Here is a 576716-nt window from a genome sequence, read left to right as displayed (position 1 = left end):
TATTTACAGACGGAGAAGCCACCTTTGGACTAGTTTTTGCAAACATCATGTTCCATTATGAAAATGTTCCCAAGGCTGAGGGTGAAGAGTCTGGCTCAGAATATCTCCAGCCCCAGACAGTGTGGGCCAGTGTCTGATCTCAGCCGTGCTGGGGAACGTCTGAAGTAATTCCACTAACTTTTCGGCATGTCCTCTGGACAAGCAGTGGAGTAGCTGAGGTTAGAGCCTGACCTTCAGTCTTCAGTAGGTCTAAAGTGGACTAGATCGCTGAATTTTTGTTTTCTCTATTTTCTAAGCAGGAAATAGCCCCACCAAATCCTTTTATGGACTCTGCTTTCTCAACAGTGAGAGTCTGGAAACTGTAAGGACATCCACTAGTATCCAAATTCCACAATTAATGATGCATTCCCAGAGTGGAGGGGGATTGCTGCGGTTGCCAACAAGAGCTGGCGATTCCGCATGTCAAAAGCACTATTGCAGAGCAGGCAATCTCCGAAGGCAGCTCCAGCACCACTGGGGCCATGAATAATGAACAAAATGAATGCTCAGTTCTGGTATCAGCCAAGCTTTTCAGTCCATTCTTAAATCCTGGGACTAAAGCTCATGCTCATGTGCTGTACTGAGCAGAGCTGGCCTGCTGAGCTTAGGCTTCATTTAGGTAAAATCATGCTTAGCAAAAAAGTAAACAAATGAAATTGGGCAGTGAGTTATGTTTTGATAGGGCCCTGGAAGGTGATGGGAAAATTCCCACTGCCCTTCGGTGAGCCTTAAATGAGGCTATCATTACTGCGTGGGCCTGTGTCTGGTAGAACAGATGAGAAGGCAAATAACTTCTCTGGGAAAATGGTTACACTGGTACCACAGTCCGGCCACTTCAGTGCTTTAAAGGAGTTTTTTTTCAGTTTGTTACCAAAAGGTGTTTGCATTTGAGCCAAGACGGTGTCTCTGCTAAATGCCACTCCAGAGTCAAATTTTTATGACCAAGTTCTAATCTCTTGGAAAAAGGCAGTGTAAGAGAGGTGCTAAACTCCTCACATGGGCCTAAATACAGACCACATTGCTTTACTGAAAAAGGAGATGGCTAGTTTTTATTAAACAGTCATGAGTCGGCAGTGCAGATGTTACAACAATGTGGTGTTTAGGTTGCATTTTGCAACAGGTAGATTCCCTGGCACTGGAGCTTGACAGCCTGGTTTGCAAAATTGCTAAGGTGTATTCTGCTTGCTCTTACATGTCCGCTGCCGTTGTTGAAAAATGCTAAGTATCACTACAGCAGCAGCTGGCCCGTTGTCTTTGTTTTCTGTATGCATATCATCAGGTGTAAGTGCCTGTTCTCTAGTGGCAAGCCTTCATGATAAACCTGGTTAGCCAGCAAATAAGATACAGTAAAATGGTGGAACTCTATAATAATAGAAAATAATGGCTGAAAGAGAGCCTGGCAGGTCATGTAGTCTGTGTGTCTGCCCGGTGTGCTGGGCACAGTGCTGCCTGCAGCAGGCTGGCCTGGCAGCAAGGGCTGCTGCTGAACTCCCGAGAGTTTGCTGCCGACTGACCAGCAGCAGAATGCACCAGCTGGAGGGTTATTTTTTGTGTTTTGACAGGTAGGTGATGTCTGTAGTCTTCCAGTTAACCCTATTTGTGATAAGCTTTGCTAAAACACGTCTACTACGGAAATCATTGGATGTTTCCCACTGGGTTTGTGACAAGCAAAATGGGTCCGGAATGAGGTTATTCTGGAAAAGGAAGGGTTTTAAAACAGACCTCAGCCAAAGCCCATGGAAACAGTGGACTTTGTTGTGGTTTGGATGAGGCCTTCTCACAGGATAACACTGGCAAGTATGTCCTCAGTGTGCGAGGGCTAGGTGCCTTCTGCGGGTTTTGTTGTCTTCCATCGGTTGTGGTCAGGGGTGGGATTCTGGAGCGTCTTTTATCCTCATTGGAAACACACAAACAATACAAGTACTGCTCAGAGCCAGAGGAGCTGCTTGCTGGGGCCTCGCGCAGGGACAGAACCTGCCTGGTTCCCCAGGAGGAGGACTGGGCAGCAGCAGCGCAAAAGCAGTGCAAGTGCAGATGCAGTGCAAAAACTGAGCGCAGCCCAACCTGCCCTGTCAAACGGTGTCTTGCCTGCAGCCCTCAGACACTACTTTGAAGCCAAAAAGAAATGGGACATCACCAGCCATGGGAATGGCTTATGGTGTAGGTGGTGAGAACTGGTTTCCTTCTAACACCGAGTGCCAGGCGGGAGCATTGCGTTCCCACAGGACTGAGATATAGGAACAAATCTGGAACACACGGACTTTATTTTTTAAGGGTTGAATGTGTCAGCCCACTATGAGGAGATTTTTAGTAATAGATATCTGGATCCCAATGCGTCTGTGCTGTCGCCTGATGGAGCAAAATATTTGAAATGCAGCAAAATACATAATCCCTGGATAGGAAACACGAGAGCAGATTCATGGCATCTTGTGATTTCAATAAATGGCAATCTGTGTATCATTATCATGTAAGAGCAGTGCACAGGGATTCCTCAGAGATCTCAAGCCTCTTGTTGCTACAGCTTATGGGTGACTTTCTTAAACACTGCAGTATCATCTTGCTGGCTTCTTGAAGTTGTTAAGTATTGATTGTATTTCTGTGCATGTGTGTTAAATACATAAAAAGCAGCAAGGCTGGAGATGTGACTCAGGTCATGAGTCAAAGAAACAGTGGGATTTTTAATTAAGTCTGCTCATTTTCTTTAAGGCTGACAATACATCTGAGAATTTGACATTTATTTGTGAATGCATTCCAGATTTGCACACTGCATATCAAAACCCAGAACAAGCCTAAGGAAGGGTGGGGTAGTGAGCTTAGATACTGTATCTGACTTGCCCTCCTGCCTGCAAGTGAAATTCTTTCCGTCTGAGTCCTCGTGATGTGGTGCTGGGTGAAACGGAGCCCTTGGCAGAAGATTGTCTTGTCCCTACTCCTGCCCCTGAGTCAACTGAGAAGGTTCACTTTGTTTTCATCCACTTCTGCCTCCCCTCTGGCATCCCGTCTGCCTCCAAGGGTGGTGCCTCCCATCTCCTGTTCTCACCAGGGTGGGGAACTTGTCATCTTGCCTGCCTGCTTTTTCTTTCCACTTGCACTGTTGGAACAGGCCCCTGGGATTAAACAGGACTCCTCTCCTTCCCATGTGGCTATCTTCGCCACCCAGACCCACAGTGTGTCCTGACACAACTCCTTTACTTCCCAAATGTATCCGTGTGATGTTCTCGGGGAAAAGAAGGGTGAGGAGGCAGTCCCTGCTCGCAGCCCTGCTGGGGCTCCCGCTCCCCAGGCTCGGTGTGCTGCATCGGGTAGGTAGAACAGTTGCATCTCAGGGCAAAGCATCTAGCTGAGGTGTTGCTGATGCATAAGCAGAAAGCAGGAATGACTCTCTTCTCCCCAGGGCTGCACTGACTCTGAGAGCTAGCAGGAGTGGCAAGCAGTAAACGCATCCACGTGGTTACTGAAGTGAGAGGCTTTGGGTCTGAATTCACGTGGTGATCAGGTCTAGTGAGTAAGTAGGCAGTGTTTAAAGATGGCAATCACTTTGATGGCCTTATCTGCTCTTTGAAGCCAAGGAGCCGCTCCCTGCCCCGTACACACGTGATAAGCTCCATCAGATTCTGCATATCTTCTCTGCAAAAATAAGGGGCTGAGTTGACTCAGCTGGGACTGGAGCCTGTGACTCTGAGTGTGGGTGTGCTGTGTTTTTCCCACATGCATGCCGAGTGGCTAGCGTTGGCATGGAGTGGTAGGGCTGGCATCTGCGTGAGGGCCTGCAGCACACACAGGCTGGGCCTTGCTGATTTAAATGCCAGAAGAGGCGGCATCCCCGCCTCCTGGCTGCTCCTACCCCTCCCTGGCAGTGCAAAAACTGATGCCAGGTCCTCAGTGATCCCCATTCAGACCCAAAGGTCGTCAGTAACTCAGCAGGATGTTTCTTCAGGGTGGCTTCAGGTATTGTACGTGGCTTTCAGGAGCCCACCGCTGCGGTAGGGCTTTGCCCTCGAACTGTGGGGTCGCCAGAACTGGCTCGGGGTAACTCAGCATTGAGCCATTGCTCGTGGGGTTCCTGTGGGTGGTACGCGGGGAAGAGATACAGAGCTGGGCTGCAGTTAGGCAGCCAGAAATATCAGGAGCAATAAAGCAGAGCAAAATTATTTACAAAGCAACTGAATATTTTTCCTCCCTCCCCCTCACATTTTTTAACAAGCTTCTTTTACCACTAAGAATTTCATCCTAGAGAAAATTGGCAAATGTCTGAGAGGCAGACGTACACCTCCACCGCATTGTTTAATAACAATGTACTAGAAGTCCTAATAGCAGTAGATAGCTTTTTCTGACCCAAAGAATGTACATTCCACCTTGAGGCAAAAAAAAAAAAAGAGACAGAGGAGAGAGGGAGAGAGAGGGGGAAAAAAGGGTTTGTGTTCATAAATACTGATTTGAAGCCAAAGGATTTCATGTCAAAAGTCTCTCAGATCCCTACAGTAATTGCAAGCAACACATAGAAGATCTGAGCTCAAATAGCTCCAAGTGTTGAAATTCAACCCATTTCGGGTCAAGAAGCCAGTGGGGAAATGCTGTCTTTGTCAAAAGACAGTTGAAGCTAGTTTAGAGCAGATAGAAAAAATGACTTGAAGCTACAAAGCGAAGTTGTCAGAAGCGCGTTTCATTTACCAGGCTAAAATGCAATTAGGGCCTGATTCAGCTCTTATAAAAAATGCTGGAGGCGCTTCCATCGATTTCCGTGGGTGCTGAGTCACCAGCAGCTGCTGAGTCACCAGCGCCGAGTGCCAGTCAGGACTGTCAGAGCCCTAGTTTGAAGGCAGCTCTGATTCAGCTGGGAATATAAGCTTATTTTTATGTACAATATAATATTGGTTTGTATCGTTACCTTGCCTGAAGTGGCACTGTGCGTAACAGAATTGCGTGACAACTGATGACTTGAATGTTTCTTAAAAATACGTCCTGAAATGACAACTGCTTTTTGTCCCTAAAATATGTAGGAATTTTACAATGTTTCCTCCTTGGCTTCCTCTCCCACTTTCTGCGGCAAAAATGGGAACAGAAAGTAAAGGAAAAAAAGTGGCTTCTTAAGAACTAGAAGTGAACTTATTGCCAGTTGCTTTTTAACAGTGTATAATCAGGAAATTTCAGGAACCTGAAAATGGTGATCTTTTACACCTAATAAAAAGAAAAGGATTGTGCATAGGAAAGACATTCCAACCAGTCCCTAGAGAATATGAGAAAATTGTCAGGGCAGTCCAGAGAGGAGGAAGAGATGATTTTGATTCACTACATGGAGACTCATTTGATGTGAAACTTCTCAAGAGGGCAGGGGGAGCCAGGAGAAGACCTCACTTTCAGCCCTGCAGGAGCACAGTAAACTGGGATGTGAATCTCTCCTCTGTGCTGGCACGATTCAAAACAACGGCAGGATGTGCTAAACGCTTGCTCTGGAGTGGCTGGATGCCCTGGAAGGGCTGTTTCTGAGTCCATCAACAGCAGTTGCTGCCTCTGGAGAGGCTAATGCAGGTGGCATCAAAATAACCAGGGGCCTGGAATGTCCCCATATGGTACCTGCAGTGGCCATTCCCGAGTGGGCAAAGGTTTGTGAAACATGAAGAAATCAGAATCATTTTGGCCAGGGTTAGGTGATAGCACAGGGCGAACAGCAGCGCGAAGTGATGTCTCAAGTTTTGCTTGTTTTAATGAATTAAAGTTCCTGACTCTTCCATAAGTCAGGGTTTTATTGTGTTTCCTCCTTATCCCTGTCAAAGCTTTCGGGGTATCTTTCAGCTGGTTGCTGGCCGAGGTGCCACGAGGAGGGTGAAGGTGGGTTTCCAGAGGTGGAGGGTGCCGGGAGAGCTCTCACAGCCTCCTTCCCTCTTCCCCTGAGCTGCGCTGCCTCCCCTGTGGCTGCTCTCTGAAGCTCTGGGGGAGCTAGGGGGGCTTCCCTGACGGTCCTCATCTCCTGCGCGAACAGCGCAGGGTACAAGCTGGTGACTTGTCCCCGCCAAGCTCAGACGGCAGCTAAAGCAGGCGGCCTCTGCCCCAGCCAGGTACCGGAGGCAGACAGAGCGTATTTCTCTACCTCTCAGTAAATGCACAAAGTTCACAGCGCTGCTAAGGCCTTGCCTTTACCTGTTGAGCTTCACCAGACAGGAGCCAGAGATCTCGTGGTGGGGCGGGTTAGGGACAGGCTCACAGTCACTTCCAGTCTCTGGTCGGAAGCTCCTAACCGCAGGGCTGCTCCGGAGGACCAGCCTCTGCGCGGTCGGTCATAGAGGAAGTGCCAAGCAAAACAAATAGTAGTTGAGGTTAAAAAGCTCAAAGTGCGTTAGTATCACAAAACCCAATCTCTGCATCTGCTTCTGCCGTTCCAAAATCATGAGAGAGAGCAGCAAGTATCAGGAGGTCATGGAGATAAAACTAGGACCCGGCTGACGCAATGCCACGTCTGGTGCAGGAGCTGTTACCCAAGCGCCAGCACCAAGGGGACACTCTTTCCTTTCCCTTGAGTTTGTGCTGCTCCAAAGTTGCTCAACAGCCTACTGACAATTAAAGAATTTTAATAGTAAAACCAATGGACCAGGACCTGGAGTAGCCTGTGACACCCTAATATTGGGTGTTGATACTAGATGGATGGTGGCGCGTGCTGTGAGTCGCGCAGCCTTGGGTCCTTACAGCAGACACGAGAAGAGTCTCTGCTCAGAGACCTCGCTGCCCACAGTAAGAGATGGTGTGACGTACGCAGGCAGGAGGAAGTGGAAAGTAAGCAGGCAATCGCAAGATCAAGCAATTACTTGGGCTGACAATAAGCTCAGTTTGAATTGCAAAAATGTGTCTGATCTTCACTTACAAGGGCATGAATGACACACGGCAGGGCTGGCCGGCAAGGGACTGGCTCCCAGACGGCAGGCTGGGGCCGAGCTGTAAATTCTGTCTCATTTGAAGAGATAAAAGGGGGCAGAAAAACATGTTTACAGTCTCTGCTCTCATACTTATGGGTACTTGACAGTATTTTTAGATGCTGTGGTACTTGTAGGTGTAAATGACAGGTTTTACATGAAATGCATGAAGTTTGGAGCCTTTTCCAAATGACGACATCAGCCCAGGTGCAAACTGTCAGTGCCATGCACAGCTGGGAGCATGGAGCAGTTGGTAATAGCAGATTTTGATCTATAACTCCTCAATTTGTCCGTTTCCACCTGTAGCACTTCTGCAGCTCATCCCTGGCATGCCCCAGGTTCTGGTATTCACAAGTACGTACACTGATCTCACCTGGAAATCGCACCTTAACATCTGATGTGTTTTATCTGCATTCAGCTGATGCCTATCTTGTAATAAAATTTCCCATGGCTTATCAGCACTTGACAATTAGATGCTTAACATCCCACTTAATGCAAAACAGATTACATCCTGGGAATTAACAAAACAATAAAATGCCTTAAGGGATAATGGAAGATTTTATATAGACGTGTATATGTTTTTATATATATATATGTTTATACATACACACACACACGCATACATAGTTGTGAAATCTGGAGATGCTGATCGCCTTTCACTGCTTGATTGGTTTTCATGGCTCATCCCTGTGCCTGTTCTATATTTGTGCGACCTTTTTTTGGTAGAAATTGCGTTGCCTGCGGGAAGTGCCGCATGTTGCCCTTCTCGAGGTGTGATAAGAGGCCGGGGGCTGGCGGGGGGGTCCCCAGCCCGGGGGTCCCCAGCCCGGGGGTCGAGCTTTCCCCGCCGTGCCCAGCCGGCAACTTTGCTCCCTCTTGTGGCAAACCGGCGGGAGCCCCAGTTTGGTCTGGTCCCGAGCAGGGGGTGGCTTATCCCACCCGGCAAGTGTCGGTGGAAGTGGTCAGTGAGGGAGGACGCAGGAGAGGGCTGGCCGCAGGGCTGTGCAGTGGCATGGCCAACCCCACTCACTTTTGGGAATCCCTCCCCAGGTCAGGGGTGTGGGTCCGGTCCCGTACGCTGATCGCGGGCCAGCCGCGGCAGGGCCTCTGCCCTCTGCGTTTAAATATAGCTTTATCGTGGAGTGTGATCGTTTTAACCCTAGTTCTTGCGTGTTGCTGAGGTTGGAGCTGTCAGGAATAGCTGCGTGGCTGGAGAAAGCCAGGGAGTCGTCTCCTTCCCACTGCCAGGATCCCCACGGAGCAGAGCATTTTGCCTGCATCTTCCAGTCCTGCTGCCGGCATTCTCGTGACTTGGACTTCCAGAGGAGGCACGCGGTCCAGCTTTGTGGGCTTGCAGGACCTGACCCCCGGGACTTATAAAATTAGAGGAGGGGATGAAAGGACTAAAGGGTCATAGCAGTTAGTGAAGATTAAAAAAAAAAAAAAAAATTACTCAGAAATAAGTTTTTAAAAATATCAAGAGAGAAGAAGTTGTTCAGTTCATTGGTAAAGTGCCTGCCTGTGGAGGGCTAAGCTGCCCAGCGGCTGCCAGCTGGAGTGAGAGCTGGGGACCTGCTCCGTGCCTTCATCTGCTTGCGGATGCCCTGGACAGCCTCATGGGGAATGGGGCCAAATCCTGGGCTCAGTGATTCAAGTGCAATCTCCGTGACTCCATGTCTCTGGGTGACCTGCACGGGCCCATCCTGGCCTGCCTGCACGCGGCATGGTGCTGTGCCCGCCCCAGCGCACAAGGGCTGGAGCAGAGGCTTACGCTTCCCGTGAGGAACGCCTGGGATGCCCCGTATGTGCGTTGTTGGGTAAATGCTGATCTTTTGGCTGCCTGCCCTCAAAGAAGAAGAAATTTCTGTTGCAGTCTGGTCATCCTTCCAATAACTGACCAAATGCAATAGTTCAGATCCTAACACACAGAGTGTTTATTCATTTAACTGGTGATTTGTGTTACAGTGGTGCTCTGCGGAGCCCAGTGGCGACAGCAGCCCCGTGATACAGTGCACCACACACACGCAGAGAAAAAGCCATTCGTGCCCTAAAGCATGTAAATAAATGCCAGGCATAGCACTGTTACCTCTTTTCTGAAATATGAGAATATCTCTGTCTGATAGAGCTTTACAAGGGTCAATACCATTAACCCCATTTTACAGAGGGGGAAACTGAGGAATCGAGCTTTTATCCATGACCATCCAGCAGGCCAGGAATAAAAGCCAGGTCCTGTGAGTCCCGACCCTGCTCATCAGGTCCCAGTGCCACATCTCAGATCAGTAACTTGTCCCGTCCTCTCTCCTCCACCACGGATGAACCTCTGTCAAGTCACTGAGTCTTCACCAACGTTCCCAAGACTGTCACAGGGTGCAGGCTGGGCGATGGCTTGGGAAGAGGTGAGGAGCCCAGACCCACGCCTGGCCTTACCTCTACGAGCCACAAGCATTGCTGGCACAAGGCAGCCTCCCACATGCTCCATGCTGCTGGAGAAAGCTCAAGTCCTGGTGTGCTCCAGTTTCGTGCTGCGTTTCATTTGCGGTTTTTAAAGCAGTAAGTGACTCTTAAAGCCAAACAAATGCCTGGCACTTGGCTATGCCTGTGTTTTCCTGTGGCCAGGCTGACCTTTATGAACACTAGAGTCACCACTATGACAGGCAGCTCACTTGGGCTCTCCCTTCTGGGAGCTGGGGAGGTTTTGTAATTGCTGGAAGAGCCAAAAAGTCTTTCTTCAGACCCTGATTTTCCCTTAGCAACCAACTTTCCTCCTTGATTTCTCTTCTCTTCACCTTTCCCTTCCATGTAACACACAGCTGATGCTTGTTCTTGAAACAAACCTTTTATTGATGCAGATGCAATCAGCAAAAATGCCGAGCAGTTGCAGAGTTCAGCCCAACTCTACGAAATCACTCATAAATGTGCTTAACTTCACTAAAGCTGTTCTTGTGCTCAGTCTTAAGCATCTGCTTAAGTCTTTCGCAAGTCCTTGCCCTCTCACAGCCACAACTGGGTCACGCTGATTGCCCGAGTAATGGCAGGATGAGGAAGAGGCTCTTGTTGGGATCTCTGTGAAAGCATTTTTCTGAGCCTATGGTCAGTGGTCTGCTCTGATGGCAGATGAGTGCAATTTGTGGTTGTCCGATGAAGGAATAGAGCATGAAATCCCCTGTTAAGGTCCTCTTAGATATGTCTGTAAAACGCTGAGTAGCGAGTAAAGTGCCCGTGGGATGGCTGCTGTGTGTTGTGCTGTCCTCATCGCTCGCAGTTACTTGTCTGTCTCTCGTTGGCTGTTTTCTCTAACTTGTTCTGAGCCTTACCAAGTTTCCATCTTGCTCAAATGTTAAAAAAAACCCCAAACACCCCCCCCCCCCCCCCAAACCAAAGCTAGCGTCATAAAGTCATGAGATAGGTTTTAAAACCTAAGTCTTTAATTGGGATTTGCCGTCTCTGCTTCGGGGTGTGCTGGAGATACTTACACTTTGCCTTGAAACCACGAGCGCTAGACATCATGTTCTTTTGCAGTGGATACAGGATGCTCACCTAATGGCTTGACTTGAGGGATGAAAGTAGAATGATGTACTCTATTATTGCTATGTAGTAAAGTCCTACAGAAACTGTGGTTGAGGTCTGATTTGCTAAATGACTGAGAAGCATATAGATACCGTAAGACATGTTTTAAAACTGTAAATTGACACATACCGCTCACTTCAGTTGCGTATTCTTTGTGGCATGGCTGTTCATTGCCGTGTCCTGTACAGCACCTAGCACTCTGTGGTGTGGTTCTCAGCACCTGCTGAAGGCAAATAATGATAATTAGTCCTAACAGCTGCTTTGTTTCATACCTCTTCTAGCTAGCCAAGACATCACAAGGAGATGTCACCAAAGCAAATAATTACCATAATGCCAAATGGCTTAGCACAATTTCAATACATAGCACAAGGGCTTGCCTGTATGATCCATGACAGAAGTGCTGAGGTTCTGTAGCTTTGCCTGCCCAATATTATATATTTCCGTTCCCAGCTTACGAGCTGCGCTGGTTCTGAGACTTGCTTGTGCTAAGGGCTCTGACATACAGGCGAGTTACCACAATGTAACAAGCTCCTGCATGTCATGTTCTTCACCACAATTGCCTTGTTCATGCTCTTACCCCAGTAAAGGCAATGCAGCTATCCCCTTTTTTGTGGAAGGGGAAAACTATTTTGGCTTACTTTGTATTTGCCAAGGGGTGAAAGCAAGTACAAAGATAGTTATTACAGAATAGCTGATACCTGTTAACTTGAGTTATTATTCTTGTTCCTAAAGTTACTTTATATGTTGGGGTCATGCTCATCATTTAAGATATGACCTTGGTACCAAGCAGGCAAATGCTTTCATGGATCTCCTCATTACCTTCAAACCATAAGGAACTGTCTCCATTGGATGAATGTAATAGATGCGCCTGGGGCTGTTCAAGCTAGGGCAAGATATCACAGGCAGAAAAGAATCAACATAGGAATATTAACAATACATTATTTTGCTGGTGCAGTTTTCCCATATGATTACAAGTGATGAGTGCTCCGTGGGAGTGAGGAAGAAAAGATCGGGCCCATACTGATAGGCCGTACTCAGTTGTTCAGAGTCATACGCCATTCTTTACTGTTAATTCATTTGTTTGCTCTTATGCCGCTGTATTCTATCCTGAAGGCTAACCACATATCATATATATTTAAAAGAACAGTAGCGTATAACTGGTATAGATCTTAGGGTTTCTTTCCCAAAACATTATGATATTCCTGCTGAGAATATGAAGATAAAGACTTTAATCCTTGGGAACAAAAGGGTGTGAGTAATTCCATTTCATTGCATGACCTGGAATCTCCACCCATATAAATACATCAAAGAGTAGCTATGATTTCACTCTTTGACACCCATGGGTTGAGGTTCTCACCCTGGGAAGCAAACAGCTCCTGTGGTTGGGCTGGACAGTGCCCATGAGGCTGGGTAACATGGATGTTTCCAGCGTTCTTTGATCTTCTTACTGGACCAAAATTATTCACATCTCCCCAGTGTTGCTGAAAACTTATCCAAGCACTCAAGGCACTTATTTTCAAATGTATGTGTATTTTGGGCCAAGTCCATGAATCCTGACTCATGACTGACTCAGCCCTTACTTAAGCAAAACTCCACTTGATTTCATTACAAATGGAGGCAGGACTTTGTGATTTACCCCCCTGCCAATGGGAGCTGGCTGCAACAGCTCAGCGCCAGCTCTCGGAGCCGATGTCCTTCTCCAGCTCCCAGCAGACTGCCACTGCACTGAAGTCCTCTGCACCTCTCTGAATCTTGCGTGACAGTGGTGCTGTCTACTAGGCAAAAAGACCTATCCTGCTTGACTGCACTGCTCAAGCCACCATGCGGGTGACGGAGAACCACGCTGGCCCAGTGCTTTGTTGACTAATAGGTCTCAGAGCTAATCCTACCAACCGGCTGTAGGAAATTCTGTGACCCACACTAATCAGGAGATCAGACGAGATGGTCGTGATAACCTGACCATCTGGCCGAAAACTGTGGCACTGCAGATTGGCTGTAACTCATCAGAATATTTTAATTTTGTTATAAATTAATTTCAGACATGTTCAGCTCACCATTACGTGTTGGAGGCCAGGATAGTTCAGGTAAGGAAAGAAACTAGATAATACGAGTACCGGGAAGAGTAGCATAAAATACCCAGGCAAGTCTGTATGACACAAGTCTAGCTGGTGTTAATAGACTCTGCTGGATCTGAGCTACTCGCTGTGCCATGTTTCCCAGCACTCCTGGCTCCGGGCAAGGGTAGTGCCTTGGTGCGGCGCTGGACCTGACCTGGCTCACTGCACTCCTGACTGCAGGAGTCAGCTCAGGTCTCACCAGCCTTATTAGCTCTGGCTCAGCGCCGGCAATTCCTATTCAGGCTGGCTCCACGCAACGTGCCTGGATGTCTGCGCCGTTCACATCCCGGCATGGGAGTGGTGTCCCGGTGTCAGGAATGTGGGACGGAGACGCTCCGGCTGCCTGCTGAGAGCAGCACGGTCACATTCAGACAAAGGAAGAGGCTCTGCTGCAGCAAGCTGTCCTGCCTGGATGCAGCCCAAGTGTCTCTGTCCTGGCATGGCTAATCCAGAAGCCACCCAAGGGAGACTGAGAGTGAGAAAATAGTAATAAACTGTCTTGAAGTGTCCCCGCTGTCCAGCACTCCCAGGAGAGCCTATTAAAACCCAACCATTTTCTGCTTGGCAAGTGTGACTGCCAATGTGTGGATAAAGCGACCAAAAAACTTTAATGGAAATGTTATTTATTTATGTGTCATTTAAGATAATGCCATTGTGTTTTGCATGGCTGCACCTTGACAAATGGCCTGATTGGGTTTATTCCTAACTACAGCTAGAAATAACAGAGCTGCCGTGCGTATTCGTGTAGTTTGTGTTACTTAGATTTTTGGCCTCGTCAGAAGAGGAAGCATTTGCAGGATTGGGCTCAGCCTATTGGCCTGACAGATGTTGCTGCACCCTTTGTTGCCCTTAACCATTTCTTTCATCAAAGTAAACAGGTTTGATCTCCAGTTTAAGTAACTTACCCTTCTGTCTTTTGTAATGCTGCATTAACAGGCTTTGAAGAGATACATTTTCTGCCAACATAAACACTTTCTTGAATGTAACAGAAATGAGTCCTTGCTTGCATTAGTTTGCTATGAACATTATGGAGGCTATAAAATAATCATAAGTAGATGTCCTCGTCTGAATCTCCTTTAGACTACTCCAAGGCTTCCACAATAATGACTAAATGAGGGTCTGCTCTCAGCAGGCAGGTTTTTCTCTTTTTTTCCTTTTTTCTTCTTTTTTCTCTGTCTTTTTCAAAAAGAGGAGAACTGGAAGCTGCCTGGCCCACTGATGTTCCCTCTCCTTCCGTCTCCCCACCCCACCCCAGACTTCCTGGGAGGACACATGAAGAGTGACTGTGCACAACTCTGTTCTGCACAGCACTTTCCCTCTGTAATATTTGGAAAGGAGTTTTGCATCTCTTAGATATCCTTGAGGGGTCAGCGAATTGCACAAAGGGGTTTAATCCTTTGTCCCTGGCCATCTCTGACTGAAGTCACAGCTCTCACTTTTACTGCCACAGTACCTGCTTTGCTGTATAGACTTGAGATCTAAAATGAGTCAAAAATTATTGACTCCACAGGTGTTGGGTCAGCCCTTTGTTTTCTTCAAGGCCATCTAAGGCCCAGGGAGCAAATACATTCAAATATAGACAACTCTGTGAAGGAATGCTGTAAATATCTCGTCCTCAGCACATTCACATCAAATATGATTTTGGCTCTGTAGTTGTGAAAAGATACAGAAATTAGTAGAGTCACCAAGATCTAAGTCAAGACTAAGGAAAGCTGGTGAGTAAGGAAATTCTTCAATGTTAGCTCTTTTGTTTTCACATTCTTATGACTTGAATTCAAATCTGCCCCACACTGAAGAGCCTGGAAACAAGATCTTCAGGTCTTTCCTAGTTGTAATGAGAAACACACCCAGACAGAGTACATGAGGAGAATTAAAGGACGGAGATTTGCAAAACCTCTTAAAACAGCAAGCTTCTTAATTTTCCTTTAGAATTCAAAGGAGCCGTCAGCCAAAAATATTTAAGGACTGAAGCAGCTAAGCCCCAGCAGAGTGCATGGCTGGCTTGGTTTGCTCAGGCTTATCTGAATTTTGTCCTGTAAAAGCGTGAATTATTGACTCTCCCCTTTTCTCTGCTTTACAGTCCTCAGGTACCTGGAGGGCATCCCAGAAAAACAGGAGGTTGAGCCAGCCCTCTCAAACGCTGGTGTTTTCTAAGTGCTTTCCGAATCTGACTAGCTAAGCCCAAGTTTGAATATTTAAAGGTCTTCAAAATTCCCACGTAACACCCCCGACCCCAAAAGAAAAACCAGCTAAGCACCAGCGCTCCCCTGTAAACCTAGACCGTGGCCGGGGAGCGGCAGCCATCGCCTCGGCGGTGCTGGGAGCCAGAAGCTGCTGCAAAGACACACTATTATTCCAGCCTAGTGGTTTCCAGAAGCTGGGCTTTTATTGCTGAGGGTGAAATTCGTACTGTGCGTGGAGAGAACCAACAAGGCTGACAGTGTAGTGGGACTGAATAATGCAGAGCCCTTTGCTAGTCTTGTTGCATAGGAATGATTCCCACATCCTTCAGGCAAAGCAGAGTGAATCAGTTTTGAAGAGCCTCTGCAGCAGTACTGCAGCAATTTAGAAAAAATATTGCAAAGTGTAAAAGACTTCTGGTCAGATGCTTTTTTTGGTTGGTCATCTGGCTATTTCCATGCCTGAAATTGTGTATTTGTTCTTGCAGCTGTTGGAGTTAACATGCAGCACTTTCTGGGGGGAGTACCCTGGGCTTTTGCCTGCTTGGACCTGCTGCCCCAGCAGCCCCCTCCCTTCCCATCAGCCGCAGCATCTCCCCTCGCTCCGGCAGGATCCGGCCAGGCTGTGCTGTGCCCGCCAATCCTCCCTTCTGCCCATCCAGGGCCCTGGGGGCTGCCGCAAAGCTGAGTTTTGCGGCGTGCTGGACTTGCTGTGCTTTTCACGGGGTCCTTTGCTCTGCAGCCCTGCACCATTTGCTTCTTTGTGCAGGACAGGGTTTAACACTCTCCCTCGTAAAACCTTGAATTAAAAAGCAGTGTCTTAGAAAGCTTAGATGGGATTAAGAAGCGCAAACCTCTTACACACAGAGCTAATACTAAGTAAGCTTTTCTAAATTACCAATACGTGATGTATTAAGGTGAGAGCTCTCCTATCACTCTCCATCTTAGCTGCGCTGTTTCAAGGGATATAATGGAAGTTGAGTTTATTGACTTCCACCAGGACTTGGGTGTTTAATGCCGCCTTGGTCTTCCGATGTTCCAGCCATAATTTCTAAAAACATTTGCCACCTTCCCAGGCCAAAACCAGAACTGGTATGGACAGGTGTAGTTTCATTTGCTTCAGCAGATCTGTGCCAAACTACAGTGATTGCATATCTGGAGGCAGCCTTTGTTGGCAGGTAAAAGCGGAGAACCTTGGCTAATTCTTGCCCTGTCACTGACCTACTATGGGACTTTATCTGCAGCTCTGTTATCCCCTCAACACTATCTACGTATTTGGAAGACAAGACCTCTGGATAAGGATTCCTTTATTATTCTTTTATGCAGAAGTTCATCTAAGGGGTTACAGTCATGCACCACTTAAATAATTGACCCATAATATCACTTGCATTGCACAATTCAATGTGTGAAAAGCTTTCCTGTCCCATGCAGAGGCAACCTGGAGATGAGGGGAAAGCGCCTCTGTCTTCTGTTTCCTTGACTGCCTTGCCCTCTCCTACATACTCCCATTTGGAAGACATTTATTAGGTGGAGAAAGGTACATTAAAATACAGATCTCGGGTATCTGCAGCTGCATTGCTCTGCGAAACAGCACCTTCTTTTCCCGCACACGCAGGGTTCTCGTTACATCTTTAAAGAATCACAACAAAGAAAAGGAGCTGACACAATGAATTTTGATCTGGAAAATGAAATCTGACATAACCAGTAGTTACATTTTTCTTATTCCCTGGTAGTTAGCCTAAAGGCAGCTTTTAAATAATTCCTGCTTTTCACCTCCTGAGAAATAATCTATTTGCTTTTGAATTAATTAGGCAGCATCATAAAAAACCTCTAGAGACTTTGAAAGCTGCTGATCTAACTTTTAAAAATATATAGTGGGCCTGATCCTTAGGCCAGCCAGTGGGAATTCTGCTCTTAACTTTGATGGGAACAGGAGCAGGCATTTTTTTGTGTGATGCTACTGAAAAAATAGGGTTCCCAGTAAATAGTAATAGATGTTGCTTTTTCTGTCTGCTTTACTGGCATCTGTTCCTATAATATCTCGAGTCTCGCAGTATTGAGAGAGTACGTCCTTTCTTCATCTTCCTTCGGACAGTCAGTGCTAGTATTTCCATTGTTTGCTGCCTTGACGAGCAGATGTGTGCAGGATAGTTAAGTGCTCTCTCTCCACTTGTAATGTCCAGTGCGTGACTGATACGCAGGAGCTGGGCAGCTGTGCAAGGCCAGGGAAATCAGTGGAGCTCTTAAGGGCATAAAACATCATTTCAAGTTTGTCTTTGAGATGCCAGCTATGCTGGCACTCTCTAACTTAAATTAGCATCAACGTAATAAAGTAATTTTTTAACAATAACTTAGTTTTTTGTTAATCTGAAATTAATTTTGGTCTCATTGATATGAATTTTTTTTTGACTGAAAAAAAAACCAAACGGACTTTCATTGAACAAATTGAAAATGTCTGTACCAGTCTATTTACAGGGTGATGTAAAAACTTTTATTTGACAAGGTAGAAGAAAAGGATAGAAGAAACAGATAAGTTTCTAGGCTTCTAAGTTTTTCATGAAGTTGGGCTTTATGGCCTGGATGGTGTCTCTCTGTTCTATGTTTCTTTGTTCTTACATTCCTGACTTTGCCTGTTGCCAGTGGCAATATCACCAATACAAGTCAGGACAAGGATTAGATCAAAAGATGCATGAGGAACCAAAGATGGCTCTGAGTGAGATTTGGAGCTCAGATTAGGAGATCTAAACACCTGTATGTCTTTCAGGTGTAGGTTTGTGTACTGCTGGCATTATGCTGAGGGGTTTGCTCACATAGCTCAAGGAGTATTTGTGGTCAGCATGACATCTGGTAAACTTGTCTCATGAAACTGTACTGCTCTTCTGAGTGACACAGGCTAGAAATGCATGAATTTGCAGTATGGACCGGAGAAGACAGACTCGTTTCAGGGATCACCGTTTCAAACCTCTTTATTATGCAGGATTTTCTGCTAGCTTTTTGAAATGTCAAAATAATGCCCTTACTAACATTTCTGTTGTTTAAAACTTGAAACCAGATACTTTCCTGAACAGATATGCTGGACCCGTTCCTCTCCTCTTTCTCTTACCTGACTTCTGAGTGCAGCTGTGACTTTCACTGTCCCTTCCCCAGGTCAGCACCCAGGCTTGGCTTCACCCAGCTGCTGGGCTGCTCTGACAGTACTGCTTTGGGAAATAAAACAAGGGAAGAATTTGTCACAAGGAAGCCCAGATTGTGAGTGAAAGCAGGGAGGTAGATCCAACTTTATAATTATCAGTCTGATTATCCCCAGCTCTCCCTTGCAAAGTAGGAGATTTGGTGCCTTTTCTGTGAACGTGTTGGGCATTTGGAAGGTTCCTGGAGAGTCCAGCAATTTGGGAGGTGTGGGCTCAGGAGCCAACTCCAAAACCAAGTCAGCTCATCTCCAGCAAGATCAATATGGAAAGGAATGAAAAGCCCTAGGCCCAGAGAGCTGTTATCTGGCATGTTCTTTTTTCAGCTGATGTCAGAGATTTTACCTGTGGTTTGTTTTTTTTTTTTTTCCAGATCTGCTCATATACATTTTATACACTGGAGCTTTGCAGAGCACAAATAACTTTTTCTGAGATGGAGAAGTCAGTTACTTGTGATCCAGGCATCAGCTTGGTCTTTCATGTCAGTCTGCCCTGGGAGATTTTAAAAGTCAGTGTGTTCTCCCTGGTCTGTATCAAGCCTGAATTTCTAGTCAGGAAAAAATGTTGTTGTGGGCAAAGTCCAAAGAGTTACAGCTTTATTTACAGTTTAGTTACCACCTACAGCAACGTAGCTCATCACTAGCAGCGCCTTGAGCATGTTTCCACTTTATAACTTAGTGAGGCTGTTTACAGTGTTGTCAAGAAAAGAGATAAAGCACCAAGGTGGACCTATGGCCCCAGTAAAATCAATGGCAAAACTCCCACAGACTTCAGTGGACCAGCATTTCACTTAGTACTGTACTTGAGGAGCACCTATTTTATTGTCACCTTGATGTCTGCTTGTTTAGCTGCTTTTCTCAAAGCATATTCAGTCTGTGAGCACCCTCGTGGGCCCTGGCAGTCCCTGAGGTACCTTTTCTGTGCTGATAAATTGCAGGTTGTTTTTTCTGTCACATCCATCACTTGCTTTTCTGTCTTCTGATCACTACTCTTTCTTTCTGGCTCTTGGAAACTATTTTGCTTCCTTTTCTATAGTAGCTCTAGATCTGAATTCATGTAACATAGGGAAGAGAAAGCAGAAAGGATGTTTATGGACTTTCTCATGGCTACAAAAGAGGATCAAGAGTTGAATTCATGGGTTGGGTCAGTAGGCCAGCACTCATGTTGGGCTAGCACGTTGGTGAGAATTCCCTAGATTAACAAATCATCCGGTTAGGAGAAGAAATGGATGCAGCCTTCTGTTCCCTCCCCGCAGCCTGCTTTGCCCTCCACCCAGTTAAGTTGTGAAATTCTGGGCAGATTGTATGTACATACACACACCAAACCTACTATGTAAAGATACACATATACGCATACGTAAACACCCTGTACAAGCATGCGCTTCACGTGGTATGCAGGTTTGGTAATATTATTTCCAGCAATTAATCTCCCTGTTTCTGAGTTTGTATGGATTCCTGTCTAATCTCCAGAAAGATAATTTCTTTCTATACCCTGAGTGCCAGTGATATGCAAAGGCCAAACTGCACTGCACAGTGCCCTTTGGGAAGAGACTCCTGCGTAAAAGCCTTCCAGATCTTGGCTGTCACAGAGGACTATATTTGGAAGGATGGGAAAGCAACACGAGAGGCACATGGAGCAAAAGCTGTGAGCATCAGCAGTTTACTACAAGTAAACAGTTTCACTTCTCTAGCTGTTGTGTTCATCAGTCTTGTAAACAGAATCTGACTACAGTAAGCTGTAGGCCTAAACCTATAGTCTTCCTTTGCGGTTTGAGTTATAAACTGCCAACGCTCATGTCAGCCATTCTGTTTCATCCCTCTATGATCTACCATTGCAATGTTTAAGTCCACCATTGCAATGTTTAACTTGCCCCTGCAGAGTCCTTTGTTTGCTGGAAGCAAAAAATCACCAACCTCGCTTCCTACTCTTGCAGGGATTTACAAAAGGACTTAGTTAACAGTCTGGGATCAGATAGCACTCCAAATCACTCCAAAACTGTCCTCTGCATTTTGGAGAATAGGATATTACTGACCATTTTTTTATCCTGGTCATCAAGAGGCAGAGAGTGCTGGCAGCTGTTTCTGCTGTCCTGTTTAGAAGAGAGCTGTGTGATCTGGAAACTGATGGTGCAGTCTTGTCTGATAGCATCTGCTTTCCCTGAATAATTGTGGACATTCCCACCTCTCCACTCATCCCTCCAAGCACCTTGGAGTCATAAATCGCAATGCTAGAGCAAATGGAGTCATGCTTAGGGAATGATCTCCCCGTTCAAGGTGAATCCTGATACCTGACGTATGAGAAGACCAGGCACATGCTAAAAATTCCTTGCTAATTTGGGTTGCTAGTTCATCAAAAACATCCTCCCAAACACGCACAGGATGTATTAAGTTATGGTATAGTAAGCGATCAGCTTGTCATACTGACATTTCTGCTCCTTGCCAGAAAGTCCTGGACTTCATTATCTCTCTCAAGAAATAAGATCTGTTAGTATCACCCTGCAATAAATTTGTGTAACTGGAAACCTCTCCCCAGGCATACAAACATATGAGGACAACTGAGCATTGCTGTTCTCTGAAGACTGATGTATAAATATATACTGGACTGACTAACAACATCTCTTTTCTGTTAGGGGTCCAATGAAGTCTTAGCCTCCAGATCTCTATTTTGCTGTTTGAGCCTTGGTCCGGTAGCACTTTGGCATAGGCACATAGCATGTTATGAGGTGGGGCTTAGCTTTTGGGGCTATCAAATGGGGGGATTTAATTGCATGTAAGTTACTTTATGGTGTTACCTTGCCACTTATCGTTCCACTTAGAAAAGCTCAGAAATGCCTCCCGTCCTGCTGCAGCAGGGGAGGTTGGCAGGGGTGGCCCCGGCGGTGTCAGGACACAGCCCCCGTGCATGCTGTCACCTTGGTGACTTACAGACCAGAAGGAAGGAGTACTTATAAATGAAACTTCCTCTGTGTGGTCATCCTGTTGGTAATGTAGTAGATGGCCAGAAAATCTGGAATCTCCAAGCCATTGTCCCTGTACGTGATCTCTGACCGCTTCTGATAATCGATCTCTGCCTCAGTTTCCTTATCTGAAAGTTGAGAGCACTTCCCCCTCTTTTGGGACCTGTAAAGAAGAGCTCTAGGTTAAGTATCATTTTGCTGCTTCTCAAAATTAAAAAAAAAGTCATTATCATGTCTAAGACAACTACTTAACAGAAAGCCTGTTTTCCTTTAGAAAGACCTGAAATGAAACATTTTACCTTTTATTCTAGTTTTTAAAAGCACTGTCCATTTTACCAACTATTATCAAGGTGGTGATTGAATGGTTTTAATTAATGAAAATCCGGTTTTCAATAAACAAAAGATTTCCATTATATGTGAAATAAAATTTGCCCTTTTGTAGTAAGGAGATGTTGAGGCAGCTGTTTAAAAAAGTTGTGGCAGAAGCACAGAGGACTACCTTTTGCCCTGTCAGTGTAGTATTTGAACCAAGAGAGGAAAACTGAGTATAGGCTGGAGCAGGCACAGCAATTACAAAGGCACCAGTCTCCCAGCGAATATTATTATTATTATTAATATTATTATTATTATTATTATTATTAAGAATCACTGGAGCCAGTAGATACAGGTGATAGTAAAACCCTTCATGCTCTTTAAATCATCTCCTCAAGTTCTTGAGGGCTGGGAGTGCCTTGTGTCTGTGTTTGTGGAGCCCAGAGCAGCACAGTAGCTCTGAGTCCACCACTGTGGCTTCAGTACGGTGTCAATAGAAATGAAAAGCAATGTTATGCCATGCGGCGTATGGCTGGAAGCCATTTTAGTAGGGCTAGAAAGGAGCATCCAGGCTGATCTCCGGCTGTTATTATCATGGGCCAATGATTTCTTGCAGATGATGAAACTAGTAGTAATGACTCTCATGGTGTAATAATTTTCCATATTAGCTTTCAAACGCAATGCAGCGGGTAATAGCTTACCAGGCACTCCTTGACTTCCTTATGAGGCTAATTTTTGGGATACTTTCTGAATTTCAACATTTCTTGCTGGTGTTCTTAAGGAATATCAGTATAAATAGTCTACTGTGTTTTGCAGAGATCATGCCAGTCTATATTCTGTTTTATCTGGTTTCATACCAAGGCATTAGCCCACATGATTGTCTCTCAGTTGCAATCTTGGCTCATTTAGGTGATAATTTGATAAAGCAGGTTGTTGTCTTTACCTTGGGGGATCTCTTCTGGGTTGATGTATTGATACTGCGGACAGACCTGTCAATATGCTCCTCTTTGTTCTCAGCAAGTGCTGCGGCACGTCCCGCACTGTGATTTATGGGCCCCCACCTTGCGCAGCCTGCCAGCCCCAGCACAGTGCGTGCGCTTGGCAGAGGCATCCAGGGTGTGTCTTGGGAAAAAGCTGGGGCTGGGGCATGGGGAAAAGGCTGGGCAAAGTTTCTGAGGAGACCTTCTGTGGCTGCATCTCTGCCTGATTCCTCTTAGGTGCTGATAGGACCTCAGGGAGGATTTTATTCAGCTCAGAGGGAAAGCCTGTTTCTTCAGCTGCTGCAAAGGGTTGAGGAGGTCACAGAGGTCCATGAGGATGTCCCGGATAAGTTTCCCTCAGGGAGAAGTCAAGACAACACACAGAGAGTGGAGAGGGGTTATTTCACCCCAGCAGCAGGGTAGGGGCTAGACTGGCACCAACCTGCTGCTTCGAGGCTCAGTTTGTCACTCAGGTGGCTTGAAGGGACCCAAGGGGTGGAAACAGCTTCATCCCAGCAGGATGTTTGTGTCCCCTGCAGGGACAAGGCAGGTGTCAGAGACATCCCAGAGTGAGCAGATGGCGATGGTAAAGCTGAGTCCTGTGCACGTGGTGGTGATGCAAAGTGAGGCTCTTTTGGGAGCACCTGCACGGCAGGTCTCTGCAGGGAAGCTCCTGTCCCATCATGTTCACTTGCCTGTTTGAGAAACCTGCATATAATCCTGCTCAGCACCGAGAACAGTTGTTTCCACACAGGGCTGGCTTGGAGATTAATGAGTGGCATACAATGTATGTTATATATTACCGATAAAAGTATTTTTGGAGACAGAGTGCTGATAAAGAGCTATTTCTGGGGAGAGGAACAGACATTTGGCATTATCACAGTGTACCAGAGAAGGTATGGAGCCTGGCCACCTGTGGGAAATGGCAGAAATACACCAAAGCAGCCTCTTCCCTTTCCTCGTACAGAAACTTGGTGCCAAAACATTGCCTGTTCCTCCCTGATGATAAAAGGACGAGTTAAATAATTAATAATAATCTGAGTCTCAGTGTGACTACTAAATAATTTTCAGTTAGACATTATGTAAATTTGAAGTAATTTTTTTACTGGTCATGCATAATAAAATAACTATGGTGATTAATTTTTCACCCTCAGAGTTTAATTAAGATCATTCAGGAGGTTTGGGCTGATACACCATGCTATAAATCACAGTCCACACCACTGAAAAATAACTGCCTACCTTTTAGATTAGATAACGATATTTTGGGGGTGGAAATCTTGCTGACAGATAGTCACCCAAGTTGTCCTAATCAGGAGGGCCATTTGGTCTTCTGAGCACTGAAATTATATACACTGGTTATTAATATATGCAATTCAATGTGTGCTTTTCTGGGTTTAATTTTAGGGATGGACTCATTCCATCATCTATATTCCTGCATAACTCATTGTAGAATAAATAGAGCGTTGTTCTATGTTAGCCTAATCGGCTTTATAAGCCAATGTAACTAAACTGTCCAAAGGGATAAAGTGGATAGTATCAAGTCACATTTCATTCCGGAAAAATGTGTCCAGGTGTGGCGTTTTGCAGGAACAGTCACTCTGCTTTGAATGCATAGCCTTAGTTTCATCACTTCTCAGGCTTAGACAAGCCTGTGTTTCCCAGTCTCAGCAGAAGCGCTGCAAGATACATAGGGCAATGTTGATTATGGTTATTATAATTGCAGCCTGTGCAGAGATGTCAGAGCTCCTCCAAAATGTCCTGAGTCCAACACCAAGGAGCTGCTTTCTAGTACATATGCAGTTTTCATAGCGTGGAGCAAAATGAGCAGCATGCTGATATCCTGGGAAAAAATTACTGGGAAACTGTCCCCTATATGGCAGCTGCTGGGATGCATAGTTTTCTCTCTGGTTTCTCTGGGTGTCTTCCATGGGACTGGGCTGTGCGCACCTACAGCTTTGCCCCACAAGTTGGTGCAAGTCTGCAGGATGTGTCAGTACACAGGATGGACCCTGACTCATGGGGAAAGCATGTATGGAAAACGTTGCCATACTCCTACAAATGCTTGTTTTTCTTTTCTGTGTGGTGGTTTTTGGTTTTTTTTTTTTTCCATTTTAAATAAATCAGGACTTTAGCAATAAAAGCTAATGGTGAAAGGAAGTGGTGCAGGTGAGCCCTGTAGAATTTCACACTGTATTTATGAACAGAAACTCTTTTCAGGAGAGTCAACTGGGTTTGAAAAAAATAAGGTGGAGGGTAGGTCCTCTGATGCCCAGAAGGTAAAGCATAAAATGGCCATCTTGCTAAATCTTCACTGCTATACTTGTTATTCCAGAGTTACAAAATAACAAGATACTACTCTGGAGTACCTATTCCTAAATCCTACTGTTTTATATTCCAGAATGAAGCGTATCTTTGTTCTAATTCAGTTGTATTCTGAGGAGCAATTCAGTAATAACTATTGTGCTTTAAATTCACACCCTGTATTATTCCTAATAAACTGTCAAGGATAGGCAAATTCTAACTTTCCTTTTAGTTTCATTGCTGTAAATCCAGAATAACCCTGTTGAAATAAGCCAGTACTTTTCAGTCATACCTATGAAATGTGTCATTTCAAAGGAATGACTCTGGATTTTACCACACAAATCTGGCCCACAGTGTGTGAAAAGAGACGGTCTGCGTTAATCACACCAAACCACTCCCTCAACTGAAGCGTCTTCAGCAGCACCGCAGTAATGCAACAGGCAGCAATTCTCACTGCGGCGTCAGGAAGAACAGAACATCAAGGGAATAATTAACATCTAATTTAGCAGTTAGACCAGGATCTAGGTGGGTTCCTGCATTAAGTAATTGCTTCCAGAGGTGGGCAAAATTGGGGCTGCTCGCTCTGCTCTGCTCCAGGAGGCCAGGCACCAATCTCCCTCCAGCTCCTCTACAGTGGGGGGAAAGCAGTTCCATTAATGGTGCTTTTGAGGGTTGTATCTGTGAATGTCACAAGGAGCCTGTCTCTTCTTTTGACATTAATGGAAATGCAGGGATATAAGCACACCCTTACACTCAGGCATCTTGCTTAAATGTAGGCAGTGTAAATGGCTTCAGGCACATCTTAATTTTCCTTGAAGCTGAGGATCTCAGTATAATCCTCCTTAAAAATCTGTCAAAAGCTTGTGGTTTGTGTTGGAGAAAATGGCCAACTTGTAGACAGGTCTCTTCTGGAGAAATGTGCTTTGCTCTGCCATATTCTTGGTGACTAATTTCTATATTCTGCATGTTTGGGTATCAATGCAATGTATCAATGGAGCGCCAGGACCTTCCCTGCCGAGCGGTCATCTTCAGTGCTCCCATCGCCAGCCATCACCTCGCGGTGACACAACAAGATCTCATGAGGTGTTCAGGATTTTACATCCCCGCCCTGTAACTCTGCAGACTTAAAGCTGGTTGAGATGGTTGAACCATAGGAAGAATAAATTTTGCATCCTTCTGTTTGGAAAAGCTCTATGATGAAGCTCCATAATCTTTCCTGCTCCCAAAGATAGGGACAGGAGGGAGCTGAAGCTCCCTGCCGTGCTCGCCGGTGCCTTCGTAGCCACCTCCTGTCCGTAGTTCCCCCTTGTGCTTCTCTTCACCACTCAGACCCCGACAGCTTTGGCTTTCCCTGGCGTTTGGCTCCTCCCCAAGGAGAATGCGTATCTTCAACACGTCTCTTTTTTTAAATCCTAGATGCAGATTCTGGCTTTGATAATTTATTGCTATTTGAAACGTCTTTTTGATTTCTGCAGCCTCTTGCTGCGTGTCCTCTTCCCGCGGCACGGCAGGTGAAGGGCCTCGGCCGGCCAGGAGGACGGAGGCAGCGAGTTCTTGCTGGCTGCGCAGCCTCCGCTGCCCGCTTGCAGGCAGCTGCTTCTGAGATTTTAACTTCTGTCGCTGACTTTCTGGTCCCTTTGTTCAGCCTTTTAAATTTTCATTTATTGTTTTAGCCTGTCTGCAAGTATATTTGTTTTCTTTCCAGAAAAGCCTTTGCTTGCTCAATTAGCAAGAGAGCTCTTTGTGGAGAGGGCCGTAGCTCTATTTCTACCATGGCTAAGTGCTTCTGGAGCATTTGGCTCCTCCCCAGAGAGGATTCACCCCTGCCATCCTCACACTGGGTATTGCTGGACATCTTACTGCACGTATTGCTATGCGGTGCCTTGCAGAAAAGGAGCTTTTGTGACACAGGAGTTAAAATGTGTTGCTGTGGGTTGGGCCAATCCATGCTGTGCCAAGCTACGATTTTAGCTGTAATTTTTGCTCCCTGCCCTATTGGGTCAATACTGTGTTTTCCCCACACATGGGCTCTTTCACCATCCAGATTTTTTTATTTGCTTTTGTCTTACTTAATGGTTTTGCCGCTTTGTTTAGAGGAGAGGTTATGAGGATACAAGTCGAACCTCTCACGTGTTGGGAGAGAAAGGCAAGTGCTGGCTGGTGTAATGCTGGAAATACCTTTGGAGGTTTGTGTCCCACCCACCCCGATCAGATCTGAGCCCCGGCCTGAGATACGTGCCCTCGGCTGGGACCTGGACGTGGCCTACGCGGCACAGGAGGAGTTTGTAGAAGCAAGCCTTGATCTGGAAGGCACCTCCCCGCCTGTCCCCAGGGCAGATCCAGAGGCTGTCCCCAGCCTGCCCTGCAGCCGTCTCCAGCCCCAGCCACCGCAGGACAGGCTCCCGCGGAGGGCTGCCCTCCTGCTGCCGGGGGACCCGGTGGGAAACCTTGCAGAAGGGGCTGCAGAAGCCTCTGCCGTTACATCTGCATTCAGTCTTTGCCCAGACACAGGATGAAGAATTTCTCCTCTCAGGGGGTTTGCAGCACTTTGTGTTGCTATTTTCCCTGTTTTCACAGTCTGTTTTAATTGTGGGTTTGCCTTACAAGCTGGGGGCTAAAGCCTCGTAGAAAACTGTTTACAGTGCTGCTTACAAAATCTTCATAGAGTTCAGGGGCTATTTCAGCAAGACATTCCTGAACAGTTCTTCGCTTCATATTGGCCCCAGACTATACCCTTATACACTCTGCATGCTACAGCATGAGAGCTCGACTATGCCAGGGGACCTGCTGCCTTCTCGACGTCTTTAGCCACCACGTACAAATGAATGTCATGACTTCATGAGTGCTCCATGAGCGCAGGTAAATATTAGGATGTTTTCTGGAGCCTTGCAGCTTGACTGACCTGCTTGGGCCTGAAAGCTGGGCAGAGCTTGCTTCGTTTTTTCAGGACAGAAATCATTCTTGCCTAGGACACTCACTGTTTGGGGATGTGGCATTAGGATCACTTTCACGAGACCCATTTCTCACAAGATCCTGTGATCTGCTTTGAAGACCCTGCCCTGTGTGGGTGGGAAGGCTCGTGAGCTTGCCGCTGGCACAGGGGTGACACTTGCCCTGGCTGGAACTGGGTAGTTGTTGGAGCTGGTTATTTGCTTTGTGTGATTGATCACATCTGTGTGGCACATAACGCTGCCTTGCGAAATGGCCCTTTTATGTGTCGAACTGACTCACAATGTGACCTGATGTAGATGTAAGGGGATATTTAAGGAACAACTGAAATTCACAGAGAACCATGCTACTTTATTTTTTTTTTCTCCTGGTGCAAAAGGCCTTTGTCAGCTGAAGGGAACAGGGCACAGCGCTTTGCGGGACCAACAGGGTCCCTTGTGATGGCTGTGGACATGGGAGCTGTGCCGTTAGCTGCTGAAATGCTCCAACCCGCTGCCTCTGTCTCACCAAGGTGAACCAGTCCAGCTCACACCGGTGTAATTTGATGAAAAGGGTGAGAGAACAGGCCTGATTTTCCCTGCTTTGCTGTACCCCGCTATGTGATCTCAGGGAGGTCAGTGTGAGCCACACCACAACGGCACTGAGGCCCTGAGTTTGCGGGTGAATGTGCATCCTTCAAACTCCAGGTGATTTGTCAGTAGGAATTGGGCATCTAAAACGGATCCTGCATTTCTTTCCCCATCTGCTTTTTGCTGGTTAGCTTGCACACAAGGTTTGCCTTTTACCTTATGAACAGCACCTAGCACAAACTGATATCTTTGCAATCCCACTGGGGTCTTTAAGCACTTGCTTAGTGTTAATGCTGGGACTGTGGAACAGAGAAAACCAACCGCCTGGCTGGCTCATGGCCTGCTACAATTACAGAGATGGAGTTACTGGGAGGGTGGGCTTTATCCCATCAACACCTTCCTATCACTGCTGAAGTGATGCTACCCTTACATGTCAACACTGAAAGCATATCTCTGCTGCACGCAGTCCATCTACTGGCAATGAATGCTGCAGTGAAAGATGCCCTTTAATTAATGTACTTCGTAACAAGTCATCTGAAAATGGATCTGTGCTTGGAGCCAGGCACTCCTGCATGTGCTGTAGGGCTGCTTGCGTGAGGAAGGGCTCCTCGTGTGCACCACTTGCACAACTGGGTCTTGAGCATTTGATACTGGATGGTAAAACTGGTTTCCAGATGCCCAATCTTCGACTGCATATTGGATGCTTTGATGAAGACACCGCTGCCTCGCACATCGCGTCTGAGCAGAAATGTGCTGCAGAGTGACATGGGCTGTGCTTTGGTGTGATCTGACACACTCTTGCGTGAGGCACCTGGCTGGGTACATGTATGATAGGCACGTGCTGGTGTGTGGGTGCTGTGACGGACATGCCAGGCTACGTGAAGCTTGCACCCCTGGCTGCACTCCTGTGCACAGCAGGAAAACCAACAGGAACAAACTTAAGTGAAAGGGATAGAGAGGCCTGAAATGAGTTCAAAGTTGGCCCTTTTGTCTGAATTAGAATAAATGTACAGTCCTGCCTTCCCTTCTCCCTCCAGAAAGCCTTCCCGTGATCCCAGCATTGAAGGGTGCAAGGACTGCAGGTTTGGGTCTCCCCATCCCTTTCCTTTGCATTGGCCCTGACAGAGACAAGAGGGTGAGATGGTCCAGAGTGCATTTCCTATCTCTAGATAATCATGAAAGACAGAAGAGATAAATGTTCTTGTGCTCAAATCTTGGTGTTAAAATGAATTACCAAGTGTCTCGGAAAACTGAAAACAACCTTGCCTGGAGTGGTGAGCAATGCGCCCTGCTCTGCAGGGGATTTAGTGTTTCTCTTAGCGCCAGTGAAAACTGGCTCCATGCAGCTCAGGCAGAGCCAAGGCAAGGTACTTGGCAGCCAGGTTTGTTAGTGCGTTGCCTTTGAGTCCTGCCTGAGGTTGGACTGAAGAAGGCAGATGATCCATCATTTAACGCTTGTTTGTCTGGCCCTGTTGACTACAATGAAATACTTTTGTTTTACCAGGGAAGCCCGAGCATTTCATACGCAGGCCTGTCCTGTGAACTTTAAGGATTTGGGTGCAGATGGTGGATGGGAGTCCAGCCCAGCCCAGCCCTTCACAAGCTGCCGTCCCTGCAGGAGCTGTTGCAGTGCCGTTGCAGAGCCGTTGCAGAGGGTATGTTGCCTCTTTCTACCCTTTAACAAACACAGTAACTAAGAAACCTCCTGTAGAGTTGTGGTGACTCCATGTGACTTTTGTATACAAAACCACAACGGCACAAAATCCCCTTGCGCAGCTCCGATCCCTCGGTGAGTCCCAGCCACGCAGCGTGGCTTAGTCGAGCACTCGCTGACATCAGGCCCTCGCCTTTCCTTTGAGCAAGTGCATGGATGTCTTTGTCCATGAGAGCTGAACCAGCGCATGGATCTGCACAGTGAGACTTATCATTGGGCACTAGAAGCACCACAAGAGCAGTGAGAACAGCAACTTTCAGAGTAAGAGCTGTGTGGAAAAACTGGGGGTGAGCAGTGCCTGTTTTGCATTCATCAGTGATGCCTTTTCTTCAGTGTTTCCTGGAAAAAAAACCAAATCCAAAACTCTGCTGAAGGAAATTATATTTTAGGTTGAAGCAAATACTTCGTATTATCTTGAAATGCTCTTTTCAGCCTGAGGATGCAGCTCGGTTTGGTAGCAGAAAGCCTGTCAAATAGTAAGCTGAAAAGTTGGAATTTTTAAAGGGAAGTAGAGACAAGCAACTGCTGCATGTGTTCAGGGCAGTCTTAGCTCCTGCTTATTTCTCTGAACATCTCAGCAGTGAGGGTTAATAGGGACGAGGATGTGTCAGCCCTATGCCAGGTAGTGGATTTCAGCCTGCAGCAGCACTGGCTTTTGTGATTTTGCCACAAATTTTGTTACAGTTGTTTTTCAAAGCTCTGGTTCCTCATATCCTGTAATTATGTGAGAGTTTCAGCATTCTTTAAAGCTGAAGGTAAATTGTCAACTTTTGTGATTGTACAGAATAGCTTGAAAACAACCAAAATATTTTAAAAGGAAGAAGGGCAAATAGAGGAAACCCAAAATTACTTTTCTTTGAAATCTCAAGATTTGTAAGGCAAACTCGTGATTTTGCGGCCTAGGACAGGGCTGCTAAGTGCTTGGTGTTGGCAATGCTGTGTTTATTTTCCATGCTTGGATTTCTGCATGGCTTTATACACGTTATGAAAAATGCAGTATTTTATGTTATTTTTTAAAAGGAAGCAGATCGCTTTGTTGGATGATCTCCAAACCAGACTGTAACATACAATAAAAATTCTATAGCGCACTGTAACAGACTACAAAAGGCTAAGATGTCACTTTACCAGCACAAAAGCCAGGCACATTACGGAGAAAGAGAATTATAAGGTATATCGCTTGTATTTATGGCCAAAAGAGAAAGAAAAAATATACACTATGTGTGTATACTGCATATTGAAATTACAGAACAAAATTTAATTAGATCTTTATAAATAAAATCCACATATGCTGATTTATGATATATTTATTTCTCAGCCTTTGAAACGATGGCTGCCTTCACTTTGAAAACCAGTCATTTGCAGACATCAGGTCTGTAATTCACAAACTGGCACAACCAGAAGTTTGTGGATTTGAGTCTGGCAAATGCCAGTCCCAGCATATCTGTTTCAGAGGCACATGCTGGGATTCCCAGTGAAGGAGGCAGGGGAAGCATGCTGCAAAAGGCATCTATAACTTTTTTTTTTTTTTCAAATGTGTAATTATAAAGATTAGGTAGCTTGTTTTGTTCATTAAAAACCAACACTAATGTAATACATAATTATAACCAAAGAGAAAATGTGTGATCTTTGTAGGCCCTATCTAAATGTCCCCTGCCCTAGAGGGAATACGTCATGCTGTATTTGCAAAAAATATGTGATTAGTACCCAAGTCATGAGTGAGAACTAAAAGCAACTGTAACACAGGTCTTTCGCATGTGAGACACAGAGAGATCAGGACTGGATCAAGACCTAGTTAAACGTGCATATGAAAGGTTAGATTAAGATGCCTTTACTCACACTAATGAAGTGTCAGTTTTCCTGAATCGCATCGCTATGCCATAGACTTCCACTTCTGTGCCCCAGTACTGAGAGCAACTTAGACACCTGGTTTCTCCTCCACCTCTGAGCAGGTTTGGAGGCTGGTGCCTAAATGACTCCTGAGAACAGGAATTCAAGCGTGATTTCTTGATGTGGTTTGAGCCACATTATAGTTTGCTGCTGCTGGAAGAGGGAGATCCTGTTCTTCCATCTGCCTCCCAGCTTCTGGCCATGTATTCCTGCTAGTCAAGCTCCGTCACTCAAACCAGTGGATGGGCCACAGGGTCTGATATGAAGTCCTCAGCTTCTGCATGGACACCTTGGCTGCTGGACACAGCACGGCACACGCTTTCCCGAGTACCACTTCTTCCTTTTTTCACAGTCCCAGAGTTGCTTCCAGCTGCCACACAGAGGGAATAAATACGTAAGAACTCACCACCAGCTAACCAGGAGTGTTACCTGGAAGGTGTTGATCAAAGCCCTGGAGGAAGGTGGTGGCTCAGGGTGAACCTGAGTGTCAGGCTCTCCTTTCACCCCTCTAAAACTGCAGCAACTTCAAAAGAACGTGCCTGTTCCGGTTGTAGAAATAGGAGCTCAATCGGAGACAAAACAAGAGCTACTAGTTTTTAGCCACTTCTAACTGAAGGTAAAATTGGATTTTAAACTTCAAAGTAGAATCCATAAAGGACTAAGGCACATGGCAGGACTCTCGCTGGAGGGTGTGTTCTACTGCTGACCGAAAGGAGCCCGCAACAACTGATTTTGACTTCAAAGAATGAAATTCATGGTTGTAACTACTTTAGCCTCTGCTACAGGGGATGTAAAAGGCTGCGATGGGTCAGTAGTTCAGTTTTACCTCCAATCCTAAAGACAGGTTTATTTCATCTCTTGTGGAGATTGGTTTGTGTCTTTTACTATGGAGCCTTCACGTCATGGGCCCCAGCTTTCCTCTCTGAGGAAATAGGTAGAGGTTGAATGAGGCAGCTCTCCCGAAGTGGGACTGTCACTAGATGATGGCTCTGTCTCCGTGATATTGAAAACAGACATCAAGACGCTTTTCACTAACACATTCCATCAATGCTAGAGACTTGTCATACAGGGAGCAAACACCGAGTGAAGCAAAGGAAGCATTTACAATTTGCTGCCATGAAAGGAGACAAGATAAATCAATAGGAACTAAATTAGCACAGCCAGCGGCCCTCACACCTACTTTGGAAACTCTATTAAAATCCATGGCCTAGAATTTGCAGGAAGGATTATATGCGTGAAGGGTGAGTCAAGATTTTAGAGTGAGCTAATGTAAGTGACACCCACTTCTCAAACTGCCTGAAAACACTTACTGCCAGAATGCGCTGCCAAAGACAAGAGTTCTAGTAAGTATTTGCTGGCTGTCATTGGCCTCAGATAAATACGTTGGAGGGGAGTAGTGGAGGAGTCAATCAAAAGATAACACTGAGTAAAGCTCAGTTGCATAACACAGCAAGAAGTCAAATTTAACCAGAGCTGAACATATGTCTGAGTACCGGGGGCATAGTTAGACGTGTGATGGCCCAATCAGAATCCAAAGAGAGTCATATTTGAGAACACACAGGAACAACATCTGACAAATACCTCGTGTGATTGAGTTGGTTGTGTTATTGTGCTGCTCTTGGGTGACCTTTTTAATTCAACTGAAATGATATCTGTCCTAGGCGTTTGCAGAACTTTGTAGATTTATGACAGCATCCCACTGACACACTGAGGTCCAAGAAAACCTGCTAAAAGTCAAGTTGAGGTAATTAGTCTTGCAGAAATCTGTTTATTGGCTCAGTGAATGTGGCATTTGCAAGAAACACCCGGTGTGTGTGTTCCGTGCAGTTGATCCGCACATGCAGGGTAATCGCAGACACTGGGATTACTGTAGAAGCACAGAGCGGGCTCAAACTCCAGGGCCACCTGTGTGCTGTAGAGTTGATCCCTGTGTATGTGACAAATCAAGGATTGCCAGAAGTCCAGCAATTGCTACTCCCAACCTGGCTGCTGGGTATCAAGGAATCCTAGGCAAACGCATAAAGTCCTCTACTTCTGCCAGGCACAATTTGTACGATAAAAAAAGAAGTATCCAGGAAAACCTGAACACATGGCAGCTCTGTGCAAAGAAAATATCATTGTCAGCACACTCAGTCCTGGCTCCCAGACTCTTACTATTTCACAGCACCTTCAGGAGAATTTCCTTTGATTCTGGTACTGACAGTCACATGCTGGTAAAGCCCTCTGGACTTGCAGGGGAAGAAGAGCTGGATCAGGGCTGGCTGCACAGCAGTGGATTTTTCAGCTCTGCTCCTTTCCAGAGCTTCCCAGGGAAATCGGTACATGCAGGCCCTGGGTCTACGCTATGAAAAGGGTAGAAACATCAGAGTCACTTACCCAGTGCCTGCCAGAGGAACTGCAGGGATAAACTAGTCTGGTCCTGCACCAGTTTGGCAGCCTTTTGCAGACGAACACAGGCTTCATGCAAGAGCAGAAAGGAACCACTCAATAGTTACAAGACAACTTAAAGTTGTCAAAGTAGTTACAGAACAGGGGGTTCTGCCAGTCTTGGTTGTATTCTTCAGCTTCATTTACATTTCTAAAGTGTATTGAGCCCTTCACCTGGGAGATGCTATAGAAACACAAGGCATTAATAACATGGAATACACAATAAAAACTAAACAATGTAAAACACATGCAATATAAGCGGGAAGAGAACTCTGTGCATGCTCTCTGCAATTGCCTGGGTCTTAAGCATGCATTAAATTGCAGCAACTAAAGGCTACGGAGTACGGATCATAAACTTGAATTCCACTGCAAAACTGTCAGGGCAGAGATCTGACCAATGTTATAAAATATGAGAAGTGATTTTAGGAGCCTCTGTTTTGATGAGAGGGATTTTGGAATTGCTTTTCAAAGGTCGGCTGCACAGCATTTTCAGAATATCAGGCGCCAGGATTGCTCTTCTCTTTTGTAAACCCCCTGATGTTTCTTGTGCGTTGGCACTGCACCTCGCTGGGGGAGACTTTGTTTCACAATGGGATATTTGGGCACTGTGGTAATGGGAAATAGGAAAAACTCAGAAGGACTTTCATGCTGAATCACAGCTTATCTTCTGCAGAGCAGAAGGGAGGATTCCAGATCTTTTCTTCTGTTTTTTACCTTTAAGAGATTTACAGCAAACATCTTTTAAAAAGATCACAGGGAAAGAAATGTCCATCCTCCCTATCTTTTCTGTCTTTTCCTGCAACAACTGGGAGATAATTCACTCGTAAGTGGTCAGGTTAGCTGTGCTGGCTTCGATGGTGTGTGCATGCTGGAAATGAGCTATGGCTGGCAGTGCCACCTGGATACTTGGGCACCACCCTAATGTACCATGTGCCACCCATGTAGACCTTGGATTTGCAGAGCAAGAACTAAAACCTGAAAGATGGGCTTGTAAAGTTTCTCTAGTGGATTGCTGGTGGGAAAGCTTGTCATTGCCCAGTGCTTATCCATGGGGCAGCTGTTGTAACCAGACGGTTCTGATGTACAAAGTCCCTCGGATCCATTTTGGGGGACCTTGGGGCTGCATGGGAGGTGAAGATGAGGAGGGCTGCTCAGGCAAAGCCCTTAGGGTTGTGCGTAAAAATGATTGCTAGATGTGTTTAACGTGGAGCAGATTCTTTTCTGCCCTGTGCCGTTTGGTGAGGCCAGAAGAGCCTGTGGTCCTGGCGCTCTGCCTTGGATGAGTGGAAAGGACCTTGCGGGGCTTCACTCAGTGGGTCAGGGTCCTGCAGGCCTGGACCTTCTTCCTACTCCAGCACACTTCTACATCACATCTGGTTCAGTGATGGTGCCTGAAGGCCCTGAGCCCGGCCCTGGGGAGCGCAGGGGCAGGTGTCTGTGGGCTCGAGGGCAGGAGGGTGGCAGGGAGCTCCACTGGCTACGCCAGCATGGGAAGCTCCATCATCACGCTCAGCCTCCGCCTGCACCTCTCATGTGCTGAGCATAGCCCAGAGATGGACAAGGACTTCAATGTGTGTTTAAAGAAATGCACGTGGCGCCCTTGCCGAGGGAAAGGTGGTCTGAGGAACGTCAGCCTCGTGCCTTGTTTCACCCAGGACACAAACCATCAAAAAGGGACAGGACTTCATTAGGGCTAGAAAACACTTACTTAGGAAATTCCGGATTCCCAGGGATATTGGCGGACTTTTCAAATGGATCCAGCATAGGCTTACAGGAATTCAGACAGAAATGAGCTGAGAAGGGACAGCGAGGCAGATCTCGCAGAGCTCCTGTCCCTGCAGGCTGCTCTGCCCACGCGCTTGCAGCGTGTGGAAGCACAAGTGCTGCTCTGTCCTGCTGCGTCTGGGCTGCTGCGCTTCGGACATGGCACAGCTCCAGCGCTCAGAGCTTCTCCTTGGCATTTGAGCTAGGTCATTTCTGCAGCTCCCCTGCATCCTCAGTTGTTATTAATGGCACACCTGGTGCCAAATAGGATCTTTTCCATTCTTAATCTGTGATTAACAAGGTTGTTAAAGTCATTCTCAGCTCTGCTGAAACCAAACAGAATTTTATATGACATACTGGGCAAAGGCTCTGTTTGAAGTAGGCTTTAATCTTAGTTCTAGGATTAAATCATATGTAAACAGTCACATTTTATCAGCTCAGCTACAAAGTAATTTATTTGTTAGTCTAATTTTAGAAACTTGTAGGTAATTCAATATTATTTGGAAGAGGTTATATAGGACTGAGCAGATCTAATTTTCCACCGGTAGAGCAAGTAGAGGAGTCCCCTGATCCCACAAAAGGCCCTTGCCTGTTACAGATAGCTTCACTGATTTTAGAAAAGCTATTCCAAATGTGTGAAAAAGCAGAGTGACTAGATGTTGGCTTTGCAAGGGCCTGCCATTGTAATTTTTTGGCAGTGTTGTTAGACGTTGCAGTGCATTTTTTGTAAGTGCTAGTGTTGCATCTATTTTTACTGCGTTGTGCAATTAGACTTTTAGGACAGAGCTGTAACTATTGAACATTTTGCTGGAAGTTACTGTATCCCAGTGGAAGACATAAGCCGTGTCTAGCCTAGCCTTAGAACTGGCAGAGGATGTAACTGTGGTATCCCAGTCTCTGTGGCAGAGTTTTAGTGCCATTGCTGTCCGTCAGCTCCTTCATGCAGTTAGACTCTGTAATCTTTTATCAGCCTTATTTAGTTCATGGGCATTCAAAGGTGGGGAGTGATCGTTGCAAACATAAATGCTAGATTAGATTAGCCTTTGCTATAGGACTTGATTTTTCCTATTGGAAAAATTATTCTACACTGGAAATCTGAAAGATGTTCCCATGTGAAATCTGATGTGCAGGATGTGAAACTATTTCCCTTTGCACGAAGGCATTTCAAGATCATTTCTGAGTGAACATGGATATAGTTTTATTGCTGCTTGGCGCTAACAGCTTGTCCTGGTTTCAGCTGGGATAGACACGACACAGCTGAAGTAGGTTACAGGAGAAAAGGGGCTGAAAGTTGATAGGCAGTGATCTTACGTAAAATTGAACCCTGTCCAGGAATATTTTACAAATTGAGACTCTCCTCTCCTTACAGCACCTGGGATTTCCAGGTGATTTTGATGGGAGTAGGGGACTCTCAACAGCCTCCTGTGAAGGGGTATGGCTCTATTTCCTATTCCTGCTTCTAGCTAGACTTTGTAGAGTCTACTTCCAAATGGCCTGACTGTGCATGCCTTAACTCCTATTTAATAGGCGAGCCTTATTGTGTCATGGGGGAATTTCACCCATAAGTGCCGATCTTTTGTTTTTCTATTGGGAAATTCAGGCTGAATAAATGCCAAAGAAAGCTTAAAATTTTCCCCTGATTTTCTGCCCAGTGGCTTGCATGCTTGAGTACTGGTCGTACCCAGATCAGTATTAACTCACACTGGTAACGGAAATTCCCCTTTAAGGGATCAAAGTTGTGCGATCTAAAGTAGGAATCCCTTAATTTGGGTAAAATTGATGTAATCTGGGACTCTACAACATTTATAGCAGCTGGCCTGAGTTCTTGGCCATAGACATCCCAGTCCTTTACAGAGGCAATGTTTACAGAAAACATTTTCCCCCTTTTTTTGCAGTTCAACTAGGTAAAGACATTTCCTTATCTGCCTGACTTGCATGTCTGTATTTGGGGAGGATTTGAGTTTAAAACACTTCATAGAATTCTCTGAAATCATAACCTGCAGGGCTCTCACTTGGTTCACGTGGTTGGGAAATCTGGATACCAGGGCAGGAAAGACCAATATGAAAAGAATAATGTGACTCAATTGACTGTGAAATTCTTCTAGGAACAGGTGTAATTGTGATCGTAAACATTTGTGAGATATTTTACTACCGGCTTTAATCCCTGCAGAGGGGAATATTTAGGAGTAGGAGAATAAATGTGAAAGTAACTTCAAAGCCCGAGTTAAAAGATCACGAACACGAACCTCAGGTCCGGCCAACAAGCAGCTGAGCGTAGAGGGGTCTGTGGCTTTCTTTGATCCATCGTTTTCCTCCAGGTCGGTGCATCTGTGACTCCAAGAGACCCTAATGGGGATCCTTAGGGTGGTGGGTCACCCCCCAGTCCTCTCCAGCATGACCTTGCATTTTTCCGTTAGTCCCATTTCTTTAATGGGGTAACACAAACTGTGTAACGAATTGATCACAAACCTCAGGAGGGGAAAAATGAAGAGCAAAATTTTTCAGCTGTGGCACTGTCTCTGCTAGAGAAAGTGGCACTGGGTTGGAGTAGCTCTTTGTGGAGGGAGGCACTAAGAAAATAGGTGAAAAAGGTCATATTTCCTCATGCCTTGCGGAGGGCACAAAGCTTTCCTTTAATGAATGCACAGGAAATGTAGAAGCAGGCGAGGGTCTGAGAACTGTGTAAGGAAGTTTGATACGGGTTGAAAGTCCTTCCTGTGCTTAGGGCCAGCGTCAGAAGCAAAATGCCATTTACGTTCCACTGGAGCTCAGGTTTGCACAGTTCCTTGCAAAGGCCTCTTTGCTGGGTGAATTTTTCCCACTGCCGTTAAGGAAACACAACTCATTGGTGATTTCAAAGAGGGAAAATGAGAAGCTATAAAGACAAACGTGTAGGAAGTGCTATAGAGTGATAAGGAAGCCGGGATGGTAAATCAAAGCCTAAGGAGGAAGGATATGAAGGGGCACGCAAGTATAAATCTTTCTAAACCGAACAAGGAGCTGGTGGGGCCTTTAGAGGGATGTGAATGGAGAGTCAGTGGTTGGAGCTGCTGAGAAGCTGAATGAATTCCTTGACTTGATAAGCAAGGGCGAGCAGCTAAAGGTCACATACTGTAAGGAGGACAGGGAAACACAGTGGTTTTCTATGTGGGGAGAGAGAGAAGGCATATTATTTAAAAGTTTTATGTGTGTAACCCAAGCAGACAGTTGGGAAATTAAAACTATTAAAATTGACAAGTCACCAATTTTAGATTAACTGCAACCTACAATTCCTGGACTTGGTTTCTGGCCTTGGTGGTTGAGAGGTCCCTGGGAGAGCAGTGGTGGCTGAGGAAGGAGACACAGAAAAGCATTGTCTCCTTATTTGGGGAAAAAAAAAAAAAAGGAATGTAACAACAATTAAAAAAAAATAAATTAGGCAAGTTGTAGAGAAAATAAAGTAGATATTACTAAAGGGCAAACAGCAGGCAACATTTGAGAGCCATTTGGTAGACAGTGAAGTGGCCCTCAATACCCAGCGGTCTCATGTTTCTGAAATCTGTACTTTAAATAGGCTGAATGTGCATTAAAAGTGCTCTGTGCTTGACAGCACCAGCTACCACAAAGGTCTGGTTTTGGAGAGAGCTTTGAGGTGTTGCTACAATACAAACCGTATCACAGAGTAATGCAGTGCCTGGGGCCGCACAGGTCACTGAGAGCAACTTGCACACCAACGTCTTCCCGATTCCCCAGTTCCGGTGAAAATGGCAAAACGTTCCAGTCTTAACGTTGTGATTTTTTAAAGCGCCCTGTGAGTTTAAGTGCCAATAACCTACAGTGTCTTACATCCACTCTGTGCTACTTGTCGCCAGCCATAGCAGTGGCAGATGACAAGCTTGGCCAAATTGGTGCTTCCAGCTGCCCTGATCTCTTGGGGCTAATGCTCCCGCTGCTCTGATACATGGGGCGTAATCAGGATGTAGCTCTGTGCTCAGGTGTCTTCGTTACGGTCAGAACTGTTGCACCATGGATTTGACTGAATTACAGGGTCTGAGCCTTCAGACAGAACCATTTTCTCCCACATCCACTGTAAGCAGTGAGATCTCATCCTGTAGATGCTGTGCTGACAGCAGAGGACCTTTGTGAGGTTATTTTAGCTAAGCCAGTGTTTTCCAACCTTATTTTTAATTTATGGAGCTCTAAACATTTGATACTGCAGGTCTGAACCCTTTTACAGCAAACCTAAGCCTATTTACTATCTCCTTGCTCATGTAAATTCTTAGGAGCTTTTCACAGACCTATAGAAAGAGTCTGTCTGCCTGAAGGGACCATGGCTCAAACCCCCTGGTTTAATGAAGCTATTGCTGCTCAGAGCCTTATATTTTCATAAGCTGTGTGAAGATGGAGAGAAGCAAAGAGGGAAGGATGCAGTACCACAGGCTCTTCTCACCTTCAAGAAATTAGGAATACTCTTTATTTAGAGGAGAATTTCAATAGAGTTCCCAAGACTCATGTCCCACTAAAGAGCCAAGGCACAAGGCTCCTCTTGTGAGGTGTCAAGTTACCCAGGAGACAGACTGAGCAACTGAGAAATGTTGCAAGTTTTTGGAAAAGAGATTTATATATAAATGTGTTACGGGAAAAAATACCTCTGCTCATACACATGGTAATTCTTCTGTCTTACTCTGTTTGCTATCTTTCTTTCTTTATTGTTTTCAAAGATTTAAAGGAATTTAATTAAAAAGGCAGTTTAACTACCCTCTTCTTTCCAGATAACAAACACTAAAATAAAATGAAGTGAAATATTGGAGAGCCTGCTTTATACCCCTTTTAAAACTAAACACAAAAGCCAAATGAGATCATAGGGTTTATCGGGCAAGATATTTCCAGAAAAGATGAGGAAGTGCTCCGGCCACTGTACAAAGAATGGCTGAACCTTCATCTGGAAAGCCATGGTCAGTTCTCATCATCCATCTTTGGGAGGGATAAATCCAAAGTGGAGCTCAGAAGGTGACTGGGACGACGGGTGACACTTACATAGGAGTAACCAAGGGAGTGTGGGTCGTTCAGCATAGCAGAGCTGAAGTGAGAACACTGCTTTCTGTAGATGCAACAGAAGGAAGAATATTATACAAATTAAGGGAAATCTTTGGTCGACAGAATGATTATAAACCACCATGGAATATACTTAAGCTGGGAACGAGGAGGGCTCTGGGCCTCAGAGCAACAGGGTTCTGCAAGACCTTTCATTGGGACAGCAGGGCCAGGGTCCCATTGCATAACCCATATACAAAAGGGATTGCATGTGAAGCTGTGAAAGTGGAGTCTGGCTGCAGTGATCGATCATCTCCAGTCCTGTCTGCTCCCAGAATACCATTAATTTCTTCCATTAGCCTGGTATTCCATAGGCAACTGTCTACCTGTGATCTTCCAGAGAGCCAAAAGTAGGCTTTACAATTTAGGTTTTAGCTCAGCTATAATACATCATTTAGAAAAGATGCTGCTGTGTTACGATGCATTCAGTAACGTGGCAACATCCAATGTATATATTGGACTGCACTCTGCCTTGTTAGCTTCCACATCAGCAGGTAAGTTGTCAGCGTGGCCCGAGACCTGCCGGTGGTGGCGTGCGGTGCTGAGAGTCTGTCTTGGTTTTACATCTTTTGCAAACCTGGTGCCGCCGCATTCCTTACCAGCACCCGGCACAGCGGTATTGATGCGTCTCTGCGGGAATGAGCAGACACTGCTTTGCTCCTGACTGCGTGTATCCATGCTCTCTGCCTTTCTGCCGTTTCCCTCTGTGGAAGGTTTCGGCTGCTTGGGCTCCTCTCCTCGAACCATGGCTCCCGCCGCCCCTGCACACCCTTCCCTTTCTAAAATGCGTTTTGAGGCTTCAGCTGTAGTAATCTGGGTCTGCATAGGTGGGGGTGCAAACACCACAATCCCTAAGGGGGGAACCCTGGCCCTACACCCTGTGATGAAGTTCTCTCTTAAGACTGGCTTGATGATGGGATCTAGGAGCTGCAACACAGCATGCTTCATGGCAGTAGTGACACGGTTACAAAACAGCAAGGTGCCCGTTGCCTCCAATAGAGATCTTAGCCTGGCTTTTCTCCTGGTGGCTGTCGTAGCAATAATCATGTGTCTGCAGCTTTCTCCAGGGTATGCTGCCATGCCTTCTTCTTGCAGCAGTTGCATACCTGCCTCTTGGAGCTCTCCCATCGCTGGGGGGGGGACGCTCAGAGCACCTCCTGGGCCTGTGGTAGCTGCAGTTCATCCCACTTATTACAAATAGCTGCAGGGGGAGTCTGGAAATGGGAATGCAGGAAGGGAAAGGACTCGTAGGGCTGCTTTTATCCTGCCATTCACTCTGCTCGTCGGGACCAAGAGCTGTCAAGCGTGGTGGAGCAAGGCTTTGCCGAGTGCAGGTGCTGCCTGGCACGCAGGGTCTCTCCGCCGGTCCCTCCCTGGGCAGGAGGCAGAGAGCAGAGCCGAGACAGAGCAGCACCCGGCTGTCAGATGTCCGTCTTAGCCTCTGACCAGCAAGAAGGTCTCCATCTAAATCAACAAGAGCTCTCTGGACTTCGAACCATGGTGGGTGGATATTTTTAGAAGCCAATCAATCAGTGGTGACTGTTCAAGTTCAGACAAGTCAAACACAGCCTGCAAAGTTACACAGAAGCACTGTGTGTCGTGGAAAGGTTGGTGAGCCTGCTTATTTGACAAGCTGTGCCAAATCCACGAGCTACCAGAGCTGAGTTCTTTTTAGAGAGATAGCTATAAGAAGTAGAAGTGTAAACAGACTGTGGATTGTAAAACACACACTTTTTTAATTGAAGCAATAAATTACAGTTTGAGCTTCCACAGAAACCTTCTTTCAAGGTGCTAAAAGTGTTTTCCAAACCTGAACACAGCCCTAGGTTGAGGGTTTTTCATCTTGGCCTTTTTTGCAGGTGAGGAAATTGAGGCACAGAAGTGTTTAGGGGCTACCAAGGTATCACAGAGTCTCTGAAGAATCCAGCTTGTCTCCGGGGTAGTGCTGCACTGCAACAGTGCTGGAAGAAGAAAACAAACACCTGTGCCCTGGCATTCCCCTTCACAGTCTGATTAGCTAAAATAGCAACCATGAGATTAGGTCAGCCTCAGGGCTCGGAACGGCAGTGGCAGAAGGGTGGCTTTTTGGTGGTTCTTCTACAAGGTAGCAGCATCTGAAGCCCTTGTAGATCCTTCCTCAAAGAACATGAGCTGGAGTTTGCTTAACACTGAGCACAGAGAAAAGCTGATACTTGCATGAATCTCCAGGTGCTATTCTAGTGTGTAAGGATGAAATAAAATAATAATAATGAATCATCTCACTCCATGAAAAATGCTGGCACAGCCTGGACTCAGACTGAACCTCTAAAACCAGACACCAACAAGTCAGTAGCCACATTAGAAAATGTTGGTGTTCTGATTTCCAGAACCTCAGTTTATCTAGCTTGAAAATGGTCCGGATGTTTTCCGTTGTTGTTAACCATCAAGAAAAGAACCTGTGGCTCCTGCCTTGTCTGCTTCTCTGCTACTTCTTGTCCTTCCCGCCGTCGCTGCAAGGCATCTGCTCCAGAGCTCCTCACCGGAGTCTTTGCACAGCTGCACAAAATGTAGTGCACGATCTGATTCTCAAATTGGGCTTAACTCATATGTTCAATGCCAGCTGGAGGGGCCTGCTGAGTTTTTGCTGATGCATCAGAAATATATTTTTAGGAAGGTTTCTCTATAATTATTACATTATAGCTACTGCCGGATTGCTCAGAGTATAGTAAACAATTGCTATACTTGTTAGAGGTCATGAATACAGAAAAACACTCCTCTGTGTGAGGTCTGTTGTTAAATAATAACTTGTCGCTTCATGGTGTAGGGGGAATGAATGCCCTCGAAGGGACTTGCTGACATTGTTCAAGCCAGTGATCCAGTTCCTGTAATTTACACCACTTTCTTAAAGCTGCTTCTCTGAACAGGAACAATGGTTGCACCGAGGGACAGCTGTCACCCCGCTGCAGCTCCCGTCGTCTTACATCTTGATCCTCTCACTGTTTTCTCCGTTACCCTTTTTGCGGTACCACTTAGGTACCCCCATTGCCAGAGATGTAAGCCTCAGGCGGATGGACAGGTGAGTGAGGAAAGCTGTCAACGTAACGACCGTGCAGGGTCTGGCTCCAGACAGGAGAAGTGAGTGGCAAGAGAAGGTGATCAGGCACACTGAGATTATTAATGAGTAATTTCATGATCAGCGGGTCTAATGAAGAGCGTTCACCCTTGTGGCGTCTCTGCTGTCTGATGTGGAGGGAGCACTCGCTGCTGCCTTTTCCTCGGGGAATACTAATGGTGTCTGTATCCTCCATCTGTCATCTCCAGTACACCTCTGGGAGCTTCAGAGCTTTGAGAAATCCTCTTCTCTGTCTTGTTGAAATTGTCTGACATGTTCAAGAACTACTTTCCACCCCCCGCCCCATGATCACACGTAAAGCTTTGTTTCCTTAGGAAATCCAGGCTTTACAATAATCACCTTGCCACTTGCCCAGATGTAGCCTGCAGTTGTGGTTTTCATGGTGCAGAAGAAATGCAAGGATACAGCTGTGGCTCGAATCAGTTAACAAAATGGGCAAATTAATGATCCCAGGGCCCCAGGAGTCCTATCTCAAGGCCAAAGCAGACACCAAGAAATCTGACTGAGCTGCAAAAGCTGGGGTAGAGCAGTGAGCACCGGCCTGGGCAATTCTGACATCTCTCAATCTCTCCCTGTGGTGGTGGGGGATCTGCCCCTTATTATATGGTCAAAAGAAAATGATGTCTTGGCACAAACATGGCAAGTGTAAGAATTCGGTCTGGAAGGAGCTCAGCAGGGATGTGTAGATGTTGATTGCAGCATTTCAAAGTCTATCTAGAACCACTAGCTGGAGGGAGAAAGGGGATGACATCTTCCACATTGCTGCATTCAACAACTCACCGGCTCTGGTGGTCTTTGGTAGACACTACTAAAAGCATGGCCAGGCTGCATGTGGTTGGCCAAAGACAGTCAAAACTGTGCTTTAACTGTTGTCTGACTTATGTGGGGCGTCATCCCCAGGGCTCCTCAGCGGACCTGGCAGCAAGGCCCTTGGGCATTACCTCCCAGAGCCCTGGGATGAACCCAGACGGTTTCAGACTGCGCAGCTGATGGGTGGGCTGTTAAGGCACACGATTGTTTAGGGTGTGACTAGTTGCAAGTTGAGGAAAGGCGCTTCTGTGAAATGGGCCTCAAGGTTTGCAAAGGACTGCAGAGATGGAGGACCATCTTTTGCAGAAGAAACCCTGAGCAAGCAGTGGAAGAGCTGATATGCATCTAATGAACCATAGCAGCATATGAAGATGTGTTGCTGAGGTGAATTAGGATTTGAAGATGACCGATTACGTTCAACATCTGTGACAATCCAGACAATATTTGCAGCCTGGGAGGCTGACACAAGTCCCAACTGCTGCCACTGGAGTGGTGGAGCCTCCATCGCTGGTGTGCGCTCCCTGTGCATAGCTCAGCATCCTTCTCTGCAGCTGCAGGGATTCACAGGGTTGGTGGCAGATGGCACATGATCCGCAAACCTGGAGAGGAAGAACACTTCAGGTGCACAGTGGAGCGCAGACTTCTCTTTAATGATGTTTTATGTAGATTGGAGGGAGATACAGCTGAAGATGGACACTTGTTGCCTCTGGGGAGATTGCACCGAAGCAAAACTCTGACAGAGCCTTCAGTTTTAGGAGCTCAGTACTTCTGAATTGTCAGCTTGCATCTGAGTTAAATATCTGCCCCCACTTCTGACCTCAGCAGCCACCCTGGCATTGGGGGAAGGAGCCAACCTCAAATACAGATCTGACACTTCCTAGACGTGCGGTGACCACCAGGCCCTCCACCACTCCACACAGCACTGTAACACTCTCCGTATTCATGCAGAAGAGGATGATTGAAGGAGGGAATGGCAGTCTCCATACTCAGCCCCCTTGCTTTTTTTGGTTTGCATTGCATGCTCCATGTTGTTTTAATGTAGTTCCTAGTATTTAATGCGTTTTTATTGCTTTCTCTAATAACACCCACTGAGCACTAAGAGCCAAATTAAACAAGCCATGCCAATAAGCCAAACATTTCACTTCAACCAGCAAAACGGATGCCTCTTACCCCTATTCAAGCTTAGATATGTAAATCAAGGACCTTACTGCTCATCAGGGAAAACGAAGCAAATGGCTGCTGTGGTGCAGGTAGGGCAGAGCTGGGGCAGTGTCCCTGGTGTGGGTGCAGAGGCTGCCGTGTGCCCCCTCCCCGCACGTGCTGGTCTTATCGCCCTGGGTCTCGAGGTGGAAGTCAGACAAGGTGAAAAGCTGGTTGTTCTCAAGGTTGTAACGTGGCATCTTGTCTCATGGGCTTTATCAAGCTGGGTCTTGTTTTTCTGCAGCTGTAAGCACCTCTAAACCCCTTTGACTTCAGTGAAAGCTGGAGTTCATGTTCTGCGTTGCTGAAAGCCTTTCCATGCAATTAAAAAACAACCCCAAACCTCCTCCCCTGGTGCTGATCAGTGGTGTGGTGTTGACGTAAGTGTACTGGAGTTTCACTTACAGCAGCTGGGTAGCTGGCACTTTTATAGGGCTTTTTTTTTTAATTCTCTCTGTCTTTTGCACAATATTCCTGAAGGTTTTTTCTCTGTTTGCTTTTCCCCAACAAGCCCCAGCCTTCATCGCTGTCCTCTTAGCACTGTTTCCTGTTGTTCTCTGTGATCTCCCTTGTTCCATCTTTCTTCTCTTCTCTGGTTTCCTCCCTTTCATTTTAGCCCTTTTTTGTTCAGACTGGCTCAGCCCATCCTCCCAAAGGGGAAGCGTATCTGTTTCATTCCCCTGTCTCCGTTTCCCTCCCAGCCCCACAGCTGTTCCTTCTCTTTCCCGTTCCTACAGGCCCCTCTCCTGCTCACAGCACCATGCACTGCCTTCTCTTTTTCCTCTCCACGTCCAGCCCCTTTCCTCCATCACTGGAGGTCAACAACAGAGAAAACAGAAAATGAACCAGGAGGGGGATGTTACAGCCAAGAATGATTGTGCCTGTGAGATGCCAAGTATTGTCTCACCAGCATTAGTCTGGACTGCTTTCATCTGGCTGGGTGAGTTGCACCCACCAGCTCAAGCACTGACATACAGTTTTCGATGTTTCATGCCACACAATCTGTCATTACACCCGAGAAATTTTAGCCTTTCGCTCTGCCCAAGCCTGAAAGCCGTAAGCTCTGCAGCGGGGTGGGAATGTGCACTTCATTTCTAACTTCCTTTTTTCCCCCCATGTGCTGCACTTTACCAGCTAAGCACCAGGCATCTGTAGCTGCAGATCTCTGTGCTTTGGCCCATGTAATTATGTGTTTTCTAGTTATGTTCACTCAAAAGTAATCATGGAGCTACAATCTCAGCTGGGACAGAAAATAATCTAACAATTTGGCTCGTGTGTGATTACAGAAGACACATTCTGCCACTAATGTGTTCTGCCACCGTTTTGCCCTCCTAAGTGGAACACGCTGGACGAACAAATGAACACTGAGTGTGGCTCGTCTGCATTACAGGACTGTCTATTCACCTGAGGCGAATTAAACATATAGCTTAAAGGTGCGAAGAGCTTTTCACTCTAGAGGGAATTGGGCTGCATTTGGGCTGCACTGTGTGCATCTGCCTCAGAAACTATCTGACCGCTGCCTCGGGCATCTTTTTACAGATTTAGGGAATGATCAAATCTGGAAGGAGAACCTGCACGGGCTGATCTGTCAGCAAGTAAGCAAAACCCAAATACAGCCCACAGCCACCCTGGGTGCAGCCCAGGCACTGGACCAAGACCCCAGAGCTGCTGTTTCGCTCACTCCTCGGCTGTGATTGCATCTCCTACCCCTTCCCCCTCACCTCTCCCTGTAATCCTTGACTCAGGCTTTGCCTTCTTCAGCAACAAAGAAAATGTCATCAAAAACCTCCTTACACTGATGCAGCGGGAGGCTGCGATAGATACAGTCACGGCTGGGGAATGAGCGCAGAGCAGTGCCGAGCTGTCTGTGCCATCATTGTTCTCCACTGCAAACTGGAAGCAACTGAGAGAAGGACGACGCAGTCGGTCCTTCTGTAACGGCCCCCCCGGGACCTGAACGAACCTTTGGTGTTGCAGGGTACGCACAATAGTCGAGACTGGCAATTTGTTGCGTGAAGATAACGGCAAAATCCCTCATCTGAATTTCGTCTCAGTATCTAGTACTTTCATAGTGATTACTTGACAGTGATTGACATTTAAACTGTGTTTTAAAAAAACAAGTAAAGAAATGAAAGAGGGGAGTATGCGAACTTCCAGGGCAAAAGCAGGGTATGCTGAAAGAGAAAACAATGCGGTGATTGCCCCCAGGTCAGTCTTGGTAAGTCTGACCCTCATGGGGATAGTTAAACAACTTCTTAAAGGGCTCTTCTTGTTCGGGTTTGTTGCAGTGAACTCAGAGCGTGTTTCCTTTGCGAGCAGTGATCCGCTCTCACAAGTTCCCTCTCTCCGGACTTGATTCAGAGCAGCCGTCCGGCACCTCGGCTTGTAGCAAACACCACAGGTGATGACTTTGAAATGACCAGCGGCATTTTTAGGGGACATATGTACATATGGAAGTGAGATGAAGAAAAACTCGAAGAATACTATCAGCTTGCATTACCCCTTGCTAATGTAGATGATTGAATTAAAAAAAAGTTGAGTTACGCCATGCAAACAGTCCATTTCTGAATATATCGTAACGGCCCTCTGGCAAGCTCCATAGCCCATAAAAATGCCCACTCTGCTTATAGTATTTAATTGTTTTAGCTTTTGATAAATCATCTGTTACAGCCTGTTGAACATTTTAAAGCGTTTCTTGCTAATGGATTTTCACAATGTGGTTTTAGGGATGTTGTTATTAATAAATGTAACTGCAGTGAATAGTAATTTGATAAAGATGAAAGAGACGTTTATGCATTCCACTTCCCTTTCAGCTGTTGCTAGGAATTTTCACTCCTTCAGAATATATTGAATTTAATCTTGATTTCTTTTTGTTAAAACTGGGCTATTATATTCTGATTTTATAAAGAGAGTATTAGTGGAGTTGGACCAGTTGTGAAGTCCCCTGTGGTGGTGAACACCCAGTTTTTCTCAGCATACCGGAGAGGTTTCCTTGCTGTGAGAGAAAACAAGACTGGCCCAAGTATCCCATATAGAGCTAGTGGAAAAGTGTAAAGGCAGTCTGGGATTGGGATAGGTTGTTTTTTTTAAAGATGATTAATGGATCTTAATATTGATGGAAAAATGAAAAGAAAAAAATCTGTCCATGCTAGATAGCCAGTTTTTGCTAATGGGCTGTTCTCCATTATGTTATCATTGCAATGACTGAAGTACTTCATTGTGTATAAATTAATTAGGGACTTGCATTTCAGTCCTGAACAGTGTGTGATTGGCTCCAGTGAAACAGGAAATGTAGAATGTCTAAAGGCTGGTATCTACCACAAAAATGGCTCTGTAAACACTTGTGGCACATAATAATGGGAAGTACTGTGAGTTATGTTGGGACTGCATCATAAAATTATCATAGAGCTAAACAAGGGCAATTGTGAGGAGGAATGTTAGCAGAAAAAATGGAAAACATGTTCTTTTCTAAGAAGAGAGCTTTGCTTTATTAGGATTTGATCCATGCAGAGAGTGATGTCTTTAGCACAGGAGACAGGTATTAATCACAGGAAAGAATTTGTTTGCACAACTAGCAGAAAGCTAGTTCTCTTGACAAATTTAAAAAAAAAAAATGTTCTTTTTCTGGATTGAGCTTCTGGTTAAAGATGCATCACATCCACATGCAGAAACAGAAAGGACCAAAAGGCAGTGTGAAGCTGGAGAGGGCTGAGAGATAAGGGATCTGCTCCTGCCTCTCTCGGTTGCCTGCTGTGTGACATTGTACAGCTACTTCTCTTTTCTGTGGCTCTTCTTACCTCCCACCCTCTGTGTATTTTCTTTGTTAGCTCCTTTCAAAAGCAGAGAATTTCTCGTACCTTGTGTTAGTACTGCATGTAACTTCTCCAGATGCTATGGTAATACCATCAAGACTAATAGCTAGTCTGCCACCCAGTTCATTCTCTCAACTTATTCTTCTGCCACGCTGCACATCCTTGTGAATAGGCAGCTAACAGATTTATATATAAAGCAGTAATATGGATCTGCTTCTGATCTTAAGTATAAATCAGGGGTAACTTTAATGAAATTCAGCAGGAATAAAATGGTGTTTGTTATAGAGGAACCGAGACATTCTGTACAAAATACACAAATGGTACTTACAATAAAGTTTATAATTCAAGACAAGAAAATGGTGTGACATCTTGGCTGCTTGCACCTTGCACTAGACTTCTCCCTTGGGATGACTGTATTACATTATAATAATTCAGTTTTTCTGGACTACTTTCCTTGCATACTAGGCTATAAATAATAATTATTGGTATTGCAAGGAGGCTGTGGGTTCCTGAACAACCATGACTGAATTCTTAATTTGTCAGTTACCGATACAATGCATCTGTTTTTCTAATTATTTTAATGATGGTTTATATGCAAAGGAAAGAATACAAAATTAGTTAATTTTTTTTCTTTCTAGATTCATGGGCTAATTGGAGGACAGCCTACCTGTGGCTGTCTATGTGTTTGTAAATCCTGGGTCTGGACTAATGTGATATTCAGGGGTAAGCGTTTTGTTTATACGGTTTAGCAATGTAAGACCCTAGCCCCTAGCTACTCTGCAGACAATACCAATATGTTACCAGCATCCCATGGGGCACATCTTATTACTGGAGGAAGATTCTCAGCAATGAAAATGCAGTTTTATCCTTCTCAAAGTGCCCCTTGCCAAAGTCAGCCAAGCATCCAGAAGCACTTACTCTATTATGAGTGATGCATCATTAATATTCTGCTAACTTGCTAAGCGTGCAAGGCAGACACAGTCTTCCCTGAGGTTTCAATTTCTATCATGTCCAAGCGTTCCTACCCCCATTTCTTTTGGCCCAGCCATGCCCTCATGGACATCCAGGACCTGACAGCTCTAATTTCACAGAAGTCAATGGACCTAAATGTAAGGTATTGATGTAGGAGGGAGGTGAACCAGGCCTGTGGCCAGAGTCCCATTGATTTCAGTGAACAGGGCTGCAGTCACTGTCACATAGGTCTTGAGAGCAGGGTGCTTTAATAAATTTGTTCTCAGGTGCCCAACTCAGTCACTGTGCTATAGGAAGGGAGCACAGCTACCTAATGTGGGGTGCTGAATGCTGATGGGTGGCCCAAAACATAACTGTTGCCAAACTGAGCTTATTTTCTCTTGCAGACCCAGTCCAAAGAGCTCCTGATGCAGTCCTGCTCTCCTCCTCTGCCTCTCCCAAAAGGAATGCAGGTCTTGACCACACACACTGTCGATACAGGATCTCTGCCTTGAACTTGGTGCCTCGGACTTCAGTTTGTGAGCCCTTAGATGACCCTTCTGCAGCTGCATCAGGCCACACACAGTCACAAGTCTCTGCTGGGAGGTGACAGGCACAGAGCTGGCACTGGATCTGTGAATACTTCTCTGCAAAGTCAAACAGGTGAGCGTAATCCACTGGTAGCCTAAGTGCTTTTGTTTGGCTTAGCACTAGCCTTGAGCAGGGAAGAAGTGTGCGTACAGCTGGCACTGGTCTCAGGAGGCCGGGATCACCTGCAGCCCCTCCTAAGCTCTTTCACACAGCATAAGAAACCTTGTCCTGAAGTGCTGGCTCTCCAGTAGCCAAAAGGGCTGTGGAGTCAGTGCAGAAGTGGCACAAAAGGGTGTCTTTCTGATTTGATCATTGATAGGCAATGTTGTAAAGTCTGGGATCACCAAAGAGTTAGACCGACCACAAACTGAGTATGACATTGTGGAACATCGGTGTCTCACTCCCCTGAGCAATCCCAGCTGGAAAGGCTTTCCAGGACAAATGGAAACGTGGCCTCTCGACTTACTATGATTACAAAAAAGCCTCAGGCATCGAGGCTCTGGCCTATTTGGCGAGTTGCTATGTGCTTCTGAGGATGCTCTGCTGCCTTTTCTCTAGAAAGCAAAAGCAGTTTTGTGCCCAACAGGCTATAGATTTTTCTTTTTTTTTTTTTTTTTGTTGGTCTCCTCCACTGCCTTCCCCTGCAGAGGGGGAGCAAAGGGGTGGTGCAGCCTGTGGGTTTTAACTGGACACCATCCCTTTAATGTGGAGTTGTGTTTTTCTTTCAAGGCCAAAAATAAATGCTAGTGAAGGAATAAACAGACGTGAAAAGAAGGCTCGGACACTTGGAAGACAAGACTGCTTTGTGTTTCCCAAAGCAAAGAGCCTGTTCACAAGGAGGTTACTCTTTTAGAAAAACACATGAGTCCTGTGACACTGCCAAGGTCATTAGGTGCCCAGCAGAGCAGTGGGCATTCATGGCAGACACGCTTTGGGAGAGGGGCACATTTTTCTCCCACTCCAAAGTATTTTCAAGTATATTAATGGAGAGGAGAGGAAAGGAGAGAAATTTGCTTTGCTCTGCCATTTCATCTCTTTCTACAGGGTTTGAACATGCACCAGTTCACCAGTGGAAGATAGCTTCCATCTATCTAGGATGGCAACAAGGCCTCAGTGCTGTGGTGGTGTCACTGTCACGCTGTTTTGGGAAGCGAGGGCCGTGCTGCTGACGTTCTGCAGCTGAGGAAGCAGGTAAAGCAAGGACGCGTGTCCTGGGCAGGATCCCAGAGCGATTCTCAAGGGATTGGGGAAAATCGGTAAGTGGGTAGGTAGCCCACTGCTGAGGTTCAAATCCCACTTTCAATACAGATGCCCTAAGTGACAGAAAGGGCTGGATTTTTAAAGGGGCGTAGGTGACTAGTACATTTTTGCAAAGTGTTTTGAGGGCAGGCCTCCTCTTTTCTCATGTTGGCCTTGTGCAGCCAGTCTCAGCTGCACCTTTGCTGCCTGTCTCAGCTGCGTGTCTGGGATAGGTCGATCTGCAGTCTGGATGTGCTTTGCTTTCTCCAAGAACTAGACAGAATTCAAAGCAAATAGCTTGGCATAGACACCTAGTTTTCAAGTGAGCAAGGTTAGACTGCTGCAGTGATCTCAGTGGGGTTAAGGAGGCTTTGTACTTCACCTTAGGTGCTTGACTAATTCCTCGTACAATGCAGTATCTTCTGAAATGTGATCTTTAGGCTCTTTATGTCTCCAGTTGTCCGTAAAATGAAAATGCTAATTAATACTGAGAAGCGTTATGGTGATACAGAGTCTCACACACAGAAAGGCAAGTGCAATTCTTTTACTATCTCTACAGCACCAAGCTGTGAGTCATCCAGAGCCTCTGAAGACTCTGGTTAAGAAACAGGAGTTTTTATATGTACCTCATTAGGGCTGAATCTCCAGCACTGTCTGTAGTCACACACCAAACATATTCATCTCAAAAAGGGCAAATGTTGAGAAATTAAGGGAACTAATTAGTAGAATCAACTGCACTGATGAGCTGAGGAGTTGAATGGGATGGCAACTGGATTCCAAAACTAGCTGGAACATGCAGGAGGATGAACCCTGAAGGGAAACACTCCAAAACCAGTGGAATAAATAACCAGCCCCAAACACATGGGGGGAGTTAACTGAGAGCAGGCAAGGAATGGGCAGAAGGTCTGATCAGCAAGAGGGTGTTCAGTTCGCATGCAGCCACGGATTGAAATCAGATGGCTGGAGGGGAGCCACTGCAGGGAACAACCACCTGCTTTGCTCTTTGCCGGAGCCCATCACTGCTGCCACAGGGCTGGCGAAGCAGCTTACGCAGCAGGTCCTGAACAGCCGTCGTGCCAGTGACGTGTTCAGTCCAGCAGTTCTGGACCTGCTTTATGAGCTATTCTGTCATCTTTACCACGAGGGCGGCATCAGAGAAGAGTTGTGGGGCAGAAGACTGGAGGCATTATTTGCCTCGGTCATCTGATTTTAATTTGCTGAGGTCAGGAAATGTAGGGGTAGAATGAGAAATGTCAAAAGTAAAGTTGTGAATTAGACTTTGAAAAGGAAATTAAACAGATGGCAGAAGGTTTCAGCTAGATAAATACAAAAGAGAAAAAGAGAAGAAATGTGGTCATTATGTAGTGAGAACGGGGTTGAGATTAGACCAGTCTACATATGGTCTAAAAAGGAATTAAAAACACTTTGCCTACATTTTCAGTAGAGATGATCATAATGAACAGCGGGGCAAAGACAGGATTTCTGGTAGGAACATACATAAGGGAATGAAAATTATCACATGTAAGACGGAAGGAAAAGCTTAAAGAATTCAGTGTGCTCAGATCAAGGTGCACTGGCAGATTTCCATCCCAGGATTTGGAAAGAACTGGCACATTAAAGGAGCTCAGCTTAACCTCATATTTCTCTTTGATGACTGATTTTTTTCTTTTCCTAGACAAATGCAATACAGGTGATTTACTCTATCCAGACTTGAGTCAAGAATCTGATATTATACCACATGGGAAATTACTAGTTGAAGTTGAGTGGGGGTTAGCGTGGATGGCAAATGCAGAACTGCTAAAGCAAATGACAAGGAGCTCTGTGGAAAGGAGAAATGCCGGACAGAGGCAGTTAACTCCTCAAGGGTCAGTCTTGAGCCAGTCTTACTTGTTTCGTTAATGACTCTGGCACAGCAGCAGGAATGTAGAAAAGAAATTTGCTGAGGACACAGGCTTTGTTAATACAGAGGAGGATCAGAACATCAATCAGCAATAACTGAATGACGGAATTTGTCCAAGATAGAATAGACAAAGTATAAAGACATGCAGTTAGAAATTAATAACTAGAATGTTGCATTACTCACTTGAGAATGACAAAAGCAGGGTGGTGGAAAAAACATATAGAGAATTACTTGCTCCGAGGGATAACTGTGAGCCACCGATCTGATATGGAAAGGCAAACACAATCCTAGAAGTTACAGGTTCACTCATGTTCAAGGAAGATTAGCAGGTACAGAGGAGAGCACAGAATGATCAGAGGGTTTAGAACAAGAGGAGACTAGAAGAGCTTCATTTGTTTAGTTTCTCAAAACAAAGACTAGAGGAGATAGGATTGTTTTCAGTAAATACATCTGATAGGTAAAGATCAGAGAAAAAAGAGAATTGTTTAAACTAAATCACGATGCTGGCACAGGAACAAATGATATTAAGGCTGGAAGTTTAAAATGAAGTGCTGGAATAGCCTGCCAAAAAGTGCAATATGATGTAATTGACTGTAATAGTGGGAGACTGGATCAGTAATCCAGAGCCTTGTGTTCCTAGATAACTTCTTTACGGGTAGGGAATCAGCCATGGTGATGGTTATATGCAGAGAGTTGAAAAGAATGGCCTAGACTAAGACCACAAATGTGTTCCCAGTGATGAAGCAGTGCAGTAAATGACTGAGACTCACATTGCCCCTACCAAGTACTGATCTCTTTCTTACTAAGACAGCTACAAAAATCATGTGCTGTGAAGTGCGAGTTGTATTATAGAAACAGTGCCACTAAAACATTTTACTGTGGGTTCGAGCTCTTGCTTTTTACCCCCAAATGTCACCATCTTTCTCCTCCCAAGCCTGAGTCTACGTGGTTGAAACTACGTCTTCAGGAACTGTTGCTGCCTTGCCTCCATGCAACCTCCCTGGCTTTCACCTGGGAGCTGGAAGCAGGCAATGCGCTCAGCTCCCAGCCCTTCCCTCTTCTGATGTCTCATCAGTCAAAATGCCTGGCCAAGGGATAATGCTTGCAGATAAAACGTGCAGCAGACAGAATTTTGGCAAAGTGGGCACTGGCCTCTAACAAGCACTTCTTTAATGAAAATTGTAGACAGATACATGACACAGTAATGCTCCTGTGGTGGCAGGAGTTCCCCAGACCTTGGGGCACTGAACTGGGTGATCCCACGGGTCCTTCGGGCTCACAGCACTGCTCTGCTCTTGGCACAGGTCAGGAGCCCGGGGCTAGGAGCCCTGTGCTGCTTGTGGGGGCGCGAGAAAATGTAACTGGCCAGTCATCAGGTTTGGAAATGGGGGGGGAAAAAGGAAGCTGATACTGAAGCTTTTATTTCAAACAGCTAACGTGAGGTCCTTCCCTCCTCCCCTTATGGGAACTGGAAAACTCAGCTCTTTAATGGTACAAGCTCATCTCAGCCTTGCCTATAAATAGATAAATGAGATTCCTCCTGTCCCAGTGAGTAATTCTGACATCCTCCGGTTGCCTTGCAGAGAGCTGAGTCACAGGCACTCTGCACTCCAGTCCCTGCATTACTTACATGGTCTCAAAGGAAATTTTAACACATCCAATGAATCATCAGGGATTGGATCATGTTTAAAGTTATTCCATTGGCATTTCCCTTCTATTGTAGCAAGTCTGCCAACACCTAAAACTTCAGCTAATCTGGACTCAAACTGCATGGAGGAAATAGCATGTTGACATATACAGCTACTAATAAAAATAATAAAAAAGGTCCTTTTAAATCTGCATCAATAAACAAGTGACCCTTAGTGGATTCCTTTAGCACTTTGGACCTGCTAATTTTGTCAGACTGCTTCCTTGTTTTGTAGCTGCTTATTTAAAGGCACTCAAAGTTGAAATGTTTTAATATTCAGTCATTAGGCCCCTAATTTAATCTCCTGCAGGTTTCCTGCCAAAATATTATTTGCATTGAGATGAAGCTTGCAGCTCCATGCTCATTCTCTCACAGAGACACACACATTCCTGCTCTTACCCATGATAAAAATAAAATGTCTGCAAAGCAGAGACAAAACCAGAGCAGTGTTAAGTACAGAACACAGGGCAGTAATATGCTGCTGTACAAGGCGTTGAGCTCCAGCCTGAAGCGTATCTCCTGATGGGGCATTTTCACTTGTTACCTTGCCTTCTCCCAGATGGTACAGTGTGGTCTGATCAGCTTAGAAGCAACACAGCATTTGAAATCAGAGTATGTCTCTCTCTCTCTCTCCCCCCTCAGAAAACATCTGGAAGAGTGGAAAATTCTCCAGCAGAATTTGGGAGCTGTGAAACAAATATAAAAATATTTCTCTCTGTTGGTTTTCTGGCTTGCCTTTCATATCTTAGAACTGGTTGGGACATTTCACTCATTATTACCAGACTCTCAGTTTCAATGAGTGAGAAATGCTACCATTTGCTGGTTTGCTGCTGTGGTTTAGTACTCTTAGACCTAAAACCTGGTTTGTTCTTTTGATAACCCTGGGAAATCTGTGTCTTATTTAAATAACATTTTTCTAGTACCTTTTCATCAAGCAATTCTCTGCCTGTGCATAGATTGTTAACAAGCGTTTGTTCAACACATTCCAGCATGAGCTGCAGTCGCTCCATGAGATACTGTGTCTTCTGCTCATTGGGTTATTTATCAGCCCAGCACAGCTTTGGTTGCCAGTTTTCTGCCAGCTGTTAACTATACAACAGTATTGGGAAAAAATCAGTTCTGGCTCTGCCAGTGGAATTGGATATAATTCAGCTACCTGTTGACAAATGATGATTTGTTTAACAGCATAAACTATAATATTTTTATAGCTGACAGTTTTCACCCTCCTCTGCAGCTGGAAAAACCTTAGGAATTCCCAGAAGTTCCTCACTTGTGTCCTTTTCAAGTTTTCTTATAGTAATGCCTTGTACTGTTGTCTCTGTGCAGGAAAAGACATCCTTAATGTGCAAATCAGTGGTGTCAGCATGATGCTGGAATAGGGTGGCTGCATTAATTGGTGCCACTCAGATTCTTGACTGGCCGCCTTCCTGCAGCGGAAAACCCCACTGGCCGGTCAGGCCGTAGAGATACTCAAGGACAAGTCAGAGGCCTGAAAACAAGCCAGTGTTTCTGTAAAGCATTAATCACCCTGTGCAGGGCCGGGGAGTGGGAACGGGGAGAGGATGCACTCTCTCTCTCAGCACGCACATGTTTTCTATCTAAGCTTTGTTTCAGCTGGATCTTTCCCACTAACCCATCCTTCTTTACCACCTTGTACTCATTTATTGCGAGGCTGTTTAGCAGCACAAATCAATTAAGTACTGCAGAAACCCACTGAGACAGACGGAGGTTCCTATCTCTGGTTCAGCCAGGGTGGGAGGCACGCAGAGCTTAAGCCTGTACTTTTTGCCACACAGCGAGCGAGGGTGGAACGTGAAGCAGCCCCCAGCTCACCTCCTGCCTGGGTTTCAGCCTTCCCCAGCACCCTCAGCGCGGCTCTGCCATGGCGAGCTCTCCCCGCTCACAGCTGCTGCTGGTGCTTTGAGGCCCCTTGGAGCTTCTTTGGCATCAAATAATCAGGGGGCCAGAGAGCGCCAGCCTTGCTGCAGTGCTCCGGTGGCCCGCCTTACCCTGCTGAGACCGGCCAGAGGGGCATCGCTAATGTGGGTTATTTCTCCAGGGCCCAGGTGAACCAGTCCTGAGGTGCCCGGCTGTGTGCTGTAACAGGGACAGGGTAGAGTCGGGGCCTCCGAGCTCACCTACGTGCGTCCTGCAGGATTCTCCGTTAGGACATTGCCTGCTCCTGCTGAGGAAAGTCACTACGCAGTGGTACAAGCTAGCCACTGGCCAGAGGGACAGGCAGGGGTTTAGGAAATAGCACAGTCACAAAGTGTGAACAAGAACAGAGTCAGAAAAACTGGGCGGCTTTAAAATAATTGTTTGGCTGGTCTTGTTCCAACTGCAGCACCAGGCTTAGCATGCAAGTGTGAGAGCTCACTGTGACGTCTTCAGGCTGCCTGCCCTGCGGGTAGGCTGGCTGTGGGGATACACCGCTGCTCTCTGGTTCAGGTTGGCTTAGAGCTACTTATATACATCACAAACTTCAGAAACAGGAGTTAGTAATTCAAGCCACATGACATAGTTGATCCACAACATAAAGGAAAATAGAGCCTAAACAACCAATTCCTGCTCGTGCCTTTAAAACGTGCTCGGCCAAACTGTACTTCATGAGTGTCTCTCAGGAGGGCCAGATTCTGTAGGACATGTCCTCAGCTCACAGAAAGAGACCATTAATCATTAGTGTGCCTTGGTCCCTGGCTATTTTAATCACTGTCGAAATACACATGCAGTTCCCACTCCTAAAAATGGTATTTGACTTCAATGCACATGATTTCCTTTGGCTTCCTTTCCCCAATTAAGAGCAAGCTGTAACTACTTGGAAGTCCACGCACTAGAATCCATAGATTTGCTTCTCATCTGTCATGGAGCAAAAAACTTGGTACTACATGTAGCATAAGAAAGATCCATGCCACCAGACATAAATATCAGAATATATTGTAACCGGTAGCGTGGTATGAATGTGTAACGGCTGTTATGCCTATAGGCTGGTGGCCAAAACCTGTCCTACGTAATGCAGCACTGGAAATGTCATTGGACCCTACTGTATCATTAGTCCTTTTCTGTTCCACTTTATTATGTAATGATTAAAAATGCCTCTTGTATATGCTGGCACTAATTAGGGGATGTCAGTCTGTTGTGGGAGAAGTGAATGAATCATCAGAAGTGGATGAACTAGGAGTATATTTGTAAACTGTAGGCTGTAGAAACCAGTAAGTCTTTCTTTAATTTTTCCTTTAAAAATGCTGAACAAAAGTCACAGGAAGTTTAAGGAGAAAACAAATTGCTCATCCACAGATTCAGGAGCGCAGTGAAGCCTTGTACTTCTCAGCTTCTCTCATGAGGCAGATGAGCAGCCTGCAGAGTCTGGGGGTGTGCAGAGGAAACTTCATTGCCTTCCCTTAATTGCAGACTAATAAATAAATGCATCATGCCCATCTCCATAGGCTTACTGGTACCCTAATTTACAAACTGGATTGCTACAACTCTGAATTTCTCTGTTTGCATTCTTTGTCTATGAACATGCTGCTGTTGAGCTTGAAGAACCACCCTGAGTTTACATACAGAGAGAATAAGTGAAGTTTACAGGAATATGAATTAAAAAAAACATAAGGAAAGTTTTGCAGGTACACTAGTCATCAAGGATCCCTTCAGTGTTTGTCACACTGTGTCAGGTCATGGGCACCATGACAAATAGTCAAGAGGACTACTGACAGTTATGAGGGATTTAACTCATTACATCGGACAGCATTATTTACCCGGAATACCATGATCTTTTTTCTTGTATCCTTAGTAGTCAGGAAAGAGCATTTACTTTTTTTTTCTCTTCTTTTTTTTAAAGCTCCATATAAAGCAGCATCAGCCTCAGTAACGAGAGGACTTTCTGTCTGCCAGGCTTTCAGGTGAGGAAGACAAATCCTGCTTCAATGACATAACAAAGTTTTCAAACTTGATGTGGCAGAGAAAGGCACGCACACAAGTCACGCTATCCTAAATCAGCTGATGAGTGTGTGTGCTTAACTTGAGACTCAGGGAAGTCTGTTCACTTTACTGGGGGTTTGTTTTGGTTTTCCTCTTTAAAAAGTACCAAATATCAACTTTTGAACCCCAGGCAATACAAACTGGCCACCAGAACAGGGTCCAGCCCTTGTGAAGGCTGGCCCAGCCATCCCACTGGAGAAGTTGCCATTTCTTTCCCACCAACTCCTGCAAATTTTCTCTTAGTTAACCATGGCCAATTCTACTCCTATTAAAAAGACAAGGCCCAACAACAATGTGCTAAAGCTAAAAAAGTTCCTTGAGAGCTTGGATTTCTTCAGTTTTGCTGAAAATTAAATGTTGATGTTATGACAAACGTTTGCTTAAATAACCATATTTCCTCTGTGAAGCAGCTATTCACCAGGAACTACAGCAAAGTACCAAAGGGCTTCAGTAAAAGAAAGCAACAAATCTGCCTGCAAAGTGTATTTCCTGCACTGCTTTTATTCCGTTTATGTGGCTGACATACAATTTCTGTTTGATTGAATGTACCACATTAAACTATTCTGGACAGGAGTTGTGCACTGAAAGCAGCTAATAATATTACAGAGCAGTTCAGAAAGTGTCCCCTGCAGTGAGAGACTCCTTGCAGCCTGGAACACTGGTGCTTGAAAGCCATTAATGGGATTGCTTGTACTTGAAGAGAAATTTGATTTTTTTTTTTCTTTTCCCTGTTGGGATCTCAGCCTGCACCCTTTGCTCTCTGCTGCTTTGGGTCTATTCTTTGTGGACTGTTGTAACACTATTATCAGTCTAGATGTTGTGCACCTTCCAAGGATGTGCAAAGTAGCATGAATGGTGGCTCAAGTTTAGTTCATCTGCTGTTATAATTTTTCAGGGAAAGAACTGTGTGCATGCAAGTACCAGGGTGTTTTATTTCAGTAGGATCTATTTTAATGTTCATACTACTTAGCATAGACTAGGGATGGCAACTTCAAGGAAGTCTGGGGCAGTGCTTAACTGCAGTAGAAGCTGATGGCATCACCTGAGACTGAGTCTGAAAAAAGCCATGATTACCTGCATGTACTTTTCAGAACACTTTTATTTTAGGTATTGCTGCATTTTTCCAAGCCAAATCGGAGGTGCTAAATGACTGCACTTCCAAAAAAAAAAAAAAAACCCAAACCAGCCAAATTTGTTCTTGGAATCTTAGTGGCTTACCCTGGGCACTGAGAAACAGACTCATGGGTCTGCTGAGAATGTCCTGAAGTGTTAAAGAGGGACCGGCAGGGCTGGATCCCACCTGCAGGATATGCACAAGGGATCCTGCGTATAAGCCCCTGGCCAGGTACCAAGTGTCCCTACAGACCTCTGCTGCACCTACCCTCCACTCTGACAGGCAGTATGGCAACTGGAGGGGATGTGTGTGACCTACGTGACTGGGAGAGCTGTTTTGGGAACAGATAGGATAAAAATAGCACCAACCACCATGCTCTCCTATTCACCACATGCAGTCACATACATGAAGGGCTTTATCCACAGAGGCTATACAAGATGCATAAGTGGGCACTTGCAGCTTGCTGCAAGGTACAAGACCCAAGGGTATAAAGCACTGGAACAGCTTGTCAGACATTTATATAGGCAGAGTTCCCATAGCACTTAGGAAAAAGATCCACTCATCAGGGCCCTGGCTTCAGGATGAATTGCAGAAGTTGCTCTATGCACTCATCCTCTGTTAGAGGTTCAGACTCGTCCTTCCAACTTTAAAATCCAGGAGTGGGTTCTCTTCATAGTGGCAAAGCCGAGATAGGAAGAAGCTGGGGAGGCATATCCCAGTATTTCAGAGCAAAAATGTGTTTATTTTAACATCTAAATATTCTTACTTTGAGTAAGGTGGTGATACTAAAGATAAAATTGTAACATAGAAACACATCCAAAAAAGTTACAAACCCTCATTCCCGATCTTCCTGTTCGCAGCACAAAAAATATTCCACTGTAGTAGGTCGTTGCTCTGCAGCCTGTTAGCAGTTGAGGTGATTGGGGCTGGTCCAGTTGGCTTGGTAGGTATCAGAAGCAGACCAGATTAAACTAATACCATCCACGCATCTTGCCAAGGAAACACTCAAGCCCTTCGATCTCGTTTCAGTATCAGATGAAGACATGAGAGCTGCTAGATGAAGAAATCCTCGTGGAGAGGAGCAGAGTGTCTGGGGCTTCCTATGATGGGGAGTCTCAGAAATCAAAGGTGTCAAAGCAGTAAGTCCTGAAACAAACAGTTCCAAAAATGGCAAGTTCCTGGAATCAGCCCGCAGGGAAGGTCACTCCCGGACAGTCCTGTGGGGCCTTGAGCAGCCCAAATTTCTTTGTTCCCAGCTGGTTGAACAGTATCCTTAACTGATAGTAAGGTGCCTTTCTTGTGCCCATTGTCTCATCTTATCTAGTCACACAGTCATTGGGACAAGGATTGTCTTTTAGGGCTTGCTTACACAGCGAAGTTGATGATTCTGCAATAGCTACGGCAGGATGACTTCATGGGAACGCACTCATTCCATGGCAGCTGGTACAGTTCCTGATTCATACCATACCTTAACGGGAGTAGCGTCAGTATGTCAGTGTGCCTTACATAGTTAAGCGAGACCTGGGACTCAGTTCAGGGTTTCTAGTCACTTCTCGTTTACACAGAATTCAGCTTTAAGAAAAGCAGTTGAAATGCTCCTGAGAATAACAAATAACAAATGAGTAAATCTTGCTCCAGAGCCATATAACCCAATTAAAAATAAGTAAGTAAGTGATGTGTAAAGCAAGTCTATGTAGTCACTGTAAAAAAAAAAAAAAAAAAAAAAAAAAAAAAAAAAAAGCATGCATTTCTTATCTATTAACATAGGCATCTAAAGCAGAATTAATTGATAAACATAGCAATTAATTGATAAACATTATAAAAGCCTTAAACAAAGCCTTTTCAAAAAGATAATGAGTAATCCAACTAGACAGTGCAAAAGGGACTACTGCTGTTGTGGGGCCAGATTAATTTGACTATCCATACCCCTAGGTAGAGTTATTAAAGGATAAAAGCTTTGAACATTGTTGCAGAGTTCAATGAAAATAAAACCTTTTACTCAACATATAGAAGTTCTCAGAAATGCAAATGATGCGTTAGAATGCATAAAGATGGCAAATAAGTGAATATTATGGTTCTGTTTAACAAATTGCTTCTTTGCATGCAATTACTGCATCCTGGTCTGATCTGAAAAAATGAGAGTAAAAATAAAGCTCAGAGAAAGGTGCTAGGGATGAGCAGAGACCTGCAATGACTGACTTAGAGCAGTTTAGCTAAAAGAGGAGTAAAACAGGGAATGGGGAGGGGAGAAGGAATGGTTTGGGTAAGAGCTCTTTCTCTGGGGTTGGGTTGTGTGTCTCTCCAGTTGCATTTCACTCTGGTGTGGGGAAATGCAAGACAGCCGCAACAGGGAGGGAAAGCGCTTGGTGTGTTTCATTCCCCCCACTTTGTGCTCCTGTTCTCACGCCCTGAGCTTCATACAGAGTACACGCTCCATACCACAATTCACAATGACATGTCTTTTCAGCTCCACTCCAACAGAAACGCTTTCCCAGCCTGAAACACTGCTCCGACTTGCAAGCAAGCCTTCCCGAGGGCAGGCCTGCCCTTCCACGCTTGCCCTGCCCCAAGCGCTAGTGCTTTCCTTCCAGGCCTCCCCGTGCCGGAGGTCACAGTTGACCATTGCAAGAACAATAAGGATTTTTAGGGGCATTATGACTGGGTTAGTAAAACACAGCTGCCCCTGAAAGTCCCTCATTTTTCTTGCTGCCGCTCAGTCCGTCCCTAGGAGGGCAGAGGTCTGACAGGGTCCTTTCTCTCCGGCATGGCTGTGCCGTCTCATGCTGGCACGCACGGCTTTGCCGCTGCGCCCAGTAACCGCCCCAGCCCCGGTGCCCAGCCGTGACACAGCCAGCGGAAGGTGTGGAACTGCTTTGTCATCCCTGCAGGCTCCCTCCTAAGCAAACGCTGCGCTGCGTTTCAGCGTAACGCCAGATGGCTCGTCTGTCACTCGGCAGAAATGCCATCAAACAAAGCCTGGCGCAGCCCAGGCAAGCAGCCCTGAAATACCCCAAACCACTGGGGCAAAAGGCAATAATAACACCTTCTCCTGCAAATGCACGCATGTTGGCAATCACGTGAGCGCTGGCGCTTCGTCCAGGAGAAGCGGAGACCCCAGGGCTGACCAGCTTGTTGCGCAGGCGGCGCTGCACTCTTGTACTCGCGCATCGGAACCGGCGATCCCCAAGGTGCTTAGAGCTGCCCAGCCGCAGCTCCCAGCAGGAGCAGGTGACATCTATTTGCCCAACTGCAGAAGCAGTTGCTTTTAATTTATTAATAAAGCTGCGATTTTAATTAGGGAATTACTACTGATTTTTCAACAACTTTCATCTTAAGTAGTATCTGAAAAAGATCTATAGGTTCCCTACTAAAAAGGTGCCAAGTAGTTGGCTGGGAATTTTCAACCTTCATTCACAAGTCCTCCAGGAAATCCCGGCCCGGCCCAGCCCAGCATGTCCTTAGGGCAAGGAGCGACACTTTCCTTTTAATTCATCAGTGATTTGAATTCTGATGGAGGTGGACTCAACAAAAACCATAGGCAGATTCCCACAATTCTGCTCTGGTGCTTCCCCATGAACTCTCTGTCTGTAGGGTGCAGGGACTGGCCCCATCCCAGTGGTGGGATTTCAAGTGTCCCTGCAAGCTGTCGCCCTTGAGAGGGACTCTGTGACATGCTCGAGGGCTTCCAGGGTGTTTGTGGCAGAGCAGGGAACCCCTGAGGACTCTCAGGGCTTTTCTTCCTTTTTTTTTTTTTTTTTTTTTCTTGCATTAAAGACATCATGTCCCTCAGCAAAGGACCCTTTCCCCCATTCCCAGTTACAGTTTAGGAAGAACACGAGTGGTCGAGCACCTCTGAAAACCTGCGAGGCGAGACATGAGCGGCAGCACAGCGATCTCCTCGAGCGCAGCTCCCCTTCTCCATTCCCGGGGCCCAAGCACTTGCTGGCCTCAACTGGTGTGTTAACATTCAGCTCCAGAACAAAGAGGCTGAGTTGCCACATTCAGCCGCACAGAGCAGCATCTTGTTTGGAGTTGCTGCAGTTCAAACATGCCATCTCCAGGGACACGCACCGCCGGCTGGCGCGGCCACTCTGCGTGCGATGGAAATGCCGAGGCTTGGGGCAGTCACAAAGATCCCAGCCATGTGCAACACAAGACAAATATCCTCACCCATCCTAACAGGGGATGACACTCCGCAGTAGCAGGCAACCTGGCATGCCCAAAACCCCTGAGACCCTCTCGTTATTGTACAAAGCCACACCTTATTTTCATTTAGAATTTCTTCTAAGGCTTGCAAGTCAAATGAAAGCAAACCCTATGCCCTGATTTGGTAATAAAACATGAGCCATGATTCTGATCCGAATATTATTTGCATCTTTGAAAAAATTTCAACAGCAGTGTAATAATAATTAAAAAAAAAAAGCAGCAGCCCTCTGAATGCTAATGACGTTGGTGTCCTAAATGAAGCATAAAAGCCAGAGCCTGCAAGAAGCAAAGCATGAGTCAGAGCGTCAGCAGTCCCACACTGAAAGCAGCACTCATGGCTGCTTCATTCATTTAAGGAATCAATTCCTTTGTAATGAGCATCAAGTAGTTTTTAGGACTGAAATTCAAATGAGATGCATGCTGTTATTATTTTTAAAAGTTCTTTTTTTTTTTTTTCCTTTTTTCTTGGATTGACAATAAACAACTCTTTGGAGTTGGAAGAAGCCCCAGGCAAGGACCAGGTCCCTGCAGCACTTGCTGTTGTACCGACACGGAAGAAAATCTGATGAGCCCCTGCCCCAGGGAGACCACAACCTCCCCAGCAGCCAGGACCCCACCACAAGCAGACAGAGCACACCCAGGGTACAGAAAAGCAGGTAATCGGAGCCCTTGCAGATTTCAGCCTGGGTAGGCTATCTCACCCCGATTTTATTTTACTCGCATCAAGTCGTTGGCAGATTCCAGTGAGGCTGGATATGTGCTGCTCCAGGGAACTCCCTTTGCGGAGGCTTTACGTGTTCCTTCTTGGACTGCAAAGCCAGCACGAGGCTGTGTGTGCTAGGAGAAGAGAGGAATACTGCCCAAGCTGCTCTCAGCTCCCTGCTGCCCCACTTTCACTTCTAGATAAAGCACAATCAGATTTTAATCATCAGAGCACAGATCTCTAGGTTACACTGATGTTATCGGGCTGATTTGGGACTGAAGTCTTTTTGGTGTGTTGGATTTGAAACTCAGAAAATGCAAGAACAGCACAAAACCAAACCGAAGGTAGACAATGATTGCAGTTTCTAGAATTCTTCTAGCTTTAGTCATCAAAGGGGATTGTTAGAAACGGACAAAGGGCTGTTTCCCTTAATTTTTTTAAGTGTGAATTTTGTCTTGACAGTTTCCTTTCAGAAACAAAAATTGAAAACAAATTGTCCTATACACAAAACAAAGGGACAGATCCTCAGCTGGAATGGACTGGTACTACCAAATGAGTAACACCCACTCACAGGAGAGACTCCGGCCCTTTTAACAACAGCTGCCGATCCTGCTCTGCCCAGACAAGAGCTTCAGCCTCTGGTTTTAGATGGTAGCTGTGTTGGCTCTAGGTAGCCTGAAAAAGATGAAGGGCTGTCTTCAGAGCAGCTGAAAATGCATCAGGGCTCCAAGGAGTCTGTGCACTGTACACTTCCCAAAATGCACAGTGACTCCAGGTGCATAAGCCAGTGGACCCGACAGCAAGCAAATAACTGATACCAACGTGGCCCTGAAATTAATGAGCTGCCGTGGAGAAATGCTGGCAAAGCAGGCTTCCAGAAACCACTTACATGTGGGGTTTACTTTCTGAAAAGAGGCTTGTCTCAGATTTTTCTCTCAAAACCAAGATTGGGCTGATCACCATCTTGAAAATTACATGAGAGGTCCCCAAGAAAATATTAACTGTGCAGTGCAGGAGAACGAATGTACGACTATGATCCATCCCAGCCACTCCTGCCCCCAAGAGAGACTGTGGCACAGCACAATTGCACCTGGCATTTGGGAAATGCCATCAGCTGTGAACAAGTTACTAAGAGCAGCAGTTACCGGCTTTGGGTCCTGCCAGCACAAACTATGACTCTCATCGAGCTGTCCTTTGTGCAGGCCAAAGCATGCTCCAGAAGCGCCCGTGTTAGCTGGGTTCATTAGACTCCCTCACCCACAAGAAAACAAGAAAATAAAAATACACACATAAGGAAAATTCAGGAAGTCTCTCACTTTGCGAAGGAAGAGATGACATCCCCAGCAGCTGCCGTCTCCAGCAGCAAGAGCTGCCCAGCCTCCGTGCAGAGTGCTGAGCTCCCTGTCCTCACGGCTCCAGCAGAGTCCTCTGGAAGACCCAATGCACAGGAGGTTGTACTGCACCGGGACCCGAAAGTGAAGGAACATTGAACACTAATGGAAGAGTGCCCATCCTGCGGGGCTGACAAGGGGTGGGTTTGGCCACGTGCATTTTACATTTCCACTTTCTTTGCAATCCTCAGTTTGGAGCGTCGCTTCTTCTCCCTCCCACCCCCAACATCAGCAGAGGAGCTGGAAAGCCAGAGTTATTTTCAGGAGATGGTACATTTAGGCCCTGTTAATCTTGACTGGGTCCCTTTGAAAATGACAAGGTTGTATAATCAAACACATTACGCAGACTTTCCATGGAGGCCTCTTCGAAAATGAGCCTCCCACCATCCAGATACGTAGGAGCAAATAGTTCGAATAGTAAAGTTTGATGCTGCACTGACTTGCCTCACTGTGGTGACCTCACTAGCATTTATATGCAGAGGCCTTGGAGAACAAGGAAATTAAAGCAGCTAACTGACTTTAAGTATATCAAATAAAACAATTAGTCATCAAAAAGTCTTCTAGAGGCTGCCACATTACATCCATCTTGACTGGCAAGAGACCATTATCTGGCTCAGGCTGGCAAAGAAGAGGATGGCAGTGCTGCCTGATCAAATCGCACGGCCAAACAAGCGTGTTGGCAAAACACACCCAGAGCAACTCAGAAGGGAGCTTGCTGGTGTAACAACTAACGTATGAAACTGGTTGGCACAAGAAAGGGGACAGGAAGGGAGAACGCTAGGAGAAAAACACCAGGGGAGGAGGAGCTCTGGCTAGAAGAGGCTACATGACTGCTAGTAAATTAACCACGGCACGGCCAACCAGCCCAGTCTGGCTACAGCTGTCCTTTTAAAGTCTTTGGGCCACCAAAAGAAGGGGGGGGGGGGCACATCCAAACAGCCTATTGATAATGGACCCTCACTCATGCTGACTTTCAGACTATATCCAGGCACTGGTTGGAAGAGTCCCAGGCCAAAGTTCTGCCCAGGACCATGCTCAGTACACAGCCATCAGCTGTTGGGTTTACTAGTGCAGCTGTAACCCAAGGGGGTATGGCCCCGGGCACAGCAGTGCTGGAGAAACCCGAGCAGGTTGGTAGGTGTACAGATAGCAAGCAGCAGTGCGGAGATGGCTGCCGGGTCCCAGAGGAGCGCGTTACCGCAGAGCTGTGCCTGGACTGATCACCGGGAGGAAAAGCAGCCGTGCTGCTGGCATCCACCTGCCAGTGCTGCCTCCAATTCTGAATCTACCTAGACTTCGACCAGTGAGTTAAGAGAGAAGCTGCCAGCCAGAGGCTGCCTGGCTTGGGCTTTGCTGGAACAGAATCTGGTCTGGCCAGCATTAAGGGAAGCAAAGAGTTATAGGAGAGCAGCAGGAAATTGCCAAGCAGAAGGGGTTTTAAAATCATTTCACTTTAAACAAAACTAAGGCATTACCATAAAGTAAATGGCCACACCTTGCTACTTACGTGGTTCTGCTAACAAGACCTGCTTTTCCACAGCTATTCAAATATAATGAGTCCTGGGTGCCTAACTAACTCTTTTAAGCTCATTTCCAAACTCCAGCCAAAAATCACTTTCTGATTCACCACTTTCTCAGGCACACCAGTATTTAGAGAACGCCTGCAGGCTGGTACTGCACTGTACAAAGTACATAAGCACATGTTTAATTACTCCATGGACCAGGGATGTGATTAATCATCTGCTTAAAGTTAAGCATGTGCTTAAGCATGCTACTGACCTGGAGCTTTAAGTGGATCTATCAGGTATTCTGGTGCTCCCCATTTTCCAGTTCTTTGAGGCTCAGTAAGTGGAAAGAATATAAGAATATTCCTGTGATCATACACTCCAAAGAATTCACCCAAAGTCTGGTTTCTGACTTCTTTTTTTTAAATTGCAACTTTTGTACCTATTCTCTCCATATTCCCACCAATACTGATTATGGGTATTACAATAGTATGCATATTATCAGAATGCATTAGCATTAAAACGTGAGCTAATTATTATTATTCACAAGCTTTTAAAAAGCTTTGGGCTTAGTTTTTACTTTTCCTGAATAGGGCTTCAGGTAAGAACTTACATTCATTTCATTTGCACACTTCAGGGATTAGTTCCCTTATGTCTGAGCAGTGTACAAAGTCCTAAAAAAAATATGAAGTGTATCATTAAAACTATTGCCCCTGCTAGCAGTGGACTCATCACATGGAAGAACTCAAGCATAAAATGTGCATCAGCTATGGGTGGTCACGTAAATTCACATTTCATTAGCCACAGCGTACATGATCCTGGGGATTTTTCTCACTGCGCTTTTCCACCTTTCCAGCAAAGGCTTATTCCTAGTTCATAATAATTTCAGGAAGGTCAAATTGTATCCGTTCCCCAGGGAGGAGCAAGCAGAGGAGACTGGGACCTGAAAGCTCCATTTTTGTTAAGACACAACTGCCTCTTTTATGACTAAGGAAGTCCCTGCTCGGGGAGGTTGGATGGACCGGACAAGAGCCGCTTCTCGAGGCAGGCGTGTGACCCGTGTGCACTGCCAGCTGGAGCATCGCAAAGTCAGCAAACACCCATGCCCAAGTTCACCCAGTAAAATCATTTAATATTGACAAGCCAAGAGACTTCAATTAGAGCAAAGCATGTGCAAATCAATTTTCAACCACCAACTGAGAGCACACTGGATTTGATTACAAGAGAGGAGGCACGTGTCTCTGAAAGAAGCCTTCTTTGAGGAAGAAAATAGATACAATAATTGATAAACATTTTGGCTGCTTCTCCTAACTAATCCCACCACATGCTGTTTATTGCCAGTACATTCATGAAAAGCACCTATTTTGGATACCAGGGCACAACAGAGAAGAGGAAAAAAACCACGGTCCCCGGAGAGATGGCTGTCCGAGCCTGGGTACCCCTCACTCTTCTCACGGCACTAATATGGTGACCTGAGCTTTTAAACCATGTTGCACTCTGCTTAAGATGTTGATCTTTTGTTGTAAGTTTACAGCTTTTTTTGTACAAAATGCAGGAAAATCTTCCACAGAAAAATGCAGTCTATGTTACTAGGGAACCTAGCCATAATGCTGTAGGTTTGGGAGAGTTTACATGACTTTTCCTCTCATTTCAGTGTTACTTCACAGTGGTAACTCTGCAATATTTTTCTAAAAGGACCATTTTGCCAGATACAGGTTCAGTAACCACTGGGAATGCCCACTGGTTTCGGGTTCAACTCTATCTATCCAGAAGCTCCTTACAGCAGTAAAAGTCACAGGACAGCCCCCCTCATTTGCTGAATGTCATTAATTAAACTAGACAGGATTCGGCAACACCACGTTAAGCTAGTGTCCTTAAAATTGCTGATAGTTTAGAGCCATAAGAATAGGTTAGAAAAACCCAATTCACTTGCCATATAGATTGAAAGTAAGAAGTAAGTCACAGCAACGTTCAGAAAAGCTGCATTGTGTAGGCACGCACTGGTGCCTGCTGGTGTTCAGTGCCTGACTGCCAGTGACTTGTTACAGGAGCAGCTTCGTACATGCAAGTTTTAGACCTCTGATACCAAAGCCATCAAGCACATCTGAGAGTTAAGTGAAATACGTGGTTAAAAGCCTTGCCATCTGCATAAGTTGCGTGGGGAGCTGCAAGTCTAAAAGTTGATTGTACGAAGTTCCTCTGATTAGCGGGACAAAAGCAGTACTTCAGGCGGTGCTACCTCTCACCCTCAAGTCTCCAACCAGCCCAGTGAGACACACTGACCCTGGAGCCATCTGCCCCTTCCCTCTGCCTTGAGAGGGAGCCCAGACCAAGGACCCACTTTTTAGACCAACAAAGTTAACTGAACTCCATCTTCGGTGGAGGAATCATTTTGCCAGATACTTTTAATGAGATACTTTAATGAGAATGAGATGTTGTCAGTTAAAGCTCTACCAGTGTCCAGATTTATGATTGCCATTCAATACCGTATGGGGTGCACAAGAAATGCTTGGGAAAGGGGGAAATTCTATCCCTTTAAAAATACTATTAATGAACAAGAGACCTTGCCCTGCTGTGGTTAGGAAGATTTCGGTTCATCAGAGCTGGACTCAGAGTACTTTCTGTGGACATATGCAGGTATTTTTCCTTTGGCCCTAACAGACTATGGACATGACAGACTGTAAGCAGCAGGCACCAGGAATGGCTGGCAAGAATATGCCGTGTGTGGAAACCTGGTGCCTTTTTTGCCCGGTCCCTGCTGCCTGGTGCTCTTTCTCATTTGACTTCAGGTCAGCCACCATAATCAATGTACTCAGTTTCGCTTTTATTTTTAGCCCTTTTCCTTCCTGGCTGTCAGGTAATAGCTCAGCAGTGCTGCTTACATTCAAGACCATGCCTGGAATAGTGAAGTTGTAGCAAATTTCATTTGAGGAAAAAAAAAAAAAAAAAAAATTATTTGGCCATATCTTTAGTTGCTGTGGAAATCATTCTCTTGGGTGATTATTTCTGGAAGCTGTATTGGGATGTACTACATTTCTTTCACCTGGACTAAACTGTTTCCTTCTGGGTGTGGATTTACTCAAGGGGGAAAGGAGAGACGAGAGGAAGAGCTCAGTCACCATGTCAATCCCGTTCATCTCCTGCGCACTGCACAGGCCACATGCAAGAGAGGCACAGGTAGCACTCGTGCAAATCCTCCCTCCTCAGTGAGATCCTGGCTGCATGAGCTGGGTCTCTAAAGAAACACTGCTTATGTTTGTAGCCCATCAGGTCAGGGCTTCAGGAGGAATAAATCAGTGCAACTCCACTGCAGTTAACACTCATGCCCATTTACACCAACTTACAGCACAGCTTACTGTGCTTTGCAACAGCCTCATTATACGTATTTTTAAGCACTTAAGCCTGTGCTTGCTGCCGGCAAGCAACTGACCATAATTCAGCATTAATGTAACACTGATAGCTAGCTAGTTATAAAATATTTCCATTTGGAAAATGCACTTCAAAGTTAGAAAACGTTTGAAAGTTACAGAATTTCCAAACATTTATGAACATACTGCTCTAAAATGATAGAAGTGCTCATGGCTGTTTATCCAAAAACATTACCAGTCACCAAAATTAGAGTATGGGACAAATCCTGAGCTGGTGCCGATCAGGATATCTCCACTGGCTTACAGGAGATGTTTTATTTAACAATGGGCACACCTGCTGTTTCTTTGGAGAGCTGTAAATTCATTCTGCAATGTAGACAATCTACTAGCCCAATTTATATTTCAAGATGAAAATCCTATCAGATGTTCTGAAATTAAACTACAGTTTGTGTTCTTTTTGAAGGCAATAATATTTTAAAAGTATAAAGACATCCAAAACTTTATGTAACCAGTATTACATAACACCTTAAACTGGCTCATAAGCATTTTCCTTACTCTGGATTTATTACATTTGGGGCATGTGAAACAACTCGCTATACAAGTGAGTTACTCACATGGGGCTGGGCTGGGGGCGGGGGGGGGGGGGGGGGGGGGAAGAGTTCACTCCAGTGGAAATTCTAAAGTGAGAAGCTTATTACTATGTTTGCAAAGATGTCTGCAAAGAAACACTGTCAGAAAAAACGTTGTTTCATTGTGTCTCACTGCCCTTAATGGCTATTGATACAGAAATTAAATAAATTCCTGGAAGGAAACTAGAGATAGTACTAGTTTTAAAGGCTAAATGCATGCAGAACCTCCAACTGCATATAGCATTAATGTCATAAATGTGTGTGAATGTTCTCATTCAGGCTATAATTTATTCCCCAAGGAGATGCAAAACTAGCTCAAATATGCTACAAGCGAACCAAACTCTTCCAATGAAGCAAATGCAGTATGTGAATCTTGGAGCTAAATTTAGGCTGGGACTTGGAGTAACGTAATTCTAATCTCAGTGTAGCACTTTGAGCCGCAGCTAACAAACATTGTGAAATGATTCAGTGAAGTTCTGCTCCTTTGTTACAATCTATTTTGGATGAAGTTTTGGAGCTCTTTACTAACTCCGATTTAAGAAACTCAGCTTAAGTTACTCAGCTGAATTTCATTGTTCAGTGCAATTGTTTAAAAAAAATTTAATATCAGGGGGTTTTTAAATGTAGATTAAAGCTGGGGTTTGGGTGCATACGATAGTTCACGTGAAACACACACTCTTAATATATTGAAAGCTATAGGTAGAACACCATTAACTATACTGCTGAATAATCCACAACACTGATAAAAATGGATACCGTAAATAGCTGATGAAGTTTTTTCACAAATTACATTATTTGTTTGGTTTTATGGTCCAAGGTAAATTAAAATGGGCAAGCTCGTTTGTGATTAAGCACCTTTCTGCTTCTTGTTCTGTACAACTGTTAGATTTGCATGGGAATGTTTTCCACCTCCAGAAATACTTCCTTCAAAATTAACTGATGAAGTCACAATTATACAAAATATCTTTGTAGTCAAAGCAGATTTTGTAATAAAAAACATTTTAAATGCAACTGGGACTTCAAGTCTACTTTTATAGTATCCTTCAGGTGTAAAATACACTCATAATGCTAGAATTGAGGAAACTTTTATCTTGCATAAAATACCAAAATAGCATTTACAGTTTTAAATCGAGCTTATTTTAACTGAACTACATTCAAATTCTTCTTTATGAAACAATCTCTCTTTTCATACAAGATTTTTCATGCATATTCTGGCTCCAAAGCTCCAAATCAGTTTGCCACAACTTGTTTCACTGGAATTCATCAAAAGACTAAGAAGCCAAGTGCCAAGGGGCCAAGCTCCCAGCCCCAGCGTAAACTGTCCTACCAATCACCGCAGCCTGGAAAGTCCCAGTTCTCAGAATTAGCTGATGTTTTAAACAAGAGATCATAATCAAAATCACGATTCCTGACAAAGTCTCAATATTTCACTCTATAAATTCTTAATTCATTTTCCAGCATTTGTAGGTTGCTGCTAGCTCCACCCTCTCAAATATCAGCAATTGCTGCAGCTCTTAAAGAAAATTCCATTTTGGGGAAATGTGATATTATTCCAGATGTTTCAGCATACGGCAATTCTGCCTAACCCAACCTGATCGTCGCTTTGTAACAAAGCTGAGTGTTAAACAGCTCCTGGAATTTATTCCTTAAACTACTGCACTTGCATATTTGAATTTAACCCTAGTGACAGTATTGTGTTCAAAAGCCCTGTTTTTTGTAAAACAACAGAGCCACTGCTAAAGAGTTTTTTTTCTAAAAACTTAAAACCATGACTAATTTTAGCAGGCCTTTGGGCCACTTGTAGATTAGTTCCTACAGGCTGCTGATTGAATTAAATGTAAGTGTTTTAAATCGTGTTCCTCACCATATTTTAAAAGTTATCATGCAAAGAGATCTTGCTGAATGAAATCTGCTTTCAAATTTTATAGTTTGAGGAAATTCCATACTTAGAACTGCAAAAAAAAAAAAAGTAAAGTGCATTTATAGAGATTCAAAACAGCTGCAAGAACTGGTATGCCACCATTTCATTTAATCAAGATTTCACCAGGAAAAGGAGAGGAAGAGTCCCTGCCCTACCTCCAGCTGTACAGGACTGACCCTTTCACCAGATTGGATGGTTCAAGGTAACATTTGCTCCTCAAAATACACCCGAAGCAGCGTGTATTCCTCCGTGATCTGTCATGTGCACTGCAACTGAGTACTGTACTGTGACTGTCTGAGCAAGACTCCAAAGACTTGGTCGATGGGATGCTTTGTAATTAAAATAATAATAATGAATGACAACACTAGCAGGCACGATCTGGGAGTCAAGATTCCAGTCCTGGACCTATAAATGGCGTCTCTAACAAATCTGTATTGGGAAAATACTGAAATCCCACACGATGCCATGGAATGTGGGCACATCATCCACCCACGTGGACGTTCAGGACACCGTGAAGGATCTTCTGCCAAAGGAGAGGAAGAACAAAGGCCCGCTGCCTGCTGCCACAGAAAGGGAAAAACAAACAGCCTAACCCTCCTAAACCGATAGGCCACTAAGATCCAAATAAAATCTAAGAAGTCTATACAAAACCAAATCTACCAAGCAATGTCTTGGAAATATTTTGTTTATTCAGTGCTAAAGAAATATGCCGTGAATCCACAGTCCATCAGTTAGGCAGGGAAGAGGAAGCCATCTCCGGACCAGCATCACCCCTGGCTCATTTCCTTCAGTCTGCAGCCACATGATTTCTTTTCCACACTGTTGCTGGCTCACACCAAGGTTCATGCAAATGTGCAGACTGGCGATGGGGTTTGAAAGACCTATTCTGCCCTCAGCAAGGAAGGGTTTCCCTACCCCGGCATCAGACACTCCCCTCTTTGGGATCCTAGCAGTTGTAATCCTCCTGCTAGTACCACCACATACACACCCCCCTCTTCTCACTCGCTCCCCCAAAGCAGTCGAACCCAAGCAGAAAGCAGAAACCCCTCTACCAAGCAAAGATCACACCCGGCAAAGGGAGACGGCACTGTGCCTTGTGAAAGCCACGCGGATGCCACCGATCTCATTTTACAGGGATATCACTCGGACTGCAGGAAGGGGCTGAAGCCTCGGAGGGGTGTCCCCAGCCGCAGGTGGGGAGGACAACACAAGCCACCCTGCAGCCTCTTCTGGGCTCTCCTGCCCTCCTCCTCTCCCCTTTGGGATCTGTCACTTTTGGGTCCCCAGGAGGGGAAGGGATGAAATCAGCAGGAGCTGGAAGGATTTTCTCAAGCAGGCCAACAGTGGGAAGGGCAAAGCACATTCTCTTCCATGTCTGATTTGCCTCTGTGTGCTTAAGAGCTGGCCTGCAGCGGGAGCTGGCACAGAGCGCGCCCCGAGCTCGGGGTTTGGCATCTGCGGATGGGGCCAAGAGCAGAGGGGAAAGTGTCTGCAAGCCGGGTGCATGCTGGATGCTTCACTCTTACGAAATTTAGTCCTCACTAAGGGTGCAAGGCTCTAACACAAGCATGTCCAGGCTTCTGGGAGAGGTCTGTACTGAACAACAGAGCCGAGACCAGGCACGGTCTGAATCTAACCTGCCCCTGATTACATATATTTGTAACCCAGACACCACATACTTGCTATGCTCTGTGCCCTCCTGCAACTTAAAATACAACCCTGGCTTGAAGGTCTCTATTTGCAAACATAGAGGAACAGCGGTTCCTAAATTGCAGGCAAACATTTGACTTCACTCAGTGCAATTCAAAGAATATCCTGCACGAACCCCACCCTTCTGCCCAACAACTCAAGCCCTTAATGCCTAGATAGTTTTCTTTCAGGCCTTATCACAGATAAAATATGGCCCTTTTTTTTGTTGAAGGAGTAGAACCTGCCAAATATTTACCAACTCTTTCAGAAGGCTGAAAATGTCACTCCTACAGTGTAATAAACTTCCCCTGATAAATAGAGAGCCTTGCTGTACTGCCCAGAACTAGTTTAGTGTGGCCTAAGTATTGCCAAGTCTGACTGACGAAGAAAGCATATTTGTACACACAGAAAGATTAGCAAGAGAGGCATAAAGTTTAGAAGTGAAAATAAAACAAAGCCCCATTATTAGCCAGGGAGGGGGGGAATAATTGAGTCTGCATCCCAGAGAGCAAAAGACATTATGAAAGCTTCAGAGCTAAAATGGTAATTTAAGAGCTTGTCCACAACTTGCAGCAGAAGCTTGAACCATCTTCTTTAGCATTTGGGAAGTGCTAAACCGTGGCCTACCCCCAACCCAGCCTTCAGAGCAATATTATTTAAAAATAAAATATTTTTACTTTGTAATTTGACCCACAAAAAGTCATTTGGGGCATGAGGGAATGTTCCCTTCCAGCCTGAACTTTAATTCAGAGAGAATGTTTAAACTCAACAGTGTAAAACAGATGCTGAGAAATCCATCTGCATGGCACTGTATGTTCTTTGGGGCACAAACAGAAGTTGGAAAGTGCCTGTCAATGCAGTGTGTGCAGCTATGATCTAAATAATCGCTAATAATACAGAGGAATGGAGAAAAAAAATACATTCCTAGTATCAGCAAGTCTGTCAACAGAGTTCTAGCAGCTATAAACAACTACATCCACACTAGTTCAAACAGATGAACATTGCTTGAAAAAATGTGTCCTTTCACCTTGGCAAATGCCATTAAGAAAAAAAAAAAGATTTCTAAAAGTGACTAGGGAGTTGGAAGCTCAAATGTACACATTTAACAAGTCCTGATGACCATAAAATGCTGAGCACTCACTCCCTACAGAAGCCAGGCTTCAACTAAATCTTGAATGATGCACTCAACCCAAAAGATAGTAACTCAAATTATGCTATACGGCGCTCCAAAATAGGTTTGGGGGGGGGACAAAACTTGCCAGAATTACTTAAAGGCAGGAAGAAACCAATTACTGCTGGAAAAAAAATTTCCAGATTATGTTAAACCTGACAAAAGCTAAACCCAGCAGTTTACCCAGCTTTACAAAGCAAACCACAATTAAGAAAATCTCCTATGAAAGGGAAAACTTCAGTTTAGCCTACCAGCTAGTCCAAGAGCCTGAACAGCAACACAAACAACCTCAACAAAAATCGCTGCTTGCCAGTGATACCTAAGAAGTTGTACAAGAAGTTGGAAGGAGCATGCTAAAGAGGGCACAGAAATCTGCTCCCCATTCCCCCCTTTCACACCATCAGGTTTTAATGTTAATGATACGGCTCCGCGTGCTTAAAGTGTTTTTACACTACGCTCCTCGTCTTGTAGCTCCGTCTTGTTCCAGGGCAGATGATTAGAATCAGATTTCTGTGATTTCACTGCAGATTAATTTCGTTAAGAGCTACAGATCTGCAGGGAGAAGAGGGCTGCAAACAGGCCAGCAGAACGGTCTCTAACAGCGTTCTCTCCTAAAAGGGTAACAGTGGTTTTGCCTTTACTCCTTACTTTCACATACTTTTCCTTTTTGTGGCCACTAGACAGAGTTCTTTGGAAAAATGGGCATATGGGGAAAAGAAACGTGCAAAAAAATTTCCTTTAAATTTTGGTTTCAAAGAAAGCTCCCAACCAGTACTTATGAATAGGTTTATAAAGAGAACGGGCCCAAGGCAGACCTGACCGCGCCTGCTGTCCCCGAAGTCAAACAGGCAACTGAGGGACTGCGCACAGGAAATAATTCTGATATATCAAGGTCTGTATGCACCAACGCATGTCAGCGGAATAGCTATTAATATGCACTTTAGTATGCTGCGCACAAGCGTTTGGATATAGAGGGATGAAGAAGAAAAAAGTATGCAGAGGTCTGTAATACCATTTGCAAATTTTTCCTAATCGCAGAACACTAAGTAAATATTGTTATTTTCATGGGCAAATGCTACAGAATATAGCACTGACAACAGGGTTCATTTGCAAAAATCTCATGGGATCAGAGCGTAAAAGTTGTGTGGAGTGTGTAAACGTCTGCGTACACACACGCAGAATGTAGACTCCTGCAATGCTACGTCAGGGAGAGAATTAAATTCTAAGTGGCTGAAAAAAAGACACAGGAAGATTTTAATTTTCCGTTTGCTTTTATAGACCTTAGCCATGAGAATACTGTTGCCACTTGGCCTTTTTCCTTATTCTAGGTCAACACCACTGAGTTTACAAGAAAGAAGTTAAAACATCTCTACATAAATCAAAAAAATTACGAGGACCCTCCAAATAATTCTAATCCAAGAACTGAAAATGTAATGTAACACAGAAGGGCGCAGAAGTTACAAATAAGATGCTATATAAGCAAAGAGTCATAGACACGCACAGAGTTGTATATATACCGTGCCCAAAGAAGGAGCACAAACCGGTGCCTCCAGAAGTGCAGTGTGCCCAATCGAAATCAAAGACAAATAATAAGGAACGTCGGAAGGGTGGGGGGTATAAAAGCACTTGGGTGAATAAGAAGAGAACCGCCGGGAGCCAGGCCACTTGGCATGTATGTGACTAGATTTATTTAAAAAAAAGAAAAAAAAAAAAAAGAGGGAAAGAAAACAGCTGTGTTTTCTGAAAGTGAAAGCGGTGAGAAGGATGCTCATGGCCCTGCAGGAGCCAAAGCCGGGCGCTCGCTCCCTGCTAAGGCAGGGCCCGGGCACCTCGTCCCGCCAGCCCGCAGCGGCCGCGGCCGGGCACGTCGGGGCCCGCGGGGCCGGCCGCCAGCACCGGTAAGACGCGCCCGTTCCGAGACCCTTTCCGAGGTGGAAGAAAACAAAATGCACTTACGGTTCGCGGAGAACCGGCTCCGTCCTCTCCCCACGGCCCGCCCGCGGCGAACCGGGGGGGCACCCGCCGGCCCCAGCGCCGGGAAAACCGGCGGTCCCGGGAACCCGAGCAACGCCCGCCGGTGCCCCGCCGGGCCGGGCCGGGCCCCCGCCTCCCGGCGGGAGCGGCCCCGGGCAGCGGCGGCCGCCGCGCTCCGTCTTCGCCCGCTGCGAGCCCGGCAGGTCCTGGGAGCCGAGAACTGGGACTTTGTAGGCCAGTTGAAGACACAAACCTCTCATCTCGCCCGCAAAGACCCAACCCTCAACTCGCCCATCAGGCGCAGGCTGCGATTTCTTATTACTGTTTGTTAAATTCGGCTCCTCTCGCTGGCCGGTGCCCATCGCCGGCGCAGAGCCGCCCTCCCCCCCCCCGCCCGGGCCACCGCCCCGGGGCCACCGGGGACCCCCCGGCCGGGGGAGGCAGCGATCCGCGCCGCCCCCTCCCCGAACTTGCGAGGGGCGAAGCGGCCGGCCCCGGGTCCCGGAGCCTCGGACGCCCCGGAGCCAGCCCCGCACCTCGGGCCGGGCCCGCAGCCCCCGGGGCCGGGCCCCGACGCGCATCGTGACTCGGCACCGCCGAGCCCGACCCGCTCCTGCGGGAACTTCGTACGCGGGGAGAGGCGGGGGATGCGAAAACACCCCGTACGGTTCGAACGGCCAAAAAAAGCCCCAGGCCCTCCGTTACCTGCTCCGAGTGAGGAGGGAGCACGGGGAAGGGGCTGGGGGGGGGGGGACACGGTCCCTGCGGCCGCCTCCCCTCCCCAGCCCCGCAGGTCCTCGGGATTACGCACAGGAAGGACTCGGGCTGAACTACAACCAAGTGGGGAGAAGCAGCGGGCGGCCGCGGTCCCCCTCGCCTGCCTCCCGCAGCCCAGTTGCTCGCAGATGGGTATTTAAACTGGTATTGATCACGTTGGGATTTTTTTCCACCCTTCCTCCTTGCCCTCGCAAAAAGCAAAAAAGAAAAAAAAAAAAAAAAAAAGAAGAATTCGTTGCCACAAGGGACATTGCAACATTTCTCTCGGCTTTTCAAACGCTGCGTTTGCCCCGGCGAGCTTAAAAAGTCCCGACCCAACCAGCAGCAGAGGAGAAGTAGGGGAAAGAGAAAAAAAACCAAAACCAAAGCACCCAAAAGCAGCAATCAAAAAAAAAAAAAATTAGGAAAAAAAAAAAAGCCAAAAACCATCAAACCAGACAGAGGCGAGCAGCTCCGGGCAACATTAAGGCGCAATCCCGATGCGGCGGAGTTTCTGTCCGGCGGCAGACGCACATCCCTCGAAAGTTTGCTCCACGTGTTGCGGCCGCGTCCCGGGAGGGTCGGCGCGGCCCGGCTCACCGGGGCGGTGCGGGCCCGCTCCGCCGCTCGCCCCGCCGCTCCCGCGCCGTTTAAGGAAGCGGCTCAGTCCCCACCCCTGCGCCCGGGCAGCTCCCCGCTGCAACCCGGCGCGGCAGATCGGGAGGCTCTCCCAAGGCTGCCCTCCCCACCCCCTGCCCTCCCCGCCGCTCCGCTGGCCCATCCGGCCCCGCACAAGGCAGGAAATGGGCGTCCGCGGCCCCCCCCGGTGCCCGCCGCCCTCTCTCTCTCTCCCTCCCCGCCGCCGCCGCCGCCGCCGCTCAGCCCGGCGCCTCCCGCCCTCGGCCGCGCTCCTCCCGCCGGCGCCTCCGCCGGGGCAGCCCCGCCGCGCCGACCTGCGCGCCCCGCGGCCCACCGAGGGCGGACGGCGCCGCCTGGCGGCCGCTCTGGCGCCGGCGGACGCGGGGCGGGGGATGCGCGGCGGAGCGGGGCCGGGGGAGGCGGCGGCGGGGAGCGGGGGGGGGGGGGGGGTGTGTGGGCCCGGCGGGGCTGGGCGGCCGCGCAGGCCACGCCGAGGAGGCCGGAGCCTTCCCCCTTCCCCTGCGCCGGTACAGAGGCTGTGGCAGAGCCTCGGCCGCGCTGCAAGCCCTGGGGATCCCCCCGGGGATCCCCCCGTGGGGGCACCCCCCCGCCTCCTCCGCGCAGGCCCCGCAAGTACCGTGTCCGCGCATCTCCCTGGACGTGTGCCTGTATGTCCAGCCTTCTCCTGCATGGCTCGCGGTAGCCGGGTAGATGGCAGGGGTGTCAGGGGACACGCTCCACCCTCCTGCGTGTCTGGACCCGGCGAGGCTGGGGGAACGCGTCCCTACGACCGAGAAAACCTCGGCACAAAGTACAGCTATACGACATATGCCATCTATACAGGGTTTGTAAAGACCCGCTCGTTTGCGCACACACACACACGCTCAGCTGAAAGAGCGTTTGAAGAAAATACACGAGGCCCTCAGTAATGCGAGGTCGAGTCAGAAGAGACAGCTGAAATGCCACGGAAAAGGGAATTTTCTTTCCTCCTGCTTTTCGGTCCTGCGTTATTCCTCTGCACATCCACACCTGCCTCATGTTTTTCAGCTTTCTGGCCTTTTTGGAGTGAAACTTTTATATGCTTTGGATCCCAACCCAGCATCTGTGGGCCCTGCCCACAGGTCACAGTGGCTTGGACAGTTACTGCACCTTCCTCTAATCTTTGCTACAGATCCTCTGAAGGCCAAACGGTGGAAAAGGGGACAAAATGCACACATACCGCGGAGAGCTTCAGTTCTTTGCATGACCATACCCCTGGATAGCTTACTCCAGCATGATAGCAAAGTAGTGACCAGTCCAGCAGCACGCTGAAGCCACCAGAAACATGAGGAATGGCTTGCAAGGTTTTGTCCATCCTACAAAGAGAGAAGAGATCACTCACTGTTCCTGAGAGACGTCAGCAATCAAGGTCATGTTCGCTGAAGATCACAGCAGGACACAGCTCCATCGAGTTGAGCAGCAGACCCACAAGAGGTGCAGACTAGAATGAGCTTATGTGATGGGATGGGATTACCAACGCATGGGTATGTCTCCATCCTATCTTCCGTACCTGGTAGGAAAACCTCAGCTAAGCAAGAACGTCCAAACTGGACTTCAAGACCTAAAGCTAACAAAAATCAAAGCCAGCATCCAGAGGACTCATCTTTTTAAATTTGGGTTCAGCAGGACACAAACGCACATCCCTGCTGTCTACACTGGGTTTTTTTTCATGTGTCTATACAGAAGCCACATGAGACAGCCACGTGTATGCAGGTTGCACTAGAAGCCTTTGTGTGCTCAGAGCTTTATGGTACCAGCATCATTATGGATATGGCAAGTGACTCTACCTAGCTTGCGTGGATAGAACACGTCAGAGAGAACTTGAACTGATCTGTCATGTAACTGCTCCCGATCAACGCTGCGAAGCCATCCTGTACACAGAAGAACGTGTTCCTTGGCTGGAAGCCTGATGAATATTTAGAGCCAAGGAACATGTTGTTTAAAACCAATAGTAGAATGCAAAGTGAATCATGGACCATGGGCAAAAAGATTTTAAAGAGGGAAGAAGTTGTATGAGCATTTTGGAAATAAGATGTACTGGCAGAAGGAACAGAAATGAAGAATTTCTTGACCATCTGGAATGGTGACACCCAGTAATTTGTTCTGCAGTGATGAGGCCCAGTGACTACTGGTAGAAATGAAGACTTCCAAAAACTGTGTAAAAGACACTAACCGTTTCTCTGGTGAAGGGCATGGATGCTGTAGAAATCACTTGGGTTGAACAAGAAAAGGCCTCAACAGCTTCTAGAAATTAAGGGACTGTTACTCTTACAGAGACTGCAAGTTACATCCACCAACCTCTTAATCTCTTTTTTTTTTTTTTTTTTTTTTTAAACACTGTTCTTGCTCTTTGGCTGTATCAGAGAGCTGCTTATAACACCACAGGCCAATGCTGAGCACAACAAATTCATAGCAAATAATGTACCTACGTGTATGGAAGGAAGAGCACGAGCCAGGGAATGGAGGATTTTCTTCCTAATTAAGCTGCTGGCATACTGCTTAGCTGATGTCCTGACCAACTGTTTAATTTGCTATTTTCAGCAGCTTCATACATGTTGCCTCTTGTCTTCATCTTGCCCCCACTGGTACTGATGTGAAGCGCCTCTTAATTTCCATGAGAGCAGGGCAAGACTTTCACACAACATTTTTGCCCAGCGGGAGCTCTTATGCAGGGAGCCCAATCCCACGAGATGTGCTCAGCTGCTGGCAGCCCGCTCCCACTTCCACTGACGGCACTGGCAGTCCTTTGGTGGTAACTGGATAAGGCACATTTCAGGCAAGTCTCCCCTTGGCAGGAGGTACTTCCATACCTGAGAAGGTCAGCTCTTTGGACTTCATCTCCTCTCACAAATACCTGCTGGCTGCTCTCCATGGTGTGCAGAACCTGTGTGCTGGGAATGCATGACTACAGCCCCTGTCTGGATGGGAGTTGGGAAGAGGATTAGCTCTGCATTCAGTTCAGATCTAATCACAAGCATATCAAGTTGTAAAGCATCACAACTTTCACAATTCTAAAAATAAACATAAGCAGTTTGTTTCAAACCGTTTGGCAGCCAAAGGGCTAATATATTAATAACATTAGACCAACAATAGCCCAGAACAATAACTACGGAACAATAGATTCTATCACTTCTGAAAATAGCCCTGTTTGGAAAAAAGAAAACATTTTTCCAAGAGCCACAACCCAGATGCAGTAGCTTCTTTATAGATCTCCACTAAGGCTTCACAAAGTGGAAGACTGGTGTGATACCTCCGAAGTCAGGTGGGAGCTTCTGTGGGTGAGAGAATGGACTGGGACACACTTAGATCCTGTGGATGCGGTTTGGTCTAGTTGAATGCACACATTAATCTGAGTTTTGCTTTCTCGATCCTGCCTATGCTTATGCAATACCTTTCTCTGCAAGTAGATCCATTGATTTGTTAACTTCCCAGCATGTAGTACAAAGCAGCATGTAAACAAGCGTGGCTTGTAGCCAACAGCTTGGTATTTCAGCATCAGACCTTGTTGACAAAGAGACTGGATTGTCAAAGAAGTTAAACTTGAAGACAATGTAGTGAGAGAAATAATTGAAACTCCACTGCTGGCACAGGATGAAATTAGCTTGTCTTCACCTGAAAATATGAATCCATGCCGGAGACCCAGAGTCAGATCTTTTTTTTTTTTTTATCAGAACAATGGGAATAGCAAGTTCATGATTAAAAGTTCTGAAACGTGCAAATACGACGTGCTGCGAGGAGCTCGCCTGACCCCACGTACCTCTGCAGGAACATCGAGCAGCCAAGCCCATTAAGGATTTACAGAAACCGCAGTCCTTCTGAGACCTTTCCTGCGAGCTGGCGGTTCAGCTCTGAGCACCCACGTATTGCCAGTGAGCTCCAGCCTCCGGTCACCGCTCAGACACGGTCAGGTTCTCCGCTCACTGGCCAAGGCTCTGCCCGTCCAAAGAACCTCTGGCAAATTGTCAATACAAGATGAATGCCCAACCATAAATGGGGCCTTCATATTTAAAGTGTGTGTGCTTGCGTGTATATGGGGGAGAGGAGAAAATCACAGGACTAACGAGCTATGATTAAGCTCAGAAATAATGGTTTCCTGTTCAAACACAGAGCTATGTCTCTTCTTAGTACAACTACCTCATCCCCAATTGTGTCTATTAAAGACAATTACTGGGGGAGACAGATATGTGTAACCAGATGTGGAAACAACGGTCATGTTATGCACAGTGCCATAAGCAGTTTAAATTCCTTGGGGCTGAACAAGTTATGTATAAAAAAATTGTGTGTGTGTGTGTTTGTGCACAGAGGAGCAGCTGTCAATGGGGAAATCCCCTTAGCCCACTTTAATCCTACGTTCCACAATCCCCAGGGATTAAACAAATGCACTAACATTATTTACTGTAATACTCCCTCCCTGGGGGGCTTCAGTCCATGAAATCCACTCCAGCATTTGCAAGTTCCAGTTGTGAAATTGGCTGTGCGCATTCTATATTTGGTAGCTCACAAGTACTCTTGTAGTTGGGCCCGGAGTGATGAAAGGACAGGAGTCAGGAGTTCAGCTCAAGCAGAGACTCACAGGGAGCGGGCTCGGGCTCGGAGTAGGAGCTCATTCCTCACTGCACAGATCTTACACAGGCACCAAGGTATTGCAGTGACTGCTGAGAGGGGACAGTGTTCACAGGACTATACAAGATGCTATCTTAAAATTAAAGATGCTACCACAGTATTATTCCTCCCATCTACACGCTGGGAGTAAGAAATGAGGCTTTAAACCCAGCCATGCCAGTGAAACCTCATGTGCCTTCTGCTTTCCTTTTCCTATGATGAAATATGTGTTTGAGCTTGGGTACAATCCCTGTGAAATTAGTGACAAGGATTCCATCGATTCAGATGCACAATTCTCACAGTCCCAATAAGGCTGTGACAGTGCAAACTGCACAACGCCATCAAACTCTTATGACCATCTGGGTTCAGCAATAACATACAAACGTTTCAGGCTGGGGTCCCAAGAACCCTCTAACATATTTGCAATGCTAGCTAGCTGATTGCTCCATCTCTTGCTTGAGCTTCCTGTCTAAGTTTATTATAGCTTCTTCGAAGACAGTAAACATTAAATTCTATATTAGGCTGTCCTTGCCTTGAATTCATATGCAGTTTAAATTCTTTAACTTAGATGATTGTACCAACTCAGCACTACAGTTTGAATTACTGCTGCCACAAATGAGATGGCAAGCCACAGTCACAGCAAGCATAACCCTGAAGAAGCCACTGCTGGTAGTACAGGGGCAGTTTTGGCCCCATGTCTTTCAGACAGCAGCAAACAGTACAAACCTCAAAGGCAAAGGAGTTTCACAGAATCATAGAATGGTTGAGGTTGGAAGGGACCTCTGGAGGTATCTGGTCCACCCCCTGCTCAAGCAGGGTCACCTAAAGAAGGCTGCCGAGGACTGTGTCCAGATGGCTTTTGAATATCTCCAAGGATGGAGACACCACAGCCTCTGTGGGCAACCTGTTCCAGCTCACCTCACTTGAAAAAGTGTTTTCGTGATGTTCAGACAGAACCTCCTGTCTTTCAGTTTGTGCCCTTTCCCTCTTGTCCTGTTTGTTGATGTTTTTTGCACTGCTGACATGATGTCTCAGGCTGGACTCTGAAGCCTGGCTTTGTCACCATAATCACTGGGCCAGTGGAGCTGTATTGTGCTGAACGCAAAGGAAATTATTCTCCATAATAGGAGATTCATATGAGGACTAATATAATTTTTTTCCAATTTACACCGAAGTCATAATAAAAGCTATACTCATGTTACTGGCCTTCATCCTGCAACAGCTTGCTTACTGCAGTAAACTTCACTCAGTGGTAAATGCAAGAGGGTATTCACATGGATGAGGAGAACCCCCGTGCACAAACCTCCCAGGCTTGGGCTCTGAACCTCTGTTTCTTTCATGCTGTTTACAGTCAGGAACATGAATAAGCACCTGAGAGAGAATGAGGGAGAGGAGCAGGGCTTCTGTGACCAGCAGCCCCCGTGCTGCTGAGGTTAAACAGACTGTGGAGGAGATGAGATTAGAAATCTCCCATCCATCCCCCTTGCTCCTCCTTCCCTGCGTAATCAAAGTTCATTCCAGACATACTGCCTGGAGTGTCAGCTGGCATCTTCTGGGCTTCACAGAGGCAGTCGCTGCCATTCAGCACCACTTTTTTCACTTAAATTCTCTTTTCACGGGTTCCCTTGGGAAACCAAGGCACCAAGCAACAGTCTGCACTATGCCAGCATGGTGGTAAGGACTCCCACTCCCTCTCCTGGGAGCCCACAGACCTCATTCACAAAGTCCCGCTGCCGCCACTCATGACGTTACACCTTGATCTCAGAGGAGCAGCAGCAGCAGCATGCTGTGCCGACCCCATCATTCATTCTGGCCAGGGAGGCACACCTGGACCTTTTCATTAGTATCTAATTATAGATGACAGTATCATCCTCAGGACTGGACCTCTGTAAGAGTGGCTACTCCTGTACCAAAGCAAAAATACAACTGGGATCCTCATGGAGGAACTTCACAACTGCCCTTGAACACAGAATGAGGAGACTCACTTTGCCTTTCCTACAGTTGCCATACACAGAGTTTTCAAGGGGGGGAAAAATTCTTATTTCTTACCTCACTGTCATTTTTTAAATTACTGAATACTGCAGCATTCAGTGGATTACTATTTGCAAACACGTACCTGCTCCTCCGGCAGAACAAATCGAGTAATTTCTGTTTCTGCTTCAGCCTTCTGCATGCAGACAAAAACATTTTTTATTCATCAGTGGTAAAAGGCTACAGCCATTTGACTTTAAACACAGACATGCTTCTGGGCTCTCTTCCAGGAAGTCTGTGTCACCCAGGCTTTAGATCGATATGTTTGTCTGCAAAGTCACCCTTTTGATCTGTAATTTTTCATTTTGACACAAGAAATGCCTTTTGGTCAAACTTCAGCAGTCCATTAAATTCCAGGCGTAATGGAAATGGGAATCATATTGCTGTAGCCATGTGAAGATTTCCACCGTTCGGGGTTTATTTACTCATGGGTTAATTTACACAGCCATATATTTGGGATTCAGACAATACTGAAAATACTGTTCTCCTGCCTCATCTAAGATCACTGCCTCCTCCCCAGTTGTTTGTTGGTGGTCTCACCAGCAGTCGCAGCTTTATAAAGTACTTTGTACATTTAGTTGTCTAATCTGCAGGAAATGTTATCGCAGTTTTGTATTGCAGACGCTGAGCATCCTCCCAGCTTGGCCCCGTCGTTCACCACGTACAAAGGCAGAGCCTGGCCACTGGGACACCAGCCCTGCCGCTGAAAGCGAGGGCTCTCGCCAGCCCATGGCCCGGCTGGTCACCCCTGGCACGCCACGCTCTATTTGCACAACTCAGTACATGTCTTTTCTTTCGAAGTTCAAGGTTTCAGGGCTTGGGTTGTGGGGTTTTTTTTCTCCTTTTTTTAAAAAAAAAAGGTATCAGCCATCCCATGGAGAGATACGCAAAATGCAAGAGAGGTGGGAAGACAATCCAGCACATTATTAACAGAACAAGCGGGTCTGAACAGTCTTTGGGGCAATCCCCCTGCACAGCAAGGTCTGAGCAAGGCTTTCGAATGATCTCACTACTATTTCTGAACCAAACACACAGCTCCTCCTGTGTTCCTAACACACTGGTTTTCAGTTGCTGAAGTTTGACCCTAGGGAGGATGCGATGGATACTCCGGAGAATCGCAAAGCACTGAAGATGTTATTATAATCCGAACAAAGAACATTATGCTTTTAGTCCCCATTCACATCTTACCTTTCAAAAGCAAGCATTTTCTGTCAGCTTCTCAAAAATACGTATAGTACACAATTCAGAAATACTGCTGTTATAATTGATTAATTTTTACACTTATTTTAAAGGGGTCATGAAGATATCTGGATACTGAATAACAGGTTTGTCAAACCAGAAATGTCAGGAAATTCTGTATCTAAATATGGCCAAGATTTTCAGCAGTAACACAGCTTTTAAGTACATTAATTGTAATGTGTTTTTATTAGGTAATTAAAAGGGCCATGATTTTAATCCTCATTTAATAACTCCTCATTTAATAGAGGTGTTATATTCAGAGGGAGGCTGCTCAGTATTTTCTGGAATAAAATCAAAGATCTTAAAGCAACTCAAATGGGACATCTAAAAATTTTTATGGTTTTGGTCAGGACTTGTGTCCAAAATAAACAACTCTCCCTCACCCAGCAAAAAAAAACCCAACCCAAAACCATCTCCAGCACAGCTATGATCAGATCATAAGCGTCTTGATTAAAGTTCATTGGCACTTCAGGACTTCAGCTATTAAATTAAAGTCAAAATCAAATGTATTGCCCGAGCGAGTAAGAAGAGGGGGCCAGGAATTTGGGAGGCGAGAGGACACGTGACCTGCCTCAACACAACCCTGCCGTGCCGGGAGCTCCCACAAGAAGTGAAGACGCAGAGACACCAAAGAGAGGGGAGTGAGGAGAACCAAAAGCCCCAGCAGTGCCCGCACCAGCGAGTCAGGAGGGGAGGGAGCAGCAGGACCAGCCCTGCTTAGATGTGATGAGCAGGACATTTTATATGGATTTTATTTTTAGGCTGGACTTTGCTCACACACAGAGTCAGCTGACACAGTCTTGTTAGCTTGAGCGGCTCTCTGCTAATTTACATCAGTTGGGGTCTGGCTGTTGGCTTCCAGCTTTGTTAACAAACTGTGCAGTCCCAAGAAGGTCAGGCCAAGCACAGCGTACACGCCAGGTGACAGAGACACACGTGGGGCCAGACTTTCACATCCCGAGCTCCTGCTGCAAGAATTCCCTCAGTTATCTCAAGTAACCCGCAGCCTCTCTCTTGCCTGAGCCAGGGCTGTTAGTAGTTTGTCTCCAGGAGGCTCAGCACAGTATCTTACCCTGGCGTAAACTTTACATGTAAGCCCGGAGGCACAGCTCCATTCCTTCTAATAAGCCAACAAGAACTTTTCAGAGGCGACAAACTGCTCCGAAAGCTTTACCTGTTGAAATGTGGTATTTATAGCAAAGCCTCCACCCATTCTTTGCAGTACAGGAACACCTCCTGGGCTTCCTCTGGACTTTCTTGACTACTACAACCAACACATCATTTTTCAGTCATACTTAGGGGGTGAGCAGGGGCCTATATCGCACACCAGGACTGTGCTGTGCTGAGCAAAACCAACAGCCCTAAAAAGATGGTCCTGAAGACTAGAAAAAAACACCTGTGCCCTGGGATCAGTGTGTCTGTGAAGAGCTGGGGAGCCTTGAAGACAACAACGTGGGCAGGATGGCACACACAGAACTGCATGTTACTGAACAGAAAGGATCCAGGCAGGCGAGCTTGTTCCAAGAGTGAAGATGCACAATAGTAGTCCTGGTACAGAGCTTTCCTGTGGGGCCCTCCTCGAGGCGCTGGGCAAAGAGCCTGCGAAGGACCTTCCTCACAAGACACCTGTGAGCTAAAAGCGAATATTCCAGTTCTGCAGAGACTGAAGTTAAGCAACTGGTAAGCTGCCTGGATGTGTTTATGGCCACAGAGAACAGCAATGCCAGAGCTTTATTGAAATACCTGGTTCCTAGTCCTGGGTTCGTGGCACACGTTTGGACAAGACTCAGCTGCTTGGGTTTACGGGATGGCAAGCCTGTTTCAGGGAGGACCTCGGTTTCACAATTGGTTTCAACCAGAAAAAAACCCACAGAATTCTGAAATTCTCTGCAAAAGCTGCAAGAAGGCTTTTGAATCATTAGAAACATTTTGGTTTGACATTCTAATGTGAGACACTGTAGACTTAAAAAAAAAAAAAAAGTCAAAATAGGGTCTTTCAAAGCTGGAACTTTCATCCTCAAAAGCCTCCAACAAAACTGACAGGTTTTTGACAGCACTGCATTTTCCAAGTAAAATCATGTCTACATTTTTCTAAATAAGTTCTAAACTGCATTTCCTCTTTTTACATCAAAATGTACTATGGCTTTTTTTGTGGCTTGTTAATAACATACTGTACAACTGCTTTGTACAATCCTCCCCAAACACCTTACATGCACACACACACATACTTCCAGTACCTGTTGAGAAAGACAAACAGCCTCCTACCCAGCCAGTCCCAGGCTAAGTGTGGCACATTAAACAGCAAAATCCAGCTTTTTCTGAGCATCAAAGGAAGCAGCTAGTTCTTTGCAAGGGTCTCCTCAGCTCTTCCCAGGTATCTGGCTACTGTGATTTTGCAGTGAAATGACTCTATTCTTTACATATTTTAAGCTGTCTGAAAGCAGCAGAAATCAAAGTGGTGTTATACAGAGCCAGCAGAAATGCCTGTGCACACATGTAAAGCTTTGCACAGCTTTATGTATTAAGAACCAAGCAACCAGGGTCAGTTCTGGCATAAACGGTACAACTGCACTGAGATTTTCATAGCTGTATTTGTTTATTCCAGGATTCGGCCTCCCTCTACCATTTAAGGACTCTATACGTGAGAATTACATCAAAACCAGCACCTCTAGAGAAAGTAACACCAAGAGGGGTTCATCGCTTCCAAGCTCACCCAACACTTCCCCCACAGCGATGCAGGGCGAACAAATCACCTTTATTTTAACTACGGTTCATTGCGTTCGAGACAAGCCGTCCTGAAGCAAAACACGGAGAAATCCCTCCCGCAAGCAAGTGGTTTCCGTGCTCCCTTCGCACCGCTGCGATGCACGGGAGAGCCCGTCCCCGCCGGGGCCGGAGGCTGCGGGGGGGTCCCGGGGCGCAGGGCTCTGCCCCCGCCGGACCCTTCCTCCCCACAGCCGGGCTGCAGGCCCCGTCTTGCAGCCTGCCAACCCGCGGAGCGCACCGATGCCACCCCGTGGGCTCACCGCCGCGCCCGCGGCCGCCCCACCGGGGACCGCGGTGGGAATCCGCGGGGGATCGCGGCCACCCGCTGCTGGCTGCTGCCCCGCTCCCCGGGATCCGCGGCCTCCCCGCCGCGCTGGGCTCCCTGGGAGCACAAGCGAGGCCCCCGGAGCGGGATCTCCCACACCCGAAAGCGAATTAAAAAAAAATAAAATAAAATAAAAGCAGCCGCAAACGAGGCGGCGTCCGCGGCCTCCCCCGCGGCGGGGCTGCCAGCGCAACCGCGCTGCCTCGGCAGGCACGGACGGGGTTCGAACCCGCGATCTTCGGTTTACGAGACCGACGCCTTACCACTTGGCCACCGCGCCTGACGGGCTAGCAGCACCCCCGCGCCGCCAGTGGAAGCCAGAGAAACCGCCAAGACTGACGGGGCCGGACCGGAGGAAGGACAGAAACGGGGAGCTGCCGCAGGAGGGAAGGGGGCGAGAACATAGAGAGGGGGGGCGGTAGGGCGGGAGACGGCGGGAGGGCGCAGGGCCGGCCCGCCCGGTCGGCGGCCGTTCCTGCAGGCACGTGCGGGCGCGGGGCGGGGCACCGGGGAGCGGGCGGGCGGGCGGCGACGGCCCCGCGGAACCGCCCAGGACGGTGGGACCGGAGCTCGGGCGGGACGGGACGGGGAGCTCGGGAGGGTCGTGCAAGGGCAGCGCGTCCCCCGCCGGCTGCCGGGGAGCGGTGGCCGGGCCCCTTCCCCGCCTGCAGAGCTCGGCGGTCCCCCTGGCCCCGTCTCCCCGGAGCGAGATGCCTCGGGGTCCCGTTCGTGCTCCGGCCAGCCGGGCAGCACTCCCCGCGGCTGACCCTTCCCTCGGGTCCCGCCGGCGTCCCCGGCCAGGGCAGCAGCGCTCTCGCTCGGAGAAGACCGTGAAATTGCCGGTGAACGTTTGTTTTTCTTTCTCCTCGTTCGCAGCGCCCGATGTTTCTCGTGGCAGAGTGAAGCTGCGCATCGCTACGGAAACACTGGGAGCTGCCTGAGGAAACAAACGGGAGCTATTTCGGGTGAATAAAACCCTACTGCTAAGCTCACACATTCAGCCCTGTTGCTCTCCAGTGTCTGGCACCTGCTAACAAGAGACACTGCTGGCCCCGTCTCCCAGTTTCGGGGGGAGGGAGGCTTCCCCCCAGAGCAAGAGCAGTGGGAGCAAGCCCTGCTCGCAGGACCGTCCTCTGCCGTGGGATGCAACCTCCCCACGCGAGACCCGAGGACCTGGCTGGGGCTCTCCGGGCACGGCCCAGCTCCGGCCCTGCCATTGCCGCAGCGGGCTGCCTCCCATCACTCCCTGTGTGCCAAGCAACAACAGCGTTTCCACCCCTTCCCTTGGGACAATATCAGGCGATCTAGCATGGGTTTGTGTCAGGAAGTGTTTCCTGATATTCAAACTCAATTTTCACATTTTACTTCAATCCCATTAACTTCTGTTTACATAGTAAAATCATAAGAGCATAAATCATAAATACAATAACTACATTATTAATATTTCCTCTTCTGGGCTCCCAGCTACCAAATATTTAGTCCTATGGCTAATGCTTGGTTAAAACCCAAGAAATGAATCAGCTCTCATTTTTATCACCACTAGCTGTAGGGCAGGAGGGAAGAATTTGAAGGATGTGGGTTTGAATCATTATTTAGCTTTGCATTGAAATTTTTCATTCTGGTTTCTAGTTTTCAACCATTGCTGGGCAGCAGAAAGTAATCTGGTAATTTTTGGCTTACATACTCCTCCTGAAAAACACAAACCAAACCAAACAAACAAAAGGAAAATTAAAAAATCCAGGCACAGTTAGAACCTACTACCAGTCTGACATAATATAATGCCTCTACTTTATACCTATGAATTTGTAACCAGGCACCGCTGCCTGTTTAATCAGATCCAAGTTACACAACCTTTGTTACAAGAACGCATACTGCATTTGCAATGTGCTCCTTGCACAAATAAATAAAACATGTGAGGTCTGAACAGCTCATTCCAAAGAGGAACAGTTGCTTTCCTAAGGGTAAGTCCTGGTTTTCGATCTTAATACAAATTCTGTGCCAAATATTTCCAAGCAGGTCTCTGATGCTAAGGCTTACATTTTTGATGCTACAACTGCTTGGGAAGCCAGCACCCCAGCGATGCTGAGAGTAACTTAGCTGAAAACAGCAGGATGGCAGGAGCTGTTGGGGTTGCAGAACTCGCGGCTGTTTTTCAGCCACGTCCTGCACTCTCCGTGGCCCTGGACTTTGCGTTTCAGGCGGCCGGTGTTTAATCACACCCCTCTGCACATGGCAGCCCTGGCAGCGCTCCTCCTCCCTCCTCAGCTCTGGCAGCGAAGAGCCCGTCCGTTCTCTGCTGGGGGGGGGGGATCTCCGCTGCACCTACCGCCCGTCCCTGCTGCTTACGCAGTATTTCCACAAATGAAAGCAAACTCCTCTGCTGCTGCTGCTTTTCTTCACGGCAACTCCCCCAAATCATTGCTTTGCACAGGCAGAGCTCGGCTCCTTAGTCCGTGCTTCAATCCAAGAGGCTAAAGGACAGGCTTGGTTGGGGGTTACTTCTCTGTCACGCAGGACAAGTGCTCAGGCAGACCAGAGGATTACTGAAGGGCTGAGAGCAACCCTGCCCAGTGACCGTTCAGGTTTTAAATAAGAGCCTGAGCACATTAAGAAAAGCCACACAGTGGCCAAGAGAGACAGCGTTTCATAAAACAACCTGCAATTTGGTTGTGTTACAGTAGAAGAGGGAAAGAGTGAGCGCAGCCTTTCAGCAGCTAAGTTCCGTCTACCTCATTTGGTGCCACAGCCCAGGTCTTCTGTCTTTCTTTTCAGAAACAGTCTGTAGTGTGACTTGTAAGCCTTATGTTATGTGCTATTGCATCAAAATATTAACTATCTTGTCTGTTAGCAAGCTAAGGCACAAAGATCTCGATGTGAGGGAATAAGGGTTTACGTGCTGTGCCAGAAAACATGCTTACACATCATACTGCAAAGTTGTTTTAAATTCACCATTAACCCAAATAATTATGGTTATACATCTGGGACAATCTTCAATTTACTAGTCATATGCTCTAACCCCTTTTTTGTGTCCAAAAAGCAGCTGGCTCCAAGGACAAAACTTGCCCCAAGTTATGCAAGCTGGAAGAGTCCCTGCTGCATTACATGGGTCAAAAGACATTTAGAGTGGGGTGACATATCCCAGACCCCTGTCTGCCATCAGAGATGCAGGAAAACGTTGTAACGTGGGCCATCAGGAACAGCAAACAGAGCAAGGGAAAGCATCAAAGTCACAGCTTTGAGACTGCTATGCTGAACAAAATGTGTCTGCCAAGACAACATGAGAAGATCAGAGCCTGCTGCCTGACTACAGGAGTTGGCCAGCGTACTCACTCAGTGCTCACGAGATGTATTTCCTCTTTCTAACGGCTCTCCTTGCCACCGTCCAAGTTTTCAGGAGTCAGAACTCCTGCAATCTGTTTCCTACTCTGCTACTGCCTCATTTAACCTCTGGCTTCAAACCCTCTTTCCCTCCTCCCTTCCCCCCAAAAGATAAGAGCAAGATAACAATCACTTCCCAGGGAGTTCTGAGCTTTAATTCCTGGTTGCAAAATGACCCAAGGGTCTCGGCTCTCCCCAGCCCAGTAAGAACAGCATCATTTGTTAGAAACTATTACAGACTTTGTGATACATAGTGTTGATGTATTCCTATCCCCACAGTAACAGCTGATTTACTTTCCCAGTGTGTCTTTCTTGCGTACCAGTGAGTAATTGATCTGGAAGTAGGTCAGTAGTACAGCATGTTAGCCTGAGCTGCTGAGATTTGGGAACAAAACTGCTCCGTGTCTCTCTGGTGAAGTGGTTTAGCATACACAGCAGGGAGTTTTCTTTGAGCCTGCTGTTATAAATCTGAATATCCAACAACTCTTTGCTGTGAGGAATCTGGGAATGGAGAAGCCTGAGAAGCTAACACGCAGGTAAGTTGCTCCATGGGTTATTCATACACTGTCTTTGCTCTGATTCCCCAAATATCTGTACCCACTGGGAGAAAAGCTGCCCAGCAACCACATGGGATGATACTGTAAAAGACACACACTAGGTTTAGAGACTGCTGACAGCCAGACAAAGCAGTTTGCACACTATGATCACTTGAAGAGCATCAAAATGCTTTTTAAAGGAAAATGTTTGCCCTGCAAGGCTTGAACTGATCAGTGAAGTCTTTTCAAAACTCCCTTTCCCCCTCGCTTTGAGCCCAGCTGGAGGCAGAGAACTTACCACGTTAGACTCCACTTCAGATTTTACATACTACGCCACAGGCCCAGTTCTCTGGCTTTACACCCTTCACCGTCATTCACACAGGTGCAAAACGGTCACATTGTTTTACATCAAGGGCACAAGTGACACCTGATGAAGAAGCAGGCTGGGGGTGGGAGCGGTAGCTTTGCAGGAGGTAAACTTTAAACCCACTAACACCACCCCCCCCCCCCCCCCTTGGAAGCTCAGCTGTGAGCCATCTGCGCCCTGCGGCCATGTCAGGGTGGGCTTTGCTGGCATTTCCAGGCTAACTCTGATGGTGTCCCTCTGACAGGCTGCTGGGCAGGTAGGACGGGGCAGAGGGCTGCACAGGGCTGCTTGAGGAGATGCTTCACCCCGGGAGTCTCCCCAGCACACCACAGAAAGGCCCCATTTTTTTCCCAGTAAGAAGCACCCAGCACCTCTGCAGGCTGACTGTAGCTGCCCCTCTATCAGCAGCGTTTTCCTAAACTAATGAACCCATCTTTTTGGTAATGGAGCCCACAGACAGCAGCCCCGGGGCCGGCTGTCCCTGAGGTGACCGTGCCCGCAGCACCCTCCCCTCACCCCACACAGACTCTTGCAAAAAGTAGCCTTAAACCTAAACATGTAGTCACTGACTAGGTTATTTTTTTACTCTAGCAGTTAAAATAAAGACCAGACAAGAAGCCAGCAGGTCTGGCAGCTCAAAGAGGAGGAGATAAAAAAAAAATTACCTCAGAGCATTGGTCGAGGGGGCCCCACAGGCACCGGCGTGTCCTCTGCCTTCCCGCCTCACACGGGGCCCGTTTCGCTGCGGATGGCGAGTCACGGTCTGCGCCCACACGGGACCGAGGGTCTCCTTTTGTCCCCACTGCCTCCACACGCTGCACTGGTGATGGGTCCCAGCTCCCAGCCGCCGCCCGAGGTTTCCCACCACTGCCCTGACCCCTCACGGACAAACTTTGCCGTCCCATCCTAGGAGGGCTTGTCCAAGCCCAGCTGGGAGCCGCAGCAGCTCCTGGGGGCTTGGCAACGGGCAGGCTGGTGCCAGGTCACCCGTGGCAGAGCTTTCCCTCAGGCCTCTCCCTGGCACGGGTGAGCAGGGGGAAAGCCGTCGCCTCTAACCGTGAACCTCCTCTCTCCAGTGCCCTGTGGTCAGACTGCGCACCAGCACCAGACTCTCTCAAGGACGTGGTTTCAGGCTGTGCCCTCCCCACGGCAGCTCGCTGCTCCCCAGGAAAGTAGTCGAAGCGCATGCTCATTAGCCACAAGGGTCAGTAAATAATTATATTTAAGTCAGATTAAAAAACTGGCTCCGAATCCTGCAAACAGCTCTCAGCTGGAGTTCCCGTCAGTTGAGAAGGGGAGCGCTATGGGTGGAGAGATTAATGGGTCGGTCCCTTGAAGCTTCGGCATTATGTACTCCACAAAGCTCTTGGAAATTTAACATAGTTGTGGCTGTCAGATAAGGCACGTACTGAGACAAACTCAGTCCCTAGTGACATCCGTGTAACTCGGCCAAAGCTAATGAAGTTGGCATGTGGGCAGGCGAGAGCAGAACTGTACAATCCTTCTTTAAATGAAGTCTAGAAGTAGACTTGGGTATACACTGCGTGTGCTGGGGATGCAGGGTAAGGAGGGACATAGAATCAGTCACCCACTACAGACAACGTTTTAGTCATGCAGGGAAAGCAAATAATTTATTTACATATCTGATTGTACATTACAGCTACCTGAAAGGATCCACATTAGCAAGAACAGCTTTATTGTCCCCAGAAAGTATTCCAAGAAAATACAGAGAAAATAGTGTAATGGCACATTGCAACAGTATTGACATCACTTCACTTTTGTGTTGTAAGTTACAGAACGAGATTAAAAATAGTCATATGCCACTTTTCCTGGCTGCTTTTTTCAGGTTTTTTTAGTAACAATGGAGCGAGTGGACTTTGCTCATATTCATACCAAGCAGCCTTTGAAGTAAAAAATAAAACCACCTCCTTGCTTCTAAGGCAGCTTTATAATCCAAGTGGGTACCAAATTCAGTTAAAAAAATTCTGCTCCATGAGAATGGAACGTATTATTTTATAGATCAAAACTTTGTGTTTCGGGAGATTTAGGGGATATTGATGATTTCTTTCTTGTGACTTACCACAATTTATTATCTCACTGTGTCCAGGGGCTGGTGATTGGGTATTGATAAACCACAAGGTGCGAGAGAGGGAACAATTCATGCATCTCACCAGATGAGGGGGTCAACACTCAAGAAATGAAAGCACCAACTCAAGAAGAGGTTGGTGGGAGGGAAGAACACTTCTAGGACCGGGCCCCGGTTGCCAGAATTACAGATGGCCCAGTCTCACAACATCTATTTAGCTTCCCAAATGCTGCAGGAGAGTGCTGTGCTACAAACACCAAGGGAAGGAGTTTATTCCACAGTTGCCAAAATGTGAAAAGCGAGACACCCAATTTCTCACATCTGCAAGAGGACAATCTCCAGGCATGCAGGTCCAGGGTCTGTCCTTAGGAAAAGCTGCCACAGAAGCCAGGGAGGGAACAGAAGTAATCTAAAACATCTTACCCTCTCTAAGAGGGAGAGTCTATGAATTGGTAATGCTATTTCTCTTTCCGTTTCAATGGGCAAAGTAAATCACTTGCCCACTCTCACAAAAATAATCCCAGAACTGAAGTTAACCTCAAATGGGCAACATGTTCAAATGAGATTTTGGTCTGGTGTCCATTTCAAGTATAAAAAGAAGCAAATTGGCTTTAGTGTGAATAAAAAATATAATTGTCAAGTCAGGACTGTTACATTTAGTTAGGTGTTTTATTATTTTGAATTAACCGAAACCAACAAGTGGATAGAATTGGTCGCATAATGATACTAGAACAATAAATCTGGGGAGTGTGTGTGTGACATTGCCTTATAAAAGAGACCAGCCATCTGACACAACATTTCTAAAAGAAGACAAAGAACTGCTAATTATGTTAAATTTCCTTTGCTACTTAATTTAGACCATGACCTAGTGCTTCTAAAAAAACCTGTACAAAATGAGTATTTTTTACATCTCAGAGGCACATGAATACAAATCTGATCTATTTTATATATACACATGTACATCACATGAAAACCAGAGATGAAGATCAAATGAAAAATGTGTATATCAAAAGTGCCCAGAATAGGAGATAAAATGTGAAAATAAAATGTATCAACAGAGAAGTAAAAGGCACAAGTACTAAAATATGTAACCATGCAAAAAATATAAGTACAGTCTGTGCAACAAAGCAAACTAAATGTCTCCCACAACGATTTTACAGTAATTCTCAAAATATCTCAGTATTTAAACATACCGTCAGTGCAACATTTACTGCTCTATAGCATACTAAAGTGTTCACATGATATAAAATTCTTGGTTCCCCTTCTGACTTCCCTTCTCCAAAGCCAGAATAATTTAGCTATGGGTAAGGTACTAAATAAAATGGGGCTGATGTTGGGTAGTGTAAGAAGATCACTGTTCCAACTGTCTGGGTGGAAGAGTAAGTGCAGCCCTCCTGCACCCCTTACCGTCTGCATATTGAACGTGTGTCTGCCAGAACAATCACCTCCACGCCCTTTGCCAGGGCACAACGGGCTTTATGGAAGGTTGCCAGGATGAATGTCACTCTGCTGAGAATGGTGATGCGAAAGCTGACAGCTCAGATGTCACAGCTGCACCACTTACAACACCTACGTAAAAAAGAAATACAGATTCTTGGGGTAGGTGTCCAAACTATGGGAGTATCTATGCCTGTCTTAAGATGGGATCATAGTTACTAACTGGGCAGAGCTGCAGAGGTCACACCTGCATGTGGTCCCGCTGGATGCCCTTCAGGGTAACCAAGATGATCTCTGCCCAGAGTTATGGGAATTATGGCTCCTTCCTCTCTATTGACTGGCTCCACCAACCACTCGATAGTACTTTTCCTAAGGTGAAACAGATTTCTGGCACTGATTCTCTATCGTTGCCCAACACCTGTGCTCAGGGGTGTAGCTGGGCCCAGTCTGATGGCCCTTGAGGGTGGTGCTGTCAGGCTTATACTTACCCTCAATCTTGGATTGGGAAAATGGGTTGGCCAATGCAAATTGCATTCGTATCGGTGGCCACACAAACAAGTCCTTTGGACTTGTGAGACAATGTGGTCATTCGTACCATCAAAGACCATGAGAAGCTGCTGGAGGCGAGGTTTGACTTGAGGGGATTGGAGTTTGTCAACTCAGAGATGACTGGTTTAGAGTGCCAGCATTCTTCTACTTTGGCTGACAATCTGGCCATGTTACCAGAGGTATATGAGGTACTTGTCTCCTTGAGCCTCAGGGGCAATGTTATCAGTCCATCTCTACAGGAGAAAGAGAGTGAAAAGGAGGGGGAACTCTTACCTCCTGGAGCCATGGCTAGGACTTTTACTGTTGCTATTGACCCCTATCCTGGGCCCCAGCAGTGACGTGCCAACTGGGGGTATACCGGTGGTAAAGATCCCTGACAAAAATCCATGTTGTCCATGCTGTGGAAACAGGATAGGAAAAACATCGGGTTTGATTGAACATCTAAAGAGAGCACATGGGAAGAAGAAGATCTTGTTCCAAAGTGCTCAGCATGGGAGAACTAATGTGAAACACCATAGTATTGCCTGCCATTTTCTGAAGTGCAAGGGGGTTGTGGAAGCTGCCCCTGTGAAGGGTTGGAAATGTGAGGAATGCGAGAGGACATTCATTTCATTTTCTGAAATGAAAAATCAGCCTGGGGCAACATAAGCGCTTGGCCCATCCAGTTATGAGAAATGTTGAGCGGATTGCTGCCACCCTAAAGTGGGTACTGCCAGAGGGGTACATCAGCAGTGAGGGATGGAAGAGGAGGTGGAGTTATTGAGGAATTTGGATAAACAGCATGAGGGAAGTAAAAACATCATTAAGTTGGTTGCGGAATATATTCCGTCAAAAACAACCGAACAGATAAGTGATAAAAGAAGGGGTCTTCATAAGAGCCTGGTGAAAAGGGAAAAAGATCAAGATTGGAAGAAACAGCTATAAAAGAGGGGGAACATCTTGCAAACATTGGACCGCAGGTGGATGGAGGACTGAGGTCTCATTATTGGAGGGTAATCTCTGAATGGTTAACATCTGAAAAACTGCCCATTCTCCAGGGAATCTTTGAAAAGGTGATTGAAGGGAAAGATGCTCCTTCAACACTAGTTGATGAGGCGATTGAGGATTGCTATTCACGCCTTTTCACGAAGTCCACTGAGTTGAAAGCAAGCCAAGGTCAACAGCATCAAATGGCCTGGAAAGCTCGTACTTTGGAACCACCAAAGGAGTGGATGAAGAAGAGAGCTGTAAAGCAGGGGCAATTCCTACGATTCCAGCAGCTGTTTTACCAGGATAGAGGGAAACTTGCCGGTATCATCCTGGATGATGTGGAATCCCTGAGGGGCAGTATCCCACAAGATGAGGTACAAGAGGTGTTCAAGTTGAGGTGGGAATTGCCGGTAACATTCAGGGCCTGGGTGCTTTCAGAACCATTGGTCAGGCGGACAACTCGGCATTCAAAGCCATGATCGCGGGGAAAGAAATCTCTAAAACTATCACAGAGATGAACAAGAACACAGCGCCAGGACCAGATGGACTAAGCTTGAGGGATATCATCAAGATAGACCCTCACTTTATCCAACTGATGGAGCTATTCAATCTGTGATTGGTATCTGGCACTGTACCAGACGTGGTAAAAGAATGTCAGACTGTGTTAATATCAAAATCATCCTTGCCAGAGTGCCAGAAGGACATAAAAAATTGGCAACCAATTACCATCGGATCAATTATCTTGAGATTATTCTCAAGGATCCTGACAGCAAGAGTGACTAAGGCGTGCCCCATTAATCCACGACAAAGGGGATTTATTTGATCAGCAGGGTGTGCAGAAAATTTAAAATTATTACAACTTTTGATTAAGAATGCCAAGAAAGAACATCGACCCCGGGAGCAGTCTTCATTGACCTAGCCAAAGCCTTCGACACCGTAAGCCATTCTCACATCATTATGGATCTGAGACAAAAGGGCGTGGACAATCATATTATCACCCTGATTACGAATCTGTATCGAAACCCCAATACTCGTATTAATATGAGGAATGAGCAGTTGGGTCCTACTGGGATTCAGATTGGTGTGAAACAAGGTGATCCAATGTCTCCTTTGTTATTTAACTTATCTGTGGATCCCTTACTCTGCAAGTTAGAGGAAAATGGATTCCAACACTGCTCGAAACATGTAACAACCATGGCTTTTGCAGATGACTTAGTACTGTTGAGTGGATCATGGGACGGAATGCAGAAGAATTTTAAAATCTTAGAGGTCTTCTGTGACTTGACAGGCCTCAAGACACAGGGGGAGAAATGCCATGTTTTTTATATTCAACCTACACAGGACTCATATACAATCAATGACTGTCCTCTGTGGCTAATTAATGGCACCCTCCTTAATACGATTGAACCCGGTATTTCGAAAAGTACTTGGGACTATGTGTAGACCCATGGACTGGAATATCAAAACCAGAACTACCGGAGAAGATAAAGGATTGGTTACAACAGATAGGAGAAGCTTCTTTGAAACCACTTCAGAAGGTAGACATCTTGAAGGGATATACTATCCCATGATTGATCTACTTAGCAGACCAAGCTGATGTAAAAGTAATGTACCTAGAAACACTTGACCTTGCAATTCGAACAGTGGTCAAGAAATGACTACATGTCAAGAAATGACTACATCTACCAGCAAGTACCTGTGATGCCATCCTATATTCCAGCATGTGTGATGGAGGTTTAGGTATTACCAGACTCTCTGGTCTGATCCCCGGTGTACAAGCCTGAAGACTGCATAGAATTGCGCAGTCTTTGGATGAAACAAGAGCAATTGTAAAACAAGTTGGGCTCAAAAAAGAATTTGAAAAATTATGGGTTATAGCTGGAGGAGACAAGAATAAAATTCCATCTATTTGGGACCCAAGGGCGGTTATGTTAATATCAGAGGAATTGGGTGATGATGAACCATCTTCAGAATGGGAGTGACCAGCTCCAAAACCTATCTTTCCTAAACTGTGTAACTGGAGAAAACACGAGTTTATGAATTGGACCAAGCTGCTGTCCCAGGGCCATGGAATTACCAACTTTGAGAAGGATAAAATCAGTAACAGCTGGATCGAACATTATAGAGGCATTCCCCACAGCAAACTCATCACTGCACTACAATTAAGAGCAAACGTGTATCCCACAAGGGAATTCCTAGCAAGGGGAAGACAACAGTCACAAGTTAAGGCTTTTTGACATTGTCAAGCTGAGAATGAAACATGTGCAGCACATACCATCGGATACTGTCCCATGATACAAGATGCCAGGATAAAAAGACATAACCAACTATGTGAAATACTAATAAGGGAAGCCAAAAAGAAAGTTGGGATAACATTCCAAGAGCCTATGCTAAAAGAGAAACAAAATTAGCTACATAAACCTGATCTCATATTCGTTAAGGGGGATCAAGCGCTAGTTGTGGACATCACAATTCTAAATGAAAGTAAATCAACATCACTGGCAGACATGGCAGCAGAGAAAGTAAGGAAATACCAACACCTCAAAGATCAAATTCAGGAACTGACAAATGCAAAGGATATTAAATTCAAGGGATTTCCTGTGGGAGTGTGTGGAAAATGGTATCAAGGTAATTACAAAGTGTTAAAAACATTGGGACTCTCCAATTCCCGGCAAGAAAAGGTTGCTTGTTATTTATCAAACAAAGCATTATTTACCTCGGTAGATATTATGTATATATTTACAAGTCAATCAAGAACCATTGTAAGAACTTAATATATGACTGTCATAATTTTATTGTAGTAGATAGTAGTGATTGTAGTTGTACTGTTTATCTTTCCCAATAAAGTCTGTTTCTATCCTTTTTCTTACATCATCAAGGGTACAACTAAACTGTTTTACGACGACTAGGATTAGGGTTAGCCCCTGGGGTAATTAGAAGGATCATCCTTGGTAAATGATAAAGGTAGGGATGGATAAGAGAAACTCGTAATCATGATGCATCATTTATCTTTAATTGGACATAAAATATTTTAATTGGAATTGTCATCTATTTTGCTAAAGTGGAAAATAACTACCAGTTTTGACATAGGTGAACGGGTCACCTTTACTTAACTCGGGAAAGAAACGTGTAAATTATATATATGTTTGTTAAATAGAAGTCCATGTTTGTTAATATATGTTTTCATATATTAACATAATATAAAGCTTAAGTAAAAAGCAATCTCTCTCTAATTGTATGTTTGAATAGGTACTGCTCCCAGTTGAACAAAACTTTGAGACTTAGGCCAGTAAGCTAAAAAAAAAAAAAAGTTTATGGAACACAATGTAGCACTGTCAGCTGGCTCCACACTGTGGCAAACTATGGTACAGGGACCCTAGTTGCAGATTTTCTAACTTAATGGGCTGCTGTCATTATGTATAAGGTATGCTTGCTAGGCTAAGCTAGTAGGGCTGTGTCGTGCCTTGCAAACAGTGTGTAAGTACAGCATACAATTGGACAGCTATACAGAATCAAGGCAAAACTTAATGGGGATGTCCCAATGATCCCTTACCTGGATGGACTTCAGGCTTATTCACCCTACTTGCTCGCATATCATGAGAATCAGCTATAACATTTTGTCATGTAGATGGGACACAACTTGTTTTCAGGACCACACAAAAGATGTGGACAGGACTGGCCTGGTATAAAGACAGGGCTAAAATTCTTCATCTCAGTAGCTAAAGCCATACTGAAGCCAAGAATGTTGTGTTTGTCCCTCCCATCTGCTCAAAGTGGCTGCCCCAAGGCACGCAGACACTCTGACAGCGGGCACAGCAGCAGGGGACAAGACCAAGAGTGTAAGTGTCAACAGAACATATACTGGGGAAGAATCCCACAAAGAAACGACTGTCTTGCACATCAGAGCAACTCCCAGTGCATTATGCAGGATTACAGCATTCAGACCAAACACCTACTGCAATCCTTATCAAACTCTAAAAGGTACACGCAGAGTTTCATTAAATAAGAAACCCACACATGCCACATGCTTCAATAGCAAACTGCTCCTTGGATCAATGTCTTGAATTGAAAAATACTGAGAAAACCCCGAGGATGCTGCAAAGGAACAAAGCGCCAGCAACTGTGGAGCTATGTCCTTTAAAATCAGCTGTGTTACATCACTTGTCATGCCTTCTTGACAATGTTTCTTGAGCAGCAAATGACATAACAAGAATACAAGCATTGCTACTAACACCAGAACCAATCCAGGAACTGCTCAGTTACAGTTTTGAGTCAAGTTTTCACTTAAATCAATGTAAGCCAAGCCACTGATTCAGCAAGTGTTTGATCAGCTGCTACTTCCTTCCTTCCTTGGAAAAAATCCCTCAGACCACACCATACAGTATTTGTTTTAAGAAAAAAATACTGTATGTCCATTGACATTAAAGAAGAAAAAAAAGTATTCGTTTATTTGTAAATTCTAGTTCTTAGATTCATCACGTGTCACCAGCACTATGATGCAGAGACTGCTGAACAGTGACTGATGTAGCAGGCCACAACGTATGTTTATATATTAGCTTCCAAGCCCTCAATTACTAACCAGATTAGGGAGCCTAAATACTGTAGGCCAAGATCCTCTCTGGAGACTAATGCAGTTCTACCAAAGTAAATGGAGCATTGCTGCATTCAGACAGCAAAATATTTGTTGATACACGCATCTTTGAGAATTAATAACGCTGTGTTCAATTCCCTACAGAGCTGGCTGAGAAACATCTGAATTTCTCCCAAGACCATAAAAGGAAAGTTGGCAGCAAAAGTGTATTGGATTTTTTTTGAGACTTGCTACAAATTTGCATATTAAAACCTCCTTAAAAATAGATGGGATGGTTACAGTTTTGTCACTGTTGCACTTCAAAACATAACAAATTCTCAAACAGCTTGAGTCTTTCACAGAAGTTATTAAAAAAGCTGAAAAATACTCTTTTGATATCAAGGTAGTTCTGAATCAGCATCGCATTCTGGAACCAGAACTAGGCAGCAGCCGAAGACTGATGTCTGGAGAGAAGCAGCCAGTATCAGAAAAATCTTGGGAGAGTACATTTCAGGTACTCTTAAGTGCAAGTCTTGAAAGAGGTGTTTTTTCTGCAGTAGCTTATGTGTGGGATTAGCCTGACAAAGGACAGCTTCTAGCCAGAAGCAAGTAGGTTTTTTTCACTGTACAAAAACACCTGCAGTGGTTTGCAACTGGTTTGACCAGAATATCATTTAGCTTTTCAGAATCTGCAGTAGAATGAACTAAGCAGCAGATCAAGATACAGTACCTTGGATTGTGTTTGCATCCCCGAGGGTTAAATAAGAAGCACAGTTTTGACACAAGAATATTTACTGCATTTGAGTATTGCTAGAATGAGATGATACCACATTTCTGTGTTTGAAGTTATTTACCCAGGGAAGTGAAGCCATTGTTCCACCAACAGTAACACTGACACAGAGGCAGACTGTACTTCCCCAGCTGGCCTGTGAGCACAAAGGAAGCCCACAGTAAAGTAAGAAATTTATCAGAGAACAGACACTGAAACCAGTGCCTCCCTATCTCCCACATCTCCTGTCTGTTCTGCCAATGTGTCTGCCTGACACTTGGTCACAATATGCATTCTCTGCAACATCAATATCAGATTACACTTCTCCCTGCCCCAGTGACCCATCAAGTGATCCCTTATTACCAAGTTACCCGCATGTCATAAAACATGATGACTTCTTTTCTGAAATAGAAGGGTTCTCCAAGGCTTGGACTGCAAGGCAAGTTGGTCTAATACCTGTAGTTACTGTGGTTACTCAGTCTAAGAATGCAATTGCTAATTAGTATTTTTAGAGGTCAATACCTTAGAGGAAAATGTACCTGCCAGTAAAATGCCTCTCTCGCCTCCAACTAACATTATTTGTCAAACATAGCAAGTATCTGGATATGAATTTGAACAATAACAGAAAGCAGTACCACACTGAGGGCCTTACAGGAGCAGAAGTATAACTCCTTTTTGCAATAAAACAAAGCTACAAACACCACCAACATGGTGGTAAGACAACTCTTCAAATGCAAACACTGGAGCAAGGAAGAGCTTCTAAATGCTAAAGCAGTTGGGTACAGAGCTAAACAAGAAGTCCTGCAAGTCTTTAGAAAATCCACTGCTGGGTACCCTTGGCTAGAATACTGCTTTCGGGATTTCAGCTAGATGTAGTGACTATTTGTCACTATTAGTGACTATTCACCTCTTACATATAATTACCTGCACAAAAACTTGGCTATCGCTACAGTCATGTCATCTTCTGTTCATGTCCATGGGGTCTGTGGTCTCAGTGAAGTAAGCCAGGCTCTCTGCTACCCAAGTGCTCAGCATAATTTTCAGTGAAATAGTCCTCAACATTTGCTGATGTTCTACCCTAATGGGAATGGGGTTTAGAGTATTAAAATTTTGAAGCTAAGTCCAGTTTACTTAAAAATATTTAGGGGAAAACATGCAGTCACCAGTCTGACCTGCAACAGCTTCACCCGTCTTTAAATCCACTGCATGAGAGCAGGACAGAAGTGTAACTTACCAAACACAGTCAGTTCCATTAGCGGGGCTGCTGGCTCACCCAGCCCTGCTTGTCACAGCAGGCTAGCAACAGCCACCTGACAATTTGAAACAGTTCTCTGTGGCCTATAAGAAGAGCAAAGTCCTTGGCACAACCCACAGACAGCACCACACAGAGGGAAATGCCATCACTAATGTGCAGGTAAAGAGTCCTGTAGGCAGGGAGCTGTAGGTAGCACCAAGCTGGCTTAACTGTTCCTCTCCTACCTTACAGGTGGCACATCCAGAAGCAGCAGCAGGTGGGAAAGGTGCATGTGTGGGGTGTCCACGGTGTTCCACCTGCTTCTCCACAAACAGAAGCTGCTGCAATTTAGCACAGGACGTTTTACACCATCCCCAGGAGGCAGAGGAGTAGTCTTTAAATCCCTTCCTCCGGATTGCCCTAGAGCCTCAGGAAACCAGCCCTGAGACATCACTGATTGAACAAGACTGTACCATTTCTCCCAGAGCACTGAAGTCCTACAGGTATCTTTGTGCACTGGGGTGCTGTGTCCCATAGTTATTCCTCTGATCCTTTCGCCTTCCAGTTACTTTACACCTGCCTAACGCAGATACATAGAAACAAATTGTTTTTATTTTCTTGCCTTCAAGAAAACCTGATTTCAGTACTTCCCCCACTTCCCATCACTCCAGTAACACATCACTGAAGGCAAGAGCACAGAGATTGCAGAAAAATATATATATATTTACATCCATAACTGAATACATGCTTTATGTATTCAGATTCAGGAAAAATGTATCACATATACACACCAAGATACATCAAGAGAATACTAGGGGCAAGACACTGCCAACAGCAAGAAATACACAGAAAAGCACAGTCATTGCTACTGTAACATTCTTCTGGGGAGTGTATTCAATAGAGGAAACATCTCTATGCATTGGGGAAAGCCAGATACTTGGGCCTATTTTTCTGTACCAGTTGCTGTGAATCAAAAGTGTGAAATTTTTACTTTTAAAAAAGTGGATGGAATAAAATTTTTTTTTAAGCATTCAACTATCCAAACAATTCCATAAGCTCCTTATACAAGCTACATTATTAATTAAAAAGGTCCTAGCCCTACAGTACACAGATCCAGCTCAGGAGGACACAGGCACACATTGAAGTCCATCCCTATTTAAGGCAGCATTTAAGCATACACTCAACTTTAAAGCTTATGTTCAGTCCCACTGACTTCTACGAGCAGTCACAGTACACATTTAAAGTTAAGCACCTGCACAACTGCTCATCTAAATCAGGATGTGTTCCCTATTCAGAGCTTTAGATATGCATGTGAGTACTCAGTCTGGATTGGTAACTTCTGTAAGACCAAGCTCTTTTTCTTTTTACTGCCCTATAGGTAAAAGTCACTCCACATCAGACTTCTCTCCACCACTGTGTTAGGACCCAACAGGTCCTCTCCACAGCTTGCCCACAAAATATCAGTCTCAAAGGAATGCAGAGTATCTGGGGTGGGAAAGCAACTCAACACGTAATTTCAAGGGCTGCTGCTCCTCCTCCCCTTGAAGTGATCTATTTGATGCAATTTTTTTCTTTTTTTTTTTTTCTTTTTTTTTTTGGTAAGAACTGGAACGTGTACGTTCAGTGAAATCTTTAAAATTAAGGGTGAGGGGAAGGGGCAGGATCCCAGAATTCATCATAATGGCCCATGGTAAACCCCTGAAAATAGGGGAACAGATTTGAAAAGCTTCTTAGCCTCAATGCTACAGGGACCCTGACATAAAAAATACACATGCGTGCACACGCTAAAGAGCAGGCTGGCTCAGAGCATCCCAAAGCAGGCTCCAAAGTGATCTTACATAAAAAGCACTTTGTGCTGACAGTGGCAAACAAGTGGATGGTGATTTTTCACAAATAGCAACAATTCTGCAATATCTTCCTCTTCTTCCCTTTTACTTTGTGTCTTTCCTCTTCCCCAAAGTTTGTTTTTTTTTTTTTTATCCTACGTGTAGTTTAAGTACTAAAACTAAATCAAATAGGAAATTACACAGTCAGCACCAGTCAGGAACTGAACCTGGGTATGTTAATTGGTTTGCGGTACCCAAATTCCTGGAAGAACGAAAGAACAATTCTTGCTCCTAAAGTTAGGGCCACATCCATATGTTTCCATTGTCTTTTTTACCTTTACAACTAGAGGTAGAGTCATTTTGTCCAGTATCTAAAACAGCATGATCCAGTTATATTGTTATTACATTAATATACAGTATCCATCTTATCACAGGTATTGAAAGTGCATGGAAAAAGTCTAACCAAGCCAATTCAATGACAAATAACAGTGTACCAAACATCATATAAACACACCCGCGCACCCACACTCACACGTAGTGTATATATATATTTATAGATTAATTTACAGTATCAGAGTGTTGTTTAGATCCAGTGGCATGTGCAGAAATATCAGGCAGTTGCTGCTTTTCCTTCTCATATTCTCTTCAATTCTTTATTTCCAGGATAGACGGGTTGTGGTCTAGGATTGCCAAAATTATCTTGTCCATATACTGTCGCAATCTGTAATTTATCTCCTCCTGTTCTTTAAGGGCTTCCATGAGCTGCAACACAACATTTCAAAGTTACTCTTGAAATATTCTCACTAGTTTACATAATAGCATGAAATTCAGACATGTGAGAGACTAGCGCCTGCTCAGGATCACCAATTCCCTTTTGTGATAGGTATTCTACCTCTAGCTCCTCCCTGTACCTGTATTAGAAACAATCTGTAGGTTAAAGATCTTTATTATTAAGGAAGGTGGTGAACAGTCATCACCAGGGATCTTTTGGCAGGTCATTTGAAACAAATTCCCCATCTAAACCACCAATCCATCCTGCATCCACACCACGGACAAGCTTCCTCATCTCAGTGCAAAAGCTTCACGATACTCAATTTCTTTCATACCTACTGAAATCTAAAGCACTTTGCATGAAAGGCTGCTGAACAGAACAAGGGTTTCAGTGTTTTGCACTGGGAATAATACGGGCTGCCTCTGTATCATGCATAATCTCTCTCAAACCCCCCCCCCCACCAAAAAACCCCAAAACTACACAGCTACATACTCCTCAAGAACAACCTACTGAATATTCTATGTTCTATATTAAATACATGTGTTTCACTAGACCTTTGAGCTGTGAAAGGCCCCTCAAACTCTCCAAAGTTGAAGACTGCTTGCTTTTTATACTCCACATGTTTAATGCCAAACTGACAAAGCTGCCCAGGAGTGTCAGAGCCCTAGATCCTCCTAAAGATATTGTGATCTTGGTGTCCGCTTTCATTAGCCTTCATAGAAGTCCTACCCTGAATCTGCAGTTTCTTACCTTCATTTTGATTAGACAGGAAAAATTGCCCAATGGGAAAAGTTTATGCAGGTCTGTGAGGTTTACTAAGCCTGGGCCACAGTTGTAAGGCACTTTCCTCCTTTAGAGGGGGAGTGCTGGGTATTCCTTGCATGACACAGTCATGAGATTCAGAAGGAGAAATAAAGATTTTTCTTGACAATAGCAAAGCCCAATTTGCTTTTACCTAATTAGAGTTCAACAATTAAACAGCCTTTCTTCACAGTGCTCTGGTTCAGCAGGAAACTCAGGTATGCACTTCACTTCAAAGGACTGCCCAGGAACTAAGGCTAACAGGGTCATCATTCAAGTACAGATTGGGTAAAAAGGTCTGTCTCGGGACTCCTCTTGAAGAAGAAAGGGGAAGTTCTGTCCAGAAGAAATAAAGCATAAAAGGCAAACAATTCCTTTTAGTCTCCTTCATCACTAACCTGTCTTTTTCTCTGGGAGCTCTTACGTCTCCATTGGCCTGATCTCACGATCTGTCCTGGACCTTAAAGGGAGCTATACCAGCTTGACTCAGCCCACATACAAATGGGTCTGCTATAATATCTTCCAAAGCATTACCAGATTATTACTTGCACACTACCTACTTTCTCCAAGAATTCAGCTCTGCTACAGGGAATATATAGCTCAATTTTAGGTCTAAGTGAGAGCTTGTTGCTGAAGTAACTTAGAACTCAATCTAGAACAGAAAGTAAAAATTTAAATAACTAGCTATGATAATTTCTGTATGAAATTCATGTCATAATATCCCTGTAAGATAGAAGATGTTAAAATAAATCCATTGTAAAACTGTTCACCGAGATTCTAATAATTCCAATTTTTTGAGACACAAATGGAAGAGTTATATTAAAAGGAGCACCCAAAACCACTGTTAGATTTAAGGCAATCTTCTAACACTCCTGAACTCCTAGCAAAGCAGATTCTTCTGTTGTTCATTTGTCAGCTTCAGATAGTTCAACCTTGACAGTTTATTACATTGAAAAATGCATATTTTTGGATGTAGTACTTGATTAAAAAAGCGTATTACCTCATCTCTTGATGCAGAATCAATTTCAGCAGCCAGTGACTGGGCTTTTGTTTGCGTTGCAAAGAGATTTTTAGCTTCATAAAGACTAAGACTTAGGATCTGTCCATTAAGATCATCATTTTGGTCACGAAGTTTTTGATTCTCCTATTTAAGGGTGAAAAGACATTGCTTTTAAGTTCTTCCTAAAAGGTTTCATTAAAAAATAAATACATTTTTAAAATCACAGGTAGCTTGGATGACATGCGGTAAGGCTGCAAGCTAACAGCAACTCTCTTACCACCAGTGACAAATCCTCCCTGCCTGCATCACAGGTGTTTCCTACGTGCACAATTTATATTGCCTGTGTAAAGAAGTCCTAGACAGATGCAATGCAGGTCTTGTGCTTGTGTGAGAAGGGGGGGACAAAAGCTAAAGGCAGTGTGCTAGGTGTTGCAGCTATAGGCATTTTTCAAAGCAGTCCTATACATTTCACATGGATCAAGAGGCCCTTCCCTGCTCACCTGCTTCAGCCGTTTTATTTCATGCTCCATTTCCACCTCTCTGGTTTTGGCGTTGAATTCACTCACACTGGATGAAGAACTTCTCCCACGTCCAGGACGCTCACATTCCAGCTTGTACAGCTGCAAGTGCTCCAGTTCCTTCCGCAAGTCTTCAATGAGCTGTGGGCACGCACGCAGGCCATGTCTCTCCCGTCCCTGCACAACCAGCCCCCCCCGGCAGCAGCTATCTCTGTGCTGCGTGGACCTCTGCATTCTGACAGAAGCACTCTGTGAGCCTGATTGAGGCTGGATAGTCCTACAATACAGCCACTTGCTCTTCTATGGAAGCACAGGTCACTTAAACCGCTTCAGAGCTGGAAGTGGCTCTGATCTCTAAGCTTCAGTCTGAGAGGCATAATTCCCCTTGCAAACATAGTAAAGAAAACGTTAGGGAACACATTCAAGGCTGCAAGTTCTCAAAGAGTTGTAAACCCTTTGGGTCAGGGATTGCCATTTATTAGATATTCTTGCAGCATTCATCGCCCTATGAGTACCCCTCTGATAGAAACACAATCCAGTAATACATTCACTGGATGTTTTATTTGCAGTGTTCATCCTGCCTGTCCATTCTTTTTCAGATGGGCTTCCATGCAAATGAGATGTGATTGCCTGGTCTTACATCCCTCTTCACACCTACCTCCTGTGTGGCTTCCCTCTCCTTGTTAAATTCCAGTCTGTTCTGCCGCAGCTTGTCCATCATTCTCTTGTACAAATCCATCTCATCCTTCAGTCGCAGACTAGTGTCTTCCAACCTATCTGACATGCGTTGCCTTTCCTAGAATAAATGGGGAACTTCATAGCTAGCTTGCAAGTGCATGAGCCACCTTCAGTTTTACAACACAAATCTATAGACACAGCTGGTCATAAGCTGGCATGTGTCTCGGCGCATTCCTGCCACTAAAGGTGATCAATGATCCAATTACATTAATAGTCTTGTTTAGGAAAGGCAAATTAAAGAAGCTGGGCCAATCACTATATGAGTTTGCTCTTACACACATCAAGCTGCTGTTAAATTGTTCAAGCACTCAGGAGTTTTGTTACCTCATCTAATCTCTCCGTTTGTGATTTCAGTCGTGTGACAGCGCTTTTCAGCTCACCATTTTCTTCTTCCAGTTGCTGAACCCTGTGTCAATAACAAAAAACTTACAGCAAATGCCTCTTCAAGAATGCAGACATGCAAAATAGCATGCTCTAAAAAGCCACTTTACTTGCACTTGATAGAAAGACCAAACAAGAAAATATTCCTAACCTTAGTATTTTTTTATCATGAGTTATTAGATGCTTTTTGTTTGTTTGCTTTTAGGGCCAAACCCACCACATTGACCCTCAGATTCTTATGGTCCTAACAACAGGTATCTAAAAAGAATTAAATAGGAAGAAACAAATGCAGACACAAGCATTTGCTACAGCTGGTCGCAATTCCCTCCTTGAATCCATGCCAAATACCCAGCTAAGCTGTCTACATGGGCTATGTGGATTAAAGCATTAATGTAAAGCATCCTCCAAGCTTTTGGGCATTAGACATGCAACTGCACAGCTACTCTATAGAACTACTAACATGTAACCGTCTGTGTACTGTCTGGTTGTGAACAGCCTACGTTTATATGCAAAGTAAAAATGAAGAAAAGAAGAACTTGTACTCTGTTCTGGGTGACACCAGGATGTTTGTTACCTTGTGTTTAGCAGTTCAATTTCGGTGCCTTTTTCTTTTTCATACTTGCTATATGCTTCTCTATGTCTCTTTATTTCTTCTTCCAGGGTCTGTTCTGCTGATGTTTCTTGGTCTTTCAACAGTTCTTCTAGCTCATGAACTCTAAGGAAACCAGATCTCATTTCAGTAACAGCTTCACAAGTACTTTAAAAAAACAAAAAAATTGTGCAACTCCATTACCTGTCTCTTTCCTCCCCATTCCTTTATTCCATTCTACTTCACCATCTCTCTTGGCATTTAACCTCTCCCAATATCTCTCTTGGTATTTAATCTTCCCAATAAGCATAGAATTAAATAGAATCATAGAATGGTTTTGGTTGGCAGGGGCCTTAAAGATCATCTAGACCCAACCCCCCTTCCATGGGCAGGGACACCTTCCACTAGACCAGGTTGCTCAAAGCCCCATCCAACCTGGCCGTGAACACTTCCAGGGATGGGGCATCTGCAGCCTTCTGGGCAACCTGTTCCAGTGTCTCACCACCCTCACAGCAAGGAATTTTTTCCTATTATCTAATCTAAATCTACCCTCTTTTGGTTTAAAACCATTATCCCACATCCTATCACTACAATCCCTGTTAAAGAGTCCCTCTCCATCTTTCCTGTAGTCCCCCTTTAAGTACTGGAAGGCCACTATAAGGTCTCCCCGGAGACTTCTTTTCTTCAGGCTAAACAACCCCAACTCTCTCAGCCTGTCCTCATAGGGGAGGTGCTCCAGTCCCCTGATCATCTTTGTGGCCCTCCTCTGGGCTCGCTCCAACAGGTCCGTGTCTTTCTCATGTTGGGGGCCCCAGAGCTGAATGCAGTACTCCAGCTGGGGTCTCATAAGAGCAGAGTAGAGGGGCAGAATCCCCTCCCTCGACCTGCTGGTCATGCTTCTTTTGATGCAGCCCAGGATACGGTCGGCTTTCTGGGCTGCAAACACACATTGCCGGGTCATGTTGAGCTTCTCATCAACCAACACCCCCAAGTCCTTCTCCTCAGGGCTGCTCTCAATCCACTCATCGCCCAGCCTGTATTTGTGCTTGGGATTGCCCTGACCCATGTGCAGGACCTTGCACTTGGCCTTGTTGAACTTCAGGAGGTTCGCACAAGCCCAGCTCTCAAGCCTGTCAAGGTCTCTCTGGATGGTGTCTCTTCCCTCCAGCGTGTCAACCGCAACACACAGCTTGGTGTTGTCGGCAAACTTGCTGAGGGTGCACTCAATCCCACTGACGATGTCACCGACAAAGATGTTAAACAGCACTGGTCCCAATACCAACCCCTGAGGAATGCCACTCATCACTGGTCTGCATTTGGACATCGAGCCGTTGACTGCAACTCTTTGAATGTGACCATCCAGCTAAATCCTTATCGACTGAGTTGTCCATCCGTCAAATCCGTGTCTCTCCAACTTAGAGAGATGTTGTGCAGGACAGTGTCAAACACTTTGCACAAGTTCAGGTAGATGACATCTGTTGCTCTTTCCTTATCCACCAACCCTGTAACTCCATCATAGAAGGCCACCAAATTTGTCAGGCACAATTTGCCCTTAGTGAACCCATGTTGGCTGTCACCAATCACCTCCTTATTTTCCATGTGTCCTAGCATAGTTTCGAGGAGGATCCACTCCATGATCTTGCTGGGCCCAGAGGTGAGACTGACTAGCTTGTAGTTCCCTTTTTAAAAATGGGGGTTATGTTTCCCCTTTTCCAGTCAGTGGGAACTTCCCCAGACTGCCACAACTTCTCAAATATGATGGATAGTGGCTTAGCCACTTCATCTGCCAGTTCCCTCAAGACCTGCAGATGCATCTCATCAGGTCCTATGGACTTGTGCACCTTCAGGCTCCTTAGATGGTCTCAAATTGATCTTCTCTTACAGTGGGCAGTTCTTAATTCTCCCAGTCCCTGCCTTTGCCTTCTGCATCTTGGGTGGTGTGGCTGGAGCACTTGCCCGTGAAGACTGAGGCAAAAACGTCACTGAATACCTCAGCCTTCTCCATGTCCCAGGTAACTAGGTCTCCCGTTTCCTTCCACAGAGGGCTCACATTTTCCCTAGTCTTCCTTCCTAGTATCAGTTCATCTATTATTCTTTCATTCTTAGTCTCAAGAAGTTGGGACTATGACCCAACCTTCTGCTCTTGCTACGTGCAAGAAAACAAACCTGTGGTAACCTCTCTTATAACAGAAAAGCTTGCTCTGTATGAGTCAGTAACATCTCTGTACAAAGAAACTTGCTTGGAAGGCCTTTGCTTGCTGAAAATTCAGCAAGGCAGCCCTATTCCACTTGGACTTCTCAGATGAAGCCTTATCTTATTTTATCTGTCAGCATTAAGGCAGAAGACTTGGTCATATATCACAGGTAGAGATGTTCCTTCCCTACAACTTTGTTCTAGCTTTGCTCTGACATGATGAAGAGAACTGGCTCCATGCTTTATTACCTGTGAACTAGCTGTGTGTTCTCTTGTTTCAGTTTGCTCTTCAGGTCACCATTTGTCAGGCTATCATTCTCCAGTTCTGTCACCTTTTTTTCTAGGTACGTTACCTGGAAGGGGAAGTGGAAAAGAATTGAGAGTTTGAATCTCTCTTCATACACCCCTTCACTGTTCCTAACTGGCATTTAGCTAATCTACCCTTTTTAAAGGGGGCATACCTCCCAGCAAAGCCAGCAGCGAAATTAAGATCTGAAATTCTGAGTTCCCCAGACCCTGCATCTTCCATGAAGGTGATCAATGCAAATACACAGTAAAGAAGTACCAACACAATGCCTAGATCTGTACTTGCACAGTTCTTGCATTTTTGTGAAGCAAAGTCATAATATTAATGGAGTATCAAGGACATTTTGAATGAACTACTTCAGATCACTGGTAACTGTGAGCAAGAGAGCTTTGTTAATTGATGCATGTCTCCAGCAGGGTTTTGTTGGGTACATTAATCGCAATGCACACAGCTTCTCACCTTTTCAGTGATATCATTATCACAGGAGTCTATACTGTCTCTGAACAGGTCTTCTGTGCTGCCATTACTGCTGCTGAAGTTACTGTTGTGGAAGAGTTGTCTGAAAGATCAGAAGGATAGTTATTTTGCTTGATGACGATGGAGGAGAAAGAGTCTGGGTACTGTCTTACAGGCCTGGCTTTGTACTTTGAACATCCGATGCTAAAATCTGTGCAATCATTTCAGTGACAATTACAACCATTTAAGCACAAGTCTTGCAAGAGACTGGTAGCTAAATGAAGTCATACTGAGCACAATCATTGACATTAGTTCTAGGGTGTGTGTTCTTTGTTGCTTTTGATAGGATCTGCCACCAGCATTAACATAGTTTAAAAACTACTCGGCCTTATTCACACTATGTACTGAGTATTTTGCCTTATTAGAAATTTAGAATAAGGTCACTACTGTGCACTGGTTCGTACAGTTAATCTAGAAAATTTTGTACAGTAAGAACTTCTTTAAAAAAAAGAAGAAAAGAAATCTCAAGCAGTTTCCACTACAGAATAGTGTCAGAATACATAACACTGGAGATTATCTAAAATATTCTTGAAACTTACAGCCCTCCCCAGCCCAGGGCTGGTTCATTCAGTCAAAGGAAGATCACAATTCTGTATGTCCTTTTTAAAGGGATGCTCTTGCTTTCCTTTGCATTTTGGCAACAACAACAACAACAACAACAAAAAGGCCCACATTATGAGGGCAAAAGAAGCAATAGCTGGACTGATGGAACAGCAGTATAAATGAAGAAAGCTGGCAGACAAGGAAGCAACTATCTTATGTTCTTAACACAGCTCTTTCCAGTTCAGGGGCCTGCTCCAAGACTAGCAGTGGCTTCTATATTCTGTAACATCCCTATCCAAACACAGGCCCCTTCCTTTGAAAACTTTTCTCGGCACATTTTTATTTTCCTAAACTTATTCCTCCTCTGACCCCTGACCCCCACTTAGGGAATTGTTACAGCTGATTCCACATGTATTCATAAAAAAGTTAACGACTCTTACCTTCCAAAAGCTGTGCTTGATATTTTCCTGTTAGGGCTACATGGATACAGAAGGAATGATATAGGAATTAAACACTTATTTGACCAGTGTTGGATTCAATCTTAAGTTAAACTCCAGCTGAATTGCACAATTAAACATAGTATTGACTTTTTTAGTGAAGTTAAAAAAATGATTCCGTGAACAATATTCTTAGGCAACTTAGTCAAAAGCTGCAGTTACCAACAATGTGAAGATGAGCGGAGCCACAAATTACTGTGATCATTAATAAGTCAATTTGCAAGTACTGTTATATTTAGCAGAGATTTGTCAGTGTAAATCAGAGCAAAACTAACATTAGAAACATGACAAAGGGACACTGAGTTAGTGATGGACATTCATTCTGGATTTCCAGTTTTTAGATGATTGTATAAACAGTTAGTTTATCCTTCCCCATAATGTTCCCAGTTCAGCACAGGAACTGAGGTGCTTTCCATTTTTACAGTTCCCTTTTGCAGCCACAAAGCAGTACTATTGAAATGAAGGACCAGACTCCAGACAACAGCACTAGAACCAAATCAAAATATCCAGCTGCATCTCTCGATAAGAGGATGTCGCCTCTCTATGTGCAGTGACACACAGCTCTTTGTCAGAGCTTCGCTCTCTTTCAGCCAGGTATATACAGCCTCACTCATAAAATTACGAAAGCCCTAGCCAGTCATGGTCTGGGTGTTAGCAGACTCCTTGCTAGGGCAGGAACATTGTTCATATCAAGTACTATGCTGCTGTGTCATCAAGAGAAGAAGCAGTGCAGTGCGCTCTGTGCCAAGGATTATGCAGACAGGCAGGATTTACATTCAGTTTCTAGGGGGAGCTAGAAGCCCACCAAATAATTTCCTTCAAAAATCCTAGATGATTGTTGGAAGCACTGGACTCTTTCCAAGTGCTCGGCACAGTTTAGAAGCGGATGGAGTGGCAGAGATAGAAATGTAAGGGAAAAGCTGGAATTGCAAAGAACCCCAAAAGTAACTTCTGCCATAGGATTCATCATTTTTCCAAGTTCCCTTGAGGACAAAAAAAATCCCACAGGAATGAAGTACCTCTGCTGACCAATAGCTTTACGAGAGGTTATATGCATTAGCTAAGGATCTGCCAGATCACTCCTTCCCACCTGGAGAAAACAGTAGCTAACTGTAGATTTGCACTAAGCAGCACAGCAGACCTCACTTCCTGGGAAAAATTCCTGGAAATATCACTCTCACTCTGCAATCAAAATTGCTCACTGGTTAAAATATTTGAGTTTATTAGTGCTGTCTGCACCTTAAGTCAGAAAAATACTTACTAGCTAATGAAGAACAGCATTTTGGTTCAGGCTAGATGTCAAGGTCTGAATTCCTTACCGTTTGGTAAGAACACCACACGTGTAAGACAGAATGGGATACAGTGAAGGAGAGGGGTCTGTCTTCCTCTCCTCTTGCTACTAGCTACTCCCATTTCAAGGGGGCATTGCTAAAAGCAGTGCAATAGGCTGCTTACCTGTTTGCTTTCAAGTTTTTCAGCCTGGCTTCCAAATCGTTGAGTAGATTTATCTTTTTGCAGCACTGTGAGCAGTAAACATCCAGTAACTCGCTGTTATAAACATGCCTCATTTTTCGGGGTGTTTGGCCAGCACTGTTTGCAGGAAAGGAGAGATGTTACTGGCTATAGTAACCAACTCACAACAGGTTTTCTTCTTGACTGTGTGTCTGTGTGCCAGAATCACAAACAAGGGACTTGGGGAACCACCTCTATCCGCAGCTCATCTAACTTTGAGCTGATGATGGAGAATGCTAGTCTTAGGGCAAGTCTGCCTGTCTCAGTTGAGGCTTTACAGAGGACGTGTTCTGGGTGTCAGTGGAAAGAATCAGTTTGGGTGACTGGAAGAATAGCAAAAGGTATACAGAGCCCATGCGATGCATGTAGCAAAAGCAGCTACATTAGTATGTTCCATCTCAGCAATGTCCCCCTCTCATTTTGCCCATCTTCCCATTAGAGCCTGGCATGCAACCTGAAGAGTCTTTTCTCCAAGAGAAAGACAGGAAGATGAAAAACAGAGTGGTCTGGTAAGAAGAAGTCACACAAACCCCCTCAGATGGTAGGACGGAAGGAACCCTAGAATGAGGAGGAAGGGAGAAGTGGACATAGGTCTAAGGAGGAGGTAACAGTAGCTCTTGGCATGATAAAGGGAAAATAAACTCAAATAAAAGAGAGCAATCATGGCATGAAGTGTGCAGAGCCCCAGAAATGAGAATGGAAAGGGCTGCATAAACCTGAGGAAGCAGGGGATGAAGGACACAAGCTATCATCATGAAGGGGCAGTGGAGAGGGATGCTGGCTCTGCATGCATGACAGAGGTGGCAAGGTTGGATTGCAGAAGTGCTTGAAACAGACGGTAGCACATGGGGGTTGCATGCAGAACAGAGGTATGCAGTGAGCCTGTCCTCTATTAGCAATGAAGCACAAGACCTTCATGTGCTATTGATCCAAGCAGACAAATCCTAGAGCATCTTCATGCTCGGCTCTTCCCCAACCCTGCTCACCCATTCCCTTACTTTGGGAAGGATTTTAAAATCAGCAACTGACTTGGTGACAGGACGTAAGAGCTACAGAGACTGAGGTCACATGCAGGAAATCAGTGGACTGTAGTGGCATTTCCAGCTCCTAACAGACAGCAGCTACTTGCTTATATTCTCCAAGACATTCAAAGTCAATATGGATGCTTGTTTCAAACAAACCCCTGTCCTTATACAGCACTTCACCTTACAGGTTAGTGCTAAGGATTTGTAGTATCAGAACACTGAAGAGAAACAGCTCTCTTGTCCGTCTTCACTGTACAAAGACTGGTGCATAGTGCTAAGCTGGTTTCCAGCTTGCAGCAGATAGCTTCCAATACTAGCCCCTAACTGTGAAATCTACTGTCTGCAATAGAAAGAAACCTCTACAAGCAAAACAGCCCAGTTATTTCAACAGAACCCAACAGAGGTTATCAGAAACAACATATTTGCTATAGCTGTTATTATTAAATGTTGCCTGTCAGTTGGAAGGCAGAAAATGAACGGATAACATTTTGCTTTTAAGGCGAGTCTATGTAACCAGTGTAAACTCTGGTATGGTCACCCATACTCAGAGAAGAACAAAATTGAAAAATTGTTTGTTAATGAATAAGGAGCAACCTGGAAGATACAGATGAGCCAAGGTCAGAGTAGGCGTTGGTTCTGGTCTCATCATCAGGGCAGGGGCTACTGGGAGTAAAATCCACATCATCTCCTTCCCCATAGTCTTCAAACTGTTCTTCATTACTGATCAGAGAGGCGGTGGAATAAGTTGAGAGGTCAGATGCTGCAGAAGGGTTGTGAGGACTTGACCTGAAACAAGAGGTCAAAACGTCTCGAAGGCCGACTTTGATAGCATCTCACCTCACATGGAATCTTCCACCTTTACAGCTTGTTCCCTCATTTGAAATTGTAACCCACTTACTTAGTGCTAAAAAAGTGCTAAATACATCTGATGTGCATTTGACACACTGCCTTGAAAGACAAGAGCACGAGAATCTATGAACAAGCTACCTGTGAGACAGGTTTGGATCAGCACAAACCAATTCACTTTAAAGAGCACACCTCGACAATCCTCAGCCATCATTTCCATGTGGAGGTGAAGACCGCTGCTTATGGGACTTCTGCTCTGAATGCAGGAGCTGTGCAGACAACTCCGAAATGCATGGGATAGTGAGAGGAACATGTACAAGAAAGACAGAGGCTGTCGCTCTATTCCACAATCAGAGTTTCACAGTAAACCCCGTAAACTCCCACACCCCACAAGTTTCAGTCACTCTCCTTTGTGTGGTCGGAAACAAACTTCAGCTCACTGCATGCCAGAGAGTCACTAAAGCTCTTGATGTGACCTAACGGAGGCTGAGTTCCTGCCCTTCCTTCCATCGTGACAAAATGTGTCTTTCAGAGGAGATATGGCCCACAAGAAAAGGCTGCTTTACTACCAGAGAAGTACCTAAGATAATGTCAAATAGGTAGGGAATGGCAGGACCCTGTGGCCTCAGAGAAAGAGGGCATATAGGTAAATAGATCAACAGAGCGAGGCACCATAGCAAAACAGCTGGCAGAGCAGTTTTGAGCACATCACATCTAATACAACAGAGCAAGTTTGCTGCAGAGGGTGCACAGTGATTCTCCTGCCCAGAGTCCAGACTACCCTGCAGTCATGCAGTATGCTATCTTGCAGAGGCAGATATTTTACACAGATTTGCTCAGCTCCCACCTCAGTAAGGCATTCAAACAGACAAGCCAGTAAATTCACGTACAAGTTCTTACGAACAAACTTCTTTTTACAGAAAACGTACATCTAAGGCCTGAAACACACACTCCACTTGTGAAGCCCTGCAGTTGCTTGACACATTACTGTTCCTACTACAAAGCAGAATCCAGTGCACCTCTGCAACACAGACAAGGCACTGATTCAATCTGCTGACACTTGGTGCACATTGGGTTAAATTTTTTTACTCCCTTTGCTTCAGTGCACAGTGTTTATATCTTCAACTCCACTAGCTGAGCCATGGGACAGTAGCCCCCAGTTGATGTTGTTCTCTAGCAGCTCAACAATATTACCTCCTAAGTTTCTTTCGAGTCTACCTTGAGCCTCTTAACCATGCCCTGCACTTTGGAGACAGGGAGATTTATCTTCCTGCAATACTACGCTTGTGAGCTGTAAACAAGAGATGCAACAGTGTTTCTTTGGCGGATGGTGCAAGCATTATTTGCATATCCCTTCCCTCCAAAAGCAATTAGTAGAAGAGGAAGCCTGCCAACGTTTCAGATGTATGCTCTTTTGTTTCTCCTGTTTTGATGAGATCCATTTATAACCTGCAATTCATTTATCTAATTCACATTAACAGAAATTAGGGCAAGTCAAGCCTGGCACACTATTAAAGGATGAAGATCATGAAGATAGGAATACTCATACTAGAAATAGATCAAACGTATCTAACGAGGCTCCTTGGCTGGGAGTTGGATTAGTGAGAAGCTCAACACATCACACTAACAGCTATTCATAAAGAGCTGCTGTGCCACAGACATACTATGTATTGATAAGTTTTTGGGTGACTCTGATCTGTTTTAACTGCAACTGCTGTTTGCATCGTAATGTTGTTACACCAAGGCAGTTTAGGAAGAAGCTCCTCATAACACTTCCACCAGGGATGGACATAATTGACCAGTCCTCAGTTGGGATGATAACATACACTTGTCCATAAAATCCACTTTTCAGCATAATAGTCCTGGAACATCACCACTTGCCAAGAGACTGGAGTTCAGTAGCCCGTTATCCCTCATGCATTGCCTGGCTAAGTTTCTCTTATGGCAGCTATGCAGACAGTCACCACTGCTGGACCCACCTGGTAATGTTGCTTAGAACTTTTAATTTGTAGTTATTTGTAAGCTTTGCCAAACTTTAAACTGCTTAGGTTGAAACGGTCTATGCTCAGGGTAGATCCTGAACTCATAACCAGCTGCAGGCTGGAAACTGTCGAGGAATTGCACAGTCATTTTCAAGGGAGTTGCTAAAACCAGCTGTTTTTCCCCATTCTAACACTTTCTGAAGGAAGCTCTCAAATTTGTTGGTTTTTTTTTTTTGTGGGTTTTTTTTTTTTAAAGCTATTTCCTCTTCTTCAGAGCAGGACTTCACAGAGGGCTGACACACCTGATACACAACCCACCTGCTTCTTCAACAAGCAGGTATCATGGTCTGGCCAAGCTAAAAATCTCTATCGTGTCTTTTAACACAAGAGCATGAAGCTTCCCAAGTGTCTTCCCACAGATTTACCAGAGCTGAGGAGGCCTCAGAGGATAAACCAAGATCTATCAGTAGCAGCACAGTAGCTCTTAGTAGTTCTTGCCCTGCCTAGAAGGAGGGTACAGGGTACACAATGCCTCCCCTACTCCCTTCACAAGACCCTGAATGGCACAGCTGGGCAGAAAGATACTCATTTCAAACACAGTATGGGCAAAAGTCAGTCACCGCAAGGATAGGTGCTTTGAAGAACTGGCAATGGCAAGGAAAGGCGACAAGTTTGATAAAGAGCTGATGAAAATTGGAATTATCTTGACAAAGTCTCTGGGATTGCTTGGGCAAATGGGAGAAAGCCAGATCTCAGCTAGCTGAGAAATTCAGGAGGAGGGTAGGAATGAGGCTGCACAGAGAGCATCCAAGGAGGCCCAGGAGAGAGAAAGAGGACTGCCTTAGCAATGAAGGAAGCTCAAGAGGCACAAATCAAGACGACAAGCCAAAAATACAGAAGACAGGGCAGAGACTTACAAAGCAAGCCCAGCTGGGCTCTGTCCTGTGGTACCACATTAACTCAGTCCAAAGCAGGATTAAATCAAATTGGGTCCTTTTCTCCCCAAGTCAGCTTTTACCAACACCCCCAGGTACACACCTGGGAAGAGTCAAGTTAGGATTACAGAGACGCTCTTGTGTTAACAGCAAACTATGGTTACACACACACATGCTGGGACACCCTGTGTTAAGCACAATTTACTGTTGCACACTAAAGGTTATGAAAAATTAGAAACACACAGAATTAACTTGGTACATGGAGCTGCAAAGCAAATCAGCAGAGCCCACATCTTCAGATAACTAGATGTACAAAAGACTAAAGCAGCATTCCCCATATTGCACTGCTTTGCAGGAAGTATTTATTTTAATTCCTTCAAATTTAATTTAAAGGTTATGGGAACACAGAAGATCCTAAGTTTTGGGGGATGCGAGTGAAGTGACCCATTCTGGAGAGACCGAACACTTTCACTTCAACACACAACATGCAAGTCCCATGAGTGCTCACAGAACATGCCAGAAGGAGCCAGGGCTGAGACTGTCTAAGCCACTTAGAGGACCTGGACATCCATCCCCCTTATGTTGTAAATGGATATTAAGTTTCTAAATCCTCCAGGCACCCTCAGCCTCCCCCAGTAGGGATTAGTCACATAAAGGCTCCTTCCTCCCTGGTCCTTTTGCACATGCCTCAAAACAGGGCTGCCATGTGGCAAAATCACCACTTACTTGTCACCAGGCAGAAACAGGCCACCAAGCACACCGTCCTTCTCCTCGCTCCGACACACGTCGGAGGCCTCCGAGCTCTGGGCACTCTCAATAGCACTGTCCATGTCAGACTCATGGTGAACCTCTTGCTGTGCTAGAGTCATCGCGTCGTCATCAGGAAAGAGCTCCGACTCACTGTAGGCGCTTTCGCTGTCCAAGTAGGCACAGTCCTGGATTTCACCACCCTGGGAAAAGAAGAATTGGGAGTCAATTCAGGTCACGCTCCAGGGCAGTTAAGAGGACACAGGAGAAGCAATAACCCACTCTCTGGATGTCCTGGTAAGCAGGAGTGATACTGAATAAAAGCCATAAAACAAAAAGGCTGACCCGCTTTACAAAGCCAGTTCCTGCAAGCCCCTGAAGTAGCTTGCACCTTCCAGAAGGGCTCAAATACTGTCTCTGGCACTTCTATAGGACAGAGGGACACAACACCCAGGTATAAAATGCAGTCAGTTTTGCCCTAATTTACTATCAAAATGCACCTGAAGTAATAAATATCCTCAAAGTTTTTATTATAAAGAGAGGCATCCTTTGAAAGAAGATAATACATTAAGTCACTGAGAGTTAGTCCTGTGATTAATATTACAGATAAAACAAAAACAAGTCAGATAAGTCTAACAGGTCACTCTGTCTTTGAGGATGGGCAAAAACATAAAAGGTGAAAAAAGAGTTGGCATGTGTTAAAACATTTATGGTAAGTCTTGGTGACAATCGAAGATATAAGAGAGCAGGAAAAAAAAACACCAAAGCCATCTGTTCCTGCTTCCTGGAACCACATGTCTTGATTAAGTATCAACTAAAATAAGACGTCATTCTCATTACTGCAACACTTTGCTCTTGCTGTTCATCCCCTCCCTCCCCTTCTTGCCCCATGAACACTCACAATAGCCAAGACAAGCTGTTTTCTATTTGCTTGTCCCTGAGGGACAAATAAAAATTCTTAATTGAAAAAATAAAGCCTAAGATTTTACTCTGTCCTTTGATACATAGCAACACAATACTGCTTTGACAATTCCTATCTAACATGACACAAATAACTCATGACTCCAGAGCAGGTCCTGCAAATGCTCTGTACTCAGAGCTCCACTCCAAAGCTCACCTGCAAGCTCCACAGGTAGCTTTACCATTGAACTATTGCTAGCAAGTTAAGACAATCATGCATTTATGGCTTAGTTTACTGGCCTAAGTAATGAAGCATTTCATTCACAGATACACCTCATATTTAGACCCAACTGTCATCCCGCCCAGCTCCTTCCCGAGGAATCCCAAGGCATTGGCAGCCTGGCACCCTCGCAAGCACCAGCTGCCCTTCTGGCAAGCACATTCACTGGGACACTGTTACAGCGGCACTGCTTGCAGCAGCATGTCTTCAATTCAACCCCCGCAGCCTCTGGACACTCCTGTGCTAGGGCCACAAAGGCTTAAATCCCCTTTTGCAGAACTAGCGATGTTCTATGCTGATGACACCAATTTTTCTCAGTGCCTTTTTCACCTCAACATGAGAAGAGTCAGCCAGAAGCTGAAGCTTTTTAAGATTCACAAAAACTGTTACTAGAAGTGCAGGTCTTGCCTTCCATTTTTTCATGAAATACCAATTTATATAACTGTGAAAACTCCTAGCATATGGGAGTTTAAGAAATTCAAAACAACCCCACCTGCTCAAACTTAGCTGACTAATGAACACTCAAGCAGTCAAAAGGACAGCCTTACCTGCAGTGTTTGAATCTCTAGGTACATACTCAGAGCAGATATCTGGATGCTTTTCTAGCTGAACTTTCAACAGGTCTTCCAGATACACAAGTAATATCAGTAAGACACTTCAGCACTATACAATAATAAGCACATGTGTATATGCCTTCTCCCACTTTTCTGTGTCAGCCTTATTAAGCCTGAAACTTTCCCTAGGTATTGCTCCAAGAGATGTCCAAAATGATTCATTCTTGGTCTATGTCATGTAGTATTTATTGAAGCCACGTGCCGTACGCAATCATATTTATAGCTCTGAGACACAGCACCTTCAGCATGGCCATGACCCCTCATCCACAGGGAGCTGGTGGTTTGGCAGGTCAGACACCAGCTGAGGAGTCTGCTCTGGCCCTGCTATAGCCCCAGGTTCTTCAGCACATCTTCTGACCTGCACCTTGTATCCTCACAAGCAAGCAGGGATAATGACACTGTTGCTCTTTGCAAAGTGCCTTGGGATTTACAAATAGACAGCACAAGCAGTAAGACATTTTTAGTAGGGGTTGAAAAAGTAAAGATTGCTAAGAGCAATTAAGATGTTTCAGAAGTATCCAGGAGTGTTTGTTTATCTAACATTTCCCCAAAGTTTCCTCCTGCATGCTAAGCCCCACAGGCACAGAGCTCCTGTTTCTTTTAAAAAGTTTAATGCAATAAAGCCCTGACTGCTGTTACGGAATTGCACCAGCTGGTAAAAGTCTGATCCAGGAGGGAAAGACAGAGGCACAGAGCACACAGTGGATCCCTGAAATAGGAGTTCACAAACCAAGGGAGGAAAGGAAGAAACAGCTCTTGCACAGCTCTACCTCCCAATTAGCACATCTTTTTCAGAGGTCTTGGAGAAGTCTCTGCTTAAGCAAGTTTTTACAGCAGGAAAATCTCACTGGTATTAAACAAATTAACACAAGAAAGTAAAGGTCAAGAAGATCATGAAAGACTCCCTTTTTGTTCCCTGTAGGTAACACCACACATTTGCTTTTTCTAATAATAGCAATCTAGATGCTCTTTAAAAAAAGTCCATTAGCAATTAAATGTGCAGTGTCATCTATAAAGGCTAAGGGCTCACTTTTCTTTCCTGTCACTTTCTGGCAACCTAACCTTCACATATTTACTTGTATTAGAGTACTGATCTATAGCGACAGCACAGCCTGCACTATACCCATGCTGGTCACTACCACGTATTCTTTTTTGAAGTGTAATTGCTCTGCTCCTAAACTTTCACTTCTAAGCCCCATGAAAAAACAAAGAAGAAAAGAAATGATCTTTTGGAGGCAATGACCCATCAGAAGCCTGAACACCTGCTTTACGGCTTCTGAAATGCTTCACTGCAAGACTTGGAACCCCTCCTGGAAGCTGGTCCTCCCTTCTGCTGATCCCATCCTTTAGCTGTGGGGACCTCAGGGACTGATGGGGAATGAAGAACATGGGCCAGCCAAGCTCCTTTGAGGAGCTACCCCTCAGCTGCCCTCCACTGCTTCCTCACAGCGGGGAAAGCAGATGCCACACAGCACACCACGCTCCAGGCTGCCAGCACCGCTCTTCTCCACAAATCTGGCACCTACCCCACAGACCTGCGCAAACAAAGTGGACGTTTAGGAGGCACGTCTCAGCCGCTCTTCTGAGTACCTGGCAGCCAAACCACACACTGAAGACCCCAGCCCTTTCAAAGCGAACAGCACAACACACAATCCTGCCAGCGAGGCTCAGCTCCAGCAGCTGCATCAGCTGCTTATTCATGCTTTTAAGTGCTCAAGGTCCACCTACAATCAGTGCTAAATATCACTGTTTCAGCAAGATGTACAGAAACCAGAAACTAGGACTAGTGACAGCCACTGTGCTGAAGCCTGCATGGCTGTTTTCTGTGGGTAGGAACTACATGCTTAGCTATTAACCTTTAAGAGCTTAGGGGTGGGCAATCACTACACCCCTAGTAACACAGTGTTTCCAGGCATAAGAATACCTCTGATGTGCAGCACAGAAATCCTGTAAAGCATGGGACTTGGATAACACCACTGAGGCATCTCTTCAGCTCCCTCGGTGAAACCAGCCTTCAGTGCTACTGTCACAATTACACATTTAACGAAAAGTTTTCCTTCTGTGGCCTAAATAGCCAGTATAAGAAAACAGACAAAGCACCTTTAAAACAACTAATACAGGTTAAGAAATCTACTAGGAGAAGTCAGAATGGGGGCACGTTGCTAGTAAACAATATACAGGCATCCACACCTTACTGACTAATGCTATAAGGTATTCAAAGCTGTAATTGTTCGGTGATCACAGTTTCTTCCAGGAGTATACCTTCAATGATGGCATCTAGCACAAGCTGCTTGCAGACCACACCTAAGGAAATTAAACTCCTAAAAAAAAAAAAAAAAAGAAAGAGAAAAAGGAAAGGCTGATTGCACAGCTTAACCTCTCAAATTATTCCTTCATAGTTTAGGTATCTACAGTACTTCATGTACCAAATTAGAGGCTGGCAAGAACAAGTGTTATTCAGGTAGCCTTAAAAGAGCTGACTTGAGTTTAAACAGTATGTTAAAGATTAGGAGACACTTCTATCCTGAGTCATTTGTTTCCAGTGTACGTGCCATTAGCCGAAACTAGTAAGAGAATGAGGTTCTGACGACCTGAATGCGAATCACTGTGTTTCTCATTCTGCTAGGCAGTTCTCTTCTTTGTTGGGTGAGTCAAAAGAGATGAAGTTGCTGCTTATGATCTTGGAAGATTGACATAAAAAAAAAAAAAAAGAAATTAAAATACCACCAACACAACATAGCTGCGGGTAGCTTTAAAGCTGTAAGTACTTTGCACTTTATCTAATCGGATGCTCAAGATAACTCCAAGTGCTTCACAGGCAGTCGGCCAGACACTTGTATAGCAACTGTTGAATATTCAGCAACAGTTTGCTCTATAGAAGCACCTGCTGCCCGAAGATCCAAGGCCACTTCACAGAAACTAATGAATTCTCTTCCTCGAAAGAGGCAATTGTGTGGCTGCATTGAAGCCAGATGAGTAAGCACAGCCTGCCTTTGCACAGCCACCCCAAACAGAAGCAGAAGCCAGAAGACAGCGATTCCCATGGATTCCTTCTGATCCTTGTGGGGCAGGAAAGTGGCGTCAGCAGTAGGTGGGTATGGGAATACAGCTCTGCCTTGCCCTGCAGTGACCTGGCTGGGCTTTCCCAGGTTGGAAGCAATCGCTAAAATATGCACATAAAGCAGCTGAAAGCTAGTAACTTGGCTGACAGACAAGCTACATGACATGCCTACATCAGTACATTCATGATGAAGAGCAAGCCTAGTTAAAATCCACTCCCATCACAGCCAAATCACCAGCACCCCTGACGTTTAAACAGTCTCCCAGTATTCCAGAGGAGACAGGGAAGAAAAGAGGATCCAAGTCTCCCACCACTGGGCAATTTGATTAGCAAGAGCTGGAACCATCACACATGAGCAGAAACAAGAAATGCCACATGCACGTCAGCCATGGCACTTCCCTCACTGGGATCATGCCCCTGACCTGCACCCATCCAACAAGCTGAACCTGCTATCTGTGGGACAGATTCAAGTCTGAGTCCCTGCACCCTCCCCATCCAGTTTCTTCCCAGCAAAAGTGCAGGAAAAGTCACCTCACCACAACTGGAAGGGAAGAGGTGCCACATGGAGGTGTGCCAGGCTCAGCCGTCTCACATGAAATGTTACTTACTGTTGCACATCCACCATGAAGAAAATCCAGATGCTCTCATCTTTATTTAAGCAGCCACTGCATTGGAAGGCAAGTATTCTCTTAATTACTGGGTAATAAAGAAGGGTGTGAAGCATTTCTCACCAATGTGTTTTAGAAACACGCCACTCCTCTACAAACCTTTGTATATTTACACCAAGCAGGCTATGAACATTTTTCAAAGCACAGATTCTCCCCCAACATATTTCCTTTCCTTTTCAGTTGTCACGCAGAGGCGGGGAGACGCTGATCTACCCTTTGATCTGACTGGGAACAGGAGAAACTACGTAACAGGAAAACGCAGAAGCACTAAGTGAGACCACACTTCTGCATCTGCATCCACGAGGAAGCTGAGCAAGTGACTGCTGGCTCTCACCATGCAGCTGTGGCTGAGCACAAGGCAGAGCAGAGGCTGCCACACGCAGCTATGTGGCTTGCAGGTAGGTTGATCGGGGAAGAAGTTATAGAAACTGCTTCCATCTCCTGCTGCAGCATGGAGGAACACCAAGCCTCCCCACGTAGCTGGGAGTTTAAAATCCCTCAGAGTTCAAGATCAGTGTGCAGAGCATGGTTATTCTACTAAGCTGTTCAAATAAGAAGCTATTTTAGGGCCACAAGTTAGTTTGTTCAATGCAATAGCTTCCTCCAACTGCTTAGTTACTCAAATCTAATATTTGAAGGTCAGTTTAAGGCAAAGCTTCACGCACTGCTGCTGTGGGTATTGGAAGGGACTTTTAGGGGCAAGTTTATTCCTAAAATCCAAATCTAGGATCAAGCGCTGGACAGCATCCTGGAAAGCTCGCGAAGAGTCCTCAGACAGAGGGCAAGCTATGCCTGTGCTGCAGTGCACTGCCAGCCTCTTGTTTCCTTCCCAAGATAACATCTGTATCTCATACAATCATGCAATTCAAGGACAACAGGTTTTGACTGAAAGACCAAGCTTCAGCTTCTGGGCTGTTCACGCTGAACCACCCGAGTGGAGGGCACAGAGGTTGTGAAAGACTGCTTTGTGCTCTGGATAGGAAGTTCAAACTGACGTGCCTTTTCCAAGGCAGAGGAGAAAGGCAGTGTGCAGCCTGGAGCCAGCCAGGGAACGGCAGGAGTCAGGAGTGTTTACACTGTGCTACCTGTCACTTTAATTGGCCATAATAGACATGCCAGACCTCATCATGCACAGGGTCTAGATCCAAGCACTCCTTTTCACAGGTCATTGCTTATGCTCTGAAAGTTTTAACATTAAAAGCCTTTAGCAGACTGCTAATTTGATCCTCTAAAGAGAGTAAAAAAAAAAAAAAAGGCTCTTTCCCATTACTTTGAAGTTGCGTCCCATCACTCCCTGGGCTGCTTCCCACTACTGGACTATCCTCCCACTACTGGACTATCATATGCTCATCAGCCATCACTGGAGGCTCAAGGCAAGGAGCATCCCTTTGCAGAAGAAAAAAACATGCTAGTCTGCAGTGTTGGGAACAAGAGTACATTCCCTTCACCTTCAGCATGGACAGGGCCAGCACATCAACCACAGAGTTCAGAATAAAACCCACCAGATTGTTTGGCACCTTGTTCCAACATTGATCAGGGCACTTCTAGCTCTGAGCTGGAAGACAGTTCCCACCCATTCTCTTTCGCATACCTAGAAAAAGAGGTGCCAAGTGGCACCATGCTGGTATACCATGAGGTTGTCCCAAATGTCACTCAGGAACTCCTAAGGTGTCCACTCCAGTAAGAGCGGGAACGAGACCTTAATTATCTGAAAAAGTCTCCAGTAACATTTCTAGTGTGAAATGCTTTTGGCTGTGCAAGCTGCCAGCTGTCTGCAGACTGGTACCATGGCCCTTCCCGTACAGGGAACTGCTGGGACAGCCCACAGCCCGTACCCGCCTGCCACCCCCTCCTCCAGGGCAGGGCACCCAGGTCAGGCAGCTGTATGTTGAAATGAGCTGTGGTCAACTCAGCGTCGCCTTTGCAGTACGCACAGGGGTGCTGCAGCCCTTGGTTTAAAAGAGCTGGTATACAACTAAAAAAAAATTATTCATTACATTTGCCTAAAAAGATCTACACAGCAGATAATAAATGTGACGTAATTAACCCTCTTGAGAAGCCTTTGCCTTGAGATGAGACAATCCCTTTCTATTTTTAAAGTCAGAACAGCAGTAACAGGGAGGGAGGACAGAAAATGTCAAACTCTTACCAGGGATCGTTTCCTGGGACTGATGCTCAGGCCTGCCCCTGTTAAACCTGCCCCTTTGGGCAATGGGGCCAGTGAAGGTAGCTCTAGTACATCGCGGGCAGTAGCATTTACCATTATGTTGGCAAGGACAGTTGGTGACAAAATTATGAAGACTGCTGTGCCCTGGGCACCATATGGCCGACCGCAGGCCAGATGTCATAACATTCCTCACACACAGGAAATGCAGAGCTGCAGTTCACAGTTAAAGGCACCCCAAAGACACCCCAGTATAGACCAGCCTTAAGACCAAGGGTCAGAGGTAAGGTCAGATTATGTTATTTTGAAGCAATACTACAAGTGAACATCTATGCCATGTCAAAGAGAGCTGGAGGCTGCTTGCAAAGAAATGTCTTTATTTTAAGCCTAAAGCATAGTCCAGCACTCGCTTCTCGGTTCAGTTCCTTAATTAACCAAGTCTGTAAGTTACAAGATGCTCTTTGCAACTGGTGTTTGCTGCTCAGGAGACAGCTGAGCTCACGCGCTAACTTGTTTTCCTTGATAAGACTCAAGGTCACCCAGTCGGGTACTCAGTAAATAGCAAAAAACTTGCATCATACTTGCCCCCGGGTGCCGCAGGCACATGCGTGAAGAGCTCCTTGAGCAGACTTAGTGCTGCTCCAGACAATGGCTGGGTGAGGAGGAGGGTACTCTTGGTACCTCCAGGAGTACCATTAGGCACAAACAGCGTGAACAACAGGAAGAAGCTGTCCCAGGCAGGAACAGTTCTGCCTATGTCCTGAGCTAATTATTTAAAGGAGCCCTGGTCAAACTCCCTTCCCCCAAAGAATTTGGAAACTATAATATTTGCATTTCTTTTCTACACTACTGCAAGTTTGGCCTCCAGCAAGCACAATGAAATAGAGACATTTAAAGAAGAACAAAGAAAATAAGATTTTTGCCTCACAAATCATATTTTTGTCTTCCCACCCTCCTGGGTTAGATTACACTGCAGTCTCCAGAGGGGAGGAATGATTGGGGAATGGGAGCAATTTCAGACCCCAAGAGGTAGAGAAACATCTTGAGTTTCCCCAGCACAGTAAGAAATCCAGCCATGCTTGATGATGAGCAGTTTACGTTGGCAAGCAGAGGGAAAACATTAAGGATGTGGCTTTGCTCTAGTTTATATGGAAACACTTCTCAGAGTTCATTGGCCAGTCTGAATGCAGACAAGCCTAAAAACTAATTTACTTGATGTTTAAGAAATACCGAAGTAGCTCGGAAGAGCTCTTCATTAGGAGGAGGAAGGACCTCCAGGACCTTGGCTGCTCTTCAGCTGGTGGCTGGGCAAACCACAGGTTAAGGCGTCTCTGCTGCAGGAATAACTGGAATTGCAGCGTTTATCCAGCAAAGTTTGCAAGCACTAATTTTTAAAAATGTTCAGTCTCCTCACCTATTTGTAAAAGGCATTTTATTTATTTTTAAAGAAAGGCTCTCACATACCTGCTTTTGTATTTTCTCACAATGAAGTAAACACCCTTACTTCTATAAAAGCTGCCAAGCACATCATAGAGCTCGACACATGACAAACACAAATTAAAAACCCAGTGATCATAAACCCTGGCACAGTCAACAAACTGTGTCTTTTCACTTGTATGGTAAAATACAAAACATGGCTTATTTTAGAGTTTACAGCTATGCGTAGGCAGAAGCTGTTTCTACCCTTGAACCTGCACAGACAAAACAGATAAGGACCAAGTAGAAATCATTTATAACAACATTAGCTTGCACACTGAAAACAAGATTCAAAGCAGAGCCACATCCAGAGACTGCTACTACTAACCAGCAGTATTAGCAGCAACACAGTGCCCAAAGCACTGTTTTATGTTGTCAGGAAGCACTTACAGAGCCTGTCTTACATTTGGTGCAGCGATCAACTTAAATGACTATAGAAAGAACAAAAGGAATTACATTATTATGCTGCAATTCAGAATTTAAGGGGTCAGCTACCCAAACATGGGGAGCATTTGAGATTATTAATGTCTGGATAATGGTTAATTCAGCAGCAACCTATGATTAGTTTTATAACTATTTATAAAATATTTCACTAGGACACTGTATTCAAAAGACTGAAAGACTTAAGATCCAGGTATGCTCAACACATGTAACAGGACTGGTTAATCAATAACTAAAGCAAAGCTATTCCATTCCCCTTGCTATTTTGGCATGGAAAGTGTTTTGTTTTGCAGCCTTTGCACATGGCTAAGATCCCCAAACCACCACGGCGGTAAGAGCCCTGACAAGGCAACCACAGCTGAGAAACATCTGCACATCAGGTGGCTTCTGGGAGACTTGCTGCTGTCTGCAGTAATTCTTCAAATAACAGAGTTAAAAGAAGCCCATTAAAAGAGATTTTAAAACTGCTTGAAGGCTACCACATCTAGCATCGGAACAGCTCAAGCTCGTCTCAGTTTGGGCAGATGCTGCAAACAGCCGGTAGAAATTCCACTATGTCCTGTACCCAGCTGTGTGAATAATATTGCACACTACTGCATACATCTGGTGGTGACACCATGTTAGTCCCCCCTCCCCAAAAATCAGAAGGGCCACAGGCAGAAAAATCACTTGCATCGCCAACAAATTCACACTTCGCTTCTTACTGAGAACCAAGAAATTATTAGGGAAGGGCAACCCAGTCCCATCACTGGGGAGCAACCCCACATCCAGCACGTCATCTGACTGGAGTAAGACTATTTTGAATGGGAGCAGCTATGATAGCATATCAAAAGGGATCAACAGAATCACAAATTATACTGGGATAAGGGCTTGAATACAGGTACCATGAAGTACATGTTCAGGGACCCTATTCTGAACCTATTTCAGAAGTGTTCTCTCACCTGTCCCTCCTCCTTAACTTAAGTAGTTAAATCAGCCAAATAACACGAGGATAAATTGTTACCTGTGCCCCCAAAGCCACTAACCTTATAAATCTGCCGGAACAAATGAAGATTATTGCTACTATCAAAGCAGCAACATTAAACTGTCACCCCAAAATCAGCACTAGCACAGCACAGAGAGGGGATGGTGTTTGCCTGCCCCGGGATCTCTGCCATAGGTCACTTCGGCGTAACAGAAAAGCACAATTGCCTGTCTCCATTTCAGAGACATGACGAACAACTCCAGACCAAGAACTGTTAACATCTCCTATGCTCCCACCGCTGAAGGCTTCAGAGGAAGATCTCTGCTGTGAACTGCTTTCTTATGCTGCCAAGCACATAGAACACAGGCCCAACTGTATGCAGCTCACCAGAGGCAGGACCACTTCACCGACTGCATTACAGCAACACAGGTCCCACATGAGAGCTACACAGGAGATCTGTAGTTACAGAACAGACTGTCATGACAGCCACATACTAACTGCAAATCATTTTTTCCTGGCTATGTCACCAGCATCCCAGAGCCAGCAAATGCATTCAGAACCACAGTTGGGTATTAAAAACATTCAACAATAAGTAATGGCAATCCAAACACATCACCAGTGCCACAGAGTATAATTACGGAACAAGCCCCTTGCTTGCATTCGCCTTTAAAAAGTACTCTTTTCTCCTCTTCCTCTTTTAAAGATTTAAAGCCCAGATACTCGGGCATCTTCAGGTGACAGACCCGAGTGCTGCATGAGGCTCTGCTACGCAGGAAGACACCCCCTTCCTCCCCAACACCCCCATTTCACCATGCACGGCTGCCGACACAGCCACAGAGGGTTTTGCGTTTTCCCCATACAAGAGTATTGCCAGAGCTCTCCAGGACGTGCTCCCTTTCCACACTTCCAAGGCGAGTCCAACCTTTCTGTGGACCGAAAAACCCCTCCCTAGGCAAACAAGCAAGGAAAAAAAACCCAGCACGGTTTCGCTCTACCTGCATTTCCTGGATTTCAAACCGCTCCGTGCAATCACGAAAATGCAGATACCGCAGCAGAAAGGTCACCGGAGATAGTCTTCCCCCCCGCCCCGACCCCCGCGAGTCCGGTGGAATTCCCTAACCCACGTCCAGTTGCAAACACCCGTGGGTGCGTAACCCTCCGGGCACTGCAACGGCCGTCGGCACCGCACGGAGCGGTGAGGAGACGGCGGAGCGGAGCGGACCCACGGATCCCCCTTCCCTCACGCCGCAGCCCCCCCCCCGGGGGGGGGGGGGGGGAGCCGCAGCGTGGAAACCCCCAACGCGGCCGCAAACTTCCTCCTCACCCCGCACGAACGATACCGGCTGCCTCCCGCCTTCTGCTCCCCGTCTCACCCGTACCTGGCCCGGCGCCGGGAGGACGATACCGTCCCCACGCCCCGTCCCCGCCCCGCAGAGTGGGCGGGAGGAGGGAGGTGACGGTAACGCGTCCCCCGTTCGGCGGGCAACAGTTGGTCCGCCCCGCGGTTGCTAGGCGACGCGGGGGGTCCGGTGTAGGCGTTCGGTAGCGGGGTTCCGTGACGTCACAGCGCGGGTTTGGAAAAAGGCGGCGGCGGGGGGGGGGGGGGGGTCCGGAGTTCCCCTCGCCGGACGGACACAAACGTCCCCGCCCCGCGCGGGGGTGAGGGTTTGTTGCTGGCGGTCGGTTCCTCCTGTGAGAAACCGTTCTTCGTGAGGGACGCTTCCCCGACCGCGCTGGTGGTTTTAGTCGTAATTCTTCAGTTTTGCTCAAAATTATCCGTGACAAAAGAGGTAATTATCCGTGGTAAAAGAGGAAGCTGCTTGGGGTTCCTGAGAAAGTAAATCCGGCTTAAAACCCGAATAATTCGAAATATATCTGTCTATATCTATATATATATCTGCGCTCAAACCCAGTTCAGAAGCGGGGCGGGGGGAAGGAGGTAAAGATCTGAGGCGGTCTGGGGTGAGGGCAGGTAAAGCGTCACCTCCACCCCACGCAGGTGCACCCACCAGCCTCTCCTCCCCGGTGTCGGGGGCGACCAGCCCCCTCCTGCGGGTGCCGAGTTTGCAAGGAACACGTCCGACACGCCAACGGAGGAATTTTTACGGACCGATTTGGGGTTTCCGATGCCTCGTAAAGTGAAGGGGCTTCCCTGGGCGGACAGGGCCCCTGAGGGCGGCGGGGATGTCAGGTCCCCAGGTGGGAACAGTCTCTGGGGACACCAGCGTTCACTGGGGACGACCTCGCCTGCCTGGTGTGCCCTCGTTCCTACAACTGGGTGACGATAAAACGCACGTACGGCCTCCCCGTGATGGTGGTGCCTGTCTAAAACACCCTCGGTGTGCTACAAAGCAAAACAGATGCTGTTAGGAAATGATGTCTGTTTTGTCCTTGATTTTAATCCTTTAGTTACAAGATAAAGAAAAGCAAAACAAAAAGGCTGAGAACACTCACACTGACTTCATTATTTTAAATTCGCTTCACTTCTTAGAAGTTGTGTAACTTCCTTTCTTGCAACGCCTCATAAGAATTGTGTTTACTGTGCTGTCTGTGCTAATAAAGAAAAAATTAAAGAAATAAAACCTGTTTCTGTGGCTTTGCAGTAGAGGACTCAAAGGCAGAGGGTAGTATTCAAACAAACATTATCTGCAAAACTCCTGTCCAGAAGCCAAACCCTGCCCTTACCCACTGTCATAGTTTTCACTGGAGTATTACACACGGAAGGAAACACCGTCCTGCAGGATTCAGTCAACAGACAAGCACCTCCCTCCCAACCATAATGGCACTGAAAGAGACCTAGAGAAAGAAAGAATCCTCAGTCATTACCCTGCCATTGGATCTGGCCATATTCCAAAACCCATTTTTAAAGTTAACTTTGGGTATTTCAAAAGAGTTACACAAAGCTGTTTGTGGCATACTTCAGCAACAGTGCTTATATACAGAGTTACAGAGATGCTGTAAATCTAAATGACTGAAAGATCGCTTAAGTACTTTATACTTCCATCCCGAAATCATTTGGACCTTACTGTGTCCAAAGACAGGGCATTTTCCAGAGAGGAGAGAGGCCCAAGAGTTACTTGGAGCAGAGGATAAGGAAATTATGAGAAAACAGACCAAAGCGGGCAGTGACGAGCCCACTGGCTCACGCTTCACTCAAACCCATCTACCAGCTTAAGGTCACACGTAACAGGTATTGCTTGAGCCTGCCCTCATTTTCATTCCAGCCAGTGGCTTCTAAGTCTAAAATATTGTTGTTCAAAAACCAAGAGAGACAAGAAAAAGAAATTCGTTAGCCTCAGTTCTTACATGCAAAGCTTAAAGCAGTTCACTGAACTTGACACTTTACTCAGTTCATCAAAAGAAAATAAAAAGAATTCCCTCTCTGCTGAGCAGAGGAGCATTGGAAGGGTGGGGGATACCTTAGGTTTAGTGTAATAAAGCGTAACAGCAACAGATGAAAGCGAAGTGCACCTTCAGCCAACACACACTGCCATCCTCACGTGTCCAAGGAGGTCCCTCGGACTCAGCAGGGCAGGTCTCGGGGCAGGTCCCCGCACACGCGTGGGACCCAGCAGACCCTGGGCTCCCTGCAGTGGCAGCGGGACTCCGGAGCCTTCGTGTTCGGCAGCTCTCCCGGGAAGCTGAGCAGAAGCTGATAATGAACGGTGTAACAGGGATCAAAACCACCTCCCAGAGATCCTTCTATTCATTAATATAAATTAACAGGAAAGCAATTTTTACAAGACAGATCTGGGGACAGACAACTTAGCTGCTTATTAAATAGGACACTTCTAAAATCTGCTTTTCCTTTCAGTATTCATTTTGAAAGAGACAGTTGTATGTCAAGGGTTCATTGCAGAATAAATAACAATCATAAGTAAAATAATTACTTGCGCAGTACATTTTTTAATGGTTTCCTGAAAGATGCAAGTAAGAAGTGTTCATATTGTTACACTGATCAGGCAGTATTATGGCACACTGTGAAACAGTTCCTGATACTCACAGAATGATTAGTCAACATGGCTATACTTTCAATAGCTTGTGATGAGCAAAATGTAAAATAAATGTTTAATAGATAAAGCAGCAACAGTTAAAACTAATTTTATAATAGAGATGTTAAGAGCATAAGCACAACTGTTTGGTACACCTGCGAATGTATTACTCGGTATGCTACCCAGGGCTTTGCCGTTTATTACACAGTAATAATTGAGAAGGCATAAATGTCTCATTGATAGAAGCGTTGCTCAGTAAAGGTCCTAAAAATGTACAGGTTTTAGACAATCATGTCTTATTAAGGAATGACTGTATAAAAACTTTATTAAGTAATAACCATATCTATAATACAGGTCCATTTCTCACTCCATTAAAGCTAAGCCTGATTAAGTGGAGATTGTTATAGGCTAGTTTTGATCTCCATTGAGACAAAAACCTTATTTTTTATATATTTCATCATAAAGCCATAATTTTCTGTTTAATATGACTTATGATTTGTTTCCTGCAAAGGAAAAGCAGAGCACGCTGTCATGGCTGAGGGAGGGCAGGTGGCCATCACTGCCTTCTCTTGGAGGAATGAGAACTATATCAGGAGTGACACAGACCTTTAACTGCTTCATGCCTAAGAGCAGCGAGGGTGAGGAGGAAGGGCTGCACGTCTGCATGAAATGCCCAGGATAGCACCTTCTGCTTGGTAAGACTGGCAGCTGCAACTCAAATGACTCAGCGCCATAGGAGATGTTGCATGATATGTTTTTCCCATCTGAGATTGGAGGTCTATTCTCTTGTCATGATTTCAGGCAGCTGAGGAACCTGTGCAGGTTAGTAATAGCTCAGATGACCACAGACATTGAAATATGCTCCAGGCTTCATACTTAGTTTGCATTAATAGATTCTGCACACTGAGGCTCTCATGAGCATGGTATTTTCTGACTTAATCAACAGCAGACTTTCTGCTTTTCAAAGGAAAGCTGTACGATGGCGGATGTGCTCCTCCAGTACCATAATAGCTGGCCCCTGGAAACGGCAGGGCATTCCCTCACGCTTAGTTTCCATCTTAATTCATCTTGTTTTTTCCTAAATTCCATCTGCCATACACCTACTTGTACATAGTGGTATTTGCAAAGTGTGTGTAGTCTTGAGTCCTGTCCAGGGTTTGAGGTTAGGATAGTGACAACTACCTTTCTGTTAATAGAGAGTAGACTTTTATCCCTGTTACCACAGGAAAGAAAAGAGATGGCTACACTGGCAAAAGGATGCTTGGTACTGCCAGATCCCACAGATCAATAATGCTAAGCATCCTGAAAAAGGTGCTTGCAGAAGCATGCCAGAGGAAATTTGGGCAAAATATTCATATTTGGGTGCTTGGAGGAAGATTGCTAAATACATAGCTGAGTGCCTAAATCACAATCACTGCTGACTTCCAGTAGCAGCCAGAGTGCCTGCCGAAACCAGGGGCTCCTGGCCAGGAATCGCCACGCAGGGTACATTGTTGAAAGGGTTTATGGCAGGGCAACCTGCTGATCTTATACAAAGCACTGCAATTTCTTCTGGAGCAATTCTGAACAAAGGCTGGCACCTCCTCTGCTGTTCCAGAGGCAGAATCCTTCCTCTGAATCTCACTAATGCATCGCTCACAGGCTAGTCACCCTAATGACAAGAAACTGGAGCTGAAATGTGAAGAACAGAGACTAATTAATAATGAAGATAATGAGATCACCAGAATGTATATACCAAACCCGCATCTTAATTATCTCATGAAAACTGGCAACTCCAATCATACTTCAAGGGCCTTTAATCATGAGCTCTCTGATGAACATTGGTGGCTATTTTGCACAGATACTTATGTAAAAATACCTTTTGTGTGGGTTTTTCCCCTAGAATAATAGCCAGCCAAGTTACTACTGCACGTAACTACTCTGCTTCAAAATGAGATATCGCAGACTAGTAATTACAGCTGGTCTGATCTTCATCTTGTCTACTCTCATCTTATTTTGGAGTGCCTCCTTTGAAGCAAATGCAATGAGACTGGTGTGAATTACTGCAGTATTATTATGAATCCCTTTTATTATGACAGAACAAACCAAGAGTGATCCCTAATTAAGCTAGTTTCTGCAGAAACACAGGGAGCATATAGTCCCTGCCCCAAAGATCTTACAATCAGAACAGGCAAAGAGAGACTTTGAGGTAGGGAAAAGGGGACAGAGGGAGTGCAGAATTGACTCTTTCCTGACTACAATTTGTTCCCATGACTTGTTTGAAGGGGAAGGCATGAGGAGGCTAAGGTAGGATGAACACAGGAGAAGTGTGGAGCTGCTGAGCTGAAGACTGTAGAAGGGGAAGAAGCAGGCTGCATTTACAGCAGATAGAGCCTTTTCAGAGCTTTCTGCAGTTTTCTCCCTGCCCTCCCCATCCCTGCATCCCTGGACAGGGTGAGGAGGTCAGTTCCAAACCACAGCTGCACGAGAACATTGCTCTGGGTGGAGCAGGCTCAGCTCAACCCCTGCTCCCACTCCCAAAAACCAAGACCCCAAGTGTCTCCAGAGAGGCTTATTTTAGCAAGTAAGGAAGCAGTTCTTTAGACTCTACACCATGGAGCAGACCATGGGGGTCTGCTCTGCCTGTGATCCCCTTTAACGTTAATAAGAGCAGAGTGCTTGCTTGTATACTATCCTCGGGAATACGTCAGGCAGCCTGGCAGATCAAACAGCACAGGTCAAACGAAGGGCTCGAAACAGAAGGTCTCTGCGCAGCCGAGAGTACTAAAGGCACGATGGGGCTGGCTGAGGGCCCATTAGCATCAATTCCTTGGGCCTATAATGAAGTTGGACCTAACTCTATGGCACGCAATTATAGCATAAAGACATTTCAGGGGACTTACCCGTTGCTCTCTCTAGAGCTACTTGCAACCTCTTTGCCATCAGTAGGTTACATTTTTGTTGCTTAATGAGGCTGCATTTGGAGAGATTTTCTGTGTTCTTCTCCAAAAGCCTGAGGGACACTAAGTCAAGAACTGTGAATCCAAAGGCCGGATAACGGAACAGAATACGCACCCTCCCCTGAAAAGCAGTTTAGTTTTTGCTCATCACTGCAACTGTATCATTAGGTTTTTCATATCAAGCTCTGAAGGTGTCTCATAACAGTAGCTGTGAATACACGATTGAAGCACCTTTGTCAAAAGCATTACAAAAATACACAGGCACAAAATCTATTCTATTTAGCCTCCATCAAAATGCCCAATAATAAAAAATTAATATAAAACAACAGGTTACATGAGCAAATTCAAGTGAAAAATATGTGGCCTGTCCTTTAGAAATGGGCTGGGAGGACTGTGCAGACTGAGGGCATGGACACATTCACTTCACAGATAAAAGCACAGAAGATGGCAAGGAAAGTGTGAGCATCCCTGAACCACCTCAGAGCTTAAACCAAGATGGAGCCAAGCAGCTCCATGTTGCACAAAAAAGACGCAAATGCAGTTACTCAGCTGTCTCCGCTATGGCAAATTAACTCTGCTCCTCTGTGGCTGCAGTAACAGTAGGTTTTACTGGCTGGCTCATCTGAGCAAGCAACTGGCCAGGAGTTAGGTGAGGCTGGAGATGTGGATGGAGCAGGGGGTTCTGACAGCCCTTCTGACTGATGTGTAGCTCTGCTGGATTCTGCTTTGCCTGGTCTGTAAAAGACAGGCTGCTGGCTGAAGAACACACCTTTTGGTAGTTTCAGCTCTGAGCATGTTTTCATGACATGGTTTTAAGCTTTTAGCTCCTACTCTGTATAACATAATTAGTTAGCAGAGGAAAGGGAAAGAAAAAGAATCAGCTGGCCAGGACAAGAATAATTCATGCTCACCGGTGGCTAATATTTCTCACATGGCACACAGCTAACAGCAAGGTTGCAGAACAGAGCATCCTAAAGTAATGTACTGAGCTCATGGGTGCAACTTCACTTTGGTCCTACTGCTTGTTTGCATTAATATCTCTTTAATCACACAATCACATGCCATTTCCCACTGGTTTGGATTTGTTCAGGACACAGGCTGGATGGTGCTCAGTTTATCAGCAACTATTCAATATCTGCTTTAGTCTCCTTGATCAAAGTGTAGCTTCATGTCTTATTTATGGCTACTACTAACAGCCTGCTCTGTAGACAGAACTATTTATTTCCCCCCAAGCTTTTCTGTGGTGTTCATCACTCTGACATCTGAGTGCTTTGCAAAGATTAATTTATCTTCATAAAGCCTCTTCAAAATGAGAGAAGATGGTATTCCCATTTTACAGATCAGGAGCTATTGCATAGACAGATTGAGGTCAAACATTTCCACTCATGATAGCTCCTAATGTGAAATGTCTCAGATCTAAATTTTTTTACATATCTTCAAATATAACGCCAAAACAAAAATCTTCTGTTTTGTGTGTTACAATAGAGCTCTGACTGGCTCCTTATGAAGTCAGGTATTACAAGAACAGGAGAGAAGTAGGAACTGTAAATGCTGGTCACCAGAAATAAGGATGAAAGCTTTCTGACTGCCAGTCTCAGGAATACTGAAAACCAATACAGATAACCCATGTGAATATAAAACACATTCTGAGCCTTCAATGAAGCAGCAAAATATACCTTGAAAAACTATACACATAGGAATTTTTCTCTGCAGTTTACAACACAGGACCAAATCCTGAGAGCACAGTTTAAAGTAGGAGGAATTGCAGGTTCTCTCTACTTCTTGGGGTCTGGGACATTAAGCATGGACAAAACCAGAAAGCTTTGTAGTGTAGAAGACCACCCTGGGAAGGAAGGCTTTTGTTTTATTAGTGTGTTAAAAGCATCTGTGGATCAAATGTGCCAGTATCACTTTACAGCATGAAAATGCTGCCCAGGGGACTCTCAAGACTCATCTTCTCAAACGCTGATACCTCTTTGTCAGTTTTAATAAAAGGCAGCTACAAAAACAAAGTGGGCCATGTGGTCTCAATGAAGCAGAGACCGTGGCAATCAATAACAGAAACAATCTGCACTTACTTGCTGGGAGAATTTGCTTTTAGCAGCAACATCTATATACAAGACATCACTCAAGATCTCCCTTCGATTTTTCTTGGGACAATGAGCCCACTGTGCCCAAAGCACATCTGTGCTTATGGAGATTTGCAAATCCAGGACAGTGTTTAGACTGATAACATGACCATGCATATGATGATAGATCAGAGCTTGTAGGATGTTTGATCCTCCCTCTTCTGACCTAAAATGGACACTTCTGTCTCAAAAGAAAACTTCTCTGATAAAAATGTTGATTTTTTTAATGCAACATAGACATTATTTTCTGCTGCACTTCATGGTCTCTTTCACAGAACGCCACAGAAGTACCCTCTCGGCTCTGCACACGGGTCTGCCTAATACAAGCTCCTGTCTCCAGCCCCGGTTTTTAGCAGATGAATGAGGTAGGCGTTCAGTTAGGAAAGACAACGAAACCTGGGGAGAGGAAGGACATGGAAGCTAAAAAGAAAGCCTTTTTCATTTGTTATCCCTGAAAGACACCAAACTGTGCCACAGCAAATGCTTTTTTGTTGAAACTCCTAATACATCTCAGGCCCCCAGACTGTATTTGATTTAGATCATTTAAATTACATTGCACATCAAAGTTTTATTTGTTTGGAAAATTGCAGCTGAGGCCATTAATCTTCTCTGTCTTACCAATCCAGTGCCATCTCCATGTGGCACATATCTAGTAAGTGGGGCTCCTTAAACACAGCTGGTCATCTAGCCAAATGCCACCAACGCCACGAACTGGCTGTCATCAGGGAAAACACACCCATCAGGAATAAGGTGGCCTTGACTCAGTCCCTGGGCACTGACAGCTATGGTTTCTCCATCAAGGCTAAGTAGGGAGTTGTTTGACAGAGGGACGAGAAGGTTATAAAGTGCAGGAGCTGAACTGTCTGCTGTGTTTGACCATTTTCACAAGATTAAGCCGGCGCAGATCTGCCTGCATCAGGGGCTCAGGGGTGCTGCTGTCTTACAGTGATCTGTAACCTCTTGCAGTGCCAGTGCTGAACACTGCAGTGCCATGCCAGCTGAGCTCCCATTTTCTCCTGTCACCTGTGGCTGCATGGTGACAGCACAGTGTGACAGACCCCAACATCCCAGCCCCTTGCAGTCCCGAGGTCACCATGGATACAGGAGAGACTTGAACTGGTCCATTTCCTATGACTCTGCACTCTGGTGACGCTGTGGCACTCAGCTGCTGCGTTCCTTATCTTTCACTTTTTGGCAGACTCCTGGCTCTTCACCAAATGAGGAACCAGATGTTTTCAGTTCCTTCTGACTGAGAGACACTGCAACATTTGTGAGCAGAGGAGCTGGCTTGTCAGGTTAAGCATGTTTCAGTAACTAATGTTAATAAAATCATCTCAGTCTAAGTTGCAGCTGCTGCAGATTTGTATATGCCTGGTTCAGGATTACTTTTGGATTTAGGATCTTGGGTCATATAGAAAGTCAGGAATGGGCTCAACCATTAGTTCTATCCAGAAACAGAATTTTCATTCTTGGATATGGCTAAAAAATAGCAACCAGCAAAATATTAACATATGGATGGAAAAACCCCACTACTTTCTATAAGTAATGCCTACAAAGCATTTCAGAAGCATGGTTGGTATCACAGAGGGCAGTCCAATCTCAGTGAGAAACACAGATTTTAATTTAAAAGTCACACATCGACAGTCTTAACAGCTGAAACATGAATTGCATTCTAGCCTTAACGAGTCAGTATAGACATCAAAATGATCGGATTTCCAACCTGGACCATCCCTAGCACATTCCTTTACCTCTGTGCTTTGTGGTTCCTATTCACGACCCGATTGCATTCATATTGAAATCTAGCAAGCCAGGTACTTCCATCAGCTCTGCACTGCAGCAGGAATATACAGCAAGTCAATTTTCTGTACCAGAGAATGACGACTCAATACTGTCCATGACATTTCATTTTGGTGGATTTTAATCTTGTCGCTAAGAGGCAGGAGCTGCTAGCCACTGTTGGTTTGGGTTTTTTTGCAACTCACAGATGCATAATAAGGAGAGGATCAGTGGAAAGAGAGAAAGCAAGCAAGATTTTTGCATGGTGAAAGTGGTGCTTTGGAAAACAATCTTCTACACCTCCAGCAAGACAAAAACAGAGAATAAAAGAGAAAAGATACATGCAGAAAACTTTTTTGCCAAACCTTGCAACCAGAATTATGCCCTCTTACTCCATGCCACCTTTGCCCAGTCATCAGATCCCTTTCTCAGTATTTTGTTCTGGTATAAGCCAAGATGCAAATTCGAGGCTCCCTGGGGGCACGGCACTGTACTGCAATAAGCTAGCTGCATGAAAAACAGGAGCTAAATCAACAGAGTTCAGTGAACACCGAGAGAGTGATCAGCAAGGGGGATTTACTTAGAAATGGAGCATCTATGAACAACCAGTTCATAGATGGACTTGCCTTGCTCCCCTGGTATTTTCACTCCAAAGGTACATTAAAAGGCTTAGAAAATTCTGTCTTGATACTACAGCAAACAGCTCTACAAGGGCTATGGCAAACTAACCACCTAATACAGAGACGAGAAAGCAACAGGGATTTTTCTTGTACAGTCGGTCATTTCATGTTCTGCCCTTTGCTCTGGCCCAGCCAACCAGAGCCTCTTGGGACACAAAAAGCCCAAGATCCCAGACCACAAGACATAAAAACATTTCTGTGCACTGATTGCCTCCTCACAATGACCTCATTATCACAGCTGTCAATCAACAGGACAAACCAGTCACTAGCATGGGAACTACTGATAAGAGATGCTCACCCTCAAATGCATTTGCTGCCTGGAACAACACAAGCAATGGGAGCTGTAATACAGCAACAGGCTCCTCAAAGCCGGAGTGGCAGTCTGCGTCCTGTCTCTTCACTGCAAGAGACTGGATGGGTCACATGAAGAGATTCCCTTTGGCTCTGTGTCACGCTACCGGGGCTGCAGAGTACAGCCCCTTCAATTCCATACCGAACTATCACTCGTATGGAGATAATTGTTTAACAACCAGATGCACACACTGTCATTTAGATTAATGTCCCACAACAGTGATGTCCTGTGATCAGGTTGAAAAATCTAAGGGCCTTTTTCCTTATAGATTTCCCAGCACATACATCTTGTATCCACTTGCTATCCCCCGTCATAAGTGGCTATCCAAAACCTAAGTATTATTAAACATTCACCTGGTACATGATCCCTCTGTGTTTTATGCAAATCCCTGATTTACTGATAGAGGGTGGCTATATTCATAACCATGCCGATATAAGGCTAGATTTATCACTCGTGTCCAGTTCTGATCTCAGTACTCCTCAGCCACTGTTCAAGACAGTGGCATAACAGTGAGAATTTGGTCCTGATTTATTGACCTGAACAAGTGAAGTGTTTTAAACAAATTTCAGGAAAATTCTGTCACAATTTTAAAATCAGCTAAAAAATCTTTCCCAAGGCAGAAATATTCAAAAACCTATGAGATACCCTGAACATTCAGTGCCTGAATCAGAAACTGTAACAGATGGACTCAGAGGGCTTTTTTAATACTGGCTATTAATAAGTGCAAATGTTCACAATGACAAATGCAATGTATTTTCAGTCTGTACTGGGATATTAGCCTGGTCTTCATCAGTACTTTTTGTCAAACTTCCCTCTTTGACACAAAACTACAATACTCTAGCTGTGAGGCTAGTGTTTGTCTAAATATGCAGACACACAATCACAAGCTCTTTCCAGCCTCATGTTGCTGTTTCAGAGCAAGGTCTGTAACCATTCGTGCTGGTCTGACTACCTGCAAGGTGTGTCTGTCCACCCACCTTGCCCTATTTCTCTCCCAGCACCCAAGAATACTCTTATAACTGGGATTGTTCAATGATTGCAGCTTAGTTAACCTGAATTACTCTAGTGTAAATCAACTCAGAATCAAGCTTTGCTATTGAAATGAGTGGATTAACTCATGATATAGTTAAGTAGGAAGACCTGGCTCTGTACTATAAACATCACAAATGCAAATGTCTTCATTAATGTCAAGTCTTTCTTCATTATTTTTTCAGAGAGTAAAAACTAGGCAGCAGTGAGGAGGGAAGATGTGGCCATATGTAGTCCACCCTCAGCAGCACGGATCAGCATGTGCACGGGGTCCCAGTCACCTTTTGCCTCTGCCATGTCTTTACTTCCCAGCTCGATAGCTGTAGCACAGCTACACCAACACCTCCAAAAGCCCAACACAGTGAAATGACCTTGCTGTGCTGTGAACCTTGGCTGTAAGCAATGCAAATATTTTGAATCTGATTCTTTTGGCCATTTTCCTAGGTTACACATGCAATCTTAATGGTTCCCAAAAGAACACTGTGGTAAACATAAACTATGATAACAGTCTGACAAATGCCAGCTGATGTAAAATGGACCTATTGTTTGTGTTTAACTGCAAGCAGTCCGGATTTCATGTCTGTTGTTTGTGGTTTCTTCTGGGATTGTTGCAGTAGTTTCTAGGTATCACAAATTTATTCCAATAGGACCTCATTTTTAGATGGAGAGCACCAGAAAGGATATGGGAAAACCTGGGCTTATTGCACAAGGAGCCTGCACACGTGGCTCTGTGCTGCTCACCTGCAGTGCTGCTGTTTTGTGAACAAACAGCTGCACTGATGTCCCCAAATTGCCCCAGGAGAAGCTTTGCTCAGTAACTGGCCCTTTGGAGGTGCTGTCTGGAGCTGCAGAGCAAATCCAGAACAAGGGAGGGTGTTCCAGGGCAACACAGCTTGGATGCTATCAGTGTAATTTCATAATACTTGCATGAAAAGAAAGAGTGGCTACTGCTATTTCACTGCAAAGAAATCTGACGTAGAGAGGGTGTGGCTTTCAAAGGTGTTCAGACACGTACTTCCCACCCTTTAATTGCTTCTGTTCCATATTAGTGTGATAAAAGCTCAAAGAAACACTTAAAGGCTTTGCTAAACAGCAGGAATACAGCCTAGGTGGTCTCCAGCCCTAAAACTACTTTCGAGTGACTTCTCCAAGCTCAGACAAGAAAATCATAGGACTTGGATGTTCATTTCCCCATTCTTGCAATGCCACCCCTAGTACTCTGATGAAGTACCTTGCGAGGATGGATACTGCACAGGACTAAAATTGTCCTCATCTGGGAAATATTTTCCTCACAAATTTGGCTTCACTCCTTCCCTCCTCCTTGAGCAATGGGCAGCTATGGGGAAAGTGTATTTCACATGATTAATTTTCTGCTGTGGCAGAGAGGATGCATTTCCTTCTACATCTGTGTTTTTGTTCACTGGTGCTCAGACAAATGACTAAGCCGTGGGCAGCGATCTGGAGCGACAGCAGCGCTCTGGCTCCTGAGCACACAGTGCAGCAGTTATTTGTGAGGGTGGCTGACTGGACCAATTGTCTTTCCTCCCAAGTGATATTAGCATTTTATCATTAAATCATAGTTAACACCAAAACTGGAAGTCTCCCCAAGGCCTGAATAAAGTATATCACAGAGCTCCTCAGCTGAAACCAATTTTTCATCTGCTGCTTCTGGGAAAAGCAATGATTTTTTGACATCCAAATATGCTAAAGCAAGCTGGCCACCAGACACAGGCAACCCACAATGAACCAGTAAGCACCAGCACTTCTACCAAAGCCTGGTCTAAAAGCTGCTGACATCAATAGCAAACCTTCCTTTCATTAAAGACACATTTTGCATTAGCCTTCAAAACCCTCATTCTGTTATCTTTGCTCATGTTGAGTCCCAACTATGCTTCATTAACATCTCCATTGGTTTGATTTGGTTTCCCTGTTAGGTGCTGTTGCTGCCCTGCATGGGGACAGTGCTGACCATGCGACCAACAGCTCCCTCAGGCAGGCCGAATGTCTACCCAAGGATGGGAGATGGGGTTGGAAACTTCTGGTACTCTCCCTTCCACCAAGCTTAAAGGGGAACAGAAAGTGTGTCCTATCAGACCGCTTTGCTCCTACAACTCTCTGAATGCTGCTAGCCCCTCCTTGCCAGTAATAATTTTTATCTTTCAGGCTCACAGAGAATAAATGCTCTTTCTGCGTTTTGCCATTTTCATGCACTTGTAAATAGCAACAGATATGGAGTAAATGCTTCAGATACATGGCTGAGTAGCAGCTCTGCCAGAAGAGTTTGCATTCATACCTGTCCTGCAGACACAACTGCTCTGCCTGGAAACAACATGGAAACTGCAAGTCTGGTGTAAGACCTCATGCAAGTCTCAGGGGAAAAGTGCCCTTCACTCCAGAGATAAACCTGCCCTCCCTCTCTTCCACACTCTTTGCAGAGCTGGCTCTGAGGATGCTCAGACCAACCTTACATGTCTGTCTTCCACACCTTTTCACTTCTCACATGTTTTAATTGCTTCTATTTTACATTTGGGTGACCAAAGCTCAAGAGAAACAAGTTAAAAGGCTTCCTCAAATCGCAGTATAACAGTAGGTGGTCTCCCCTATGGCAATCACATATCTTACAATCAGACAAAAGGAAAAGGAAGGAAATAATTGCAGTGTCCATATAGGACCTCCACCGTCAATTATCTCTGATGTGGGGTGTCTGCTCTCTGTTTCCTTCCTGGTGGCTCAGCCCCAGGCAGGCAGAGGCAGCACTGACAGCCCAAGGATGGATCAGCATGATCAGTCACTCCTATCTGATGTCCAACATGACTGAAGATTGGCTTCAGCTAACTGAACACAGACATTTAATGCCACTCTAAAGCCCTAAGATATTCAAGGCATTCACACAGATGTGGCACAGCCCCTCCAGGAGACCATGCCCACAGAGCAGCACCACGCAACTATTGGCACAGGCACCAGGAGACAGAGGCTACAGGTGAGAAGAGACACAGCCTCCACGAGTGCTGCAGCACAGGGCCCCTCTTGGCACCTGGCTCCACAGACCCGTGTTGAGATGTGAACACCAATTCCCTACCCAGCTGCAGTTTGCTGGGCTTGTTAGGATGCCTGTGTAGCTGGAGCTAAAGGTACTCCAGTCAGAGCCGTCACCCTTTTTAAGAACCTGAGCACGCTCTGAGCTGTGTGGTCCATTCTCCCCTCAGCCCCTTCTGGAAAGTGCAATTTAAGTGGAACAGCAACAACTGAGTTTCTCCACCTGAAACCCAGAGGAATGCACAAGACCCAGGGGACTCTCCTTTGAGGCTGAAGACACTGCCATCACCTGGGATCTCCCCCCATGGTATGCAGGCTCATCTTGAGACAGTTACTGGATTACAACTTCAGGCTCAGTGCATTATGCTTTAGGCTCTGTCAGACCTGTTTAATCAGCTGGTAATGTGACACTTCTTTCTATAAAGACCCGAGATCTACTTCCCTGGCAGCATGCCTTTTCCTCCAGGAGGTCAGCCTGGATCCCTGATTTCTGATGTGCTGCTGGCAGCAGGGAGATGAAGCAATAAAAGAAAAAAACCCAAACAAAACAGGATCATTGTTATTTCCATGTAAACCTCACAGAAAGTCCTGCTTGAAAAGGAAATCTCAATGAACTTCTGCAGGCTGACCCGTTTTAACCCCAGACAGCAGGAGAGGCTGAGCTCAAAACTCTTGACTTCCTCCAAATTCCCACTGAGTTTAAGAGCTTGAGATGATTAAGGAATGAGAAGTGAATCTCTAAAAAATCAGAGGTGGCACAACAAACCTCAGATAGAAATTTGAGCAAAAATGCACCACAAAAGAGATGTTATCTACTAGTCCAAGAAGTTTACTGAATAACCTACCTTGCAAGGTTTCTTGAGACAGGAGTGGTGCTCAGATCTGGGACATCCTAACTGCACTGAAAAAAAATGCCCCCCCATACTCATCTCCTTTACATGTAGCTTTCTTGTCTCCCTCATTCATTTCTTGTCTTCCAGCATCTTGTCATTCTTTTGCTAAGCCCCATTTAGCAAGCAATGTAGAAAAATGTCACAGGAAAAAAGCCCGCCGAGGTGGTCCCTCCATAGCCGTATGAGATCTTCATCTTGAAAAGTATTACAAAACATCCCAGGTGAAATATTTATTAAGGCTAAGAACTTAGATACCACCATCTCATCTGGATGCACTGGTACCTTGGTTGCTGAAGAAGCTGGAAGCACCTCCTGCCCCTCTTCTATACAGCAGACCCCCAGATGAAAATTTCTGGACAGTCTCTCATGCAGCACATGACAAGGCAAAGCCAGTCTTGTTTTTTCCAGCATGCAAACTCTGTTGCCACTGATTGCTATGAAAAAGCAGCTTTAGTTGGGCATGAATGAAAGGCAATGACTAAAACGTATGAAATTGATTTAATAAGGTTCAATGATTGAAACAGGAAAGATTTCCCTTAACAATTTGTTACAGGCCAGATTCAGCCACTGTGACCAGCTCTGCCGTCAGCCTAATTGAAATTTGTGCAGTGAGTGGGGGCAACAGTCTTTGTTCTCAATTAACTCTGAAGAAAAGTTGAAATCTTTTTAATCATTCTGAATTATCAGCCCTTCTTTCATCTGATTTTTTTTAAAAGGTCCAGATATTTATACAGTTATTAAGAATATTCAGAGGTACCATAATTCATAACCATAATTTGGGATCATGTATTAAACTGCATGTTTCAAAGCTAGGATAAGAGATCAGGAGACAATTTATATTTTGTTTGGGGGGAAGCAGGTAGGGATCTCCTACGAATACCCACTGCAAGGTCTGCATCTAGTCGCAGCCCATCCTGTCACAGACTTCTGGCTGCAGATTGAATTGGATGTATCTGGCATTTCCTAGATTTTGGTTACAGATACAAAAAAAACCCAATTCTGTCATTCTTGCCTATACTGACCAGCACCTCCTTTGGAATTACTCCTTATGGCTTAACTGAACTTGTTTGTAGGGAAAAATAACACCTCATGGTAGCTAAATGAGACCTTTGAGTCTGGATACAGTAAAATTGGGGCCAACCAGGCCTTGGATTAGGTCTGTTTCATATGATCTGAAGGCCATATTCCCAGGTCTCGACAAATTCTACTGACCCCTCACTTGGCTGGTCTCGCCCTGAAAGCAGCAATGTGTATGTTGTTACCCAGATGAGGTTCCCAATGGCTTGTGCAAGCAAGAGGCAGTGCTTGGGCTCCAGGGAGGAGCAGCAGCTGAAGCTGCAGAAGGCTTCATGTGAGAAACTTCTCCGCATGAAAATATCCCTATTAATAAAACAGTAGGGAATGCAGAAAAGCAGATTTATCTCAGAGTAAAATGTTTCTTTGGGAGCTCCCTGAGGAGTCAGTAGCAGCTTGTTATGGAGCTAACATGTCTTTTACTGCCGCAGCCACATGAATAAGAGATATTGCAGTGTTAGGAGCAGTTAAGAGAGGCACAAAGCAGGAAAGCTGGGCAAGCAGAACAAGTGGCTTTGAGTAACAAAACCCGCAGCTACTGGAAAACCTCCTGAAAGGTTTTGAGTTTGAAACAATCCATGACCTAATTAGGTGGCACTGTTACTGGAGAATAGAGGAAGGAACAGAAAGAAAGGAGGGGGAAGATAAAGGCGGGAGAGACAGAGAGGCCTAAATACTCAGCAGACCAGTCCAAGTTAGAGCTGACCAAGGCTGACGCTTTATTTAACACGCACAAGCATGCTCCGTGAGGGATGAGGGATGAAAGGGGACTTGCTCCGTGCTCATGGACAGTCTCCTCGTGGAGCATGTTTTACACACTGAGATGAATGAGGGAAACGGACAGGAAACAGCACATTTCATGGGGATCTGGAATGAACAAGTAATATCCATGCTGGTTTCTGTTACTAAAATATCACATTTTTCTCTAAGGGGAAAAAATGGGTTAGGAATCCCTAAGCAGCCTTGTAGGAAACAAGCATTACAGTGAATTGGGCCAAGACATGATAAGGATGTGATCTATTCTGCATCTTTCCCAGAATGATTCCCCATCAATCATGGCAGAAGCACAGTTCAGAGGCAACTGGCACCTCTGAGCCAGGAAGAGCATGGTTCACATGCACAGGTTACTTGGGTGACACATAGCAGTTCTCTGTGGGAACAGGCCCAGCAACTCAAAACTAAGCAATGCTATACTCTTGAGGTCATCACAAAAGGCTGCAAGGGAGTAATCAGGAATATCTGCACGTATACTGCCATGGAGTGCACAGACACAGTGTCTCTCCAAGGCAGGAGACCCTGGAAAGCCCAAACCGTCTAATCAATAACACACTGCACACAAGGAGTTCCCCATATGCCACCTGAACCACACTCGGCACAAGGGAACAAAGGGACACACCTCTTACTCGCCACGGCTGTTATATTCTTTCTTAAACAATGACAGGCCAGACTCTTAACTAGGATGTAGCATCCCAGTGCTGACTTCAGTGAGCTCTGCTGATTTAAACGGCAAGATTCTGGTCTGATATACCCCAAATGATACTGGAAGTAGAGAAGAGCTGGGCCAGCCAAATCCTTGTCACTTTTCAGCCAGAGAGGTTAGAGACTGAGCCACAGCTGGCTTCCCACAAACACCCTGCTGTGAGCAGTTCTGGACAGCAGAAGAGCTGATGAGGTGCAGCAGTCTCATCTGGCCGCCATTCAAGCATGACAGCCCTTACTTGAACTACACATTCGTTCAAACAAGGAACCAAAGCTACAAGGATCTGGCCCAACCATCAGATGTGTGAAGCCTTTGAACTAAGTTTCTTTAAACTCACAGTCCTCCCCACAAAAAGCATTTGTATGATTGCCCGATAAAAGAGCATCGATAAATCGAGTCCTGACTTCTCTTCCTCCCACTGCAGCGTTCACTATTCCCAAAGGAGCAGATCTGATTTCTTCGCTCGCTGTACTCTGTGACTAATCTCCTTCATCCCCACGGAAGGAGCTGCTGAGAACTGCTGCCGTTTCAGGATGGGTGGCACAGAGCGGTCCCTGCCCCTCGCTGAGTGACAAGCAGATACACTCATCTCACGGGCAGCTGCATGAGTCATCGCCCCCGCACAGAAGCCGCACGGGCTCTCCGCATTGCTGCAAGCTGCCTTCCTGAGGATATGGTTTTAGGCAGCTGAGCTGTGAAAGAACTGCGGATGAGGGAGCCACGCACTGCCCTGGCCTTTCCTTAGAGGACCACAGCCACTCCCTGGAGGGAGCGCGGCCAGCCCAGCCCTCCGCTGTACCCCTGAGTCCCTTGGCTCTATGCTAACCCACACTTCATGTGAATATGCTTCTTCACAGGATGAGCCACTGTCTGTGCATATCTCTGCCCTGAAGCGTTTAAACCAGGAGTGCAGACATACCTGCAGTGGTTGCTGTTTGCATCAAAGGCATGGGAAGAGGTTGCCATGAGCACCGAACCAGCCAGTCATGCCCACCCACCCCACGTCCAACCCACGCAGGCACGACACATGCCAGGTAGAGAAGGCTGCGTGTGGGCCCGCTTGAACAGCGGCAGCTATCGTGCACAGGGAGATTAGCTCTTTCCCTGAGGTCACACTGAAAGGCTGTGACAGAGGCTAGAGATTAATTCAGACACCCCTATCCTAAAGCAGTCACACAACCACAACCATGCCCTCTCCTCTGGCTTGGGATACCTCTGCAGGGCCTGTATTTCCACAATCACCTTTTACTCCATTAAAAGCAAACGCAAACAGTTCAGAAAGCAAAAAAGCTCAGAGGGAACAAGAGCTCACTGCACATTCTAGTTCTGTGTAAGAACACAGACATCTTAGAAAATACAGTCCAGCCCAGCTGAAGCTCTTAATCTTCAAAACGACTCTGCTTTATCACAGTATCTGTCTTTGGTGCATAAGGAGTGGAAACAGCTCACTGCCCACCGCACCACCAGGCTACCCTGTTGCAGGAAGAGATCCGCAGAGCCCACAAAAGGCATACAGGACTCCGGGGAGGCTGTCCCAGCTCCCCTCTCCACGCAGACAGCTTTGCTGTAGGTAGCACTGCACACACAATGCAACTAGCTCTCTCCTGAAAAGAAAAAGCCGACAAAGGGGGAAGGGTCGGGCTCTGCTTTCCCAATCTGTAAGGTTTTCTAAGACACATCTCCTTCAATCTCATACCATTCAGTTAATGGCTAGTTAGAGCAGTTTCACACTAATTGAAAGCAGACTTCTGTATATTTTAACTGTAGCTTTTAGCCTGATTTACATCCCTGATCTACAGCACACTTAACAAAAGATGACTTCTGGGGGAAGAAAATTTATCGTTCCTTAATTTAAAGTTATACTTACTCAGAATGGCTGTGGAAGTCTCTATAGGGAATTGCAGGGTCTCTAAGCCCGTCTTGGTAGCAGCTAAGTTTTCTCTCTTGCCTTTGCACAAGTGGGATGTGAAGCCAGACCTGGGACACACTTTGTGTCTGTGCTGATGAGAGCTCTCAACTGTGTATCGTTGCCAAGACAGCCGGGGCAGACTCCAAAGCCTCCAGATCTCGCCCTGGCTAAGGCATTCCTAATCAAATGCTCCTTTCAACTTCCAGCATGGCCACGGGCATCACACAGAGCTGCAAAGAGCATCATTTTCTTTGATTCAGGTAAAGCTAAACTTCCACGCAGTGCTTTCACAGGTTTGAAACATTGCTTATTAACAAAACATTTTCTACCTGGAATTGTAACAAGCTCTCTAAATTAGTCTTACTTTTGAAACAAATAACTTCTGTCTCACACCCCTGCTTTGAGCTGCTCAGAGGAGATCACAGAAACGATGGCAGGATAGAAGTCTGCTTTCAGCTTTGATGCTGGTCTGCAGTAGAAGCAGCTCTTTCTGAACAACTATAAGAATCTGCTATGCCAAAATTTTATGACCTGCAGTTGCAAGATTCCTGCCATCTGAAAACACAGAGAATTTGTAAAATCAGCTGCTGCAATAACACACATGACTAAACTTTTGTATTATGACAACAGATCCTAGACAGTCAGGTCTCATGATGCCAGAGGCTGGTAGAAATTCACAAGGTCTATCCCAAAGATCTCACAGCCCAAAATACAAGATGTATGAAGCTGCAGAGAGCAAGAAATAGCCAAATGAAAGGAAAACAGAAGCCTGAAGTGCAGCAGAAACCAAAATGCCTATCTGAAAGAATACCACCTCTCTGCTACTTCTCAAACCAGTACAATAGGTGTCTTTTTGGGGTCCTACCCTTTGGAATTTGTTGCCCCTTTCATAACGTGTTAATTGTGTTAATGGGTACTCCATATCTTAGTGGTGTTAAGATGGAAAAGGTTCACAGAGCTCACGGAACCCTGTGCAAAACCAGAAGAGATGAATAGGCATTTAAGAATCCCATTTTCCATTGCTCCTATGTTACAGCCGATCCTGAATGCCCTCCAACTTCCTCATTCAACATGAATCTTTGTTTCTACAGGTAAGTTGATTATAATAAAAATGCTTACATTAGGGAAGTCAGACCAAAGCATTTAAAAATTATCAGTATGACTGATCTGACAGATTATTTTTATATTTTGGTTTTTTGGTTTTTTTCCTATGAATCACAAACACTTCTGAAAATGACTTCTTGAGTTAGGATAGGCAACATTTTTCAATATCTTTCAATCTTTAATGGTATAGAAAAAACATTTCCTGCCCTTTCTTATTAGTTAATCATAAACTAGATGAACTTCTAACATTCAGATTACTGCAACAATAGAAACTTATGAACCCTTAATTTTGCTGATGAGGGTTGCTCAAAGTGGGAAGGGTCAAACATTTAGAAGATTAGAGTTTTCAGGGAGGATATACTATGATCCTCTTCTTTCCTCCTACAGTTACCATTATGTGTGTGTAAGTAACTTAAAATGAACTCCTCATACAAGACCATGTGTAGTGTGGCTAAAGTAAACCAGTTAAATATACCTTCCCAGTAGAGCCTCAGCTCCTGGTTTCAAATAAGTGTGTTGTAAAGGAGGGTGGAAAGCAGAAGGGGGCAATAAGGTCAAGCAAGTACTGAGGGAAGGTAACTCTGGTTTTGCATATGAGTTTTCACACTTCTTTATACTCCCAGAGACATATTTTGGAAGGAAAAGAATAAACTGCTCTTCTGCCTGCTGCTGGCACTGCATTTGCATTGAGCCCTGGGGTGTGCAGTCTTCAACCAGATTCATCATTCAGCCCAAAAGAGATTAAGCGTGAATAGTTCTGCAAAAAAAGATGATCATCTGTTAACAACACTAGTTATGGACACCCCAGGGAGTGAGACACCTGAGACAGTTCATGTTCTTTACACACAGATGCTGAAGGTACATCACTCTCAAGCAGTCAAGCTCAGCTTCTAGGTCAAATCACTGCATGGTTGGGCCTGATATAGCACCCGCTCCACAAAATTTAGGAATGTAATAAGTCTGTATAGCTTCTTACTTCAGTGGCTCTCTGTGGGAACATATTTAGCTAACGGTCACAAGAGCATTCCAGACGCCTTTAGAAGGCCTTGAACAGAATAAACAAGAAGACAAAAATAAGAAAGATATCAATTAGAAGAACACAGGTGCGCATTCCACGATAAAGGGAACTTGGCACAAAGAACCTCAATTCAGCAGTTTATCTTGACCAATTAGACTGAGACAAGTTTCGCATGTTTTAGTTAGTATAACCAATTACGTCTTATGTTTATGCGCGTGTACAGTGTTGATATAACCAATCATTAAGTGTAACTAGGCGCGTGGACAGTGCGTGAATAATGTGTGTAACCAATAGTAAAATAGCAAAACGCATGTATGGATGTAATCAATGTATAAAATGATGTCTGATGCTCTAGTAAAGGGTCTTCAACTGTGATCATATTGATCTGTCGTTGAGTCCATGATTATGCTCCCGCAGCTCTCCATTTGGAGCTTACCTGGAGATATCCCAACATAAAGAAATTTCACTCCTTATTTGAAAGCCCCACTGCAGGACTGCAGTTTCGGGCTAAGCCGGAGGATGGGTCTGCTCAGCTCCACCGCAAGGCCAGCATCGGAACGTGCCCACAGCCCAGACCAGGAGCAGTGATGGAGCTTGCTGCAGCTTCAGGGTCCTTCTCCCAAGAGCCAGGGGCTACAGGGCAGGGAATGAAGCCAGTTCTTCCACAGAGTTAGGATGTGCTTGGGGTGTGCAGTGCGAACCAAGAGGGAAGGGCTCCACACTCCGCAGCAAAGACTGGCAAAGATTACAATTAAATAAGCTGAGCATGATTAAAAACATATCTCTCCCACTCACAATTTCCATGAATCTTTCAGAAGGTCTAAATCTGAGAAGGTAAATTAACTCCTTATCTGTTCACACTTTAAGCTTTTTAAAAAGCAGGCCTGAAGTCTGGAATGAATTCAGCAGGCAGCAATTTTTTAGCCTTACATGGGAAAATTTGCCTAATAAAACAATACAATTTTATCGGACTGTTTCCTTCTGTTTCCTCTGGTGGGTAATGGAAGTTACACCCACTACTTAGTTTTGACACGTGTAACCCAGAAAAGCCTCAGTGTGCTGTAAAAACGCCAAGTGATACGTTTCTTTGTTAGAAGATGTCTTGGGGCTCTTGTCGCATTCTTCCAAACACGTCAGGAAAAACTAAATGCATTAACAGCAAGTAGAAAAGCACCACGCATTAGCCATTCTTCGTCTGAATGGAAAGGAACAATTTCTGATGAAATATAGTTCCTGTTATATTCCTAGATTGCTTTACTGGATAGCTGCCCTGTTTTTCACCAGCCTCAGGCTGAAAATAAGAATTCTGAAAGAGAAATTCTGATACTCTTGAAAAGAATTAAAGGAAAATGTGAAAGTTGTCAGTAATAGAATTTTTTAAAAGACTGGGGTCAATCAGTTTCTTAAGACGTTTCTTAAATATTTATGCGATTAAACAGCTTTGTTAAATATCCGGTCAAAATGAAATTGAAACTCTCCACTCTGAAAGATGTCGAAATGAGATGCTCTGAAATTTAGACATAATTTCCTTTCTCCTGAGCCAAAATGTTGTCAAAATCAGTATTTTACGGACATTACATCTTTGACAGAAAACAGCTTTACCATTGGACTTGGCACTCTATCCAGTGTCTCAGCTACAAATGCCATCACAAGAAAGAAAAGTTGAAAGATACCCAGAGAAGAATCACACCAAGCTGAACCGCAGAGGTGAGGGACTGGTGGCAGCAGTATCTGAAGGCCTAGGGTTCGTCCTGCAGCTGTGCGGCGGGTCAGTACCTGCTCCTGGCACAGCAGTGCGGCCACGGGACTGCATCTCCTCCCGTTACTTCTCGGGGTGGCTGCGCATGATGTGTGCTGCTCTGGAAAGCCAACTCTGCCCCGCACACCATGGGATGCATCTGCGATCAGCTACTCCCGCCTAGCAAGGGCTGCTCGCCGTAAATGCTGCTTTTGTAGCCCAGCATTGTATAGCAGAAAGGCTTCAATCTGCCTCCTCAATGCCTGTCGGAACGCACTATAGCTGCACTATAGCTGAAGCTTCTCCTGGTGCTACAGCAAAACTACGGCTATTTATAAGCTATCTTATTTCCAGATCGTACTTCTTCCTAGTAGGAGATACAAAGACATGTATAAATGGCAATTAAAAAAACCACAATAGATTGTGTTAACTACTGGTAACTAAGAAGCCACCTTGATCCCTTTCTGCATCTAAGATATTCACCACATGACACTGAGGCCTCAGCTCACAAAGACTTTTCAATTTCGGATTAAACATGTTGCATTAGAAATAGCTCTGGTAACCCAAAGCAGCAGATTATAGCTGGCGAAGAGGGAAGAATGAATGGCAGATGGAAGACAGGAGGGGATAAGCATTTGCGCTGGGAGAAGGGGTGCAAAGAAAAAACATCATTTTTTAAAAAGTTTTACCGCCTTGCAATATTTCTGGGACCTGGGTACTGCCTGACCACAGAGGAAGAGAGAAATTACATGGACTGGCTGTTCTCACAAAGCCTGATTCTACTCACTGGAGCTCCAGTTCTTGAAACTTGATCAAAATCTGGAAAAAATCCCATCCTGAGAGAGACTTAACTGAAAACTGCACCACTAAGAATGAGATTGAGCCCCAGCATAACTGGAGAAGGCAGACCTCAGGAAGGGTACGAAGTCTTCCCAACAGCACATGTTTTTCATAGGAAGACTTTATTTGCTTCCAGCTTGCATGATTGCTTCTGAAAACATGGCTTCCTCCTTTCAGGATTTTCTTGCAGAAACTTTTGCTAGTTACTCTCCAGATGATTCACATTTAGCCTTAGAGACTATTTTTAGCTGCTTTTATTTCAGCACATGTTCTTGGAGAGTCCCTGCTATTTATGTGGTCTCCATTTCCCTCCTCTTGGCTTCTCCGGGGAGAAGCTCCACAGGCCAGCTATTGAAAGCAGAGCTTGCACATCATTCCTCCTTTTGTGTCCTCCACACAGCAAAGCCTGCCAGAGCACTTCTGAGGTCAACAGCAGCGGTCTTTATCACCATGAAGATAGATAATGGAAAGAAAGCTAGCCAAGGAAAATCAAACACACTCCAGTTCCTCAGAGTGTTTGCAAGGCCATCCTGAGGCTGGGTTGGGCAAAGGTCTGATGATCTGGACACATGAATAGAGATGCAAAACTGAAGGTGTAATCATGCAGCAAATACATACAGAGGCAGCTGGGTACAACTGAGCACTAAAAAGCATGAGAAAATTGCTGCAATTCGTCTGGGGTAAATCTGACACCAAGACATGAAGTTACCTCTTTGTTAGGGTCACATAGCTTTAAAAAAATGGGAGATATTAACTCATCAGTGTGACCATGGCCAACATCGTGGTAGGTGTACATATGCTGTGTGAGCTGGACTCTGATGTCTTAAGGATTAGTTTTATAACTTTGACACAGATATTGTGGGACATAGCTAACAAGAACCCAAAACACATGCAACTAAATAATGTTACCAGCCCAAGAGGCAGCTCTGCAAGTGGGAAAGTGCCTTATATCAGTCTACATTGATTTCTTTCACATATGGGAATAGTGTTGATGTATTAAATCATTTTTACACTGGTAAAGTCACATGAATGAAGGCCTGTCTTGCTTTAACCATACCCATACAAAAGCCTACTTTTATGAAACATAAGAGTTTAATATTGCTGAGGTTCCTGCCTCTCTTCCAAATGTGGTTAAAATTTTTGAATGAGTCTAAATTTTTTGATCAACAGAAGTGGGACTCACGCATGCATGCACACACATACACTCAAGACACATCACAAACATTGGGAAACCTAATTAAACCAGAAGTGAATCAGCTGGAGGTAGAGGTGAAAACACTCTCAAGGTATCAACGTTAAGTAAGCTTTGACTGTAGACTGTAATTTTTATCTTTGCAGTCTTCCCTGGCTTACAAGTAAATCTCTCGTCTACCATGGAGACATTCAGCATGCTCTAATATATAACCTCACCTTATAAGAGCATCTTGTGTATTGATCCCAAAAGTATGTCTCAAGCTCGTTAGCTTATAATCTGCTAGGTTAGTAAGAGCTCATAGGGAGCCAACATATGGATGTACTTCTGAGCACTTTAACAGCTGTAGTCTAGTAGCTAAGTCCATTACGCTGAGCAATGGAGTCGGTCGTACTCTTTTCGTGTTGCCAATATGGCAATAATTAGGGCTGCTGTGTGGTTCAGTAGACTAAAAGAACTGGCAGACCAAATTAATCCCAGGAGTAATTCAAGGAAGACAGAGGAGTTACACCAGAAGTCATGGCCCACTGTGTTCCTCCCCTTGAACCCCTTGCTTGAAAATATTAGTTACTTGCAGGCTGAAGTCTGGACTACTAAATGGTAATTAGACAGCTACATGGAAAATAATTACCTGATTACGAGATGATTAATTAGTATGCTGTCAAGATACAATTATCCTGGCATCTAGGGAATACACTGCATTTCTTCTTTGCTCCTTACAAGATCATGATGGCAGCATAACGAACCTCTGCCCTAAATCCCTACAGAAATGAACAGCAAAAGAGCACAGACAGTAGTATTCAGTACCCAGGGATTTAGTGAAACAAGAAATATTCAGGGCAGACTGTCACAGCCCAGTCCTGTCACAGCAGGTCAAAAATAGACAAGGAAACAGCTTCACAAAGAGCAAGAACCAAGTAAGATCCTACCTGCACCATCCCTCAAATACACTGAATGCACCGCTCCTGACAACAAGCATGCAACCTTACAGTGGGAGAGAAGCAATTTCTGGCCACCTGTATACGGCAGTGTAGGTACCACACTTCATGACCATCAGGTCCAAATCAAGCTTTGCAAATTTTTATAGATGCCTGCAGGGATTGGAGGGTAACAGCACATACACCTCTGGACCCTGAGACATCAGGAAAAGGCAGGAAGGCTCATATGATAGGGAGAGGCAAAATTTCCAACAAGAGCTCTGTCTAGCAGAGTACAGCCTGACCTAATTAGTTAGAACATGCCTGTTCGTACATGGGTGCAGCAAATTTATAATGCCACCCTTGACTGTTTTCATAAAGTAGATTTGACACCTACTAATCTTGCTAGGCTAGTAGCTTCATAAACTAGCATAGGTAAGCAAGAAAGGCATATGCCTTCAGCACCATCACAATCAGAGCTTTGATCTTTTCCTCGGTTGAGGCAAGGGAGCCCTGCATTGCACTCTGCCTTTCATTTGGGTGGGCTCTGCAGACAGAGGAACAAGGAAAAGCATTCTGGAAAATTATTAGCCCATGAAATTTAGTATCCAATTCCACCTACATGCACAAAAGTACTGCTGAATGTTATATATGCTTAGATAGAAAAGCTGGGCCAGCAGACAGGGCACCATCTGAGACATAGGTACAGGTTCCCACTTGGTTATGGGCATCTTCCATGACCTCAGTGCTATGTAGTCACCTGGGTCTTCTGGAAACCAGTCTGACTCTGCCACCTACCTGGGCTTTATCACTGAACAGCTCAATTTATCTTCTTCAAACTTGGGATGAATAACAATTTTCTAGCTCCCAGAGAAGCTGTGACATGAATTCATTAGAACCTATGAAGCACTTTGATAGTATAATAATGGAATAAGTATTGTAGATAGTTTTTATGCTAATTCCTTCATCTACATACCTGTGGCTGCTGCCTCCAGGAATTTAACAGATATATGGTATGCAGAATAAATCTCTCAGAAGTAACAAGCCTCTGTACCAAGTTTGCAGATAGTTTACACATCTCGACACCTGTGTAGGGCCACCCTACACTTGTCCCTCCAGGATAACTGGGAGCAGCGTACTGTAAGATGATGGTGAGTGACAGCCTCAGTGCCAGTGCGCAGAGCCTGTGAACTATGCTGCTTTACACATCTTTTGCACCAGCCTTAGGGCGAAGGAACCAGGGTGGCAACCCCTTTAAAAATCCGCTAATGACAAAGGCCATGCTCACCCAGCTCTCTGGGACAGAGATGTGCCAGCAGTCTTTCACTGGCTGGTCCATTGTTCCAACTAGTGTTTTCTTCCTCCTGTATCTAAACGCCATTAGCGATTCTCACATTCAAACCCTTCTGCTGGGCCAGATCCTGTCAAATCCTTAATTCCAGATAAACCAAAGTGCCCACGTGACCAGCCCCTTTGGAAGCAACAGGAATCAAGTCCCTATGCATACTGGTGACACAAGGCCGCCTGGCCATCACCTCCCTGGGAATGCTCAGCATTGCAGCCCGGGTGCTGAGCACACAGCGTTGAACTTTGCCTCTGTGTTACCCCTTAGCTAGACAGCTCCCAATTAACAACTTTGTTTGAGCCCAACCAGCTCTAGACAGTATTTTCAAATGTGACCACTGTGAAAAGAAAAAAAAAAATAGGTCAAGAGGATTATGCAGGGTGACTAATGATTGCTGCATGCTGGGCTGAGATGTGAAGTCTGGCTGTGTTTTCAAAGGTGCATAATAATATGTCCTTGTCTGACCTGTGGTGCTGTTGACACTTTTTCTGAGTTGATGCCTCCTCACAAATCCCCATTAGGCTGGAAGCTTGAACGCCCACCGTGAATTATGCCAGCGGAGTGGAAGGGCTATCAAACTTTGCAGAACTCCCATTTAAGTTTCACTTCATTTCTTAAAAGCCAGGCAGCAGAGGCAATTATTTAACTGTCAAGCCCTTTTGGAGTTGTTTTCTGAGGGATGTGGCTGCTGTTCCCTGGAGCTGGTCAACAGATAAGAGGAGGGGGCTATTCTGCTCAGCGCAGCCAGCACATATAGTCAGGGGAATGCGCTCTGGCAGCCAGATTGCCATCCAAATAGCCAGAACTAATAGTTTTATCTTTATTTTACTGATAGGGAGGACAACACAGTATGACGGAGGGTATGGTTCAGCTGCCCTGCTCAAAAATCACAGCAGGTTTGTAGAATCCCTCCAAGTACACCTTCCATTAACAGGGAAGTTAGAATTAATTTTTCCTTATCTGACAAATGTTCATTAGCCAAGTATTTGTATTGATCTCTCCATCCTGGTCACAGGAACATGTCCCTTTCTAGCTACAGAAATTGGAAGAGAAGGCAACTCAGCTATAGCTGAGCCAAACCTATAGTTTCCCACAGGAATTCCAGAGCAACAAGTGATGCAGCAGCCTCAAACAGTCACAGAAAACAGCTTTTTGTTTCTATTACAGTCCCTTCATGGATAAGAGTATAAATATAACCAGAGTGAAGTTTCCTCAACAAATGCAGACATACCAGGAAAAACATAACCTCTGGTTCAGCTTAACTGTGATGAAGATCTGAAAGACATTTCATCTCAGACAGCAGAGGCCAGCCCTTGCATATGGGCTGTTGGCAGCCTGGTAAAAGCCGGGTGTGATGACGCTAGACTGGATGATGCTGGGCCCTAGACAAGGAGCAGGGAACAGCAGGTGCAGATCTGTTGTAGGAGGCAAGATACCTTCTTCAATTCACATAACATTTTTTTCAGAATGCTGCAGGGAAAACTCCCAGCTTTAGGAGAAACATACAGCTGTCCAATAAAGCTCACGAGTGTGGGCAAAGTTGTGACAATATTAGCACTATCAAGACCTTTCTGAGGCATCATCACATTGATTTTCTACTGCTTTTGGGCGAGCTTCACATTTATACAAGGAACAGGGGAGCAGCACGTACATACATCCCATAGTTGCCTTTAAAATAAGACCAGTTTTAATTCCCAGGCAATTCTACACTGGCAAAAGAACAGAAATTCCTTGCTATAGCAAAAGCAGTCCTCTGTGACTGAAAAGGTACAGCCCAGGCAAGGCCTTTCAATGGAGTCCCACTAAGACATTGCAAACTCCAGGCTCGTAGCGGGGCTGTGCTCCCTACCTCACTCCCTGAGGTACTGCACAGAATTAAACAGAGGATCAATTTCTGCCCCATTGTTAGGTCTCTGCATCGCAGGCTGAGAAGAATAATTTTGCACAAGCTCCTTGATTTAGATCAACCCAAAAGTGACAAGAATACTTTTCTTGCTTTTTAAAGAAAAGCCTGCCAGAGCCAACAGACTGATTGTTCCATAAATCAATTTCTTTCCCAAGTGTAAAATCTCCAATTGCTCATCCCCTGTCTTTCATCCTAATTAAATAGTGATGTGAAGTAATCAGCAGTATTGTCAATGGCCCTGGTGCTGCACAGATACTTCTGAACGTACAATATTAGAAGGAAACGAAGCCAATGAAGAAGATTGCCAGCAGCTGCACCAAGACTAGTGGCACAGGCTGGAAACATCCATGCAAAACCAAGACACCCCGTGACTGCAGGGTGAGCTCAGCCAGAGGCCTGCAGTGCCCCATGGCCTGTAAAGAACTGCTCATGGAAGGGCCCCTCCCTGTGCTAAATGTGATGTGGCTTTCTCTACCATTTCAGCAGGGAGGAAACTACCTCCAGTTATCTTTCACACTCTATTTCCATAATCTGGTCAAATTAAAATACTGAACTACTCTTAAACACTGATTTCTGCCCTTGACACTCACCTCTCCCTTCTAATTAATCGTGTTCAATATGGAAGTGTTTAGATGCCATGAGAAAAGAGGTCCTGTAAGGCAGTGAGTTGTCAGCAGGGGGGAAGCTTTGGCACCCCATGTCATCTAAGAAGCAGTTACAGATGGTGAATTACCTCAGGAAACAGAACCGCGTGTGGTCCATGTGGTTCTTGTTACCCACTGGCTCTTGCGGAAGCAGCAGGAGTGCGAAGGCAGCCCCAGCCTACTCTAAAGTGGGAGCTGCGGAAAAGATGTTGTGCCTCCCCAAGTGGACCTGCACAAGCCAGTCCCAGGGAGCTGTGCTAACAGAGGTGAGCCAAGAGCAGATAAGGGAGGATGTCCTAACACAGTTTGAGCTCCTGGGAGCTGATTCAGGAGAGTCCTTCCTGTCTTGAGTATCAGTGCCCTCGTAAGAAAGAAGACGTTGCTCGTAAAGGTGAGTTTATACAGAATGCATGTACCTAAGTCAAACTAAATATGAACATTTGGTACGTAAATATTGATATACTCCTAATAGTGCTGGTTTCTTCCCTTTCCCATCTCTTCCTTCTAAAGTGAAGTGGTCCTGTCCTCTCAGGGGAGGGGCAAAGGAAGAGCCCCACATGACAGGCACTATATAAATGCAATCAAGAGAGACTGTCTCCTCCTGTAAAAGTTTTTGATCTAATGAGACTACATACAAGCTAGAGGAAAAGCATGTCACTCAGCAGCACAGCATGTAATGCCCTGGCTCTAAGTCAGGAAACATCTGACAATTTTGTTCATAGGCAAAAAGCAGTGATCTTCAATAACTGGAGAGAACGTGCTCCAAGACTTTCCCTGGCCCTAGGATTTTGCTTCATGAAGCACACGGGTCAGTGTTATTCAGTACATTTCACTGCTAAAACTTTTCTTTGTAGACCAGCGGGATACCAGTCACTCTTGGCAGGGCATCTTCTGCGGTATCTGAGTACAAACTCTTTCTCCTTTGATTCGAGTACCACGACTTGACACAGGATGTCTCCTGATAGCTAAGTTTTGTCATGATGCAGTAATCTGAGAAGTCTTACTCAGAGTTTCTTTATAGGCAAGGAATCGCACTAGGCAACAGGTAAAAACCCTGAATTTACTGCACAAAACTCCCTTTTATAATTCCCCTGTAATATCTCACCATTGGCTTGGCAATGAGACAAACAGATTTTAAGTGCAGTTTCAAAATACAGCGGAAATAGAAAGCTGGTGATTTATTCTTTCACTGAACTGACAGCTTCCCAGATGAGAAACCTGTGGCAGCTCCTGCAGCAAGATAACCCTGCAAAGAGTGATTCATAAAGGGATGGTTGTTGATCCTTGTGCTGAAGAGTTCCAAGGTAAACAAATATTTGTGAAAGGCAATATTTATCTATTAGTCTCACAAAGTACTGTGCATTACTGATTTCCATAAAAATCAGATCTCAGAGACACAGTGAAATACTGACTTCATTCATTATTTAGGTCTCCCTCCTCACTTTTTCACAGGGTTAATAGCAACTTCTGAATCTTTCCTTGGAAATATCTGTGCAAGCTCATTTAAAAAAGGCAAGAATTTAACAGAGCAAAGACTGTTGGTTTAAGCTAAGATTTTCACAAACTCTTAAACTCCAAATCCCATGCTGAGGTAGGGTACATTGGTTACCAGTCTACAGCCCCCAGGTTTTTGCAGTACATACACATGTAGCAAATGTCCAGCTGGAAAGGGAGGGAGAACTCCAATGAGATTCTCAGCACCTCTTCTTCAAGAGACACACTCTGTGCTCCCGGAGATAAACAAGCAAAAGCAAAGCCATAGCATGCAGGCAGAAAATGCATGGATCAAGAGCTTTGAAAATCTGTGTACAACTGCACAGACACAGAGACAGGAAAGGCCTCTTCCTCCACTCTCAGAAAAGAGTTGCATTATTTTATGGGCAGGACTGATGTCACTTGGACAAGGCCTAGAAAAAATGGACTCAGCATCCTCAGAATTTAACACTTCTGGGTTGTTGCTGGTAAACTGATCACAAAAAGGATGCAAATTACCCATGATCATATTGGTTTCTATTTTGTTATCATGCATAGAACACAGGAAAAAAAAAGAAACAAAGAAAGAAGACTTGTTTTTCACTTTAGCCACAGGCTGAGTGAGCCACTGAGTGAGCTCAGTACAGCAAGATTGCAGAGACCCAGAGCAAATTCTGAAATTCCTCCTCCAAGTTTACTGATGGAAATTTAACCATGGTAAAGACTTCTAATTGAATTAGGATTGTGAGATTTGGTCTAGAGGTTGTATGGTGAATGGGATCCTTTAGGATAACTGAAGGTACTAGATAAAGTTAAACATTTGCAGAACATCTATTCTCCATAACTAGCAGGTAGACAAGAGAAACTATTCTAATTACAGTTCAGACTCTTCCCAATTGGTTTTGCTTTAATCTCCCAAACTTTAACTTCCTTTTTGTGGTCTTAGATTTACTTTCCTCTGCTTTTTGAGAATTCATCTCCCCTTCCCTTTTTCCTTCATTCTTCACTGCACTCCTTCTACATACACATTTTAGATAAGTTGTCTTTCTATACCCATCTCCTCAGTGCACAGAGCTCAGTTTTGCACACACACTCTGCTCAGAGGCAGTTCTGCACTGTGAATGGATGAAGGGAAAGTAGGGCATCAGTTCTTCGTTCAGTGTCAGATATGAGCTCTCTTGTACAATGCACTGAGAGAAAATTCGGTTGAACACACTGCAATAATAACTGGTCTAAGAAATATTCCAAGGAGTATAAAAAGAAGCCAGTAGAGCAAAGATCCCAAGAAATACAGCATTCTAAAATGTAGAGCTTTATGGCAGAGACCTTTTAGAGATCAAAATATGATAAGCCATTTTACATTCTGAAACTCTAAAAGACAAAAGAGGACCCTGGTGAAGGTGAAGCTGTAAGAGTTGAAAGGAAGCATACATATGGAAAAAGTTCCTACTGTAACAGTCTTAAAAGCTTATAAGGTGGGAAAAAAACCAACTTAGCAGGAACATAAGCTCATTTCTTTCATGCTCTCAGGTTGATTTTTATCATCTAAGAATCTGACCAACAGTTCTTAGTGGTTCCTCAACACGCCTCCCTGTTCTGGACAGGTTCCCATCTTCCATGCACTAGACTTTTCCATGAGCATGCCTTAGGGCATTGTAACCATATGGTCCATCTCCCGATGAAAGACACATGCCCCACTTACCCCAATAAATCTTCCTCAATGACATTAGCCTTCAAGGACACAGTAATGAAAAACTCATTGGAGCAACAAACAGCAATAATTTTTTCAACATACACATGCCAGTAATAAATGCAGAACAGTTACTGATATAGGAAACTTCTTGTGGAGAATATATAAAAATACTTGAGGTTCTGTCTATTGCTCTGCCAGTGACTGAAACAAGCCAAACATGTCCTCCCTGCTGCTGTAAGAAGGTGGTAGCATAGTCAGTAGGTGTAAGTTGAGAAATTCTCCCCATTTAAAATGGGGTCAGGCTTTGCATACAGTGTTATGAATAAATCTCTACAATGGGCAAGAAAGTTTACCCAAGTATTGCACTATTCTATAAAAATGGCTGGCCAAAGGTCTACAATATATACCATATTTATGTATTTGGGATGTATCTATCAAAGGGTGCAGAGCCTGCAAACTTTCTCTCCTCCAGTCATTATCCTGCTTTGGCTCTACGTGGTGCTGTACACATACTGAGAAAGCCTTTGCCCCAAACAACGTGCCGAGTGACCAGAGACTTATGTAGAAAGGCAACAAATGAGCAGGATTCACACTAGGGATGTCTCCTTGCAGGCTCTCGTGCTCCATGGCTAAGAACAAATCAAAGTCTCTTGCAAAGCCAAATTGTTTGTTATCACAGTCCTATTTACACAGGCTGGCAAAAGCTCCAAGGAATCACCCTTTCTGATATGCCTTTTTTACCTTAATGTGTCTACTTTATGCATTCCCTTTCCAAACACTTCCTAGTCCTGGTGGTTTGAGACTAGGCTGCCAGGTTCACACTGTCAGCCCAAAATGTTCATCAGCATTACATCAACTCTGTATCAACATTGCCATGGCTACATTATTATTCCAACTTAACCTTCCTAGCAGCTTATCATAATGCCAAGTACCAAAACAAGCCTGGGATCCAGTGTACAGATCCACCTAAACAGGCTACTCTATCTCATGGCCTATTCCCCAACTGATATTAGAGTCAACTGGGTAATTACAGTAACAGTCTGGGTAAAAAGGTGAGCCAAATAGCAAAACTCCTAATTAACAAGGCCTCTCAGGGGCCTAATTAATCTTGCCTGGATTTCTGTAAACTTAGAAAATGTAACAACTGACAGTTTCTTTCCTATTTCTCATCTGTTTAGACCATAGTTCTTGGAGCAAGGACTGTTTCACTCTACTTCTAAACACTGCCCGGCAGGCAGCAGTCCCCGTACCTCGTGGCACTGCCCCACCGATGTACACACAGCTCCGAAACCAGTCCAGGCTCTGCAAGGACCACGTTGAATGGAAAGAAATGATCTCTCTGTTCCACCGAGCTTAGGATGAACTTCAGCAGCCTCTTCTTGGCATGCGATCACTCAACAGAAGCTGCTTTTCGCTGCATCCGTGTTCTAGACAGGGCCTCTGTGCCCCTGATTGAAAGAAGGTCAAATAGCCCATAACGCTTCTTAATTTTTAATCGCAATTTCATGCTGTTATTTCAGCTGCTGGAAGCGGTGTAGCACAAATCCCTCAGGAGTAATTCCTAGATACTCTCTTGTAGGCTGGCCTACTTTTTCTTCATGTTCAGTTACAAATTGCTTATTGCAGCCCAGATGTGTGACAGTACTGGAAAAGCCTGCCTCCACCCAGACAAATACATTCTCCACTGCAGCATGTAAAATTAAAAAAAAAAAAAAAAAAATTAAAAAAATCACATTTTTATTCTTCTCCAGCTTCTAAAAATAGATAAGATAATCAAGATCTAATTTTTAGCTCTATGAGCCCAGCTGAGTAAGATGGTTTAATTTTAAACAGTTCCGTTGCCTTTGATAGAGGACAGTGGCACAGTCCCCTCCGTGCGCCATCCTGCTGCAGCAGCCTCCCACAGCGGGAGGCAGGTCTCAGCGCTGCCGGGAAAACCTAGCGGGAGGAGACACTCGAATGGGTAGGCCAAAGTCCACGTGGTTTTATGGGGATTTTGGACATTGCAAGGGCTAGGTATGAAATGTGAGAAGAAGGAAGTGGGAAAGGGGTCCTAGAGCTTTCATAACTAGGAAAAGTATTGGGCAATTTCATGAACTGTATGGGTCACTGGTGGCAATTCTTGAGGTTACTGAAATCGTGTATTTGAACCCTAAAATATTGTGGGCCATATAGCGGCAGCTGTGTGACAGAAATGATTCCTGTGAGATTTCACCTGTGGAGGAATTTTTCTATGTAAGTGGGAAAATTCCTGGCAGTATGTGCAGCTCTTTTATTTTGAAAAATGAGAAGCTGCCTCCAAAAAAATACACTGCTCTCAGTTTGGTCAGAGAGGCTAGAAGGCAGAAAAGAAGCAGTCAAATCCTTTTTGTTTGCTTGTGCAATGAGGGATTTTGCTGGTTTTGTTTAGCTAGAACATCTCTTTGTTTCTCTCTACAGTTTCATACTAACCTGGAATCTTGGCTTTATCAACCAGCTTTTACAGGTCTACATAGAACTTTCTTCTGATGAAAAAAAAAAAAGATAAACCTACTTAAACCAATGTTTTTTACTCCCCCCAAAATTTCCTGTATTTTAATTTCACAGTCTTCCCACTGAAAATATTCCAAGAACAACACTCTATGTCCCAAAATGTTCCATAAATGCAGCACAAATTTCCACAAACAGCAAGGAGAAAAGAAATGAAGCAGAATAGGAAATAAAAAAAGAGCCAGTTTCAAGTTTATGAACTGGAGGGCAAAGATATCCTCATTTTGTCACACAAGTGTCAAGAAACCCACCGAACACTACGTGCACTGCCTCTTAGGTAGCTACTTTTATTACAGATATTTTGATATTCCCCAAAGGCCATATATCAGAGTCAAGACTCGTTCTGACCGCCCTCTGACTGAGCAGTTGTATTTCTTTCATGGGAGTACAGTACACCGTGAGTGCTGTCATAATATTTCTTTTGCTTATGTTGTTAAGAATGCTGTATTCAAGACATACCACAAATTAAAGCGGACAGATTTTTAGTACAACAAACCAAAGGCAAAAAGGACTAAACCACAAAGCCATACTTACCTGAAGAATTAAATCAATACGGATGCGACTTCCTTGATAGACAGTGACCAACTTTTAGCTTTCAGTCATTTCACAGCCACTACCCAAAGACTGAGCCACAGCCTAAATTGGTTTATCCATGGAGAGACAAGGACAGGAGGACTATTTTGCCATGGCAACTGACAGTTCCAGAAAAACCACCCCCAAAACTGTGCTCAGTCAGAAAATCAGCATATTAAAAGCTTGAAGATAATATCTCAGAAAGAAAAAATCGGGATGAGACAGAAAATGTCTACTAAACAGAGGTTCTGTCAAAGAGATAGGTGGCAGAATTTCAAATGGTAAAGCTTTTGAATGCTATACAAAACCCTACTTGGGCCACAGAACAGAAATAAATACTCAAAAAAGAGTCACAAATAACAATAAATGCACAAGGTGACTTTCCTATAGATGCCTGGAAGGACACTACCGTTGGAACTTCATCTCTGTCGCTGAATCACACAGCAAGGATGGCTGAACCAGGCAGTCACACTTCCACCTGTTTCAAACCACCCAGCCAAACATAGCCCTGACAAATTGCAAATTTTGACTCTGACAAATCCCTGTGGGAAGTGAATAACGTTTGGTCCCTCATGGATGTAAGCTTCTATTACAGGAGGCCAGTAGTTCACCTGCAAGAGCAGGTGCTTAAAATTTAAACCAGCTAACTGGCAGAATTTGTGCAAAACCAGACATACACAAATGCAGCCCAGCTTCCTAACCCCAGAAAGATGGCACTATGTGAATAAACACTACTGCACTGAGATACTCCATTCTGAGGGCTATAGAAACTCAAGGAACATCTCTATCATGTCACCCCTCCAGCCCTGGGCAGTCTCCTGCTGGCCTCAGACAGTGGGATTGCATTTGGAGTGTTGTGGCAAGAACTGAATGGGAAAACATTTCTCCCAGACTGGGACCTCTTAGATTTCAAAGTATTTTCTTGGCCCAGCTCAGGATGAGAAGGTCAAAACCTCGGATTTTTCTCAAAAGAAAATCTAAACCACATTTTGAGAAAGGGAAGAAATATTTTTTGTCTGGGCCAGAGTGTTTCACTTCTTTTGTATTATTTTATGTGTGTTTTATACAACAACCGTGCAAAAACAAGTCAGGGAAAAAGTAATTTTGCCTTTAAAAATGTCAGTGTGTGATGTTCCACCAAATCAAAAATTCCACCTGGTTTTGTAAAAGAAAATAATCCTCAGTCTCTTTTATGGCTGTTTTCGGAGGAGTCAGCATTTATTTTGTTGGAAGATGCCTACCTTGCCTTGAGTGCAAAACTGCTCATTCTCTGTACAGCAGTCCTTCAGGGCAGCATTTTGTAATCAGCTTGGGCAGAGAGGTAGATTATTTTTATGCAGGTGTTTTGTACCAAGGACACTTATTTTTGCATGTATGCACAAACATAAAAAATATAATTCAGAATATTGCCAGGTGAAAGCAGGCAATTTCCATGTAAATTAGTCCCAAATGGGGGCACGCTGTGCTCTTCATTGCTCTTGGTAATTGCTCACTGGGGGTTTCTCAGCAGTTGTAGTTAATGTTGCTTTCTGATGCTTGGAAAAAAATAGAAAAAAATGAATTGCTGAGAGTGTTGCCCTTAGAGGTTACAATAAACTTCTCATATGTGCAAACAGTGTGTTGCCTTTGTACAATCCTGCCTAGTCCTACCTAGGAACATGGACTTTTTTCTCTCTGTAACTGCATGGCTGTGCTTTATCAAGCTTTTCTTCCCTCCCCTCCCTGCGCCCTCCAGTGAGGGATTCAGGCAACAACCACCTCAGGAACAACCCAAGGTGGTGACCTAATTCCTGCCAGGCTCTAAGAAGTTTTTTTACTGGTTTCAGCATGGGCTGGGATCAATCCTTAGGCTGGACCTCCCAAAATGCCATCCCTGGAGATGTTCAGTGTACTCATTTCCCAGGGGATGAAGCAGAAGCTGAGGGGAAGGAGAATCTGGCAGATTTAGGAGCACCAAATACAAAACAGACTTCTAGATTAGACCAGGGAAACCAAGGAACCTTCTGCTTCTCTTGGCATACCCAAGAGAGAGGCTCAAGCCAGAACATTCCCCAGTTGAAGTACTGGGGGACATGCATGTCCCACGTTTTGACTATTGCAGGAGTGAAGATGCAGCCTCTCTCCCAGCTTCTTGAGGAAAGACGTTAGGATGAGCTCCTGATAATCACAGAGTAGGTCCCACAGCTACAGCAGGACAGAAGAGCCCACCAGCAGCTTGGTAAGGGAAGCAGTTTGCAAACATGCACTGTGCTGATCGCTGTGTAGCATAAACACCCCAAGAGTCTCAAGCACAGGGAGGGAAGTCTTCACATACAAAGCAGACACCAAGCATCTGCAGGGCTGAAAACACAATGGGAGCCAGGAATGACTGAGAGAGCGTGGGTGGTAGAGAAAACTGGAGGCTGATAAGAAACAGAAAAAAAAAGCTTCAATTTGCTCTGTTTAGTATTGCTTCTTCTTACCACACAGGCTGTTTTTATCTCTTTGCTAGCGGTTGGAAAGGTATTTCCAACTTAATAAGTTCTTAGCTGCTTTGCCTCTGCTAAGATAGGAGTGTCTGTGCTAATGCTACCACAGAAGGCAGGAGGAAAGTTGTATTTCACATTAACAGTTAGGCAACACCTGGGTTTAATATTAGGAAAAATAGTATCAAGAAAACCCTCCTGACAAATGAGGTCAATCATTTGCTCAAGAACACTAGCGGCTCGGTCAAGGTCAAGTTGTTGCTTCAAAACACAGCGCATATGAGATGAAAAATACAAAAAATTCTGGTTACAGAGTCTCCAGAGTTTCCCCACTAGATCTGACATCCTTCATTCAAACTTTGCTTCAGCTTCCAGAAGGAAGAGTGAGCTCAGTACAGCAAGAGTGCAGAGACCCGGAGCAAACTATGTGTGAAGACATTTTGTTAGGAGCTCAGTGCTGCCAAGTCTGCACCAAAGATAAAAATACATCAACAGTCAAGCTCTGAAGGATGTGTGGTGTTATCTGTAGTAAAGATCTGCATTAACTTGTGGTGTGAGGTTAGTACTATTCATTGACTGTCATTGTCTTCATGGTGAACACCACCCCAAACTGGGCAGAACAGCTTCTGGGAAACAAGAAGTGATAGGGCAGATGTTTCTTGGGCTCAGGTAAGATTTGATGTCTTTGCTTGCTCGTCGAAGTGACCCAGAGGTATTTGTTCACTAGCAAACTAGCATTGCTGCAACTGCTGGCATGCCTGGTGAAAGGAATGTCCTCAGTGGAAAAAAAAGGAGACCTTTATTTAAGAAGGGAACAACAAAAAGAAGAGAACTGCAAGTTTGAGTTCAATAAAATATTCAGTGCTTTCCTGGGCTTTGCTTTTCAATAAATAGCAAAAGACAGCACAATCGGAGATAACAACTGCAATTCCAGGCTGACAAAGAAGACCTATACAAATGGCCCTTCACCTTTCCTCAGTCCAGCTGTGTCTGAGTCTCAGACTGTTACATTCTTCCACAGCCTAATGAAAAACCCATTTGCATCACAGTCTTTATCCAGTGCAGAAAGGCCCTCTCTGTTCTGACACAGGTGTTAGCAGTCATCCTCAAGCAGCTAGTGGGGAAAAAACTTTTTTCAGAAGCCAGTGGGGGACTCCTAATTGCTACTGAAAATATTTTCAAAGCAGCAGATCAGCTAGTAGTCCCAGCTCCATCCCAGAGGCAAACACAATTTATTTGTCATGTTTCAACAATTTTTCTGCTGTTCATACAGTGTAATTAATCACTTGGCAGGCAGGCGAACACACACAGAACTGAAAAGGCAGCTCATTCTTTGACATGCAGCAATCCTGTACCTTGTTAAGAGGCAGATTCACTCTCTTATTTACACGTGAGAGCAGCAAAAAAATGGAAAGCAGCAACTCAACGCAGCAACAATTAATAAGAAACAAACAGCCTTGTTTAAAACAAGGACCCTGCTATTATTGTATCTTACAACACGTTCTTCCACTGGGTTTGCATGTATGACATTTGGGCATTGATTTCAGATGAAAAGGCGATTACTCACATCTAAAAATACATAGTCTGTCCCTTCACAAGCAGCTACTCAAATAGGTACCTTGCTACCTGGTGGTGAGAGGCTCTAAGATGTCATTCAACCTTCTTTTCTGTCATCTATTTGGGTAATCTAGATTCAGGCTCCCATCAAATCTGAACAGCCAAAATACACCAGGTGAAGAGCTGAAAAATCCAGCTCTTGTTGCTGATTCCCTCTTCTCTAAACTTAGATGCTCAGACAGAAGAGCACCTAGACCCAGGTCACTGCTTCTCAGGGCCTGCAATGCAAATCTTGGCCAGGGAGCTGCAGATGCAGCCAGCCTAATTTCCTCTGAGTCCTGTGGCTAGTGCTCCCAGCTGGCTAGGTGCCCAGGAAGGCCCAGAGCCAGCCATTTGGAAATACTAGACACAAGCACTTTGCTTTGTTTGAGCTGGCTGAATCTGGGTCTGGGTTTTCACACACATACTTCAGCTGTGGACTTTCTGTCAGTTACCATCTCCAAAAGGCTATCCAAGGGCTCTGAAGTGCTACCAGACGCTTGCCACAAAGCAAATCCTGCACACTGGACTAGGGAAACTTTTGTCTCCCTTCAAACTGGAGCCAAAACAAGAGATGAGGCCATAGCAGCAAACACTGTGAAAGGAATTCAGGATCAATAAATTGGCTTCTGGCAAATTCAGAGCATTTCTATTATCTCTCTAAAGGCTGTAGGAGACAGAAATTGTACTAATAAACAGCACTCGACTGAAGCAGTGGCTCAAAAGAAGCATAATACAGACCTTAACCAAATCAACAGACTCTGAATTCATAGACAGAGGTGGCACTTTTATTTGTAGGACCTGGAGCTGAGGGGCTCTACAACTGCTAACTCCTATTTGCAATCCCATCCTCCTAAGTTTCTTCAGATGAGCTTTCTCTGGGCCAAAGAGAAAACATACTCTTTGCAGCTTGAATCAATGCTGATGGAAGTCAGTGGGATATTTCCCACTGATCTGAGGGTCCTGTAGTAACCAAGTGCTGCTCTTTGCTTTCTGCGTATCACACCTTAACAGACTTGAGCTCAATGAAAGAGCTCTCCATTCACCTGAAATACCACTGATACAGCCTCTCATTATAGACCATTAGAAACCTTCCATGGAATGGTTTTTGTATTTTAAATTGCATATACAAGAGCATATTTTTCTCCTTTTTGGACAGTTTTCAGATGTTAAAAGCTTACCAGCTTTTGTTCTTGTTTACACAGAAGGGAAAAAAAAAGGTAAAAGCAGACCATTTAGAAAATGCCCCAAGCTCCTGATATCAGGGGATTTTATGTATAAATTTAAATTAATTGCATCCAGTTGGTTGCAATTAAAGGCTGGAAGCTCGGTAGTTTCTTCTTCCCCATTTGACTCAACACACATAAACAGCTGGATCAGTTCAGCACCTTACTATGGCTCCTGCCACTTCATCCCACTTCTTGGCATTACCTTCACCTCTTCAGGTTTCTGCCTTTGGGCTTTGGAAAGCTACAATACAGGTAGTGGGCACTTGGGAGGGGAAGCAAAAGTGAAAGCAGGGGACAGGGGAAATAACATGTGACAAGGATAAATCTCCTCTTCCTCTCAAATCACATTGTGAATACAGAGGCAGCATAACAATGAACCAGCTCAGTACCTACTTTTGTGTAAGTACAACCCCTTGGGTGGAATAAAAAAGATGCATTCCCTTTTAAAATATCTATTTGTGCCATCACAGCAGATGTATCCTTCTGCTGCCTGAGAATTTGACTGCACCTGAGAATTGGACAGACATGCAAAGCATATACTGGGATGAAAATCAGATTAGACAGGCAACTACCATTTGTGCCATTGGGAGCTGCCCATAAACTTGACGACATTGGCAGGAATTCACACTCAATAAGGTCTGGGAGAGCTCGTATGTTTTCAGTATGTGCTTCCTTGGGAATGGGGAACAAATCTCATGAATAGTGATAACCTCAAACCCACCTGGACCTCAGTTCTCCTCTGTTTCATCAGACTGAAAACAACTTTCTGCCATAGCGGAGGATCCTTAAAGCAAGTGCAGAGCCTGTTCACAGCCTTTTCCCAGTCTTTAACTGACATCTAGCGAACAGTTTCTAAACTGCACCTGAAAGACCTGGAGATGAAACGATCCCCTCTGGAGGGCAGCTGTGCAGAGGAGCTGTGGCATAAGCATGGGGTGTACAACAACGCGCACTGTTTCCTGTCCTCTCCCCACCACAACAGCTCATCTGCCCTGTGGGCAGGTGGGGAAGAACCTGGTTCTGCTCAGAGGCTGCACAAATACTGCAGTGGCCCAATTAAAGTGGGCAAACACAGCTCCTGGACTCTGCTGCAATGGTGCTGCTGACTGCAGGGACCATTACAGGATGGCAGGTGGACATCAGAAGTCCTACCCAGCAGTGATCAGCAAGGCTTCCACCACAGCACTGCCAGATCAACTCTTTCTGAACAGGAAGGGTTACCCTCTGCCCCCTTCCTCTCCCAGAGGCACAAATCTAGAACTCAAATGGGAAACTCATCGGCCGCTATCTCAGCGGCTATCAGGATTAGCAACTGCAACTCCCACCTTCAGGCTTTCCTGGTGGATAGGTGGCACAGTTTGCAGCCATCTCACAGTTCATCTTCAAGCACTCTCCACAGCACATCTTTGGGTGACAGCAGATGTGAAATCCCTGAGGAATAAAGACCCAACGACCATGCCGCCTGCCTTCAAAGAGTGTCAGAACCAGCCTGCAATGTCTGCATAGCAATAGCAGAACATCTAGTGTTTGCAGAGAGACTGCTTTCCATTTTATAGCCTCTATCATCTACTGCAAAACAGGGCGTTGGGTTTATGACACCTATTAAGGTAACCAAGCAACAGCATGGTGGGTATCTGTGTCATCAGTTACAAAAAAACAGGGTTATAGAAACAAGCAGAGTGATGGTGGTGTCAGCCTGCTACAGCCCGGGTACTAAAACCAGCCTGTCATTTTCATCAAGCAGAGAGCCAATAAGCCCAGACAACTCTTCCTTATTAAGAAAGTTTATGACCAAATTCTGCCCTCTTGTTTGCAGTCATGGAGGGCTCCTTCCATCTTGTGACAGGCATCTTCTGCACTGAGGTGAAGGAAATGTCTCTATACTTTCTGTATGAACAGTGGAAGCTGTTTTGTATAACACCACAAAGTGTCATAACACTAGCATGCTTATCACGTCTTTCCTCAATACACGAGTATTGTTCTCACACTTAATCATCTGGGAAGGTAAAATGCTTTTCCCACTGATTTCAGGATCACTTGCAGTCTCATAACACCCTTGACATGCAATCCTTACCTGAATGTACAATGCTAACTGTACCTTTAATCTTAAGAATTTACATGGGTGGAGGTGATTAAAACCAAAGTAAAATGAAGGAGAGAAATAGGTGCTTAAAGGAAAACTTAACATTGTCCTGCTTGTTAGACTGCGTGGACACTATCAAATTAAGTATACAGATGAAGACCTTTAATGGTTTGAAAATACCCAACAGCCAAAATACTATCAAGGTTACCAAAGGTGTATTGTTTCTGCTTCCCAACAGCTGTTGAGTCCCTGTTTATTATCTGCAGAAGGTCTCTGAGGACTTGTTCACCTACAAAGTTTGACTGATTTAATTAGATACAAATCAGTGTTTTCTACTTGTGTCGTGCCAGTGAGCTTGTATGCGATGTCTCCCTTCACAGCCAAGTGAATAATGAGGCTTGTATGAGCAGCACTATCCAAATCCTAAATACTCTCATACCAGCTGACAGCTAGCCTATATTAAATGCAGCTTAAACCAGTATGGAAGACTTGCTAACAGTCATGAATCTAGAAAGGAAGAGTCAACAGGCTGAATAAAACAACAGCATTTACAATGACTCAACTACACATCACTCCAGAGGCTTCCTGAGCCCGCTAACATGAGACAGAATTAGTGCTTCTCTTACCTGGTAATAGTAATCAACATACTGTGGCTTGTAATGTCGAGGCCCAGAGTTTTCAGGAGACAGGACATCCTTTAGTAACTCTTCACAGCCTGACAAAGAGAAAAAAGAGCAAACGGTCAGGCTGAGAGTTTATCTTCCCAGAGATTGCATGGACAATGGAGGAAGAAATACAGGTTTGTACCTAATCTGTATGCACAAAACCTTGAAAGCTAGCTCTGGAAAATGTTTAAATAGCTGTAACAAAGCTCTGCCCTCAGAGCTCTGCATAGCATATATTCAGCATGTGGCACTTAAATAAGTGCAATTACACTAATGCTGACTCAGCACAGATACACTACACTGCAATGAAACTGAACATTGCTTGGCTTGGTAAACTATCCTGTGGGATAGAAACCTGCACCTGACCAACCCCAAACTCTGAAGTCAAACACTGGATTTGCAGGCTTGGCTTGAGCCAGTGTCTATTTCACATCAGTGTCAGTGGAGCTGCTTCTGATTTTCTCTGGTCTAAGTGACAAAGGGGCAATATTTAATGTCACAAATTCCCCTTCAAAAAGAGCTCTGTCACAGAGTGTACAGTGTTTGGCAAGCAAGTATCTATGCACTGCAACCAGTGTTTGCTTTTGTTAACAACCACATTAATAGCTGGAAAAATCAATGTCTGTGTTTCCCTCAGTCCTTCTCTCATCTGAAAACCTGAGACAAACATAGAAACACTGAAATCACCAAATGCCTCATTCCCCATTAATTACCAATGACCGCACTTGGCATGTTGAGCTGCAGAACTGCAGAAGGCAGTAATACCAGGCCAGGTTATTTTAGAATAACCAGCTTACAGCCTTGGGCCTAAACTGTGTGAAACCTGGTCAGCATGTGTTGCACACTATCCTACTTGGAAGCTGCAACTATCCCGCAGTATTCCCTTCTTCCATCCCATCGCTAATGCAATACGTTTGGCTGTGACTTTACACACTGATACCCACTCATGAGGCAGGTGAGTCAGAGGAAACAGAGTAATGTAAGGAAGTGTGAACTGCACAGGTTTATACTTTTAGCTGATCTTTTCTCTTGTTTTTAAAATAAAGGAATAACATCCACAGGGGTGAAGATACCTTGTGGCTATGGAGGGGAGTCCCTTCAAAAGGAAAGGAGTACTTAAAAGAACAGAAAAGGTGACCAGATGGAGGAAGCCTAATATGGGGGATCAGTATGTTATCCCTGTCTCCCACACACAGGCATATGTCAGAGGCAGCACATGGTGAATGAAGCAACCATTAAGATCTCAGGAGCGTCACATGGACAACAGGCAACAGGACTTTTTTCCCTTTTCCAGCTTCTGCAGCAAAGTGAGATTCTCAAGTGGCGCAGAACAGAGAATAAGCTATTAATTGCACACTTCTGTGCATTTTTCACTTTGCTGGAGAAGTTAGTTGGTGAGAGTGGTGTGTTAGGGTCACTTCCCAAAGGGGAGCTCACCTGGGAATAACAATCCAAAAAAATAATTTACTGGCCGATAGAAGCAAGATGTTAAACTTATTTGCCTAGAGAGGGCATCTTTCTATATAACTTGCCCTGTCTGTGACTCTCACATTTCCTACGCAGCCATGACCCTTTTCTTTCTCTTGGTTTTATCATTAAGTGTATCAGCCTGTGCTTGACTGAGTTTATTCTCTAGTCCTCTTACAGAGGAGAATTCAATTTACTGTTTGTACCTTTTGACATTAATAACCAAAGATTATTACTCATCACACTGCCCTGTGCCAGCACCCACTGTGAGAGTCTTTACACGTATGAACTGCTTGCTTTGCTAAAAGGTCTCTGCATGATATGGAGCACCTACTCATTAAAGTGAGTTATCTCCAACAAAAAAGAAAATAAATGCCAAGTGCTGCACAGTAATGGATGTAAATTAGTGTAATGAAGGAGATGTGTTTACACAGTTCTAAAAATTCCCAACAACAATATCTTCAGCCATAATTTCAAGCCTTATTTTCTTAATTCAGTTGTACTAACAACACTGCTTCTAGCTAAAGATCTCTAAGCAGTCAATCTTCATTTAAGCCTGTTAGGTGAGAAGTTATCACCTCCCCCAACTTTTTTTCTTTGGTGGGGAAAAGTCACAAAGGCTGTGGGTCTTCAAAGAAGGATTTAACTGCCCAGAATAAGGAGAGTCAGAAACCTTTCTGCCTTGCCTCCTTCCAAAATGCCAGCCAGACTGGTCTGTTAGACAAATAGGTCCCAGATCTCCAGGGTCTCAAACCTAGAGCTTAGCTGCAAGGTCTTCTGTGTCCCCTCTTTGCTGTTCAGTTCCTACCTAAGATTATTCCTGATCACATTCTTTCATTTTCCTTGTCCATTAAGGGGGACCCCTTCATGAGAGCCCTTGGCCATTTAAACTCAAGCCTATAATTTATTCAGTAAAAACACTGGGGAGAAAAGCATTGTCTCCTTTGTACCTAACCTACTTGGGGCAGGCCTCACCATTTCTTCATGAGAGCCACCTGGCACAGGCTTTTATGTCCAGATCCAGAACCACAGAAGCTGATCAAGCATTTGGCCCATTTCCAGAACATCACCAGGCATTTAATCCAATTTGTTTACCTAGCTGCATAGCTTAAAATGGCAAACGAAGCCAAATCTTGCTCTTACTGAAGTCACAGGCCAAGTTTCCATTTGCCCTGACACACTCAGGATGTAGGCCTATCTGAGACTATCTCCTTCTGCAAAGGTGACTTTTTGGTGGGAAGATGTTTGAGTGTGCAGCAACCAGTGTCCCCTGTGGGAGAGGTTTGCTTAGCATGCAAGCTGGCATGACAGCTTGGATCTCTTCATCCTGCAGGGAAGATTTGCATGTTATACTCCATAAAAAATGGAAGAAGAGAAGGAAATGCTGAGAGGCCATTTTATTCTGAGATTACTAAAACACATCATTGCTACCTTGCAGACATCTGAACCTGTTCCAACATCCATCAGATCAGGAAAGATGGCCACTGGCTTCAAGAATCTTAGGATTGTGCCACTGGTTTTATTCCTGTTAAGAACTGTGTTTAAAGAATAAATTCCCTGTTTTTCTTTTTCCCTGTGAAGACACAAATCAGAATCTCTTAACTGTGGAGGACTGTGGTGCTGGTCTTCTCTTTGGGCCACCCCTTATCACCAGGAAGGTGGGTTTTGGCACGCTGTAGGGAAATGCATCAGCTTTCTTACTTGGTGTTTTTCTACAACAGTGCTAATATATCTCACCTTTCACTCCCCTTGTCTAAATGATAATTTGAATTTTCCAAGTACTCCAAGAGGTTTACACAAGGAGCATAATATAAAGAGGGGACACTGAAGTGTCTCAAATGATGTGCATATGTCTTCTTATTACCAGAATATATTTTGGCTTGCAGCCTGGGAATGCCAGTGAGCTAAATTAGTGTGTCACAGTCCAGATAGAAAATAACAAAAAATCAAGGTTTACTCTGACAAATCTCAATATGGAAATATTAAGGTACTGGACAACAATTTGTACAGGGAGCGGTCTAGTCTGGCACACATGGTGGTCTCTGCTACCAGTACCGCTCTTGAGAAGAAACATGCTTGCCTAGGCTTACAGAACTGCCATAATGGATATTTCAAGCTGTGCAGCAGTATGCACCCAAGGCTAGAATCTGTCCATAAATAACTCACTGCAAATAAGTGAAGGAATACTTCCTGGCTACTTCAAGGACCTCCTGCACTAAGATGTCCCATTATTACTATAACTTCATTTTCCAGGAAATAGTAAAACTGAAAGCCACTTACATGGCTGATTAGAGATATTTCATTTGGATGTCTACTTGTATCATAAGATATTAATGTGCTCGATGTTCTCTCTCCCTTGCTACGGTTGGGAAAATTTTTGGGCAGCACTTGGCAAGGAGACTTAGCTGCACTGCAATCATAGTGAGGCAGTAGACAGAGGCAAAGAGCTAACCCAGGGATAGTTTCAAGTCCTTGTTTATTTACTGCTGCAGCCCCGCAAAAGGATGCGCCTTTATGGAGGAACACTCTGCTAAAGGGCTCTGCATTATATAAATCACCATGCAGGGTGACACAGATCAGGAACAATCTTCTATCTGGAGAAAGAACTTAACTTTCAGATCACAAAGTGACAGTGGTCAGAAGCTGCTGAATTTTCTTCACTGGCTAAAGACACCTGATGAGCCAGCACAGAGGCAGCTTCTCTGTGCCACCCAGAAGACTGTTTGACACATAGACATGTATGAGTTCTTGTTTAGCAAAGCGCTAAGTCACTCTCCAGTCTGGTCTCTCAAAATTATGTGAGTTAACTATTTATCCTAATATTAAAAATGCATAAGCAAACACAGTTCATTTGGCCAGAACTGGGTTAGGGAGTAGCATGTGAGCTTGGTATTATTTGCACTTTGCAGGGCAAAGTGAAGTAAAATGGGAAGTGACCTGTCCCTGGTCAGAAGAAGTCTGCTGCAGAACAAGAATGCTAAGTAGCACCAAAACCACTAGGTCATTTATCCTTTCTTTTTGTGAAAATAACCAGCTAAGATTTTTCCTTTCTTGAAAATACCTGCCTAAGACTCGTAAACTCTCAAAACACAGTGCTGACTGTCCAGAGGCAGGACAGGATCATCTTTAGTCCTAAGCAAAGATGATGAAAGTGTTTTACAAGTCACTGAAGGGGAAGACATGAGCCTTTAACTTTTTCAGTTTACTCAGGATGCTAGACAAGACTTCTCTTATGAAATAATTTTACAAATTTACCTTCAGTTTCATTTAAAAAACCTTGATTTTCACACCCTAACAAACAGTCAATTTGCAAGCAGACATTCTGGCCACAAATAAACACAATTGTAGCAAAGCGATTTCCTGCAAATGCTCCAAGAAGGCGATTTAACCCATACTGCATCAGGCAATTTTCACAGGCAATTAAGCAATTTTAATACTATAGGAAATCAACTCTGGTTACCTAATTGAATGTAGTTGGTTCCTGGCATTTTTCCTAAGAGCAATAGCTTTTTACTTTATCTACCCTTGGATCCTTAATGGTGTTATTAGCTTCATTTATGGTTTCAGACTGTATTTAGTAAAATTTAGTTGAGTCTTAGAAAACTCTGAAGTACTTTTAAGAGTAACCAACTTCAGTTCATTAAACAGCTATAGCGTAATTTACAAGAGGAGAGCTCAGCTCTTCACATTTATGCGACAGTCCTTCTCCTTGGAGCCATCCCAAGTACCAATCCTGTCAATAAGTTATTCTTAAAAGAATGGATAGATTCATCAAATCATCTCCAGTTATGGCATACTGTGAAGTTTGAGATCTATAGCTATGAGCCTAAATGGGTTCCTCAAGACTTTGAGGCTTTCTGCAGTGCTTTACTGAAATTCCTGTGTTACTGCAGCTACCCTGGTCTCAGGTATTGGTATATATTACAATACTGGTGTCTGGCAAATAAAGATACACTCATTTTACATGACTGCAACATATCCACCTCTTATTCCATACTGGATCTTCAGGACAAAGCTGATACAATACTATTCTCAGCTATGGGACTGCAAATTAAATTTTGAAGTTAGTTAAAAGAGATGGTCAAAACTCAGCACTGGTTTTGTGAGAAATATGCTTGTTTGGAGCATCTGAATGAAACAATAAAAGCAAATTAAAAAAAACCTCTACAGTGAAACAGAAGGCCAGAAATATTCTGCTTTGGAAAACTTTGTTTTGGAAAAAAACAAAACAACAAAACAAACCATCAAATTTCATTGTATATTATTTTCATATTCTTTTACAGTCCAGATAACCTGTCACAGTCTGAGATGCCAGAACAACCAACTTCCCTTTTTGAACGTTTCTTTAAAGCTTTGGGCAAATCTGTATTCTTCGAATTTTCATCAAAATTGCTAGGAACTCATGGAGAAACATATATACTTTTAAACTTTTATCTGCTCACATAAAGACCGCTTTTAGAAGCTTTCCAGACAACTGCAATAATTAGATGCCTAAGGAACCAGGGAAGCACAGAGATGGATTTTTTAAGGCACATAATGGTCTGTGTTACTATTTTGAACATTCAAAGGTTGCTATTGCTGCAGGTGGGGAAGCATATAAATTCACAACTGTGCTTTTTCCACGCCATTAATGAATATGAAGGAGCTCCTACAACTCTCAATTTTCAAATATTGTAAACTGAGCATAATTTAAATGTCCTTAAAACTTCTACAAGGTGAGGAAAAGAATCTCTTGCTCCAGGAAAAAAACAGGCTGTACGATTTAATCTGAAAAAAAGTGATTCTGCTAAAGCACAAAGACTCGTTATTGCAGAAATGCCCTGTGCTAATGTGGCTCAGTCTCTCCCATTATGAAAACCATTACCCTCCAATTAGTACACAGTGGTCAGTGTTGTTTTCATGGTTAAAATAAGCTATAAAGTCAGAATACATTTGCCTTTATCTTTTAATTCTGTATTAATTTGTATTCGTGCTGTACCCGCTCACCTCTGTGAGCTGCAACACCAAGGTCAGTAGGGGGAGCTCACCCTTTATTTGTCAGAGTTTGGGTTTCTTTAAGCGGCGTATCAAAGCAGAGAGACTATTGGAAAGACAACAGAAATCTTAAAATAGAAGGAACAGGTCAGACTTAATTAGAGCCTGCTAAACATTTCAAGAGCCTGGTCCTGCAAACACGTCTGACTGTGGAACCCACCACACGTTGGAAATAACAGTTCCACTCAAGCCTTTAAGTATTACAAGTGGCAGAAAATATTTACTGTATCAGTACAATAAATTCAGTACAGCAAAACCAGTCATTGACTCCACTGAGCAAACAGTAATGGATCCCACGCTGACCCTGCTGAAATCAATGGGAATTCAGCCTTTGACACAGCTGCTAGGTAAGAGAGTACTGGTGTTACTTCATGGCAATTGCTCTCCAGACAGATGCAGTTATTAGAAATAAAGCCATGCAGTGAGCAGATAGAAAGGGCAGCTTCAGCAGGAGTAAAACCTTCATATTCTGGCATTCCAATGAAATTGCTGCAAAGCTTTAAATTTGATGGCAAGCCTGTCCCTGTCTCTGGCAGAGCCTAATTGCATGGGGAAAGCAGCCTAGACAGCAAGGGCTCCACACAGATGCTGAGGCAATGTCCTTTAATCAACAAAGGACCAGAAAAAGAAGCAAAGCTTTCCGTAAATAGAAAGCACCCTGCCTGTTCAGTATTCTACCCCAGAGACACAGTGGGAATGAGTTCCTCCAACACACTTCACCCCTCTAGCATAGACACCTCCACTTGAAAAAGTCCTCTCCATCACTTCCAAAGGTCTCTGCTGTTAGTGAGACTCCTCAGCATATCCTTCCCCACAGTTCCAGCTACTCAGCAGCTGAAGAAGATTAATTGTCTTTTCCACCTGATAGTCCCAGCAGCTGCTGTGGAGGTACATGACTCATGTGTCATGAGGTTTATCCAGCTCAGAAGCACTAAGGAGGAGACAAGGCTTGATGATCACTTGTAAAGGAACACAACACTTTTCATTTGTACCATGCAAGAGTGAACAATGCCCTGGTTTATGGAGGAGAGAGGCGAAGCTGCAGATGTCAGATCCAGGGTTTGGAGTTTCTCCTTACAGCGAGACCTGCTACCAACCAGTTACGGAGCAGACATTGAACACTCCGATGTTTGGGATTTTTTCAGGTTCCAACATTTAGTTTTTCACTAAGATCCATACCTGGATCTGAAATGCTCAAATCAACATCATCAGAGGTCAATTCTTTACCACTGAGATTTGAATCTGGTGTTCTAGATGCTTCAAACCTCATGCTTTAAACAAATTCAAGGCACTGAACTACCAAAAAAACCCTTGACACTATTATCACCTCTGTGCAGCAAAAAATTTCTTCAGCATACTATAAAGGCAAGCATCTATGAGACAAATTAATTTGAAGTCTCATAAATAAAAAATATGGCAAGGCATTAGGATAGTAAAGCTTGAATTTAAACATTTGGCTTCCAGTGCTAAGAGTAACACAGCTTCATACTCCATTACTGAAAAAAACCACTGTATTTATAGTAGGATCTCATTTTGCTCTATTAATCTGATTGCCCCAAGCAATTGCAATAGGATGAGATGTCAAAGAATCATATGTGTAATCCGTTGCGGCCAAGACAAATTTCTTTTGTTCGATAACAAGCCTGCTGCTACCCCTGGGATGTGGCTGCACTGATAAGTGAGAGGTAACAACATGATGGAGGCTTCCCATTCTGAAAAGTAGACATACCCTTTCTGAACCTTAATATGACCAATTTCATTTTTAAGAAAAATATGGCTGGTAGCTAAAGACCAATAAAACTTCCATGCTGTGAGGTAAGCAATAGAACCAGCTTTTCTAAAGAGATGCTGTGAAAGCATGCATGACAATGTCTTATCAGAAATAGATACAACTGCTCCTGCAATTATACACACTTGGCACTGATGCAGTGTAAGTGTTGACAATGCTAATGATGTGTTAAGAGAGCTCTAGGTGATGCTACAGAATTGGATGATTTCTCTGTATCTGTTCACATATACATACTAATATCCACCAAACATGATTTGGACCCTACCCATAATAGGCTCCACATAAGGGCTTTAAGCTATTCATAAACTTGGAGTACAAGGTATTCCTGAAAGTTTGATTCAGTCACATCTTTGCAGGACCAGACCTTAGGATATGAATACATGTATCAGTTCCCATAAGGTGAACAAGGATGAAAACTCCCAAGGCATCATCACTCTCCGATAACTGTCAATATGCACACGCTGTCCCTCACAGTAAAGGAAACGTAGCTGCCCACTCCTTCACTGCGGGTACTGCCCACTGTGGACAAGGGCATAGTTATTACAGAAGAGATGTTCTTCTGGGTCACATCTATCCCTTTCTGATCATATTTTGTGCATTTGTGCACATCTTTAGACTGTGAGTTACAGAGGACTACCAGATGATTTACAGAGCTTGTGTCTTATTTAACCCAGAACACAGTTTGCTACAGCATTTCCTGGACAAGGAAAACCTCTAGGATAGACTTTAGTGTCTATACACTAATGTATTAACTTTCCTTCTGGCCCTTCTGTTGCCTTCTCTTCAAACACATCAGTGTCACCTTGGAAGGTGTCTCCATGAACATGGACTGAGAGCAGCTTCTCGCTGTAATTTTACATAATTATACACTGTCCTCAGCTGCCATAAACTGTAATTAAAATTGCTGTGGTGTTACGTTCTTGCATCATTATAGCTTCGTAATAATCTCATTGTAGCAGACTCTCCAGAGGCTTCTCCTGGAATCACACTATGATCATTGTGACATTCACCCTCTCCCTGAAGTGAAGCCTCTGGGCTGTGACAGCACTCTGGCACTTTGCTAACGACATACTACATGTCTGGAAAAGGACAGGCTGGATTATTTTGCTATGGGAAGCTAGAAAACTAATCAGCAGCAAAACTCCTAAAGTCCCTCTTCACTATTTACTTCGTTGCCCTTGGGCTAAGCTATAAAGCATAATAATGTCTGTCTTCTCTCAAGGACTCTGTTTCCTTGCAAAGGAGATGGTTTGACCCACCTGGTCTCCATCTTCAGGGCTTGCATGGCCAACCTGTAATTAGCCTTTTCATTCCAATACATGTCCCCAAGTACTTTGAAAACATGAATTAACTATACCTTGCAGATACCTCAAGAAGAGTATAATAGTCTTAAATTTCCTGGTAGAGAAACTAAAGCCCAAGGGCTCTCTAACTTCCTTAGGTTAGAGATCAACAGCAGAACCAGATAAGAACCTGGAAGTATCAGACTTTGCCACTGCCTGCTAACCACAAAGCTATTCTTTCTTCTGCTATATTTGTCTTTAAACTACATCACATTTGTTCTGAAAAACTAACAGTAAACCAATACACAAGCACCTGTGGATGCAGGAACTCTAGCATCGCTCACCATCGATACATGAGATGCACAAAAAGGAAAAATATACTGGTTCTGTTCCCAGAGTTGTCCTACTGTCACTACCAATAACCACAGTCAAAAGGGAGGATGTCTTTGACCATTACATTTTCTACAACCAGAGAAGTATTAGAGGAACTGAAGTGAACGATTTTTAAGAAATATGCACATACCTTTGATAGCAAAAACTCCATGACAGAAGTCCTTAAAATTGATTCTTCCCAAATCATTTGGGTCCAAGTACTTTGCCAGTTTTTCCACCTGAAAGAAAAGATCATAAAATACATGTTGAGCTTGCTGCATCATCTGCTGCTCAGTTGGTCTATATCTTCTACAGAAGACCCCAAATGGAAGAATACCATTAATGTTCACTTGAAGTGGCCAACAAATTGTTCTGCAAGGAGAAATCATGTCTTATAGTTGGATTACCTGGTGCTGAGTAAGGCGCTCGCTCTTATCAAAATTTCTGCAGTTGGGACACATTTATACTCTCCTATGTGAATCTGTGACCTAGCATCTCATCTTAGAGCAGGATGCTAACAGAATCTCCTTCCCTAGGAGTCCTTGCTGTGTATGCAGCTCATAGGAACTTAAAACCTTAGTGATCTTCATTCCTCTTAGCAAAAGTTATTGGGGAAGGAGAAAGGGCAGACAAAGATGTGCACAACCCATACTAGCCTCATTCCCTGAAGAATCCAGACTATAGGAGAGAAAACTCATTGGCCACTTGGGATCAAACAAAACTTCCTTGCCACAGCAGAGAATACAAGCTTTGTATAGGAAAATAGAAGGATATTAACAGCATAAAAAAATTCATGTGATAAGACAGAGAACGGTTCTGTTCAGTACACTATGCAAACAAGCAATGTACTTATTGCTTATAATCTCAGCTTCACAGTTTAGCCTTTCTGATCACTACTCACCGTAAAATGAGATTACACTGAATTTAAACACAGCCACCAAATTGGCATGTGCCCCAAAGAAGGTCTGGCAGATTTTTCAGGAGGGTTTTGGGGAAGAGGGAGAAAAGCAGTCTAGACTGGAAAGGCTGTTGTGTGTTGTGCTGTCTAGAATAAAGGAATAGAGAGAAAAGTAGCTGAGGAAGAATAAGGAGAAAGGCAGAACAGTCCGGGGAGGTGGGCACAGTGCTGGGACAGCCCAGCTGGCTGTTCTCCTCTCTGTGACAAACATGCTGCATGACACTGTATAAGTCTCCTCGTGTCCCTGTGCCTTTGCCTGTACCTAGCAGGTACCCTCACTGAGGCAGAGGCAGCCTCTTGCTGCTCGTAAGCAAGCTCACAGTCAGCTGCAGCACAACTCTGACCTTGATCTGGGCCCTCCAGACACCCTGGAGTATAAACAAGATGACTGTAGGAGGCAAAGACAGCAGTCAGGCATGTAGGATGCTGCACAATCCCGGTGACTACAATGTGAGCTCAGATATGTCAGTCTAAGCAGCAACAAAAGCCCAGCTGGAAAGATATGCAGCAAATGAATCCAGATGACCCAGTTTCTCAATTTTCTGGGGTTTTTTTTGGTGTGGTTTTTTATTTTTTTAACACACTAGGAAAACCCTAGCAGTTTCTTAAAGCCCTGCAGATAATGCACTAATATGTGCGCATGACACTTCTTCCTTCAGATTTTCTCAGTGCTTATAAATTCCCTCTGTGCCAATAAATGCCATGATCAGCCAAAGACCTCTTTAGAACAAGCAAATCTGGATGAGAAAATGACAAAATTTTTACTTGCATGCAAAATTCTATGTTGAATGAGAAAGGAACAATTTGATCCTTAGACTGAATCCTTTCCCCTTTCCTTTTCTTAATAAAAAATAAAATCAGCTCATGTAGGCAGGGCAAATAAGGAGCTGTATGATGAGTTCAGAGCCCATGACACGTTAGAAATCTTCTTAAAACTTTCTTATTGCAGAAGGCTTCAACAACTCAAGTCCTGCCAGTCGGGCAGTGGAGCCCAGCTGTCAGCTATTGTGTGACTCATGATCAAATTCCTACATCTGGTATCACAAGCAATCACTGTAGCCCCACTAATTTATAGCAGCAGAAGACATGTTTCTGTTTCCAAAACATAGCTGCTTCACCAGAAACTGTAGTGTGTGTTTAATGCATGCAAGACTAGCTGGAAATCCTTACTGAAACCAATTAAGTAGAGACTTGATATGGAAAGCTGGGTCAGTGTTATCCCTGCTCACTTTCACAAACAACATAAATGTTATAGAAAGATGAAGTGGTGGCAGAAATTCCTTTCTTCAAACTATTTTTGGGTGCATTCAAAGCAGTATAACTAAACAGGCCATTGAGGCTGGGAGCAGCAAGATTTTACAGCTGAAAATCTTCCTGACCACCGTAGTAGCTTAAATATGTGGCAGATGGGTCAGCTGGTGTAACTCAGCCTGGCTCCAGAGGCTTTGATTGAGACCTTGCTGTGGCCAGTAGCTGAGCATCTGTCCCCTCATGAATACAGCAACAAAATCTAATCAGACACCAGTCTTCTAGGTTACAAGATCAGCCTGTAACTATCTGACAAATGGCAAGCTCCCATCATTGTAATGTAAGTAAATACTATTTCAGATGGTTGCAGCGTTGCTTTAGAGAATCCTATTTCCTGTAGGTCTCTTGCTAAGAGGCAACAAATTGTGGTTTAGGTTTTAATGTACAGATTCCTGCAGTCAGCTGGGAAGCCTCTACACTATTTAATATTGTGTTATAACACAGTAGTGTCACTGGGTGTTCCCAGTGAATCTGGCACATTAAATTTATTTTGCAAAGTTGATCCAATGAGTTGCTCGGCCATATACAATTACATTTTTTTAATCAAATTAAATAAGATGTTATATGCCTGGGTGTGTGTATTATGGAGGAATGGAGAATACGTTCACATTTAGGTCTGAGCAATGTCTTAACAGTAAATGAAATTATCACCTGAGCAAAGTGCTTCAGTCTCCAGTTTCCCCTGAATCTAATTTTGCAGGTTTTCAGTTGGATTTTATAATGCAAGTAACTGACATCAGTGCAGGACATGATGAAGAATTTACAGAACAGCCTGACAGAATTTATGCCACTAGTGCTCACATCTTCAGCCAGTGCTAATCAATGCAGCCCCCAGCACAGGTCAGGGGCTACAAGGATTTTGATCAACTGGGACTATATTTAGGTGGATACTTGCATAGAGTTTGTGCATCAATATACACACATGTATTGTATGTAAATCCCTGCATATTTGCACAGAGTTTCGAGCCTGTACTGCACTTGATCGTGCATTTTTACCAGGAGCTTTCTGGGATAAGGCAAGAAGCTCTTCCTAGTTAATTCCAGACTGAAGGCATTACTTAAAATTAAGCTCAATTTCAAGCTGTGGCCAATTAAACTACACCATCACAGCTACCCCTAAATCTTCTCTGCTGTCTATACTGTCTCAACCATCCTCCTGCTTCACTTTGTAGAGAAATAATGTCCTATCTTCTTCCTTCTCAGGAAGGGCTGGCTCCCAGCAATTAATCAGAAGTTGTAACACTTATTTATCGCCTAGGGAAACATTAAGGGTTTGTCAGCCTAACTGCCATTCAGCCCCGTTAATGGAATGGGCAAAGCAGCCCATTTTTGCACACCTGGAATAGGCAGGCTGCACCAGTCCTGGACACAGACTCCCGAGCCCCCTGCATCTCTAGGCAGTGCTGGGCTCTGCCTCCTCTGCTGATCCCATTGCAAGGGACACAGGACTGCAAAACCAACTGCTGCCAATATTCAGTGCTGAAATGACCATGTGATGGTTGTGATACCTAAAGGCAGCATAGGGAACATACCGTGTACTCCAGAGCTTAACATCATAAGCCATCACGGTAAGCTAGAGACAGTGTTTTGGGCTGCGGACAGACACTCTTCTCTGCATTGCTGCACAGAGCAGTCCCCCACCATGCAGGACAGCACAAACAAGGTCTGGATTTGCAAACTAGTTCTTCATTGTAGGAAGAGGACAAGGAAAGAAAAATTAGCTGCAGGCTCAATAATCTAGGCGGTTCTTTCGGCAGCTGCTGGGGTCTCTCTAATGAACCCTTCAGCAGACATCCAGTAGTCTCAGAGAGAAGACATAAATCATTTTTGCTTTGGGAAACAATTGGGGAAAACCAAATCCTCTGTCCCTATTGTTTAACTTGCTTGGATGAATGGCTGATTATCCTTTCAATGCAAACAGATTTCTCCATTGTAATAACAGGTCACTTCAGTCAAAGCATTTGCCTCCTCTCTGTTGGGTTTCCCAGCTGACTGCACTGCAGAGGTGTTTGCCCTCTGCTGCTTTCTGACACATAAGAGTAGGCTAGGAACACTAATTTAAAGAGTCTCTACAATGAAAATAAAGGGACAAGGTTCAGTGTGAAGAAACAATTTTGAAATCAAAACTAAGGCAGAGATGCATATTAATGAGCAGAAATTAGCAGTACAAAGCAGTGGACAATAAAGTGAGGCAGAATATTCTTCCATCAGAGAGCCTCTGGTTCAAAATATAAGTTCTGGATGCAACACAAAATGTGAATGGCTGAGGCTTTGTGGCTCACACTTTGTAGGTAAGCAGGCTTAGGTCAGGTACCAGGAAGGGCTGGATTCTCAGCTCTAAGACTATGAATAAATTATTTACCACGCAGCTCTATACAGAGACTGAACATAGCAAACAGTGCCTCAGTAGGAAATCTGCCATACTAAACCCTGCTCAGGAAAGAAGAGAGAGCAGTAACTGAGTTCAAACGCTTAACACTTGGAGACCTAGGCTGCTGCAGAACCATCTGCTGGATGCCAGAATCAGTAACATGGCTGAGTCCAGACACAAGAGGAGAGCAGAGGTGAAATCCTGGTATCAGCAAAGCCAAGGCTGAAACCCAGTCAGCCCAGGGGTTGCTCAAAAATTTACCTGCAAGGGTTTTAAATCCAGTATGCACTGGGCTGTTTTTTGTGCCCACATACGGAGTCAGCTGTGCTGTCCTTTGCTCATTTCCTTCAACAGGGGTTTCAGATGGTGTCCTGCCACACAACTCTGAAGTCTAAAGTTTTCAGAAGACCTGATGTTTATACTGATTTCAAAGTGTCCTAAAAATTACAAGGGAAGGAGGGTATTTTTCTTTGAACTCCATCTAGTCATTTTATTTTAACTCTTACAAGAGGAGTGAAGCAGGCAGAGGCAGTGAGCTTGCTGAAATATTATAACCTTTTTGATTTTGGTGCCATTCGTGTACGAGGAAAAGATTTGGAGTTTTGGCAAAGTCACCCAACTCAGCAACTAGGAAACGCACTTCTTCAGTTTATTCAGCCCAAAATTTCTTGCTGTGTTAGCTAGACGCACCCCTAACTATGTTAGGGGCAGCTTTAAATTTACTGCAGAAGAGAACTTTCCATTTCCCAGCTCTGCTCCAGTGAAGGTGTGAAAGGTCCCCTCCTATCTCCTACAACCACATGACAGATATGGAGACAGAACCAGCCTTCACTGCAGAAATGAAATCCAGAGTGCCTTGTAAAGAGTCCTCTGTAGCCATACTGCCTGGGACAAAATTCGCATCTAAATGGAAGCACCTGCCATCCTGCCAAGGATGCAAAACAGGAACCTGTGACTAACTCAGACACCGCTTGAAAAAGAGGAAGGAGCCAGCCACAGGCACATACCAAGGTGTGCAGGGAGGTGAAGTCACTGCAATCTGCTGCTCTAACTAGAGGCAAGGGGAACGTTTGTTAGCCTTCACTCAAGCTAATTCCCTTCCCAGCATCACTGAGCATGCCTGCTGTCCCAGGACTCGCAGTACCTTGGAGTATGACTGCATGCTCTACGTGACTAGGCATCCGAATGACTGTTAAGAGAGGAAGGGAAAGCATTTTTGTAGGAGAGGAAGTGGAGGAAGAGGAAAGAAGAGGACAGGTCACTGACAAACATCAGAAGAGATTTATTGAAACTGATCTTTTCTTGCAAGTGAGTACAATAAAGGTGCACATCCCAGCCAAGGAACCCTCTCAGGACTCCTGGCCAGCTCTCGTACTGATGCTGCCAAAACAGCTAGGGTTTTTTTGCCAGCAAAGATTTTCTAACTGGAACTGAATCCTGCTTCCATTTCCAGACATGAAGAAACTCAGACCTCTACTGACCTCACAATTTTCTTCCAAAACTGACCATCACAGAAGAGGTTTTGTTAACACAAAGAAAATTTGTTAGATTTAGATGTAATTGAGTTCTGAGGGACCCCACACTGGCTCCATCCACTGAAATCTTACAGCAGGATCCAAGTCACAGCCAGAAGATGCCGTTTGAAATAAACAATTTGTCTCAGCAGTTTGCCTTCATACTGCAGGAGTCTGTGAGCACGTCTCACCCTGAAGTGCAAGCAGGGAACACCTGGGAGCTGTGAGAATGGCAAGACAAGCACTTGCAGGAAAGGTCAGGCTGTGCTGCGGCAGTGACATTTGGGCAGGATCTCCTGAAGCAGGAGCATTTGTGAGGAACCTCAAAAAACAGCAAAAGGAGATTAAATATGTAAATGCTGCAGGGTGGAATTAGAGAGGTTCCTACATGATTTATACAGTTTGCAGCAGAACTGCACTCACCCTGATTTTAACAGACTGGCCTTTTCCACATCTGGGGAAGCGGCCCAAGTTTACACCTTCACAGTATGAAATGTAGAGACAGGACTTGTGCCAGCTGAGCAGTGCCAGGCAATGCAGCCACCATGTGTGCTGACACCCACCTCCGGCTCTTTAACCAGCCCCTGGGTTCAGGCCTTTTTAGCATCCATGTGGTCCAGGTTGTTAGAGCTCTTCAGTCAGGATCCTCTTCAGTAAGTGACCCTCACTGTTGCACAGGGCTGTTTGTTTCCTCCCTAGTCCCAATCTAGGGCCTTGAGTAACAAAGCAAGAGGGACTCTTGCTGCTGTGGCTCAGTAATTCCTTGCCACTCAAAAATTGCCACCCTCCTTTCCCCCAGCCTGCTTTCCCTTTGCTCTGCAGGTCCTGGTCCTCCACTACTTCACTCTGCAGCTGACCACAGCCATCTGACACCAGCAATTTTTCACCTTGCCTCCTTACAGACAACACTAGGTATAGGCTTTGCTGTTTCCTTGCTTATATAAACCTCCTAAATGATGAATCTAGCTATTAATTAGTTCCCTCTAAAGGGCTACTACTAAAACCAACCTGCCGTATCAGAGATGCACAGGCTAATGGATGCTCAAGAGACCCATTAGTGCAGGATACCAGTGTCTCTAAGTGTCTCTGTTAGGATCTGGTAGGATTGGTCCTTCTCTGAAGCTATTTGGTGTTTGCATCCACAGGCTGGAAGTAAATATAAAACCATGATGATGAAATTTGCAGATGACAGGCTGATAAATGACAACAATGCAGACAGTCTCACACTCCTCTGGATAGCTTCATAAGTGAAGCCCATACAGACAGAATATGTTTTAAGCACTGCCAGGCAAGGTCACAAAACAGAAAAGAATACAAGAGAGAAGGAAAAGGAGTAACACATCTACTGGAATGAGGACTGTCTTTTCATGAGCTGGGATTTATAGATGCAGGGGAGAGGAATGAGGCTTCTCTGTGATATTTTGGGAATTCTGGGAAGCAGAGCAAAATGAGGGAAATTATTTTACATTGCATTGGAGAAACCAGTACTAACACAGTTGCGGTACCCACTTTCATAAGAGATGCTGAAAACCCAAACAGGTTGCAGAGAACTGACGTAACATTCAAGTGCTGTGGAAACGCCTTATGCAACCAAACTGAAAGAGTTTTCTCTGTTTAATCTGGCAAAAGGGAGACCAAGTGGTGATTTGTTACTAGGTATAAGGACTTCTGCAAGCAGGAAATTGCAGGTTCTAAAGGACTCTCTAGTCTAGCAGAGGAAAGACATAAAGAACCATTATCTGCAAATTAAAACTGAACAAACTCAAATTAAAAACAAGGCACAATTTTTTACCAGCATGGTTGTTTACCCATGAGAACTATAAAATGGGACTGGTCTGGAACTATCAAGAGGAACTGGACTCCCTCATCTGAGGCCTTTTGAGAAGACAACAGTGTATGCCTGGAGGATTTACCTAGCCTAGAATAAGTGAGTTAAAAGCTGTGCTGTCACCATTTCAGGACATCATATTAGATGACCTGATGCTCTCCCTGAACCTGACCCTAAAGCACACAAAGGGTTCCTAGTCACACGTGTAAGGCATGGAATAGCAGCATTTAGGAATCATGAGTCCAACAGCCTGCCCTCACCATTCAGTTCTGGCAGACTATGTATCATAAATAATTCATACCACTGCAAACAGCATCATGAATTTCCATCAGCTGCTGTCTGATCCCAAAACATGCAGGAATATACATCATTGCTGGAAAAAATGGCTTTGAATTTGCTTTGAATTTTGATTTCAAGCATCAGTCATTGCTCCTTGGTACTTTATCAGCAGGCTTCAAGCCTGAAAGTTGGCTTATCTGTAGGTTTTCTGTAAACAGAAATGATTGTTTCAGGGGGACAAATCTTGGGGACACCCGATTTACCAGCTAGAAGGCAGATTTTGGGACTGTATCCTAAATGACCTAAGCAAATTTGTTGAATAGTCTTGACCTCAACTTTGAGCAAATTCCTAAATCTGTTAAATCCATAACCTACTAATGGCTCCAATGCAAAAAAACTGATCAAATTCAAGGGAGTCCACTCACTGGCTTTCCTGGGTTTAGCATCAACACATGGAATTGCATCTTCTTCCAGATATGAACGGGGTCCATGGGGCCTTGGTCCAATGGGCGAAAAATATTCACCAGTTACCCAGATGGAGAAAATATCCATGATGTGGCATTTTGCTGAGTGTGTGAAATGTATCAGTGGATTATAAAGCCACAGAAAGAAAAAGGTGGTTTCAGAGGCATTGCAGGTGGTTAAGTGCATTCAAAGGAAAAGGGGAGCTTCTAGTGTTCATGTCTTATTAATGCCCTGCATAAGCATTACCTCAACTCAGGTGGTCAACAGATGGCAAATGTAGTTGAACTACTGAAACAGGAAAGGCCGAGCGCTGAAGACCTGCAGCACACTGTCCTTCAGAAATGTAAGGACAGCAAGCGCTCCGCATCTGCTGAGCTGCACCTGCCTGCTCCTGATAGAGAAGCTTTGGAGCACTTTACAGAAGTGACAAACAGGAGAGGAGGGCAGTTAACTGTCTCTTCTCAGCTCATGGGAGAGATGAGGGCAGGAACTATAGGATTCATATCATGGCCTCCAGGGCAGGATGGGTTAACTGCCTAGACTGGGAAATCCATGCTCGTGGGGGAAGAGATGGTATCCAGTGACCATGGGACTGTGGCATAGGGGCCAGAGCTGCAAGTTTACCAGTAGCATGCTGTTACCAGCAAATGACTTCATCTGCTTTGGCTTCCCGTTCTTTAAAATGGCTATGGCAATACTTAAACCACATTAAAAAGGCCCTATAAAGGTGATGATCCTGCAGACAGCAATGAAGTCTGCACCAAGCTGGTCCATGCTGTAGGTTGTTGAGTTTTTCTACCCTGTCTCACTTGCCCACTATAGTCTGCCTTCTGATTTCTCAATGCTATGGACTGGTGTCTGCCACCTCTTAATACATCTGCTCGACTCTACATGGAACACTAAACATGCTAATGATTTGGCCTGGCACAAGACACAGGTATTACTAAACTCTATGGTGTTGCAGTGAAACTTGCCCCACTGGGCAGACCCTTATCATCATCTTGTTTCCTTACTCTGTCAGGTAGCATTTCATTATCTTCTGACAGTAAAAGATTGAGCCATACGGTACTACACAGAGAGAACACATTAGGGATGGATTTGTTTAAAACATTCTAATATGCAAATAAGCTATTAAGAGAACATAATACCCCATGAACCTCAATGAATGTGTGTGTGTAACAGAAATCCAGGCAGTGCCAGGAAAATTGATGCTATGATTTCTGTTCTCTATTCAGAAATCACTTGCAGTCTTTAATACACATGATGACACAAACCTAATTTGGGATAACAACAAATATAATTCTTGCAATATTACTTACCCAGATTTTGTAGTTAACATCCTTACAGTTAGGATTTCTAATCGCAGCTGAGACCCAGAAGTTATTACACCTCAGGAATCCCTTCTCTTACACCATGTACCTCCCTGGCTAACCTCTCTACTTACAGAATGAAACATTTTATGATCACAGAGAATCACCAATAAACTTTGAAACAGAGCCCATATGAATAGCTCTGAATCTGACCACACCCGAGAAAGGATCATTGCCTGGAATTAAGTTTTCAGAACTTCCTCAGAGTACACATCCCAAAGAGACTGTTCACAGCTACAGAAATTACTTTCCCCCATCTATCTGCAAGCCAGAGACCACCAAAATCCTGGTGAGTTTTTTTCCTCTGCCATCTACACCTTTGGATGCATCAATTGCTCATACAGACAATACCACTAGAACAGTATTTCTTATTTATTTTGTCCCTCCTAATGTAAAGTAGCAGCTGACAATGAGCAAGCACCAGAATCATAAGACCAGCATCTCTCTACAGACTCCCCCACCATCCATGATCCCATATGTGAGAACCTCTCATTTAAAGTTACTTAAACAGAGCTGATTTGAACAGGATTCCGTTTCCCTCCTTCCCTCTGATGCTGTGTTGCAAAACAAGACATTTGGCTGGGCCCACCGATCTTAAGCAGTCTATGGGGAATCCCACACAGTCTGGAATACCATGGGAACAGAGAGCAAGGCTAAAAATACGCCAGAGCCATCTGTTCACTCTACAGTGATTTTTTTGTGTTGCTCTGGAAACAAAGGGTTAATGCATTGAACCGTTTTCCTAAAACCACTGATTCACTCACTTGCTAAAATAAACAGGGCTGCATTAACACCTTCTCCTCCACTTCTACCAGAACTGAAACCAAGGCTTCCTGGAAAACAAAGGCTGTTAACAAAAGCTGTGACAAGCTGAAATGAAGCACAGCCCATTATCATCTCATTCATTAGCATAAGTCAAATATAGCATAAAATAGTCAGATCTCAAGAGACGTATTAGGCAATTGGTCATGTGGGTGCAGCCTGCTTTGCCTTTAAACAACGAGGAGGAAAATGTTTGGGTAACATCAGGCTTATCTACAAGTGATGCAGCATGGATTGATTTTCAGAGAAAATATTCTTCCTCTCTGCAGCTTGTGGTGCGTGTGATAGTTCTCGTCAGCACATAAAGGGAACTTACACAGAATAATGGTTTTCATGGCTTCCAGTTGTGAGACATCAGCCAAATGGGATCTACTCCAGGAATAATTATCATTTTTGAAGTAAAACTGGGGAGAGAGGTGGGGCGCACAGTGCCAGCTCATCAGCCAACGCTTTCTCAACGCCTTCCCTGCTAACACATCTGCCGTCACATTTTAATTGAGGTGTTATCATATGCAAAGAACAAACGAAATACCGAAGACCAGCAGGAAGAAGCTGGAGAGGGTGGGGAGAACAGAGCAAGCCTGAACCGTGACTGGGAGGTAGGTCACAGCACGCAGCTCAGACATCCCCTATACCAGTGAAAACACAGTGCCCAAAGCCAAACAGAAGCTGCAGAAAATTCACCAAACCAGAGCCTAAAGCTAGTGCCACTGCTACAAGTGTGCTCCAGGCTTGTGCTGAAATCCAGGCAGCGACTCCAGACTGCACTGCTTACGCAAAATCAGAACAAGATACTTTTCTGCCAGCCACACCATGGCACTTCATTTGTTCATCTCTGATTGACAGGTCAAAAACTCGGCCAAGTGCAATGGCAGACTCCTGAGATACGGTATCACCCAGTTTTGTCAGCAACATCCTTACAGGTTGGATTTCTAGCCTCAAAGATACAAAGCAAGTATTACACTTAGACAGTCACTTCTCTTGACTGTGCGCTCTCGTTGTTACTTTCTCTCCTTAATGCATAAAACTAACTGAACAATATGCAACCAGAACACAGTGCTGTGTTTCACACACATCTACTTTCAAAAACAATCTAGATTGTGGTCTGAGAGCCAGCCAGAGACCTGCCCAGGGCAGCACGATTTGGGCATCCTCAGCGCTCTCAGCCTGGTCTCCTGAAATCAGTTTTGAACCTGGCTGTTGAAAGAGAATGTGGTTGCCTTTTGGCATGCTCACAGATACAAAGGATGAAATGTAGGTCTTGAGATCTGATCTCAAATGCAAACGCCTGAGCAGCAGTCCTGAAATTAAATTGAATGAAAGAAATTTCACGGCAAATTAATGCTTTGACACAAATCCTGGGAGGAATGAGTATTGGATGAATCCAGCACAGGGAGACACACATTAGTTAAGATGACAAACATCAGGCAGAAAGGTATGATTAAAGGAACAATCTTCCACTTAGTTGAAGAGACAGATGCTTAACTTTTCAGAAAAGTGTGGCTGGGAGAGAACATCCTTTCCCAAAGAAACAGAGGAGGAAATGTGCAGTAAGTACCACTCACTATGGTAGGATAATTACCGTCTGAAATGAGGTTGACAGGTTTGAACAGCAGCTGACTCCTCTGACGTCAAGACAAGGGAAGCACAGATAAGCAGGCTGTGACAGCAGTGGCAGAGCACAAGTCAGGGCTGCTAATGCTGGGAGAGGATAGCAATGAACCCCACCAAGAGCAAAGCTACCAGGGGCCGAGGGAAGGAGGGAGTCCTTGCTGCATCAGCTTGCACAAGCGGACAGATTCCTGACTATAGCACGCATACAGCCAGCAGCGTTAATCTTTTCTAATTCCCCTGTGCCTTGTTGCAACTGCCAGCTCCAGGCAATGCAATAGCTCAGAAGCCCCCTCATACCTCCCGTTCCCATGTCATGAGCAAGTCCCCCACATAGAAATGCATCATTCAAACTGCAAAGGAGGAAATTTTCACTGTATAAAATCACACGTAGAAATCTACATTGCTCTTTGATCTACACTGGGAAAGACATTAGAAGGAATGATAATTAGCCAGCATTTTTGTGTAGAAAGGGATAGATGAAATACAAAGCCTGTGTGCATAGAAAATGCATGCTCTTTCCAGCCTTAGAAGGTGTACCAGGGTGCTTCATGTTACAGTACTTCCTATACTCTGTATCCTTATTAGCCATTACAGTCTGGTCGATATTAGTACTTCTTTATGGTTAGAAGGGTGAATGGAAGAAAGATCCAAAGCCTAATACAAAGAGAAAGGAAATAAAGCTGCACAGCTACAATGGAATTGTACTTTTCTGTTTTAGAAGTGTGCCAAATTCAACTGTTATCAATCAGTATTGGTATTAGAAGAATCTCAGTGAGGGACTAGACCCAGTATTCTCAGCTCACTGTACACACTATTGAAAAGATAGTATCTGATGCAAAGGTAATTTTCTCTGCTGGCATGTGATCTTACCCTCTCTTCTTATCAAGAAACAGATGGACTGTAAAGAGTGCTGGGCCCAGGTACTAAGTAGGAACAGCAGATACTGAAACAGAGATTTGGCTAATGGAAAGACCCTACCCTCCTGAGCAGAAATATGAGCTGGACTGCGGCATCACTGTGTATGGAATCAGGGCATTTGTGTACATGTGTGCCCCTGTTGATGTGCTGTGCACCTCGGTCAGTGTGCACCAGGTGTGCTGTCCCTGGGATCACCCCACAGAGGACACCAGCTGGCTACAGCACCTTGCTTTTCAGCTGAACAGAGACACCACTCCATCTAACTTTCCTCTTGTACACAAGGGACCAAGCGCCACAACAGAACCAATAACAAACAGGAACAACACAGCACTTCACAAGCCAGAGATTCAGCTGGTACTCACTAGCCCTGTGCTCGCACTACCCTTTGGTCTACACCAGCAAAGGTAAGAGTGGTTCTGTGATGACTTCCATCAGCTGAAAAATTGCATCTCACAGGCTCAGGTAAGCAGGTCACTGTTCCCAGTCCAGCTGTCAATCAAGATAACAGTCATTAGGCATTTCTGTCCACCTGTACCTGGAACTGTGACCATTCACGCCTGTATGTGCAGCACAGAAGTTCACAGGGCTGTTCCTGTTGTGTGAAATTGTTTCCTCCTAAAGCCTTTTAAGAAGTTACTGTTTTGGTCTTGCTCATTTCTACTGCCATCTATTTCACCAGCTTTTAGTAGGGATGTAGCTTGTGTTTTCTGACAATGTGTATATGTTTATGATCTCTCAGTGGCATATGTTGATTTATTTTTTATATCTCTTGATGCTTTGTGTATCAGTATGTGAATTAATTTTTCCCCACATTCAAATCGAACCAAACAGCCTGAGCAAAAAAGATAGTCATTTTGATTTTTCCAGCTAATATGCATTCCCTGTAGGTATTATGACAACACATCACCACAGAGTCCCAGACAGTGAAAAGGAATTGCTTGGAAAGCAAAACCAACTAACCCTTTCATTGTAAAAACAGATAGGCACTGTTTACAGTGAATCAGGAGAGCTTCTCCTGAGATGGACCCCCAGAAATAAGGTAAGAATTGGTCACTGGAGCTCAAATTATTATCTCTGGTGTAGAACATCTCTTACCCACTGCCAATCAGACTACATGCAGTTCTGCTTTGGAGCATCTATACAAGAGGAGAGTGGACTAGTTTACCCTTTTCACTATACCTCACCCCAATTCCAGGTATAACATACAGTAAAACATTATTTCTAAACCAGCTGAGTCCCTTTAAAAATCAGAATAAGCACTTACACCCCCTTCTTGGCCTTTCAGTTCACAGGCTCTTCTTCACTTCACAGTTACTAGTTTAAATGCTCTTGACAATTTATTGATCCCCTGTGAAATCCCTAAATAGGTAAAAACTGATTATTGTGCATTTGCCAGACCTTCCACAGTGCAACTTCTCTCAAATACTCAAAGCTTCTGTTGCTGCTTTCTCTCAACCTGCCAAAACTGTGCTTGTATCTATTTTCCTCCAACATAAAGATGTCTTGTAGGAGTTACAAACAAGAGGTGAGAGAATGCAGAAATCACAATAGATTTATACTGCAAGGCCCTCACCCAACTGCATTTCATTGCAGTGTTGGATGCGAGAAGCCAGCCTACCGCTAATAGTTAGACATGTACCAGCCACAAGAAACCACAGGTTACTCGTTGTGCATTTCTATGGGCATAGTTTCTGATGTTTGTTATCTGCAAGTGCTCAGAAGATACTTGTTACAGTAACGGGGATGTAATTTACCCTTCAGTGATAAGGCTCAGTGAAGCCCTGTAGCAAAGGTAGATGTATGAAACATGAGGTTGAATGCTGAAAGCCCGAAAACAACAAAAGGGGCCTTCTGAGAACACCTTTCGCTGGACCAGTTCAATAAAGGTAATACTCACTGGGCAGTGGGTAGTCGGTTTCCTCACCGTGGAGTAGATAGTTTCATGGTTTGTAACCATTTTGAGTTAAACAGCCAGACATTTTTACGTCTGTGTAGCAATGGCAGTGTCTATCTGACACTGCTGATTGTGGCCTGGTGTATGAGGGCTCCCCACAGAGAGGGCTGATGGACTGATTCTGCCTAACATGTTCAGGGACTAGATGCCTTTTTGTACATATTTTCTTAAAATCTCTCTATGAAGACTCTGACTCCAGGAGGTGGTGAACCTCAGGGCTGCAGCTTGGTCAATATACAAGGGGAAACGCCAAAGGAAAAATAAGCTGGTGCCAAACCACAGTGCTGGTGCCTCAGTAACAGCAGGGAGGCACTCCTACCCCCACCGCAGTACCTCACCCTGCAGACTGACCTGCTGAATAGCCAGCAGCTGCCATATCTCTTAATCGTACTGGTTTGGACAGGATCCATGCACTTTTTGTAAGAGTAGGAATAACAACCTTGCAGGCAAGGTGTACAGATATCACAGAGATGGGCATCCTGCCAGCGCTGACTCTTGGAGGGACCAGAGACAAACACAATGTCCTGAACAAATGGCACCGTGTCTCCCACCAGCTGGACAGTCCTCTGCAGTTCTCTGCGTAACTGCGGCGGGCTGGAGCTGCACAGCCTGCCAAATGTGGGAAATGTGGAAGTGGTCCTGGAGACGCTTCATGGTGTCCTGGGAGCAGTTTGGATGATGGTGATCTAGAACAGGGTAATTGCCATTCAAGTACATATATCTAAGTTGAGTCACAATGACATGTTGCACGTGATGACAGCTCAGCCTTGCTGTTCTTTCTAGGCGTGAATTCAGATTTCTCACAAATAAAGATCGATGCATTTTTACTAAATGACCAAGTGCTGCCCAGGTAGGGAAGCAGTGAGGAGGGTATAGAGCTAGTGAGGCAGCCATAGAGCCATCACATCATTAAAAGCTCACATCATACCAGACAGGGTTAACAAGGGAAGGGAAGTAGATAGGAGGGGGAAACAGCTCCCTTAGGACCATACTGAACTTGACCTTGAACAAAGCCAGAAGCAACGGACTTGATACAGGAACCACTTGTACTATATTACACAATGAAAGTCGTGCTAGAAGAACTTAATGACCATAAAATCCATAAATCACCAAAACCACAGGAGGTATTTAACTCTGAAAAGTGCTTTTGTAATAAATTCCTAAACCTTGGCAAACAATACTTAACCTCTTATTTGAGAGATGCTGGAAGGCATCATTATGATGTAGGACTTAAATCAAACTTGTCTCATACCAGGACTTTAACCTTCTCTGGATGGATATCACTTTCCAGTGGCCACCATCATTCAGATATGGTCCAGCAGTCAGGACTCCCTACATACTACAGGACATATTCCACCTTCATTGGTCCAGAATGAATCTCTTTACAGCCAGGTTTGTCAAAGCCTCATTAGGCAGGACCAGTACAAAAGTGAAGTGTTGAGAGAGTTACAAATAGGCACCTGTTTTGAACCTTCATACGTGCTGGTCTCAGCAGCTCTGTGTTTTTGCCCAGTGTACTCTTGGTTTTGGACTGTCTATCATCCTAGAGTCCAGAAATACCGGTACAGACTGTTGTTCCAAACCTGCATACAAAGGGTATCTTTCCACACATCTCAGGAAACAGGAGTTCACCTCCATTACTTTGCAGACTTAGATGGGATGCGGAGCCACAGAATGGGACACATTACTTCTTGCCCAGAGTTTACAAAATGGTTTTGCTCTTCACCGTAACAGGAATCCCTCTTTAAAGGGACCATCAGGAAAGCCTTGCAAATGCCTCTCAAAACACAGCCACCAAACCAGAGCCTGCCCAACATAACTCTCTGTGCAGTATCTTTGGTCTCCTGCTGAACCCTCCCTGCATACAGGGAGGCTCCATGTCTCTTTGGAACAGCATCAGCAGAGCTCTTTCATGTAGATTGCATCCAGCAATGAGATCAGGGGAAGCACCAAGGCTCTGCAAAAAGGAATTTTTTGTCAGTGAAACAACAACAAGGGCACCATCTATCTGGCCAGCAGTCAGAGAGCCATGAGCTGGCATAGGATACAATTTCCCTGCTCCAGGGTGTTTTGTATCTTGATGATAAACTCTTGTGGCTAAATTGCTTCTGGCTCCCATCACGTGTCTCACTGCTCCCTGTTTATTTACACTGCTGCAATGGTGAGAATTATGGAAAGCTGCAATAACTGAATTACTGCCACACTTAGAGATAATGATGGCAAGGCCTTTTAAAGGCTGCTGCCCTAGCACATGCTTTGCCTGGGATAAAAATGAACAAATAATAATAATTAAACAAAAGAAGACTCTTAGAGCATAGTGCACATTGAATGGTGCACCACTGAATGGTAGCATCAGCACCAGAGCTCAATCTTCATGCCAAAGAAACAGAAGGTAACATTCATACAAAGGGAAGAAATATTAGAAGGTAATGTTTGTGCCCTTGTTACTATCAATGTTACGGAATGTGGGTGAACAAAGGACTTGGGAAGATGAATGGCAAGTGCTGAGCTCAAGGGAAGCTGCAGAGTTTTACTCTGAAAGCCTTCCACCAACAAACCTCAGCCTAAAGCTGCACAAAACCAAAGGCTCATTGTAGGTCTGCTCGCTGGGGAGGATGCCATGGATTGGGAACTAAGCAGGTGCTGCCCACCTCACCAGTGTCTTCAGTGTCAGCACCAGAGGAAGACGACCAAATCTCCTATGGGTTAAGAGATCCCCACCAAGCCTTGACTGCCCTGCTGGGGGGCACTATAGCAGACAGGCCATATTCCAGGGACAATCGTGAGTCCTGAGACACAGTGAGAAGCAAACAGCCAGGACAGATGCACAGTAACACAAGTGTAACCCTGCACAGGCCAGCTGTGGCGCAGGGCCAAAGCTCAAAGAAGTGAATAGGAACCTTTCCATTGACCCGAATACCTTCTGGTCAGTGTGCAGAATCAGCAGCGAGGATAAGCCAATTAATAGCAAGCCCTTTTCACCCTTGGTCAAGCTTCTCACAAGCAGCAGCACTCAGCAGGAGAAGTGAGACTTACCAAGGGATTTGACAGAGATCAGCAGCTTTATGGAACTCTGCCAGAAGTTTTGTCATGTATCAGGAAGAAGCTGCAAACTGCAGACTCACTTTTTCAGTGTCGGACTCCTGAAAAACTGCTTCTCTGTTCATGATTTTCTGTTGTTTCTCTTGGCACTGGAAAAAAACTTTCCCTATGACATGGAATACTCCATTTCTAGGACATTTCCTTCCTGCACTAGCTCTCGAAGTAAATTATGTTCTTGTATACTTGACCTTTCAGAGTAATCTCTAGCCTTCCTCATCTGGTTTTCAAGCGTTTTCCTGTGACTGTATTCCAGGATCAGTTACTCACCTGATTCAAACAGGGAAGCCTACACTTGCTCCAAAAGACACTTGCTATGTGGGCTATTAATATCTTACTGGACATACAATATAGATATAAATTTAGTGCTAATACAGCATGCTGAATTAAAGCCTTGCAGAACAAAGCCTTAAGAGCATCTGTGAATCAGGTGCAGGCACTAGCAAGGTTTCTCATCTTGGCCATTCAAACCTAACACAGCACCTCTAAGATGTGGTCTGATGGTTCATTTTATGCTTGGATACACTACATATTGACAGCAAAGGGAATCTTTGGCAACCACAGCTAGATCCGAGTCGCAGGCTAGTGCCTCAGACAGACTAGACAATCTGTCACTCCTTGAATAAATTATCTGCTCAGAGAAGAATATAATATGATGCTATTCTCAAAAAATCACTCTCTTCCTGTTGTCCTTTCATGGTAGTTTAAGCTGCATACACTGACTGCTCGTCTGTGGAAGTCTGCAAACATAGCTGAGGCATTTACTGCCCCAGGGTCTTCCTCCTTCATCATTCAAAACCACAGCAACACCAACAACTTCTTTCATAAGAGACAAAAAGAATCACTCAAGTCCATAATGCCAGGAAGCTGCCCCTGGAGGGAAGGTGAGGCTTTTGAAGCTTTAAGAGCAAAAGGATGGGAAATAAAAGTGGGAAGGGGAGAGGGATTTCTCTTCCTAAAAGACAGCAACACAAAGTGCAGTCAGATCTCATCTGCACTCACATTGCCTCTGTCTGCATCAAGCAAGCATTCATACAGCAGGGTGCTCCAAGCTTCTTGAATCTGTGACACTGGAAAAATATGTCCAGAGAATAAGAGTTTTCTATACAATTCCTGATGTGTTTTTCTCTAGTCCCCGCTGAACTTAACAATAAACCTCTGTCATTTACAGAAACAGACAACAGTGTTGTCCTCACTGAAGCAAAACTCTCAACCTGGCAAGGATGGAAAAAATCTGCTCCTTCTCTAAAAGGCCATGGTTTAGCCTGGGTAGGAGCTGCTGGCCCTACTCCAGAGTGAGCATAACTGGTATAAAGGGAATTCTGCTTGAATAAAGAGATGCAGACTGAACTCCTAGGAAAAGCCAACTCAGACTGTTTGAGTACATTAAAAGAGGTCAAATGTTAAGTAAATACTCAATTAAGGAAGGAGGGCAAGTAATTAGTGAGGCTAATTCTGTGCTGAAATGGTCTGGATGGTGCACACATACACACTTATCCCAGCACCTCCTTCCATACAAAATAAGTCTCAATTCTTGAAAGTGTAGCTCAGCTTTCAGCAGACCTGTGTTAAATTACCAATCTGCCACAGATTCAGTGTTTTCATCACGGACAGGTCATTAGTTTCATTGCACGTCCACTCCCCAAACCCCCAGGACAGAGAAAATAAGTACATATCAACTAAGATGCTTAGACACTACAGCAATGAATTCCAATCTGTGTGCATACATAGGTTTGTATACATTAAAGTAAGTACTTGTGGCAATTACAGCACTCCAAGAACTTCTAAGAGGTCAAGCAAATGCTTCTTTGTCCCTCAATCTATTCTTAAAATAGATCCTGTGTGAAAGAGTCTCATTACTGAAAAATAAAATGTTGTTCCACTTCAGGCATTGGAACAATAGTACAGTGGGTAGGTGGCATACATCATGGATGTACGAAAAGAAGCAAATGCCTTATACACTGTTATATAAAACCCATTAGAAACACCAAGCCTGGCTGGTTTGAACCTATTTGGCCTGTACTCTCATCTACTGCAACACAGCTCTCACAACCGACATGACGAGTTGGAGAGATTCTAAAAATAACCAGTGCAGGGAAAGGGAGAGAGGGATGGGGAAGAAAATGTTTCTTTGGCCTGGCTGACAGATTAGGCAGCAGCTCACAACGTCCAAGGAACGCTTGGTTCCAGTCCTGCTCTGTTAGCAACCCTGCACTCCCTAATGTCTCAGTGGCAGACCACTTATGCAAACTTAACATGGCCTAAATGCATATATAAGACATGCAAGAAGGGATTTTTTCAGTCTGAGGACAGGGCAGAAATTGCCACGAATCAGCCAAAAGAGAGCTCTGACACAAGACAAAATCTACCTGTCCATGAACTGATGTAGGACATCACCCTGATGCTAAGTCAAATATACATAGCTGCTAATTCAGTAACAAGAATCTAGTCCCCAGCCTGTTTAGCTAGAAGTCTCTTACATGAGCTGTAAAATTGGATTAAAAAAAAAAAAAAAAAAAAAATCACACTCACATGTTGCCCTCTGCTTCCCCAGAACAAACCACACTGAGGAAGCCAATGCAAAACCATATTCTTGTGTGCAAGCTTTCCTCCTCCACTGGACTGTTATCGCAGGGCTCAAATGTGAGTCACAGGGTCCTGTCACAAGTTTAGGGCATGCTGGGAGAAATACTGTTATTCCCTCCTTCCCACTCCCATTCTTATTTAACTACAGCATATGCCAATTCTTGCACAATTGGTGGTGCATAAGTGAAAAAGGCTTCGAGTAAAGTACTAGGAAAAGTGATGAAACAATGTAATTGGTCTATGTAGATTAATGGTCCCAGCACACACAGCACATTTTATACTAAGTCACAGAGCTAAGTTTATACAGGACCTGGGAACACTTTGCAAGCAGACGTAACACCAAGATTTCATCTAACACTTTCAACTACCTTGTATTTTATCACTGACATTGACTTCAGGTTACTGCTGAAAGATGGGCAGATATGGTGAGAGCAGGAGATTACGCACGAGATACCACTAAAGCTGGCACAGATGTACTGCATCCCAAATCCTGCCCTTGCAAACTGAGCGTGTCCAGATGGAGCAAAAAACACAGACAGAAGTCTGGCTAGATGTGCAGATGTCCTCCAGCCACCCACCTAGAGTAAGACCTGAAGCACAACAGCAACACTCCCAACACTGTGTGCAATTATATCAGATGCAAGATTTAACAGTTGACTAGTTAGGATAAGAGCAAGCAACAACAACAAATTTTACTTCCTTCCCTATAATCAAAGGTTTTCTCAGGCTCCTTGTGTTATTCTTCCCCTAGTGAAAGCATTCAGAGCTATGCTGGAGTAATAGAGGATAGACAGCCTATAGCTCTCATATAATTATCAGTTGTCATCTCATCTGAAAGACAACCCAGCAAGGCTCCTGCTGCGGCAGATGTACAATTAACTTGTTCTTCTCTAGCAAGGGCACTGCATGAGGGAAATAGTTTAGAGGCTCTTTCTCCCAACAAACGTATGACAAAGCTGTGCTCTCAGTTCAAACCTGGGAACGGCTCTAATTGTTTTTACCTTAGTCTCAGTCCTTCAATATTACTGTCATTGATTTGTACGGAAAATCAGTTGTTATCCTATAGCCTTAAATTACGGTTAGTGCTGCAGCTCTAAGTGTCCTGCTCTGTGGATGGCATTTACACATAATTCAACAAGGACACAGGTAGACTGTGCAGGGTAAACTGCACTGTGCTTCTCCTGATATACAGTATATGGATGGTCCACTCAATTCGCAGGTCTCTGCAGTACTCCATTCAAAAGAAAACACGTTCAAGCACACACAGAAGCTTCAAATCATGCAGTCAGAAATGCTGGCATTACACAATTTGGTTTAATTTCATCTCACCGTGGCATACAATAAACATAATTTGGTTTGTATGATATAGCAAACACCATCTCTGCTCTTGCAGCTGATTGATTGGATCTGTGCTGTCATTTTGCAGGCTCCTGAAAAGTCCCTGTGGGCTTTGATCTCATGGAGTACTCAACAGTGGCTCTCCAGAGTATCACACTGCATGGCAGATTAATGCCCCATACTTATCCAAAACACTAGACCAACATCCACACGCAGCATCTGGACTGTCCAGTGCAAGCTATGTGCCCTGTATATGGGCACTGATGTGGGTTTTGCCCTTTACAGTTTTTGGAAATAAGACAGGGAAGCAGAGGCACAGGATATTGCAAACCCATTGCCTGTCCAGAGCAAATAATGAAGGGTGAAGTCTAAGAACCCGAGGAGAATGGAATATTCAGAGGGTCACATGGCAGCAATAAAACACCACACTTAGCATTACAATTGAACAGAACAATTTATCAGATACTCTCAGTAAATTGTAATACTGGTTCTACTTCCTCACCACAGAAATAAGCTTGTGTTACATACCAATTGCTGAGCAGATAGGTATCTATAGCCAGTGCAGCCCAGTGACAATGCTACCATACATCAACTACTCCTGGTCCTCAAAAGGACAAAATTTACACACTAGACAACGTCAAGATAAAGCACTGATTAAATAAAGTCACTGCAATTTCTGCTTAGCATTTTTCACTTCACTTCATAAAGAGAATGGAACAAACTCAGGACCTGCCAAGAGAAGAAAGGAAATATGCCAAAGAAATCACCACCTAGCACAGAGCATACAGCCAGCAAGTTCAAATTCTGACAGCAGAAAAAAGGCAGCAGCAAATCCTGTGCAAATAACTCACCAATAAAGATTTGGAATGAGGGAACAGACTTTAAGCATGGGCCACTGAAGTTGAGCACAAACAGGGATCAGTGACACTAAAATCATGAACTAATGTAAAATATTTACTCTCAGAAGCGGAAACAAAATGACACATAGAGCTTTAAAAGTGCTGTATATTTGTAAAGCACTGGACTGCTGATGCAGTCTGAACACTGGGCAAGCAACAACAGACCATACCTGTCTGTCACTGTCCCCTAACCAGGTGCTACTGCTCCCGCTCATCTACCAGAAGAGCTGATCATACCAGTGCTCCCACTCTCCGTTGCAGCACAGAGAAGCATATTCTAATTTTTAAGTCTAGAAGCCTGTGGACAGCCAATGAGCTGCAATGTCCACAGAAAAGCTCTTCCAGAAGTGATGGTAGTATGGCAGTTCATCATCCTTCCACCCCTGGCACTGGAGTCCCAACTCCATGTTTAATAGGGTGTGTGTGGAGTTCACAAAGAATGGGAGGAAGCACTCCGGGCATACCTGGGAAGGTGTTCCCTGGAGCTGCTCTCCTTTGGCTCTGCTACTTTCATGCATAGCCAGAAAAGCAAGAGTGTGAATGAAGTGAAGCTCTGGACCCCAGTCAGGGAGGAGGTAGACCAGGATGTGAACAAAATGATACTGACTACTAAAGGTTTCCAAAGGATGGCTTACACACACTGCTTTCTCCTGCGCAGGGCTGTGGGGCTGGAGTCGGCTGCTTAAGGACTTATGCACAGCACAGCAGCTCTCAGCTGGGTTGGCATCCAGCCCTTTGATTGTCTCCTGTGCACAAAAAAAGGGAAATTCCTGGTCAGGAAGAGAGCTTGGGCAGTTTTTCCACAACGGCTGTTCATACCTGCATCTCTAAGAAGCAAGATAAATATTTACAGGTCTCTTTAAAACAACATTTATTAATAATTTCCTTGTTTCTTCTATATGAATGTTATATAACTGCTTTCGGAATAGGGCTCCTGAGTTTTAAGCATAAACTGGTACAGCTCCTTTTACTCTAATAGAACCATTATAGGCCCTATTCCAATCTCAGAGTGGCATCAGTCAGAATTTCATTAAAGCTCAGTTACACCAATGCTAGCGTAATGGAGAACAGAGTTAGACACTTGAAGTGTCCTTCAATCTAAGGGAATAAAAATCCTAAACAGAATTTGCTCATCTAATAACATGCAAAGAGAAATTCTAAATTTTTCCAGGTGGTTTTCCATGAGGTCACTAAAGCCTCTGTTTTCTTTTGTTCATGTTCCAGTGTTTTCAAGAGTGTCAGAGGACAGACAGATTCTCCCTGTTGTTATCTCTTTTATGCCAATAAAAAACAGAATATGAAGCTTCCGGGATTTTCAGCAGTAAAGACCAAAGATAGTCTCAGATGAAACATCTTTGCTTTTGTTTGAAAAGATCAGTGAAATCTTACCACAAGGACAAAGACACTGAAAAGATTTAAACAAGTGCTCAGTTTGCATTTAAAAGTTTTAATTCAGAGCTCCCAGGCATTTTGGTCTATGTTTGGCTGAGCCCAGTTCAGGCAAAATTGTGAATCTTACATACAATCAGATGTAGTTTGGCTGTATCTTCCTTTACTGCCATAGACACATCTACTCTTTCTGTAAAGATGCAGACTTGAGCTAGGAGTAGGTTTTTGTTCTTCCTGGGCAAGAAATTAAAGCAGGAGCAAGAAGATCTGCGCTTAAGCAGTCAGTAGAGGTTACAAATCACAGTTGTCATTGGTAAGAAAAAGTGAACACCACAGAAAGACATCTACAATAAATGCAGTGGTCGCATGTGTGTTCAGCCACTGCTCATTAGTCTTTTGCATTTAGTACTGCAGAGAAATCTGCTGATACCATTTGAGACAGTATTTCCATCCTTCTCCCTTCTGCGTTCCCTACAACTCATCCATTAGCATTTCTGCTGAGTGCCCTTTAGCTGATTTGAAAGTGTCAGGACTGATTGTTTGCTGAGTCTGTCCCATAATTTTAAAATCTAAGTCAATTTTAAACATACTGAACAGACACAAGGAAAGGTACCTTATTCTCTTCCACTCTATCCCAATGATTATGAGACTTACTAATTTTCTTTGCACCTATTTTTAGCTCTGTTCTAACCACCATGGCCCTTAGTAAAGGATGCTTTTCAAAATACATGGCTGATCTTCTTCCTGTCCTCTTCAAGGTATTTATAGCAAGTAAGTTAGGCTCTGCTCTGGGCCCTCCTAAAGTCAGTGGAGCTCCACAAAGGTGCAAAACAATTCAAGGTTTTGCAATTTCATTGTTATTTCCGTTTGAGGAAATTTCTTAGTGGCCACCTCAAGAGACTAGCAGACTTTTCAAGCATTCAGAGAGGAGCCCATGCAGAACACACCAACATTCAGGTACATCTAAACTTCACTACCTGACTTACATGTGCTGATGGACTAGATTGTGTCATACTGAGCCACATTCATACATGCTCAATCTTTCCCTGGAAAGGAAACATGAACCTAACCCTGAACTGCAGTGTAGGATATGGTCTGACTCCACATAATGGTTGGGTTTGTTCTCTTTGGCACGAGCAACATTCTCATAAAGAGCAACATTCTCATAAAGAGCAACAGGGAAGACTGTGGTGGATGACCACACCATCTTTTTCTAACATTATAGGCTGGTTTTCAGGCAATTGGTCAAGTTCTGTTCACAAACGCTCAGACCAGACAGTGAAATGGAAAAGCAACTTTATGTCCACTTCAGCAATGTACATTCAGTCTTTTTATAACAGGAGAAAATGAGATGCCATGTCTCAGGCTCTAGCTTCCGACAACACCCCATCTTTGATTTAGGAAGAAGGTGGGATGGGGAAAATGCATATAGGAATAAGCTATTTAAAGACAGCAAGAGTCATATGAGAGTTACAGGTAATTTGGCCAATTTCCTGCCAGATACAGATATGACACTTTCCCATAACATGCTGTTGTGCTGACTAATGCATCACTGCAACAAACTGTCAAAATATGTTGACAGACCTTCACGTAGTGAATAGGAACCTGTTTATTTTATTGTTAATCCTCCTACTGTAATTCAGCTTGATAGAATTGCATATGTCCTTTTGTTCCCCATGCACAGATTATCCAACATGCAGATAAGGTTCCAATTCGAGGATGCTGTCTAGCTGGTGGAGGTGTTTTTTTAGGTCTCAATAAACAAAGCTGTGCATACTTTTGAACTCCAGGGTCTGAGCTCCCTCTGAAATCCCACAGAAGACGGGAACTTCACTAAGAGTTCCGAACCTACACTTGCTAGGAAAGGTTTAAGAGCAGAAAGGTGTATGACAACAGTCACTAGAAAGACTGCTGTCCCTGAAAGAAAAAGACAGAACATAAATCCTGCCAAGGCCCTCAAAGTAGAGCTATAGGTAGCAAAAGAAAAAGAAGAGACCAACACAGAAGTAGAAGACAGGAGACAAAACATGAAGGAAAAGATCAGCAACATGTTCAGCATGTGCTTTACACAAAGTGTGTGAACAGTCGCAGACACACCACTAAGATTGCTCAGTGTCTTAGGTCTCTGCCCTTAAAGTCTGCAAGACTTTACTACAGAAGTAGTGCACATAATCTGTATGCTTGGGTGAGCCAGCAGTGAATTTCCTGCATATATTTTCCTTTTTCTGATTTATTTTGATTAACCTGATTGCTCTTTACTGCAAAGAGCAGAGCTCTCAGCAAACTGGGAAGTATATATGAAACTCATCTTAGGTGTGATGTATTCAAGCACCTTTTCTGCACCTGGGTTATTTTAAAAGGTCAGATATAATTGCAAACTGTAGATGGAGGGTACCTGTATCAAAAATCTTCTCTTACATATTTTATTTTGTGGCATGTGTATGTAAGCTTTCTCACTGCTGTCTGTGATTCAGGTGGATCTCAGAGATCCTTAATAAAGCTATAGAGCAGTTTATTTTTTGAAATAAAAAGATGATTCCTATCTTTCACTTTAAATATTTGAATGCTTTATGCCAAACAAGAGGAGTCAACTGCTTGAGTCACAATGGCTAGCATTGGGCTGTTGGCAACTAGAGCCCCCAGTTTAATCGGAAATCCCTGCCAAGGAACAGACAGTGTTTGTTTCCAGACCAAGTAGGTTGTCAGAATATTTTGTGTTATCATTTAATCTGACAGCATTATCTCAAAGTGTTGACTCAGACGTGCCTTGAAGATATACTTTGGAACATCTTGATCAGCGAGCTAATTTCCTTCCCAGCCCTGCTCTGCTGTTCAGAATCTCACCTTGCAGGAATGCTAAGCAGTTTAGCCCCAATTCAGCACAACCGCAGAGTGTGTGCTTCAAAGAAAGAAGCATGCTTGCAGGGTGTTCCTACCTATTTGCAACTGCCCAACAGGACAGTTTTCTTAAACAGGCCACAAATAGTCCTGTTCAAGTCAGGGCTACTCATGCACACAGCCAAGCATGTGCTTAAGTGTCAGTTCAAAATTGCAGGTTCAAATCCTCTGTCTGTCAACACAAGTTTCTGGGTCTCCATTTTTTGTTTCCTAGCCTTGCTCCCTTAGAGTTATCTCTCAAAGAGGTAGCCCTTGGCTCAGCAGGAATATTATGCTATAGCTTGGGAACACTGATTTAATAATATCTCATCATTCCTGACAGGTGTCTAGCCTAGCCTTAAATACCTTAAAAATTTTACAACTACTCTCAGCAGCTTCTTCCCCTGCTTAGCTCTCCCTATAGATAATAAATCAGAATCAAACAATAAATTAACGTCCCTTCTGGAAAAATCCTGTAGCAGTGAATGGAAATGATAGATTTCTACTCTGCTTGTAGAATTTAATAATGAAATGTACTTTTGCCGTGGAATTCTATAGCATGGTTAAAACCTTAGAAAGCTGTCAGTTTTTACATCCCTTGTGCTTTCAGATTAATTTCCAGAGAATCCTGTTAAAATGGATGCCCCCAATCATATGGGACTTCTTGAGGGGAAAAAAATAAGGCTTAAGTTTAACAAGTCACTGCTATATGCATTCAACTTGAACTTTTTATTCAACTTGAACCTTTTATTCAACTCCATTCCTGTTCAACAGAAACCATCAATTGCTTTTATGTTCACACACCTAGGTCTAGTAACCTCACTGGGACCTGAGCACATACCTAAGTGCTTGGCACAACTGAAGCCTATGTTTTTTACTCTCATTCATTGCCTTTATCAATGGTATAAATTCTGCCACATGTATCAGGCTATCTATCAGTGCCTGACCATACTTATGCAGAGGAGGAACAGTCATGCAGGCTGTACTGGACTTCCTTGCACCAATGCTGTTGTTAAAGAGATCTTCTCCTGCCTTTTAGAAACCTAAGACTTTTTTTTTTTTCTTTTTCTTTGTATTGACAGATTTTCAGCATGAGTAACGGAGCTTCTTATCAAGCTTGTCAGCATCACAAAACTCTGGTACTGCAGCACTGTAGTATCAGTGAAACATCAGAAGCTCCTGGTTGCACATGGGTCATCAGCTCAACTTTCATAACAAATGTTTCTCATTTTTCCCTGCTTTAGTAACTGTTGACCATCAGCAGCTTTCCTGGGGCCGGCCATATACGAAGTTGCCATGGGAGGCTAATGCATGTTACATTCAAACCAGACACACTGGAGATCAGCCCTGTCACCTCTTTGACTTTATCATCAACTGTGTTTCAGTCTTGGCACATGCAAGGCAGTGAAAAGCTGTACCAAGGCGAACTCTGCTGAGGTGCCATATAGACCCTTTTTGATTAAAGATTTTCACAGCGCCGCCAAATAATTTTTTCTTATCCAGCTACCCTGAACTGAGATTTTCAATCTAATTCCACAGAGAGCTTTAGCAAGAAATCTCTATTGCAAGCAAAAATATCAAACTTAAAACACTTCACAGATATGTTGTAGGCCATTCTTAACGTCAGTAACTTTGCACCAGCATCTTTATTTCCCCTCCCCACTACTCTTGTGAATAGTATTTCAAAAAGTAACAAATTAGGAATTCTTACAGGAGGAGTCACTCAACAGAGCCCAGGAAATTCTGATGCATTTCTTGACTGCTTCCTGCATGAGCATGGGCTCTACTGTGCAAATCAATGTCATGACTCTCACTGATACAGGTTTTTAGCACCTCAAAGCTTGTATCTGATCATAAAAACCCAGGGGAGCTGTCTTCTTTGGCATAAGCTTAGTTGATAAGTGTTCCACTAAATGCTTCTTGTTACTGCACAGATTTCAGGATTGGGGAACCACCTTGCAATTGATCAGAATCAAAGATCATCTCTTTTGCAAGAAAGCAAAAAAAGTCTGCAGGAGACAGTTTCCCAGAAACAACGTGGGCTTATCGTTTATTATTTGCCCTGTGTTTGTGCCAAGAGGTTCTAGAGTACAGTCCACCCCAGGCTGTACAAATGCAGAACAAAGTTCCTCTCACCCTGAAGAACCCATAACCCAACTCATATACGGGAAGACTATACCCAAGAGGAGACAAAATCCTGAGTTTATTGGGTTTCTCAGGAGTCATTTGAAATTTTGGGTATGCTGAACAAGACATTTAAGAGAACTGAGTTTCAGGATTGCTGAGGATTTTACCCTAAAAGAAAAACAGAGTCTGGTGCTGTCTCTCTGCCTACAGGGCTGGAGTGAGTAATTGCTCCCAGATTCTTCTGCAAGCCACTGAGACATTTCAAATCCCCTTCTCTGACACCAGTGCAACTCCATTTGATGTCTACAAATAGTGCTAAGAGGACAAAACACTCTGAGCATTAATACAGCATGATAAAACCTGTCTCCTAGAGCCACCAGTTAGTGTATTGCACTGTTGCATTCCTGTTAGCAACAGCAAAGAAGAAAAAAAAGAGGGATGAGAGCAGCACTGCTATCTATCACTCCAAGACACTCTTTTGTAACAACACTTGCTAAGAGCCAAGGCTGTAGGAATCTAAGCCTTAGTTTTAGATCTCCTACCATGTGGCAGACCCTGAATATTCATTACGTATTAAAAGCTTTGAAAGTGTAAATTCATCCCACAATCAAGTGAACTGATTTATTCGCACAGCTGAGTCACACTCATTTACAGCCTGTGACCTAAATCTATTAATCCAGCACAAAAAAAAAAAAAAAAAAAAAAAAAAAAGGTGTCTTTTTTATTTTGGTAATATTAGTTGAATAAAGGTGAATATTTTAAAATTGTGTGTGGTGTTTCTTTCAAGCAGTGGCTGACACGCAGCTCAGTACTATACTAAGCCTGCCTTCCTTGCTGGTCCCAAGAAATGGTGCAGATACTGCTTATGTTACCTGGCATGTAGTGACCCATTTAACAGAGACTTCACAAAATCATCATGGGGATCGCATCAGTTCTTTAATAAGAGTCTCTGAAGTGCCAAGCAGCAAATATGATGGAAACCTCACCTAAAGGGAACAATAACTCCCTCATTAATAACAGAAAGCACAACATCCAGTTCTGACAGTGGGCAAAATTGCTCTGTTGAGAACAATGTGTTATTGGGTCTAGCACCTCCGAAATCTTTTCCTAGGGCCAAGGTAAAATTCTGATAAACCTCTGCTGTACTTGGGAAATAAAATCCCATTTTCAAAAATGACTGGAGCTTTTTGGAGTCACTGACTTTCAGCAGAATTAAAGAAGCATCAAATACAGTTTGGGGGTTTACATTTAAAATCCCATCAAAATTTAATCTTTTGATAGCTTCTCCTTTCCTCCCATCTGATAGCTATGACATTCCCTGAGTTCATCGCTGATACCATAAAGAGCCCCATGAGCTCCTAAAGGAAGAATGAATTTCTGAAAGGTTAGTCAAAGTTCAATCCTGTGCTGAAATTGCCATCACAATCTAATTACAGTGTGCACTCAGCACACACTTTGGGTCTTAAAATCAATTTCCATTCAAGGCTGGCAGTTTACTCCTAAAAATCTGTTCTTGCATGTGGGTATTAAGATACACACACATACATACTCCAACAGTGTAGACACCGATATCCTATTTCACAGCCTCATGTGTTTCACCTGTATTTCCTTTGTATTCATTCACTGCTGTCCATCTGTTTGTAATCTATCTGTTTGAAGAGAACATCCTTCCCTTTGGGATCCTTCTGCCCAATTCATTTAGAGAAACCACAGGTTGGTGTTGATGATGGCACACAATCAGCATTATTGACAGCAGGTTCACCAAAATTAAGCAGGCATAATGACTGACTAACTGATTGTAAAATGGGTAAGTTTCTATCAGTAGCAAGAGTGGGAGAGAAAATACAGAAAAAAAGAGAAAATAAAGTTGAAATGGTATTTGGTTAATTAGATAAATACCTTCTGTGACTGGCACACCTGCTATTCAGTAAATGACACAAGCTCCTAAAACACTGTGAGCTTTAAAGTAGTTACACAGTGTGAAAAGCGAAAGAAAGGTACCAGTATACCAGCTCAGTGAGGTCAGATCACACAGGCACCTTCAAAGGACTCTGAGAACACCCTTCTAGAGTCTCACTTCTTCATAGAAAATCCCCCAAACAAAAACCCAATTCTGCATCTTTGCCTCTGCAGCGGGTGCTCCAGAGGATGCTCTGCTTAGTGTCTTTGTGGGCTCAGAACCATCTCTGGTGAAGCTAACAACAGCGAATGCAAGTGTCCCTTCAGCCATCCTGTGCCATACAGAAGTCTGGAAGATTAACCTGATTTTCATATCTTGTCATAGAACAAAGTAAAAGAGAAGGGGGGGAAAAATCAGACTCAATGTTTCACAGCTGTTATCCATGGCAACCCTTCCTCCTGTAAAAAAGGTATTTGAAATGCGTCTCTTCACACTTCTTCCCCAAAATAGAGACACTAGCAATTTCTTGCTGTGAGAGGAGAGTCTACACTCCTACTCTGTTCACCCTGTACTGTAAATCCAGGGAGTCAGTGCTACAGAATAGTGCAACATCTACAAAATGCAAGCAATGGCAAGCACTGAATTAGGAGAAGTGCCATTGAACAGAACATATTGCTAAAAAGCTGCTGCAGCAGCCAACTGCAATAAACCCAAAGGTAATTTATAGACACATTATTCCACCAACTCAATCAAGCAAGCTTTTCACCTGAAATGTTGTGTAAGTCATTTGTGTTTGTAACCACTTAGACCAACTCCTCCAAAGCTCCATTCCCTTCCAAACAGGCACTAATTTGCTGTAACATAGCTAGAGCTAACTGACCACCATCATTTAAACAGGAGCCACCCACCAAAAAGCACAAGCAATGACAAGTCCAAAACTGAAGCCGTCCCTGAAGAAGAAAGGAATAAACTGGAAGAATAACATAGTGAGGCCAGAACATCATGCATTACTTCAAATAGTCTCCAGCAAAAACCAGCACCCAAACAGAGCTGTGATGCTGTGGAAAGACAGTGGTGATTACAGTCCATTCATGATGTGTCCCTTGAGGCAGCATTGATTCTCATGCATTAAATATCCCTGCTGCATGGTGCCCTCCTCCTCTTCATACCATTCTGTGGTTCCATGCAGCAGACCAAGAGCAGCAATTTGCCCCAGCATGTGCCAATGCACACAATATTCAGTGCCCACCCCAAGGAACAGCTGATACAGAAGATTACTAACCTCTACCAGCTGCTCCACCCGCTCAGGGAGCAGCATGGTTCATTCTCACTGAGCACAAGTCAGAAGTACCAAGAGGATGCTTCCACACACCAGGATTGTCAAGTTTCTGAAAATGTATTTAGAATGCCATGGGGGAAAGAAAACTATTGCTGGGAAAAGAAATGTAGTTCACAATAGTCATACCTGCTTTACAAGAAAAATACAGTAAGAGAAATCACATGGGCCTATATACAGAGAAAAAGCAATTTATGCCTTGTACTTCTGGCAAAATGAAAGTAGTTTGTGAATATTTTACCTTTTCCTGAGGCTATCTGGGTGACTACCTAAATCAAGAAACAAATGATCTGCATCTGCCAGCGTTCACACCAGGACAGTAACCTGACCTATGCCAAATTCACTGTACATAGCAAAATACCTTTTCATCCATTCGACAGACATCACAAGCTTGGTTAGAGCCAAAACTTCCAATTTGGCTGACAGATATCCAGAAATCCTCTAGATTACCAGTAGAGTCATCTGGCAAGGTGACTACTAGGACAGTTGTGAGGTGGTAGATTATTGATAAAGATAGTAATCTGTCACCCCCAAAGTAGCACTGGCAGTTATGGATGTATTCACCTCCAAATTTAGACTTTCCCAAATGATAGTTGTCAACAGCAGTCTGTTCAAACCAATCTCATTCTCTAAACAAGACATATTGGACTGTCTGATCGGGAGCAAATACCACAGCACTTTCCAGCGCAGAAGAGCTAGCTTTTGGCAAAGGGCACACAATTCCCAGGTGACAAGGCAAGGTGCAGTTTTCCTCAATGGAAACTTCCATGCCTTGTAATTGCTCAGTAGGAAGAGCAAAACTGACATTGTCAAAGCTCCTTTGAAGATGTGTCCCAAAACACTCCTCAATTCTTTATTTTCAAACAATGCCAAAGAGAACAGAGGAATTTAACATACAATCCACTCTTCACACTGGAGGCTAAAATTCACAAGTTTCACCAATGTCTGGCTGCAGTAAATGAAGGCAGACTTAACTTGCTCAAGACCAGGGAATCATAAGGCTGTGATCACAAGCTGTGAAAACCAATAGCCAAAGAAACAAATACTCATGAGCCAAAATCCTGTGTTCTCTTGTACCACACTTTAAAGCTGTTGCTGCTTCCTGCACAAACTCACTGATTTTCTTTTCCTAAAGATTACATTCTTCTAGTCTCTTACACAGCTTGGCATTATCCATGGTTTTGCTTTATCTACTGCTTATTTTCCCCACAGCTCTGGATAACTGCAAGCTGAACATAACTCCAGTTAGGCGGAGGAGAGATGTACTGAATAGCATATTTTCTCTTCCTCCTACATCCACAAAGTCTCTGCACTTGCTCAATACGTAACTTGCTAAATAATTGATTCTTCAGCTTTCTCACCAAGTAAAGGAAATCAAAACCATATTTTTCTTTTTCATGTTTTTTCAGAAGAAAACAGAAAAAATGCTTTGTGTTGAGAAAAATCTTATGTTTTGGAGCATTTTCACTTCTTGTTTGCCAAATATTTCAATTTTAATTTTGGCAATAAAAAGCTAGCTTCAAATGGAAACAATCAAGATATCACACTTCAAAAAAAACCAAAAGGTGAAGTTAATTAAGTTAATTAACTTTTTAAAGGCAAAAATAATTTGCCAAACTCATCTGAAATTTAAAGATTTTTTTTCACTCTTCACACACAAACCAGATTCAGCGTCTGTACGTTACTTGCCAAAAGAAGAGGATGAAAACATCAGCTTCAGCTGAGACACTTATACCGTTCTGTATCGCTGAGATGCTGACACTCTCCAAATGAGCTAAGTCTTTGAGTTTCTCAGCACTGAATAAATGCATAATTAATTGTCCACATCGTACCATAACAATTTTATGTTGTCAACAGATATGTCTGTTGTCAGATATGTCTGACAACAGGAGGGAACACACAGGTTTGAAGTGAGTTGCCTACCTGTATAGAGTATGCCTGTGGCAGAGTTAGGATACTCTGATTTGGAACAGCTTAGTCTACAATGTTTTTTCACTATGAAAATTGATTACCTGATGGAAAAAATCACAAAGACACCCATTCAGAAAAGGAGAAACACTATTCAACATTGCAGTTCTTTTTAGACCAAAGCAAGCACACTGCTTCAGAGTACTCTCATCAACACATTATCTTTAGCCCTCCCAGCAGCATTAGGTTCCCCCAATAAAATCAGTAGGCCAGTATAGTAGTTCTTTGGCACTGGTTTTCCCTGAGACTCCCCTCTAACAACAAATGCAAAACACTTTTCCTTCTGTTCTACAAAGCTATCCAAGCTGCTGACTGTGCTAACAAACGTTAATTTACTGCATCATGAGAACATTTGTATTTACTTAAAGTTGCTGTGCACACACCTGAAGAACAGTTAATTTCAGGATCCAATTGTTATTACACACATGCCTCAAATTGAATCCTCAAATCAGTGCCCTCCTCTGTACAGCACTTCTATCAGACTCTGAAGTTTAGGGTCCTATCTCAAAGTTGCTGCTCAGGCAGGGCTGTCCAGCCACTCACTGTGCACAGCTCTCCAGTGGACAGAATTGGTCTATTGAATTAGCACTCTTTGCCCAGGCACAACTGGACCTGGTGATGCATGGATCCAGAAGCAAGTACATGGTTTTATGGCAATTGTTATGGAAGCTGCATAAAGCCTGAAATAGGACTGTATAAAAATTACACTCCCATGAAATACCTTTTTATGCGATACATGACGGCTTTGCTCCCATTCCAACACATCTGCTCTCATGACCCTCACAGTTCAAACAGGCTGGCCCAGCAGCCAACATGAGGCCATCCCAGCTTGACAAGGCTGTCAGCTAGCTCATGGCCACGTTACGTGCCCAGATGCATCCCGGACACAACAGCTGCCACATTAGCCAGTCAACCCAGCAAGTGAACCAGGGCCCTCCAGAGCAAAATGTTCTTAAAACCTAATGAAAGCAGCTGGAACACCTTGACAGGGTGACTACAGGCTCCCATCTTCTCCAAGCTGGATGCAAACGGGGTCTGTTCCATACCACTGGCCACAAGCTAGTGCTTGGTCTGTTGCGTGATGAACATCAAAACCAAATAAAGAACCAGCAAGAGAAACTGCTACAGAGCTAGTCTTTACTACAAGGCTGCAAATCCTATGATCTATCCTTATTACCTTACAACACACAATGGTCACACTGCTGAATGCAATGGAACCAGGATTTCTTGGGTCAAAATGCCAAACCTGCTCTCACTGATGCTGCTTGTAGTCACAGTGAGAACAAACAGCAGAATGTCTCTCTTACTACATCCCTTTTCCTTTCATTAGCTCCCCACATCCCTAGGAGCCTTCCACAGCTGCCTTTAACCCTCTTCTGAGCAGACTCTATTGTATTTTGACACAATACCACACCAATCTGGCACACAAGATACTCCTGCAACAAAATTCTTCTAATGAGAGTCCTACAGCTTTCTACTGTTCCCAATGGCTAACAAAGCTGAGAAAGGTGGCCTTAGCGCCATTATCGTATGATTCTGTACTACTTTATGGTGACAGAATATACTATTGCACAGGGACAAAAGGGTAAGTGCCAACAATTACATATGTGTTGACATCTCTGTGGCATTTCACTTTCTGAACGGCTGTTAGCTACTATATCCTAACATATACATCATATGGTTTAATTGGGTAAAATATGTTCAACTGATTGTATAGTCTCTTGCTACAAAAACAGTGAAATCACCAATATTTTAGGACAGTTTCTCCAATCTATTAATACCATGCAAACATATGGACAAAGCTGTTTGTATCTGCACATTTGTTTGGGTTTTTTTATCATAACAACAGAAGTGTCACTGGAAAAGAATATCCCATGTTCCAAAAGCCATCTGGATACCACTGGGGAGGAGGGTCAGTTCATCAAGAGGTGGTGGAAACAACACCGGAATTTCTTCACTATCCCATTGCAAATCTTCACAATAAACCAGGCATTGAGGATGTCCAGAATGACCCACGCATACGTGGAAAAAATGCGAAGCATGCTTTATCAGCAAATTTGCAGCAGGTGTACCAGAAATGTGCCCCAGTTTGGAACATCACAAACCACTGCCACAGGCTGAAGATCCCTTATAGAAAAGGGCTCCTTGCAAGCTTCCTATCCAAGGGGTGCTTGCAGGAGTGCTGTACCATGACCCTGCTTCTCTGTTGGAGGCCAGTGTGACAGAGCCTGCAGCGGGGCAGCAGGGAATGGCTCCGTTCTCCAAAGAGCAGCCCTGAACCGAGAGGGGAAAAAAAGAAGTTTGACAATGCAGGTGTATGTGCGATGTGATGTTATGGAACACTTAAGAAGACACGTATTTGAGAATCAAAATGTAGGTAATTTTAAAACTGACACCACTCTAGAGGAAGAAATTGGTTTGGTTGACACCTCTCATTCCACCAGGCCAACAGCCTCTTGTCCTGGTTTTAGCTGGGATAGAGTTAACTGTCTTCCTAGTAGCTGGTACGGTGCTATGTTTTGAGTTCAGTATGTGAAGAATGTTGATAACACTGATGTTTTCAGTTGTTGCTAGTAGTGTTTAGACTAATGTCAAGGATTTTTCAGCTTCTCATGCCCAGCCAGCGAGAAAGCTGGAGGGGCACAAGAAGTTGGCACAGGACACAGCCAGGGCACCTGACCCAAACTGGCCAACGGGGTATTCCATACCATGGGACGTCCCATCCAGTATAGGAACTGGGAAGTGGGGGCGGGGAATCGCCGCTGGGGGACTAGCTGGGTGCCAGTCGGCGGGTGGTGAGCAATTGCACTGCGCATCATTTGTACATTCCAATCCTTTCATTATTGCTGTTGTCATTTTATTAGTGTTATCATTATCATTATTAGTTTCTTCTTTTCTGTTCTATTAAACTGTTCTTATCTTAACCCGTGGGTTTTGCTTCTTTTTCCCGATTTTCTCCCCCATCCCACTGGGTGGGGGGGGAGTGAGTGAGCGGCTGCGTGGTGCTTAGTTGCTGGCTGGGGTTAAACCACAACACCTGTCCACTGCAGAACAGACAATTCCAGTACCTTTCCTTCTAATTTCGGGAAACCTAACACAGAAAAGTCTCTACCATTTCTAAGCTTTTCACTTGGCCCCCTAAAACCACAACACTATACCCAAACTAAATTGTCAAAGCAGCTTTAAAATCTGAAGAGTACACTGTAATTTTTCCAGGTGCCCTGTGCACTGAACCTGTCTCCCTTGCAGTATTTTGACCCCACAGTTCTCTCCTGTCACTCACTCTGGGGCCGAACATACTACGGAACTGAAACGGATGCAAGGCTTAGGAAGTAGCCCTACTATTTTTGGTTTTAAACTGCACACAAAATGTGAAAACAGCATTCATAGTTCTATAAGAACACTTGCATTCTCTCCAAGTGAGGCCCTTCAATGATACCTTGAGTAAAAAGGAACTGAGATGTATTACACAGTGCTCTGTTTACATTCACACTGCTGTTGTAAAACCATATGTTATAGTACTAGTGATCGTGTCTGACTCTCTCCTTTATCATTCACGTGCTTAATCACACCCTGCACTGACTTAACTACGTTCAGCGCATGGATGGGTATTTATTCACCACCCTATGCAAGTATCTAGGTCTGAGATCACGTGTATCTCCCGAAATACTGCGTATTTTAAGAACTGTTAGAACTTCATCTCTAGCTCTTGAGCAGTCTGATTAAAAGAATCAAATCAGGAATTTTAAAATGTTTGTGAATATTAGCATTAAAATCAGATAAAATTAATAGGAAATGATATTGTCAACTACATAGAGAATAAAAACAATCACATTTTCTTATCTAAACTTTATAAGGCAATTGATTTTTTACTTTGTTGCTGTAAACGCACTGCTGCCAAGCACGAGTCAATTGTGCTAAATTGTAGGTAACAATGCAATTTAGAAACTAAGAAAAATTCTGTATTGGGGATCACCCCACAAATACCATATGGCAGTGGCTTGTTCCCCATCAAAGACTTACCCTCCCTTGCAGCAATTTTGTATAAGTCACTTTTCAAAGCTTAATCGTATTAGAGGAATAAAATCAGTATGTGCTAGAAATCTGAAATCCTCCCTAGGATTTGCAAGAGCAAATTTCTGGAGAACATGCAGCCATGTCACAGACGAAGAATACCAATTCTACATCTTAACAGCATGGATTGAATCAGGCATGGAGAGGAGGGAATGGGGAGAAAAAATTATATAAAAAATACCTGGTCTTGCTAGGCAGCTGAATGTTTTAACTTTACCAGTACCATATCCTACCTTCCATACTATACACAAAAGATGCAGTACTGTCTTCTGTGCTTGATCCATATGCTAACTTTTTTCATTACTTTTGCATTCAATGATAAGACAACACAATATCACTGTACCTGTACTAAATGCAAACAGTCAGGTGGTTATAAAACACAGTCATTTAAATATCAAGAATTGCTATCAAAATTGTTTGCCTTTCCTTTAGGCATTAAGAACTTACTATTTCAGATCACTGACTTGTATTGCAAAACACAGAAACAATCAATTCTTAACTATACATATAACCCCCTCAGAGCTCTTACTTTTGAAATGCAAACATATTACATAACAAATTAAACTCATGAGTGCACAGCAAACCTACAGCTTGTCCCTTCATAACAGTACTTCAGAAAATGTTTGATTAACAGTAAGTACTAAGCTTGCTTTATGTCAGCTGTTTAGAAATACATGCTTAGTTTCAGGATATACCGAAAGGCTATTTTAAACATATTCACTGCTGGTTGGTATTGAATTAGGAAGGCTACAGTGACTGTATCTTGACTGACTCATAAACTAAGCACTCCACTGTGCTGTTTCAGAACTGCATTTTTTCCAAGTCACTGTAAATGATATGAAAAATCTGGGTCATTAGCAAATACAGTTTTAAGGAGTTTAAAGGTGTGTCAGCCTTGCTGTTACCTAGAGAACACTACCACATAGGAGTGCTCCTTGCATCCTTGATACATCTAGGCAGATATTTTACTTTCTCTTTCAGTAACTATTTCCAGTAAAAGCAGAGAAGAAAGAAGTCATAACTCTTTTCTGCCTCCATTATGAGAATGGCAGTATTGCTTGGTAACACCCTAATACTTTTCTTTCAATGTCTCAGTGCCAAAGTCTCTTTTTCTCATGGCTGCAGGTAAGTCCAGAGCATACTACACATTATCAAGAAGGTGTGAACTAGTCTCTGTCATCATGCACATGGATGTAAATTTGCAGCGATTCCATTAATTTCTGGGTGCAACTCTGAACTGCAACACTATGGCTAGGAGCCTGAAATTCACCCAGACCATTCAGAAAGACTCCATGTTGTCATGCAGTGAAATTACACTCCTGTTCTTTACAGGGCAAGCTAGTCACGGAGTGGTTACAATAGAAGGGCTGTGTTTAGAGCATGACTCCATCAGATGTCCCTGGGAGACATCTGAGAACAAGTCAAAATGGAGCATCAGGACTGTCATTAAACTCAGCCAGCAGCCACAATCTATTACCTGGGCAGCACTTGAGGCTGATGCCTTTAACTTCAGCCCAGAATGGGGATATTCATGAAATGGAAGCAACTAAAATTAGCAACAAACATGTCCTTATTTCAGTAGTTTATTTTGGCCAGGAAGTTTCATTTGTTCACATAAAATATGTGAACTTGTTTTCAGCTACTTCTGTTCTACACCACTAGTAAACCATTACCTTCAAGTGAATTACTGTCCACTCATAAGAATAATTGATAATGGCCTATAGATTTTATTAGCTGCTCAAGTTCCCTCTCAGGTGTGACACTGCTTCAAGTTGATGAGCATTTGTTGATCCTACCATGACAAAGATTACTGTCTAAGCACCTGTATGGTTTGCATACCTCCAAAAGGTGATTACGTATCTCAAAAAGAAGTTGTCAACATGTTCAGCATGTTTCACTTGTTGCTGAAAACTGAATGTACAGTTTAAATAGAATCTGGCATAATGAAACATCAACTGGCACTATCCTGAAATACACATTCACACAATCCACTGCCAGAATTGGGGCTTGCTGAACATGTCACTCACAATGCTCCTAGACACTCGCCTGCTAGTGCAACTATCTTCGCAGCGAAAGGAAACCAGATGGCGAGCGACTCTTGGCATTTTTCAATGTTACGTGAAGTGTTTCTTCAGCTAGTGAGTACATGCCATCCAGTCAAGTCGCTTTGGAAACAGCGTTTCACGTCTTTCTTCAGATTTCTCCACAAACGGCAAACAGACTATTCAACAGGAAAGCAAGGCCCAAGCCTGCTGTTTTTAAGCACTGAACCCAAAGTCTCGGCTAGGAGTTTATGTTGTCAGTGGAGATAAAGAAGCACCTCTGAAGGATTTATTTCATCCTTGGGTCCTGTTACACGCTCTGAGCGTTCAATTGCTCATCAATGACCATGGACAAAGATTAACTTGGACAACTCAGTTAAATGCTTACAGTCAGATGGGATGAACAGAGGCCAAAATGCCAAGCTGCTTAAAAGCATAAGTTCCACAACTATTTGTATGGGCAAGCAGTGCTCGGCAGCTAGCCTGGTCTGCTCTTAATTCAGGCACCAGAGCAGGAATTTAGAGACACGACTCTGCTCCTGGCTCTGCCAAATTAACATGGCCAAGTCATTTCTTCCTCTAGTTGAACCACATGCCTTGTAGGGCTGCCGTGGTTTAACCCCAGCCAGCAACTAAGCCCCACACAGCTGCTCACTCACTCCCCCCCAGTTGGATGGGGGAGAGAATTGGAAGGGTAAAGGTGAGAAAACTCATGGGTTGAGATAAAGACAGTTTAATAAGTAAAGCAAAAGCTGTGCATGCAAGCAAAGCAAAAGGAGGAATTCATTCACCACTTCCCACGGGCAGGCAGGTGTTCAGCCATCTCCAGGAAAGCAAGGCTCCATCACGTGTAAAGGTTACTTGGGAAGACAAAATGCCGTAACTCTGAACATCCCCCCCCTTCCTTCTTCTTCCCCCAGCTCTATATGCTGAGCATGATGTCATATGGTCTGGAATATCCCTTGGGTCGGTTGGGGTCAGCTGTCCCGGCCGTGTCCCCTCCCAACTGCTTGTGCCCCCCCAGCCTCCTCACTGGTGGGGTGGGAGGCAGAAAAGGCCTTGGCTCTGTGTAAGCACTGCTCAGCAATAACTAAAACATACCTGAATTATCAACACTGTTTCCAGCACAAATCCAAAACACAGCCCCATACTAGCTACTATGAAGAAAATTAACTCTACCCCAGCCAAAACCAGCACAAGGGCAAAGCAAAAGTTTGCAAGCAAACTTGCTAGAAGTGCTTCCACAGCCAAACCTACACAGCTGCTCTGAGGCAATCGGTATTCTGCTGCAGTGGACTCTTAATGACTGCATGGCAAGAAGAAGATTTCAGTGTGCATGTGAAAGGCAGAATGGAATGAGGTACAGTAGTTATGGTGTGGTCTCAAAGAAGAAAAGAAAAACATCAAGATATCAGAAGCAGAAGCCTCAGAAGCCCACTAAAAGTAAAATAGTAAAAAAGGTAATCAGAAATGTTGAAGTTTATAATTTTGACTGTGGAGGTAAGGACTGCTTTGCTTGAACAGGAAGCTGCTGCCTTGCTGCAACATTTTGCCTTGGGGCAGTTTTCAGAGAGTTGTTATCTTTCAGGAATGATAAATTTCAGCATGTTGACTACATGCGTGCACACACACACAAAGAAGAAAGAAAAAGGAAATGGAAAGAAAAAGAAAAACCAGAAAATGCTAAATGCCCTACACAGTCCAAGCCACAAGCCCTACTGAAGTTAGTGTTAAGAATTTATAGACTCCAAACTTTGGATGGTGGTAGCTCCAAGGAGGTGGAGAAGAGGTGGAAAGCTGCGTTTATCAGGTTGGCACAACTGAAGGGACAGATGCGTTCTCATTTCATAAACAGGAGCCAGGGCTGCTGTTGGTAAGAGTCTGAATTATTTAGGCCACAATGCTACAAAATAGGATCCTTCCTGTGGCCAGACGAATTACGTAAACAGAAGCAGCAAATAACTTACATGTGAGGGCAAATCAATCTTTCATTGACACCAATGGAAAGATTTCTTTTGAATGCAAAGGCAGCTGAGGTGGATCAGGCCCAAGAAGCGTAGCATGTTCAAAAGTATTATTAATTTTCAATGACAGTAATGTTCTAATGTGTTAAAGGGAACTGCTCTCTAGCAGTGTCTCCTCAGTTTAATTTCATGAGATGCATTCCCACACAGAGCTTATTAAGTTCCTGCAGATGCAAGGTTGAAAGCACTGTGCTATATGGGAGAATAGATTCTCACCATCTCCAAACATCAACTGTGATTCATTACACATAAAGTTCATTTTTAATAAGACTTAAAACCAGACTGGCTCACCTACAGTGGTTGTTCTACAGTAAATCTGCACTTGGAAAAATTGATTCTGTATTTCCCTAGCAAGCCTTTTTTGGTGATTTACAAATCCCTTCTGCTCAGCTGACACATGCTCCTTTGAAGTCAAGGGACTGCTAGCTAATGACTACAATAGACACAGGGAAGCAAACCAGAACAAGTTATATTGTCACGCTAATAGATATATAGATAAGACTTCTCTGTCCCAATTTTGCAAATATCTTATTGAACACTACCAGTTACAACTGAATAAAATACAAAGGATGCATTTCTCATGACTGGTAATCTCTCCCGTGCCTGCCCAGTAAGCCAGCCCATCCTGAAACCTACATACTACCACTGACAAGTGGTCCTTTTCTACTGCCATCATTGTTGAGATTTCCAGTTTTCTCTTCCCTTCATTCCATTTAAATATTTTCAGACTAATATACTCCAATTCACTCTAAGCTTATGAGATCACCACCTGAATCCTCCTTTGTATCTTACAGACCTGCTCCCCTCTCACAACCTTAGAGATTTCCAAGACCAAAAAGGATTGTTATGATCATCAATGCCATCCTGCTGCAAAACAGCCGGTGGAATTTGACCAGCCTTCCTCAGTGCTGCAAGAGAAAGCCACTGATCTGCCTCCAAATAAATGCAGTAGTGCAAAAAGCAATTCTGATGCAGCATATACAGCGGTAAGGATTTAAAAATACTTCTATTAGTTTATATAAAATTATGCAACTTACCAAGAGACAAATAAAAACAGAAATCAATAAAGCGCTCTACTATTACTCATGTCTCCTCCTTATTTTGCTGGTTAAACCCAGAAACTCCATCTTCTTATTAAGAAAATGTTTAACAGACCTGTGACTATCTGCAAGCAATAAGCGTTCTGTCTCCTGGTCTTCTGATTTCATTCACAAGCTGTGTTTCATTACCAGCGGTAAGCCAAAAATAAGTAATTTGCTCCAACAATTACTGTGAACTCACTCTGGTTTTGCTGCCTCTTTGTCATCCCTTTATAAACTATGATTTTATTGTTTTCTGAATCCTATCCTAGTCCCAACTCCAATCCCCCTCCCCAGCACCCAAAACTGCTGGGGCATATTGTGAAGCATTGAACAGTTAAGCGCAATATCCTGAGAGTTCTCCTAGGGAAAGCAAGCATTTCTTGCTGGTTAATTTCATTGGAGCTGCAGCCCTTGATTGAATCACTTAAGGGAACTGTTTCAAATCAAACGCATGTCATTACCCTCATGGACGCTGGCCCGAATCCCACTCCCATTCACACTGATGTAATGGATTTTCAGTGGTCCCACTGACGCAACTGCTCCAGCGAGACCAGTGGCGCGACTTCAGATTTACGCTGTGTCACTGAAGGGCTGGATGGAGTCCTCCCTTCCCAACCGATCACCTGGAGGTTTTAGGGTGCACCTGGGCTGGTGCTTCCCTGACTGTTCAGACACTGCAGCGCTTCACCTGCCCGCGGCCAGGCCGGGCAGCTCCGGCCGGCGCCCGCCTGCGGCTCCCTCAGCCCGGGGCTCTGCTCCCAACACCCCACGGAGCCTGGGACCCCGGTAAGGACGCAGCTCAGCCAGGACGGAGAAAAGCCCTGCTGTCACCTGAATAAATACACCTCCCCGAAAAGCACAGCGACCCCCCAGCACTGCCGGCGCCGGGACGGCCCGGGGGAGGAGGGCTGCAGAGGCACCGGTCCCTCCAACCCGGGGGACTGGGAGCCAGGTCAGCCCGGGGGGTCTGGGCCGCCCTGAGGGAAGGGGGAGGCTCCGGGACCCCCTGAGGGAAGGAGGGATCTGGGCTGTCTTTGGGGAGAACTCTGTGGGAAAGGGGCAGGGCAAACGGATAGCCCTGAGGGAAGGGGGCTCCAGGCCGCCATGGGGAGGGCTCTGGGACCCCCCAGAGGGGCGGGAGGAGTCCGAACCGCCCTGAGAGGAGAGGGTCTCGGCCGCCTTGAGGGGCGGAGTCGGGGGCTCCCTAAGGACAGGGTGAATCCGGGCCGCGAAGAGGGAAGGTGGGCGACAGGGGTGGGGGGGGGGGCGGTCCGGGTGGTCCTGGCGGGCTCTGGCCAGGCAGTGCCGTGGCCCGGTCCTCGCACAGCGGGAGCGGCAGGTGAAAGTTGCGCGGCTGCCGGGGTCCGGGCCAGCCGGCCGGGCCGGGCGGGACCGGGGGTCGCCCCACTCACCTCATCCCCTTGGCCGAACTGCAGCCCCAGAGCGACGAAGTGCTCCACCCGGATGAAGCCGTCCGCATCCTCGTCGCACACGTCGAAAACCTCCTTGAGCTTCCGCAGGAACCGCAGCAGGCTCGCCGGCTCCATCGCGGGCATTAGCTGGAGGCCGGCGGCACGGCCGCGGCGGCAGCAGCAGCAGCAGCAGCCATGATCGCCCGCGCCTTCAGCGGGTGCGTGACATCAGCTCCGGAGAGCGGGGCGGGAGGGACAGCGAGAAGGAGGAGGGAAGGATGGAGGGAGGGATGGAGGAGAGCGGAGGGAGGACGCGAGCCCCGGGCGGAGGGAGGGAGCGAGGGAAGGGAGAACAATAGGGCAGAGCTGGAGGATGGGGAGGGAGAGGGAGGGGGGCGGTGGGAATCCGCGCTCGGCAGGGGCGGGGCCGCCGCTAGGGGGCGCCGCGGTGAGGGGAGAGGCGCAGCCGGGGCCGGGCGGGAAGCGGGGCGTGAGGGGAGTGTGGTGGCGGGGACGGGGGGCCGCGGCAGCCGGGCGGGGAGAGGTGCGAGATGGGAGACGGGGACAGTCTGGGGGCAGCAGCGATGGGGAGCTTCCCTGGGGAGGAAAATGGCCACAGGGAGGAGGGAATGGGGTAGGATGAGGAGGAGAGCGCGCTCCCCTCCAGCAGCTGGGGGACAGCAGGCCTGGCATCCCCTGGGTTCCTTTCCCGGCTGTCACAGACTCGTTCACAGTCCCTTCCCTGCTCCACACCTCAGTCCTCCTCCCCGCCACCCCAAACAAGACACCGGTCACACTACCATTTTTCCTGAGAAAAAGCCATTGATCCTGGTCTGACGAGGCCCAGGCTAGGAGGGAGGAAAGCAGAGCGTAGAGAGTTAAGGGGCAGTTAAGGAAAAGGAGGACAAGCAGAGCTTCCTGTGCTCCATTGCACTCCATTGACCAGGCAGAGTCACGCAGAGGCGCTCCTCATGGCTGAGTTTGGCTTAGGACAGACACTGTTCACCCACGCTTTAATGAGACACAGCTGATAATGAAGGGACGTCCCTGCCTTTGCAGGATTCCTCATTAAAGCCTTCCGCAGCTGCTGTGCTTCATGGCTGGGTTTTAATTTGATCTCTCTGCTCTGTCCCTTTTCTTTCTCAGAGTTTTTTGGACTGCTTTGTAAGCCCACAGCCATGAGCTGCCAAAGGGAAGACCAGGAGTGGTTCTGGTTCCTGCATTGTGCCTCAGACCACAGATGACAGGGCAACATCTTGAGGAGGAAGGAACACTGGCTGAGTCAGGCTCAGGTACTTACTGGCCTCTGCCAGCACTTCTTTCGCTCTGTGGTTGCTGAGCAGAGGTGACCATCCATCACTGAGTGATGTTCTGTAGGCAATTGATAAAGCTGTCCATCTAAGATGACCATGAAAGTGCAGCAGATTTTGATTTGAGACAGCATCCATTCATTTGCTTCTTGCAGTAAGAGAGGTCCATACGGTCCTTAGCAACCCTGAAAAATCCCATGATTAGAGCAGGCTAGTCAAATTAATCTCTTTTCTAGGAAACAATAGGAGTGTTCTCCTCAGGAAGTTTTGTTTCTTTGAGCACGGAGTCTCTCATCCCTTTTATGTGCAAATTCAGGGTTCAGGAAGAGGCTGACTTGACAGCCCTGTAGGCTGTAAGTCAGCTGTTGGTCAACAGCACAGTGACAGCACATACCACTTTAGCAATACAGCTCCCCACATATCCACCCTCTGACAGAGAGGTAAGGAGCTGGTTCCAGAGTCTCTGCCACCCTGACCTTCCTTTAGTTTTACAATAAATACAGAAGAGTTCTCCTATTCCCTTACTGATGAACAAAAGGGTCTTTCCAGACTGGAAAAAAATCAAAGTGCAGAGATCAGATATGACCCTTGGGAAGCAAAGAATTTATGAAGAGATGTGAGGAGAGCTGAAAGAGAAAAGGGAAGCAAAATATTTGATCAGAAAACTTCTCTGAAGTTGTCTAGTTAGAGCAGGATTCTTAAGATGTGGGGACGTTTAGCTTTTATCTCAGGACCCTTGAACTCATCTTCAGGGGACTGAGTTTAGCACACCCCTCAGGGGCACCTATTCAAAGTATTCAAAAATCTGTGAGCTGGTACCCCTCAGAGTTGTGGAAAGCACACCTATGTGGAATCAGCTACTGTTAGTCTCACTGTTCTGAAGTGGAGTTCAACCTCTTCAAAGCTTCAGAGCACATCTGTGTCACTGTCCCACCTTGTTTGCTGAGATTGCCTCTGAGTGCCTCCTTGCACTGTCTGCCTCACCTCCGTGTGCAGGTGGGCAGCTGTACAGTCTCAGACAGGGAAGTGGAGTCACACTAGTATTGGAAGGGGGGGCAGGGGGAAGAAGGAATGCTTATTCCTGTTTGCCATGACCAGAGGAAGAATTCCCACACCTCAGAGGGGTCACGCTTTGCCTTGTAGAATCCAGTTAATTTCCATTGGCTCTCCTTTATCTTCTGCTGGAGGAAGAAGGAACTTGGTCTAAACATGCAATTAAGTGGCAACATAGATTTAGACCAAAACTGTCAGCCTTAAAATCTGTGTCATTCTAGCATTAATTTGTAAGGAGGAGGAGGAGGGGGAAGAGGAAAAATGTTCCAGGTATAGACACTACAGTTTGGGGAGTTAGTACTGAAGTCTGAGAACCACCACAGACAGCTTGAGTGCCAGAGAGCGCTGGAATCAAGCTGATAGGAGAGCTGAAGAGGCTGTAGAAGCTGTCACTGTAGACAGCTGAATATTTTGAGTAAAGATCTGACAGCTGGGAGATGATTTGACAGGACTGAACACAGAAGAATTGGGATGTGAGATGCTGTCAGTAGAGATCCAGGATCTGAAAACTGGGAGGTGCCCCAAGTGTGCTAAAGTCAGGACACTGAGCTAAACAGGTGCCACACACTTACTGGGCAACTGCACTGGCAAGGTACAGTTTCTAAGGCTGAATCAATGAGGAGGTCAATTTTTATTGCCAGTGGATGTAGCTGGCATTACTCCTTGCTGATCTCTGCTTCTCTAGTTCTAGGTAGAACATGTCTGCTAGTACCAGTGGGCTAGTTTTCCTTACAACTATATCAAAATACTTGTTTAATCGGAGATGTTTGGCAACTTCTTCGTTTGACGTACACTATGTGGAATAAATATTTTACATGCTCCAAATCTAGTTTTCTGAACTTGAAATATGACTAGTGGTGGTGCTACCATATTTGCCTGCTAAGAATAAATAGTTCAAGAGGAAACATTTCATTGAATACCACAGGCCATGGCTGTCATTTGCAGGATTTCTTTACAATCAGCTGCTTTTCCATCAATGTCACTTCCACTTACATAGCAAATTGTAATCTGGTGTCAGAAATGGCATCTAATGAGTGCATTTCCCCAAGGCTGATGACCTTATCTACAATTCTGGTTGTGTTCCAGCATATAGTAGCAACATCTCAAGACCCAGCCCCTCAGAACAGCTTCATAGCACAGTTTCTCTTTATAGTATACACAATGTAACCTTCATTGAATATTTGGCTTCTAATAGTCTTACTGTGTTTTGAATCAAATCCTGTTTCCCAATGACTACTGTAGCTCTGATTAGCAACATAACAGATGTGCTTGCATAGATAACAGTTGGATATTCTCTTTAAGTGTCATAAAGAACAGGTAATAGGCAGCAAGAACTAGCTTATTAATACTCCTGCCCTGCCTGAAAACTTGAAAATATTACTTAAGAGGTAATGGAGTTTTCTCAGGCTAGCTTAATTAGGTATGGTACAGAAGCAAGATACTTGATTTTTCTACTGCCATTTTCTCTAATCTTTTCTCTATTACAAAAAGTTCAACAACAAAAACTTCAAAATTTTAGGGAAACATTTCAACAAGCAAGGATCTTCCTTTGAAATTTTCTAGTTCCTAAAGGACCTCACCTTGTAAAAGTTTTAGTGGTTTAATTTTACATAGCATGAATGTTCTTGCTCGATTTCAACAGCACTCTTACCAGATTATGAATTAGGTATGTGTATAACTCTGCTAGATGAGCCTAGCTAGACAGCTAACTGCAGCTACCTCAGCAAACACACCAATGCCTTATTTGTTTCTTCTTACAACACAGATATTACCCTCAGAGACATTGATCAAAAAGTTTTAAGGATTGGCAGGGAGTACACCATTTGAAAAAGAGCGTGCCTAAGTACAAATCACAATATCGACTGGTATGTTCTGGTTAAAGCAGGCTAATTTAGCTGTTATTTGCAATCATAAAACCTTGTTGTAACTGGGGTTGTGCTCACAAAGACCAAAACATCTGTTCTCATGAAGTTATTGCTAAAATTAAATAATCCTCTGTACCGGTTCACATAAAACCATTTCCACTGTGAATTCATAGGATCAAACTCAGTTTCCAAGTGCTGACCAGGTATTTCCAGGGATGGCACCATGAGCATAGTTGCTAACGCCAAGATGTTCCCATGGTATTTGAAGGTCTCCTTACTCCACCAAGTGGCCAGCCATTTCACTGCACTTTTGTCACCAGCCAAAAGAATCCATTGCTGGCCACCTTGCGTAGGGCAGCAAGGTGAGGCTACTGTGGTTGGTAAGAAAAATAATATGTAAAACAGAGGTGAATGAATAGTATGGGATAAAGCAGGCTTTATTCCTGTTCCAAGAAGTGCCTCCAAATGCCCTGGGACCAAACCTCTCTTTTTGGTCCATTCCAGAAGCCTCCTTGCTGCCTTCTCTTAGGGAAAGGACAGTACCTGTCAGCTTTTCTCTGATGAGCTCTAAGCAGTTGGGTTGGCATACATTTGCCTCAGATTGTAATGTGCAATGGCATCTGGCAACCTTGTGAAAGCATTAATGGTGCTAGAAAGCATCTGACAGCTGCCAGGCCACTAGGTAATTTCTGTCCCTTAGTGCTTCAGGAAGAGATCTTCACTCCTTCACAGGAAATTCTGGGTACAATGAAATGTTTAAGACTCCAAGACAACCGCGTAAGAAGGACACCTAGTGTAGTAGCTACGGTCAAGTTATTTTCAGCTTCTACCCCCAAAAGAACTGTCAAGAGACATGCAAACATTCCTCTCTGGCTCTAACAGGCAAACAACATTAACAGACCTAAGCTCCAGACTCTTGAAGGGAAAGACACTTTTTTTTCCCATGTCCCTCACTCAATTTATTATTAAAAAAAAACAACAAACAAACCCCAAAACATCTAGCAAATCATCTAGCAGCTGTTAAAAAGTGGGGGTGCACCAGCCAGTGTATTTTCTTTAAGCTAAATCACCCGTAACACAGTATATGAACTGTTCAGTAAGTTATCCCTTACTGCTTCAAATAGTTTCTGAAATTGTGCTTACCTTGTCCTATCCAAGATGGACTACAAAACACCTGAATAAATGTGTTCCATCTGCAGTTTTATTACAGCTGACTACAGGAACGTAATTCCCAGATTTTGCTGTATTTAGCAATGAGATCTAGGACAGAATAATAAAATAGAACACGATATACCATACTGATGCTAAAGCCAAACAGTGATTACTTGTTGTGTCCCAAAACAGATTGTGTGAGATGAGTCCAAGTTGGCTGACTAATGGGAGATAAAGGACAGAACAAAAATATTTATGCAAGAGAATGTAGGTGTGGCATCATTACTGCTGTGACTACCAATGGACCAAATTGGCTGTGGGGCTAATGGTGATGAGCACAGTCTGACTATTTCAAAGACACACTGCAACCAGCTTGTTTGTAAAGAAACAGTCCTGAAAAGGACATTTTAGTAACAGAGAAGCAATTAGAAAGGCAGCTTAACCAGGCTGGTTCTAGCAGCCTTTATAATTGCCTTCAAAAATTATTGTGGTAGGCATTATCAAATCTACTGACTACAGCTTGCAGATGGAATTATTCCAGCTGTCTCTTATGCTTAGATGATTCACAGCATTTCAAAACTGATAAAGCCCTATTCATCACAGTATCTACCTATAAATTTTTGTATCGAGACTGAGGATAAAAATTAGGGGAGAACAGAAATGAACTCCTGGATTTGAATCAGCTTCAGCAAAAGTATGATTTTTGCCTTCCTGCCAAGTCACTCTGGCCTTATTTGTTCAAGTCCCCTGTGAATCTGTAGTTGATTTTGCCAACATGACATCCAAGTGAATGTTTTGGATGAGCGAGTTCTACATCCTAAAACCCAGCCTTACCACAAGAGTACTTTGGATCCAGACTTATGCAATACATAGATGGAAATACTGAACAGCAGAGCCACAGTGAGACATTTACTGGAACTGGGTATTATATGGATGGTTTTGGTCTTCTGAGACACCCCAACCTCCTCCCTGCAGTATTATAACCACAGAATAAACAGAAAACCAAAGCTCTGGAGCACAAAAGTACTTAAGTGGAAAGTCCCCTTTCTGAGCTGAGGCCTGATACACTAGTCTCAAGGTAGATTGTTTGCAGTGCTTGCCCAGTCCCTGGAACAGCAGGCAAGGAGGGGTTATTGTCTGGCTCACTGCTCCAGAAGTCCCTGTAATAGGAGAAATCTTTCATAGTCCATCTCTCGCTTTCTAGTTTGTGGGAGCACCCAACACCGACAGCTAGCTATGATAAATCAGCACAATGCCATGCTCTTTTAGTGCTTTGTTTTTCAACCTCCAGTAGGTTGGGGGCGGGGGGGGGAAGGCATCAAAGTATTCTTTAGAGTATGTCCTGAAGACTAACCATTTAGGACTATTTCAAACTAAGGCTGGAAATTCTGAAGTCCCCTATGGGATATGGTCTGCCAATATTCCCATCTGTTTTAGACCATTGGTATAGTTAGTGCATCAATTCTGCAAATACTCTGCTAATGCTAGCCATTGAATTACATTACTTATCAGATACAAGTGAACAGTAATGGTCAATATATGAAATTTGTAAGGGTGCTTTGCTTTCCTTGGAAATATTTTAGGTGAGGGGTTTGTAAACTGAGATAAGTTGAAAACCACTGCATTAGGTCATCCATACTAACACACCTCCGCTCCTGCAGATATATCCAACATAATTCCCTACTACCTCAATCACCAGCCAGTTAGAAAAAAAGAAAAAAAAAATCCCCCCCAGTGACCAGAATGGTACATTTGTTCCTCCACAAGAGATAAAGCTACTCTTTAACTACCAAATCTATTATATAGCAAATACTAAAAACAGTTTTCAGAGAAACCTTGCAAGGGTGAACTGTACTCTACTCAAATTCTTACTATTCCTTCATTACTGTCTGTGGGTCAGATAAATTACTACTCCTTTCCTGAATCCCTTCTGGAAAAACATGAACATACCCCAGAGCTCAGAAATGACACACACAAATTGTGCTGCCATACAGCAGAATGCTTAGAGGATAACAGACATAACATGACATTGAAGAAGTGCTCCATCTTGCCTTGGTACACAGATGTTTTCTTTTGTTGCAGCTTTGAATCCTGAGATAAGCAGATGTTGCAACATTTCAAAACATTCATCTTCTGAAAAAAGATAACTCAACACACAGCTACATGCCCACCGTTAAGCCTCAAGCTTTAAAGACATAAAATCGATGAGCATTATGTGCCAACTTCCCTTTAGAAATAGCTTATGTGATTCACTCTTCCTACAGCAAAAATATTCCATGCCAGATTAGTTACATTAGACACAAATGTTGTGCCTACACAGATACTTCTGTGGCGGCAAATAGGGCAGATCTCTTGCCTCCTGTGCTCACTGTCCACAACAGTCTCAACCTCTACTGCATAGGAACAGCTGTAAAAGCCAGATCAAAGGTACATCTGTCCTGCATCCTCTGTGCACCAGTGACCATGAGGCGCTGGTACACACCGGTTTAAGGCACAGTGGATGCACCAAGTGACCCTTCCCCATTATATTGTCCTAGATCCAGCAAAATAGAAAGGAAAAAGACAAAGACACCTGTTTATCACATAGTGGATAACATTTAGGTTTCTTTCTCTGGCTTTCTTCTACCTTTTCTGGTAGAATTATAGAAAGCCAAAACTGTTCATGCTGAAGAGGCAGTGCTGAATTATTGATTTTTAACACAGTTGGATTTGTTTCTATGAAAATTGTCCTCAACTGATGGTGAGCAAAATAAGTCAGTGGCCCTCAGGCTACCTATGCAATCAAAGCCTCCAGCTGCAGAGGATGAAATACAAACATTGGGCTGTTTTCTTTTGACTGGTCCAGCATCTGTAAAAAATCTTATTAATATTTAGAGCTATTCATTCTAATGGATTTGCCAAGTGACAGCCCTTATCTGGAAATAGCTTACTGTGTGAAATCAAAATGGACAAAGTACAACACTGCTAATCAGATACACAGCAGGACTTGAACTCCTTTCAAAGCAACCAATTTCTTACAGCTTCTGCTGGACAGGTGACCTACCTTTGTGATGATCTAGACCTGTGATGTGCCAGTTACAGAGCCCTCGGTGAAATAAAAGGAAGGAATATTCCTTGATATTAAAGGATTGCTGCTTTTTTGTTGTTTGCATTTAAATGGACACTATTTAAGAGCCTGTCTCCCCAGGCAAGTATTTTTATTCTAACATGTTTAGATTTGGCATAGCCCCTAAAACCAACAAATCATTACCACCAGCCTTCTTGAAACCATCTTTTTTCCTCATAAGCCATCTCTTTGCCAACAGAAAAACCTGCAGAAGCTAAAACAAAGCAGGACAAGAAACAGATGTCTCAGGCCTATCACTGAGCATAAGCTCTAGGCAATGTGAATGAATGTCCCATTTGATAAAGAAGCACAAGAAGAGCAGTAAATGCTGCTTTCTGGAGACACCATCTTAATTCTTTCCCCCTATCAAGCACTATAGTATTAGTTGTTTAGGCATAATGCAAATTATTGTATATAACAGGATTCAGGACTACAAGCCAACTCAAACTGTCCAGGCTCAGACATACTTATTTGCTTGGCGAGTTATTTTACAATACTCCAAGAATGCAGATATATGGATTTACACACCTCTAGGACCCTCCTCTTATTCTTGTTCATCTAATGTTCAACACAGGAGAGAACAGAAACAATTGCTGGTTTGATTCTGCCTAGCCATTCTGGGTTGCCCTTCATGCTCCGAAGCAGTGCATTTTGTGGAAAGGATGGGAGGGGCTGTGGTCCCCAGTGCATGTGCTCCTCATCGTGCGATGCAGTCATGGGGGAGAGCACAGACCTGCACACCCTTCCCTCTCAAGTGTGACTGCATCTGCTCCCATTGGCAGGGGCTTTACAGTGAAAAGCCAAAACAGAAAAGATGTGATTTTCAAGCAGTGAAATCAATGTGATGCTGAAGAGAGATGTATTAGACCTATTGCATTTATTGAAAAACGTGTTTAAAAAAAAATCTGGACTTGCATTGCTAAAGTTCTGAAGAATACAGTTCAAGCAGAGAACCTGAAGAAGGAAAGCAATCATTAGATGCCAATACTCCAGCTGCTGGGTGATTGCATATGTGTTTACATAGCATTATGCCTCAGTCCTTGCTAAGCCAACACTATCAGACATTTCACGACAGTTTCAGTTGCTGGAGTAATTGAGTGGTTGCTATTTATTTAGGATTCTGACAGCTGGAACAAGCTGTTGTGCCTCCTATCAGACACCAATAAACAACTGTCACTTTGTGCTCCATAGCAGAAGTCAAATGATGTCTGACCAGATCTCCTCTTGACTGTGTACTATATTAAAAAAAAATGTTGTTTCAAAATAATAGGTCTCTGCAAGACTTAAAAAAGCTCTAGAAAAATATGGATCAAGGTATTGGTTCTAGCTTTTATATCCTTCTTTTAAACACTGCTATTGTCTTTCAGAGTTATGCTATTATTGCTCAAACAATGCTCTCCTTTCCACTCTCCAGGCTAAGCTCAGAAGGTTTAAGAGGATTCTGTCCATTAGGACTCTCTTCTGTACAAGAAGAGGGTATTAACAGGGCTCCTGCTTCAGCATACAGGAAAGCAGGAATTCCTGCTGGATGTGCTTTAGGTGTTAACGCTAAAGGCAAAGTTTGAGTAACAGTCATTAAAGAGAATGAAAACAAGAAACAAATGGTCAGATGAAAAAGATCAAATCCTCCTCTGGGGGTGGGGGGGGTGGGGAGGGGCAGTTCTCTCTCCATAGCATAGGAAGCCTGAAGAATCTCAGATCCTAACTAAGGCACCTCAGCAAGATGAGATGGACCGTAATTCCTCTAGGGCAGGTCCTCTATCCTGGCATCTCCATGTCTTCAGCTTGTAATCCAGCCAGATGACTCAAGCAGAGGCCTGAGGACAAAGGAAGGAACATTTCACGGCCTCATGAAACAGGTTAGCGCTCCGAGAGGAACAAACAGCAAATCTATCAGGACTCAAATCAGTTTTAGTCTTGGTGTGTGAACAGACAAGAGAGCATTCAGGGAAGGGCAGCTTTTTACAAAAGCACAAAATCCTTCCAAGTCAAAGGCAAAGGCTCAGAGCTAGTTGTTTATGACAGTGGACTTCCCTCTGGAAGAGTCACTATGAACAGTGTTAAGGCAGCAAATCACAGCTTACAAATTCAATTCATTCAAGGAAAAAAATGCCTTTCCATAAATGCTTGCGCACATTATCAGCAAAATCAGAGAGGCTATGTGTCCAAATAGCCATTGTTCCTCCTGTGGCTCATTATTCTGGACTCGCATTCTGCAGGAGCACTGACATTCAGCAGGACGCCATACCAGCTGGCCTCCCCTTCCCTACTGCTGCTGTTGGGTCACCATCCTGACCATTTTCAGTGCCATCTCTCCTTGATCAGACGGTACCTAGCACAGAGATGAGAGCACATGGTAAGCAGCTGCTATAAGGAAGCAGATAGCAAGCGTACACGCATCTTCAGTTTTTTTGCTGATAATGGTGCATCCCACCCCAAGAAGTATATTATTTACCATGTGCCCAGCCTTAAGAATCCAGAAGAAAGCGAGGTTCTCATAGGCCTTGTGGAAAGCAGCTGTCTCAGTGGATTCTGGAGACACATAGAGTGCCTTCCACCTTTGCTTGCTGAACTGGTCCAAATTAGGCCACTTCAGTTTCCGGATCCATGCCTCCTGGCCTGTTAGAGATCAGAGATATGCTTGATTACTGATACTGACATAGTAAGTTGGGAGTCCCAGTTCAGCCAGATGCCCACTGTACTAGATACCAATACAGCAGAGTTAGCAGAAAGTCTCTGTGTGCTCAGATTCTAAAAACAATTTTGCTATGCCTAGGAAAACAACCAAGGCTATGTTCAGGAGAAGCTGAAACAAACCAATGGAAGGAGAAGGGAAAAAGCAAACAGTGAAGATGTATGTGAAATGGACTTATGATTGCACAAGGTGAACATGTGCCTCTTAGAGGCTCTGCAGCCCTAGCAATTCTGACATATTTTGCTTTACTCCTCAAACACCTTGAGTGTCCTGCTATGGAGAAGGATCAGCCACACCAAGTCCCCCTCTTGGAAATCAGAGGAGACACTGCTGCTCTGTTTGTTACAGTCACTCATCAAGAACAGCCTGGAAAGGTTTTCTGTTTTCAGGTGCCTGCTAGAGAAGGTGGAGGTCAAGACAGCAAAAAGACCAATTCCAGGACACTAAGGGGGACAAAACTTTAGCCTATCTCTGAACTACTGGAAGAATTTACATGTTAACTGCAGCTCAATTTTAGCTCAAAATGTGATAAAACTGGAGCACCACTAACTGCTAATCTGTTTGGACAGCCTAAATACTCTGTTTCCTGATTTATTGATTGCTGTGTTGTTCATGAAGGGCATCTAACTGGGCAGAGACAGACAAAGGATAAAGCCTTTCACAACATAGGAAGATGTTTGTGCAGTTTGTGAGTGCAGATTATTTAAATCAATAAGAAAAGGTGAATGGAAGAGAGCACTGCAGTCTTGCAGCATGAGGCATTTCAGCAACACTTGGCCTGGCTCCCGAACTGCCACTTGATCAAGCCTGCGTCTTGCAAGCAGCAAGGGACAAACAAAGCCCTTGAATGGCCAAGAGGTGCAGGAGCCTACACGTGTTACTGAGCAGCAGTAACTCTGCAACTGCACCCTCCCTGATTAATTACCAACACCCTTGTTCCATCTCACCTGGCACCATGCTCTCTGCTGCAGGCCACTCAGTGAAGGCTGACCTGTACTGTGCACTAATCTGTAGCAAGGTATGACCTCTGCCCCACAGAACAGGATCTTCAAAGCACAGGAGAAGAGAGGATAATCTCCATATATTTATTCATCTGTCCTCATTCTTCATTTATGAATGAGTGTACAAACATAAATATATATATGTCGAATTAAGTGAATTATTAGCTACCTACTTACGCGCTTCACTGAAACAAGCAATTATTGATGTTGCAGATCCATTTCCCAACAGTATAATGGAGGTAAAGGAATTGCCTCTGAGAGGGATGTAAACAAAACATACTAAGAGCTGCTCATCCATGACTGTAGTATTTAAGTGTTGTCAGTTACATAGGAGATTTGCACAGAAGACTGGAGAGATCCAGGTACCAGTATTATTGGCAACTTCATGTTCTACTCGTCACATGTTCTGGTCCCAACCCCAGTCAAGAAGTCCCTTACCCATGGTGTCAACAATGAGATCCAGCTGCCCATTATAGACTGTAACATTGACGCTGGCTGCCAGAAGCTGATCAACAATATCAATGACAGGTTTCATGAAGTCCTCAGCCATGTTCTCAAAGACATCCCTGGACTGACCTGGTTGGAACCAGAAAGAAGACAAATTTTAACCAATGAAGAATGTCATCCCCAAGCTGGGACAAAAGCAACTGGCTAAGTGTTCTAAAATGCAGTTCACAGCTGCATAAAACCCATTCTTAGCCCAAAGTGGCAGCCAGTGATTTATCAGTCTGAGGAACTAAAAGAGAACCAGAAAGCAGCCATGCTCCCACTGGAGCTCACAGCGTTGTAGCTTCTGGCTCCTATTATATACACAGGGTGCTGGCATCAGTCCTTTAAGCCTTCCGTTCTGTTTTACACCCTCCCCTCCACACCATGCAGCTTTACATGATACCAGATTCCTGGCAGAGAAAAACTGACAGGAATTTCAACAAGACTGCTTGAAAGACAGAAACCAGCTGCTGAGATACAGAGGATCTTCTTCCTCCCCCTCTATTTTTACCTGCTTGGCTAAAGATAGATACAAGCAGCAGAATCAAAACCAGAACCACATCTGCTCCCACAGGCCTGCCCCATTACATGTTCATTTCTGAGAATAAGTCCTCTTCTTAGGCCCAAGGATAATGACAATTTAATGTGTCTGCTTACTACAGTAAAGTATCTTCCTGCTGACTGCAGTACTGTAAACAGCAATAATGGACTATTAGATGTGCACTAGCAGACAGGAAAGTACCTCCCCATTTCACACAGTCAGGAATAATTTTTAGCTTCTTTCTGATGGGTCCATTCATCAATTCATCTAGGCTCTCCTTATGCATATTTCTGACAAGGCGTTGGTAAAGTCCTACTGAAAAAAAGAGAACACACTTTGATTAGTGGCACATTTAAGACAGTCATCCTGCATAGATAGCAATTTTCACTGTTAACAGTCATGGCCAACAAACTCTTCTAATGAAAAATGGAACACCACAGAGAGATTTGTTTACTTTTAACAGAAACCACTGAAGTCAACACTTATTTAGGTCAGGGGATGATATGGGAAGAACCCAACCATCCATTTCTACTTTTGGCTAACACAGCACTTTTTCAGGGGACCAGCTTCTCCTTTAGCCACTTAGTACAGACACAATTTCATCTCCTCAACAGACCAGTTATTTTTGAGCTGCAGTGCTTTACTTTTGGGAGTTAGCTGTGCCATTCACCTTCCCTGCTGAAGCCAATAGGAAGAGATAAAGAGCTTGAAAGAAACTCTATGCATGAGTTTTTCACACTGATGCATAAACATCATGGAGAAAACCAGTCTAATCAGACTATATTGATGAGCCATTTTTGTGTCCTAGCTTGAAGACAGAAATGAAAGACATTAAGAGGAAGTGACTTAAAGGTCATAAAACTATGTCGCAATTATACTGACTACTTCCTTGGTGTAATTTGTGCAGGATGTTTAGGTGGAGGTGTAATCTATAGAAGGGTTGTTCCACATTCCTATTTATCCCTATTTATGCAAGAGCAAACAAGTTCTGCTCAGGAGAATATCAATATCCTTTGGATCTGAAGGTCCCTTTGGATCTGAAGGTCCCATTTTAAGGATGTGCTAAATTGAGGCAATTCCCGCTATCAGAGTTGAAGGTACACAAATGCAAACATAGGGCCTCAGAAGCTCAGGTACTTAAATACAACTTACCGAGATGGAGATTTTCTTGTTCACTTGATTTCATTTCTGGAACCTCCTTATTCATGATGTTATAAAAGTTCACATTGTCTGTGTTCTGAAAACACAAGATAGTTTCAGTAACGCTGTAACAAAAAACATTTCTCAGATATGAGGAAGACTCTTTTCTGAAAAAAGAGGTAATTAAATCCTAAATAAAGGACCCTGTGACCTGCCACTTTACCTACATGTCAGGAGGATACTTATGGAAAAACTTTGGTTCTACATTTGCTTTGAGAAGTGGGGAAGAGATTTCTCAAGTCTGTGTTGTTCACACGTGGGTTGTGCCAGAGATGCTATTTACTTCTCTGAAACGGATGTGAAGCTACAGGGAGCCTTACACCCTGCAAATGACTGCAGATTCTCATTACTCATTGTAGAGAGCTGCAATGCCAGACGAGGCTTTCAGATGGTCTCTTCTGCTAGATCTAGTCTAGCCTGATGTTGCCCCTTGCTCAACATCCTCCCAATCTACAACCCTTCAAAATCTAAAATGCTTCCTCAAGAACACGGTGATCAATATCAGCCATCCCTCTTTTGGAACTGCTGACATCTGGATGCATCCAATAATTGTAGAATGGCAGCTCTGATGCAGACAGCAGACTGCCTGCATCCACAGGACAAGTGTGATCAGTGTTGCCATTAGAGAAGTTACTCGAGATTCTTGAAGCCCTGCTTTACTGAATTTCTGAATTTTTAAAGTTCTAATGCATAGGTCAGAAATCAGCTCACAACAGCAACCCTAGAAGAACTGAAGTGCCTGCACCCTGACAGTGATATCACAACTGGGAGGAGAAAACAAGCAGATTTGAAGAGAAAAGCAAAATGGGAACCACAAGTTTCTTGCAAACAGTACGAAGTGAAACCAACTATGTGCAAGGCACTGTCAATTACAAAACAAAACGAGCAAGAAAAGGAAGCAGCTCCAGATTAGCCTTTCTGTTTGAGGAAGCCAGAGCCTCGCTTGTACTAAAACAAAAACACAAGAAAGAATGAGATTTTGGAGCAACCCTTCAAAAGGAAAAACAAGAGCAAAACTTTACCTATCTTTTAAGCTGTTACTTGCTAAGTAAAAAGATGCGGTAACCCACAGTAACAGGACATAACTTGAGGTTCCTTTCCACCCTGTCCACCTATTGTAGTTCTTTAAATAGAGATCTATGCTTAACTTGAAATTTGTGTCTTGCTGGATGCAGTTTTCAATATTCAAAACAAAGCTTTCAAGGAGACATAGCTCATTTAAGTTGAAACTGGGTTCTGTAGAAATCAATGGGACTAACTGCACGCTAAAAATTAAGCATCTGTTTAAGTGATGTGCCAGGTTGAAACCTTGATGCAATACTGCAAGGCCATGTGGGTCACTCTACTCTCTGCCTCTTACAATCACACAGAGCAAACAAACAGCTCTTTTACATCAGCACTAGGATAGAACAAATACTGGCAAAAATGACTAGGCAGGGGATTGGAGAATTCACGCCAACCCAGTGCTCATAGAAAGGATAACCTGAAATTGTGTGCCTCCCGAGGCACCAGTTAGTTAATAATGCTGTTCAAAGAAGATCTCACCTCTTCAATGACATCTTCAGCCTTGCCCCAGAGCTCAGTGGCCAGCCCATACTGATTTTTATTTATTGCATCCATTATTTCTTTGGCAACAGCAGTCACCTCTGCTAGACCATTATCATCAAGGAGAGACTGGAAGACAAACACAAAGGGGGACAACTTTAATTATAACTTCACATTCATTTCTTGGTAACAGTCTCCATGCATTTGAAGTTTTATTCTGTTTAAGAGCTAACCTTAAAAATCAACATCCATTTATACTGTATGGCAGTACAAGTAATCAGGTGAGGACCAAGAGTTTAAGAAGGTACTTACAGTGCTGTAAAGGTAGGGCCCCCAAGACAGCACAGAGTCTAAAGAAACAGAACAGATTTCAAACCCATGAGCTTTTGACATACAATTTCCTTTACTTTTTCTTTATTGTTGCAAGAATGATCGTGACAAAAATATACGGAGATGAATTAATCAGTAAAAAGGTACTGTCAGCTCTGTTTAGCCCAAAGGTTATGTACCACAGAGCAGGTTCTTAACAAATCCTGAGAACCAATAAAAGCACTGCAAGTTCATTAACCCCTTAAACATTAATCAGTGAAATTTATGTAAAGCAACAGACACGTTCTTACCAAAATGTTCTCACCCCAACACTGCAGCACATTGCTAGAACATGGGGAGCGATGTTACAAGTGAATGGGCATTATCTAAACTGATCTGTTTGCAGGTTACAGGGGAAAAAAATCTAGTTATAAAACAAATCTGGTTTTTTTTTACAAGTTTGTTTATAAGGTCTCAAGGATCAGCTGATAGGAGACAGATAGGAGTTCGCTTGATATTGTCCCATGCTGCAGAGAATCTGTGAAGGCTGCCCTTGCAAATCTCACTGAAGGACCAAGAGTCCTTTAATTTGGTTTTTGTCCTCCACCAGACCACACCCTATCTCTTCCAGGTCTGTGAGCACATCAGTTCCTCAGCACAAGGCCTTCTTGTGAAAAGAAAGAAAACCTCAGTTGCACTCTTGTGAATCATTTGGTGGACACATTTTAAGTGCAGTACTCTTGCCAAGACACCTCAGAGGCTGTAGAGGTGCGTAGGGACATTTCACCACCACCCCACTTGATATGCAAGTATGCTCCTCACCGACTATGCTCTCTAACTTTTCATAATCTAGATACATTGCAAAGGTAGATTTTTCAATCACAGCTTGCAATGCTGAAGTATTTCTTTTTGATTTACCAGACCCACTACAGATTTAATTCACTTAAGGCAGGGATGGCATTTTTGACCCTAGATACTCACGGAATGATAAAAAACCCAACAAAACAAAACAACAACAACAAACCACCCACAGTCTGAGGATTTTAAACATACCCAAAGGAGAAATCCATGAGTCTCCAAGAGCAGTCCCCATAAAATTGCACTTTATGGTCCCTTTTTGAACAGCCTTGGTGAATAAGAGGAAAAACAAAACCAAACAACAACAACAACAACAAAAAAATCAACTTTTAGTTAGATATTCATGACTCTAGAACTAGTTTTCTTTAAGTGAAAAAAAAATAAGTCGCAGTCTGAATTAGGCAACAGGGACAGTGTATTCCAGGGGATATAAGTACTTGTAGAACACCACGTTTTAAAGTGAAAAGCGAACTACATCCTCCAACTACTTACCTCATGCAGCTCTAAAGAAATGCCAGCTGCCATTTTACCTCCATAAGATTCAGAAAATATGTAGAATGGGATGGTCTGGAGAGAGACAGAAGCCACACAATGAACTCATTGGGCAGAGGGCAGAAAATACCTCCAACCATCTCCCACATCCCACAGAACCCAGGCACTGGCTGTTCACCTCTCACTATCAAACACTGGATATTTTTCTGATTCTAAGCTGCAGATAAGATTTCCAGAACATCCTGGTGTAATTACTGGGGGAAGTTCTGAAGCAGGCACTTCAGTATTTTGGAATTAGAAACAGCCGTGATCCTATATGCTTCTCGGTTGGCACGACAGACAATAACGCACCCCATTGCTTATCTAACTAGCACCAAATTCAAGATACAACTTCTGAATTATGGGAAATAAGAGGCAGTGGCTATACCTGCTCTGACTCTCACCAAATGCATGCTACCTAGTAGCAAACACTACCCATCTGGAAGTCTGTTCACTAATTCTTTTTGAGATCGGTTTAAAAGCAAAGAAAAATACGATTCTAACCAAGAACTCAATTTCACTTACCTGGAATTCTGTTCTACGTGTGAAGAATTCTCCAAGAAAAACCATCATATCAGAAACTACTGTGGAAAGGTTTTTGGCAAACAAGCTACAATCATCCACATAACTGAATCCAGTGCCCACTGGATTATCCACGAACAAGATACTGGCTGCCTGCAACTGTACGAGCAGAAAGAAGGTTTGTATGAAACCTCAGTTCAGCACTAGCGAAAATCTTAGTTTTGATGGCACAAATGATTGATCCAGGAAATCTCTGGCCCTGAAAGAACTTTCAGAAAAATTAGGTGCAAGTCCAAAAGAGAGAATGGTACAGGTGAGACTTGTCTGTCAGAATATAAAATAAGAGGGTTTTTCTTTTGGGTTGCTGGGCTTTTGTGAAATTGCTATAGCAAATGCTGTAGTTGTATAGTTACAAGTGGACAAATGAAATCAGTAGATCAGCACACAGATAGCTAGCATGGCTCAAAGCAGTAAGGCTCACAAATAAAGAGGTACAACATAAGGTCTTTCAGTTTGCTCAATCTGCAACAAAAAAGGCACACAAAAAATCCCAGTGATCCAACAGCAGATCACCCATACGGTCTAGGGAACTCCAGAGTAGTTAGACTATTGGTAGCTCGGAGCACAAATCCATTTCATTGAATAAACTTCCACCTTCATAAGCAGCTGTAATTTGTTTTCCCTTAAAGGCCATACTGGATTTGTAATTACGAGCCATTGGTTATACATTGCCAGCCATCCAGAAAAACCTCTATGACTGTACGCAATGAAGCTATGATCTGAAATAACATCTTTCTAGAATTCCGCTGCTCTCAGGTTCCCAGACATCTGCAATTCAGAAATTCATGGAAGCCCAGACATATTCCATCAAATCAAATCAACATGACTATTCTTCAGTTCTTAACAAGGCTATTCCTATAAGCCAATTTATTAACCACACTATTTTAAGAGGAATTATTATAGCTGTATTGAACTTCAAATGAAAACTGTTCTGTGCATTTTTTCATAGCAATCGTCTGCTTACACAAGCAACAAACATTTGCAATCAGTAATTAGAAGCTGAACTCTCTACTATACCCAGGTTGTATTTCTTGGTTTCATTTCTTTGTCTAATGGACCAATCTCTTCAAAGTTCCCAAATCCACAGCCTGAAGCTCCTGGACCTCCCTGTGGGGAAATACCAAATGACAAATAAGTTAGAAGGCAGCACGGTATAGATATGACAGGAGAAAAATAAAAGCAAGCCAGTAAGCAGAATGACAGATTTTAAATTTTAAAAAATGGCTTTTGCACTATATGTTAATTTGCAAAGCAAATTGAGCTCTCTTCCTCATCGTCTTTCATTATGTGTACACATGCCATTTCTGAAAGCAAGAATTTAAACAGAGAAGCAATAACCCACTTGCGAAAGCATCTAATGAGTTGCACGTTATGTGAGTGCAGTTTGAAAACCCTTCCCCTTATTCCCTTAATACTGAATGCAAGTTAGCTATCCACAGAGGTTTGCAAGTCATTAGTTTTATCAGCATGTACATTTCACTCTGAAGAAATAACCCAGAAAGAAAAAGACCAAGCCATCAAGTGATTATATTCAACATTAACTTCTGAAATGTACTGCTGGAGGTGAATGTGGAGCACACACCACTGCCTTTCATCAAACTGTGATTGAATGGGACCAATCTCTAAACAGAGTCTCTCTTACTTGTTTCCATTTAGCAATCTTTCTAAATCTCTGATTATTTTATCTACTCTCTCTCTCTGAACATTCTTTAGACTATAAGATCTTCAGGAAAGGAGCTGTGACGCTACAACGTACCTGTAGTGCCTGGCACAAAAAGCACTACTGTTGTATAAAAGATAAGAACAACCTCAATTTCAATCTCTCATTTAGAGTTGGACAATTTTGAATCTTACTTCTGTAGAGCTGCAGGATACCTATCAGACTGAACCAGGCACAGATGGAAAGAATTATCATTTAAGTGTCTTTCACCAAACCTTACCTGAAGCCACAAGATGAGAGGTAATTCTGTGAAGGCTTTGGTTGGGTTATTTGCGTAGTAGAGCCACCAGAACATGTGGGCCTTATTTCGAACTTGCACATATCCCCACAGCTCTTTGGGCTCTTGGGATTGCCTCAGAACTACACCTTGAGGGGGGGAAATAAAAATAAAAATCAGCTAGGTTAAAAGGCTCAGCTTTGGGCTTTCCACCAGATTTATGCCAAAACATTACATTTCAGTCTTGGGTGTGATAATTAGAAGTGCTTCCATTAAAAAAAAAAATTACTATAAGAAACCTGCCTATCCTTACGCCCACACACATAGCTGAGTTATCATCAATGAATGAAGCTAAGCATGTAATTACATGCTTACTTATCAGGGCCTGACGTTACAGCTGTTGCCAAAATAACAGCCCAATAGCTAGGGTAATTTTTACTATCAGGGAAACACTTAAAGTCTTTTCAAGGCCTGGGCTGAAAGCGCAGCCCCACTAGACACGATGGAATAATTCGCACCAGCTTCAGGGGCACCAGGGCTCCTTCAGGGATCCAACACTTTTATCTTAGTCTCTGGGAAGATCAAATCATTTTACAGTCCCCAAGGACAGTAAATACAGGATAGACAGAGGGGTCACTTCTAAATGAACCCAAGATCTAATCCTAAACTCAATTAAGTCAGTAGAGTCTTGTCAACTTAAGCAGTCAGTCTGTTCTCCATCGAGGATACAGGCACTTTCCCAGAAATAGACCTTTGCAACTACATCCCTCAATCTTCTTGACCGTGCCAGAAGGCAGCAGTCCACTGGACAAGCAGCAATAAGGCTTTTTGAGCCCACAGTGCCCAGTCTTTGCTGATGCACAGGACGCAGCGCTGAACAGGTTATATCACTGTGGGCAACACGACGCCTTCTTGATCAGCCCTCACTGCAACAGCGGTGACACCCCAATACGGCTGTTCAGCTCCTTGCAGCCCTCGACCCGGAGGGTTTCGCAGATAAAACACTGCAGCCGGGGGCCTGTGCTCCTGTCAGCCAGTATCAGACGGCACCACAACGATCTCACGCCTACGGGCACGCTGGCCTTCTCCATCGTCCTTCGCCGCTGCCGAGGAACAGAAGAGGGTCTGGGGGGGTCTTTTCCACGAAGGACAGATGACAGCTCAGGGTAAAACAGCGATGAGGAGCGCTGCCCTGGTTTGTGGGGAGCCTCTCCCACCCAGTTTACCCAGGTGAATCAACTGGGACCTTAATTTCCACGTTCCTGCTCCAAAAGGGTTCCCTGGGGCTCCGGGGAGCGCAGACCCCAGCCGGGGTGGGAGGAGACGACTCCCAAGGTCGCGACAGTCCCCGGCACAGACGGCGACAGCGCACAGGCCCGCCCCGAGCTCGACCCGCTCCCACCGGGGCTCCCACCGCGCCGCCGCTTTTACCACCCCCTTCGCCGCGTCCCCGCCCGGCTACCGACCCCGGGGCGGCGGTGACGGCCGCGGCGAGGCTCGGAAACCTCCCGCGGCTCAGCCCGGGCCCTAGGCGGGACGGGACGTGCCCGGAGACCGTCGCTCCGGCACTGCCCGGGGCATGGCCGAGGCGCAGGGCAGAGCAGGGCAGGGCAGAACCCCCCACACCACACCACACCACACCGTGCCGTGCCGTGCCGTGCCGTGCCGTGCCGTGCCACGCCGTGCCGTCCCTCAGCCCCGTACCTGCCGCCAGCAGCAGCACCGACAGCCCCGTCGCGGCGCGCAGCGGCCCCATCCCGCCAACAGCTCGCGGCGCCCGCGCTGTCACGTGCGCAGCAACCCGCCGGGCCCGCCCTCGCCCCGCCCTCAGGGGGCGGGGCCGAGGCTCGAACGCGCCGCCCGCCCTTTTTGTCCCGCGCGCGGCGCCGTCGCCCGTTCTCGCCGCCTCCCTCCTTCTCCCCCAAGATGGCGGCGGCCGGCGGCGGGCCGGTGCGGCTGCGGTTGCTCTTCGATTACCCGCCGCCGGGCAGCCCGGGCTGCGCCTTGTGCTGGCTGCTGCTGGAGCCCAGCCAGGTGCGCCTCGTCACCGACCTCGTCAGCCTCATCCGCCACAGGTTCGGCTTCAGCCGGCGGGCCCGCCTCAGCCTCTTCCTGGAGGGGGCACTGCTACCCCCCACCGAGAGCGCCCGCCTCGTGCGGGACAACGACTCGCTCCGGTACGGCGGGGGCTGCTCGGGAGCTGAGGCTCAGCCCTCGGCGGGAGAGGGGCTCCTCGGGCTGGGCGGCACCGGGGTGGGGGTGTCCCCGAGCAGGCTGGAAAGGCGCCCCCCCCCTCCCCGCCGGCCGCGGGACGGGGACGGGGCTTGGCGGTGCCTTCCCCGGGGAACCGGAGAGCCCTCGGGCCCTTCCCGCGGCTGCCGGTAGCCCAACGGCTCTCTAGGGGGGGTAGGGGGGGTAGCGGGCACCGTTCCCCAAACCCGCGGTGCCTGAGAAGCCGCAGGGTGTCTGAAAGGGGCTGGAGAGAGCCAAGGGGTTGGGAGTCTCCTCAGGTACGGAAGGAGAGGGCTGCCTCCATCCCTGGTGCTCCCGCCACCTGCCCTGAGCACCTGCACCGCCTGAGCGGGCCTTTTTAGAAAGATCTTGCAGCACCCGAGCCCTCGGGTGAGGGCTCAGGCTGTGAGCCTTGGTTTAGGATAGCAACCCGTGCTCTGGAGACTGCTTTCAGGTGTATTCCAATTTCCTCGGGTTCCTTCTCAACAGGTGGAGCATCCCCACTCCCAACAAGACAACCTCACCTGAGCTGCTAACAAAGAAAGGTGTTAATTATGCTCAACAGTGGCTTTTGTTTGGTTTGTTTGACAGGGTGAAATTGGAAGAGGTAGTCGCAGATGATTATGAAGAGGTAGATGATGGCTTCTCTTGTACACCAAAAGAAGACAAAAAAAGGCATCGACAAAAGCAGGAAGAGGAAGAATTCTCTAGAAATGAAGAAGACAGGCATAAAAGGGAAAAGAAAAAGAATAAACATAATCCTGAGTATTCCTCTTGTAGGGAAGAGACCTCTGTAGATATTCGTGACTGTCAAAAAAGGTACAAGAAAAGAAAAAGAAAGGAAGAAGTTAGTGGAAGAAATAGACTCGCAGAAGGTAAGGAAGAGAGCTCCACTGACCAGTCTAAAAAGCTTAAAAAAATGCAGAGGGAGAAGCAGTTGGCAGCAAAAAAGAAGGATGAAAAGCAGACAAAGGCCCCTGCAGCAAAGATGGCTTTAGAACAGGCAAACGAGAGCATTGCTCTAAATTCTTATAAAAATAACACCAAAAAAATCACAACACAGTCCAGAAAAAAGAGAGTGGGATCTTCAGATTCCTCCAGCACATCATCTGACAGTGACAGCAGTGAATTAAATGTAAAGCAGAATAAATCTTCCCATAAACCTGTAGTGGCAATGTTTCCCAAAGACAAATCCCAAGCTGCTGCAAATTCTGATGTGAAAACTGTTGTTTCTAATAAAGTGACTGTAAAGTCTAATGCTGAAAATTCTATTAAGACTGCAATTAGTAAAAATGCTAAAAAATCCCAGTCCTCTAGTTCAGATTCTGACTCGAGTACGGAGGATGAGAAAGTGGCAACAGCACAAGACAGTACTGCAAAGGAAAAGTTACTGCCTAACAGTGCGGCAGCTGTGAAAACCAGTACCACCAAGGCTCCCAAAGCAAAGACCTCCTCTTCAGAGTCCGATAGTTCAGATTCAGAAACACTTGTTATTAAAAAACCCACAGCAAGTGCTGGACTGAGTAATTCCATAGTAAGAAACTGTACTAAACAGTTGCCAACCAGTATTCAAGGACCACTTGCCAGCCCAGGTCGTGGAAGGGGGCGTGGAACAGGAGAGGATAACTTCTGGAGAGGACCTAGGGGCCGTGGGTTTCGTGGGATGATGAGGGGCCAAGGCCGTGGGAGAGGAGCAAACCCTGGCTTCTTCTATAACTACGGCAGTGAAGGCCAGAAACAGAGGCAGTTAAATGAAGCTGCGACAAACACTTCTGTTCTTGTCCAGGTGAGTGACTTACGCAGTCATAGGTCGCCTTTCTCTTGCAGCTTTAACTATACAAAAAACGTATAGGATGAGAGTAATTTGCAAAAGCCGAAATAGATTAGTAGGATAAAAGTGTAGATCTTAACTTAGTAAATCTGATACTTACTGTATTTCTGTTTAACAGCCTGAGGAAGTGTTTATGAAACAGTATTTAAGTGATTGTATTATATATCTCAAAACAAAGTGCTCGGATACATACCTTACTCTTCTCAGAACTTCTTACAATCTGTACAGCATACACATTGTCTTCTGTTTTTATTAATATGGTAATTAAATCAATAGGTTTACTGTTTGTTTCACAGAATCCCGTGGAGGTCCCCAAGAGAGACTATAGTGTGTTACCTCTTCTAGCTGCTCCACCACAAGTCGGAGAAAGAATTGCCTTTAAGGTAAAGAACTTGTGAAATACTGAATGTTAGTGGGCTAAAATTGTTTCATTCGGGCCACTCTAAGTTTTGCAAGACACGCTACAGATAGCGTAGTCCTGACAATGAAAAGCTTACACTGCAGAACTTAATCTTGCATTGTTCTGGGACCGTTATCCTAGAAGTATAAGAGTTAGGAAGTAGTCTTCATCCTACTTACTTGTTCTTTTTGAAAAATTTTGTTTTAAACTTAAGCAAATGGTTCAGCACACGTCTTGTGTCTAATGTTTGTAGGCATCTCTGAAAGCGTTCACTCCTTTCTTGCTGTCTTTCTAACCTAATAGTTTCCCATACAACAGAAACTTATGGTTTCTATTGTTGGCTCTAAAAAATTTTTCTGTTGTGAAGTCTGACTTTGATTTTTACAAAGGTTTGGAGTGTGTGCATAAGTTAAATGCATTTCTTTAGACCTCTGTCATGGTCTAACCCCAGCCAGCAACTAAGCACCACGCAGCTGCTTGCTCACAAACCCCCCAGCGCGATAGGGGAGAGAATCAGGAAAAAAAAAAAAAGTAAAACTCAGGGGTTGAGATAAGAACAGTTTAATAGAACAGAAAAGAAGAAACTAATAATGATAATAACAACAATAATAAAATGACAATAATAATAATAAAAGGATTGGAATATACAAGTGATGCACAACGCAATTGTTTACAACCCACTGACCAATGGCCAGTTAGTTCCCGAGCAGCGATCCCTCCCAGCCCCACTCCCCCCAGTTTATATACTGGACATGACATCCCATGGTATGGAATACCCCTTTGGCCAGTTTGGGTCAGCTGCCCTGGCTGCGTCCCCTCCCAACTGCTTGTGTCCCTCCAGCCTTCTTGCTGGCTGGGCATGAGAAGCTGAAAAATCCTTGACTTTAGACTAAACATTACTTAGCAATAACTGAAAACATCAGTGTGTTATCAACCTTCTTCTCACACCAAACATAGCACTATACCAGCTACTACGAAGACAAATTAACTTTATCCCAGATGAAACCAGGACAACCTCCTATATTTGTATAACACAAAGAAATGTCTCCAGTGTTATTTCAGTGTGAATTTCCATGTACGTTTGTACAATGAGACTCTTAGCTACTGCACAAGTTAAGTTCACAAATAATAGAATTTTCTGGTTGCACCTTCACAAAGTCTCTCTCTCTACCATGGGCATAGTTTCAAGATTTACATTTAAATAAGAATGCCAGAAAGAAGCATGTTACCCCTCTCTTTCCAACATGCAAGGCAAATCAGCATTAAAATTAGATGCTATAAAAAGAAAAAAAAATGTCTTACGTTGTTATTTCTCTCTATAGCATTTCTACAATGTTATTGCAAATCTTACCGTACAAATAATTACACTTCACTGCAAAATAAAGTAAATGAAAGTTAAATCACTGCGGTTGAGGAGACACGGATCCATTTGCCTAATTGCCTCTCACAGCCTGACCTGAACAGAAATCCTTTGGAGCAGCGAGACCTGGAAGACTACCTGGGACTGTGATTGGCGTCATGATCCAGGAGTGGGAGGCTTGGTTCTTGCACTCTCCACTTGCTGAAGAAACCATGTCTGGGTATAGGTGACATCATCAAGGGTCAGGAAAAGTTGTAACTTGTTATTTGTATTTCTTCCAACAGCGCTTGGAATTAACTGAAAATTACACTCCTGAAGTTTCAGACTATAAGGTACTGTTTTTCTTTCCTCCCTTAATTCACTCACAAAACTATTGTAGGTGAGGTAAGGCTTAAATATTTTGAGGTTGTGCAGTATTTTTCTTCTTGTCCAGTTGACTCCGCAGGCTATTTCTGATGCAGGAGTAAAAATGAAAACTGTAGAACCCAAAACTAATTGAAAATTTGACAGGTGTAACAGTTATTTAAAAAAACCTGCAAGCATTATTAATGATCATTAATATTTTAGAAATGACAAAAAATGCAGACCTTCAAGTAGAAAAATTTAGCTGCATTCAAGTCTACTGCTGTTTGAAGTCAAGGCAAGTTCTTGAAACGTGCAAATAAAATTTTGTAGCTACTTCAAATAACTTGGTTTCTGGATAAGTACTGATTTAAATTACAAGGACGGTGACAATGAATATCTTTGGTTTATTGATGCCAGTAACTGCAGATTGCTGAGCTTTAATACTTTGCAGATTTTATACATAGAGATAGAAAAAATTGACAGACAGATACACTTCCTCTAACTGTGATCAAGTACCACAGTGATTGTAAATACAGTATACTTACCCAGTGCTGAAGTATATCTTATCTGATTCTTTTCTTGTTCCTTTATGAAGGAGGGGAAAATAATCAGTTGGAATGCTGATAAAAAACAGATCGAGCTTGAGATCCTTTCGTCATCAGCAGGACAACGTACGTACCCTGGGACACTAAATGCTTGTTGTCATGTGTGTCACTTGGAAAACAGCTAGTCCAAGGCACACTGCATGTTTCAGGAGTATTTCCAGTTTCCTCGGGTTCTTTCTCAACACACCCCTCCCCTCCTCGCTGCCTCGCCAAAAAGTCTATTTAAATGGAGTTTTAACACTTCCTAGTTGTATTGAAGATGCTCATGGGTATTTACAAAATGAAATTTGTCCTGTCAGTATGAACAGTCAGTAACTCCTCTCTACTGTGGTTTCATTTCCTGAAAGAATTAAAATCATTATGTGGAATTACAGAGAAAATTTTAGATCATAATGCCACTCTTTGCGACGTCAGTGAAGCCACTGTCTGCAGTGGGTGTGGAACTGAGTCCCTGCAGTGAGGAGGTGCACTTCAGAGACCTAGAACTATGAATGTTTCTGAAACTAAAACTGCAGTTGCCATTTAAGCCAGAATCAATGAATCATCATCATATGAGCATTTTTCTCAAATTTAGACAGCATATTGTTGATTAACTTTATCCAATATGACTATATGCATGAAAATTACCTTAATTTTGGTGTGTTGTATTCAGGTCTACTTCAGATTTTTTGTTACAATTATAAATTCAAACACCCAACTCAGAAAACTGCAAAACCAACCAACAAAACACCTGGTTTTGATTAGCTTTCTAGATATGGTAAACTTTTAAACTTTTTTGTTTATAGTTAATGGAGTTGTTTGTTTTTTAAGTTGCTAAGGAGCCAGGGAAATTCGATCTGGTTTACCAGTCTGCAGATGGAGCAGAACTGATAGAGTACGCTGTTCCTCAGGATACAAAGGTATGTGGGTGTCCTGTTTTGAAGCCTGTTAAAAGTTTTGCATAGCTGATGCATGCCCTGCTTTATGACTCCGTTCATCTCGGTGAGATTCCCTTTATAATAATACATCTGATTAAAATAAATGGAAGCAAAAATAATTGTTCCTTTCTAGCAAGAATGTGCATGATTACAAGATAAGAATGACTTCTTGTGTGTTATTTAATTAACTAGGTTCAAAAACAGTCATCAAACTGTGTAACTTTTTGGTTTGGCTAATAGAATAAGCACTGTAATGTCTAGGTAGAGTATCTGCTCTTACAAGTTTATTCATTTCACGCACTGTTTTTCTTACCTGCGTCTTTCCTTACCCAGGACATCAGGCAGGTTGAGGTTCGTCAAGAAGATTGGTGAATCGGAGGAAGGATCTGTGATCTTTGTTCAGTAGTGCTGTTTAAGTCTAGACAAAGCATAATGTAGGAGAAATTGCATCTGCCTGTGTAGCTTGTACATGCTAAGTATTGTCTGTATTTTGTTTTCAGATAACTGAAAGTTGGGATGCACTGATAGAGCCAAGACTGATTGTTGAGCCTCCAGTTAACGGATCCAGCATTGAAAATGGAACGATCTAAGATGTGAACAAATGTAAATAATTGTATGGACTTGTTTTGTGAAATGCTGCCTTCTAGTTCTGAGGGCAGCAGATGCACTGGTGGATATTTTTAATAAATGGTTTTAAAAAGAAACTATGCCAAAAGAAAAACACTTTTTTCTTAGGATATGTTTTTATGTCAGTCTTTAATATAGATCTGTTGGGGTTTTTTTTCTTAATAGAAGCTTAATAACAATTTTTATATCCTACTGCTGCAAGCTGCAGAACTGGAACGGTTTGATCAAAAAAGTAAAATACAACCAGGTACTGTCAGTAACTCCATTTAAATGTCTGGGTTTGGCTAGAGCCGCATAACTGCCATACAGAGGTAGCTTGCTGTAAGGATAATTAAAAACAACATTTAAAAATGAAATATAAATATAATTGATGTCCACATCTCTTCCTCTGCAGCTGCAGAGCATGATACAAATACCATGACCTTGCAATTATTTACAGCGTTCACCTGAACATGCCAAGAAAAGCTTGTGGATTTCAAGCTCCTGTAATTTTGAGAGGCAGATAAATAGCAGTGGTAACTGTCAACTTTGCCTAGAACCAGTGGAATAGAACATGAATCCCTGGCAAAATTGTGTCCCAGTGTGTTAATCTGCGTAGGCTCTGAAAACCTGTTTGTTTGTTTGTTTTAAAGCAAACCCTTTTGCCCTTTAAGTGCTGAAGTTTCTGTGCTGCTGTTCTTTCTTTCCCAATAGCAGAATGGGTCACCGGGTGGTGGCAATGCGCTTCACTGACATCTCTGCTAATGATTAGCGCTGAGGTGCCACCTCGTACCCATGTAGTACTTGCATCTTGGCAAGTCTTACAATTTAAGATAATCCCTATCTGTCCTGGGTAGTTGACTCTTAAAGAGAAGATGTGAAAAAAAGCCCTAGAAAACTGTACATCATGGTTTAGCTAACATGTACTCTGATTAGTGCATGATTACATTAAAATATTGCACACCTTTGCATTATCCCTATTAAAATGTCTTTGTGAAGGAATCATTTTTATAGGAGTAAAACTAATTTGTGTATTGCGGTTCTCTTTAGTTGCCATTATTTTATGTTAGAATTTGTTTTTTAGAGAAATGGACAGTTAGAGTCATGTGTGGATATTCTTGCAAACTGGATAAAAAGAAAATTCCAGACTCTCTAGCACAGTCATGCTGAGACAGTTGCAATTAATAGATTTTTTTTTCCTAAAGGAAATAAATTTTGAATTATGAAATTGCAAAAGCTAAACGCAAGTATTTCACAGCATTTTAGAGCAGGATTCACCTCTTGTTCCATTGCCTGCAGTGCATATTGGCTACAAATTAAATAGATACAGAGTCCCTCTGGCTGTGGTGAACCAATGATGGTTGAAAACAACTACACCCCAGAGAGAGGGTGTTTTGTAGATAAAATCTTGAGTTTTATTTATACATTGTTACCAAGTTTGGGTGAAACTACTACTGTCTTGATGCACAATTTAAATCAAGGAACTGCAGGCTGACAGAGCTGACTGCCCTCCCTGTCACACCCACACGCCTTCTCTTGACAGAGCCACACGCCAGGTTCCTCATACCTGGGGAGCCGGGGCAGGGCTGGGGCACTAAATGGGCGAGAAACGCGGAACAGGACAGAATGTCCACGTGAATCCCGGAGGGAGCTGGTGATGCTCTGAACAAACCCTTATTGCTTGCTTTCTGTCCCTAGAGTCTTGGGGTCTCTTGCGAGCCCCTTTGCTGGGGCAGCCCCAGCTGTCAGTCATGGGGGCTCCTTGCCACCCTCGTCTACGCAATTTAGCATTATGGGTTTGTTTAAAAATTCTGTTGAAGTTTTTTTGGCAAATTCTAGTCTCATGACTCAAAATGCGAGGATATGTTTGAGCTAGCAAGCTACAGTCCAACACATGTACAACAACGCTATAGCCTACAGACACGAGCACCCGCAGCTAGAGGCTGGCAGCCAGAAGCTGCTGAACAGATCCTAAAGACCTGAAAGTTTGTTGCTGTGACTACAGACCTTGCAAAAATACATGGAGTCAGTGTCAGCTCTTCAGGAATTTGGGGTTATTTATAATTTTGAGGGGAAAATCATACCTACTTAAACCACTTTGAATATTAAATCCAAAAAAGTCAAAAGAGTATCAGAACACCCATCTCAATGTTTGCTTAGCCACACCTACATGAGGAACAATTTATTCTGCTGTGCTTCTAACTTCCTGCTCAGACTCCGACTGGCACTTTGAATCTGTGATATCTGGGCAAAGAGATTTAGTTCGGAACCACACGAAGGAGTTCTCAAGTAATGGCAAGGAAGCAAAGAGGGTAGTAACTTCAGTAGCTATTTGGATGGTAAAATTCTTCAGTAATTTTTAACGTTGAACATTATTTTTTAGACAACAGAATTTCAAGCCCTCTTTGACAACGGAGACCTTAAATTCCTCATCTAAGCTCTGAACATCCCGTGTTCTGCTCCAGAAGCAAAAGCTACAATTGTGAGGGTATATATTTCCCCTTTCTATTTGCGTACCTTTGTCTGCATCAGTAGACACCAGATGAGTGCTGCAGAAAATGCAGTGAAGCTGCTGAGCCTTTGAAAGATGACGGTGGTTAGTCCAGATAAGCCCAGGAAAAAGTGCTTCGTTCACCTACAGAAAAATAAGAAACAAACATTAACGGCTGCTCTTTGTTCCCATCTCTGGCAACACACTGTCCTGGTTTCAGCCGGGATAGAGTTAATTGTCTTCCTAGTAGCTGGTACAGTGCCATGTTTTTGAGCTAGGTATGAGAAGAATGTTGATAACACACTGATGTTTTCAGTTGTTGCTAAGTAATGTTTAGTCTAAAGTCAAGGATTTTTCAGCCTCTCGTGCCCAGCCAGCAAGAAGGCTGGAGGGACACAAGCAGTTGGGAGGGGACACAGCCAGAGCAGCTGACCCAAACTGGCCAAAGGGATATTCCATACCATTTGATGTCATGCCCAGTATATAAACTGGGGTGAGGGGTGGCTGCTTGGGGACTCACTGGGTGTCGATCAGTGGGTGGTGAGCAATTGCGCTGTGCATCATTTGTCTATTCCAATCCTTTTATTATTAATGCTGTCATTTTATTGGTGTTATCATTAGTTTCTTCTTTTCTGTTCTATTAAACCGTTCTTATCTCAACCCATGAGTTTGACTTCTTTTCCTGATTTTCTCCCCCATCCCACTGGGGGCAGGGGGGAAGTGAGTGAGCGGCTGCGTGGTGCTTAGTTGCTGGCTGGGGTTAAACCACGACACACGCAGCACAGCTCTGTCAGATCATTCCTTTGCAGTCACTGTCAACCACCACCTCTCAGGTACCCTCAGGTGTTCACATCCCCTCTGACAGCGGTTATGAAGTCCTGATCTGAATATCCCAACAATGCTGTAAATAAGTGGAGCCATGTCCGTCTCCTAGAAACTCTTCCACCCTCAAGCAGATTACATACTTGATCCCTGAACTTTCGCTCCCCTCCGTGAAAGCCACGGCAGCTCTGAACGCCTCCTGTTGTCCTTTCTGCACCATTTTACTAAGCAGAGAATCAGAGCCCGTGTGACACGACCCGTCCGTAGTTAGTCCTGAAGGAGTATTACGAGACTGGAGCAGATTATTGATGCAGGTAGAAGTCAACATTATCTGTATAATGTGGATTTACAATGAGCATTCGGATTTAATTTAGTCTTCCAAAATAACTGGCTAGGAATTTCTTTCAAAGCACTAATTATAACAGACAAACCACTATTGCCTCTTTCGGGTGCTTTATATGATTCTTGAATGTTTTTGGGAGTCTCTGAGGACTAATGGCAACACAGAAACCCCACAATTGCCTGCCAATACTTTTTAAACGATGTTAAAAAGAACATCAGCAGTTGTCCACACTACGTGTCCTTTGGCTCCTGGAAATGCAGTTGAGAGCAGACAGCTGCTGCTGCTGCAGACCACCAGGCTCTGTTTAAATTCTTGGAGGATTTGTGCCAGGCTGCTCCGTTTCATCCATGCTGCCAGTGTCAGTGGAGAAGTACGGAGGGCACCAAGGAAGCCCCTGGGACAGACACCAGCAGAGAGGGCAGAGGAGGAAGCAGCAAGAGGCCACTGGAAGAATCTGGAGTCAGGGTAGTTTAAGAGGAACACTTGTGCACGTTGCTATTCAGCATCCAACTTTTCTGCTAGAAACAGCAATTATTCAACAGTTAGATTGAGGAAAAAAGAAGACAATTTGCGGAAGCGTCATCTGTTGAGATGATTTCCGCATTCGCAGTGCCGTGACCCGCATGCTTTACAAACACTGGGTGGACAACAGCTTATGTGACCTCCCCCCGGCAGGTTAACGGTAGCGCCGAGGGAAGCAGCGGGCTGAGCTCACCCCGCCTCCCCGGGGGAAGGCGGCCCCGGGGTGGCGGCGGGGGGAGAAGGCGGCGGCGCCCGCAGCGTCCCGGTCCCGGTCGCGGTCCCGGTCGCGGTCCCGGCGGGCGGAGGCCGGGGCGGGCGGCGGCCCCGGGGGCGGCGGGGTTTGCGGGGCCGCCGCCCCTCCCGCGGGGGCGGGGACGGGGCGCGTAGATTCCCGGAAAGCCGCGGCTCCAGTTTCGTTTCTGGAGCCTCGGGGCAGCGGCAGCCGGGGCGATGGCGGCGCTGGCCCGGTCGCCGTCGGAGCCGGGCCTGGTGGCCCTGGAGGAGGAACTGACCTGCTCCATCTGCCTCTGCCTCTTCAGCAGCCCCGTGACGGTTCCCTGCGGGCACAACTTCTGCGCCTCCTGCCTGGAGCTCTGCTGGGCCGGGCTGTCGGCGAACTTCAGCTGCCCGCAGTGCCGGGCCACCTTCGCGGGCCGGCCGAAGCTGCAGAAGAACACGGTGCTCTGCCGGGTGGTGGAGCAGCTCCAGGGCCGCGCCGGGCTTGGGGCCGCGGAGGAAAAGGAGGAGGAGGAGGAGGAAGCGGCGGGGCGCGGGGCGCAGGCACCCCCCGTCCGCTGCGACAGCTGCCTGCAGGCGCCGGCCGTGCAGACCTGCCTGACCTGCACCGCCTCCTTCTGCTCCGAGCACCTGCGGCCGCACCGCGACAGCCCCGCCTTCCGCGACCACCAGCTCTGCCCGCCCCTGCGCGACCTGCAGCAGCGCAAGTGCCCGCAGCACAACAAGCTCTTCGAGTTCTTCTGCGGCCAGCACGGCAGCTGCATCTGCTCCCTCTGCCTCCTCGGGCACAAGCTGTGTCCCACCAGCCCGCTGCAGGTGGCCAAAGCCAACGCCCAGGTGAGCGGGTGGGGGCACCCCGGAGCTCCCCTTCGCTTCCCCCCCCCCCCCCCCCCCCCGGGGCCTGGTGGGTCCCTGGGTGCCGGGGTCGTGGGCTGTGGAGTGCCGGCGGGGAGGCCGGAGCAAGACTTGCGCTGTGAGTCTCCTGCCTGGCCTCGGCAAACCCTTATCCGCCCTCCAACGCGTGTCTTCGGAGTCATTCCTTGCGTTTTCCTCCCCTCTCCGAGACGGTGCTCCAAGGGTCCGGGAAGGCGCTCTCGTGGAGTCGATTGCCAGCTCCTGGCTTGGGCTGGGCTGACCGGCGAGGCCCCCGCCTCGCTGGGTGTCACCCGCAACCCCGAGCCTCCTCTGCTGCTCGCTGTACGGGGTCCGCTGCGTGGCCTTACCGCAGGCTGACGGAGGGACTGTAGACAGACGTTGCTCTCTGTGTTCTTAAGCAAAGAATTCTAAAAGTAGCCTAGGGAGATCTCTAGCGCGTAGATAAAAGCCAGGAGGAGGTTCTCCACGGGGTGGAAAGGAAGGAAACCTGGCCTTCGTATCTTAGAGCGCAGCTGAAAATCAGAGGGTAGGAGAGTAAAGCACGCTTGAAAAGTTCAGGTGGCCAAACTCCCATCTGTTCGGTGAGCATGTATGCTGCTTACCCTCAGAAGTCCGCCCTGATTTAGCTTAGCAGCATCGTGAACTAAAGGAATACGTAATTCACATCTGAGCAATAAAAGTCTCAATTAAAATGAGAGGGGCAAACAGTAGCGTTAACCTAATGCCCAAAGTCCAACCTGAGAGCTAACGTAAAGTCTATTCTTAGCACTGGGACTGCTGTGCTGATGAAAGCACTTGGTCGTTATCAAGAGAGTGAGTCAACAGCGTGCATCTTGCTGTTAGGAGAGGTGGAGCTGCTGGGAGGGTGCCAGCTCCACAAGCGACACTTGTGCAGGAGAGTACTTTTACATCCTATAAGGTTTAAGGAGCAGTAGGTTTTAAACCAATAGTACTAAATGCTTACAATGGTTATTTAAAACTTTCTGTAAATACGGTTCTTACTCTGGTAAGCGTGACCTGACTGAGAGCAGATACGGCAAATACTTCTCTGAAATACTTTCTGATCTCTTCTATCGAAGTTGGCGCTGAAGAAGAGACTCGTGGAGCTGCATAATCAGAGTGAAAGAGCTACTCGGGCGATGAACACTGTGAAAACAAACCAAAGCCAAGCTGCTGTAAGTGGGTAACTCTGTTCAAAATGCTGTCAGGTTGCTTGGCATACGCTGGCCACTGCGTGTTGTTGATGCTTGTACTCTTGCGACAACGGCTGTAGTATTGAGATTGCGTTGGCAGGAGAAAACGTTATTGGGAAGGAACAGAAAAGAGGCATTTTGGCAGAGCCAGGCAGCTCCGTGGGAGGTGGGAGTAAACCAGCCGTGGTATAAGGGCTTTATACGCGCACGTGCGGACAGACCTGGCTCGTAACGGGGCTCAAACCCATCCTTTCCCATTGCACCGGAAAGCAGGTGTCCATGCAGCCCAAGCTAAAGGATTAGTGAGCTGTAACGGCTGCACCAGTGCTGAAATTTGGGATGGCTCTTCCCCATAAATTCCCCCAACTAATCCTTGCCCTTAGCTGACGGCCGGGGTTGCTGTTTGTGCTGATGGCTGGATCAGGTATGTCTCCCTTGTGCCATCCTTTCTGAACTGAGCGGTAGAGACCAAGAAACTGAAAAGCTGCCAGCGTAGCACTTCTGTGCTCCTCTGGAACATCTCTCGGAGGACCAGGAATAACTTTGTATTAACCAGAGATGCCACATCTCGGAGGCAGCAACAGCTACAGCCATGCGAGTGGGTGCGCGGTGTCCGAGCTCGCGGCGGCACAGCCCCATCCCAGTGCTGGTAACTGCTAGATGGCACGGCTGGCCTGCCCTCTGCCCAGCAGCCCCCGCAGCAGGGGTCTGGAGACCAAGAATTGTCCTGATTCCTTGGGAGTAAACGAGTTTTCTTTCCAAAATACATAGAAATACATAGCTTTTCTATTGCCTGTTTCAAGTAAGCGAAGCCTACGTGTTCCTCAAAGGCTTTCTCGTAGCAGTAGTAAGCAGTACTTTGCCCACAAACTGTTCTTTTGAAACCGGTGTCTGTCTGTTCTTGTCTGCTCCAGGAGACAGCTTCCGAAAAGAAAGATTTGATCAAAAATGAGTTTTTAGAAATTAAAGTTTTAATTGAAGAAAGAGAAACTCAAACCTTGAAAGCAATTGCAGATGAAGAAAAAAGAGTTAGCAATAAGTTTGATTATATTTACGGTGTTCTGGGAAGTAAGAAGAAGGAAATTCAGTCTCTCAGAGATCAGATTGAGATGGCACTGACTGAAGGCGATGACATTCTGTTTTTGAAGGTAATATGTCCTTTAAATGCGAATCCAATTCTTCATGTTTCTAGAATGCAGAATCAGAAAAACCTGCTGTGGTAGTCCTGCTCTCCAGACACTGTCAGTCCAATGGTAATGCAGTCGTGTGCAAGAACCTGCTATAAAAGGATGTACTGATAAGTACACAAGTATCAATGAAAGAGTGCTGAAATGAAGTGGTGTCTGGTAACTCCCCCCAATTCAGCCGCTACCTCTGCCGCAAGCAGAGGGGCCAGTGGGTGAGAGGACTCATCTCCGTGAGGCGTTGCGGCTCTGTGCTGTGACACCGTCTAGCAGGTCTTTCTCGCTGCTTCAGATAACAGTTGAGAATTAATGCGTGTGGGTTGCTGCTGATTTTTGCCATGGGTCATGTCTGACTGTAGCCTTTGCTCCTCTGAATTTGAGATGAATGCACAAACCCCCTCCCATTTAAAGTAACATGGTTGTGTTTTTCTATGTCTGCTACACAAGGTGGTCTGCATGAGATCTTCCATTTGTCATTTCAGAGAGCAGCAGCACTGCAACAAACACCAACAAAAGACGCTTTTGTTCCTTTAATTGAAATGGACCAAAACTTGCTACATTCCACTTACCAGTCTGCCGTTAACCTTAAAGACGTTGTGAAACTTTCAGTAATTCAGTGTAGGGAGAAAAGAGTGGAAGGTACTGTATCACTGGAGAATCATTGGCATTTTCTACCTTGGCTTTGAGCTCAAATGAGGGATCTTCCCCCTCCAATCCAAATATCATTAAAAAAAAATAGTGCAGCAAATACAGTTGTATAATATAAATTATGTCTTCCAACTTCTGCGGTCCTCCATTTCCACACAAAAATGTTAGTCTGGGCTAAACTATGAGAAAAAATGTGCCAGTGTCTCTTCACTTTTATCTGTTCTTGGATAAGCTGATGAGTATCATCATACTATGCCCTTCCGGCACAGCTCAGCCTTTATTCCTTACAGTAATTCATGTTTTTATTATGTAGCAGGGTTGGATGCAGTTAGGATGTGGATTTGAGGGGAGACGTAAAATGCTTTAGAGTGATAGGACTATAGTTACCCAACTGTAAAAGTGCTGATCATGTAAGTGTTGTAGAACAAAGCTCTACTTACTGTGTTAAGCAAAAGTATCTTTTGGACTGCGGCATGGCTATCTTCTATGCAGTTTCCATCTCTGTTGAGTATCACTTAAGTTCTATTCACATAACTGAAAAATAAGATTGAAAAATGTCCTTACTAAAGCATTACTGTTCCTGGCAATACAAACCATAATGTAAAATATCGCTGTTGCAGCAAAACTAACACCTGGGAAAACTAAGACCCCTCCAGCGGCTTCTTCAAACAGAACCTTTGTTGGAAAAAAGCCTCCGGGACCACGTAAGTACTAAAGAACATCATCCCCTCCTAACTATGCTTTTACCATTAACTAAGAATTCAAGCAGTTACCCAAGAGCGGTTTGCTCTAGCAGTGATGCAGTGATTATCTGTAGTGAGCACTTTGGCATGGAAAGGGAGGGTGTTTGGGGCTATTGAGTGATGGATGCCTTGTGAGCTGTAAAGCAGCAAACTGCACAGATAGAATGGTGCGTTAGCCTCAGTGTGCGCCTGTAGTGGTGTCAGCGCAGGCTGTAAAGCAAAGCAGAGCCTCCCCCCACTCTGGTTCTTGCAGGTGTTTTTTTCATTTGTACTAAACATCTGTTGGCTTGTTTGATGGATTTGTGTATATTCAGTCCTGCTTATGAGCTGTTCATGTTCTCTTTTTTTTCTCACCTGCCCTGCCAAGAGCATACCCACAAAGAGAAAATCCTTCACCAGGCTCAAGCAACTTTGCAGGTGGAGGCAGATACCAGTAAGTGGTGATTAACAGCAACCTTACTCAGACATTTTGCTGGCCACGTCTTGCCTACAGTCTAAGGTTGTGGTGATGGAGACAGTCTTTGTGCCATGTTATACTGGGGCCTTTCAGTGTTGTTTTGTCCAAATGCCAGTATTAATGCAGCACTCTAGCCTGTTTGGAAGATCTTCCATATTCTCTTTTTGAAATAAATCCAAGTGTTAAGAAACTACTTCTGTTATTTCCACTGGGCTCTTGACACATGGTCCTTTCCATTCACAAGTCCTGGGTGTGGAGCACTCGGTGGGGTCTGTTGGGGATGCTGGAGTTGAATGGACTCGTAGCTCCTGTTGCAGCACTAGAAGTTCTGTTGTAAAAAGAAAAGGAATACTCTATGTGCTTCATGGGAACAGGCTTATTACCACTTGCCCTAATATGCCACATCCTGGAGTAGAGATGAAGCTCCTTCCAGGCTAATGACCCTGTGAATTAGGAAGCAAATAGTAGGTTGTGCTTCATGTATAGCTTTCCAATATGGGTGTGTTTGTATATGGCTTCAACATGCTGGACTGTCAGCTTAAACTACTGCTGCAGCTTCAGAAGAGCCATGATGATGGTGTTACAGCTGGCATAGTGTATCAGTGGCTTTGCAGTCTCAGTAGAACTCACAGTTCACTTTTTTTTTTTTTTCCCCCTCCAGAGGAGAAAAAGAAACCTGTTAAAGTTGGTGAGTCCAAACTTTCAGCATACTTATTCTAATTTTCATTGACTGCTCTTAAAATGATAAGTAGATGGTCACTAGTGTTGGTGCATTAAGCAAAAGTTCAACTCTTGCTCTGAGAAGGCTCTTACTAGTCACTGTGAGAGTGATCAAGCACGGAAAGAGGTTGCCTAGGGGCAACAGGGGATTTTCAAAACTTGACAAGACAGTGAGCAACCTGAGCTAATATTGAAGTTAGCCCTGCGTGGAGCAGGAGGCTAAACCAGATAACCTCTAGAGGTCCACTCCAACCTGAATGTGTCTGTGATGGTGTGTTAAGCGTGCAGGGTTTCTTCCCAACTGGCCAAACTCTCTTTTCTTCTGTTGACACAGCACCAACCACGGGAACACTAAATGCTGCAGCTGTCGTTTCAACTAAAGAGCTTATTGACAGCTTTCTGAAGAAATCCAGAGAGGAGCTTTTGCAGTGTAAGACACCCAATGTTACATTACTTAAAGATGAACTTTCTGCACTTACTGCACTGGTCTTATGTGCCCTCTGCAGTTATTTGACAAAAATACTTTTGAGGGGTTTTAGTTAGCTTAGTAGGTTATCAACTGGTTGTTACAAATGAAGGAAACTTTTGGAGGAAAAGGAGGCAGGAGGTTTCCAAGTGGTTCTTTTGCCAGATGAATCAAATTTGTCTTTGGTATTCATGTATCTTTACAAAGGTAAATGGAGTTTTCTCAGTAATGACTTTGGTTTCCCCCAAAATGACTGCATTAGGGTAGCCTAGAAATAGGATGTAACGCACTGGATTTTTCTTTGAAATGAAATGCAGGCTTTTATCCGAGCCCATGATGGCTTGCTTAAGATGCTATACCACATGGTATACGATATGGTATACCTTTTGTTGCCAGATCAGCAATCCCCTTCTTCTGCCAGCATATATTTGGGTGGGGAAGGAATCCCATAGGGATGCAGGAAGGAAGGAAACTTGTCCTCCATTTGCCTGCTGTGTAACACAGAGCTGCAGTTGAACCCAGCAGCTATTACTGTGGCCCTAAGAACTGTCTGTGCTGTAGAGGAGAGCAGAGCAGGGAGATAAACACACATAGGAACAAGGGCCTAGGCAGGACAGTATAAATTAAAGTGCTTTGCTCTTCAGGACCTTCAAACGATTCATGTCATTGCAGATGCTGCTAACATCACGCTGGATTACAACACAGCTCATAACAAAGTGATTCTGTCTGAGAGATACACCAGGATGTCTGTCTCGGACATCCCCCAGAATTATAACCACCACCCTCAGCGCTTCATCGATTGTTTCCAAGTGCTGGGGTTCCAGTGCTTCAAAAGAGGCGTCCACTACTGGGAAGTGGAACTGCAGCAGAACAACTTCTGTGGCATTGGCATCTGCTACGGCAGCATGGACCGGCAGGGGCCAGAGAGCCGCCTTGGGAGGAACAGCAGTTCTTGGTGTATTGAGTGGTTTAATTCCAAAATATCGTCTTGGCATAATGATGTTGAAAAGTGCTTACCCAATGTGAAGGCTACCAAGATTGGTGTGCTACTCCACTGCGAGGGAGGGTTTGTGATTTTCATGGCTGTTGGGGAGAAGCATAACTTGATCTATAAATTCAAAACCCAGTTTACTGAAGCCTTGTACCCTGCCTTCTGGTTATTTTCTAGTGGCACTGTTCTCTCTCTCTGCCAAATGAAACAGTAAGGTCTTGTATCTGAACTTAGTTCGCCTAAGCACTTGCATGCAGATAATCAGTCCTGCAGCAACTGTTTGTATGTCTTAGTTTAAGAAGTCTCAAAGATTGTTTGAGATGAAAATTATTAACTCTTTTAAGCTGTTTGGGAAATCTGCTGATTCTTTGGTCTGAATTGCTAAAGCCTTGAGATAGTGATTTAGTAAAATGTTGATGATGGTAAAAACTACAATGAAAAGTTTTGCGGAGACCTTGATTGTCCTTCTAAAAGCAAAGTTGTGACATGAACCATTGTTAAATGTCTTCAATAGCTGCTGTGGCTCCTGTGGTTTGCTGTAAAGGATGCCCAGAATTAATTTTCAGGTCTAAATGTGTTTCACAGGTAGCAATAACCCCTTTGAGAGTGAAACAGGAAGAAATCTGTGACAAATTCAGGTTCCAGGCTTTGAGGTAGGTCTCAGTGTTGCCTTTTTCTCTATACACAGACTGTTATCCATAGTCAGGATTTGCGATACACATGTTCTCAGTGTATGACTCCATGAGATGGTACAGAATGAACTGTTAAATTCAGTAAGTTCAGGTCTTATGATGCTAAGTTATAAAAGCCAATATGACAAATCTCATCAGAATGGAAATGCAGAGACTTTTAGAGTTGATGGATAAGAAATGGTGTCAGAATCACCAGGAAATAAATTACATTGACTCAGAGACTGGAATACGCCAGAGAGTCTTCAGGAAGACATCCTGCAGAGCAGTAGTGTGCACCCTGTAATAATATAGTTTGTGGGATGAAGCATTCTGTCTCATGTTCTGACCCAGAACATGCTTCACATCTTCACACTGAAGGCTCTTCAGTGGTTTTTTATGTGCTGAGGAGTTCAGGGAGTGCATTTTTGGCTTGCATAGGGAGCATAAATGAGCTGTTCACTTAAAGCAGGGTCTCCTGTCATAAAGCTTTTCCTCTTTGTGAGGCAGGATGTTGTCTGCTGGTGTATCTTTAGTTGTTCAGGTAGTAGAAACTGGATTTCCTACATGTTATTGGGACTCTGATTTGAGGAGTCTCAAGACACTGTGCACAGTACCTAGAAAATGCTGTTTCCTCTGCGCGAAGGCTGTGGGCAGACAGGTGAGTCTTTCGAAACATGCAGGGAATTAGCTCAAAGGAGAATATACATCCATTCCCACTGGGATGGATTTTTAATTCTCTTGGTCTTCTTTGCTTTGGGTTGTGGTATGTTTTCGGAAGTCCTCGCCACGTACAGAGGAATCTGTACTTCTGCATTTCTTACAACTTTAAAACAAACAGTAGGCAATCAAGGTATTTGGATCTCATAGTTATTGGGCCTGTATCTTGTTGATGCCTCTGGACTTGCTATGCTAGCTCTTGCTTCTTGCGGTAGCCCGTGAAGAACAGGGAAGCTTACATAAGAGAATTCCTGGACTTGGATTTGTAAAACTCCCCCTTATGGGAGTTGGTGAAATAAAACACAAAGCTACGGCTGGCAGCTTGGAAGGGAATTGCTAGAAGGCTCAAAAGAACCTCTGTGACTACGTTTCACGTTAGCCAAAGCGCTTTAGAGAAAGACTTGCAGGAATTCAGGCTTGGTGTCTCTATTTTTACTTGGTTTGTAAACTCTTAGTATTTTGTCAAGGATAGCATATGTCTGATAAGATGCTTCCATTTCTTTGGCCAGAATAGCATATGGAATTAATGGTGGACCTAAAAGTGCCATGGCTGTCTTTGGAGTAGTTGTACTATCTCAAGGGTGCCACCTTTCCAAAGCACAGTCAGCACTAAAACTACCAAACTAAGCAGAACACTTCAAAAGGTGCAGAAGGGGGCTGTGTCCTGCTAGGAGCCATCAATGAATGCAAAACTTTTTTTCTGCACTTCCAGTTTTTCTGCAGTGAGGGACAAGAGCAATTTCCTCTGAGAAATCCTGTCCCTTTAGCTGCTTGGCTGTGCCACAGGGCTGCAGATCCACTCAGCAGGGTGCTGAAGGGGTACTCTGTCCCCTTGTTCATGGGGAAAAAAGTGCTCTGGTGGTTTGTGCAGTGGAGAAAGTCCATGTTTTCTATTGCTTACTTGACTTTAAAAGGGTGTTAATATTAACCTCCAAGTCTATGGGCTTCTTTAGCCATCATCTGGAGCGATACTCGAGCTCTTATTGCACCATGTTGGACAAGGCTGGATTCTTTAAATGTGTCATTGGTATATGACCAACAGTATATAACGCATTAGGTGTTCTGGATTACCACAGGCAGTGAAACAAGCCTGCCGCTGTATTCCTGATTCTCTTTTTTGGTTGTTTTCTTTTGTGCTATGAATGACTAGAAATGATAGAATGAGTTTCTGTTGATTTGGAATGAAGTGAGAAATGTGTAACTGAATTGCTGCACTTCTGAAAACTTACTTTGGTTAGCTTCAGATATCTTGGATATATCGAAACATTGGGGTGATACTAGTTACAGCATGATAAAAGATGGTTCAAAAGCCTCTTCAACACAACTGAAGTGTTTTTACTCAGCCAGTAACTATCAGAGCTGTACTGGTTTTAAACAAAATGTAGATACAAGCATGTGGTTTAATTACACTTCTCTTTTTAATACTATAAAGAACCCAACTTATCCAGTCTAGAAAAAAGACTAATTCTGGTGTTAATAAAGTCATGAGGATGTGGAATGATTCACATATTAATAATGTACAACTGCCTACTGAAAATACATTAATCAGTTTAAATTTAATCCTTTCTTCAGTTAAACACGAGTAAAATACTGTAATTAGAAGAAGAAATGCTTATGTAATTGTAAACCTGTTGATTGTACTGATATATCAGCCATGTACTTCAATATGTATACTATATGTTATTTCATATAGATGTGTCAGCTAGACATCCTTGTCAGGGCACTAGACATAGATTTTATGCCATCTGTTTTATGACTGTGCCTGTAACTGTTTTGGAAGTTGACTGTCATTGATCTTTTCAGCTGTAAGGTGAATTAATTGTGGTATTTTGAATTCAGTAAATATTCATGGTAAACCCTAACTCTAAATGTTTTGTTCTGTGCTCAAAGTTGAAGCAAGCAGTAAGGAAAGCAGAAATAAAGATGCTATAGCATACAAATAACAGGTCTTTTACTACATAACTCAGAGTTATACAAGAACTGGGGAAGAAAGAAAAGAAGGAGTGCTGCATAGGCTGTGGTATCCTCTGGACTGTCAAATGCCATCCTAAACTGTCTCCTTCACCTGAGCTATGCACCCTTTACCAGTAATGTTGCATCCTAGCCGAGGATGAGGGGAGCATCCTATCCAGTAAATGAAACTGGAGACCTTTTCGGGTAAGCAAAAACATGGTCATCAGCTGGGGGAAGATGAATGACTAAGGAGTCAGTATGTGCAATGGGATTGCTTAAAAAAGCCTTAGGTGATGTCCAGCATCTGCCAGCTTAAGTTATATCTGGAAGCAGCAATAGGTGATGATTCCTAATGTTACTCGGTGAAATCAAACTCAAGGGCATGTGGTTTGCAAGCTGCTGCCTCGCTATATGGCCAGTGGAAAGCAGCTCCACAGGGAGCTGCTCTTGTGTCTCAACAGACTTTTAAAAATTAGTCAAAACAAAGACACCCATAAAACAAGTTACAAATTGACTTTTCCACTTGAAGTTCTACAGATGAGTTGTTAGGCTGATGAAGGTTTTGGGGAATAAAACCTCCAAAGAGCTCCCAGAGAGTCAGACTGGTATTGCTTGATCAGCAGTGGCAGGTAGTACAAAAACTAGGAAAAAAAAAAATCCTCATCTTCACTAACTACTTGTCCCATGATGTCCCTGGGATTAAGAAGTCAGTTAGGTCTGCCAAAGACAGACAAATATAGATATTTTGAGCCTGCATAAACTTGACTGTGACTGCAGCCTGGGTCTTGGGCAGGTACTGAAACCCCAGAGAAGTCAGCATGCTCATTATTCATACAAGGTCTGTTTTCTTACTTGCTAATGTAATTTCCCCTTGATTTAGCTTTGTGATCACTTTTTCACAGCAAAAGGAACAATACACTTGGACTCCAAATCATATTCTCTGGGAACATACGTAAAAACGTTTATCAGATGTTTCCTAATACTTGTTTCTCTTCCAAAAATAAAACTGTATTTGGCTAGTGTTTAACAGACCATGTTTCTATACCCAGTTCTCTGACTGCCTCCCATCTCTTCCCCCCTTCCTAATTCCTTCCCAATTGAGTGGCTGCTACTTCTCCAATAATGTCAGTTAAAAACATGTCACGGTGTGGTCATTGTATGACTCCTATTCAAAGTTCATGTCATTTAGACTTTCATTGGCAGCTATTTTGTTCCATTAAAAAGTTCAAGACAGCAATTTGTGAATCTTGCTCAGCCAAGTAGAACTGTGGAAAAAAAGGAGTTATTTCAAAAGTCAATTAATTGCAGTCTGTCAGAGTGCTCCTCATTCAGTTTTTTTCCAGGCCTTGTCATGGGCTCACATCTGTCAGCCCTGTGTTTCCCAGGCTGCTATCGGATGCCGTTACATTGAAAATAATGGGTTTATTCACACCATTTATTGGACTTTGTGTGGTAGACACATATGTATATCATTTTACGGTGTAACAATTCAATTTACATAAAATATAGGCAATTATGTGAGTCTGGCCAAAGCACTAAGGGAGGCTGGGAGGAGCCACCATTAAAATAATAAAAGCTAATTGAAAAGAGGCAGATAATTTAGGTGAAAATACCATCATGAGCAATTCTTGATCCTGAATTAGTTCAACAGAACGTTAAGGAGGCAAGTTAGTTGTATTTTGTCTGTGTTTGTATTAAACTCCTTAATGTTTTTCAATGTAAGAAAAGAATTTGTACTTCTTACAGCACCTATGTTCGATTTTAAAAATCAATTAGTTCTTGGTGGAGGAAGAAAGGGGTTTTTTGCTTTAGGGTTAGGTTTTCCCCCTAATTCAGAGAGAGTTTCCACATTTGTCTGTAACGGAATTTTGTGCCCTAGAAGTCTGATCCTGCAAATCCTACTTTTATTCTCCTGACTGCAACAAGGTAATTCATGTAGGGTTGCATTTATATGAAGTTGAATACAAAGTTTTAGATCAGATTATCAGCAACACTTTTCAGTTAAGTGTAACAGTTTTTCTTCTGGAGTCAGGAATATCATTCTTGTAAAAGTAAATCTCCTAGGATTCAAGTTAAGCGCATTCATTTTGCGTGAAACTGATACTCAAGCAGTTTGGCTATCCTTAATCTTGGCTCTGTAATAGGTAAGGACGTTACAATTTTGCTGTAACTGCTCAAGTTCATAGTGAAGAGGACTGTTGCTTTGTGGCACGCTGTAACGATTGGTCTGACAGCAGACCTGGAGCCCCCCATATTACCTGTTGGCCCCCGATTCATTTCAGGTACTTGCCTATGATTGGCAGTGAAAGTATTCCTTTAACTAGTGAGATATTATTTCCCTGAAGATAGAGCAATGGCTTTCTGAAACATTACTAGAATTATATCCTGAAACAAAATTATAAATATGTTAAGTATGACTGTACTGATTACAGGAGCATGAATTACATATCTCTAAACTATCACTGCAGCGTACTGAAACCAAAACTCATCACTTTGAAATGAAGAAAAGCATTTAGAAATACTAGAAATACTCTTAACTCTGACTCTCCATGACTATTTTGGAAGCCTTGCTAGATTTCAACAGAATGAGATCAAGACCATTAAAAAGGGAGAAAAGATAGACTCTTGGTCAAGGACAGAAAAAGAGAAAAAATAATTCCTCCTCCCATGTTGAAGTTAAGCATTCAAATCTCGGTGCAGAATTAGCTCCTAGGAGAGGTGTTAAAACACGGGCTCTCTCACTGACAGCAGAAGGTATTAAATACTTGAGTCAGTGGCAAAACTCAGCATAAACCCTGAGTTCAAGACTTCAGTGTGCAGCTCCTGTGCCTTCCCGCTAGAACTCTCAAGATCTCTGAAAGCCACCCCTTTGCCATTTCATGCTGTGACGGAAGACCTATCGTTCTACTTTGTTATACAAACAGGGTTCTTATCCTTTTGTTTGAGACAAAAGTTGAGCTTACATTTCAGCAAAAAATGCTGAAACATTTACCTTAAAAATAATAATAGAATTGGAGAAAGTGAGTGAATGAGTCAAACCTCTAACAAAGGGAATAAGCCTGTATTCATGTAATTAATTTCCTATGGAATGGTGTGTTGAAAATTCAGTGCATTTGAAACTGCACAGAAAAGGCAAGGTAGACATGAGGAAAAGACCAGCTGCATTCAAAAAGGGCCAAATCCACTCTGGTGTAAGCAGGCAAAACCTCATTCAAATCAGTCAAGAAGACTTAGCCCACAGTGTTTATTCACAAACCTTTACCTCGTGGTGTTGGTCCAGTCACTCAAAGACTCATTAGAGATTCTTGCAGCTCTTTTGTCTTTCAGCGAATGGGGGAAACATCCTGTCTCTCTTTTGATTCTCTATCTACACATCAGGCACAAGTCCAGCAAAGAACAAATTATTAAGTGCATAAAGAGCCCTGCTGCTTTATGAAATGTTACAGATCAGAAGGATTATGGAAAAGGCTTCACCTCCTTCCTGGAAGAGGCTGAAAGACTTAAGCTTGCAGTGCCGAAGGCAAAAATGTTCAATATGCTTTCCTCAGTAGAGGTACTTCATTGGGTTAAATTCAACCACAGTAGAGAAAGATGATCACTTGTTTGCTTGCAGTTGTTCACAAATGTGTTTTCACTATAACTTCGGTCCCCCCTTTCCCCATACCAGGTCTAACTCAAATCTTAAAGCTGGCACCCAAATTCCACCAAGAATTGTCTCTCATTGCCTCAACTCTCCATATATGGAACAGCGATAGTATTTAACCCCTTCTGACCCAATTTTCCTGTATGCAGAGTTGGACAAACTGATCCCCAAAAAAACCATGAAGGTGAACATGAAGATAATTTTGGCATCCTTACTTTGGTTTTAGGTACCTATTCCCTGAATACATGAATCACTGTGATTTGGTAAGGCTGCCTGGCCCTATTTATCCATCTTGAAAGGAAGAAAATCCACAGAATTTTTGAGAAACAATTGAATGAAGAGCTTGTTTAGTGCCATAAAAGATGCTTTCTCTTCTATATGATTCTTGAGCATAGAATGACAAACTCCTGGGATGCAGAACTTCCTGTAATAGATCTCTGGAACCATACTGATTATGTCTCTTTTAGGATGTCAAGGACTCTTTTGAAAGGTTTTATCATCTACGGAGAGACCAAGCAACAGAACAGATCTTCCATGTAAGATTACTGCTTTATGGAAGATGCTGACTCTAACCATTAAGCAGGAATTATGGTCAGCTGTAGCTTAAACTCCTTGTTGCTGTTCTTCACCTCTCAGTCCACCTTTCTGTCTTTATAAATTGGCTTCATTTTTGCTGGTTTGAATGCTTCATGCCCTCAATACAATTGGTCTCTACCCGTTCTTTTGCAAGGGGGGGGGCAAATAAAGCAGCGTGGGTGAACTCGGGATACGTTCAATGACATACATATTGAAGCAGTGGGCATTACAAGCTGCTTGCATAATATGTTTTGTCTCTCTCTGTTCAACCTCTTGCTGTCCGAGAAGACTAAAATGAGCACGTAAATGCAACCGTTGGCTCCTACTGTACATAAACTAACACAGCCAGTGCAAGGAAGATTACTCCCCTTTAGCTTTTATTCTACTGTGGCTAAAGAAAGGACTCTATGGTTCAGTTAGAAACTACATGAGGTAAGATGCCAGGGGAAGAAACATTGCTTGCTGCCCTTGAAACTAAGTACTTGGAAAACCACAATATCACCCTAGGCTGACAGAGCTTAAGACATCAGGAGACAAAATTAAAATGCCCTGACCTAACCACAGTTCCTTGCTGTAATAATGGATGTCCACATTGTCACACTAATAAAGTCACTGAAATTAAAGAGCGTATGACCTGATCTTATGTTACTCTTCAACTACTTCACTACTTTTCCACTGATTCAAATTTTCTATCTTATCCCAATGGAAACACTAGCTGCTTTGCCCCACTGTTACTCATGTTTGTATCTAAACATCTTCAGTCTGGATGTTGGAAGAAATTTGGACCAAATGTAAACAGCAGTAGCACTACTGATTTTAGCACAGCAGAAATTTTTTTGAGTGTGGGCCCTCTATACATTACACGTTTTCCCCAGAAAAGTCAGAGTATTTGTTTAAAATCTGAAACAAATGAAAACAAAAAGATTTTCTCCAAAAAAGCTTTTTACCCCACCACTTGGAAACATTCAGGTACCTCTACTAGTTACTGGTATCATGGTAGTTATCTCAACTCTATGCAATATAGGGAGATTACGGTCAAATAGAATTAATATTTCCAACACCCACAATCTCTAACAAGCTCTTCATTATTCTCACTGATTGCAATGATTTCAGGTTGCTCATTGCGAGGCTGACAAGTCCACAGGGCTGTGAATTACATCACCAGATCACGTGGGTTTTTAAGCATGTTGTTTCACTTCACACTAGGTTATCTTAGTTTTTCAACCACTCATTCACTAAACTACTTATTTGCTCTAAAAAGAACACACTATTTCAAACGGATGATGCTCTATGAAAGCAAATATTAATTATTACATTAATGCTACAAGAAATGGCTAAGGCCCCTTTAAAAGGCAAACCCCCCCACAAGTCTGACATATACAAATATACAAAATAAGAAGAAATGCAGTACCTCCGATCTATACTAACAGAACATATTTTATCTCATAGTTACAGTGCAAATAACAACCAAAGACGAGTATTCCATTTAAAATCTCAAATACAGCATTGATCTCCAGCTCTCAAAACCCAAGTACTCAGATATCCCTGTACATTCTCCAATACTTTACAACGGCCAGTTCACTTCGGTCTTTCCTGTTGTGTACTAAACAATAACTAAAGCTAGTTGTGGGCCCAGTACTACAAATACCAAATATTACACTCTCACACAGACAATGCTACAACTAGAACTTTTGATCATTTCAATGCATTTCCCAAACACCTTTTCTCATCTGGTAGTGATACAGCGTTAGTGTTCATATTAGCTAAAGTGCAGTATATCCCTCATTGGCCTGTTTGCACGGGCACAAAATCAGAGGCCGTCAACTGTGCAGAAATCAACAGAGTGCTGCAGAATTGTATCAGCTGTGATTTTGCCCCAGAGGGTTAGTTAATCTCTCTGCTAACATGCAGAAGGCAAAAAACCTGGCAAACCTGTCAATTGCCTGAAAGTTTAGTAACTATGGCTAAGACTATAGTTAGCATTCATTTAAAAAACCCCAAAACCAACCAAACAAAAACCAAAGGAGCCATTTGGAAGGGAAATCAAGTAGAGATGGGGGAAGAGAGAAAAAAACCTAGACAAGAAGCACATAGTAGGTACATGGAGCAAAAGACATTAGAGAGAATTTTGTAATACTGACCACAAGCTGCTTTCTAACCACAAAAAAGACAACCCTTTCAAAATTCAGAGTTATTTTGTGAGGCAAAGAAGATGTGAAGGAGAAATTAATGCAGCTAATGCAAATGTGGATTAAAAGTCAGAGTTTTCAGGGCTCACAGAGCCATTATCTTCAGGAAATTCTCCAGGCTCCAGTTTTGGTGAAATTGTTAGCTTTAGTCCTTGGTTTTAACCCTACTTCAGACTCTGTATCCAAAAACTGTGCTGAAGTTTTTCAACTCTCAACTCCAGTGTCACTCCTGTCAGTCGAGCTGAAACTCACATGGGTTGGCTCCTCTTTCTCTGGCAGCCCGGTAAATGGACATGAAATCTTTAAACCGAGGAGCACAGCCCAACCAAGCTTCGCCAAAATGTTCATTTCCAGTGAAAAGGAAATCTCCACCTCCCTTCTTCACCTTGCATTGCAGCAGGGTTCGTATAGGGCCTCGCCATTCACCACTTGCTTCGTCCTGCTGGAAAATTCTGTTTTTCTGCCTGTAGACTTTCTGGACGCTGACATCAACCTGTGACATGTGGTTCTCTGAATCGTGGGAAACATTTCGGATAGATCCTTTCACCACTAGATGTGAAGAAGACAGTAGTTGGTTATGAAGCAGCAGGTAAGTAGTTCAGGTATTAGGAGTTCACTGAATGAAATAATTGGAGAAACAGGTTTGTTGTGCAGTTTGTAAGCCTACCACCTACAGGTGGACACATTTCTCAGCTTACACTGCATCCTTTAGACAGAGGATCCCTACACAAATAGTGCTATGTGTTTGGAAGCATGCTTTGTGACTACGCACATCAGCTACATCTGAGGAGAAAGCATGTAACTTGCTTGATAATGCAAAGCAGCAGTAAAGGATAAAAAAGCACATGAAAAGAGGTCAGCTCAGAGACTCAGTTTTTTCAGTCTATATTCCAAAATGATGACTGTCACAGACTACATCCTTCCTGTCTCCATTGGACTCTGAAGTTTTCCTTTGACAGCAGTAACAGAGGTTGATCCAAGAAGAATTAGAATATGATTTGATTGGAAAAAATAAAAGCTTGTTAAATGCTTTTCATTTAAAGGTTTGGCATTTTCTCCCTCAGGAAATGGCATTCAACTGTCCATCAAAAGACACTTTGGGAGCTGATGAACAACGTGCAGAACTTTTAAAGTGGCTTTATCTGAAGCCCTATTTAAAAATCACATAGCACACATGTACCTCCTTTCCCCAAAGTGATCCTACCTGTTTTCTGGGAATGAAAGCATAACAAGCCATAGTCTTTCTGACTGAAAGCATCCTTTGCATCAACTGTACAGAGAATGAAACATCCCATCTGACAGGTGTTTGCTGTCCCGAAGCCATCTTTCTCATTTCTCACTGCCCCCATTTTTCACAGCAATCAATTATTTGTCTATTAACTAAATGAATTTCAATCCCATACCCAGAGAAGGCTCAGAAAGAAACATGCCACCATTCGAGCCAAGAGATCTTGAGCAAATGAGAGGTTACCAATGCAACGGGAACATAACCATGCTTCTGCCACAAAACTCATTCATTCAGGTACGGAGAACTCAACAACCCAAGAGGCAGAAAAAGCTTATTTCTAAAGTTTCTGAGAACTTCCTCATTTCATTCAATTTCCAAGGGAATCCAGAATTTCGTGTAACAGATGTCTCTGTTTTCTGTCTCCCTCTTTGTATGATCATTTTTAATCAGATGCAGTCAAGTCTATTGACAAGCTATAATGCACTTGTTCCTGGTGCTCCAAGTTGCTCCTGCGCTGCTCGGGGCCTAGTGACTGAAGACCTCCATCTTAAGAATAACTATAAAGCCCCTATTCACTCCCAGTGCCATTTACACTTTCATTAGCAGCTATTTTCTCTAATCAAAAAAGTTGATGATAGCGATTTGTGAGCCTAGGGCAAGGAAGTCAGGCCATAAATAGAGTCAGTTCAAAGGGCTATTTCTTCTGCTCTGTTGCTGCTGTGAGTGTAAGTGCCCCCCATTGTGTGCCTGGGCCTCCACATCTGTCAGTCTCTGGTCTTTCAGGCAGTGCAGAGGGACAGCACCTCGCATGGGAACTGATAACTTCATCAAATAGAAACAATGCGCTGGATTGCATCAATTAATTTAGAAGAAGAAGAAAAATTACTAGCTAAGGAGCACTCTAAGGGAAGCATGCTCTACGCTCTGTTTTTGTATTCGCACAATGCTGTTGGCATTTGATTTTATCGGTAGCCTTGAAGCATGGCAACCCCTAGTAGGAAAGCAATAATTTGGTGGGGTTTTTTTTAAATGTTGAATAGGGGTAAATATCGCTCATAGTTTTATTTCTTTACATAGGTACATTTACAGCAATGTAATTGTTGCTATGTGGAGAGGCAGCTCTACCGTCTGATCTATTGGACAAAATCAAAGAGGTACAAACTTTCATACGCAAATCTATGGGAATAAAATGAACAAATCGTGATAGAGAGAAAAAGAAAAAAATTATATTGCATTATTAAGTAGAGAAAATGGAAAAAGCTTTTAATGTACCATCCAATCAGTATTTCTCATCTTATGGAATATTAACTGCTCTGTTTTCTCATAAAGCATGAAACCTAATGAGTATGGCACTGAAGGAAGTTTAAATCACCTGAAATCCTTAGTTAAGTTAAAACAACTCACTACCTCTGTAGAAAAAGAACTAGGAAGCATGCAAATTGTGAGGGAAGAGAGAGGGCATATTCATCATTGGGGAAAAAAACAAACCCAACAATGGATGAAGGTAATAAAAAGGAGCATACGAAGCACGTATAACCTGTGTGTATGTGTGTCTACATGTGACTGCTACATGTGAGAGCCAGCAGCACACTTGTGAGAATTACTTTCAGTTCGGTTTTAGATTGTAACCTTTCTACCTGCAGGAAATAAGGACCTTGAAAGAAAGCTTCTCCCTTCTAGGTCTCATTCCGCCCCCCCCCCCCCCCCCCCTTCAAATTCTCTCTCACACAGCTAGTTTCTTTCTCGGATCGGAGAGCACAGTCATGCCATTATTTTAAGAAAAGCAGCAAATAAATCCAAACAATCAATACATAATTAAAGGCAGATTTACTTCCCTTTAGTCAGCTTACCAAAATCACTGCTGCAAATGGCCATAAGAAGTTCCATGTTGTCACAAGGACGGCACATAGCTAGAAAAAAAAGAACACTTAGTTACTTATAATACTATACTATATCTCATTGCTAAAGAACTGGTGAATTATGAGAGGAAATGGGGCAGAACTACTAGCTTAAAGAGCATTATAATCAGATGCAAACAAAAATTCTTGTTATGCAAATAAAACCAAAGGAAAGAAATAAACACAGAGGGTTTGTAAGAGTCATTGAGTGACAACAGGGCCTGATAGCACGTAATCCCTGGAACAACTGATGAAGCATGCAAAAAATACAGCAGAAAACACAGCACCTGGCACATACCTCCCCTCTATCATTTTTCAACCTTTTCAAATTTGGTTCTGTTTTGACAGAAAGAGGGGAAGGTCCTCCTATATTACTTGTAGATTACAAAATACAAGAATAAAGACAAGCATCTAGATGCGTGCTGGGAGCTACAATGACTTCAGACAATTTGCAGCTCCAGAGCCAGGGAATACTCCAGTATTGCCAACTGAAAGATCAGTAATCCAGCATGGATGTGGTTGAATTTTATTGCAAGTGTGGGGGAGCAGCATAAGTCATTCAATATATTAGCGATAAAAGAAAACACCCCACATCACATCTGAAGCCTTCATGAGTCTAACACCAGGTCGTAGGGTTCACCGAATCCTTCAGGCTCTGTTCCCCCATAAACGTAATTTGTTATCCACACATTGGTATATACCCCGTTTGTTACCAAAAGCTCCTGTCTTGAGTACTGGGCAGTCAAGACAGTGATCCTATTAAGCACTTCCTAAAATAAGCACGTTCCCTGAGTTAATACCACGAAGCTCCAGCAAACAGCAAAGCCGCACCTTGAGCAGGTTAACGAAGAGGAGAGGACAACCCAAAAGTACTACAGTTGCTCTTCTTATTTAACCTCTCCATTTTAAGGGCAGCTTCTTGCCATTGCAACATGGCTTGAATACTCCCCTTTTTAACAGGAGGTTTGCCCAGGGTATTCTTTATTGGGGCAGCAAGGATGTAACAGCAACAGTAGGTGGGTCCTGATCTTTCAGAACTGGGATGGATAAGAGCCCTCTTCAGCCTCAGTGCTCCTTGGATACATAAACGTGTGTGTATGTGTGCGGATAAGTGTTATTAGGTACAGGATTATGTTGGTGTAAGAATAGGAAAGAAAGGTAAATGAAGTTTCAAGCAATTTAGACAGCTAATCCTGTTTTCAAAAGATCATTTTAATTTCCAGCAACCCTCTTGAGGCCTTGGGTTCCTGATGAATTTAAATCCCTTCTGAACATGGGATTTAGGCTCCTATAACCCACTCAGGCATTCTCAGTTATGGTACCGCCAGGGGCTGGGGACACCCACGATCACAGTGCATACGTCCAGGACCAAGCTGGCTGCTAACGGAGAGACAGAGTTTCTCTTTACATTGCAGTGTTCCCTCCTGTGCTTACAGGATGCCCCTCACGGTGGAAATCTGAAAACATACCGCACCCACCGAAGACTCAGCGAGCTGGCAGAAAGACCTCCCTTGCAATGACAAACCCCTCAGCCAAAACAGCTTCTGTCACTAGGGACACACTGGCAAAGTCAATGGGTATCGGATGCCACCTTGGATCTCCCCCACAGCGGAGCCCCGAGGCCGGCCCTGCTCTTACCTTCGACCAGTGCCATCTTTTTGAATTCGGGGCCAGCAGCACCCTGGTTGGTCAGCAGCTCATACTGGAAGCTGGCCGCCCGGCGGCTGATGTCCCTCTGCGGGCTGGCCTGCAGGAAGAGGGCCACTCGTTGCGGCGTGTGGGCGCTGAAGCAAGACACGTGGTGGGGTCGAGCCCCTTCTGCCTCGCTTACCACCAGGTGCAGCTGCCCAGCACGTTCCACGTAGATGCTGGCACCCTGGAAGTCACTGGCAGGCTTGATGCAGACAGTGGTGTGCCGGGCGCTGGAGAGGTTGGGCTCCAGAACGACACGCAGGGCTCGCGCTGGGTACATCCATTCCAGGGAGCCCTCGGTGCAACGCAGATGGACCTGCTCCACCGCACGGGAACGGGGCTCCCAGCTCAAACCGCTGCCAAGACAATACCATCAGTCCGTCACTAACGATATCCACGGCACAGGCAGAACAGCCCAGCAGTTGCTGCCGTGCTGGCTGCCCAGAGACACAGGTCCGGCTCCCACCCTCCGACTCTATCCTAATGACTCTTAAGTTAACTTTCTCCAGCTGGGTTGCCTTCCCTCCCTCACCTCCCACCAGGGACAGGATCGCTCACACCTGGTGCTGCACCAGGGAGCACGGAAAGGAGCCTCAGTCCCTTTTGCCTACCTGCAGACCCGTGCTTGGATGCCTGCAGCATCCAGGAAAATGACAGAGGGAAACTTCTCTCTGCTAAAACAGCAGCAAAAACTTTCTGTGCGATAGGACCAGGCAGTGCTCAGCTCTCTGGAAAATCCCGCCTGCAGGTGGGTAGGGGTGAGAGCCACTGACTCGCAGCAGGAGCTGCCCCGAGAGTACTGATGTTACATCTGAAAAATTTGGCTTAAAAGGCTGAATTTCTAAAATTATTTTTAACGTTTCCCATAAGAGTTCATGAAGAAAACGTTTGTAGTCAAAGCAGGCCGTGCTGGCCCTGCTCCTGAGCTCTTCCTCAAGCTGGTGCAATTCCACTGCTTTCGGAAAAGTTACTTTTGCTGATGTCGCTTCGGAAAATCAAGTCCGTAACAGCAGAATTGAGTAAAAGACGGAGACAACAAAACGCAGAGGAAAGGGTCGTAGTTTTTGAGAAAGCCCCGCTGCCTATTTTCCTGTCAAAAGTCACAGAAGACAAACCGCCCGCAAGGCGCAGCAGCCGCCCTCCTCGGCCGGACCCGGCCCTTCCCTTCCCGCACCCAACGGGAGAGACCCCCCCCCCCCCCCCCCCTTCCCGCCTCAGGCAGCTTAACGGCCCCCCCCCGGCCCGTTACCCGCCTACCTGCCCCTCCAGCTGCAGTAGTCGGCGGCTCCCGGGCGCTGCCCGCCGCCCGCCAGCAGCAGCAGGAGGGCCAGGAGGCTGGGCGAGCCTCGCTCCGCGGCCATGCCGGGCCCGCCCGGCGCAGAGAGGCCGCGCTGGGCCGCGGGCCGGGCTATAAGGGCGGGAGGGAGGGAGGAGGGGGATGCCGGGGACCGGCCGCTTCCCCCCCCCCCCGTCCTCCTCCCCTTCACCACAGGGGCCCCCCCCCCCGGCCCCGGGTCGCTCAGCGAGCGGCTGCAGGTCCCTCGGCAGTGCCACAAAGAGGGGACACCCCCCCAAAAAAAAAAAGAGGAGGTGGTGGTGGTGGGGGACACGACGGTACCACCGCCCCAGCGTTTCTGTTTTCTTACCGCTGCCTACATCGCATGGGCCCGGCGGCCCCCCCTTGGTCTTTAAAAGATTTAAGCGTGATGAATAACAGTTTCTCATCGCAGTTTAGGAACCAACAAAAATCGTGTCAGCGTAATCAAAGCAAACATGGAATGATTGATGGAAATTCAATAGTTCTAACTTCTGCTTTCCCGAGTACCTTTCAGGGGTCCGCGCACAAGAAAGCACAAGGGCCTGCAATTATCATGCTAAAAGCCGGGCTGTGCCTGCCAATAATTAGATTTCTATATGCATTGCCCTTTCCATATTTTCAATGAACGACACGGGGAGCTGCTCTTTTGCAGGTCTGAGAGAGCCGGGCTCTTTTCTGCAGCTCTTAAGCGTGGAATCGGGATTTTGCAGCAGGCCGGGGACAATGGCCCTCGGCGCTGCTGGGTGGCACAGGCGAAGATCCGCAGGGCATTGTTCCCCCTCAGAGCGACAGCGCCCACGGTCACCACGACTCTCCGGCCATCTGTTACCTTGTGGTTAGCAGCGTGTTCTCACATTGCCTACAGATGCACAAGGGAAGAGAAGCAGAGTTTGTCCGTCACATTTCTGCGATTAGGGCTTTTGCTTAAGAGGAAAATGTATTTGCTAGAGGAGATACCCTGAAATCAGAGTTTGAGCCCTCAAGTGCCTAACACTGGACCCCCTGAATCTTATTTGGACTTCCACGCAACCGCTTTACTTTTCATTCACTAGATATTTTACATTTTTACTTTTATTATCAAAAGACAGAATTTCAGTCTTACACTGTTCTAAGATCCCCTGTTCTTCCCCACACGTACCTGCGGTGCGACTTCTTGCACAACTTTAGGCTAAAGTCTGGCTCAAGTTGGTGCTCTGCACGGTTCACTCCAACAGTTCTAAAAACATTTAAAAATGCATTAAACCTAGATCTTGTATTAACATCAGTGCCAGTGATCCTCAAAGCTCTGTGAAACTATTGTCTTACATCTAAGAAAAAACCTGCTGAATACCTATGCTCTGACCCCATCTTGAATGGAAAACAACACAGAAATAGTCTTTAAAAGGTTTGATTGTGGCATAATACAGGAGCTAAGAGGCCAGAGCCCATTCTCTCTTTTGTGCAAATGAGATCGGGGAACAGAGGAGAGGACTTGGGGAGGGAGCTGACACAATGATTAAGTGGCCACATAGGAAGATTTATTCACTTCCAAAAGCCCAAACCAACCCATCTGCTGCCATCAGGAGAAAGCATTGAGCCACTTGATCTCTGAACACCCTCCAGCAGCAGCACTTCCCCTGTCTGTGGAAAGCCCTGCGTGTATTGTGCTGACTTGTGCTCAGCAGCCCTCCTCCCTCCAGTTTATATTAACACCACACAACACCAAAACATCTCCCATTAAAACTCTTACTTAGAAATTGCTCTTTACAGATAAGAAAGTTGTAGGCTTATTTCCCCCTTAGACTAAATAAAGAGTGTGCATCACAAACCATTTTAAGATGCCGAATCACTGACATTGGCGAGAAGGAATGATTTAGATCTCTCATCTTACTATTGAAGCCTGGGGTTTTTAAACCATTTTGAACATATCTCTTACAAAGCCATACAAACTCAGCTTTTCCCCAGGGGTGAATACCTCGAGGAGAAGGATGAACCAGAAGTGGGCAAGCAGCTGCTGAGACATCTTTGTAAGTTACCAAACAGAATTAGTTTTAGCTCTGAATGACATTACCGTGTTGTCTAGAATTTTTTCCATGTATCTGAGGTTTGAAACGCTTGGATTTTGCAGCAGGGATCTCAGGCAGAAGCATGGCTGCAGCGTTCAACAAAATACAAATCTGTTCTCAAAATGACCAAGCTTATCATACTGCAGCCTTCTAAAAGCCAGGCAGTTATCATCATCACTAGGTTGTTACAGAGTTGAAAACTCGCATTTGCTTTTATGCATAGTGAGGAGCAGGAAAAACTGAGTTTAAATACTTTAATTCACACACTTTAATCTACAGAGGAATACAGTACAAATAACAAGACAACAAAAAGATGCATTAGGAAATTCAGTAACCGAGTCAGTGCTGTGAAAAAGTCTGTATTTACAAACTTCTATGAAGAATACGGAGCAGATGTTTCTCAAAGGAGCCTTCTGGGAGCTTAAGTCACAAGAGACGGGCCATGACACAACTGACTGAAGGCAAAAGTTTTCTTCAGTTTCACTTACGTTAATGTGGAGTACCGCCACAGAACTGGGTGGAGTTCTGTGACTTCACTGAAGTTGCAGCTTCTTACAGACAGAACCTGGCCCAAGTACTCAAATAATACACATCACCCACATGTAATGATTTGAGCAAACATCACAATTACAGGGGGCTATGGTATTATCACCTGCTTCAGAAATATTGGATGAAGCCAATGAGGGTGCAGAGACTTTTATGAGACGTTCCACAATCACACTTCCTGTGCCTACGCAGCAAATAAAGAACACACTTCCCAGCTTTTATGACTAAGAATTTTACAGTAATACCTCCTTATCCCCTCATTTCAGCCTGCCGCCTTTTAAAAAACAAAGGAAAAACAATTTGGGATTTGAAAGCATCACTTGATGTAAAAAAAAAAATTAGCAAATTTTGACTTTAAACATTTAAATTGGAGATTCAATATTATGTTGGCTGGTTATTTCTTTGCAAGTAAGATCTCATATACTTTACAGCTGTGAGCAGTCAGGTTTGCTCTAAGCTTTTGTTTTCTGAGAAGAGAGGTGGGAACGGTGCAGACAGCTTTTGCTTATATTTGGGCACTAAATAATACATATCTCAAACTTCGCCATAAGGAAACAACTGTTCCATAAAGAGTATACTGATCACTCCTTCCTCACTGTTCTGTGGGAAAACCAAAAAAATACTGAATCCCAAATGTCACCTTTCTTGGTTGAAAAAAACCTAAGATGTTATAACTTCTACTTTTTGATCTATTACTTGCATTTTAAGCTCATTTTTTCCCTATTTAGTGCAACTTCAGAATAAATGCATAAACACATTCAATACAAATCCCAAGTCACAGCATCACAGTATTTCCAAGCTAAAGAATAACTTTTTTTTTTTTTTTTTTAAACTGTTAACATGCTGGTATTTTCTTGCAAGTAGTTATTACTAACTTAAAGTTACACCTCTTAAAGGTAACATTTTTACAGTATTCTGGTCACCAATTACTAAATAGAAATAACTCCTATACATATTGAAGTTACAAGCTACAAAAATAAAAATCCATCTATAAAAATCCTAGAAAGAGAAAATGGCTGGAGGTACTCTAAGGATTACAACAGTTGGTAGAGGACAAAATGGCTTTTGAGGGATGTAAACTTTGAAGATACAGAATGCAGTAAACTCACAGTGTAAGTTCCCACTTACTCTTAAAATTATTTTTATGCTGAAATCTACAAACAAGTTGCAAATGAAACAATGCAAAAAATGAATTACATACAGCAATAAGGGTATACAGCACAGTTAACAGGGCAGTATTAATGGGAAACAAAGTAAAATTTTGAATACATTCATACTTTTGAACAGTGAAGGGCCGGATCCTCAGCTAATGCAAGTCTGCATAACATCACTAGGTTTAGTCAAGGCATGTGGCTTTACTCCAGCTAGAAGTCTCTCCCTGAGATACCCAAAACCTGAACTGGATATTCAGCACTCTTAGTGAGACAGAGAAATTTTGATCACGCCATGCTTTTAGAACTGTGGCCTAAATGAATTTGAAACAGAGAATGTGTAAATTATCTCAACGTACTTACTTGCTAAATGAACAAGTGGTCTCTGTTGTCTCATTCCTGTGTTCAAGAAGCAGCTATCATTTCTCAGAAAAAAAGTCAGAGTATTTTTAAAGAAGTGGTTCACATTCAACAGGATCAGTTATGTACTAGTATTTTTAAATCTGAAGATATCCTAGTTTACTCCTAACTGAAGGGTCAAATCTTTTTTCTCTTCCAAAAGGAAGAAAACTGCTAGTAGTCAGTATGAAATACAGAACAAAAAAGGATTTTCAGTTAAAACACTTGCAAAGATTCCTAAGTGTCCTACTCTTACCCACAGATTAACTAACTAGGTTACAGTGGTGCTCTACCAAAAAGCATTTGTTGCCAAGTAACAAAGAGTAACTATTATAACATTGATACCATCATGCTGTTCACAGCTAAGGTACAGTGCTTTAAGGTTTTTTTTAACCAGTGAGATACAATAACATATACTATGAAAGCTGTGAGCTTCAGTGCAACATAATGCAGAACCAGAAGGAATTGGCCAAACTGAAAACCAGAACCTTTAACTATCAGTTCTCAAAACCTGTGGAGAATGGGGAGGTTCCTCCCCAGCAGCAAAGAGCAAAAATTGTACTTTCAAAATAGGTCTGGGGGACTGGGAACCTTTGGAGGCCTTTCTAATATCTTCCAGGTGTGCTGACGGTGACTGAGAAAGCCAAACAGGTGGGTTACTGTGCTAATAATAAGCTGTGCAAAGCCATTCCAATCTTCTTTTCTGACAAGCTAGCTGGCATGAAGGGTAAAGTGGATAGAAGAAAAGCTCACTATCCTGATTTCAGGAGAGCTTTTGATACTGTCACAAATGACATTTTTAGCTGAAAGTGAGCCAGCATAAAATTAGTAATTAAATGACTGAGGAAAAGAAGTACTTACTGAGTAGGTGTAAACACTAGCAAGACAAAATGTACAGGGGAACAAATTTCTCAATCTGAATCAGCTGAAGTTATACAGAAGAAACTATTAACTTACTCTTGCTATAAGCATTGCCTCAACAAGATGATTTTCCCCAAGTATGTTCAAACATGGTAGCATTTTCTTTTGCAACCAGAAGAAACTCAAGTCTGTTTTCCAAGAGCACGAACTTAAAGCATCTAACTAAAGTAAATGTTGTTTCAAGTTACTTAGTGCCTAAGAAAAGCAAGACCTGGAAAAAAAACCCTATGAAGGGGCAACATTGAAAGTGAACATATAAAAAAAGAGTATCAAATGCATACATTATGCTATACAGTCTTTACATCATGAACATGAAATGCAATTCATAACAGTCCTAGCTGAGAAAAAAGTTCAAATTTGAACATAATTCCAAATTAATTTGAAACAGGAATATCACCATTGCAGTAGAAAGAAAACATAAGACTATGTTCTTTAATAACTGCAGTAATTCCAAAGTGGTGTTAAAAGTATGCTCTAAATACTACCCTAACCTGCTTTAAACACCAGGAATAATAGACATACTTAGAAAAAAAAAATATGTAAGTGAATGCCATTCACCTCAGCTATTTTTGAAGATGAAGAATGCAAGTTTGGGCTTCAGATGCCCTTTAAAAAACTCCAGACATGGAGAAAGATCCAAAATGCATGTGGCATTTGAAACAGTTTAACCCTGCTATGAATTGCTCAAGTGAAAACACAAAGTAAAACAAAGCCTATGACAAGAAGTTCTATGCACATGAAAATAGGCACACACATCCTCTCAACGTGCGTGTAAACAAGTGAGGTTTGAGCAAGGCAGGAAGCTGACTCACAGAAAGGCTCTCCATACAACTTTAAATTTTTTGTACTGCATGTCGCAGGAGCGAGAACCTACAGTAAAGAAAGTTATCGGGATCTGACCAAAAGTCAGTTAAGCTAGTGTATGCAGCAATAAAACTTAAAAATAAACTTTGTGAATTGATTATTCACCCTGTACGTTTTACACAAAGGTATGCTGTATAAAGACTGCCAGAAGAAACTATTGATTATGTATCTTTTTGAAACATCACTTTTACAATTTTTCCAATGTTAATCATTAACAGGGTAAGGGAAAATTCTTCAGTGCAGGACATGCGATCCAGCTGCAGAGTACCCTCTTCTGGATAGAGAATGTACTGCAGTATTTTCAGGTTTCCAATCTGCTTTCAGAAGAGCTACAGAGTAGCTTTTTGTACTGGTGCTTTATGCACCTACAACATTAAAGCAGCATGTAACAGTTTTACAGTACAACGCAGACATGACAACATTAAGCAGCTACAGGTATATTAAAAATTAGAGAAGTTCATTTATGCTAGCATTAGAATCTGGGTGCCCATTGCTGACATTTACTGTCTGCAGTCGAACTAACACTTAAAACAGTTCGATAAAAATAACTCAAAACAGGCTTTAACCCGATTTGCAACATACTGGAAAGGAGGATACACTGAAATCAAACAACAGCGTGTTGGAAACACCAAGACTTCCCAACAGATTCTAGTGCTAACACCGTATGTTTAAAAAGAACTTTTTTTTTTTTCCTCATGCACGACAGCTACATATCGTTACAATAGAAGGATGACCCCATGTCTGACTGGGAACTAGACACTTCAACCTTACAGAACATTCTCCATACCATAAATACAATTTTACAAGAGGCTTCCCCATGCTTAACAACAGCTACGTTTGCTACCTATCATTTGCTGCAATGACTAACAGTCAATTTGTGAAACACAAACTTCTTCACTTCCACATGCAAGAAGGGGGATGATCTGTCCAACAGAAACAAGACCATTTACCAGGGGTTTTCCCAAACAAGCACCCATTTAGATGCTACTTTCACTTCCAATTCAGCTTTGTTTCTCCAAAAGGAATGATGGATTCATATTTCCCAAAGAGGATTTCATGCATTTAGGACTGGACTCCTAGCAAGCCACAGTAAGTGGGAGGACCTTGCCTGCACAAACATAGTGCAACATCACTGGTACCCACTCAGGCAAAGCACAAGTGGAGAAGCCAGCTCACCTACTGTAAAAGAGGGAGACTTTCTAAGTCCTGGCATAAATTATTTTCTTTTCTAGACGTCAGGAGTTCAAAGAGTGAAGTTTTTGAACAGTTAAAGGTTCTTAGGCTATAAAAGAATTTGAATAATCATGTGCTCAACTTCAGGTAACTCTTTAAACTGTGTTATGAATAGTTTAGATTAAGTAGCCAGCAGTGTCATTTCTCTTGAGAAAACGCTGCCTTTCATAGCACATATCCTGCTTTTCCAGAGACTTGTCGTTTGTTTGTAAACAATAGTTAGGTAAAAACCATAGCAGAGAACTTAACTATTTTTAGGATGCTGATGGTTACAAGTTTTTTTAAAAAATTAATAACTTAACTAGTAAGATTTTTGAAGCCAATACAAATTGAACCTCGTAACTGAAAAAAAAAAAAAAAAAAAGGTAGAGGATTTGTCTAACATACTATACTTTGGGGTATTTTAAACACTTTTTACATAGATTTAACTATTTGTTCTCTATATTTACATACAATAAAATAATTAAGATGAAGTGTATAAGGCTAATGAACATGGAATTTACAAATGGCTTCTGCTTTACAGTTCATTACACTCTAATCACATTTTCAGACATCTATAAATTCACTGATAATCAGTAGTATTTAAGATCTAGTACATACACTTTCTACAATGAATACTATCAAGTTAAAAATGCTCTCCAAAGAGGATTACAATTGAAGGTTTTAAAAATACTGACTTTGCCAAGGTTTCAATAAATTATTTTAAAATATAAATAGTCCATTCACCATTAATGCAAACATCATTTTATAGATTGTTGAAAAACAGTTTCATTTTACAAAACCCAGAAACATAGCCTACTTTACCCAGTGGTATCACTTTCGGTTAGCATAAAGGAAAAAAAAAAAAAAAAAAAAAAAAAAAAAGAAGATTGGGACAGTTCTGACAAAAGCAGCAACATTCAAAGTTCAGACCAAAGCTCTCAACTTCTCTTATGATCTTAGCTTATACAGTATACATTCAGCATAAATTATCTTCCTACTTGGAAGATCACTTTCAGTAACTCAGCTGAACTTAACTGAATTACTTAGTGACAAATTTTAAACCTCAACTCATAGGTCTCACCTGCTCCGGGCTTAAAATACCTACAACAAAAGAAAAAAGGAAGCAGATTTTTACTTCCGTTAATCATGAAGATGTTTTCACCTGAGAAGCTTTTAACCTGAGAAGCTTCAGATATGCCAAACCAACTGTTTCCATGTACTGTTGTATGTGTTCTTAACCTTTACTATCAGTATAGGCCACCAATTTTTTTCTCACCCTATATTCATATGGGAAACGAAGTTTCAGGTCCAACAAGGTATCTTTGACACCCTAAGAGCCAGTCAGAAAACAAATGCTTCCACGCTTTTTTTTCACAATCAAATTACACACATGAACGCCAGAACTTGCTAACCCCTGCAAACCTAGCTCTCAACCTCCACACTTACAAGTTGAAACAGTTAACAGACTGACTTACCATTGATCATTTTCAGGTAATTACGAAGCAAGATCTTTAACAAGCCTTTAAAAAAATACCAAACATATTTGTCCATCATCATTATTTCGTTAAAACCCTCCTCTAAACAGCTAAAAAAGACAGCTCCTTTGTCCAAATTTTCCCGCACAAAGCCTCCTCAAGAACTATGATGTTGCTATGCACAAAAACTAGAATTAGTCTCTCACTGAACTGAAACAGAGTCAGTCACAGTACCTCAGTGCAAGTCATAGTACAATTATTTTGAAGTTGTTTCTTGAGTACTCAGGACCACGGGAGTACTCTATCTATGGCTTACAAAGCCACTGAAAAAGGTAATTCGCTAACAGAATATTTCCAGAAACCTTTGGTCCAAAAGCATCTTTCTTGCTAACCACCTTCCCAAGAGCTCCCAGATCCTCCGCTCTCCCAGTCAAGCATATCAGATAGGCACTGCACAAGCAGGTGCACGGAAGAGTATTTGTCTCGCTCCCAAGAAGAGATGGCAGCCAGGAGCAGGCTGTTGTCAGAAAATCAGCCCACATCCTACTTGGTCTGGTTTTCTGTTCTGGAACTGTTCTGGGGAACAGGGCAGGTAGAAGCAGGCCAAACTCCCAGCTGTTTCCCTTTCCAAGGGTATAAAATATTTTGCATTGTGTATGTGCAGAAGATCTGATTCCACAGCAAGGAAGGGCTGCAGTATCTGTCTCTTTCCTGCCATTAGAGTAACTAACTCCTCGAACTAGAAAGGCTGGGCATCACCACCAATCTAAAAGGCAAAACAGTTGTGGTGATTCAGCTGTGAAAGTTTTCATGAATGTAAAAGCATGGCTTTTTCCTCAGCTCTAGTTCATTCACAAATATGAACTTTACGGCATAAACCTTAATCTAGATTAGGCATTCTCAATGTTCTTAATGAGCTGAAGTTCATCTCTGTATTATGTTGAATTCCGCAAAATCTATACATCTTCATCCGTCTGTTCTCTCATGTGGTCTTGCTCAGACACGCTGGAAGCGTCGTCATCTGTCTGTTCACCCGAGTGATACAACATCAGTGCACGTGTCTTATGAGTTATGGTAACAGTGCAGGGCCCCTGAGCCCATGGCTCTCCATCCACCTGCATCGGCATCTTTGAACTCTTCAAGATCAGCTAGTATTAAATAGAAGAACACACAATCATAGCAGTTCAAAGTAGCTCTGAAGATACCTTTTACAACTACAATATACTGATGCTGCACATTTTCAGCCTGGCCAGGGAGAAACTTAGTATATAATTAGTTGCACTCGTAGGCCACCACCCACAGCAACAAAAGACTGTGAATTATGACATAATTAATTTTTACTAAGCAAGAGAAACACCTAGCTTAACTGCAAACTGCAACTTCAGATCAGACAGTTGAGTACTTGAGATTCTATACTGTGTATTAAAAAAAAATTTAGGGAAACAGGTTCATAAACACCACTTACCCTCACTGTATGTGCCTGCCCTAGGCGAACAGGATTTGCTAGTTTCACCTGAATCTGGGCACAGTGGAAAGAACCATGAACACCAACAACTTCCAGAAGTCCATCATCATGTCTATGAATTAAGAAAAGAGACTCTTTTTAGTGATGCTCATGAGGTCTAGAATACCTGTCCAAATATTACACAGTCCTTTTATGGCTATTCCTATAAAGAAGACAAATGTTATTCTACAAATATGTTTAAACCATCTGTTTGTGCTGGACAACAAGTCACACTGAATGGCAAAGGAAGCCATACAAAAAACGCAAGTATGGAGCAATACGCCAGCTGGTACACCCTAGCTAGCTTCTGGAAATTACGGATATATCCATAATTTCCAAGGGTCATCGTGCATACTTAAGGCCCACAGTGGATTTCTCTTTCATAGATTTGTAGAATTTTCTGTCTTTTTCCTCAGTTATTAATCTACGGGAAAATCTTTTAATGGCTTAATTTTTTAGATTTTGGTAAAGGACCTTGCCCAAACATTTTTTAGAAATCCAGGATCATAAGCCTTGTAACAGAACTATTAAGTATATTTATATATAAGGCTTCTGAAGAAGGAAATCACAAGAGGGAATAACTAATGTACCCATCTATTCTCTTTAGTATTGCTCCAGCCAACTTACTCAAGCACGGGAGTAAATTTTTTGGCTTGTGTTGTTTTTACTTTTTATTTTAAGCTCTATTAAGATGTGTTCTTTTATATTCTGAAATGGACATATCTTCCACTTTTTGAAGGCTACCTTTATTTTTAATAGCCTCTTCAATGCTATTGCTTAATCATGCCAGACATTTTGAGGTGGTCTTAAAAAAAAACACCCAAAACTTAATGTGTGGGATGCACTTAGTCCAAGTCTCTAACATGAGGAAGATAAAAAAATCTGAGATAGCCTACTGTCACTAGGTAACCTTCTGACTTTCAGACAAGTCTGGTTACACAAGCACAGCCTACTGGAGGGAATTGCTTACACTACAAGAACTGTTAAAGGGAAAAAAAAAAAAAAAAAAAAAAAAAAAAAAAAAGATGCACTGTGTACCTCGCCAAGGGGTAAGGTTCATCACCCATTCCTTCCCAGAGCCTACAGCCACCTCCCCAATATCCAATATTCAGGACAATGATGCCTTCCAAATTGGGCAACTCTATTCTCTCACCATCCAACTCTAGCTTTAAAAGACAAACAGAAGTTAATTACTGTGGATCAAATTCAGTATTTCAATATAAGCTAGTTATTCTCTTTATGCATTTAATAGGCTTCCACTTGAAGAAAAACTGGCCCTGTACAAATAGAACACGTTTTCTTTTCATACTTTTAAAAAATGACTTCTGATATCACAAGATATCCTAAGGTGTGATAAGTTTCTATTAATAGAGAAAAGAAAAAGGAACTCTCACTTATGCAAGTCTCTGGTGCTAAGGCAAATTTTATCTGAATATCAGTACCTGAACTCATAGAACTGAGTCAAGGCCAGAAAAAAATTGAGGAATCTTCAGTAAGCTCAAAGACATGAATTCCATGAAGTAAGCTGCAGATAGCAAAAGTTACTTCAAAAATACTCCAAGTCCAGAGCCATCCTTATACAAATATCACATAGATGTAAGCTGCAAAGCTTTTCCCCTTTTCTTTCACTAGGTAAGTTTTCACATTCCACTGACTGTCCAGAGAATAAGCAAGTTAAAAAAAACTTACCTCAACCTTTTTGTTAAGATCTTTACATTCTTGTACTAAGCAGTCTTTGGTTCCATAAAAAAAATAAACAGCCTATAAAAACCAAAACAAGGAGAACAGAAAACACTGTTAGAAAAAGACAATACATACGAAGACTATTTGAAATATTGATGTATAGTTATCATTCTGCAAACCTTAACTAAAATTCATACTTAACATATTTGCACATCCTTCAACTAAGCTTTCTTCATGAGATAGGCTACAACTTGCATAAGAAACTTGCTTTCCACTTTAAAAGGAAATAGGCAAGGTCCTTAACCCATTAAGTTTCAAAGCAAATGAAACATTCTAAACAAAAACTGAGCAAACACCATATTCTGTAAGCAAGCAAGCAGAGGCAAGGCAGAACACCTGTGAGTGGGCTGGAAACATGTTTTACCCATGGAATCCCCTCCCCAAGAAAAATGAGTTCAAACTCTTAAAATGGCGTGAAAGGAAGTAGGGGAGTAAAGTAATGTAAAGCAAAAAATAGCCTTAAGTCAAGTCAACAACTACAAGGAGAAAATGTTACTTTACCAAACACACCTTATTAATAATTCTGCTGGAAAACAGAGAGGGAGTCTTCTCACGATGAGCATGAAAATTTAAAGCCATGAGAGCATCAGGTCCTATAGAAAAGTAGTTGTTCATGGTGAATACCTGTAAGACAGAACTTCTAGTTATGGTCTTATTAAATATCATTATTAGGATTTAAAAGTCACAGTGTTTAATGGGAAATAGGTAATCAGAAAAATAAGTATAAACATACAAGTATTCCATAGAATCCATATTTATACTTGCAAACCATACCTTTGGTTTCCTTAAGTTGTAGTATCCTTTGTTTGTTACTTGAACCTTCCATCTGAAAAACAACAGCCATTACTTAGACTCATGACAGCCTGTTCTCACTTAGTTTCAAAGCTGTAGTCAGGAATCTCATATCTATACTGGGATCAAGTAAAAAGATTCAAACTTAGTTAAATTATGAAAGAGTTAAGCCTTGTAGAACAACTAAATAAAGACCAATTTTGGACCTCAGTCATTTTGCAGTTCCCTCCAGCAATACTTGTATTTCTTTACATATACTGCTGCAAATGGCTATCAGTAGAGCTATAGTACTATTTGTTTCTATAGAATTTATCTTTTCACTGTTACTTACCTGTCTAGTTTGATTCCATCTGCCTCCATGACATTTCGTAAGATTTGTTCTACAGGGACTTCTCCAGCATAACCTGCACCCCAGCCCAGTGTATTAGACAGGTCATTACCTGTTCCCAGAGGTAAAATTGCAACTTGTGGAATATAACGTTCTTGCCCCTAGGATACAAAACCACTGCATATTAGTTCCTTCTTCAGCACTCATTTTCTCCCTTTTACCCCCAAATGTTCAGGTTAGATAAATAGCATTCATCTTCAGAGCAGCTTGTTACATAGTGCGGAGCAATAGAGCTGGCAGCGTTAGTATAGCAGATGGCACATTTAAGTACTTATCGTAGGGATAATGCAAAGGAAGGAAATGTTAAACCATCATGCAAAGAAAAGAGAATACAAACACAATATGGAACAATGCATTATTAATACTGAACAGAGTATGCCTTCAAAAGAATGATGCTTTGGATCTAGAAGTGGAAGCCTGAACTTCTCATCTGATTTCCTGATTATATGCTGCTGACTTGCTGCAGCCATGGTAAGTTACTAACATCATTACTGCACATACTTCTGGGAAATGATATGAACATTAAGAGTGACGTAACACACAAGGCTGTGAACCATAACAAGACACCAAAATGCTCTTACAAGACTGAAGTGAGGTTAGGTCTAAAACAACAGATGCATGTAACACTAGAGTATTCAACCACGGACAGACATTCACATACTCAAAGGAGGAAAGTCAGTATCTAAGTTTCAGTGGTGCCACATACACACACAGATCCAACTGTTATCAATAGATGGAGCAGACAACAACCACCTCTGCAGATCACAGAGTGACAGAAGCAGACATTCAAAATGGCCACCTGAGCAAAGGTCTTTGCTCTCTTTACCACAGAAGGGTGAACAGTTATTTCAGATGTACTATGGCCTTTGAAATTCAGCTGTGAAAAGTACTTGCAATAAGTGGCATTATGGTTACTATTTTTTCAAGAAGAGTTATCAGCCAGGTAACCTGTATTTGAGAGTCAAGATAAATGAAGGGAGCAAATAACCTACTGCTGATAATAAAAAGGTTTTGCTGATAATCTCAACAGTATTTATGTAATTCCAATGACTCAATTTGAATACTTGGAAACAAAGAAGAACCCAGATTTCATCAATCATGTTGGCTCTGAGGGACAATATATCAAGTGTTCAAGACCAAGTAACCATACACTCACATTCATTAACCTTTATAGTTACACTTTGCTACATTTCTACTTTATCAGTACATAAAAATTCTCAAAGAAGCTCACTTTGACTATGCATGAAGTTGTAACAATGGCCTTCAACTACAACATTTCTTGTATTAACAAGAAAGCCACAGGAGGAAAAAAAAAAAAAAAAAAAAGACATTGATATAAGAAGAGTAACTTTCCTCCTATCACTAGAGAAAAAGTTTATTAGGTAAAGCACTAAAGCCCTAGTAATTATTTTTCATTCTTAATTTTCTCAGGAGTTCTTAGTAGTACCCTGTAAATTGGAATATCTTCATATTTCAAATCAACAGTAAACATACAGCTTATTTTTTCCTTCTCTACTTGCTGTTAATAGGCGAGGCTGCAGACTGATAGATTCTTTAGGGTATATGATCAGGAGCAGAAACAAATTACTGCACTTATTCATGCACTGGCAATATAACCAGTATAGCCAGCAAAATTATGAGGTTATTATAAAAGATTGAGCACGCTGGGAGAAATAACCAGTCAGAGCACATTAGCCATTATTAGCCATGCCATTTATGACAAAATAAATCTGTTCAGACAAAGAGGAAAGAACAATGCATAAAATATTCTGCAGCTTGTTTTACAGAAGGAACAACTTTAAATATAATTTAAAAATCTAAAGCTTTCGTATTTTTCCTGAACTACAGGGACTCATAACAAGATGCATTCCCCCCATATGAACAAGCAATTCTGCAAATATTTCTCCGTAGGCTTATTCAGGAAGATGAAAACAATAAATGCAGGTAAGAGAATAGGTGTAGCACTTTAGCAGCCCCAAAACTCATTTCACCGTAAGACATCTTTTAATTTAAAACCCAATACCTTTATCTTCATTTCATCAATTGCATCCAGGACCCAGCCTACTGTGCCATCCCCACCACAGACAAGAACCCTGACAGCGTTGCAAGGCAGCAAGGTACAAAGTTGGAGTGCTTTAGCAGGTGCAATTTTGCTTAGATCAAAAACCTAGAAGAAAGGAAAATAGAGTTCCATAACTTCACAGAACATGACTCAGATGTGCCTCACAGATAAACAACTTCAAGAAGTTCATTCTAATGCAAAACAAAGATTCTCCATTTACAATATTACATTAGCAAATGAGCTGTCCTGACTTTTATGAGCAGGATTTGGTTTCTCAAATTCACAATAGAGCTCCAGCTGCTTAGCTAGGAATAATTGTCATTGATAAACCAAGCAGAGTCCTAAGAAAAGTCTGTATTTAGAGGCATTATGACGAATTCTGTCAAGATGAAAGACTTCAGGTAAGTTATTTTTAAATAGTCAGCGCACGAAGAGGTTTAGTCTTTAAAGGCTTATTGGGACGCATTTAAAACAAACACATACTGATTCCTATTAGGCTGTATTCTAAGGCTGGGTTTTGAACTTCAAAGGAAGAGTATTATGCAGCAGCCAGGAAATCCAAGGAACAACTAACTGCCTTATGTCAACATCCTGTGCCATCGCAGTGGATTTTAAGGGGAAAGCGACAACACAAAGGAGCAACTGTAAACAACTGACATTTTCACAAGTAAAGTGAGGATTTAAATAAATACAGGTTTCAAATTAAGAAGATCTAAATATTTTTCTAAAACTTGTACACTGTTTCAAGAGCCAGATACTTATCATTAAGAGAATTACTGCATATACTACTATAAATAAAAAACTGGACCAGTTTTAGAACCATAACAAACTTGGGGGTGGGAGGAGCCTCCGCGCTTCTGGTCTCTCTATATAAGAGTTCTTTCTAAAAGAACAAACGGCATGAATTTGTTTCCTTTACTGATCTTCCACAAGATCCTACTGCCATTGTGTAAGCAAAGTGATGTTTATTCTAATTTAAACTTTTATTTTATTATAGTGGCTTTTCACTGTAAATACCTGAACGGGGTTCAGCAGAATTTTAAATTCTCCTAGTAAAGTTTCACCCATGTTGTTTCCACTACGAGTATTAGCCAGTATGATTACTGGCATCCAGTGTTTTCTGCAGTAAGGTACCACCTGCAAAAAGGTAAAAGTCAGTCAGTCACACAAATACTGCATGTCTGAAAATGTTTAAAACCTTGCTCCAAAACCCGTCCCCTGTAAGTGCTGAAATGAGGAAGCTACCAATTAGTCTGAAGTAGTCAAACCAGAAACAAATACTTCTGGTGCACCAAGGTCAAAGATTTCTGTTCTACAGTGCCTAGGACAACAAATACTACAATGTTATGAATACAGCCACAGAAAAATCACAAAACATTCAAGGAAGTAAGATACCCAAATCTCTGTGTTGTTTTGGAATAACAAAATCCAAACGTCTGCTCATGCTTCAACTACCATGTTAATAAAATGAAAAACACCTCCAAATTAACACTGCAAGTACTTCAAATACATGGAAACATTCACCTGATAGTTATTAACCTGACAATGTACTGAGTTCAAGTTTTACTGTGTGGGGTTTTTGTTCGGTTTTGGTTTGGGGTTTTTTTTTGTTGTTTTTGTTTTTTTTTAATATATTACAAAACTAAGAAACAGTAGACAATTACCTTTTCATAATTGGTTCTTTTGTCTTTACGAATCTGGTTGATTGTAGACAAATAGTATGGTGGAATAATTAAGTCTCTGAATTCCCCAAATGTACACTCCTCAGTCTTTAAACAATCCATCATACATTCATCATGTACAGTGTACTGACACCACACACATCTGGAAAAAAGACCAAAAAACCATGAAAAAAATCCTCAAACAACAGGCACATCGATTTTGCTCATTTATTTTAGCTAGACTAACTTTCTGAAAAGTACTTATGTTTACATGCACCATTATAAGTAATGTTTTAAGCACATTACAGAGGAAACCATGCATTGGAAGTTTACATGACTATGTATTGGCTACAGAAAATTACATAACTTGGTCATGTGCTTCCAAGTCTAGAAAAGCATTTGAACTCTGTGGAAAAAAACCCAACCCAATGGTTTTAAATTAATTCTATTCTTTTTAATTCCAAAAGCAGGTGCTATAAATATCTTCTTACATTGTCTGCAATATTAACAGTTGCACTGAGAAACTGAACTCCTATCCATCCTTAAAGAGCACAGCTAAAACACTAGAGTTCAATTTAACAAAGTGTTACTAGCAATATTAATTAATAGATTTCTTAAGATTGATAATACCTCTTTAAGTCTGAAACCTAAAAGGTTACACAATACTGTACAAGGCTGATGGGATATTGTTATGCAAAACTGCTCAGCCTTTTGACCTGTTCTAAAAGCTGTCCTGGAAAACAGACTAGAACAAGAGGAAATACTGCAATATCCGCTGCCAGCCTCTGCAGAATGTTAATCCTTGTTTGCTACATCCAAAGCCTTGGTTTAAGCAGCTGCAAAAGCTATTTTTGGAGTCCTTCTGACTAATCCAGCACACAACTAGAGTGGCAACGATACTTGTGTGACTTTCTTCTTTTCCTCTTCTTCCTTCCTTCCCTCTTTGCCTCCAAACCCCTCTCCTTCCCTCCTCTCCTACACAACACTGTCTCTCAAGATTTTGTTTCTGATAGTATGCTCATTTACACTGTAATTCTGCTACTTACCAAGCAATTTGACAGTATCACACAGAAGCAAAGCAAAAGCTGGCAGAATACATGCTGGAAAGATGACATCCTTTGAGAAGGCTGAAGTAACACTTATACTGTACCCAGGACCTGGAACAGTAGCACTATACTTGGGCACAACATGCCACTATGTGTCATGCTGACAACTTTGTAAGCAGCCTTACTGATGACAGTGCAAGCCCATTCAATGGTTCCTTAACATTTTTTAACACTCTTACCACTAACTTTTAACAATAGATTATATTACAGTAGCTTTTAAAACTTCCCATTAGCTTTTTTTGAGTATCCTTAAAAATGAACTTAAAACAGCAATAGGACGGTTGTTTGTTCTAGTTACATTGAGCAGATGCCAATTTTGCAGAGATGCATACACATTTTGGTGCTCTGAATTGTGAGCTGTGCCACCCAAATTGCTCAGGATATCCACTGTACAAATGACAAGTGCATTAGAACCTTCTTAAGGTCATCCCCTGAAATATAAACTCTCTTGGACACAGAGAGCCTTTTATATGTAATTATACAGTAGCTAGCACATCATGCTGGAGTAATGCAATTAAGAGAACAAGCGGAGATGAGACGCAATGACATACTCTTAATCTATGACTCAAATTACCCACAAGCATCCATTTTAATTTTAGGTTCTTTGAAGCTGGTTTTTTAACAGAATTTCATATCTGACTACTGCAGGATCCCCTTCGGGGTAACGTGCTCCAATAACCCTGCGGCAAATACAACACTGATATGGCATCGTACTTTCTCATACGAAGTCAAATTCCCTTGCAGTACCTGTAGTCGCAGAGCTTGGGCTGTGTGCCACACTGTTGTTTGCATATCATACAGCAGCTGCAGAGCGGGACGTTGCCTCTGATCCAGTGGTGTGGCATAGAGATATGGGCTCCACCATCGCTCCTCATCATAATTTCCTTGCAGAGAAAAAGCTGGTCTGCCTTCTTGAGGCATCCTTCGCTGACACGCAGCCCGCAGCAGTTGCAGAAAGCACCCTGAAGGATGTGCTGGGCACACACGCAGCAGTAGGAGGGCTGGCCAAAGAGGTCTGTGTAGTGCCAGTCATGCTTGCTCTTGCGAAAGATGTCTCGTATTAACACCTGCCGCCGGGACCGCTGGAAGCTGCACCACAAGGTGATCAGCACCGGCAGGATCACAGAGCACAGAGTCCAAAACACCAAACTCCAGTCTGCGACCACCGAGGAGGAAGCGTCGCTTCTGCTCTCCGTCCCTTCCATTCCTCAGCAGCTCGGCCTCGCCAGCCTAACCCCTCGCACCAGCCGGGCAGACAGCAGGGCGAGCCCGGGAACGGCCCCCTCGTTCAAGGCGCCAACGCGCAGCTTCACGAAACATCTTTTAATCCCTTCTTAGGGCTAAGCACCTATTCGCCCCGCATCTGACCTACCAACCGACAGAAGGATTTCAGTGCTGCCCAGGTGCGAGGGGCTCCTCCGCTGCCTGCCCGGGCCTAGCGCAAGGCCGGCCGGCTCCCGACCTCCTCCCGGCCCGGCCCTCCTCTCACCCGCTCCCCCCCCAGGCGTCAGCAGGGAACCGCCACACGGCTCCGGCCGCCCCCAAACGCCCCGCTTCCACTCAGGCCCCTCAGCGGGGGCGGAGCGGGGGACGACGACGACGACGGGACCGGGACCGGGACCGGCACCGCGCCGAGGCCCCGGCCCCTCACACCGCCTCCCCTCAGGCCGCCGCGCCTCCCCTGCGCCGGGGGCCGCCGCCGTCCGCCCTCTCCCCGCGCCGGGGGCCGCCGCCGTCCGCCCTCTCCCCGCGGCGGCGGCTCGCCGCCGTCCGCCTGCGCTGGGCCGACGGGCGGCCGGCAGCGCCCGGGGCGGGAGGAGGCGAGCGGCGGGCGCCAGGGATGCGCTGGGGCGGCGGAAGCGGAAGCGGCGGAGGGCGGTTGCCAGGCGACGGGCGCCGCCCGGAAACGGGGCGGGCGGGTTCGTTCGTTAGCGGTTTATCGCGACACCCGGCAGCCGCGACAGCGTGTGGCAGAGCGGCCCGGCTTCAGCTACCAGAGGGAGCAGGGCGGGGGCTCGCTGGGGCAGAGGGCCGCGGCCGCCGGGCGGCGAACCCGAGGCGAAGGGCCTCGGTGGAGGAGGCTGCCCGGCTGCCGCGGTATTTGTTCCTGTATTACCCCAACCATAAGTGCTTCCCCCCACTAATTTCCTTCTGTCCTTACATGTTACGCTGTTTCCCCTGTACCGGTTCTAAAAATAAATAGTTGCTGCTGTTAGAAACCACAGTGGTTTGCGCTTTCAAAACAGTATCTTGAACAATTGCATAAATCCACACAACAGACACAGCGTTTCTTGGATTTTAGGCTGTTGGTGTCTTAAAACACACGCTGAAAAATGCAAATGTTCCACGGTTCGGCAGTACTCGGGTTTCCGAGAAGAGTCCCATGACGGGACGTCGGAACCCCAGAACTGCCCAGCCCCTGAACGGCTTCGCTTCCGTCACCTGCTTTCGCTCTGGTCCAGCCCTCACACCTACGGCGCTCTCCCTTTTAGCCCATGATTCTGTCAGATTTTTATAAACTGATAAGTAACTGTGCGAGCAGTTGTGCTAAGCCAGCCCGGCTAGCTAAGGAGACGTGCCTCGGTGGTGTTCGCTGGAGCTAAGGACACCCCGAAGGTGTCCGTCCGAGGGGGCATTCGCAGAGCCCCTCTTCTCACCTGCTGTTTGATTTCTTGAACCTTGCCGTATCTTTGCGTTTTTGAGACCCCCAGCGCTCTGCCAGGTCTCACTGGAACTGGCTGACTCGTGCAGACATGGTGGCACAGCCAGAATAAACACCACTTCTTTAGGAAATAAAAAGGCACAGATGAGAAGGGCTGCTCAGAGCCAGGCTGGCAAAGCCTGGGGGGATCCCTGGGGCGCAGGAGGTATGGGGATGTGCCGCACCTTGCCCTCGGAGGGGAAGTGCTAATTACGCACGTCCCTCGTGGGAGAGCCGGTGATGAATTCTGACTACCTGTTTCATGTGCTATATTCAAAGGGACACTTATTTCTTTTCCTACAAATCGGTGATGCTGGTGCCGTATGTCCGGCACAGGGCTGCTCAGGAGAGAACCGGACAGTCACAGTTCTCAAGGCAGAAACTAGCTGTTTGCAATGACATTCGTTAACCTACATTCTTACTTCACACTATGCTTACTAGTAAGGACATTTATAATCCTGTTTTCTACTAACTTGTCCTGAAAAGAGAAGAGTTGTGTGAGTTTTCATTTGTGTGGTTCTATTAATTTGATAAAAATCTCTCTGCTGTGTTTTTCAGCAGTGATAATTTGGCTTTGCTGGAGTTACACCACGTTAATATGTACTTCTGAGCTGGAGTAAAATTAGAGACAATTTCTGAAAAAGGGGCCACTTTGCGGCTGCCTTTGAGATTAACATTCAGTAATGGGCAATTGTTTCTTTTAAAAAACAATAGTTTACCTTAGGCACCCAAAACCATGGCTTGCTATGCTAAATGTAAGGTGATGTGTGTTACTTGCACAAATTTAGAATATCCAGTGTAACTCTGAAGCCTGAAGTGGAAAAAAGGTCTTCTATTTTCTTTCCCTCAGGAACAGAGTTATGCTGAGAATGTGTGAGCAGATAATAGCCTAATTCAAAACTTCAGGCCAGATGTTTTCAAAATCATACTATCGCTCAAATTAGTTAAAGCATAAACAAACATTTGTGACTGACGTAGCGACTTCAAATAGGCTAATGCCTCAGTCAGCGTTACTCATTTTGGAACAGACTGAGAGAAAGCAGAATCAAAATGAAGAAGTTACTTGTGGTTGTCTTCTTTTTGGTCCTGATGACCACTTTTACAGGTAGGAGTTTATATAAAACAAACCTGCATATGTATGTAGAGCTGCAGAGCATATTACAGTAGTACTAGTATTTTAACCTTGTATTTTAGTATTTTCATATTTCATTTTTTATACTTAACTATTTTTACATTGCAGTCTTCCCATGATTTTATTTTTAACAATTGTGCTCTTGTATTAGATACTTTACTCTCTGCATTACCATACTGTAGTCATTTATTCTAAAACCAAAGAGTTTAATTTTACAAGCTTACTATTTTAATATTACTTTACCAAGGTCCTGCAAGTTAAATGTTCAATGCAATCTCTTCTTTGCAACAAAAGTCTAGCTCATTACTTTGAAAAACAATCCTAAACAATAAAGCAACACAGAAAAGCATAAAGAGTTGGAAGAGTTACTAATGTCAGTGGTTAGACAGTGCTGTTATATTTTCTCATTTTAGAGTGTAACATGAATATGTAAGATTTGCTTCATACTGGTAGATCTATAGAAAGCACAAGTCTAAAAATGGTTTAAAATTCCACTCATATCTCCTGGAATGCAATATCCCCTGGGAAGGGGCTGTAATGAAAGAACACTTTGTATATAGACAAAAATCGGGTTTGGAGACATTTCATTTTACAACAGAGAGATAAAATATTAACTTTTTGGTAATTTCAGAACTAATTTCTGCTTTTCTGTCTTTAGACACTTCACCAGTTTTGACTGAAAAAGATGCCAAACAGATTCTAAGAACCCGTCGTGAAGACAGACCGAGAAAAGCTGGTTTCCCTGATGAGCCAATGAGGGTGATTTATTATATTTATTTTTAAATTACATTAACTAAAAAAAAAAAAAAAAAAAGACCAACGCCACCAAAACTCCCCAAACATTTGTGCTTAGTATTAAATTTCTGTAGATTTAATTCCAAGCAATATGTTATGAATATGACCCTTTTAAGCAGCTGAGTTCTTCCATGGAATATTAAAAAAACCCTTTACATTCTTTCAATTACTGTTAAGTAGCATTCTGTAAGTGCTGACTATTTCTCAGGAAATGTATGCTTGCAGAATGTGGAAATTATTTATCACGGTTCAAAAATGCCGATTAAATTATTGAGAAGAAAGTGGCTTTTCATTTATAGAAATGTGGATTTCATCAGGTTGTTCCTGAAAAACTAAATAACAGGAAATGTCTTCTGCTTACAGTACATTCTGCACTCAAGGCAGAAAGGAGATGTAGGTGTCAGTGGTCAGTGTGGAGATTGAGGTAGTTCTGAACTAGCTTCTAAAATCACTTTCATTCACTTATTTATGAATGCTACAGATAGGATGGTTTGTTATGATATTGTAGAAGTTTTTAGTTGCTAGCTTAATGCAACAGCATTGTTTTTGCATGCAATATTTACATTTATTCATTTATAAACCATATTACGACAAAAGAAAAAATAAAAGAATTAAAGAGCCTTCTGTTTTACTTGCTTTGACAAGATGTAACATATAATTCTGCACTTCTCAAGAGGTACTTAAGGTATTTTAAAATTACTGCCTTTTTCTTTCCAAAGTAAATAAACTGTGCTAAAATTACATGGTTCTGAAGAGGCAGAACCCACAATAGATTGTGCACGTATGATGAATACAAGGGGCTCAGTTCGGCAAGGTGCTGAACACTTCTGAACTCCGTAGGACATGAAGAGTGCTGTGTACCTTGCAGGACTGAGCTCAGTGTGTGCCAGGATTGTGGAGACAGCAAGTGGTTTTCCTTTTCCAATGGTTATAGTATACCCGCCAAAAAGAATCCACCTGGTTGTATGCCACTCCTGATGTACACACTTCTTTGTCAAGTGTGACGGCCACAACAAATCAAAGCTGTCACAAGGATATTGCACCATGCTTGTTAACATTCTTGTACAACGAAGACTGTACAACAGCACGAAAAAACAGAAGGCATGGGCTTCACTGCTGCCCACAACATTCAGGACTGGGTTGGTTTCTAAGCTGTTGTTAAATGAGCCTTGTAGTTTTTGCAAATTAGTGGGAATACAGCTCCTGCCTACGCTTACGCTTAATATACCACCACGATTATATAACATGTTATATAGTAAATATAACATATATTAAATACAAAATAAATAAAACAGTAGAGAAGTTGGATTGAGTTAAATCCGGTATTGCAAGAAGCTACATGCATACATACAAGTTACATGCATACATACAACACTCTTAGTCTATGGTTTAGTTTTAGGTAGTCCTGTGAGGAGCAGGGAGTTGGACTTGATGATCCTTGTGGGTCCCTTCCAACTCAAGATATTCTATGATTTTAGGTGGGGAATAGAGGGATCCAGAGCTAGAGAAGTGTTTGGTTACTGACCTCTGCTGCTCTGTCCTTGCCACTTTCCATCCTACTAGGATTAGTAGCAAACACTTGTTGAGAAATTCCAACCTTCTTTTTCTTTCTTTCTTTTTTTTTTCTGTACAGCAACACTGGCTTTCTGTAAGAAAACCCAAACATAAGACTATTTGTTTTTCTCACTAAATGTCAAGGTTTTCAGTAGAAAAGGAAATAATCTTCTGATAAAGAAACTATCCCCCCCTGCCATGTGGAACATGGAGATTTTCCCTTGTGAATGAAGGTGCGTGGCTGCTGTATCCCTGTGCACAGTTCTACCACTGGCTCAAGGAGAAAAAACAATTTTGTATGGATTCTTTGTAGCAGAATGAAATGAATGCTGGGATGAACCCACCTCTGTTCATCTATTTTAAGCAAAAGCTGTTTGTACTAGGCCAGATCATGCTGAGCTGGGGAATTTAATTTGCAATTCTTTGTGACACTATTTGACTTCCACAGTGCTGTTTCAGTCAAAAAGCCTGTTAAGTTACAGACAACAAGATCTGCCATCTTTGATTATTTTAAAAATGTCATTTATGTTACCAGCATGTTTTAATCTTACTTTGACCGAGACCCTGCTCTTTATCATGTGGCATCTTCTCAGTCATACAGTCCTGTTCTCCGCAAGTTCATAATGCAATCTCACAGAGGGATTTGAGCCAAGTCTCCCTGTGCTGTGAGGACAGAAAGCACAGAAAAAGGCAGGACACTAATGCTTCCTGCTGGCACCCAGTGTACCAACCCTCTGGTCAGCACAAAGAACAGAGAACTGGATGACAGCAGGAATACTTGGCCAGCGCAAAGGGTTTACGCTACAGCTTCCATTCCTACAATGCCTACTGTGCAAAGCAATGGGGGTATATTTTGAAAAAATGTATCTAGTGTTCACAAAGCTTATGAGCCCACATGCACTGGGACTGTAACTTTTAAAAGTAAATTTTGTTCCTGACGGAGGTCAAGTTTTTGGTACACAGCCCACTTTAGTTTGACAACTTGTTGCTTACACCAAAACCCCTACAAATTAGTATGGGAAATTCAGATTATTTTATGTATCACAGAAAGACCAATCAACACTGACGCATGCTACTTACTAGAACCCGTCAGAGTACTGCCACATGATCCTATAAGGGGTTAATGTTTTTTAAACAGCAGGAATCAATTTTCAAAAGAGGCTACAACAGACCTATCTGTGAGAATCCTTCTGTATGCTCAGGACCAACAGAGGCTTCTGTGTTGATATGCAAATAAGAAATGTGTATTCAGAATTCCTAATTTATGAATATTGTTGTAAAATTCTTGCTCAACACCTTTACTGATCTGGATGATGATGTCATTCATTAAATACTGCTAGGTTGGGGCAAGCTGACTAGCAACACCATTTCACTACATTTGACAATTTTAAGGGGGTGAATTAATTGCTCTTATATAAGCTGTAAAATTCTCCTGGTTCATTAGCCTGACATTAGACTTGAGTGATTACATAATTAAATTACTTTTTCTTTTCTTCAAATAGGAGCATATGCTTTACCTTCAGCGCTTGGAGCAGAGATCAGAAGAACAATTCCTTGAACACTGGTTGAATCCACATTGCTTACCACACTGTAACAGGGATTTAGTACATCCAATCTAATGGCTTTGCCTACCCTGCAATTGGTATATATATTTCTTTTACAGTGCATATTTCTTTCTGCATAACAAAAGGTAGAGCCACAGACAATGAGGAGAGAATGGCTGGAGGAAGTACCTTGTGCTGAAAGGCGTCTGGCAACAGAGCAGTGGCAGGGAACATAAGTGTTCTAGGCATCAACTATGTCACTGTAGTTCTGTTCGTGTTAATAAAATATTTGTTCATTTAACAAATTTATTAATGTTGCTTCGTATTGCTCCCGCTTCTTTCCTGTCTGCTTGTGCGCCTTTTCCAACTCATACGTTTAAGTCTTGCACTTGTTCACTTAGGTCTCAGTAGGACTGCGGCAGGATTAAACTCATATTTGTCATCCTTGAAATATTTAAGATGCAGTCTGACCTGCTAGGAGTTGAGCCTGTTCTGCAGTCTCTCAGCTATAATAACCTGCTAGCTGCTGATTTTTTAAATAGAATTCACTATTTAGTGCACATGCTGGTAAACATTAACATAGAACATTTTCACTGAGCTTGCATGGATTATTAGTTCTGTTTATGATTTTCAACATCAGTGTAATAGACAGCATCATTTGCTTTATTGCCTCTGTTTATCAGATGCATCATAGAGTTTAATAGGAAAATACACTTCAAAGCACAGCTCAAAAACCAGCTACTACTCACAAGCTAATCGCTGACAAAATGACACATCCCAATAGTACTCCATGCACATTAGATTTGTGATACAGTCATCCTTTTTCTCCTTGTGTGTTGTGCATGCAGTATCAACATATCACTACATTAAAAAACTGTGATGTATTGAGGTAAGGAATGTATAGAATTGTAAAATAAACTCTTCCAATTACCCAATAGCCATTTGTGATACCAAAAAAAGAAGATATACCTACTTCTGTGTATTTTTATAACAGGATAAGCCTTCCTGCTTACATTCCTTAAACAGACAGGAAATTTGTCAACTGGGATAAATTTGAATCATCACCATAATAGTGATACTATATCACTCACAGTTAACTTTTTAACATAAAAGCTGCAGATTTAGTTCCATACCTTCAAAAGCATTTAAGCAGTAGAATACAGAGATGGTGTCCGTCAGGGCTGATCTGTTTCAAACGACAGAAAGTTTGTCTGCTTAAAATTCTGCTATTTATTTGTACCTGTACATATCTAAATACCTTTGAAAATCTGGATGTTGTGGTAGACTTCAGTGGAGCTATGTTAATCCACAATAAGCCAAAGGTCTGAAACTTATTTAAAAACAAAAACATAAAATTCCCAATCCTCAGCCCTAGGAGGTAAGTTGGCAGTTTTCAAAAAATCTTCCAGCTGAGACAGTTGAAAGCTGGCTCACTTAGCCATTGTAATTCTTCACAATAGTTACTCACAGGCGATTGTGAAGAATTAATGTTAGAAAAGTGCTTAAATGATTTGAAGCCTTAAATATGTTATTAGTATGGCCAATGTCAGCAGTTTTTTACTTATATTTTCTTTTTTTTTCTGCAGATCTCTTCATGGGCACTGAAGAGGATATATACTATCATTGTGTTAAGGAGGACAAGATTATTCCTGCATTGGCTATGTGCTTATGGTAGAGCTGAGCCTCTTTGCATTACAGTGCGATCCTAGTGACACAGCAAAATTTTCAACTATAAATGGCTAGATATGTTATAGACCACCATATATTTTCTACCAGTAACGACTGCATGCATGCATGCATGAATAAATAAATCGAGGGTTTCCTCAGTTTCTGAGGTATGGGCAAGAATAAATGACTGGTTAGTCCTAGAGTATGCTTTTTAAGGGTACAGCTTTAGACTGTCTGAAGCAAAAGGAACTTAAGAGGGAGAGGTCCATAGAAAATTGGAGAATATAAACATGAAGAGAAGGCCAGCTTTCTGGATTTTGGAGGAATGCTTAATTACAGTTTTCTAGGTTAAATAACAATGTTCTATGAAGACATAACATTTATGCAACACTAATCTATGTTTAATTGCCTGATGAGTATTTCATGTATTGTTTCATAATAAAAGCTTGATTCAAATCCATTTTCAGATTATATTATTATTTAGTCTCCCATACCACATGCTGACAAAAATCACTGGAAGTGAGGCTCAGTATCGTGAAGTACTAAAGAAACGTCAGAGGACTTTCTAGCATCAGCAGCTGGGAAGCACTATGGTGCAGTCTAATAATTTTGTAGTATCTCTGCACAACGTTTCCCTTTCCTTTACAATTCTGCCAGGCCAGGCACACATATCCAGCTGTTCCTCTTCTGCCTGCGTGCCTTTATAACTTATGCCTTGGTATAGAATATCTTGTACAGTCAAATGGCAGATATATGATATCTGCAAAACAACATGAAAAATGTCTTGATGGCTCTTACCTGACTGTTACGATTTGTAATGGCAATAGAATTAGTTATGAATGGACCAAAGTAACCTTCAGAGTTCCTCACTGCAGTCACACTAAGAGCCTGAGGACTGGTAACAAAATAAAACACAATTTTATAAAGATATGTAAGGTAATTACTGCTGCAACAGAGCATTTGATAGGCTGAAATAGATCAACAGTCCTACTACTATACTTTCCTTCCAGTAAGAGAGCTCTCCTAGATGACTCCAAGGAAATAATTTAAATCTCAAAGCATCAAAGGCTTGCTTTCCCCTACTGTCAAGATGAAATCATAGATTAAATCTGGGAGTGTAAAAAAGTATAATCAGGCTGCTATTGTGTGCTTCATTCATAATACTCTCAATACATAGATCTCAATTTGCATATCTCTATTGAAGTTAAAGTCATTAGGTGAAATCCTGGCTCTGTTTTTTTCTTGTGCAGTGAAAAATGCATGCCAACCCCAATTATGCCAACTTTCACATAGTAAAAGTCCATTTAAGTCTTTCTCTGAAATAAAAGAACTCCCACCTAGTTATATTCAGTCATGAGTTAGATAACTAGTAATGAATAGTAGCTTCTAGGTCTACCTTAATAACACTGAGCTAATCCTAAAGCAAACATATGGAATAGAGATTGTTTATTGTTTTTAAGTTTGCTTTTCCACATTAGGGTTCAAGGATCTCATCTAGGTATCTCCAAAGAAAAGTTAAGTACTATTAAGACTAATTTACAAGGAGAAAACTAGAAACATAGAAAGGTGAAGTACTTCTAGGTCCCTGTTCCATGTTCTCTCCCACTTCACAACGGAAAACATTTTGGTATAGCGTTTATAGTCTTTAGCCCACATTTGTGTCAGGCAGACTCACCTAGCCAACGGGCAAAAGAGCAAACCCATATTTGCACCCAGATTCAAATCAAAACCATTACCAGTCTTTCTAGAATTCCAGCACTTAAGTGTCTTTACAAAAGTAAACTCTCTCTTAGAAGTATCTACATTTCTCTTCTGTGGTAGAACTGACCATTGAAGTACCTCCTTGTCCATCAAGACAAGAAAAACAGCAGACACCATATAGGGAAGTTTGAAACATGGAGAGTAAAGGGAGAAAAAAGTGTAAACAAAAAGAGAGAGAACAGAAAATTATGAGGGTAAAGAAGAAAACCCGAGACTGAAGCCTATGAGTGCCTCTGTAGTGATCATGAAGAACATAGCCAAGATATTTCTTTTTCAGACATCCAGCTCTTCTGCCAGATTTAAGAAACCAAGTCCTCCATTCATACGAATTAATGTGGGCCCTTCAAGGAAACAGAGAAACACCCTTCAACCTACCTGAGAGACAGCCAAAGAAGAGGCGGCCATCACAGCACAGCAGACTTTCAGAAATTTTCTCAGCATTGGCAAACACTGATGTCTAAAGAGAGAGGGGAGGCATGAATGTGACTGCTTCAGACTACTGCCATGGATCTAGCAACCCCTCATCCTGCTTATTATACATTTCTGTATGTCCATAAAATATATACAGTGTTTTACATGTAATCCAGTGGCCTAATAAAAGAACAGCATCTTAGGGTCAGGAATAAATAAATAAACTCAAGCATTTATTATGACTTAGCAGTGAAAAACCTCATACATAATTAGCATAAAAAGTTAACACTGCATAAACGTTATACTTAGTTATAGCTACAGAAATCATGTAATTCAGGTTTTTTTCAGTCCTTCAGTGTGGCTGCTCTACTGTGTTTTTATTCTCTTTACACAGATCTTTCCTTCAAAGCCATGCTGTGCTTGAAATCATCTAAAGTTGAACTAGATCAAGTGTGTTCAAGGACTAGTTGGAGGTTTAGTTTTGGTCATGTCTAAAATCTTGGGAAGAATGCTAGACTTTTACACATGCATGCAAACCATTAGCTTCCCTACTGGGTGAAGATTTATGATTATATGACATTAAGTAATTAGAATTTGCATGTGAAAGCCATGAGAGGGCTTAATATAACAAAAATAGGAAGAACAACTGTTCTGAAAGTTGTAGACTGAAGATGGGAAAGTTGGCAAAATAGTTGATTTCCAAATGCTTTTACAGAAAAGGATTACAACAGACTTGGGAAAATCTTTCGTCCATGAAAGAGATAAACATACCATTAGCTTTAATCTCTGACTTGTTTTATATTCAGTCTGCTGTTTGTCTTTTCTCATCTGAAAAACTGCCCACTAGATGACACTGTTTCTGCGTATAAACGGCATCACAGCCCTCTATGGCCGTTTTACTCAAAATACTGCATCACTCCCTCTCCCTCCTTGTTTTTTTTTCTCCTTTTCTTGAAATGTTCGGCTCAGATGATTGAAATAAAAGTCACCTTTAAACTGTAAAAAAAGAAAAGACCTTTAGCCAATGGCTGATTTTTTTCCCCTTTGGATCCAAGATTGCTGTGAATGCGGATGTTAGTGCGGTGCCTGCCTGGTTGCGTGGGTGCACTTAATTGTGCCGTAGAAAGAAATGGTTGAAAGATTCTACACAGCACATTGTAGTAGCTTGTGACTTTTTACTGTCTGCCATTCAAACACAGATCCTAAGAAAGGATTTTGTGTGTTTACAGAAGCTTTTCCCCCTCAGACTAGGTCTCATCCGATCTATCTTCAGTAACCCCAAAATGTAAGCTGAAGACTAATTAGTAAAAGCATCACTCTTCATGGCATGACATTATCTTATTATCTTTATTATCTTTAGCAGCTGGGGGGACTATGTGTTAGTCTAACTATGTGTTAGGTGCTGTACAAACCTGTACTAAAGAGGCAGACTGTGCCCAGGACCTGAAATGTAATACCTCTCTTTATAGAGTAGATAAATAATATCAACTCTAATTTAAATACACAACAGCTAGGGAAAAGAGACAAAGGCTGGAATTTTTGAAAGCATCAACTTCTTCAGCAAGGCCAAGACTAAAAGATTTTATCATAGCCAGATAAATAGTATATAAAGTAGTTATACTATTGCCACTTAACAATTTGGCAGTTCAACTACCTGGCTATTTCTACCAGACTGCCTTACCTTTCAGGAGAACATGCACTAGAAGTACTTACTAAGACTGGAATTTCCAGAAATTTCACTGAAAGCAAGTCAATCACTTGCTTTATTTGAAATTCACTTTCACAGTGGTGAAGGTAACGGAAAATGCAAAATTAAACTTATGTTTGCAGTTTAAATGATACAGTATTTGCCTGCTTCTCATGAAGGCCAAACAGGTGAGTGTACTCTTCTATTCACAATGACAGTACTGCTTCTCTGGAGCATTTCTGAAAAGTGAACACGAAAGACAGAGACAAAACAAATGCCTATAACAATCCGAAATGAAATAATGTGTATGGAAATGTTTCCCTGCAGTACTTTCGGGCTTTTTTTGCAATAGTTACAGCCTTGTTTTGAATGTTAGAATCTTGTTTTCAATGAAGACTTGTGTTAGTCTGTCTTAATTAATGAATGCATAAATAACTTCTGAAGCGGTGGAGTGAAATTGGATTGATTGAATGTGATCACTGCAGTAGGAATCTCACTTAGATTCTCAGTAAAAACTTATTTTTTAATGACTAAAGAGATCAGAGTGGACTTTAGAAGGTTATCTGAGCCTTTTATGGTCTACAAAGAGTAGAAAATCTTGTGAGAACTGCGTGTCTTGAGATTTCTGGTATGTGATTAGAAATGCTGAGTGATCTGTCTCCTTTCTGGCATTTTAATCCTTTTTCAGGTCTGGGTGTAAAGATGTGTACTAAAATGAAAAACAGTAAAAAGCAGAAAAGGTTCAATGAACTTTGAGCTAATACAACTATCCTTATTCTGTCAAATACGCATGTTCAGCCCAGTGTAGGCTCAACATAAAACCAAAAGTTTGAAGTAGTAGTATTATTCCAAATCTCAAGCTCATCTTGGTACTTCCTGTCTTTTTGGGGGGGATATTTCAGTAAGTGATGATCAGTTGAAGTACAATTTTTTTCCAAATTTGGGGGGATTTGGGCATCTCTCTTTTGCACAGTGTATATAACATGAGCATCATACACATACCTTTATTGAACTGAGTGAGCCAACCTTAAATATAGGAGATCTTAGACCAAAGACAAAGTGGGGCAGAATATTGCTTCATTTTGAATTTTTCAGAATAAAGAGCAACTATTGAGTGGCTTCAAAAAATGAATTTGGCAAAATGCTCCAAACATTCAGAATATATTTGGCTTAGAGAGTTGCTCTTGAACTCTTTTGGTGTGACTCTGAATATGTGCTGACAGGGCCCATAAAACTGAGACCAGAATCCAGTCCACAAAATGCCTGGATTATCAGATCCATGGCACTTCTAGCGCCCAGACACCAACAGAGCCCAATATTCCACTTAATGCAATCAGGACTTACTTCTATATACTTCCCATACACTGTATAGGATTAGTTCCAGCATCAGTAATAAAATTCAAGCAGATGAGAAAAATGATTCCCACGCATAATTATTTGCAGGATAAGAGCTTGTCCTGGTTATTTAAGATACATAGGTCTAGTACATAGATTTAAACAGTTCCACCAGCAGATTGCTCACATTTTAGTGGGCCAGTTTTACTTTTGGCCAAAACCAGGCCTAACAGACAAAGCTTGACTACTCTGAGTGTTGTCACAGCCTCTACTGATCAGTTAGAGGCACAGCTTGAACTAAGCCCTGCAGAATGATGGGTTTGCCCCTCTCTGGCTGGGAGACAAAGGGCCAAGCAATGTCCATAAGATAACTATAGTAGAGCTCATCTACCTCACAGGGGTCTGAGGTGTGATCAGTCATGGATGATTTAAACAAACAGGGCTTGCTGCATACCTGCAGAGAAAAAAAAAAAGCCAAACATAAAAGCAAGCCTTAGCAGTAACAGGAATGGATCAAATGTAAATAAAACATTCTTAAATTAATAATGAAGAAAGATGGGATTTATCTGCTCTTTCTGGGTCATTATTCCTTTAATCCTGAAGTAGACTCTCAAAATAGGCATTCTGCTAGTGCCCATTTCTTTTCATTGATTATGGAGGGACCCGAAGTCTATAAAAATTGTAATGGAGCTTTCTCAAAATCTGATCCTCAGTAATTATGCAGAAACAACAACTGTGTAGCGCTGGCATGGCTGCTCTTATGCTCAGACACCTGTGTTGATGATACTTGGAACATTTTACTCCTGGGGTTGAAAAGCATTCAACGCTTATGAAGTTCTAAATTTCACTTGGCAGCACCTCTGTCCATAGCTAACCAGAGAGCTAGGCAGGTGCCTGTGGAACATTTGGGAGGGAGAATCTTCACCCTCCAATCACAGAGCAATAGCAACACTTTTCTGTACAAGCAAATCTTGCCTAGGATGTGGCAGGTCTTTCACAGCACGTCATTTGGCCTCACCCTGTCTAGCATAAGAACAGAGCTCTCCCTCCTTGCCCCAGCTCGCTCCTACCTGCTCTTTGCACCACTCAAGGATCGTTTCATAAGCTCAGCACCGTGCAAGAAATCTCCATTCCTTGCAGAGCACAGCACCGATCCATTCCCCCAGGAGACCCTTTGCAATCATGGGCAAGATCTGACATTCAGAGTATCGTGAGGAGGTGTAAGGTATGTAAAACCACAGGATTTTAAGCAAAGAAGGTATTAGTTTTACCTCAGACACACACAAATCTGGAGTCTGAAATGAATCCAGGCTAATGGTATGGCCTTCAACTCCACTACTTTGGATCAGCTTGTGCTAGGAAGCAACTGGGGACAATGGGCAATACTGGTGACCTACCGTGGGGTTCGTAATGGGAGAAAGATTTCCATCTGTTATCAAAACATGGCTTATAAGCCTATAAGTAATTAGCAGAGCATTTTTTTTCTGGCAAAGACTGATCAAAGACTACACTGAGTAGCAGCCGCAGGAAGAGCTGCAAAAAGGGTTTCATGCTCAATTTATTGGTGCCACGGTACGCACAGGAACAGCACCGGACTCTTGTTATCTGTAGGGAATGGAATGCTCCATCAAAACAGGGTCAGGCTGTTTCTGTAGTCATGGAAGAATACTAGTATGATAAATTTATAGGTCCAATGGAAGACTCTTTAGTTTACTGGGAAACGACAAGGCGTCTGTGGGCAACTTGTATAAAATTTACTCCTTTATACCTTAGTTACATGCCATTGAATATTTACTCTGAGTCTGCAGATATATTTATCATCCATGCAGCACCTCAACCCACCAAAGAGCCCTACTCAGAGTACGATGTGTTGGATTCCTCGCCTTTCTAAAAATGAAAATGCAATGACTTAAAAAAAAAAAAAAAATCTTTTGAATTGTTATGTTCACAAAGCAAGTTCTTCCTGGAAGAAACTGACAGGTATTTAGGGTTAAGTAAGGACAGATTTCTGCACAGCAAACAAAGAGTATCAGGAGACATACTCTTTTGTTTACACACCAGCTAGACCTGTGGCCTGTAGGGAATTGTTCAACCTGTGGCCAACAACTATATGTATGAGGAATTGTTCACAGCAATACTGTGCAGCTGTAGATTGGATTTGTTTCTAGCCTATATTAGGTTATTCTATACTGTCCTCACTGTGCTATTTTATATTATCTACTGTTACTATTTTACACTACAGCTATACTATATTATTGCATGAATCACATTTCAGATAGGCTACCATCGAGGAAACTCTCAGACTGCACAACAGCCAAATACCATGATTCAAAATAATCAGAAGCCTTGAGCCTGAAAAATAAATAATTTAAAAATATAATTGAAAAATAAATATTCAGGGCCTCATTCTATAATATATGAGTAAATCTTGCCCATGGAAGTCATCCAGTGAATTCCAACATTCCACAGGAGTAAAGTCGCTATGGTACATGGTACTCAAACATTTCTTTTTCTGTTGTTACCAAATACAATTTTGGTAACTCCTAAATATAGTAATTTTCTTGCTAACACAGAAGACGCCAACAGGCCAGTATTAAGAATACTGTCTGGGATGGATCGAGGTTGAACTGCTACTGGTCATCTCCTAGAGTCACATGAGAAAACCAGAATCTCATCTTTCATTTAGAAAACATAGTTCTAGCCCCCATAGATACAAAAAAATCTTGAAATATGAATTGCGTACAGCAGATTCTGCCTGCATCTTCAGGGAGGGAGCAGTTCCAAGACATGTGATGTACCTTGTTCTTTCCAATTCTGACATTTACTGGCAATTCTAAGGAGGGCCAGGTTAAAGTCTGAGGGCAAGAGGCAGCGTGGGACACCATGGTAGGCCATAGCTTGCTTTTGTTCAGCCCTGCCAACGATACACGTACACTTACTCATTTCCCAATTGTGAAAACCACAATCAAAGCAAAAGCAAAACAAATAAATGTAGTAGATTTGTGTCTATGTTTATTTTTATATATGTATGTATTTACTGTTATTTTAATGTACTATAAATTATAGAAATTAAGCTTATGTTTCAACAGTGGATGGATCTGAACTGCACTTCAGAATTCCAGCCGCAGAAATTAAGGTTTTCAAGAACGTTTTCTGCCCAGAGTAATTTATTTTTAAGTCCTCAATATTTGAGGGCATTTCAGTGATACACAGAGTTTTGCTAACATCAGATCTACAGCACTGGAAGAGGTCTGGGGCGGGAGGGGTGCAGTGTTAATATTTGGTATTTTATATAAGAGCCATACCAGAAACAAAACTTTTCTTTTTAATTTCTCTGTTTACCACTGGATGCTTTAGAGCTGCTAAGGGGAAGAGAGAAAAATGTCTTCTATTTCACATTGCACAGCTGTTGCACTGCTTGAGAAAAACATTTTAAATATTAATATGGCTTTGGGGCTAAAAGCATTTCTTCAGAGGCACTTCAATGCAATGACTTTCAGCAAAGCGAACAATCACAAAAATAGAGTCAAAGACCAAAATCCCTCCAGCTGATAGTAAGACAATTTATTTATTTTTTGGTGCATGCCTACAGAACTCATTATGCACAATTGTATCAGTTACAGCCTTCCAGTCCAACCTTGTTAAAGAATCACTCATAGATGCAATAGGTTATATGACCTCTGGAGTCAGAAACATCTTCCTTTTCTCAACCCCAAGCTGCAAGTGTGAATTGGACTATCTCCGTTCTCTCCTCCACACCAGCTTTAGCAAACTGGGGATACTTCCGTGCAGTTTAGGGTGCTTTTATCAGCTGCGTGGCCTCCTCCACTCAATAAATTCTGCAGCTGTGGTTAAACTGCCCAGGGAGGTTAAAGCTGTCTTACCCAATACTACTAATGTGTCTAAGGGTGTATATTGTGGTTGTCTCATTTAGCTCTGCTACGGGCGATCCTGCGTACTAATCATTCCAGCTGCACCTAGAGGTGACTCACCCTGAAGGTACTCACAGTCTTTCATCCCACCCAAGAAAGAAAGAGGGGTTTCCCTCAAACAAAATAGTCTGACAGTAGATTTCAAACAGTGCACTGAACAAAGGGCATTGCTTTAACTTTGGCCAGGATCCACCCTGAGGAGGCATGGTTCTCGCATGGGTGATATACTGACTGGGCTTACTAAGGGCTGCAGCTTTATTTACACACTCAGACTGGTGACACATCTTCAGTTCTGCTTTGAAAAGGAATCCCCCTGCACAGTCTGAAATTCATGGCTGCCAAGGGGCAGGAGGAGGCTACTTCCATCATTTCAGTTCCTCATTTATTTCCTATTTACCAGGAATGACAAATGATCAAGCCACCTAGTTACTTTATTCCCAAGCTTTTAATTCTGCTCTGCATGCATCAACAGCTTTGCTGTTGAAATCACACTCTCTCAAGAGCAGGTCTGAAGTGAACAGCACCTCTGGCTCCAGGCTGCCAGCAGCAGGACACACATGTGCCCAGAATAACTCGTCTGAGCAGTGGGAGAAATGGTTTACAGCTTTGTGCTACACACAGTAAATCACTGGCACAGAGAGAGAAGCACAGGGACAACAGAAATACCAAAACGTGCTTTTTTAGAACATGACTCCTTAAATTAAACAAGACAAGAAAATATATGAAATGACAGCAAGGTCACTTCTTCCTTAACTGTTGCTCCAGTTTAAGCCCACACATGTCTCTCATTTATTTTCAGCTTTGCTCTTCTGCTATCTCTATCCTGTAAGGGATGGTTACAGAGCATTATCAGCAGAGAAGGACTACAAAAGGTGCTAGGTATTTATTAGCTTATGCATTTTTTGATAATTTCCTTTTATTTTTGGAATTCAGTTACAGAAGTGCCTCATGTTGCTTGTTAAAACTCAAGTCCTGTTATGGCGAGCAGCGTACAAACATCTCCCCATATAAAGTTGCTATATATTATGTAGACAAACTTACTAACTTTGGACTGCAATGGCTGTGTTCACCCATGTGGTGACAGGGTTGATTAGATGTTGCAAGCAATTGTAGTGGTTACTGAAAATCATGGAGATCAGCATTTACCATAACATTAGCATTCAGACATTGTTCACTTCATTTGCCTCATGACCACATTTTACTACCTACAAACCTCGCCTTCTGACCTCCTTTGCTATCACATGAACAATGCATGCCATTGCTCAAATTGATTGTTATTAGGCTGGGGTACTTAGGAACTATAAATACATCACCTCAACTGTCCTAAAATTTTTAGGGTGGAATAATGAACCACATGCTCTGAGCAAACCAGTAAATAAAGTATCTTAATTTTGCTTAAATTAGCACTAAGAGTTTGCATTTAACTAAAAAGCTCTATAACTGTATTATTATTAAGAGCCCACACTTTCAATAGAACCTTAAGCTAAAATCAAAGATGTAATGCTTCCAAAAATGCAAGCTCACATTAAGAAACTGTGTGCACTGCTCAGTTAACGGAGACCCAGCCTCCCCAAACCCAGGAATAAGGCAGTCTGCATGTATGCGGGCATGGAAAATTGGTCCGCCAAAGTTTATATAAGGAAAATAGAATCCACTATTCTAAAAGGAGTGTCATAAAGTTTGATGTGCCTATTTCAAAAGCATTTGGAACAGATATTCCCCCCCTCTGACCAGACAGAAATGTCTTTGCTTCCAGCTTTAATGCCAATTCCAGGGGAAAAAAAAGGAATTACACTTTCTGGCATTTTGGAGAATATGGGGCAAAGTTGGAAGGAGCCCATGTGGGAAGAAAGCTGAGGGGGATGTGATGGGAGGGAGCTAGGGCTGGAAACAGAAGACCTTTGGCTGCATTTTGATTGAATCAGGTGAGGCCAGCAGGGACAAACACTGAGCTGGCTTCTGAGAGCAGAGTCCCTGCCTATGCTCTGTGTGGAAACAGCGTCCCAGCTTTGCTCTGTGATCCTTCAGCTTAATTCAATCCAGGGACAAATCAGAGTGAAACTGGGTGTGTGTAGGTGCAGGTGTGCATGTACGTTTGGGGGGATGGAAGGATGGAAACAATGGGCAATCGGTGCTGCCCCTCTTCCCAGCACGTTTCACCCCTGCGCTGCCCGAGCCAGCTCCCATTGCTGTCACACCTTTCCTGGGCCCAGGTCTGACACACAGAGGGCCTTATTTTTTAAACCCAAGTGCTTATAGAAGCAGAGGTTTCAATTACAAGAGCTGATCTTTGGGATGCTCGATTCCCTCCTGACGTTGCAGTTTCACAGGGTGGCTGCACACTCCAGTCACTCGTGAACCTGCTCGCTCTGGGGCTGCCTAGCACGACCGTGTGCTTGGCTGTCAGTCAGGCAGCCCATCCGTCCGTCTGTCAGTCAGTCAGGCAATCCACTGGCATTACCTGCTTGCCTCAGAACCACGCCAGGCCATGGCATCAAGTGATGGCTGTAACCCTGCCCGGCTCGTGTCACTGCGCTAGTCTAAAATACCAAGCAGATCTGAGTAAAGATTAGTTCAAACTTACAGATGAACCCAAAGAAAGTTTCTGTTGCTGATAACAGGCCAAACCAAACCTGCTTATGGGACAAAATGCTTTTGCAGTGAGACTGTGCCAGACTCAGAGAAGCCCAAGGCAGCATAAAGTACTTCTTTCTCCCGTGCTCTGAGGATCTCTTGGCCCACAGTGGTGGTGCCTCAGGGATTATTGTTGGCACAGTCCTTCCACGCTGCCTCCAGAGCTATTGTCCTGTGCTGACCAAGAAAGATTCGTCCTGTCTTGTACGAAGCAAGCAGATGAATTGGCAGAGAAGGGGCAGTGGATGCCAGTCTGAAGGCACCGAGGGTCTGCCTTCTCATTGAGTTTGTCCTTTGGTCACCTACAGGACATACATTATCCTCTCTTGTTGAAGCCCCTGAAGTCCACGGGCCCCTGAGAAGTGACCTACAAAAACCAGCTAGTATAGCAATCTCTGGTTTAGTCCATATGAAAAATGAGAGACTGCCACAAATTCTGTCTAAATAGAAATTTCTTTTTTCTGTCCCTAAAATGAGTCTCGCAGGATTATATATAAATGCCAAAAGGCTGTAGCAAAGAAAACCCAGAATACTGAGTTTGTTGGCCTTTTTTGCCTAGTGGAGAAGTTTACATTGTGTTGCGTTGTTCTTCAGTTCGATATTGCTTCTACTTCAAAAATCAGGAACTGTGCTTAAAAGAAAAGTTATTTTAAATAACCGAATTTCTAATTGTGTCTCGTGTAGCTGTGTTCACTTATCTCCACTGTCTGTGCGTCTTTGTGTTTTGATATATGGCAACAACACAGAAATACTGCATTCTGGGATATGAAGTGGCTCAGTGGAGGAGGATATAAACCAGATGTGTAACATATCCAGTGTGCACTCAGTGTACCTTTTGTGACCTGTCTGGAGATGATACAAATACAATCATTTTTTGAGACAAAGAAATAGAAATTAGCTCCAAGAGCAGGGAAGGAATATAACAGACCAGAGCAGTTCAGAGACTAAGAAATCATTTCAAGAGACCAAAAAATAAAAAAGCAAGAAAGAGCACATTTTTTTCCTAAAATTTTGTAAAATAAAAAAAGCAGCTAAGTGTCTTTCTTGCATGTTTTGATTAAAACCATGAAGATAATTCCCTGCAGGAACCTCCAGTTTATTTCATAGAATCTTTTGTTAAATTATGTGTATGATTTATCTCAGACCATGGTTACAGTAAAGGTATAAGCCTTACTGTGACCTTAAGTTTTATCCTAATAGTGCAAGTATTTCCCATCAGAGCAGATTTTAGTAGAATGATAGTGCTCCTCATGGCAAGTCCTAGCAAGCTGATTTTGGAGTTTCCATCTCAAAAAAACCCCCTCACTTCAGGATAATTTTTCTCTCCAACAGGGGATTATAAGTTGAATGGCCAGACCCTCATTTGTTATAAACCTGGACGGATCACTGACTTCATGGATATCAATGTGTATAGGCCTCCACTGTGGCAAGGGAAAAAAATATAACAAATCTGTGTAACAGTTACACCCAAATTCTGCTATCCTTACTGAATGGGCTGCTTTGTGGAATACAGAGATATTAACTGTTAGCAAGCGTCACAGACTCTCGTCCGTTATGATCAAAACAACGGTAGGGGATGAAATCTGTGGAGTTTAAGCTGTTTTGCACCAGACAACTGGATTCAGAAGGTGCATCTAACCAGCAATAATTATCATCAGCTCTGTGATAAAACTGAAACAAGCATGAAAAAATGCAAAACACTGACCTGGAAGTATGTGTCTTTCCAGGACGATCCTGCATTTTTCTTGTTCTGTTACTGGGTTCGATACTTCCCTTTGTCAGCACGTTCTGCTCTCAAGTCTTGTGCAAACGTGCCGCACAAGGGGTTGTTACATCACATTAAAGAAGTCACAGATGCTACAAAAGTTATTATTGCCATGGGTTTGAACCTGCCCAGTCTGAGTAGTGGGTACGAGAATTTTGCTCTTGTGGTAGAGTTTGGGAGTGGGAGTTTTCCCTTTCTTCTCTTACCTTGGCTGCTGGTGTGGCAGATCCCAGCAGTGGCCCTCCCCATTCCCACACAGACGGGTGGGGAACGGGTGGGCTGGGAAGGGGAGCTAAGGAATTTTGGTTTGGCACCCCTCGCACACCGAGGCAGCCAGGCGGCAAGGAGGGGAACGCAGTCGGAGCCAAGCACAATGCTAACACGGATTGCTTCTTTTGGAAAGGAGGAAACCCAGGAGCCACAACTGAAGCACTGCTTTGCTGTTGGGATAACTCAACTGTATACTGCGTGTTGCCCCTAAGCCCAACAGAACTAGGACAATATTTCACTGAATTGGGAAACAATCTTTGGGCTGTGTCTCAGAACTGAAATGCTCATTGTTTAGATAATTTGGAAAAATACCTTGTTTTTCTTTGGTTGACTGGTCTCTGGAAAAGTTTAGGATGGCATGCACATTGTGGTAAAAAGGAAAAAAAAATGAGAACAAACAAGAAATTTGAATTAGTTTGACATGCTGGGAGTAGGACTGCTGGGGGATTGTAGAAATTACAAACTGAAAAAGAAAGCAACACAGATAACTGTGTTTACTGCTGAAGAGATGGGCAGAGGATTCCCAGGACAGAGTGCCTGAAAACCGTAAGTGTTCAGTGGCTACTGAGAAATGGGAAGGCACTTACGAGAAAGGATCAGAGGAGTTACCAAGGAACGTGAGAAGTTCACAGCCTAGCCTAGATAGTTTCATTTGTGTGGGTTGGATGCTGCTAGTCTAATCAGGCCTTCATTCAACAGCCCTTTGGGCTACTACTGAAAAAGTGGTTCTTCCATTCCCTCTTCCCCCAGACACTCGTTTCTGTGCTCTCTTACGCCAGCACAAGCATTCATAGGGCTGTACTACCCTAAGAAAGTAATTAAAAAAAAAAAAAAGAAAAGCATACTACTAATTGAGTTGATATTCAGCTGGATCGGTTCTGTGGTCCAACTCATTGCACAGCCATATAAACACTGGTGCCAGACAAGAGTGGGTGAAAAAAGTGACTAGGTGCAGAGGAAGAGGGGGGGAAAGGAGTGGAACAACCCTTTCAGCAGCAGCCAGATTTATGCCAGATTAAAGTGACCGTGTAACCACAACCTCTTTGAGTAGCCCCCTTAATTTCATTTTGGGCATGTGAAGAATCAGCTATTACTCCTACTGAGTTAAGAGCAGCACAAACAGGCTTTTATCATCTGATCGTCTCACATTTGCTGAACTTGTGATGTCCTCCGTGCTCTGCCAGAATTTCTGGGAGGATCTGTGGCAATTATAAGGAAACCCACCTAGGGACAATATCATTCCAGTGTAAGAAGGCTGGTATGTATGCAGCCACTTTAGCAGCTCCGTCTGCTATGAAAGCAAATGAACTCAAGAGCAGACAAGAACTGATATGTGAAGTTAGAGTATAAATCTGCCTGCATAAATTAAAAGGACGGGAATGCAATGGATTTTGAATAGGTTCTTTCACATGATAGTGTTCTCCTGGAATCAGAAAGCAGACATTGCAGCAAAAAAGCTTTACAGTGTTCTGAAATAAATATTAGTATTTTTCTTAGCACAGAGGAGTTAAATGAAGTGGCAAATCAAAACACGTATATGTGTATGCATATACATTAGTTAGAGATAGAAAGTGTGGACTGTAGTGAAAAGGGGTTGATATGGAATATTGAGTGATACAGAATATGGACAAAATATTGACTGCATGTTGCAAGTTTTCTACTTTCCCTAATCCATATCCTTTCTGGGCTAGAACTGGCAGATACATGAAAGTCTGATCATCCAACTTGGAATTTCAGCTTCCCTAAGCAATTCCCTGCACACCACTTTACGGAAAGAGCCATGAAATTGTGGGCCAATGCTTCCCTGAATCAGCTGTGAGCCTGCAATGAAAGGTCCAAGGGAGGAATGAAGCTCTTTAGCCACTCGATTACAATGTAGACAATAACTCTGCAGAAATCATAGCAGCAGAATAAATTAGGATGTGTTGAGATCCAAGGACTTCTACAGGGTGTTCAAGAAGCAGCATAACGTTATTTTAGGTCACTGCAATAATGACACCAATACCAACAACTGGTAATAGCAATTCCATGTCTGGTCCACAAGTGATTTAGTACTATTTATAAAATTACTATCCACATGCTATGAAAGTAGCCATGTCCCAGAGTGTTTATAGTGAACGTTATTTTTGGCCATTTTCTTCAATGCTTGATTAGGATTTGTATAGTTCATCTGCAATTTTAATGAAATTATTTAGCTTTTCTCATAATCTGTTATGATTCCTGTTTTTAATTTGTAGGTGTTAATCTGATATTGAGCAACTGAATATTTTAAGCTTCAGTTGTCTTATACTAGTATAATTTCAGTGATAGCTCAAGTTTGTTCTTTCACATTTATTGATTGCAATATATTTATGAAAGAGTTCTGAACTGTTTTTCTTTCAAAAATAGCAGAGATCAAAAGCACTGAAAAATCTAGCAAAATTTGTTTTTCTTGTTAAAACTGAATTAAGGAAGCATGTGTTCACTGCAGTGGTACCTCTAATTCCCTATAAGCTCAATGTTTATTATGACATTGGGAAAAGGGTATTTCTGGTGCTAATAAGGTTTGATTACAGCTTTCTCTCCCCCAAGCAATAACTTCTGAAGCATTAACAAGTTTCCTCCGGGAAGCTGTCCTCTCTCAGCTGGCCAGTTCTTCTCTTGCTCACCTGATCCAAAGCCTGCTGAGGCTGATTTCCATTCCTTTGACTCAGACCCACTATCCATGTCTCCTGATCTTCTGGGACACTGGAAATTATTCACCCTCTAACTGTCTTATTAAATTTCAGCTGGCCTTGGCTACTGGCCTGCTCCAAGGCTTGCCTTGTCAGGATGCTTATTTACCTTCACCAAAACACCAGGAGTAGTTTAAACTGAAAACATACCAGTTAGGAGTTTCACGCAAAACATTCAAACATTCTAAATGAAAAGAATGATTTAAAAGAAAAATACAAAACTCTGCTGTAATTCGATGTGTCTCTGCCATCAATAAAGGATACAGCTAGTCATTTCATTCAAAACAAAACACACAGTCTTTCTAAATACCCTCCCTGATCAGACCACCAAAGCACTTAGCATCTCTCTCTTGCTCACCAAATATTTTTATGATTTTCCACAAGAAACAGCCAGGCCAAACGTTAATAACCACTCTGAGAGGATGGGAGTACATCATGTCTCCAGAAACCGTGAAAATAAAATAAATCACTAGAGGAACAAAATTTTATATGGCTTGTTTCTTAAAATACATTTTGCTATAAGGAACAGAAGCATGAACCAAACTAAGGAGCAAATAGCTATTCTTGCCTAGATCTTGGAGCACTGTTATTATCAGAAAAAAGCAATCTTTAGAAGCAACCAAGAGGTTTAAGAGCACCAGCCATGGTCTTTAGAAACCCTTTCCCTTTAAGATCAGAATGTCAACATTAGAGACTGTTTCTATACTAATAAATAACATGTACAATTTTAACAATGAGGGCAGTTAATCACTGTGATATCTTATCTAGGGATGAACAAGATTCCTGTTACTTACAGTCTTTAAATCAAGACTTGGCGTATGTCTGTGTGTCATGTTGCAATGTAAAGCAGAGACATGAGAGCCATTTAAAAACTACCTAGCTCACATAGTAACATGAGTCTAGCAAAAGAAAGGCAGAGTTAGTACAAATTAATTAGGCCAATTTATCCAGCTTTGTGGAAGGATAAATTATCCCATTCTGAGCTCAGCTAGACTGCTCTCTGTCCCCACCAGCTTATTTAAAGTTACTCTATGTATCTTTACTCTTCCCTGTGGTCTCCAATGTAGAGGTAACATTGCTGACTTCTGTAAGAAGTATTAAAGCTCAGATGGACATTATGGGCTCCATGGAGAGATCACTGGATGATGCTCATGGCCTGGTAGACAGTCCCTCTCTAAAGAGTACGCAGATAAAATAAAAACACTTTTAGATATCAGCCCTATAACAGAGATCACTCAGCAATATGGATAAAAAATTTCTTCCTCTAGGACTGGCTGGCTTTGCCCCCCCCCCAGCCCTCCTATTCTTGTTTGTGAAGCTCAGACTACAGGGGGGAGTCAAGTATTGGGACCCTCCTGGTTTGCACTGTTGCCAAGATTCACATAGAAGCAGCTTGCTTTGAAACCGGTGAGACATACCAACATAAGCATTTGATGCCTTATTGCACTTCCATCCTAACCAGAGCATCAATCGCTACCTGAGAAGATTCTTTCTACCTGTGTTGCCCCTCCACATGGCAGAATAAACTCCTATATCAGTACCTGTTTCTATTATTAAACTCTGGATATTTCCCCCCAGCATTCACTGTCTCCTAATGCTTGTCCTTGGCTACCCTTACAAACCTGCGTGCAAAGTTTCTGCCTTCAATGCAAGGGACTGAGCCCAAGAATCGTGCCTCGCTGGCAGAGCAGGCACTTCATGAGTGGCAACATTTCAATCCCACTTTATGATTTGCCACCAGAAAGCCAGGCGCGCACACACTGAAACGCTGCCCGCGCATTACCACAGTGTCTTCTATAAGAAAACATGGATTTCTGCCACTAGACAGACACAGAAACTAGTAAGCTATTCCCTGCATTCTTCTATCCCCCTGGGCACCGTGTGTAAGGGAAGCCATTGATGCTTGCCATCAGATAGACACACGGACTAGTAATAAAATACCCATGATTCACTGCATTTTTATTCCTTGGGGTGCTTCTGAAGAGGGAGCTACTGATTTCTTACTTATGTTTAAATGATTTGTGAAGGGAAAAAAAAAAATTCTATTTTATAGCCCATGCCTTTAGCCGTAAGGGAAACTGTTTTCTGAGAGTTCTGTATTTTGTTTGATACATAGCTTTCCTCTAATTACTTATCTTTACTTTGGTTGTTCTTTAGGAAGCTAAAGTTTTCCCTAATCTTCTAATTTTCCTCAGTTAAAAGTTGCTACCTATTGGGTGAAACATCAAAGCCCTCCCAGTTTCTTCAATTACTCATTTCAGTGGAAGATTTTCCAGCTTGAAGAACATAATCTTTAATGCCTCATCATTTATAACACTGTAGCCTGCTCTAGTACATGCAATTATATGATAGTGCCCTACCCTAAGGATCATGTAAAATGCAAAGAAGGTGAAGAGAAACAGACATGCCGAGTAGTTTTCCCAAAGTCACACAGAAAATCTGGCAGAGCCAGGCAAAAACAGAGTTCTCGGGATCTCTGGTTACTTAGATATGCTGCCTCTCGAATCTTGCCTAGCACCTGGATATAGCAAGCCCCAGCATGTGTGCACGTGAATCGTCAGGGGGAAGAACAGTCAGGATCTCCTTGACCTACCAGCTCTGTGCTAGGGAGGCCACAATGGTCCTCCTTGTTCTTTGGAAGCAGGAGGACTTGCAGGTTCTACCCTTAGCCAGGGGTGGGTTTGGACACCATGGAGATAGGCATAGCACAGCAACCTAAATAAAGATAGAGGTCTCCACATTCAGCCAGCAAGGGGAATCCTATCCCCAAGACAGACTGGAGCCACATCATTGCCTAAGGCTCTAGAAAGCACAACATCCCCTGGAACTTCCACGGCAGGGCCCTCGCCACAGGGCGTATTTTGGTGAGCGGTGTGAATATGGCCCTTCTTCACCATTTCCTTTCCATATTAGTCACATATTAGTCTTGCTCCACCTTCTGCCTCTGGAAGCCTAGCATAAGTGCTGCGTCTGGTGAGGGGAGAAAGCAAGCATAGCATTTTCTGTAGGCAAGTATCCACAGCTCAAAACCACCTAATAATACGTCTCAGTTCTTCCTGACTTGGTAGTGTCTGCATTGGAGAGGCCAAGGTTTGGAACAGAAGGAATTGGCCAGGACAAAAGTGCATTGGCAGAGCTCTGTGGAGGCACTCACGCAAATCCTGCCCACACTACATCTGGATGCATCCAGGGCTTTCATGATCACTGGATTTGCCAATCTTTTTTTAAAAGCAAACAATCAATAAAGGGAGAGAAAAAAATTAAGTAACTGCTTGGCCTGAAGCTTGCTGCTACTCAAGAACTTCCCACGTTGTGCTAAGTGAAAGTGGGAAGTGTACTCTTCTGGGGTCCAATTCGCACCCAAGTTCTTGGCCTCAGCAACATCTGTTCTTCCAGGGAGGCTCGAATACTTAGATGTGGCTGGTGAGCTCCTAAAATTGGTTGGGCCAAACAAGCAGAGTTTAGGGCTGAGCTGGCTGAGAGGTAGGCTGATTCTGTACATTTCTCAGGGAAAGGCTGCTGAGAGAGTCCTTCAGGAACCCAAGCTGGAAAATAAAGCTGTTGCTCATGTAGGGAAGTCCTTCTGAACATCAGCAGGAGTGTGACAGCTTGCAGTCCAGCAAGGGGAATGCCTCCACCTGGACCTGCACATGTAGAACTTGCTTTCCACTTACAAATAGCCACCGCTGCCACTGCCTCTGCAGAGGTGAACAGCAGCCCTGAAATCAGCATCTGCAGCATAACAAGTAAGGAGGAAACTTATGAGAGCACTACGGTTGTTCTTCCTGTATTTCTCCCTTGTCTGCACAGGCAACAAACATTCAGACTCCAGTTCTGCCAGTCTGTTTTACCAACCTCTAAATCCTCTTTATTTGACTGAATTAAAATCTAGACTAATTTATGAACCACCTGTGTCATCCTAGCCTTTTCCTGTTGTCTAGAAGGCAGGATTTTGTGTTTCTTCCCCTATCTCGAGAGGACAGCCTGAATCTTTATCCGAGTTATTTGCACACAAAGAGAGATCTTATCCAGAGGACCTGCTTTTAGGACTGAGACATCCAAGCAGACACAATAACTTGCATATTAGGTTTCCTGGTGAAGGTGAAGATACGACCTTGTGGAACAAGAAATTAAACATCACCAAATATGTCAATTACCAGAAATATTTCTTCCATAACAAAATATTGCTTGCCCTTGAGCATTTACTGCCAACTGTTTGCTATCATTTAACTTCAGCGGGTACAGCCTTATTTGCACAAGGCATAATCAGTTTGTCTTTATGGGAACTGGACATTACAATAAGCAATGTTCTGAAGAAGACCTCTTATGTGCAAATTATTAATTCAAGGTAAAGATTAGAATCATCCAAGAGACACAGAGACTGCCTGAAGCAGAGGTACAGATTCTGGAAGGAGCAGCTAAACACCTCATTAACTGAGCTTCATGCCGTTTAGTCTGAGTGACTGAATATTTCCAACACAATTGAAACTGTGGTTCTCTGAATTAATGTTATTTTTAATAAAAGGAGGCGTTAAGTTGCCTTCTTTGGTGAGCATTGTGGAATGTTTCTGACTTCCCTACCAGACATGGCTGCGTTTGAGTGATATTTGTGAGGCACTTGGAGAAAAAATGTGCTATATAAAATTAGAGATTATGCCAAACCTCAGTGTTGGATTAATATGTCTGTGTGAATTTAGAGGATGAAAAGCTACCTTCCATTTGATGGCAAGGTGTCAAATTCCATGTTAGTGTAAACTGATGCAGACAGTTAATTATAAAAAAGTTATTCCAGTTGTACTGACAAAGAATCTGACCCTGGTCCATTTGCCTGAAATGAAGCAACCAAAATCCCGGGTCTGAACGTGCCAGAAGTTTGTATTAAAACTGATATCTAGATCCTAGCTTTGCTTTTTGGGCCTTTTTTTAATGCATCTTTTTATAGTGATGATATATTGCTGTATGAATACATTGCAGCACATGCTAGTAAAGAAGTCACAAATCAGCAGAAAGATGCTTTATAAATTAAAGAATTTTAAGAGTATTAGATTTTTTCAGACATTTTTGTATGTTCACCTGAAATTGCAGAGCAAGCACATATGCTAGTTCAAAGTAAGTTTCTGTTCAAAAGTAAGGAATGAATTTTGTGTCCTCTCAAACTCTATGTATCCCTCCCATGATTTGGTAAATGGTATTTTGTGAAAACTCACTCTCTGCTAGTGCATGAAATTAGGACGCTGCAGTCTAGTCCAACAGCATTGATTCTCCTTTGATTAAGAAAGAACTGAGCATTGCAGTAGCAGTAATACCTCAACCCAGATCCCCACTGCTACAGAGGACACAGCAATACAGGCTACAGCAAACAGATCTGCAGGACCATTTTCAAAGTGGTTTCAGTGCCTCACTGGGAGATTTTTGCTGGCTAAATTAGCAAAATTCAGAGCATACATTAGGTCTGTGACTCCAGTTAATGAGTCCTTTGTTTTATTAGATGAATTGGTAAGGAGGGTCATTTTCTAATACATCTTTCCCAGCAGAGTAAAATACCCACCACTGAAAACAGCCATAGGCAATCCATTATTTTTATATTACCCATGTAAGTTGCTCCTTACAAATAATGAACACTCATAACTAAGCGCTGCTCAGAAGAATAAATGACTAACCAGATTTTATCAGTACACAAGCTAAATTCAATGATTTATGAAGAAATCTTGGTCCCGTCTAATGGAATTTTCCCAAAATAAATTCATGTAAACAACTTGCCACAAAGAGGCAGTCAGTGCTGGTTGGTATGTGTAAACAGCTTTAACAGTTGAGAATATAATCTCCTTGACTGCTGGGCAGTCTGGGGAGATTCATGCAGAGTCTCCGTTCAGAAAACCACCTTTGGCTCTGATCCTCCTGACATCATAATGCCACCCATTTCATTAGTTTTTAGTAAATGTTACTATCATCATAGATGAGTAGAATCATTTTGCCTCTCAAAACCAACACACAAATTTTTACAGTCCTCATCAGAATCCCAGGATGAGAGTCATGGGTAGGACTAGTGGGAGGAAGTGAGAGAGACAGAAATGAAAAAAAATCCAACTCCTGAATAACTGTATCACACTGTATTCAGTTTCCAGTGGTGGATTACCAATACCTTTTCACATGTTCCTAGAATCAAGCTGAAAGTACAATGTGGTCATATTAATGTGTTGCAGTCATTCTTAACATGTTTCCAGGAGAACTCCTATTCACATGGTCTCTAACTGTAAAGTGAAGTCAAATATTTAATAAATTATCTCACTGATGTTAATTAGTCCTGTTAGGAGATAACACTGAGAGCAATGTGTGTAAACTGATCTGTGTGAGTGGCTCAAAGCGATTTGGGCCAGTTCCCAAACAACCTAGAGCACAGTTCTAAACTGAACCAAGCCATTTTCAGTTTGCATCATTATCAGAAATATTTCCCTCTCTGCCTTAATTCATCCTCAAAAGCAACACATCACAGTCAGCATCAGTCCTATTAGAATAAGGGCAAGTGGGCAGGCTGGCTGAGTGCCAAAACTGCAAAGACAGTTAGCTTTTTCTCATGACTATTCATAAATACAGCATCATTAGCAGTTTCATGGGGACGATAGCTACAGTACAGCATGTTCTACTGCTCAGTGGAAGAAGAAATCCTGCACTACACATACAGATTTTACAGAACTAATAAGTACCTTCTTTAGATTTGTAGAACTTTCAAGGCTTTTCACAGCTAATATTTCTACATTAGCCTGATTTCCCAATATGTCTGCTAGACAGACAAAGACTGATGTTTTTTAAAAGGGACTAGTGATTTTGCATGCCTGTTCTGGGTTGCCTAACTTGAGCCAGCCCTGAGAACAGCCTGATAGTTTGAGATTTCCAAAAATCAGTTCCTTTGAGGTGTCTCAGCATAACACCTCATCAGTCTCTCCTCAACTCTAGTCAGTGACAAAAAAAAAAAAAAAAAAAAGAAATCCCCAAACGCTCCTTGCTCCTAAAGTCACTGCTGAAGTTGGACAGGGTGCTTTCTTACAGAGATGTAAGATTTAATTTGCAACTGTAGCCAAATGCTGCTGTTACATAGCTGGTGATTACAATCTCAGCCTGGAGCTGATCGAAGTGGTTCCTATGACTTTTATCATGTAACTCTAAGTTTAGATCAGTGGGAGTGAGATCAGTATTTACTTCCAGTGTCTCAGACGGCTGTCTGATCAGATCTCTGTCATGTAACTTGTGAGCTGTTTCGGACTACAGTTTCTTGACCATCAAAATTTTGTTTCAATTTTTATGTTGATTTGGTTAAAACAAAAGGAAGTATCTCCAGCCAGTTGAATTAAAGGATATTATCCGTCCATGGCTTTTACATTAGAATGGTTTCATTTTGAAATAAGAACAGAATAGTTTAATTCAGTAATTGGCACAAAAATAATACCAGTATCAGATAATGGAGACTTCCTAGGAAAGATATACCTGATGTCAGACAGCCTCATAAGCAGGCTGGCAGCCAGTTCTAATGGAAAAACAGTCTGTGAATAATTCCCACCATATTATATTCCCAGGCTTTTTAGAAGCTATTTTCTGGCTAATCAAAAAACAGAAGCTATGTCTTCAGCAGATATAGAATAACATCCTTGCTGAAATACATCAGCTCAAGATCTGGCCCACAGCATGAATTTAAGATGTTTAGCTACACTTGAACCCAATTCTTTTTCTACCCAACTAGCTTTAATCAGGTGTGACAGCACTTGAAGTCAGTATGTTCAGGGCAGCGTGAATGAAATGGGAAATCAAGCCAGATCAGAATGATGGTGATTTACAATGACTTTGCAGAAATGGATCTATCACAAATAAGGCATCAGAGAAGTCACACCTCTGTGCCTCGCCCATACCCACGGGCATATACCCTCCGGCCAGCTCATACCCTATGGCTCACAGGACTGCTAATGGAGTGGGATCAACCAGTCCTCAGCTGCAAGGCGTGCGGTGAATACAATGGGATCAGTGCGGATAGGTTTAAAGCACTCTGTGCAAACATGGATTAATCTACAAAAGAAGTTAATGAAGCATGAAATGTGAGTGGTATTTATGCAGCATCTGGGCTATATAGAACTATAACTGTGATACCTTTGAACTCCCCTTCTTAGAAAGCTCTTTTCCTAGTCTTCTCTTTATAAAGCATATATATGGAGGCATTGTATGCTGTTGAGAACTGCTGGTGATGTGCAATAGCTTAGTTTACCAATACAACTATTTCAGACCTCTTATGGACTATTTGCCAGTCTTAATATAATCCTGGCAGATGAAATTTATAACTAGCTTTATGCATAGGGTATACACAGAAATAGCACTGTCCTCCCAATCATATGGGATGCTGCTTCCACAAATAATGGATTTTCACAGTGTTGGGCAGCACTTTGGTCAGTGCATTGCAAAGGAAAGCAGGACATATCCATGCTTTTCCTCCTGCTTTCACTCACTCTGTCAATCTAGACAATTTGTTTAATCTCCTTACACCTTATTCTGGTAATCTGTAAAATAGTTATTCTGAAGCTTAATTACTATTTGTGAAGCATTCAAGAAGTTCAAATGAAGAATGACATGGAAACAGAAAGTATTGTTGCCTGCTCCTTTGAAACTTTGGGGCTCTTTATTAACCATCAAGAGGGTCCAATTCTCCTCTTAATTACCTCAGCCTTATTTCACTACAAGTCTCCAAAGTAATTATTTATGTTGTTGTAATAAGAACAGATTCAGGCTGAGGTTTCCTGCTTTCGGAATTGACTAAAGATCCTTCAGTTATGAGGGTAGTTCAATTTTAAGCTGAAGTGGCCAGCATGTTTCCCTAGCTGGTTATTCCACTCCCCGCTCCCCCTTCCCCTCCCTTCCCAGATTCTTGCTCTGCTCTCTTTTTCATCCAGCAGCAGATTATTGTGGCAGGTCACCTTCCCACAGTGTATGTCAGGCTTTTACCTACTCTGAGGTTATACCACTTTCAAAAACAGGTAAAATTTCTTACATCTGGAAATGGTCAGTAGCAGGAGATACAATTCTCAGCTAAAGAATAAATTTAAAATTTTGTATAGTATAGTTTAAAGTATAAAGTTTGAAGTATAGTTCCAATAGTCATCTGTGAGTTGGACCTTTGCAATCTACATTTCATGGTGGTAGAGGACTTTATGATATTCAACACCTTTACAGGGCAAGTTGGGATTTTTGTATTTTCTACTTAACTACCATTCAGATGTGCCTGGCATTTAGGTCCTCAACTCCCTAAGATCTTTTGATATCTCCAGCGTAAGCACTAGTGCCATCTTTACATCCTACACTGTAGTCAGCTTGAAAACTTGACAGCGTTTGACCGTTGGTGTCCCTTGCCACAGTGCATGAATAACTTTCACAGTGAAACCTCTTCTCTCTAGACAGGAATGTTTTTATTCTTGCTCTTTCCATCATAACTTACCCCAAAGCTATTAGTAAACTAATGACCATATTTTCATATGGAACTCTTTTTGGAGAAATTCTCCTGTTTATAGTTCCTAGGGGCCATTCCTGCAGCCCTCTCCTGTATCAGGAGTCCCACTGACTGGTGAGCAGGCTGCAGAATTGTGCCCTTTGGGCGTTAGTTTTGGAATAAGCTGACAGCTCTCCACAGCTCACTGCTTGGTGTGTTAACCCGATTATGTTTGACATCTGAGGTCAACAAGATCATTGGAAATGTCCCATTGCTGATCTTCTGAGGAGTCTCAGAGTTTTGTCCCTGACAGCTGGTTGTTAAACTGCCTATCGTAGATGCCATAACCAGATACGAAAGAAATATCTTCCTGCAAATGTGGCTCCTGTGGCTGCTACTTTGTGTAAATGCTCCTTACGTGCACACATGAAGTGTCTTGTTTGTCTAATTATTGGGATGGCATCAAAAACTATTAATAGCTATAAATTCACACACATTGGTGCGCTCTCTGAGCCAGTGAGAAGATCAAAGCTGCTGTGTTTTACATAGGTAGGGATATACTAATGTCACTGAAAAGAGGGAAAACAGTCTAAAAAGGAAGATCAGTAGAAAATGCCATCTGCAGCTTTTAATACATGCCCTTCTCTTACAAGAATAATTTATTTCCATACCTATGCTATTGTATTAGGGATATTTAGATCAAATCCTAAGACACTGCAAATTGTTTAAGTTAATTTAAATCCAACTAGCAGTGTAGCTACCAGGATCTCCAGAATAATGACGGTATTTTGGAAGTTTGAAAGTGTAGCAGAAAACTCATATTGGCTTTTCCCCCTTTTATTTCTTTTTTTTTTCTGCCATTTGCCTGTAGATATTTAAGTCCTTATGGAGTGCTTGGGTCACATTATCAAGCTTTTCCCTGCAAGTACAAGGATTTTTCAAAGTGAAAGCTGAGATTCTTGTGCATCCACATGAGACAGGACTTGGGGCTCTAAGCAATGCACCAAAAATTGCTAGACTTCAAATAACATGACAAGACTTACCAACACTATATTGATTTCAGCTGAGTGACGGTGATTTACACCAGGCAAGACAGTGGTCCCTGGTTTGTCCATGAAGCAATAAATTTGATTCTGCTCTGCACCTATACAGTTCTGTAGGCCAGATACTGTTCACAGCTGCACATATATAAACATGCTCACAGATATTATGGCACAGTGCATGAGACTCACGCTCCTGGCCTTCTCCTCAGGCTCTCGCTGCCTACCTGAGCCTTGGGCATCTCACCTGTGCCAGCTCCGTGATCCCTCACATCACGTGCAGCCAGGCTAGCTGGCCTGCTGTCCACTTCCCCTGTGCTCCGAGGTGCAAGACTGTAGCATTAACGGAGATACTCTGGCACTTTGTAATAACTTGGGAAATCTCCGTCCCCAACTTCAGACACAGCAGGAGGTCTCTTTCTTGCCTTGGGGATGCCATGAAGCAGAGTCTGTTCTGAGCAACACACAGGACCACGCTGGTGCTCCTCAGAGCACAGGCTGGCCCTACACATCTATACACATCAAATAGGTGTAAGCCAGAGAATTGTCACCTACTACGAAAGCCACCAGGGCCCCAGGAAAGCCCCGTGTGGGTGGTTACAGCTGGCCACGGAGTGTCGCTGTTACCCCAAATTTTGGAGCTGGTCACTCATCTCCCGTGCTACAGCATGAAGCAGATAAGAACACGAAACAACTGTCCCTTTAAAAAGGAAAAAAAAAAAATTATCTGGTATCATCTCTTTCTCTCTCCTTTAAAATGCCCAGCTTTTTCTCCCCTGTCCTCCCCTCCTCTTTTCTCCTGGGAACCAGGATTCCTAAGCTCTGCTTGGAACCAAAGTTCAGATTTTTTGGCAGCGCAAAGGGACTCGAATGAGAGCTAAATTAAACCTTTTCAAAACTTCCCCAGCCAGCCGGGTAGCAGACAAGAGGCACATTCCAGGACCGTGTGGGAGATCCGAGCGCCGAGGCAGACAGCAAAGGTGATGCTTTCGGCTTTTGCAGAGGTGCCAATCCATCTGCGCTGGCCCCGTCGCAGCCCGCACAAGGGTCAGTGCTACTGTCCCCACAAAAAGAAAAATCCCTCACAGATATTCTCCTGGCCAGGCTAAACACCTGTTGTCGATTCCAAAAAGGACAGTACAGCAGTGGAGCAGCACACTGACGTGGATTTACAGAAGTTTAGTACAGAGGACAGTGAGTGGAAGCAGGAGTGCTTTCTGGTAAGGCTGCAGAAATGTATTTGTATTTGGGGATAACAGAAGGCCTCACATAAGAACCCAGTAGAATTAGGCACCCCTTACCCTTCTCTGATTTTCTGTTCAGGTATGCTCCAGAGTGTACAGAAGGCAATGGAAAGGTTTCCTGTTGGCTTTACAATGATATTCAACTTGCCATTTCTTTCCTTGTCTTTCTAGAGCAGCATTGAGGCATAGGTGAGAAGCACGTCTAACAGAACAGGGGTAAGGAGGGAAACGGTACAAAATTCTCTTTCTAGCACTGCACTGACCTTCTGCTGGGAATGCTTGGAAAATTTCAGCTTTGGGGAATTTTACATTTAGTCACAATTTCATAACAGTAGGACATTTCTTTGGAAAAACTAGAAAGTACTGATTTTTCTAAGCTTTAAACCAAGATTTTTTTTCTCCCCCAAGATAAGGGAAATGGACTAATTTCAACCATTTCTCCCCCCATCATTTTGTACAAACTGTTACACTGAAATGTTTTTGAACAGCAAAATGGAAACATTTAATGCAACTAAGATCTGGTTTCGTCATGCATGGGCCACAGCCACATAACACTGACTGCCATTGAGGTACCTCTGGGCACACCAACAAAGGAGCTGGCCTATGTTATTTTCATTTTCCAAGTGTTTTTCTATGAACATCTAGGGAGAATCACCATTACTGTCTCTAAAACGGGCCGGACAAGCATCTGACAGAAAGGATTTAGGTAGAGTTCATTCTGTTTCAGAGCAGGCAGAGGGACTGGACTAGACTCTTTAGGTCTATGACTCTATGGCAACACCACAATCTCTGCAAAACTGTATGGTTTGTTCCCAGAACCATAAATCTAGCCTGGCATCATTGGAAACTCAGTGTTGGAAAGCTCAGTTTAATTTCAGATTTATTGCAGTAATCAAAACTGAACAAAATCAGCCCAAGACTGAGCCTCCTACCTGAACCTGTGACTTGTGGAGTGAAAGTTGCTTGAATTTTCTGCTACTTACAAATTCCTACTGGATCAGAAATGTCACAATCATTTTATGTCTTGGCTTTCAGTAGAACTGGAGTCAGAGCTGTTGCCCCAGACAAACAAAATAAACTCCTAAGTCTTAGTCTGTTGGCGGATCATGAAGGCATCGTGGAATATACTAATTTTTGTTGAATTATCTAATATCCTTATGTAAATGAAAAATTGCAATGTCAGGCAGTGACTAAGCCATTCCTTCTGTTAACATTAATTTCTACTCTGTGATTCAGTGTTTTCCTTGATGGTCCCTACCAAAGTCAGGGAGGGCAAAATACATGCAATTCAATGACTGACCTCCAACCCCACGGAAGTGTAGTCCTTCATGTGTAAGGACTAAGATTCTGTTGACTAGTGGGGCCTTAAATGAATAAAATTGGATTTAGTTATTTTACTCAAATTCACTGTTCTAACTATAACTGACAGTGTAGTCAAGTCCACGTGCCATCACTGAAATTTTTACTATTGGGTTACCCAAACACTAAATAGATACTGGATCCCTAATCAGTAGGTCCAAACAAACAAGCACCAAAACACTGGCTAGTCAAAACTGACATATCACCATTTTGTCTTAAGGCCACCTAAAATTGTAACCTACATTTTAAAATCTAGATGTTTGAATTTTACTGCATTTAAAGTAGACAATTGAACCATTTGCTGTAAAATATATCTAAAGAGTTTATACCTTCCACTGGAAAAGCACTGGCCAACCTTTAGCAAGATAAGAATCTAATTATATATGTTTAAAGTGACATTTAGAGGCCCCAGTACTTTTCGTATTTGATCTCAGATCTTAGAGCTGGCATCTGTTTCTCCTTTTAGTTAAGAAACTGAAAGACTATTTACATATTCTTAGGAGTATATCTCCAATTAAATCTTTTTCAGAACTGCACTCTCAACATTTCATATTAAGTTTCTTGGCAGACAGCTATCTTTTTCTTTGAGAGATTTATTTATTCAGTTGGATACTTTTTTTCATCCTTTGCCTGGGCACTTGGAGTCTTCGGCCTCACCATCCTATAATTAGAAAAATGACCCTACTTAGAAGTTTCAGAGCTCTGTGTCAAAATGTCTTCTTCCCAGTTCATTTATTTATCCACCTTTTTACTGATGTGGCTTCATCTAGTAATTGCCTTTCTAACGCAATCTACGGCAGTAGAGTGGAGTAAATTTAATCAGACATTTAGAAACTTATGTTATCAAAGACCAATATCCAAAACAAGAAATCGGCTCACTGAATGATAACAAAATATTTCTACATTTATCATTCAATGAGGAGAGGTGGGTGGGGAAGACAAGAGAAACACAGGGAAAATACAGACCTGCTGAGGACTTTCAGAAACTGTGACAGCCCTTTAACAATTCCTTCTTTCCAAAGTGTAAGGAATTGTTCCTACCCCCAAACTGTAGGTAGAATTCCCTATTGCCTAGTTTCCCTAAGCAAGTCTATAGAAAATATATACACATTTTCTATCTAGCTTTCAGATAATGAAGTTGTCTGCCCAGGTGTCTCAGCATAGACAAAATAACCAGACATCAGCTCCCCATTGACCCCCTTGAGAGGGCAGATGAACAGAGGCATATTCTCTCTTTCTCCAGATATCTGGCAAATAGATGTCTTTTGCAACATGCCTGGAAAGTCACCAAATCTCGGCTCCTTTGGACTAGGGTAGGAAGCAGATTCCAGAATATTTCAAACTCCTCATAAAAGATACTCTGTCAGCACCCTCTGGGTAATGGAGCAGGGCAGATTCCTGCCCCCCCCCCCAGCATTGGTGTTGATATCAGCACAAGCAAGACTCACGGGATCCATCCTTAGTGGCACCACTGTGAATCTCATTGACCAGCAAGTTATTCTTCTGCTTGACACTGGAATCCAGTTTACCAGAAATAGATATTCAGGATTTAGTATCTAAATATAAGAATAGTAAATAGAAGCAGGCTTTGGCCTTTTAGATCCAAATTGCATTTCCTTACTTGTTACAGTAAAACATTAAATCCAAGCCTAGTATGAGTAAAACTTTACTGGTATCTAGCCCATTTAGCTACAAAACACACAAGTGATACTATCTGCACTTTCTGACAGAGTAATAAGTGGGCTGCAAGATTTTTTTCAAAAGTATTTTGTGGTACCAGATTCAGGTGTGCATCCTACACAGCTGTACCTCCAGATGGGGCCACCAGAGCTGCAGAGAAACCTTCCCAAGCCTGCATCAGGGGCACAGAAGGGTTGGTTGTATCACCCATTCCCAGTATGCAACTGTAGAGCTTGAACATCTCATCTGCATTTTACTCGACTTTTGCTCCGAATCATTCTCTATAGCAACCTCTCTCTGCTCACGGTACAGTAAAACTACCATTCTAGTCCTAAAGTTAGACAAAGTGGCTACTTCCAGCCATTCCCCAGCTCCCACTTCATGGGAGCAAGGTGATCTTTATGGAGATCAGGGACAATCCAGACCCACAAAATCAACTTAAAGCAAGTGCCTTGTCTGCAAAAATCAGATTAAGACCCTACAACCAAAATGCTAATTTGCTACAGTTCATAATTTGTTTTAAATAATTTCTGATCCACATAGAGGAGTTGGAAGCTTTTGTGATAAAGCATTTCAATGGGCTATCAAGAAGCAGAAGGCCTGGAAATTCAGAACTGTGAGCCATCAGTGCTTTAACTCTTCCTTACACCAGTGTCAGTCCAGAATAACTCTGCTGATTTCAGGGCAATTCCCTCTGCATTAAGAACCAGATGAAGACTCCAGTCTCCAGTGTAAGATGGAGGCTGTAATTCCATCCGTGGGATGGGGTGTGGTTTGCAGACATCGATAAACCACAGCACATCCCCTCTTGTGGTTCGTGATGTCATTGGAATGACTCAATAGAATTACAGCCTTATGTCAATCTGGGTGTATATTATTCTACCAGAATTAAAGCTTTTGAAATAGGAGCTTATTGTTTTTAATAACTTCAGTTATATAATTCCTTTCTCATGTTAGTGCTTCAATAAACATTTCTCATGTTAAATTTTACTCCAGATCCATCCTTGCCAGTTTTAGCCTCAGAACTGATATATTGGAATAATCCTCTTCATTTTAAGTCCCACAGACACTGTGCTGTTCACATGATGTCATTCTGTGTATATTCCTTCATTTACTACTGGTGAGTCATTATTATCGTAGCTAATAGAAAGAGGATTATCTCTTTATTAAATCAAAGGCATGGCATTTTGTTGTTGGTGGTTTGCCCCCTTGATTTTTAACCCCTTCAATTACATGAGTCAGGATTTTTCAGCATGGGCTGTTGTCCATGAGAGGCACATAGCTGCTGCTAGAAGCTTGCCACAAAGTGGTCAGGGAAATTAAGACGGTTAATTCCTCACCCAAGATCATACAGGAGAACTATGATAGAGCAAGTCACTTGGAGCCAAAGCAGCATGGGTCTTTATCTTAGTTTCTCTGCCACCTTTTTTTTAATTCATAAAATAAAATTTACCTCTACCCCAACAGCAGTGTTATGATTATAATATACTGCAAAGACAGTAGAAGCACTCATAGTAAGGTATTAAATATGTGAAAAGATTAGTATTGTGAGAATAGTCCAATAGGAAACAGGGCTACCTTTCTGTGAAAGGTGAAGAAATGCTATGCTACAGTTTAGAAAGGCAAATATATTATCACAATCTTTTCCAGGGAACAGCTCTCATGCAATAGAAGTTTTTTCAGAAGTCTGCAGAGCTATGAAGAACTAAAAGATCAACAAGAGAAATTAATAATGTCTGCATTTAATACAGGAACTAGTCAGAAACCAGAATTTCTAATAGGAAGTGTCAATATTTAAATTTTGTTTTCATTCTAAATTGAAATGTCAGATTTTCACCCACAAATCAAGATTTCTAAGACTTTGCAAGATTTAGAATTAGCTAAACATTTTTTATTATGATCATGTAGAAACAATGACATATACTAATGCAACTGTATGTTATTAAATATCTATCTTTGCAACCTTCGTATAAAAATAAACATTAAAGTTATGAAGACAAAACAAAATACTTTAACTTCACACCATTCCTCTCAACAAAGCCAAGGTGCTTCTTTTTAACTTTCCCATGGAAAATTTTGCCAAAATTGATACCCTCCCTGGAGAAACATTTCAATTTTAGTGAAACTGCATTTATCAACAGAAAACTGCTCTGTCAAAAAAATTTCAAAGAGCTCTATTTAATTTAAACAGTGATCATTGCTGTGATAGAAACAAAAGCTGTCCATTTGCACTACTGCAAGAAGAATGATTCCAGAAAGCAGCTCCTAGACCTGTGATATCTCTTTACAGTAATCTTAAAGTCTCCATGAGTGACTGGTAAGAAACGCATTAAACAGCCTGCCATCAATCGTGGCTTTCTCTGTTTTAAAGCAAAAGATGCCAAGTCAGCCATCACCTTAGAGGAAACAGCAGCTGTGGGTAGAATGTACAAGACTGAATGAAATCTTACTGGCACATTTCCTTCTCTTATCTACCCTGTCACCCATTATCAGACAGCGGATTATAATAAAGAACACAAGGTTGAAACACAATTATCCATGGACGCGTTTGAGGACTCACAAATCTGCTAATGTTACTAACAAGCCGAGTTACCCATTGCAGAACACATCAGCACTCCAGACGAAGGCTTAACTGTTAATGAAACCTAAATCTCAGCTCCAGAGATAAATTTCAAGCTTCTTGTGGCTTAAACCTGGAAGCCAATACATCACGGAAACTTTTAAGAATTATCTAAAGAACAAGTAATGTTGGTAAGTCGCCATAATTAAATCTTAGCTGATTTCACATCTGAAGGATCTAAGAAGCAAGACGTTGTCATTGAAATTATGTCTTATGTTTTTGTTACGGCATGTCAAAATCCACCATTAAAATACTGTGACAGTGGTATCAGAACCAGGGTATTAATGCCTTTAACAGGAAGGAATAAGCTTCTGGATTCGCAATCCTAACAGTATCCTAACAGCAACCAGTGTCAGTCTGGTACTGAGAAAGTCAGCAGCTTTAAAGATACGGGTCCTCAATATGATGCCACTTACGTAACTAGGAGCCAGGAAATCCCAGCTTACTGCTGACTTTTGTAACAATTTCCTTTATGACTATGGAAAGGCCTTTTCTCTTAAATAAAACTTACCTTTTATAATTATATTGCTAAGTTATTATTATAATATTCCTTACTGTTATGACACTATTTGGAAAGAGATGCTTATTCTGGAATAAGAATGCCCTTCTCCTTTAAATAGGTATATACCATTTTCAGAGGAGCATAAGCTAGATGGGGAAAGAGTGGGGGAAATAGGGCATTCTTATTCCAGAATAATTATCCAGGCATAGATCTGAAATGAGATAACTACAGTGGTATACACAAGCTTTAAGACAAGCACAGACAAGCTTTATGAAACACCTTGGGCCCAGGCCACAAAATACCTTGAGGATTAGGGTCCAGACCTTGAACTTGACTTGATACTCTTGGAAAGGACAATTTGGTATTCTCATTGTAGCGGTTACTGAGGACGTGCATTACAGACAATGCGATCAACAACAAAATCTCTGTCCTTCAGCACTCCATCTGTATAACAGGGATACAGAATGGGGATAATATACATCGTACATATAACCGCATGTTATAAAAGCTTTTTGTCAATCATTTCTATTTAGGTTGGAAATATCTAAAGATTAATAAGAAGCTCTGTGTATTACAGAAACACTTACAAAGAGATCTTGACAGAAATGTAATAATAAGCTAACATATGCTTTGTTTTCATTATCAACTGTACTGCACTGAAAAAACATCACACAACAACCATGCTTGCGAACACCAATCATTAGGAGCTATTTTCCCATCTCCTTATTTTATATAGAGAGATTTGTGTGAATGTCTACAAAATGTATAGGTAGATGCTACACTATACTTTCACACACAAGCTTCCACAGACCCAAGCTACTCCCCACTAGAGGGGGGAGAAGAGCAATTGCTTTGGCTAAATGCATGAAACATAACAAAATCAAAACCACAGTCAGGAGAGTAACATACAATTCTAAATGGAACTTGAAAACTTGAGAAGTCATTTAAGGGAACCACATTAAATGCTAAAATGTTTAATGGGACCCATGTGTCTCAGGCAGAGAAAGAGAGTGAGAGAAATGTAACAGAGGAAATCAAGGAGACAATATGTCTGTGCGACTTGTTCTAATTAGGGGCACAGTGCTGGTGAGGATCATTCATTATAATTTAGTTAAATCTTTAGCATGGCAAAGGCACCTCTGTATAGTAGTATAAAACAAAAGACCCCCAGTCGTAAACCAAGTTAAGGCCCATAGAACAGAGGTTAATTTCAGTCATTTGTGAATGCTAAAGGCAGTACATCACATGAATACCAGCACTTCTTTACTACCGCAGAGTTGTGCTCCAGCTAGCAGATGTCTGCAAATTTGGCATGTGGGGGGTGGTACCGGGGAGGGCAGTGGCGCATTGTCTCCAACTTGTCTGTCGCTTAGCTGAGTGGATCTGTCTGTTTCTTTTAGCAGGGGTGGGAAAGGAGTTCAAAGAAAGAATCAAAACAATCCATCCATCCAAGCTTTGGAATATCTGAACTGAGCCCAAATATCACCAAGCACTTCCCAATCTCTGCTTTGAAACAAGAGAACAGACGATGATTTGCAGCAGTTTGGGATGATTTACGCACACGCAGCATGTGTAACGCTGCAGTGTTATTTTAAAACTTATAAAGCATCAGAAGACCGAATGGGGGTCAGGTTCAGGTTTGTGACACTAGTTTGTGTTGTTGCACAGCATAGCTGCAGAACCAGCTTCAGCTGTGTTTCCCCAGTGCAAATTAGGGGCACAGTGGACCTAATTCACATTGCATTTGCTATTGTGTATTTTAGGAGTAATTCTATTTAAATATGGGTCAGATTCTTAGCTGGTGTAAAGCAGCTGAGCTGCCTGCATTCCACTGCAGATAAACTAATTCACACCAGCTGAACGCTGGGCCAGTGGAATTACATTGCTGTAAATCCAGTGTGAGATCAGAACGGCGTTAACCTGGGTTAGCGCTGGTGGAACTGAGAACAGAATTTAACCCACAACATTTTGACACCATTCCAAATATTTGTAAAACCCATATTAATTTTGAGTGTAAATGTGCCAAATTCACCCTGGTGTCATTCAGAGTCCAAAAAAATTACACCCTGGGGATAAATTTGGCTCTGCATATTTAATCTAAGTACACGGCATCATCCCAGCGAGGAAAGCAAATGAGCAATAAACATAAGTTTGCTGTTGGATGTTGTCTCCTTAGTCCTCAGCTTTCTAGTACATTTTGTTTTTGGAGCTTATTTAAACGAGCAGTTTATGGTTTGATCAAGTCCTAAACAGGAAACCTAAAGGGTTTATAAAACATTGAGTGTTCTCATTACAACTGACCTAAAAAAAACTCCAAAGTGGCAATCTTCATTTCTATTATACCTGCTGTTACTGTGATGGGAATGTTTTCTAGTGGTTAACACAGACGTCAGGGAGTCAGGACTCTTGAGGTCTAACTCTCAGCTTTGCCACTGACTTGTTGTGTGGGCTTGGGGGAATCATTTAAATTCTCTGTGCTTGAGTTTACTTATATGGTGTGGGACAATTAATGATCGCCAAAGGGCTTTGGGTTCCTCAGATGAAAACAGAAGGGGTAGTGTTCAGAAGTATGACAGGAATGCCCTCCCCTTTTCTATGTGACATTAGGGTAACACGCTAATCAAATTACACCATAAAACAGCCATAATCAACATTACAGTACCATAAAAATAACAATACTACTACTAAGACATAAAGATAATAATACAGAGTTATTTGTAAAGCTGCTCATTACCATATTGCCAGGCACCTTAAACACAAATCAGAGTGCATCTTGGACCAAAATTGCTTTTGATGCAAGTGGAGCTCCACCGAATTCCAGAAAGACCATGCCGATCAATGTGACACTACTCAAGTTACAGGGAATTTTAGCAGTTTTCACCAGAATGAGTTCTGGCCACTTAGACAACTCCTTTTTAGACCTCAGCAATAATAAATTATGATAAAGCATGCTAAAAAAAGGCAATTGAAAACCTAGATGAATTGCTTTTTCTTGACTCTAGAGCTCCAACCCCTGCAAAACTTTTGAAACAAGGTTTTGGGGCAGTGCTCCTCATTGTCCTCTCCTTCAAACACACTGAATACTGTTTTCCTTCTACTTGGGTTGGTGTGAGATGGCAAGGCCCATTTCTTGAGAGGCTGAAGAAATCGTATGTCAAAGAATGGAAACAATCTAGGTCATCAGCTCACAATTTAGGTCTCACCAATATCTGGCCTTTTTCCCAGCTCCTCCCAGTATGAAGGTTACCAGCTAAAGCTGGCAGCACCTGGCCAGGACAAGAAGCACAAGACAAAGCCACCATACCAGAGAGGGGGAACTGGGTGCACAGTAACAAGACTGATAAAGCCTGGGTTCATATTGCATCTGGCAGTGACTTAATACAGGCTTTTGGACTAGTCACAGCATAGCCTATTTTAAACTAATTCTGCCTCTGTGTGTCTTTGAAAGAGGGATTATGGGGGCTGATGTTTGCAGAGTATTTCAGTGATGGACCCCACTACACAACATATTACTTTCCCGTAGCAGCTACCAACTCATCACTTCATACTACTGTGACTCCAAGTGCCTGTATTTCCTTAGTTTGAGGCAGAAAAACTATGTTTCTTAGCTGAGGATGTTAATTTTTAAGACTTAATGAAAGCAACAACATGGACTTTTCCAGGAACGATTGCACAACATATATGATACATATTGCACTGCCTAAACATCACTAAGTGGATGGTTAGATACCAGTCCCAGGTTCATCTACAGGTATATCCAGACCAAGATGTTCACCTGCCTGCTGAGTTGGAAAGTAGATAAATTCTAACTGGAAGTTACCAAATTTGAATTGACTCGATAATAAAAGTAATTTCAGTGCAATAAATCACACAAGCCTCTCACACAAGGGACAAAGTAGGTGGCACCAACATGAAGTCTGTGATTCAAAACAGCAGGGACAGCAGGAACTCGAAGAAGCCAATTTATCTAGCTACCCATTAACAGAGTAGAGGAATGGCACAAAACCTGTTTGAATCACTAACAGTTCCCTTTTCAAATGAGGTGAATATGCATTTAAAAAGTTTTAAACTTTGTTCAGTGGGTAGGGGATCACTGGTTCAAGAAATGAGTTTCCATTTCCATCTTTCCTATCAGGCTACTGCGTAAGTAATTTCCCTCTGTGTTTCGTTAAATCTCCTATTTATATAGACTCAATTTTGACCATTCATAATGTCTATATTTCAGACAGTGGGGGGAAAGAACAAGAATAGCATCAGTAGCCTACTCTATCTCCCCACTATCAAGGAAAAGGAAGCGTACAGTAAACCAGCCAGATGAACACTTGTCTAGCTTCCACGTGTTTGAAATAACTGGGCTCGCTACTCCCTGAGGGATGTAGGGCTGGATGTGACAACAAGGGTGGCAGGGCTGTGACCTTACCAGCCACTGCCCTGTCCCACAGTACCTGAGCAAGGTGAGCAGGGCAGGCCCCGGGCTGGCAGCCAGCTTCAGCCAAGCGTCCACATCAGGGGAGTCCCTGGTGAGGCGGTCAAGCTGAGAAGTCAAGTCAGGAGCAGCTCTGGTGAGGGTAACCAGGCTCAGACGTTGTCCTGTGATTGCCAGGCAAGTCCGTGGCAATAAGGCAACTCCAAGACCAAGCAGGAAAAACAGTCCGCAAGGCAAGGCCAGGCCAGATCACCAGGAGCCACAGCCAAACAGAGCCACGATGGAGCTGCAGACAGGCACTTCAGCAGCACAGATCAAAGAAAGGTACAGAGCCCAGAGCTGAGCTTAAATAGAGCTCCTGGACCCAGGGGCAGGGGAGTGTGGTGAGGCCCCAGGTGAGGCTGGTTGGGGCAATTAAGGCCTGTTAGTGCCCCTAAGGCCCTGACACAAAGAACATTTGTCATTTTTTGCTGGGGAAAAACCAGAGATTAGAGCTCGAAGAAAAATAGGATTAGATATTTTATGTGGGGGGAAAAGTATGTTTTCTTTTTTCCCCTAAAATTTAGAATATTCAGGGATATTTATCAACTCCACAACCAGCTAAGGAACAGCAAAAAAACCCTCAAGTTGCTCATAAAAAAAGTACTGGTATTTAGGATGTAAGGACTCCTTAAACCATTTATTCTGAATTAAAAATGAATCACTAACATTTTTTGAACTGTATTTTTAAAGCAGTCTTTTGCTGAAGTGGAAAAGGAGAAAAAAAAATGGTTTCTTTATACTGGCTTCTGTGATAAAAAGTATGCTCTGGTCAGTAGCCTCTGAACTGGATGCAGTGCTTCCTGCACAGCTCCTGCCAAACTGTGAATTCTCCTGAATGTGATAATCATGCAAGTTGAATTTATCAGCGAGATCACTACACCAGCTATTTATAGAAAAATCACTGTACTTCAGACAGTTTAAAAATTACTTGATTGGCAAAAGGAGAAGATACGGTAGTATTATAACCTGCTAATTCAACTGTAATACAATATAGTCTAATTCCTCAACCTGGTTCATCAAGATACTGGTCCAGCATAAAAGAAAAACGTCAAGGGAAGGGGATAACGAGTCCTTAAAGAAAGAAATTGTGAATGAAGACAAAAAAGCCTCGATGTAAAAATATGAACACACACAGCTGCTTGAGTGAAACGATCTGTACCACCCAGGAACAAATGTGTTTTCCAGTGTACAAAAGATTCTAAGTAACATTTTCCATCTTGGCTGCTCACAGTGAGATACTCAGTCAGTATACAAAGTGATTCAGTTTTCAAAACATCTGAGAAGAGACATATGTTAATGAAAATCACTAAACCCCAGGTCATTTCAGATTATGATGCCTAACTACAGTGGGAACCTGTCTTTAGATGTCAGCCTCTGGAGTTACATGTGCAAGTTTAGAGCACAGGTGGGAGGTAATCTCGCCTCTTGTGATCTGGGAGAATACACAAAAAAGTGGTCGACTTAAGTTTCTGCACAGCTAAATACCCTCCCTTTCAGTAAGACCTTCCTCTCTCACAAGGTTTGGAAGCACTTTATCAGCATATATGAAAACTGAGGTATAAGGAAATGCTATGATTTAACCATTTTCAGACATTACCAAAACTGGAAATACAGATTAGGAGCTTCAGCTCATGGGCTCTAACCAAGAAATGACTGACACCCTCAGTCACCTTGTCAGCCTGCTTAGTCTTCTGATTTCTTCCCTGTGGCTGACCGTCACCATTTTGCGGCTGACAGTATAATATTGTACTATTAACCACTCGGTAAGACTCAACGGTTCCAATTTTCAGTTCTGGGTATCAACTACATTTCAAATCCAGGGCAAATACCATTGTCCATGGAACAGCCACCGCTATTCCGTCTTAAGACATAAGATTTGCCCAGATGGGCCAGAAGAAAGTGCAAGCTTTCTGCATAGCGAGCCATGTTGAGTGATGTGTAACGCAAAGAACGAAGAGTCAAAAGTCCTAGCTCTAATTCTGCTGAGGACTCGCTGTGTGAGTTGAGGCAGGACTCCTCTATCATTCTTTTTGTTCTTGGTAGACTGACTGATTCTCCTGTTGAAATCCAAGGGAGCCTGAAAGTATTTAACTGCCTCACAAAGATATGTCATGCGATCTAACATTCTGAGCACAGAACTGGGAGCCAGGAGCTTTTAATGGTGCCTGTAGGGATTGGAGCCAAATCACTTAACCTCTTTGCTTCTCAGCTTCTCATCCATAAAAAGAAAACTATGCTTGTGTTGCTGGCTGGGGTTTTATGAGAGTTAATTCATAGACCTGTATGGAAAATGACTTCTCTGCTGCAGAAATGAAAACTTTTTATTTTAAAAACCAAAATATGAATAATTTCAACGGAAACTAAGAGCCTGCAAACAGAAGTTTAAAATTTTGGCTGAATTGCTCTCGAGGGAAATATATTTCTTCTGCAAAAGCAGATCTCCATTGTGAAAAAATGGGGCTTTTTTTGGAAATTCGATTTTCCACTGGAAAACAGTTTTGACAAAATATTTTTGATCAGCCCTAACATAAGTGAGCCATTTTGCACTTCGAAAGTGCTGCGCTTGCAAAATACTTAGCAATCCTCCCATTGACAGCACACCCGGTGCCAAATAGTTGTATTCCCCTTAGCACAGTGAAATCATCAAGTACTTGTGGCTGATTTGCATCGTTTTTAATTTGTTTGAACAAGCAGGGCCAGATCCTCAGCTGGAGTCAATTAGCAATAAAGCCAACGGCGTAACGCCGCTTTGCACCACGGAAAGCTTTGGCTCCTTTTTTGTGTGCCCGTTGCTCGAGGCCGAGCCCCGGCCCCGCGTCCTCGACAGGGCGGCCCGCGCGGACACGCCGCCGCTAGAGGGCACCACCGGCGCGGGCGACGGCGGCGGGGGCCCGCCCCGCCCCGCCCCGCCCCGCCCCGCCCCGCCCCGGCCCGGCGGGGCGCCGTGCGGTGACGAACGCCTTCGGCTCGGCTCGGCTCGGCTCGGCTCGGGCCGCCGCGGTGCCCGGCTCGGCCCGCTGCTGCTGCTGCCGCCGCCGCCGCCGCCTCCCGCTCACCCGCCTCCCGCTCGGGCTGTGCGAAAATCGCGCCGCTGAGCTGCTAAGCTGTCAAAAAGTTTCAAACTGCTCTGAGGAGAGGAGCCAATAGAGCTGCTGAAAAACCCCATTCTGCGAGGGGTGGGTTTTGGGTTGGTTTTTTGGGTTTTTTTTTTCCCCTCCTCTCTCCAAGCTGAGGATGTGGCTGCGCGCCTCTGCCCCGGCGCTGCCTCCGCTGCCTGGAAGGCTGAAAGCGGCGGGGATGGGTCTTAACGCATCTCTCACCAACCCCGTAAGCTCAGCTGATGAAACCGCAGTCCCTTCGGTCACTATTTATCTCGCAGCACAAACTGCTCCGTATTTAGGGCTGGCTTGCCAAGCTTTAGCTCAGGACGGTGAGTTACTCACAACGCGCTTATTCCCGTTGAAGTTAATAGGGAGAGTATTAGCCTAGCGCGAAAGTAAGTGGGATGACTGATGTAATGAGCCGCTGATGTGAGTAAGGCATTCACGATCCAGCTTCTAATTAGAAGATGCCTGGCTACTCGGGAAGAAAAGGAACAAGGTTCGTCAGGTCAGGAGAGAAAGTCTGTTTATTTCCAATGCGTTGGCTGCGACTCTTCTCATAGTAGCAAAGAAGACGGAGAGAAAGATTTTGCCAAAGTCTGCCATAAGTATGGACACAGACTCTTAGCTGATAGTCATGGGAAAAAAACCCAAACCCCAAACCATCTGATACTAAATGCAGCCCCTGCCTGCATAAGATGAAGTCTCTTGATGAAGGACTTCAGCTAAAAGGCTAGAAAGCAGCAAATAAATATGTTTTACCCAAGAAACATTTTTCTACCGCCTTTATCCAAGTTCAGTAAAGACAGCTAGAGCATGGTGGGGTGTAACAAACTTGGCTGCACGGGTGGAAGGCAAACTGGAGCCTGTGATGTGCACTTGAGGCGAGCAGAGTCTGAGAAGAAGCCACCAGCCCAAGCATAAAGGCTGCAGACTTTATTTGATGGCAATTCATCTTTAATGCCAGGGCCTCTCAGGCACTGCCCGGAGACCTGCAGGAATGATCTGGACTTGGGTCTCCGTAGCGGCCATGTTCTTTCCTGGTGCTGATCCACCAAATTCAATTTTCAAACAGCATTGATTTGCTTCACTGGAAGTAACACAGTGAGAGCTCCAGCAAGGGTTTCAACTCTGCCAGGAACTGGGTGTTTTGCCCCAGGCTCTATGGGGGGCTCTGGAGTTATAAGAGTGGATGTGATTGTCCTCCCTTTGCCTTGCAAATGGCATTTTGCTCAGGTGGCTCAACATTATCCTCCCAAACTAAAATCAGCAACAATATCCATTCCCTCCCTCCCAAGGATGGGGTACTGTCAAGCACTGAGGTCCTGGAATAGATGTCACCATAGACATGCAGAATATACTTGATATGAAATAAGTGGAGTTACATTCCACCAGGCCTGTAGGCCACCAGTGGCAAACCCAGCAACAAGCAGACGACTGGAATGTGGATGTGGTGCGCAAGAGCATAGCATGTACACAGTCGTGGTGGGCTGTCACTCCTTGCCACTTCAGGAGCCTGGCACAGGGCAACTACCGCTAAGGCTCATTTGAATAATTCCCACATACATTCCAGATGTTGACCACATGGCCTGCCTTTGTAAGGTTTAAAAATGGGGGGGGGGGGGGGGCAAGGAAAAAGGGTGAAGTGTTTTTTCCTGCAGTGTCCATATTTATTTTCTGCACAGATGTTTGTAGTTGTACAGAATAAATAAGCATAAATCAGCCCTCCTTTTTTTTTTTTTAAGTGCACTATATGATTCATATTTATGGAAAGTGCACAGAACTCAGTGGAGCTAACAGAGCAAAGCTGCAGACTGTTGACATATAATAAAGGGCTATGTACTCTTTTTAGGGACATGAAAATCTTAAAATAACCACATTGATCGAAACCAAAACCATCAATATTGCTGCTCTACTCACTCCCTTTTCACACGGTGGGACTGACCCTGGCAGCCTCTCTTACAGCAGTCCATGCAAGGTGTCTGTCCTTCCTTGGGTGAGGCTGTGCGTTGCATCGGGTGGTGGGGCAGCAGGAGCGGCCCTGCAGACAGAAAGGAGGCAGATGTGTGAGGGCTGGACCCCGCTGTCTGTGCACAGTTCCTGCTCCAGGAGCCAGGTCCAGGCTGGATGCAGTGCTGCAGGCCTGCACAGCAAATGCATGAGATGAGGTGGGCTTGGGGGGGTGAGTTCCTGTTCTCCCCAGGAGCTGGGACAGGTCTTTAGTGCTGCTGCCAAAGACAGAGTAATTAAACTCAGCTCAAATAAATACAAGAGAGATATTCTTTTCTTCTACGGGCTCCCTCCGTTCTGAGTTCTCTCTTTTCCTGCCTAATTCAAGCTTTTTGTAAGTCACACATGTAAGCCCAGATGAAAAGTTTACAGTTGTAGAGGGGAAATAATTTCCTTCAAGGCTGCAATACTGCATCTTAACCTGGAGAGGGTGGAATGGAATATGACAGTATCACTGTCACCTCCCAAGAAGTACTGTCTCTTCAGCATTTATAGTACAGGAACCCCCAAATGGTCTCTTCAGTAATGTACAAATACTATTTGCTGTGTATCACTCTTTCACATACCAGCAGTGTCACAAAAATGTTTTGGCCTCAGGAGAACTAGCTTTCAGGGGAAATCGTTTTTCCCCCTAGCAGCGACTGAGCCAGTGGCAGCTGATAGAAGTAGGGGCAGGGACCTACATAAGCACAACACTGCAGCCATTACCTGGCTTACTCCTGAAGTTGCTAATGTGACTTGTATGCTGAGCTGTAGCTGCTGAGGGCAGAAAATGGATTAGGTAACTGTGCCATGAAGGTGGAGAAGGATGGAGGCGAGCACTGCCAGCTGCACCATTTCACCCCCTATACCACAGGCAAGTCAGCTGTGTTACCACAGGGATAAAGTTTAATGGCCAGATTGCCACTTTCACTCTTTCAGGGTTCCGCAAGGCTCCAACACTAACAGTTAGTTCCCAAAACTATCAGCAAGAACACAGTATTTTGATTAGAAAATCTCTCTCTTTTGTTAAAAGTATAACATGTTCTTGGTCGGTTAGAGAAGACTTTAAGCTCTCACCCCATTTCTCTCTGATATTTAATTCATTTGGTTTGGAAGCAGAAAAGGTTAAGGAGATGCTACTGAGATTTGGATTGCTTGTCCTAAGTAGCCTTAGAAAAGCTAACGGCTGGGCTGCTAATGCAGCCCTTCTCGGTCCTGCTGAGTCCAGTAAACAAGCTACACTCTTAGTCATCTTAACTGTGAGAGTCCTTTTTTACATAATAACCTCAACCACAACTTCTCTAAAGACATTTTAATAGGAAGAAACTACAAAACACAACCGAGACCACAACTTCTGTCAGAACATTAGGAAATAAAGGTCATAACACTGGTGATTTTGAAAATATGTGAATCATAGACCCAAGGTCTTTCCATGAATCATAACAGAAATGTGAAGAGTGGTATGGAGTATTAAAAAAAAAAAAGAAAAAAAAAAGAAGAGGTATATGCATACTGGTAGTTACTGCTGGTTTATATGATGAGCAAACTTTAGAAGGTCCCAGATGTCTCAAGTCTGAACACCTAAATGCAAAAGGGGTCAGAAGGAGCTCCCTGAGGTGCTCAGTGTGGCGTATTCCGTTAGGAGCAGTATGACCAAGGGAGGGGATGGGAAGACAGGCCTTCCTCTAGAATGCCAGCTGTTCTTTCCCATTTGCTGTAGATACAGCCTGGAGAGATGCAATCAGGTCTGGAAAACACTCAATGTCAACATAAGGCTAGATACACTGGAACAAAACACTGCTGATAAATGGATGGTGCTAAACATAGTTCTTCATTCACTCATTGGGGGATTCTGCTATAAATAACACTCAACTGTATCTAAATGAACCTATTCCAAGTTCCTCAGCCTGGGTTTGAAGTGTGTCAGACAAGAGTTTAAAAAAAAAAAAGTAGTAAGCATCTTCCACAGAAAGTTTCAGGTATTCTAATTTCTCAAAAGATTCCTCTGCTAAAGGCTGACTGAGTTGTACTACTTATATTCAACATTTGGATTTTGGGATTAGCATTGACCGTACTCAATACAACTATGACTCAGAATGCATAGATCAATCTTCATCACGTAGGATATATTGTACCTTTAGGCACAGCCTCGAACAAGGGGTTGAGTGTTAATCTCGCTGTCTTGAAGATAATCCCCAGGGCATCCGTGACTCTGAGACACGCCTCTGAGTCACTATTCTTTCATTACTTCCTCTTGGTCCTTTGGCGTAGAAACTTACTGCTGGTTTACCCCAGCAGCAAATTACAACATCTTCTTGCTATGCTGACCTTGCCATTTTGGCTAGTGACTCTAAAATTAGAGCCAACATTCATTCTTCACTCTACCTACTGGAATAAGGAAGTCACTTGATGAGTGAATCCTGTTTACTCCATCACACCCAGATCTGAAGATGCAGGGTAAATTTTCTGAGTGGCCCAATTCATTGAAATGGAATTATCTGTTGAGTGATGCAATACTCGGGCAGGATGGCAAAACATAGTGTATGGCTTGTGATCATAGAATGAGATGACATGAAAAGCACTTAGTGTTGTGAGATAGAATGAAGACCTATCATAAAAAAAGTCCTAGGAAAAGCTGGGGAAAAAACATTGAACTCTGGTTTGCAACTCACACTGGCTATGGGAAGAACTATCAATCATTACATCAATTGAAACTAAGCTTCTTGCTGTCATTCTCACCTGAAACAGCTCAAAATGATGTGAATCCTTACTATATCAGAGATCAGATCTCCATCACGTACCAGTCTCTTGGTACCCAGGGTTGAGTCTTATTTAACCAGGATTGAGAGCAAAAAGATATCTTTCTGTGTCACAGAATATCACCACTCTAGCAGATGCCACTGAATCTATTTCCTTCAAAGTAATGAAGTGAGATTGTTTATGTGAATGTTTTCAAAGAGCTGAACCTGCAAGGTCCTGCTCACAGTTCAGGAAATAGCAGAATATAAATCTGTCCAAATCAGCCAAGCTCATACAAAATTCAATATTGGAACGCAGCGACACCAGCAACATCTTGTTCTTTTGGTGTAATGACTGTTGATGCTTGGATTTAGGAGGATTAAGTCGATTTAGGAAAAAGAGGGGAATATTAATATACAAAATAGTTAAATGTCAAATCAAATCCTTTAATAACGTGTGTGTCTGGTTGAGGATGGGAGTGCTTTCAAAACTAGCTACAAATATTCAAGAAATCCATTTGGCAAGTTCAAACAAATAGCCCAAATCAATTACACATGCAGTATTCTTAAGGGGGCACATTTTCAGCATGGTATGTGGAAAATTAAGCCCTCTGCTCCCATTATTGTTAAGGGGATTGGCACACCCAATTCCTCATACACATGGTTGTAAGTTTAAAGCCAACAGATAAAAATATGACTTTGAAATAAAAAGAATGTTTTTATATTTTCTAGTCTTTCCTGTATAGTGTAACTAAGTTACTTTTGTGTTTGCTAAGAAATCTCGGTGCGTACACTTAGGTTTCCCTGGCCCTATGCATACTCAAAGCTGACAATGGGATGGAAGAGTGCAGAAACTATTCTTGACAGCTATGTGGAAAGCTTCGGAGAGAAATCCAGGCTAGAAAATAAGAACTGTACTTGGTAGGAACTGTTAAATATTAGCACCCACTCCAGTATTTCTTGCAGAAATAAGGCCCTCTGAATTTTCATGTGCAAAAATCAGAGACGAAAACAAAAAGCTAACAATTCCAGAGTAACAATTAGTGTAAAGCTGCTGGATAAGCTTTAAATCTCTGAATCAGAGGGATTAGAAGCCAGTTATCTCACGTTCCAAGTAACTGTCCCAGCTACCACCTTAATGACTATTTTGAAATGGGTGGAAGGAACAGTTTCTTTCACTCCTCCTCTTTCTCTGATTTTGATCCAAAATTCCTTCCCAAATACAGAAAGTTGAATTAAAATTCAAAATCTGTTTTGATAAACTGGTATTTTTCTACGGAAAAATAATACGACAGTTGCAGTTAGTGCTAGTCATTGCTTTTTTCAAAACACCCATGTCACACACTGAATCAAGAACCCCTGAAATCTTTCCACTGACTGTAGATCACTCTGTGGTCTGCCCTCTTCTATGGGCTAAAACTGCATAGTTCAAACTGATATCCTTAGGTGTATCTAGATATGCTTATCATACCAATACATAGGCAAAATTAAGAGTGGGACTCTAGAAATTTGGTTCCATTTTTTAAATAAGTAGATATGGAATGCTCTCATCTGCCCTACTGTGATTACTTGTAAGAAAATGGATCAAATTCTCATAACCAGAATTTGATGACTTTCTGCAACAAGTTCACCAATGCAGTACTCTCTAATACTTGCAGTTGGTATGTGTTGGACAGCTGCAGTTCTTTGCACTAATACCCATGTATTTCTCCAGAGTTTTTCACTGTAGGTGTACTATTGCTCAAGGGATAAAAATGAATTGTCTGTTAGGATCTAGAGGTTGGAGCCAGCTTCACAGTGAAGTGCTCTACACGCAAAGGACTCCAGAAGAGCTCTGTGAACTTGGCAAAAGAGCCCTTCAAATTGCAACAACAAAGTTTTGTTCCTGACATTCTGGCTAGCTCTTCTTATGCTGAGTTCCCATGGATTTAGTTTACAGCTTAATTCAGCCTCCTAATTACACCTGTGTAGTCCAGTGGACAGGGTACTAAGAGAATGTTGGAAAACATAAGTGCTATTTCTGGCTTTACAGTTTACTTGCTCTGTGCTGCTATATTCCTTACTCTCTCCTCTTCCTTCCTTAGGTGAGGTCTTTAGCAAAGATTCTCAATTTTTTTGTAGCCAGGTGAGTGACATTCCTCCTGATTTTCACTGGTATTAACCAGGAGAGGACTAGGCCTCGACAAACAATGTTTTATGTAGATAGGAATTACTGAAACAGCAATGACTGCCTTTCTGAAGGCATAAACTATTATGTTGAAGACATCTTCTGAAGCTCATAATCATGGAAGAGAAGGCTAGGGAAGGGGCCAAGCTATCTTGGAAATGGATCCAGAAGCACATCCAGAAATTACTTAAATTCCATGAATCCTTGTACTTTGGTTTTGACTCAGAATGTTTAAGAACAGGGTGTAAAACTAAGGACTAGTTCCACAGCCGGTGTAAATTGGCATATATCCGTTTACTTCAATCTGAAATGTGCTCCTTAAAGGTCACAATACCTGGAGAGTGTAAATAATTAGGTCTGCGGGTCAACAAAACCTGCCAACTTGAATTAGCTGTTGGGCCACTTGAGTTTAAGCCAAACATTGACTATTCATTGGAGAATGCTCTTCACTGTTACTGAGACATCAATGCTGTTGCAGGTAAATATTTTCTCTGCAAAGTCCTATTTGATGGTCACTCTTTACACTTTCCCAAGGAGCAAATGTTAAATTCTTTCATGAAGATTCTTCTTCGTTTACCAGGTTTTAGATTGGATTTACACCAGTGAAAGCCAGGAGGAGAAGTGACGGAAGGTCCTTTATGGAGTTCTGCAATGAGTGATTGTAAAAACCCCTAGCAATTCGGTGCAGACAGCATAATTTTCACCAGGAAACAAAACCTATTACATGATCAGTCGTTTTTTTTACTTAATCAGAGTTTTCCTTAAGATATTCAACAGGCATTTCATTTGCCTAGTGGACCATTCTTCATAAGCAATTTCCATAACGATTGTCTTGCAGAACATGGTGTGACTAAATTAAAGATAATGTGTGATAAAGTGGATTATAGTTTAATTGTTGTGAGATACATATATTCCAAGCAGTACATGAAAGTCATTTATATAAGGCCCTAGAAATAAAAATCCTGTCTGGTAACCTGGGATTTTAGGGCTAAATTCTTAAAGGGGAAAAGAAAATGTGGGTGCAATATATATATATATATTTATAAAATATGCACTTACAGTAACCACATTGCTATTTACTGTAGATGTCTACTTTGCCTAACATTTAACTATTCACTGGAAATCCTGTTTGTGGTTAGAAAGACATTGCTGCATTTTCCACATGTAAATAGCCACTTCTCAATGAAGTAGCCTAAAATCTGTGCTGAAAATAATGCAGTAAGTACATCTCAGAGTGTACCATTGGTCCATATGAAGTCTTGCAATACAAGAGTCTCTATTCAGTACCCCAGCTCAGTTTTAAGAGTGCAGGTGTAGTCCATACTGCAAACCCCATTATAGACTATCACCTGGCAGAAGCCTATTCCATGTGCAACCTACAGCCATACCAGCATTGATTCTGGTGTCAGGAGAACACCTATCAATTATACCAAGGTTATTGGATCAACTTCTGTTTTCTAAAAATGTCTCAGCAACCATCCTTGGTCTAACCCTACAGTATTAGCCAGCATTACTTTAAATCTCCATTGACTCTCATTAGTCTTTACATTAGACTTTTCTTTAGACTTTTCTGGACTACCAGAACTCTCTCTGGGAGAAAAAATAAAACAACAAATAGCATTATCTGATGAGTTGTGTGAGGCTTGGCTAATTCTGGTCAAGCAGCACAGGCATTATTGATATACTGCAGTTAATTTCTCTTCATACAACTGTAGCATCATTTATCACAGCATTACGAACTGTTTGAAGAAATGATGTAGCAGACTCAGAATTATAATGTCTTTTTAGAAAAAAAACAAAACTCTTAGGACAGTTTGCAAATATTTATTGACCTCTGTTTGCCTTCTTGTCCTAAGAAATGTGTCCAAACTTTATAACCACAGCAGTGAGAGAGATATTTTTAAATATAAAACTTGAAAATTACTATTCTAATGTCTTCATGCAAATCCCAAAGCCAAGCCTTTATGTATAAACACTAAGTATTAAGAAGGCTGGCAACATTGCTAATAGAAAGTATGTGGTAAAGAGAGGGCCTATGTTACAAAAATGTAACTGGCATATAAATGAAATATGCTGAAGACTGTCACAGTTAAAAGTGCATTTGAAAGAAATGTTTAAAGGGTTGGGGCTAAACTCTGGCTACTGAAAATTTAAGTTTAACTAATAGTGCTATTTGAGATTATATCAGATGAGGGATGTGTCCACTGTCTAAAAATAGGAAGAGAAAGACTGGAACAGCTGTCACAGGGAATTTTGCTTTCTAGAAATGCTCTATTGTGACAGTCATCACAAAGATAAGATTCCTCTCCAGATGAATAAAAGAGATGGGGATTTCTGTGAGACAGAAAATGTCAAAGAACAAGTGATACTCAAGATTATGGTTTTAAAAATCATACTGAGTAAAGCTCAGATCTGTACCTTTCAGAGCTGGTATAACTTCATGGTTTTGGTATTGGCAAGATTTCTGAAGATGCCACAGTATTGACTCAGAATTGTATTACAGCCATGAAAGTCAACGTGGGAAGGAGTCACTGGGAAATACACTGGACATTACAAGCTTTTGGAAATGGTGCTATTCCTATAATTACTTCCAGTCATGTTGTCATAAATGGCCTAGCATTTGCCATGAGTTGCTCTAAACACACGAAAAATATGGGATTCTCAAGGAATAGCATGTAAGGACTAACAAGGGAATCTTATTTATTAATTGCATTTCTAAGGTGTGCTTTCATATAGATAGATTAGTGATATACTGATTTCAAGTCTTTGGCATGCTTACCTCTCCTGTCTTACTGCTGCTGCTGCTTTTTGACTTTCATAGGCAACAAATGACTTCAGCACATGTTTGACTTTGAAGAAGATGACTGTCCTCTTAAAGGCAATAAGATTATTTACATCCTTGAAGTTACTCAGGTACTGAAGTTTCATACCCACTCCAAGTGACAGGGAGGTTAGGCTACTCTTTATTTTCATGGGAGCCAAGCGCAAAGCTCCCAGTCAGGTTCTCCTGTTGTTACCAGTGCCAGTACAGCACCATGTATGTCAGCAGCAGAAATAACAGAACCATGCCAGCCACTGACAATCCAGAGGAAAATTCTTCCTTGGCGGCTTGCTTGGTGGCACGTGATGAAAAAGTCACGCCATGTGCCACGACTATCACACGACTGGCCAGCCTGCTCTCCAGGGTAAAATAGGTCAAGACTGAGATGCCCTGGCAGAGCCATGCAGGGAAGTTTGCATAATTCCTACCCCACTACATCTGACTCGAGCCAGTATTATTAATCACTCACTTTCATGAGCAGTAAATTCACCCATAAAATTTAATTAGAAAGAAATCTGTAAATGCATTTTTAAAATAAGGCATAAAATACAAATGCCCATTAAAGGAGTGACATAAACACCCACTTGGAGCTTTACTGGGGAGCCAAGGAGGAGGGTTCCTTTGTTGTTGTTGTTCTGTAGTAAGTTTTAAAATACTATAAAAAATAAGCATCAAGAAGCATTGTTTTGAAGGGGTAAATTATATACCCTCTGAAAGAGATCTCTGTCAGCTCAGTACCCAAAACTGAACATGCTATTAGGCAGACTAAATAGTAGGCACAACATAACTTTGTATCACTAGAGACCTCCCATATATTTGCCTAGAAGCGAATACTCTGAGTTGACTAAGCCTTTTTCCTTCCGTGTTAAATAATAATTACATTTCTAGAAGAATTCAGCCCCAAATATTAAACATTCCAGCCAGTCTTTCCAAAAGCAGAGGGAGCAGTTGCTAACCTATAAATACTGCTGTACCCAGGAGAGGTGAACGTTGCAAGAGTCACTCCACATTGACACCGAACCTCTTCACACCGCTGCAGTGCAGAGAGGGGCTAATTTGGGCTTGCTGTCGGAGTGGTGTAACAGAGCGCTGGTGTAACAAGGATGAAGCCACACATGTCAAGAGACCTTTTTAGCCAACTTGCCCCCCCTCCCAACCACTGAACTTTGTATTGCTTTTTTATACTGCTCAAGACATTTGCAAAATAAACTTTTTCATAGATGATTTATATGCAGAGAAGTTAAAAACAATCTGACCTTTCTCACCCATCAAATAGTCCAAGCTTGTTCTTGTATCCGATTGCCTACTTAAAACATCTGAGATTGCTCTTTGTTACGCATGGATATGCTTTTGTATGTGTCCGCTTACAGAAGTTCTGGGAGGAAAAGCAGTGAGGGGGTTTTGCAAGATGTTAGTCCATTTAGCAGATGGAACTGCTGAGAAAAATCACCACCTATTTTTCTGGAAAAATAATGTTACATAAGCGCTTCTGTAACTTTTTCTGTTTCATAAGTAACCTGGCAAGTTGAGTAATTCACATTCTGGGTATCATTCTAAAGAAATATTTCTAATAATCCTCTCTGTGTACAAAGCAGTATTGCCTCATCCTGGTCTGGCATTTAATCTACTAGTTACTATTTTCAGAAAGGCTATTTCCAAATCCAAATAAAAACAACAATCTCACACTTATATAGCGCCTTTCATCCTAGAAGATTCCAAAGAGCTCTGCAGAATTAAAACAAAACAGACATGTTGGACACAGGGTGGCTTCATTCATCACTGAAATGCAGCCAGCTCTGGGGTGAAGCATGGCTAGTAGCAACAGCTCAGAGCAATACTATAGAGCTGTTTACAGCAGGGAGTACAGAGTGCCTGATTCTCTTCTTCCATATCTTATTGCAGTTACACTAAATTCTGTGATGTTATTTGTGATTTACACATGATGTTAAACATGCTAGCCTGTAGCTCAGTAGGGAATGGAAAGAAAACTCAGCCACCTCCATTGCAATGCCCTGCTCCCTTTGCCACCCAGCAAGCCAGAGATGCAGCTGTATTCAAAAACTGTAAAACAGGGCAGAAGAGGGGAAGAGCAGCAGAGACACGACAGGCTCCTAAGAAAAATGAATGATATGTAAATATCATCCCCATAAAAGTCACATACAAAATCAAAATTCACCCAGCCTGCATTCTTCTTCACAGAGCTTTTTCTGCCCAAACATCTGAGGGCCATCCTGGCCAGCACAGAACTGGGAAAGGACTACTGAAGTCCAGAGCCAATATAACAACTGCATGGCCACATCTTCAGTTGAATCAGAAATCTTTGGGGTAGTCCTTGAAAGCATCAAGCATCCCAGCAGGGGCAAACTCCACTATTACTAGAGCAGCGTGGGAGTGTTTGGGAGGCAGCCACCCTCAATGCCTCACTCGCAGGTTTAATGCAGTCTGCTATTATTTACCTTCAGCACCTGCACTGCCAGCTGACAGCAGCAGAAATCCCAGCTCTGGAGCCACTGTTTATAACCAGGAGGTTAAGATCAATTTTCTCTCCTGCCCTGCACGCACACACACTCGTACCAACTCGATATGGAAATATTTTGTGAACTTTTTTTCCAGGCTATTTTTCTGCTGCCTCCAAGTGTCACAGCATAACTCAGTCAGGCTGTACCAGGATCCAGAGCTGGCCATATTATAATCTCATTTAAAGATACGAGGCCATAATTAGTGAACTCTGAATAACCATTCTGTATTATGATGTCTAATACTTGTCTTGGCTAATGCAAATACAGGGGAAAGGGTATAATCTTATTTATATGTATCAATGAACTGAATATATGTCTTTACAAAAACCCTGCAGTACTTTTGCCTGCACAATTTAATCTGTGGCACCAAACCTGCACATTAACTGCTTATACTAAGTTGTGCCTTGCTTAAAAAAAAAGAAAGGAAGGGAAAAAAAGCACCAACCTTGTTAACCCTCTTACCAGGCTAATACTTCATTGAAAATCCCCTTGGTTGTAATGGATTTTTCTTTTTATACATACTTTATACAGCACCGTATTAAAGTGGCTTTTTATAAACACAACACATGAGGTTAATAGCTGTAGCCTTGGTTAGGGGTTTTTTGTACCCTAAATCTCTACCAAGACTGTTATATAAATGCTACTATTCTAAAAATAAAAACCAAAACAATCAGGGAAATGTTACATTATTACTCACCATATTAGGCTATTAATGATGGCAAACCAGGGCATGCTATTTGTGGGTGAAATAAAACTCCTTACAAAAAGAATCCATCTTCACCTGATCAGAGCTACCTTACCACAGTTTCCAGCCTGAGTTCAGGAAATCTTTGAAGGGCATCTTTAAATATAAGCATGTTGCATCAACAGGTCTTAAAGGTTATGCATTTACAAAATTTCACTGGCTAATGGGATTTTAATACATGCATATATGTTTTCTTGAACTGGATATCCATGCTCACACAGATACCAGACATAATGCCATACACAGTTTTGAGTATAAAGAAATTCAGCATTCCCAGCTACTCATGGATTCCCAGCTCTCCTGATATCTGCAATTTTGATGATGCTTACAATACGTCTGCACTACACTGTTTCCAACAGAAGAAGCAAAGAGAGATCAGTATTTTTTCACAGATTTTTAGGCCAGAAGAGTTTTTAAAATCTTATCTACTTCAAAACACATTCCAAATAACTGAAAAGTCATTAGCAGCAGCTTGTAGAAGCTTCAAGGATGTTTTACTATTTCTGATGTAAAACTTCTGGTGTATCCTTCAAAAGAAGCTGCTCACCCCCACTACCCCCCTCATTTTATGGAAATTTGCTTGGGCACTGTTTTGTCAGGTACTTAGAGTAATTGGGAGGGGGAAAAAGTATAATTAATCTAGAACTATAAAATCAAGCATCATGAATTAGTCCACCTTGATCAGCTACTGCACTCCATTACTCACAATGATTACATTTGCCCCAGGCCTTGGCCTTCAGGAACTGCAAAGGAGCAGCCAACGGCTCCTTTTCTTTCTTCTCCTTGGATGATCTTTCACTGGCCTCGAGAATCCCTCACAGGGTGGAGTGAGCTGGTCTGGGCAAGGATTATTTTGCTGTCTGAACTGGTACTGCTTTGCAGTACAGGGACTGACAACAGGGATTGTGCAACTGCAGAGACGCTTGTGCAGTCATGGGCATATACTGCCCTGGGTGGGGATAATGGCAGGAGGAACCACGATGGTTCCCACCTCCACGCTGGTAGACATTGCTCTGTGAGTGCACACTTGGTTGCTCAAGGCTGTTTTCACCGTGAAAATGCTTGTTAGCACACCAAACCGTATCCTACAGGCAAAAGCCAAGGGTTTCTAAGCTCTCAGTATTGCTTTCAGAGATGTGCGCCCATACCAGTATTTTACTGCCTGTGGCTGAAAATTTATTGCTCACTCTGCTGGTTTTGTTTGGGTCACACATTAGATTTTACTGACCTGAAGCAAAATTTTGTGTGGATACATAGGAACACATATTGTAACATATACCTCAAGCTTTAGGATATAAACTGTGTCCTAGCTGCTTTTGAATAAACCAAGGATATGATTTCAATCCTTACGTATGATGTAATCTTTAGCACTTCTGGACTGGCACCTTACTCAGACCACTTGTAAATAAAGACTACTGTAGTACACAAGTTTGTCTGAGTTTTGGAGACTGTGAAGAGTTCTGGTTTATGTTGTTGATATCTGTCACAAGCTACTTCATAATCTCAATTCAGCGTACTGAAGTGGATGTTTTCACACTAGAATGAGATGTGGCTCAATGGGAAGAGCTTCTCTTCTGGCTTCTATTCCTTGCTTTGTGACAGATGAACTCTGACTAAAAACAGCCTTTGATATCTTAGTGAATTCTCTGCAAACATCTAGAAATACGTCTGCTTTATAATGGTAGCATGATAAGTAATTTGAAAAGTACTTCAAAACCCCCATACAACTTCAGTGGCCAAATACAGAAACCACAAAACCAAAGATTTTTGGAGCTGTATCATTTCCCTACTACTCGATTTTGCAACTGTACCACTCAACAGGCAAAAAACCATTGAGAACACTGCATTTCATAGACATCATTTAATTGTATCAGTTAGAGATAATTAGGATTTGTGTTCAAGCAGTCTCATGAAAGACGGAAAGTCCCATTTGACCGGACACTCTATAAAAACAAAATACCAGCCCTGAACATTTCATACTGTCAGATGAAAGATGAATTGCCCAAGGAAGCTTGTGGCAGAGATGAAAATTTAACTGAGCTCTCCCCAAAGCCCAGTCTACTACTTCTCACAGAAAAACGTGTGCCTTCCTGTTCAGCGCTGAGTCTGATGGCACAGGCCCATCTGCAGTGAGATCTGAGTGTCATCTCCTAACTGTTCTGCGAAGTGAAAGACAACAGCCGGTCCTTTTCTCACTTCATGGGAAATAAGAAATATTTTCAGTGTTTGTGGATCTTTCCACAAGCTGAGATATTCTATCTAGACAGCTTTTATTCTAGGAGAAAATACTCTAGGCATTTTCTTAATAATTTTAGCATTGCTCACTCATTTTTCTTTTTTTCCCCTTCAATTCCTCTCTGTCATGAGAATAAAAAAAATTCCATTCAAAATGGAACGTTTTCTTTAATCCTATAAAGAACAAGTATAATTGATTCAACTATAAAATTTATAGGCATGGAATCAATGCTTATTATAGTCAAAACATGCCAGGTCACTTCTTTGTGGCTGGTTTAAAGCTGTTCCGTTAAGTATAATGTTAAATGAAAATCCTTTAGTCTAAACATGAAAAGGTTAGATTGTATTACATCTGCACAACTCTGCGTGACTGTTAGTATCTGATTTCAGGGTTTCACACAGAAGACCCTCCATTGTTTTCTTTGTACCTTCTCTCTGGGGTAAAACTAACTTTTGACAGTCACAGTAAGTAGCTGCTATAATGTAGATATTAATTTAATCTGCAGCTGTATTAGTCCTTAAATAGTTCAGACTTTGCCTTTATGTTTTGATGGTCAGGAAAACACTGAAAAATTGAGTATGAATGGAGCTTAATCATGGCAATGATGGCAAATCTTTTCAGTCTCTCTTAATTTTTCTCGTCTCAGACGTCTACCTTCAGGGCTGATTGAAAAGATGCAAGTGTTACGCAGACCCAGTCACTCCTATAACTACAGCTCTACTCTTTTGACTATTAAACATTTCTACACACTTTGTTTGCAATTAAGCTACTAAACTTTTCAGCAGATGTTTTTTCTAAGCAGCAAAGTGTTTATAACTTTTCTGTTGGCGTAGAACAACGCAATCACATAAATCGAACGGTGGAACATTTAGTAGGTATATTTATTAGTGCTGGACCCAGTCAAACAGACTGGAGAACCTCAGATTGAGCAGATTCCCACTTTCTTACTACTTTGTTATTTCATCTTCATGGTGTGCCTGGTGTAGGCATAATACTTCTGAAACAAAACTGTGCGGCGAGGCTGTGATTACATGGTGTGACTGCGCTCTGACGTAGCAGTATCTTTAGATTTCAATTCCTAGGCCAAAGTTTGCCCTTGGCTGAACAGGTGTAATTCCTGTTGAACCAAGTGGGAATTCCACAGTTTTAAATAAAAACAGCTCTTGGCCCATTATCCACTTACATGCACTGCACCCAGGGGCCAAGATACACAGAATTGACAAGTGTTTGGGGGTTCCCCAAGAGCTTGAATCTTTACTACATAGGGCTTAAATAAAGCAGTGTTTCAGACAGCTGGGAGCACATGCCAGTTTCATTTGTCTGAATTTCATCACTCAGAATAAAGGCCCTTAAAATTGCTAGTCACTTTCCAACAAAACCAAAACCCCCCAAATTATAAATCCTAGCAGTGTCAAAGCCTAAATAAATATATACGTCAGCTGCCAGGATCCTGGACGTCAGTTTTCAAGGCATATATTGCCCCAGACTAGTCTGTAAATAATTTTTATTTTTATTCAGGACTTTAAAACCACATCACTAGTGGGCTGGACTTGTGGTTCTTCATTTGCATATTCTATGTTTTGACCTAAATTGAGTTAAATGCAGAGGGAAAAGAAACGAGGGTCAAATTTCATTAACAAAATAAAGCAGCTCGTGTGAAATCAACGTCTAGTGATGGAAAAATATGCAACCGAACTGAGCCCTTCACTGGTTATTTAACTGAAACAAGGTCTCCTTAATGACAAACACTCCCATCTTCAACTGCATCACAGACACTAATGGAGAAACTTGGCATCTCTCATTGTATGGGAATACGAGGCAGAACTGGTGAGGACTTTTTCCTGCCATCCCCTTGCCAACTGTACATTCCATCTGACTGAGGATTACTGATAATTTTTGGCAACTTCGTGGCTACAGAGGACTCTTCTGTACAACTATTTATTTATCCAGGACTTCAGGAATTTATTTTTAACAGAACTTTTAAAAATGCTGTAAACACAAAATATGCTAATTGTATTAACAAAAGGATTCCTACACCAAGCTTACTTTTTTTTCAAGCATACTTTGGGGCCAAGCTCCTCAGTTGGTGTAAGTTGGTAAGTAAGTGCTCTCACTTTGGTGGACGCCTGCCAAACTTACAACAGTTGAGGATCTTTCCCAGTAAAGCAAAATGCTTATAAAAATCTGAACAAAAGGGAGTATTTAGACATATGTATATTCTTTCCTTAGCAGTAGTACCAGGGAACCTTTAACAGCCATGTCTCCACAGCTATGAAAGGGACCTAATTTGCCAAGGCAGCATATATGGACACGGACCCCGTCCGAGAGCCTTAACAAAATGAAAAGAGAAAACAGGTCAAGGATATTATTCCCATTTTACAGAAGAAAAACTGAGATGATAGAAAAGCAGTCGATATGTGACCATGAGAGTGGCTCTCAGGACCTGACTGTCTTCTGACCACATCGCTGCCTTGTAGACAGCCTGGAGACCATCGGTGGACAACTGGTGCGACCATGCCTTCTGAAGCATGATAATCCACCGACCATTTTGGACACCTGGGGTCTTGCGTGATCAAGAGGACAGGCTTCAGCCGTCGGGAGGCTGCCCTTGAAGGCAAGCCTCCTGCACCAAGGGCAAGCCTTGTCGGGGGCAGGCTTGGCAGGGGTGTGCTGCCTGACCACACGCCATCAGCCCTGGGAGGGTGGGGGTAACTGCAGAGATGGGGACTCCGGTGCGAATGGGAAGGGGAAAGGGAAGGGAGTGAGGAAAGGAGGAAAAATGCCCCACTGAGCTGAACGCAGGCACGTGGCAGGGTTTCTCTGAGGAGGGGACAGCAATGACAGGGAGCTGAGCTTGCCTGAAGTGGCATTAAACCGCCACTCCATTAACCGGCTTTTATTTTCTACCAAACCAGACAGAACTGACTCCATCAGAGGCCTGGGCCACTCTATCAGGGCGTGTAGACATACCCAATTAGATTACGTAGCTTGTCAAAAACCTCTGACAAAGCTGAGAACTGAGCTCTGGCCTCCTGTGTCCCCATCCAGAGCGCAGCCTACTATTCCCTAAATGTCCTGGAAAATCTCAGGACTAGATTAGAAACTATTACTTTCACCACAAAAAATTCAGTGACAACTTTTTGGTTTTCAGCGAGAGAAAGCTGAAATGTTTTAGTTTTGAACGAAGTCCTTCCTCTCCACTTTTGGGTACTGAAAACCAAAGAATTTTTACAAGCAAACCTGATTTTTTTCCTGGTTTTAACAGAAAGTTTGCTACCCAATCAGAGCCTCACAATTTTTTCAGAATCTGAACCTGAACATTTTCAGATGCATTACTAAAGGAAAAAAAAAGCAATTTTTTTGACAAGACCAACTTTCCATTAAAAATCACAGCAAAGGGAGCAATTTTCGATGTTTTCTTCCTCCACCAAAATTGTAAGTGGTGGGAAGGAAAGAGGCAAGGGGCTGTGTCCCAGCAGCACCACTCTAGGACTAGCTCTGGGAGGCAGTCACGTAGACTTAGCCCTAGTCACAGCCCCTTCGCCGTCCCCTCCTCATACTGAGCAGGGAGCAGAAACGGCTTTTGATCTACCTCTGCACTAAACTGCCTAGCACGCAAGGGGTTCACCAGCCATGGCTTTCTCATCCTCAGCACCTCCCCACCACCTTGTCTCCAAACGTGTCCAGATGGAGAGTCCGCTCCAGGCGGGATCGCTGGCCCTTACTCCCTGCATCTCAGAAGGGTTATGCTGTGTGTTTAGTGGGCAATTTGCGCTCATTTAAATTTCATGGACTCCTGAACTGCTTTTGCTATGTTGTTATAAAGCCTGTGTGAAAATTTTGACCATGATTTAGAGCAAATAAGTTAGGTGGTAAATAGGCTGTTAACTGTGCTCTGCCTCTCCGAACCCTCTGCTGGAACTAGGGACACTAAACCTCTGACTTAGGAACCTAACTTGTGTACCTGACATAACTAAAGCTGGGCAGCATAGCTGGCTATGGATTAAATCCCCTGTGTTCGGTTTTCAAGTTAGTCAACATTACCTTTGCCTTGAATTAAGAATACATGCACAGACTATGACCAAAGCTCCACACAATAACTTACTGAGCTATGGCTTCACAAGCACATGCCTTAGTGCTGAGTAGCATGGAGGCTGGCTCACAAGTGGCTGTGTAGCTCTGAAGCAGGAAAAGCATTATTTGACAAAAAATGAAAATTTCTGCTTTAAAAGATTTAATTATTTTTAAATGTAAAATAAAATTTCCATAAAGTAACCCAAAGAAGTTAAACATTCCCTTCGAGGGAAATTCTCTCTTTTTAAAATTATCCCTTTTTCTAATAAACTAGTAATTTATGTAATCCATATAAAACCACTAACACTTATTCTTCTATTTTTAAATAACATTGGAGAGCTTTCCCAAGGCTTATTTTATTTTTATGAGAAGGATTAAAAATCATGATGGGCCAGATTCTTCCACACTTCTATCTGCTGACAAGTAACATACTCCTGCCATAATACCAGTGACTAGCAGCTAGGGATGTGTCGCTCTGTGGAATTTGCACCACTCCACTGGCTGCAGTGGAGTAATACCAGGCTGACAGATTCACTGCTCTGAATGCAACGCCATCTGATTTGGAGCTTGCTGAACAAGTCATAAATCAAGCGATCTTTATGTTTCTAGACAAACATTTCAAGAAAAACAAGGATAAAGGATCTCTATATGGAGCAATTTGTTCTATCCAGTCTCTTATCCAGCTTAATATTTTTACTGCTTCACAACGAGCCTGCATATTGTGATTTGTCTAGACCGCATAGGAGGAAGCTTTACCCTTTCAAAGTAAGTCAAGGCTGCATCCGTGTTTTTTACCCAGAAGAGGATCATGGGAAGAATCTACAGCTGAGTCACCATGCTTCCTGGGGCTCGCTCTTCCGGGGATGCTGTTGTGCTTCAACCCATACCTACAGCATGCAGAAAACATAATCTACCCTTAAGCAACTGTACAGCTGTGACTTAACGGTGCTTTGGTTTTGGATCCAGTTTAGCGCTAAAGTGCGGCAAGGCTGAGTGAATGAACTGTCCTAGAAATGATACACTATCTCAGACGGCATTGCAGACACAAACCGAGGGGGACACACTATCCTTACCACTCAAACGAGCGGGGGGTGAAGTCTACTTAGATAAGAAAATCCTGCCTGCTCTCCCATACTTCCCCTCTGCCCCTTATTTCTCTCTCAAATAATTCAGATGTTTTAGCCCTTCCAGACAAAACCTGGAGCTTTAAATTAAAATGTCATCTGTTAGTAAAGAAACTAAGCTATGTTTTTCATTCCTGAGAAAGGACTCACTTATGCTTATAACTATAAGTTGCTAGTGATTAAGCAACTGGTATATTTTCACACTCATTAAAAGAAACATGGTGTGTTCGCCTTTCTAAGAAAAGGCATCTTGTTTGTAATACTGTAATACATTGGGAACACCTTCTAATTGGCTTCTAGTGCCCCTTGCCAAAATTCAGACACAAGTTTGTTTATTTACACAAGGAAAAAAATAAAACATTGTATAATTAGTCGAGTAATGGACTCCTAAATTCAGCAACTCAGAGGTATGCAAAACTGACAAACTTTTTAAGATTCCATTTTGGTTTATGAAATATCTCAATAGGTAGCCCAGACTGCATCATGGCTATTGTAGCAATGTGCTGCTCAATGTGGTGTTTGTGTTGAGATGGAAAACTTTGACATGTTTGATTTTTATGCAAGTCAATTAACTTGTTTTTTAAAACTGTAAGGGCATGCTTTGCAAATAAGATTACTTACTATAAATTATGAGAACATAGGGCTCCATTCAGACAAAAATGTTACACACCCCTTACACATGCATAAGTCTTCAGAATATAGTTCTGCACCCTGACAACCTATTCAGCTAGGGGTAGGAGCTTATTTTGGTCTATTCCATAGGGGCTTTCCTAAAAAGATATTAACAAAAGGGGATAGAGACTTAATTAGAATGTCTCTCTACACCCCACCTTCCTTTGCACCACCCAGGCAATTCCAACAGGCCAAAACCTCTCCTTATGTGGTGAAGGAAGAATTTCTTTTTTCAGTTAAGTCAGCCCACAGCAGAATTAGCAATGGTATGGCCCCCTAACCACAGTACAGACAGACATTTGGCCATTCCCACCTGTGAGTTCTGCTCTCAACGCTCACACTTAAGCATGGTCTATTGACTGCAGTCATGTCCATCTGTTAACATAACATTCATTGTGCTTGGCCCCAGCTCAGACGGGACCCTTACACCAAGACATCAGGGTGAAGCTGTTCCTGGAAGAAATGACATTGGAAACCAAAAGTGACATGCTACTAGCACAAATGAAGATGGCAGGGGTATTGCAGTCAGCACGCATCATTTTCATTTAATGCAATGGGCATTTGGTCAAGACTTCTTGCTTCCAAAACGCAGATTCTTCGATGGGTGCATGAGAAACTCAGGATGTCTATTTGGCATTCAAAATACAACATAAAGAACTGCAGATATGTACTTGGGGCTTGGAGGCAACCACAGTGCCAATACACACACAAAGCAAATCCAGAGACAAGTATGAGTCAGAGAAAGAAAAACTGCAGAATTTTGTCCAGGTCCTTTCCACTTTTACACATGCGGAGAATCTTTACCTAAGCAAATCATCCCATTGATTACATACGTGAGCAAGAATTACTTGCATGAAGAAAGGTTACTGGATCTGGTCCCTGCTCTATGCACATTGTGATATAAAGCCAACTCTTACTAAGTCCAAGACTTGTTCCTATTAGTTCTGAATATTAGGTTAAGGCACAGGAGACCACACAGAAGAGCATTTTGTCTTCCTTGCCAGCTTCAGTCTAGGTAATGAAGTCATTCTTATTTGAGTTTGATGTTAGGTTGTTGGTTCTAATTTAGTCTGCAGCACAGATAGTCCGAATTGCAGATTACTCATTTCCTTGAAATGTCTTTTACCTAGACAAAAAGGTTAACAACAGGGAGAGAAGAGTAAGGGACAAATGGCTTTCCTTGTCCCCTGGCCACATTCTGGACAATCTCTTCCACAGACTGTTTGCTATTAGAGCTAACATTCAGCTTAGAGCGGTAAACTCATACTCGTAGAAATAGTTACACACATTCACAGGAACACATGTATGCACATACACATTGAGAAAAGGAGTTTCAGTCAAAAGACCTTCCAAAGTTACATTCCCATAACTGTGTTCAGAATAACGTAAGATGCTAGCCTGATTAGAAATCAGCTATGTCATTTACCAGAACTGACCTGCCACGGAAGGAAAGATACCTCCCATTCATCAGAAGAACCAGCGTGGCTACGTGCCTCTGAGCAGCCTTACAATGTCGGGTCAACTGTTGTTACTGGCAAGACACTGCTGTGGAAAGCCTGCAACAGAATCAGGGACTCATCACTACCAGTATGTGTTGCTATGGACACCATTGAAGAAAAGCAAAATCATTTGAGAAGGAAATAAAAGACTCTTTTCCACCAATGGTGACAGACACTCTAATAGGTTAGTGATCCTGGTGGAATGCTAATCAACAGCACATAGAAAGACTTGGAAGTCATGCAACTTTTAATATTTCTCATGAAGGAGTAGAGAAGTAAATTCATGTAATACATGGCCATGCACACAGGATTTATATTAATACTTAGTACTGAAAACACAGGCATCACAAGTTAATGCCACGGATAAGTTGGATATTACTTTTGTCTTACAAGTCTTTCCTCTCGAGGATCTCAGCTACAAGCCATATTCACCTGAAGAGTCCACCTACACAGTCCCACTGAACCAAACACTTAAATGGAGCTGGATTCCTCGCTTGCCTAAGACTGAATAGCTTGCCCGACACCAGCAAAGCTATGCTGATTTACTGCAGCTATGGATCTGGCATCTGATTTGAGCTGTGAGACAATCTAATTTTTCCATTTCTTGCAGCTCTGGTGAATAATTTAAATATACGCTCGGAGCTCACCAAAAATAATACTTTTTCAAAATTTTTGGTGAGCTGAAAAGTAAGAAATACTGGCTCAGAATCACACAAAATGCTCTGTTCAATCTTAAAGAGTTTAATTTTGATTGAGTTGGGATTTTGGCTTACCTAGGTTAAAAAGGAATGGATGTTTGTAACAGAATTGAATGAGGACTTTCAAAATGAAAAAAAAAAAAAACATTTTAAATTAAAAAATCAATAGGTATTACTCTGAAAACATCAGAACAAAATATTTTATTTTTTAAAAAATTGTGTAACGTTTTCAAAACTGGAAAGTGGCCACATTTTTTGGCTTATGTGAATCTGTAAAATGTTACGCTGCCACTGAGTCACCATTTTTGCCCCAGAAAAACTGCCAGAATATTTTTCTCAGCTGTACAAGTACATAAATCTATTGACCTCACTAAGACAATTTGCACGAGTAGGGCCAGAAGCATTTACTGTTTTAACAGAACCTAAACTATTCTGAGCAATTTACAGCAGAAATATAGAAGCAGGGACATTTTCTCAAAGGGACCTTCAATCTAGTTTCATTTGCAGTACAATGAAATGAATCCAAAATACTAAGAAGTGGGACAAGGGTTACAGAATAAACTATAGCTCAGTAAGGCTAGAAGGCAGCAAAATCCTTTGAAATAAATAACATATTTGACTCACACATTGCAAGTGCCATCGCAGAAATGATGCTCAAGAGCATCTGAGGCAGGAGAAGATTCAGGGATGATTTGCAATAGGGCTATTTAACACTTGCAGTAGAACTACTCATGGATTCAGATCTATTATTCAGTGCTACCCTAACTTTTTGTAAATTTTTTGTTTTCAAAGGAAATTAGGTTTATTGGACTGTGCTGTGTGTCTGTCTACATGCTCTCACAGTTATGAATATTAAATTCCTAACAATAACAAAATCCAAAAGCTGTGTTGGGAAGAGAGATCTAGTAGCTCCCACTACTAAGGTAAGCTGAAGCATAAGCTCAGATGTTATTAAAAATCAAGGAACCAACACAAGGCCTCACCCAGCGGGACAGACGGACAGACCAGGATTCAGGTCATGTCTCTCAGAGTGCTGCCCGGCTTACTCAAAGTTGATGTCACCTGGCTTGCAGTGCACAGGCAAGACAACGCTCCCCAGAAATGGGAGGGTCAGGTTAGCGCTGTCCAGGTTTGGCTCCAGATACATTTGGCAAATGAGCTCCAGAAATTCACTTTCAAGACATAAATCCACAGGAAACCAGGTTTCACATGTTCCATGGCTTAATATATTATAAATATTGCAATTTCCCCTCAGTGTTCAAATTATTGTTTCCAATGAGCAGCACAGCGGGCCACTAGATGCTGCAGTAGTAGCTGTCCCAAACTCGATCCTAGGAAGATACCTAGCGCACTTGTAAAATACATATATTGTATTCTTTTCTGAAAGTAAGTCTGAACAGAAAACAGAAGCCTCCTACTGCTGCCAGCTAAAGCTTTCTTCAGGTCAAGTGGTACCAGTCTCTGCACAGACACTAAAGATCCTGCAAGATACTGACAGGGATTATTACACCAGATATTCTACCTAACAGTGAAATAACATTTATGCTCTGCCCCTCAACACTACTGCTTTACACTATGAAGTGACCAAAGCAGTCCTTTTAATTGCAGACTTTCATCCTACCTTTAGCAAAACTGCAAAGGCTTTACTGGAAGTTTCTCATGAGCTCTTCAAGAGTGGGCAGTATAGATTTAGAATCCATTTATTTTATAGAAAGGGGTGATAAAAAAGCCCATGTTTTGCTTTGTTTTTATAGAAAGCTAAAGAAATTCCACAAAGCTAAACTTCCAAGAGAAAATGTGCAATTTCATAAACCGTCTACTATTTGGTCAAAAAATATTTTAATCACAATATTATGACCACCTTCAGGGAAAATATGGTAACAGACAAAGAGAAACTTCAGTGATAGATAATTACTGTGCCAAAGGCAGAAAGATTTTAGGCAACAAGAAACAGAAAAAGAGACTTCTGAAAAGACTTTATTTATTTTATAAGCTGATTAAGATTTTCGATCGGCATAAAATAACTGTATTGAAGTAAATATGTTTGTCCACTACATCTGCAGGGGCTGATGGAGAGCTGAAATGAAGGAGGGAGGGGACTCAACCACTCCTTCAGCATGTGACAGCATCAACCATGCTGGTGGGAGGCAGGAAGAGGGAAAAAAGTGAAGAGAGGGTCATGCTGCCTTAGCTCTGTGTCCCCCATCCTCCCTTTTTCCCTAAAAATCCACCCTGGCAGAAGATATGGCTTAGAATCTAATTATTTTGCTTTAGGATTTCTCCTGCCTGTGAGAAACTGTAAGTCCTCTTCTTTTTCTCATTACTTCAGAGTGAGCAGATTTGTAAATGGGATTTTCTACAGCTCCTAGGAAAGTTATGTACCTAAATCCCACTTTTTAAAAAACATGTATCTATTAGCTCTTTTTGGAAAAAAAATATAAAAAATCTTACTATAACCAGTTATAAAATTCACAGTATCAGATACAGACTTAACTGGTAAGGCTACATCTGCTGTTTTTCACTGTGTGGTGTATTATCATTGTCTCCTACTGAGACCTGTGAATTTCTGCATCCAAAACTCAAACCACAGGGTTTTTTCCCCCATAGGTGTCTGCTTGTTGAACAAGATGCCTAATCTTAGGCACCCAGGCCTGAAAACGTTAACCTTAAAGTCTGTTGGCATCTCTCAGAAGCTTAGGAGTAAGAGGAACCTAGTCTGGCTGTCTGAAAAGTTTCATTCAAATTGCTTTAAATATTTTGTGGATGATTACAGTCTGAACATTTGACTACATGCCACTTCATTAGACTTACTCATTTTTTTGTTCGTACCATAGATGGGAAATTAAAAATGATCTCTTTAAAAACTCTGATACTTAATTTCCCATAAGATATGAGAGATATTCAGGGCAGTGTCTGGAAAAAAATTAGGATAATAAGGTGTATAAATCTCTGCTTCATTTGAAACAACGCATAAAAGCCAACCCCACATTAATTTTTTTGCTGAAAGAACTTCAATAAGTTTTAAAGTAAGTGTTTCATTTACTGCCACATGCCACACATACATGGCAAACAGTTTATACAAACCACAACACTCAGCTGTTCCTGGTTAGGTAAAGCAGCCCTCCCCTGAACACCCAAGCTGCTCTCGGTTCCCTCGGGACTCTGATACAGGGTGCTGAGCATTTCGACCTGATCCAAGGGAGAACCTACGTACATGTTTTACTTTAATCAGGTGAGCAGTCCTTCTGTGGAGGTGCTCATGGAGCCTAGCTTGAGTATGCGCTTAAGATTTTGTTGGCTCACACCAGAATGTTCTGCACTTTTGAAGACAGCTTAAGTACAGCATAACTATCCCTGACCTGGTGGTCCAGCCTTAATGCCTTCTTCATGTAGTTCTTAGTGAACTTTATTAGACTTTCCAGTTAACTAGAATACTCCACTGTGTATATACACAACTGTCTTGGGTTTGCGTGGCAAGGTTTTGGCAGCAGGGGGGCTACAGGGGTGGCTTCTGTGAGAAGCTGCTAGAAGCTTCCCCCATGTCCGACAGAGCCAATGCTGGCCGGCTCCAGGAGGAACCCACTGCTGGCCAAGGCCGACCCCATCAACAGCGGCGGTAGCGCCTCTGGGATAACAGATTTAAGAAGGGGGAAAAAAACCTGCACAACTGCAGCTGGAGAGAGGAGTGAGAATATGCGAGAGAAACAACCCTCCAGACCCCCAGGTCAGTGAAGAAGGATGGGGAGGAGATGCTCCAGGCGCCAGAGCAGAGATTCCCCTGCAGCCCGTGGTGGGGAAGACCATGGTGAGGCAGGCTGTCCCCCTGCAGCCCAGGGAGGTCCACGGAGGAGCAGATCTCCACCTGCAGCCCGGGGAGGACCCCACGCCGGAGCAGGCGGATGCCCAAAGGAGGCTGTGACCCCGTGGGAAGCCCGCACTGGAGCAGGCTCCGGGCAGAACCTGCGGCTCTGTGGAGAGAGGAGCCCACGCTGGAGCAGGTTTTCTGGCAGGACTTGTGACCCCGCGGGGGACCCACGCTGGAGCAGCGTGCTCCTGAAGGACGGCACCTTGTGGAAGGGACCCACGCTAGAGCAGTTCGTGAAGGACTGCAGCCCGTGGGAAGGACCCATGTTGGAGAAGTTCAGAGAGAACTGTCTCCCGTGGGAGGGACCCCACGGTGGAGCAAGGTCCAGTGAGGAGTCCTCCCGCAGAGGAGGAAGGAGCAGCAGAGACAACATGTGACGAACTGACCCCAACCCCCATTCCCCGTCCCCCTGCGCTGCTGGGGGGAGGAGGGAGAGAAAATCAACAGTAAAGTTAAGCCCGGGAAGAAGAGAGCGGTGGGGGAAGGTGTTTTAAGATTTGGTTTTATTTCTCATTATCCTACTCTGATTTGATTGGTAATAAATGAAACTAATTTCCCCATGTCGAGTCTGTTTTGCCCATGATGGTAATTGGTGAGCGATCTCTCCCTGTCCTTATCTCAACCCACGAGCCTTTCACTATATTTTCTCTCCCCTGTCCAGCTGAGGAGGGGAGTGACAGAGCAGCTTTGGGTCAACCCACCACAACAACAGAAGATCCAGATACAGTAAACTACTCGGTGAAAAGGGACTCTTCACACCCATCTGAAGCCAATAGCCTATGAGCAGATACAACGAGACAGAGGAGATACGTAAGTGTTTCTAAGGCCATGAGAAAGATTTCTAATGTAGCCCTGAGACTTAATTTAGGGCTTGATTATAACTAAGACAGTGAGGCTTACTTACAAGACCATCAAGGTTCAAATCAATGACCTAATTTGTTGTGCAAGTGCTACCTACAAAACAAAATTTTATCTACTTATTCCAAAAGGACACGATGAACTTGGAAATCCACTCAATTTTAAAAGATACCATTTCAACTTGTCTTACTGGGCTATAAAGTCCCTCTACTAATTTATGCATGTTTACAATAATATTTATGCAATATTTTTCAGTATTCTATTGCTGTATAAAAAAAAAATTAGTATTCTGTTGCTGTATGAAAAAAAATAGAGTGCCCTTGGAGGAACAAATCTGTGCAAAGGGCAAAATAAAACTGACTAGATATGCAGTATCTCTGAACGTCCAAAGCAAACTAGGAGGGGGAGTGAAGGAAAATTATTTTCTGTCCATTTTTCGCTCACAGACAATATTATGAAGTGCTTGGAATACCAGAAGTTTCATTTTGAAACAGAGGAGTGATGTTTACACTGGCTCTTATATAAATATGTATTGGTTTTATGTACTTCTTTTTCCTAATACTTGAAGTTAAAATCAGCTTATTTATTGCTGAGAAAAGGTGCTGGATTTTTTTATTGCACAGGTACAACACAGCAGCTTGGCAAGCATACTCTGAATCACAGCCTGTTCCACCCTTTGTTCAGAGAAATGTGTGTTTGGAGCTGTGTGATTGGGGGTCCTATGAAAAGGTAACCTCTAACCTGAGCCCTGGAAAGTTGCACTGCCTTAACTAAAGCAGACCAACCCAGTGAGCAGAATATATTTGTACTGGTAGGCATAAAATGCCACACAGTTCAGCAGGCACTTTGGATTAATGCAGCAGAGTATGGCCCTTGTGTTTGCTGCATCTTCCTCTGGACCATGCTTTTGCATCCAAGCCAGTTAGTAAGTTGCTGGGTGTAGGTCAAATATAAAGATATTACTATGCCAGAAGGAAAATACTATTAGCGTTGTATCTATACAAGTGACTATACTGGTTATATTCTTCTATATTAACCCCCCCCCCGCAAAACAAACCCCCCCCCCCCCCCCCAACCCTTACTGCTACTAAATCACAAATGCAGATCAAACATCCTCATTCCTGTTTCATTTTGCTCTTTGGATTGAGAATCCTTGCAAGCATGTCAGTTCTGGTGGTGGCTTTGTGATCTGGATCCTGCTTGGTAGGATCTACGCAGAGACCAACAACTCATTCTACACAGCCCACTATGCAGGCATCAGATGACTGTGGCTTTCAGTTACTACCTCTGGATTGAAGCCAGAAGCCTAGCGGTGAAAAGCTCTTTATACCATTACCAATCCCCCGAGCCACCCAGTCCTTCTCCATTGCATACAGGTTTTTAGTGTTGTGCCTTAAGATCTGTTCTGGTTCTGAGTAACGTTCTTTGTGATGCGAGTCTTGCCACTCCCCCTCTCATGAGGGGAGAAAAAAAAACTGAGGAGGGAGTGTGAAACCTATTTTCAAACTCTGTTACGATTATCTGATGCAGCTAGTACCCTTCGATTCTCTAAGGGAGAGACTTGAGTCCTGGGGAACGTCTGTCTTAGGTGAAGAGTAGGCTCCAGCCTAGTCAGTGCTGAGATCGGCGTGCCTTCAGTCAGTACCGCTGCCCTTAGCTTGGTGGTGGCTGTTGCACAGGAGCACCCGCACACGGCCAGAGGCCCTCACAGGGATGGCCGCTAAGCTGTCCGGGATATCTGCAGGCTGACCGGGCCTTAAGTGCACACACAGGTTGGTCTGGTCTTGAGCTTGAGCGTTGGCTCAGAACCATGCATAATGGCAGCATAAATATACCCCTGGAGACAGCAGAACGTACAACCAGTGAGCCCCAGAGCATCTGTTCTCAGCTGGTTTCCATGTAAGCTATCCACCTAAAGAGTTAAGAGCCAAAATAGTGCCATCCCTGCAGCTCCTGTCCTCCAGTTCAGCAGAGAAAAGTGACTCACTGTGACGTTATACCCATGCAGATTTCTCTTCCAGAATCTCTTCTCTCAGGCTCTTCAGAAAGCACATCACATAGAGCAGCTGCTTTTCCCCACAGAGAACTAGCTGCAGGAGACTTTTAACAGTAATACATCGGTACCCAGCCTTCACGAAAGAGGGCTGTAAGCTGCTGATCCTGCAATAACACCTCTAAGGATTTAGAGTCTTTAATGTTGATTGCTGAATATTTCTGTTCCCCTCTGAACCATTCCAACAGTTGTTTCAAGTGAATGTATTCATTCCCTTCCTTTTAACCATTGGAGCTTCTTGCTTGGTCTGGGAGCAAGGAAGAGGGAATGAAAGGGTCTCTTCAAATTTGCTGTAGCTGCTCTCTTAAAAGAGAGCATTGACACAGATTCTGCAGCTCTCGCGTGTAGTAAGACTCCCAGAGGACCTGCACGCACAGAAAGACTGCAGGATCCTTGTGGGCACTCCAGGAAGAGTGTGGCTATTCTCCTCCCCACTGGATGAGAGTATCGTATCTATTCCTAGCATGGATCTACCAGGTGGCAGCATTCCCCTGCCAACATACCTTTGGTTTGGCTTACCTTGAAAGCTATGATGTTATATTATATGATGACGTCATTATATTTATTTCAACTTTCAGTGAAGATTCCTGGCAAATCTCCGAGCTGGAATATCTTCTTTTTAATGGATCCAAGATCCAGCCAACATGGTGCAGATTACATTTATATAACACAACCCAAGTAAGGTGAACTGCTAGGGATTTTTTTAACAGCTGTTGACGTTACTAAATTGAGATTATTTCTCTATTAAAACTATGGAAGAGGAAAAACTTGTCCGGTATTTATACAAACACTACTGCTCTAATTCCTAGCTGTGGTTATTTTTGTGATGACTCCATCATGCACTCATGCAATCTCAAGAATTTACCTTTGTGGTAGTATTTTGAAAAGGATAAAATGAATCAAACATATTTTTTCAGTTAAGTACGCATATGAGGACACCACACTTTAATGGGATGTGTAACAAAGTTTTCCCAGTTGGTTCTTTTTCTTCACACTACCTGGACTAATTTTGAATGAGCTTATTACAAACATTTGGACCACTTCGGTCTACTTTTTTTATCCTTTTATCAACTGTGTTACTCTTAGCACTTTCAAATTAGCCTACAACATCACAACTTTCATTGAAAGTCACATGCTTTTCCCGATAAACAGAAGTACAAAACATTTGAGAATGCTACATAAGATACTGTTCTGCACTGGCAAAAATAATGGCTCAGACGCTAAATCCAATACCATCAAAGAACTCCCCTTGAACACTGGGCCTTAACATTACTAGATTTTGAATAAACACATGGTGTGAGAGAACAAATTATTCTAGATAAAGACTGTCTACGCTGACAAAGTAGACGAAGTCCTGTACTCCTCATAAGGAACAGCAGCACATAGGTTAAGTGACTGAACTGAGGTTACGCAGTCTATGGGAGAGGTAGAAATGGATTTAAATTTTCAATATTGTGCTTTAAGACACTAAAATTGCAGAAGAAGAAACTGAAGAGTAACTAAAAGCAAACTTTTAACCTTTCCCTTCTTATTTCTTCCCCACAGTGGTCTCTGTGAGGTCTTATGATGCCACTACAAAGATCAGCAAACAAAAATTGGCTGTGTTATGAATTGATTTCAATTTAAAAGAGCCATAATTCAATTTTGCTTTAAAAACATATTACAAAATCTAATATTAAAAAGATTTGCATAGAAACATTCATCAGAAAGATATTTTATTTGTTTGGCTTGAAACACTTCCACTACAAGCCAAACATTTCAACACTAGGGCAGGAGGACCAGAAAGTGAACCTGACCAGAAACAACAGTGAAAACTACTAGTTTATTTTTGCTCTACCAGCTGACAAAATTTAGGTATTTATTTAAAAAAAAATCACGGGCCTTGTGGATGGTGAAACTTGACTTTTTTAACCCAAAATATTCTTGTAAATTTATTAGTAACAGGGCGTTATTAGTTGAGAAAGCATGTGTGTACATATGTCTTACTGATTACAATATCAGATTAAAAATAAGACAGATGCGGCGATAGCTGTTTAGACTATATTATCAACACACTTATTTTGCACTCACATGACACTCACAAATACACACACATCTCTGCACACAGAAAAATCCAAAATCTTTAAGCAAACAGTCAGAGGTGGTTTCCAGATGAAGCCTCTGTTTGCGCCATTCTTGGATCACAGACAGATAAATCACTGGGTGAGTCCCCTCGCTAAGTAGTGGGAATATAACTTTAGTAAAGTTTGCTAATGGGGCAAAGGACCTTGTATTGTAATCCAGTGACATTTTCAACCTTCGGAGAACTTTTGTTGACATTCCCGAGTCCCTGGCTGCCATCCCAGCATGAAATAGTTTCTGTTCACATAATTCTCGTGTTTACCAGTCATGAAAAACTCTTGCTTTTGGCTTTTTTTTTTTTTAAATAAACTTTTTTTTTTTTTTGCAAGTGAAACTCTGTCTAAAAAAATATTGGCCCCAGGCATAGAAGGTTTTGCATAAATTCATATGTGATGAATGGCTGATTTTAATGTTATTTGGGTATTTGTCAGAACCTAACAAATATACATGGTAATGGTGGTTCATAAACTTAAACATCTCAATATACCCTTTCTTCTAGAAATAAATTACGTTTGTTTGCCCTGCCTGGAGTCCTAAGGTAGCCGACATTAGGAATATTTTAAATGTGATCATCCATCCAGCATGTCTTTCAGGCGCCACGAAGATTAAATGAAAGAATCATAAGATGAAGGTCTTTAACTTTTAATCCTTTTACAATGAACCCTTAGATAGACATGGGGGCAGGGTGCCTTCTATGTGAGTAATAATGCCTCTGTTCCTCTTCACTAGGTTAATGAATACCCTAAATGTCCCAAGATCTGATTTTTTTTTTTTCCCCCCAAACTATTGAAATTAGAAGCCAAGAGACGGGTGGTAAAACGCGCCGAAAGAGTGAGAGAGGGAATGAATATGCATTCGGAGATAGGCGAACTAAACGTTAGAGAAAGCAGGGCTGGGTTCTGTCAATGAAAGACCCGCGGCTTTAAAATAATTAGCATAGATTCCCTCAGAGTTTGGGGAAAAAAAAAAAAGTTTTTTGATTCCAAGATAAATAAGGAAAAGGCTTTCTGCGCTGTCAGGGAGCCTTTGAAGAACACGTGGAAAGTTTGTTTTTGCAGTTGGTATCGACGAGATACTAACCGTCGGGTCTCCCGGCACGTAAAACTCAAATACTTCGTTAATTGCGACGAGTCCTTACAGACCCGCGGGACAGTTACGCGCCCCCGCGGGCCGGGGACGCTCCCCGCCGCCGCCGCCCCGCTCCCCGGCGCGGAGAGCCGAGCGCGGGGGCCGGAGCGGAGCCCCGCAGGCTGCTCCGCGCTGGGGGCGGGCAGCGCTGGAGCCGGCGGCCGGGGAGGGGGGGGGAGCGGCGCCGCGGGCCCCGCGGAAGGCGGGCCGGGGGAAGAGGGCGGCTGCGGGACGTCGGGCACCTCCGGGGCTGCGGCGGCCGCGGGCGCGGGGGAGCCCGGTGCTCCCCGCCCTGCCCGGGGGAACGGGGCGGGGGATGGGGGGGGGGGGCCCGTCCCTGGGCAGCGCAGCCCCGGGGCGGCCCGTCAGCGGAGCGATCGGCCGGGGCTGGCGGGAGCCCAAAGAGTTAACCGGGCTGCGAGGGGCGACTGCGGCCGGGCAGGGAGGGTGTGCGAGGCTGTCATAGGATCAGGCTAATAACGTGTCTGCGCTGAAAACCCCCAAAGCCCAAGGGTCAAGTTTCAGCAGTGTCCCACCACAATGGTAGGTGTGAAAGACACGTGTCCCGTTGTAAATGAAATGTCAAGCGGTTTAAAAAAAAAAAAAAAAAAAAAATCCCAAACCAGCTGCCACCGAGCGCGCCCTGCCTGCGCGGCAGTGGGTGAGCGGCTCCGCGGGGGGACAGCGCAGCGCGGGGCCGGCGGGGACCCCCCACCCCCCCCGGCCGCTCCTCGCCGGCCCCACACGCGGGGCCGGATCCCCGGGGCACTCCTGTGGTGTAGGTGCCAAAGATTGCCTTCTAAGAGAGTCGTGAGCAGGTTCCCACCCCCCCGCGCCACCACGAAACGTCCTGCTGAGCGTGGAGAACGAGGAGGAGAGAGAAGAAAGCCCCCCCGAAGGTGGCCAAACCAAAAAGCAAACAGAATCCAAACGGCTCGTGTTTTAGTGGTTGACTTTAATTCTGCACTGCACTTTTACTACAAGGATATAAAGAATAAATAGCAGATACTCTTCATTTACATAGGATTAAGTCATTCAAACTGTTCTCTCTATTTACAATAACATTGTGCTCTAGGCGTTTATTCATTTTTATTTTAAATCTAAAGTCCATAAGGAAAAAGAAAAAAACTCACACACACGCTTTCCGAATAATGGAAAATAGCTTTAAAACGTTTTCTTATCAAAAAGTTTGGTTTGTATTTTTTAATCCTTTTATTAAAAAAAAACAACAAACAAAAAACAAACAACAAAACCCCTACTTCGCCAAAGCGAAGCAACTTCTCTCTGGAATATAAATACCAAAAAAAAAAAAAAGATACATTAGCAACGATCAGGGTAATAGTCTTAAAAATACAGTAGACGCTGATTATTTCACGTATAATACTGACCTTTTAATAGTATATTAAAACGGTGCCATATATACACACAATATACATTCTCCTACACGTTACAGTGCATTACAACGTTAACCAGAAAGCAAATGTCTTTTATTTTTGTTGCAGCAAAGGTCCACGTGAGTCCGCTGGAGAAGGGGGCGAGAAAAGGTAAGTGCAAGCCCTAGCAGGAGCACTTGCACTCCGAAATGATGGGGTACTGGATGGGTATCCATGTGCACCTCTGCCCCCCCCGACGCTGGCACCTCCACCTCAGGATCGTTAAATGCACGGACTTGGCAGGTTTGCAAACCATGCCTTCTGGGACCGAACAAGACCTTTTACTGTAGCAGCTGCCCACTTTGACGTACCGGGGCCAAAAGCGGCTGCCGAGATCGTTCCACGTGTATAGGACCGGGCAGAAGGTCTGGGACCAGAGCCACATCTGCAGCTTCCTGCGCAGCTTCTTGCTCAGCCTGTGCTTCTTGCCCGGCTGCAGCCCGTCGTAAAACTCCAGCCCTTTGATTTCGCTGGGCATCGCTCCCGAGGGTCTCTGCCTGAGCAGCAAGTCCAGCTCAGCTAGATCGTCCACTCCAAGCCGGTCCTCGGGCAAGGAAATAGCCATAAAGTTAGGGTCGAAGTGTCCGCCCATGAGGTTCCTTAGCAAGGTCTCGTTAAGATCCTTCTCCTTGGGGTCAAAGATAGGGTCCGGGTGCTCGATTAGATCCACCAAGGGCAAGTTGTCGCTGGGAGCCGGTCGGATGTGCAGATAGTGCTGGCAGGCGCCCTGCTCTAGCCGGAGACCCAGCAGAACCACCAAGGCGTATATAGTCACAAGGCACTGGGAATGATCCATCCTTGGGAGACCGGTGGGGGGGGGAGAGGGGGGCTGGGTTCACCAAACAGCAGGGGAAGAAGGTGCAAGCAAATACATCAGAAAACTTGTACGGGGATATCCAAAATAGCTTGTCTTTAAGGGGGATCACCTCCACTCCCCGCACCACCAGCAAAGACAGCCCCCTAATAAGCCCGGAGAACAAGCCCCCTGCAAACACTCTCTCTTGCAGGCTTCTCTATAAAATTTCTCCTGGTGGAGCGGCTCCAAAATTCTGCTGCTGCTGCTGCTGCTGCTTCTGCTTCTTTTCACCCTCCCCGGGAAAGGGAGATGCCTCTTTTTGTTGCAAATTCGGCTTGCCGCCGCTGCTCCTCGTCGTCTGCCCGTGCGTGTGGAAGAAGTTGCTGCCGATTCTTCCTCCCCGCTCCTCTCCGCCGTTTGCAAAGCAGCCTCCTCAGCAGCAACAGCAGCCACGCACGTTGGCACCAGTTTGTCTGCTTTGCAAGGACCCAAAGCCTTTAAATTTCCTGCACTTTCAGCTTCATCTCCATGGAAACCACAGACTCTCTCCTAACCCACCCCACCCCCCCTTAAAAAAAAAAAAAAAAACCCACACACACAACGCAACCCCCACTCCCACAAAAGTCCAGGAGAGCGCGGCTTCCCCCTTCCCACCAGCAGACACCCTCTGGTGGGGAAGGCTGAGGCGGGAGCCGCCGCTGCCTCCCCCCGCCTTCCGCACGCCGCCGCTCACGCGAGCCCGCCGCGCCTCGGGAGATGCTGCTCTCGCCGGGGCGGCCGCCGGCCGGCCCGCCCCGCCGGCCCGCTCCTCCGGCCGCCGGCGACGGCTCCTCGCTCGGCCTGGCCGCCGCGCTCCGCGGCGCCGCTCACCCCATGGGCGCAGCCGGCGCGGCGGCGGAGCGCGGCCTCTCCCGCTCTCCCCGCGCAGGAGCGCGGCCCGCCCGCCCGCGGAGGGCGGCGGCGCGCCCCGCGGCGCGCAGGCTTCCGCGCCGGCTCTCCCGTCGCCTCCCGCGCTCCCCGGCCGCTGGGGGCTGCTCGCCCGGCTCCGCACATGGGCCCGCGATGCGCCGCCCGCCGCGCCCGCCTGGCCGCTCGCCCGCCCGCGGCAGACACCTCCTCTGCCCGCGCCCAGCCGCGGCCCCGGCGCCGCGCGGCAGCCGCCGGCCGCCTTCCCGGGCGGAGCGAGCCCTCTGCTGGCGGCGCCGCGCCGCGGGCCGGGCCGAGGCGGGGGCCGCGGCCGGGGCCGGGGCGCCGGGGCCGGCGGCTGCCCGCGGGCGGGCGGTGGGCACGGGGAGAGCGGGAGGCGGCGGAAAGGCCGTCGCGTTTTCGGGTGGGTCGGAGAAGCCCCCGGAATCGACTCGCCGCGCCGTGCCGGTGAAGGCGGGCGGAAACAACGGCGTGCAAAACCTCTGCGGGCCGGGAGGAGGAGGAGGCTCCTGCGGACAGTGCTCAGACAGACCCTCGCGGGCGACCGCCCAGCGAGACCCTCCGCACGGAGCCTGAGGTCCCCCGAGCTCCGCTCCCACGGCGGATCGCTGCCGCAGGCTGCAAGGCTCCGCTGCCGTCCTCTGAGCGCGCAATTAGCATTTTCCTAGGGAGCTCTCTCGGACCTCGCCGTCAGAAACACCATTTCCAGTTATGCCCCCAATCCATGCAGAAGAGAGGGCGAGTCTACCTCAGCAGCAAACACATAAAACAATGTAAAAAATTGATACTAAACGCTACTTCCATTGCAGAATTACTGTCTCACAAAGAGCACTCGCAACGCACGGCAGGCAGCGTGCTGTAAGGGGAGGCGAACGGTCTATTACGGTTTGAGTAAAATTTCCTGAAGTGCTTGAATCCCATTCCTGCAGGCTATTTAGGCACTTAGGAGCCTAAGTTTAATGGGACTGAAGCTTAGCCATTCCACCTAAATTATTTATGCATTTGTGTAAATGTTAACCTGCAAATTTAGGTTCATTATGAAAGTAATACGCAGATTGTGTTACCCACGTTGAGTGTTTTTTCTAAAAACTAGCTGTATTTTTTCAACTACTTTCACTCCTTGAGTTAAATTTAAAACAACTCTTATTTTGCTTTATTCCTGAGCATGGAGGGCATTTTATGAAGAATACATAACTGAAATAAAGGACATGAAAAAGATGGAAAACTGACCCTAGCTCTACACTGTAAAAGGAGCCTCACAGTGACACTTGCTACTATGACGTCAGTCAAGGATCTGCTGGAGTTTTATTAGATATTTTTTTCACCTGGAAGTTTAGGTCTCTACCTTCATCTAGAACCTGATAAACTTTCATCGCTGAAACTTGGCATACAAGTTGTCCCTGGAAGTGAGTGAGAAGCCACACCTCTTATCTTTCAAAATAAAATTCCCCAAAATTCAAGGAGTAGAAGCTTATCAGGAATGGAAGACAGACATTCTGCTGAATTTAGGACTTAAATGGATATGACTTTGATGCTGACCTGAATATGAGTAGGACATGGAGGTGCTAAGGTCTGCACAGAGCCAGTGAGTGAGCTCAGACACAAGCTGCTTCTGGCTCAGGTTCTCACCGAGTTCCTGGCCTGTTCACGCTACGGTTCCGCTCCTGCCTCCTGGGATTTAGCCTATAGAAGCTGTTCCTCTGTCACTGAGCTGAGCTGGGGAGGGTTTACTCATCCCTCCTTTATTCATACACACTCCGTATTTTTGCCCACCCTGCAGGACAAAGTGTTTCTTGACACACAGGAGCTAAGCCCGCACTTAAAGCTCATCACTGATCCACTGGTTCTGGGAAGGGTTGACGTGACTAGTTGCAGGAGGGAGCAGTTGTGAGGATGGCTGACGAATCCTAGCAAGGTGTTAATGGGTTTTTTGGGGTGCCTGTCTGTCTCTTTCTCTCTCTTTCCTGTGTTCCTACCTCCAGCCAGTAAGTCACCTGCAAGTCACTGCAAATATTTTTGAACTCACTTTTAAACCACCTTGTTTAAACACAAAGGCACAAATAACAATACTAGGTTAAAATAATAGCATTTCGAACAGAAAGCAAAAATTCAGAAGTTACACCTAATGTCCTGTATTTCTTAATAATAAATTCAGTTTTACTCAACTGGTATTTGAAAACAATTCTTTAACTACCTACCAGTCTCTTAAGTCTAAAGATAAAGCCTGTAAGGCCTATGTCCTGTCTATTTCATGCCAGCTGTGTGTTTAAGATTCTACATTCAAAACTGTGATCCTAAGCAAGCACTCAAAGACCTCTCTCTCCTGAACTGAGTTACCTGCAGGAGGAAATGTTTTCTGGAAGGAGGCTGGTTCAGATGGACTGCCTCTTTAAGGTACAGATTTGTTCTCAGTGGAGCAGGCTGGGGTTCGGTAATTCCTCAAGTGCAGGCGTCCGCCTCGGGTGCACCAGGCTCCTGGCAAGGCCATGAAAGCTCGAGGGATGCAGAAGTGACAGAAGTCACTTGTGGCCCAAGAATTTCTTGGTGGAGTGGCTGATAGCAGGACTGGGGAAGAGCTGCCAGTAACAGCTCTGCCAGAAGCCTCTGGGTCAGAGGGAAAAAAGATCTGGATTCCCATCAAACTGATTTATTTCAGCATTTGCTGAGAACAGCAGTAAATGAAACCTGGAGGTAAAGGGCCTGATCCAGGGTCTGTGTATGATGCCAGCCCTTCCTGCGGTAGGGAGAGGGGCCAGCAGCTCATAGGGGCCTTAGCTGGTCACTCTGCTGGCAAGGGTGCATGAAACAGAGGAGAAAACAACTCCCTTCGCCTCAGCTTTATTGGTTCTGGAGTGCTGTCAGTAGTAAAAATGTGTTTTTTCAGTAGACAAAGCAAATACAACCTTCAAGGCACACAGGAAGCCAATGTGGGCGAGAGTAAGATGCCACTCTGCAGGTCACATCTCTGATGAGGAGAGAAGAGGTATGCAGCCTGCACTGCTCTGCTTATGACTCTGGAGGCACAGCTCTGAAAACACATTATGTAAGGATCTGATTTCAGTCCACAACAGCAAGGATGCACAGAAAGAATTCAGAATAGAAAGAATTCAGAATAGAAAGAATTCAGAATAGATTTGTTTCCCATCAAATCTACTAACAGAAAATGGCCTGACCTACTTTCACCCAACCCCGTACTCAGGGACATCCCACTGAATTCAGCCCATGGTGTTGAATCAGTCTGGTCTATGAGCAATGATCTCAAGCTCGATGCATGCACCACTCTAAAACATGGGGAATCTCACAGAAAGCAATAAGGCACTACAAAACTGGGATGAAGAAGAACTATGCCAGGTGTGCTTGGAAGACCTGTACCTTCCTTAGGAGGGGAGGCTTCCTTACAACTATTCTTGTTTCCCTTACACTTAAAGATTATTTAAATCATTATCTCATTCATAATCTCATTGCCTTTCACTTCTTATTTTTAAAATCCATTGGCATGAAACAATGATTGTTTGTTAAAGAAAGGAAAACCAACAACATAACCAAGTGAGTCCTCTGCCCAGCTCTCAGGCAAATGTCTCATATGGCTTTGGGCAACACATTTCATAGCTTTGTGGTTTCCTTATTTGTAGAGCAGGAATGCTAATCCTTGCCTCTTTCACAGAGATGTTGGAGCGTTTGATTAGATGCTACCGGTAAATCTGTATCAATGCAGAGGGAAGAGTGCAGTGTTTTATTAAAATTAGAGAGGAAAGCTGTGATTGATAGAGCAGGCAACTGAATTAAAATCACTTAAATTTTAGTCTTAGGTCTTAGTGAGCTGCTAGACCAGCTCCCTCTTCCTTGGTCACACGCTTAGACATTTTGTAAGGAACTCCTTACGGATAAATATTCTACCTTTTTTTAAACTGTGAATCCCTGAAGAAATTCTAAAGGAGATGCACAGCTTTCAGACATTTTACATAGTTCATATTTGCCACATGACAGTCTACCCAATCTACATTATTAGCTATCAAAGGTCATGTATGACCTCACCCAGGAATCTATGCACCACAGGTAGAAAATTAGTGTTCTACTGCTTTCAAGCTATATTCTTTAGTCTGGAAAGATTCAGGGAGATCTTGCTGGACCTTTGAAATGTGGTGCTGCATCTCAAGGTGCCTCATCCATTTCCCTGCCCCTTTCCTGATTCACAGAAAGGGCCACAGAATAAGGATTGCGTTAACAGACTACACAATGTTAGCAGGTGATCAGCTGCTCTGAAAGAAAACAGTTATGAATCACATACTTTGGAAGGTAAACATTTTTTGAGAGAGCAAAGTTCTACCTTGAAATCCCAACAGAATGGAGACAGGGGAGGATACATTTGGCCAAGATCCTGTATCTGCAGTGATAAATGATGTATAAATAATATATTTTGAAACTAAGCTCTGGGATGAATGTTTTATAGTGGAGTAAATCCTAAGATGACTGATGCATTAAAGCAATGAAAAAAAGCAAAAAAAAAAAAAGGAGACCCTCCAAATAAAACAAGTTATTTCTTAGTCTTTAAGTACAGCTACACATAGAGATGTATCCATTGCCTTAAAAAAAAAGACAAGCAAAGAAAAAAAAAGAGAAGGCTATAAAAGAAGAGAATAAAATCTTGCAACGTCCTTAAAGAATTGCTCTATTTTTCTCATTTCATGTAATTCTTGCTCCTAAAATACTGTGCCTCTTTGATTCTCAGCCCACTCTCCTCTTGCTCCTGCATTTTTCCTAAGGTATAGACTTTTGTCTTTAGAACAGAGCTTGTGCATTCATCTGCTGATAAACTGTTTATCTTAGCTTTTATGAGGGCGCCTTGCTGCAAGCCAGCCAGAGACAGGATCCTGGGTGTTTGTCTTTTTTTTTAAAAGAAGGTCCGGGAAGTGACGGGTATTTATACCTCCCCTTGGCTCTATATATCATGGGAGGTGGAAATCCACTGTCTCTGTTTCTTGCTTTTTCTCTCAGCAGTGTCTTCTGCCGTAAATCTGAATCTCTCAGAACAGAGTTTTCTTGGCTGCAACCCCTCTTGGAGGAATTAGTTTTATTTATTTATTTATTTATTCACGCAAAAGGTTTGCAACAGAGGAAACCCAAAGTTCTTCTAAATCCTCCCCCTCCTCTACCCTACCTAACCATCCTATTTTTTGTGCCAAATACTAACATCTCAGCAGTCAAGAGAAGAGACCAGAGCCGGTTGAGCATCTCACAGTTTGCAGACCTATTCGTTATGGAGAGAGAGGCCAGTGGGAGAATTGGCAAAGATGAAACAAAAACCAAGGCATTTTTTATGTTAAAAAATGACACTTATATTTACAAGCAATGGGTCCTGACAGGGATCTGAATTTCCACACAGGCAACGCTGTTTATCCAAACAAACTCCCTGTAGCAGCATATATTACATACATACACACATGACAAGTAGGAATGTATTTATCCTTTTTTTGCCAGCCTGCTTATTAAGATAAACATCTATTGAGATAAACCACATTTTTATTATTCCTTTTTTATAAAACACTAAAGACAACTGAGTGACAGAGATTCAATGAAGCGAAAAATACAGCAACCCCTCAATCAAGCCCTGTGTGCATGTGAGTAATTCATTGATGCCAGCTACTGAATAACCCTGATACATAACATTTCCCACCTCTGATATTTAAAAAGACCCCCTTGCCCTTTTAGCACCAATGGAGCCCTTCAAATGTTTTATTGCTAATTGTCTAATGCTACGTGATGAATGGCTGCTTGACTGAAAATGACAACCCCTTTTCTCTCAACTACTTCATTTTCCTGGCTCCAGTGGGGGTGAAGAGGAAAAAATAAATCCGATTACATCATATTTAGCCTGTTGGTTATGAATGAAGGAAAATTAAAGTTATTTTAAAAGTACTTCTGTCAACGAAGTCCTGAGCCCCCAGGTCCCCTGCACTCAGTAAATGTTGCCTCAGATGCTGGGGCAAAATGTTCTGAGAGACTTATGGGTTGTGTGGAAGCACAAAATCCCAAAGGCAGGGTCTAATCCTGAACAGGGAGCCAGGGGGAGCAGGATCACAAATATATCTAACTGAGAAACCCTGGACCAAATCTAGAGTGGCTGGACTTTGTGCTCACAAGAAGTATTTTGGCTACAGGGTAATAAAATCGCAGAATTTAGCCTGATATATAAAATAACTCCTGACTACAGTTTTGCCTCAAGAATAAATGCAGCAGAGGAAGGTCAAAAAATTCAGAACTACTGCTTTATTAGACATTCTTAAAATTTGCTCTGGCTAGAAAATCTGCAAGGATGAAGGAGTTCTAATAACTAGAAAAAGATTAAACTGTGCATCTTTACCCAGCATTTTGTATTTATCACTTCTTTTCTGCTTCTTATGCTTTATCCCTTTAGGGAATCTGAGCTCTTCAAAAAGAAGTAGACCACAATGATCTGCCAGAGTTGTGTGCATAGCATTATCTTTGCAGCCACTACAAAATGTCACAAAATACAAACTCACAGTGACTGGGCTGGCTGTGAAAAGCTGTATGTTCAATAGGATACTTTTCAAAGAAACTTGTACCTTTAGTGGCAAATGGAACGATTTCCCTTTTCTCTCACAAATGATGAAACAGACACACACACACATGGGGGTATGGGATTAATTCAGATACAGAAACAGACACAAAGGAGACTGCTTCCAAACCTGCTCATGTTCACTATGAATCTCTGGGTTGTGTTTCTTTGGCTTGGGAGTTTCAAGTCTTTGCCTATGAAGGCAAAGGGACCCAGGCGAGTAAAATAATGAATCTAGGCTTCCCAGACACAGATCTGACATTTGCTCTCTCCCTCTGACTCAGGCTTTGACTGGGTTCAGGGATTAATTAGGCCATGCAAACGAGTTAGGTTCTCTCTTCTGGCAACCTGGTCACGTAGGGAACCCCCACCCCTCCCCTTCCCCACACTCTCCTTCCTCATAATGAAGCATGACTGTAGTAAAACAAGTCTTTTGATGGTGCCTCTTCTCATCACTTTCAAGACAAACAATGTCTCAGAAGCCCCCCAGCTGCTTTTATTTTTCTTATATCTACAGTTACATCTTGGGTGTGTTTACTCATCCTCATTAAATATGTTGTTCCCCCCCCGCCCTTTTTTTTAATATCCTTCCTTTACTGCAGTTTACACAACACATCAATTACAGGATAGAATTAAAATCTTTTAGAGCCATTCTTGGGTATAGAGCAACATCGCACAACACCACCATCTCCAAAAGAGAATTGACGCAGGGTATAGCAGGGTATAGTAGGAATGCGAGACAAACAGCCCCACAGCAAACACCTCCACAGCAAAGGAAGAAGTGGTCACAAATTACTACTTTGCTCACAGCAAAGCATCGCTTATGTATAGTAAACTTCCTTTGATAAGCCCGAGTAAGGACTTTGGGGTTTTTGTTTTTTTTCATTAAAAAATATTAACAGGTGACTATTGCCCTCCTCCCTTTAATACAGATACTTTGAAAGTCTAAGATGGCACAGTAAGAAGAAACAACCCATCACAGGACTAACAATCAGTTAGACTTTCCTGCATACACCTTGGTCTTAGGATCATTTTCTTTCAAGCAAGATTGAAATAATGACACTTCAATTGAGTATCCTTGCTGTTTAGCATGCCTTTTGAAGCCACATCACCTTTTAAAGTACTTGTTTTTATAATAAACGCATCAGCAGTTCAATAAGATGCCAGACACAATGGCATATATTTTAACTATTATTTGGATTTGTTCTCTCTCTCTCTATGTGTGTGTGTGTGTGCAACTGTGTGTGTATGCATGCACGTGCAATTGTTCCCATGTAGGAACAGCCTTTCCATTACTTCCATTCTTGATAGGATAATGTGTCTTTGCAACACTGTTCTGTTTTTATTTACAAAAAAATAAAAACCAAACAAAAAAGAGCATTGCCCTGACCACTGTGGAAGTTCCACAACAGTTCTCCATACTTTGAACATGGGGCTTAACTTCTGCAAGCAAAGTGAGCACTTCAACTCAAATATTAGGTATTGAAACAGACCTGGACAAGGGACTCAAAGAAAAGACATGCCTTTGTAACAGAAAAAGAAGCAAAAGGAACACTGCTTCATTTAAAGTGTCTCATGGCAGAGATGGCTTTTTATGCCACTTTCACTTAAGCTCTCCCCACTTTTCTCATCAAAAAAGAAGGTGGGAATAACCTTGCTTTGCAGACCCTAACCTAAGTCACTCTCTCCAGGGGGACAATTCGGCTCCAGATATCGGAGTCTGCCTATCATCATTCTGTGTTAGATCTCTTAAATAAATAAATAAATACATAAATAAGCATCCTTCCCCCACCAGCCTGAGGGCCCTTGTGTGCCTAGGCTTAGGCCTTGCCCAGTGGCTTACTGCTGCAGGACCTGAAGGGAGCAGGGCGGGGAGCGAGGTGGGGGCAATCACCCTCCAACACTGGGAACCGTTTGTAAATTACCCTAAGCTTCCCTTAGTCATTATTCCATTAACTGCCTCTTGGTAGATCTGTCAGTAACTAAGCTGGGACTTATTTGTAGAGAATCAGAGGCTATTTGCTGTACTAAGTGAGCCATGAGAGTGAAAGGGTTTGGGATTTATTTGTAATTACAGTCGGGATTTTTTTCTTCTCCTTCTTGCCTGGACCCCACTGGTACTTTCATTCACATTCCCTAAGCTGAAGCTGGCGCCAGGATCACAGGCTGGCCCTGTGTTTATGTCATTGAGACTAGGACAATATTTCAGTGTGGAGCCAGACCGCAGGGATCCACTCTATAAAACCCTCACTAAAAATAGACAGCCGCCCTGCCCCCAGGCCCGCGGACCGCCGGCACCCTGCGTGGAGCACAGCCCTCGGCTGGGCCCAACTCAGCCCTCCCGGCTGGGCCTGCCGGCCCCGCCAGCCCCCGTCCCATCCCGCGCTTCCCCCACAGCGAGGGTCCCCCTGAGCTGCCCCTGGAGCCGGTGGAGCCGTTCAGGCCCCTCATTCAGCAGCATCCTGAGGGCTCCTCTCCTCCCTGACTGCTCCTTGCGAGTGGATGTGGCACCTCGAGGTGCCCGGCCTCCCCCTGGGCCCTCCCGGCTGGGTGGCAGCACACCCCGAGTCCTGTTCTGCAGCAATCGCTGACCAGCCCTGCGAAAGCTCTGCTCAGGCTGCAACGCAGAGCCAGCGTGGTACCCTAAAACCGCACTGGCTCACTGGGGTATCGCGGCTGTTAACTGGGAGAGTAAGAGATACCTGAAAATATCAGTGCTTGGGACTCCTCCTTTCCCTCTGTAGCTTGTAAAGGCGTTCAGAGGGACCCCAGCGGGACAAAACTGGGTCAAAGACTTCACCTCTGTCTGATAAATCTTTCCTGCAGCAAATTAAAAAAAGAGCTGAACATTTCCATCTCATAGCTGTCAATTTTATTCAAAAGCATGAACCGGGGCAAATCATTCAGCCTTTTCAATGCCAGTGGTGCGTGATCCCTCAGCTTAGGAGGATAAATGCAACTAGTAGAGTGTTTATTGATTAGTTCAACAGCTATATAGATAAGATATGAGGCGCTTAATGCACAGATTTTCAAGGTAAGAGCCTGATCCTACAGCTTAGATCCTGACATTGGAAAGGGCTTCATTCAAGAAGCCTGCAAGTGACAGAAGAAGCTCACATGGATTTTAATGGGCAACAGAGCCTTCCAAAAGACAGCAACAAAGAGCAATCGAGCCTCTTGATTCCCTTAGATCCCTGTTTGTTTAGCTGCTGAAAAAGCATACCCAAAGGCAGCAGACGTGAGTACGTGTGCTCACACACACAGGTATCCCGAGAAGGGATGCTGCCACCGAGCGCCAACGAATGCCGACCTCCGGGAGGAACAACCCCTCAGAGAACAGCTTCGTTCCAGATTCCCGTCACTGAATCACAGTCCTGGCGTAGGTCATGTTTATTAAGTCGGTAGGAACCAGACCCAAGCGTGAATGCTTGCTCAAACCAGTGGCAAAACTACAGTGTGTCCCAGGGGAAGAGCCAGATGCTGAGCTGTGATACAGAACAGCTGGAAGGGAACACCAGGGTTTGGTTAGCTAGAGGACCCTGTCTCACTCTCTTATCCAAGGCCCAGGCCAGCCTGACTGTTCTCCAGCAGGGCTGCACGGTTCATTCCTGACACAGGTGCAGCCAGTCACCACCTGAGCAGAGATGGTTGCATGAATCTACGACAGAACTGAAAACTAAACTCCGAGCTCTGAAATCCCAGATAGTGCTTTAAAACCTTGCTGTGCCACACATGATGCTGCTTATAATGAGACTTGACTTTGATTTGATTGGCTCAAACTACATCATTCACTGGGCAAAGAAGTTGTTTTGTATAAGGAGATAAGACTATTGTATCATGGACTAAGAACGTAGGAAAATAATGGCTCCTTGTTGAAAGGCTGCTTTGAAAATTTTCAAAATGTCAAGAATGTGTATGCAGTAGTATACAAGGACAGCTGTGGTGTCATAAAGAGATTTATCAGAGACATTGGGAAGAGAATCCAACAGATTTCAGACAAACCGGTACACGTTTTCTGCACCATGCTATATGTACTCAGCACTTGCTCAGTGATTATTCTGTTGAGTTCAGCTTCTTCTGTCACTTGTTCACTTTGCTTTTTCAGCTAAATATATCAGGTGAATGTTAGCGGAGTATAATCAGGATCCCTTTGCAGTAGGCATTGTGCATGTGTTGAATGGCAGTTCAGGGTCTGAATTTCGGATCATCTCAACAGATTACACAGATAAAAGGTGAGAAGGTAAAAGCACACAAAGTACCGAACTGGCCTGCCCAAGGTCACAAAACAGCAACACTGAGAAGAGGGCTCCACTTTCCCTGCTTGGGATTGGTTCCTATCTTTTGTAAGAGTAGCATGTTGGCAGGCATGGTCCACAGGGCCTCATGGATTTCATAGCATCTTCTGATGCCATTACAGTGGAAGTTAGTCATCAATTAGAAAGGGAGATCCAAATCCCAGCTGCATGAAAGGCAATGGCAAAACTCCACAGTGCTGCTAACAGTGGCTTTATCAACTGGCAACGAACATGTCAGAGTAGGAACTGTAGCTACAGGGAACTGTTGTGCAGTGTGTGAAATACTGGTTGCTCTCTGCACAACTTCTCAACTTCCTTCCTCTCAGCAAGGAAATACTACACAGACAAAATTCAGTTTAGAAGCAGCCTTTGAAATGTAACGTAATAGTTGCTTTTGCAGGGCTTCTCTGTATTTTATCTGAATAGTCACTGTTTCTCAAATACCAGTCCTGGGGATAGAGGACCTTCAACCGCCTTCAGTCAAAAGTGTGATATGTAAATGAATGAAGCTGAAGAGCCTTCGTGCGGAGGAAGCACATTTTTGATAATGAACCACGTTCTATCACATGCCATTAGTGTCAGAGAAACAGCCCTGAATTGTCCTCCCACTTCATGCTACAGCTTTTCACTACTTGAGCAAATGCCATTTTTTCCCTGTGTACTTCTTTCTATAGTCAGTGTGTGGACTTTCTTTTTCATTTTTGGAGCTCACTGATTGTGCACCTGACAATGGATATGCAATGAAAGGAGACTGTTGCAGAAATAGGACTTTCTGATTTGTTACAGTAATTAGATGCTAAGTAGTGAATGAAGCAGAAGATTGCAAGAAGATAAAGGCAACACTTGCAGGAACTGAACATCATCACAGAAAAATGAATTCTCTCCCTGTTTTCTGCCAAAGAATCCCAGTGCAGTAGCATATAAGCAACTGAAAACTTTTCACAGGTGGCCACTTAATGTATATGTCTCATTTTCGACAATGCTTAAGCTATGCAGCCTCAGTTGAGACTCCATTCATAGCAGGGCGTGCATTCACAACAGCTGCAATTCAAGCCAACTGGAACTGTGCTTTGAACATATAAAGTCCTGATATGAAATATCAGCTTTTAGGTGGCTTGAATAAGCACAGCCACAATTAGGGGATACTCGATAATTTTGACTGTAGACCAATCTATGTCTTGGTTCTCAAGCCATAAAATGACATCACACCCATGATGATACTAGGAAGATAAAAAAACATATCCTTTCAAAGATATTATTATTATTTATATTATCATAGTACCTAAAAGCTTGGACATGGACCGACCATGCTTGCTATTGTACAAATGTGTAAGAAAAAGGCATGCCTGCTGCCACAAAAGTTCATAGCATAAGTTAAAACAGCCATCTGAGGTAACAGATGGTATGACAGGAAAAAGACAATGAAACAGTACCGTCTGCTGGTTTGCTTCAGCTCACCTGTGCTACAGCACCTATGTTCAATTTTTTTTTTTTCAGATAAAACAGAAAAAAAAGGCCTTAAAAACTTCAGATACTGTGGTAAGACCCAGAAGAAAATTCTGTACAGCCTATGCACTAGGCTGTACAGCCTGTGCTCCATACATTTTGATGAACACAGTCTCTTTCAAAAAGTCAGTGCTGTGAACTGCCAGTGAATCTAGAAGTTTTAAATAATGCTGAGTGCTGGAGAGGTTGCCTCCACACAGAAACGATCACATATTAAGAGGTAAAAAACCTGTCTACATACACTATTGAAAGACACGGCGATTTGAGTTTTCCACATAAAACAAAACAAAGTCTCTATTATATTTATTTGTTTATTCTTTGTATTGCTGCCTGGCCAAACCAGTCAGATGTTAGAACCCACTATATCTCAGGCCCTAGGAATACATGCTATAGGGACTGCTCTCACCACAAGTACCTTATTATGTGATGGCTTTCCCAGCTAATTTGAAAGGTAATAATTTATCTTAATTTTAAAAGAAAAGTTGTTCTTAATCTGCAGATCTCTGCAAATTGAACAAGCAGACCTGAGAATTTAGCAATCAGTTGGATTTTATATGTATTTTCAAAGTATTGCAGGTATCTGTTGTGGCAGCAATCTGCGGACTCCCTTGAAAAGTTTATGGAAATGTATTCTTTCAAATCATTACCCAACCTTTCTCCCTACCCTCTACCATTTCAGGACAGGAGCACATATACAGTTCTCTCTTTTCCTTGGCATCTGGACAACTCTTCTACTGTCACTGCCCTGTAGTCCTCAGCTGGCATAAGAATTCCAAAATAAATGAGCGTGTTGTAATCAGGAGAAAAATATTGTGTCCTTGTGGTGTTGATGTTTTTGCAGCTCAGCTTCTCAATGGCCACCACAAGTTAAGCTGCATATTTCTTTAAAAAAATATGCTTGCATTGGTAACTTGGCAGGCCACTCATTGAATAGACATTTAGCTACTTAACTGTTTACTGTTGCCAACAAAGTTCAGTTAATGAACTTGAAATAGGGGAGAAGAGGCACCTTGACAAACAGTACATGGTTAGCAAGCAGGCAGGCGGTCTTTAGGGCAAGCAGACCTTTACTGCAGATCTGCTGGTCAAGAGGCTTTTATGAGTTTCTGTGAAACCCAAAAGCTAACAGCAAGAGTGACATATTATAGCAGAATGTCTTTAAAGAGACAAAGATACTGACTAAATACCTTCTAAGTTTAAGCATGTTGCAAGAAATCACATAAGCAAAATAAGCCTCAGCAGATAATTTATAAACCTGCCTACAGGCAACTAAAGAAGAGCATGAGCCAATGCTCAAAACCAGCACGGAAGTACTTAAAGTTGTGTTGCTGTGTACAGTCACACAGCCTGAGGGAACGTATTACCCCAGAGAACTAAAAGGGCAAGGATGCGATTTTTAAAGCATTCGCTGTCAGCTTAGCTCTGCCAACTTTCACTCCTGCCAAACTGCATCCAAAAAGACAGGTCTTACCTGTGTTCATCCCCTGGAACCAACACTCTTCCTGGGGCCATTCAACTCCCAGTATCCTTCACTTCTTTCAAAAACTTAAGTTCTGTCTCAACTTCATTTCCAGTAAAACTGGATGCATGAAGTCCCAATTTATCTATTATGTACCCTCAGTGCTCCTACAAGTGTTTTTGCCTGCCTCCCATCAATTCACACCAAAACAATCTTCAAAGTACACTAATTTGCACTTTCAACCCATGCTTTCTTGCCAGCCTAGCGGGTACAGGCTAGAGCCACAGCTGTATATTTGTTCAGGCTGGAAGATTTAAGTCAAGATCACTCACACTGCCAATAGTTTTCCAATATCCTTTCCAGAGGTCTCAGTGGAATGACAAGTTCTCTGGCCATAGATTGGGGCAGAGTCAGCACCAAGAGCTGGAGGAGATGGTCCCACACTCAGGCGGGCACTGCACAGACAGCAAGGTCACCGTCTGTGCAATACTCACTCCTGACTGACGACAACCCGGCTGATCAGACTACCTACTTGTTCCCCAAACTGGTTAAGCAGCACAGAGGTATTAGTGCACTACTGCTCAGGGCTCTTTGCGTTCTCCAGCAGGGCTCAGTCGAGTAGGACTGGGACAGAAAGGCCATAGAGGAATAGGTACAGCCCAACTGCACCATTTTTTCCACAGCTGTTGATTTTTATTACAAAAGGGCAGTGACTGTGTTATGAAAGTCCACAAAATATGAAGCTAATAATAAACTGCTAAGCATCACGTGGAGTCTAAAACTATGCTTCATTTCAGTGGCTGCTAACATGCAGGCTATTTAGAGTAGTTAACAATGTAGACCAAAATAATTCCTGTATGAATTAAAGCATGGGAGACATTAACTGTTACACTAGCAGGACAAGCTAAATTATGCTGAAAATATGTACACCAAATTTACGTGGTGAAGTTATAAAGGAATGAGGACAATTGGTTCTTTTTCTACAAAATTCACGTTAAAGAGGGGAATTACTACCTTGTACCACCCAGTATGAAAAAGTATTCAACAGATTTCTTAATTTAAAGAATGTCCCAATACAAGAGACATTTTCCAGAGGCAAAGTTCAATCCATTCCTCAGTTTTTCTTATAACTTTGCACATAGCCTTAAAAAAAACCCCAAAACAGACCTTGGGCACACATATTGGGCTGAAGTGTGACCACCTGAATTGATTTTTCTTTTAATGACTTCATCTTTATTCATTTCCCTCAACTTTCACAGAAATTATGCATGCGCATGAATAATGCATGCACAGGGCCAAATACAAACTATTTTGAGAGCACAGCTCCTCCTAAAATTTTTCATGGGAATACATGCTGTGGTATATGTATCTCATGGCATATGCATTAAATGTACTTTTAGAGCTCATCATAAGTCACATTTTTTGCTTTTCCTTACTTAACAAAAGGTATTGGGAGGCAAATGATTTCTTTTTTTTTTCACATCCAATAAGAAATGTGAATTCAGAGGCAGTTCAGTGCAAAGGGCAAGTCAATCTTCAGGAAGTTTCTCCAAAAGTTAATTGTACTCCCTATTTCTACCCCAAACTGCTCCAGTACCCAGACACTGGATCTCACAATGCAGTTTCGTTTCAATGTTAAGACACGTTTACAATCTGAAGCATCCTTCTCGTGAACATACATACTGAACAGGAGCTTATAGCTCTTAGTCACCACTTGGTTAAAAGAACTACAAGAGTTGCCTAGGTATCTTGCTCTAAGGTACGTTTTCCAATCCCTGAATCATTCTCATAAATCTCTACTGATCCTTCTGAACCTTTCTGAAGTCTGACTACCAGAACAGGATGAAATACTTCACTACTTGTATTAATATGCATTAACATGGATCTGTATGTGGTAAATCTGGTCATTTGGCAAAGAATTAAAGTTAAAATATTTGGCTAAACCACAAATAGAGGAGACATTTAGCAAGAAAAATACGAGTGAAAGACATTAGTTTGTCACTTCAAATGAGATTTTTAACATGAGTGCTGAAAACTAGATTATTGCCTACTTGGAATGTAATCAGGTAGCTGATGCTCAGTACAGCTGCATTCTCTCCAACTTTCATGGCTTCAGTGGATGCTGAAATGAATCTTCAGTTTGTTTTTAAAATTAATTGCCAAAACTAAAATATTTCTCAGCATTGGTTGAACTGATTTTCTGTAAACTGCTTTAGCAAATAACATAGAACATGTTGAAAGTGAAATAATAAAGCTGTCACAAAAACAATGCATCTCTCGTCAGCTTGTGCATTAGTGGGCCCAACAGCATGGATGTCATTTACTTCATACTTGCTCCAAAGTGAAAGCTATCATCAAGCTCGTAAAGGATGTTCTATTCATAAATGGTAACTATGTTGCCTTAAATATAATTATATTAAATGGATTTTAAAAATGCAATACTGGACACTGGATGCAATCGCTACGGAATGTAGGAGACCTGTGCATGAGATAATTTTCTTCTGAGTTGCCCCTTTTTCCGATATTGTGGGAGTTCACTGATTTACTTTAAGGAAAAATATTACCATAAAAACTCCAGCTGAGTAAATGTGGTTTTAAAAGCTTGTTGCATTAAGCCTTTTATTTTACCTGCATTCTTACCCAAATCCTACCTTGACAGATGCAGATATAAGAAATGTGGTCTTTGAATAAGTCCAGAATTGTATATATTCATCACCTATTTATATTTTAACAAGCAATAGTTTCAGTAGCCTCATCCTTTGAAAACCTTTAGGACCCAATGCCAGCACGAAGCTCAACACAGAAATAGTTACCACCTGAGCTTACACAGAAGACAAAGCTCCATTTCTTTTCAAGTACGATGGATTAACGTAGGGGGAAAGTCAGTATCGCTAAATTCATCCTGAATGTTAAACCCATGGTTTGCAATGGCACGGAGGGTCAGAGATAAGTTTGGCCTGCTGTGGCTACGGCTATCTAATTTAATTAACATTTATGTTCTAAAAAAAACCCCATTTGCAAGTACTAAGTAATATGGTAAATATGGAACAAATTATCAGCAACAGCAGGGGAGATTTAAAATATGCATCTTGAGTTTGGAGTCACTCAGAAACCTGTGGTGATGCAATCACTCAAACAGAGTAATCTTTACGAGTTTAACTTTGCCAAGAATGCATGTGCAAACCGTCTTCCAGAGACTCATCAGTGTGGATGACACATACGCTACCCTTAGTTGTTGAAACGCCTCATCCACGTGGCCCCATGCCTGAATGTTTTCGCACGTCAGGTGTTTACTAACGACTTAGAGCAGTGCTTTTCAATCTCTTTTGACTTGAAAACCCTTACAGCTATTCCAAGGCACGACGCAGATCCCTGTAGAGCGAGTTGCAGGCTGGTGGTGATGGCTGCAGGTTGCAGCTTGGGAGGTTCAGACCGGCCATGACTGCGTGTGTTGGTGGGCCACAGGCACGCCCGCCCCACCCCACTTGTGTCACAGCCCCTGTTGCCCTCCGGGGGCCTCCGGTCACCTCAGAGCCCCCAAAACGATAAATACCTGAGAGGCGGCAGCAGTGGCCATCGGTGGTCGGCGTAGAGAGAGCGATCCATGCAGGCTGAGCTTTAGCAACGTGGGCACCACGTCTGGAGCATGGACCTGCCGCAACGTCGTAGCTGAGGGCCCGGGGGCTGTGGAAAACAGCAGAGGGTTTTCTTCATCCCGCTCGTTTATGGGTCCTTGGATAATTCCCCCCTCCCGCGCCCCGCGAAGCCCCTAGAGCACATTAGGGCATTACATCTAACGCAGGGTACCCCAAGCCAAGCCTCGCGGCCGCCATTACCTCAGGCTGCCCAGGAGAGGGCGCCGCGCGGCTCCCGCGGGACGCCATTTTGGGCGGGCGTGAGGTGAAGCGGCCCGGCCCGGCCCGGCTGTGTGCGGGCAGCCCGCCGGCCCCCCGGGCCGAGCCGAGCCGAGCCGAGCCGAGCTCTCTAGGCAGTGTGCTCCGTCCCCGTCTCCAGAGCGGGCACAGACGGAACATGCGGGCAGCAAAGGCGAGGGCCGCAGGGCGGCACTGGTGTGTGGCTGGTACCGAGAGTCCCGCCAGAGGACACGGCGTTTTCCCGCCGCCACGTGCTCTGTCACCTCGGAGGCTTCGGGCTGCTGAGGTGTAAACCTGACCCCATGGGCATATTTAGTCGCAAACTAATGAAGTTAATAAGGGCATGCCTTAGGCTGGTAAAAATGTATTTCTTGTTCAGCAAACTGTAGTGTTGCAAGGTGTGTTAGATTGGTATGGAGGGTGATGTGGTTACTTATGATATGCAGCAAATGTCAAAAAATAGGGTAGGAGGCTGCTAATAAGTAAGATCCCAGCTCAGAGCTTGCTGTCATCGGGGAAAAGCTCTGGGTGCGCGGGATGGGCTTCAGCTGACGTCGCGGGGCTCTGAGCAAACCAGGAGTACGGGGCAGGGGGAGAGCGCTGCTGTATTTGCTGCCTGTATTGAAGGAGAGATCTGCAAAGCTGAGCAGCAAAAACCAGCATGAGTTAGCTGAACTGCTAACCTTTGTAATGGTCTTTCGTAAAATTCACCTCTCTGGGCATCTAAGAGAGGGTAAGGCGTACTCTGTGCTTTGCAGTTGTTTACAGGCTTCCTCCCCGAGGCCTACAGCAGAGCCAGGTCTTATTTACCTAATTAGTGTCTGTGGGGACAGGCTGCGGAGCTGATACCACTCAAGAGAGGAGCGCGTATCTCTAGTCAAGCTGCAGAGTGAGCTGCAGGAGTACGGATTCAGGCTAGTACCGTTAACGCATGCAAAATGCCGGTTACGCGCATTTTCCCAAATAAGATAAGGAGCAGCTGAAAACCGTGCAGGGGTATGTCCACCTCTGTAAGACAGGGCGAGGAGTCGGCGGCACTCCACGGCTGCTTTTGCAAAGTACCTGAAACAGCCTCCTCCAGCTGAGCCTGTGGCGCGTGGATTTACACTTGGTGCATCTTACATCTGGAGACAAGCAGCGTGTAGCTCGTGTGCTGGATCTGTGCCAGGGTTAAGCCCCCAGTAGTCGAAGCTGGATCCCTGGTAGCACTCATGATGGGAGGTCAGGCGCAATGAAAGAGCCCTAGTAGTTTGAGAAGGAACACACCAGCACCTTTCCTGATGGGAGGTCAGGCGCAGTGAGCAGGAGGGCCCCCCTTGTGCTGGCAGCTCCATTCCAGTGTTTGGCCGGACTCCAGAAGATTAAAATAGAGCCTTAGACTGTCCCCTCGGCAGCACTGCCAGCCAGAGCCCTGACAATCCTGGGGTTGTACTCAAACGTGAGTCCCTCGGGAGCATGGGCTTTACCCTAACAGCTGAGGCACTGAGTAGGTCGAAGCAGGCAGGGTTATTGCTCTTGTGACTCAGACTCAAGGAAGAGAGGGATCAGGATGGAGCCACGAGAGAGCAGGGGATCAGAACGAAACCACAAGGCACAGAAGGGGGAAGGAGCAAGTGTGGCCCAGAAGAAAGCTTGAAAAAATCCTTGTTCTGCTGGGACTGGGTTCAAAGCACATGTAGCCATGAGAATCGGGCATTAAACTATTCAAGCCCAAGTTCTGATTTAGCTCCTTTCTGCGACCATTTCGGGAAAAGAAAAGATAAGCAAAAAAAAAAAAAAAGCAACATTTTCCTTTCTCAATCATTTTAAAAAGCAGTATGGGAAAAGCCGAAGGCCATGCAGGTTCATGTGAAGAACCTCCACGTAGGTGGCAAAATCATTTGTGGTCCAGAAATGATCACAGCTGAGGGGAACCGGAGTTCTCATATCAGGTATTTTTTTTAAGTGCTAGTATTAGTCATACACTTTCTCATACATGTGTGACTAATGCTAAGCACTTAAAAAAAATACCTGATTTTCAGAAGGGAGGAGCATTCCCAAGTACCACTAAAACCAACAGCAGTGGCAGATGTTGGCATTTCTTACAGAAGGGTGTTTCAACCCAGTCATCTATTATGGATTTATTTATCGCCACTTATTGAAGGCACCCACACTTGAAATGTTTTGCTTCAGGATTTTCAGAAAGTGATTACAAACAGTGCTGGACAAAACATTTTAGCATTGCCTTTTTTCCCCTGAAAAATGAAATTTGGTTGAAATGTTGAAATAATTTTAATTTTGAAAATAGCACATTGATTCAGTAAAAAAAATTCCCATAGCACCAAATTCAGTGATTGTATTTTGGTATTTCCAAAACAAAGCATTCATATTTACTGGTATAAAAGGTTGTTTTGTCTTTAAATTGACTTTAGTAGTAGTTTATAAAGCTCAAAAATTGCTGCTCTGTTTACCATTTTTTCTTTGTAACTGAGTGTGTATGTGAGTAGCAGAGGGGAGGATTCTACCTGAATTTTCTTCCTGCATGTTTGCTATAATAAAGATGAACTGGAAAATCAGAATAATTAGATCTGTTATTCACACAGGTAAGGAGCAGAAGTCCTACTGATTAATTAGGAATAATTAATTAATATTCATTAAAAACTCTAAGAAAATAGAAACATTTTTAATAAACCCTTTCTGAATTAACATATATTTGTTTGAAAAGAAAGTTTGAAAACAGCAGTCTGGGGAAGAGAACGGCAAAGCTTATTAATAAAGATTTTTTGTGTGTTTGCAAAACAAACAAAAAACCCAAATCAAACCCAAAGCATTTATTTAAAGACAGCATTAAAAAATAAGTTAATCGTTTTCTCAGAGAGATGACAGTTTATATAAGTTAATACATTTGAATGGAACAGCAAAATGGTTATCTTTTGCCGTCAGAAGAATGAGTCGAAAACATGCCTACAAGAGTTTGTTGACTTCTTTCCAGTTGGTTTAAAAGCATTTCAGTAAAACAGCATAGAACACAGAGGCAATTATAAAACAGCACTGTCCTTCAAGAAACCATGGCAAACTTGTTATAAAGGTCTGTAAGAATTGCACTGTTCACCTACTTATCTTCTTATATGGAGAAGAAATCTCAGCTCAGGGCAAGCAAAACATACGAACAACCAGGCCCAAAAAAATGCGTGGTACATGCAAAAATGCACCAAGGTAATTTAAGTACATGCACACAAAAATCCTTCTTTGTCTTGCAGTGTTTTTTCTAGTTAATTTCTTAGGTTACTGTACATGACTAATTACTTGCATTTGGTTTTTTTCTTTTACTAACTTAGTAAATGTGGTAACAATCTTAATGTTTTAAAATTAAAACTCAAGGAAGCAGAAATGACTGACGGTCATGTTTTATCTTACATTTTAAGAATTATTTTGCTCTGCTGCTTAACTCCACTTTGGCTGCGTTTTGGTTGAAATATTTTCCATGTGTGAAAATATCCACAGATACTCCAGTAAGATGCTGTTATTCTGAAGCTTGCAATGAGTTGGCATGTTATGGCTGAAATACAGACATTTGTCAACATTTACATTACCGTATATACTTGTGTACAAGCTATGGATAATCGACTGATGCTGTAAGGATGCTAGCCAGAAAATTGTGTCTCTGCTCTGTCATAAGCTCTCTGTGTGACCTTGGGCATGTCACTTATTCCAATTATGACATTATCTGTACAAAAGGGAGAACAGTACATGAAATGTTGAGAGGCTCAGACAGTATTGTAGTTAAAATACATTTAGCAACCTGTTCATCTTTGGAACAAGGTAAACAGTGACCCAAAGCAGAATCCTTCCAGTTCCACATCAGCATTCAGAATGGAGTTGTTCTTACTTCTCTTGCTTTCATACAGTAACCCAATTTTATACTACATTAGAAATGTTGCCATGCTTTTCTTTTCTGTGTACAAGAACATGTGAAAAACAGAGGAATCGCAACAGAAGAGTGTGTTTCACTTTTATAAGGTAATTCCCTCAGTAGGTAATATCTGGGGTGTTCCTAGAAGCAGATTATACATACCCACAGTACAGTATGTTTACAATGTGGCTTGAAAGCACAGATTCACACCAGAAATGCAGAGCGGATTCTGTCTGGCTGTCATTGTAAAGACACAGCTGAAAGCTGCGGAGCCTGTACGACAGCCCCCAGGCTTGGAGAAAGAGGGCTCAGTCTGTCAGTCTGCAAGATTTTTATGCTGTTCGCTGCTTTGATGCAAAGATGCTTGTATGCCAGCAACTTCTGCAGTTGTAACACACAGATTAGAAAGGTGCCACTTCAAACCTGGCTACCGAGATATCACTTCTGTATTAAGGCATTTACATTTATATAAATCGAATTTCAGTTTCTGTTGACTTTGATGGGAGGTTATTTTTCCCCACAAACTCTGGAAGCCATTCCTGTTTCATTTAGGTTTCTGAATATGTAGACCAAAATCAAAATTTAGAGACCATATTTGAAAGCTTGGCCTTAGAAAAAGTCACTTTCCAATAAAAATAAAAGAATTCAGGGGAAAAACACAAACTATATTCAGATTTCCATGGATTGTAAAGCTCACGTACGTGGGTACTTGATGATGGTCAAATAGAACGTACTTCAAAAAACACGGTTTAAAGATTATACACAAGTACACATGGTATTTAGGATTATGTGAATGTATACACTAGCATTTTTTTGTTAATGAGGGAGAAGACTTGAAGTACATAATTTTAGAAGATCAGAGGAGTTGTAAGAATGCAAGAGCATTTCAAGTCTTCTAAATCTTAAAAGAGCTAGGTTTCTATGATATTAGATCAAACAAAAAAAATCTATGTTAAGAACATTTTTATGACAATGATTCACTTGAATAAACCTAAGATTTCTTTTACCAACCAATCTTTTTTCTAAAATAGTATTTAATATCTGAAGTTATAAAAAATATTTGTAGTCTTGAAAATTATTTTTATTGTCTATTTTATGTACTATACATGCCTCTTTCAGGAATTATTAAAGAAGCATGAGTCATACGGCACTCATTTACTCTTGGCTCATGGCCATCCTCAATATATATTTTGCTATTTTCAAACCATTTGCAGGTACATATGCATGAAAATATTGTTGTGTCAAGTCCCAAGATCACAGTTAGCACAGCATACATTGTTCATCTATATATTTACAAAGTTTTAAAGCACATAAAATTGTGCATTATTATGTACCCAAGTTTAAACTTTAACATACGCTTGGTTGCATATATAGCAACAAGTTACAATAAAAATCTGAACAAAGACAACCAATAAACAGCCAAATTGCTATGTACAAACAAGGCAGGAAGCAATTAAACACTGCTTGCACATTTCACTTAAATTACTTTTTCTCTGAGGGGAAAAAAACAAACAACCCCTCTTCCCCTCCCCCAGTAACCCTAACCGGTCTTCATTTTCATCAGCAAAATAACTGGAACTCCCATTGCATTCAGTAGGGGATTCATTTGCATAATATGGGAGAGAAATTTGGTCCCTATCATAAAAGGTAGCAATGTATTATGCGGTATGTATTTCCCCCCCAGTACAACTGGTAACACAGCAGCATGGTGGGCTTGCTCTCTGAGCCAGGCTCCAACAATGATCCCTGTGACCTCTAGGGGAATATTCCATGAGATAAAAACCCCTTTGTCTTCTTTACACGTATTATTTTTGACACCAGCATGAATGTGTTGTTTTCATGATGACTCCTCTGATCCAGATCCTCAGCTGGTAGCGAGCCAGCCTTGTGAGCGAGTGGAGGTATGCTGATTTATACAAGGCAATACCTGACTCAGCTTCAGGGGAACTACTCTTGATTTACACTGGTGCAAAAGAACCTGGAGTGAGGTCCATGGACAGCGGAATTGGGCCCAAACTGACCTTTATATAAAGTAAACCACAAAAAGTCTGTGCGTTTAGCTTAAAATCTGCTTAATAAATTACTACAGTTCACAGTAATAAGGTAGATTAGTGCTACGACAATCACTTTCTCTAATGTTAGATCAATTTCACATAGCTTTTCCAAGAAAGAAAATGAAAATGACAATAAACGTAAAAAATCTATTCTTATTATTTGACAAGCAAAATAGGAGGTTTTCTGTAGCCTAGTGACAGACAAGCTTAGTAACACATTACCCTGTTATAGGATGACTGGTTTAAAGGCTAAATCTTGCCCAAGATGCTGTGGTACGAAAAGGCTGAGGAAGGTATTCTAGCCTGGCTGTTACTTCACCCCAAAAGCCCAGTATGAGAAACAGCTAGCTGGGTAAGAGCTCATGAACATCAGCACCGAGGAGAGATGATCTCTGAGCTGGTAGGGCCTGTACAGCTTTCAGCAATATATGGGGCCTGCTCCAAAGCCCAGTCAAATCAACCAAATGACTCCTCATGACTTAGCAGAAGAGAGGGCTGTAGCTGGTGCCTGCACAAAAGAGGGGCGAACGACTGGCCAAAGCACGCTCAGCCCACCTTTGGGAACGTTGCCCTTGGTTTTTGCAAAGAATATACTGGGCCAACAGCTCTGCTTCTCACTTCTGGGCAGGATTTAGCCTTATGAATTCTACTTCACGGAATCAAAAGATAAATTATACTTACAAATAAAGTGTTCTAGCTATTTAATGTTTTTCTGTAGTGGAAAAATCAGAGACCCAACCTGATGAAATCTCCGTTGTCTGAAAATTCAAGGCCTCTTTACTAAAAATACTTCTTGCTGATGGCAAAGTTCAACACCTCAGAGAAATTCAGAGTAAGTTTCCAAGCTGTATACCATATTTTCAAATACACTATACCCTTTTTGTTTGTAAGGCTGTATTGAAGTTTTACATAACAGTCATGAGCCATGCATTTAAACACCTTAAAAGAGTTGACCAGCAACTTAATGCATTTCTTTATATCATAGAGAATTTAAAGATGCACCATCTCTTTCCAAAACACTCTAAACATAAATGTTCAGGATAAAATATTCCATCTTCCCCCTCCCCCTTTAATGTCTATGTTTTAAAATATTAATTATAGATTTCTCTGTGTGTGCTCTTACTGTAGAGAAAATCCAGTTGTTGATATCTAAAGGCAAAGAAAAAAAATAAATACAAGCACGGGAAATAAATGCTTGAGCCACAGGTTTCTTGAGGCAAACTGTCCATGGGCAGACTGCCTTCTTGCGGGTGCAAGGGATTTTGAGTGTAAACCTTGCACTTTACCTGTATCTCGCTTCCTACCAGCAGAAACAGGAAAGTTTTAGATCATAGGAGATGTGGTCCACAGGTTTTTCTTGGGTTTTTTGGGGGGTTTTTTTTTGTTTTTTTTTTTTTTTTTTTTTCTGTGGAATGGTAATATTAAAGCACTATATTCTTTTCTAGCTAGTCCAAGTCATGCCTAGAAATAGGAGGGACTGGGTTCAGCCCAGGTGAAAATATAGTCCCTGGAAAATGCAAGGACAAAGGTTCTGTGGCAAGATATATGAGTAAGAGAGATCTCCAGAAGTTTGCTAAGCCTAAGTACCCATTTTAGAGCAGCACTTCAGCTGATATAAAGTGGGTACAGACTCATTTGAATGAGCTGTCTGCTGGCTAATGAAATTCTAGTATGCTGTGGGCTCTGAGCCACAGCATTTCCCATTTCAGTGCAAGAATCCTTGGAGGGGCACTCTCGCTCAACCTGGAGAAAGGGTTCCTGATAATTAAAGCAAAGGTCTGAGTTCCTAATTTTAATTTGATTCCTGACTGTGAGCCTTTAAGTTCTACTCAGAAGAGTCACTCTTGCCTTTAGGGAGTGGGGATAACAGTTCTGTATTTTGCAGGATTCTTCTGAACTGCTATAGTTCCTTGTGAAATGTCTGAGTGATCTTCCTAAGAGAATTGCAGAAGTATTATGATTAGTATTATGACAGTACTTGAAAGGCACTGTTTTCCACTGTTTATTTGTCTCTGGGTGTTCATTACTATTCTTTTAAGGAGCTGCTTTACTCAGTCACCCACTGAATGGGTAGGGATAGCAATTTTGAACAAAGAACACATACTTGTACCAAAAGATAATTCCAGTGCTTTATAACCAGAAGTATTTAAAGTCAGAACTATCAATTACTACTTTGACTATGTGGAAAAAAACTCAATCTAGAGGTAATAGGATCAAGGAAGCATGCCCCATTGGCCATCATGTAAACTCTACTTCTATATAACAAGGTTAAAATCAAGATGGGGTACACGGTGGCTGGCATTTGCATTCCCAGAGTCAAATTCCATCTTAGCACAGAAGATTATGATGAAGTCAAGCCCTTTCTACCAGTAAAGAATCCAGCTCTTTGTTAGATACATGACTACTTCTGGAAAAGTTCAGCAGCAGGAGTAGGTAACAGAGATTTTTACATCCTTATCTAACCAGCAGTGGGTACCTGTTCTGCTGCAGATTTTGCTGCTTCTTGCCCTCACTGTTCCTGAAGAGCCAAAGCAAAGCAAGGTGGGTTTCATTTAGGAACATCTTGTTTTATCTCGTCACTTCCTGCAAAAACATATGGTCTCAGCATAATGTTATTTTTATTCTTTAATAGACAGTTTTATGGCAGTTTTACTTAGAGGCTAAACAGATTAGGGAAGCCTGGGCTAGGTGGTGTATAGTAGAAAACAATGTAAATTATTTTGACTTCGGAATATGAGCATTACATTGTTCTGGCTCTCCCTGGTGAAAAGCCTTCTGCTAATGAACATAATCTAATGTAATAAGCTCTTACTGCCCTCAGTGACAGTAAACCGTCACTATTTAGTTCTATGGCGTGTGAGTCAGGTTTTCCCCGTGCAGGTCCATGTGGCATAAAACGTACAATGTATGTCCTTCTAGCTGCAAATTGGCACTGACACTTCTGCTCCCCCCCTGCATCTTCTCACCCACAGGAATTTTCAGATGGGTCTCATTCAAAGCCTGTGGAAGTGAATTGAAGTCTTTCCATCCTCACTGAGCTTTGGATCAGGTAATGAATGAATATTTTTGGTGCAAAAAGTTAACTTCCCTCTCCCAAAAAGAGACGTTACGAATGTAAATCCCTTATAGAGAGTTTTTACCCTTATATCACTGCAAAGACTCTCCTTGGCTTCCACATACTGACCAAGCATAAAATAGTGAATAACATTTATTTTTGAATTTATGGATTGAGTTCACAGGGATTTTAATAGCACTGGGGTTATGGAAGTGCTATTTTAATAAGGACCACAGATCATGGGCCCAAATCCTTACCTTTACCTCAAGGACTTGTAAACTCAACTATTTAACTCAAATCTCTTTATTGGAGGCCTTAGAATGTATCCACCTGGAGGCTGAAAAATTGAAAGGTAGAAGGCTGCGCAAACATGGAGTGAGGGAATTTAACCAGCAGGAATGTGGCCCATAAAATTAAACTTCAAGAACTGTTTAAGAAAAATTAAAGCTTGTGCAACAGCTGGGGTTTCTCTCCACATTAGTTCATTTCTTAGTGACTCAAATGTTATGGTTCTCATTAATATAGATTTCATTTTTGAGATCATCTTCTGTAGTGCTGTAAGTCCTATTCTGGTTGCAAAGGACAAAATCATGACTCACTGTGATCTGCTGTTGACAAATATGGCATGCTAAAACACCACCTCCCACCCTCTTTATGATATTAATATTTATTGGTGGCCCAAATAAAAAAATCTCAGATTCAAACTGCACCCCAAATTTCCCTAATCTGAATTGCCAGAATATCCAAATTTCAGACACAGTGATCCAATACCCCTGAAGTTTACAGTGACTATTCAGGGACAAAAGTAGGGGCATTTCTTTCTAAGGGGTGTATGAGAACGCCGCCAACATAAAGAAATGCACTCATGTGGTGGGCAGAAGAAAAGACCAAGCTTCGCTTCAATTCCACTTAGACCCTGCATATTATTCCTCCAGAACTTGGCCTCATTCTGCCTGCTCTTGACCTCAAAGGTTCACCTCCTAAGCTTTTAAAATAACTTGGTGCTTATATAATTTGAAATCTAAGCTCCTGAAAAAAACCCATTGTGATAATTATGTCAGGCTCTGACAGCATTCAGAGATGGTGTTGACTGCATTTTCTAGATATAGAAAGAATTTTCATTTCTCTGTAAGTGGCTAGAAACTCTGGGTTAACTGTGTTACTAGACCAGTTAGCACTTTAGTTATATGCAACCTAAATCCATTCAAGAAGGCTAAGAAGTAGAAAAATTTATAGGAAATGGTGGAAAACAGGTTAATAGAAGTTTAGGACACAGTCCTAACATGACGACACCAAGGATGTTACGGTTTCTGCTAACTTGCAGGCAGAACCACTCATGCTTAAAATTTTGCATGCTCAGAGATACATAGAAATCAAGAAAACTGCAAAACCTTATTACTAGATTTGCAGCCACGGATTGTTCTGTTATGTGGTGACTGTTACAAGACTACCTGCAAAACTGCAGATGCCAATAATAATGCTTGCATCATGACAGATACCCCTGTAAGACCAGAGATCTGGTGATGAAGTCAAAAGATTAGGATTCATGTGAGTGGCATGAGTTGCCATTTCAGGAGCTGGATTTTTACAAGTGGTTTTGCAAGTATGGCCCTACATGCATAATGCTCACTATCTCATTGTGGAGCAATGGGAAACAGTGCAGAAGTCTGGGGTTAAAGTGTGCTGCTGAAGACTTCCGAGACAGCAGAACCCGACTGGTCATCTGGACCCATTATCTGTTGCATAGCATTGTGCACATCCCTATGTTCGACAGACTGTGTGCTCATTGCCCAGGACTTGCCCTCTTCATCCAGAAATGTTGTTTTATAAGGCTCCACATGTATCCTATGGACATTCTGTCTTGATTCCTCATACTTGCCTTTCCCGTCTTCTGGAAGGCTGGATGCATGAGGTAAGAAAGTGCTCCGAGACCCATCGATGGGAATTTTTAACTGCTCACTGGAGGTAGGTTCTTGAGACAGATCTGAAGATCGCATGAGATGCTGAGTATACACGCCTTCAGACAGAGAGCCGGACTGTGTCTCGCTGTGCACACGCAGCCAACGATGATGCCGGCTGAAGTAGTTGTAATGTTGATGTTTCCCTAGCTTTTTTTTCCCTAAAAAGCTCAATGGCTGCTTGGAGCTAGAGGACTTGTCTATGCTTTTCGATGTAAGCCCTGACATTGTTAGATTGCTCATATAATCTGTGCAACATTCAGCATCAGTATCAAAGGCACTACACTCTGTCAGGCCTTCTTTCAATGTTAGGCAAGGCTTCATGTCGTGGACTTGGAGAACATCAGGTGCACTGCCACCCAGGCCACTGCCCGCCTGCTGGGATATGTCATGTGAGGAGGAGTAAATCAGGTCTAATTCTCTGGGGCTTAATGCATCGCTAGAGTCATAGTCACTGTCAGTTGGAAGGAATACTTCAGAGCAGCCTTCTTCATCTGAGCAGGGCTGGGAATCTGCAAAGAGAACTGATTAACACTAATACAAGCACAGAAAAGAAATTGCTTAACTGTCATTTATGTATTTTTTTTCTTAATTTAGGTGACAGCAAAGACAGTAGTCAGGGAGGATTTACGGATGTGTTAGAGAGGTGGTGGTAGAATTAGGAAAACCCAGAAGGATTCATTTATTATATTAAGTACAGGGAAGAACTTGAATTTGAATTGGGACTAAGTTCTGAAAGGATCTGTTTTCTTTTATCTTGTTTTCACCAGATTTCATAGAGATGGAGATTTGGGAGAGAGAAAAACTCTAATCCAGGTTCTGTTTTTATTGAAGATGTCAGTTGAGTTAGTCCAGGTTTATACCTCTGTAACTATGAGTAGGGTGCAACTGTACATGTGTGTAAGAGGCTTGAGGCAAGACAGGGAGGTAGATGAACAAAAACTACCCTTTTGCCCATCAGGTGCATTATGTATCTTCAAATCCAAAGCAGGCGCACTTAATTCAAATGTGAATTTGTTGACCAAAATGCACACTGGCACTGAAATCACTGCTGTCTTTTGGCTACAGAAGGATCAATGACATAATAAATAGTGGCATATGTGATAGAATGGATTGATGCTCCACTGCCCTGGATAGTTTATATTAGATCCAAGGAAAAAACATAGATTTTATACAGTGCTGACTATTCACTCTTGTTCTAGTGTAAATTACCATATAGCACAGCAATAATGAATCAAGCCCATGCAGGACAAGATAATTCTAGGTTACATGGTGCCAGCGCTGAGGATTATTCTGCATTCATGGTCTGTAATACAGGGAAAAAATTAGCTCAGGGAGAGATGCTGAGAAAGAACACCACTGTGTAATGGAGCGAATCAAAGCACCATCGTCTTTGGGTTTCTTTTCTTTTAACCTAATCTAATCAGAGTGGATTTATTCATTTTTCTTAACTGTATAAAACTGCCAATTTGAAAAAACAAATTATTATTACCAAAATGGTATGGCAGTTGCTTTTGTTTCTACTGTTTCATTTACTTGTTGCTTAAAGACAGCTCAGCAGAACGGTGGTTTACGTTTTTCTCCAAAGTCCTTATTCTGTTAGCAAATGAGGTGTTACTGTTTAATTTGCTTCATCTTTATTTGCTGTGATCCATTTCTTTCATCAGTTTAATTTTCCAGCTGTTCAGAGAAGCAGTAATGGTCAATGAGGTGGGTACTTATTTGTGTAATTCTGTGTTTTAAAGTGCTTGTCTAAAACACTGAGAACAGTGAGGTATGTGAAAATCACTGTTAAATCAAACTGGACTGTTGGCACTAAAATTTGCTCTATCAAAACAAAGCAAGAGGAGCATAAGAAAGAATTGCTCCAAAGCAGAGGAGCAGTCAAAGCATGGAAAGAAAATGGCTGTAATATCAGAGAAACAGAAGGTGACAAATGGAGACCATGAAAAAGTCTGACTTAGATTCCGGACAAATTATTAGAAACTATGGTGAAGAATAGATAGATATATGAGTGATGAGAAAGGGTCAATAGCTTTTGCTTAGTAACTCATTTCTCACCAGTCTAATAAAACTCTGAACACGTGCACAATTAATACACAGGCATCCTTAGATTTCTGAAGAGCTTTTGACAAGGTTCTTTACCACAGGTTCTGAAGCAAGGAAGCTGTAATTGAGATAAAGAGAAAGCTCCCTCCATATATTGTTGGTGTAGACAACAAATGAAGTAGTCAGCTTTCACTATGGAAGGATTTTACTAATTCTGAACATCATGGAGAAGTCAGTGATAACACTTGTCCCTTCCAACCTGTTCATTAAATGATCTGCAACAGTGACGTGACAAAGTTGGCTGATGATAAGTGATGATTCTGAGTAGTTGAAAACAAAAAATGATTGTAAAGACTGTAGAAGGATCTCAGGATATTGAGTGGTGAATGATTGGTAAAATGATTGTTAAAATACCTTGGCAGGTATGGGAAAAAATTTACTCCTTTTATAAAAACACATACAAGAACCGTTATAATTAAAAGTGAGTTCAAAGATTTTGCTTGAGGAACAAAGAAAAATTCTCTTACCACTCACAGCTTTTCTCCTCTGCATTCTAGCCTCAGGTGAAGGGGGAGGTGAAGGAAGACAATCTAGATGTGAAGAGGTTGAACTGATTTTCTTTTGAGAGTGTTCTTCTGAAAGATCCACTAGCTTCTTTATGGGTAGGCCAGCTGCTGGCTGCTTGTATCTTGCATACTGCAGTGCTTCTGTGATCCATCTCATTTCCCTCCAGATCTCATCAATTTGCTGTAGAGAAAAAAAAGGTGAAAAAGTACAATTAAGTCTGTGTATTAATTTTACCTAAGTGTGTACTTTCTTCAAGTGCCCAAGTAGGTGTGTAGTCACTGCCAACAGAGAGAAGCAGGATTCCCTGACAGGACACTTCAGATTTAGGTGGTCTGAACTGCCTTTGGTTAGGTGCTTGTTCTCCTCCACCACTGCAGAGGGTGCTTGGGACCACCAGACTCTCAAATTAGGTACCTCAATTAAGAATCTGTAGTTAGGAGGGGTGAATCCAGGCCTAAACTCTGACATGGAAAGAAAATAAAAATTGTCTTTTGATGGAGTAAAAAAATTTGATCAATTTTGTAGCACACTTGAAAGTTGGCTTCATTCTGTACTGGAATGAAAGCAAGGCTTCTTGCGCATCCTTGCAAACCCGGGATTATGTTCAACAGCAGAGTGCTCGGATCAAACCTAGTTTTTAACTAGAAGAATATACATACATGGAGGGTTGAAGCACAGCTATGAGCCAAACTGCAGGTTTCTCCCTTATCATCACGTTGGTCTGCATACATTTTAAGAGTATAAATCTACACTAAGACAGTTCTAACACATGCCTGTTGATGGCAATAAGAGACAAGTGGTAAATCAATAGCAGGATATAGCTTTAAGTATCTATGCAGAGAGGAAAGATACTGTTTAAAGTGGGTCTTGAGAGTCTTTTGATAACGGAACACTTTTAACATCTTCAGGCAATTCAAGATCTTTGATGACTGAGCAAATGTTGCTGCAACCAGCAAATGATAGTAGCTATAATATCCTTCTGCTGCAGTATCCTTTCGAAAACTTCCCTTGTATTTCTCTTCCTACAGAAGATTCTGCATTTGAAGAAGTGAGCCTTCACATTAATATTGCAGTCGTTAAGGGAAACTGCTTTGCAGTTACACAAGCTACATTCTGCAAGAACGCAGAATGAAAGACCTGGGTCAGTAAATGGATAGGCAAAAGTGGGTCGTACTTTGTGCAGTGAGTATTATCAAATAGGGAAGTAACAGAGGGATCAGTGAAAAGAGGACTGCAGACTGATATATTCTAAGATGAGTTCTCCAGCACATACTCAGCTGGAGATACTTCACAAAACGCACATCCAAAGTGTGAAATTTATTGCCAAAGGATACTGTAGATGCCAGATTAGCTAGGGTAGTTCTCGATGAGCTGTGTTGGAGACAGGATAGCTGGATAGATGGATCTTTGTTTTGACCTAGTATTGCCATTTTTATGTAAAGGTGAAATCCCAACTCCAATGATGTCAGTGCAAACCTTGCCACTGAGTTAATCTGAGCTAAGAATATACACTGATAAGAATAGCAAATGATTCAGAGATTAATTTGTAAACCTACATCATTTCAAGACTTCAGTGTAGCTCCATGAAGAGAATGCCAGTTAGCAAACATCTCACCTATTTGATTTTGGAGATTTTATATTTCCTTTCTGTGATTCTTCCTCAACCCCAAACAAAAGTCATATTGCATGCAGTTTAATAAAATGCAAATCCTGTTGGTTTTCTCCCTGATGCCATTCTGCAGTGTCTCCTGGGATAATGGATCAGGCATTTTAATGAACTGTGGTTCTTTTACAATTTAGGAACATTTGAAGCATTACGCTATATAAATTACAGCTTAACTTCAGTTTTAGTTTCAGTGTCTGTAGATTTCTTCTCTTGCTGTGTAACATTCTAGTAAAGACTCCAAGTACCTTATCTGCTGGTTGTTGTTTTTTTTTTTTTAATTTTTACTTTTCAGTTGCCCTCTGACTCCTTTTCAGAACTGCATTTATATAGACTCCCTTGCTCTTTACAATGTTTGGTTTGTGTAGTGACTTCAACACTGTCTTAGATCTAGGATCACACAAATGCTCTTGCGGTTTTGTGGTCACCACTGAAGATTGCGGTATGTGGTGGGCTGAGATATTTTTGCCAATAGGTGGAATACAGCTGGTTTTCATTTGAGAGGAAACCTGACAAGGCTAATACACTGTCACAATAATTCAGCACAAAACACTGAAGTTTAAAATGTTCTCCCATATTTTCCCAGCATATATATGTGACTCAAACACTTTGGAGAAGAGGAACACAGAACTGTCTATACAGTGCATGCATATTAATATACATATACTTATTTTTGATGTGAAGGATAAAATTTTTCCAAATTCTCCTGCACACTGAGAAAAAGCTAGATTTTCTGAGTGTGAGAATGAGAAGATGAGAAGGAATGAGATGATTGAGCAGTGAAAGTGTAATGGAACATTCCTCTCTGCCCTGCTGCAGGTTGCCAAAAGCTCTAAAGTGGACAAGGCCAAGGGGATCTGAATTCAGAGCAAAGAGGAACAGAAATACTATCATCTTGTCCATAATTATGGAGGGCCAAACGTATTATCAATGGAATAAATGGTTGTCTTGGCCCCTATTCCAACAGAAGGTTGCTTGAATATTAAGAATACAGAGCTGTAAACTTATCTGCACCTCACTTGTAGAAAGACAGATCAACCATGTCCATAGATGCACTCTGTAAAGGGCATGAGTTTTACCTATAAATAACCAGTTGCCAAAATGGTTTGCAAAAGGACAGGCCTTGCTATGCTGCACAATGGGGTGTAGTTCGAAGATCCCCGAGTTGAGTAGGTAAAGTCCTGATCTGGGAATGGTACAGGAAAATTAGTGTGAGAGACAGAGAATAAGCAAATTAGACAAGTATGATAACATTTGTGATCCTTCTGCATTCGGGGACTGAAGCAGTATCACTGCATGGTGCTGGACAGACTTACAGATGCTTTTGGGGCTAGGTTTCCATCTTAAATGCAGAGCTGCTTTCTTCACTGTGATATTGTTGATGAAGATTGCCTCCACAACCTAGTTTGAATTTTCATTTAAATTTTTTTAATTGGCAACTTATCATGGTGAAAAATGTCCTCAATTCACAAAGACAGAGAAAAACTATTACACAAATGAATGCCCAAGCATGGTACTAGCTTACCTTACATTAGAGGGGAGTGAGTTTTACAAGCAGACTGACACATTTCTTTATAACAGTCTAGTATAACTGTCATTTGATTTTACCCATAAAAATCCTTGTATAAAAGCAACAACTAAGGAAATCATGTTCTGGGTTTGAATTTCATAAAAACAGAATTGCACTTTTGATACAACTGCTCTTTTTATGATGTCTGTGAATAATTCTCCATTTAGATTTCAAATTACAGCCCTATGCAATTTTTAAGAAAGCCACCTTAAAATCTCCTTGGAATAGTCAAAAACAGACTATTACCTGTATGTAGTCTATAACTTGCTGGTGTCTTTGTTTGGCTGCAGCGACTTCACTGTCTGAAATTGCTTCCCTTAGGGATTGCTGGGTTTTCAGAGAGTCCAGCTCTATGACAGCAGAAAGGCGGCAATACAGGCTTATAAATTTTTCCTTGTAACAGCAAAAATGAACTGTGAAAAGACCAAGTGCAAAGGAAACATTGTTATATTCTGGTTATGAAATATGAAATCCTTAGCTTTCAGAACACAAATTTTATTAAATGTAATTACTAACCCTGGATGGGTTACTTTAAGCTAGAAATAAATAATACAGGCTCTAATTCTCCTCTCATTTGCACTGGATTTACTCTGTAACTTCAATGATTTCAAAAGAGTCATTTCTAATTTATATCTAAGTGAAGGGATAATCAGGTCCTTAGTATGCAACTCCAGAGGCTATCTTGCCCTTGATAGCTTTAATCAGAAAGGCTGTTTCTGAGGCTTTTATAGCTCATCATTTCTTTTATCAAGAAAGTACTGACATGACTGGAAAATGGAACTCATCTTTTATTTTTTCTAATAGAGTGTTTCAGAAAGAAAGTATCATTTTGAAGGATGATAACTTCCTCTTGGGCTAGGCTAGCTTAAATCAGTAACTTAAATGTAAATGACTCAGCAGTAAAAGCATTTCAGTGATATCACAGTTTGGGAGAAACAATTCAAACTCTTTTAGGTGTTATCACACATCATCCTCTGAACTCTCATGCAGGAGGGTAACACAGAAAGTTCAGACATGACCTGTTGCTTTGTGTAATTTGACTTTGGAATAGCACAGAGGTACCCAAGCTACCTCTAAAAGAGGTAACTAGATAACAGAGACAGAACAGCTACAGTGCCATGGAGCTTCACAAATGTTAATTTACCTGGCCTCTTAAAGCTCCATTATTCTAGAACCCGCAATTGCTCAGGCAAAACTTACCAGTTCCCTCTACAAACTGCAGTACAGACATACCAAAACTTGCTGAGGGAGAACAAATTTTCAGAAATACTTCCCCATTCATTGGTGCTTCAATAAATGCAAGCATACAGCGTGATCTTGTTATAGCAGCGAATGCCAGTTGGCTTACTACTGCTACTTTTCTGGATTGTGGCATGATATTTTTCAGGGTGTTTCAAGAGTAAATTGCATATATTCTTCTTGTCATAAATATTAAAAAAAGAAAAACAGTGTCACATGTCTACTTATCCCTTGCAAACAACATGATAAGAATAATTGAGAAGAATTTCTCAAACTAAGAAATCCAATCACAGAAACATCAGCAGCATAACAATAAAGGCCTAATCTGAACATAGAAATCCCACAAAAAAAGAGTGAAAGAAAGAATTCTACCTTCTGGTTTCTCAATGATTCCTAGATATTGCAGGGATCTAGTCTGAATAGTGTGTGGTCTTACAGTATATATGCCATATGTGGTGGACTCTTGAGTGAATTACAGCCGCGGTTTCAGCTTCAGTGCTGAAGTTTCTAGCCTTTGTGGTTTTAAGTCAGACCCTTTAATGTTACTTTAACAAATGTTACTTCAACATAGTCTTTTGTGGTTATGCAATTATATAGTTGGTAGCCACCAGCTAATGGGGAATGGAAGCTTCTAATATTTGAGATGTGAATCACAGTCACTTTATAGAACATCAGGGATACATATATAATAAGTCATATAGAAATGTCATCTGCCTTTGGCCAGATGATTGCTTACTTAAAAAAAATACTCAAAAGTAAAACTCAGCTTTCCATACTATTTTCTCCACCATGAACTGCTTTCCCACTGCAGCAACATTGCTAAACAGAGAGGTCTGCATCCAGAATGCCTTTTGAGAGATGACTTTGTTGCGTGTTTATCTGCACCACATCATCCTATTCAATGTCTATTGCTTTGTTGGCCTGATGCAAACTATGTCCCAGAAGTGAGAATGACTCCTGCCCCCAGCCTGTGTACCACATAATGAGAGTTAAATAGTCTGCAAAACCTCTAGTGCGGAGATTAATTTCACCAGAGATGAATATGCTTCATGCATTAATTTGCACAGTGAATGCAGCAGTCACCTCTCATAGCGAGAAATTATATGCTCAATACACAGAGTCTAACTGTAGACTTCAGGGTTGTGTGTCAAGAAGATCTGTCTTTAGGGCACGAGAGCCATGGCCATATGGCCCAAAGCACTGAACTAACTCTTCTAGTTCAATTATGTTAGTCTTCTTTTGAAGGGGTAACTTTTCCTTGGCAGACTACACCAGCTCATGTATTGTCTGTCTGTACCACTCATAATTTTATGGCAGCTCAGCTGTCATCTGTCCTCCCACAACCAGCATAAAAACCCAAAGTTGTCACAGGCACCACTTTGTGTGCTCTGGCTGATGTGGCATAAACACAATCGTATATTCCTGCCTGATCCAAATGAAATTTGTGTTGCTGGATGATGGTAGGTCGCAGATCTATTGTGACTGCAGAAATGTAGTCTTGGTAAGACCCTCCATTAACATCTAATCATCGTTCTCCTACATTAGTGACTCTAATAGCACTTAGCAATGACATATGGGAAATAGGATGGTGCTGGTAACGGTGTCACATAAACACCTGAGAGAACTATCACTGAGGACACAGTTGCCACTAGAGACCTATTCTGTAGTGGCTCCTTGTGTACTGACACCCATCAGTTTTGGCTTGTATCTTTTTCTCCTCTCCAAGGCAGAGGAAAGAAAGATATCCAGTTTTACAAGCCAGAAGGAAACAGAGGAGACTAATGTGTAAGGCTCAGCAGTCCCCATACTTACAATATTCTTTCTAAAAAGAACTATTAAGTCTTTATGAGCTGCTTTTATGTGGAACCTTTCTTTTCTCTGTGGACCAAAGAAGAAGAAATGAGAAATAGAGGACCTTGAAGCTAAAGCATCTTATGCCTTTTGTGAGACCGCTGGAAAACTCTGGTTTGGGGAATTCTTACCTGGTCAGCAATGCCATGGAACAAGAGGGCTCAATCTGCCACAGCACAGGATGTGCTCCCTAAAGAAATAGATTCAAGTCCAGTGCTTTGGCATTTTTCACAACAGGCTTTTTCTGCACCACAGCAATAGGACTGTCTCCTGCATTTTTTTAGGAATCAGAAGGAAAAAGATGACCCTTACGTGGGAAACTCTAGTCAGACCTTTCACAAAGCTGTGAGGGAGTCAGCCCTTGAGTAGGACTATCTGCAGTCAGGAACTGCAAAAATTCTCCTCTACAAAACTGATGATTATTCTTGTGACAATTTAGAGGGACGTATTTTTTCATCTCCTTTCACACTCCAACCTTGCTATGTCGTGTGTGATTTTTTGGTTCTGTTTTTTAGAGAACATCATCTTCCAAATAAGCTTAAAGACACATACTGGATAACTGTGGGCTTTGCTCTATGCTTTGCATTTCAATAACGATTGCTACAGTATATGCTTTAACTGCTCTGCTCTCTCTGTAACTTGTACACAGTTATAGGTAGTGTTGTTGCCAAAGCCATCATGTGATTTATTGACTCTCCACTGGGACAAGGGGGAAAACAGATACAACTTTGTGATTTTATTATAAGGAGACTGGGTTAATATTTCTAGGTGAAGCAAGCTACTATACCGAGTTCAAACATCTGAAGAGGGAGGTTAAGAAATCCTGAGTGTGGGGTGTAAGGATTATTCTGTCCTGGGGCAGTGCAGACGTCGTCTGAGGCGGGGAGCAGGAGAAGAAAGGAGACATTGTGACCCAGTTCCAACACCTCCTGTGTATACAGACGGAAGTGCTTAGCCTGTAGAGGGACACGCGCAGGGGAAGAAATAGGAGAGAATTACAACATGGCACTTATATAAACAACACCCCAAATGATATAAAACATTAAAGAAAATTTGCACAACATCAAGCTCGGAATTTTTATAAAACATAAATATTTGGGGGGGGGGCCTAAATGTGGGTTCATGTCACTACATAAAATAAAGATTTAAAGCTGCAATGTTCCACATTAAAACAACACACACAGGCACAACCCCCCTGAAAACAACATTTATGTTTCTTATTAGGCAGAAAATGATCACATGCCATGTGCTTTTCAAGATTATGATTGCATAATTATGTGAAAACATGAAAATGGATTCAATTAAAAACCTTTAAGATTCAATTTAGGGTTGGTTAAGAGAAATATGCAGCTTTCCCTCAACACAGCACTGAAAAGGTTTAACAAGTGCTGCAGCAAGAGAAAATGGCACACACAGGAGTTGGCCTGAGGCTGCTGTAGAGCTGCTGTGTGCAGCACTGCATTTTACCCTGGGTATGTACCAGTGTCACTGTCCATGATTCTGTTTACCACAAAAATAATAAAAATACATAAATAAATCTGTTGAATTAAAAATTCAATTCATTAACACAGAATTTTGGTCCTGCGTCATCGGAACATTTACAACTGTTTAACTGCAAGGTCATGTTTATGTCTATCTCTCATGCACAATAGATGAGCTTAAACGCTTGGCTGAACGGCAGCCTAAGGAACATATTGCACATTGATTTAAATATTTTAGTCCCTAGCTCAAAAAAAAAAAAAAAAAAAAAAAAGGCACAAAAGCTATAACCTCCAAGAAAATACACTAGCATAGAGACCTGCACAGAGCCCTAGTGAATTAGAGTGACAGACCACAAGGCAGCACACCATCTGTCTTAATTTTAGATTTACTTGAGTCTTACTTGGCTCTTCCCAGGCTAGAAGGTGCAGCACTGATGGATTCCTTTTTAAAAGCAAAGCCTAAACTTTTCAAAATCAAGAAATGTAGAACCAGATAAATTTATTTTAAGGCCGTTTCTTTCTAGCTGCACAAACAGACCTTGAAGTGAATATAAAGATGATTTACTTCTACTTTAAGCCCTCTTTACCCTTGTAGACCAAAATAAAATGGAATTCATGTAAACAAGAAACAAACTCCTTAGCTTATTTTTTCATGGATCTTTCACATCATAGATTATCCTCCCTGACTTTATTTATTCACATATGCATTTCTTGTACCTAAATGTAAAGCCAGAAGCCAGATACCTCTCCTCACCGACAGCAATCTGGAGGTCTGGAACTATGTGTTTTAGAAGTGCTACGTTTATCTGTGTGTAAAAGAATAGCAAAACGCTGTGTCTTCAGCAGGCCTTTCATACACTCTCACTATTACCTCTAAAAGAACAGTCAATTGCCTGGCTTGCCTGCCCGTTTTTCTTTGCCAGCTGGGTAAAGGTGCTTGCAACTACTTTTTTCAGGCAAAAGTGCTTATTTGCACCTGCCTGAAGTTGCACAGATATGCTAACAGATGCAAAAATAGGAACTAATTGAAAATGTGTCTCTTAATCCTTGTATGTTCAAATATCCAGGAAAATATCTGTTTTATTGAAGATGTTCCACACACACATACTTAGAATAACGGAATACAAAACTTCTCTGCTTTTCTTTTCTTGCAACCTTAACGTTTAATCCCTACTTGCAAGTTACACAGTTTGTAGCTTTTAGTTGTGTTCTTAAGAATCAGTTTTTAAAAAGGTGATAAATACCACAAAGGAAAATACCTGATGCAGAGGTAGATTGATCTGTTTAAGGAGAGCTTTCACTGCCATCTGGAGCTCATACAAGAACAATTGAGTAGGGCAGTCTGAAGTATGATCCATACTTTCCACAGATTCTGAGCCAGAAAGTGTTTGGATCCATTCCCACTCATCTCTGTATGTTGAGTCAAGTTAAAATTAGAAATATAACAAAAGTTCAGCGCACAAGCAGGAATTCAGTGTATGTGCATTTGGGATCTGTTGATAGTTTAATCTTTGTATAGCAAAACATTCTAAACTTGTGCAGTCTTGATTGTTTGTGGTTAAAAATCTAACTTTGAAAAGTTTAATTTTTCTAGCACATGTACATCAGGCTGAACATTCCTTGCAAACCTCTGAAAGTCCAACTGCCTTTGAAATATTTCACTAAGGCTTCCCACTCCAAGTTTTCTTTTTCACATACTTCATTCCCTATCTACCACAATATTTTAAAAAGCATGCATTGGAAATGACAACAGTGACAATTAGCAGGAAGTTTAATTTCTGTGGCAGACTCTCTTGTACTTACTGGAGCCAAAGAACTTCCTGGTTTGCTTGACATATATCCATTTTAGACCTGATAAATATGGGAATCATCTTTCTGGATGAAATCCTTAATTCACCCTGCCCAGTATTCAGTCTTGAAAAGCAGCCAGCACCAACCATTCAAGAAAAAAATGTACAGGAAACCCCACTACAAGATGAGTAATAGATGTGGTACAATTTGCTCCTAAATAAAGATCTGATCTTAAACTTCAAGAGTCAGAGATGGTTATAAACTTTGAAGCACTAGGCTTTATATTCCTTCCAAAATTTTTGTTAGTATTAACTACTACATTCTGGATATCCTTGTAATCCATATAGATATCCAGTTCCTTTTTCCTCATGCAAAATTATCAGTTGGTTGCTGAAATGATATGGGATTAAAAAGCTCCAGAAAAAAGCCAATAAAATGTGTTGGCCACTAGGCAAGGACTAAGCAGTACAAATAAGTGCACTTGCCCAATAGATAAGGGAACCAATGAACAAAGGGCAAAATGGCTTTCCCAGAGCACAGTAGTTCAATGACTGATAGCATTTGTCTGAATATGTGTTTTTAATTGCTGTATGTTTGCTGTGGATTAGAGTGAGAAACCAGGTACTACACAAGAGAATACACAGAAAAGTCACCAACACCCCCATGGTCAGTGCAAATCAATAGAAAGGCTGACACTGAATTCACTGGAGGCTGAATCAAGGCTGCAGGCTATGAGCTTCCTAACAGATATATGGAAGATCATTACCACTGTGCAGAATTTGAGCAACCACAGAATACTATCCTTAGAAACCAGTGGGCTCATATGTATGTGTTCTGGATAGGCCTTCAGATTGCTGGAAAGACCCAGGTGCACCTGTTTAGTTCAGTGCTGATCTCTGTGGTGGTACACACCTGAGCCAAACTTTGCTGGCACCTACAATTTTGCAATGGCAAAATTGCCTAGCATTTAAATTTGATCAGTTGTTTCCAAGTTAAAACAAATGTTCTCTCTTTACATATGTGTGTGTGAATATGTATATATTCACTTACTTGGAGACGTTGCTGTTGTCTCGGATTTTAACATGACACAGGACATTAGGCAACTTCTGCAGCACAAGCACTTTGATTTGATCCACAGAACTGCAGAGTTTAAGGTAACCCAGATACAAGCCGGGGGGGAGGCGTTGCTGACTTCTTTTGTGATAGGAAAGTATGTCCTGTTTCAAGAGAAACAGTCCTACATAAAAATCTCATTTTTTTTCCACATAAGCAGAAGAGTTTGAGATCAAAAAGCAACAAATGTTTTTACAGCCATCTTTTTGTTTCAACAGTGTTCCCAATTTGCAAAGCATTTAAGCACATGCTTAAGCATATAAATACTCTCTGGGAGTTTGGATGCACTTGGACAACTTTTAAAAGTCATACACAGGTCCTCTAAGCTCTCCACGTCATACAGGAATTGGCTTTAAAAACCTGAGGTTTCAATTTTCTACAACTGTAGTATTTAAACTAGCTTAAATAACACCCACCTCTGCACTCCTGTCTGATCATTTCAGCAGTGAGCTGGTTCAGGGAACTGATTCAGCTGAAAAACAACTCAGGGAAAGGAGCAGTCATTTTTCAGCCAGAATGGTTCCCTGGTTTGGTGCATAGCTACACAGATGGAGCAGAGCAGCATTGGGAAAAAGTTATCACCTGGAGAAGGTGGGAGAGAGGGGCTGCATAAGGCAGTACGGTCACCAAAATATCCCTGTAGAGTCCCAGCCTGCATCTCTCAAAAACCTGTTCTGTATCAACTGCTGTCAACAGGAAGATCTCTATGAGCATGGGGTTGGTGGTTTGCAAAATTTAATTACTGGCTGTGTTTTCTGAACAAATAGCTTTATCAACAAATAGAGCTTAGAAGGAATTAATAATGATGGCATATTTGCTGAAGCCAGAGACGTTTTTAAGGCTATGTATAGCAGTCCCCCAAAACTACCCTAAAAATGATGTCTGCTGCCATCCTGAGAAATGTGTGCTTCTGCAATGGGTGAGTAGTAAGACACCTGGCCTTATGCCTTTACTCTTGGAACCATCAAATTATCTGCCAGTGCTATGCTTGGCTCTGACCAATGCAATTAGACCCTCATTTTCACAAGCACGTCATGAACAAAATACCCATTCGATGATTAAACAAGTAATAGAAGAAAGGGTGGGCATTAGATAGGAATGTGTAAACCATTAGGGGAACATTTTTTCCACTAGGATCTCTGTGGAAATCTGATCAGGCCTGTATTTTGGGTTTCCTAATATAAAACTTTTGCCCAGATTGACATTTTTCTACACCTTTAACACATTTTAATACATTAAATCTAACATAGATCAGGTAAGTTTTATTGTCTTTTGGAAATTTTTTAACGTTCCTAAAACCTGGTAATGTATATTTTGATTGCCTGTCAGTTTCCGGTTTGAAAAGCACAGTCTCTGCCCAAGAAAGTACCTCTAATTCAAAAATTAATCACAGCAGTCATCGTCTAGTCGAGGGTGCTAAAGAAGGGACTAAGACAACAATTTGTCTTGTAGTATTTTGGGTAACTATGCAACTGAGTTTTAGAGAGATTGGCTACTGACATTTTGTGAGAAATATATTGCTGTTACCTACAGAAAACATGCATTAATCTTTATGTGAACTATCTATGTTTAACATGAGTTTACAGATGCCCTGATTCTTGAAGAGCTGAAAACCCATGGCTCTCAATGATGTTAAATGAACTGACTGTGCAAAGTAACTTCTAAGATCAGTCCTTACCGTGGTATTTTTCTAATTGTGAAGTCTAGGGGCATGTTATGCAGAAATTAAAGAGGGTTATGGTCAGTAAAGAATTCTTTAGCAACTATACCAGGCTCCAAGGAACTCTGAACCCCACAGAACAAGTTTATTAAGTAGAACAGTAAGGTTTTAAACCTAGATTTAGTGTTCAAGGTTGGATGGAAAAATCTTATGGAGTGTAGCAATTGTGTCTGTATAGGTGCTTAAGAACATCCCAGAGAATTTTAAAGGTTTTTATATCCCTTGCTACAGAATTCTATAGCATGGTTTCCCGAAACTGATAGAAACTACTATTCTCTGCTAGGACTTTGAAGTAATTTCTTTAGAATCTCATGGATATTTTACATAATAAGGATCTGATCCCAGACCCACTGGAAGTAATATAAGTCTTTGCTTTCAATGGGAGCCTTGCCATTAATTTTATTGGGCACTGGATTAAGGCCTAAAATTCTACAAAACTCTCCCAAAAATCAGGGCTCTGGCACAGGCTTTACAAAAGCAAATAATGTACAGTAAGAGAAGCAAAGCACTACCTGGATTGTTATAAGCAAGATGTCTAATGCTGTTGGCTCCTCTGGAGTTGAAAGAGATTTCCTCTGGCTTTGTAGTTTGGATACCTGCATCCATTTGCCATTAAAAAATGAATAAAGACTCTCCACTTCTCTTATAGTAACTATCAGCATATTGCCATGTCGATCCTTGATTGGCTCATAAAAAACTCTGCCTAAGTTGTGAGTTCCCAGCAAATTCTAGAAAACAAGCAAATTATAAAATGAAGGTTATTTATCACATATCAGGAGAGTGGTATTTTTCTGAAGCTTAACTTTGTGCTCACTGACATCCATCCTATTGACTTAAATAAAAGCTAGACACACAGTGTTTCTCAAAATCTTGCCCTACAGTCATATCATTCAGTGGCAAAAGGAAAACTTATTCCCTAGGTTGTGTTTGTGGATTGAATTGTGGATCCTCTGATATATTTGGTCCAGCAGTGTTTAGTCCAACATTTAATGGAGAACATCAGAAAGACTATTACGACCCAATGCCTTTGTAAAAGGAAACACTGAAAAGTATTTCACTTATTTGGTCAGAACTTCCTATTTTAGCCCAGTCATGTAAAGATAAAGGATGCAATTTTCAAAAGCACTCAGTGTTGGTCTAGTGGTGATTCCTTTGGTATCAATGAAGCCCTTCTGATCTGAACTTATTGAAGAGATAGGTGCTTATCTTAACCTCCCCATAACCAAATGTCAGAGATGATACAAAATGCTTCCTCTATCCCCAAATCATTCATAATGGACACTTCAAATGTTTTCTGTTATGGTCATTAACTATAATCTCCAGTTTCTGTTCTCTGCTTTAAAATTATTCGGATTATTTTCAGGAACAAAAGCAAGAGGCCCTCCTATCTGTGTTGAATGTAAATAATTCTGGAGCTAAACTGTGGAGTGTGTTTGTGAAGGAACACAGAAGAATTTGAAGAGATGTGGACCCTTTTCCTTTTACATCAAATTCCAAGAATGTGCTAGACAAAACCGGCAGAAACTAACAAACTGCCAGGGCAAAGCTCTTCAGGAAGATATGGGAGGATTAAAGAAAAGTAATTTTAAAAGGCTCCACATAAAATACATATTTTGGTCAAAATCCCTTTCCTCACACAGTAAGGCATCTGCTTATAGATGCAAACACACTCAATCCAGTGACCAGCCACTGAAGAGATTCCCAGATGTCTTAAAGAAAAATGCCTAACATTTAAAATATGCTCATTACTTTGTGACTTTTCAAGAGATCTACAGTAAGCTGGATAGGGATGGGAGTAGTTTAAAATGAAAACTTGAATTCACAATGTAGCCCATGGTATGTTTAGGGAAGAGCTGTACGTTAACTTAATGACACTGTAAACAGATAGATTATCCTGAAATTATTTATCTGTACTTAGCAGGCAATATTTACTTATAAACTGTATTATTGAATTGTTTATAAACTCTAGGTAGTCAGCACAGTGACTGCCCTTTATGTGGCATAACTTAGCTATTTTAGCTTTATGCATCGCTCTCCAGGGCATACTTCTGATGCCTATATAACACCTCCCCTCTTCTTTTTTTAACTGTTCTGACTTTTGAGGTTAGCCTCCATAACTGATTAACACTGGGTATCTTGAGTATATATTTTGTATTAATCCATGTGTCCACAGGTGGATCAAATCATTGCAGGTAGATGTTAGCCATCTAGTTGTCATACTAATCACTGCAACATATGAATGTGCCTAGATGAAAACAAAGTTCTTTACTGTCACTGACTGTATATTCTGAATGCCATCCCAGCATAGTGAATGGGGGTACCTACTAATATGAATATGTGACTAATTCATATGCTAAAAAAGTTTTGTGTCTGCTTAGCTTGGTACCCCATCACTTGTGTTTTGTTTGCTTTAGTTGTCTAGTGGTAACAACAGGCAAAATTACAGTCCCTGTTGTCTCTGAATCCACTGATCTAGTCCTTTAGCAGCTGTGTTGTCACTGATCTTTTCCATTCTGTCCTAAATTCCTGCGGAGTCAGTCTATTAACTGCCTCAATAAAATGTATTCAACCGTATAAACTTTATTGAGATCCTTCCATTGGTGGATCCCATTAGGCCACACACTGTTAGAGGTTGGCAGACCGGTGACAATCCCTGTGTTCATCAGGGGACCAAGCTAACAGAACAAACGTTAAGGACAATAAATTTGCCAGAAATTCAGCAGAGCAATATACCACATGGACACATTTGCTGTATCTCTGTGCTTCTAGCTCTGCTCTTAACATCTCCAGTAGCAAATAATATCACAAAGTACTAGGAATCTTGGTTATCTCGAAGTGTAGTCTGTGCATACTAGCAATGCTCTGTTAAAAGCAATCTGCACAGAGGGAATGAAATTGAGCTAACCAAAGGAATACGTGCTACCTAAGCTGAGCTAACCACACCAGAGGGAACATTCAGCAGATATAGTTAAAACTTTCTCTAGTGACAGCTCAAAGGACTGACAAGCAGCTGCTGCTTAACACAGGTGGTCCTCCAATAAAGGTACAGCAGACTGGCATTCCATATATTTCGGGATACTTTGGGGAAATCAGTCAAGACAGGTGGTTGCCCAGGAAGGCTACTCTCCTGTACAGCGTGCTTTGCCAAAAAAGGTAAAACAAACCCCACATGGATATTCTTAATAATGCCCCAAAAGTATCTGGCTCTCATAGCTGCTATAAAACCTAGCTTATTGCATTGACTGGCAATAACAAGAGGGATGGCCGTATGGCTAATACATGAGCCAAGCAATATGAAGATCTTCATTAATTCCATGACTGTACCATAGATTTTTCTGGGAAGCTTCGGTGACTTCATTCAAACAAAAGGTAGGAGAAAGTGAGGCCTGGATATACTTTTTCTGTAAGAATCGTACACACATAATTTTGAAAATGTATTTTCCCACAAAAGTAAATATTTTATGGAAGTGTCTGCCTTCCAGCTAGGGATTTTGTGTTACCATGAAACCCATTCTTCAGAAACTTTACAATAAATGGCAAAATGTTCTGCTGGAGAAAGTGTAATTACTGTTTGCATAACAAATAGTGGACTGAGACACAGAAGGATTAAGTGGCCTGTTCAGTACCACTCAGGTTGTATGTGTAGCGCAGGTTGGAACAGAACAGTCCTGAGACTCACTGCTATGCCTTAACAACATGATATGAGTAGTGCATGTAGTGCTGCTGTCCTTACCACTGTGCTGAGGGGTCACCACAAGATCTATGCGCCACTTAGTCTCTATTTTTAAGGGTCTAAATAGGTCTCTGACTGGTTCTCTGCACAAAGGTACATTTCACCTTAAAAATTTTGGCAGCTTAATTAAGAACTTAATGAAACATTCATTTTTATTTCCCCGCTGATGATCCACAACAGCATAGCCATCCTGTTTGTCAAACAGTGTAGTTCTGCCCTAGAAGCTGTACTTGAGCAGTTTGTGAGCCATCGGTGAATCAAGAGTACTATTTTGGCAACTTCAGCAGTCTACTTGTCCTTCCTATTGGGGACAGAAGCTACCTACTGCTGCAGGTTCCCATGTAGCACAAGGGAGTGCTAAATCTTACCCAGAGTTTAAATGCCTCATTAATATATTAATAATGAATAATTAGTAGGCCTTCTAAGAGGCTTTTAAGCAGCAAATGTTAGAATTATAACACTTAAATTCCCAATCTGCAAACCTACAGGCTTATCTGTGGTCATTATTTACTGGTTCATATGTGTTTGTTTCTTCATCTGCCACTATTGTTTCTTTCCTTTCTTTTTCCTACTCTTTACTCTTTCCTTCCAGCTGGCAAGAGAGGCTCAGTGGCTCATTTCATTGTACGTGATAACGTTGCTCCAAAGAACAGGCCAGTAGGGAGTGGTGAACCATAGGACAGCTGGCAGTACTATCCCTTAGAGATCAGAAAGTCACTAAGTTAATAGCTAGAAATATGCAATGCAACCAACCTGTAGCTGTGCTGCTGCCGAAAGCATCTTTTGCCTGGCTTGAAGTGCTGTTGATGAGGACACGGATATAGACATATTCTGCCTTAGCCATCTGATATCATCCCACATACAAGACAACTGCAAAAATATATCCAGTTCAATCAGTTTTTGTTCTCAGCATTTGCAAAAGCAGAAATGAAACTAAAAGCATTTTGGACTTGGAGAAATCAGTAGATATTGCTCATTCTGAGTTTCTGCAGATGGCAATGAGTTGCCTAGATAAACATGAAACAGATATTGAATCAGACGGAGAAGTTGTTCTGTAAACATCATGCACCTAATTAAATTGTTTTTTTGACTATTGTGTAAAAGTAATTTACTGTTCTTTGGTGTATAAAAAATAGTGTGAAGATATCTTGAATGATGGCATAACCATAATACCAACTTTCAAACTTTTAGTTATTTCTTTAGGCTCTTCCTCTAAATGTTCATAAAACCTTTATGTACCCAAGTAGCAATCACTTATGTAGGATCACACATTTAAAAGAGTTAATTGTGCCATTGTCAGTGACCCAGTCAGAATTTAATCCATATAAATGGTTCGTGAAAATTGCATTTTAACATGAGTGAAATGTAAAGCACTTAATCATTTAGATTTTAATGACATCATTTCATATATTCAGAATGATGAGCTAAGGCCTACGCATTGCCAGCAACAAATTTGTAGAAGCAATATATGAAATTAGGCTCCCGTTACCTTTGTGAACCACAGGAAATCCTGCATAACTGAACTACTATGAGAGTCATCAATTTCCACAATTGGGATTTGATCTTCGTTGGTTACTAATAAATTGTCTTTGTAAAAAAATATAACAGATAAGTAGAGTCCCCTAAAGAAAGAAGGAAACATTGTCAAATGTTCATGTCTATTCACATCCATGCCAAATTTTAGTCAAAGAATCAAAGATACTAAGTTCTGAGGAGACAAATCAAACAATCTGGTCTTAACTTCTGTGTTATATAGATCATGCAACTTCAGCCAGTGAATTCTGAAAAATATTTGGGAAGCTTATCACTTTAGATGATGTGAGACTACAGGAATCTAAGAAATTATGAATCTGTGCAAGCCACTGACATCAGTTTTAGTAAGAATTTTGTCAGAGTAAACAGTACACAATGGAGGCTTTATGCCCTTTAGAAATCAGGAATTTTACTAAAACTTTTTATCATTAATGGGCTTAGTTCTGCCCTCTTTTACTTTAGAGTAAATCTGAAGTAACTCAGTTGAAATCAGGCGGGTTATTACAGATTTATGTTAGTGTAATTGAGTGTAATTTGGCCAGCATATCTGCAAAACTGTTTATAGAGATCATTCCTTTCAATATTTACCCTTGCAATTAGTTACATAGGTTAAGTAGTTGCCTTGGGGAATTTAAAGACTCTGGAGAGCTCCTCTGAAAGAATCAAACTCTTACCAAAATACAAAGAAGAAAAAGCAAACTGAACACTCATGGCAATGAAAGAAGAAATAACCCAGAAGAAGCAACTTCCATTTGCTAAAACAAATTATCAAGGCTGAGGGTTGTTTGAGTCACACTGGGTTGTAAACCTAGCTAAAGATGTTAGAGAATTCTAGATGTGTTTTCTGTTGCCAATGGACTATTAAAACATGTTATCCGAGCTCTGCATTTTATATTATGAATGAAATAAATACCATAGTTTCATTACTGAGCAGCAGCAGAGGCAGTACTTCCAAAATACCTCAGAAACTACACTTTGTGTTTGCACAGAATATTTCTCTGTAACAATTCGAACCCATTTCCAACAGTTACAGTGAAAAGATTCTATTGATTTCAATAGGAACTGGAGCATTATTTTCCTATCAGCTGCACCAGTCTTACATGTATGTGAATTTATCAGGTTCATTCTGATTGATTGCTGTTTCATTGGTAGTGGAATCTTCACATATATTTCTAAGGTGCTTTTCACCATTACATAAGAGCAACAACTGCTAGCTAAACCTCAGAATGTTTGGGAGATAAAATGAATGACAAACCGTTTCAGAGTCTTCACAAACTTGTTTGAAGAGTGGAAAAGGTGCTTCAGGCTTCTGGAAACTGATTGCTTGCGACCAGCATTCTGTAATTTAGAACTTTCTAGAATGGAAAATAAAAAGCAAACCAAACCCAGCACTTAAATTTCAGTTAGTATCTCATAAAGAACCTTTGTCACTTGAACCACAATGCTAAATTTCAGTCAGTGCCTACTATATTCCTTTCAAAAGACAATATTTAGAAACATGCTCAAATACAAGCTTTTGTTTGTATTTTCATTATCTTGGTGATATGCAACAGCAAACAATTTCCTTACTTGCAGCAAACTCAGACTTGGTAAAAATGTTTTGCTCCTAGGCAAAGTATAGCTTGAACCAGTACTCTTAATTTTTGAGAATGGATATGAATTTTGCAAGTGGTCTCAAAAACCCAAGAAGGGATTCGAACCATCAGCCAACATTTTAGGGTGTTGTAATTCCTCAGTTTCTGTCCATATATAGCTTAAACTTCTAAGAACTGAATAATTGGTGCCTTGACGATCACTATCATCACAGCATCACCAGTCTAACCTAAGTAAAAGCTTTAAGTAAACACCTAGATTGACCCTCATCTTCCTCTGTATCACATTAAATGCATGTGCTTTTGTTTGGGTTTTTTTTTTTCTCCCTCACAAGAATTTCCACTCACCTGTATTGCTTCAGAGCTTTCACAGTTATGTTTGCTCCCTAGTAATCTGGAATCCAAGGAAGAGGTGTTTAACTCTTTTCTTCACTTCATGTCAAAGCTGAGACCTGCTATGTGCCTGCAAGGATCTCTGGACCAGCTCTCTCAATAGAAGAATTTTATAAATTCAAATATTTGCCCAATATTGTAAAAAAATGTGGTTACATTTTTATACATTCTATTATTTTTCACTTTCATGAATTTGACTTAATGTCTTTCCTTCTCTCATGCATGGCCTGAGTTTCCTTGTAAGCCAAAGAAAAATCTTCCAGCGGGAACTGGAACTCACAAGCTCTGTGAAACAGCTGTGTCCACCTATACCTGTAAGCAGATTTTAGAGGGTATGCCAATAGATGGCAGTCAGGAACATGCAGGATTGTATGATGTGTAATGTATTGTCTGTTGTTGTCCACATATAGCATTCAAAAGGAACGAGAGATTAAAACTGTTTAGGGTTTTTTTGCATTGTCTTTTGCGATGTCCCTCCTGTTTAATGCTGTTGTAAGAGAAACAGCAGAAAGATATAGTTTAAAAAAAGAATTAATTCTTCAGATATTTACTGTGATCTGAGAAGAAAGACAAGAAGAAAAATGTACTTGTGAAACTACATCTCAGTTTTCTAGGATCTGATTGTTTATTTGGATGAAGCATCGATACCCATCCAGACTGAAGTGTGAAACATTTTTAGGGACATCCTTCTCCAGTGGGGAAACAGTATGACTCATGAAGAACTATTTGCTGAAAGCTGCTAATCAGTCTGCTTAGGTGTTTTCAGAGTAATGTATTTCCCACTTACTTACCTCCAAAGTAGAAAAGGAGGTGTCTATCTGTGTCTCCCTAGTGAGTTCTAAGTTTGAACATTTAAAGAACATCTAAATTTGCTCTTGTCAAAACCCCATCTGTGGAAGTGCTCAACATATTTTTAAATGATGAATAAATTTGCACCATAATTTGCACATTGAAAACCACAGAAAGAAGACACATTGTTAGCAATAATTACCACTCTGCTGAACAGCAAGTACAAAGAGAACAAGGTTATACTGGGGGTGAAATCATACAATTCAGATGTATGAGAATTATTAGATCATCAAATCCATTGTCTTTCCAGTGCAAACTTGTTCTCCATGGCATATTCTCCAATGCATTTTAACAGACTCATCCAAATCTACGACTGCTTCTTTGATGCAACTGATCTTTGTTTTCTTTTCCTTTTAAAAAAATTCATTTGTTTTTCTATCCATATCTCCTCAGGTAAGTTTTATTTTACTGTGAACTTTTTCAGTATATCAGAGTAAGGTAAACCAAACACTACATGAAAACTCCTGTCCTACTCTTTCCTTCTTCCAAGGTTAAGACCAATTTAGGAATATAAATTTCATTCTAATTATGGAATTCTTATTTTCTTCTATATTAAGGGTGGAGGGAATGAAGGAGGAAATTGCTGAAGGCAAAGCAACATAATTCTGTATAAACACCCAGAGACTGCAGCATTAAAATAAGAGGGCACATTACAAGTGAAATATATGTTATTGGGCTATTCAGTGGTTTGGGTTTAGTCCACGGCTTTACAGAAGCCAACAGCAAAAGAAATAATGTAAAACTAGATGGAGGCTGTAAACTATCCTACACTGCTATTTGCTTTTGTTTTACAGTATAGTGTGTCTAGAAGCCAAAAAACATGGAGCTGAGATTAGAGGATAATTTGGATCTACAGGAAATGGAACTTTGTCTGTTATTTAATTAACTAATAAATAACATAGTGTAACCTTTATAGAAAAGCACTAGTAAGAAAAAAAAAAGTTTATATTAATAAATGATACAGCAATAGAGCTGTGAGCTCTTTTAATAGAAGCTCAGGAGCAAACAAATAGTGGCTGACATTAGAGAATTTCCAGTGATTAGATTTAGATCAGAAGCACTCAAACCTGGATTGAAATAGGCAATTAACTACAAAGGTATATTTACAACATTAGCAGTTTTTCTCTTCTCAGGTAGGATATATAAATGTTTCTTTGCAGTTCACTTAAATACAGCAGATACTTAAAAGCAGCATAAGTCAGTTGTGGAAGAATGAGAACAAAGTTGCATACTCAGGCTGCTAGTATGCATCTGGGGTCTCTGCTCTAGAGGAATGTCTGTTATGCTGGGCCATTTCTCTGAGGAGGAAGATCATCTGGAATTCTTTGTCCTATCACTAGACAAGTGGGTGCCTCTCCTCAAGTGGGGCAGATGTGAAGTAAATGGAATTACCTCAGTGCAAAATTATCTGAGATCTTAGCCCCACAAATCAGACAGCCAATGGAACAGCTAAATATCACTTAGGGTGACCCTGAATAATGAAGCAAATTAGCACAAGATGAGCTAGATCCCACTGAAATCCTAGTGGAGGCCATTAAATGGGGTTTAGAGTTTTCACTAATTGTGTAACCTTACGAAAATACATCAAATAGCTGGAAACTTCCAGGCGAATTCAAACTCAATTTAAAGCTGCAAATTTTTAGCACTGCAGACAACTGACACTGGGATAATGTTCATGGAGACGTAATTCCACACAGAAGTTAAGGGCATAAGTAGTGGCCAGACACCTCAATAGCTTGAGACCATGATAGATTCTGTATTACCTCACCTCAAGGTGGGATGTCTTTCAAAGGAAAATACTGTATCTCATGAAGAAGCTATTGGCATGACAGTCATATTACTGGGTGGTGTATTTTGGATTACAAAGTCATGCTCAACAGCTGAAACTATAACTTCTTAAATTCCCTACCTGAACTTCTCAGCCTATGGCTTGGTTCTCAAGCTTGCTTTTTTATATTCTCACAAACAATTATAAACTAAACATTTTAAATGCCCTGTGTAATCAGAGATCCTTCTCTTTGTTAAGTGCAATGAAACTATGTGCTCTACTTGTGAATCAAATTACAATTAGAACATTTTTATTTCACCTCTGACTTGTCTAGTAAAACACATTTCCACCAACTTTCAGAAAGAAAATATCTGGTAAGCATTTTACTGAAGAGTTGGGTTCCTTTCTTAATGAAGCATCACACAATTACTTAATCCACTCAGAATTGTTTAGAAAGAATGATCTACAAGAAAAAAAATACTTAAAAAATATACTTGAAGTGTTGCCAGGACGTACGATTGTAGTAACTCAGTTATGATAGTCTGTAGCATGGTATTATGAAGACAAATGGATGACTGTTGTTTGTAATCATCAGGGTTTTCCAGAAGATTAAACATATGAAAGCAAAGCTTCCTAAGTAATTCCCTAGGAGATTTCATCATATCACAGAGCAGGTTCAAAAGCAACAGCTGATCTAATTCCAAAAGCTCTTAAACTCACTGTACATTCCAATGTATTCTTCCTGGTATTTTTGTAAGCTTGTTTTCTTCAGCCCCTGAAATGCAAAGCATAGGGCAAAAGGCAGGCTGCAGTGCAAAGCCTGAATGAACAGACTTGGGCAAGAGATCTTCGTGGAATCTGGGCAATTTAACCCTCCCAGATCACGCTGGAGCACTAGCACACAGCCTTGCTCTTCTAGCTCCTCTGTGTTCTGAGGCTTTTGCCTATGTTATCCAAGTAATCTCAGGCCTTTTAGATCGATTATGCTCAGTTTTTTCCACCTCCCTTGCACTCATCCTCCACTCTTCTTCAGCCTGAGCAGCACGAGTGTGATATCCTGCAGAGGAATCACTCAGTGAAAAGCCAAGGTGCCAGGACCCCAGGTTTGAGTCCTGTCTCTGTCTTCACCTAGCTTTAATTCATGCAGAGCTTGATTCTGCTCTCATTTATAAACCACAGCAAATCAGTGGTTGTAAGCAGATTCAAGGATACTCTACGAAGAATGTTCAGCTATTTACTGACATCTCTAAAACAAATGAGGAAAACAGAGGTTACAATATTAACGTATAATCAAAGAAGAGTGTGGTAAAGAGAAGTGTGGTAAAGAACGGATAAATGCCTGGACAGGTCCTCAGCTTATGTGTAACAGCAGATCCATGCTGACTTCTATCCATGTCAGTCGAATCATGCTAATTTACATTAATTAAGAATCTAGCCCAGGCCTCTGTATTATATGAAGTGAAAGACATTATTGAGGCTTTTCAGTCATATACAGTAGCTTATCTCAGATCCTTGATCAGACTCCTCAGATTTCACTCAGGTCGATAAATACCAGAATCAAATTTCAGAGTCAAAGTGATGTCATCATTCTTACTTTTTCTGCAAACTCTTTGTCTTGATTCTCTACCAAATTACTGAAATACAAGGGATTGACATCAGTCACATATTTAAGGCAAGTTCCAAAGGCTCTCCTATTATTTTACAATCTGATTTATCCAAAATATACTACTGTGTAATGCTAGCATTACAAGCAATTATGAGATTTTTATTTGGTCAGAGGCAAGGGTGTTGCTCAAGATGACCCCACAGTGTAGTACTGCTGCATGTAAGCTCCCACATCCTCTTTTAGACATGCAAGAAAATGTTCTGAGCTAAACAGATTTTCTACATTGTTGTTGTTTATTATTTAAGGAAAAGGAGTTAGGAAATCAACAACAGAGTTGTCTGTGCTTTGCTTTGAGACTGGGGTTAATTTCTGCAGCAGTGGAATTTTATAAGAACCAGGCACTGGTGTCAGATTCCCAAAAGCAGGGATTTTCTGCATGTTGTTTATAACTGCTTCTGTTTTGGGCTGGTATGTCAGTAAAACAATTTATACTAAGAATATTCTCAGCTATTCCATCACTTATTCCCTGTTGACTAGACAAGTGGCCTGAAAGACCTGAGATATGCACTAACTTCAGAAAGAAAAAACTGTACCATGGAAAAAAGACTTCTTTAATAGAATGAAAAAGCTATGTAAGAGATAGAATACATCATCTGTATTTTCAGTACCAAGACCACCTGCAAGTGCTAATGCTTGTTTGAATATTAATTAGAGAAACAACATTTTCTTGCAATATCTCATTTCCCTTTCCAAGCAACATAGCTGAATAGTTTAAGTTGCTATGGTTACAATGGGTTATGGCAGACTGTGGATCATCGTGATAGTGACATATTTGCATGTAAAGAACAAAGGCTGCATCTTTCCATTTCAGCCAGATGATTTTAGCCCTAAGTATTTCTATGATTTTAAATCAATTGATGCAGCTTGACATAACAGTCATACTAGGTGAAGAAAAATGAAAACTTCATGGTAGTTCAACTTTTCAGTTTAAAATAAGTTCCTTTGCAATGAAGCATTATTCCAGTTAGAAGTTTATTTTAAGAAAATAAATAGTACTTTTCAACAACCCATATAGAACAAGAGTTTTTATATATGCTTTAAAAAGAATGCCAAGCTGTTGCCTTGGCTCTTAAGCTATTAAAGGCGCAGTCTGTTTCTCATGAATGAAGAGCAAAGAGCTGGCTGAGATTCGAACTCTCTCCTAGTTTTGATCCATTCTATTTGAAAATGTAGCAATCTTATCTTCCCACTGCATTGTGCAAGTATTTTTCATTATAGATTGGCATCACGTCCACTAGAGTACTTAGTGTCTTCCATTTGAAGGCAGCCAAGTCCCTTCTTTTGATCCAAACCAGTTGTTAACTCTCTAAAATATTTCTTTATATGAAAAAATAAAAGAGACATCCTTGAAACATTTTAGTGGAATCCTGTGTGAAACTAATTTGTAGGAAAAAACAAATCAATAGGTGTGTAGGGTACACAGAGAGAAAGGATGTGTCTGTGCTTGTGTGCATTCTAGCTTTCAGATGTTTTCATCCAACTAATTTCAAGGGTTAAGAGCAAGATAGTGCACTAAAGTGATTCCAGATGGGCCAATATTAATATCTTTCTTTTCCTGATGAATGAGAAGGTATGACCTAGTTAGAAAACTGCTAAAATTACAGGCGCCACAGAGGCTTCAGCTGGTGCCCTACCACATAGATATTTATCCTTACCTCTGCAATTATAATGCTGATGAGCTGCTCGAACCTGCTGAAGGAGACGTTCCAGTGCTTCAGTGTGTCCCCTGTGCCGAGGTTCTCTTCCACTGCAGTCTTTCCAGTCTATTGAACAAAGGAAATAAACAGAAATGAAACACAAAGGAGCAGGAGAAGGTTTTAAAATATTTTCTTGCCTCTGATACTCTTGGCTTTAGAGGAGTTTTACATCTGGGCATGCGGGGAAAAAATGGCAGTAGTTTTTAAGTCTGCTGTTGTTACTTGTACAATAAGTTTCCTTTGCCTTATGCCAGCTAGGTAATTAATCATAATGATTATTAACAAAGAGCTCACAATCAGCTCCCAGAAGCTCCTGTAGTGACTGACTAGACAATGGCTATTTCTCTGCAGTACATAAATGGTCTCTGTTGCTGTAGTGTCAGAGCTGCTCTCAGCCTCTACCATACCGACACTCTCAACCTCACCAAGATCACACTACTGCTCCTTCTGCGTTTTGTTGAGACACCAGGAGGCTAAATAACTCTCTTACAGTTATACAGGAAACCGTTTGCAAAGCAGGGAATGAACATCTTCCTACAATCAGAGCTAGCTCTGTAGCCAGAGAAACATGCTCTGAGTAAACTCGCTTCTGAAAATCTGTTCCCAGCAGAGACCTGAACAAACGCTGGCAATCCCTGCCCTAGAGTCTACAGTCTGCTCAGCACTGCACTCGTGAGGCAAGAAGCTGCGGTTTCTGTCCCACGTACCTTCAACCTACAAAAGACTGTTTTCACACATTTGCTGCTAGCTGCAACCTCAGTCTTGATTTTAAAAAACAATCTCATCACAAATGGGAGGATGAAACTGTGTGTATCAGAGAGGAGCTTCTTAATTCCAGATTTGACTATTTTCATACTTACATTATATTGAGAAAAAAGTATTGCACCAGTTTCCTGACTCAAAGTAATGATGGGTCAAGGTATTAGGAAATCTGTCTGCAAGGGAGACATGCTTCCATCTTGGTGGCATAGAGGCCACGTACATATTCACAGCCACCAACAAACAGTTTGCTCATTCACTAAATATACAGATCTAGTTTCTAGTGCAAGTTTGGAGTCAAGCATTCCTTCCAATGGGCTCACTATGCCAGGGATATAAATATGTATTTGCAGCCATTTAGTATAGCAGCTAGAGTAAGCCTCATGAAAGGGTGGAAAGAGAAGATATTTGCTATCCTGATAGCCTGTAGGCAGTTGCAACAGCTGCAGAGTGGCTATCCTGCATGTCGTATGCTATTGCAGAGATCAAGGGCCAGCTGCATTTATAGCTCTGTGTGGGGAGGCCAGTTCTTAGATCTCCTGTGAGCAGCCGAGAGGAACCAACTGGAACTCACCAATCTCAAAGTGCTTTGGTGTCATCAAACTGGTAGAGTTTCAAACCACCTCATGATTTCTCTATCCCAGTGGTTTCCAAACTTTTTGAGCCTCCAGATTGCTGACTACCTTAAAAATGACATGCAAATCAGACCAGCTTATCTCATTGTCCATCACTCACATGCTAATGAATAAGCCTAGAAATGTTACTATCTACTTACGATTTCACAGACCAGCTGCACAACACTGGCCACCACTTTCCAGGCTGCTACTGTGTATGTGGGGGATACAGGAGGATAGTGGCAAGCATTCACTCTCATGCTACACGGATGCATCTCCAAGGATGTCACTAACCTTTGATGCTCTGGGATTGGAATGGATCAGGATTAAGCCCTGAAGCTTTCATTTCCCTTGCATATTCTTCTGGCTGCTGTTACAGACAGCTTTGTAGAGTATTAATGTATTCACATTTAATTTTTAGCTTAGGGCCATATTTTGTTATGCAACACTGGTGTAATTTCAGGTTGTTGCCTCCTTGCCAAGCACAAATCTGCTAGTTTTCAAAACCAGTGGTGAAGGCAGTCACATGGATAAAGAAGTTCTGCCCCCAGTAACTGCAGTGGTAAATAGCATCTTGTCACTCAAGCTATAATTCTGACATTAGTATTACTTAATGAAAGAATTTACGTTTAGGCTCTGATGGTGTCACTTGCTGTAAAGCTTGAGCATGTGTCACTAAGGATACTTAATGAAAATACCAGATTCTTGCCAGCTACCTATATACAGTGTGCTGATTATGCCTAATGCTTCTGTGTTCATCAACAAAGTAACATACATATATAGCCACGAAGAAACATTTCTCTTTGCCGTAAACTCACAGAAAATCCCATATATATCAAGTGATGCTCCCTCTCTCCTACAGGGAAATCCAAAAGACTCCTTTTGTTACCTTGGCTGCCTTTCAGAGACACACCAGCACAATGATTGTCCCAGGCACTTCAGTAGTACTCCCATGGATGGTACTGCTCTCCCTGGTGGAAGCAGGGACTTCACTGAGTTCTGAGCAGCTGCACATGACAACATGGCCCTAATGCCAGCAAGTCTAGGACTTTCTGCTACTCTACAGCCCCGAATCTCTGAGACACTAAACATGGGAAATGAACTTAATTCTCTGCATAGTTTTGTGTTGATCCACTGAAATCTGCAGGAAAAATTCCCTTACATCCCAAAGCTTTGGAACTGGCACATATTGCCAGATTTCAGAAGGTTAATAACAGTGGACAAGAAATAGATAAGGAAGACAATGCAATACGCTTAAAGCAAAAGTTCATATCGTACAAAGCTACGGTCTTAAATGCCACCTATCTTGCTAGGAGGAATAACTAGCAGCTACTGTAAAAGAGTCTGTTTCTCAGCTGATGTAAATTTTTGGTTTGTGGGGCCAAATCCTGTGTTGTTATACCTGGCTATATAGTAATTGCATATCACTAAGTTATTCAAAACAACTCCACAGTAGTGAGTTATCTGCATAGCCATGAGTAGAATTTTGTCCCACGACTGTAGCGCATTTTTGTTCTCAAACAGAGTATTTCTTTAGCTTAGTTCTGGTTTTATTCTGGGGTAAAAAAGAGCAAAATTGAAGCAAAATAGGACAATGGTATTGCAAGAGCCTCATTTATCCAACCCTCTCCATTATGACTACTGAGAGTAGGAACAGCTTGCTTTATTTTCTCACATTAGCATGCAAGGTTATTAAATTGTTACATTAGCCTAATAAAAACAAGTGCTAATGCAATAAAATGAAAAGTCCCACTTTACTGCATTAATCAATACAAGGAAAGCTATAATATGCTGAGCCAGTTTGGCAGTGAACACTAAGTCTGGAAAAGCAACTAACAATACAATGTGATTATAATAGATTAAAAATTACAAATGAAAAATCATAGTCCTAATGGAGTCTGAGAAAGCCTGTCATAGGTTTGAAAAGGAAGAAAGGCTTTTGGACATGTCTGGAACATTTTAGTGTTTACGGGCTAGATCCTATCAACATGCATATCCACACTAGAGTATTTTACATACAGGATAGTGTAAGAATGGTCCAGTGAATGGGTTCTATAATGCTACAAGGCAGAATACAAAATCACGTATGATACATGTAAGTGGTTTTGTTCTAGCAGTTCAGATTCAGGTTTTGATCCATTCATGTACTGACAAATGAGGTTCCATATAGCAGAACTCTATTAAGAGAAATGAAGGTCAAAATATTTCTCATTTTTCTTAAGTGTTAGTGACTAGATGACAATGTTCTGCCAAAGGACTGGAAAAGAATAAAAGATAAGACAAATAAATATACATATATGGTTATTTTGCTTATTTTTGGGGGGTGGAAGGAGTTGAGTTCTATTTATTTATTTATTTATTTCACTCCTAGATGACATGGCAATTAAATCATGAACTCCAGAATATTTGTCTTTTTCTGTTCTTTGAAGAGGGAGAAATTCTTACAAAGCAACACCACTAATCAAACTAGGAGGGTAGAGAAACTCAACCTACTTGAAGGAGAAGCATATTCAGGAGTAGATTTGCGTGGAGGTCCCCATCCTCTCATGTTGTATGCTGAAACATGGACATAATACCTCTGGCCCTGCAAATGGAAACAGCTGAAGTCAAAACTATCACTTGACTCAAAATCTTGGCTGTAATAACTGGAAAGCAGTCCCTCCCAAAGATGTTTTCTTTGAAAAACTTAAATAGCTTTCAGCGGCATTAACTGATGCACCACGACAGATTGAAACCTAGTACAAAGATCGCAGGACAGGTGATCTGCTGAGGGTTAACAGAACACACCAATTCCAACTGACAAACCACAATCTCTTCTACCAAAGCCAAGCCCTGGGAACTCTTGCAATCAGGCTTCAGGAATAGGGACTCCCCCATTTCCTGTTGTATTTAGCAGAATCTCTCTACCAGCACAGCAATGGAAGAAGCTTCATTTGGCTGCCACTGAAAGCAGTCAGACCTTTATCACTGATTTTGATGCATAAATCTAGGCCAATGGAAAGCACTTCTGAAAGCCTAACTTTTAATTTAAATGTGTTATATACTTTGGAGAGTATAGACAAACACACAGTGAGCACTGTTCTTAACATGTGTCTATGGAAATGACTGTGCAAGCTTGCTTGATTTTAACTCAAGAACAGTTACTCTGTTTTGTTGTTAGAAAATGAGAAACAGAGTAAATGCATATTGTGGCTCAGCTTCCTGAAAGACAGTGTGCTTCAAATCAAAGATTTCTTCAAATAAAAGGCTAGAAAAAGACAGTAATTTTTTCTATTTTATGTAAAGGGTTTTATATTGTGCCTGTTCATTACTCTTTAAAGTTAATTCTCTCATTTTGAGAGCCCATCTTTGGGGGCACTGTCCAAGGGTCACAGGCATACCTCCCCCTACTATAACTTTGTAGGCCTGATCCAGTGTGCAGTGAATTCAGTGGAAAGGCTCCAGCTCAGCAGATGCTGGATCGGGCCCCTCTTATGATGTTTCCAGTGGCAATAGTTGTATTTTGAGCAAGCTTTATTTTCATCAAGTATTTTGTGAATCAAAATTTGCTTGCACAAATGGTCCTTAACAGCCTTTAGGAAAAAGACTTTCAGACATATGGTCAAAATTATTTTGCTTAAGAATTCATCAGTTTTCTCCATCACTGGCCCAGTTCTTACCAGTGTAAAACATTTATACAAAAATAAATAACAAAAATTAAAATGATTGCCATTAACATGTGTGTTCCTGGAAGAAGTAGAAGAACTGTTATTTTAGCTACTGGTCATCAGAGTCAGGACTAGGTCTTTCACGAGCCTTTGATCTGCACTAAGATTACCCTGTGATTCAGAAAACAGCAGCTTTCACTCCAGTCTTTTCTGATCTCCCCCAAGCATGACAGCTTATAAAACAGTTCATGCTGTTTGTCTATTCCTTTGTGACTTTTGTCTTATGGATACCAGACATATACTTAGTGAGTGGAACTTGTTGCTAGAAGAAAGGCACTCTACATATTACCAACAGGCATGGATGCAAGTTATCAATGTTTTTGTTATCACTGGGGTGGCAGGGGGCATCAAGATCTAAATAAGTCATTTGGCACTTACCGTTCTGAGACCTGTGATGGTGCACCTCAAAGACTGAAGATTGTCCATTATTATTTCACCAACCAAAGGAGAAAAGTCTTCCGAAGAGCTCCATTCCACTAGGAAAGCAATATCAGGAGAAAATCAAATCAGATACCAGTCCAAGCAAAGAAATCAAAGTACTTGGATCACTCACAGGTTAACTTTTCTCCTAGCAGTTTCCCATTCCATGTGGGTACTAAAAGTAATGTTTAACAATAATCTTTAGCAAAAATTCACACAATAATTAAATTCTATCCCTGTGTATGAGAGAGAAAAACAAAATATTGCTCAAAAGCTTTTCAGGAAAGAATGCTTAAAAATACACTGCAATAAAAATTACATTCAGTCAACATTTGCCCTCATTTAAACAATTTCTGTTTAAAGAAAGAGAAGTAGTGGAAAAGAGTAGGTAGAGGATTTGGACCTGCTAATGCCGTTTGGCAGTTTATGCATCCAAACCAACAAAAAGTACTGTTTTGCAATTGGATCTGCATAGGCAGGCATGGGCAGAGTGCCCTTTTGGCTCCACAGGTCCACAAAACTCTCGTCACCTAGCCTTGGCTAATTTGTATAGAAATATCCTCCTTGGACTAGATCTGACACTGGAGTCTCTTCATTGGTTTCAGTGGGTTCTGGCTCTCTTGTCCAAGCCTGATGCTGCTGTGGTCACTGAAATTACAGAGCTCCACAAGGACCTGTTAAGTGGTATCCAATTTTGATGTGAATTAAGTGGTGCTGGACTGACACATGCCTCCCAACCCATCCTACAGCCTAAATTACAATGGGTACCTTCACCAAACTGCTCCCATCAACTTGTACAGACAACTCATATTCCTGCTTAAGGGGTTATGAAATTAGTAGTCCTGCTGTCAGTACTCTTCCTCAGGACTTGCAAAAATGAATGTACACGTAAAATAGTATCAATGATGATTTTAAAAAAAGAATATATGCAAGTGGGGAACTGGAGGCTGCAGGTAGGAAAACAGCCACTTTTTCTTAAATTATACTTTATTAATGACAGGTACCATGGTTAGAGTTAAGGTTAATCCCAGAGTCATACCTCTGGGATTAATTAACTTGTACCTTCAGACTCAAACTTCCAGGAAAACCATAGTGAAATTAATCTCTTAAATTATTCTACTATAGACATGGGAAAGTCCCATCAATTTACTGGATTTACACCAAAGTAGAGAATTCAACCCAAAACTTTCCCTTTCAGATTCACAAAATAGTTTATAGATACTTTATGTGCATATTTATTAGTATTGGAGTCAATAATTTAGAACAGATCAGAGGGTATAGGTATTTTAATTTTAACATGTGGAATTTTCATCTTCTGGCTGTGTCATACTAGTATTTTCACATTAAAAGAAAAAGGCTTCATAGAATTTTTTGCTCAGCATATACAACATTTAACTGCCAACACATTTTTCTAAAATAGCCAAGTATCAATAGCACAATGCATTTTTTCTTTCTCCTAAATGCTCCTTTTCTGTGATTGCAGTTTGTGAATGCACAGCATGTTCTGCAACATTTTTGTTTTTTCTGCAATGAAAAGGATATTGGTTTCGTCTATTGTCTTTGAACTTTTTCAGTGTATGTTTTTCTAGTTTTCCAGGGGTTTTAAATACCTAATTACTGCCACCTTTAGTGGAAGCTATCTCTGTACATTAGTATGAAAATGTAGAGAGTGTTATGGTACTGTATTGTAGGTTTTTGTTGACAACTTAATTACAGAAATACTTATAAGTACCATTGAACTTGATGGCCTGTCAGAGTTTCCATTGTAAACCATGATTTTCAGGGTTTATAACTCCACTGTATTAAATCATTGAGGACATTGTATACATGCTGCAAACTTGGCCATGTTGTCTGTTTTCCAGAAGGATAAATTTGAGAAACCCTGTTCGAACTGCTGAACATGTTATCAACAGGCTTGCAGTCACTTCAGATAGCATTTTTCTTTTCAAAGATTCTTGTAAAGCAAGATAGTGTCACTCAAGACAGATTCTGCCAACAAATCCTGTATTCACTGAAATCCCCAGGCATGACTGAGTGTGCTTCTCAGCATGAGGGGCAGTGGTAAGGTTGCACTTTAAGCAGCACAAAACAAAAGCCAAGGGTGAAATAAGCAGCTTTAAGCTGCTTTTGAGCTTCCCAAATTTTTAGCTGTTCTATGGACTGGAGACTGCCCGAATATAAACTGGTAGTTCAAGAGGCATATTTAATTTGGGTAGCTTACACAAATAAACACTGCAGCCCTGTTCTTGATGTGGGTCTCCTTCTCAACCCTTCCACCTGTATTCCAGCATTTATAAAAGCGCTCCTAATATTTAGAGTTCCTAACACACTGTCTGAAAAGGAATTAACTGCCTTAATGTAAACAGGATTGCAATCCTACACGTTTGCAAGCATGTGTACAGCAGGAACATCATGATACTAGTATTATGAGAAGCAACAGCATGGCAGTTCTCAGAAATAATCAAGGACCACTGAGTTAGAGAAAGAAGCTGAGTTACCAAGGGAGAAAAGGCTGACATTGCCTTTAAAGCCATCTTAGGAACAGTTGAGGAAGTGAGGTTTGAAATAATAAATCACAGCTTTGCTCCGATGTTCTAGGGCAAACAGTTGCCCCAACTCATGTTGTTAGTGAAACCCCATGTGCAAGGCCAATGCCCTCATCCACTTGCTGGGTGACACCGTGATGTCCCAGTCCCTTGAAGGACAGCTACTTGCTAGGGAGAGCGACTGAGTCTGCTAGTCCTCTCACAAGGTCCTGAGGAGGGCTGTGTACCCCTCTGATCCCCTCAACCAGCCGAGCTTTCACTGGCTGCTAGGCTGGGGCTCAGCTGTGCTTCTCATTATACAGCCAAGTACTGCCAGCATTTTGCACTTATTTTTTTAGCTTACCCTGTGATGGTTGAGCCCCATGAAATTGAAAACATAGGAATATGATATTAGTTTGTGGGTCAGGTTATGGTTATCATTATGATTGAGAACCCCCCCCTTTAAAGGATATTTGCCTAACAAGATGGTGTATACAAAGTTACTCAAATTTTCACATATATATATATATATATATATATATAAGAACCTCACATTTGGAAAAAACCCTGCCCCCCAGTTTCAATAAAAATTTCCATAACTGAAAAATAAATATTTTTTGAACAGCTGTGTTGGAATAGTGCCTTCTTTTCCCTCTTGTTTCAAAGTACTACTGAAAACATATCAACAGGATACACTGAAACATTGCTATTTCTGACAGAATGTAATTCTCTGACTCATGATATCTGTCATAAAGAAACTCATAACAAATTTTGGATATTTTTTGCTTACTTTTGATTTTAACAAACTTTTTTCCCCATGAATTTACTGATTGAAGTGAGAAGAAGATGACATGATATAGTTTTAAAGAAATGCAAATCAACTTAAGTCATTTATCAATGAAGTTTCCATCTCCTGTTATACATTGCCAGGTTTCAGCTTTTTACCATAATGGTTGTCTAAAGATAATCCATAATATTCTACTACACTCATTCATTGGATTTTAAACCTTTTAGAATTGTGTGAATACCAGTGTCGCTATTTAATAGATGGGAAAATGAAAGCAAGGAGAGGTAGAGCATCTTGTTCACTCAGCAGGCCCCAAAACAACGTGGGACAAACTCCTATGTCCTATATAACATTTATTAGGCCAGCGTTGCTCACACTTTCTGGCTATGTGGGATATATATAGCACTTTCTGGTACCAATAAAAAGCTACACGTCCATGGTCTTACCCTTGTGATTAACCTGGGTCTAAAAATTATGTAACTTTGTGCATGAGAAACTCATAATGAAGATTTTGCTAAATCTCTGTCTACTTTCTGAGAGAGAGTGCTGGGAGAGACTGCTCTGGTAGTAAACAAAAAATATCAACCATTTGTGTAACTCTAAAGTACTTGGGACTTTAAGAAAGAACAAAAGGCTAGCTAACCTCAGCACTTTAAAAGTTGCATATAAAAATGCTCAAATATAAAAACCTGAAGATGAAGAGGGTCCTTTATAAGAGCCCAGGAACAAGAGCTGGTCTTGTAGACTGTACCAACTGTGCTGTAAAGGACCTGAAAGCTGTTGGGTGAATTAAGGATGGAGCATATTCCAGTCCTGTTCTGAACACCCCAAAGGGCTGCTTTGTCGTGAACGCTGAATGTCTTTGCTGTTGCGGCTTTCCTTCTGACACTTCACGTTATGTCAGAGCAGGGGTTTTTTGTGTGTTTAATATATTGGTGACTATGTGTTTTAATGAAGGTGCCCTGTATTCCAGAACTAGCAAATGCACGATGTGTTGCTGCGGTCGCCAAGATAAGTAGTAATTTTTAAATAAACAGCAGTATAAACAGTTACATAAAACTCATGTAAATTGCTGGCACATAATTTTAGACTGGCTTAAGTTATGTAACTTACTTGTGGCCAAGTTGGTTTTTTTTTTTTTAATACTCAATTCATGCACTTTAAAATAAAGGGAGAAGTTTATTTTCACCTGTTTCTTTTCCACTCGCTATCTGTTATACTGAGCATGCCTTAAACAGCTTATCAGAGATTGACAGACAGACAAGAGACAAAGTGAAGGCACAAAACACCTCCTGACCCTATTGTAGATTCATTCAGGAAAGCACCTTTTCCTGAGTCAAGTAAATAGCCCGAGCCACACTAGAACTTGTCGCTTCTCTTGGCATTATTTTTGCTTGCACTTAAATTACTCACTGAATTGCTGAGTAGATGAATTAGAGCGAGGGACATGAGTTCTCTTGCTAAATTGATGGGGTCTACAGAATAGTGTACTGAGCTGGGATTCTGGGTTTTATTCTCGCATTTGCTACTGACTTGCTGCGTGACCTTGGGCAAAGTATTATGCCACTACAGCTTTTAACCCAGACTTAAGCAGCAAAGATTCTCTCTCCTTCCCTTCCTCCCCATGTCTAGGGCCTAGGCTGAAGGACACTGTGATCTTAGGCTTGTGTTTCCAAGGGCCTCCAAACAAATAATTGCATTGTTCAATAGCTTCCTTTGAAATGTAAAACTGAAAGAGAGCACTAACACCAGAAACCACTTCACACCATCTTTTTCTGCCTGCTGAACTTTAAAAAATAATTTTAATAATTTACCCTCATAATGTCTTAGCAGCTTGGTGCAAGGATATTGAACACTGCCATTCGTGTGAATAAAATCAGGATGAAAGTGCCAAAACAAATATTTAGATGTATAACACAAGTGAAGAGACTTGAACAATACTGAAAAGCAAGAATCAGTTTGTTGGTGTAGACGGCATCACCAGCTCAGATGGAGAACATTGTTTGCAGTATTTGGTCAGCTCCTCCTAGCTGTCTCGAACTGTTCTTTCCAGTCTGACTTAAGAAAGGAACCCAATTTTTGCAGATTTGGGTTCAGGTTCTGTTCATGCCTCTCTTTTGTTTGGAAATTCTCCAAAGAATGATAGGAGAAAGACAAGTCATACCAGCTGTAGGGAGTACTGACAGAGATCCCAGCATAGTGCTTCCATTAGGAAAAGACAAATGTTTGGCACTGCAGAGTTTGCATTTGTTCCCATGGATTTGTTTTTTTGCATGAAGGGTATAATCCATCCATAAATGCAGACTAATGTAGAACGTCTGGAATTGGTTGCATCGGCTCAGTAAGAGCGTAGACAGGGACAATACGGTACGAGCCACAGCATTTATAAAAGGGACAGGTGAACTTTTCATTTGTTTGTTTAGGGACTCTAACTGGGATTTACTACAATGCCTAAGGGACTTAGGCATATTGCTGTGCAAACACAGAAGTTAAAACAGTGTAGTCACGGCCTGGGACTAAGATTTCTGGTGAGGCCGCACCTCGAGTCCTGTGTTCAGTTTTGGGCCCCTCACTACAGGAAAGACATTGAGTTGCTGGAGCGTGTTCAGAGGAGGGCAACCAAGTTGGTGAGGGGCCTGGAGCACAAGCCTTATGAGGAGCGGCTGAGGGAACTGGGGTTGTTTGGTCTGGAGAAAAGAGGAGGCTGAGGGGAGACCTTATCACTCTCTACGACTACCTGAAAGGAGGTTGTAGTGAGGTGGGTGCTGGTCTCTTCTGTCAGGTGGCTGGAGATAGGACAAGAGGAAATGGCCTCAAGTTGAGGCAAGGGAGATTTAGGTTGGGTATTAGGAAAAATTTTTTACTGAGAGTGTTGTCAATCATTGGAATGGGCTGCCCAGGGAAGTGGTTGAGTCACCATCCCTGGAGATATTCAAAAAGCGAGTGGACAGGGTACTTCAGGACTTGGTTTAGTGGGCTTGGTTAATGGTTGGACTCGATGATCTTGAAGGTCTTTTCCAACCTAAATGATTCTATGATTCTATTCTATGATTCTATGATTTCTAGGTACTAGTGAAATGAAAACCTGAGCTCCTACGTGCTCTAAGTACTAGTGTTCAGTATTTTGGATCTTATCTATTATTTCAGTTATTTCTGTAAACTTATTCAAGGCTCTTCGTACTGAGTCAGTAGAAACATCAATAGGGCTGAAGAGGAATAAAAAAGATGCCAACAGCCAGCACTGTGTCCACCTGAAGTAAATAAAGCACTGCTGCATTTTAGTGTGAAAGATCTATGGGTGGGTTTAAGGGCCTCTCATCAGAAGAGTACCAAGAAGAGTGTTCCTAGACTATTCCTAGAGAACACATCTCCATTTGAAACTTCTGTGGCTATAAATCTTCATCATACATGTTTCAGAGATTTTTTTTAATAATCAAATACTTTACTTGCAGTAAAGCTTCTTCCCTAACAGCTGTGGGCTCCTTTACCTTTTACGCCTGCTAATAATAACCGATGATGTTAAATAACCTTTCTTGTGGCCCTGTTTCTGGATGTTCCTTTGACCCAGGCCAGAATACTCTATTTTATGTCTTGATGTTTATGGGAAGCATTATGACAGCAGGCTGCGTGCCAAAGACACATCTTTGCTTGATCATGGCTTCACTAGTTCATCTTATAGCAAGTCTACATTATATAAATGATTTATAAGATACTATTTTTATTGCATTGTAATAAAATTCTCACCAAGAGAAAATAAAAAAAATTATTGACTGTTTTTTTCTCAAGTATTTAATTAGTGTTTTCTAAGTACTAACAATTCTTTATCCATTTGTAATAAGGTCAGCTATTCTAGTACAAGAAGGAACTTTTTTCCTTTCTGTTAGTGAAAATGACATTTCTTACTAACATTTTATAAATAGCTAAGAAAATGTGCCGTGTGGGTGCATATTGCCTTCCAATGTGGGCCAGTGGTTAAAAAGCTACAATGGCTTATAATAACAGCCAAGATTTGTGTCTCAGCCCTGCAATGCAATGACAAACATATCCCGCTCTGGCCTTGGAAATAAAAGTGGGAGAACATAAGTGTTGGAACCGTGAAAAGCGATTGGAGAATAAATGGGGTTCTTATGCAAAGGCTTCACATCCTAGAAAGGTATAACAGGCTTGGCTCCGATTCTGCAAATTTCCACTCCCAGTGGGTACGTTTTACTCATCTAGTCTGCGTAACCAAAGCTGGTGGGGAAGCTTACGAACGTAAGGACTACTTATTTGTGTGAAGCATGCATGAGTTAGGCTCCGCTTCTTCCCAAAACATAATACATTAAAATCTAATTAATAATGAGCAGTTGGGAAAATGCAAACAAAAAAGTAATCTATCACAATGTATGAGACAAACCAGAACACTGCACAGCACTGTTAACAAAGAAAATAAACACACAAACACTAAGTCAAGTAATCTGTTTAATGGGATTCCACTGCTTTTCCTCTGGTTCTCCTGTAATATATTTTTAAAGAAGGACTTAGCTGCATAGATGTTAATTAATTGTATTTAAGGCTTTTATTTCTTTATAAACTAATCCCTACAGTAACTTAAATAGCTTTCACCTTTCCCTAGCACTGCAGCCAGGTGTTGCAGGCAAAACAGTCTTGATTTGGGGAATTTTTACTTAATTTAATTTACTGCCAATTAATACAAACTTCTAATCACTCATTCAGAGTGAGAAGAAAGAAAACATAAACAATTAAACAGATATTTAAGTGAACACCTTTCCACTGCCTTTCCCAGGCTCAACTTAAGCCAAACACCTATCCTCCCCCTTTCCTACGGTCAACTTCCCTTGTCTCCACCACGGGGTTACACTCAGTGATGGAGTTTTCCATTGCATTTAGAGCTAGCTGGGCCAGTTGTGACCAGCACCCAGCATCTGCTGACCTCCTCCCACACCTGTGGCCCCTGGCTACTGAAACCTGCCATATATGCCCAATACAGTACTCAGGCATGAGCTAAGTGAGCACTCATGCATGAACTCATTGGTTGCTCAGACATGAGTTAATAGGGCACTCATGTGTGAACCAGCTGGGTGTTCATTAGTAAATTAAATGGGTGCTCATGCATGAACTGATTGGGTGCTCATGCATAAATTGATTGGGTGTTCATGCGTGAACTAATTGGGCACTCATGCATGAAAACAGTAAACCCTGCAATTTATGCTCATACATGAGGTAAGAGTTCGAAGCAGATCCAAAGGCCTGATTCCAAATTTACATTCATTTATCAGTTCTGTGGGTCAGATCTAATTACTAGAACAGTATCAGGTTTTGGTGGGAGAGGCAAACTGGCTATGGTTTAGACCCTTTATGCTTGTAACTGGTCCAGAAAAGTCCATGATGGACCAGAGAAGACTTCAGACAAAGTGGTGAGCAGGAAACTTTGCCACAATCACTTTGAAGACATTCTGGTTTTGTTTAAGTCTCCAGTGAGGAACGATTCCCAAACCCATGAATCAAAAGATCTTCTAAATCAGGAACCTCCTTCAAGACAGAAGCTGAAGGTCTTGAGTTCCAGTCCTGCCACTGACTATAAGAAATTCACCTCTTCTATGCAATACCTATGAATGGGAAGCCATAACACTTAGCCACATGCAAATAATTTTTAAAAATACTTATTAATTTTGGTAAGGCAAAGCAAATGTAAAAGGTAAAGCAGTGTCTAAAATTTAGCAACATAATGATATGAGCCTTTTTCTTAGACACCAAAGGCAGACAAAACCAGAGCCTCTATGTCTGGGTTTTCTCATAGCCATTCATCCTGAGCTGCTGTTCAAAATTCCTATAAAACACAAAGCAGGAGGAAAGAATGATTGAATTGAGTAACTGGTGTCTGATCAACTATATTAGTTAACTACACCATCACTCAACATGTGACCCATGTTCAAAGGTGGTTTTAAATACATAGCAAACTTAAAAAATAGTAGTTCTTAAATTTTAAGTACAACACATACTACAGACATTGACAGGCGCTAGAAATAGAAAGGTTTGTTTTAACATTTATACATTTCTGTACTTGCTAGGCATAAAAATAGAAGGCAAATTGCACAGTCCTGTTAGCTACCAAAATGTAATGTGCAAATAAAGTGCCCAGGAGACCTAATAAAATGCCATAAATGAACTACTGTAAAAAATATCAGACCACACCTATTCAGCAGGATAAATTCAAATGTCTTACAAAGAAATGTATTCTCTTTCATTTTTATGGAGTAAGAACTGTTTTGGGGAAAGAAAGAAAGAAAGAGTTTCAAAATATACAAAGAAACTTTGAATAATAAGTGAAAAGGGTTTCAAGATCAAGTTGAATGCAGAATGCTACATAATTCCACCATAGACTGGAACAGGATCAAACAGTGACATAGCATCTACTGTAGAAAGATGCATAGGTATTAATATTAAAGCACCACATTTTCATACCTAAGATTCATTTCTAAAAGCATTCATTTCCACAAGCATTCATTTCCCTAAGCAGGGTTCTTCTAGATATCAAAGAAAGCACAGGCTTGCTGTTTTCTACTCTGACACTGCTATGTGAACAGTTAGGTGCCACCAAAGTGGGGAAGAAAGCTGGACATATCATGTATATATGTGTGTGTGCATATATATATATATGTATATATGTATGTATTTAGGTCTTTATGTAAGCTCTACCTATTAGACCAGTCAAACCTGTCTGGAGTCAAACCCACTGTATAGTACTAGAAGGATCACTGCAGGAGTCCTGCTATAGAACAAATCCAAACTTGATCAAACATGGCAAGTCAACTATTGATAGACAAATCAAATACATAATTACAAAACATAGGTATATGCTGTTTGTATGCGCTCACAGGGACAAGCAGAAGCCCATGCAAAATGATAAGATTATTTTGTTGTGAAAGGATTACCCCGAGAGTAAAACGTGCAGAATCACACAAATATTGTAGATAGTTTTTGTAAAATCTTTGAGGTTTTTCACACTGAAATTCTCAATGAAAAATTTCCATTGACACAGTGACATGTCAACTGAGAATCTCAAATACAGATTTTTTTTTTTTGAGCTACAGAACTTATATCATACAGGCCCAGCCTGGCAGGCTTCCTTATCCCATGATCTCAGGTGCTGACCCTTAATGAAAAGGTAGCTCCGTTCATTCTTTAGTTGAGACTTCCAATGATAACACCAAATTGCACCAGCCTCTCCTGGACAAGGGTACTTGCCTATAACCAACCCATTTCATGCAGCCATGCAATAGCAACATACTGTGGCTACTGCATATCTAGCTAGGACTGAACCAGTGATTTAAAGACAATTTAAATTTTTCTCATGCAAAAAATTCTGAAATGAACCACAAATTGCCTTGGAAGAAGGAAGGCAGGGAACAACATTTTGTCAAAATTTAAGCAAGACATAACTCCTCCTTTCCTGACCTAAGCTGACTTTTTTTTTTTTTTTTTTTAAGGAGCTACACTGACATAGAAAATAAAAAAATCTTCTCTCCATCCAACAGAAATCCTAGAAGGCAGCTGGGCAGTCCCGACAAACATGACATATTCTGCTAAAATAACAAACTAAACAAAAAGGTAACACGGGCTAAAGTGGCCTAGACAACTTAGCATCACTATCTGGAAAATAATTTGGCACCCAAGTCCACAGCTACATCCAAACAGAGAGAAGATCAGCTCTGTTTGCTACATCAAACACGGCTCAGATTTTTTTTTCCTCTTCCTCTCTCTTCAAACATAAATAGTTCCAGGCTCTTAAATAAATTGGCTCAACTTCGGTTATACAAGCTATTTCATTTTTTCTCCATAGATATTTGTTTAAAAATTGTAAATAAAATATAAACAGAGATTTTCCATTGCATAGTGATCCTTTCCAGTAGGTAATGATCAGAGCTATGTCCATTTTTCTTCCTTATCCTATACTTGGGGATCACAGCATTATTATGACTACTTCTGATGGGAAACAGACGAAAAAATAATTATGCAGTAAGAGAAGGTTTACTTGTACTTATTCACTGTAAAACCAAAATAATAATCAGGTTTAAAATGCACAGAAAATAAGTGCAACAAAATTACTTACCATTATTTATAATTTTGTTCTTTAAAAAACCCTGCTTTGTTTATGTGTATGTGTTGTGTGGAATATGCGAACCCTAGAAAGGCTAATTAGTGAAAGACAACAGCTCTTAAAAGCCCTACAAGCACTTACCACTTGGCTCTATTGGGAACGTTCCTAGGAATCAAGTGGTGCCTATCTGGATTATGTTGCTGCTGGGATTTTTTGCATCAAGATAGTTACAGTAGTGTAGCTCTAGGATAAAAATACATCAGTAACAATACGACAGTGTAAACAGAAGGTTCACCCTAGCTTCAGACTGTGGCAAATTATTTTGTATATTAGTGTGGAACGTTTTGATTGTGTTTTCAAAGATGTAAAACTAAAGCAGGTCTTAAGTACCTCCACAATGGAATGTAAAGTTTGGCTTTAGGGTACGATTAGCCAAGGGCAGGGGTTTTTCTTCTCAATATTACAGTGATGCTTCACATCCTTCCTAAAACTGGCTGGGGTGAGGTGTCTCTGGCTTTGAATCTTTCTCTAGTATGGAGCAGATTATTACTATTATTATTGATTTATGTTATGCCTGTCTGCTTCCAGCCTCAAAACACTTTACTAAGTTACAATATACATAGGAATCATTTCATGTCAGCCACCACCACGCTGTAGCCTTCTCTGGAGGGAAACTGAAGGGAGCCATTAGGATGGTGCCTGCAACATTAAACAACAATCCAGGAGAGGAAGTCAAGAATACTCTGGTTCCTTAAAGCAATGGCTCAACAGAATGCAGTCACTGAACTGCCATCCAGCTGGGACACCAAAGTCAATACCCATTCACCGTGTGTGGTTAAAATTAAATCTCCTAATGAAGTGAGATGGTTTTAGTGGTTAGAGAGTGAGTGCAAAGTATTATGCTCCTCTATTATTATTTGTAAGCTATACAGCTAACAAGGGAAAAGATCACACACAGGAAAATAGCAGACAGTTAGATAATGTTCCAAGCCCAGTTTCTAAATGACATTTGGGCAAATAAAGCTTTGGAAAAAATATGTCGAAAAAAGATGACACAGAAAAAAGGAATTGGCGGTTTCTCCCTGTTTTTAGGGAACTAAACTAAACTGAACAGAAGTGATGTTAGTTTTTATGCCCTATAATTCAGGTCCAGAGAAAAGAACGTTATTAGCTTCTGTTAATGAGCAGGTATTCCCTGAACACTGCTGCAAAAGCTCCTGAATTTTAATTTGCTTAGAAAAAGAAATGGTAAAGTATTGAGGGGAAAAAAAACCCTAACAGCTTATTGCTGTTCCTGAATTAGCAAAATGCTTAGATGGTTTTCTGGATAGGAGGTTTATATATCTGTCTAAAAAGATCCTCTCACAATGTTATCAAGCTCTCCTTTCAGGGTTAGTAATTGCTAGCTGGTTCTAATCATTCTTGCAAGTGATCATTTGAAAGGTTCATTTTATGACCCCTCAAACTAGCACAAAGAATCTCACTCCATAATGTAATAAACAATTCTACAACCAGTGCTTAATTAATTCCCGAAAGTCACCAAAAGGAGCTATTAATGATCTTTCTTTTTATCTAACCATAAATATGCAAGTCTCCTGGGATAAAAGATTTAAAAAGAACATTCTGGCAAAACTAACTGTCAACTTGGTAAAACATAAAATGATCACCAGTGAGGGTAATTCAAAATACAATGGCAGCGCTACCTAGTCTGATTAGAAAGTTAGGTCAGGTTAGATTAAATGTCTCTGAATGTTGTGCATACCAAAAAGAGGAAAGAATTGACATGGTGCAAAACAGACTCAACACAAATGAATACACAAGAGAAAAACACTACAACCTTTAGAAAATTATTTTTAAAAATCAATTCTATTGGGGAATTCCCTTTACTGTGAAGATACCAACAATCATTGTAAATAGAGTGTGGACAGTATTTCAAGGTTGTTTAAAATACATGTATTACAAAGAGCAGGCTGATATTTTCAAGAGAACTTAAGTGTTTTAGGAGCCCAAGTATCATTTTCACAAGTAAACCAGGCACTAGGAAGCCCTTAAATGAAATTTAGTTTCCTGGCAACCCAACCCATTGCTGAAATTAGATTTAGGCTTCTAAAGGGCTTTGATGTTTTTGAAAATCACACTTCCTGCAGCACTGCACAGCTGACTAGGTGTAATACAGTAATTTACCCTTCCACTGAAGCTATCAGGAATGGAATCACTTTGATGGCTTTAGTGATGTCTGGGAGGCTGGGGTTTTTTTCTCATACTGTAAAAAAAAATTTTACTGGGCATAGCCAGTGATGACTGGAATCTCTGACCAGAAGCAGGGGGAGGAAAGAAAGAGAGACTCTGCCTTTTTCAAAATAAACTCATGCAGTCCTTCGAGTGCTTGTGCTTGATGCCAGTGGAGCCTGTGTACCAGTACGTGCCACCTTCAGAAGAGCTCCATGAGCTGTTGAACCCTCGATGGACTGGGGCTTTCTGAATCTCTTCTGTTGATGCAATCCCTGTGACACCCACACACGGAAACATGAAATAGACTGCCCCACAAGACAGCCATTAGTGTTCTTGCAATATGTATGGAAATCCAAGGTTCAAGTACCTCTCAAATGAGTTTTTAATTATTAATACAAAGAAACAAACACAACAGGAAGCATTAAGAGAGACACAGTGGGAAATAACTAAGAGGACTTTCAGGCTCCCCACTCCTTGACTCCCCTGGGCTGAGCAAAGAAGGCCTCAGATCTTCAGAACAGTGCTTTTCAGTCTCTTGACCTGTGGAAGGACTCAGGCTCCCACTGGAAGATGGAGGCTGCGGATTGCTGCATGTAATACTGAAGAACTTACTGTTCCAAACATTTTAGAAAACCTGGAAGTTCCTTTAAACAGGAAATTTTAAAATTTCTCATTTTTGTTCTAATCTTCAATAAAACTTTTTTTTTTTAACGTTGCAATTTCCTGTGGAACAGAAATTCTGTTTTAAAACCATTTCTATTCAACAGCGCTATTCAGATGGAAGCATTTTCCTATTCATTCCTCTTTGCAACTAACTGGTGCCACCCCGAATGTATTGGTCTTCCAAGAATGATGTGGCAGCCCTGGAATAGCTAATTAGTTGGGCTGTATGATGCCTCTGCCAAAAGTTTCAGCTTCCAGAGGCATTCCTTGAAGGAATGGTGGTGTGGGTTTGGCATTTACAAGGACACATATGATTTCAGGAGCCCACAGGCACCAAAAGTTAGCTTGTGTTTTATAACTGCTCATCTCAACCCAGTCATTGAGCTGATGTCCTAACCACAGTGAGTCAAGCAAACTTCTGCAAAGCACTCATGGAGAAAGATTATGGTTAATTTAGTTTTTCTTTTTTTAATAAAAATTTTGTCTTCGGGGAATCTTTTAAGAAAATTCCACTTTTACAGCTATTAACTGGGGAAATAATTAAATTAAAACATTAGTAGCATTGTAATATAATCTCTTGTAGATAAATACCTTTGTCACTTAGACCTCAAATTTTTGTACATTGTTAAGGTAAATGAAAGATGTCTAAATCCAGTACCTTTATACTTGGTCACCACAGCTGAGTTGACACTCAGAGGTTCTTGGAAGGTGACAGTGAGTGATGTACTGCTTGTTACCATGAGACAGACATTGGTTGGCGCCTCAGGGGCTCCTGGGAGAGAAGAGAAAACATCAGCTCTTCAGCACAACAAATCCTATTCAAACAATGTTTCTGAGTCTTCAAAGAACCCACTGAAAATCACCCTGCAATTGTGAGCTTTGGGTTGTAGGTGTTTGTGTTCTCTGCCTTTTGAGCATTTTAATTAGTGCCCCTGCTAACAATATCCTGCAGACACCATTTGTTTCTATCATGGTTTTTGGCTCCTTTCGGTTAAAAATATCTTCCTGCATATATGTAACCCAATAAAACAGATTCATGCTAATTATGTCAATGAAAAGCCCCTATAAATCTCTTGGGGTGGGTAGGAGGAGAGAGAAAGGACAAAACCACAAAGAGCTAATTAAACCTTTATGGTTTCACTAACAAACTAAAATTTATCAAATAACAGAAAACATTTTTACATTATTGTGATTCAGAAATTGCAAATTCCACAAATGTTTCAGTGTAGTAGTTCAAAATACAGTTGTCACTTGAGGCCTAACATCTTTTTTTTTTTTTTTTTAAAAAAAAAAGCTTAATTCACAGAATATCAGTCAGACTCAATTCAGAAATCATACACAAAATGTCATGGCTTACTGCTGGGATTGATTTAAAAAATCATTATATTAACTCACACTACTGCTATATTTCCTGTATTTAGTATCTAATACAAGGAGTACTACATCTGTCTTGAAGAAGTAATCTCAGAATACAATAAATTTGAGAAAATTATTTGTAAGTACATTTATATAAAGATGGTTGTAAAAATGTTAATGGCAATGATTGTATTTCATTGAATAGGATACAGCTAAAAGATCTACATGTGAAACAATTCAGCCCTGTTTACTCCTTCCCATGGGCCCAAATTCACATTTAGTTTGGGCACAGACTCACTTGTACAACTGTTTAAAGTTACCCAATCTGAGACTATGCTGATGCGTCCATACATGGATGCCAAAATTAAGTTTTCACAATTTTTATACATAAAATAAATTCCATTGTTTGATCAAATGTTTAGAACAACTCCATTCTTCTAAAACAGAATACTTAAAAAAAAAAAAATCAAATTACAACAGAAAAAAGGCCAATGTTCCCCCATCCTTCCTCTTCCCTATTCATATATTCTTTTCTAATCATCCCATTTTAAACTCTGAGCACATTGAGATTCAGGGGTAAATGTGAAGAGAAATAAGCAGGACAGAATCATTAGATCCGGAACCAAGAGTTTGGAGGTCTCATCAATTTTATGCAGCCCACTCCTAAACTAGCTATGTGCTTGTTGTGCTCAGATACTTGGTCCCCTGTTGTTCTAACATCAATTTCTTTCTCATTCTTGGGAAGGCCATTTAGTAGTATGCCTCAGTTTTCCCACCCTAATATTCATCTGCTTCACAGCAATGCTGTGAGGATCAGTTAGTGAGGAGAGCATCTTTGCTCAACAAAGGCAGTGTTTTCTCAGTTGTAGAGTTCTTGTCTTGAATTTTGCAACTACTTTCTTCTACTTACTAGCATGCTCGTAGCCTGCCTTCATGCGCTTGTATAGCCTGTATCTCCATTCCCATGCTTTTAGTTGCTTCTCTTTTTCTGTGTTGTCTGTACCAAGGCCTTCATTCATCACTTGTGCAGACAATTCAGTAACTCGCTGCTGTGCTTCCTGGACCAATGTACTCAGATGCACTGACCTGCTTTCCATGTTAACAACTACCAAGAAAAGGGAAAAGTAAGTAATTGCTTGGTGGACTTATGTGACAAAATTCTGGCCTTACGCATTCCGGTATAACACATGTAAGGTCAAATCCTTGAAGACTCTGCCTTCCAGTAGTTATCTTGTCATCAAATGGATTAGAGCATGCCAGTTTGTACCACTTAAGGATCTGGCCACTTAAATGGGATTAACAACATTAATAAATTGAGCAATTTTTATCTTCTGATGTTTCTCATATGCTTAAAAATGTCTTAATTAGACTGAAATCGCATATATGTTTTAAGTTGGTGGAATATTAAAAATTACTTAAAATAGTAAAGCATGTGATTTCTATCCAACCCCTACTTTGCCCTAATATCATAAGCTTTCATAGAAAAAAAGAAGGTTGTACTAGTTATAAACACATACAATATATAAATCTCTACAAGCAATGAGAGATCTAATTGGCAAACTTAAGAATGAGAGTTTTGTGCCTAAGGGCCATGGCTGGTATGGAATGGATCTCTTTCCAGGTTTTCTTTGTGCCAGAGTTTTGCCCATGTAATATCTGATTAGTCCTCTGACAGACTGGACAGATAGCAAACAGCTAGACACATGGAGATTTTGTTTTTCTCCAATGCTCAGAATAATTTTAATTTGACATTTAGCAGTTCAGATTGCCTGTATGAACTACTGCGTGCTACATAAAGGTGAAAATGAAGATCGCATAGGTTACAAACTAAAATAGGTTTGATTTTAGCCCAAGTCCACAAGACTACCCTAAACCATCCCCTTGATTATGCAGTGAAACGTGGTGAATCAAGCCATATTTTCAGAAATGCTCTTAGCCTGAAATTGTTCAAACTATTTGCAGTTTAGAAAATAGGAGTTGTAAAGGTGCTTAATCTGAAAAGAAATGCAACCACTGATCTGATGTTCAATATGCAGGAAATAGCGTACAAGAGAAGGAGTTCTGAAATTACAGACAATAACTTTTCTCTGGTATCTGGTATTTTTGCAGAAGAGCTCTAAAATAGTCTTAATTTAAAAGGCCCCTATTTACTGAAAACACTACCCTAGCACAAGCAGCTACTCTGAGCAATGACGGGGAGTTGCTATGTAGGGACAGCCAGGCTCTTCATTTCCCTAAGGTTTTTACAGGAACAGCATGAATCTTGCACAGGATGCACCGATCATTCACTTGCATAAGCCAGGGGCAGTATACATTTCTGAAAACATCAAACTGTACCATATAAAGGACCAAGACTCTGACAAGTTTTTAACATCAAAATACCATGCGAGTGAAGATGTCTGCGCACGTGAACGTGTTATTCCTAAACAGGAATCATAGGATTATGGGACAAATCGGATTGGAAAGGACCTTCTCTAGTCCAACTTTCTTGTTCAAAACACGGTCAGCTATGAGGTCATACTAAGTTACTGAGGCCATTACCCAGTCTGGTCTTGAAAACTTCACAGGATGGAGGCTTTACGATGACTCTAGGCAACATGTTCCACTGCTTTACTGTCCTTATGATGAAAAAGGTGTTTGTTTTATCCAGTCTGAACCTCTCATTTTAACTTTTGCCCTCTCTCTCTCATAACAATATCACAATCGAAGTTTAGCGGAGTCTAAGAATAACCTTACATACTAATGTGAAAAGCACCATGGGATCTTTAAAGCCACAGGAGGAGAGCAAAGAATTACTCAACGCCTCTGACATCCAAAAGGTTGTTTTTGAAGAATGTTTGTCTCTAAGACTTTGCTTTCAGAAGCTGGCTTGAAGCCATCCTTCTTGAAGTTTGATCGTTCTTCATATGGACATCAGAGACATATGGCCAGGCTTACTGGAATCCGTTGGTATCCTAAGAACTGCCTGTTTACTGGGAGGCCAAAGGTGATATGGTTTCCTGGATCCATGCCTACAATAAACATGCAACACATCTGATAGCACAACAGGACTAAGGAAGGAGATTTTATGTGCCAGAACTTCAGGTGATTGAGAATTGGCATTGGTTCAAATTCTCACTAAGGATCTGGCTCTATGTGTTTAATCAAGATTCTGATCCACAATTGTCAGGTCTTGGAAATGTGTCCAATCAGCCACTGGAAATTTTAATCTTATTTTTATTTGGGTTCACATGAACAAGCCAAGCCAAACCATGAGTATATGATGAATAAGAGTAACTGAAAAGATAACACAGTGGACTTTGCCTGCTCCCCAACTAAATTAATATTTTAAATGCTGTACTCTCTGATCTTACTTACTTTGTGTTTAAGAGATGTTGGGTTCCTGTTAAGATTTATAGTCTGAGCACTCCATGTGGAAATGAAGATCATGGTTTTACTTTCTATTGCTTTATCTGCTGTTCCTATTCCAGGCAGAAATCCAGGTGATACAGATGGAAGCTATCTGTCCTCCAGATCCTCTTTTCTACAGCATTAGGTTTGGGGCTATAATGAGATTTCGGCTGGATCACTATGGCTAATATAGTGGAAAAGCAAGAGTTTTCTCTGTAGGAAGCTTTCTGTGTGCGCGCTTGGGATGGGGAATTCCTCTACCTTGCAGTCTCCCAGATCTGTGCATCCGTCCTATACACTTCCAATCAGATTGAGAGATGCTTGTGTCCTGTCCCCAAATTGGAGTGGGTCAGAATTTTACCTTGAAATCCCCTCCCCTCCCACTCAGCCTGGGGAAGTCTTGCTCAACTGCCCACCATAGAGGAATGAAAATGCTCCCGCTGGGTGCTGGATCATGCTCTTGCAGCTCTGAGATCATACAAACAGAATGGATTTCATTCTAACAGGGCTGGTTAAGTACAGAAAGCAAAGCAGAAAGACTAGAGAAAATAGAAAGTGACTGCTATCAGTTCCACATGAATGAAGGCACATACAAAGATGCTGTGAACCTTTGTTTTGAATGCTGAAAGAACTTTTTGCATTTTGCTCTCAAGTAGCAACTGTAAACCCTTAAGGTAAAAAAACCCAAAACAAACATTCGTTTGCTTTTTATTGAGAATGCTTCATCCATTATTTCAATCAGAAAAACTAAAAATCAAGATAAGTGAAGTGGAAATTTGGTGGGTATATTTTGAAATGGAAATGAGGTGGTTATATATTCATATTCTCTGTGTTCATAGGCATGTTTGCATTAATTACAGGAAATGAATACTAATTTATGATTGCCCCTGCTCGCCATCAGACTACATTTATTTACAGATGAGGTCAATGAAAAATTAGTTTAGTCTTTTTTACTGCTGTTTAGAACACTCAAGACTGTGTTTTCCTCTAGATTTGTCATGGTTAATGAATGTTGCTTCAGCAGTCAATCATGTACTCTAAATGCTGTCACACTTTTTTTTAAAGCCTCAGTCATGAACCATGACAGAAAAATAAACAAATAAATATAAAACTAAAAAACTCTTTTCACTGAGCAGCTACACTATGCAAAAATCTCCAGGGAAGGTTAAAGGAGGCCAGAATAAATGATAATATAAGTGCTGTGGACATAGAAAAGCAATAAAGGTGTACCAACACTGAGGGTCTGGCAAAAAAACTCAACACACACGCACATGCACACACACTCTCCAGTGAAAAAACTGGCAATGTTAGTAGCCTCAAGGTGCAATTTCCTGGAGCACTGAGATTGACATGCCAGCACTAAATGTTGTTAATTTAACTAACTTCAAATTAATGGCAGAGTCTGCAGTGGCCGAACCCCTCAAACACAGTCTCATTATAGCCTTGCTGGGAATGTCCTAAATATAGGCATTGACAGTTTAAAACAAATTCGCATACATTGGTGTATTTTTAGACACAAGTAAGGCGTCAGAGTTTGTGTCATGGTATACGGTTGATTAATTGGGTTGGTAAGTCACCCTCCAACCCACAAATTGTGCATAAAAATGCCCATGAAGGAATACAAAGGAGTTTTATAACTACAATATGCAGTTATAAGAAATATTGGTATTCCAGTAAAGTGAGAAGGTCTGTTTTGTGTTTAGATTTTCTCTGGTTCTGTAGAACTTTGAAATTCTCATTTAAGTGGGATTTTAGGCCATTTGAAGACCACAAGTGAGGAGTCTGTGGGTAATGGAAATGATAGATTTCAACACAACCTCTCTCCTGAAGGCAGCATAGCCAAAATCAAAAGGATAATCAAAATAAACCAAAGTCTAGACAACCCATCGTCCTTTCATTTTTGATGACAAACTCCATATTTCAGACCATGATCTTTGAATCACTCACTCAGTTCCTGTTTCCATATTTTTAAAGAATTTTTTCTCAGTATTGATATTAACTCAGCTGCCCCAGTGTTAATCACATTAGAAGCTCAACCTGATTCCTCAGTTGGTGTATCTGACAGAGAACAAAAAAGATCTACTGAGCATGCATGCAACAAGCAGATGTTGCTGCAAATGTCCTCTAGCACTGTGGTACTATTGCTGGTATAACCATCTTTATGATAAAACCAGTCAGGTTTTGTGTGTAATGTAATTAGTTTCCCAAAACAGCAGCAAACCTAATCTCCTACAGGCAATTATCTAAGTAAATTCAATTTGTGTTCTTTACTTACAGTGTGGGCTTTCCTTTGCCCCAACATGTAGAAGGGTCCTAGCAATAGGGACGTTGTTTGTCAAAATGGCAATATCCAAAGGAGTTAGTCCCTCACTGTTTGGTGTGTTCAGGTCCAGCTCCTCCAGTGTGTATTGATAAAGAAGAATCTGAACAGCATCCAGATCTTGCTGTTCTACAGCCTCAAACATAGCTTCATTGCACTGGAAATTCTGTGTATCAATAAAAACAGAAATTCAGTAAAACTTTTCAAATGTCAGTGGTTTAAAAATAAATTGAGAAAATTTGTGTTTTGTGACATTGCTATAAAATATTGATCCTCCAGGCCCAGCTTAGGTTAAGCTAGAAACATGGAAATTGTTTGCAGCAAAGTTGAGCTTGGTCTGCTTCTGGACTTGTGTGCTTGAACTTGCTGCAGGTCTGTGGGAAGATTCAAGTGACATTCAAACCCATACAAAACAAACCCATACTTATTTAGACATCTGTCCTGTAATCAAACTATATGAGCAATATTATATGTTTTCAGCGTGAAACTGGATGAAAGACTATGATTTTAGCAGAGTCTTGGACTACTGAGTTTTTCAAATTCAAAATTTAAACTAAAAATCTACAAAGTCAAGTGATCAAAATCCAAATAAAACAAGCTACTCTGGAGAAAAACTTTCACAGCTCCAGTGTGAGCTAGTAATAGGTGCTGTTCATTCAAATACTTCAATCATTTCTATGTGCTCAGATTTTTGCACTTGTAACTAGAAGCAGCTTTGAAATGTATAGTCATAGAAATAAGACTGAAAAAATTGACTATCCAGTGCGCATGTCCAGAAAGTGATGTGTCTGAACAGCAGAGAATACAAGCAGCCAAAGGCAAGAACATACATGGCACCGACTCTCAAGCAGGGAGAACCGCTGAACCTTTTCCTTACCAATGCCAGAGAGAAAAGAATGGTATAATACAAAGAAACCTATCGTTTCTTAATTGAGCCGGGGAGAAACAGGTGCAGGAGAGTAGCATGGCCTGCAGGTTTCTGTTATGAGAACATCCTTCTGGAGCCTACAGTAATGACATGTTATTCGCCAAGATTCGTTAAATTCTTTCCCAACATCCCATTGCCATAATTACCCAATAGGTTTTTTTTTCCTCTTAAGAATGAATTAGTAGAAGCAAGAGGCCCAGCTGAGCAAGGAGGGCTCAGCATGCGGTCACATAAAGGAATTGAGATCTATGTAGACATATTGTGCCAATGGGCTTACGAAAGAAATGCATACATAAGAGAGCAAGTGATCCAGGTACATTACGTAAACTAGCTTCCTGTGTCCTGAAACCCACACAGAGGAAACACAGAGAAAATTCTTATGTAATAATGTGGTTTTTATGATATGAAACAAATACTGAATTGAAACTGTCTTCTACTGTGATTAGAAATTAACATTTCAGTCACATCAAAACTTCATTTTCTTTTTTAAATTGATGTAGTTTTATTCGGCATATCCCTGTCCAAGTTTTGCTCTCACTGAAACAACTCTTTCTGAAAGAGCACTGATCTGCTGGAACATCTTTTGTCTCCTCCTAAAACACATAGACTAATGGTTTGCAAGCAGTTTTGGAAACTAGAGTCCACAGCTACACCTCTGAATTTGATCAGTTCTACAGGGTTTTTTTTCAATTGTGCTTGAAGTTAAAAGTGTCTTCAGAAATTCTCAGGCCTAACAGAGATCTTCTGGTCTACTGTTTTGCATGTGAAGTATTGGTACCACACTAAGAATTTGCAAAGGTGATGTTATCTTAAAGTTTTAATATGGACCCCACCTATGCTGAATATTAGGGATCAGCAGAACGACAGGTGCACATAAGATGGTCTTTACCCCAAATTGTCAATATAGAGAAATGAGATACTTATGTTAGATGACTGCCTAAGGATGACATGAACGATGCAGCAATAAAGCAAATCTAGGAGAGTAGTGCCGACTTGGGAACATACCTTTTAGACACTTAAGTACAAAAGAGAGGTTATGCTGGAGAAATATTTTTTCTGTAGATTTCCATGCAGAATAAAAGATACTACTTAAACAAATGCTTCATCAAAATGAGCCTCTGTCAATTTCTTGTTTTCAGATTCTTCTCTAGATTGTAAGATTCAGATTTAATTTCATTATCAAATACCTAGATCATACTTCAGTGTTAGGTGTAAGAGAAAAGTCTCAGAAAAAGGAATAGTTGAATGCTAAGCAGCTAGATTTATCATTCTTTATCCACCCCTCGGTTCAAGGCAAAACATTGTCTTTAAGGACATATACTGTCATCAGAGAGGGCACATCTCCAGAAAATTTTAGAAAAGAGGGCAGCACATATTTCTCTTATTATAAGGTAAAACTTAAAAATGACAGAAATTTTTACTGCAATGCAGCAATATTTCTTTTCATTCCAGTAGCTCCACACATCTGCTGTCTTGCTTATATAACACCTTATCACCCTGAAATCAGAGATCTTATTCTGGCATTTTGCCCCTACCCTGAAGGGATGAAGTGCTCTGGCTAGAAATTAAAATAATTTTAATTATAATTAGGAAATATTTTAATTAATGGTGTGATTCTGATACATGCTATATGTCATCAACTCCCACTCAAGTCAATGATACGCATTTAACAGCTGTATGTCACTGTACTAGGTACTCAACATAAATAATCATTGATGTTCCACCTAGAGGGAAAAAAAGAAGCTGTGCTCCTTTGCTCTTTGAAACTTCATTATTATGAATGCAGAACTGTGAACTGATAGACTGCTTTTTGTATAAATTATTAGAAATGCAAAATATATTCACCAGTTCTCCAAAGATATATATCAATATTCTAAAAAGCATTAATTTCATCACAGTTTACGCCCATTTCAAATTCTTTTTCTACTGATTTTGGAACTTCCTCTATACTGTTGTTTATGTAAATAAAGAGTAATTATGCGTCAGAAGCATCTGCATTTTGATCCAATCAGAAAACAAGCAAAATCGTATTACTCTCGTAACTGATCATAGCTGGGAAAATCTACTTATTTAGCAATAAATTCATAAAAAGCTTACAACAAAGGGAATTGGTTGAAGTAAACTGAATGACTACATTAGTTTCCATTTCTTTCAATTAAGTTCATTTTTGGAAACACCGTCTAACAGTGTGCGAGCAGAACAAAAAGGTACAGCTGATGGTATTACTCAATGACAGGCTTGTGGTGCTTACTTAGGACAGGAAACAAAGTACTTTTTGCTTCACATTTCCACTTCTGTGGCACTGAGAATATGCCATACATGGTTTTCACCTTTTTTGAAATCAGAATAGTCATTCTTTTTTAATTGACTTTATGTACATGGATAAAGGTTAAATGAGTTTGCATTTGTAGAATGGTACCATAAGTGCTCCATACCATTATTTGGCCTTAATTCCAATTTTGTGTGAAACTCAATAAATCTTGTACTACATCTCAGGTGTTTCTTGCATTATATAAAACCAAAAAAACCCCTGTTATAATAAAAAAAGATGGCTACCTTCAGTATTACAGCTGAAATTAACTCAATGATATGGCTGACAAAAGCATTTGGCCCTTTTCAAATACATAGACACACACTTTAACAAGAGATTTTTCCTACCTGAATGATTATGGTAAAATTATTTTTAAAACTTTGTTTTAAATTGTTATTTTTTTATTTAGTTATCAAGATTTAGACCTGCCTAGATACCTTTGAAAATGCATGTTTGGATTTTTGCTTGCCAAATGAATTACCTGAAGTATTTGTGAAATTTTGGATTTAAGTAAATTGCTGAACAGAATCTAAGCACATGCTTAAGTTAATTCCTCAAACGCTCTTGCAAGCCAATCTGTTGGCAAAAATGTTTCTCCAAAAGGGAAAAAATAAAAGCAAATTTCTATTTCTTCATTTCATTAGAAATCTGATTGAAAAAGCTGCACTGATTTAAACAAGAAACAGAACATGACTTTTATAAGCTACTTCATCCAATCCAAACAATTATGAGACCAAATTGCAAATATCAGCTTTTCCAAATGAACAATTCAGACACAAGCAATAGCCTGAAATAGGTTGGCAAGTCTCCTAACTTCAAAGAGTGTAAAAACATGGGAACTGTGATATGGCCTTTCTAACTGGGCATGTATGCATCCCTCATCCACATAGCAGTGCGCATCTAACCATGCTATATCTATTTCAGTCAAAAAATATCCTGGTGAGACAGTGAAATATCTACATTTTCAGCCATGCCTGTAAGTTGCCCCATTTGGAAGTCTGCATCAAGCCCAGCTCTCCAAGTCCGGAGAAATATTCTACACACCTGACCAAGTTTTCCCCAACTATCTGCTTTCACACAGAAAACAGAAATATATTTGAGGATTATATAGTTTCCTGCAAAAAGCTGATCATATTCATGTAAAAGACTCTAGTATTGCAGCAGGATTCAGGCGTCTGCAGTCCAGGGGTAAGAAATTCAAATAGGGGTAAGTTGTAATATCTTCAGACCCACGTGCTCAATTTTAGCCCAGCTGGTATTGTCACAAATACTAACAAAAGCCTTCTGATTTCTGCCTTCATTTACATTTACTAGATAACTTTCTTCTGCTCTGAAAAGACAAAACTATTGAATTCAAAGAGAAACTGAATCACATTTACAAGTGATCAGGTAAAGTTTAGGGGCAGTTTTTACATTGCTTTTTCCTTGACTCAGTCCTGCAGCCTCTAATCATTAGCTAGACAGCTGTGCTATGTGATTAATTTATTTAGGTGTTACTCTGATGCACAAATGTATATACTGAAAAGGACTACAGTACTGCTTTGCAGTAAGTAATAACCATGTTCCAGTAAGTGATTCAGTGGTGGAGTGTTTAGAAATGCAATCTTATGTAGCTTAATTAAAATGAAGTGCCCCTTTCAAGATATTTGCTCTAGGTCTGACTGAAAAAGTCCACTATGTGCTACTGGAGTTGGAAAAAACGTTAAAGTAGTTTCTGCAAAGACTTGTTTTGATAAACATGAGTTCAAGAATAAAGCTATTTTGGGACATTGCTATGTCTGCAGCAAGACAACAATTTACTGAATGGAAAGTGTTGCACAGCAAGAGAGAATGGAAAGAAAACTCTTCACTAGCCAAAGCAGAAAGAAAACAAATTCTAACAAATGTCATTCACTTGTCTGGAGACATGATTTTAGTCATTGACTTAGCTCTGTAGCACATAAACTCAGTGATTAGAAAATATATCAGCCAGCAACTTGACCAGGAATATTTCCACCCCTTCACTGATGGTGTCCTTGCTATTTATTTTTAGGGAAAACTGTGAAAACAACAGGCAGAATGGCTAGAATGGGATCCAAAGACTTTTGAGTTCAGTGGGAGTCTATTCACTGACAGTTGCGGATACCAGCTCAGACCCCAGACTGGCAATACCTAGAGGTACATATGCTCGCTGTAGGTCAGCAGTTACAAAAGTTATGTCACTCCCATGTCATTGTAGCGGGTTGGGGGAAACAAAGTTAGCACAAGTAAGTCTACATCCCATTAAACCACCACCCACATCACAATGTAAAATCGAGTCTCCTAATTATGATTACCGATTGAATAGGCACTCCCACCACCTGACACACCTAGACTGAAAAGGGAGAAAAGTGAGATTTTAAGTAAGTAACTCTGTGGAGAGCAGAGGACTTGAGCCTCAGCAGCAGCACACTGTTCCTCAATCATAGGGCTGTGCTCATTTGCCATTTCTCTTCTCATTAGTTAAGCATGACAGAAGACCCCATATTTGAAGGAATATGGAATTTGAAGTGTATATTTAGAGAAACACTGGTCAGAATATATGCTAACAGACTGGCATTCGTTCAGTCTACATGTCAGTGTGCTCTGGCATGGTCCCCAGCACTAGTTTATCCTCTTCTCTTTCGCTTGCTCAGTCACACACAAGCTTGCAATTCAAAAGAAAAAGGAAAGAAAAGGCAGTGGCTAAAAAATTCATCTAAAGAATCTTTTCCCACAGTTCATACTTAGAGGCCCAAATTCAAATGATCCCCACAAACTGAAAGCATCTGGAAACCCACTGCCTCAAAAGCACAGCTGTTGGCTACTATGCAAAGGCTGCTCTCCAGCTATCAAGACCTGTTTGAGTTTCAGGCTTCTCCTTCTGTAAAACAAAATGTATTGGCTCTGGCAGAGCTGAGAGGAAGGAACCATGATCCCCTGCTTCCTTCAGGTCATAGTCTTTCTTCACAGGAGAGAGACAACAGTCTCTTGACTTTTCAATGCCCTAGAGCTACATTTCAGCTTAGCTCTTCCATGGGGCATGCATGGGTCCTCTGACTTCAGGAGAGAAGTGATCCTAGGGGATAGGATCTTTGAACTGATCTTAAAATTATTTTCAATTCTTGCATTGATTCATATAATTTGTCTCATATGTAACAAAGATTTGTGAGGGTTAAAGGAGTCTAGAGTGTGTTTTTTATTCTGACAAAATGTAATATTTTTATTATCTGGCCCAACGATATTCAGAGTTTAGTCCTGCACTGCACTTAGCATCTGCTTTAGTGCAGCAGAGTAATGGTTCCAAGAGGTGTCTCCTGGCACATTCACAGACACTGTCATAAGTTATTGCTCTTCAGAAGTGGAGAGGAACTCTTTCCTTCAAAATAATTCAGAGGAAAATTTGAAGGATGTGTCCGTTCTTCCTACTTATGGAAAAGGGGAATTTATTTTATTTTGGCAATATCAACAGCAGATTCATCTTCCTCCAGCAAATATAAGAGATTCTATTGTGCACTGAACTTACACTGTGCTATTATTTCAGGGACACAGTCCATTCTTCAAAATGTATGTGCTGGAGGTTGTGTAACTTCACCAGCACTGGCATAAATAGGAGCACTTGTGAGTGTTGAGTCTAGCAGGTACTTATATGCTTTCCTGTACTGGCACCAGAGTGCTTGACTGTGTTCTGTGACTAGGGTAGGGTACCCAGGCCAGACTGCTTCATGTGTGGTCTCCTTTTTCCATGGTCTTATCTAGTGACCATTACCACAGTCTGTGAACAACCTTGCATTTATCTGTCACAGCATGTAAGTTCCAAACAAGAGAGCAAGTAGAAAAATGGGAAATTCTATTAAAGTAATCTTCAGTTTTCACAAAATACTTTTTCTTCATTTCTTGTAAGAGAAACACTTGTGTGTATATATTTTATCCACATTTTATCACATTAATGCCAGGTTAAGATCTTACTCCTAAAATAAAGCATCATCACTTGAGCAAGGTAGCTTTTCTTTAGCCTTCAGGAAGGTCAGACTTTGTTTTGACACAGGATCATAAGTGATAAGTCTGGGAAGAACGTACAGCACCGGTCAGGGAACAGACAAAGTGAGACGATGAAAATTCTACAGATTAAAAGCAAACCAATTAAGGAGATTAATAGGACAGTAAGTTGGCAATTTGATAAATACAAAGTAATTACCATTGAGGTCTTACGGAGACTGAGCCGGTCAGATCGAGCTCTGAAATATGCTTCGTCAAAGGATGTATGACTCCCCTTAAGCTTCTCTGACAGGTTCCGATATAATCGCTTTGCCGCATTTGGAGAGGATGGCACACTGTTCTTTTTAGTCTGGAGGAGACTTAAGTTATGCATTTGCTGTGTCATTTTCAGCTAGTAGTTTCTAGAAGAAAAACAACAGCTGTTTAACAAGGTTTTGTTACGCTAGCATAATTGATCAGAACTGTATCATCAAAATGCACATTGCAAGACTTCTATGGCAAAAATCACTTTCACACACACAGTTTTTGAACACTCAGAAGCACGTTTTTGGGCTTCTTCAATGGCAAATTGCTCTTCATGGAATTAGTCCTGTGGATATCTATGGGGAGGGAGAATTAAGGATGGAAAAACTAAAACAGACCACTTCAGAACTGTTTGCTGATTTGTAAAAGGACAAGGGGTTTCATTTAATGAGGGAAATAGCCTTTTGACAGAGTGAGTTCTGGCAATACAGGTGTCAGAAAAAATGACACCCAAATGTAAACGTTAATATACAATTTGGATAGCATGTACGTAATCTGCGTTTTGTCAGCACAATGGTTTCTTAAAACAAAACCGAAGCAACTGAGAGGAAAAAAAAAGTCTGATTACAGAACAGAATGCAGGACTGAATTTTTTAACTGGTCAAGTGACTTAAGTTTGACACAAGCAAAACTCTGGCAAGACGTGCTTTATTTCCCACATTACTATCTGCTAGCAAACTGTGTGCTCCAAAAGCATGTGACTTTTCAGTTGGGTGGGTGGATTCTCTTTCTCTAGAGACTCAAAGCAGTATTTCTCACAAAGGAAGTATGGCTGGATCCAAAAATATTTTTTCATCTCTGAACCCATCACAAGCTACTACAGAAATAAAGCATGAACTTACATTTAATTTGCATCAAACGCTGACATGTTACCATCCAAATGAAAGTCCGTTACTACAGAGAATGGGTTTTTTTGTTAGAGGTTTGAGGAGAATTTGGCAGGTAGGGAACCTGCTCTGTGACCAGGACTCCTAAGGCATTACATTTTAGCAAATAACAGCTGAAACACAGAAAACCTATTTAGGCTCTGCTGTAGGCATAACGAGGCATATGTGCATTTTTAGTTTAATCTACCTATGGCCAGCTAGTGTCCAGGTTATTGCAAAGACCTTACACTCTATGTTTTACAGTTAAAATAATCTGTCATTCGAACTGTTGCTGTTTATAGTTTCATACTGAGTAGTTTCTTCCCTCAGTTAGTGGACAGGCACTGCTTTTGTCTACATATTGTATAACTTTATCATGTTCTGTGTTTGCCCTGACCATTTAGACTACAAACTCTTCCAAGAGGGACTGCCTCCTCTCTCTAAGACTGTCTAGTCTAATAGGATTTCCATATTATCTCATAATTAAACAATACTTTCTATGCTCTAGGATTAGAGTAATTTTTCCATATTAGGAAAAATTGAATTAATATTTAACTCTCTGGAAATACTTTGTGTGGGAATAGTTTTGCCTTTCTGAAGGGAAACTAAGAATCAGATTTGACCCAACTACAAGCACAGGAAACTATCCCCAGGGATCTCTCTAAGTGAAAAGGTGACGAAAACGCACAATTTCTTCACATTTCCTTTTTCCCCTCACAAGAGTGTGTACACATTTATAAGACAGAATGTCCCTCTAGAAGACCTCACAGTTGCAATAGTAAATCTGGCTACCCTTTCAGACTATCTTTTCCTGGAAATAAGCTTTAAATTTTTTGTGCTATGATACAAATCCTGTAACTTTCTGTTCTCGTGGTCTCAGCCTGCATCTAAGCAAATCAGACTGCAGGACCAGACTCTAATAGCTATTTACAATCATAAAAGCATTCTTTACTAAACACTCGCCCCACTGTTGAGGCTGCTTGTTGGCATGAATTGGTCCCTAAGATTAAAGACACCACCCAGGTCTCATAAGCTGTCTACATTTTCCTTTCTCATTTGTAAATTGTGATGAAGCAGAGATCCTGAGCACAAAAGTATCTGATTACAAGTAATCTCACATATTTTCCAAGCTCATGGGGTATTGAAGAGAGACCAAGTCTCTGAATGAAGAGAGTCAGAGTCAACATAATTGTCATACACGATGAGAAGACTTTGTTAAATTAGAACAACAGTGTGTGCAATCAGAAGAAGGGAATTGTGGGAGCTGCAGCCCTGAAACTAATGTGCAAGAGTGGATATGATAAGAAACGAGCTCTCTGGGACTGAGGGAGTGACAATAATACAATGATTTTGGACTGCTTTTCTCTGAGCTTATGGAATAAAGGTAAAAAGTGAGGCTCACACAAGCAATTCATCCTACCTTTTAATTATTACATGCATTTCAGCAGTGCCTGCAAGGACTAACTGAAATCACTGTCTCTTCAAATGAAGCATTTTATTCTCTGGCCTAAACAGCAAGCTTGCATAGCCTAGCTAGGAGGACTGAGTGGAAACCAAAGAACATAGCAAAATATGTTTAATCAAAGTCTCTGTCATGAGAAGTTGCTTGTTAATGTCAGACTAGAGCATAACACTAAAATTACAATCACCAATGCCAACTCACAAATGTTCCAGACATGCCAGAATTATTTGGAACCATGTGCTGGAATCAGTGTGGGTTAGGCTTTATTGTATGGAAGTTGCTGGTAATTGTTGGGTTTTAATATTGGACAAACTTAGAAGAGAGCCTTTTGTTTTACAGATGCATCCGTGGAACCATTTGGGAATATAAACATGAAACAAAGTTCTTTTTAAGATGGTCAAATGATTTCATTCACATCTGTCTCTGTTTAGCATAGCTTCAACAGTTCGGTTTATTTGCAGATATTTATTAAAAATAAGCTTGAGAAATAGCTGATTACCCCCAAAGCTGATTACCCATCTTCCACTGTTCCATGTTATTAATATTTTAAAGAAACTCAGGAATTTACCAAATATTATAATAATAATTTCTCAGTTACTTAGAGTAACACTTCCACCATTTCTATTAGCATATAGAGCTAGATTATCCCGCATAAATTTCAACTCTTACCTATGTTTTCAAGATTTTTTTTCCTTTCATCAATAAAGTAGGGGTCAAGAATCAGTCCCAAATTGTGGATAAAAATAGGCCAATAAATGTTATAGGCATCTTTGTAAAGGAAGTTTCAATTTCCCCAAATCATTTGATTCCAAGAGTACAGTCATTGAATACCAAATACCACACAGTTAGTAGTAAACTCACGAGAGAAAGAACAATTTACATTTACCACACAAACCTAAACATCATCAAGATGAGGACAAAAAAAAAGAAGAGGAGACCATCCAATACTTAATTCAAGGGTAGCTCAGCATACTTCACTGTGTTTGCTTTGGGATTAAATTTTTTTATATGAAAAGCAACAAGCTCAGCACCTCTCAGTGGCACAATATTACATTATGGAGAGATTCCAAGTTTTGTTAACCTGTATGCCAACTTACTGAGAAGCTGTGTAGACATTTAGTAAGTTTACATTAAATAAATCAGGCATATCTGCTTAGCAGGACTTCTCATACCTATTGTGGTATTAGTAAAACCAAACAAGAATACCTGTTATTAAAACTAACAAGGGTTATGCCTTTATCAGTCCTCACTAGGCTGATAAAGTCCTCCCTCCATCTTGCTAGACCAAACTACCTGCTTGTTGACTTCAAGACCCTAAGTTATCTGTAGAGAGGACAGCAATTGAAGGAGAGCTGATCTTGGCTGGAGATTTTTGGCATTGAGATGAAGAAGCATTTATTTATATTTAAAGTTATGCTTGTAGAAGCTGTAGTGCTTTCTAGTTCATAGAATTACTACTGTGACTCTTGAGGATTAAAATAATTACTAAAAAAGGAATTTTGCCAGCCTGATTCCTAAAAAACCCGATCTCTTCTCCAGCCTTCACTAATGCAGGAAGTGTATTTGTATCCATCTCCTTAAACACAGTTGCCCAGATGTCTTTCACAGAATGTCTTGAAAGTCATCAAATTCAAGCTTTTCTTGAGAAGCAGAGAAGTTAGTTTCAGAATCCCAACTTTTTACAAAGAACAGCTTAACAGCAAGATTTTCTTTTATGAGGAGATATTAACTAGAGCAAGTAAAGGAGAAGCACCTCTCAGTTTTTGAACAGTTTTCCACGAAACCTGAGGGTTTGGTAGAGGTGTTCTAGTCACACATCTCCCAATACACGTTCAAAACTTAAGACAGTTTGCAGTTCAGTTCTCTCTATTTCAATATGTACACTGTAAAAAGAAACTACGTTCTCTAAATGTGTTGCAGCACTCTAGGATGCTGTGTAGTCTCAGGACCAAAGCAAATTTAGGTATCATTGGGCTGCTAGCCTATGTCTTCAGAAAAGCCTAGCAGCAGTTTCATACCGAGACTGCTCAGGCCTGTTCCCCATGGCATGGGTTACTGTTCATATTGACTCTATCCAATCATAGATTGACTCCAGCTATTACAATTCCTAGGGGTTGCTGGACCCCTTCCCACCTTGATCTGGTCAATGAAACAGGATATACACTCAGCAGAAAACAATAGTGTGTTAGTAACTGGCTAAACGACAACTTCCAAAGACAGTAACAATAGGGTGTCCATATTATGCATGTAAGCTTTTTCAGTACACAGCCAGAGCAGTTCCCTAAGACTAACATTAATGTAAGAAGAGGACAGAATCTTTTGTAATCTGTTGAAAGTTTCTCTTAAGTCAAGATCAGGTGAGTCTATAGGGAAGCTAAATGAACACTGTAAAAGTTGCAGCTATTCAACAACAAAACAGATGGCATCTTTGCTGTCCACACAGAATCAGTGCATCACAAATGACTCGAAACATATAAATGTTTCCTGTATACTAACCATCAATATCCTGAACTAGTGCATGGAATAAATGCAGAACAATAAAGCAATAGCTGGAATAATATAATGCAAATGAACTGCATTTTTTACCAGTGTAACGAAACAATAAGATGCAAAACGCTACTGAAGATTATCACACTTAGTATGTTCTCTAGTCACATACAAGGTATGAAACAAAGAAAGAAAAGGTAAAGGCAAGCTGCATATTCTGGAAAACTTCCTGGAAGCATGATCTTAGGCTGTAGAAATGACTCCCGGGAGAGCAATGGAAATGAGATCAGGCAAAATCATGGGTAAAATGTATAATAAGAAATAAGGAAAACAGACAGCTCAATTCACATAATTTGTAATTGAAAACTTACTGGTTTTTATTGGATGTTGGCATTTTATTTTTACAGATATGAACTATTTTTTAAAAAAGGAGCCTAAAACTGCTTGTAAGTCATTCATTTCGGGTTTTTTTACAACCATGTCTTCGCCTCACTGATCAGGTGAAACCCTGAAATGTGCATTGTCTTGATTGAATTAACAAATCCTCCAACTGAAATGCACTTAGCCTGAGGAGATATCATTGTCACAACTAAAATTGTTGCAGTATATCAAAGACTAACAGTTTAGAAACAGGTGGTGTCCAGAACTGACCCATTTGAGATTTTCACCTGAGGACGACTCTGCCCATACCTAGCATAAGTCAGAATGAAATGGTGGGGACATCTCGGTATGGTTCGGAGTAGCCCTGTCTGATCTGACTAATTAGCATTGTCACAGCAAGTCAAGAACTACAAGCAGCACATTACAAGGTTTCTCAGTAAAAGGCAGAACTAGACAGAATAACAGCAGCTCCCCTTATAACTAGTCACAATTAACAGTAGTTTGCATTTCCAAGAATTAAAAAACACAAAATGAAAGCCTTATGGCAGTTCTTGGGGGAAACAGTTACTGCACTACCCTGGAAATAACCACCAAAACAGTCTCGTTTGTGTGACTATCACCCTGCTATAGCATGTACCAAATCAGTGATCGAAGTCTTCCAACATGCATTTCATGCTGCACATACTGTAGCTTAATCTTTGTGATCGGATTTCTACTTGCACTTCTAAGCACTGAAGTAACCGCTTTATTCCCCAACAGCAGGGTGCTTTAAAAGTAAAATTAAAATATAAATGAATATAAATTAGCTACCCTTATAAAAGCTTTTTTTTTTTTTTTTTTTTTTTTTTTTGGATTGGCAAATATACTGACCTAATATTCATGTCCTTTAAAAAACATGTTGCAGAGAGAAAAAAAATAAAATCTAAATTATAGATCACTGTCTGTTGTATGCAGCACATATATGCTGCACTGGATAGGCAGGTGCACTAGTAGGACACAGCATAGCTGTAAAAGCATTAACTTCAGATTTTAGGAAAGCACAACAGCCAAGAAACCACTCAACACTATACGTGTTCTTAAATACGTTTATGAAACAATTTTATACTTGAAACTAATAACTAAAAATATATGCATTAAAGAGTTAAATTTGACTTACCAGCTTAGGCTATCCAAGGCAAAATGTGAACAAGTTGCTGGTAATTGTCCACTGTCTTCATTCAATGAATCACATTGGCTTTGCTGTCTCTGCTGGTTCAGCCTCTGGGCAGAATGAATAAACCTCTTCCTTATACTGCATGAATGATCAGATATGAAAAAGCTTATTACTAGCAATTACTGAAGTCCAATATCACTGATAAGATCTCAGAGCAAAACAGTATTTAACGCAAGTAGTGTTGTATCACAGGTAAAATGTTTGGTTCCTTAACTCTATACTAGCTACCTGTGCAGCTGTAAGAATGACTAATATATAAAGCTCTTGCCTCCGTAGTCAAAGATGCCATGACTTCTGTATGCTTTTAGCTTGTTGTGTCCCTTAAAATTGATCAGCAGCACAGCGTGCAAGTAGAAAAAATAATTACTGCCAGAGTAAACAAAACTGTGATTGTAATTAATTTGCCATGAAGTATGAGCAAAAAGACATTAATGCAGCCTCTTAAAGCTGTTAGTTTTATCTTAAACCAATAAAAGGGACGGAAAAAAAAAAAGTCAGTCCTACACTCAGTCCAGTAATGCATGTTGCATGTGATGTATTGTTCCTTCAAGCAAGCTATCACTACAGCTGCCTGCAATCATAGCAACAAAAGCAGCAACCATATCCATAGCTATGGGACATCTGCAAGATCATCTGAAAGCTCCCAGCCTGAACAGGTTACGCTTAAAAAAGATTATTAAATGAATAAGAAAAACATATTTTATTGATGCCTACATTTCAGCTAAAACGGATCCTGTAATGTCTGCATTAAGAGCTTCCAAAATAGTAGAACGGTCATATTTCAAAATATATTTTTTTTTTACTGTAGGGCAAAAACCACAAATGCTGGATCCCACAGAAACCCACAAAGATGTTACAAAGTCAGAATATGCAATAACCATACACAGCCTTAGAATTCTAAAAATAGTGTAGGCGATAAACAACAATCTAGAAAATCGTTATTCTTCCTGGACAGTCCACCAGGTTAAATTCATGTAACCAGAACACTCCTGTGTAACATCTGGCAATAAAAAAAAATAAAACACACTAATTCCTGGGTCTGTCATAGCCAATGATCATTAATATCTACAGAAAAGGTATTTTTTTTATTGTTTTTAAAGGCATACTGGAACTACTGTTACAAACTGCTGAAAAAATTTCACTGTCTTTATTCAGACATGATGCTTGATTTTTGGAAAATGTTGGAAACCTCCCAAAAGCTGGTGACCAGTCTGATTCTCCCACCCTTCAAAACTCAGTTAAGGGTACTGTACCTCATACCAAATAGTATCCTTTTGCCAAAGTAGCTGAAGCTACTGTAGTCCTGGGCCTGACATTTGTATGTCATGGGACTTGAACCTATTCTATACTTTTTACATCACTCTGGATAGGGACCAAACTAATTTTTGAGAGATTTTCTGTACGTACATATGCATGCATATATATGTGTGTGTGTATGTAAACATGCATATGCATATATTTCAAAGACATAACAAGAATATCAAATGCAACTACCTGCATGTTTTGCTGCAGCAGAGAATTACAAAGTGCTGTGACAATATGCTATGCACAACATTCCTTCTCCTATACCATGAAAATCACAGGCTATACGTGTATAGGATTCCCTCTTTTGTTCTGCTGCTTTTAAGGATCATTAGTCAGAAGGCTGGAGGACAGCTGACTGAGGTCACTGCTCCTTGCCAACAGGAGGAAGATCTGAAATCTTTTGAAAACCACCGAGTACCTCTCTAACACTGGGATACTATCTGGGAAAAAAACATGCTGAAAATCTGAAATGTCTAAATTAGTTAAAATTAAATGTAAGCATAAAAATTCCATTTTCAGTGCTGTGCTGTATAGGGATGATTCTTCTGAGTCAAAATCCCCAATTAAGTTTTTTTTGGTCTGTATAGACCACATCTATGGAACTCACTTGAGGGAATTCTCAATTTCCAGCTGTTTTCAGGGGAAAAATCTAAAGTGAATTTACTGAAACTAGTCTATTCTTAAACATTTTTCTAACAATTCGTCATTGTTAGAAAATACTCCCCTTTGTCTTTTTTGGTTTTTTTCCCTTCAGCTTGGTGGAAAGTAGACCTTTTGCAGTTGCCATTTCAATTTTTATAATGCTTAGTACTTTTCTATTGCTACCCAAATATTATTTAGTAGAATAATAAAAGACATTTTCTTACCCAAGCTAGTTCTATGAAAGACAGTTAGTTTGTTTACATCAAGTAAACATATTTCTAATCTTCCTGACATAGGAATTTAAGTTCATTATTAAGCTGTTCAAAAGCCAGAAGATATAAACGAACACTCAGTAAGAAAAGTAAACATAAATTTACCAGATGATAAAAACATGAAATCAATTACTAAAAAAGATGAATGAATGTGTGTAAATAAGTGCGAGAGGCATCTACATCTATTTCTGGAAATGGAGAAGACTAAAAGACCTACAGAAAACAAACCCCTGGGTTTATGATAAAACACATGCGAGCAGATCCGTTAATCTGATCTTGTACAGAAACCTGCATGTTCTTAGCCTTTGACGATTCCATTAGATGGGTCAAAGATATTAGCAGTTTATTATTTCATTTGCCTATATTTCACGCTTATTAGTTGAACAGAATATTTTGTTTGCTGTGCTTACACTACTTATTTAACCTATTGTGACAGATTTTCATTCCATGTTTGATCCCTCTAAAAGTTTACCTACCTACAGCACACATCATGAGCTGATTCTACAAGCTATTATTGTTATTGCTGTTGCTAAAGCTGCACATTTTTATGAAGATGTACGTTTAGGGGTACATTTAATTTAAAGAGGCCACCCAAGTTGGCTGATTAACTGACACATTTACCAAAATGCTTACCCTGTATTGCTCTCAGCTATATACACCACAGATATTTTTAGCCGCCAAGCAGCACATTGTACTGGCCATTAATTCCATTTAGCAAATTCTGTTTCTTCTGGACACCGGTAACGTTTCTGGGATGACGGAGGATGTTCTCATGCGGAGGATGAGAAGCTCACAAAGCTGTTCTGTCTAAAATCTCAGGGTAGCCGGAGACGTTCCCTTTCAGTTCGTCAATCAATAGGTGGCAGTATTCACCCAGCTCTTCCAAAGCCTGATGTGGTCCATGGAGCAGCAGCCTCACGCAGCTATTACATTTGTCCCAAGTACACGATGTCCAACCCTTCGTTGCAGATGGTATTTCAGCAGCAAGCACGTCCTCCATATACAGAAACGAACGTTCCTATGTTTTATGTCGCCTTGTGTTTCGGCGCTATGCGTACACTGAGTTTGTGAAAAACGCTTGGTATACCAATAGTCTAGAAACTGGGTGGGAACAGCTTGTTCAAAATGTTTGAGTGCACAGAAACGCACTCAAACATTTTGAATTTGAAAACTTCGCGTGGAGCCTGACTTTACTTCCTAATCAGTCAATGGCAAAGCTGTCATCATCATTAGAGACAAAGCTGTAGTTTAGACTGTTCATAATGCCCCTAAAAGAACAAATACTGCTCAAATGTCAGATCTGACATCCCGTACAATTGTCATGGCCAAGGTTGGGCAATGTAGCCAGGCAGATCGGATACCTGGGAATGGGATCTCCAGCCTCCATCCCTAAGTAACACGGTCAGACCGACTCTGTCTAGCACCTGTATGCTCTCTCATTTTGGAAATCCATGACTAGAAAGGTGGTTAAGTGACTCTTGACCTTGAAACAAGATATTGGAGTGCTTTTTTCATACAGCTGAAGGTATACAGTAGGAAAGGTAAAAAAAAAAAAAAAACCCACCCCAAAAAACCAAACCAAAACCACCCAAACAAGCCTATAAAAGTGTATCTTTCTTTGTCCCCACACTTATTCTTTCTTGCAAACTTTTTATACATATAAGCTACTGTAGTAAATTCCAACTCTGGTTTTGGCAATTTCTGCTGCTCTGGCTCCTTGTTTACCTATCATCTTTCACACATACCCTTTTGCCAATTTGTTAATTCTCTGTCCTATTCCCTGGTTTCTTGTGTTTCCTCAAGGACATAGATCTGAGTCTTACTGTTTCACTAGCTCCTTTAGGCAGTGTTCTTGATCCAAATCCATAGCAAATAACCTATTATCCACAGAGACACAGAAGTATTCAGTGTATTCATAAAAAAGACAAATATTTCCCAGTTCATCAGTCATAGACATGATCAAACTCAAGAAATTCTGAAATTGTGAGTGAAGAAAAAATAATTGTGTTTGGACTAAGTTTAGAAAATTTCCCAATGAAATAATTTTCCCAAGTGTTTTGAAATATTTGAGACACCTGTGATGTAAGTGGCTACAAGAAACTAAGCTTGGCAGCCCCAGCTCCTCCAGACTTCCTGCCTTAGCTGTGGTTCCTAATCTACAGTCCGCTCAGCACAACCTGGATTTCAACACACTCAGGCTCTGCCACAGGGCTGAAGCTGGCAGATACACCAGTGCCTGGGGCTTGCAGACTCCCACTTCCACAGGAAGGGACACGGAGGCCAGGAGTTCTCCAGCTGTATGGCAGCAGTGCCTTGGAACCGTGGACCCCGGTTGCTTATATTTCTGAGTATGGTGTTAGATGAACTAGCAGGAAACCAGAACTGTTTCGTCAGAATTCTTTAAAGACAGCATGGTTTTTTGTACTGTTTGTTTTTGACAAAGTGGCATTCCTCCCCCCCCCCCCCCCCCCCCAGTCTTTTTAATTGGAAAATTCCTGAGAATAATCATCCCTGGCTGCAGTGGAATAGAATCAGGCCTGGAGTGTTTGAGCCACAAAACGCTAGTCATTTGGGATCATTTGGAGTGTAAGTTAAGGGGAACAGAAATACCTTAGTATAAGAAGTTCATCAGATCCTTAAAGCCATTACTGTTTGAAACAAGGAATCAAAGAGCAGCTGCTGGTACCCTAAGTGATCAACATACATATCAAGAGGTGCTCATCAACATTGCTTGACAAAAATGCTTCCCTATTGCAAAAACAATGTAGAGCAGAATGCTCTTTGTTAATGGTTCCTGCAATTGTTCTCCATATTAGGAAAAAAACTAAACTTGTGCAAACACATCCATCTTCAGAAAGCTTATAAAAGCACATACAGGCCATTAGACATATCTGAAGATATTGCTGTTCCTCAGAAACAAATTACCCAGCTGAACATCATAGAAATAATGAAGTTGTCAGCAACAACAGCGCAACTGTGTTGTTTTGTCAGTCTCATGTTGATTATGCTATCTAGTCAGACACTCCATATAGAGATAATTTATGCCATGTATTGTTTAGCCATGACTACTCCCAGCTGCACTGCATTTAATCCAAGTTACAGCAGAACATTTTACAAACAGAAATTAACAAGCTTTTCATAGCTGGCAATTTCTAGATTAGGAAAGAATAAAGAAAAAACGGGATTTACCAAAACTGAGCATGGAACAAAGCTGAACAAAGGCAGACATGCATGATTGCACAGAAGCACTTTTTAAAAAAAACAACCCAAACTATAGCTATAAAGTGATGCTGTCTTCAAAGATCAGAACAATTTTTAAGGGTTGTGACATGGTCACTAAAAAGACCAAAAGGAACTTATAAATATATAGATAGGTGTCATTGCAACTTTTGTATGATTACAGTAATTAGCAATGTACTTACTAATATAAGGCCTATTTCTGAAGGCGAATCTCCTTGTTCTTCAAAACTTGATGTATAAGAGCATCTATTATAAAGCACTAAACAAGTGTCATTATTTTTCATAATGAGTAAAGAAACAACTTTGATGATAACAGAAGAACAACTTCCTATTATTCTGTGAACCCCAAGCAGTGTTTATTTCACTAAACAGATATTCCTCTTTGCCCTGATAAAAGCAGAAATCTCTTTAAGGGCAAAGATTTCTCTTTAACAAATATTTTATAGTGATTAAAATCAGGCATTTAAAAAAAATAAGAATAAAGTACTCTTTCAGAAAAGCTTTGATACTGAGGACAAGGAGTAGGAGGAGGGGGATTATTTTCAAAGGCTAACATTTACCTGGGGATAATAATTTTTCCAGATCCTGATAGAGGCAGACTATTCTAGATAATAACAGTTCAAAACAAGAGCCTATTTGTCTGCATTATCAGAGAAAGAACCACAAGGAGATCTGTCTTACTAGACCAGCTTTTGTGAATAGCCCCATGGGTTATCTCTGTAATAGAGAAACATCACACTTCTTGGCTGTGATAGTTTTACACAGGCTGGAATTCGTACTGCAATCATTTGGTCTGATGTGACTGTTCATTTACATTTTAGTTAAAATGAAAATAACTCTGAGGAGTTCCAAACCAGTCTCTCACAGGAGCAATACAAAAACCTAAACAGAATAGAATTGATTTCTGTGAAGTAACTCCAGGCTTTCCACTGTAATTCTATTTCACATTGAGTTAAAAAGCACATTTAAACATTCATTTTTGCTGAGCATTTATGATAGCTTTCAAATCACGAATATCCAAGGCTTACTACAGAGGCAATGTACATGGACATAAAAGGGTTTTTGTTAAGCCTTTTTATAATTTATAGAGGCAAGGCCATATGATTATGTATACTTTACAAGGCGTACAAGGCACAGCAAAATCAGTGGCAAAACTCAAAATATGTGATTGTTCTTTCCTGAAGTCCAACATTTGAATAAAATAAAATTAAAATGCAGGAAATGCAACCAAATCTTTCCTGTGTAGAATATAGGAGATCTGTAACATACTTTGCCAAAAATTATTACTTTCTTATTGCAGTGGAGGCTTTTAAAATATGTAGCAGTTACAATAGCAGTTCACAAAAATATCCTCTCATCACTTTCCTTAAGCGCTAAAACTGAGGAATCTCTTTCCTTTCAATTAGTTATGTCAGCTTCTCAGTAAGCAATAAACGTTATTACTAGTCCTCACTTTGTTGCCACAAGTCCCATCACCACCACTACAAATGAGAACAGAATAGGAAGTGATCATTGCTCTCTGATGAGCACATACTTTTTGGATAGATTTAGTTCACAGTTTCTCTTTCCATTCCTCCATCTTCCTCATGCCCTAACTAATGCATCAATCAACACCAAAGGGGAGAAATTAATCTGAAATAAATTCCTACTTTTCATGGCAGGCTGCAGCAAACATTATTCTGTTTTCCAACAGGTCAAAGAAAATTTGATTCAGACCATGAGATTCTTGGTTTTATTTCCCACATTCAAATTCTGACTTAGCAAAGTACTTGGGATGCAGCCTTCGAGCCACTTACAATTCCTTTCAGGACTAAAAAAACCAATCCTTCTTCACGAGGGATTGTGGTGTAGGCCAAATCCTGACATGGTAGCACAAATCTCTGAACTTCCATCTTGTCAATAGGCCATCTGGGACATGCTTTACTCATTCTCACTCATCCTTAAATCAGAAAGAACAATGATGGTTAATCTTGGGGCAGAAAGTGCTTGCAACACACAACGGCACTCTGGCAAGTGCCCGGATCCACTCTAGGTAGTACAACTGGCATGGCCTGCTCGAAGTCACACTCTGAGCTGGTTCAGTCTCCAGCTGGGCCAAGTTTCAAAATACCTTTTGTTCTTCAACTCATACTAAAACACTTGCTAGTCCTAGAGTACAAAGACATTGACTGGGAAAGCCTTTGTGATACCAAGCTCACATACCCTACAAGTTTACTATGTCAAGAATGTTTTGTTACCTATGTGTTCACTTATGTTTCAGTTACATTCAGCAAATTTAAAAGAATATTAAAAATTAACTTCAAAAAGTGAAAAAAACCCCAAACCCCAACAGCCTATTATAACTAACTACTACCTATATTCTTACAAGTGAAGTACTTGGAAAGTGTTTGTACATCACCATCCAGATATTATGTTCATTAGAGCTGGCATAGGAGACAGATGGGGAGAATAATTTGCTGTTGTGTTAAAAGATTGAATATTGATTTGAAAACAAGGACTCGTGGTCCAATGAAACAACATTCTCTGCAGCTAGAAGTGCTAATCTGACTTCATCTGAATTGAGTTAATAAATATTTGCAAACCCAGGCAGCTTAGGTGGCTTAATTAAGAAAACACTTGCTTTTCACCTTTAGGAATTCATTTCCTCCAGGGTCAGAGTTTGGTGGTCTTACAGCTATCGCACAAACTTGTACACAATTTGGAATGATTAATGATCTCTGTTCAGAAAAATTATGAGGTGCTATAAGGAAAAATTAACTGAATTCACACAATGTGAAAACTCTCAGTACCTTGTCTCTCCACTTTTTTTTTTTTAAAAAAAAGGGGCATGAGCTGTATGCAGGTATTTCACAGATAACTTGTATATTAGTAACCTACAAACCTGCACAGAAGTATCTTATATGGTAACGCAGTCAGTCTCTCGTATTGACAACACTGAGTCCAACTGAAATCTTATAGATATTAAGTGCTGGACAATAGAATTACGCTTCAAATAGCACTGACCAGTATGACACCTGAGCCGTTGTACAGAAAAAATGCCCACAGGTTTTAATTCAGGTACTTTTCTTGACCATAACATAAAAAACAAACAAACAAAAACCAACACAAAACCAAAAAATGTGCAGTTTTATCACATCAATGAGTAGTTTTGAATTTCTTTTTTTTGTGACTTTTCTGATTGGTAAATAATACGCTTTAGATCATATTCTGCACTGTTTCATTCAATGCAGATCTTTTGAATGATTGCAACTGAGAATATAATTTGTTGCTTTGAAGATACCATTCTGAATGAAATCCTGCCTCTGGGTCTCTATACACTTTTCCAAATAGGCACTATTGCAACCGATTCTGTACAACATCCGGTGTTGCTACTCAGCTAGCAATAAAGCCATGCATTTGCAATAAGTTTGCTTTGTGATCAGTTTTTGGTTTTGCACTGACTTGAGCAGTATTGGCAAATATGCATACCCTGGTCAGAAACAGAGCACTTATTTTTCCTGTCTTTTGGTGGTATATTGTTGATCTCCTTCTAAAGCATGACCACAATCACGTGTTATGATGCACTTCTACTCTGATGGTGGTATATTAATTTAAATGTTGATAGCAACAGCTTTTTAGGTAGAACAAGCTGTTTCTTTAAGAAGAGAAAGGAAGTCATGAAGATTAATGAACAAGTTGAAGGTTCAAGAAACCCAGACAGCAGTACCAGTTTTAATAGGAATATGGACACCTCACTGTGTCCTAGGTATGTTACAATTTCCTTTCCTCAGCTTCTGATCTAATAAACATACAACTGATAGGTAATTGTGAAGCTTAAATCACAGATATTTGTCAAGCATTAAGAGATTCTCAGATGGATGATATATTATTATATACAGTCCTCTAACAGAAAATCGTGTGCTCTAATGCTTTAGAAGCACCTGATCTTTTCTATTGCCTGTACTTTATAATAAAACTATGTATTTTAGTTTTATTTAGGCGCCTCAATTAGAAAGAACTTGAGAATTACCCACTATCAGCATGCAGGATGAATTTACTGTCTTCTCATTAAAAAAAAAAAAAACCACAATCCAAAAAACAAAAACAAAAACCAAAACCTGTGCTGAAAAACAGAAGGTCAAATTGATTATTCCAGCTGCACTTTGTAAGAAGCAGTGTTAAACATAAATCATGTAAGATTCTTTCCTAGAATTGCTGGTGGAGATGGTTCTGTTGCCTGCTGTTCAATACAAATAAGGTGAATTTTCTTAAGACCAACATTGAACTACAGAGGGGGGAAAAAAATGAAGCCGATAAGAACTACTTCAATCTTGAATCATAGATAAAAGGCAACCATGAAAAAACCAACACGTAAAAATTCCATTTTAAATTTTTAAAAAAGGGAGCATTCAGTGACACAGTAATCCCTTTTACAATATTCTGTCAGAAAGCTCAGATACACTTTCACACTGACTTCAGTACAGAAATGTATGTTTTGTACTGGAATTCCTGTTGTAAGTACCAATACCTGAAAGTTCAATGGATTGCAAATAGACAGGACGGGAAAAGGAAGGTAGGGAGAGTGATTTGTCCAATGGTTACTCAGTGTACCTGTGGCAGAGCTAGAACTGGACTTTAATATTGTTCCTATGCCTATTTATACCTCATCATACAGCTTAACAGAAATGCTGGAATTTTGTCCAAGCTTGGCTCATCTGACTTACCCCCTTACTTCGAGAAATTACCATGGAACTGAACTTTAAAATTACTGACATGCTACACTGGTACTTGTGTTAGAAAAGTCCATAGATTAGATTACATACAATTAGAATAGAATAAAGTTAGTGGCCATCTTTTTCTTAAATGAGGCTATATTAAGAAACAACAGTAAGTAAGAAGCATTTCTTCACCGAGAGGGTAGTCAAACACTGCAACAGGCTTCCTAGAGAGGTAGTCAATGCCCCAAGCCTGTTAGTGTTTAAGAGGCATTTGGACAATGCCCTTAATAATATGCTTTGACTTTTGGCCAGCCCTGAAGTGGTCAGGCAGTTGGACTAGATGATCATTTTAGGTCCCTTCCAACTGAAAACACTCTAAGTGAACCTGTACTTCAGCAAAAAGCTAAGTATCAGTATTATGGAAAAGTTTGATTACTAAGCCGTTATATCACAATCTCACACTTTAAATATAACTTTCTATTTTCTGAAAAACATCCAGACACTTTAAAAAGCATATTCAAACAAGTTCAGTCCTTAAAGAATGATTCTTTAGAAGGGTGAGTAATCCAAGACTGTAACTACCAGCCTCCTGAACATACAAACTGATAGCATCAAAGTGTCTAAAAATTGAATGCTCTGATATATCAGATACAAACTGTGCTAGGAGAATACAAAATTGTAGGACACACAAAAAGACAAGTGAAACAGCTCTGTTTTCCAACAGTGGAAGAAACACATTTACAAGCTGAGTAGTACCAGCCCACCACAAAGATTGCCTAGATTTTCATCTATTTGTACCAGAATTTAACTTTTTAATACAAGAGTGTAAGAGAAAAAATATGATTCATAGAATTCCAAATAGTTCTAATATGTGTTTAAAGAAATAACTACACAACATTAAAAATAGAAATTTTGGTCAGAGGTTTTCTGACAATTTATCTGCAAACAACTCAATGTGATTTTAGTACGCAGCATCTTACTCAGTAGGCTTTTGAGAATAGTAAGGAGAATAATACAACTGGTTACTTCTAACCAGAACCATTTATACAGCCCGCATGAAAAATAAGTTGTTCAGGCTTTAAAGTTAAATGAATCTTCTGTCATTTTAAGTGAAGTTCCACAGCTCCATGCAATATGATCTTCATTACATAACAGGGGCTCCTGTTTTGTTAGCAAATAAGCACCCGTCTAAGTTATTGCCTTTTGGATATCTGCTAAAGATCTGATGGTCTGTAAGCTTCCTTAGCTCTTTGACCTTAGGTTTGGGTGGGGAGAATCTCTCAGTAGGTTACAGATATGAAACCTCATGAGTATGAGAAATACCTACTTTCTTCAACCCCAGATTCAACTATTAAAAACAGATAATCACAACAGAAACACCAATCCTAACAAACTTTGGCAGTACTGAGCTACTGCTGTTCTGTCTTGTCAAAATGTAGAAGAAAGCTGTTTCTAAGTTCAGACAGTATTTCCAATTGTGCACATGGTGCTTACAGTAGATGACAGCATAATAATTAAGTGCCACTTGCATACCAGAAGTGGGAAATAAATGAGTGATCACAAGTATAAAAGAAAATAAAATAGTTAGGATTGCAGTGGTAAGTTTTGAATTTGCGGTAAAAGTTGCCTGCCTGCAAGACGTGGTTTTGAGAATGCATGCTCCAAAGCAGAGAGTCAATTCCTTTTGATTTATTTCATCTATCTGTCTACCCAAAGCAGCATCTGAACTGTATTTCCAAACAAACAATAAAATAAAACTAGCTAACTTCTCAGAGATAACTCATGAACTTTTCCTTTCCTTGAAAAGCAATGCAGAAAGTAATTGATCCTTAGATCCATACATTCTGTTGTTTTGTTCAGGTGAAGAAATTACTGTACTGAAAATTACTATATTGATATGTGTCCATCTAAGAAAAAGCAACCAAGAGAGTTAGAATATATTAGAAAAATATTAGAGGCACACAATGAGCTTTTTAGATGTGATTGAAGAACAACTGTATTTCCTAAAGTATAACTACCAGGTAAATAATTTTCTGTAAATAGTACTTTTGAGAAAACTGCTTGCAGATGCTTTCTGAGTAAAAAGAAAGGCAAAATTCACTACAGCATTTGCTTCAAATTATACAACCAACTAATTATCAAGTAGTGTCTTTCAATACGGAGTAATTAATACAACTGAATAGCATATACAGATGGGTGAGAAAATTAAGCTTATGAGTGAAATATGAAAGTCAGTGAAGTCTGAAAGTAATTACAATGGAATTTTATTCCATTAGTTCTACATAAAGAGATATTAACTCATTTTCACCTCTGTCTCTAAGAAGACAAGGCAGCGCACTGACATACAGTTTCACCTATTTCAAATAACATGGGATTTTACACTGTTATTAATCCAGGAACAAATGGAAAAGGGAAAAAAACCCCACCTTTCTTTACAATTGACAGGTCACGATTAAAAAAAGGTCAAAAAATGGCATTTGCATTATCTGCACTGTTCTGAAAATAATACTGTATTAAGAATGAATAATGCAAAAAATATCTTCAGAAAACCTCAACAAATGACAAATGAAAACAACCAATCAAGGATCAGAAATTACCATCCAAAGCTACTGACTACTATTAACTGCAACAGGATTTGAGCCAATAAATTGCTTCAGGAGTATATTTTGATTGGTTTAATTCTTTTACCGGACAGCACAGAAGATGTGGAAGGCTTGTCTTAACTACAGGTTGAACATTCTGCAATTTGTTCCTGTTACCCCCAGTTCATCTGTCTATGTTCTTTTATTGGCATCTTTTATGAAATCTGAACACCAAAGCTGAAAGCTTCTTTAACTTCCACTGATAGATTGTAGCAACAATAAGCAGCTGTGAGGGAATCAAAATGAGCAGCATCCACCTATTACTGTTTTGGTGACCATTTTTTTTTAAATTCTGAACCACATTTCATTTAAAAACTGCAGATGCTTAGAAGCCATATAGCAAATTACTATTGCATCTAGAGGATTCTTCCAAGATAAAGACCAAGGCAGGAAGACATGCTGAAAATTAAATCGGTACAAAAAGATAGACAAAGGATAGATTATAGTGAAACTAAAGTAGACAAAAATGTAATTTCAGTGATGGAATAATCCCTTATTTTATGAGTAGCTGTACTCTTAAATAAATAGTTCTCACCAGTTTAAACTGATACAATTTCAGTCAGTAGAAGAAAGCGAGCCACTGTTTTGGTAAATCATTTTGAAAGCCCCAATAGCTGTGTATCTGAAACATTCAATGGGAAAATTTTAAAAGAAGAAATGGTCCAGGATGAGTTAACACTTGTCCTTATAGAATGGATTTGTGACAGGGTCTGGGAAAGGAAAACATACATCGGACTAAGAGCAACTTCTGATCATAGTTCTTCAATTACAATAGCAGTTCATAAACAGCTGAAAAAATAGGACACCCTCCCCATTAGGTATATTCTGTGACAGAGGAAATAGGAATTTGCTTTTCCTAAAGCAAAATGAAGCACAATTACACAGACTTCATGTAACAATGAAAGCAGCTCTAATTTATTGGATCTTGAAAGTATAAATGAACAACACAGAATCTCTGCTAGAGTATGTATATATATCAAGCATTTTGTCTTTTTGGAAAGCCTCCAAAATCTCAGGCATTTGCTGAAGTATAATGCATGGGAATATAAATAATACTAGCTTACTGAAGAGATGGACAAAGAGTTTTCCAGTAGATTTTGAGTAATAAAAAGATATTATAAAATAAGAAATCTGTGCAACCTTCAACATGCAGTTTTCTGTTGCAATTTAGCAACTGTTTATTACAGTCTAAAGATGCTCTAGTTATTACCTCTGTGCTGTCTGCTTATAAGGTAATAGAAGCCTCTTGTTTTAAAAGTTGCATCAGACTTCCTAAAGCAAATATTTAAATAACTTAAGTTGTTTCACTCTTAGAAAATCAGGATCTTGGTTTTCTCACTGCTTTGATTGTCATCTTCATGACAATAATCCTACAAAATACACAGCTTCAGAGAGTGATTGGAGATAAACTGCTCTGGTAGCTCTTTCTTTTATTTATGCTTTATATCGAAAGATCGGAAGTGTGGTGCATTCAAGCAAGCGTTATCAGTATCTTCAACTCATGAAAACTATTATTCAGAAAAACAAAGCTGACTGTTACCCAGAAAAATATTGTACTGTCAATTTGCAACAAGACAGTTAAAGCAAAACAATTTAATGACAACTTATTACACCCAGAAATTTAGTGCAATGATGAAATTGCTTTCTTGTATTTGGAATTATAACAAAGCATTTTTAGAAATGACAGGAAAACATGAAAAAGTCTTCTTTCACACTAACACTCTACTATAAAAGTAGTAATTTGGAGAACTGGCAAAATAGTACTGTGGAATGACAGCTTTGATCAAACTGCAAAGCGCTGGTTAATATCTCATTAACTTTGCTACCACAGGAATAAATCCTTCCGGATCAATGTCTGGATAAAAACATACTGAGACAATCACACATTTAATTATTCATGAAAATTTTTGTAAAATTTAGGTTCCACTGTGTAAATTTATATATGAAATGTGGGAGAGGCAGGCCAAGAGCAAATGTGTTGGGCTTCATCCTGCAAACTCATGAGCACATGCTTCACTTTATAGACATCAATAGAGCTGCTGCAGGAGCAAAGCTTAGTGTCACAGCCATCCTTCAGCTGTGCACAGGAGAGAGTAAGATGAAATAAGACCCTCTTCGAGTTGTGACCCTGCCCTTAACCAGTACAGTGCCGACTGCATGTTTCTAGAGCTTAGAGGCAGGGACGAGAAAAGGCAAAAAGGTAGTAGAAAGGATTTCTTCACAAGATTTTTCTCTTTCTGAAGGGTATGAGGGGAGTTATCTGAGGAGGTATGAAAGAAGACCAGACAGCTGATTAAGACAGTCCTTTCACAGACTGCAACATGAGTGACAAATGCCCTCATGAAATACTTGTGCTACTTCTTAATGTAAATACTTCTTTAAGCTACCTCATGTGTGTGAGCCATAGGCCTACAAGCAGGCCCAATACCAAAAAAATAGTGAAGGGATTTGCACGCACTGAGGCTAACTGATTTCTAAGGCTAAATTATATTAAAGCACTTACACAGCCATTAAACCTCCTGTTCCTTCACCACAGCTGCTTTACTAGTGATTGTAGGAAGAAACTGGTCTTTGATGTGTTCCCTAGTGTATGAGACATTTTAGACTTTTCTTTATGATTACTCTTGTTTTGCCTACCCACTTCCAACCTCAACTATAATAGCACTATTTATGGTAGCTACTACAAGATAAATTAAAACCACATTTTTGATATGTATATACAAACCCAGCACTCCACTTACTAGAGCAACCATCTTTGTGCCGTATAAGGGCACTGACTGGACTTGTGACTGACCTGTGTAGTTCTGCCATTTTTATATGCCCCTCTCCAACCCCTTGTTGGAATTCCTGTGCCACACAGCACATGGCATTAATCAGCAACATCATGCCACACAGCTGCTCTTTGCCATCAAGATCTATGTTCCTGCTAAGACAGTTAAAGTTGTCTCCTTGGTCATGCAAAATGCAGTGATTTCCAAGCACGTGTATGACACTAGGACTCTAGGCATTGTCACTGGCATACCAGGTGTCTCCTAGAGCCAGGTACAACTCCAGCTACATTTATAGAAGTAGTCCTTCCGCTGAATTTAATACTAAAATGCATACCAATTCATTCAGGCCTCAAGAAGGCAGTTACTTCAACACTGGAGTTACAACTGGACTAGTAAGTATGTGTTTTTAAAAATATTGAGAAAAATTGGTTTGAGGTTACAAGCAGTACCTCAGAAAGTTCTTCTCTGAGACAGCAAGCAATTATTTAAACCAAGTGGAGCAGTTCTGACAGCTTGGACTGCCTCTATCATGTTGCAGTTGGATCACTAACCTGGTAAGAGGGAAGCTCATTCGCTCTTCATACCAACCTGCAGCCTGCAAGTTTTTAATTACTCCTCAATCTCTCTTTCAGAGAGAATTGTAAGTATGGATTTGAAGATCACAAATTCAATGTCTAACGGTCAAAGCTTCCAGTTCTCACATCCCTTAGTCAGAAATTCAACTGTGAGCCTTGGAAAATTACCCAAGTGTTGATGTTATTCTGTTCTGAGAAAGCTTCAATTTTTATAAAGAGCTTTCTAGTGAAAACAGTACAGTAAGGATACCCAATTAGCTCCTATTTAGTGTGTTGTGAATGTACCATAATAACCACCCTCCATTTTGTGTATGAAACCAGCTGAAAGAATCTTAATATATGAAAAACAGAAGGTTGGAACATTATGCAATGTGCACAGTAGTTTGAAACATGAAAAAAAGCTGAAATCTTTACGCTGTTAAGATATGAATAACAAAGATAAACATATACTACATAGTGAGCAACAAGCATAAAGCTTTCATCTCTCTTCATGGGAAATCCTATGGAAGGTGAATAAACCCAAGAGACCATTGTAGGAACTCATGCCATACTATTTGAGAAAGCTTTCTTTTTTCCCAGTAACTGACAACAAAGTATATTAATTTACAAGATTTCTTTTTTTCCTTTATACCTGCAGCTAACAGCAATTTTTAAAGCCACTCAGTTGTTTAACTACTAGGCTCAACAAGGAAAGTTGTTATTTAGAAAAATAAAGTAAATCAAAATTAGTTAAATTTGGCATTCTTCCCCATAGTTCAAACTTATGAGTGGTTATTCTCCCTTCTCTTCAGATCCTTCTCTAAGCTTTCTCATCAGGATTTCAAAGTTAGATGATCAAATGTGCAGAGAGGCACCTAATTTCTCACAGGCGCTTCTGAAAGCTCCTGAGTAGGTCTACAGTGAACAATTTTCTTTCTCTTCCCCTGCCCCCACCCTTTTTCTGGCCTTTGATCTTTAGAAAGCACAAATGCCATTACAGTGAATAAAGTCATAGCCCACAGAGTCAATCCCCTACTATTTACCTCTTTCGCCCCTGCCCCCCTTCACGACCAAGACTCTAGCATAACCAAGCTAGTTAAGTTGGGCTAAGATACAGCAGCAGGTATCATCAGCACTGTGACAAATGAGAATGTGTGTCAGGGGAGACTATTTAAACAAACAGTTGGATGCTTGGGAACGCAGACAGAAGACCTAAGATCTTGCTCTTTTTTCTTTTTCTTTCTCCCTCCGTCTTCAAAACAGAAGATTAAGTTTGCTGTGAACATGAGCTGATGAAAAGAATTCAAATAGTGCTTTGAATAGTGCCACTGGGAGCGTCACAGGAGAATTACAAATTGCTGCTGGAGACACCAGTCTCCCTTTACAGAAAGTTAACATAAAAGTACACATATCTTCTTTCTATAAGGTACTAACTTGTAAATTAACCTTTAATGGAGTATAAATGATGTCCTGAAAGAACTGCTTATGCAGCTATATTTATGATCTAGAAAATTGCAAATATTTACAAGATTATAGGTGTTAATGGTCTGTCAAAAATGTTTGTATATTGTACATACATTAAACCTCAGTTTAAGACCACCCTGCTATAAAGACCACCCCATTTCTTGTCCCATATAGAATTTCACTTTGATTCTATATATTCTGTTCCTTATAACAAGGCTAGGCCCCAGCATACACCCAAACCACTCTAGACAAGAAACTTCTCCTCCATAGGATCCACTTATTTTACTCTCTGTTCACAGATCCTCTGTGCAGCTCTCTACTAGCCAGTATTATCATTGTTATTCACCTTCAGTAAGAGATCTGAAGAACATTCCAAGTTGCTCCGCTGCTCACGACACACTCCAAAGACAAGGCAAAACAAAGCTGGAGGGGGCACTCAGACACAGGCTTAGGAGAACTGAACAGTACTTCGCCGCAATACAAGCAACAGCTCCACTTTCCAACTTTCCTGCCTCAGTTTCCCCACTCTGCTATAAGCCAGTCACGCTTTTTAACGAAGCATCTTTAGCACCACTGTGTTCTCCTCTAAGGTGAATATTTACTGTTCAAACACAGGTCATCAATAAAGAAAACAGATAAACCAAATCCTGCTGTCTGGCCTCTCTTAAGACCTCTGTTTCCAAGGGCTTCTGCTGCTGTCTACACAGCAGGTGTACCCAGCAAGGCCTTTCATCTAGCTGGTAGAGCAGGCCCCTTTCCCTGACCCAGCACTTCTACAGTAGCCCCCTATTCCCTACAGCTCACTCTCAGCTAAGCTGCTTGTTGTTCTTTTATCTCACCACCTGGGTGCAGCTAATTAATCACATGTGGGGCTACACACCCAACTCCTTAATACAATATTCTTTTGCTGTGGCTCAGTAAAATTCAAACTTTTCATTTCCTACATTCAGGTCTCAGGTCTGAGCTTTCTTTTTTTTCCCTAATCTCATTATTTAAACTGTAATTTTTCTTGCAACAATTTTTAATTGAGGTTTTCTACCAGTGCTACAGTGAAATAAAAAGAAAATATCCCCTCTTTGAGTTATCAGCAAATTCTATATTTGTCTCTGATTTAATTTTTTCTTTGGTAAAGAATTATTAATATATCTTTTCCAGACATAAGTTATAGTGACAATAATTTCAATACAAACTATTGAATATATTTTTGCTATTCAAAGTGAAAGACTAACTTGTCCTCTGATCTATTAGTTTCTTTTCTGGGCAACTGAGTAACTTTCGATGTCAGAAATTTAATTCAGACTTCTGAATTGAAATTTCTTTTTCTGCAAACATTGTCAAATAAAAACAGTTGGAACTTGTCTGTTGTGATAGTGAGATTTCAGAAACATCAAAGTTTGAATTTTGAAAAAGGAAAAATTTTTTTTTGGGAAATGTGCATAACTAAGCCCAGTTTCTTACTTAAAAGATGTTACATTTTTCAATGCTTGCTTTAGAAACGTCAGTGTATTAATGCACAAATACAGCTGGGGAAAAAAAAATATTTTAGGAACAAATACTTGGGCCTCTGCCCAGGTTTTATTACAACAGATTATTTTCTTTTGTAATTTATCATTTGCTGTACATTACCTTGTTCAATGGCTGAAAAAAAGGTTCTTCTTTAGGATAAAAAAGTCAAAGGAAAACTTGAAAAGGCTCTGTCCCCACTGACCTCATGCACATTTTTATTGATATCAAATTGCTCATATTTTTTTGCCTTGCCATTTTCATTTTTATACCTGCTGGGTCAGATCTTCAAATGATGTAAACTGGCATAGACCTAATGGTTTCAATGAAACTATCAAAGCTGAGGATCTGGCATTAATTATTGGGGATTTTCTGTTATCCAGTGTGATAACGTAAAAGCAGCTCCTCTCCTGACTCTGAAACAGAACTATCTGTAAGCTAACTACAGAGATATGTCTTAAGTGAACTGCTATTAGAAAAATGTTAACTTCTAAGATTTTACATAGATCTTCAAATTATCCAATTATTTTTATGCTGTGTCAAGAGAATAATAAAAGTTAAGTTTCCCACAAATTATGAAACATTAAATTTTCTTAAAAATACATCATTTGCTTGGATACCTCAATAAAATAATGTCATTTCAATTTTAGTGTTGTTTTACACAGAATGAGCTGGCTTCTATCAGTTTGGCTGCTAATGAGCAGCACAGCAAACAACAAAGATTACATATAATTTTTGGTTTTCAAGCATTGTATTTATTTGACCTGTTTTTTTGGCTGGCATAATCAGATACATTACCAGGTTCCCAAGTATTCCTTTCATCTCAAGTGCATAGTTTCAATGAGTCTTCTCTAAGTCTTCTTCTAAGTTTGGTCAGTCAAAAAGGCTTTTTATACAAGTCCCTAGATAAACTTCAGAATTTTATTTTTATAGTCCTACAGGTTACCTTCTGGTTTTGGGGCATCCACTGAGTAGAGATCAAAAGCCCAAGATCTCTAGCAGATCAATGAGAGGTTTTATTGCAAGCAAACACTGTACATGTCATACAGCTTCTGTGCTTCTAACAGGTATTTCCCATGTTAATCAAAAGCATTATAAACTATGTATTTATAACTCTGTTACAGAACAAACAAAACCTCCACACAATCACAAGTCCAGCTCAATAAACTTTGAAGCCTCTAATGTTAGCTTTCAAGGACAAAGAAAAAACTCCAAGATCTCTTTGACTACATACCTGAGATGTCTCTTAATTTTCTCTGATCATCAGAGCTCTGAGCTATAAATTTCCATGAATATAGTTGAGTTTCTTGCTGCCAGTACTTGTACTGGAACAGTGTTTTCCACCAATAATGGAAACATCCTGATTTACCATATGTAAACATGTACTTGTGGCTAGTTTATATTATTTTGATTTTTTCACAGTATTTTTATTTGGAAGTGTGTATCTAACTTTGGTGTCTTCCCTCTTGATACTTACACAGAGAGTGATCGTGGACCTTGAATCAATTAGTTGATTTCAAGAGCAGTTAAATGTTTTTGTGATCTGAGCCTTCATGTTCCTGTATTCAAGATTTTCCTCTGTAAAAGAAGAATAAACAGTCCTTCCTTTCCTCTCCTCTATATGTTCATGTTCAGACTGTAAATTCTTCAGGGCAAGAATTTTGTTAATAAATGTTGGTTTAGTGCCTACTACAATGGGTATCTGCTCACAGTGGGGTACTACTATGCTTAAAAAAAAAAGTAAATATTACTGACAGTAAAAATACAGCTCGTCAACTAAAGGTGCATGAAAAGAATTTTGTCCTGTAGGACATCAAAGTTCTTAAAAATTCATATGTCAAGTATTGCCATCTGAACTAAATTAGTTTTGTAGAACTAAGATTTCATGGCAAATAAAAATAGTATATCATCTTAATAAAAGCATCATGTGCAAAGGGAAAATAAAAGCAAGAAAGATATAATTTTATAGTACTTGCACAGTTCTTCTTACTCTGAACTGAAATTCAAAACTACCAAAAGAAGCAGCCATCAACAGCCACATAATCAATCTGCTGCAAAGCTGGTGCTGGTCTCCAACTTATTTGATACAAAGGACAGTGGAAACAATAGGAAAGTTTGCAGGAGTGTAGTAAATAACTCTAATGCTTTGAATTGCAAAGGCTAAGCAGCCTACCAAAAGTATTTATCAAAGTCATATTGGGGGAAAGAAACATCACCAAACAGAACAGTGCAAGCCAGATGCTTGCAGATTAAATGGGGTCAAAAATGCAACCCTAATTTTCATAACATCCTCATAAAAATTCACAGGAAACTGCTTTCCGAACCTGTTATGGAAGAGATTTTTTTGAAAGTTAAAGGGGAGTTGCAGATTGAGATTCTACTGAATAAGGTCAGAATTACAGAGGAAGGGAAAAATAACCTGTTCATTAAATAAAACTAAGAACATAAAAATCAATACAGAACAATGGCTAAAAGTAGCTGACAGTTATGTCTAGACTTGTGAGATCAGATTTACATCTTTCAATTTGCACTTGTGTTGAAGGTTGAGATTGGAGTCAGATCTTTAACTCCTTCAATGAACAAACCAGAATTATTGCATAAAAGAGAACCAACATACTTGACTTTTGTGAACTCCACAGACTTGCCCCTAAATATAATAAAATAAAACAAAACAAAACAAAACAAAAGGCTTTTCTAATATTTGCAAGTCCTTTCAACTCTAGTGTCACTCCCCCTTTATTACTACATACCATGTGCTCAGCAAACTGAAATCATATAATTGAAAGTCAATACTATAGAGATTAAAATGGTTGGGTTTGAGCATTATTATTTGAAGATACTCAGAAATGTAGAAAAATGTTTAGCTGTATTGATGATTTTAATTTTCTTTTTCTTTGAAATCTCAAATTTCAGTGAAAGTTCTTATAGAAAATGCATATTTACTTTTTTACCTGTTACACAATGGGTTAAAAAAATATTTTCCCCTCTACTTTTAATTTAGAAATATTGAACAAAAATGTTTTTGAAATGCTCTGAGAACTTCCAGTTTGAGTGGGTTTTTTCTACATTAGACAACAAGATTCAATTAAAAATCAATTATTCACCTCTAAAAATTCTTATGCCATTGAAGATGACCTGTGGCTTGTGTTACCCCAGGTATTTTGAAGCAAGGGCTATTATTTCTTTTCTGTGTATGTAATAACAGGAGATGTCACTGTTCTTATTTTCTTACTAGGACTAGAGACCATATGATTCAAAATACAGAAAATTAGGTCACCTGAATTTTATCAACAAGGGCTCACAATCAGACTGGTTAGTAGTGCACAAAACTCAATTTCCAGGTGAATTTCGAGAAGTAGAAGCATTGGTAGGATGTTGATGAGATATTTAACCTACAAGATTTCAACTGCATTACTGATAACTTCTATCCTCACACATCTGTGCACTCTGGTAAAGCATAACTGAGTGAGCAAAGAGGGGTGTAATAAGGTATTGAGGGGAGGATGTGGGTAGGGGTCTGGATCGCACTCAATATATAGATACTGTGCTTCTTCCTCATCCTTCAGTAATGATTTTCTTCAGCTTCTCTAATCTAAACACAGGTGTAAAGAGTAGGAGCAATACATGCACCTACAACATTTTTCTTTTTTTATATATATAAACGCAAGCCTAAAGTCCATTGAATATAATGGAAGATGTCCCAGATGATTTCTCTGGAGTACAGACTTTAGCAAAAGAGAGGATTTTATTTTCAAGAAAAAATTAAGATGGAATCCCCCCATGTGCAAAGGCCAAGATGCCAGAAGCCTCAAAAAGGTAAATTAAGGCCATGTTATTCAATATCTCCTAAATATAATGTATGATGAAGCCCATTAGAAATTAAAGGAAACAGATTTTTTAAGTCCTCATGATGCCCTTTAGCTGCCATGCAGAAAACCATCTGACGTTTTCACTTAGCACTAACAGTTCCCGTGGCAGCAGCACTAGGACAATGCCCAAAGCAATGACAGGCATTTAATTTTCAGGCTTTGATATTGCAAAACAATGCAGCAAAGAGAAATGAAAACTTAACAAATTGGTTGACAATTTTCTTTTAGACTCTTCCCTTTCATTTCTACCATAGCAATTTACCTCCTGCTGACTTGCAAAAGAAACACAATGTAATTAATTTGCTTTAGTGGACAGTGAAGGAATACAGAATGCAAATATAAGAACCATAGCTTTGGTGTATTTTGGCTGACAGTTTAAGCTGTAATTACTATCTGCCAACAATTTGTGCAGAAGTCTAATTTCTAATGCAAATGAATTCTTGGAAGAGCAGACAATGAAGTTTTAAACAAGTAACAACCAGCTACATCTGAACATACTGGCCATACTCTTTTTGTAAACAGAAAATTTAATAAGTCGATATGTTGGTAGGACATGCGGCATAAATAAACTGGGCATAGGAGTGACTACGCAATGCAATTTATTTCCATCAACAATTAAAATAATCTACCACACTTACAAAGGTCATCTTTCTTCTTCTATGGAAATCCAGGAACAAATTTTCTTCTGTATTTCAGCAGAAAAATAATTCCTAACTAATACTGCAACTAAAGCACAAGTTGCCACTCTCTCCTAAATATTCAAAGCTACTATAGCTGTAGAGCATGGTTATGTTTTGTGTCCCTACAGCCTATGAATGAGTCTATACTCAGGGCTGCCCTATGCAAATATGATCTGTGTATCACATTTACAGTAAGTCTAAAACTTCTGCAAGTCATCAGACCTAGTGCACACGTGATGCATAGACTGTCTGTTCATGATCAGATCACCTAGTATGATGAGATGTGTTGGAGTAATATGCATGCTTGAAGTTACTCTTCGGCACATGCACAAGGCTGGACAGCAGAGTTGACTTGAGGTGTTTCTACCCTCCCTCATATGTAGTTCTGTCCATACAGTAACAATTCAGTGCCCTGTGTTCTGCCATAGCAACTGTTTGCGATTGCAACTGTTTCAGCTAAACATAAGACATAGACTTCTAGGGTCCCTATAATAAATCCAGATGTAAATACTTACACATATGCTGTGCAACACCTGTGCAGCCAGCTCAACACCTTGAAAACATTATGTCAGACCTACTGTATGGGGTATGATTGTTGTGCACATGAGGAACAGAGCAAATCTGTGCGTGCAGGGAAAAAATACACGGAGCTTGTGGAGCAGGTCAGATGCTTCCTGAAAGACTTGACTTACTGAGTGAGTGCAGCCTGAATTGAAAGCACATGTGTGGTAGGGCAGGTCTGTCCAAAACTTCCGGAAAGCATCAGATCTATTGCATGCAGACAGCAACTGTGTAGTGCATGCGCACTTTGTCAAACATTTCTTGAAAGAACCATCTTACTACAACTGCCTCGTGGGGGACAGTCACTGATGCTCCAGTTGGCCTGCTGTGTTACCAGAAATGCTGGATAAACGTTTGAATATGGCAAAATCTTTGAAGCTAAAGTTTTTATCCAGAAAGAGGAAAATCTGGAGGTGTGTTACCCCATATTTCTTTGTCAGTAAACTCCAGTGTGAAAAAGTGTTTCCCAATTGAAATTCTTGAGTCACTGCAATGACTATAATGTTAAAACATGTAAATTGTCTCTAGTCTGACACATGACCCAAGTACAAGAGGCTAAACATTCCCATACTAGAATTGTGAGATAGCGTACATGTATACAACATGGACAATGTTTCTTGTAGCTGTGGGATACTTCATCTGCCTCCCTGTATCATTTGCTACACTTGCGCTGCAGCATAAAGGAAGCAATCTCATTCCTCCTCCTCTCACTACAGAAGAGATTCAGCTTGCCATAAAATTGCATGTTTGATTCAGAACAATATGATTGACTTTCTCTTTTTTACAAAAAAGAGCTTATTGTAAGATGAACATGGCATACCAGGGAAAAGTCCACAGAGGTTATGACTTAAGCTTAAAAGCTGGTGCAAGTTAATTATTCTTCTTGAAGCTAAAACTGGTTGAAAAGCGGTTTCCTTTGACAATCATCCCTAAATCTAAAAACTTGGCTGCAGGAACTACTTGTTTACAGTCCTTCCCACACACTACACTTTTGTCTGTGAAGCAAATAGAAATGAAACTTTGAACATATCATATGTACCTAGCAAGCAAAGAGATGATAAACTCACCATTTGTGCCTAATTCATTTCACCTAATGTGCTATTTTGGTGCTAAAATACAACTGGAATGATGATCTCTGCAGATAAAATTAGAAACCCGATACTACACTTGCTAAGTAATTTGCTATACCTGCACATTCAACTTATGTAATTAAAACTTTGGTGGTGCTTATCGTCACATCCAGGGTAGGTAGGCTCAGATTTCAAGCAGTGGTTGAGCTTAAGAAATACCTAAGCATACAGATGGAGAAGCAGTGTGGAATACTGGATAACACGCTGGGTTTGGGAGTGAGGAGACTTCGTTTCTATTCTTGTTATATGACTGTGACCAAGTCGCTTCCTGTTTCTCTGACCCCTGCCACCCTCATCCATCATCTGTCTGCAATGCAAGCTTGCTTTCTTACATGCAATACCTAATAAAATAGGGCCTGTAGGTGATCCTGTAACACAAATAATATCTGTACAATACTTCTTGCCTATGTTTATTAAGACATATTCCCTCCATGCTATTCTATGTTTATGATTCAAGAGATGGCAACATGTAACCATCAAACCCACAGAAGACATTATTATCATAATTCCCAGTGGCAAAACAGTCTTAGAAATATGTGAACCACTAATGGTGCCAAAGGCTTTTTGTTTCCTTTGTACCCTGTAAATCTCTAGTACCTATCAGATACAAATATATTTTCAAGCACCAATTAATATATTATATCTTACTTATTAAAGTGTGTGAAAAAGTTTGTCTCTGGCAATGTATCTCACTATTATATCTGTTTACTATTCTTTACCCATTTTTTAAACCCACAATTTCATATATTATTCTTCTATTTCACATAGGGTTTGATTTTTATGGAAAAGGCCACCAGGAATTACTGGTACTTGAGAGTTTAATTTTGTCAAGGAATTTGTAACTTTTATCAACAATGCAAAAAGGGAACAGAAGTTATGTTCAAAGTGATTAAAGTGAATATAGTGAATAAAGACTGATCTAATTAGTCTAATTAGATGGTATTACTGCTTCCTAAAAAATGTGAACAATAAGACAAATTGGGAAAAGAGTATGAAAGAGAATTGGAGCTTTTTCACCATTATCTGAAGACCAAAAATACAATTTTTTATTACACACATAGAACACCATGGATAACAGCTGGCAAATGTAACACACACTCCCTGGTTAAAGTTCATGTCATCGGCAGAGTAAAATGCATAGCGCTAAACCCTAAAATGTGTTTAGCATTCTGGTCTTAACCCTGGAAAGCATTAAGCACATGATTTTCTTTAACCCCTCAGAAGTCTAAGTAGTTCCACTGAAAACAATGAGACCACTTAAGTGCTTAAAAATTAAATGGAAACTCAGGCAGGCTGCTGGATTGGGACCAACACAGCTTGCAGATCCAGCTGCTAATTCACATCCTTGTTTTCAGTTGAATGCATTTAGATCACCCAGCTCTGTACTGTGCTTGATACAACAACCTACAGGTAACTGCAGAAGCACTAGTTGTGTGAAGGGTAAGTAACGTTGCTACAAGTAGACTAGATAGATAAATTCACATAACAGGGGTTCAACTTCAGTTAGTACTAGTTAGGTCAATCTTGCTTATATCCCTGATATTACAAATATGCAATATTAATAAGAGCCTAACATGTCAAATACTGTTAAACAATTTGTAAACCAAAAGTTTTTGTGAGAAGAGCTCAGTTTCTTGAAATATACAGCTTTTAATGGAACTGAGAAGAGCAATTATCTTTTTTCTGATAATAAACATAAGAATAAAAAGATGCAAACCTAAACTTCAACTAATGAAAAATCTATGCTGAGTAGTGAGGTGATTAGTTTGTATGCCTTAAGTACCCCAAAATACACAAAGGCACTGTAATAAATAATCATCAAACGTCCATCTTTAAAATGGAATACCTGTACTAAAATTACTGCTAAATAGTGAGATAGGGTTTTTTGCACAGAAAATGTCTGTGCACTGCTGTGTTAGTGACAAGGTTTCCTAGGCAGAGCTCTATGTGTGTAGGTCTCCCCACTCCCAAGTTTCGCACATCCTCAAAGCATCAAAGTCACTATGTATGTGCTGGTGGGTTGATCTGCACCTTTTCTGCAGAGCTTTGAATGTTCAGAAATCCTGAAAAAAATAGTTCAAACTCTCATTATTCTGCTCCAATAGGTTCCCAAGGAAAATAATCCAGACTCACTGAGTAAGAGTTGTCATAGTTTCATGTGCTACTCATAGTGTCTTATGTTTTTTATTTGGATAAATACATTCTCTCTCTCACTAATCTCATAACTGAAATAAAAAAAATAAAATAAAAAATTATAATTTATCCTAAAATTCACCACTTAATACCCCATTCAAGCGAATGTCATGATTGGAAAACTTGTAACAAAATCTCCTTTTAAAACATAGTTTCTTTAGAACATAAGACTATTTTACATGTTTGCGTTTAAGAAGTAGAAAATAAAGCTCAGCACAGCCATTTAATGGGAACAATCTTAAGGCTTGTCCACACAGGAAGTTAAGCTAAATTAGCTGAAAGGTGTGAATTTAAAGTGCATTAAGGTAAAGTGAACTACAGTCACTTTACTTCTGAATGAGAACATTCACACCAAGCTTTAATGCACTTTAACTAATATACTTTAAAATCATATCTTTAGTTAATTTGTCTTAACTTCCTGTGCAAACAACTCTTCTCTAGCACTTACTGAGGGCCACAATATAAATTGATGTGGGTATATTTATAAATATGCCTATTAACCTTAAGACTCTGAGTCAATAAAATTTGGGATGTTAAATAAAAGTAAGAAATATGTCCTTGCATGAACTTCCTAGTGCAATGAGAGTGCAAACAGTCCTAGTGTTCCTAGTGCAAACATATCATTAATTTAGCCCTAATTTGTGTAAAAGTATATTAACTACTCAGAGCCAGATTAAAAAAAAGCACTTGCGTATTGTAACTGACTATATTATGAATTTATTCCTGAAACAAATGAAATGTAAATAAATAGAAAAGAAAGCTATGTTTTATTTAAATACAGCACATGTATTGACATTCACCAAGAAGGGCTAAATATAAAGGACTCAGATTTGAATTCACTTTAAAAAAAAGCAAGGAAAAAAGGCTCTAAAATTCTTTCTTTTCTGAGGGACGTCTGAAAGTCATGGTTATAAAGGATGCCTCAAATTATCCAGAGAAAGCAAAACAAGACTTCGCCTCAGATAACCTGCGAAATCAATACTAACTGTGTTTTTCCTGCCACTGCTCAAGTTAAAAAAACCTTTTCAGAAGCAGCTTTTATAGAAAGAGAACAGAGATACGCTTAACACCCCATGTATATTTACAGAGTGACTTAGTGCTCTGCCAAACCAAAGAACAATGGTCTGGCATAACAACCAGTGTTCAGACTGTTGTGCTCTACAGGCTAACACATTGAGCTCAGCTACCAGAAGTCTAGCTTGGAAAAAAAAAGATGCCCTTTGCAAGAGCAGGAAAAAAATCTGTTTTGCCAGGAGAGCTGGCAGACTGACATTGTGTGTCCACAGTACACAGGCAACCCTGGATGCAGCCCCACATGTTCTCAAGGTTACATAGGAGCTTCCCTATTCCCCCCTAGCTAGCCCATAAGTCCTTCCTCTCTTCAAAAGCTGGTGAATAGCACACATTTAGTTCAAAAGGGAAAATGCAGTAGTGCTGAGACCTTTTTTTTTTTTACTGATGACTTAGAGAATGGGATAGTAGACCATGAAAAAGATTCTCTTTAAAAAGAGGACTGCTAAAATAACAGCACTGATGGCTGCTAAAGCACAAACTTTTTATGAAAAAAATATGCTGTTCAGCATATACCACCTTTTTTAGTTTATCAATTCACAAAAAGCTTGCCCTGATTCGAGCACTAGGTGTTCTGATTGACTAGGCTACAACAGAATAGAGATAAAAAGATATCTAGCAGATGATATATAAATAAATATTTGCATTAGCCTTCATAAAGATTTTGAAATGCCGAGTATTGCCGGAAAAGTTATTTTAGTTAGTTAACAGAAGCACTCCATCAGTTAAAAGCTTCCTTAAGTGCATTGATAATTTTGCTCTTATAACTTTACACAGTGACACAAACTAAGAGTATTACATTAACACAGGTAGCAAAGCTATAGCCATTTACAGTTCAGCAAAATGTAAGATACTGTCCTTGCTCGGGCATCCTGCTGCTGTGTACTGCACATTACAAAACACACTCAGTGATGAGAATATCCGGGTCTGTTTGATAGTTTTTTCTGAGTGCAGACTGTTGCTTAGACAACACACAGCCTTATGCTTTGAATCTCAAAGCCACAATCCTAATGTTTTCTGATTTCACCTAACTGGGCAGCACAAGCACTATTTTTGAGCACTCAGTAGTAATACAACCTTTGGACAGGTTTCCCATAGCTCGATATTCTGCATTTTGTGGTGCCAGAGCTTTTAAATCATGGTTCATTTTCATGATGAAAGCCAGTTATATATAAAACAGAAAGGCTAACCATTAGGTTAAGAGTCACAGCCAAAGGCAGTAAGAATGTGTGTGGCAAAATTGAGCTATTTGTCCCATAGCCCCTGTTTGTGTAGTATCTTACTCCTCTCACATCTCACTCGGTACCTTCCCTTCATTTCGAACATGTTCTTTTCGAAGCCCTTAATTATGTTATATGTCATAGAATAAGTCCAGGAGAAAAAGCAGTTGTTGCTTTTGCCAAAACTACAGCAAATGTAGATTCCCTTTAGGGGGTGGCCTCTTGGTGTTTTCCCTGAGCAGTGGGCACTCACTGAGTTGAGCTAACTAGATAGTTCAAGATTGTAAGTGAAAATGTATGGTCATACTCTGTTTGTGCAACGACATTCCACAGTCCTAAACTTTTGGGGTGCCATCGTCTTTCTTGTAATTTCCCCCAAATCAGACTGTTAATATGCTTTAAGAATTTTAGTTGATTTCAAGTTTGGTCATTTTATACTCTCAGCCCTTTAGAACCACGCTCATTGCAAGAGCCTCTAAACATGCTTTTCACTAGTGTGATAAGCAAGAAACAGCTCCTTTCTCTGATGCTGTTTGCCATGTCCTTCTCTTCCCCTTCTTTGTAGCTCATGGAGTGAGGAAGGTTGCATTTCACTTTTTAATTATTCCTCCCTCCCTGAAGTTAACACCAGAACATTGATATCTACACGAACTGAAAAGTGGGAGCTGTATTCTACAGGAGATCCGGGCCCTGCTTGGACTAGGCTTGACTCAGTGGAAGAGGGACATTTTTCTCTTTTGCTCAGCAATGTAAATTGGGGACATAATGTAATCTATACAAAGTTGTGCATCAATCTTGATCATCCAAGATATCACATCCTAGAAATACAGAAAAACCTTAAACCAGCAAAAAAATTAAGAGAAAACGCACCTGGGACATGCAGACATTTGTCTAATTCATACCATCAAGCTACAAGCTAAAACTTTAACTTCAGTGATTATGCCTGAGACATTTAAATGGTTTTAAATTATAAGTCTAGCAGAAGTATTTTTCTAATAATAAGCCATTAATTCTGGCAGTTTCAGACTGTCTGAATCTAGGTGTATAAACTGTAGCTGCATCAATCAGTGCTGTGTGTCTGGCTATTTCAGGCTTTCCTTGTTAGTGTAAAGAAAGAACAGTTTGTCCACCAAGCACAACAGCAGCTGAGATTCCCGTTGATTGATAACTAAATGTGCCGTAGTGAAAATATATTCGGATAGAGCTGAAGAAGCAGGCACAGCAAAGACGTAATGGGGGCGGAGGAAGGAGAGATGAAATTGGCCACAACAGGAAATTCCTTCTCGTGAGTCTTCCAACTAGCTGACAAGATGGATTTCATTCCTGCAGGTAACAGTGCCTTTATATTTAATCTTCTACACCATCTGTAACCATGCAAATTCTTCACTATTCGATATGCAAGCTCAATTACTGAAAAATTGTTCTTGCTGTTTAGGACATTTCTCCACTGTATATTAGTACTGTTTCACATATAGAATCCACTGATGTCAACAAAATTGGTGTGTAAAGAAAGCAAATATATAAAGGGAAGTTATTCTGCCAGTTGAAGAATCCTTTATTGATCACAGCTAGGAAGTTGGAAATTTCTGAGGTCTAAAGTGGTTTACCAAGAGGCTTGTAGTATTTATTTCCAGAGAACCAATGATTTTGCTGTTGGTAAAATTGGCAGAAATTCACAAATGTCACAGTATTTAAGTTGAAGAACCTTATTTTAAAAGCTTTACAATTCTAGCTAGGAAAGGAATATTTTTCTGCTGTAAACATCAGTATTATACACAGTGACAACTAAAACTCAACTCGTTTTCCAGTTTGGTGAAAATTTCAGTTTTTGGGTTCTCAGCCAAATGTCTGTCTGAACTTCTGAGCTCTGACAGCCTGAAAAACAAGTTAGAAGTTTCAGAGCAACAGATTTCTACAATTTGCAAACTGTGGAAATCTAGGCTATAAAACTTTGACAAAACATGGCCCAGATCCTAATTTTGTAGATCAAGTAGGTGAACATCACTACAGCAGTTAGTAACACAACATTAGAATTTCCTGTTACATTAGTCTCTTTTCTAATGTTCATTCAATCAGTATGGAAAGACTTTTTTCCTCCTATGCAGTAAAATATTAAAGTATGCACTTAAGTTTAAACAGACGTGCAACAAATACTTACCTCAGAGGCAGATAATCCTGTAATCAAAATGCCATGCTGTTAGCTCTGTTGGAAGAGATAGTGAGGAAGAGACAGTGATTCTGCCTTCATTTTAGGTATATACATTGGTAGTAAATGCTCCCTTTATTGTCAAAGCAGTGAGGCAAGCGTCTCAGAGTAACTGAGACTGGTTAAATTTGGATGTCACCTACCTCCAGTGAGGTGACTTTGGGCCCCCCATTTTGCCACCTAAGCTAAGTGGTGCAAATACCTTCTGTAGTGAAAGTCAGTTACAATCCAAAGGACTGAAGCATGAATTCACAGGTATATCTGAAAACAAATTTGGAACAATCTTTTCATCATTAAATACATTTTATGAAATGCAGATTTCTTGATAACGGGTGAAGATTTTAGATGCAGTTAAAAAAGATACTTGAAAGCATGAGTCCTTCTTTATGAGTGGAAATTCACGCAGCCATTTCAGCACAACTAATTAATCAATCTGCTTATATTTAGGCATGGGTTGAAATATCTTGGTCAGCTGATACCTGAAAGGGGAATAGCTTTACATACAACATCAGGGATGTGATTTTTAAAAGTTTTGGGGGTAATAGCCATATTCAGAGCTCAAGTTTTCAAGGGAGAAAACTGGGAAAATAATACTGAATTAGTTTTTGCCCTGAAAGAGAAAAGGCCAGTAGGAACACTCCCCTATCAAGACAGCTTATTTACAGATGGCAGTCAAGCTTTCATTCTTATTCCAGTTCATGACTTTGCATTTTTCTCATTTTTTTCTTCAAAGTTCTCCAGCATTATCTTCCTTAATCAGCTGTGAAAAGCACAAAATAAAATGATGTGGCAGAGGTTTATGCACTTGAGAAATCAACCTCCTGCAGTGACTTCTAAATTAAGAAAATACATTTTTTGTTTCGTCTTTTTCTTGGCAATTTCCATGTAAACTAAAAAGATACCATTCCCCATACCATCAAGCCACATCATTCTTGGAGAGAGAACCACAACATTCATTTATACAAAAGAACTTGTCTGGAACAAACTAGGAATGAAAATAAGATTTATTTTTATTTCTTTATGAGTTTGTTACATGGGACACTACCCCATTCATGAACAGAGTTAATTCCAAGTTAGCTTCCCATCTTCAACAAGAAGTGCTGCAAAGAGATTTCCAAGGAGATGGAGCTGGGGATGACTACAGGGATGCTCAGGTTGATACACTACGTAGAAACTATTATTAGTAGTTATAGTGTGGTAGCATTTATGAGTCATGGATTAGTGTCACCTGATGATACTGAACCCATCTATGAACTGCCTGTTTCCTTGCTTCAGTTAAAGACATGTCCCAGTAGAACTTTTTTAGCTAACAGGATAAAAGATGAATGTTGGTTGATCTGTCTTGCCTAACTGGGGAAGAGGGGTAGAAAGATCCCTTTGTCTTTCCTTCACTCAGAGGACTGGTAACAAATCTAGTCTATTTTGTTATTTCCCTTTTTCTCTTCTGTCTTGATGTTTCCAATTTTGCAATGAAAAGCATTTCTTTTTCCTTTGCTAGAACAATTTTTTTCTTGCAATATTAACCTTGCCTGGTGCAGAAGCAGGTGCAGGCAAATAAGACCTCTCTTGCTCTTATTCACTGGAGGTGAGGAATCCAGATAAACCTGCACAGTATGTACAGGCAAACAGGAAAACAGGCAAACCCTGTTATGTCTGTGACCAGGACACATTTCTGAAATTATGTGTTTCCTGCCAGCCTGTAAGGATCACTAAAGACTGATGTTACTGGGTGCTCAAATCTGGGGAGAAACATCTCACTTTGCAAAAATATACTGCTGTCCCATTGCCAAAAGTCAGACCAGGAAATGACGCATATATTTCACTGTTGTTCAAAGGGCAAGATTTTGCAAAGGAGCCTACGAGATTTAGTTGTCGAGGTTCCCATTAAAAATTTCAGATTGCTGTGTTTGATCATTAATTTTCAAAATAAAAATCAAATTAAAATTTCAAAAGCAAATGTAACACTGTGTTTATGAAAAGATCAGATTGTAACAGTTAAAATGAAGACATGTTCAGGTGCCTGGCTTATGTGAGCCACTTTTTATCTTTGTATTTCTAGTTACAATGAATACATTTAACCAAGGCAGAAAAGATGGCTGCAGGGCCTTTAGGTCCCACTCCTATGTCAACAGCACTTTACTGAGGGACAAATGCTTCAGTACACTAAGACAGAATTACATAAAAAAATCTTCTCCACCTTTCCCATACACAGGGGCTGCATTTAATTTTCATAGTGGTTAGCAAATAATTTGTTTTTACCACTTCTTCTTAACATGTCTGACCCAATATGCCACATAAAAGCCATGCCCACACACTATCAAGCAGACTAGGAGAAACTAGGTAAAAATTGTATTTAATTTTTAAACCTCCTATACAGATTAGTCATATGCAAACTGGGGTGGTCTGTCCACCACCAGTGATTGTCTTTCTTACAGAACATGGAAACAAAACCACAAAGTTACTGACAGTCTATTTTTATACTTCTACTGATACAAGTTTGGTCATGGCTTCTCTAAGGATGCATAGCTGTCCTCGTTTGAATTTGTAGGAGATCTCAGTATCCCCTTTTATGGATTGTGTTTCCTTTATATTCAGCCAGATGGATACTTGGGGTTTTTTCCAGCTTTGCAGTCTGGATTGCAAGCTGGGGTTTGCTTTGCTTCTGTCTGTTCGTTTATTTCCGTTTCATTTTCTGTTGCATTTGTCTAACAGGAAATTACTGCAAATTACACTGGGACATAAATTTACAGCATACCGATTACCTTGCAGTAATTCTCTGTGTTAATCCACTCACCATACCCCAAATCCTTAGAAAGTGGAATAAACCGTCTTGTACTTACTGAGTGTTCAAAGTGACCACACAGAGTTGCTGCATATGCTAATACACATAATCTGACACCTTAGCTTCCTTTGCAGCAATTTTTCTATTAGCTATTAACTTTTTAGGTGACATTTCAAAAATATCTTGAGACATGTATATTATGTGTCTGCTGGTGACTGGTTTTCCATGTTAATAATCCAGTTCTTCCCGTACAAATCTGAGTCCAGCCTTTAAATAAAAAAATGAAGTGACTCCCAATAAGGACAGATTTCTAAAAGCCACTGTTTTAAAACACTTTCTGTTCAGAAGAACAAACTCTTATTCTATTAAATGTCTACTGAACTCTCAACACTCTGTGTTCTCTCACACATAGAGAACATTGTCATGTATATGGTGGAAACCATTATTAGTGACTATAGTAAGACACTATAAGTAAGAACTTTCAAAAGCTACCCATTCCTGTTTCAGATTTAACCAAGGACCAGGAAACCATTAATGATTAATTTCATGTGTAGAATCATCTATAAACTATTCATGTTTCATTATAGAAAGGAAATAATTTATCTGATTTACTCTACACTTCTAACCCTGAGTCTATTTTTTTTATTGTCTGCAAGAATTTCCCTAGTCACACCAGAAAGACAAGCACAGCAGAAGATTCCAGTAAATCTTTGCACAAAACCAAGGTGTGTCTCTCTCCAACTTTCCATACTTATCAAACATGGTGCACATTTTCTGTTGTAGCACTCAACTATTAAAAATTGACAACACAAATTTAGTAAAACTAAAAACTGCCACCCACTGCAAACTGGAACTTTGCACATAACCAACTGTTAATAAACATTTTTTTTCAACTCTGCAAAACAGAGAACTGTGAACAGAAAGCAGAACTTGCATAAAGGAGAAAAAGTCTGGATCTTAATAAAACAATTTAGTAATACATGGAAACATGGCGTGCATTTTTGTTATGTTTGTTACCATACTGGTATTACATTTCAGTTGTTGCGGGGAATACAGGTTAATAACTCCAGTTGAAAAGAATATTGTTGGCAAGCTTAGGGATACAAACCAGTTATTCTGCACCCAGTACAGCAGCCAGCATGACACATTTCTACCATAATCTGCAGTTGGTCAGCTCTAAAACATCTAATTAAAGCAATTATTCTAGACTTTAATTGTTTATTTTTATTACTGTAGTATCAAGAGGCCCCTGATGGAACTGGGGCTATATGCTCTACAAACACTTATCAGGAGAGAATACTTTCCCTTTCAAGCTTTCAATATAAATAAGTAAGACACAGAGGAAACAACAAAATGAAGAGATGATAGTTATGTGTGAGTTTAGTTACATAGTGGTGGAGACATGATTAGCAGCTGACCCTGATCAGTCCCATTCCGCTGCCTGACCAGTTGGATGTCTTGGGTTTTATATATAATTTCAATCTTTTCTTTAAGAACAAAAAGAAAAAAGAATAGTAAAACGAAGTATGAGCTACTATTTCAGCTACAGTACTGGGTACCAGACATTTCAGGATTCTGATCCTAAAGACCCTGTGATTTTTAGCAAGACAGAAAAAAATATAATCAGGTTCATAAATGAGGTATCTATTTAAATAGGCTAATTAATTCTCCAAAACATCCTTTGAAAGTTAAACTCAGAGCTCATTGAAATCAGCTAAAAACTTGCATTAATTTCAGAGGCTTTTGGATTATGTTCCCTTTCTGTCCCAACAAAAACCCTTTATAATACTAATTTGAAATCCCAAGATAAATCTAAAAACCCTATTTAAGAAATGTAGTGGCCTAACTAACATGAAATAAACAATCTAGCCACTTGTTGGGAAGTCTATCAGTGTTGAAACCTGGTCCTGTAAGGCAAACTTTGTGAGCAGGATAAAAGTCCCAATAAAGTTGGCTGGGCACTTTGAAAGAACTATGGTACATTACGTATTTTATTGCTAACATGCATAAATCAATCAGTGTCCTGAAAGCAGTAGTCTTTCTTAACTCATTGATTTAAAGCAAGAAAGCCCAATCGGCACACTTATGTGTATAAATAGCTGATTTTGATGAGGTAAGACCCATGAGTAGGTGTTTGCAAGAGTAAGGTCTGAGACACACAATTTACAGAGAGTTTGCTGGGTTTACAACTAAATACACTTTATGTCAACAGCTTAAATAAGAAGTCTAAAACATCACCTTTTTCAATAGCAATATTAAGCTCCGCAAAAGATTTCAAAGGAAAAAAAATCACACGCAACAATGACTACACTTATTCTCAACATACAGTTTCTCAGTACTGCACTAAAGCAGTGCATTACTATCACCTTTCTTCTCTCTACAGATTCCTGCAGGGGAGTTAGTTTTTAAATCATTTTAAAATTCACTATTAATCATCCTCATAAAAAGCATGCCAGAAACCTGGACAGAGGCTCATAACAAAATAGCAGAGACAGAGAACTAATTAATATCTAGAAATAATGTTTAGCTGCAAGATATGAAGTTTGTATAAAACCACATACATTTATCTCTCACTTAGCCACTTCGGCCTGCAAAGGCACACCGTACTCTGTGACCAGGTAGCCAGGTAGACTAGGAGGCAATAGGCTAAAATATTTTTACTTTTCCTGTTACCATCCTCCTATAGCATCTCTCCTCTCTCTATCCCAATTCCTTCTTTGTTTCTTGAATGTTGAATCTAAATATAATCCTAACTGGTACTATAATCAGACTGTGAGGATTGACAATGCTCAGTGTAAATAGTACCACTTTCACAGCTTTACTGTTGCATACTGTGGGTTTAAATAAATAGCCATATGAACACAACAGCAGATATCAATTGGAGAAACGCTTTTGCTATTCTGTTTTGTTCCCTTAAATAGAAAATAGCAAAGAATTACCGTTGTTCAGTAGGCACAATAACAAGACAAGATGGGAGCCGTCTGGGGCAATGCTTATCACCAAACTGCAGACAAGCAGTGACAAAAAAAGAAATTTCAACTCCTCAAACCAGTCTCTCCCTCCACCCTGTTTTTCTCTTACATTGCTCAGAATCTGGTATGCTCTCCAAACCTTCATCTTCCTATCAACTTATGGAGTTTTAAAAATGCCTGTAGCATGACATGATGTAAAAATACAAGCCTCGCCATAAGACATCAAATATTGCAACTCTCAGCCTCTTGTTATTATCTAAATGAAATTGAGTTATTTTTTAATGTACTGCTGCAAGGAACAGTTCTTTAGTTAATATAAACTGTAGTAGTTCAATTGAATTTGGTAGTGCTGAAACATGTCACAGCTAAGGCTCTATCCTTACCCTTGTGAACACTCAGACTGCACACTTTCTGTCCTAAATGCTCAAAATAGATGTAGATAATGAGATACAAAATATACTTTATCTAAGAATATCCTGGAAAGCAGTGAACATATAGCTATTATGACATTTGATTTTAATCCCAAATTGACCACAATGGTCAAGTTCAGACAACATTGGTCTAAGCCTTATAATATTGTGTTAGTAATCTGAAGAACCCTTTAAATAGACAACATAGAGACGTTCAGCTGCCCAGTGATGTCACAGAGTTTCTTTGTACACAGTACTGCAGTGAAAAGCAATCAGATTACACAGAAGGAATTATACAATGGAAGTCAATTCTAAAATAATCAACATTAATTAGATGTGGGATATTTTATAATATATCAGTCCATTTAGTTTTCAAAAGCCCCTAACAACCCTCATCTGGTTTAAATTCCAACTCAAAGTAAAATGCTATGTTGATTATTTTTAAAGAATAACTTTCTGGCTATATATTACATAAAATTGAATGATTACCTTCACTTGTGAGCCAAAAAGTATTGTCACACCAGACAGAATCCAATAAAAATGGCCAGTTCTTTTCCATATCCTTTTGCAATGACCATAGGTCAAATTTTCCATATATAAAATGCCTAGTGATATATATACTTTTCAGGAGGTACAAATGGCCAAATGGCAATTCTAACTCAACATTAACTTCTGAACAAATTTGATACACTTCATTATAATAATTCTTGAAATACAGTCATAATTTTAAATATTATTACAGAAACTTCCTCAAGCACTATAATCATACATTCAGTGAAATATTTCAAACTTTTTCCTTTGCTTTTCAAAAGTGCACTGACTGCTTATGTCAACTTCCACAACATATTATTTTAGTCATTAAAATGTTGGACCTGAAATTCCTATCTATTTCAAGTGACAATCTGACTGACCTGAAACTTAGTCTGGCTACAAAAAACGTTGTGTTTCAGTCTGAATATCTACTCTCCTTATCCAAAAGAATTTGTTACTCCCCTGGTGATGCATGATAGCTATTGTATAATCTTGCACTGCCCCAAAAAGAGGCTATAGAATCCAGCCTATACAAGCAGAGATTTATGAAGTGGCAAATATTTGCCTGAGACAATTGCTGACCTCAAAGGAACATCTTCAGGAGACCAGGCATGCTGAGCGTTGCCATATGATTCACACAAGGATTAGCTCTGAACAAAAGCTGCAGCAACTTTGTATTTAGAAGAAACTTGGATTCAGGTACATCTTCTCAGCTTGACTCCATGTGAAATTTAAATCCAAAGATCATTTATTTCAACATTGTCAGGATGCAAAAGGAACAGGAGACATTAGCCTTAAAAGATTTAGAAAAGAGTGTTTTAGGATCTCTCTCCAGATTTGTATCTTTCTCAGCTCACCATCTGCCTTAAGGCAAGAAAGTAACCCTGAACTCAGAGCCATTGTATATGCATTTCTGATATGTTTCTGGGGAAGGTAAGTTTAGACATCAACTTTAAGCTCATACTGAACTTCTAGAACTTTCTCCAAAATGCACTCCAAGCTCTCAAGGTTTACTACTACAGAACAAACCTAATCTGAATCATACATGAGATGATCATTAACACAGGCTTGAAGATGACACAGAAGCAGGCTGCAAAAGCAGCAAAGGACTTTTTTCAGGTCTTGGTTTTACCTTTTTTAGATCAAAGAGAAATATTTCTAGAGACAGAGAAATGAAAGATAAAACACAGTTATTGTTTATTTTGAAGACCCTCCAACTTAGTTTTTCCTACAGCTGTCCCAGGCAATACACTAGAGTCTGAAGGATGATCCCATGAATACAACTATTACAATTCAAAATAGCTTCTGTATAGCAGACTCTACAAACACCTATTTATGTGCTTTTTCATAACAGTGCTGAAAGAGTAGAGAGAGAAGGGAAAAGAAAGCAAATATTCTTTTTTTATCCAGAGTGGAAGAATAAGTGAAAGGAAGTATGAAAAGGCAACATCTACAGACAAAAACTGATATAGAATTAAAATCAACTTGTCATAGGAAGAGGAGGAAACAGCTCCACAAATCCCATGACTAAAGAATTAATAGAAGCAGGTGATTAAAAATGAGGGCATAAGGAAGTAATACTTGTTCTCCATAGGGCTGTCCATTAAAACTCTATTGATAACATTCAAGCAGAGAGAAGAAATACTAATCTTAAGTCTTCTCATACGTACGATATTTGTGAATTTGAAAAGGCTTTGAGACAACCCTTGTTTATCCAAACTCCTTGCTGAACTCTTTCAGATGTCCCACCTACTCTTGCACTTCAGAAGACTTACGTGCACTGCTCATTGCCATTGAGTTTTTAAGCACATCACATTGTTACTTTTACATCTTAATTATTGGGGAAGATGTTTTTTCAGTGAAATAAATATTTGGGCTATAACTCTTTCCAGCTGTTTATTCAGTACAGTTTATTCCACATAAAGTATGCCTACACATTGAGCTAACATAATGTGATTGTACCAAATTTTGTCATAAGTGAGCTAGCAAGGATGACACTAGCAATGAAGACATGAAGGCACTAGATTTAGTACACCTTAGAAACTAGAGTGCTCTCATGGGTCTTTGGAGAGTTGTCTTCTCATCAACCTGGAACAAGCTAAACCCATTGCTGCAGCGTTTTTACAGCTGCTGTTACCTATGTCGGTAGGAGCACAATAGCATGTGCTACAGTAAGAATTGTATTTGGCTCAGTGATACAACATGACCAAGTAGGATGTTGGGGCAATGAAAATTTGGGGCACTTTGTCTACTTTCAGGGCCTCCATCTATATCGGCAAGTAGCTGGGCCGTTAGTTCCATGGACTATCTGGCATTTGACCTGCATGCATCTCTCTAACTACATTATAAAGTTTGCCATGTAGACGTACCCTGAGTCAGGACTTAAATGACACAAGGATAAAGACTCTAGCTACTTTGCTGAACAACAGCTACAGACTGTATATGACCACTAGTCCTGGCTTCTTAAATCCTTTAAAGTTCTCTGAAAATGCCAGACCAGTTCCAGGATTGGAAACAGCTGTGTAAGAGCCATTCACAGTTCCTAGCTTTTCTGGCTCTTCCCACAAAAGATGCTGAAAAGTCTTTACAGAATAGGATGCCCACTGTCTACCTTCATGCAGTAGTAATGTATTTTAGCAATGGATCAGATGAGTGATAACAGGTTGCTAGGGTCAGTATTGCACCAGACTATCACACCAGTCCTCTTTTCAGAGCTACAATATAAAAAGCCATGATCCATACACAAGCTAATATATGATTTGCTTTTTAGCCAAAGGTATCTTGGAGGAGTTATAACTTCTGATCTTTTCATGTATAAATCAGACTGAAAAGAGAATTACTCCCATTACAAGCCTTGCCTTTTACTTGGTGTTGAAAAATCATATAGTATATAAAAATGGTAAGATCCAGAAATTTGCTCTGTATGACATTATCCTTCTTGCTAAAAGCATGAAACTTCTCCAACTTCTTGGCTGCCAGCCACATAAATAAGCTTCTCATAACTCTTCCTATAGGTCAATCATCATTCATTTCTTTAATCTTTAAGATTAACATCCACTTCTTCTTCTGTTTCAGCTTAGTCTATATAAGTGTCCTGTATGTAAAGCATCAAGAAATTGAAATAGGTGTTGGTATCAATCTAATCCACTTTTACATTAGATCTTTGCTTCCTATTGTAAGATATGTAGCACTTCTGTAGATTATTAGAATTCTTTTTCTTTTCTTAGTTTCTGGATGAAGTGATCCCTTAGTGTTACTTCCTTGTCTCCAGGTTTCTGGGGAGGCTTCATTTACATTTGCAGTGCACTTCAAATGCCTGGATGAAAGGCACAGTATAACTACTGCTAATAACAGTACAAACTTACTAAATCTGAAGTAAATCAAAGTGCTCTCAGTGGCTTATTAATACAAAATCTCTAACAGCAGGCCTGGCAAAAGGACTGACAGTTTTGTTCATCTGAATGAAAATAAATTCTACTGAAAAAGATAGGGTAAATGTTGAACAAGGGAAAACTGCAGAACTAGAGACAAATGGGGATGGGGGAAGTAATCGAAGATCAATCTGCTATTACTTAAAATCTATGTAAGAAAACCCTAAAACCAGGATTTTCTTCACATATTACAAAATATACATACGGATTTGTAATTTGGAACTCAAACACTGCCTACTAAATGTAAAATATTTTAATCCTGTACCTTAGATAGTATCACTGATTCGTGCAGTAGTATTGTTTGAAGTAGAGCATAAAAGGAGGGAAACCACAGAGAGAAAAGGGGAACAACTCATTTCAATGACATTACATTATTGCCTTCATCTTTATTCAGGCACAGAAGCTAACATTATTCATAAAGGTGCAAACATAGCAATTTTTCTTAATTTAAATTGGAGCTAAGAGACAAATTGTCAATTACCACGCAAAAGGGAATATTATGACTGTTTGAACCTGTGATCCTCTAGGAAAAGCTCAGTGGTGCTGGGTGCTGTACAAGCACATAGCAGCAAGTGATATGTAGAAGGTTAGCATTGCACAAGGAATAGGAAGAGTAATAACAGTACATTATTGACATGACTGTGGATAGCTGATGCGTGATACTTCTGCAGCTGCTCTGTGCATGTAGTTACCAATGACTATTTTTTCCTGCAGTAATCACATTTGAAATAAGAGCAACTAAGTTGTCTGTAGTGGTAAATGCATTCACTGCGACATTATGAGACTCATTTGTAAGTGTGGAATAAAACGAAGCCTGCATCCAAATTATCAGTATGCAGCACCATTTGTCAAAATATGAACTCAAATGCCTGAATTTTAATTCAAATGTGATGAAAAATTGTGACCAGAGGAACTTTGTACATCAAATTAGGAAGAACTGAGAGACAAATTTGTCCCTTATGCAAGTCCCCCACAAAATAACTGACTTAAAATTGGATTAATTCAGATGTCTTTTTAGGTAAAATGACTACAAACTTACAGAGTTTATGCATTAGGCTTTTCCAACTAGAACTGGGGAGAGCTCTGGCAACATGTAACACTTTAGGGACAGCAGAACAAGTGTTTATTTCAATACATAGAAAGGTTAAATTTCATTATTTTATGGTATGCTGGATTTCACTGAAACACAGTTACTACTTTACCAATGCTATAGCTGTTTTGAGGGAAATAAATGGCTTTATTTCTGTTATTTATACACCAGCATACACAAATTTTTATGCATATGCACATGTATGTACAGACACTACATGCACCTATGTCCTCTTCTGTACCATGAAGAAAAGCAACTAGATCTATCTACAGAAAAGTTAACTGAGTTAAATCTTCAATAATAGAGCAATACTTTATCTCGGATTCTGCACACCTTATCATTAACTTCAAAAGCAAATATAATTTTGACAAACAATATGGTATATTTCTACAGTACTTTACAGTCCTTTCAAGATCCTCATGGCATATCATCTCCATTTAGTGGATGGGGAAGGAAAACAGAGAGATGAGGTGAGATGTTCAGGGCTATAAAGGAAGTCAGTAGCATACTAAGGACTAGAACCCAGTTATGCTAATGTTTCCAAACCCTGAAATGCTAAATGCAGACATGCAATCCTACAAGTAAACAAGGTAAGCATCACATTAGTACCCCTGTTTCAAACATACATGCCTACTGGGAAGTGCTGGACACTTCTGGTTGCCAGCCAGTAAACTTTCCCCCTCCTCAGCGTGAACTCTGATTGTGTGCCAGTTCACTTACCCATGATTATCATTTTTTCTGTCTGATGAGCGTAGAACAATTGCCTTTCGAGCACTGGTTAGCTAGAGCCGGAAGAACCGTTTGCCTCCAGCCCAGCTGTCGGAGTCTCCATGCAAGATGCTGTGCAAAATGTTGAGTTAAAAGAAAACACGAGTAGGGGGAAAAGAGAGATCTCTGAGAACCTCCACATGGTTCCTGTTGCTAAGGGAACCACTCCCTTTGTCTGCATAGGTTAGGAATGGCTGCTTCGTTTGGAGTCTGTCTCTTAAGTACTGAAAACAGCACAACAATTTCAGGAAGAAAAAAAAACAACCTCCAGAATATCTTATGACCAAAGAAAAACTGAACCGCCTAGGAATTCTTACATTAAAACTAGCTATTAATAGTTGATTTGGGTGACTCCAAGGAGACTGTAGAACTCATCTGTGCCATCTGATGGGATGATACACCACTGCACACAGTTTAATTTAGTTATTGTAATCAGCTTTTGGGATCAAGGTAGCTGATTACAGAAAGATAGATCAAGAAATCAGATCCAGTTTACTACAGCAAATGGAGAGAGATCAACAGCAAGAAATATAAGCTTTTAATAGGTATTCATGACAGACTATAGTACAGAGATGCCTTTACTTCCATAGGCTCTTACAAAAATCCAAGCCCGAATCCTTAGCTCTGTTCTCTGTGGCTGCTCTCCCCTGCTGCCTCCCATCCCCCGGGCCCAGCACTGCACTGGCCATGTTCCTGAACCCCCAAATATTTGAGAATCTACATTCTATACAGGCCCTTTGGTCTCAGTCCAATTCAGCATATGGAGTTAGGAAACCCTGCTTCTTATCTTTGTCCACCCCCAATTTTAAGAAATACACCAAGATGTGTACTTCTGGATAAGGGTGATTTCACTGTGAATCTGAGGTCCTACAACATGAAGAGCTAATAGAAATTGTCATGAAGGTTAGTACGCTGGAAATGAAAACACCTTGAGTCCAACCTCAAACTTTTTGTTTGCATTAAGAAAATCAGCCTCCTTATGAAAACATACAGCACAACATGCATTGCACAACACAACCATATCTCGCTCTCTCTTTCAGGTGACACCTAAAACAGCATCCCAAAATACTGTAATTTTTTCCTGTGGAATTACTTGTTTCAATACCTTAATATTATGGGGTAGCAATGGTCAAAGCCTTGGATCCAGACCCAGACTTTCAAGCATAGACTTATCTGAGCCCCTTAACACATCCAGAGAACAATCAGAAAAATGTGTTACGTTATGTCTTGATGAATAGACAAAAGTTCAAAATCTTAGATTATGTACTTGTGTATGGAAATCAGATTTTTCTCATTCTACCAGAGAGCAGCTGTGAGTGCCTGCAACAGTAGAGAGAGGTCAGAACTAGTTCAGTCTTACGGTAAAGAGCTGAGCTTCACTTTATGCAAGGTAGTCGCTGAGGAAAGTCAGTGCCAGTGTTCTTCTATTTTCTGGAGAGTTGAGCTGATTTTTTTTCCCCTCAGTCAGACTGTTGCTCTTAGAGAACACTAGTCAGATAACAGTACGAGACGTCTTTGCTTACACACCACAGTCCAGCACTGATTCTTTGACATAAAGACTTGAAGAATTCAGCTGTCACTTCATTGCACATGTTGAATTGTATTTGCAGCATGATATGTGTTTGCACCCCCCCTCCCTTTTTCCTCTCACCCCAATGAGTCAAAGCAGTCAAGATTGCTTTGTAGAGAGGCCCTTCTGCTCTCCCTTGCAAAAAGATTAGGAGATTAGAGAGGGCAACTGAGAGTTCAATTTAGGGACATTAAAAAACAACTATTAATATACAGGTTTCTGTTGCATCATTTTTAGCAAGGAACAATTAATAGGAAAGCAATTTACAAGTTTGTGATTTTATTTATTCATTTCCTTTCAAAGGATTAATTTGAATTGCTCAATCCTGCTGTGTATGAATGTGTGTATACACACACACATCACAATTCCTCCTCCTCATGGACAGACTGATGTCAAGGTTAATGCAAGCAATGGATCTTGGGATTCTGTGCAGCCACAGAGAGGGAGACAACAGCTTTCAGGACTGAACTGAAGTTTCTGCCAATAAATTCTTTACCCACTTTCTTCTGTGCTTGCAACCCATGGAGCCTTCTTCAGCATTATTACAATGCCAAGAGCAAAAACATGTGCATGTAGAAGATTCAAAGTTAACTCCCAGCATAATAAAAATCTTCAACACCCCAAATTAATGGTTAGTGAGTCTAACAGTGCATTTTATCTAAGCCTTTTACAAATATTTGCGTTTATAATGCTATTATTAATACAGGAGTATTTTGCTGATCATTCCAATTTTATCACTTCAGAATAAAAAGACATTGGGAGCAATTTCAGATCACATTACAATTTTATGAAAGAGCCAGGGACAGCATCAATGCAGCCTCCTGCTCTACTACACAATGTCATGTCGTCCCCCCCGCCCCGAAAAAGAACAAGTAATGTTTTTTTCCCGTATTTTGACAAAAAAAGGTATTTTCTCTCTTTAATAGAAATTTTAGCATCTTATACAGGACACTTAACATTTTCCAATTATTACAAAAGCAACTTTTTTTTTTTTTTTTTTTTTGACAGACTGGCAGTGAGGCTCAGACTTGATGACCAGAATGCCAATTTACACCAAAGTGGAATTCTACTCAGGAACCTTTCTTTGATGAAATAGTAAGAACTTTATCTATTACTATAAATCCCAGCTTCTCAAAAGCTCAATTGAAAAATTAACTGCTTCAAGTACTGATCTCCTAAAGAGTTTGACTTTGTTATGCTAATCCAAGGTATTAAGAATAATCAGAAAAGGAATTCATTAATGGCTACTTGAATCAACTGCTTTTTGTCTCAAATGTGAACACATCCCCACAGTCAGAAATTACCTAACACAGTGTGATTGAAGTTTATTTATTTACTTACATATAACAAGCGACTGAGCAGCTTGCAGTGCATGAAGTGAGGCTATGGAAAAGTACATTACCATGCTCCTGCTTCAGGGACCTCTCAGTCAGAATTTCAGTATATATGCCTATTTTCTGTTTCTTATTCAGCCAAAAACATTGAAACTCTCTATTCCCTCAGTCCACAGACTAAAAATTAGTGACCAAGAAAAGATTGCCTACCTTATTTAAGGTGGCTTAAGAGGAATTTTTTAAATAAATATTTACAAAACTCTAAAAATATCATCTTGTTTTGTTAAGGTTAAGTGTGTAAACACCTTACCTGTTACTAATATAGATCTTGTTATGCAACGAAAAAGAGAAGCAGATGGAGCTGTTGATAGCCTCAATGACAATAGTGCAACATGCAGTTGCACAGGAACCAGTATTTTTCCTATAAGGAAAATTTTTCATATTCCTCAATTTTTTTTTCAGTTGCAACTTGGAATTAAAATTCTGACATGAGAAATTTTCCATAGGAGGGTCATATTTAAAAGACCCTCTATGTAAAAAAAACCTTTACTTTGAATGAACTGACATGGATTTAAATGACCTGTGAGAGTATGTGTATGGTTGTATGTGCATGTATAAGGTTTCTTGTCCACTTTCGTGAGCCCAGACTCCCATCCTTTGTGGCAGTCTGCCAAACAGGCCAAGAACGTGAAGAAACTTGACTTTCTGGCACCATTCCATGTGAGATGCCGGGGAGCTGAGAGCTGGGAAAAGCGGGTGAGCTGGCAGGAAACCAAGCACATTTCCATCAAAAATTTCATTGGAATAGACATTTTCATGCAACGTGTTAGGTTTTGGTGAACTGGCATTAGCTGAGAGAAAAATGTTCCACTGGAAAGTTTCCAACTTGTCCTAGTGCTAAGATCTTGACACTTGGACCTCCTATTTTTCACTCAACTGAAAAACGGATTTTTATTTCCTAGTATCATGCACAGAGATTGAGTATAGTTTATTGTACTACTAATTGTCTAAAATTATTTGTCCTGATGTTGTAAAAAGAAGCTTTATTTTGCCATACTGCAGCGAGTGCTGTTCTCTCATGCCTGCATGCTTTTTTGCAGTCACCCCGCCCCTCAGAGTCTTTCATCTAAATGGATCACAACATGGTGTGTCAGCAGAACAGGGACTCAGTGGTGAGAGAACTAGTTTTTACTCAGAGGCAGATTTTAATATCCATCTCTGGAACAAGATCTCTGTCTTATTTTCTGTATTAGTTCAGTAGGGAAAACAATACATCCCCACCTTGCAGTGTTACTAGAATTAATACATAAGAATTATAATAATGGACTTCTAACAGTTCTGACGAATGTAAAAAATATATTAACTTCAACTACTAAACTGCAGAAATCTCTTGAAAATAAAGTATTTAACATTATCCTGAGTAAAGATGTCACAAAGTTGTGGCACAAAACAGGGGTAGAGAAGGCTATAGCACTGGATGAACAGTCAACCGTATATTGAATGCACATACAACACACCCACACACACTTCAAATATTTGATTTCACAGATTCTTTAAGACAAAAATGTATATGGAAGCTTAATTTAGCCCATGTATTCCAACACTCCTTTTAATTACTGTATTTGCTTAATTAAATCTGCTGATTCCCTCTCCCCTTTATTATTCCCCCAAATCAGGAGCTGAAGGGTCTGGTGTGTCCATATGTCTTCTGCAGGGTTTTCTTCCCAAATTTTTCCCCTTTATCTGAAATATAATTTCAGCTAACAAAATATACTGTCTCCTCTACAAACCTTGCTTCAGATATCTATGAATCATTATGGACACCAAACAATTATTCCAGCATGGCCTTTTTGCAAATCTATGTTTATTTTGCCATTTCTCCAAGCTAGCAAGTCGAACATGAGAAAGCCTCTGTGCATGAATTAATAGGAAAAAAAACATGCCTGTAACCTAGCCTTACTGAGCCAAAACACTCAGCTCTGCTTTCAGGCACATACATAATTTTTTCGGTTCAATCTCATGTTTGTGTGTGAATATTTCATTGATCCTAATTCAAAAATTCAGACTGTGTTCAGCAGACAAGAGTAGTGTATCAGTACCAAAATATTAGATCACTTCAAAAAAACCCAGTCATGTGTTGAACAAGGGTTCTTAAAACTAGGGAGGACCAGACAAGAGGTGCAATGCCTACTTTATTAAAGAAGCTTTGAGAGTCCAGGAAGGTGCAGGTACTGCAGAAATTGGAAGTGACATCTGTATGCCACTTTAACTAGTGAAAAGGAGAGTTAATGTAGTGCTTACCACTGCTTAATAATCAGGAAGAAAAACATGTCTGGAGCTAGCAAAATTCCAGGGATGTTCCTGGATATTTCTCTGAAGTCCAACTAACTACCTACACAGAAAACAGCAGCTTACTTTGTTCTGCTTCTTATAGTTGGTCTTCATAAACTTTTGTATAACTGATTTTATGCTTTTACTATATTTGGGATATGTCTGCACTCCACCTCTATTTAGGATAGTTTTATTATGCTGCATAAACAGTTTTAGTTACTTAATGAAGTAAAAGTGAGACAGGCATCTAACTTAGGAAACCAATTACAAATAGGTATGGATGGAAGTAAGAAAGCCATTCTTTCTTACATCATTAAGAACTACAACCAGCAAAACCAACTATATGAGCCCTAGGATAAACTACCAGTTGACTGTAAATTCATATTTTATCTTACTTTTCTTTTTCCAAGTAGGCTTACATTGAAATATTTATGGGGGAAGTTAACATCTTTTGCACTGTGTTTGGACAGAATCTTGGTCTTTAACTAGGACACAAATTTTCCATTAAAATAACTGATGATAACCATACTACTTTAGATATTTTGCAATCTGTCTTTGAAAAAGCACTTTATAAGGTGGTAAACCCATGTAATTTGGCAGGTACTTTTAGAATGAAATTCTGACATTTTTCTATTCAAACCAAATTGTTCTACTGAAATCACAAGGTGGATACACACATTAAGGTGCTTTAAAACCTAAATAGTATTGTTAGAATTTAACGTTTAGTGAAACTTATCACTTAAGATATAATAAAAGCTCATATTATTCAAGCTGCACCTGTGAAATTTCTGAGCTTATTGGAAAACTTGAATCAAATTCAGCTTTGTCACCAATGGGATACCTCAAAACTGGACAGTGGCTGCCTGCTTAGCTTTTGAACCTGCCTCTCAGAACACTTATTCATATTATGCCCCATTCAGGAAGTGATCTCACTGGAAAATCTGAGCAAACAGTAGGACAGAAGTTCCAGACTCAAAAAGCTAAAGAATGTTCTTTTTTCCCCCTTCATCTTCTTTTAAATTAATTTAGTGCTTGTGAAAAGAATTAGATTGACAACCCTAAAGACCAAGGGTTGCTGTGTATGCACAAGAACACAGCCATTTTCAGTGTCCTGACTTCATGCTGATGTACGTTCACTCTGAGTTGCAAGTTTAACTTACCAGCTTGGGCATTAATAGGACCTCACTCAAAACTGGGGCATAGATAAAGCACAGATTCCTTAAGCCTGAGGTTAAATATCCATATAATCATATAGACAGTTTATTAATGCAGTAATTCATCACCTAAGCTTTTAAGTTCTCATAGCAGATAAGAAACTGAACAACCCATTCTCAACTGAGCATTAATATGAAATTCTTACTACTTGTACTGTAGTAGTATCCTTCAGTCACTAGCGCTCTCAATTTTGAGGAAGGGCAGAAAATTTGAGCTAAAGCCAGCATTAAACACATCCCTGTAGGATTGCTGTCTGGCTTTTTGTTACTAGTAGTGAAATAAGTATTAGTGAGTAACAAAATACCAGCAATCTTGTGCTCTATACAGTAGACTAAATGCCAATCCTAGATGTATTACAGCAAGTGTTAAGGAAGCCTGTGGACATTCCAATAGCTTGGTGAGGCAGAGTTAATTCAGCTTCATGTCTTCATTTTACTTCCTGGAAATTTCTTATCCTGTTTGGAAGAGTAACTCACCTCATTTTCAAAAGTATGAAACTTCTCCATCTCCATCTCAAGTTGGTGTCAGTATTTCTGGGCTGTGCAACTACTTTCCTCAAGTACAATGGACAAAATTGGCTCCAATAATGAAGATATTTCCCTCTTCACTGCTCGTGTCTAGAAATCTGTGTACTCGTATTAACCGTGGAAGTCTTCTAAATCTCAATTACGCTCATTGTTTTCTATTCTAAATTCTTAATTCTCCTCTTTCCAACTATAAATTTCAAAAATATTCATCCTTGCAAAAGAAACAGAATAACTGTTTGCAATTTTTTAAAGAGCAAGGGTGGCCATAGTAGACACTGTGGCAGAACTGAAGAAGGAAAAGCACTAAAGGAGGACAAAGGAATGCAAACAAGTGGACCACCCAAAGAGGGCAGGACCAATTAAATTCAATTAATTTCCAATTAATTCTTCAATACAAGAAAATAGAATGCATTCCAAGCCTGCTGAAATGGATGGGAATCTATCAAAGAAAGTATTTGCACAGAATTACCAAAGCACAAACCAGACCTGTGGATACATGTTGGTCAATATCTCAAAACACAGTTAAATTCCTTCACCTAGTGTTCGCTACCTCTACTTGACAATGATGTGCATCTTACCCTTCCCCTGACAAGAGCTGACTTTGGTTTTGTTATCTCTGCTGTTAATTTCTGTTCTTTATAAAATATAGATTTAGAAAGTTATGCCACCCACTTGCAGCAAATTTAAATTTCTAAACAACAGCAAAGTTCAGTGATAGCATCATGAGTGAAGCTGCTGTAGCATATTTAATTATTCTCTTTACAAAGAGCAACTCTCTCATACGATGTTTAAGTTTATAGATAGATCTAGACACACACATATATTCAGACTAAATTTACTGTACTATGCTTGATTTCTTTTCACTATACCTGTACTGTCACTGAGTGCATTTCCAGTGTACATATTTGCTCTGACACCTGTGGATATCATTATCTCTGTTCTCTCATGCCCTTGAGTGAGATTGACTCACTTCCATCTCTTCTGTTGCTATGAAAAAGTAAACAGTAGCTACAAAGCTGCCAATGAATTGGATTTCTTTTTCTCCTGTATGCATTTAATCCCTTTATCTATATACCTGAGATAGCTTGTTCTATCATCCAAGTCATATTCACATTTTACAACTACTCTTGGTTAATTTTTGCATAAATTTATACCTGGCTCTTGTGTTCTTTTCACTTCGATTAAGCCAGGTGAAGAACAAAACAAAACAAGTTGACTACATTTAATCCAGCAGTTATGACAAATTCCTCAAAAGTAAAAGTTTCAGAGAAGCAGGCCTTCTGCGGGTGCTCCCATCATCAAGCACACACAGGTAATACTCCTTTCTGTATCTCATAAAGGCAAAAAGAACTCCTAAAATTGAACTTCACCCACTCCAATCAAAATGCCACTCAACTGCTGATTGAAATATCCTTCATTCAAATCAGAGTGAGTGCCTTTAATGGCTACCCAAATGGCTGTCAAATTAAATAAGAAACAAAATGCAAATAAATTAGCATTCCTAGCTACTGATACACTATAAATATTTATGAGGAAAAAAAGATGCTGTAATTTCAAATGATACCACAGGCCTATTTTGTACAAACAGTTAAAACAGTTATACATGCAATACTGTACTTTGCAATTTTTTTCCATTTCACATCACCATAATCACCTAATAAATATTTAAATGGACCCATTTGCTGTAACTATAAAAGAACCGTGTAAACTTGTTGTCATCTAGACACATAAGCCGCAGTGGAGTCAATGAATTTCAACAGTCACTTAATATTGCAAGCCACAAGCTACCTTAAACCTGCCAGCAACTGTCTGCCAGGAAGCTACTGTAGCACCACGGCTACCTCCTCCAACCCAGGACACGAGATTCATTATGAATGCTAGCATTGCTACTCTAATTAGGCCTGGGAGAGGTTTAACAACCATGCTACAGTCTTGCTGCTGACAAATATAAAAATAAAGCCTTGTTCAAATTAGCAATGTGAAGTGAGAAGGCCTAGAAGCAGCAACTGTCTGACCAGTAGTGAAACAGTTCTAATCTATAGTGAGGTTATTTTGCTTCATAAACTGCTAGTATGTTACCTGCAGGAGGTCTCCCTGTAAAATGAATTATAGTAAGCTATATGTGATAATTAACCGTGCATTAGCAAATATCTTGAAACAGGGGGGCTCTGTTTTCTCTGTATTTTGACTAATAAAAGCATGAATTTGTTCAACAAATGATCATTTAGGTTGTGGAATGCTAAGCATATTGGAAGAACACAGTAAGCAATAGAATATTGTAGGTGGACTAACAGTTTCCTTACAAAAACAGGCTGTTTAATAGGCTGGCTCCATACTACGTTATTCACAGTACTAAAAACCACAGTGTTGGGAAGACAAATACAATATACATTTAAAATAATATAAACCTTGTACTCCTATTTACTTAAAAAATGCCATGGATGTGACAATAAAAAAAATCCATAAGCAAACATTAATTTCAGAAAGACAAAATCCCAAATGACTCTTTCCAGAATGTAAACAGATAGTGAGGCAATTGGTATGGTCATCTTCTCTAGAGGGGAAAAAAAAGTAGCTAGGTTTAAAATAGTCTTCATCATATGAATGTGAAGGAAGGCAAAAAAAATCATATTAATTTATTATGTATACTGCTTATTACAATAAAAATAAAGTGGTGCTGTAATTTATTTTAGCTTCATTTACATCTAATGAAAACATATTTAGCCATAACGCTTTATGGAACTGACTGTACCAACCATATTCTTGGCTGTGAATCGGGGGTCAGAGCCACTTCAGCATGAACAGGTTGACAATCTGTACCTCTTTATTCATACTATATGGACTGGAGCTCAAGCTTCCAAACATCACAAACTGCAACTCTTTTAACTACAAGTAATGTCAGCTTTAACCAGACTCCATGCAGTAATGACTAATTATAGCATTTGGCCTTATCATGGGAAGAAAGGCAGCCCCAGTGTTACTGGGATGAACTGCAAGCAAAAAGAGGATTTAATGAACAATGATGTTTCAGTTCATAAACATCAGCATTCAGAAGTCTCTCAAAACTTTTAATATCTTTAAATCATTAGAAGTATTCTCTAACTAAATTTAAGATAAAGCCAAGATCAGAATATACCTCTCAGTTGTATCTCTCCATTTTCTTCCACCCAGCACAGCTCTAATCTGCCCTGTAACAAACAGCACATCTGAAGTACAGATCTTTCACTGCAGCATGGTGGATCTATTTTGGTTGAGGTAGGCGTTATCGGCAAGATAACCCTGATTTCCGAGAGAAGTTATTAGTAAGATGCCAGAACTATGAACATGTAGCAGACATTCAGTCTCACAGTAAAACAGGATACTCAGAAAGTTGGTACCTGGAGAAAACTGGAAGGGTGTGACTAGCATCCTGTGATACACAATGAAGAGCAAGAATGCTTCTCATCGGTTTCTTGCAGCCTTCCTTTTGAGCATCCATTTGATTCAAACAAAGGATATTGGCTTGATATTGGCTTTCTAATATCTACAGAAATACTATTTTTTTGGCAGCTCGTAGATGCATGTATATCATATACATGAAATGTTTTCTTTTCTTATAGTTAAATTATTGTTGCCATCAAATTACAAAAGATGGGTCAACAACACATTATTTAGAAAGCATATAGAAAGAAAATAGGCATACTTCTTATGGAAAATACTAAATATAATTAAAAAGTTACTACAAATTAATGCAAGCACATTACTTGAAGCTTTTCTTTTCCAAAAGGCTACAGGTTATTTTTCGTTCTTACACTACAGAAAGATAAGAAATTGTAAAAAACAACTTGCGTTCCTCCAAGAGAGTACACAGTTTTTGTCTTAAATTCATAAGTGGCAATCAGCTGGAAAAAGAGGATGAGTTTGAGATTCTGTTTTTCCCTAAATCTCCATCATAAACATGTTTGATTTATGTCCAAGAGCAATTTAAGTGTATAATTTTTTTTTTATGGTTCTCCCTCTCAACAACATGATTATTCTCAACAAGTAAGGGCATCAGATGATTTTAACCATCACAATTTGAGAGTGACTATTGCAGTTAATAAAGCATAAAAATCCAGTAACGCTTTTAAAATTTAATTTTCAAAACCAACACCAAACCCCTAAAAGTTGTTTTCGTCATTGCACTAAGCTTCAGTTTTCTAAGGTAAATGAGGACTTAGAAAGTAGTGTGCTGTATTTTCTCAGTTGTATTTTATTTATAGACTTTCAGGCAGAGGGTAAGATTGCCCCCTTTTGGAATTTTTAAGTGTGACAGTCCAAATAAAGAATTGGGCGCAAAGCATTCCTAATCACTACTCAAGAAATGCATCTCATCAGGGATTATTTGTGCTTCATGCTGTTGTGTTCTAGTGTTATTATGTATGTGGCTTCACATTCCTTTTTAAAGCAATAGGCAAGAAAGAATTCAACTGCTTTTGCCAGCAACCACAAAGGCAAAAAATCTAAAGTGAAATAAAGGTAAACATATGGAATCTTCCAAGGAATGCAGCAATAAAGATGGAACATACGACTGCATTCTTCCCTTTTCTGCTCTGTAGGACAAACTTCAGAGACAGTAATCTGTAATTACAGTGTACTACAAAGTAGCATTCTCTGATAAAATTCACAGAAAGCTTAGTATTTTAAATAAAAAATGAACACCTGAAGTTCTGAAAACAATCAGGACAATTCTTCTCATTCCAGATCTAATTTAATAGCAAAAACACCCTTGGTATACTGATCTGGTGGTTGGGCTTTTTTTTTAATTTTTCAGCTTTAATACCTAAACGATGGTCTTTCATCAAATGTACTAGCCCTTTAAAGAGATGTTCATGACCACAATCAGAAAATGTACAGTAACCTGGAGTCTGGATGGAAATCTATATTTTCATTACAATCTTATTTTTATTATTACAGTGCCATAATGCCAAATATATCAATAATAATTTGTTACTGAGAGCAATGCAATTTAGTCCTTTTAAGTGGTTAACAATTAGAATTATTCGCAAATAAAGCATCATTAGTCTGTTGGTTGACCAGTATCATCTTCTAATTCTAAAAAGCTAATCTTTTTATAATGTATACTTACATTATACAGCACATTCCTATTTTTGTTTCAAAACTGAAAACTATTCTGAACTTGCTCCAGTTCAGTTTGTTCCACATAACTTTGGCATTATGGCCCTAGATCAGTGTTTCTTACTTATCTTTGTGTGGATGGAATCATAAGACACATACTATATTTTATGTCCTGAAGTAGGGTGGTATGAACTCCACCAGTCTTCAAGCTACAGTACCTTTTCAGAAGGAAGTATGGGCACAGTCAAAGCTGTGAAACCAAGCAATACCTGGCCTGAAAGCCACCAATCACTGAATCAGTGTATGCCTTTGACAGCATTTTTACAGTAAGGTAATGCAGCCTCTGCTAATTTGAACATAGGTGCACCCAGTAGATGCACCCACTGGTAACAATGCACCAGAAAACATTCTCATTACCAGTGGTGCACAGCAAGAAACGGAGGTGCAGGCTGCACCTTACATTCTTCTGTTACTTACATATTTATTTGGAAAAAGGGATATGGCTCTACCTCCGGCCAACACTTTTCTCAAGTTATTTGTTCCCCACACTCCTGTGGAAGACTGACTGAACATAGTATGCAAAGATTTTGCCATGGCACAGACTAAAAATTGTATTTCTGTTCTGCCAGTCCAAACAAAAAAGCAATGACATAGCTTCAGAATTAGCCCATGGATCATCTTCTACAGACATGGCTACTCCTTAAAACAAGGACTCCTCATTGACATGACCAGGACTGTGCAATCAGGAGTCAGCTCCTATAACAGCAAAACAAGAGCTCTGATATGTCTTTAAGGAAACAGAGGAACATACAGATTTCTTTTAATAGCATTATTGTTCATTAGGTGGGAAAAAAAAGAATGGAATTTAAGTTATTTTTATTTTATTTCAGGTATTATTCCCAATGACTAAGTCTGGAACCCAAGTCCTCTTGAGGTGGGACTGAAACACCTGCTATACCTGTCCTCTCTGCTGTTGTCTCAAGACCAAGCAAGTAATCTCATGTAAACAATCCCTGGTTTATTTGTTGACACTTTTCTTTCTCAATTGTTCTTACCATGGTCTGCTCCATCCTTTTTAGTACATATGTTCTTAAGGTTCAGGTGGACAAGACTACCCTTAAACCTCTCCACATGTTCTTTTTAGTTATATTAATAAAGGCTAAGATTAATAAATGGCTTCAGCGTACATAACTGAACAAACATTTAGACAAATGCTTAAGAGCAAGCTCATTAACAGTCTGTTTCATCATTGTTTCCAAGGCAAGAATAATAATTATTTCCCAGGAATTATACTTTTAAAGCTCTTTCAATTACCAATTCCCACTCATTTTCATATGAACCTGGCAGCTCAAAATCAGTAAAGACTTTAATCTAAAGAAATACATTAGTATGTCTTCACCTAGAAGTAATTTCTCAAGTGGTTCAGTGGCCATCTGACAAGAAGAAACGTGGAGAGATCTCCAAATGGAGACAGATTGATAGACTGACATAAACTAGCAATAAAATAGAAATCAGAGAGTATTAGTGTGGGAGCTACATTCATGTATCTCATCATAGCTGAAACAAGACATCTGTCCAAGCAAACTAAGAAGAGCAGTCAGTCAGTACACCACATCAGACACACAAGAAAACAGAATATTTAAGCTATGCAATTCTCCTGAAGAGCTCATCACCTAAACTCTGTATGCAGTATTAAGTAACACCATGCCATTTATCTGTTTCAGCCCCAAACTCTAAGGAATGTAACATTTGGGTTTCCATCTTACTACAATCAAAGCTATATCACCAAAGGCTATTGTCTTCCAATAATTTAAGTGTAGTTCAGTCAACTAAACTGAGATTAGACAGTAATACTGGTTCATAGGAAACAGCATGCTTGAGCATCACTACTGATCTTATAGCCTGAGCACAATGCTATGGAGCAATGTTCATGTGGATGCTATAAAAATATCATTGTGCCAATTAACTTCAATGCAAGTGCATCAGAAATAGGCTCATCACTCATATTTCAGTTTTTAAAAATTAAAAAAGCCATCAGTAACATTTTTTCCTGTGGTTAATATTGTAATATTCTTAATCTCTTAGATATCAAACTTTAAATAGTGTGATGAAAGTGATCCTTATCACTTACATACGCTTTATCTTTGCTTCACAGTAAATAGATTGTCACAATACTGAAGATTAGGTATTGTAAATTTTTATGTTTTCATAAACTGAAGTCCCAACTTTACTGAGTAAAACTCAGAGTAAAAATCACCATTACATAAAAAGCACCGAGGGTAACAAGATGAACTGCAATGTAACTTTCCAGACTGTTTGCCCAAGTTGTTTAATGCCCTGTGTATTTCTGTTGAGGAAAAGTGAGAGCTTAAGTTGAATTATGTCCTTGCTGCTTTCAAAATACTTTAAACAGTTATTTAAACTGTAGCCAGTGTGTCATGCATTCCAATATAGAATATAAGAATCTATGTATTTAGTGTCACTGTAAGACTTTTACCTAGAGTTTTCTTTTCAGTGCTGTGAACTTAATCATAAGGAAGGAATGCACACTCTGATCATGCTAACTAGCTTACTAAATATGACTTCTAAAGAGATCACTTAATGTGTCCTCAAGGATGCTGAAAAGCCATTTTGTTAAGAGAAATGCTTGGTTTCCTTTACTGACACATTCATTGGACTAAAGGCTGTCATTAAGTAATCTGTAGCTATCTTGATTATCTATACATGGCAGAGGAATACCACAGCAAAACATAAATTCTATATTTGATAACCACATTTTTTATTTTGTAGTCACTGAAAAATACTCTACAAGGATAAGGATAGGAGCAGGAGAAAATTCACTCATGCTTTCAGAAAATTTAAATATGAACGTTATAGGGCGTACTTTTTTACATATAAAGGGCATGAACCAGTGTTCTGGATCTCTCCACTTAATTCCATGCTTTTATTTCACCTCTTTATCATTAACAAAGGACACTAAGCAGCACTGCCAACTGATACATAGTTTTGCTCATGATTTTAAAAGTGCTTAAAAAAAGTGTTAGATTCAATAAACTTTTAAGCTGCTTCCTTAAGCTAAGAAAAAGACCACTCATGGGTTTTACCATGGCTCAGAAATTTTTAGAATATGTTCTCATCTTTGCCATGTTTTGATATAGATTCTTCCCATGCTGTCACCAAGACCCTTATTATGGACTGGGGCTTTAACATAGACAAAGTCTTAATTCAGTTAGTACACTGGAAGCTTGGGAGGGAGGTTGGCCAAATATCCCCACCTACTGCTACCATCAGGCCTTCTCTGCTAATTCTTCAATAGTATCTACATGAGAAACAGGTTCTACCTGCTTATAGGTAGGTTCTAATGAACTGCAGTCTTCGTTCTCTTTCTGTGTTCTATGGAAGCGTGGAAGGCATCATACTTGAAACAAAGCCACCATCACTGCTCAGCAGTTGTCACAAGAACAGTGTTACGTGTAGGACAGGTAGAAATTCTGTTCACTTATTTGTTTAGAAGGAAAAAACTCTCCATCATTAGCAAATCTATTATAGAACCTGACTAAAGCATGTGACTGGGCTGATATAATGCAACAGAATCCAAGTATCCTTAACAGAGAATTATTTGAAAACATTTGAAAGACTTTTTGTGACTGTAAGAGAGAATGCTTATTATGTGCTTCCATAATCACATATTTCATCCAAAATTAGAATCTGTTGAGTAAATCCCAAAACAATTTATGATTTCTCTAAAGCAATTCCCACACTACCCAATTGTTCTTCAGGCGAGTAAAAGGCCATGTAGCGCAGAAACAGCTGTAGGCTGCAGAATGTTTTCATCTGACTTACTGGTGAGTTTTCACTGTGCTATTTTCAAAGTTGGAGACAGAGGATATACACTGGGCTCACAAATACATCCAAACCCTGAAGACTGGTTATAAGAGATATAATAAAGGGATTGAAAGCTGTGTCTTCAATACAAAGCTTTCTTGTATCTATTAAACATCAACTCAGCTAGCTTGCCTGTATTTACAATTCCCTACATTTTTTTCTAATACCACTTAAAAGAGGTCTAACAGTGTTTGTAACAAGTCATATAATCAGCTAGGCCATTTGATCAGTAAATTTGGGTTGCATAGCAGAAATTTTGTATAAGTGGGAGGGGAACATAGCAGAACGATGCATGCATCATGATTATTAAGTACTCTGCACAGAAATGTCAGTTCTAAGGGATATATTTTCTGCTGGTGTAAGACATGCTCTGAAGTAATAATTTACACTAATAAGTGTTAACTGAATACTATGCCCAATATGTGGCAACTCATTTGACACATGAAATTTCTTCACATGCTTAGGGAATGCATCATTTTAAAGGAGGAAGAAGGCTATTCTCTGGTGTTAACCACTAATGAATGAGTTTCCCTTGATTCTTATATATCTTCAAGGCAAAACCCTTGGAGCAACACTTTTCTTTGTATCATCCTAAAAACATAGAATCATAGACACACGAAAAAGTGTATTTGTAGGTTGAAACAGGGGAATAAATACTGTATCCACTCAGTGTGAATTCACTTTATAACAGACCTTAAACTCTGAACTGCAAATTTTTGACAATAAAAATTCTTATCTTTTGCCTTCCCTTTAAGAACTGCATTCAGGTGTTAGTAAGAGGACTAATTCTATCCCAGTTGGTACATTTTTTCAGCTTCCATTCATGTTTGGTGTGACTAGGAGTCAAACTTGTCAGCTGCATTCTCCTGGTCAGCATCTATCCAGGTTTCAGTCTGTTATTCCCAATTTATTCTTTTGTTCAATTCAGAAGACTTGCACTACAACATAACAGGAGTTCTGACACTTCTTGAAAAGCCAATCCCTTAGCTGGAAATTAATTTCCTGGATTTAGAACTGCACTAATAGAGAGTATTTGTATTTTGTTCAATGGCCAAAATTTAAATGAGAATTAGAGGTCAAATGTAATATACAGATTAGAGGGTTTTGTTTTTAAATTAGCTTTTAAACAGAGCTAAATTTAGTCTCAAAACATTGCTTTTAAACAGAAGTTGAGCATTTCTGCTTAATTTTTTTGAATAACCTATAGAGCATTTCAACACTGATTCACAAATGGTATCCAGTTGATAAAATGTTATTCACCTAAAAAAAAAAAAAAAAAGAATAAAATGTAGCTCTAGCTATTTCAAAAAGAAGAAATTTACAATCAGAATTTTCTGGTTGCCCTTCTCCTCTTCTTATCCTTGGCCAGCCAGACATGAAAACAGTGCTGCCTAGTACCGAGCCACCCAAGCACTGGCTGCTGAAACAGTCAGAAGCATAAGAATGTTCCACCAAATTTAGTGAAAGTGTAGTCATTTATGCCAGTAGTGTACCCAAACACATTTAGAAATATGATTATCGTGGGAATTGAAATTACCTCATTGACGCTTAATCCTCTTTTTAAAAATAGTGCTTGGGAAATTTAATACTTTATATAATAAATAGATTCATATTTTTATTAAAGAAGTGATAAGATTTTAATCTTTTCAAAGAGATTGAAACCTAGGTCTCCCTGTTTCTTAGACAGAGCCACCATATTCCAGATGTAAAATTTTTATATTAAAATTGAGAAATTAATTAGCTATGTGATTTCAAACTAGCTGATCTTCCAATAAAAATATTCCACAAAGTTTTTTTGGTGCAGATATCTAATCTGATATTTTCTTTGTTTTCATGGAAGATCTGGATTTTTCCCTGAATTATCTGATTGCTTCAGATTACCATAAACCTTAAAGAAAAATAATGAATAAAAAATAAAATAATGAGAAAAATCTAAATTAAAAGGTTCCCTAATTTTGATAGTTTCAGTTCACTCTGTAACAAATAAAGCTTTAAAGACTCTAAAGTATTTCTACAAGGTACAATCAGCTGCACACAGAGCATAGAACTGGAGGCAAATACACACACTCGCACCTCCAGAAGTACTTTCCTTCCCTAATAGTAGAGGCACTGAAACAGCATGGGAAAGAGTAAAGAAAGGGGAAAGAATGGTTTTAAATTTTGGATACAGCTTAGTTAATCCATTCAGTTGTTAATTTAACCCTCTCTGACCATCATTAGTGACATTTTCTTTTTTGATAAATACAAAGTCCAAAAGAACACTTTTGCAATGATAGCTATTTAACACTAGAATATACAATCATAACATTAGTAATTTCCAATTCCTTCCCCTAAGAGAGTAATGAATTTTCTACATCAAACATCATTACTCAGTTTATGATTAACACAAAATGAACACAGTTGTTTTGAAAAGCTTCTTGTATGTGGTCCACAGCTTCATTGAATGCATTGATTTGTTCTACAGGTACACACTGGAGATAATTTAGAGTTCAACATGACTTGCCAATGGACTAAACTCCGCAAAATATCTTAAATATAGTTAACAGATAAAAATTAATACCATTTTATATAGGAGTTTTTCAGTCATAACTAATGTTTTGATGAAACCACTATTTATGGGGAAATTTGTTATCATTAAAACAAAAATTTATCTTTTGGGGGGAAGACCAAGTTTATCCTAAAACCAAAAGAGCAGCTGTAGTTTGTGGATTTAATAGTAAAAATACTGAAACTTATTTGATTTTAGGGTATTTCTTGTCAGCTCTAATGATAGGGACAATTCCTTGTCATCATTCAATTTGGCTGAATAAGGAGTCCTCAATTTATTCTAAAAATAAAGAAAATACTTGTAAAAACCTAGATTTATAATGTCTAATAACATTATCCACGAACTCTACACAAGGGAAGCTCTATGAACAATAAAGGCAAGAAAGGCAAGAGAGGGCTTGTTGAGATTAGCAGTAAAGCTTTAACCCCAATCAGCAAAATTTCAGTAAAGACGCAGTGTAATTGGACATGCCATCACACTGAAAACAAAGGAAATGGGCATTAATTCCTCAGTGAATTACTGGCTACCCTTCTGTCATAGCATGTATTGAGCTCAGTACAAAGTTTTAGGTAAGTTCTTTGGAGACTTTCCTTACCATGAGCTTAAAACCATTAAGCTATCTTTAAAAAAAGAAACCAATACCACTTCATCTAGTATGTGGAAAGAGTACAGACAAGAATGTCATGCTACTTTCAGGACAGTCAATTAAATTGTAACATGCATGTATATGCAGGCCAAGTTTCTTCCATCAGAAGGAGCAGTCTCCATGAGACTATTTAGTTACATGAATCACTATTTACCTACAGCCTCTGACAAGATATAGTCAAATCAAACTCTTCCAGAGAAGATACACTCATGATAAATTATACCACTGTTTTTCACTTCAAAACCCATCATAATCAGTTTATGAAACATGCAAAAAATCTAGCCTGATGCAGTGCTGCTGTTCCCCATAAATGTTCTAAAAACTACAAGTCCTGTGGCTATAGCAGGCACATGAGATTTGAATTCATCATTAATGAGTATTGCCTGGAAAACATACTGAGAAATAATTGCAGGTTAATAACAGGTTTCAGCAAACCCAAATGATCCTTTTTTATTCCATTTGTCATGGCAGTCTGTGTTTGGTAGCACAATGCAGAATTCCTCAATCTTCCATTGGCTGGAGTTGATTTGTTCCATTCAAAACTGGTCCCATAAAGTTTTTGGTAATGCCAAAATTTACTTATTCTTTAGTTATCAGAAACAAACACACACACACACCTTTTTGCTGAGAATCACAGGAAACAAGAACTTTTTGTAAAAACCAGCTTTTCTCAGACTGTCATAAAACTCTATGCATACTCTTTCCAGGTTGCCAATTTTTAGTACTGGGTTTGCTCATGTGTAAATGCAAGTAAGTTATTGCTATTAACACCCTCCCATACACTGACTGACTCTTGAAGAAAACAGTAGAAATGTAAACAGTTCCATAAATAGAACTTATAAACACCCAGTCTTAAATATGATGATTACTTGTTTATAAGTATGTCCCATTAAAAGGTACCGACCACACAATCAAAGTATCAGTATATACTTGGATTAAAATATCAGCATACACTTGGAAGGCAAAACAAAAGTGTTTCCTCCCCTATAAATATTTGAAATTCCATTCTTCACATAAAATATTCCACATATTTAGAGAACAGTAAAGAAATAATCTATTTATGCATCACATTAAAGGAAATGCAGTTTTCATTCTTCAAAGATGAAAAATTGTGTCCAGAAATGCATATAGTAATCTTCTTATCAGATAAGTGAACTATGTAAGAAATTATTTGAAAATACTTACATACAGTGGCTCCAGTTTGCTTTGCCCCTCAGCAGATTACTCCTTTTTTTACTTCTGCTGTTATTCAAGCCTCAGCTGAAACAAACCGTCTTTGACAGGGATGCATTTCCTCAGAGCTGCTTTGTCTGTTTGCAATTCCCTAGATGAACACTGTTCCAATAATTTATGTCACTATTGGAGTTCTGTTGCTCCCCTAGCACAGGCAGCACGTCCACTCTGTCATCTCGCGTTTACTGAGGTTCTGCAGGGAAGAAACAATAGATGAGAAACTGACAACTGATAGTATCCAACTACGCAAGGAAAAGCAACCTGAGACCACAAAGTAACACATTAGACTGTAATGGTATACTATAGTATGTCATCTGTCCGCCGGTGGCATTTTGAACCCCCAGAAAAACTATAAAATACTGCTAATAAGCTTGTGAGGGCACAATAACACTGGAAAAGGATTTTTAAATGATCGGTATCATGAATATCATGGCATTCAAAAGGTAGATGTTCCTTTAAAATGATATTATGTCTTAATAAAAGGAAAAATTCTCAATTTCTCCTTACCAGGAGAACAGAAAATGCTGAAATAATCCTGACAGATACTATGTTCCACTTCAATAAGTTAAATTACATTATTGATGTTAGCACCATAATGCTGACAATTACATTGCCTGAAGATCAGAAGCAGTGTAACTGTTCAAGTAATAAATCATCTGCTTAGAAGAAATAACAGGAAATAATTTTAATATTCTGATGAAGGGCCATCTTTTTAATACAACTTCCTAAACTTATGCTAGTGTGTGAGAGACCTTAATTACAATAACTTCTGTGGTGAAACAAGCAAACAGATGAATTGTAGTATGAATCTTCAAGGCAAGCTATTCATCAAAAAGAGAAGTCTCCACAAGATTTAGTTATATGAATCTATGATAATTCCCACAAGCCTACTAATTTATACAGTGGTGAATTTCATTCTGTGTAAAGGAGTTCATAGATATTTTATCAGATAGCTAAGGTTAAGAAAGTGTTCGATTTGGGTGGAGAGTTCAGATAAGAATTTAAATCTCCATTAGAAAATAATCAATGCACTAACATCTATTAATAACCACAAAAACTGCTGGAAGAGGCAGTTCTGTTACTACTTTTTTAGAGTTCAGTAAAAGTCATTTTTATAGACAGGACTAAACATTTTTAACACTTACTTTACAGCCTCCTCTGGGATGGTATATACTGCTGCCAACTCAGCACCACTTCCTGACACTTTAAGTAAAAAAAGAAAGAAATGTTAAACACAGTGGCAGAAGAAAAGTTTAAGTGCCTTGATTCATTTTTCCAAATTGGAATCTGTTTGCAATACTTGAGATAACACATCTTTTATAAGAGGGCATCACCTTTTTGAATTGCAATCAATGAGTTGCGATTTCTGCCCCCCAACTCTTCTTGCAGAATACACAGTATCAGAATCTTGACATTTGAAGCATTTGTATTATAGGGAATAAATAATCACTTAAAGACAGAAAGTACATAAGGATAAAAGTCCAACAATGTCATTAAATTCTTAAGAAAAAATACCTACCTAATAGTCCCCAAACATAGCGCTCAGATCCCAGAAGTCCTTAAGGACATAAAGCGAAGATGTTATGGAGCCAGACTAGAACCACTTATTACCATGACCTCATTCACATGGCAGTGTTGGAGAGCAAGAAGACAAAATAATTACACTTACAAGGCTTTAAGCATGACCTTCTATGGACAAGCCTAGCCAGTGAGGTGCTATTCTCACCCCTCTGGGTAGATAGTAAGCTGGAGGAAAAGGGAGGAGAAAGGAATCTGGTGGAAATTTCATTGTACCCCATTCCCTGAATGAAAGATCTTCTAGTGCACTCTAAAGAGAAACTATTTTGCTGTAAATCTTCATTTCTTTTACTTTGTGCAGAGAACTGATAGAAGACAAACCATTTCACAACTTATGTAAAGAAAACCCTCCCACAGTCGAGCTGTTTACAACCATTAATAGAACAGATCTTGACATGCTAGAGATGCAGCATGTGTAGCTGGAAGCAGCAGTGGAACATAATACGTCTTCTATTACAGGTGGAAAGCAAAAAAGCAAAGAGGAGACTGAAGTAGTTACTACCTGGAGACCCTTTCAGATTGGAGAATGAAGCAAGGTTTTGAGGCACACACCAAATTGTGCTCAAGGCCCAGAGTAAATGTATTGGTCACTAGAGCTCATAGGAATTACAGTAGAATGTGTGATAAATGAAGCCTTGAGAGCCCCAGATGAAACATTTTCCAACAACATACTATTTTGTCAGAAAATTCCCAAACTGTTCCCATCACCAAGGGCAAGCCATACTGATGTCATCATATTGGGGGAGGGTCAATAGATATTTTTACACATAGATAGAATAAATTATTCATTTAGGAGTTCACAAGGTTCTTGAGACCTTCAGTCAAAGAAGTTGAAAAATACTTTATTATGATTCATTTTAGCAATAGGCCACAGATAACACTTTCATAAATGCCAGGTCTAACTTTCAGGAGTGATTCAAGCTCAGTTAGATTAGGCTTCTACATCACTTAGGTGCATCTGAAATATTTACTTGAGATGAAGCCAATTTAAGGAAAGAATGTATAACCAAGCTTTTCCTAAACAAGCACCAAGTAATGTAACTATGCTAGAAAAAACAAGCACCAAGTGATGTAACCATGCTAGAAAATAACTAACAGAGATGTGAATATTATTTGTTGAAAAATTAGAAGTGACAGTTATGGCAGGATTTCCTATGACTTTAGGCAATCCTCAGAAGCAAAGGAAAGATGCTATTTTTAAAGCAGCTACTGTTTATAATGTTCCACTTCAGATCTCCACTTCTAAGTTTCAGCCCATACTGCAGCATGGACCCTCTGCTGACATGAGAAAAAAGTACTTGAGTCAGTATTTTTCTTCCCAATCTTTCAGCTGACCTAAGCAGCTCCTAACACTTTCCAGGCTAAGATGACTCAGCACTACAGTTAGATAACATTTTTTTCATTCCTTCCTAAAGATCAAATAACACACAAACAGTCTTTCACTCCTTTCAGGCTCAAACCTCAGCAGACCTCTTGCAGCAACCTGGCTCTCTGAAGCACCAACCATTCAGCTTTACTAAGTAAGGCTCAGACAAGAATGAGTCAGACATTGACATCCAAAGAAAGCCATCATCTCGTGCTGCATCTATCATTATACAGGAAGACTCTGACAGAAATTCTTCATTTCAGGCTCCCATGCCTTTGTCATCCAACTGTATTCCTCCAAAGCTGAGTTTTCCCTTTTCAGACCCCTCCTGGAAGCCTACCAGATGCAGCAGGCAATCCAGAACTGCTTTAATGGGTCCCAAACCAGACTTGTCTACTGTTTTCATTAAACCTGAAAGCATAGTTTCTCAGGGCTCATTCAAAACCTAATTTTCTCACAATATTAGCAAAATTGTTATCAGAATTAGGGAGACACTAAACTTACTGATATAAAACCAAAATGGACATTCTCCATTTTCTGAGTTGTTGTACATGTCCAAACGAAGACAGAAGGTTCTGCTGGAGTTTTGGTAGGTCTCAGATACTCTGGACCTGATCAATACCCACAGAGATTCTTTCACAGCTTCAAAGGGGAATTAGTGAAATGCATCTGTATATGGAGCACATTTATATCACCAATTCCAACAGTCCCCTGTAAACCTACTAATTTGTGCAAAGGTGAATGTGATCCACTGAATACCAGCAGCACCACCTTATTCAGGAATGTATTACTAAATCAATCCAACTGGGATACTTTCCCTGTCAATAATAGCAATACTGGCTTTTGTTTGGAATATCTAATCTTTCCACTTCATGAGCAGCATCATTCTACTTCAGAGATGAGGAAATCAAGTCACAAGAAAGGTACTGGTTAAGTAAAAGTACCCAGTAGCTCTATGGCTTAAGGCAGGATTCGAACCTAAATATTTGAAGTTACCAACCAGTTCCTTATTAACTAGCCTGTCCAGACAGCTAACAGTGTTCCACATACGAATGTCAGTTACAACTTCATCTTCAGCAGACAAGTTCAAACCTCTAGCAGCCAATAGCTGTGTGTACCTTCTGCATGCACTTTTACTGACTCTGAATTATTAACTCTGCTGGAGCATCTGATCAGTGCTAGCTATTTTTGGCTGGTATTCACAGCTCCAATTGAGTAGACTCTGGCGAGTACACCTGGCAACACTGGCTCGGAACAAGGCTGACACAGACACACAACACAAACAGGAAGACATGGAGAGAGAGCCTGGGTGTTATTGATATAAGATTGTATTTTTACTAGGCTAATAAATACAGTGTCTGCTCATTCCTGTAGGTGTGTGGAAATCTCATTTCACAATGTCACATTCCTGAAGAGCACAGTTGGCATAATCCAGATAATATACTTTAAATACAACATGCATTGCCTTGTCATTTTATAAATTAGACTGCAGCAGACTTAAGAAATAAGTAGGGGAAAGGTAATCGCGTGGAAAACAGCTATCTTCATTTCTGATACTGGTTTAACCACCATCATTCCTATCAAGCCAGCCTAATTGCTTTGTTTTTGTGGGCTCTTAGGGAATAACATTACCACGAGTTTGGAAAAAATAACAACATTGACTGTTCTGCCTTTTGATCAATCACCACCTAGCCAGGAACGTCAGACCTATTAAGTGTCCCTTCTTTGCCAAAAATTAATGAGCCAAAAATAAGTACCAGAGGTTGGAACCAGCTCTGTCTCAGCTGTATTCAATGCCACAGTCACACTGGAGGATGAGGAAAGGGAAAAAGAGTGAAAGAAGAAAGCAAAGATTAGTAATAATTGCAGCATGATTTTTTCTTCATTATTAAGTATGAGCAACTACTAGAACCATATGAAACTTGTGGTGGCCAAAGTGAAGATAGGTCATTTTAGATTTTATCAAAAAAAGCTCCAAACAGATTCAAAATTAGGAAAGAACAATAAATAGTTCTTCTTGCCCAGCATTTCATATACACATGGAGTTGAACAGAAAAAGAGTCAGGAAAAGGAACTAGCTTCGTATCAAAGAGAGTTCCAAAAACCAGCTTCTGAAACAGCACAAATTAACTCTTAGTTTCCTGTTGAGTCTTTCATTTTGTAGATTCTAGTGAATTTTGATGAGACTGCTGTTACCCAGGAGCCTTCCCCAACTTAAGCTGTGTAGTACAATACTGCTCCAAAAGTCCCAGCCTCTGATCAAACACCTGATTGCTTGCTTTAAATTTAGTATCATCTCAACCACATTAAAATGTGGATCTCTGTTATCTTACTCACTACAATCAACTGTTTTAAGAATTGTAAACCTAAGCACAGGATACTGTTTTTTGGCCTCCTGAGATGTAGTTAGGTCAAATTCAAGAGGTGGAGATTAGACATAGACTTAGTTTTATTGTTTAATGGACTGAGTATATAGACAGAAATTTATACTTCAATCTTAGAAGCTCACCCTGTTACAATGAGTCTAAACTGAACAGTTTGCACCTTGGAGCCAGATCCTGTCACAAACTCTTTGATAAACTACTTCATGCTGAAAAAATATTAACCAGGCTTTTTCTTTCTTTTTTTTTTTTTTTTTTGCATTAAGTTTAAAATAAACATTCTAATGTCTAAAAATACCACCAAGAATTTTTAAAGTAATCCAAAGAAGCATGCTTTTTAATTGTCCAGATCTTATCAATTTTCAGTAGGAACATATAAGGTTTTTTTTATTATTATTCAGTACTATCGCAGCCTCTTTTCCTTGTATTTCCCAAGATCTTTTGGCAACCATAAACTTATTTGTTTTCCTTTTATACAATGGTCAGAAGTGCTCTCAAGACATTAAAAAGAGCCATGCTGTTTGAAGTAACATTGTCATTATCCTGCCAATGAGCCCTTGTAACCCTGAGGTTATGGTAGGAGTAAAAGAACTTTAGTACAAGCAATGACAGCAGGTCCCACAACTTTCAAATGTGCCACCTTAGAGCAAAGTTGCAAGAGGAATGGCATCCATTAGGATTAAATTCTTGAATCATTTGAAGGCCAATACTTTCAAAATAAATAAAAGGTCAGAAACACTGCAGGTTTGCATTTCTCAGGTAAAAGACTCAGACCATGATCTCAGCCAGAATGGCTTAGGGTTCAATCAAAGGCTCAAAACACAAATTTGCAAAAGACTTACCTAATGTTTTGCTTAGGAAGAAATTAAAGCTGAAAAATTTCAGAATGCCAATTTTGTACCCACTTTCCACATGAAGTGTCTTGTCTTTTTCTATTTGAAACTACCATTAGTTTTCCACATTTCTTTATAAATCAGAGACTTAACAAATCTCAAAACATATTCTAGAGTGTTTTCTTTCAATATTGGAATTAGGAGATGGATTGGCTAGCCACTCTCTCAAGCCACAGCTAGTTCTTTCACAAACTGTGTGAAATAACATTATTATTATTATAATATTATAATAATATTTCTATTTTTATATTATTATGTTGGGTACAAGTATATACAGGCAATGCTACATTTATTCCAAGTCTCTGAACACTCACGTCCTCGCTGCAGTGTGAGCCGAGGCTATGGGATTCAAGGCCATGGGTGCCAAAGAGCCACCACACCCCAGGCCACAGAACCAGAGAGTTAAATTTGAATTGCATTTCTAGTATAAAACCTTTGCCTCTCCTCCATGTTATATTATTCAGCTGTTTCAGAGAGTTATTGAAATAAATATTTACACAATCAAAATAGACACATGCACAAACATACTCCTGTAGGGGAGGCTGTCTAGATGGTTTTCTGACCACATACGTTTTAGGCTTATTATCTCGTCAACTACAGCACTAGCATTACCTAAAACAAAATTTTTAGATGTGGCCATCAAGTGGATGAAGTTCAAAACTGCATCTTAAAATGTAAGCCGTGATTTTGCGTGAGCTGAATGATTGTCTGCTGCAGTCTCAGGAATCTCACCTCACCTTCCCACACAGCTCAGCCTCCAGCCAAACCTTTCCAGCAACATCCACAACCCAAAAGCCCAAATCTGCATTTGATTTCATCAGACTGTTGCCCTCCAGCCCCAGGGACCATGGTGCTGTGGGAAAAGCATATAGTAAAGAAGAAAGATGTCTGAAATTTGGCTTTACTACTGTTAATGCTTCAGAGAACACACTGCTGGCCTAAACAAATCTCTTGGGCTTCTGAGGCCCTGCAAATATCTAGGAGAGCACACCTGCTGCATTTTATGGGCTTATAATTTCATCCCTGATTTCTGAGAGTTTTCACATTCAGAATGCCACTTTATTTCTGAGATTACATCCCCTTTCACCAGCTGCACTGAACCTCCCCTGAAACAGGCCTGACTGTACCTCTGCTCTACCCTGTCACCTAGAGGAGACACTAATTTGTACTAATCTCCTCAGAAACTCACTGGGACTGTGACCTTCCAGAAGCGTTTCCTCTGCCTGGACTCCAGCGCATGCTCTGTTAAATAGCTGAGAAGACGCTGGAACAAGGACTCGCTGTTTCCCTGGCGTGCCTGTGAGGACCAGGCTCTACTCCTGTCTCCTGGGAAAGGAGCCATGCTGCCCTGAGAGGACCTGGGCGAGCTGCGCTGGGGAAGCTTCTGGAAGCGGGAGTGGGAGGAGGGCAGTTCACAGGTGGCAAAGTGGGGTGCCTCAGAGTGAACGCAGCTCCAGGGCAGGGCTGGACAGGACAGTAGCCTTCCCTCAGATGACAGGAGAGAAGCTTTCCCTCAAGTGACAGGAGAGGAGCTTTCCCTCAGGTGACAAGGGACAAGTTTTCCCTCAGGTAACAGGAGTTTTCCCTCAGGTGACAGGAGTTTTCCCTCAGGTGACAGGAGAGAAGCTTTCCATCAGGTGACAGGAGTTTTCCCTCAGGTGACAGGATTTTTCCCTCAGGTGACAGGAGAGAAGCTTTCCCTCAGGTGACAGGAGTTTTCCCTCAGGTGACAGGAGTTTTCCCTCAGGTGGTAGGGAGGAGCTTTCCCTCAGTAAAAGGCTTGAGTGCCAGAGGGTAGGCAGCACCTGAGTGTTGTGCTGAGGGTGAGCTGGGCGGAAAAAAACCCACTCTTCATGTTGGAAGGTTTGATTTTAAACTCTCCTTCATCCACTTTAGCCTTTGTGCCCAACAGCAGTGCCATTTTGCTTGCCATCTTGCTGATCTAGTAATACTTGTTTAGAAAATTCCAGAGGGCTTTAATGGTAAAGGGCTGGTCTAGTCACAGGTCTGGGTTTCCTTTTGGGGCCTGGAGGATATTTTACTGCCAAGTTACTGTTGATTTTGCTGTAATTTTTTTTCCCCTCCCCTGTTCAGAGCAAAACTGGTGCTCACAGAGGGAAGAATCAATCAGGAAGGGGCAGAGGAGGAGGGTTATTCATGTGATATTCTGTATGTATTAGCAGATTAAGGGAAGGGACCCTTTGCTGCTTTGAAAGGTATTGTCTTTTGATTTTTACATTTTTTGCTTTTACTGGGAGATGAGCAAACACTACCTTTTTTTCTGAGTTTTCTGTAGCTTGGAAAGGGTTAAGGAAGATGCATGCACAGTGTATCCTCATGTTGGACATAGTTTTTTTCCATGTGGCAAATTAAAAGTGATTTAGCACAAACAGCTAAAAAGGGGGAGGAAGGGGCTGCAATGTGAGACATGCAGTCATTGTCAAAGATTTCCTTTGCTGAACTGTTACTTTGCAGATTTAGCTGCCAACATTACATGGAAAACATTGGGGTGAAAGGAAATTATCCCGTTCAGTTTCTGCCATTGCTTTTATCTTCATTCCCTAGGGCTTTATGGGGGCAAATTCTAGTCCAGACAAGAACTGGGAGGCTATCTGACTACAAGCAGAGAAAGTGAGGAAGAGATTTGCAGTGAATTTACTAAATGCTGTAATCGGTGGCAGTTTATAGCTCAGGTATCAGCCTCTGGTTCCCTGCCCAATGTTGTTTTGCTTTCACCGCTCTTACTTTCTTATAAACACATCTACATCCAGATAAAAGCTTCTTTGTATCTTTTATTTATTTGGAGGTTTCTACATGTGATGGAAAAGCTTTAAATGGTAGATGCAGAACCAGCTTTGGATCTAGGCAAATTTTGCACTCACCAAAACAAATTTAAGCCAAATTTAGAAGTAGTGCCATATGACATGCTCTTTGGGAGTGAGAGGCTGGCTGTAGTCCCAGATCTGACAAAGCTCTTCTGCACATTTTTATCTTTATACTCTGTGAATAGTCCCACTGATCATTCTGTCAACCTGAAGTACTAAAACATCATCAGGCTGGCCTTTAAGATTTAAAAGATGTGATCTTTAAACCAAAGAACTTTTAAAAAAAGGTATTTTCTAATTTGCTTTCTGTTTACTGAGCCTTAAGGAAACATCTGTGTCATGTTTTCCAGTCTTTTTCTGTGCAATGACAGAAACTTTTTTTCCTCAAATGAATCTGGAGGTTCTCATGCAGACTTATGACTTTCAGAAATGGGATTTTAGGCAGATGTCATATGTTGTAAGATTCTTGGTAAGAACTGAGACAGCTGGCAACATAGGCAACACAGCACTGAGTCATTGAAGCCCTTGCTTAAAGCTTGCAGAATCAGTGCCTTGAATCATAATTTCTTTGGGACAAGAGTCATAACTGTATTATGGAAAAGTGATGCACATGCAGTTATGTGTAAGTGTGTATAGCTTCACTCTTCTGATGATTGCTTTATGTATCTGCTCCAGTCTTCACATTGTGCCGGTTTCAGTCCCTCATGCAGCTGGTCCAATGAAAGTACCAGTGAATTAAAGATAATTAGAGGCCAATGACTGATGCTCTTATCCTGTGGAAATCATGGGGGGAGTGAGTAAGACGGTGGCAAAGATTCTGATTTACCTTCAGGGCAGGTGCCTTTTGGAGAAAGCCAGCATACCCACAGCAGCAGCAAGGAAAAAAGCTCTGAAAAATACTATGGAATTTCTCCAGATAACAACCAGAAAATTAAATGTGTAAATGAGGACAACAAAATTAGTGTGTAGCTGGAAACAGCAAAGATACAAGCACTCAAAAGGTATTATTGATGTATTTTAATTAAAAATTAAAGCAGCTTAGGGGCTGACCTGAAGTGTTGGCAGTGAAATCAAGCCAAATCCAAGAATGTTTGTTTTACATACAGCACTGAGCAGCCCCAGCTGAGATCAGCCAATACTGCTACAAGGTTCTACAAAGAGTGTAATTACACAGCCTCTGTCCCAAACATCTTGCTGTTTTAGAGTAACAGACAGAACATGAATTTTACACATGGAGAAATACAGCATAGAAAAGGTGTTTTTTCCTCCATGAAACAAGAAACATTTATGAGAGAGGAGGTGAATACAGATCTCAAGTCTGAATGGAATACTATACCTACAAAAGCTTTCTTTCTCATCAGTTTTGTGACAATCCACATTGTTACTTTTATTGCATAATGGAAAAATTTTTATTGTAATTTAACTAAAGAGGTCAGCTGAATACATATTTACCATATATATTTTCACAATTTGTCCACATTTGTCTATGTCTACGTGTCCACTGTAATCATTGTAGATGCCCATGGAAGGATGAGATTTGATTACTACAGGGCTAAACAATGCTTTTGCGGCCTAGGTTGATGCACATTTAAACACGGGCAGTGAATGTTGCATGCAGTTTGAGTTTCATATATTAAAATTCCTGGCTGGACTATTAAAATCTGTTTTCATAACAAGCAAGTGGACAAAGGGAAATGAAAGCGGCTTTGCTGAACCTGCAAGACACAGATAAACACTGAAGCAGAAGTCAGCCAAAAAATCCCCATTTCTATGGGCAAGGCTAGCAGATAAAGTTAATGAACTGTCAAAAACATACTGTGGTAGTATCTATGTCTTTTCAGACTGCAGAAAATGTATTTTCCCTTGCAAGATAGTATCTTTAGCCAACCTCCCTCTAAGCTTAATTATTTACAGATTCTAATTACTGATTTCCCCATACTGATCCTTCCTTAAATACATCCTTCTTTTGGGGGAAGACTGTGGGCAAAAGTGTTGCAGCATCTTTATGTGCTCTGCATTGGTACAGCCCTGGCATTGCTTAGGACTGGGAAGGCCTCAGTATAAAAATGATTCTGCACACTTTTCCTTCAAAAGGTCCTGATTTGTTAAAACTTCACAGGAAAAGGTAACTTTCCCCAGAATTCCTTGGGAAGGTTTCTTGTGTCTAAACTACTCTGGAAAAAACTTACAGAATGAAAAATATCTGTGGGCTGCAAGGCTTGTTCCAAAGCTTATCAAACTCAAAAACTTCCTTTGACTTTAAGAACACTGTACTGGATTATTGAAGTCATCATAAATGACCTATGAATTGTTTGGGAAAGGCACCTACGGTGTTAGGCAAGTGGCATAGGACCCAAAATTCTAAAAATTTGACCCAGTAGATTTTAGCTTCATCAGATTGCTTGTGAAGAGACCTGTGAGAGGTTCTTTACAACCATTGAAAAGCATGTTTTGAAATGCAAGTCGTGGTATCTTTCAGTATAGTCTACTCTATGTAGACAGAAGAGTCATAAATGGTTTCTGGGACAGAATATTTAGTTTAATTGCTACTTCACTCAACAAAATCCTGATAAAATCCATAATAAGCAAAGCAACACTCCATAAGCTTTTTTATGGTTGCAATATATAGGGATTCCCATTTGTCATGCTGGCTTTATTTATATGAAGCCTTCTACTACATACAGGTTAGGGCTTAATTTCAGGATTTTATGGCCAGCCCTAACTAAAAAAATGCCCCATATTGTAGTCATTTTATTAAAACAATTGGAATATGATCCTATTGTAATTTATATAATAATATTCTTGAGGAATAGTTTTCTACTGTTATGGTGAGGGTAGCTCTTGATTCTCACTTGCTTAGCATTCTGGCACATACGTACTTATATGTGTGTATATGCACACTCTTAACTGGGGCCTGGCTACATGCCAGATTAACATACTAAGAACCATGATAAAGGGGATAAATTTTACTCCAATAATGTAATCTAGTCGAATATTGTAATCAACCCTTTGACCTCAGACCTTTGGGAAATGCCTTAAGCTGTAGCTCTTGTCACCTTTAAGCCATCGTGAAACCTGTGCAGAAAGTCCTATGTAGTATTGCTCAGGGAACTAAAATAATAAGGCTGCTGGTGTAGGGACTGAATGAAGTAAAGCCCTCTGTCCAGACGGTTGTCATTACTCGTTCTGTGTGTATGGTAGGGAGAGAGGAAGAGGGGAAAAATGATGACTGGTAAAGGTACAGTTAAAAGAGTTACAGGTAACAAAAAAAGAAGTTAGTATGAGGGTAGGACAGGTGAATTATTGCACTGTTTTAACAACTCCATTGGAGTTGCAGGACTTGCAAATTAGGACAGTCCTTACTAAGACTTGTAGCAACCAAATATAGGCAGGAGATGACATGCACATATCTTCAACCCCCATCTCCAATCCCCACATTAATAAGAATCAACTATATTCTTTGTCACTGCAACTGATCTCTCAGGAGTACTCGTTGCCTTGAAAGACAGAGATGTACCTAAGCAAAATTAATTTCTGCTTTAATTTTGGAGAGAGATGGAAGGAATTCTTACTTCCAGAGTTTGTTCACTATAGGTGGATAGTTATAATATACATGCCTACTTCTAGTCAAGACAATGCAAAACAGCTAAATCAGAGCTTTAGAAATTCAAGATATTATTTATGCAGCCAATCTGTTGCATTGAGAGAAAAATAGCTTGCCTTGTAAATATGTGATGGCATAGAGAATACAAAATGGTGTCTTTAATAAAATCATGTAGAATGGGAGATTAAGCTTGCATGGTTTCTTATGAATCCACTGGTTTCATTTCTTGGGATTCTGTCCATAGCTGAGCATTAAATTTAGGTCTTTTCACAAAGAAGGTAGTTGAGTACGTAGTGTCAAGTTAAGATGTAGCACTGAGCTTGAGAAGATGAGGGTTAGCTATTGGCTGAAGAGTTGCAAACTGTTTGATTCTGGCCATGTTACCTAATTTCTCAAATTTTGAAGTGTTGTAAAATGAAGATAGTAATTCGTTTCTCCCACTGTTCTATGGAATAAGATTCTCACACCAAAGATCTAGTTTTTCTGTTTATGCACATTGCTCAATATATTGTGGCAAATGGTTTCCTTATTGAGAAGTTTGGATAACCTGATTTGTCCAGTCAGTTTTCTGCTATTCAGATTTGCACTGCCCTAATAACAGAATGGTTATTTGGAGAAAATACTTTTTGGAGAAAAGTAATGATGGAAACTTGATTCAAATTTTTGGGTCCATATTTTGGATACAGAATTTTTTTTTTGCTCTGAAGAGCTTTGATTTTCATTAAGATAGGTCTTAAATATAAATCACAGAAACAAAGAAAGTAATTTCTTAGGCTGCAATATCTAGAAGCACCAAGAGCTTGAAGCACAAACAGCTAACGTTTTCTGAAGTATTTAGAAGTTTTATTTTTTTCTTCTCTAACTTATATATTACAAATTATGAAAGTTACTATCAAGCAGCACTTTCCTACATATCTTTGAAGAAAGCACTTAATACAGGATATGTTATACTTGCAGTTAATATATTAACATTTTTCTCATCCAAAATTGAGGCTAAGTAGGAAAATCATCAGAAAATAATTTTTTTTAAAGAAATGAAAGCTATTTTTATTTTGTTTTCTGTTTGAATTTAGCTTGAGACTGTGTGATCCTTTCATAAAACTAAAATATTGTATAGAAAGACTGATATTTTTAATTTAAACCTCATCTCCTTATAACTGTTTTAATATAGGTACCTATGAAGTCTGAAGAGCATTTCCTCAGTTTGTTGCTTTTGTATATTTGATGGCTTCTCTGTGTAAAAATACTAGTTTAATAATTTAATGTTTATTTTTAATATGAAAATTTGGAGGATTCTTGCATGACTTGATAGGCAAATCTCATAGGTATTACCATACTGCCCTCTGGAGTACAGTGACAAAGCACGCGTATGATAAAAGTTTTATAGCCATCTGCTGTTCCTCTTTGCATCCAGGAAAACTATCACTGGAACAAGCAAAGCCTTGGCTAAGCTTTTTGGAGGGGAGGATGAATATGTAGTGTTTCACTTCACTTAGCCTAGAATTTTTTTAGCGTGTATCATGTTTTCACTAGATATGTATTACTATGTAGGATTTCATCCCTGGCTAGACCCAAAAGTGTTTGATTAAACTATATGTGAGTATTGTAATAGCACCTCAGTGCTTGTTTTGAAATTCTTTAGTGTAGCTTTTAATGTTTGGTTTAGAAGCAGCAGCTTGAGGTTCCTCAACAAAACTGAATTTTGTTGTCCAGAAGTGCAAGACCAGTGTCAGACTGTCTCACTGAATCAAGCTTTTGTGGCTCCTATGTAACCTAAGCCTCAGAAATCCTGGGACTCTACTAGGAGAAAGTAGTTGATCAGTGCTAGGTATCAAAGACAACAACAAAACACGTCATTTTTCCCCACAAGCTCAAAAAAA

General features: G+C 41.9%; 9 protein-coding genes, 1 long non-coding RNA gene and 1 other non-coding gene across 27 annotated transcripts; 3 read left to right on the top strand and 8 right to left on the bottom strand.

Moving 5' to 3' along the window:
* Positions 1-61289: 61289 nt before the first annotated feature.
* LOC115342028 lies at positions 61290-81316 on the bottom strand. Its single transcript, XR_003923605.2, has 2 exons — positions 81091-81316; positions 61290-62920 (listed from the first exon to the last, which is right to left on the bottom strand). It is a non-coding gene; the product is annotated as an uncharacterized LOC115342028 (long non-coding RNA).
* Positions 81317-92484: 11168 nt separating this feature from the next.
* TRNAT-CGU lies at positions 92485-92556 on the bottom strand. Its single transcript has one exon. It is a non-coding gene; the product is annotated as a tRNA-Thr (tRNA).
* Positions 92557-98160: 5604 nt separating this feature from the next.
* RAB11FIP4 (RAB11 family interacting protein 4) lies at positions 98161-238610 on the bottom strand. Of its 6 annotated transcripts, XM_030013791.2 has the most exons (15): positions 238267-238610; positions 192864-192951; positions 182729-182817; positions 125880-126103; positions 121985-122176; positions 120309-120443; positions 118797-118832; positions 117757-117856; positions 117240-117343; positions 114782-114922; positions 114151-114232; positions 113747-113884; positions 113071-113229; positions 112571-112714; positions 98161-110759 (listed from the first exon to the last, which is right to left on the bottom strand). In XM_030013791.2, exons 1-15 carry the CDS (start codon positions 238408-238410, stop codon positions 110643-110645), a joined length of 1893 nt encoding a protein of 630 aa, XP_029869651.1. In that variant the 5' UTR covers positions 238411-238610; the 3' UTR covers positions 98161-110642. The 6 variants fall into 6 exon arrangements, with proteins under 6 accessions (XP_029869651.1, XP_029869652.1, XP_029869656.1 ...); XM_030013792.2 differs by lacking the exon at positions 121985-122176; XM_030013796.2 differs by lacking the exons at positions 182729-182817; positions 192864-192951; positions 238267-238610 and adding an exon at positions 157716-157734.
* Positions 238611-247612: 9002 nt separating this feature from the next.
* On the bottom strand, positions 247613-260270 carry SCPEP1 (serine carboxypeptidase 1). 3 transcript variants are annotated; one of them, XM_030013800.2, is made up of 14 exons: positions 260145-260270; positions 258444-258589; positions 257521-257610; positions 256447-256602; positions 255883-255957; positions 255586-255658; positions 254536-254573; positions 254224-254352; positions 252631-252715; positions 251680-251793; positions 250887-251024; positions 249208-249371; positions 249001-249084; positions 247613-248569 (listed from the first exon to the last, which is right to left on the bottom strand). In XM_030013800.2, exons 1-13 carry the CDS (start codon positions 260194-260196, stop codon positions 249019-249021), a joined length of 1326 nt encoding a protein of 441 aa, XP_029869660.1. In that variant the 5' UTR covers positions 260197-260270; the 3' UTR covers positions 247613-248569; positions 249001-249018. The 3 variants fall into 3 exon arrangements, with proteins under 3 accessions (XP_029869660.1, XP_029869659.1, XP_029869661.1); XM_030013799.2 differs by having other exon boundaries at positions 247613-249084; XM_030013801.2 differs by having other exon boundaries at positions 247613-249084; positions 251680-251790.
* Positions 260271-260328: 58 nt separating this feature from the next.
* On the top strand, positions 260329-267738 carry COIL (coilin). Of its 3 annotated transcripts, XM_030013797.2 has the most exons (8): positions 260330-260617; positions 261264-262458; positions 262800-262886; positions 264548-264595; positions 265204-265279; positions 266024-266112; positions 266631-266733; positions 267152-267738. In XM_030013797.2, the coding sequence occupies exons 1-7, from the start codon at positions 260367-260369 to the stop codon at positions 266718-266720; spliced, it is 1836 nt and encodes a 611-aa protein (XP_029869657.1). In that variant the 5' UTR covers positions 260330-260366; the 3' UTR covers positions 266721-266733; positions 267152-267738. The 3 variants fall into 3 exon arrangements, with proteins under 3 accessions (XP_040979602.1, XP_029869657.1, XP_040979600.1); XM_041123666.1 differs by lacking the exon at positions 267152-267738 and having other exon boundaries at positions 266631-266834; XM_041123668.1 differs by lacking the exons at positions 265204-265279; positions 266024-266112; positions 266631-266733; positions 267152-267738 and having other exon boundaries at positions 260329-260617; positions 264354-264558.
* Positions 266109-296496, bottom strand: LOC115341226 (meteorin-like protein). 6 transcript variants are annotated; one of them, XR_005932447.1, is made up of 7 exons: positions 294254-294608; positions 292943-293352; positions 291257-291316; positions 288564-288727; positions 275493-275586; positions 269254-269371; positions 266109-266548 (listed from the first exon to the last, which is right to left on the bottom strand). XR_005932447.1 is itself a non-coding variant. In XM_030013804.2 (5 exons), the coding sequence occupies exons 1-5, from the start codon at positions 294355-294357 to the stop codon at positions 288411-288413; spliced, it is 807 nt and encodes a 268-aa protein (XP_029869664.1). In that variant the 5' UTR covers positions 294358-294497; the 3' UTR covers positions 287409-288410. The 6 variants fall into 6 exon arrangements, 4 of the variants coding, with proteins under 4 accessions (XP_029869664.1, XP_029869665.1, XP_040979604.1 ...); XR_005932448.1 differs by lacking the exons at positions 266109-266548; positions 269254-269371 and adding an exon at positions 274362-274499; XM_030013804.2 differs by lacking the exons at positions 266109-266548; positions 269254-269371; positions 275493-275586 and having other exon boundaries at positions 287409-288727; positions 292943-293051; positions 293136-293352; positions 294254-294497.
* TRIM25 (tripartite motif containing 25) lies at positions 271254-281679 on the top strand. 3 transcript variants are annotated; one of them, XM_030013789.2, is made up of 9 exons: positions 271255-271988; positions 273107-273202; positions 274135-274368; positions 274887-275043; positions 275673-275756; positions 276163-276228; positions 276914-276940; positions 277307-277402; positions 278111-281679. In XM_030013789.2, exons 1-9 carry the CDS (start codon positions 271365-271367, stop codon positions 278641-278643), a joined length of 1917 nt encoding a protein of 638 aa, XP_029869649.1. In that variant the 5' UTR covers positions 271255-271364; the 3' UTR covers positions 278644-281679. The 3 variants fall into 3 exon arrangements, with proteins under 3 accessions (XP_029869650.1, XP_040979597.1, XP_029869649.1); XM_030013790.2 differs by lacking the exon at positions 276163-276228 and having other exon boundaries at positions 271254-271988; XM_041123663.1 differs by lacking the exon at positions 276914-276940 and having other exon boundaries at positions 271254-271988.
* A 103-nt stretch (positions 296497-296599) lies between the features above and the next one.
* On the bottom strand, positions 296600-313847 carry DGKE (diacylglycerol kinase epsilon). Its single transcript, XM_030013798.2, has 11 exons — positions 312934-313847; positions 311084-311243; positions 310437-310556; positions 309381-309524; positions 307301-307458; positions 306952-307003; positions 306688-306801; positions 306124-306195; positions 305473-305600; positions 304396-304507; positions 296600-304078 (listed from the first exon to the last, which is right to left on the bottom strand). Exons 1-11 carry the CDS (start codon positions 313389-313391, stop codon positions 303887-303889), a joined length of 1710 nt encoding a protein of 569 aa, XP_029869658.1. The 5' UTR covers positions 313392-313847; the 3' UTR covers positions 296600-303886.
* A 2012-nt stretch (positions 313848-315859) lies between these two features.
* Positions 315860-322038, top strand: C5H17orf67 (chromosome 5 C17orf67 homolog). Its single transcript, XM_030014858.2, has 4 exons — positions 315860-315992; positions 316678-316778; positions 319871-320010; positions 321499-322038. Exons 1-3 carry the CDS (start codon positions 315938-315940, stop codon positions 319985-319987), a joined length of 273 nt encoding a protein of 90 aa, XP_029870718.1. The 5' UTR covers positions 315860-315937; the 3' UTR covers positions 319988-320010; positions 321499-322038.
* Positions 322039-397811: 75773 nt separating this feature from the next.
* On the bottom strand, positions 397812-399957 carry NOG (noggin). Its single transcript, XM_030016345.1, has one exon. It carries the CDS (start codon positions 399103-399105, stop codon positions 398434-398436), a length of 672 nt encoding a protein of 223 aa, XP_029872205.1. The 5' UTR covers positions 399106-399957; the 3' UTR covers positions 397812-398433.
* Positions 399958-420539: 20582 nt separating this feature from the next.
* Positions 420540-491478, bottom strand: ANKFN1 (ankyrin repeat and fibronectin type III domain containing 1). Its single transcript, XM_030016252.1, has 17 exons — positions 491287-491478; positions 483808-484018; positions 479053-479247; positions 477445-477558; positions 462437-462534; positions 460845-460935; positions 456937-457044; positions 450269-450368; positions 448970-449102; positions 448234-448350; positions 444260-444475; positions 441965-442131; positions 440383-440533; positions 438430-438598; positions 434799-434965; positions 431280-431499; positions 420540-429215 (listed from the first exon to the last, which is right to left on the bottom strand). Exons 1-17 carry the CDS (start codon positions 491470-491472, stop codon positions 428419-428421), a joined length of 3240 nt encoding a protein of 1079 aa, XP_029872112.1. The 5' UTR covers positions 491473-491478; the 3' UTR covers positions 420540-428418.
* Between the last annotated feature and the right edge of the window lie 85238 nt (positions 491479-576716).

The sequence above is a fragment of the Aquila chrysaetos genome, chromosome 5 (assembly GCF_900496995.4).
Source record: "Aquila chrysaetos chrysaetos chromosome 5, bAquChr1.4, whole genome shotgun sequence".
Taxonomy (NCBI): domain Eukaryota; kingdom Metazoa; phylum Chordata; class Aves; order Accipitriformes; family Accipitridae; genus Aquila; species Aquila chrysaetos.
This window is presented reverse-complemented; position numbering and strand designations above follow the sequence as displayed.

What these genes read in the sequence shown, in the direction of transcription:
- C5H17orf67 (XM_030014858.2), top strand. Translation starts at nt 315,938, where the DNA reads ATGAAGAAGTTACTTGTGGTTGTCTTCTTTTTGGTCCTGATGACCACT. An exon ending in CCTGATGACCACTTTTACAG is followed by an intron (nt 315,993 to 316,677) that starts GTAGGAGTTTAT and finishes TTCTGTCTTTAG; the next exon opens with ACACTTCACCAGTTTTGACT. An exon ending in TCCCTGATGAGCCAATGAGG is followed by an intron (nt 316,779 to 319,870) that starts GTGATTTATTAT and finishes TTCTTCAAATAG; the next exon opens with GAGCATATGCTTTACCTTCA.
- TRIM25 (XM_030013789.2), top strand. Translation starts at nt 271,365, where the DNA reads ATGGCGGCGCTGGCCCGGTCGCCGTCGGAGCCGGGCCTGGTGGCCCTG. An exon ending in AAAAAAGCCTCCGGGACCAC is followed by an intron (nt 275,757 to 276,162) that starts GTAAGTACTAAA and finishes TGCCCTGCCAAG; the next exon opens with AGCATACCCACAAAGAGAAA. An exon ending in GCAGGTGGAGGCAGATACCA is followed by an intron (nt 276,229 to 276,913) that starts GTAAGTGGTGAT and finishes TTCCCCCTCCAG; the next exon opens with AGGAGAAAAAGAAACCTGTT.
- RAB11FIP4 (XM_030013791.2), bottom strand. Translation starts at nt 238,410, where the DNA reads ATGCCCGCGATGGAGCCGGCGAGCCTGCTGCGGTTCCTGCGGAAGCTC. An exon ending in CTGTTTCTGCCTGGTGACAA is followed by an intron (nt 122,177 to 125,879) that starts GTAAGTGGTGAT and finishes CTCTTGTTTCAG; the next exon opens with GTCAAGTCCTCACAACCCTT. An exon ending in AACACACAGCTAGTTCACAG is followed by an intron (nt 114,923 to 117,239) that starts GTAATAAAGCAT and finishes TGGTTTCCTTAG; the next exon opens with AGTTCATGAGCTAGAAGAAC.
- DGKE (XM_030013798.2), bottom strand. Translation starts at nt 313,391, where the DNA reads ATGGAAGGGACGGAGAGCAGAAGCGACGCTTCCTCCTCGGTGGTCGCA. An exon ending in TTCTGCTGAACCCCGTTCAG is followed by an intron (nt 309,525 to 310,436) that starts GTATTTACAGTG and finishes CCTTTCTTCTAG; the next exon opens with GTTTTTGATCTAAGCAAAAT. An exon ending in TTGATGAAATGAAGATAAAG is followed by an intron (nt 307,459 to 309,380) that starts GTATTGGGTTTT and finishes TTTGTATCCTAG; the next exon opens with GGGCAAGAACGTTATATTCC.
- COIL (XM_030013797.2), top strand. Translation starts at nt 260,367, where the DNA reads ATGGCGGCGGCCGGCGGCGGGCCGGTGCGGCTGCGGTTGCTCTTCGAT. An exon ending in CTGAAGTTTCAGACTATAAG is followed by an intron (nt 264,596 to 265,203) that starts GTACTGTTTTTC and finishes TCCTTTATGAAG; the next exon opens with GAGGGGAAAATAATCAGTTG. An exon ending in CTGTTCCTCAGGATACAAAG is followed by an intron (nt 266,113 to 266,630) that starts GTATGTGGGTGT and finishes TTTTGTTTTCAG; the next exon opens with ATAACTGAAAGTTGGGATGC.
- SCPEP1 (XM_030013799.2), bottom strand. Translation starts at nt 260,196, where the DNA reads ATGGGGCCGCTGCGCGCCGCGACGGGGCTGTCGGTGCTGCTGCTGGCG. An exon ending in CTCTCATCTTGTGGCTTCAG is followed by an intron (nt 257,611 to 258,443) that starts GTAAGGTTTGGT and finishes ATTTCCCCACAG; the next exon opens with GGAGGTCCAGGAGCTTCAGG. An exon ending in ACAAGAAAATCTCCATCTCG is followed by an intron (nt 251,794 to 252,630) that starts GTAAGTTGTATT and finishes TCTTTTTTTCAG; the next exon opens with TAGGACTTTACCAACGCCTT.
- LOC115341226 (XM_030013802.2), bottom strand. Translation starts at nt 294,357, where the DNA reads ATGGCCGCGGAGCGAGGCTCGCCCAGCCTCCTGGCCCTCCTGCTGCTG. An exon ending in AAAGATGGCACTGGTCGAAG is followed by an intron (nt 291,317 to 292,942) that starts GTAAGAGCAGGG and finishes TTTTTTTTCTAG; the next exon opens with CTATGTGCCGTCCTTGTGAC. An exon ending in CATTTGCAGCAGTGATTTTG is followed by an intron (nt 288,728 to 291,256) that starts GTAAGCTGACTA and finishes CTTCACATCTAG; the next exon opens with TGGTGAAAGGATCTATCCGA.
- NOG (XM_030016345.1), bottom strand. Translation starts at nt 399,105, where the DNA reads ATGGATCATTCCCAGTGCCTTGTGACTATATACGCCTTGGTGGTTCTG.
- ANKFN1 (XM_030016252.1), bottom strand. Translation starts at nt 491,472, where the DNA reads ATGACACAGCAAATGCATAACTTAAGTCTCCTCCAGACTAAAAAGAAC. An exon ending in TGTGGTGACCAAGTATAAAG is followed by an intron (nt 462,535 to 477,444) that starts GTACTGGATTTA and finishes TTGCTTTCCTAG; the next exon opens with TGGAATGGAGCTCTTCGGAA. An exon ending in ATTTCCTGTGGTTCACAAAG is followed by an intron (nt 448,351 to 448,969) that starts GTAACGGGAGCC and finishes ATATTTTTGCAG; the next exon opens with TTGTCTTGTATGTGGGATGA.